The 576,716-nt window shown below is 39.6% G+C and overlaps 2 protein-coding genes across 5 annotated transcripts; both read right to left on the bottom strand.

Annotated features, from left to right (window-relative positions):
• Positions 1-77,477: 77,477 nt before the first annotated feature.
• PTPN3 (protein tyrosine phosphatase non-receptor type 3) lies at positions 77,478-210,039 on the bottom strand. 4 transcript variants are annotated; one of them, XM_056331933.1, is made up of 27 exons: positions 209,906-210,039; positions 179,187-179,341; positions 168,568-168,675; positions 168,365-168,422; positions 167,223-167,301; positions 165,669-165,713; positions 164,739-164,791; positions 154,771-154,891; positions 150,738-150,825; positions 145,230-145,318; positions 138,541-138,604; positions 133,163-133,335; positions 128,111-128,245; positions 126,431-126,607; positions 115,297-115,320; positions 113,156-113,354; positions 112,106-112,183; positions 111,057-111,113; positions 106,164-106,320; positions 104,203-104,369; positions 101,234-101,324; positions 100,913-100,974; positions 99,932-100,078; positions 95,720-95,848; positions 85,301-85,446; positions 84,487-84,622; positions 77,478-80,460 (listed from the first exon to the last, which is right to left on the bottom strand). In XM_056331933.1, exons 2-27 carry the CDS (start codon positions 179,322-179,324, stop codon positions 80,383-80,385), a joined length of 2,799 nt encoding a protein of 932 aa, XP_056187908.1. In that variant the 5' UTR covers positions 179,325-179,341; positions 209,906-210,039; the 3' UTR covers positions 77,478-80,382. The 4 variants fall into 4 exon arrangements, with proteins under 4 accessions (XP_056187908.1, XP_056187909.1, XP_056187911.1 ...); XM_056331934.1 differs by having other exon boundaries at positions 168,365-168,407; XM_056331936.1 differs by lacking the exons at positions 164,739-164,791; positions 165,669-165,713; positions 167,223-167,301; ... (2 more) ...; positions 179,187-179,341; positions 209,906-210,039 and adding an exon at positions 157,003-157,108.
• Positions 210,040-280,298: 70,259 nt separating this feature from the next.
• Positions 280,299-511,376, bottom strand: MOCOS (molybdenum cofactor sulfurase). Its single transcript, XM_056332017.1, has 15 exons — positions 511,143-511,376; positions 485,762-485,851; positions 483,007-483,073; positions 425,724-426,362; positions 385,521-385,597; positions 335,727-335,926; positions 319,936-320,052; positions 316,700-317,146; positions 309,346-309,508; positions 303,253-303,334; positions 298,929-299,053; positions 298,218-298,323; positions 294,149-294,275; positions 291,110-291,214; positions 280,299-283,840 (listed from the first exon to the last, which is right to left on the bottom strand). Exons 1-15 carry the CDS (start codon positions 511,270-511,272, stop codon positions 283,694-283,696), a joined length of 2,622 nt encoding a protein of 873 aa, XP_056187992.1. The 5' UTR covers positions 511,273-511,376; the 3' UTR covers positions 280,299-283,693.
• Positions 511,377-576,716: the final 65,340 nt, after the last annotated feature.

The raw sequence follows: 576,716 nt of genomic DNA, 5'->3' as shown, positions 1-576,716 counted from the left end.
ACATTTATGCTATTCCAGCAAGTCATAATGCAAGTCAGCCCGTCAGTCATGCCCCCCCCCCTTTATTATACCTTTTGATCACCAGATACAAGCAAATTGAAAACAGAGGCTCCTAAAATGTTTTCATTGCTCTTCTTGTAAGTAATCAATTACTCTTAAATTGCTTAATAAAGATATGATTTTATGATGTCTCTTTTACAGTTGCCCTCTCTGCTCTGTCCAAACGCTCAAAGCGTACGGTTTCCCTATATATCGCCCTCCTTCTTGCAAGCAGCACAAAATGATCTTCAGCCAGCAGCTGAGATTGCTTCCACCACAGAGGGATCTTGATCCAGCAGTGGGCTTCGGTAGTCAGCTCTGACCCAGGCAGTCCTAGCAACCCCTCTATGCATGGGAATTGCTGAATTTCAAAAGGGGCTGTGATGAACTCCCTTAGTGTCAACATGCTCAGCAGCCCCTGACAGTGACAGGGACTGCAGAGCTGTGGTGGCAGTGAAATATTGGTACTTTGGTTAGGCGTGAACAGAATATAATTGGTGGAAGGTAATTGCTGAAATAGTCATGAACCAGCATATTATCAGTAATGGACAGATCAGAAGTTGAACTTCTTATTGTTGGGATGTGACTTCCCCCACAAACAAGGTCAGAGCTCAAATGGACCAATTCTGCTATGTATCTGGGACTAACCTTGTACTGATATGGGAGATGTCATTTCTATGTCAGTTTAAGCTGATCTAAGACTGTATTGCTGCCGAAAATGATGTCTCATTCCCTGTTCTGACTTGTGGTTTCAGATCCCTGTGCCTGCCTCGCAGTAATGCAAGTGAAAGAGCAGGAAAACACAAGGTGAGGGGCACCCCTTCTGACAGGAGGTTGCTTGTTGCAGAGCCACAGCTAGGTTACCTGCTGAGGGGGCAGCCTGGAAGGACAGAAGTCCTCTGCTGTCTGTGGGCCAAAGAAAGTCGAATACACAGAGAAGAATCTCAATGAAAGCTTTCAAATTGGTAATAGCACAAAGCAGGGGACTCACTGCAGGAGCAGCACAAACCTCTGAGCAGTGAGCACTCCTGCATGGTCTAGAGGATGCTGGATAGGCAGAAATTGTCTCAGCAAAGCAGCAGAGATGCAAGAGGATGCAGGAAGGCACTGAACTTGATGTTGTCAATAAATGAGAGCTGGTTATGCTTGATGTCTGAAAATAAACAATCTTGCTGCAGTTTTGCCTATGGAAGTTCCACCTTGGGAAAGAACAACAGGTAAAGCGTGAGCTGCACTTAGGAAGTGTGATGCTAAATTATTCTATAAAAAGGAAATTAAGCTATCTCCTTCCCAAGAGCTGATCCAGGAACACGTCCAGTTTCTGCCCTCCTTCTACTGCACAACTTCAGAGCAGAGCCATGCCTTTCCACTTCCTTGGTGCTTTGCGTTCTGATTTCCTTGTGTTGTGACTCAGCCTAGCAACCTCACCCCCAGGGTGAAGCACCTGTGGGAGTTTATTCCTAGCAAAAGGTCTCTCAGAGCAAGCACGGGAGCCGTGAGCAGTTACTGCCTCACAAGAGACCGAGGTAACACATTCAAGCAGCCCTATGAGAACTGCCTGCAGCACCTTTGTCTTCACTTGTAGCATATCTGTGCAAGGTAATTTAGGAGCTGAACTACCTTTCTGTCAGCTCAGGACAAGTGCCAGTGCAGGGTAGTTTCATTGGATGATGTAACTCAGCAGGGTGAAGGACGCCTGGGCTACGTGGGGTTTCAAACAGCCACAGGGACAGCCTGTTATCTGTCTAAAACTGGCTTTGGAACAAGTCCCATAGCAACAGCTTAGAGGCCTCAGTGCTATTGACACTAAATTTGAACTTTCATAGGCAACATATCCAAGCCTTAGCAGAACACGTCCTCTATAGCCCTCTCCTCACGAAAAGACTAGGTGTTTAAGACACCACCACCAGTGTTTAGATTTCCTCCTTGACAAAAAAATTGACCGCAAATATCCATATTCTAGAAAGATTTCACAGGGGCTGAAACAACAGCTCACATGCTCATTGTTCATCAACACATGGAGTTGTTGTAGTAGTTATTAAGCTCTCTGTCATCTGGTCTGCTTTGCTGTCTTGTCACTTCAACTTCAAGAGCTCGCTAAGCTTGCCTGCAATACATCATCAACAAGAAACAAGGAGAAACAGAAAAGCAGCTGCAGTTGCATAGAAAGGTTGAAAGCCACAGCAGCAATGCAGTCTCTGATGTTGTTTCTCAATCCAAGTTTATTGTCTTGTTCTGCTCAACAACATTTTCCCTGTTCCTACCTGCTGCTGCAACTGCTGCCTCGTTCATCATTCAGTTACTGCACAATCTTTAGGAAAGGATGTTTATGAGATAATCCATCTTTCCTCCTATGCATAATAAAAAAATAAATTAATAACTACATTAATAAAGCAGCTACAGTATTTTAAGTTTTTTTCTTTATAGTTAGTATAAATCATTAATCCCCCTCCACCCAAATTATACCACAGAGCACAATTCTTACTCACAACTCAGAACTTGCAATTTTATCTTTTTTTTCCAATTTATAGCAACTTACCTTCCTTACATACTAGTATACGCCCTCTATTCTACTGACTGAAGACACTCATTAGGGACAAAACGTGCATTACAGTTTCTGGAAATCGCATTGCTACTTCAAAATTTAAGCAAAGGGTTTACAAAGTTATACATCTCAAGACAGTGAGTTAGCACTAGGTATTTCTTCTCAAAAGATCATGCAATTACTCCTCATCAGCCTCCAGACTTCCATACCAACAGCTGGAATTGCTTTCACTATTACTTCCTGGCAAGTATTGTGAACGATGACTACAGAAATCCTGTGACATTCAGAACTTTGGCATGATGAAAATTAATCTTCATTTTAGGAACATGGAAACAAACAAATGTGAATGTTAATGTAATTAAAAACTTGACAGTTGGGGAATGTTGGGCATGAGGCTTGAACTTATGACTAATGTCAGTTTTTCACAGCTGTGATGCATGTACTTATAGAGAAGAGAGATGCGCTGAATTCTAAAATATTTAACATCTGCAAATATGTATCATGCTCCCTCTGTGTAGTTTGGTGTTGTTCCAAATGAAGCTACCAGAACCACTTCTATCTTGTACTCAGGACATTTTACCTACCTTTGCTTCTTCATGGTGCATGACTGCAAGTCCCAGTGCTAGAGCTGAGGACAAACCATAAAAATGTGGAAACATTAAATTTTCCCCATTGTTCTCTATTTTCATTCTAGAACTCAGACAGGGGTTTCTTCTTTCCAGTTGTCTTTGCTTGTGGCCAGTGGGCAACCCTGTGCCAGTAAAAGAAGACATATCACACCTATTAACTTAATTTCAAGCCTAAGAATTATATTTCTGGTAAAAAATCTCTTAGTGTAAGACTGTAATGACTAATCTTATGCAACTGGGCTGGAGAAAGGCAAAGAACAACAAAATCCTTTCCATTTGCCCACCAATATTCCTGATCTGGCACAAGAAGACAATACATGACTGTCATGGGATGTGAGGTATTCAAACACTGAAATACTTGGAAACATACATGTCTGGGACCAAATTTATTTCCAGGGTAAGGGTTTTGCAGGCAGTTGGTGCACACCCAACATACCGAACCCGTACCGAACATACCGAATGGCATCTGTCTAGGAGAACCTGCCATGGTAACTCCTTTTCATTTTACTTCAAGCGTAAATTAATTCACTGGCAGCTGAAGACACCCAGCATTCAGTTCCCAGCTAGGAAAGGACTAGTTCAAAAGCAAACACTCTCCTGTTGTCTTTCAAGGTCGAAGGCATGCTGTTCCTGGGGTTAAATGTGTAGCTATACCAAATACTCCTTTCCTTTCCCTCAACCCAACCTGGTAAAACCTTAGAGAGTGGGGTGGGTTCAAGCCCAAAGAGACAATGCCACATAGGTGGCTTAGGTGGGCCCCAGCTGTTCAGTAGGTTGAGAATTTATGTCATATTTCTCTGATGTACTTGCCTTGTAGGCAGTGCCTCTCTAGTACTCCCTCCCAATCACAGCGTCTCCCCTTGAGCTTCAACAGAGAAGGAAAAGTGAAGGAATCCTGCCCTTTGAGACTGAAAATGGGGTGCAACTTCCCTCAGCCATGAAAGAGCAGAGAGGGCCATGGACCTCCGGCTCAGCCTCATTTTTCTCTTCCCTCTCTCCATCTGGGAGGATGACTGTCAGCGGGAGAATACTTGCTGTAGGGTAGCTCAGGGCAACGGCAGGGCACTCACACCTTGTGGGGTCTTTTCTTCTTGAGAGGCTTCGGCACTCTCCCTGCCCCTCAGACCCCTTGGCCCACTTCTGTAGGTGAAGGGAGTGCAAATGTCACTTCTCCAGAGAGGAGGCAGAGGAGAGGGCTAATAAGAGTCTGCTCCCACAGATCCTTGAGGCCAGCCTTGATGCCAGGAGAGAGACGACCGAGGACAGCCTAACCAACCTTGCTGTCTGTTCAACTCCACAGGCACCAACATATTGCAGTAGGCTATGTGAAAATGAAACCACCCTTCATCTACTCTTCTAATGTGGTACATTGTGGGATCCCTCCTTCTGCCTCCACTCTTCCTTTCACAGGAAAATACAGGATTAGGCTTCACCGATGTGAAGGCTGTGTAAGGCAGTATACCCCTTGCCTAATCAATTTACCTTATCTTTAATGAGTTTCAGCACATCTTCACGGAAGGTTTACAGGCATTTAAATTGATCTTTTTTTCTTCAGTTCATTAAACTGATAATGAAGATAAAGCTCAAGTACTAGGACTGTTAGGGAGCTGGCCATGGCTAAAGTGGAACACCCATTAAAACCCAAACTAACCACTTCAGGTAGGATTTCTGATTATAGAACTATTAATTTAAGCATTTTGCCATGCTACCATGGTCTGTTTTTTTCACGTACATAATAAAAACGAACCTGTTAAACTTCAATGTGCGTATCTCCAGAAGGAAATGAACAGGAACATGTTAATTTTCAATCAGCATTTCTGGTGGATGAACACAATTAAGTGCCACCATATAAAATATCTGTGATAGCTTAAGGGTGCAGAGTGAAACTACATGAATAAATAAAAAAGCCAGTGAATGAATCATAAAAACTTACATCTAAACAACAGAATTCTTCTTTAAAATAACATATAAGGATTAACCTAAATACATGCATATATTTGTGTGTACGTACCTATATGCTCAACCTGCATTTCAGATCCCTTCAAAAACATCCACTTCTGTTTGAACCAGTGGGCACACATAGAGTTGTGTGATACTATTCCAAGCAGCAAAAAATTCAGGCAATTAAAAAAAATAGTAAAATATTCATAGAAATTAATTTATAAACATATAAATGCTGGTCCCTTTCCTGTTACAACAGCTGTTCCACAAGTGCCATTGTAAGATCTTACTTTCCATTATTTCCCACGTGTCTGCTCCAGGCAAGTTCCAAGCTCTCAATGCATCCTAGACAGCCCTGGCCAAAAAAAAATCTGATTTAAAGTGAAGATGGGACAAGGGTTGGACTTGCAGAAGCAGCAAAGCAAGACACAGTGACTGTGGGGCTGCCTGGCCAGAAGAGTGGGAGGAGAAGCTGAAACTGATGAGGCAGGAACATCAGGAGCCACCGGATGCAGGATACAGGAAAGATCTTGACAAGAAAGAGGGGTGCAGGGAGAAATGAACTGGAGGGATGAAAACCCAGGACAGAAACAATGACAGAGATGAGAGAGACATTGCTGATGGACAGGAACACGAGGAGATAGACAAGAGCTGAAGACAAATAGCCCTGAGTCAAAGCAATAGCAGGGCAGAGCATGGAGAGCATATGAAGACCGGATGGGATTCACCAAGCAAATATGTGGATCAAAGGCAAATGACAAGACTTGAAAAGATTTTTGTAGATAGGTCCCATGAAAAGATGTGTTATGGGGGGTGGGGTGGGGTGGGTGGGGTGTGAAGAGAAATCATATCCCTAAATGCAAATTTATTTAAGTTTCACAGCACATGCTTAGAAAGGGTGGGATTAATTTCCATTTCTATTGAGCATTTGGATTAATTGACTTCTTTTTTCTCTTTTTAAAAGTATTTTGGTGCATAGTATTTATTTGCTTCATGCTGCCACAAACACATGTACCTACAGCACAAAGAAATGAGTTGCTGAAAGATAAAATGTACTAGCTGAAAAAGTGTTAACGAATTCCTCAGGGCTTTGAGAAGCAGTAAGTAACAACCACCAAAACAAATACCATCCGCTGAAGAATATTTTTAAACAAACTTGTTCACTGAAGACTTTTCCCAGTCATATTTCTTATAAAATACACTATGAAGTTGTTTGTCTGGATTTTGGAGGGGAATGGCCTAGAAGTTAAATCATAACCAAAACTGTAAGAAAAAGATGAAGAATGTACAAATAGATTGTACTAAAACTTGCTGATTACATTTTTGTATTCTCAGGTAATTGCTTACTCTATATTTCTTCCTTCCTGATGCTAGATCTAAAATTCATTTTTCCTTCCTGCTACATCTATTTCACTCACAGTCTTTGCAGCTTAAACATTGTCTCAGTGGCAGCAATTGTATTTCTCTGTTGTCTCATCATCTGCTCCTGTTCAGGTATAGGTTTTACCTGCAACAATATAAAGCAAACTGGACTTGAAGATTGTTTCACAAGATCTATGGAAGATTTAGATTTCATTAAAAGTTTATTTATTCTGTTGAGTAGGTGTACCATTTCAACAGTGCAAGAATAAAATTTGCACATACAAAAATCAGTAAAAGGTCAACTAACAATGTTTTGCTAATTAAGAATGGATTTGTAACGTGATACTCAAAATAAGTATTTTCCTTCTTTTTTAATAGTATGCGGATGCTTAGATTTACAACTCTGTGGCTTTTATTGAATTAACTAAAGAGTAATATTTCTATAAATAAATAAGATACTGATTCTCAAGATGAATAACAAATCAAAAGTTCTTGTTCCAGTTCTAGTAGTGCAGGAAAAGTAAGCAAAGAAATTTTATACTTTATGGCACACACAAAAAAGGAAGGCAAAATTCTCCTTAAAAAGGGAATCTGCTAGTTCCTGACTGGAACATACACACATAACTAATATGTGCAGTAGCAGCAAATGCCACAGTTAAATATTTAATGATCCTATGATCAAAATGTTTTTCATATGCCCTGTAATGGGCATGATTTTCTCATTCATTACTTTTAATCTACAATTCTATATTTTTTTTAAAATACCAATGGATGATGAAATCTACCAGTCCACTGTATTCATTTGGGCAAATGAGAGATTTTGATACTCAAAATAGAAGCCAAACTCTCCTCAAACATTAACACCCTCGTCTGCTCATCAACTGTCAGAACAAATCATCTACATTTGATAGGATATGACGGGAAAGGAAGAGAAAAACCCCCAAACATAATATCTTTTATTCCTAGTACTTTTTTGGTACTGGTTATTCGTTTGCAAACTCATCTACCATCAAGACGTTCTATGTGGAAGCATCTTCCCTGGACCAAGTCTGCTGGAAGTGTTTCCTACTCCAGTGGACAGCGTGGCCAGGAAAAAGAGTGGAAATGGGGCATATTCTGCCAGCCCACAGCAAGATTAGGGTTCCCTGGATGAAGTATTCTTCTTAATATACTTCCAAGGGCTAAATTTTACTAAGTGTTGCACTGTGTGAAAGGAAATACTTACCTTCTGTGCAAGTCACTTGTGGAGTTCTGCAGCTCTGACTTGCCAAACACTGACTCATTCAACCTTGCAGTAATATCCCCTGAAACAAGATCTCCACAGGAATCAAAGTGGCTTTGGAATACAGTGCTACGCTCCTCCACAACTATCATTAAAGCTAACAGTCTGTGCATCTCATCTTGGCAAATCCTCAACTGCAACAGCAAACTTTGGGTCTGAAGTGTGGAAATGGTCTAACTATAAGCTCTTGGTTTGGCCTTCTCCCCACCGCCACTTCTGCCCTGAAAGAAGAAGTTCTCTCTTACAATTACCTTTAGTTTTGTTTCTCTAGCAGGCAAGTAACATCCAGTGCAGGTGAGATATGACATTGGGACTGAACGGCTCTTTGCAGGTGGACTGCAAGAAGAGCAGGAGGATTTCCCCACACTGCGTCTTTGTGCATAAGATGTGGTAAAATCTCGTCTGAAGCCACAGTTACAGCACAGAAAACACCGAATACATGATGAAGAGTATTTGATGTTTCCAGAAAGTTGAGGAGAAAACCCAGGCTTCTGAGATCACGCACACTATTGCTGAGCATACACACAGAAATGAAGCATCAGAGAAAAGGATTATGTGGTGCAACACGTAGCTTGCACCGAATGCAGGTGTCTGAAACAAATTGCTCTGGAGGACTCACATTCATCTCTCTCCAGATAAAATTCAATGGAGAAATTGTATTCCTCCCAAGGATGGCAGATGGGGGGAAATATAGATGTACTTCTATAATTTTCACAAGGATCTGACAATTATTAATAGTTAGTCTTTAGATAGCACTTTACATTTACAAATCTCAATATGAGCTGTATTTAATTAATGATAAGTCCTTAAATACACTGGAGTCGCACTAATGCAGCTTAGAATGACTGATGCATGCAGACAGAAGAATCGTTAACCTTAATGAATCATGTTTGGGACAGTGAATGGAATAAGTATTAGAAATATACTATATAGAAATATAGGTTGGTAAGATAAAAATTTAGTCATCTGACACAAGCTATTTTGTAGTCTTCCAGCTTTTGACTGTTTTCCTGGTAGATTGATAGCCATGAGGTAAGCTGAGATTGCAGTGTGCGGTGGTAAGAAGATACGCAGTGATTGCTCATGATGCCACAGGTACTGGTTTTCTTGGTGCAGTATTGGTACTGCCAGGACAGTTACTGATTCCTGGTGTTTTTAGCAGATGCAGAATCAAGTTTATGAGTAACCATCGAATCACTGTCACTTTCAGGATTTTGGAAAGGGGAATAGTGTAGTATTGCTAATTAATAGGTATAATTTTAATATCTATGATGTCAACACAGCAGAGCTTTAATGAAAGACCAGAATGAAGACCATCACCTGTTTGAGCACATTACCATGATGATTTTGTGGTAGGAAATTACCTGGGGTGAAGCAGTTACCTCCCCAGTCAAGCCAAGAGTGATTCTCTTCTGGTTAGAAGAGCATTTCAAAAGCTTTAACCATCAGTGTCCATTAGTTACAGGTACTGCATCCTTACAGAAATCCTACAACTCACTGCCTCTGTGCCCTGTATTGCTTTTTGGAAATACCAGACACTATCTCAATGTAATATATTTACAATTGCATTTTGAATATCTCTAGAGTGACTGGCAGACAGATCAATTTTTTTGATAAAAGTGACTTTTCAATATTAAAAAAAATATCTAAGCAGTCTGCATTTAATTTTTCCTTTAATGTATTGCTGTTAAACTGTGTCTGCTTCAGTGTTTATAAGTAACGCCATTACTCCATGTCCAGATAAGCACCATTCATTTTCCATTAAATTTTCTCATCCTTAACCCCTTGAATTGAGGGAAATGGCAGGCACAGCTGCTTCAGATTACTACAGAGGCTGCAGCAGAGGACCAAGTCATATGAGCACTGAGTACCCACCCTTGCACCCACAGGGTGCCTGAAAGGTGCCTCCAGGGCTTGCTGCTTAAGCTTGCTTATCTCCACTGAGGCAAAAGCTAGGTTTGACTGACGTGTTACCAACTCCAGAACTCTTGCAACAGTGTGAAAGTCCCCAGAAGGTTGTAAAAAACACTTCCCCAGCTGCACAGTTATTTACCTGTACAAGAAGCAATGGCTTACACCAGGATAGCAAGGTGCAGATATAATCATACCGAATACTGAGGTTAGGCATTCCTGTGTATCAAACCTGTATGCTCTTACTAATAATATCATAAAGTATCTTGATATTATTTTCATTTGTTAAAGTGATCTGCCACATTAAAAAGGTGTTGTTTCTTTCAGTTGTGTAAGACGTTGAGACTTTGCTCCTTTAGGCTCACACCAATTAGCTTCCCCCTACAGAAGCAAACGAGAAGAGGACACAGTTCTTGCTGTAAGTATAGGTAGCCTGGTAGCTATGGTAGCAAGCCTTTGCTAGAGTGAGCCCTGTTTGGGAAATAATAGCGCACAGGTTACGTAGAGTAAAATAAACACAGTTTTGTTTACTAATAACCTGCTGTGACAAACAGAAATGGAAAGGATTAGGTGTTCCTTTGGGAAACTCTCCTCTTCATATTAATTACACTGACAGTAGCTTATTAATGCTGTGTCAGCTTTGTTTACAGTTTTCACAGGGAAAAAAAGAAATTGATACAACAGAACGTGAATGAAAACACACTTATTTGTTTGCTTAGTACATGTTTCAGTGGGTATTTAAATAAACAAATGAAGATACCCTCATCATTATGAGGCAAAGTACAAGAACTAAACTAAAGTCACAACAGAAAGCTGTCAAACCCTCCTGTTCTGCTGCTTGGGGAATGCCTAATACATGTAGCATTTTCTTTGTGGAATCAGAAATCACATTACACAGCTCACCTTCACTTTCATTTTTCCCAGTGAGGTTTGGGTTTAAGGTTTTTGGGGAACCTGAAGAGTTCTGGATCTGTGAGAAGCCACACTTCTTGTTCCTTTACTCAGCTGTAAAAATAATTATAAAATAACCTAAATTGGTCCCCTATGAGATATCCGCATTCCAGAGCCCGGGGGAAACACACCTATCCCCATTCACCAGCACTGCAGGAGAGGCCCATAGCAAGGTCATGCTGTAGCACAAATGCTCCAAAGTGAGCAAGAAACACAGAGGAAACTGCTTAAGTTTTATAAATAATTCAACAGCAAACTGTTTTGTTTAAGAGAAAGAAGTACTGAGGAAAGGGCTAAAGAAATGGTTTGTGTTTGAAATTACAAAAGAAATCTAATGTTTGCTCAGACCTCTGGTCTAGTATATGTGCAAAAACCTGGGCTTGCTCAGTTTTGTCCGTAACTGTGACAGCAGCTCCATTGGGATCCTTGAGACAGCAGTGGAAAAAGCCAGTGTGCAAGACTATTGCATCATAAAAGCCTCTTTTCCTTCTTTTTTTTTTTTTTATTTTTTTTTAGTCAGTTAATTCTTCTTAAAGTCCCTCAACTCTTATTTTCTCCCTCAAGAGTTTATTGCTCTTTCCTCCTCACCTTGCCTCAGCTCAGATGGGCATACCAGCGCAGGGATGTCAGCGGCAGGTACTTCACTCTACTAAATTAGGATCTTCAAACTGAAAAAAGAATCTGTAATTTTATAGCAGTCTTCCCTGCCTGGGACATTAATCATGCATTGTTTGTGGGGGTTAGGACTTGGTGCTTTATCATAGAACAAACTCTAAAAATAAAAGTATCAGTAATAAAAACACCCTGGTCGTCTGGGACATGCTGAGGTTCACTGTCAGAGATAGGGAGAAACTGCTGGGACCAAAATCCATCACCCTGAGGTGTCCCTGGCATGTTTCCCCTGATGCTCCCGGCATCAGAGTGACTCAGCCGCCACTCCTCAATTGCCAAAAGTACATCAGCCACCTAGGGTTAGTCAGAGAGAGATGGGGAGATGGCTGTCCCTCCCCACATGCTATCATTGAATAGGCTGTGGCCCTGAATACAGAGTGGCACTGCAGTGGAAGGGCAGCCAGGCCCACGGGAGGCTCTAGGAGCCCTCGGGGATTTACTTAGATGATGGTCCACAGTTTCACAGGGCTAGCTTGTTCTTAATTGCCACCCTCCTGCCATGTCTCCCCTGCCTGCCTCACAGGGCGCCCCAGCAGCTGGCCCCGCACCAGCCGTTGGAGACACAACCTACAACTGGCATCCTGTCTCCAGGAATGGTCTGGGGTCCCAGAAGCTTCGTGGCTTTGTGCTGCACCAGCTGGCATGCCAGGGTGCACCTCCATCCTTGCAGGGCAGAGGACCTATGCCTGCCACCATAACAACTCACAGCCTGGTACCCCTGGTGCCGAGGAGGGGCAGGCTGATGCTTCAGAGACAAGATTAGGGAGCTGCACACCCAGCTCTTCGGAAATCCAATGGGCCTTAGCTTTCTAAAGAAGATGTCTTTCTCTAGAAACACCCATATTATTCTGGTGAATAATGCAGCTACCTTTTAGAAAGGCTGTGAAACGCAATAGAGCAGGGTGTGTGTTTGCACACATATACTAATAATGTAAAACAGATGCTCAAAACCCACGATTTGATCTCATATAAAAATTTATAACATTCCCCAGCTAGAAACAGGCAAGCTTTTCTACTTTTGCAATGAAATGCACGTTTGGCTGCATTCCTGTACATTGATAGCATCTATTGTTTGTTATATAAACAGCTGGGTTAAAGAAATAAAATTAAATAGGAAATTATTTCTCTACAGCTCGTTTTTCCTCCTATTTCTTGTCACATGCAGCAAGGAGGCTTTCACAAGTCCTGTATATGTTGCTGGTGTTGTGTTATGTTTACAATTTTGAGAGCCTTGTTTAGTGCTTTGTTATTTTAAGCATATACAGGCATAAAATAGCAATACAGTGATAACAAATATCTATGATTTCTGTAGCTGGTTTCACTTACAGAAGTCCAACTGCTTAATTTCTATTTTACTTGCATTTAAGTGCGTGCTTTGGCACAGATTAAAATACCTGACCTGACAGTACCTCAGGCAGCTGGGTCCAGTTCTTCTAGGTCTGGACTGACATTTGTCACATATTGGAAATATAACCTGGATTGTCAACAAATGTTTTCTTGCTTTAAATTGGGCTATGTATCTACAGCATACGGAATAAGGGAAATGTAAAGGGATAGTTAGAGAACGCACCCTGGAAAGTGAAAAAATGTTAATTAGCTAAAAACCTCAAGAAAAATCCAAATATCTCAAAGTAGAGAACTTGACAAGTAAGATCCCTTCAATGCTAACACAACATCATCAACGACAACTGCACCCTGAGTAGACTCATTAAGGGAATGCCCATAAAAGAATACTTGTACCCTCCTTTTAGACACAGAACAATCTGGTCATCAGGCAATAATCAGCCTGGCAGTAATCACTCCAGCTAGCTGAGGGTACTTTTCATAGCACCTTATGAGAGAAGCAGCCTTTTGAATCTCAGCATTTAGCTTTGCCGTTGTCAGGGTGATTGGAAGAGAACTGCACATAGATTGGGATAAAACAGAAAAAAAAATTATTAAACTTATTTTTTGGGGAAAAAAAATAAATTATACAGAAACAAAATACTGTTTTTAAGTCATACCAATCATTAAAAAAATTACTAGAACTTCCTGAAATAAAATGAAGGGCTTGATTTTAGCTAGCCATGAAAGAATACAAAATTTAGGGCAAAGATTAAGTCTGACACGACAAAATGTTTACAAAATGGTTCTCTTTATTCCAGTCAGCTTTAAATAAAGGAAGAAAAGGAAATGCCTTGAATGAAGGAAGAGGGGAAAAATAACAGATAATGATATTTTTGAGTGATTTTTCAGCTGGGCCACTCTTCAGACCTCGTAGCTCCAAGTCTGTAGGGTTTTTACTCTCTGACCAGCATGAGCAGGTCCTGCGCAGCAAGTTTCACAGGTATGTAGTTGCAGATCAGGTGCTGCCATGGTGCTGTCCCACTGTCCTACCCTATTGCTGACCTAGTGCAACGTGACTTACTTGAAAAGCTGTAATGGCCCTACTACAGGTTCCTAGAAAGGCATTTCCATGACTTCAGGTACTAAATTAGAGCAAAGACATTGTGTTTAAGGCCCAGCACTGTAGCACATGGATTTGAATGAGTCATGTATGTAAGTATGACCTTGTTTTCTCCCTGAGCAGTGAAGGGGAAGAGAAAGGGCCTTGCATTTTTCCATTCATACTTTAAAAACCTAAGACATGATATAATGTATCACCTAGAATTAGGTGATAAATGAATAGGTAAAACTAATCTGTATTCTAAACTGAAATGCATCTGATACTTCAAAAAAATAAGCTTTCGAAGTGAAATGCCAAACATTAGCTGTGCTAACATTTAAATTACCAAAGAAATTCAAGATTGTTCCACTTCCCTAGCCTGTGGTGATGAACCAGCTTGCTGATTGTCTTTATCACATCTCCTGTGTTTTTCAGAGAGCTTTGGTCTTATTCCCAAACCAAGATGGATCAGTCTGTGGAGCTGCTGCTTTCACAATACAGCTTTTAATCTCTGATAAAAACAGTTTATGGGAAACCAGAAAGCAAGCCATGCAGGGGGAGAATGGTCCCCTCTGCCTCAGTCCATCTCATGGCCAAGGCTCCTGAATGAGGTCCTCAAGGGCTGGTTTCTCTCCCTGCCTCTGCTGAAGAAGGTGGCAAGACAAGCTCTTCTGCAATGGCCATAAACTGTTGAGTCACTACTGCTGGGGTGCTCAGCCAGAGCCCCCGATGTCTGCCTTGTGCAGATACAGGAGAAGAGGCTGGAAGGAAGCTTTGCACCGCCCGCGCCAGGGCCCCACGCAGAGCGATGTGCCAGTGCTACCAGTCAGCGGGACACCAGTATTCATGCAGAGCTCACATTCCACCTCTCTCTGTCATGCTTCTCTTGATAGGAATGAGGATGGTCCCTCTCTGACCTGAAGGAGAGCAGCAAAAATTGTGTTTGTCAAGCACCAAGAACTGTAGTCATAGATACCATATAAAGGCCCACAAAGCAAAGAATAATTAATTTTTCAGAACTGAGCTTGTACAGCATTTGGTAAATCATAGAATCATTGAATCACTTAGGTGGGAAAAGACCTTGAAGATCATCAAGTCCCACTGTTAACCTAGTACTGCCAAGTCCACCATAAACCATGTCCCTAAGAGCCACATCTACAAGTCTTTTAAAAACCTCCAGGGATGGTGACTCAACCACATCCCTGGGCAGCCAGTTCCAGTGCTTGACCAAACTTTTGGTGAAGAAATTTTTCCTAGCATCCAATCTAAACCTCTCCTGGTACAACTCGAGGCCATTTCCTTTCATCTTGTCATTTTGTTACTTGGGAGAAGAGACATACCCCACCTGCCTACAGCCTCCTTTCAGATAGCTGTAGAGGGCAATAAGGTCTCCCCCGGAGCCTCATCTTCTCTAGACTAAACAACCCCAGTTCCCTCAGCCAGTCTTCATAAGACTTGTGCTCCAGACCCTTCACCAGCTTCGTTGCCCTCCTTTGGGCATGCTCCCTAAATAAATAGCCAATTAAACAATAAAGATACAACAAAAATGGAGTGTTTACTCAAAATTGGGTACCATCCGCTTTGTGCACCAGCCAGAGCTTTGTGGGAATAAAACCATGCAGTCATGCAACAAAAGGTTTTGCCATCGGGGGTGGTGGTGGTGGTGGGTGGTAGGGGAGACAGCCCCTCACTTTCTACCTTTGTAGTTCTTTATTTGGTGAATATCACGGCCCTTTAGCACTACCTGCTGCATACAAGTGCCTTATGTATTGCCATTGTCTGACTCAGCACAGGACATACGAGCAATGCAGCTCACTAAATACTGCAAGAAGATATTTTACACCAAAGTGAAAGGGAAATGGAAACAAGCACAGAGAAACAGTGCAAATTTGTAGGGTACCTACACGTGACAACGGTCTCGCCAGGGAGCTGTCGATACTGTCCCCAGATAACATGTGTTTGCTGGCAGCTGAAGACATGTCCAGTTCCTGGGGAACTGAAATGACATAATGTATATGGAGGACAGGGAAAGAGAGTCGAGTTTGGTCAAAACAAACTCAGGTTACTTAAAGCACATGGTCTGTTTTCATTTTTTTGGCTAAAACATCTCACTGAAAATGTCTTATGTGATGACAGAAAGAGGGGAATTGCCATCTGCCAGTATCCAATATAGCCAACAATATTTTCCTATCCAAGCACCAAAACTACTTTTGTGCCATATATACTTGAGCAGCTGGCAATCATAGCAGAGCAACAAGCTGCTTCAGTGCTTTGACACATGGTTAAATGAAAACAAAAGGGGAAAAAAAAACAATGAGAAGATACTGGCAAGTGGTTAGAAACTGTCAAGTTGTTGAGCACTGACCTGGGTCTTGACCCCAGACCCTCCATTGCTCTGGGATGAGTAGATCTGTGGTTTGGTTTGCTCCTTGCAGTAAGGCAAAATTCAGTTTTCTCCCCATGTTCAAAGTATGCAGCTAACAGACACTGGAATCACCTGCATGTGATTTCTGTATATGTCTGTTTGTGCTTCCAAGTGACTGGTATCAGGGACAGCAACAATTTGCTGTTTACCCTTGAAGATCTCCTTAGATGCAGGGCAGGAGAATTGCAGTTTGCTCCTCAGAGGCAACTGTGGCATTTGCTGGTGTTAGTTACTGTGAATCAGTAACTGATCAGGGGGCCACAGGTGTCCCTGCAGTGTTGTCTGTGTATCTCCATCAGTGGTGGTTGTGCAAGACATGCAGGATGAAGGCAGGGGGAGACTCTGGGGAAGTAACCTTGGCAATGCCTATGGGTGATAAAAGCCACGTACCTCTTGCTGTCATAGATGATAGACCAGTAGATGACAACTAGTATGTCATTCACATTTCAAAAACTTTTCTGATTTTGGGGCAATCTTTCTAAGATAAGCTTGCCTGGGCCTGCTCTTTCCAATAAATGTTTTAAGCAGTGGGTCTTGTTTTGTTTTGATTTTTTTTTCATGAGTGTCCTAGTGACGTTTTTTTCCAGTGCCGGCAGTTTTGATACCCAATCTTTCTGAAGATTCTTGTTTGCTTCTGCTGCTGATATCTCATCTCAGTAGATCAGGAACATGTGTTTGTGCCTGTGTTTGCGTACTGATAAAACCGGAGAGCCTTCAATCACAGGGTGAACTTTCAAAGCTGCTTCTTTCTCCACTTTTTAGCTCTCTAATAATTTTTGTTTTCCTTTTATCTTTCTCTCAGTTCCCCTAGTGACTTAATGTGAACTTCTTTGAAATAATCTAAGCTAGTTTGCTCTGGGAAAAGACAAGCTACAAAAGGCATAACCTGAAAAAAGAAAACACTACTTTTTTTTTTCCCTTACATGTGAGGGAGAAAAATAGGGTCAGTTTTCACCTTCGTCAAAGGAAGATACCAATTGTTGCTTCTTTTATGCTTTTGCAGGAGTCAGAAATGTCTGAGGATTGCATATCACTGATCAAGGAGAAGGACAGGAGGATGGTGGAAATACTTTGGTTTCCCATATCCTTTTGTTCACTGTATCCCATTTTCAGCATCCTGCTGCAACGTGGCTTTTTCTGACAGGTGATGAGAGACACTTTCATGCACAGGTCCACCTTTCAGCCTAAACACCTTCCTAAACATGAATAAAAAAGGCAGCTATATGTGGGATCTCAAACGCTACTGTGGGGAAATCTCCTGTTGACACAGAAACTAAAGTGAAACTCTGTCTTGTAAAAAAGGTTTGCATCTTACTTGAAGAGCTGGAATAACAGAAGCTTTCAAAATACTCCATTCCCTGTCATTTGTAAGCCTCGTCTTGGTCTGTGTTTCAAACTGTTGGTGTATCTCCTACTGTTCCATGCCTGCAAAGACTCCCACAGCTCAGGCTACTGAAGAAGGTGGAGTTTGCTGAAAGAGCATACTGTGGAGGGGATTCAATTACTTAAACATGGGCTTCTATTGCCTTTTGAGATGTTACAGAGCATCTTGGGTAGGGACAGGACTACCCATCTAACAGAAACAGGACTAGCAGGACATGGCTCGAGCCTCACGGGAAACCCCAGCACTTAGGGGAAACAGCTGAAGACCAGGAAGTTTGTCGTACCTAAAATGATGCAGCATAGCTGTGTGTGGGGAATGGTGCTGAGCCTTGTAGTCTGCTCTATATACAGCTGCTTTGAAGTTTTTCTTTCTTTCTAGAATTCATTTCCAACTGCAGTAGGCAATGCTTTCTGTTTTACCCCAAAGTGTGTTTGTCTCCAGAAATTTTACTTCAGAAGCCCTTCATTCTGGTCTAGGATTAATCCCATTTTGATTTACAGATGTCTGAAAAGTAAGCACTGAACTCTAAGTCACTTGCCCTGATCCCTGTATTCCATATAGCCTACCAGCACTCTGTGAACAAAGACAGGCACTGTCAACTGCTTGAGATCAGAAGGAAGAATCATTACCTGAAACTACTGGCCATTCTTCACTAACTGCAGGAGAAACCCAGAGAATTCGCTTGGACTAGACCCTTGCTTCAAGAAGTTTAAAATTAAATTAGAAGTATATCCCACTTCGAGTAAGGCAAATATTACAAATAAAACCTTCTGTGCTCCGGTTTTATATTGAGTCCTAGTGTTTCTACAGGAGGCTGCAACAGGAGTCTCACCCTTCACAGGCAATACGAGCCCTCCACTTATACTTCAGGAAAGCCCATGGTTCTTTGATCCATTGCCTTGCTAACTCTATAACCAATAATAGTGAATTTAGATATATCAATATAAAACCTTCCAGCCTATTAGTTAAGGGAGGTACAGTCACAAACACAAATAACACAATATGTCTCTGCAGGTATTAATTAGACTTTGAATGAGGAAGAGAAAATTGGGTCTTAGATTCCTGGAATGATGTGAAGAGCCTAATTTTAAAAACTCATCTACGAAGTGAACACTTGCTTTCTACTTCTTGAGATGTAAATTACCTCTAGTCAGCAACATTAATGGCTTTTTATATAAAGTTATCATTCTGGCATGCTTCTTGTGATTTTAAGTTTTTCCAGACTATTAGAAGGTGACATAAGATACATGGAGGGTTGGGCAGCTTTTAAGTTTCCATGTTATGCTTTATTTACCAGCACCAAGAGTGAAAGTGTCGGAAGCCCCTGAACAACTAGGAACCCATGGGTTATTTTGAGGAGAGATAAAGGGCTCCTATTCACTGTTAAACTACGATGGCTTATTAAGTTTTGCTGCTGCTTGTGGTGGACCAGGGAGGCATGTCCAGCCGAGCATGGTGGTTTGGCCAGGTTTGGTTCAGGTGCCATCTGAATGCATACCTGAAGTCTCAGCCTCCCTGGATCATGAGAAGCTGTGCAAATCAGATGGACTTCTCATCAGCTCTAGAAATGGAGCCTTACATTCCAGCGTGGTGAGGTGCTTAATTCTACTTTTGATTGTTTAGGCATTTTAATTGAAAGGGAGTTTGTATTTTATGCTTGTGAATAGAGGTGGCATACAAGGAACTCCTCCATCATAAAATTATGATCCTGCCACAGCACTGTAATGCTCATAGGAACTTCAGAAAGTCTTTTAGGTCATCTTTCAGTTCTGAGGAAAGATCAGAGAACACTGCTGATTGATGTCTGTCTGCTAGGTGGTTCTCAAAGTCAGCAAATAAAAATGCCCCAAGTAATCATTCCAAATAATCATTGATAAAATAGGAATAGAAATTAAATTGGCATGACTATTCATAATACATCAGTTTTTAAAAGAAAGAAGTGCTTTGCCAAATACATTCCATTTCATGCAATGGCAAGAGTTCACATCTACATGTATATTATAAGAACTACCCACACCAAGTGACTGTGGCCCATCAGTTTCATCAAGGCTTTGTAGGTCACCTCAATAAGTAAATTTTAATTTATACTTTCCACCCACCTCCCCCCTCCTTTTTTTTTTTTTTTTTTTTTCCCCCTCAAATGACTCTACTGGAAGTTTCAATCTGAGTGATCCAGATGCTTGCGTTCGTGGTTGGTGGTAGGATGGAAGGCAGCATGTGTAACAGACATTCAGCTGTCTGTCATTTCACCTGTGCAAAAAGCCAGCATAGTTTGCACTACACTTCTGTGGCCTCCAGCTCCATAGCAAAGACCCTTAGCTACAGGACAGGGAGGTCTAACACTAAACAGTTTTCCCAAACAGGAGTGGGAAAGACTGTGCTGGGTGGGACACCATTCTCTTCAGTGAAGGTTCAGTAGCTCCACAGATGCAAGTAGAGAAAACATTTACAACTCAGTCAAAGGCGGATGCACTTAACAATGCCAGATTATTCTTAAGAGAGGGTACTTTTATAGTTTCTGCCAAGTGAATTTGATAAGATACAACACGGAATATGGCCCAATTCACTTAGTTACCTGCCTGGCCTAACCATCTCTTCAGCTTTGTGATTTATTTGCCACTAACTTTGAATCATAAAATTTTTATGCTGGGATGCAAAAGAAGAGAGGAAATCATCTTGGTGTTCACACACTGACAGATATGTCTCACCCCTTTTCGGATTTAGTAGATAGAAACCCAATATATAAACTCCCCTCTCTGTCTAATAACAAAATTAATCATCCTTTGAAGTAAACATTGATCAAAATCTTTGTCCTATTCCTTCTTTGCTTCCTGTATTGCCCTCAACATGTCAAAAATATGCCTGATACAGTAATTAATTTCTGATGAAAGCCATCTTAAAAATATACCATATAAATAAATGCTGATGGTCAGTAGATGATTCTGGCAAGCAAGAACAACTGTCTGCTCAACTACAAACTTTCACAATAAACTCCCTGGCCATAGAAACTGGTTCCCAGTTCTCTTTGCAACAGGAATTCTGCAATGTGTGTCAAAGCAAATAAATGGGAGGAGATGCAAAGCAGCTAACATATATGAAAATATATTTCCAAATTTCTAGCAACAAACTCTTTCCAAAAAGGTCCTCTCAGGAAAATGGATCTGTCATTTACTTAATATAATTATCTCAGAGTATATCTTCATTTGCTATATTGATAAATGCTGTATTGGCAAGTGCACTTGAAAAACTAGCACACAGAAACTTGATACCTTACAGGAAGCTATTACTAATAATGAAAAGCTTTCAGATAAAAAAAACCAACCACAAACAGAACAGTTGTAACATGTGTAAACCCATTGTCATGCGCAATAAATGAGCCCAGGAATACCATACATAAAAACTGGGTAGGTCTGTATGAAAATAATGTGCTGAACTGTAAAAACAATATTTGGTGATATCATTTATTTTTGATAATAATACCAAGCAGATAAGCAGATGAATCAAAACTATCTTTCTTTCCGTATTTTTTTTAAGCACATACAGGATCTCCTACTATAATAAGTATTTAGTCACAAAATATGACGCTGTGTCAGTAAGGCTTGACTGTACATCCACTAAAATACCAGTAAACAGGAACATGGGCCTGGAACCACCTGACAGCAGGCACTTGCTTTTGGGCCAGCCACACAGAAAACCTCTTCCCTAGCTGGTATGTGTGTCATATCACTTTCTCTCTGCCCTGTTATGTTCCATGTGTTAGCTTTCAGCAGGTCCTTCCTAAATCCCACCCTTGTCACAGGCAGACCAGATTATTCCTCCTCCCTATACAGTTCTGAGAAATCTAGCTCCTCCTAGCTCAGAGGCAGTGGTGCTAAAAAATTAGCAGTGAGACAAGCCTAAACCACGAAGTACAGCGTACAGAGGCAACTGGTGTTAGATATAGGCCTGGAATGAGAAAGGACCCAGTAAATTAACTGTTTAGGTATTCACTTGTGTTAACCTTGGCCAGCAACCAGATGCCCACCCAGCCCCTGTCTAACTCCCCCTCCTAAACAGGGGTGGGGGGAGAAAACAGGATGAAAAAGCTGGTGGGTTGAGATAAAGGCAAGATTACTTACCAGCTACCACCACAGGAAAAGCAGAAAACTTGGGGGTAATGAATTTATTACCAGTTAAAATAGATCTGGGTAGTGAGAAACAAAGAAAAAATGAAAACAACTCTTTGTCCCACCCCTGCTTTTTTCCCAGGCTCAACTTCACTCCTTTATGCCCAACTCCTCTACGTCTCCCTCCAAGCAGTGCAAAGGAGTTCTGCTGTCTTCGATGTGCCCACCCATGGCTGATGGGCTAACCCATGCCCTATGGTGGATCCATTGCAGAGAAGGCTGCAAGTGGCTGTGCCTGGCGCAGGGCAGCCACTGGCCTGTTCTTACTGTGTTTTTAAAAAGAATTCCATTAGATAACAGCCCCTGTCCTGTGCTGACAACACCTTGCCATCTGCACCCAATGCACACTGCAAGTGGTTTTACTTAATGTTTTCAACAGCTGAAACTGAGTTTAACAAAGTGGTAGGCAGAAAGAGGTAGGGCATTGTATTGCATTGCTCTAACACAGTAGCAATCTCTAGGACACACTGTATGGAAAGTATCAGCTTATTCTTCCTTGCTGACCTTCATTGTCATTAATAACCATAATTCAAAACAGCCATTCAGCAGCCTCATAGTGCTATTTACACAACTCAGCTTAAAAAGGGTTTAGGATCTCGTCATCTGCTTTTTGATTAACCTTATTGTGTCTTTGCAATGAGACCCATTATTGCCATTACTGTTCCCTGGCACAGAACCCAAAGTGCCATTTGCAAAGGTAGCTATGTCTCAATCAAGGCAGGGTGCAGCCAGAAAACAACAGAAAACCACACTGCAAAGTGCTGAATTTGAGTTTATTATTTGCAACATATGCAGAATACCCTTGAGTCCTGCATGATAGAGTCCTCCTAACTCCCTTCTGATTCCCCTCCTCCTAGAGCAAAACCAAACATCCATTACCTCTTAAATGAAGTAGACGAGAATTTCCTGGCTTTAGGGATCTTGAAAAATATGCTCTGGCTTTCCCAGTGGAATATCTGCAATAGTTTATTTTTTCCTAAATGAACACTTGTGTACTGATTTATATTTACAGAATATGGCTATGTAAATTTTTAACATAAATCTGTATTGAGTAGGAAACCAACAGCTATTGTTATAAATAGATTTGCATGGTTGCAAAGCTTTCCCTCTAAGGATATCAAGCATGTCTCATTTGCAGTCCCTACAGCTTATCCCTGGGGACCTCCCCTCTCTATAACCCTGACGGAGGTCGGAGGCTTGGCTGGATTAGCATGGAGACACATGGGTAAATGTAGTCAGGATAATGCCTGAATGATTTTGATTTACAAAACTAGGTTGCAGATATTCATCTGTCTCCGGAGGAGTGAACAGCAACTATTCAACAGCAGCTTGTCACCGCTTTTAACGTTCCACTTTCTGCGTAGGGGGTAATACATTACAATGGATGTTGCAAGGTGAGTGTTTATAGTGGGGAAATACATTTTGTTTCTTTATAACATGTGTATCTCTCTACTCTTGGGTGAGCTCTTGGAACAGCATTACTTAATTCTAATGAAACATGTTATTACATTTTTATTTTCCCCTCAGCTACATCCTTTTCTCCAGCTCATGTTCACAAGTTCACCTATTTTCCTCCTTGTTTGTAGGCTTCAGGAGCCAAACTCTATATCCTTTGAGTTTCCTCTGTCCTTCTGGAATAGCTGTGTTTTCTGGTTCCTATGGACACTCGCAAATTCCATCCTTTGACCAGGGGTAGGTTGTGACTACCCCTATCAGGGCTTCCAACAGCAGGAAAAGTATTTTAGAAAGGGAGTCTTCATTCCCAGTGAAACATGCAATTCAACATCTGTTTAAAGAAAGAGAGGCTCCAGATGTTCGATACCGGGTGCTATGGGAATTCTGAGTTGCAACCAAATGGTGCAACATGGGAGAGAGGATCTTGTTTCCAGAGACATCTCCTCCTGATCCAGGCTAAACCTATCCTGATTAGTCAATGAAGAGGAAACATCATCTCCAGGCCTGATTGCAGATACTCACCCTCTGGCCCCTGGGGAATGAGCTTTGCAGAAATAGAAGACTGTCTCCTGTCTGCAGGATTTGTACACTGTCTGCCATTTGTGCTGTCCTACTTCTCTTCTTGCACATCCTCTCCAATGAAGATGGCTATAAAACAAAACACAGCTAACCTTCTACTGATATTTTACTAATTTGATGTCCTTCCCTGTTTTATTGCTGGTGCTAATAATGAGCCATTTGTGTGGGACTGATATTAGAGATATCTTTTCCTGAAGAGAGGGAACTGCTTATGTGAGGCTTTTTAATTGTTCTGGTGAGGCTAAACCACCAAATTTGTCATAAAGCTTTTATGTAGATTATTACCAACAACATTAGTGTATTCATTATTCCCCTGTGAATTCCTAAAATTTTAATTCACCATATACTGCTAATTAAAGAGAGCATAGCTATGAAACTAGGCAGAGACTACAGTCCCATATCCAGCATAATTTTCTGTTACCTGACAAGTAAATCAGCTTTCATTACTTTTTTGATACTGAGCTGAAAGGACAACTTGTCTTGACTCACCAACACATAGTGGCTTGCCACAAATACCTTGGTATCCTCAGGACTATTTCTGGTTTGCCCCAATAAAAGTAGACTCATGGGTATTACTATATACACTAATTTCACACTTTCCAATGATGATTTGATTTGGAATTGGTGGGCCAGGGAAAGCTTTCCAGTCATCTTGTTTGGGCCCTGGATGAGGCCATTAGCAATTGCAGACAGACTGATCTTGGATGGATTTGGCTTCTGTCTCATGCTGCATCCCACTGCACTTGTCTCCAACTCAAAAGCCAGTTTCAGTTTCAAGGTGTTTCGATTTACAAATTCTTTATCAAATAACTTCTGAGAATAACCACTACTGCCACAACCAGGCTGCAGTGAGCTGCATTGCTGACCCTCCCTTTTACTTTCCTGTTGAGGTTCCTCAGCGCCTAGCAGGACCAGGCAGAACTGCACGTGGCCTGCAGGACTCCATAACTCAAAAGAGAAACTTCCCCAGCCGGTAACTTGCACGTTATCACCAAGGGATGTTGCCAGATCTGTGCTGGTCAGAAGGCTAATATTGCACCACAAGGGAGGTTTAAGCTCAAATCCGAGACTCAGGTTCAAGGTACATGCATAACATGGTGTTCAGGGACTCTTGGTTCTTGTGTTTGTAATTAATAGGTGCAGAGAATTCACACCTGTTTCTGATCTGATTCCCTTATTTGGCTAATTATCATGGCAGATTAGGGTGAATGCATCTCCCTAAGATTTACCAAACTGGTAAACTCTGTGAAGAAAATCAAACACTGCTGTGACTCCTTTCTGTAAAATGCTGTAGGAGATAGAAAGTCCAATTAGCAGTTCCACATAGCAGCAGCTTGGACTGCATAAATTCTTGCTCAAAATCTCAAAGCCTGATTAATCAGGCTGCAGAAGCAAGTCTATGTTAGAAGATCTCCAAACATGTTTTGTCTCAATGTGAAAAAGGTGGACTGACTAGAATGAAAAATACCATTAATGGGAGCCATGGAAGAAGAGAAAGTACTGATGAGAAGAGAGTGTCACTAGTGTGGACTAGAATGGCCAAAGTCTGCAGAAGAGAACTGAATGGGCCCTTTGGCTTCCTGATCTTGGCCAGATAAGATTTTTCATAGAATCATACAATGATTTAGGTCAGAAAAGACTTTGAAGATCATCAGTCTAACCATCAATCTAGCACTGCCAAGCCCACCATAAACCATGTCCCTAAGAGCCACATCTACAAGTCTTTTAAAAACCTCCAGGAATGGTGACTCAACCACATCCCTGGGCAGCCAGTTCCAGTGCTTGACCAAACTTTTGGTGAAGAAATTTTTCCTAACATACAATCTAAACCTCTCCTGGTACAACTCGAGGCCATTTCCTTTCATCTTGTCATTTTGTTACTTGGGAGAAGAGACATACCCCACCTGCCTACAGCCTCCTTTCAGGTATCTGTAAAGAGTGATAAGTTCACCCCTGAGCCTCATCTTCTCTAGACTAAACAACCCCAGTTCCCTCAGCCAGTCTTCATAAGACTTGTGCTCCAGACCCTTCACCAGCTCTGTTGCCCATCTCTGGACACGCACCTCTGTGTCCCTCTTGAAGTGAGGGGCCCAAAACTGAACACAGTATTTAACGTGCAGCCTCACCAGCCTTCTCCTCGGCCTTTGTCACCATGTTCCCCCCCACATTCAAATTTTTCTTACTTTCCCCTCCTCAAGGTAATGTGAAGTTGTATTTAGACTTGCTGGTAAAAGAGCTCTGAGATCCTCTGACAAGGAGTGCTGTAAAAAGTCCAAGGTACTGTCAGACTGGGAATTATTTAAATCATGGGGAATTAACTAAAGAAGATAAAGCTATTAACACTCCATAACCCAGTTGTTTTAGAGGAAATGCTGAGAGATAAGTATTAATGTATTTGTTAGAAGATGGGAGAGTGAAGAAATGAAATACAAATAATACATCTTTTGTCCCTTAAATAAGAAAAAAAATATGTCTATATAAAGCAGAATCTCTTTTTCTTAGAAATAAAATGGAAAGAATTGCTGGGAAAAAATCCACATGCATGTTTTGCTCTCAGAATTCCTAGCAGGACTTGAAAGCATGGTTTGAGAAGTCTGTATTTTTGGTAAAGATGCAATAATATTTGCAAGTTTATGTCAATGTTACATATTTGATGGAAAGGTCCCCAGGTTTGATATCATCAGCATATTGTTTTGGGGTATAGCTTTGCTTTGCTGTAACATGAGGAATATTGTTTCCATTGGTCAAACACAGCTGGTTTGATGAGAGCAATGGGAAAACCAGACATGCACACATAGCTCCCATAAAATTTCAGTACTTTGGCATACACAGCTCTACCCAAAAAAACAGAGGAGGACTGAGTAAGCAGAATTATATCTGAGCTAATCTATCAAATAGCAATAATTTTTAAAAATCACCACAACAATATTGTAGGTTCCAACTCCCTTGTAAGCTCTTTCCCAGCAGATAAACCACATAGAACAAATCAAGCAAGCAGAACCCTCCTGGCTTCATTACTGCTGCACCTGCTAAAACAAATGCAGTCCTATTTTAAAAAGCATATCTACTACGGTACTTGCTTATTTTAAATCAGTGTTCATTTCCAGGTCTTCTTTTGGCTGCACTCAGTATAGAGCACTGACACCACGGAGTGATACCATTCCTACATAGGCCTTACAGTTTGAAACAATGTACAGAATCCCTATTAACACCTTACAGGCAAGATAAGCACAGTTCTTTAAGCTGTTTATCTGAGTACCATATTCCACTTCTCATGATGGGATTTAGCCCTAAAGCTGGCTGAGTGCCTCTGTTTATCAATTCCACAATACATTAAAAAAAAAAAAAAAAAGAAAAAGAAAAAGAAAAAGAGGAAAAGTAATATATCTCTTCTCACATATTCAGCTGCTTTTAAGATCATAGCCAAAGGACATATTTTCATCCAAAGCTGTGTGCAATCCTGGTGAAAGTCATAAACCTCCCTAGGTTTAATGGTTCTGCCAGAGTACCCTTATTTAGCTGCTATGAAAGCATAATGTAAAGGTACTTATTGGGAAGCAAAGTTTATATCTGGCTCTGTTTAGCTAAAGCGAGCCCTTGGCTCAGCACAGCTAAATTGCTCTCTCTTCATGTCAGCCCCTCTCTGCCTGCTGGCACTGACATTGCTGTGCCCCTCAGTGCTGCTGTAGTTTTGCTGCTCCTCCTCCTTCTGTCCCCATAGCACTCGGAAGAGAGAAACACAGAGACTGTAACAGAGGAGACTACAACTGTAAATGCCTCTAATCTGGGTTGTAAAAGACACAGAGCAACCAAAATCCAATTTAAGCACAGCACAGAATATGGGTCCTGGAGCACTTTGGAGGCTGCTTTCTTTTTTGCCTATGAAGTCTCAACAGGCAGCTGATTCCCATCGGCATCAGGGGGAGCTTAGCTTGTAAACTGCCTGCTCAACAACAGAGAAGCTGAATGAATTGTGGTCACATGGTTGACATACTAATAATTAGCATTTGATATAGCCTGTCAGTATCTTGAGTCCCCCAGATTTCCCTCTGGAAGTGCCATACAAGACTGCTGACATCAAACTACTTGCTGGCTGCACCCTCGCTTGGCCAAAACCTCTGAACAAGCAGACTGTATATAAGGAACTGACTGTACCTCTGGCATGCACGGGGTGGTCCTACTCCTTGTTTGTTCATACCTGATGTAATTTGCTTTTCTGCCTTCTCCCTGTGCTCCAGATTGAGGGAAAATCAGCTAGCAGGGTTTTTCTTTTTGTCCTCCAAGGTCTGGATGCAAGGTCTAAAGACAACCCATCTCCGCAAAGAAGGGTGAGAGTGCTTCTTCCTGCAACCCTCAGTCCCAGAATGAGGATGTATTGCTTAAAAAGTAGTCCAACCCTGAGAGACGTCTATTCAGGAAGTGCAGTTGGAGGGAAAATGGCCTCAGCATTTGCAGAATTAATTTTTTTGACTACTAAAAAGAATGTATTTAAAATTCAGTTCTAGAAAGGATGCAGGAATCTGATGATGAAGAGACAACATTGACACAAAGAGATAGAAAGATACAGCTAATGTAGTCATAATGCAAGCCTTAACTCTCCCTCCTGGGACAAACTGAACATGAAGCTACCCAAAGCAAAAGAAAGAAGCCAATTTGCATAGTAAGGATGGGAAGACTTCAGCATATAGTGGTGTTTCATCCAGTTTCAGGGCTCTGGGTGAAGCATGGTGTGCCGTTTCCACTGGTGGTTGCCAGTTTCAAGTTCCTAGTGGAAGGAAAGACACAAAGAGTGGGAAAATGAGAGACATATCCAGGGAGAACTGTTCTTTTTTTACTTCCCCCTTTACAATCCTCAGCTCGTAAATGAGCTTCCTTCAGCAACCTGTGCCCATTCCAGGCCTTGCTTTTGCTCCAGGCTGGGAGTAAATTGGCAGCAGACCAAGCGATCAAGCACACTTTCATTGATTCAGGGCTGAGCTGACTTGCCATCACTTCCAGCCTTGTCCCCTGACACAGAAGAGCTCCTCCCTCCACAGATGTCCCGGAGGCATGAAGGCACCAGCGAGGATTCATAAAATTAAGAGTCCATGTTCAATAAACACGATGGAGTGAAAATGGCCTAGGTATATTAGTAATGCTGCCAATATAGGACTCTTGGAGAACAGCAGTTTTATCAGCTCTGAAGCTAACAGCAAAAGCTGTCACTAACGCAAAGGTCATCGCTTGTCTGTATAGTGAGTGATGTGACAAGTCCAAGAGTTTAGCATTTCGAGAGCGGTGCCCAGGAGAAGACAATGCGTCAGGCATGAAGTGGTGACCTTGTCACTGCCTGTGGGCCTCCCATTGTTAAGCTGGCATCACTGCTCCCCACTTTCCCAAGGCGAGGCCACAAGAAAGGCTTGGAGAAGATGGTTGAGGACCAGGGTAACACACTGTTGGTGAGACACATCCAAGATAAGCTTGACAACCAACCACAACACAATGCGTAGCTGAAGGTAGGTTGCTGTGGTACTCCGTAGTAAGCACATCAGCAAGAGTTTACCTCCATGCAGTGCTGCCAAAGTAAAGTGTCACCAAACCCAGGCTAAAAGCCTTTGCATGTTGTAAGAGGGCCTTGTGCATACAAGATAATATTTAGACCTATGCTTGACCAGTTCATCGCAAATTTCAATCCCAGCTTGGGCTGCAAGCATAGAAATTGCTGTGCATGAGTAATGCAGAGAGATTCTCTGCAAGTCTATACCTGGTGGCATCTTTTGCAATTGTATAAAATGGACCTTTTCTGATCTGGCAGCATTTTACCTATCATTTGTGTGAGTACTGAGGGCTACAGCAGAGATCAAGTCAAAGAAGTATCACTTTCTCATATGTGATTCAGTTTCCCCCAGGTCTTTCTTGTTCTCACGAAATAGCATTTAGAATTCTAATTTCTGTTCCACTTTAAGGAATCAAAATAAATACTTCATGGCTCATGATACTCTGTGGCTCATTTTCCAGCTATTTGCTGTAATGAAATTAGAGTCTTTTTTTATATATAATTGTTGAAAGCTGATGCTTCTGAAAAATGGCTAGACCAAAACTCAAGACTTAAAATAATTACTGCCATAATAGCATTTGCAGTATACAGCAAGCATCTTCCAGCTGTAGCCCATCCCTCCTGCTTGCCTGCACAGTTACTCTGACCAGTGCCAGGACCTTCTTCTTTTCAGCATGGAGGGCACTGAAACACCCTGCCTTGTCACCGTTCAGGTTTAGTGATGAATTAGAGTATTGGAAAACACATTGTGGATGTCAGTCAATGTGTCTATTTCACATAGCCCATTTGTCCTGTTCTAGCCAGTCCCATACAGACTAGGTTCTCTCTGGAAAGTATATTGCCAGTGAGGGCTAGTGTGCAATGCATCTGACATCCTGATAGTGCATATCGTCATTAGGCAAATCCCAAGGATAGCTCTGAAGCTAATGAGATGGTTACAGATGCATTAACAAGGTCACCGAAAATAATATAGCCACAAATCACCTAATTAAGAGGGGGGGGGGGGGGGGGAAATCCAGGCAAGCTCTTCTGTGTTTCTGTCTTGTAAGTGACCCTCTGCAGCCAGCTGCCAGCAATTGCTTCCCTTTCCCCTACCTGTATGGATGGCTGCCAAGACGCCTCTCAGCCTTGGGGCCTGAGAAGAGAGGAAGGAGCAAGAACTCCTGAGTTCTGGTATTTTGATCCGGTATGGACATTTATGATTCTGGGTGTGCCTCTTCAGGCCTGCCACTCCTCTACCCTGAAGAGTTGCTCACATCCACCTACCTGCCTTCTGAGTCAGTCTCATCCCGCATTCATTTTGTGTCAAAAGACATTGACAGGGGTGCAGCACTCACTGCACTGGATGCAAAGCCCGCAGAAACTAAGAAAAACAGTGATGAGGTTTTCATCAAATCAAATCTCAATATATGAGAAGTAGGGTCAGTGAAACTCACACCATTAGGAAATTCTGATTTTTCCAGGTTCTGTTTGCTTGGTTAGAACCTTGACAGAAAAATAGGCATGCTGGTATTCCCTATAGGACCAAATAAAAATCCTTCTGCTGCATGAAAACAAATTGTTTCAATTCAAGAGTTCTCAGTTTAGCTGAATCAGCACCCTTTGAGGAAAAAATGTACCTTCAGAGAAGTTTTGACAAACTACAAAGAGATGCAAAATACTGTAATGTCCTGTGTCTGCAGCTTTACACAAAGTAACGCCTTAGTATTAAATAGGCAGGAGATTTCTTCTACTCCTAATAGCGAGAATTTACCCATTAGTATGTAAACTACTACAACCTTGTTCTATTATGGGTTTATCATACAAATACTTTGCAACCTAGTAATGATGTAATATACATATAGGTACAGCAACATGTATACACACATGTAGAATACTATAAATACTGAGCACACATATTTATGTCGTACAAAGCCTAGACATGAAACTCTTACATCAGTCATACTGAATGTGTTTATGTAAGAGGAGTATATATGTGCTATTTGCAGCAGAGGATGATGCCTTGAAAGCAGAGGTACTATACAAGCACTATATGGCCTTCAAACAGAGATTTATCCTCCTCTCCATTAATATTCACTAAATACTTCTCACTTTTGCTCAGTACAGCATATTTCCCTATCCAGGGAGGCAACTTCATTCTCTCTTGGCACTTTCAAGGTTACTCTGTGCCTGAACAAATGATACCCATGCTTTCTTTTCCCAACTTTGACAGAAATTATCTTGTCCTTCATGATCAGTGTGCAAATGTGTGCGCACTAATAAATAACAACGCTGCTCATTCAGGCAGCGTCCTTCACAGAAGCGCTTTCCAATCCAGTAGAATTAACAGCAACATCAAACAAAACCCCTGCCAGCTGGGATAGAAAAGCTAAAACTCGCACTGACTGCCTGAATACAAAAAGAAATCAAGATAGAATTAACATGGAAAATTTACTCAACACATTTCTGAAAAATTTAAGTGGAGATCCTTTGTAGCCTGGTAGCCAACAGCACCTGCAGTTGTGTTGAAATACAATCTGGTTTGGGTGCCCTGGTGCCGGGAACCCCCTACCCACACAGGCACAGGGCATCACATGTGCTGCAGACTTGCCGGTGGCGGGGGGTCCCTCTGAGAGACAGGTTTTACCTGGTCCTTCAGGTGGGCAGAGACACACAGATACTGCCCTAGAGTATTTCACTTCAGCCTTTTCCTCAGGCAGCCCTTAAGCCCTGTCTGGGGGTCAGGGATGGGGGAAAGGAGCAGGGACAAAGTCCAAAGGAGATGCATCATGAATCGTTTGCTTGAGGTCTGCTGAGGTCCGCAAGACTTTCAGCTGCTGCTGTACAGTGACTGGGTGCTGGGTTTGGTATCAGTACCCCAGAGGCTCTAGCAGATATTATCCCTGAGGGTCTGTAAGTGTACTCAGCAGCTGCTTCACAGTTTAGATCTGGCCCTGCTGCTGGCTGCAACAGAGCTTTAAAGCAATAGGAAATGGAAATTAAAAGGTAATGAGAACCTATTCAATGCTAGCAGTGCTTCAGAGCCAAAGATCTGATTGTAATCGAAATAAGTCAGTAGTCTAAGAAGAAAACTGGGTATTTTTTTTCCATTTTCAAAAACCTTTATGCCTTTTGGATGTGCTGTGCATTTTAACTACCAAGTACACTACCTAGCTGGAAAAACTGTAGAACAAAACCTTACCTTTTGAAAAATCATGTTCGTCGACTGCCAAGTGCCACAGTTAGCACTGCTCAGAACTGCAGTGGCTTGGTGGAGTCGCAGCAGCCAAGTCTCCACTGCAGTAAACAGCTTGATGATAAATGAGCAAGCAAGGCCGCCAGCCCAAGACCCTGAATGAAGACCATCAAAAGGTACTAGAGGCAGGGAAACATGACAGAACAGCAGCTTGAGAAAGCATAAAATATAAATAACAAACCACAGACAAGCTTGAGTATATCTGGGTGCTAGTCTGGAATGCCCCCCTCTCCACCTCCACAGACATCCAAAGATAACACAAGATTTTAAAGCTGTAAAAACCACCCTCCCAACCTGTGACCCAGGTCTTCCAGCCACCTCCCCAGGCTCAGATGCAGCTGCTGGCTGAGGGCACACTGCCTTAGGGGGCAGGGAGGGAAGGACAAGCCAACGGAGATGGCATCTCCCAGGGACCTGCTGTTGGCAGGGAATATGTCAGCAGCAGCTTGCTTGGCAGACTCTGAGAGACCAGGCATCTGCATACATGATTCTGCACATGATCATTTCTTGTTCAAATTAAAAGATGAAGTAAAGTAGGAAGTTCATTGGTGCAGAATAAGACAAAGAGTGAACAATCACGCCTGACAGCCACAGGTTTGTGGAAACTTCATGAACTGTTGCTCTGAGTTACTTGTGGAGGCTCGCACCTACATCCCTTCATTGCTACCGTGCAGCTCCCAGCTGAGTTAATTTTAGGATGACCCATTTATTCTCTGTAGTTTTTCAGAAAACTGAGGTATATTTTGAAGATAAGGTTTCTACTGATATTGGTAATAACAGAAAAGGCCAAACACTGCCTTTTGGGGGTTTGAAAAAACAGTGTTGTAATTGGAAAGTTCAGACTGTGATCTAAGTGCTTTTTCCTCTTGTTATCAGTGTATGTGCCTTGGTGGTTTCTGTAAGGGCTGCATAATCAAAGCATTTTCCTTGGTTCTGGAATACACTTGTGTAAGCCAAATACAAAGTCTTCAGGGAGCTTTTTTGTTCCTTTTTTAAAAATTATTTTTTAGCATAGATGTTTTAAAAAATGTTACCTGCAAGACTGGAATGAATAAGATCTATCTCTTGCAGCTGGCATGCAATAGAAATAATGTATTATGATTTAATCTGTTTGTCCAGCTTGCGTGATTGTAGCTAATCAAACAGAAAATAAACAGTAATAATAAAAAATTACAACTAGAACATCAGTCCTTCCAACTTACTGTTTTCTTTCTTCCTAAAACAGTGTGGAGAGGTGAGACCACTGATTTATTTCAACACTTACCTTATAATTTGAAGGCAAAGGTATGATTTGCTCCTGGTTCTGAAGGAAAAAATATTGTATGTTGATAAGCCCCTCGTCATCCAGAACAAATTCAGACTGCACATTAACCTTAGGCCTGCAAAACACTGGTTAGAAAAAAGGATGTCATGTTCTTCACATGTGAAGAACGCCCTATTCTTCAAACTGAATCACATTTATTTTCACAGACGGGTCAATATTTTATCTTGATTTGCCATATTTAACGTTCCCAGAATGAAAATAGGTAAAATAGAAAATCTTCTAATTGTCACAGATTCCGTGCAAAGCTACAATGGCTGTATGTCACCTTGATAAGCAGCTTATCCAGTAGAAGAAAGATGCGTTCGCAAATTAATGTAAATTACTTGAAAGCACCAAGGAGTCGAACACAGGCCTATTATTCGCTGAAAGGAGTGACTCACTGTATTGCTGCTGGAGCAGAACACAGAACCATGCTTTTCAAAATCCCAGCTTTGGTTTCATTTTGCAAGATATTGTAATGCCATTTTCTAATGAAAGTAGCTTTGGCCTTCAATTCATTGGTCTCGCCGTATTAAAAATTTATCAAATACAATTTCAATTAATATTTTATTCCCTTTTGTTCCCCGTGGCCTTTCCTTTCTGGAGGTGGCTGCACTTAGCCGTCATGTGCAACAGCAGCCTCCTGCAGGCACTGTCCTACCGGGGCTGCGGGAGCACTGTGCCACGTGAAGGCAGAGCTCCTGCCTGCTGCACCCTCTGTGGAATCACATCCATTGTATAACTCCCTGGCAGGACACGCGCAGGTTTGTCCTGACGTCGTCTTGCCTGGTGGGCACAGTTGGTTGTGGGCTGCCTGCCCTGGGGAACTCAAAGTCCCCTGCCCACAAGGCATCTTACAGGCTTTTGGGCTAGTGCCTTGCACCCTAATGCATGACAAAATGAGTCTGGGGGGGTTGTATCCAGAGGAGCTGGGCCTGGGGCTTCCCGTCATTGCACGGGGCTTTGCCCCCTGAGCACCGAACTCAAATATTGTCCCACAGAAGCTGCATGTTGGAAGCACCAGAGATGGCCAGGTGTGACATCCAGGGAGCTACATGAACCAAGGCTACTTGTGTCTAACATGTTGCTGATCGCACGTGGTACCCCCCCCCTCTGCTGCCATCCACCCCCTACCCCAGTTTCATTTGCTTTTTCTCCTGAATTACAAAAACGAATTGAAAACACTGATCACAGTGAAGTCATGCTTTGCAGATGTTTTCTTACTCATGTTCCATTGTCACTTATTAAAGTAGAAATGACTTTGGAGTTTCACAAACGCACAGTGCTGCAAGCAGTTCTCTTCCCTCTTCTGTTTAGAAATTTGCTAACAGGTGGAAAGTTGCTGCCTTTGCTTTCAACTCAAAGGCAGACTTTAACTGCGAATGAGACAGTGGTTATTAAGCATGATGCTGATGCCATGATCTTACTAGAAAAAGTGAGTTCTAAATTAGCATGTTCAGGCAAAAATTTAAAGTATATTCATACTTGTATCTTCTGCCCTCAATAAGAAGCACCTTCACATTGCTCTGAGTCTTAAATACTTGTACCTTTACTTTAGGATTCAGCTCCAAATTGTCCACAGCCTCTTCACGGAGTGGTTATAGATCGGCCCCAGACTTGATCTCATTTTTTTGCCCTTCAGACCAAGTCTTGCTTCTGTTCCTGCACTTAGACATGTCGATTCTAGATCAAGAGGCTTTTTTTTTGTTAACTCTTGTCAGCTGTGCTGTGTTTTTGTGCCTCCTCAGCTTTCCCATCTGGCCCACCTTTTTAATTTCTGTGTTATTATATTTAATTGTAACTTTGTATGATTCAGCCATAAAAGAGCATTTTACAGCGTAGTCTATAAGACATACATTTCACAAAACAAAAAGCTAAAATGCATTTCTTGAGGAGAAAAAAAATGTCCAAAGATGGTATGGTCTCTAAGTTATTTGCCATTTTTAAAATGCTTTTTCCTCTGCGGCAAAAACTTCACCCACTCTTGTATTCCAGCCCACGGCCACTGTGAATAGTTGGAAGCACCCACACACATATTCAACTTCCACAGGTCTAATCACAGAGTCCTTTTCACAGAGTGATTTTCAGATCAACCTAAGATAGAGGAAAAAATAAAAAAAGAAAAATTCAAAATCACAGTCAGTTTGAAGTCCTGAAAATTTCTAGGTGGTTCTGCAGAAGTCAGGCTTGACCATGAGACGAGTGCTGTCACAGGGATGTGATGTTGTACCCGCCTCCCTGGCATCAACTACTGGGACTTCACAGTCTTTGATCTTTGTGCACAAATTCCCTGTGATATTACTGTGAACAGCCGACACCAGTGAATCAGGCTTTTGATTTCATTTTTATACCCTCAACTGTCTTATCTTTTTACCAATGAATGTAATTACAGACAAATCGGCTCAGAAAGTAATGGCTCAAAAAGTAATCAGTTTCTTGCACAGTGGGAGGAGAAATGAAAGATAAGATCATTTTTCTCCTATATGTCTTTTTAATGACCATGAAAAAAGCCTCTGAAATTAGTTGAATGAATCTTGGCACATCTTTCTTGGCTGAGATCATAATTTCATGGTTAATTATTCTGTATCTAAATTTTCTCTGGTTGCAGCTTCCGTGAACTTTTATTACTTTAGCAATACTCCTGGTTATCCAAAGTCTCAGTTTCTGTTTACTAGGGCAGTAATACCCACGCTCAGGCCAAAGTCTTGGCTTGACTTTGGACTACATAACTTCGGGGTTTCTTTTATGTGTATGAGATAGCAGGTTAGGTTACATATTTTTTCTAGTTGCATTATAGCTATTGAACAGCATTAGTACAGGAACAAATGAACTTTTGTTTCTCTTAAGGGTACAGTTAACTTAAAATTAAAATCTGAAGAACAAGTTTGGGAAGTCACTGTCGCTTCTCTTTGTCCATCGCAGTGTCAGCTGGGCTTTGCCATTCTTTAAAAAAGATTATTCTCCTCTGCTGCAGGGAGATGCAAATTTTGTACAAAATATAATTAAATACTTAATCTGCAAAACTGTAAGTGTACTTTTTTCACTTTAATGCCTTTCAGTTAAATGTTATTTGCAGTAATAATTGGTTGGTTTTGTTTGGTTTTGTTTTTTTTTTTAAAAAAAAAAGCCTAGTAGACCTCTGATTTTAATCTGTGTGTTATTGCATGCAGGAATTTATACTTTTAAAAAAGTACTAATGAATTGATGTTAAAACACACTTCACACAACAGCTAACAATACAGTCTCTGCCCCAGAATCATTTCACTTTTGAATTCAAGTTCAATGAACAAAAAATAAAAACTAAGAAGTCCGATCATTCTCCCCTTGCTTCATTCAAAAGTGTTTTCTTTCCTTGGCATTAATATTTACTGTGGCACTTCAGTGGGAAAAAATAATTCTCAGTGTGAAGACAGTAATATTGAGTAGCTGGGATGCAATCTTCTTGTTGCGTGTTGCTCAGGAAGGGCTGGTACTGGTGTGGTGTGGTGGATTCGTGGCTCATGAGTGGGCAGACCCTCTTTGGCCTTCAGGCAGCTTTCCTGGAGCTGCTGTCTTGCAGCTTTTTTTGCATTTAGGAAGAGTACGAATAGGTTGTCGCAGGCTGTCGTCCCATCAGGGAGGCAGGAGGTGGCTCCCATTTTTCCTTGACTTCAGAGGAAGCTGAGGGCACTCCACGCACAGCAGGTTCAGGTGTTCAATCAGCTTTTCTCATGACTTACAAGAGAAAATGTTTACCAACACCTGGCACTTAATGTCCCTACCCTGCACACATTCCTGCAGGCATTTGTGGAAGAGCTCCTTGGTCTCTCGTCAGGTGCCAGCAGAGATTGTTTTGACAACATAGTTATACATGATGATTCCTCTAAATGGAAACATTTCACAGCAAAGTTATTCACGCGCAGAGTGGGATTTCTGAGCGCAGTCAATAGACTGATGGATGCTACTTGAACCACAAAGTAGCCATTCATTGAAGGCAATAAATGAGGGCGTGGGTTTAAGCCTGACACTGTAGCAGGGCAGAGTAGAGAACTGAACCTGGATATTTTCCCTTTACATGAGTTTACAAACTCCTAAGTTGTTGGCTGTGCTGGGCTAAGAAATATTCTCACTTTTTGGAGCTAAATTTTCAGGTTTCTAGACAGGTAGGACAGGAAATGTATTGAAAAGAATTAATTATTCATGGGATAAGGCAGCCTTTGTCCATCCAATCTTTATAGCAGAAAACTGCTTCTCAGGTGATCTCCATAATGAAATATACTGCATTGCTAATACAGCCGTGATGTAGTGTACCACAAGAGTAGCATACTGGCTTAGGAGCACTGGTCTTCTGAGCAGCACGAGCATTAGGGTGTCCGGTAGATCAGACACATTTGTGTTGATATACACTGATGTGCTGCCTTGAGGATGTGCCTTCTCACCATGTAACTCCTCACTGTTCTCTGAACAAGCTTTTTTGTGTTGGGTGGTGGGTTTTTTTTGGTGAAAATAATAGCTTTTTTTAAGGTAATATTGTAGACACTACTTTATAATCCTACATATCTTCAGAGTGAAAATGGACATCGGCAGCAAAGTGCTCCACACTGAAAAGTAAATTAACGCCAAGAGAGAGCCAGCTAAAAATAGTTATGAAAAGAATGAAGTAACTATAAATGAGCATGATGGAAGTCAAAGGTTTCTAGCTATCAAAAAGCCAAAGTTCTGGAGCAACTATGCAGAGAAGTCCAGACTGGAGAAAAATTAAGCAAACAAAAAAATACCCAGTCAAACAAACTAGCATTAGGCTATTGTGCTTCATAAAGATAACAAACTGTAGCCCTTAGTACTGCAGAGCTTGCCCTTTTTTTGGGTGTATTGACATGTTTTGGTCTGCCAGCTTTACTGTCCGTAGAAACAAGCAAACTCCTGGTTATTAATTTTATTCACTTGACTTTTCATTCCTTTTCTTCTTTTTGCTACAGGCAATGAAAATGGGCAAATGAGTGTTACAGGCATCAGGTACAGGGATAATACTAAAAGTCAAGGTAATACAGAGGATATAGTTTCTTAAAAAGCTGTCAAAAATAATCATTCTTAGGAAAGGGAGGATAAGTATTTGAAAATAAAACAGAAACATTTCTCTATGCTAAAGTTATATAGAAAATAGCATTTTCTGACACTTTCTTCTTCTCCCAGGTACATGTGTTGGGGGCCCAACTGAAGATGAACTACTAGAGAAGACTTGCCTGGACTGCCTCAGCATGGAGTGAGATGTTCCTGCTGCTGGAAGACACTCCCCCAGGTATTGCCCTACAGGAAAGCTTGCCAAGGCAGATGCAAGCGAGCAGTTTCAGGGTTTGCAACGCTTTCCTAACCACAGAGTAACTTGGGAAATCCCTACGTGCCCTGCCTGCACAGTGAGGCAGACAGATGCAAAAAAGCCTTGTTGTTGGTACTCCCTATGACCCTTGGGAGACAGAAGAAGATACGTAGCAGGGAGCAGTGGGCAATCTATAAATTGTCCTGTGTATAGGATCCTTGTGTTTGGTGTTTAAGTATCACTAAGAGCTATATGGTGGGAACATAGATGGATAGGAATTTGTTTTCAGTGCTGCAGAGTATCTGAGAGTGTGCTGGCTTGCTGAGTTGCTCTGCTAGTTCTTACAAATAGGAATTATGTTCCCACTTGTTCAGATTTCAGGGTCTTTTTTTTTTCCTCATGGACACACAGATGTACATATCATCATTGAAAGGCAACTGAGGAACATGAGGTGAGCAAAATACAGCTGATGACTTTTGGGTCTCTTCTCTTTTTCTGTCAAAGGAAAAACTCACTCAGCCAAGAAAGGGAACGGATAAACCTTTGAGCCTGCCTAATTCATTCAGCCCATCAAAAGGCGAGGAGATACACACACAGCTCCATTCATCCTGGCGTCCTTGCTGTACATTAATGAGATGTATTCTCCCTTTCAGGGGCTCTCAGTACATCCTTTCATTTTGGACAGTGCCTCATTCACCTGCTCCTGAAGTGCATAATTCCAGTAATATCAATCTAGAAGGCCATTGGCCCTGCATACTTGATAATTTCCAATTAAAACAGCAACATCTGCATTGTATAGGAAGTAAAAATCCTGGCAGACTAAGGAGGCCAAACCTAAGTTTAGCTATCAGAGGTGAACGTAACCTAATTTAAATGTGATGAAATTAGATTGTTTGCCCTAATTTTCATGGATTTAGTATTAACTCAAGAATACTGATAAGGATGGAGCTCACACTTGAGAGCAGCTGGCAGACAGCATGGTCACTATGCTGCATCATATACAAAGTTTGCTTTCAAATGGAAAGCTAGATCTATAAAAATGAGAGATAAGGGTAAGCTATCTGGCTCCCCACCTTTTCTGGGAAAGGGAGAATGCCAGCATTTTGCTTTCTGAATCACATTGATTCCTTCTTCTGCCTCTGCCTAGCCTGCTCTGGCTGTATATTGAAATAAACTCAATACTGTTTATTCTTTTAGGGGAGAGGCTTGCTCTTTGAGAGCTGTTGGTGGGGAAATTGAAATGTGGGTGATTATTCTTTTGCATTTTGCGTTTTAATTAAATGGAGCTAGGAAGAAGAAAGCATTGCTTCTTTTGTCAGGCCATAAGTAGCGAAGACATTGCTAGTTCCACCTATTGGTAGAAAAGTAAAAATGATTTTACTTACTTTCTAAAGAAAGGAATTCCAAGAATTTCTAGTGCCATCTATGAGCGAATACAGAGAATTGCCAGTATTCATACCCTTGTTTTACACACACACACACAGACACACAGACACATACAGACAAATATGATACAGAAGCGAACGCTGCTCATCTTGATTTCTCTACATCCCCATAAGATCATTGTGAATCCAATCCTATTGCAGCTATTTAATACATGCACTTAAATAAATCCAACTGGAGTTAGGAAAACTTTAAAGTTTTCCTACATAGTACAAGTAGTACATAGTACAAGGTATCAGTCAAAACAGCTGACATTCAGTCTCCCATCAGAATACCAAATTCTTACAGGAGAGCCCAAAGGAGGTAATTGTGCTCAAGTCTCTAAACTTCCCAGATCACAGTGATCCAGGGTAAAAATCTGTGTTTGACCCAGAGTGCACCAAAGAGGAACATCTTCCCAACGCCCCTGCTATGGTTCAGGTTTTTAGAAACACATTGTAAGGCAAAACCAGCTGAAAATGGCAAGAGCTGCTGCAAAACCCAGTTGCTGTCCTCTACTTACTCCTAAAAAGACAAGCATGATCCACCTGGAATTCCTCCCTGGATCTTTCTGGGAAGCAATCTAAAACCTCAGAATGGTAATTATCTTTTTCTGATACACTATAGGTTGAATTTTAAATGCTATTGAAAACATGTCATTAGAGACCGTCAGAAGAAGGGATGTGGGAAATCACAGACTTTAACATTTCCTTTCCGAAGGTTTTCAAATGTACCAATTCCAAAGTGCACAACTTACCCCTGAGAGAGACTTATCTTTTTTATTTCTCCTCACCCCTAGCTCAGTCTCTTTCCCCTTTTTTTTTTCTCTCCAAGGAGGACAGCAGCAAAGGAGAAGTGGCAATCCAGAAAATAATGACTGGTTAGATTGGATTTCATTTGAGAAATATATTAAGAAAAAGACTACAAAGTATCTTGAAAAAAATATTTCTTTTCCCCTAGGAAAAATTTAAGAATTCATGCTAAAGCAATATTCATTTGCAGAACCTTCTCAACACAAACTTGCAACAGAAAATGTTGTAAATCTTGTCAGAAAAAGTGAAACAAGAAAATATTTCCTGGTTTTTTCCCTACTGTTGTTAAAAAAAGCCACGCACCAAAATTGCAAGCAGCTGTTTGGGGCAAAGTATTGAAAGCAAAACCCCAGCATGAATAGGGGTGTGTGTGTGTGAACTGCTTGGAGCAAGGGCGCTGCGGAGCATCCACCCCCAGCGGTGCTGAGGGACAGGTGAGAGGACGATGCTCTTTGCACAGCTCAGGGCTGGCTGCACAGCCTGTGGGTGGGATGTGGGTGGGATGTGGGTGGGATGGGCCACCCAGCGCGGTGTGGTGGTTCCTATGGGGTACTGGCCAAAAGCGGACAAAGCAAATTGGAAACGTGTCTCTGGGTGTCTAGCAGGGCAGGACGCAGAACCAGGTGAGACCCAGAAGTATTTCCTAGGCTGACTGCAAATGCCACACAGGCGCATGTGTGGTTCTGGCTATTAAAGATCTGGCTGGGAATAAAAGTGAGCCTGCAGCACACGGATGTCATTGCTCTCAAGCATCAGAGCCCCTTATTAAGCAGAGCATGTTAGATTAGCTCAGCTTTACAGTTTCTTTTCAGTTCTCTGCAGGGATGTTTTTGCAGCAGTACAAGCAATGTGTGTATTTTTGTTATGAGGTTTCATGCCCATATTGGCCTAAATCAGTAAATACAACCACCTGGGCCAAACAATGGCCTGGGTTCTCTTCTGTAAGTAGACAGCATCTCATTACACTATGGAGAGATGTACACAGTAGTAAAAATTTTGATATCTGCTCTGAATACAAAATTATGTTTGGTTTCAGGACAAGGTTCAAAGAAAAACCTTGTGGATTATGACTGTTTCTGTGTTAAACAGTAAAGAAAGCTTATTCGTAGCATTGTACTGCTTTCAGCGTCTCTAGCAAGCAGAGGTTAAAGCAGGAGGTTTTCATTAGCTGGGAACTCGCATTCTCTTGACATCGGGTTCATGATAAAAATACAGCTAAACACAGACTACCAAAGGAGCACTTAACCCAAAACCAACACCCAGAAACTGAGAAGCCCAGCAAGAAACGTACGTAATAGTGTATTTCTCATCATTGAAAGGCATCATTTGAAAATGTCAGGGGAATACAGGGTGGCGTTACACCCATTGTGTTTTCACCTAAATCTTTCCCTCTGATTAAAGATATTTTCAGTTGTAAGATGACATCTGATTTATAGTAGACTTGAATGAACTAGGGATCATTTTCCAGAATCAAACACAAAGGAGAGATAAAAATCTAATAGCAATATTTTTGAGGTAAGACATATCAGTTCAGAGAACATGGTTGTGTAAAAATATAAAAAGATATGCATTTGGTTTCCAGTAGCCAAATGCCAGCAAATGACTAAGAAGGGCATGGTACAAAAGTCCTGGACTGCGACTCTTGTTTCAAAGCAAGTGCAAAGCAGTGAGTAAGGGGCTCTAGTTTGTAGGGGTTAGTACTATGGCACAGTGTTGTGAAACACAGCATGAGCTGTATTGAGCTATCCTGATCTTTCACTTGTCCCCATGTTCCTCCGCATTTCTGTGATGTATGTCCAGAGCACGTATTCCTAGATTTTGTTTAAGGTCAAGGCACACAACAGTTATTCCATCTAGTGGAAGAACAGCTGGGAAAGTGTGCAGGCACCTCTGTATCCAGACCTTCTGCACATGCCCAGAGGCAAAAAGCTCCTATAACTAATCCACGTGTGTTAGTAATTAAAATTTAACTGCAGAGTATTTCCCACGCACACAGACACTCTTGCATGCCTCATCTTTTTCTAAGCCATATATTACCAAACAGCAAAAACTTCAATTTCTTTACCCATGATTTATCTATTTTTGCACATGTCAAGAGTCTGTGTAGATACACAGTGAGAAGCAATGGCACAACTGCTTGAAAATTTATCACATGATGTGTTACTGCAATTTCAGCACATTCCCAAGCAATAATGACAAACAGGTTTTAACCAAAGTCCTCTATCTGACCTGGCTGCCTGAGGAATTACCTGTCTGTAAGATACCAGCATTAAAAGAACAAGGTATGGTTCCTCAACTGGAAAAGAACAGGACGAGCATCACTTTTCTAATGCGCATTACTGGACATACTTTTATTTTCCTAAAGGTTGATGAGTCTACGTTGGTTTTGTTGGAGGGTTTTGGTTTGGCTCTTTGTTTGTTTTGTTTTGCTTTGATGATGTTTTTTTTTTTTTTTTTTGGGGGGGGGGGTGACTTGGTGTGGGTTTTTTGGTTGCTTTTTTTGGGTGGGGGGTTTTGGCTTTAGAAGAAGCAGAAAGGATGTGCTTCAATATTAGGGGAAATCTGACTTTGGTTATTTCATGGTTATATTTTACTTACTGATATTTGTGTGTATGTTTAAATTGCATAAATAAAACCAATGAGAAAAGAGTTTATTAAACAAAATGAGAAAATCAGAAGCCTATTTGAAAAAAAGATAGGAGAAATCTTTAGGAAATACAGTCCCAGGCATCAACTACCATGCACATTCCTGCATGGGAACCGAGCCCAGAAGATGCCCTTTTGTTTTGCCCTTGAAAATAGTGAGTCAAGGGAAGGAAATTTCAATTAGCTAGACAGCAGAAGGACAAGTTTCTAGAAAATTCTTCTGAGAGTTATGAAAATAGATCCTTACTTTTCTCTTCCTTGTTATTAGACACTGGCTGCATTGATGTAGATATATAATAAAAGTGAATAGAAACACAAACCTCTACTAAAACAACACAGAAATCCAGAGCAAATCAAATGAACACCTTTTACCAAAAGCAAAAGGCTTAGGGGAAGGACTCCAAAGAGTTAAACCAGTTTGTCTTGGCTTTCTCAATAAAACGTTTTGGGTTAGTCTTTCATATTTTCACTTGTGCATAGCAGTTTTTTAATATAAATTGTGAAAATGGGTAAACAAAATAGTGTAATAACCCCAAAACTTCAAAAAGAACATATCATACAAAAGGCCTTCTTTGGACTTAAACCAGTGGGTTTTACCCCCTTCATTTTAAATTAAAAACAAAACAAAACAAAAAAACAAACAAAAAAATAATCACAAAACCAAACAAAAAACCCAAACAGATAAAAGAAACTGCAAGAGAATTATTTTCCCCTCCATCTTTTTGGTTCTGCTATCAGTTCCATGCCCATTCCATTTCAAGTTCCTTGCTCAGCTCCACTTACAACCTTTCATTTTTTGAAAAAGGGGAAATAAGGCATAAATTTGAAAATTCATGCAAAATGAGGCTGCCTATTTGACTAATGCAAATATTCACATTCAAAATCCTGGAACTGATCAGCATGTCAATTTGTTCCTGACACTGAGGTTAATATCTGAAACAATGGTACCTCCCCCACTTGCTCGCGATTCAAACGCAGCATGTGTCATACCTCTGCGCACGTTGTTCCCTGCTCGGGCTGAAAAGGATGAGCAACAGTAGTCTTATGAGTCAGTGCCTTCCCTGGAGAGCCTTCAACTGTAGCATTATAAAGGTAGTAGTTTTGTTAATTCAATCTCATGAGTATTTGTATTCAGCCACTAACGACGGCAGAAGGAGTCGTTCCTTTCATGGTTTAGGAAATCCATCTTTTGCATCATCAATGGAGTCCGTTTTGTGGGGGGAGTTAGACCATTCTGGTATTCACCAGGACCGATTCCCTCCTGATTTCATACCCTTGCCTATGTGGCTGGTTTGGCTCACTCTGCTCACACAGCTGACAGTAATTCAGCTGGCTGCTGTTATTAACATGGCAGGTTTGTATTTATAACCTGGTAAATCACTGGTGCCTGGGTAAAGAACACGCTGTTTCTGCTCTTGTGAGTATTTCCATGGGCCAATGCAACTTGTGTGGCAGTGACTGAGATATAGCTGGGGGGTGCACCCCTAAGAGAGCAGCTTGCTGCCCAGGCCAGGCCGCCCCTCTGGCAGCACTTGCTGCGTTGCCTTCATGGCTTGTGCCATGCAAATCATTAGAAGCCAAGGTCCCTACACACACCTACAAACTAGCTCATCGGGTAGAAAAATAAATCGGAATGATCTTATTATTTTCACCAATATTAAGGGAGTTAATATAGTTTGCACTAGTTGCAAAATTGGCCTTCAACACGTAGTTGGTGACACATAGCAGCTGCTGGGGGAGAACGGAAGAACAATAGCTATGCCCCCCCACCCCCGCCCTTCTTTATGAAGAAGCTCCATTCTTTAAAATGCTTGACAGATAGAGATGACTCCAAAGAAGTCAATGCACGTCATGTTTTAAGATCTCAGATATTCTGGTGGTAGGTGAAAATTTTATTTTTGCTTCATCTGTCAGCATTAGTTAATTCCAATGTTAAGTAACATCGCTTCACTCCCATTGCTTGGATACAATGGATGAATGGGATGTTTCACCCAAGTCTGTGATACTTTTTGCTACTTGTGCTCTCAAGTAATTCTCAAGGTATACTTTGTATTTAAAAGGCTTTTCTATACACTAAGGGCTTGGATTGTGTTCCTCTACAAAACAGGTTAGTTATTCTCATGGTTCCTGAGGTTGAAAAAAGGAGAACCAGCAGCGAATAGTTACACCCAACTCAACTTGTATAGTATTAAAACTTTGTTAGTTATTTGCTCCCTGCAAACTTATTCCGAAAAGTTAGACAAAACTTTACAGAACGTAAGTATTTGTAGTGCTAGCAAAGCACAAAGAAATTGCAGTTGGCTCTGTCTGTCATAAACGTCATCTCCACGGGCTATGAGAGCTGATTTTAAGAGATGTCTGGCATTCCAGCACCAGAAACTAATGCTGGGATGACTTTTTGGACTCACCATCCTCAAATGTTTCCTTTCTGCAACCCATTTACAGTGACAAAACAGACAGCAAATCCTTCCATTTCAACAACTTCTGGCTTCAGCTTTGCTATCTCAGCAGGATGTGAAGACAAGATAAAAAGGCCAGCAGTGACTTTGCCTGTAAATGGGTCAAAGAAATTTTTCATGAAAACAGCTTTCATTTCATCCCTAAGATGAAGTTCAGTGACTGCAGCACAGTCAGGACCCGAGCTATTACATGTGTAAGTAAACAGCTCAGAGGTTAATATACAGCCGAGAAAATCTGTGGGGTTTTTTTTCTTCTTCTTTTTTTTTCTTTTCTTTTTTTTTTTTTTTTCCCCCTCCCTCTTTTTTCTCTTCCTTATTCTATACATGGTTTTCAGCTGAAAAAGGATTCAGGAGTGTGCCTCCCGATACATGGCACAGGCTGGACTTCTGCTCCAAATATTGTAGCATTTCCCTGTGATTTAATCCTCAGGAGGGGAAGCCAAAGAAGACACATGATTTAATTTTTGTAGACCTGCCACCAGCTTTTCCTGGCCCATCCAGGGTACAACAACCAGCAATGCACTAAAGCAACACAGAGCCAACAGAGGACTGGCCCAGACTTTCCTAAAGCAGTTCAAAATAGATCAAACAAGAGCCTAACATAAAAGCCATGTTTCAACAGAGGTAAGTTTCAGAAAACAAGCTTGCGATAAGGTAAGTGAATGCCCAGCTCTCGATAGCTGAAGGTGAAAAACTTGGAGTCTTGAGGGTTGAGCACTTGCTGAAACCACGGTGCTGCTGTGCATGCTCAACACCAAGGCCAGCAGAGGAGATGGCTGGCACTGGCTGGATTAGCCGCCGGTGAGCAGCCTCCATTGAATAGCCCAAGGAAGAGGGGTGAGCAAGGCCCTCTGCCTTTCATCAGGCAGCTCACAGTGATCCCCTGAATCCCAGGGATGCTGCAGCATCCAGAAGGCAGTTGAGGGTTTTTCAGGGCATCTGCAGTGCAAGTGTCCTGTGTCCAGGACTTCATATTCAGGGCATAGAATGGGCAGACCACCCACTGTTTTCTGTCCCTTCTTTCCCCTCTGAGGACAGCTAACTGCATTAGGAAGGGACACAGACAGATCATTTCCACTAGGCCAACCATGAGCAGTGATGTGTATTTGGAAAGGGATTTCAGATACATGCTGAAGTGATGACCTTGCCTGCTGTGCTGTCCCACATGTGGGAGCGATCTCTGAAAGAGCCTGTCTGTAAGAGTGGCAGCCTATGACAACCTCCTCACTTGCATGTTGCAGCAGAACCACCGTAAGGATGGCAATTAGTTCAGGACAAGATGTGCATGCACTGAGCAGCACATCCATTTTGCTTCAGTCAAGTAAGGATACTTGCTTTGCATCAAACTACTCGGTAACAATATTTTGTTCAGGGACAACTTACCTACACCAAAAGTGATCTGGGGACATGGAGATAAAGCTGAAACTCTCCTCTCAAAGACACAATGTCTGAAGAATTGCAAAAATATTTTTTGGATTACCAGAGTGAACATCTTAGACTGGAGCATTTTTCAACTGCAAAGACTTCTCTGCCCATGAAAGAGGAGCATTTTTATACATGTATTCAAACACAGACAACAGAGTTGGCGAATTCCGACCTGAATGGACAGATATGTTGCAAATATTTTCCCTGCATTATTATGTCACCAAGAAAACCTCTTTTTATCCATTTCTACATGTAGATAGAAAACATGTTCCACAAGTGAACTCATTAAAAAAAAATTATTCCACATTTCAGAAAGCATAGGTCATTATGTGACTATGTTGCAGGTGCCTCTGCTACAGTCCTTTATTGTGTTTGTTTGGGCATTCATAGTTGGTTCTCAGTTTGAGAATTGTAGTAACTTGCACAGTTACTAGTTAATCAACTTACACAAATTGTCACATCTTGAATCCCTTAAAAAGGAACAGAAGAAAGGAGGTAGAAGCTATTTTTGCATCACAGTGGCTTAGGTATATTGCTCTACGTGCTGAGCAGTTCCTGTATACTGAAGAGCATTAGCACCTTTTCGTTTCAATGGTGGACCCCAGAAAATTGCTCTTTCAGCTGAGCACACACTCCACAAATTTTCAATGTGAGCTTCAGAGAGGCTATCCAAGAGTTACACACCTAAAATGCACGGCCTTGAATACATGAAAAAGAGGTTTCTACATGTGTCAAACTGTTCAGCCAGGAATTGTTGGTGTCAAAGTGAGAGCCTAGGTCTTGCTAATCTAGTGGTTCCACCTGGAAAAAGGAATGCTAAAAGAAATTTGAAAACTACCCGGCAATGTGAAAAAAATACATGACCTGGTGTGGACACCTTTGTGGTAGCTCAAGGGAAAGAGACACAACCTTGTTAAAGGCTTCTATATGTCAGGAAGAGAAGGATTTTGGACAATAACAGGGACAATGATGCTTTACTACTTTGACTTCCAAAATTTGGAGAAATTATATAGGGAAGGGATGTGGCAGGGGACAGGGCTGCAGAGACACACCTGGAAGGTGGCTCTCTGTGCCGAGGAGGACCCTAGAGGGACTGCAGCCCATGCAGGACCCACACCAGGCAGAAAAGCAGTGGTGGCATGGATCAGCAGAGGAAAATTACTATGCACCAGCCCCAACCCCCTTTGTCACCTGTCACCTCACCCAAGGGACAGGGAGGGACTGAGTGTAACATGCAGTGAAAGTGAAGTGAGGATTAGGAAAGGGAGATGAGGGTGTTGGACTGAAGCTGAACCTGGGGAAGGGGGAGGAAAGGCATTTCCCTCAGTGTTTCTTTTATCACTTGGCATCTTATTTTCCCCCTTAATAGCCAAATCAGTTACTAAGAGTTTATGTTAATTCCTCGTGGATTAAATTAAATTAAATTCCCTGAGTCAAGACTGTTTTGCCTGCGACAAGAGGTCATTCATGTGGCATTTTCACACAGCTCTGGGCTGCTTTTTTTTTTTTTTTTTTTTTTTTTTTCCCAGTCAACAAAATGTGCTGATTGGGGGTTATTTCTTCTTTAGGACAGTGACATTCAGTATATATTACATGGTGCTCATGGAAGGGGACTGCATGGCCATGAAAAGGTGTGGCCACTCCTGGCCATTATCTTTTCTGAGGATAGCATTGTTCTTTCCCCACACGATGGAGACCTACTTAGGGACAAGTAGCAAAAGCAGCTGTTCTCTAGCTTATTTCTGAAAACTGAGTGTGAAAGGAGGCTACCGCTGTTGTAGTATTTAATACGGCCTTGTTGCTGGCCAGGAGCAAACAGGGACTTACCTGTGCATAAACACCAATTTAGCTGGCTGCACCACCTGCACCTCATCTGTATGCATTTAAGAAATCCAACCTTCTCAAGAAGTGTTCATGAGCCATGCAATCACAGCAAGATGCAAGGTACATATATAGCAGTGGGACCCACTGCAGCTGATGACAAGTACCACTGCTGTAAAGCTGATGGTGACAAAACCCATCCCTAATGCATGTGATAAGGCCCAAAGGAACTTCTGATTCCTACAAAAAAATATGTAGCTTTTGGTCCACAAAGAAAACACTGACCTCTTGTATCCATAAATCATCACAGCTCAGGAGAAACTAATATCTGATAAAAGGATTACAAAGTGTTCCTTATGGGGTCAGGAGAGTTCATAGCTCTTTAATCAGCTCTTTGATATTTGCAATCTAGACAAAGTCCTAGGCCACTGGCTAAAGGGTTAGAAAAATAACAGACATATTTCTTAAGATGGTTTTGAAATCTTTAAGTGTTTTGTGCAACAGCAAGACCAGGCCCCAGGAACAAAGGAGTCCCAGAAGCCTGTCCATCAGCTCAGGAGGTAGCCACCACTCAAGAAACATTTGAGTCTTTTGGGTGGGACCAGTGTTCACAGGTACAAAAGATAACAGAGCTGTATGGGGCACACCTTCATAGTTTGTCATTAACACCCAAACTCTGGCTTAAAACTGAAGCTGTATTGTTCTCCATTAACTATTACATGGATTTTTTTTTTTTTTTTAAAGAAAAATAGGAGTGGAATACACTGAGGTCCATAAAGAGTTCTCCGTTATCTGAAACCGAGTTTCATTTCCAAGATTTGCTGATGACACTGAGCTATTCTGGGTGTACTCCAGAGGGAACTGAAGAAAGGTGGAAAACCAGACAACACGTTGTCAGATTAAATATATGCAATTTGAACTGTTTCCAAATGCTGCTACGTACTGAATTGAGTACATCAATTCAGAAGACACACCAATGCATTTTAATAGACAATTTAGTGACAATCTCTGGACAACCTGTCAGTACCCAAAACCAAACAAAAAATCTAAAAAGAAACAAAATATTACAGAATAAGATAGAAAAGCATTCTACTAATATCTAGCTCATCATTCAAATTACATTTATTTTCTTGGAGAAATAAAGCTGAGGCAGAATTAAGAGGTATCACAGTCAAACTGTGTCCCACAAGATTTTGTGCTGATATAGACCATGTTTTTAAAAGACCTACCCCAGTATTTAAGTATATAAAGTATTATATGTGGCTTTAAGTGCTGACCATATAAAAGAATGGCCCTGTTTGGGAGGGGTAGCCATCAGCACACAACACGAGATTTTTGAAGAAATTGATTATATAGGTAGCTGCAGCGTACTTTATGCCTGACCCAGCAAAGCATGTAATGCAGTCCTCTCTATCTTCAGAGAAATCTAAAGGACCAATACTGCCTCAAAATCTCTGCCTCTAAGCCCTGCCAGCCTCAGGAGGGCTCAGAGGGCAAGGATGCTGAGAGAAGAGGTGTGGGAAAGGTACTCTGAGAGAGAAATTTACTTTGTCATATCTCACCTACAAAGGTAATGGCTGTAGAAAAGGTTCAGCCACCTGCCTGGTGAATTCATAGTCCTAAGGTCAAGAAGACACGGCAAAGGCTTAACAGGGAGGAATGTTCTTCAGGATGGGTCCCATTTAACTTCTGTGTGAGTGACCTGGAAAAGATGAATGACATGCTCATGACATTTACAGATGCTGATTAACTAGAAAATGAGGCAAAGAGCTAATATGCAGGTGAAAGACAGTAAGAAAATTAAGTAATGCTGTGGTGAGGCATACACATACAGCCAACACATATATATGTGTGTGCACACCTGCTTCTAAACATAGTGAAGGAAACTATTTTTTAAATTACTGTTTTTATTGACATTGGACTCACTCTGTTGGATGGCTGAATGAATACACTTTTCCATCAAATGCAACCATCTAATGTCTTTTACTGCTGTCGGCAATGCTATTGGTCTAGTTTGTTTCCACAAAGGTGATTTCAGAACAGATTCGCAATAAATTTGTTTCCTCCTATCTTTTGCTTTAGCCTTTGTATATCTGTGTTGTGAAAGCAGCAATGTGAAAGCATTTAAGGTAAATTTCAAGCAGAAAAGGGTAAAAGTACAAATGAGCATATTAAAAACTATGATTTTGTATCTGAGAAAATAAAACTTTGGTTTGACACATGTCCTGGAGATGACCTTGCGGCAAGAGGAGGAAGTGAAGGTGTCATTACTCCTTGTGAACAGCACTTGTGGTGACAGTCAGGGTCTCTCAGTCAGACAAGCACACCCAACTCTTTCAAGTCCTTTCCCTCTGACTAGCTTCCAGGTGGGGCTGCCTGGCTGGATGTGATAGCAGGGGAATGGCAGCCAAGGCATGAACAACTTCCCACCTGCTTGAGGCTGGCAAGAAAGCTCTTTGCTATTACTCTGCGACCTATGAAAGAAAAGTTTTTTGTCTTTCACTTCTGAACACCAGAAGACAGAGCCACTCACAGTCGATGCAGGGCCAGACCACTGAATTATCGCTTGCTTTCCATCATTTCCTTCCTTTGGAAAAACAACTCTGCCTCTTTTCACATGCTGCTTGAAAAACCCTTCCCCAGCTCACGGGCCAACATCCAGGACACCTGTAGCAGGGCTACACTCAGTCACAGCACAGAGATGCCTGCCGTGGTGTGCCGCGCTGTGCTGCTCATCAGATGCAGCGTCCCTGGGGGGAGTCAGGGGTCCCCCAGGCAGGCGTGGGAAAGGGCTGGCAGCACCGAGTTGTACCCAATGACATGTATGAGGATGGCATGTTTTCTCCTCATGTGAATGAGGTGCAGCAGCATTCATGGGGTTTGGGCACCTCAGTACAGGACTAAGAGATGGAAACCAATGGACAAACTGTGTGTTGAGCACGAGACCTGAGTGACCTGACCGCCCACTTAAACGCTGACTGCAAGTCTCACCCTTACAGCTATTTAACCAGATGCCTAACCCTAGCCTCCACACAGCCTTTCTGCTCTCTCTCAGGCAGTTCTGGGTTTGATTAGCAGCTGTCAGACATGTCTGCACATGCACAACGATGAGGTGAGGCAACAGGGTCACCTGCAAACACCAGGGACAAGTTATCAGGAACATCAATCTACAGTGTGCACTGGCCCCACATTTTGCATTCTAATACACTGTACTGGGAGGCCTTGGTAAGTTGAAAATGTCTCACAGATTTGACTGGGGGCAGATTTTTAGCTCCTGAATATTAAAGCTAACTAGGTTTAGGGTTAGAGGGTTTGGGGGTTTTTTTCAGATACATCAATCTGCAGAGAAGAGGCTTTCTAGGGGAAACCAGCAACCACATACACACACACACACACACACACACACAAGTTCAGAATGGGTTGGACAAGTTGCTTCAAAGGATTTATTTTCTTTATATCTGTTTGCTTATAAGCTCAGCCATGTATCCTAGGGTAGCATTACCCTGTGACAAGTCACACACACACCCCCAAGTTTACACGGGGCAACTTAATGATTCAGCCCCGCTGGAACTTAGCCAGGGTACTTCTACTCTCTTACTACTCCTGCTAGCAGTATATGTGCTGCTGACCCTCTGCTTCTCCCCTGTTCCTTATCTGTGAGCTCTCCCCCAGCACCCTCTCTGCAATACAACTACTGTGCGTAACAGGAAATGTAGGAGGAGAAGATGCAACTCTGCAATTAGCCAGGTGATGAAGCCAGCTGACGTGGTACCCAGGGCAGCAGGTCAGACGGACTATGAAGAAAATTATACTGATTTTGCTGCATTCTGGTGTGGCCTGTCTGCAAGATCTGGGTCATATAGCATGCTGGGTAGCCTATAGCACATCCTTTCCTACATCACAACCCTACTGTGATATAAATGCGAAGAAGAGCCTGCAATTCCCCTAGCATCATTGTCGTATAAAAACATCTTGGCCTAATGAAGGTCATTCAGACTTCTATTAAAAGGCACGTACAGACTTGCAAGAAAGGCTGCTGATCTGAATATAAGCAGCAGAATTAGTGAGACTTTATTAGGCTATTTTCAAGGTATCACAGCCCTGAGGAACAGAAAAACACATTGGTGGGGCACTTTCATAGCTACTTGAATGTCAAATAGCTTCAAGCTTCTTTTGGAAGCCAACAGAAAAGCAGAAACCACTCTCTGTTAGCAAAGAGACCTCTGACAGCATCTGTGGCTCTCTAATAGAATGCGGCAGACAAAAGCCCCAACCTTTGCTCTGGCAGTAGGTGTAATTGCAGGAAAGCCTTTGCATGCACCTACATCCAAGGCTTGACCTTCTAAGTGTCAGTGAGAGAACAGACACGAGGTGAATGGATGGAGAGAAACTCCAGGGAAATGCCACCTCCACCAACAGCAGTCACATCTCTCCTCCTGTCACTGCCAGGGATGTCCTTGCCCACCTGTGGGCCCCAGACACCCAGCCAGGCGCCTGCCCATGAAACTGCCTGTGCAGGTTTTAGGCATCGCTGCCTGCTGAGGGCTAGCAAGCATGCTTGCAGCAGAGCAGGGCATGTCCCTCACCCCCTCCACCAGCATTCACAGCATGGCATTTTATTGCAAGGCTGCATTGACTGGCACACTGGTGCACTGCTGTGGGAGAAATGGAGCAGCTGCCTGCTGGAAGGGAAAGTATTGTGTTTGAGTGAATAAATTTAAACCCTGGTGTTTGAGCCCAAGTCCAGTAGCTCATTTATGATACAATGCCAAGATACCTCACAGGGATTTGTGCTCCACTTTCCTCCGCCTGCAGCCCATGGCGCAGTGCAGCCTGCTCTCCCAGTGCAACCTGCGCTCCCAGTGCATCCAGAGCCCAGCAGCAGCAGCTGCATTGTTGCAGCACATCCCTGGGCACAAATGGTTTGGCTTTGTCCTGCTGTAAACAGCAGTGATCCAGGAGCAATATCTCCTACTACCACTGAAAAGGGAGCAGTGACGCTTGTGAATGAACCCCCTGAAAGGCAAATATTTCATGGTTAATTTGTAATGCAGTCAAAGGTCTTCTTTTCTTTGGAATTTATAGGTCTTAACCACTGTTTGAACTCTGTATGGTCCTGGGAGATGAACAGTACCCCAGAAATGTGGTGATTCCTTACCTCTCATAGTTGTGGCATGCTGCGTTTCCATCCTTCCTTCAGCAACAGTGCTTACACTCCATGCAGCATAGTTACATTACCACCCATCAGGCTATGTGGAACTTAACTAAATACCAACTCCAGCACTCGCAGGTCTACCTAATTAAAACAAGTAGAGCTGAATGAATTGAGGAAAAAGTAATCAGCTTAAGCTGTTCTGATACAAAAAGTATGAAGCTGATCTGAGATCACACATCTGGATTATTATACTGGCATTTAGAATATTGTGAATACTACATGCTGGGTGCCCCAGTAAAAAACTCTTAATGGGAAAAGTTACAACTGATGTTGGGTTTTAGCTGTGTGGCATCTGAGGTGAGAAGGTCCCTCTGCCCCACACCTTGGACGTGTTTGGGTAACTCTGAGATCCCAGAGTCCAGATGAAGCAATTCATACAAAAAGAGACAGAAAACAAAAGCATATGTCCTATTTAGTACGGTGCATGCCAGACAACAGCTGGCCAGATGAGTAATTTTCCAGGAGAGTGTGAGAAAAGGTTATTCTTTAGGAGGTCTTGACGAGACTTGTGCACGCTGTTCATGATCCAGAGTCTTGCCTGAGCTTCCAGAGCAAGCCACAGAGTCAGGGTCCAGGTCACCTGCCTGGCACTGCCATTGAATTGGTCTGGGGCAAATCAGCTAGCATCCGTCCCTGCCACTTCATTGTCCTACAGGGCGGACAATGACCTGGCATGTGCCACGGCATGAGGAAACCCAAGGGTTGCTGCCAGGACCAAAACTCAGCTTTAAATACATAAATAAATTCTTTTTAAAGACTTACTAATGGAAACATTCTAAGTAATGAAAAATTACTATCAAACATACTATTCCTCTGCAAATATTAGCGTAACCAGGCAAAGACAGAGGACAGAGTGAAACAATTTTTTTTGAGATTCTGCATTCTCAAGGAGCAAGAGATTCTGAAGACTATTTCATTTTAATTTCCCTGTAATTAAAAGCATGTTCAAATAAATCCCAGGACACATGTATCTTTGCATTTGCAAATTATACAAGTTTTACGGAAACCTGAAACACACAAGCCTATGCCATTGTCTGAGCTGAGAGTCGCAGAAAAAGTGAATGTAACAAGCGGCAGAAGGAAAGTTGAGTGAATTACCGTCAACTTCCTATATTAATGATGTGATATACTGTCAGCAGTAAAAAGATACATTTTAAAATGCCAGGGCTTTCCCCTGTTGCCTGGGAAAGCCCCCAAGGCCCTTCAGAGAGGCAAGGCCCTCTGGTGCAGCCCTGCCAGGTCTCCGTGTAAACACCACAAGCTCCTTGCTCATGCTGGATGAAGGCAACTTGCACATGAACCCTGTGCTTCATCAGATGGTTGCTGAAACTAAATTTGTTCCTTGGAAAACATGCACACGTTCCCATGGTCCCAGGAAACAGTGAGATGCCCAAATGGATTGCCTCAGCTGACCTGGCCCAGCTCCTTCCTAGCAGAAAATATCTATTAAAGCTCTACTAGGTCAATTTGCCAACTTCTGCAAAAAACCTCATGGCCTATCCCTGTCTGAGGCATTGCATGGGCTCAGATCTTCACCCCCACAAATGCTTGTAGGGTGAGCAGGCAAGATGACTTTACCCACAGGTATTCCTGCAAAAGGTGGCCAGTGTCTGGCTAAAGAGCCCGGGGGCTGGTTCTGCAAGAAACCAGGGGATCTGCTCAGCATTTTAACTCCGTTTTCTCAAGGCTTTTGCTTGCTTCCTCAGGCATGAACACTATCATACTTATGGATTTACAACTCAGGAGATGAGGTGCATCTGGCTGTAGGGAAATTGATAGGAGAAGTAAAGGGCTCCTCTCCAAGCTTAGCTAAATGCCAGGGTTTTTATGCAAAGGTGCAGCCTGCAGTATGCTAACTATACAGCCCTTAAAGGCACATAGACATCAGGCAGCAAAATGCACAACCAGAGTCATATGGTTTTCCAGACAGCCTTAAAAAAAAAAGCAGAAAGAGCTTAAAAGTAACTAGGTTTAATCATAATTTTGCTTTGGAACAACACTGTAACTCTCCCTTGCAGAGAAGGTATTGGGCTTTGGAAGAGGTGGGATCTGGTGCAGGCTTTTTCACAACACACAGTTGGTTTCCTCTCACTGGGAACCATTAATGTGTCCAGACCAGGTGCTCCAGCTGAGCAAACAGCCCTACCAGCCCAGTTTCAGATGGGGACTGCAGAGTGCCTGGGAATGTGGGCAACAGCGTGTCTTTCTCCGTTCCTCTTTTGCTGCATGGAGCAGCCTGGTGGCTAGGCTGGGATCTGCTGTAGCCCTTGCTGTACCTTTTCACTGGTGGTATCACTAGGTGGCTCTGTTAGATTGTCTATTTCTTCTGAGCAAGTTTTTAATCTTCAAAAAAATATTGTCATGTTAGGGAGTGGAGATCTTTTTCCCTTACTTCTTTTTTCCTTTTTTTTCCCCCCCTTTTTTTTTCCCCCCTGGGGGCTTTCTCTGAGGCTTATTCCCTGTATTTAGAGAGAAAACATGCAGAACCACAACTCTGAGCTTGTAAGGATGAATTTTCTTTGAGGGGGGGGGGTTTCTTTGTAAGCTGCTTGACATGACCTCTGCTCCAGAGCTAGTAAATGCATATAAATAAAAGAAGATGGGCTTTGAGCAGTTGATACTCCAGCTTGTAGAAAGCTGATCCAGAAATTTGCTATGATTTGGCCCAGTGCCAGGAGGAAAAGGAGTTTTTTCAAGTGGAAAGGCTGGAACATTTACATGGACCCCCTACATTTACCTGGGCCTGCAGAAGGACAACATACCAGCTTTGTGATTCTGTCACGTTACCTTTCCTCTTCCTTTAAGAGATTATTTGTGCTTCTGTGGATGAAAGGCCATTGCAACATTCAGCTTTTCACTGCAATCCTTTCCAATTCAAAAAACGAGTGTTTATATAGTGAAGCTTGTAGTCACTTGTACAGCTGCAGCATGAAGGCAGAGTAAAAATGTAACTAGAAAAACCCACACAATCACACCCCTCAGCACTGAGAAGCCGGACCAAGGCTCTGTGTTTCACTCTGTGTGCAGCTGCTTGACTATTCAGTACTGTGAATTTACAGGAGGGCACAGAGCAGCAGCACATTGTGCTGAACTGCTTCTGAGTCTGCTGGGAAAAGGAAGCTCTAAAAAATTGGAAAAGAAGAAATCAGTAGTGCCTGGGAGAAGTAGGGGGCCCAGAGGATATGCTAAGTAAAGGAGGGTGATGGAAGCACTCAAAAGTCACTGATGAGTTATTTTCTTCAAGCACCACCTCTGCTACCAAAGAGTGGTTGGTGCTGCATCAGTTAAGGAAAACCCAAAGACTGGCTAGGTTCTTCAGCAGTAAGCTGACCTTCTCACAGTCTAAACACTTGATAATTCCTGTAATTACAGATTGTTCACACTCCAGAAGACCAGCTGTCCCAGCACAAGTCAAGAAGATAAGAAAAAACAATGAGCAAAGAAGCTCATATGTCTCCATCTTATTCACAGAAATTGTGAACAGAGCAAATCTTGGTCCCCGGCTATGTGCCAAAAGGGAGGGGAGGAAACAGAGACTATATATGTCCAGCTGGCACAATGCAGCTGGAAAAATTTTGCAGCCTAAAATGCTCACTGTCTCTGAAAGGAGAACAAGCCCCAGACAGCAGAGGTCGGCCATGACACCTCTTGCTTTACATGGGATGACCAAGCAGTGGGTGGGTTTCCTCTGTTTGCATGTGAGCCAGCAAACCTACCCGTGGCAGAGGGGAATTCATCCTGGGTACTGCAGAAATGCTGATGATTGCTCTTTGGATAGCAAAATAGCATCAATCCCAGTAAAAGAAAGAGGCCCAGTTTCTCAAAGCAGATCATTTCCGTTCTGAACAGCTTAACTAACAGAAACGTAAAGGGGCTGCCCAAGACCCACAGCAAAACTTCCATTTTTTCAAGCCATTTAACTCCTGTAGTCCTGGGATTTCCCTGGACAGTTGCTGGGAGGCTGTTACGAAGGCTCAGGCAGGATGACACTCTCAAACTGACAAGCACAGGAGATTCCAGATCCACAAATGAGCAAGGGCTACAAACAAGCATGTGAGATACCATGTTATATTAGGCAGATTCTAAGATGTCTTCCTTTCTTGAGGACACAGCTTCCAGCCAAGTGGAGCTTTGAGATGAGTCCACGACCATGTTTCTGACTAGAGCTGACTATTTGCAGGGTTTTCCGAGGTTATTTTCTTGTTCTAGTCTTCCACTTGAATAGGTTAAGCCATCACATTAAGCGGCAGAGACCGCAGCAGAGCTGTAAAACCTGCTGTCTGAGAATCCTCTTTGCTTACCCATTGCTCCAAGGAAGGTCCTGCAATTACAAGTGACAAGGCAATTTGGCTCAACAAGAGGGGTTTGCCACCTAGCAATTCTCATGATCACAGGGGATCAAGTGGCACATCCACCTCTTATCCCAGTGACAAAGTTCCCTCCCAAGCACTACAGGAGCAACAGCAGTCACTGAAGTCAGCATGTATGACTGGCTGTAAGCTGAGCTGTAGGGAAATGTGTCACCTTCCAGCCATTCTTCTTAAAGCTGAGGGTATGTCCTCTGTTAAGTACCAAAATGGTACATGCAGCAAAAATAGAGATGAAAGAATGCTTAACACAAAAAAACCTCCCAGAGAAGGTGTTTTCTCTACCTGCATCCCTTTCTCCAGCAGTAGCACCTCTCATCCCAGGAACAAATTATCCACGTATTTCTAAGCACTGAAGCAAATACAAGGACTTTTTACATCTCTCCCAGCTCTGCCTTCTCCATACAAAAGTTGTTTCCAATTACAGACAGCTTCTATCAGCATCTCTCACCCATCTGGCTTGCAGGAGCTGATTTGGATACTGGCTTTGTGTTTTCACCTTACTTGTTCCTTGGGCTGTGTGGGAGGAAAGGGGAAGGAAGAGAAAGTGAATGTAAGTGAATATCAAGAACCCGCCTCGGATAAAATATTCAAATCTTACATTGAATAATACATGGGAATGGAAAACATTTACCTAGCTACATCCAAGCCCAGGGCACTGAAGCAGAGGACTGTACCAGCCTGGCCTGGCAGTGCCTTACAGAGGACTGAAGGAGGCAAAAAATTTTGCATTGCTTCTGTGATTAACTGAATACCCCTCCACCAATCCAACAGTAGACACAGACCCAGGCCACACACACACAAAAATCCTTTACGCTTCTGCTCCACCAGCACAGATGCCATACTCACATGCAGCAAAACAACAGGCGAACTTCTTCAGAGGTTTCAGGACAGCCTCAGCTGGAGGTTAGGCTGTTCTGTGCTGTTGATCAGCAGGAACTACTCCAGAAATGCTTAGTAGAGGTTTGCCTTGCAGCTGCCTTGTTGGCCCCATTCTGCGCTCCTGTATGCTGCCCACCCCCACCCTGAGCTTTCTGGTGGCCATAGCAACATCCCCAACATCACCTGAAGTGCCAGCTCTTCCCTCCTTTCAAGCAGCCTCCGCTCTAGGAAACGATCCTCTTGAGTAGCAAACCTGTGTGCTTCACACTTAGAGCCATTTTCATCTCTGACTGTATTGCAGCAGGCTGGTTTCTGACATTTACGAGGTTCAATTGGCCCAGTACATCCCCCTTGCCTTCCCCTCCCTGCCGCCAGCACTGATTGCTGTTGATTAGCTTTGCAGGAGAATAACACTGCGACACACCGGCCTAAAGGCATGGGTGGCTTTACCTGCTGGCAGCATTTCTTAGGCACCCTGTCAGTAGCTTCTTCTGCTGTTCATTGAGGCGAAGTCCCTGCCCTTGCTGCAGGGCTTAGCTCTGCTTGTTGCACCTGAAGGGTCAGGTCTCTACTCTCTTCATTCTTCTCTAGTCAGAGGGTTGGCTGGACTAAACCCTAGCAAGTCCCTTCATCAGAGCTGCTGAATCAACCTGGGCACCATCTGTGGTCAGGAAATAGGCATCCTGCTCTACCAGATTGGAAAATGCTCATCTAAGCACATATTATAACCTGGGCAGTTTGAGCATCCATCTGTACAGATGCCACGCAACTGTGGGAGCTGCTCATCCCCCTGCTCTTACACGTTACGGATGTTTCCTTTAGCGTTATTCTAGTTTCAGGCACAAACTGCACAGAGGCTGAAAAAAATAAGAAGCCTTCAGGGATTTTGTGAACCACCCTGTCTGCTGCTTCGGGATACACACTCACCCCTGCTGCCTCAAGACACCTTGAACATCTAGAAACTACTCAGAAATCGGGGGGGCTGGGTGGTGGGTGGGTGGGGAGGGGGTAGCCAGGAGGGGAAAGGAAAAAGGGAAGGAGAGGGAACACAGAGGCTATCCTTTCCCTCACATGGGCTTCAGGGAACCTCTCAGCACTAGTGCAAACTCAGGAACATGGACCCCTGCCTGTGTACTATTTGGCAGTAAATTCAGATAATGGTCGTGTCAGGCTGAAATGCTGCTCTGGATTGGTTCTGTTCATTGCATTTCTGTTTCAAACTGCTGTTTGCAGAAGTGTTTCAACAGGCTTTGCTTCCAATGCACTTAACACTGTTTACAAAAAAACCCAGACTGCCTCTAAGGCATCCAGAAGCATATATATATGTAGCTTGAAGGAAAGATTTTGTTTAGTTTTTAAGCCCTTCAGTGCTTTCAGATCTAATTCGTTTATGGAACAAGATAAAAATGTTACTTATTGCAGGCCAGCGTATTTCCAGACAGATACAACCATCAGTGGCCTTTCAGATTACAAAGTAAACAACTTGCTTAAGTATTGATCATAAATCTATGATATCACTTGGATTTATTTTAACTTTGCACATTAGTGTCAGTTGCTGTGAGATGCAAATGCAATAGATTTGCTTTCCTATTGCTTTTCAGAATATTGTACATGTGCTACTTCAGTATCCCAGGCTCAGATATTGCATTTGTTCCCTGGGGTGTAACAAACAAGAATTTTAAAAGGGCAGAAAATGAATTTCTAGCCCAAGGGAAAACATTTGATGAAAAAAGTCACATTGTTAATAGTTTTCATGGAAAATGAGATGAAAGTGGGGATGAAAAAAATACTGGAGTGTTTTTAGCTCTAAGTGCCACTGAGGGCCTAATAAGACCTGTAGTTTGTAATTTTTGTGCCCGGTCTCTTCTGCACACTGGGGGTCTGAGTGGGGTTCACGCATGGCATGCCTCACTGGATTTAGAGTAGGAGGAAGGTGGCTGCTCCCCGTGGGCAATGTCAGGCAAGGGAGGCTGGCTGGTAAGACCTAAAGCATAATTCAGGAAGCACTATGACATCTGGATTGACTAAAAATCATTATATTTACTGGATGTATTCTTTTTCATAACGAGAATTTCTTTACTCCTGTGGATAGCAAGCAGTTTCAGCACGAACTGTGAAAGCCTGATTTGTCCAACAGAAATGTCAATGGAAATCGTTCAGGTCAGCTTTCATAATACCACCTTGTACTCTGAAAACAGCAAGCGAAGTAATCTTCCTGTTTTATCCAGAAGGAATCAATGGCAGACAGGCCAAGTGGATCTCAGTGTTGGACAGCAAATCATTTTTAGTGTGCAGACCCACTATTCTGCTCATTGTTTCATCACCAGTAGAGGGAAAAGATGTATCAGTGTGTTAAAAGAATCACTGCATGCACTATCACACTCCCTCCTTGAAAGAGATGGCGACTGCAGAAATCCATTTTTATTGTTCTTAGATTCATTATAAGTAGCAAACTGATATTTAAAAAAAATAACATCACTTATAAAATCCAAGCAGGCCCAAAGTCCCAAGAGAATTTACAGGAGGTCCTGGCAAGGCAGCGTGCAGCTGTGGTAACCATCTTCTCCAACCTGCTAATTACCTTGATCCATTTTCAAGGAAGGAGATAAAATGCCATGATGACATATTTTGCTTTAGCTAATCAGTGCTGTGGGCTGCAAACCAAAGAAAATATACCCATGAATTCACAATAACCTTCTTCAGAAACCTTTTGGGTTTTTACGCTTAGCTACTGCAAAACAGAAGAGGTTAAATCATGAAAATGCAGGAGAATTTCTTGCTTCGCCTCTCATCTCTGCTGGGCAGCCTTCAGAACAGCCACAGCTACAAGCTGAGTGTTCTATATGATCAAAATCAGACACAGCCAGTCCGTCACACTTCCCCAGCAGCTGCACTACTAATGCATCTGTCAACTGTCCGGCTTTTTCCTCTATCCTCAGCAAGCAACGGCAGATGTGCTCCAAGGAGCACGAGAGCCTCCTTGGGAGTCACCCACTGAGCTAACGTGATAGCACTGTGTGATGGGTTTGGCTGGAATAGCGTTAATTTTCTTCGTAAAGCCTAGTGTAAGACTATGTTTTGGATTTGTGCTGGAAACAGTGTTCCCAATTCAGGGATGTTTTGGTCCCTGCTGAGCAGCTCACACAGAGCCAAGGGCTTTTCTGCTCCTCACCCACCCACCAGCGAGCAGGCTGGGGGGCACGAGAAGCTGGAGGGGACACAGCTGGGACAGCTGACCCCAGCTGACCAAAGGGATATCCCGTACCAGATGGTGTCACGCTCAGCATATGAAGCTGGGGGAAGAAGGAAGGGGGGGACATTTGGAGTGATGGCGTTTGTCTTCCCAAGTCACTGTTAGGTGTGATGGAGCCCGGCTTTCCTGGGGATGGCTGAACACCTGCCTGCCCATGGGAAGTGGCGATTGAATTCCTTGGTTTGCTTTGCTTGTGTGCGTGGCTTTTGCTTTACCTATAATTAAACTGTCTTTATCTCAGCCCATGAGTTTTCTCACTTTTGCTCTTCTGATTCTCTGCCCCATCCCAACACGGAGGGAGGAAGGGAGTGGCTGTGTGGGGCTTAGTTGCCATCTGGGGTTAAACCACAACACAGTGCTAGGACTCAAGATGTCTGGAAGTCTCAGGTAGCTAGAAGGGCATGTCAAGCCACCTACTGTATGTTTCTGAAAGGGCTGGATGAATGAACCAGGTCCAGGCTCTTTTTTTTTTTTTTTTTTTTTTTTTAATATGGGCAGATCTTGGGGGTATTCAGGGAGGGTGTCCTGTCCCTCCTCTTTCACAAAAATGTCTGCTTATCCTCTCACAAACATGCTTTCCCTGCCTCACTGGCACACACAAAGGCTTGGGAGAAGCATCTGTCAGATTCCCTCTGTGCTCCAGACTGTGTGTGCACTGAAAGTGGAAAGAAAGTGAACAACTTTCCAGGAATAAATTTGAACATAAAAACAAATCTCCATGAAATTAGAAAGTTTTCAGCAAAACTTACTTTTTTAAAAAAATATTTATTTTAAAAATAAAAACACTCTTGTGGAAAACTTTCCTTTAAAAAACAAATAGACCAGCTGAAAGGGAACAGAAGTTATTGATTAGAAAGTAATTAGAACACCAAAAGCTTGTTAGGTTACACATATGGCAGGACTACTGCGAAATAAGTTTATAGCTGTTTAGGAAGGGACAACAAGAAGAAAAAAAAATTAGTTTGGTCTATCAATGAATCATTTTATTTATGTTTATATTGTTTTAATTCTGACAGGACACAGGGATAAACTTAGAAGTCTCTGCTCAGTAATGACAATGAAAGGAGCAGTATAGGACATACAAGAGGTCTGCTACAGGTCATCTAATAAGTAACATTAGGTAGAGAGTTTTATTTTCTTTCCTTTTTAAAATATTTTTTAAGCCATTAGTTGGAGACTTTGGTAGCCTTTTCCTTTCCCAACAGAAAGCTATGAAACAGGCAGGAGGCTCAAGAGCTTCTTGGGAAACGATGGCAATGATTTTCAGGAAAGTTACAGGCAATAATTTGTTTCAGAGGATGGGTAGCTCTCTAGAGAACAGTATTAAAAGCACACACACACATGCTATGCCAGTGCGGAGGAAGCACACAACAGGAGAGCAACTTGGCTCTGTCAGGAGCTATGCAACAGCCTGAAACTTGAGAAAAATAAGAAAAATAGGAAATAGGGTAAGTTACTCAGGAGAAGCATAATAGAAGAGCATGAATTTACAAGGGTAAAATCAAAGGCCAAGACAGAACAGACCCAGAGAACAGCAACATTAACAAGAAAGTATGTAAATTAATATATTACCAATACAATAATGATCACTTCTTGGTGGGAAGGCAGCAGCTGGCACTGATAGTCAGAGTAATTAACAGCATTTTGCTTTAGTAGTCACTGAAAAGGATCCAGCTAGGACGCAGATGGGCAGAAGAACGATGCCCAGGGAAGGGGTGGAAGAGCTAAGATGATACTAGAAAAGGAGCAAGCCAAAGAGTAGTCTGTTAAGGTAGGAAAGACCTAAGCTTATTTAACGGGCCAGACCTGAGGAAATGCAGCCAGGGTGCTTGTCAGTTTGCAGAGAAGCTCATCAGAATCGCTAGAAGTTTTTGTTGAGAGCTTGATAATGGGAAAAGAGAGACTCAAGATGTTAATCGTAAGACCGACTGACATGTCCAAGGATAATAGAGCAAGTGGCTTCAATTTCAATTCCTAGAAAAGCACTGGAACAAATTAAGTAATTATATGTGAACATGCAGCAAGCAACCAAGATACAAGCCAGCACCATCACCAATTCATTAAAAAAGATGATGTCAAATCAGTCTAGTTTTTAACCCACTGCCATACCAGGCTGTATAATCTAAGGGAGGCTTAAGTTTGGGGTTATTTTGTGATTTTTTTCCCCTCCTCATTGTTTTGGTTTTGAGGCGGGTTTGGTTTTGTTCCACCTTCAGCTAGGTTTGGAAAGGAGAAATGATCAGCCACCATGTGAAATGGACCAGCCTCGAGGCTCTTCAGCAATACAGGACTTTAATAATACGCTATGAAAGGAGATCTCTTTAATGTTTATCTTTATTTATTTATTTTAAACTCACTGTTTTGTAACTTTGGGCATCCAGCCCACACAAGCTCTCTCCCCACTGTGACACTAGCCCTACAAAGTATTTCTTTAAACCGCATGGTAAGAGTAAGATTTACACGGCTCCCGGGGGTTCACAAATGCCAGATGAATGTAAATATACAGTTCTGCATGCACATGAAAGCGCACTGCAGTGGGATCCAGAGCTGTTTTAAAAATAATTATCTGCATTAGTCATGGGGTTGAGCAAGGAAAGCTTTCATAGAGGCAGAGTTGTCAGCCTTCATCCACACGCAGCAGAGTGTGGGGAGGTGCAGGCAAAGATCTAATCTGGTAAACCAGTTGATAAATACCTTACACCACTCAGCACGAAAAAGTAAGCTGTGAACAATACAACATATGTGAATTATCTTCTAATTTTATTAGACTGGAGATCACAGTACAATGTTACTGAGAAGCCAGTAAAGCTTGGGCTGCAACTCCCAAGAAGTCAGACTCTTTGCTGCACAACTGAACAAGAAATTCAATGCCTACTGTCAGTACTACAGGTCTTCAAGGGACATCTGCAATTTGTTTCTCACAAAAGAAATTGTTTGTGAGCTGTTGGACATGCATACTCCACCTCCTCCTCCAAGTTTTGCCAGATCTTCCCTCATGTAGATTAAAATATCTTTAGCTAAAAACCATATCACCACAAACTAAACACAGCATCAAAAAGTACTTTTATCAAGTTATCATTTGTTATGACTGCAGAAAAAACTTCTGAAAAAACTTACACCCACCCACCCACCCAACCTTTGATGCCCTTCCTGGAGAAAAACCATTAGCACAGATGAGTAGACTGGGATCTCATGGGACGCATGCAAAATGCTCCAAAACCAAACCATAGGGCCACAAACCCAGGGGATGATAGTGGCCTGTTACAGATCGCCAAAGCCCTTGGGGTGATTTGCCCCTTAATGGCTCTTTTGCACTGTCTTTAAATGGTCCCCTCATGGAGGAGTTGGGTCTCCAAGGACCAGGGTACAGCGTGCCAGCTGCTGGGGCCGTTGCTGTGCCAAGGGCTGGTGAAGACCCTCTGAATGCTGCAGCTGCCTGAGGAGGGACATGTGGGCCTGGGAATTTCAGGTGAGAGGCAGGACTCTGAGAAACTTCGTGGTCCACAGGACGAGAGACCTGATGGATGGCTGCAGGCTTTTCTCCGCAAGGGAAAGGGGCCGGCTTGAGGGTGCAGTATCAGGCTTGGGCAGGCAAGGTGTGAGCAGCAGATGACCCGAGTGGGGGTCTTGCTTACAATAAGTGATGGGGATGTAACAGAGGAAGAGGGGAACACCTGGAAGCTGTGGACTATAGGCCAGAAGCGTGGCTACCTGCAGGTTGTCAAGAGACAGAAAATCATTGATCAGATACCTCTCCTCTTAACCACCCCTGTCACGTTACTGTGGTTCAACACACCAAGTTCCCCTCATCTAAACAAAAAACCAGCCACCAGCCACTGAAAAAAACCAAACTGACCTCAGCTTTCTAATTGTTCCATCCCCAATCAATAAGAGAAAACTAACAAACCTTTTCAACAAAACCTCTACATTATCCCGTTTTCCTTTAGCAGCCACCTACAACACATGCACATAACTGGTGGCTGCATTGCAGACGCCATCTGTTCCAGCACAACAGCAACTCACCCACTTCTACCCACTCAGCATGGCCAGAATTTAACACTGCATGCTCTGTGTGCAGGGGAGGCACGTGTTGCAAGTGATGGAGGAGAGAAAACTAGGATAAGGAAGGGACCATCATTGCTAGAGGGGGAGTGGAGTACAGCTGAGGTGAACCCTTCTCTTCGGGAGGATGCCAGGTTGGCCACCCTCAAGAAGCAGGGGAAAAGATCAATCTTAGGAGAACCAGCTGTTTCACTGTCGTGTACACTGATTAGTCCTGATGCAGCCACCCAAACCTATTGCTTTCTCACCACCACCTACAGCCAACAAGGCAATCGTTTTTAATGTGAAACTTCTCCGGTGCAGAACTCCACAGAATATTTTTCTACAAGTAGGGCATCACATGGAACATGTGTAAATCATTCTGGGAACAGACATTGCTTCAGCCCTGGCATAGGCAGAGGACCACAACTTAGCCAGCAAGTTCAGTCCCCTGATATGACAGTTTTACTCTGCAGCCCTAAAGACGGCCACGATTTAAGCCCAGCAAGGAACTAAATACCACACTATCTCTGCACCTGACCTTACCCATTCGGAGAACAGATATAAATAACTGCATCTCGCACTACTGTAAAACAAACTTTGCTTGGCAACAAGATACAAGATGTTCACAGTACCTTGTCCAAAAGGGCTATACAAAAACGTATTCTCTTCTGCAAAATTTCAGCTGTTGCTACTTCCTTGCACTGTTCCCAACAGGGAATGCAAGAAAGCTAGTAAGATCCTTGCATTAGAAAAGTAATTTTTCTTTTGTACGGACTTTTCCAAGAATCAGCACAATTCCCTCAAGGTCTGATTTCTGTGAAGCAATAGGATCACAGTGAGAACAAGTTTTTTGGCCAAAATTTCAATTCTCTTTCCAGAAAGGGCTCTGCACTACGTGGGCTTCCTCTCAAGGCAGGTTGCCAATGCTGTACTTCCAGTTTCTATGACTTTCTTCTTTCTTGCTTGCTTGCTATACTTGGATAATCCAGGCTCCATGCAATACCGTTCCCTTTGTACTCGGATGTTTCAGAAACTCTCTCAGTTCACATGGCTTAACTTCTACTCCTAAAATGTTTGCTGAAATTATTTGTAGCATCGTTTCTGTTATTGAGCAGTTACTAAAGAAGAGTACATTTACTTGTTTCTGTATTTAGTTTGATTAGAAGGAGGATATCATACACCTGTTTCCTTATATATCATCATTTGGTTGATTGTGCACATATCAAACTGTTTTCTCTCTCCTCTGAACTAGCTTGAAAGCCCTTTGGAAGTGGGATTGCATTTGATAGTTATTTGCACAGCACAAGTGCCCTAATTGTATCAGATGAAAAACTTTAATAATAACTGGTTTGATTAGGGAAACAAGGCACGATACATAAGTTAATCTGTTTAAATATATGCTAAATGTAATCATGGCTACATAAAGTATTTTATTTTTTCCTTTTTTCTGCCATCTAAACTCCCTCAACATACCAGGAGATCACTTGTCTAAGTCATTACCCTTAAAAAAAGTCCTCAATCTACATAACCTTGTAATGACAAAATAGTAAAGAGTTTACACAGATGACAATAAAGCAAACAATATTCAGTATTAATTGAGGAATTAAATCTACGCTTGTATTACAGGAATCTACAAAAGCAAATGCTATGCATATAAGTAATAAAACCAGGTTAAATACAGATTTTTTTCAATAGTTGAATGAAGTTTTTATTTTAGTACAAATATTATTGTGGCACAGTAGGAGAAAGCACTCCTCATTTATCCATTATTTATATAACCTGTATTGCCATCTTCATTATAGACTCCTCCCTTTTTAATTATGTTTATGGTTGAGATGTCAAACTGAATTTATGCCTTCTCTGCTCTTTTTAGAGCTATTTTTGTTATTCACTTATATGTTCTATTTTATGTATGCATGCACACATACACGTCTCTTTACATACACCCCTTTCCTAGCCATTTGATAGAGAAAGAGACAGTATTTGAAAGTAATGCCATTTAAGCAAATCTTTAAGACTCCTGTTGTACTAGCAGTTGCCAAGCTGGGGTTTCTCACAGAGAAACACAGCTCAGGAGCTTTTAAACCAGGCCAGTTCTGAGCAGCCACTGCTGTTATCTGTCAAGTTGAACAGCAGAGGTCAAGCAGGAAAATAACAATATATATGACCTGCATTGGGCCATGGAAGAACAGCTTTGTAAGTGCGGAGAAACCTTCCCACCCTGAAGGGAGCTCAGACTGCCTGTAGCGTGCCCCTGACACAGGGGCTGTACCTGAACTGCCTATTTTCCTTGGTAAAGATCTAAGGGGAAGAGGGAGAAAAAAGAAGCTCCTTGCAAATGGGCATCCTTCTGTTTCCACAGAAGGTCTAATCACACTTTAGTCCTCTAGGTCTTCAGCGTAGTATCTAGGCTCCATTCAGTTCTAACTTTCCTTGAGCTGCAGGTTCTGCTTCTCCTCAGTTCCCGCTTTACTCTTCAAAAGCAGGCAAATATATTCAAAATATATAAGGAAGAGCCCCTACGGAAGTGGTATATTCCCAGCTGTGAGCCAGAGACAGCTCGAGACTCTTGCCCATGCTCTGACATCTCACGTGATGTAGCAGTCAGAGCTACTGAAGTAGCAGAGGTGCAATATCACAGTAAATTTACTGTTATTGGTTCTCATAGAGGACAAAAATGACACCCTGTTCAAAATGTCCTCAGCAATAAGGTATCTGCAGAACACTTAAGCAAAGGAAGTAGATTTTCTTGTAATAGTGTTTCTTAAACTGAAAAAAAGCACCCAACAGCACAGGTGAAAATCATACAGCCGTGACACTGGCAGCTGGCCTGGATAAAGCAAGAAGTATCTTCAAAAGCAAAAGGCAATTTCAGTTTTTGGCACGTAACCAGAAGGCTGGAGTCACTACATCCTTTTAGGCTAAGTATCATACATAAGGAAGTTGGCCCCTTTTGAAAAGCTTATGCTAACTTGGAATCTTTATAAATGAATGTGAAGCTAAAGAGCTACACTACATTTACATGGCATTTGTATGAACATGCATGAGCAGAGCTTTCCAGCCCAGAGCTGAAGACCCAGGTACTCAAAAAGGACAACAAATTGCTACTCCATTTGCAAGGAGTAACACTCAGTATTTAAATGAGAATTTATCAGGTCTAAAAGCTCAGGGCATTTGTACTGATGCAGAAGGCTCTGAAGGCCAAAGTCAGACTGAAGCAGGACCAAACCCACCAGCAATCAGTATCCCTGTGGTACTCTGTGGGCTACATTGATGTATACAGTGAGGTTTTCCACATGCCACTCCATCTCACTACCATTAGAACACCTGACACCCCTAGTCCACAGCACTTGTGCCTGTGCAACCTGAGTGTGCTTGAAACAATTATCCCCTATGCTTGAGATGCAGAGCTAGTGCCAAGGAAACTTTTTGCTATCAGTGCCAGATAATTTATTTTTTAACTTGTAATTGATGCATGGAAGAACTAAAGACTCCTGTTACAGAAGATGCTGCATCTTCTGTGGGTGGGTGTTAAACTCAATGAAACAGGAAAAAAAAATCAGAATACCTTTGCTTTAAAATAGTGTTGCAGGTGCCTGAGCTCCCCTATAGCAGTGTCAGACTAACACATGAAGACTGCACGTGAGTTTACACTGACTCTGGCCTTTCAGCATGCTCCAGTGAAATACTGATGTCCTTCACACTTGGAGATGGACCTGGGAAACTGAACTGGCTCTGAAACCCAGAGATCAGCAGCAGTGATTGCAGTCTCCCCAAAAGGCTTTCAGTTATTCTCACATGGTCCTTCTTTTCAACAAATGGAAAACTTTGAATTTTGCCTTTCATTTGAATGAAGAATCAAGCATTCTTAGCAGGTTAGCTTTTACACATGCTACCATTGCATATTTATTCTTTACTACATGGAAATCAGTTTAGTTATATTATACGAGGACTGACCAAAAAAGGAATTTAATCCCAAATCAATCCAAGATGAAATCGGACACTTCATAATTTTTATGAAATTGGTTAAAATAATTTAGAATACTGTAAGGAAGATAAGCTAAACTGAGACACTGCTTGAAAAATTTTGTATCACTGAGATACGGCACCAAAAAGCTATACAGGGAAGTAATACATGTATTGCAAAATGCCAGTTTGACATCCCAGTTGTTACAAATTCAAGCAAGACTGCCAAAATTCAGGTTCTCTTGCCAGTGACTGCTCATTAGAAGTCTTTGCCCAACACGAGTTATATAAAGACATGTTTTCCATACTCCCGGCTCCCTGGCGGAGCATCCTGTTCCTCTGTGGGGTTACCAGTTCCATAAGGATTTTAAAGGATTGCCTTGTGTGTAGGAATGGAATACCTTCGTTCCTTGCATTAAGCCTGAAATCACCTTTAACACTAGGCATGTTAAAGCCCTCTTCTTCCCGCTAGCAATCAGCTGCACAAGTCTTGACGATACAGCCACGGGCTTGGAGTTTACTTCTGCCTTATCTCCTCCGCAAGGCTCTTCTGCATCCTATCCTGGTAACAAGCTGTGAAGATACTGGTACACCTTTCTGTAAGCTGTTTCATACACATTTCCAGCAAAACCTCCACCTCAGTAGCTTTCCATGCACCAATAAGAGTTTCCAACCTGCAACCATATCCCATGCCTGAGCTATCCAGATAGTTATTTTTGGCCTTGTACTTCCTTTCACCAAGATTTCCTTGAATTCATAACTACATCATGAAGGATTATTTGCCTTATGCTTAAAAAGACTAATCAGTAGGCAGAGCCATGTCTTGTAAACAGCAAAAAGCGCTTACTTACAACCATCCCAGTTTTTAACTGAATCCCAAACTTAAGGTCAATGCTCTATCCATCTGGCAGTGTTGGACTCAAGCTTCAGTGGGCTTTATGTTTTGAAACATACAAAGTTGCATTTTAGATACACATGCAACCAGAAATAATTCAAGAACAGCATCACTGGGCTCTGGTTTGTGAAAAACTGACAACCACCCTGGAGCAACAGAGAGTGTAGGAGATAGGACTACTCAGACACCTCTGGGGAGCACCATCAGGACATGGGAAATCCCAAAAGGAAGGGTACTCTGCACGTATTATACATAGTAACAAAAAAGAAAATCTGCACTCAGTTGTTTATGTGGCCTTGTGTGACATGAATAGGAAGGTTTATAGGTCTAATTAATTAAGACAACCCTATTTTATAAAAAATTGTTGCAAGTGAAATATTCCCCGGAATTTGTGGCTTTGTTGCTTCACTTCTCCAGCAAGCTATTTATGAAAGATTACACACTGTATCTATATGGAGCACACACTTTCCATATATGTTTGCTTGCTTAGATAAAAAAAAAAAAAAAAAAAAAAATCAAATGGCTGCAGCCTGAATTTAAGGGATTAAAAAGGTCTGCAACTTTTTAATGCTACTCATTTTTTTTTCTTGAAAAAAAGCCACAGTAAAACCATATAGTCAAAAGCGCTTTATTTCACAATTAGCCAGATAACCAATAAGCATAAAATGGTGGCTATAATATTGTTTTTCAAAACAGTTCCAAACCCCAAGAAAATGATACTGAAAACATTAACCAATATATTTTATTCCTATAAAAATAAAAAAGAAAAATGATACATTCATTTCAAGATGTGTCTAAGTTTTTAAACAATAAATTAAGCTTTGTAGTATCAACATGAATTTACATTTCAAATGATTTAAAAGAAAAGTACAGCTTAGGATACAAAATAAACTCTTTCCTTACCTTCCAAACACATCAAATACATTATTTCTTTAATGCACTGGCACCTAAAATCTCTGAAGAAGAAACTATAGAATGCTACAGAAACAACCATGAAAAAAAAAATCCAACAAAAACACATACAGCCAGAGTCACTGAAAGGATATTATCTTCCAAGGTTTTTCTATATCTCTACCAAAAACACTAACAGAAAATATAAATGTAGTGACTAGAATAGTGTAATCTTTTGCAAAACCTGGAAAAAAAAAACCCAAAACTAAACCTTGTCTTTCCCAGCTGTTATACAATTTATTCCAGTACTATTAAGCAACATTTCCCTATCAGTTGTAACAAAGGTCAATTTTCACCAATACATCATTTGTTACTATGAATGCCTGGCAGATTTTCAAAGCCTTGATAAGACTGTCCCCATTATTTATCTTGTATCTCTCTATTAAGGTTACACAATGAAGTGTGAAAACCTAAATAAATTATGTTTAGGACTCGCTGCACAGGTCACTGGAATATAGGCATTGATACTTGTCATTTATTTTGAAAATTAGGATTTGAAATACAGTTACCTTTGAGCACATATACGAATTCTCCATCTAATTTCTACAGACAGTAATTTAAAATCTAGGGAAGCAACAGTTATACCAAGTTTTCATTCATGTATGCAAAGCTCTGTTTCAGAAGGGCACTAATCAAGGATAACAACTGCTGCCATGCTAACCTGTTGCTTAAATGAACAAAACGAAGCCCACAGAAATTAACAAATTAACACTGCTGGTCTGAGCTTTTTCTTCTGGAATTAATGCAGGGCTTCAATGCTCTTGCAAACTCATATAGATACACCTGATCTAACTTTAAACTGCACTGCTCAGGTTAAAGAATACAAGCACAACCCCACTAAGGTCAGTATCGACTGCTGATTTACTGAGCGGGCTTTCAGTCTCTTCCCTAAGGAAGGAACACCCTTCTCCTTCCAGTCTGCAGCAAGGACTTACGAAGCAGGATTGCAACCAACCCTTCATAAAAAGGTTGAGAAATTAACTGGGCAATCAGGTCAGCGTTGACTTTTCTGTGCTTTAGTGGCCATACTGCTTATTAGTTGAGAGCTAGTTTGGTTTATGACTACGTAAGAAGCACCTACAGCTTGCTTTTTTTACAGAGAAACTATTTTTCCTCATAAAAGGTATATGTGTTTTGTATAGATTTTGGTAAACAGTCCTTCCTTACTTGAAGATTCAGATTTTAACGTTTGTTTGGTTTTTTTTAAAGCGTCAGTTGTAGCTTAATACAAGAAGACTTCCTGACGCTTGGGAGAGCAAGGTCCGAAGACTTCCTATTTACAAAACTGTTATTCTGGAAAAGGCTGACAAATACGGTGCTACACTGGTTTCAGTCGGTAACTGATGTTAGGTAACGGATTTATAGATCTAGAAAAACATGTGTTCCCTCTTAGTATGTGTGGCAGTCTCACTAGTTAGCTAGTCAAATTCAGGTTCCATTTACGTCTCAGAAAGGGACACCAAATGAAAACAGACAAAATTTTTAGAGGGAAAAAATTCCAGTTTTGTTTAATATAAAAGCACAAAGCAGTAAACGAGGAAAAAGTCCAACTTACAATCCCACCAACAGTGGGGGATTTCTTTACTAAAATTATTTACTAAAGATACTGCTCCAAGAGAACTGATGCATTTTGAAACATACAAAAAGTGTTCTGCAAAGGGAAAAAAAATCATGCATTTCCAACCCCTACCTTATCTGTTAAAAACATTTTCATCCACGCAAATTATTACTTTTTGAAAATAAAAGCCAGGTCTTATCTGCCCTGAACAAAGCATTTCCTACATACTTTTTCAAAATATCTTTATGACATTTACCACTGTTAGCAGCACTGTTTAAATTCCTCAGAAAGAAGCTCAGTTCAGGCTGGTCTGACCACCACATTGCACCTTCAGGTGTAAGTAGCATCCTGTCTTAAGCAACAGCGACATCACCTCGCCTGTCTATGACAAAGCCAGATTTACAGCTGTGGGAAACCTCAACGTGTTTTTATAAGGTAAAACAACGACAAGTCAAGAAAGGACATCATGAAAGGCAAGAAAACAGAAGCTACGCAACTAACAGTAAACTGAAGTGTTTCACTAGTGTCTATTAAAATTAATGCTTTAATATATTAAATAAGCATTTCATCTAAGATTCAAAACCTGCAGCTAAGCTCAAAATAACACATAATCTAAGACTCTTATCCAAGCAGTCTGCAACAAAATTAGGAGAGTCACTAAAGGCACATCCTACTTCCCATTCCCTAAGCTACCTCTTGAGATGAATTTGTCTTTTGGGGGTGAAGGGTGGTGCGGGGAGAAGACAGACAACAGTTACTGGTTTCTTAACTACAGCCAAGACTAAACAAGCACTGTCAACTGTTCAATCTTTTTCCATGATATTCTTCGCCTTCAACAACTGCTCAACATATCAGTGACCAAATCAGACCGCTGCTATCACAGGGTTAGTCTGAGCTGGAAAATGGTTAGATCTATCAATATCATGTGCTACTCCTTCCTTTTCATTCAGAGAAACTTCCTTTCTCTTTTTGTAAGACCACAAATTTCAGTGATTGTGGGTACCGCTGTTTGAAGCTGAACAAATAGAACATTAAACATGTCAAAGTACACTAAAACTAAATCATACACTGCATTAGATTGCCTATTCAAACTGTTCACATAATACTATCGTTGAAACAGTCATCTGAGATGGCTTAACACTATCAGTGTCAGAACTTAAATGCAAGAGAATCCATTCAACCCAAATATTATGTTTTATGTAATTAATTAATCATTCACTTGGCTATCAACTGCCTCTGAACAAAGTATTTCATGACACAGTTTTATCTTCTATATAGTTTCAATTAATAAATGTTTTTAACCAAGTAGACTAATTGCAGGTTACCAATTGAAATACAAACATCTCCTAGCGCATGTTCCTTCTGGAAAGGCTTTATGTGAAGGAGTGAAATAAACTTGTACTTAAATGCTACATTTCAAGATATGAGAATAAATCCATTCTCACTGAAATAACTACGTTTAAATTTTGATTTATTGAGCATGAACCATGCATGTCTATTTTCAACGTTTTCAGTCACTGGACCATTTATGCATTTAGTCTGACATTTAAGAACACTATCTACAGGGAAGAACTTATGTTGTAAAACAGTATCATATGCTTGTAATAAAGAAAATGCATAGTTTGATAGGTATTTCAGATCTACAGTTCTTTTGAAAGATATACATATTTATATATTTATTTAACCAAGTATTGCATAGTGGAAAAAAGGAGGAGGAAAAAAAAGAGAACCAACTGTTACAAAACCCGAGTGTATTTTAAGAACTATTGCTGAATTCTTAGGTACATTTTGATTGCATATAATTTAGTACCAACACCTAAAAGACAGGATTATCGAAAGAAAAACCCTGGATTACAAAATTATTTTTTTTTCCAAAACACCACCTGTATTCAAGGTTTGGTTGTATTTTAATGATTCGTATTTCATACATCCTGTTACACAAAAGGCATTCATGGTTTATGGCACCATTTTTCTTATTTTCAATACATGGTAAGATCTGTCCCTCCCACCTCTGTTCTCAGAAGTGTTCCCCTGTGATATTTCTGAAGAGACTGAATAGGCATTATAGTTACTTCTGTATCAAATATAAAGCTACTTAGTTAAAATCTGGTTAATTCTGAAGAATAAATGTTAGTGTATTTCACAGTGATGAAAATCTCAAAGGCTTATTACTCCCTCTTCATCCATCGCCCATGCTAGACATTTTAGATACTTATTGTCATGATCACACAAAAAGGCAAAATCGAGGTTAAAACTATTTATGAAGGTTACACAGAAACTTGACTTCACAGCATTTTCTGCTATTTGTCAATTGATTGACAGTTACTAATTCTGTGTTAGGAGTTTGGAGTTTTAACTCCTACCACCCCCAACCCCACCCCCACTCCCAAATTCAGTCAACTCTGTGTCTTTTTAATTTCCTAACTTTGTGGAAACAAAAGCCAGCATTAAGACTATGTGTTCATAACTATGCTTTCATTGCAAGATCAGGTCTAAGGCATATATAATTCAGTGCAAAGTCATCACACACTACAGAGAGAAGACAAAACCCCTTCATTCTCCCCTATGGACCCTACAGGTACATGTGCAAAACCCAGCAAGACTGAAATAAAGATGGACACAATGTACAAGATACTTGCGTAGTTAATATTTGCTCTATGGTTTAAAAAAAATAATCAAATATTACAGAGATTACTATTTTTATAGTTTTGAGTAGTCTCTCAGCAGCCAACAATTTCAAACAAATTATTAAAACCCAAGTAAGAATTCGTGAATGATATTACTGAAGCCATTTAAGTTTTCCAGAACAAGAGCAGCATTTGTTGTCACAATACAACCATCATCATTTACACACAGACAGACTAATTTAAGTCAAGGCTATACCATGTATCTTGAGACTGGAGTTATATAAGGAATAAATTTACAGTGTTTGGGTAAATACATATTCAACATGAAGAAACATAAATAGCAACAGGAATACAGCAATAACTTTGAACACAAATAAATTGTAAGTTTAATCAAATACTTCCACGAAAAAAACAGATGTCACAAAGAAATACTCTAAATATTTTCCTACTATTTATTTTCTTGGGGTTTTCCTCCTTGCCTTTTTCACTTCCTGACAAACTAGTAATTGCAAGTCATGCCAACTACAAGGGATGACTTTGAGACCAGGGCACAACAAAACTTTAGGGGGGAAAAAAAGAAAGGAAAAAAAAAAAATGTTTTAACAGAAAGGTACACACACATAACAAAAGGGAGGCTTTTGTTAACTACCCAGCAGGCACAGATTCTTTAGTGCCCACAACTCCTCACATGGGAAAGAGCCACTAGGTTTTCTCACTGCTCAGTACTCTCTTAAATAGCAGCAGGAAGCCTGCACTTGCACAAAATTTTTCCACGTGCATTTTTCCAAAAAGCTTCCTGAGCAGCATGTGCATGTGCAGTATCATTTTACATTTAGAGCCACAGACAGATTGAACGACCTGATGCAGTTTAGCAAGTTAAGAGTGAACCAGAGTTATGGTCTCTTGTCTTCCAATCTGTGCCCAGATAATCAAGCAAGAGGATAATGATCCAAAGTATTACAAAAACTTCAGTGCAAGTGAAATCTGGAATGCAGTACATAAGAATGAGCACAAACTTATTCACCCTTCAACCTAACAAAGCCAAGAAGCTTTCCATGTTGCCAATTATGCTGCATGTTCCAACTAAAACTCTTTTTATCAATAAATAGTAACCAGGTATCTTCTTTACCTATATCTAATAATGTAATCTTGAAGAAAGGACCAAGCCTATAGAAGACAAGTCAGCAATTTAGCATACCCTACATTCACTTTTCAGCTGTCTCCTAGGGAAAAAAAACCATAACCTTCTGGTAACATGAGAGATGCATATTGTACAGCTGTGGCAGTTTCTATAATGAAACGCCAGATATAAATCATAATATCCATAATACAAACCGTAACTCTAAAATATATCTGAATATGTGTGTGTATATATATCTCTAAAAAGAAAATTATCTAATTTTCTCTTTTATACACATATAAACATCTAGCTAATATGCCCCATAATTTTTTTTTCCTTATTTAGGTCTAATCTTCTAAATAACAGAATTTTAAACATTCTCTTAGAATATTTTTTCTGAAACACTATTCAAAAATGAATGTCAGGGTAATCAAAAAAACACACACAAAATAAATTAACATCGTACAAATGTGGTTATATTGTCCAGAAAGTCCAATTCTCCCATTTGAAATGAAATGGAGACCAGTGTACCTTAGGGTGAATTATTCATCAATGTACAAATTCATTCTCTCTTTCCATGTAAATCTTCATATGAATTTAGCTGCATTTCCAGAAAGCAAGAAACACAGTAAACCCGCAGAACTCTTGCAAAAGGAATTGCATTTCACTGGATAAGAGCAGTTTTTGCTGAAGGGCAGCAAGTCAACATTTTACCACCATCTGAACACTAGCAACATCTGTGCCCTTGTAAGCTTCACACCTTGAATTAGCAGCAACATATTTGATGGGTTCAGTAGTAATTTTTCTTCCAGTATTGGATTAGACTACTTTGCATATACAGTAAGTCAAAAAGCCTAGTAGTTGCGTGCAACATTTATCCACATTTACATCTGAGAACTCATAAATACACATGGAAACAAAGGTGACAGAATTAAAACTCATTTTAAGTTAAAAACTTTTTCAGTCCACATACGGAAACAGCAGTGAAAAACAAGTATAAAGGAGATAGACAGCAGAAACAGAAGAAAAGGAGTACAATAACTAAAACCGTTAAGAAGTAGGTCACTGTTAAAAGGGCAAGTTGCAAAGAAAGTAGATCAACAGAAGATGTAGACTGTACCATCTGCATAAATGCTTAAATGCAGCATTATTTTGCATGTCACATACAGTCGATGTGATTTCTAAGAAGCATCTTACAACAGCTGGCATAGTTGCTAATAGATTTATGGTAACTGAATACTTAATTTCTCCAGCTTTTAATGTACAGTAGCTATGCATTAGCCTTTAAAGCTCTTCATCGGTCTTTTAGAAGTCAAGGTTTCATTTCCACGAATATTTAGTGTCCCAATAAGAAAGTTACAAATATTCACCTTCAATAAACTTCCATACCAAGATACCAAATACCTTCTTAAGCTGAATCATTTCAATACTATGAGTCTTCTTTTTGCTATTTCAAAGGACACAAGGGTGTTTGTAACTTCCAGACTGAAGGGTGTTTTAAGGCAGTAAAAGATGTATTAAGGTTTCCATGATTGTTTATGGCTGTCTATGTGAATAAAGCATATTACACACAATTGCTCTCATATTTATCTACATGATTTCATCATACTGTACATGATTTAGCAATCTTCTTGGGAAATTTAAAGTGCCACAGTTCAAATGTGCTCATCTGCCTTTTCATGGGCTTCTAGTCCATTCTAGTTGCTTTCAGAAACAAGCCCTTGTTTTATTTAAAGAGCAGTCTTTTTAGGGGGGGGGAAAGAATTCATCCTTCACTGCTGTGCTAACTGGATTCCAGTGGTCGAACCAATCCTTCTTTGTAAACACGAAGAATAGCTTCACAAACAAATTTGTACTGACTCTGTGTAAGAAAGAAAAAACGAACAACATTTATGGATGATTATTTAAACTCCTGATTATACGGTAGTATTCAACAGGACTAACAGTCTCACTACTTTCTATTCAATGACACGAAAGGAGATGCAGAGGTGGAAGGAGAAAATCCAGCTCTGCTGGCTATGTTCACAGTAAACAAAGGTAACATTTACTCTTCTTTGAAGGACAAGCATTAAAAAATCTCACACCAAGGAAAACACATCCCCAAATTTAAAAGAACACATGCTTAAATTCCAGGGAATAGGATTTATTTTAAAAGCTATGCAAATTTACATGATTCTTCTGACTAAGTTTAAATAACAGACTAAGACTAGTTATGTTCTTTATACACGCTATCTGTTTTTTTGTAGTTATCTCATTATTACAAGTTACATTATTATCTGATTATAACATAAATGACTAGTCTGTTATTTATGTTCTTTATACACGCTATCTGTTTTTTTGTAGTTATCTCATTATTACAAGTATTCTAACCTTGCCAATCCTACAGTTACACATTATTGGGCACACTTACGTGACCCAAGATACATTTGAAGTTACCATATAGGATATATAGGTCCAACTGCCTTGATAAAACCTTTTTTTTTTTTCTCCAAACCACCTACACTATAACAGAAGATGGAGTCACTTTATTTCCAATTTCTGATGAAACCACACATCTCCTTTTGTAACAAAGTGGGATCAAAACCATTGGAATGAGTATTTTTGAAGAGTAGCAGCCACATGAATTCTTCTGTCACCCAACGCTTTGAGCTCATTTGGTGCTTATGAAGTCTTCACAAATTAGATTAGTATTTCTTGCCTGAGTTACACTATTGCAAAGACTATTTCTTCCATGATCTTGTGATGTACCTATTTATTAAAAGCAATTAGCTTGTGAGGTTCTTTCTGAAAAGTGATACAAGGAGACATTAGCAATAGGGCTAATGCAGAACTAAAAATCCACATAGCCTGAATAAATTTTTATGACTAACACAGTCCTGAGAATGCTAGATGATGGAAATTTAAAAGAACTCAGAAAGATCAAAGCATACCTCTCCTCCCGAAGTATTTTCCACCATTGTGAAAACCCCAAAATGAACACCTTTATCCCAAGCTCCATGTCCTATATTCACAGGAGCGCAGATTCACATTTTCTAGATCCCTTTTTACATCTTTGAAATGTTCCCTCAGCTGCCCTTGCATGTCAGCTCCCATCAACTCTTCAGGAGCATCTGGAAACATTCCTCCAATATCCCCCAAAGGACAGGGCTAAAAGATAAGGCTAGTACTGTAAAGGACCTTATGTTACACTTAAATACTAGCAGTTAGAAATGTTATTCTTGTCCATAACCTGCAATACTTAAGGAAAACTGGGGGATGGAAATTATTTTTCTGCATCTTGATTTTCCTGCTTTTTTTTTTTTTAAAAAACTTTTCAGTCAATTACTCCCACCTTCAGTATCATTCTGTTCTTTTGTCTTTATTTCTTAATTACCTTGACTTTCTCTTCATTGTTATTGTCATTTGCAGATTTCTACTGCCTGAACAACCCAAGTGTGATATTTAGCTCCCTGTTCAATGCCTTGTTAACTTGTGTGATCATGTTACTGAACAAATAAGAATAAGCACTTCAGCGCTGCTTCCTGACTCAGAGACTCTGACTACTTGTTTTCTCTGCTCTTATCTGTTGCATATATTCTTACTGCTCACTCAGCTGATGGCTAGTTCCATTATGTATGTCCTAAAGCATTGCTTTCTGTATTGATTAGTACCTCTAATTTCTCTTTAGTAGAACCTAATGGTTAGTTGTTTGTTTTTTGTTTTTTTTTTTTTTTAATGAAAGGCCACAGAGTTACACAAATTTTATTGTAGCTTTATTATTTTTGTTGAAGCTTTTGTTTTGCTGTTCCTGATGACCAAATTACAGGTCTTTGAGAAACTACAGCTTTCACATGATTAACAGCAGCCACAAAACTGACCAGTTAATAGCTCTCACGAGTCCGTTCTTTCTTACTGAGTATATCCTGTCTGATATTAACTCGCAAGATGCATCTGGCTATATGTATCATCTTACAATTGCAGCACACACACAATTCCCACAGGGCAGTGGAGCATGCTTCAGGCAAGGCTATTACAACTGAACAATCCCTAATGGCTTCTCCCAGAAGCCCTAAGCTGAATATCAAATATGAGCAGTGGGGCTAGCTGGAATGCAGGCATGGGAATGCAATAGAGAACTCAGGATAGATCAAAATGTTAACATGCAGCTCTTTGGTATTCTGTTTTCTCACAGTGGAGTGCTTGCTTTTGTGTCCCATTTACAGCACAGTATGCCAATTCTGCTCATTGGCTTTTCACAACAGTATCTGCATACTTCAGAAATAACAAGTGAATTTGGTTTCACAGTATTGCTGCTACAGATCATCCCTCTCCTGATTCTGCTGACAGTGAACTGTGGAATACAGCAAGCAAGGTAAAGAATCCTATTTTAGATACTCAGTTTTCCACACGTGGGATCTGATCGTTAAGTGTATTTATTGCTATTCCCCATATTCTTCAGTTACACCAAACTGTGGAGTGCAAGGACAATTACAACCAATTACTGTTTTAACAGGAGGGACTTGGCCTTCTGGCAAGCTGAAGTTTACTTAAGATTCTCACGTATGACTCAAAAAGACTGCCACCTCTAGAAAGTTTAAGCCTGAATTGTCTCAGTTCATTTTAGAAACTGAGGAGCGTAGATGCGTACAACTCTGGAAGTCAACATTCAACTGCCTTAAACTTGAGGCTAGTGTTTCTCATCCCATGACATCCTTCATCATAAGCTCAGCTTCCATTTCTGCAAGGAACGGGCAGGGGACTGTTCAGATAACTCCCTTCTCAACCCTGCAGCCCCAACGCACTTCCAGACAGCATGCTTACACTGCAATAAAGAAGAGTGCCAGCAGCCTGTATGAACAATCTCTGCTCACAGAGCACTCTAATACTACACACAAGCAACCATAACTGCTGGCACTTTCATATGCTTTGATAACACAGGACTTCTCCCCAAGTCTAGTCAGTTATAATGCTAGCTCCTGCAGTCATTAGCCTGTTAATGGATAGTATTTGTCTTTGCAAGTTACTTTCTTCCTTCTCTTGATCAAGTGAAAACCAAGGCATTTTCTTCTGAAACGAGACACAGAAATGCCCAATTTAACTGCTGACTTTGTGGGTCTCTTTACTTCCATTTGCCTCAGGGCATTTTGCTCTCTGAGATAACCCACAGTTAGTATTCTGTCATCCAGCCTCTAATCAAGAAAGTAGAGCCTCCCATCCTTCATCCTTGGTCTCTAATGTCAGTATGTTAATTTCCAAAGCTGATGCAACATTGACCTCATGATCTCAAATTATCTTTGACCCACTTTCATCTTAAAATCACTGATTTTAATATTTCAGTTATTGATACTACCCAACTTTTCCTGAATTTCATTCTTGCCCTTCATTTTTCCAAAGTGGAGCTGTGGCACAATTTAAAAACATACAGATTTTGTTCCTATTGAATTTCTTTTCCTGAAGTGGCCTCTTGACGAGCCACTTCCTCTCTTCAAATCATTCCGCAGAACCTCTAATTTTACCTTCAGTTTAATAACTTTCCTATATGGCTCTGTACTAGAATGAAAAGCAAAAAGTTATTCTAGTTTCTTGCAGAGAATTTAGACAAAGGACCATGAACAGATGATTTGTGTGTAAGTCTGACTTTGTGCATTCTAACCACCTGCAGTATATGGAAATCAATTATCTTTCAATGGCAATGTAAGAAGTATTTACAAAAAAGTTAAATACAAACCTCAGAAGCAAAGCATCCTTTGGCACCATGCTATGTTACGCTAAATGTAGGAAGCATGAAATATACTGGCAGCTGAAGACTCATACAACTAGGTAATTAAAAAATTATATATATATAATTTTATATATATACATATATATGTATATATACAGAAAATGAGGCTTCCTCTCCATCACTTACTGATGTTTGCACCATCATAGCTCGCTGGTCTCGCATTTTTCGTACAATATCCAGCGGATAGACAGGTTGGTTTCTTTCAATTAAGCACATGGCTGTTTCCATAGTGACCAATACACCAGTGCGACCGATTCCAGCGCTGGGAAGTGTAACAGAAAAACAGTCTATAAAATTAGGTTTTTGCAATGCACCAGATTCATATCCTAGTCTTAATACTAGGATGCTAAATAGCCTCAGAAATTATAGGAAGACTAATAAAATTAGGACAGAGCATGAAGCTTAGCTTTAAAGTAACTTCAGTAATATTTCCTTCCAATTATTGAAAATAATTTTTTAATAAATAAAACTAAAACATCATTTAAAGTAAATGGATTTTTAACAATTATACATGCTTACAAATCTCAATATATTGGTTTGGTATTTTTGACTAAAAAAGGTATGAACTAATTGACTGCTTTTTGATAGGCACTTGAACAGCAGAAAAAATCCACTTCGCAGTACCATTCATAATGACGTTACAACAGTGGTAGAAAATAAAAATGGGGAACAAATTCCATTACAAATTATCAGCTTTGTGATAATTATGTGACTAAGCTATTTCACCAAAAGGTTGCAGGAAAAAGTGAGAGAAAAGAAACTCATCCTTTAGATACAACAACTCCAATGCTTCTGTCTTCAACAACTACTGCTGGTCTTGCACAGTTAAACATTTTCATCTAGTTCAAGAAATCTCCTGTCTTGCAGACAAACTTTTCAAAGCAAACACTTATTCTAAGGCTGAAGCAAATCTAGGATCAGAATTCTAGAATACAAGTACCTGCAGTGTACAAGAACCGGCTCATTTTCTACTCTCTTGGGCCTCATACAGGTCACAAACTCCAAGAAGTCCATTGAGTCATCAGGAACACCATGATCGGGCCAAGCAACATACTGGAGATGGGTGACAGTGTGTTGTTGTTCTGTCTAAAATACAGTAAGGTTTTCAAAAAGTGTTCAGCGTTATGACTCCTGCATTGATATTTACTATATACAAGTCACACTTTTCCCTGTAAATGTATTCTGTGGATATTAAGACACGTATGATGCAAAAAATGTTTGCCATTTTAAAATTCAGAGGTAAGTATGAACACAAAATTTTTAGAAAGCATGCAAAAGGTGTAACATTTTCTAAGTAAATAAGATATCATGTTTAACTTCTGTGATCTAAACAGATTTTAATCTTCTGAATTTATTTACTGTTGACCTCTAATACCTTGAAATCAATGATTCCCTTGAGGTAAAATGCTTAAGACTTCCGTATAATAGTACTATAGTTAAGAACATGCTAGAAGAAACAGCTGAAAACAGCAGAACTATTGAGAACAGTAACACAATAACAGGATCTTGGGCCTACACAATCTACTCCAAATAGTCTGTGTTTACTTACAGATTCAGTTACAATATAAAATTGCCTGCAACATTTGTGACATCTCATTTCTTTTAGAAAACAATATATATTGTTCATACATACATGTTCATTGTACATATATGAATGATTTTCTGTATGACCGATAGAAGGATACTTTTCACTAACCACACTGCTTCCATACAGAAAAGATTCTGTTGTATGAAGAGTTCTTTTTCCATTTGATTATACCTAAAAACCCTGGTTTTACAGAAGTTCTTTCAGTTTAGCTTTTTGACGACTTTGATTGTGAAATCACTCAACCATCTTTGCATTCAGATTGAGCTCAACTGCTATGTTACAGATGCAACCAATGGTTAGGGTGGAAAGGAAAAAAACTAAGACGCTCCTGGGCTCTACTGTACCATACAATGAGGATCTCACTCTTTACAAACAGACAAGTCTTCATTTTCTTTATTTCTTCGACACATTTAGCAACAGTTAAACTGTTTCCTGCATTTTATCATTGTCCATTACTAGAATTAACGTTTGACACCCTACTGAAAGAAAACTCTCCTTTATCACTGTTATAGTCTATAAAAGCTGGCCTCTCTCTAGTGGTCCATGCAAGAATGTTTTCATGGTGCTAGCGAATTTAGGAGGGTTTTTTTCCCTCTTCTCTGAAGTGCACAACTACTGAAATATAAGACCTGTTATAAATGCCTTCAACTGCTTGCTTTCCTCTTCCACTTGAGGATGTGGTTCCACTTCCAGGACCAGGTTAGTGAGCTACAGAACACAGCATAACTACTGCCTACGTACCAAGTAGAGCCCTAGGACATGCATTTATTTCAATCAAAGTAATTTCAGAAATTTACAATTACCTGCAGGGACATGAAGGAAAACAACATAGCTCATACTTATCTTCCTAAAGGCGGCGCCTGAGCAATCACAATTAAAAGGTCTAGCATAAGGCCCAAGTGGACAATGCAACCTAACATCAATGACCAAGCTTGCTGCAATACAAATTACATTGGGATGTATCATAAAAAAGACCCCACAATGACTGGGATCTCTGCAAGAAAAAGCATTGCCTTTTTCTACTCGGCTTTGCTGCCATTGTGCAGTTGAGCTTGATCAAATGATTACACTTAAAGTTTTTCTGAAATGCCACAGATTGAAAAAATATAAAAACGTGACAAGAAAATGTCATTAAGAAGTCCTCTTTTGCAAATCTGCACATGCTTAATCAGAACCTCTTCAAAAGGGAAATGAGATAATGCAGCAATTACATGTAAGAGTTTGAGCTGATTCTCTTAAATCAGAGATGTTTTGAATTACAGCATTCAGATGAAACAAAGACTTGATTCATTCTAAAATTATCCAAGAGTGAGTATCCAGTCACCTTCCATGTGCATCAAGAACTTCAAGCCATGCATCATGGATAAGTGCTAGTGGCATACCCGAGAACCACCCACAATGATCTTTAGCATCAAAAGCTATTTTACAGGGTCAGAAAAACAGAAAGGGTTAACTTAGTTTTCACTTATCAGTAATTCAGGATCATATATAGTGAGTTGTATTTATTTTAAATAGTTCATAGACATTAAGTATAACAAGTATGTTATATAACTTATTCTGAGTAAGAATACACTGTAAGAGCACGCACTTAGTCCTTCGTCCTCTCTTGGTGTGATCATCTTAATTTTCTGTTTTGTGCCCTGTTCATCCCTAGAGACCAGCACAGTTGTTTGTTAATTATTCCAGGTACGTCTCAAGCTTCAGTACAGTTTTCTAGTTATTTGTGTTAAGATGTAAACAGTTTTGATTCTTTTGGTTGAGCTCTTCTGAGATGGGTTAAATTGTTAAAACTTGACCATTACATCACTTGCTTTTTAAAATACACCAGAATTTTAAAATACTTCATTTCTTTATTAGTGCGTTAACCTATTGTAAACTGTAGTTATATTCATAGGTCACAACTAGTTTTTCCAATTCTAATATTTTTAAGTCTCATGCAGAAGATATCAAATCAGTACTCAGATGAAGTCCCACTGTTTTTAGTGGGTTTTTTTGGCTTTGCTTATTTTTTTTTTAAATATAAAATCTTCAAGTCTTTACACTCATAATGACAGTCAGCTTTCAAATTCAGAAAATGTCAGCCAAATATCACCACACATGAAAATAACACAGTAAAAGACCATCTAACATTAAAAAAGTGCTAGAATTATAGTTACTGGTCCCATAGTTAGCCCCACTGTACATGTCCTATTAACAATACTTATTTTTAAACACACCGTTTCTTCCAGACCTTGCTTTGTGCAAATGTGGTAATGGATGATAAAAGGTAGCTTCTCATTATACTCAAGTTGCTGTTCATACCATTATTCTCTGCAAGTCAGCTTAAATCCTTTCTACAGATTTTTTTCTTTTGCACTAAGGTTTTCAGTGACAGTCATTACTGTAGCATCCTAATGACTGAAAAAAATGGAGAATTTACCTTTATAAAATCTGGCTTTATTAGCCCTGTTTCATAAGCCTAAAGTTACAGAAAGTGAGACAGCAAGAATTGCTCCTGGCCCGGTTGCTGTTTTTGCCTAATCTGATACTACAGACCTTGCTGTTCCAACAGTATTAAATATTTTTTGCACTCAGCGTGGACTGATTCCAATTGAATTTATGTATTTGGTATTTCCACAAATCAGCTTAAAAATGGTGCATTCAAAAAAATGGTTTCAAACAATTTACGAACTCCAGTGACACTTTTGGATTACATAATTTGCCCAGTTGATCATCAACCATTTGGCCAACATTTAGCTGCTTCACAGCACTGACCCACATTTACATGGCAAGCAGCTACAAAGGTCTACGACATCATATCTGTCCCAAGGAATTTGTTACTATCCTTCCAATAACCGTTATTGTTGCTGCAGCAAAGGTATCAGCCAAAAAAAAAATAATTAAAAAAAAGATGGACTTACTCCTCCTGTGAAATTTCAAGACATTTTACTGCAAAAGCAACTTCATTGTGCTTAAGCTAACATCCTAGACTTTGCTCGGAAACACTGGATAAAGACACTTGATCTTTTCTAATTAGCCTGACATTGGGATTGCAACTCCTCACAAAGCAACTCCTGACAAAGTAAAGGGCTGTCAGAGGTAATGCTTCAAATTGCTGCTGTAACACTTGCAAAAAAATCTCATTAAGGGTTTCAGCCACAAAAAATAGCCATTCTTCATCCTTCTGTAGTTTGCAGCCTTGCTTATTATAATTAAATCACAAGGCAAGTTTCCTTGTTTCATTCTCCTAAAATGACTCTCCCCGACTAATAAAAGAATTGAGCTCCTCAGAAAAAAACACCCCACACAGCTTGGAATAATAATAGTCATATAGAAAGAAGGAAATTTAGGCTCGAAATGTCAATCTTAACTTTGACTTTTCTTAAAATCCAAGCAATTGATTTTGTATTTCACCTTTTCATTTAATTTCCTTTTTGGTCTAGGTTATAATATAATCTTCAATTTAAAAAAAAAAAAAAAAGAAAAGAAATCTCCTCATGTAGAACTACTTTAACCTTGACATGGTCATTATCTTCTAAGCAGGAAAAGGTATGCTCTTTGCTAGTGAGGTACACAAATATACCTTGAAAGCAGAGACTCGGTGGATCAGGGGTAAAGACTAGTTTCTAAAGAGCAGATGCTTTGGCAGTGGCATTTGCCATTTCTTTGGACCACTGTTCCCACCTCATTATGCTTCTGTACACCCCTGCCACAACACTTCGTCCTGGCTTCAGCTGGAATAAAGTTAATTTTCTTCTCAGTAGCTGGTACAATGTTGTATTTCGGATTTAATATGAGAATAATGTTAATAACACACTGATGTTTTCAGTTGTTGCTAAGTAATGTTTATACAAGGTCAAGGACTTCACAGTTTCTTAGGGCCTGCCAGCAAGAAGCCTGGAGGGCCACAAGCCATCAGGAAGGGACACTGTGAGGACAGCTGACCTGAACTATCCAAAGGGGTGTTCCATACTACAGAATGCTCAGTATATAAACTGGGGGGAATTAGCCAGTGCTTGCTAGTTGCTGCTCAGGAACCGGCTGGGCATTGGTCAGGGGGTGGTGAGAAATTGTGTTGTGCATCACTTGGTGTTTTCTTCCTCCTTTTGGGTTTTATTCCTCTCTTTCTCCCTTTCATTACAATGACTATTATTATTATTATATTTTATTTCAATTATTAAATTGTTCTTATCTCAACCCACAAGTTCCACCTTTTTCCTGATTCTTCTTGCCATCTCACTGAGGCGAAGGGGGCTGAGCAAGTGTAGCTGTGTGGTACTTAGTTGCTGGCTGAGGGTAAACCATGACACACTTTTAATCTACTTTTGTTCTTCAGCTCTTTACTATTCATAACCAACTAGTTTTCTTCTACCACAAGTATTTGACAGAACAGAACACATTCAAAGTGCAGGTACTTTTCAGAGAAGCCTTTAAAATACCTCTGCAGTACAAGTTTGTTCAAAACATTTATGACTTAAGTCAAATTTATATAGATATCTTTGGAAAGAGAAAGTAACGAGGTCTTGTTTATTATGCTGAAGCAAAAGTTTCAGTGAACCAATCTAAAAATCTTTAGCATGAACAAACTCAACATTCCCCACTCCTCCAAACTGTTGTGTGACATGCATCTGGCAAGGAAGACAAATGGTGTGGAAAGCCTCAGCCCAAACAATTAGGATGTGTAAAAAATGACAAGAGATTCTGTTTTTAGCTGGTTATAGCAGAAAGTGCCGATAGTATACTCATTTACATTGCTGCCTTTGTTTCCCTTCAGCAAACAGCAATATCCTTCCTCAGCAAAATTAATTTATGCTTAAGCTTCAGTTTGTGGAATGGCTGCATCAATTTTTTTTTTTCTTCAAACCATCCCCTCCATCACTGTGATGTCCATGCAAAGTGATAGTTTTTAAATTAAAAATAAGCTAACCTCCTGAAACCCCTCTATTTGCATTGTCCTTGTCTGCACAATCAGCCTAAACAGTCCAAATTATAACACAAGTTATTGTCTTAATTACCTTGACCTGGGTTGTTTATAAGGTGTAAGCACTCTCTCAAGGTGCTCACTCCTTATTCATTATACCAGTGGTATAATTAAGTGGTCTTTAATGGACGAAATTCAATCAAGTTTTAAACTTTTTTTTTTTTTAATGATTTAGTTTAGTTAATAAAACTAATCAGGTAGGACAATGACAGGGTACTGTGGAAACAACTAACAAGGTGTTAGTTAACAACTAATATAAGATATAACAACTAATATAAGATGTGGCAGAATGAAGAACTGTAATTTTGCATGTTGCTCTGTTGTGTTTTTTTCAAAGTTATGCGAGTAAGATGCTTCAGCAAGTATCATCTCCACAGCCTTGCTAAGTTCCATGGCTGGGTTCTAGTCACACTTAACTGAAATAAAGAAAAATGTTTTTTTAAACAAGGGGAAGGTGCAAAAACATTTTTTTCAAAATGTAAATGGATGAAATTGGTGAGATTTAATGGGCAATGTTACGTTACAAGACAATTATCTTAAAGGAACTGAATGAAAGTTTGCTTCATGCTTCCCATGCTATTTTTGCAGTGACTAAAAAGAAATTATCTTGTTTTACAAAACAGTGCACTGTGTGTTTAATTTTGCACTCCTGCTACACAATTTCTTTCCTTTGGTCTGTTTGTTGCAGTCCCCAAAGTGTTTTGAAACTGTAAAAATAAAATAAAATAAATAAAACCCGCCAAAACCAAACAACTGACCTAACACCCCCCCCCCCCCCCCAAACCTAGTGCTTTATTTGCTTTTCTTTAATTTTGATAGAGGATAACATTCAACCTTGGTTTTAAATAGAAAAGGCACAAAATTAAGCCTTATTTTGTTTCATGAGGCTTAGAAAGATTACATATATTTCACACATTTGCAGATATTTACAAGAAGGGCAGGAAGGAGGATCTGGGGAGGTACAGGCCTGTCAGCCTGGCCTCAGTGCCAGAAAAGGCCATGGAGAAGATCCTCCCGAGCTCTATCACAACAGCACATGGAGGACAACCAGGGGATCAGGCCCAGCCAGCATGGGGTTATGAAAGGCAGGTCCTGCTTGACGAACCTGTTCTCCTTCTATGACAAGGTGACCTGGCTAGTGGATGAGGGAAAGGCTGTGGGTGTTGCCTACCTGGACCTTAGTAAAGCCTTTAACACCATTTCATATACCATTCTCCTGAAGAAACTGGCTGCTCATGATTTGGATGGATATACTCTATGCTGGGTTAAAAACTGGCTGGAAAGCCAAGCCCAAAGTGTGGTGGTGAATGGAGCTACATCCAGCTGGTGGCCAGTCACAAGTGCTGTTCCCCAGGTTTCAGTATTGAGGCCAGTCCTGATTAATGTCTTTATCGACAATCTGGATGAGGGGATTGAGTGAACCTTTGGTAAGTTTGCAGATGACACCAAGCTGAGCAGGAGAGTTGATCTGCTGGAGGGCAGGAAGGCTCTGCAGAGGGATCTGGACAGGCTGGACTGATGGGCCAAGGCCAATTGTATGAGGTTCCACCAGGAGAAGTGCTGGGTCTTGCACCTGGGTCACAACAACCCCATGCAAGACTACAGGCCTGGGGAAGAGCGGCTGCAAAGCTGCCTGGTGGGAAAGGACCTGGGGGTGCTGGCTGATGGCTGGCTGAACATGGGCCAGCAGTGTGCCCAGGGGGCCAAGGCAGCCAACAGCACCCTGGCTTGTATCAGAAACAGTGTGGCCAGCAGGACCAGGGAAGTGATTGCTCCCTGTACTCAGCACTGGTGAGGCTGCATGTTAAATCCTGTGTTCAGTTTTGGGCCCCTCACTTCAGGAGGGATGTAGAGGTGCTGGAGCGTGTCCAGAGGGTGGCAATGGAGCTGGTGAAGGGTCTGGAGCACAAGCCTTACAAGGAGCAGCTGAAGGAACTGGGGTTGTTTAATCTAGAGAAGATGAGGCTCGGGGGGGACCTAATCACTCTCTACAACTACCTGAAAGGAGGCTGTAGACAAGGTGGGGAAAGGTCTCTTCTCCCAGATAACAAGTAGCAGAAGAAGAGGAAATGGCCTCAAGTTGTGCCAGGGAAAGTTTAGATTGGATATTATGAAAAAATTTCTTCACTGGGAGGTGGGTCAAGCATGGGAACAGGCTGCCCAGGGAGGTGGTGGAGACACCATCCCTGGAAATGTTTAAAAAAACCACATAGATGCAATGGTTTAATGGTGGACTTGGCAGTCCTTGGTTAACAGTTGGACTTTACCTTAAAGGTCTTTTCCAACCTAAATGATTCTATGATTTGCTGATCTTCAATTATAGGTAAAGAAACACCAAATTAAACTGCGTTAGCAAAATCCTAAGTAGTTTCTTGTTCCTCAAGTCTTCTGAATGTGAACAAAAGGCCAAGGGCATCATTTCATATCTTTTGAGGTATTTTCCCTAAAGGCAGATTTGAAATCTGTGCAATTTAATTCACAGGAAACTCTTTCACAAAATATGCCTTTCCAACCGAAATCAAGTCTCTTGTGAGTTTGGAAGCTTTATCTATCTTACTATTAAAAGCTATTTGTCTTCAAAAAGACCAGTCCAATGATGTTCACATTAGTTCAGGGAATAATAAAGCCCTGGTTTGAATTCAGATGGCTTTTTAATGTTTTCTTCAAAGCATACAACAGCAGTATCTGTGAGAGGTAGTATATATAAAACTTTGCAAAGTCTGCTCAAACACAAGATGCCTCCACAAGAATACTTTTGGTTAGCTTTAAGAAAACAGATCAAATGACATGTAGAACTAGGAGATACTTCAGTGTTTCAGAGAGTTCTCTCACTATGCTTTAACAAACTACAGGGGTGTTTATTTCCATCTGAAATGCACACAGAGCTATCAGTTAGTGGGGTCGTATTTTTACCGTATTGACAATGTTGAGTGGTTTTGAGTGTAGCCACTTTAAGTGTACAAATAAACTTGCTTTTAGTGGAAAAAAACCCGAAAAAACTCAAAGTAAAATACCCCTTCAAAACAACCTTGCCCTCACCGCAAACAAATATCCAGCCTAGGACTACCTTTAGCATGCTTTTATCTAACTAGATGAAATCTATGCAAGCATATGCCTTTGAATTAGAAATTCTATTCTCAACCGAGCTACCATGAGACAACTTACACAGTTGAGGAACCTTGTAACTTTCGCATCTTTTAACATGTCTACAAAGTCTATTCTCACACAATCTTTATCTGAAAATAAAAATTAACTTGTACTTAAAAAAAAAAAAAAAATTGACTGCCCCATTCTCATCAGGATTTTGACATATCACATGCTAGCAAATAGATACCTGAAGTGAAAACACATAATGAATACAATCACTGCTGAATTTACTCAAAATTATGTACCAGTCTGATAAATACTAACTGAGAAAAAGAACAAGTATTTGAAAATAGTAAACTAATTTTTACATGAAGCATTAGCTAACCAAAGTTAATTGTCAATCAACTAATTTGAGTGAAGGGAACTAAAAGTTTGTCTACACATGCTCGGCAGTAATGCTTTAATGAGGTTAAATGAGGTTCTTATGTGCTGACATCCAAGTTTATCATTTTCAGATTAATTGGCTGAAAAACATAACCAAAAATCATGCTACTCCCTGACTGGATGGTTTCTCACAGCTAGAAACTGAAACACTGTAAGTCATCTTAACTGAAAGAACTTTCAGTACTGGCATCTCACATGTTTTAACTACAAAGGAAATTTTAATCACGTGAAAAAAAATTTGGATGCACTGTCAAATGATAGTTACAAATTTGTAAGACTAAAGGATTGGTCATGTTGCTGTAAATACATAAATGAAATGTTATATTTTAAAACAGATATTTCCTTTTTCTTACTACTAGCAATTCTAGCAACAGTAAAATCTACTTAACTAAAAGAACTTTAAAACTTGGAACTGTAAATTAGCATTTGATCAGTACACTGAATTTCTTACACATGTATCTTAGAACAAACCCTTCATATTTTTAGAAAGTTCTTGTGGCGATAGAATTTTGGAAAAGAGATGAAAAGAGAAATGTAGAAATGGTACAACTTATAAACAAAAGCCAAACTTCATCCCATTTATTCAGGTTGTGGGAAGCCTAGATGTGATCTGAACAAGATTCCACAATGCAAGCTGGTATGCAAGAAGTATTCCAGGTATTTAACTTTCTCTTTGCTTTATAACCCTTCTATTAGCATAAAATATAAACAGCTATGGAATATAAGTACCTTACGTAAATTGAAAACTCTTCAATTGAGATTTTAGAAAAGAAAAAAAGTCCTTATCTGACTAAAGACAATGAAAAGGAACTGATGAGATTCTGCATCTTCTCTCAAAACAATATTACACTTCTTCGTTAGCTATTCTAGCTGTATGTGCTGTTAACCAAGTGACCCATATTTCACCCCGAAAGAGCACAGTCACTTAGAAAAAAACTCTCAATGGCAACTGAAACACTTGTGAAGAGTCAGTGACTGCAAAACTGTTTACAGAAAAGCTCTAAATTTCTTTATGAAGCCTATCACAGTACATGTACAGCACAATGTATTAATGTACTATAGAACTTCAGAAAGTACATTTTTGAAGAAGTTTTAAAGAAATAATTGTACTATGTTGATTCATATAATATACACATATTTTTACAAAAACGTGTGTATATACATACACATGTATATTCACACATACAGATGTACATGGTCAGACACAGAGCTTGTATCTTCCTATCAATAATTTATTAATTCAGCTTGTTTGGGGATAATTAAAGATAATGGGCACTTACCTCAACATTTGTAATCACCATTTCTCTAACAACATAAGCAATTGTACAATCTTCAGAGTGGCATCTGACACGAAAGCTGCCATATTCCATTACATCTGGTGGATCAGGCCAATACTGATGACATTTGGTCTGTAAAGAAAATTAAGCACACATCAAGACTGTCTACAAGCACTTTTGTTTTCAGCCTCTCTTCCTATGCTGTGGTTCAGGGAATTCAAGGAGTGGTATAAAATCCGTTCTGGTTTGTTGGTGAGCTGTTTACATCTAAATTGGAAAATAATGTGGCAAAATAGGCTACATTCTCTATAAGCTTTTGTTGTAGTAACTTATAATAAAAACTCAGGTAAACTGGATGCAAGGTGCTTTCTGTCTGGTACTTATCTGCAATTGCTAAAATGACTTCTCAAGGCATAACATAGGAGGAGAAACAGATGAATTTATTCCATGTTAAGATGAAAAGCATAGGGGGCAAAGTTATAACTAACTTCGGCCACCTCACAGCAGGTTATAGCAAAGACAGAGCCACACTTGTCTTGAAAATGAACAATCAAATGACAAGAGGTGACTGAAAAAAAGAGATGCAAAAAGAGAAATTCTCATTAGATGTTGGCAAAAAATATTTTGATGAGGATGATCAAGCACAGAAACAAGATGCCTTATGAGGCTGTTGAATCTTCATCCATGGAAATAATCAAAACTTAAATGACATGACACAGTGCAACCCTCATGAAGTTCAAAGATGCTCCTGCTTTGAGCAGAGAGGAATGGACCAGATATCTCCAGTGGTCCCTTCAAACCTGAATTTGTCTACGACCTTGAAGCAAAATCACACTGGAATGCAAAAAGTCGTGCGAATCAGTCTGTCTCCCCTGTATTCCAATACTGCAGGCTTGCGGCTGAGGGAAAGAGCAAGACAAGCTCCATTTCTGGAGGCCTTAAGAGAGAACTCACCCTGCACAGAGAGAGGGAGCAGGAAAAGGAACACCAAAAAGCACTGTCATCCCTTAACACGAACCCCTCAAAAGTTCAGCATGCCTGGTACTTATCTGACTGCTTCCATTCCCCATTGTTTCCCTTATCCTCTCCCTGATAGCAAGCGGAGAAGGTGATGAAGTCATCCTAGCAATCTTTTAAAGACTGCTTCCCTAACTTGGTTATTAGTTTTCAGGTCACTAATAGCTATACGTTACTTCAGTTTTTGACAGGAATTCACCGAATGGGAAACACATCTTCATTTTTTCCATTTGATCGTATTTTGTGTTTTAAAGCAAACATTTTAAAATGCAGAACAATGCTTACGAACATTAGTAGCAAAAATACTATATAAAAAGTTATTGCAGGCACAATAATCCACAGTGACTTGGTCATATAATGAAAGTTGCTCTTCACACTTTCTAGGGAAAACTGAACTTAGAAACTGGAAGAACTCATGAACAACTTCAGTTTACGTGCATGTCACTTGTCAGTGCATGTTTCTTTTCTATGTCAGATGCATGACTGAAGACAGAGATCTTCTCTTAAATGACTATTTGTATCTAAATGTTAAAGTTATAAACAAAACCCCAGAAATGTACATATTGATGCAGGAAAGTGTAATTTGCCCTCTGCCTCAGACTGGTTTCATGCAAGGCCACAATAGCTTAACCGTCAAGCCTACCAACATGTGACAAGCAAAGTCATACATGCATGTGAATGCACCTGATATATTTTGGTGTACCACAAACTGCATGTGCAGTACAAGTGAGAGCTGAAGTGGAATTCAGTATCAAAATTACATCCATGAAATACCCTATTTTTTCTAAAAGAAACCAGATTAATCAATTCTGCTTACAACAACAAGGAACCATTTTCTCTCCTGTCTTCTGCCGCTGATAGGTATGAGGCTGATGTTCAGATCCCTACCACTCTACTGCTGATATGAAAGTCTTCCTTTTTCTGGTTCACCTTCTAAAAGCCGATAAGGCACATCTAGTCAGTGTACATAGGATATTTTTCTACAGAAGTTGCAATGCCAGTATCTATTCCTCATTTTAAAAGGCAAGATTAGAGTAGCACTGATGACAAAGTTTGCCACCTCGTTTCCCATCTAATCAAAGGATGAAATGTTGTGGAATAGACTGAACTTGAAAAAGTATTCCAGTGAGATACTAGTTCAGTGAAACTTTTGCTCACCGAAAGCAGCTCAAGTTTGCCCATCAACTTAAAAGTTTCAATATTTCATCGCAGTAAATGAATATTCTCATCATCCACTTCTGTACTCCAGCCTTGCAAGTAATTGCCATCATGTAACAAATATGAACCAAGTTTCTTAGTATAAGTCCACTGGACTTATGAGAAAGTCATACGAAAGAGAAAGGCCAGCTGATCCACATGAAAATCCAGGGTGATTCATACAAAAAACCCCACATCTTGACACAATTCCTCAGACACTCTACTGAAAACTTTTATTTAATTGTTTGTGACCAAAACAGCTGAGCTACAATTGTCCTATTCACTACTTATATATTTAAATAATAATTGTTACTAGATCCAAAAGTAACCTCAAACAATTATATACCCAATGTGTTTCTACTTCAGCTTTAGTTAATTTGGATTCTCTATCAACTTATCAACACTGCATGTGCCATCTATAACTTTAATTTCTTTTTAAACTAATACAGAGTGGCAAGAGCTGGAAATTCTGAAATGTTAAAATTTCTTAATTCTACCTTTCTTAGGGTTCAGTTTTCAATGACTTGAAATCCACATTTAAACCATTATGCCTGAAAATTTTACTGTAGTAGATTATCTGAAATACTTCCCCCTTTAAATTTAAGCCAAAATAACGCATCCATTTCTAAAAAATTAACCCTACTCTATATGGGGGGGGGGGGGGGGGGGGAGTTTTTTATTCTGTAATACAAATCTTAACACCACTGAAAAGAAATATTCTAGAATATAAAGCCTCCAGGGTTTGGGAAAAGGTTTGGCATTTGGCAATGGGGATACTCTGGCAAGAACATGCATTTTTTTTATCACCCACAAAATAGGCAAATGTAAATCATCCCTGAAAGTAAACAAAACTCAGAAAAAGTGTCTGGTGTATAAAGGTACCAGCAGGATGTTTAGAAGTTAGAACAAAACACCTTGAAGTTTCCAACTCACCAGGCAAAGTACAGACTAGTACTAACTTGTGTTTCTCCTCAATACAAGAAAAGCAAGGAGGAAATTATTTTCACTGAAATACAGTCGAAAGATGAAGGAAGCATTTTGTGCCAGATGATGTTCAATAATATCTCTCTCCAGGAACAGCAACATACCCTGACCATGGTTAAAGTCTGTTGCTTTTCACCTTTCACACACTGTTGCTTAACTGTCGGTTCTTACAGCTCAATCATTAGGCTGTTTAGGACCTCAAATACTCACTCTCTTGTCTTCTAAAAACATTGGGATTTTTGACTGGGATGCCAAATAAATTTGATAGCGTAGGATATATCATATAGGAACTAAAGATAAAAGCTACAGTGAAGGAATACAAGAGTCAGCATCTTCTCCACCTTTAAAACAAAAATCCTTCAATTTTCAGCTTCTAAAACTTGAAAAACAATGTCTATGTACCTTAATCTAAAATTTTCATATTTAAAGTTTCAAAGGATATATTAAATCAAAATACAGAAGAATATACTGGATAGTGCTTTAATTTTCACTGTATTATTCTGAAATTCATAGAGTGCTGGCATTTATTTGAACAGAATTAAAAGAATTATCAGAGCAATTCTAGGAAAGAACCTACAATATAAATAAAAGCAAGCAGGTTAAATTCTGAACACCAGCATGCTAAAACTAGGAAGTACTGCAACGTCAGTCTCTTGTTTGAAGCCAGACTGAAAGTTTTGCTCAGTGCTTCCAGACACCTGCTGAATCATTAGGAATGCAACTGCCACATGCAGCCCAGTTCTCAGGGGAAAAAATGACAGTATATAGTACCTGGGTGATCAGTGAAACAGAGTCAGTGCAGTGATTTCTGTTTATCAGACAGCTGGTTTGTTTTCAAAGAAGCATAACAAAAAGTTACAGTAATTCAGAAAAAAAATAATTCAGAAAGCCTGGTCTAAGAGAAATGATTCAACAGATTAAGCTGGCCTATTTTAGGGTTATTTCATAACAATAATGGGAAAAAAATTTAAAGGCACAGTACATTTCTTCAGCATGCAAAAGAACCTGAACACTTACCCGTCCTCGTTCAGTGAGAGTTGTTAACATGATGATGAGTGACAACTTGTGATCCCAGACTACTTGCCAGAAGTGCGCACATGTGTGTGGAAGAGGCCCCTGAGTAGCAATGTATCTGTTCACAATGCCCGCAGAGGGAATTTCCATCTACAAAGAGAAAGGAAAATCCTATGTAAAGTTTGTTCTCACTATTCAAGTACTATTTTAATTCAGCATTTCACTCAAAGAGGAAGTTTTGAGGGAAGATTAATCAGCAAGCCTGTGTAATCAGACAAGCAAGATCACAATTTGTTATGTGAAAAAACTTTAAACATTTAATTTAAACCAGATGTATACTACAGACTCTATACTCCATGTTGAACTAGGAAGAGATAATTAATAGTGAAAATGTATTTCAAAACTTGAAACTGCAAAGCTTTCAAAATTTTCTTTAATATTTAGTAGGGAATAATGGCAAGATATACCAAAGCTACACTAGCTGTTTATTGCCTGACACTAAACAGAGTAAGTTAATAGTTAATTCTGTGATTTACATGTTTAATTTAAGTATCTGACACAAACATATTTCTTCAATTTTCCCTGTTTCCCAGCCTATGCACAGGATTAGGGCAATTTTAAGGCTCTGGTTTATCTTCCAGACCCTTTAGGACAGTTGGTGAGTGGTTCTAGAAGGAAAAAGGCTTAGTGTTAAGCTACAGGAGAATTTGCAGTACTTCAGAATTTGCAGTACATCGGAAGGTAACACAAGTTTTACTGGTTAAAGACTCCGCACATACCACAGATACTTCCATCTACTGTATATCAGGATGGCCACTTGTCTCACAAGAGACGCTTCATCCTTTACATTATGAATCTTTGCGTCTTTTACATTTAAAAATCCACAAAACATAAAATGAAAAAGCCTTATTCCTTAAAAAGCCTAAATTTAGCCTGGTATTGTAATATAGAAAGTGAGCAAATGCAGGTCTCCATACCACTTACATTAACGTAATTTGCATTAATGTAATCTTCATCTCCTTGCAATATTATCCTCGTGGCATCATCTGCACACACACACACACAAAGAGGGAATAAAATTAGCAATTAAGAGGCATGCTTCCCTTATAAGTAAAAAACCTGAGGAATCTCAGACACACAAACAGCAGATTACAGTCTGGAATAGATAACCTTTTAGAAAATAAAATGAACAATTATATGACTTTATATAATGAAATCTTTGATCAAGAAGTTCAATACAACAATTTTATAAGCTATCATTTAGAGGACAAAGCAAAATAGGCAGAAACTGTACTTAATACTCACAGGGCAGAACATCTTTGTATCTGTTCTTGTCCATATTCTGAGGTACCTTTGCACATGTAACAGCCAACCCTGGTTTCTTTCTATAAAGTTGCTGCAAAACAGAATGAAAAATAGTAAGATTTTGAGGGGGGTGATTATGCTATACAAACACTAATTAGATTCACATGAAAACAGACTGGAAAAAAATCAGAATGATTTTCCTTAACCTTTTTCTTAACCATCTGCAAAAGTCACCTGAGAGATTTTTGTATTTAACATGACAAGAATTTCTGTTATTGCTAACCCATCATGATCTCTAGAAAAATTTCTAGGAGGAGGGGGGAAGGAAATGTGAGAGCCATTGAAATAAACCATTTCCCTGCAAGGTCACATTTTTCTCATAAAACTGTGGGCCAGAAGGAAAACAGTGGTTGAGGGTAGAAGTGACCCACAAAAGACATCAGAAGAAAAAAACAGCTGGAGATTGATATTTTCTTGAATCAACTGTAACATAGAAAGTTCAGACAAACTTATTCTCTGGACTAAAACTACCACATTCAATCCTACAAGTACCTGAAAAAAACAAAGTTTCATGTATCACAGTCTCTTAAGATGTGACTCCCTTTCATTTGGGCCAACCCCTATCTTGCAAACTTCACCTGGAGTAAATGTAGGCATAGAAGCGTATAACCAAAATTTTAAGGTCAAAATGCATTAAGTGCATCGTACAGGACAACAAAAGGTACAGTGTGGCAAACACCAACAGCAACAACAACAAATAAAAATCAAGAAATGTAATTATACAACTACAGTTTTTCTGTATTAAATATACATGAAAGCAACTTACAACTGTGTTATTAACCTGGCTATGCCAGAGTTTTATATACTTCATCGAACACTGCCTGAAGAACTCATTATATCTTACATGTTTAATGAAGAATTAGAATATGGTTCCATATATAAAATGGAATGAATCAAATAGGAGCCTAAAATCTACTACTTCAGTTGAGAGAAAAGGAACAACACACAAAAAGTTAATTCCATGGTGAGATTTACTGAACCTAAGACTCAGTATCACAGCTCACCACGTTTTGCAACTTGAACAGCATAAACAAGCCACGTGAGAAGAGAACTTGATAATAAATGTAACCGAAGAGCTTCTCAACTCAAGTTCCATTTTACTAGTGCCAAGCTGCTATTTCTGCCTTTTTTGGGGAAACAAGGAAGAATAATTTAACGTTAAGTAACAATTTTGGAGCTTAATTATTGTTGCCTGGCAAAAAGTCATTTGCCATTGACAGACGTCTTAAATTCTGATTAAGTGGAGGAAGATGTTCTGGAAAAAAACCAAACTGATTATATTCATAGTCTACTGGCTAATTATTTACTAATGTGAACGGAGAGTTTGAGAGCCACCAAGGCTGATGAGGTGATGCTGCAATTGGCTCGGTCTTCTGAAGATAACTAAACAATGAACTTTAAGAATGGCCACTAAGCTGTCCACCAGCTCATTAGATTTCAAAAATCTTTTGCACTTTTTTTGTAACACCAGTAATAACCTTTTATAAATACTGTCAGGTAAAAAAAAAAAAAGGCCATAAAGGATCAAATATGCCATGAAGATTATTACAGGAACTTTGTGCACAGGTTTGGTCAAACACTTTGACAACCAAGAAAGCACTGAAAAGCTAGTTCATGTCTTTTGAGTTACTGTTTCAATAGCCAACAGACTCACTACTATTGCTGCATTGCAACAGTGCTGTGGATTTTGGAAAACAGGTAAGAACTATAGTCTACAATTCCTTAAAAAAAACCCAAACCAAAAAAAAAACCTCACTAAAAAAACAACCAACCCAAAAGAGGGAATTTTAATTCTCAGAAATCTTGAAAACTAAGAAAACCTCAAAGAGTGGTTCTGCAATAAGAAATACCACAATTCTTCAGCCACCACCATGAAATCTTATGGGATTTGAAAAAAAAAAAAAAGAGTGAAGAAAATTATATCAAAATAGGGGAAAATTGTATTGCTGTTCTACAAGTTTTCAGCATTAGAAAGGGTTACTCCTGAATTCAACAATGTGAAATATTTAAACCATAATAACCAGGGTTTCTCCGAAGTTACTATAAATGTTCAGATCCACAACAGCAAAACAAGCACAAACATACATACGCTGTATTCCCTTACCATTACAGAAGCAGCTAAATTATCTTTTGAATTTTTTACGCTGACATTGAAGGAACTAATTTAATAAATTATACAAACATTCTATTAGTCAGTTTTCTATGACATTCCTTGCTAACACGTTAAAGAACATGACAAACATTAATTCATTAATCTATATAGCAGTTTTATAAGTCTCATCGTACATACAGGAGAATCTCACCCCCGAAGTAATCTACCCAAGAAGTAACCATCATTGTTTTAGATAGCCAGGGGGAAACACCACAGAACTGGACACTACAAATGTCCCTCAAATGGAAATTAACATTCCAACACTTTCATATCAACCTCCAAGAGAAGACGACAAGGAATGGTCAAGTTGCTCCTGTTATTCCATGAAAGAAGGCAACACATGAGAACTTGAAACCTTAATTTAAGGTATAAAAGATGTTTCGGAAATGTCACCGAGTGGCATGGAAAAAGAAACAAAGTACAAGACTGACCTCTGTCAAAACCCCACTATGGTACTCAATAAAATAATTAAGAAAAAACCCACTAATTTAGTAAGCATTGGGTACTTGATCTAGAAACATGCTAATTAAAACACATTTTTAATCAGCAGATGAAGATTTATGCAAGACTGGTAACTACTCATTCTTCCCTATTCTAAACAGTGAAGGGTAAAATGGGTGGGCAAATCATATTCTTGCTCTCTTGAAATAAGAATGAATGGGAGAAATGAGATTTCCAATTAATTAAGCTTACATCACTTGCAGATCACAGCTACTAGCCTATATTTTAGAGTGTTTTAGAGTTGAGTATTACCTACCTCAAACTGAATAAGGACAGTCCCACTTTCCAGCCCTCTTCTTAGCTGCTCCATAGAGTCCTCCAGTGTATCATCACCATATTCAGAACAGGTAGGAAGAAGAGATTCTGGGAGATTGTGGGAATCAACTTCATCTTCTGATTTAGGCTCCACAAACTGTTTAACTACTGAAAGATGTATTGAAAATAAAAATCTGTTACATACAGCATTAATGTCCTTGCAACACATTAAAATTTACCAGCTTGCAAGAACAAAGTTAGCAAAGACAAGGCCTCAGGAAAACAAACAGCAATACATTTAACTGCATTTCTCTATGTACTATATGACTAAGAGTAAAATGTCCTTATGACCTTTCAGAAAACAAAACTCCTCAAAGTGCCTATCTATGAAGGTGAAGAACTTGACTTCCAAGCACAAAGAGGTTTTTGCTGCAACCTTGTCTTACAGAATGAACTGCTGAATAAACTAATTAATGACAACATACAGCATAGTAAAAAACAAGTACGTTTTGCCTAAAAAAAAAAAGTGTACAGCATAGTTAATGGAATATCCCTATAAGAAGCTTAAAGTGGTCCCCCAACAACAAAATTAATGTACATACTTACATTGTACTCTTTTGCCATTACAATAGCACCTGAATTGTCTTTTGCAGTTTCTTATGCTACTACTGAAGGAACTAACTTAATAAACTACAAAAAAAAATTGATTTGGCAGGTTTTTTTATGACATTCTTTGCTAGCATGTTTCAGAACATGACAAACACTAACGAATTAATCTACACAGCAGTTCTGTCTTGACAAAAGCTATTATATCACCAAATGTGGCCACCTGTGGTTATTCTCTGCAATGTTACTCATACCTGCCAAACCAGAGAATGGGGAGCTGTTCATACTCATGCCTATACAAATGACTGGCACGGGGCCACAGGCTATCTTAAGCTAACGGCAGACTTCTCTCATCTGCAAGTAGGAAGGGGACTACAAAACTTAAGGGAAGACTAATGACTGCATAGAGCCAGTGGAAAGGCCTGTAATAATAGGAGTAGGACTGTTCAGGAAAAACAAGACCAAGAGCCCACCTGTCTTCCTGGTAACACCAGAAACTGTAAAGAAAGTAAATGCTACAGAAGTCCATATCAGTTAGTTTTATTCCCTCCTGTTTCCTTTCAAATGTTTAAGTTTTAATGGAATTAGGAACTCTGTGCAAAGCCCTTCCATAATCATGTGTGTTAAGGGCTTACCATAGCTCTTAAGGAAAGTGAATAATAAACTAGAGTTTCACATCATCTGAAAGCTCTTGGGATCTGCATGTGTTTAAATATGGAGCAAGCAAAACCAAGCTAGATGGGTTCTCCATATCTTAAATAGACAGGCTTAAGACCCTGCACATTTCAGAGACTGTCTCCTGTTTGCTGGCAGCAGTTTAGCAAGAAACCAGCACAGGTCAAGCTCAGTACTGTCAGAAAATATCTATTGTAAGAATGGATAAGAAAAAATAAAAAGAGGCAGCTTGACTTGTTGCATTGGAAAATCGTGCAGGGGAACAGCCTGTGGGTATTTTCAAATCCACAACTGGGGATTTCTGAAATTATGCTACATTTACAAAAAAAACTAGAAACAAAAACAACAAAAAAACAAGAAACCAAACAAAAAAAAAAGCCCAAAAGCACAAAACCCCCACAAAATCCCTCAAATTTTGCAAGGGACTATTTGTTCTCATAGATTTTTAGACTTATAAAATAGGAAGAAATTCTAATTTAATAGATTCTTTGTTGCAGGGTTAAGAATCCACATAGTTAAAACTATCTGTACTACTAATTCAAATGCAGAGAGATCTACTTTTTAGCACAGACCCATTCCCAGTGCACTGAGAACATATTTACGTAAACAGAAGATGGTATACCTTAGCATAAGAGAAACAGTCTCAAAAACATTAAAAGTTAATAAAATTAGCCCAATTACCTTTCCGCCTGACCAAAAGTGCAAGCTCTCGCGTGTGAGATTCTCTGCTGGCTTTTATGAACATGACCACCTGGTCATGTGTGTGCTCTGAGATATCTCTGCCATTAATTAATACGATCTGATCACCTTCATTCAGTTTTGGAATGCATTTATCAGCCTGTTTCAAGACCAAAGAAACATATTAATGTCATTGTATCCAGTCATGTAAGCAGGAAAACATCAGGATATTAAATTCATTTTATTCATTAAATTCTTGAAGATCTACACTTCAGACTCCAAGCCTGGACAACCACTGGTTATAGCCATTTGCAAATTAATTTCTGCAAAAAGTGTTTTGGACACATAAGATAACATGCTTCAGTTTTTATGCAGTGAATACTGAGATTGTCCAAACGTGATTTTGATGAATGTAATTTAAGAAATATGACATTCCCCAGGCATGCACTTTTTAAAATTTAAAGAAATCCCTACACATTTCATATTTTTGGTATTTATCAGATTCTTGTTTGGTGAGTACCAAGTGATATCTACAAATGGAGAACATTCTTCCTCACTTCATTTGCTGAAAGTTTTAACAAGAAGATGCAGATAAGTACACTAACCCATGATGCTCAAGTACCCTGTGAAAAAATTTTGATGAAAATTCTTTTGCTACCTGTGCTACAGAGAACACTAAAACAAGGTTTTCCCCATATCAAATGAAAACTTACATTATGTCTTACCTTGGATACAGCAATTCAGACCAAGTGCTGAAATCTAGGGTTTGTTTGGCTTTTCTGTCACACTTCCCAGAATGCTTAGCTCTAAGTCCAGTGCAAAGCAATTAAAGCTATGGCCAGAATATGATGCTGCTGCTATGAAGATGATTAAGGGACTAGATCATCTCTCATAGGAGGGAAGGCTAAGACAGCTGGGAATGTTTAACCTAGCGGAGAAGACTTAGGGGGATCTTGTCAATGTGTATAAATACCTGATGGGAAGGTCCTGAGAAGATGGAGCCAGGCTCTCTTCAGTAGTGCCCAGTGACAGGACAAGAGGCAATGGGCACAAACTGAAACATAGGAGGCTCCATCTGAACATCAAGAAACTCTTTTTTAACTGTGAGGGTTACTAAGCACTTGAGCGGGTACCTGCCCAGAGATGTTGTGGAGTGTCCCACTCTGGAGTACTCAAAAGCCATCTGGACATGGCCCTGGGCACCTGCGCACTCTAGGTGGCTCAAGTAGAGGGGGCTAGACAAGACGACCTCCAGGTCCCTTCCAACCTTTCCTTCTGTGATTCTGCAATATGAATATGCAGGATCCTCTACAACCTTTGAGTGTCGAGTAGTGTAACAATTCTATTTTCATTGCTATCCTAATTTTTATTTTGTCTAGGAAGTACTCAGCTACACAAGAGTGATACAGTTATATACACACTCCATTTAATTTGTTTTATGAATGAGATTTCAATCTTCACTGTTATTGTCTATTCATACTTGTTCCTTGTATTTCCTTAATGCCTGCACAGGTTCTCTGAACTTTGTTCATCCAATGTTATTAGTCCTATCAAAAAAAATATCGACTCCAAAAATGTGAACAAGAATTCTAATTAGAACCGGTTACGCCTTGCACTGATGGCTCTAAAAGTAAATTTATCAGTGGCGTACTCTATCACCAAGTAAAAAACAGGAAGAGATGGAAAGGAGAAGTGATAATGAAAGAACCAACAAGAAGAAAACGCAGACTAAAAAGAGGCAACACTACGAAGAAGAAAAATTGGGAGCCACTCGTGTCAGAGAATAAAGTAAAAGGAAAGAAAATTTATGACATGTAGGAGTGCCAAAAAACAGATAAAAGAAAGACTAGAGAGAAAAGAAAGATGCACGTAAGAGGAAGAAGAATCCTAAGCAAAAAATCTGCTTAAAAATTTACAAAAGGAATAGTTTCCCCCAACTTTTTCCAAAGAAATAAGGAAATAAAATAATAAAGGACGGGGAATATTGACTGTGATTAATTAAAAAAAAGACAAATGTAAACAGAAAAAGAATGGGGATTAGGAAGAGCCATGGTGTTCAACACTGATTTAACTAGGTATTCACAGCTCCCCCCAAACTCCCTTGCCACATTTTGTCCAATTTAGAAAGGCAAGATTGAAGAATGCAACTATGAATGATTTAAACACTTTGAAATATTATTGTTTGAGATATAAATTACTCTCCCTAAAATACAATTATTTGAAAAGATAAGTGATATGAAGACCATATCAGGTCAGTTTCAGAGAGTCAAGTAGCCAACAATAACATGGAGAGAATGGTTTCTGATATCCTATATTTGTCTATAATTTCGATTTCTTGGCTTGCTGCTGGCTATTATTCTTTATTACAGAAGGAGACTAATATCTTTGCTCAAAGAAACTTTGTTAATCACGTGACATGCTAATGCCTCAGCTATCTTACTTGAATCATCTGACTATATAAAATATATCTTGAAGGAGAATTAATTCCTTCTATGTAAGCATAATTTGTAGATTTTTTCAGATACTAGATTTTCCAGACAATTAATTATGCCAAAGGCTTCCTGTCTTACTGACACACCCAATGTTTCATTTTATGCTAATCGCTTGTTATTGCTTCAAGAATGGTGCATACTATTTTTCATTTAGAAGCTCTATTAAATAAAACCATAATGACTTCTTTACCACCTTAGGACATTAATACAGTTTGTGGGAAAAAAAAAATCAGTATATGACATTAGTTGAATAAAAAACCAAACCCAAAACAACAAAACAAACCAGACACAATAAATGGTTGTTCTTTAGATATAATGCTCTATTACAATTTTGGCTACTCTATCCTACAGTCTTCCCAACATACTAGACTGGTGCTGTATTGGAGGAGGATTTTTAAAAGAACTTTAGGACGTGAAAGGGAAAAATAATGCCTTAGTTTGGTGAGCAGATTTGTTTCCCCTCCTTCACAAAAAATACAGATTATTTTTTTTTGTAGGAAACTGGGAGAAAGTGACCTACAAATCTGAGAAATAACCTTAGCTAATAATATTACCAAACAACATCCCTTAGGACAATTTACAAGGTAATGAGTGAATCTAGAGCATGTTAAACACTAGCAAATACAATGATGGAAAGGCATCACTGAGCTAAAATAATGTAAAAATGCATTCCATAGACTGCTTAACTTCAACTTTCAAATATCAGCTACATTTCATTAAACAGTCAAGAACAGGTGAAATTTAGTTTATGGAAAACAATATAATCAACATTAATACTACTATGCTCTAAAAGTAAGAATATGTTTTTCCTCTTGCTGTAAAGCGACACGGTATCTATAACACTGCTGTTAAGTATATTGTATTGGAGAACTGTTTCCAATTTATTCCCTGACACTTGATAACTTGCTTACTAGGCTAGAGAGCTAATTGGTCACTTGCATCTATGCATGTGCCACTTAACTGGAGACACTTACATGAAGTTAGAAGTCCAGTCCTTTTCCAATCCAAGAGAAAAAAAACAAACAGATCAACACTTTCCAGAAGACAACCTGAATCTGCCAAAAGAAATTGTTGCCTCTGGAGAAGCATCTTTCATTCTCTGACTGTGGAATGAACATGTTTGCCCTACATTAATGTCAGTATCTCAAATCACTCTTAAGAAGTTTGCTACGTTGTCCATGAAATGTTTTAAGGGCTGTTTTATTCTCACTTTGTGGATTTAAGCTTAGAATTATAATTACCTGCTACTCTTTTATTCAAATAATTGTAGTTCATAAAGGCATCCTATGCACTGCATAAGCCAAGCCACAAATCAAAAATGTAACAAAAAAAACCCACCCCTTCTTAAACAACCTTTTATCTTGATTTACATCACAAAACAGGTATCAGCCCTGTGACAGCTTATCAAATTTCAAAAGTCTACAAGATGCAGAATACATCAGATTTTTAGGATATAAAATATATCTTATCAAGTTTGCACTGAAATTATTCTATGAGAATTGGGAAATACACTTTGGAATAAGGTGAATGAATAAAATTTGAGTTAACAATGTCCTCACAAATTTATGTACTAATTATTTAGAAAAAAGTTAACAAGATATTATGTTACTATTATTTTACAATTCAACAGAAGAATGCAGTGGCTGTACTGATTCTGATGAACGCTTTACCTAGTCCATAAGTATTTCCATAAGCAAAAATCTATGGCAAAATAAGAACAGAGCAAACATATTCTGCACCCCCTCTCCCCTGCCAAGTACTCTCCCATCCTATAAATATTTTTAGCTCTGAGGAATTCCTCAGCCTACAGTGGTTTCTCTATTCAGTAAATGTCAGTAGGTTTTTCCCCCAGGTACTTGTCCTCTCCTGACCACCCACAAAACTATTTTAATAGTATCCTTTATCAAGGAGTTTCACAGGTCTGCTATCTTATGCATGAAGAACTACTTTGTTAAGCATGAAGAACCTGACTTTAAGTGACTTAATCTGGTAGCCTGTAGTAGTTCTGCTGGAATTCCCTGCTCACAATGATACTACATCTACATCCCTACTATATCTCCCTTAAAGTAGTTCTTTTTTCTAGGCTGCAGGGGCCTAGACTACTTACTTTAATGAACACTGTTCTATATTTTCAATCATGGCTCTTGGCCCTCATCAAACATTTTCCAGCTGAAGATGCACTTTTTGAGATGATGGGGGAAACAAACATACTTTCTACTGTATCTTGTTTGGTTAACACTTCCAGATCTTTTCATCTGTGGTTTAAGAAAGTGCTGGTCTAAAGAGAACAGCTCAGCTTCTCTCTCATACTGGTTAAGCATGTCCAGATTCCTACACGTATGGACCTCTGAGTGGTGGTGGAAGTAATAAAGGAAGGGATTAGAAGGCTTAAGAATTTACTTACAGGTGATCCCGGAGTTATTCTTGATACCACTAATGGCATTTTCTGATCTACACCACCCTAGAGGAATGTCAAATAAATAACAATCATAAAATATGTCATTAACCAATAGCAGCATTTCATACAAGTAATCACTTGTTTTTGTTTTTATATAAACTTGATGCTTTGTCATTATAGGCCGGGTTGGTAAGACTGAATTTTCATCAGTAAATGGGTGTGTCTGTGTGTGTGCAGTGTCTTTAGATCTACCACATTCCAGTAAACTAGACCCAGCATCTTTGCTTGGCCATATATTTTAATAAGCAATCAACAGAACAAATGCAGCATTTATTTTAACCCTACCCTTCAAACAAGACTATTCAACACTTGAACTTGCAAGGTGGACAGCGTTCTTAGATGTTGTGATCGAACCTGCAAAGGATCAGCTTCCAGACAACTGTACTCCCTTATTCTCTTTATGTGATGTTCTATGACTGCCCCACCAATAAATGCCCAAGGTGAAAGAAAAGACAAGACTTTGCCCCAATCTTGATATTATGGTTACACATTACTCTATCTCCTTAAATGGAATTTCAGTGAGAGAACGTAAAAAATTCACAACAGTCAATTATCAACAGTAATTTCAGTTTTCTTCACAAATTAATTTTCAGCCTTCCAATATGATCTTTTGATGGATATATCTAATTGGATAGCATAAACTATTTAACTTGTTTTATAATACAGAGGTCCGATCTTCTAAAAGTTGATGCATTACATTAGGCTTCCAAGTTGCCATTCAAGCAGCCAAACTGGCAGTCTGCTTTGGAAATCTGCCATGCCCATAGTATATGCAACAAAACACCAGAGAACTAGTAGAGACTTATTTCTGTAAAAGTTGCTTTAGCATTTAAGGATTAGGCTGCCACTTTTTAAAAAATCTTGGTCCATAAAAAATTCCTGTAGAATACACTGCTTTCTCCAAAGCACTGCATTAAAAATGAAAAATAATCATAACCTCAAAGCATAGTATCTCTATAAAGCATATAACAATAACTACAAAATTGCTGTTTTACCTTTAGATTAAATCCAAACTTCCCATCTTCATCTGGTATGATACGCACCAGAAGTAAATCTCCCTCAATTAGATCATTCTGCAATACACAGGAAAAAAACCCAAAACTTTTCTAATTTTTTAAAAAATATCAGCAAATTAGAAAATAGTGCATCCAAATTTAGATGTGCTTAACAAGAATAATCTATGTAAATCCATCTTTAAAATAGGAAGAAGCTAAAGTCACAGAACATACTCATGATAGTAATCTTTTAAATTGTAAAAATGGCAACATACATAACAGTAAATAGATACTCTGCTTGCTCTGTCCTGTTACTCTCAGCTTTCTCAGTTTATAGCTCCTATTAAAATTTTCAAAGTGTTCTCTTTACTAAAGGTGACTTAAAAGGAAAAAGTGTTAGGTGCAACACGTTTGAATCAATTCTACTCTAAGGACTATGAAGTGACTACTTTTTCCCCAATTTTTCTCCTGTAAATGGTTGCATTGGTATCTTACGCAAGAAATCCACAAGCCAGAAGGATTAGAAGTTTGCAGCAGCTACTGGACAGGCAGGTTAGGAAGCTGTTCAGCGCCCTGCTGGAACAGTCTGGAGAAAGGGGAGGAATGATCCACTACCATAACACTAGCAAGGAGCAGCTGCTCTCTAGTCAGCACAGAATTCAAAGGATGTTCAACCATCCTGAAGAAGAAATGCCCAAGATAAAGCAGAACTGTGCCTACTATGAAGCCATATAGCAACCTGAGTTACATGCTTTTTCCCCATGGAGGAAATAAGATTTAATCAAACAAAGATTCCCATTCCACTAGGAACTTCCCCTGCAGATGCTCCTGGAAGCCTGGACTATGGAAATCAATGCAGTTCGCAGGCTTGCCTATCATACTGTGGTATACAACCTTGGACAAATTTGTAGTAAGACAAGATTTATTCTTATTGCTGCATAAAATGTTCTCATCCTGAAATATAACCACAAATTTTGTGCATTCTTAATCTACAGTTCAAAGCTACATTCAATACTAGTTTTGACTTTAAAAGCACACAATTGAACATACCTTATCACAGTAGTACTGGTTGGAATCTTCTGTTGAGCTACTCCTTGTAACGTTGTCATATGTTTCTAAGAACTGTTTATCCACCCCTTCCAATGGGTAAGGGCCAGAAATGTTACCAACTCCATTGGGAGACTGAGCCAAGGCTTTAGGTGAGATGTGGGTCACAGAATTCCGCGTTGGACTGTTTCCCAATACATTCCTTCATTTAAAAAGGACAAACATTACAAGGGTATCATTATCTAGATTTTTAAGTTAACTAGTACAACATACAAATGTACCGCCCAGTTAAAGGAGCAAGCCAACTTTATACTTAGATTTAACACCACTCGTAGAGGTACAGGATAACAGGACTGGTGTATGATCTAAACTGATCATTGATCTGGGCGTCGAGAAGAATGGACAAAACAAAACAAGTAGCAAAAACATTTTAGCAAAGTATTTCCATGTTAGTAGTGAAAGGTGCTATTGCAGTGGCACAGGAAATCACAGTAACGTGAGGAGAGCTGAACCCCAGGGGAGCTTATTGAGTTAGTTATAACCACGTAGAAGGACCCAGAATTAAACTGGGATGTAGGTCTGGCCTAGTGATTCAAGGACCTTAAAATTCAAGCATAACAAAAGTCAGTAATTAAATACCTCAAATCTTAGAATGGGCCAAATGGCCTGGTGGTGCCCCAGGACCTTTCAAACATTCATTTAGCTACATGGCCTCTTATGAAAAGGATGAAATGCAGACCTCTAATACAACTAAACCCCTTCTTTAATTGGGCCAAACTCACAGATACCGGACAAACTAACTGTTCCGTCTTTATAAATACTATATAATACTTCATGAAATTCGCTGTCCTGGGGAAAGCTCAGGTACAGCTCAGACAGTTTTCTATCACTAACATACAGCGCTGTGTATGGCAAAAACGGAGTCCCGGCTCCCTGTACTACCCCTCTGCAGACAGACCTCTTGCTCACACAACAGATCGCCATGCTCAGTGGCAGTACGTTTTGCAAGAACACTCTGCACTGCTGCTGACGAGCCAGCGCTGCAGTGAAAGATATTTGATCCTTGAAGTACACGTGCCGTTACTTGTTTATTGCAGTTTATCCCTAAAAGCAACATTAACTTCTCACAGGGTTAAAGTAGCACAAGTATATGCAATTAAACCCTGGCATTAAAATTTGTAAAATCAAACATTTGTTTCTGCTCTGATACTAATCTAACTGTATATGTGAGCTTTTTTTAACTATTTCCAGCAGCCACTGCTAGCTGTCAGTGAGGAAGTAATACTGCACTACAGAGGGACGTAGCTTAGGCTTTTAACATACAGGACTCACACTGCAGCAAACTTTAATAACACTTATTTCGCAGCTTATGGAAATCTGACTGCAACAAATGTAAACATTTGAAAGGTGCCATCAAGCAAATGTATTCTTGCCATAATATTTCCCATGTTCAGTTATACTATGTGTACTTGGCAATGGGAACTAAGGGTTTTGTGGAGCATTTGCAGAATTTTCAGTTATTACAGAAAATATATTTTCAGTGTTTGCCAGATCTTATCCACTTGGTGCTCTCAATAATTTCAAAATATTTTGAAGTAGTGAACTATAATGACACTTGAAGGAATTATACCATCACAATTGTGCTTTTATTTGATAGCTTCCAGGACTTTTCATGATAAGCAAGGAGGAACACTGTACATGTAAAAACACCCTAATAAGTTTTTCAGAATACAGTAATTTAAAAAACTCCAAACGTTTCACTTACAAATTGAGAATACAGATCATAATGTTTTTTCAGTGTAGAACAAAAAAACAACCCAATGCCAGAAAAATATGAAAAATTATTTCAGTTAATGCCCTCTGGCACTATATAAAGCTACCACGTAAAATTACCAGTGGATTATTGCATCTTTAAACTTTTACAACAGTTTTTAACCAACTTTCTTGTTAACAGTGATTAGGGGTGTATTAGGACTGATGCAAAAACTATTTTTTTCCTACAAATCTTTACTATCTTCATTGGTTTATACATTTATTTATGTCCTTTAACCATACAAGATCACTACTTTGAAAAATCAGTTCAAGTTATGTACTTTTATCTTAGAGCTAGAGATTCTACAGTAGAAAGTTTAAAGAAAACTCACTTTGGTGATTCTTGTTCAGATGACCTGTTTAAATAAAAAATAAAAAAAGGAAACCAAAACAAAACAGTAAAAGAATATAAGTTAAATCTTCAGGAAAACAAGACCTAAACTCTAATAAAAAAAAAAATAAATGCCTGCATAAAAGCCAAAAGGTGTGCTCACAGTAAATTAAAGAATACTTAATCCTATGCTGAAAGTATAAATCAGACAATTACAGAATTTATGAAACACTCCAAGAAAAATTCCAGAGCAGCTCTTGTTAGCAAGACATGCTACATCATTTAACAAAGTTTTAGATTGGACCACAGTAACTACAGACATCACTGACGGTATTTTGCAAAAAGTCAAATGTGGCAAAATCTTTATGTATAGGTAACAAGAAATGAGCATAGGCAGCTTCAGAAGCATGGAGTTTCTCACACATTCTCATAATCTGAAAGCAGAACAGATGTTGACAGAGAACTTTAAGACAAAGCATAGCTAAAGCTGAAGTGGTTACACAGATGAGGACAAGCTAATACAGAAAAGAAATCAAAATTTGCAGTACATGGCATTTTCCAAGGCATTCAGTCAGCTTTGTCAGAAATCACCTGGAACAGTGAGTTAAACTACATTACATCAATTAAAACAACAGCTGTGATATGAAGATAAATTTGAAAGTAAAAGTTACTTTGCTTTGCAAGCACTTTTTGGTAAGTTTATGGCAGATGGGCTAGCTTTACAAATTTAATTAAGTAATGACCAAAAAACCCGGAGTGATAAAAGTCCATGCTAGACAAATACAAACATGAAGTAGTTTGGTTTGAATGCAGAGTTGTTGAATCATCACGTTATAGGAGGCAATTCACAGTATAGGGTTAATTTTTTTAATTATTGATCTCTAAAACCCCCACTACTAAGAACTACGTACTATATTTCATCAAAACTACAGTAAAAATAGCAGCAGTATCAGCCTAGTTAAGTTCCCTTCTATGTATCCTACAATATGAAGAAACTCTTCATTGAGAGGCAGAGATGGTGAGCTTGATTCCATAGGAATTTGTGGAGGTTTGGGTTGTGTGTATTTTACCTTTTTTTTAAAGAACCAAGCATTTTCTTTTTCATCGCAGTCATGCCTCCCTTCTGATTCCACTGACATCTACCCCCACTCTCCCACAAATACCTCTGGTTCTCCTTGTATGCAAGCCCCATGGTATTTTTTCCCCCCTAAATGCCAGCAGTGCCCAGCAGATCCTTTGAGAATGCGCACTCACTTGCTGCCTGACCAGCCCACATCTAAATGGAACAGACAATCATTGAACTCATGCTGTAATTGCTCAGTGAGAGGAAGATGTCAGTTTAAAGGATTTTTTTTTTTTATGCCTAGTCACCAACTTTCGCTAATCTTGTAGAAAAATTTGCCTCTGAAAACTTGACTCCTACATTAGATTTGACTGCAATTGTCCAAATGTTCTTAAGTGGGAATATAGAGGCAGACAGGCAGTGCAATGACATAAGCTTTATTTCCTTAGGAAGTCATGCTAAAAATAAAGAAACATTGACTTTATTTTCATTTAAGCTAATTGATTTCCTTGTGAGGCAAAGAACAATGAAACCCTATATCTTTTCTATGTTTTGCCACAGCAGAGCTACCACTCTTATTACTAAACTGTGTGGAATTCAAGGCGCCCTAAATTAATCCTTTCAAAAGTCTTCATCAAAAACTTACACACAAAGAACTATGGTGCAAATCGATGCAATGTCCCTAATTTTATGTATTATCTCCTCTCTTTCCTCCCAATAGCGAGGTAATTTCAGACAGTAAAAAACAACTTGGGCTTCCATTCAAATATTGTGTATAAAATATAGCAAATTTTTCATCTTCTTAGTAATACATTTTGAGACTTAAATGTGGGATATAAGTTCTTAGTAGTATTTGCTGAAGGTTTATCTGTTGGATTATTGCACTTTAATTGAAACATATCAGCGCTTAAACAGGTATTGAATCATGCTGTAACCTTCTAAAGTGGAGAAAGATAGCCAAAAACTTGACCTGGAAAGTGACCAAATTCAAGGCCTAAAAGAATTCATCAGGGAAAAGCAGCCGTGTCTTCAAAAGTCCTCAGTAGCTCAGCATGCTAGAGCTGTAGAATTTTGTTCTGAAACTCAGTTAAATAGTATTTTTAGCATTTAATTGCTCACCAATACAATAAAGTACCTTAAACACGAAAAACTAGATGATCTTTTCTGGCTATACATTATTCCACATTTCACTAACCTCTCTTCCTCATTTCACAACATAAGACAAGGACAATATTTTAAGTCAATAAAAGAGAACACTCACCAGACCAGCCATTCAACTTTTTCATCAAGAAAGAGATCCCTTCCTCGCAAGGAGATTAAGCTTTCCATTGGTGCAGCTAACAAGCAAATGCTTTAAAACTGCAGGTAATTTCTGTTCCTTAATCCACAATGTATCTAAAATGCTGCCGTTTCAATCTTTCACTCACTGTTGATTGCTCTGTTGATGAATTTATTATAAAGCTCTTTGCCCTGAAAAGGCTAACTCTCCTCTTCTGTCATGAGGACAAGGTCTTAAGGAAAGATCCCTCCTCCTCATTTTGGTGTGCCCTACCAGGGAATTCTGCTATTCTGAGAAGTGAAGATGATAAAATACAGCAGAGTAAAACCCCGAGAGAAAAGGGACAACTGAAACAATAGCAGAGTAGCAGAACTCCCCCCTTTACAAAACAACTGAAGGAAACATCTGTAGGTTTTGCCCTTGTGCTGTTCTTGTAGTTCTTAAAGCTTCTTTTATCGTAACACCTGCAGGGCTAGGGAGACTGAGTATGCCAGCACTTCCATTATCACCTCTTTTCTGAGAGCTCACCATTAAAACTGGGATTATTATTATTCATAAGCCAAATAAGTGGAAGACATTTGCAACACCACATTTTTGCTGCCTTTTAGACAGCAACACAGAATATGCAGCATTTCTATGAACTGAATAACTCTGTAAGGCAGCCATGTAGATTCTTTGTGTTGCATACTTATAAGTACCATTACAGAAAAACCTGAGGACTTCATGGTATACACAAGTTTTTCAGTGATTTTCTGCAAATTCCAAACATTCACATTTGGTAAGCTGCTGCCATCACCCATAAAAGGATACTTTCAGTTACTCTGCATTGCCTCTATTGACCATATTCCAGGTTTACTGACTTTCCATGGAAGTTTCATGTACTCTGATACTCTGCAACTGCTTGGCTTGCTGCAAAATTTGCCTTATCACAGATTCGCAATTCAGCTTTGAGACATTCTTTCTGGATGCAAAATGCTTGTTTCTTGAACTGGCAAGGAAAGTGTAGTACATTTTAATAAGGATACATATTTAAAAAGAAAGGGTTACATGTAAGCAAAATATATATGTGCACTATTTTAATGTATATCTGAGTGGAAAAGCAGAGTAAACTGATAAAAGTCTATTAGTTGTAGTCTTAAAATACTAATTTGAAACCAATTGGAATGTCAGATCCATTGACCAGTATTAGGAGGACATACTCCTAGAGAAAGGCTGAAGTACACAAACAAGGACAATGCACTTTTGTGAAATGTAGCAGATTTTAAGAACAAGGAATTGATTGCATCTGTATATAATGAAAAACTAAGGAAAAAACTTAGTTTAAAATGGCTTTTGCAATTTCCTACTAAGAAACTAGTTACTAGGACTTGGCTGGATACATCTGAAGGGTACTTTCATCTACAGTTACACTTCAAAAATGTTGTCCACAAAAGGAATTAAATTTTAGTTAAAATAGTGATTTGTTCCCATAGTACATTCACCAAAGCTCACTATGCACCTACAGTTTATTGTCTATCAAAATGGTAAGTTGAAAGAATTGAACAAATGCAGCATCCGTTCAGGAAATCTATTTTCAGTGCAATACCTTCACCAGATGATGTATCACACTTACACCAGCAGTGTACATGCACTTCCAGAAATTCATAGCACAGTGCAAGTGAATTTCCTTTTTGTATACTAGTTCATCATTTCATTTCCTTCCTCTCCAACTGTAAGACTATACACATTATACCATCTATATCACCAGCAAAAGATAGTTTTAGAATACAAGTTAAAGAGGTTTATAGCTTTGCAAACATGTTTAAGAGAAAAGCTTATGGGGGAATACGTTGCATTTATAACAAAATGAATTGTAGACTCAAAGTTATTTAGGTTGGAATGGATCTTGAGAAATCAACTAAACTCTTGTCCAAAGAATAGCCAACATCAAAAGTTAGATGAGGGTTTTCAGGGCCCTGTCACTTTGCATTCTGAGGCTCTTCAAGGATGGAAACACTTCCATCTTTCTGTCAATGTGTACATCTTGATGTGATTTCCCCACCCCCTCCTCCCCCCAGTGTCTTCTGAGCATTTCCCTTGCTGTAACTTTGTCCACTGCCTCACATGTTTTTGCTGTGCACCTCCAAGAAGAGTTGGCTCCATATTCTTGATGACCCTCTTTTGGTAAAGGCAAAAATGAGACCGACCCTTCCTCAACCCCCACAGCCTTCCGGTTCTCATACATCATATGCTCACATCTATGAATAACCAGCCAGATTTATCTCACCCACACTAGTGTAATGACTCTAAAAAAGATCTAATATACCTCATCTGTCAGTAAGTTTTTCTTACTGACTAATACTATAGCTTATCACTTAGAAATGTGTTTTACAATAATCTTGCTGGTTAAACAGAAAATTTCACAGCTAATCTTTTCTGTCAGGCCACTGAGTCTACTTTAAAAAACCTACCAAAACACTTGTTCCTACGCAGTCCACTGAACCAAAGATGTTTGGTTACGGAACATTTAATTAGAGTGAACAAGAGAAACTGATTACAGTTCAAGTAGCAAGACCCTCCAACACAGATTTATCAGGTTATTTTTCCCAAGCCAATAATCCAGTTATTTTTACCCCTTAAGACGGCACCTTATATACATATTTAATTTTTTGTATTCTTATTAACAAGTACCCTTCCCACTCAGAAAAGTATTCAAAAACATGAAAAAAGGCATTAAGAGGGCAAGCAACAGCTATATTAACACTCCAAACTATTCCACCTGTAGCATAAAAAGCATTTTAAAAAGCACAAGCCATTAATCCCGAATTTAAAACGTCAAAAGTAAGCTCTGCTCCTCATATAAAGTAGAAATCAGTCCAGCACAGGTAACATGAATAAGATTATCCTGAACTGCAAGGAAACCTGCTTGTTTTAGTAACCCTTTGCATCTAACACCTTCCTGTCCAAAAGAAATCCCAGCTTACTTCAATGAGACAACATTCAGTTAGGGGGCAAGTGTGGGTGTTGGCAACGATGCATGGTCTTCCCACAAAGTAAAACCTTAAATCCATGAACAGGAAAGAGCGGAGGACACTTCCCTCTTCATAGTGACCAGCAGAAAACCACGTGGCTTCCCACAGCTGGGTTCTCTGAGGTTAAAAGCATTAAACACTGGTTTTCAATTTTCATTTTTTGTCATTTATTCATTCACTTTCATTTCTCATTGCGCTGTGAAGTGTGAACATCTGTATCACACCTCAGGCACCAGAAGATGCTTGAGAAAACAGGAAAGAAATACACAGAGAAAATTAAAGTTCAAAGCTCCTTAAACACTGCTTGGTTACATGTCCTTATGTTTTCATGGCAAACCTTGGACCTTAGTATTTTAAGGTCACCAAGTGTTTAAAATGCATATTATCAAAACATTTAAATCTACCATTTTTTAGTTTACAAAAATACTTGAACATAAGAAAACAAGTAAACTCAGCTTAGTAGTTTAAATTTTCACTTATTTATTTGCAGGTAAAGGGTAAGCTAGTTTCTTTCAAGTTTTTGGTTTTTTTTCTGTTCTTGTAACAGCTCATCAGTGAAGACTCCTACATGAACTACTGGGTGTGAAAACCATTAAGTTACTACTATTTTATTTTTTTTTTAATAAAGATACCAATGATAGGAGCCAGAACTTGCTCTGGGGATGGACAGTGCAGTCTTTCAAGACAAAACCTAACATCTGATACAAGATGAAGCATGTCAGAGTACATGATTCCAAAATGTAATCAGTCTATTGCCCCAGTTAAAGCCAACTTAAATTTGAAGGTTACTGCTTAAATCAAAGATATTTTAGAATTTCCCAACATGGCCTTGAAAATGTCACATATTTCAGTATGACTATTTCATTTTCACTGTAGCCTTTTGCCCTTAAATGACATAGCACACAGACTTCATTAGTGTCACAGAAAGGTGAATCACTGATGATGATTTGCTCCACTACACCAGTGAAGCTTTCTTTATTCCAGATTTGGAAACTGTAGTGGTACCTTTATCAAGACAGACTGCAACATTGGTAATCTTCAGGTACTATACCACGCTAAAAAAAGAAAAAAGTGCAACCAAAAAGAATTCCTTGCACAAGTCCACCAGCCTGCCTTTAAAAATAACCAGCTGTGGTTTAAATCTGTTACACTGAAAGGGAAACATTTATCTCAAAGGCAACCTCTCCCTGGAGCTAATGTATTAGAATAACAGACGGTCAGGATGGGTTGGTGCCAGGCAGCCTGTTGATATGACATGACTTTGAAAAAAACCCATATTAAAGCAGCTATTCCACAGAGATGATTTTAGAAATAAAGCCTCATAATATAACTTATTTTCTATCTTAAAGAAAAGCCATAAGACTTCATATTCATAACTCTTCCCTAATGTGCATCTCAGTGTTTAAGGACATCTGAAGACAAGATATGTAACCTCACAGAATAGAGAGAAGTTTTCTACTTTGCTTAAAATAAGAAATGTAGTAAATCAGTAGCAGCAGTGCTTCAATGAAGAAAACGCAAATCTTTCAAGAGAAAAATCTTTAGGGAAGCTGAAATCAAGACTAGGGAAAGCCAATTTTAAGTGAAAAACAGTTATTAAACAAGTGCACTTACTAATTAGTATGTTTTACCACAATATTATTCTTCAAATAATTTTAAAACCAAAATAGTAGTAGTATCATGTGCATACGCACGTAGGCATGGGATAAATATAACGACAGAGCGAGTACAGTACATAGTCACAAGACAGACTGGATTACCTGTTCTGAACTGGTGAGGCACAGCCATAAAAAAAGTGTGGTATAACACAGAAAGCACTATGAGACTTCAGAAGGCTCAGTGTGGGCTCCGTGTCTGTGTTAGTGTTAATTTTTCAGTGGCAGTAGCAGTCAGATGAGATGCACAGCAGCAGGGCAACAAAGAGGAGAAAGAACTGACAGGGGATGCTTTCTTCACAAAGGCTGGGAAGCCCTGGGCTAAACAAAAGTCCTCTTGAAGTCCTCTTCAGCACTGTCTTTGATGACAGGTTTTGTATGCAGCTGTGATTTGAGATAGTTGGCTTAGATAAGCAAACCTATTGAAAACCCTGTGAATAAAGCTCTATTTCATATATGTTAATTTGGGATTAGAGCAATTTTTTTCTCTATAATACATATGTAATGGATAGCTCCAATCTTTTCTGCAGACACTAATCAGAGAGAAAAATTGCTTCTTTTCACTATCTCTGAGCCTCAAATTGTACTTGAATGTGAAAGTACCTTAAATAATTTGGGTAGCAGAGGCAATTTAGTGACACCAAACACAAGACTCATAAGCTTGCCCCAGCTTTCTGTAGTTCACCTACGTGCATGGCTTGCTCTATTTTCTAATATTCTTTATTCAAGTCACAGCCTTGAGATATACCTCATAAATTTCAGTTAGAAAGTAGAATGTTAATAAAAAAACATCTTTAAAACAAACACTGTGTGTTTTTTAAAGCAATGTAATAAATGACAAAATCTTTTTGACCCTCATTTGTAGCATACTCAAAGTATTTAGCAGCATGCAATATACTTAAAGAAATGGATAAAGAAATGTTAATAGCTCTGTTTTATGCTCTTGAAACTAAGAGCATATAATTTGTCTTCTAAGTTGTGTACTGTTTTATAGAAAGAAAATGGAACTTCATTGATTCCCTTAAGTCAGTAACCACACCAAGGAAGAAAATCGATTATTAAGAATATAATTATACTTGGTATTGTCAGGATACAAAAAAAAAAAAAAGGTGTATAGAGAAATAAACGCAGGTGTACGTACTCTGCTAGCAGCAGTGGCTTCTACAGTTCTGATACCTACCAAGGTTCCAAACATGCCTTGGCAGGATTAGGTACACTGCAAATCTTGTTACATGAGTTTTACCTATGTGTTTGTCTCAAAAAGCACTCTAACACAACAGAACAGTTTGAAGGTAGGTCTGTCTTGAACCACTTGTAGTTTTAATGAAAAAGACTTAACACGTTTCCCAAGGGCTGAAATGAAACAGGTGAAAACTAGCTCTCACCTCTGAAATGCTGATGGCAGCCTGAAAAACAGAGAAGAGCCATATCCTGTGCTAACTGCAACTTGCAGTCTTAGGCTTCAGATGCAGTAAAAGAAACTGATGTGAACACATTTAGTTTACAAAAGTCAAGCAGATGCATGATTATAATTAAGATTTATGGTCCCAGACATAAGAATTCAGTGATTAAAAATCAGCTTTGTACAGTTGTTTGCTAGTAGCACTCCAAAAATATTTCAGATTTTTTTCATACCAAAGCTATTTATTAGTTATAATTAGCAGTAACTAACACTTTTTTTTTGTTTTTATAGCTTCAGAAATCAGGCTGGACAGTAAAAAAAGAACCCTCTAAAGACAGTGTATATTAGCAGGACTATAAGAAGCTACTCTTGGCTCTCTTCTAATGAAAAAGAGATACTGAAATTGCAAATTATTTTTTTCCATAACATGTTTCAATAATGTCAATTCAAATCTACTAAAAATCAGGATGGCAAAAGTGGGTAAGTTGGCTTTAAGAGATTTATCAGTACACTGCAAGGTGTTTTATAGTTAATATCTAAATATTCCTGAAGCGTGGCAAAAGTCCAGGACAAGTGTAATCCCAAAGATACACAAGTTAAACTTTTTACTTATAAAACAGATGTATCTGACAGGGTAAGATTCCCTCTTTCATAAAGCATTCAGGGTAAGATTTTAATACCTATATATACTTAAATTTTACTTTACATCTTTCAACACAGCAAGTGAGGCAAGTAATGATTACTTTAAGAATATCAAAGGAGAAAAACTGGAATGTGGACTAACAAACTGTTTACAACTTCTGTGTAAAGAAGAAATTTTTTCATTTGTACGGTTACTCAATTGTTAAAAAGGAAAGTATTAACGATCATGTTATTTCACAGAATTCTAGCAGTCAATACAACAAATGATCATTCATTCCATGTGTTACCATTCTTTCTCCAAAAGACAAACTTCAAATTTAATCAGATCTATGCAGGCATTATTTTTAATTACCTGCAGAGTATCAAATATTATAAACATACCCAAGAAACCAAGATTGTGTTGCGGATAAGATGTATAGAAAATTTGGTTTATATGAGGTAATAACAGTAATCTTCTCCACAGTGAGTGATATTACTCAGATACTGCATCGTCATTTAGTGCTCAGAAAATAAATGAATATGAGATTTTCACTGTCTGAGAAACAGCAATAAAGCAGGCTTTCCCACTCCATTCTCAGTAGCCATAGGACCGGCAAAAGAGGAAGGGAAGGAAAAAAAACTACAGGGAAGAAAAAAAAAAAAGAAAATAAAGAAAAAACCCAACAACGTACTAACTGGCAGGACAATTCCCCTGTCACAGAACACAGCACGGCAACTCAGTTTTCTGTCTACAGAGCTTCTACCCTCATCATCTCCTCTTATAGTCTGTCAGTATTATTACTCAGAAAATACTTCAAGTGTATAATCTGTAAAATGTTAAAACATAGGGAAGACGTGGCTTTCTATCTACAATTGTTGACAACATCTAGATGCATTGCTTTCATTTATTACCACAGCTATTACTGGCACTACTATTACTAAGGTTCATCTGACTTTCAGTCAGAAAAATAGAAAAACAATATAAAACACCACAATGACAAACTCCAAATATGCATACAGCATGCTAATTTTCCCTTCTTTCATAGAAACCTCTCTGCTGTAATGCAGTGCCAACATTATTGTATTAGAATTTGAAGGAAACAGTTTAAACCTAGAGTTTAAAGCTACAGTTAGTAGCTGCACTCTATCACAGAGTTAAGTCCTGTCAGCTTCCAATAATACACTGCTTCTAAAAATACATCTTGCTTCAAAGTTACTCAGGATCACTAGAAACCACTTTCCTTTTGTAACATTACAAAGGAACCTGCATTTTAATACATGGTATTCTCCCCAGCTGAAAGTTTTGAAGTAGCTCTGTTTTCTTTTTGAGACTGAACAATCAATAACTTTGTACATTATTTGTAAAATAAATGCTGTGTTTATCTGGAGTTACTCGTTAAGAAATGCCTCTGTAAGAAAAGAGTGAAGCCACACAGAAAATGTAATATACAAGTAAACAAATAATCAGTGCACAAAAGACAGGTGCTTCAAGTGGTTATACTGATGCAAGGGAGAAAAAAGTTGGTCCTCAAGGGATACAGCAAAAAAGCCTCAAGGCAAAAAGCAGAGGCTGCCTTTAGAGCAGAAATCTACAGTTCCTCTGAAGAAGAACAAGATGGATGACTGCTAGCATTGTTATATTCTTGTGTTTACTTAAATGTAGTACCTCTTTCAACTGATGACGTTGAGCTGATGATGTGGAACACTGAAAGAGTTCAGTAAATCTCCCCCACCCCACCCCCCACCCCCAGCAAAAAAATGAAAAAGGTTATAACAGGTAGGAAAGGGTAGCAGAAGCTACTAGGACTCAGGATATTACAGATATGAACAAGCATGCCTTAATAACTTTTCTAATTTTACTGAGAACTCAACTACTGATAATCGTTTAGGGCTGAAGGGTTGGTTTGTTTTTAACCTGTCATTTTGTATCACGGCATTTGCAGTTTAGCAATTTGTCAAAATAAAGGTTATGCAAACACAAAACTGTTTAAACTCATTCTAATATTATAATGGATGGTGATTGTTTTATACTAAAGCTGTTTAGTTTTTTTGGTGTTTTTTAAAAAGTCAAAATAGGCAATGAATTGTTTGCAGCAGTCCTTACCTCCTCTGTGGACTACGGTTCTGAGAGAACTCTGAATCACTGTCCTTTGATGTTGGAGAACCCTTATATGTATAAAAAACATCCTCGGTTTCAGTAATATAACTAATCTCATTTGTAAGGTTATCTACAGACGAGTGTCGTGGTTTACGAATTTCATGACGTAGTCTAGGACTCCGCCTTAAAAATAAAGAACATAAACACAATTTGGAAGGTCAGAATAATTAATTCAAAGTGAAAATTCTATCCTATTGCAATCCACGTTCCAAAATCTTGATGACAAGTCTACAAGTCTCACTTTAAATAATCAATTTTTAAATACTTGGTATGGTATACTAGGCAATCATACACTACTAGGTTCAGTACACTGAACTGATTTGTTTTTTTCACCTCTCTAAAATGCCACCTATATTGTTAAAGTTCTAATCATAAGACAATTCAGGTTGGAAGGGACCTATGGAAATCATCTAGTCCAACCTCCTACTCCAAAGCACAGTCAGCTGAGGTCAGAGTAGGCTACTTAATATCCAGTCAGATCTCAAAATACTTGAAGGATGGAGACTGCACAGCTGCTCCAAGCAACCACTGATCAACCGTCCTTGTGAAACAGTTTTTCTTTATGTCCAGACAAAGCCTGTCTTTTTGCAACATATACCTGTTGCTTCATCCTCCCCATCCTGCAACACTGAAGAACCTGGCCTCATCCTCTAGCTAGCCTCCTCCTCTGTATTGCCAGGCTGTTATTAGGCATCTGGGAAATGCTTGCTTCTCCAGGCTGAACAAATGCAGGTGTCTCAGCCTCTACTCATAGGGCAAGTGGTCCAGTCTCCTGAATACCTTGGTGGCTGGTGACCTTTGCTGAGCTTGCTCCAGTTTGTCAGTGTCTTTTTTGTATTAGAGGACACAAAAATGGCTGCAGCATTCTAATAAGGTCTAATGAATGCCGAGCAACACGGGGATAATCACTTCCCTTGATCTACCATCCATGCTTCTGTTAATACTGCCAGGTTGCTATGGACTTTGCTGCCACAGTACACCAGATAGGCAGCAAGCTGTTACATGAGCTATGAAGATTACCAGGTCTTTCTCCGGACAGTTCATCACAGACAATACTGTTGCACTTGGTTCTTCCTTCACAGGACTTTTCATTTGTCTTTATTGAATTTCATACAGTTCCTATTGGCCCATTTCTTCAGACTATTAAGGTTTCTTTCAATAGCAGCCCTGCCCCCAAGCTAATTGACTCATCCCCCCAGTTTGGTGTCCTCTGCAAACTTTATGAGCAAGCACTCCATTGCTTCCTCCAGATCACAAAGATGTTACCCAGGACAGGCCCCAGAATAGACCCCTGCAGTATTCCACTTGTTATCCAGGTAGAGTACAACTCACAAACAACTCCCCTCTAAGTCTAGTCATCCAACCATCTTGTTTTTTTAAAAACCACCTTGTTGTCCACCCTTCCAGAACATGTAGTCTTAGATTGGGTATAGTATTTTGGCAGACAGTATCAAAAGCCTTCCTAAAGTTGAGGTGACACCCACTCATCTCCTGTCATCATACATATTCTCAGAATAACAATGTTTGAATGTATACATACACACTACATAATTATTCTGCTAGAGTACACACAATTAGAGAAGGTAGGAGGCTGGAAGGTATGGGAAAGGCTGAAACTGCATTTACCAGTTAGGGGTAACAGGAGGTGATCGAGAAGGAAGGCTTTTGGTCTCTAGATGCTCAACAGATAAAGATCGCCTCATAGATGGGTTCCAAACCATCCCACCTATAACTTTTCTGCAGTACTGGCTGTTTACAGACCTGCAAAGAAATAAAAAAACTGTATATGAATCATTTTGCATAGAAAACTTAAACGAAATTAAATAAGTTTATGAAAGTCAGTTTTATAATTCATGTGTTTTAAAGGGTCCCCTGTGCTTACCCTCCTTACTTATGCATTTGCATTCTCACAGAGCCATTTGGTGTCCTTCACTTGTGGCAATAAAACTGCTAGTCCTTGCAACAAAGCTAATCACAAGCTTGGGTAAAAATAACTTTTTCTAAAAGTTATTTTTAACCCAATTGTGTTTAAGAAGATGGAAGGGAAAACAGGAAATTCAGTATGTCCTATTGGCACTAAACCAAGTGCCTGACAAAACATCAGGTTCAAATACAGGCAAAAGATTCTAAATATTCTCTGTTAAAGCTCATAAATGGGTAACAATTCACTAATGGTTTCACTGAGCACAGGACTACTTTAACCATCAACCTGCTGCCTCAGCAAATAAGAGCTACAACATACCATGCTCCATTTCCAGAAGGAAGCCACATTTGAGTGATGTGTTCCTTACTGGAATAAACCATTAGGGAGAGATCTGACGTGAAAAGGGAATCTCCGAGTCTGGACTGCTTCTTTTGACAAGAACCTAATAAGATAAGGGTTGCATCCAAACCAGAACCTCAGCTAGGAAAGCAATAAAATTATTTTACTAGTTGAATCATACAGCATAAAGATATTTTTTTTAAGTGGACTGAAATTGAGAAACTTTTATGCATGTTTTTACACAACATCTCGCAAGACAAGCAGAGAGATGAGTTGCCCATACTCAGCTTTACAGGTCTAGGATATCTCATGGGAAAGAAGCAATTTATGAGTTACAGAGAAAGCACCTTTGTCTTGCTAAGTCTTGAGCTGTATGTAATGGGCAGCTGGGACAGCAGAGTATTTGAGGACTTTGCTGTAGAGCTGAAATGTCTCAATTTTACATAGCATTAAAAAAAAAAATTGTTTATGCTGTGGATATTATTCATGCTAATATCAAACCTTTGCATGGTACTGCTTTTTGTTTATACAAGTAAAAGAAAAAGCAACCCAAAGTTTTTTTTTTTATATATTTGGAAGTATTTTACAAATCTTGTTCATGATTTTAAAGCAAAATAATTCCTTCATCTTTTAAACGTATATTTTTAAAGCTTCTCCCAGTTTAAAAAAGGGGAAAAACTTAATATGAACATCTAAAAATCAGCTTACCCATGTATGTTTTTAAGTTTAGTAAACACACAGCCCACGAACTTCAGTGAAAGCTTTTGCCTGTATTATCTATTTTATTTCTGTAAGTCTTCTGAATACCAATGACAAGGCACCAATTGCTCTACTCTTCTTCAAACAGAGTTTTTTCAAAGAAACCTTATATGAGTGGAGTGGAGAGGGAGAGTGGAAAAAGAGGATGTATTACAAAAAAATGCATCTTGAAGAAGTCCACGTATTTTTATTATTCAGCTTTCTATTTTTACAAGTGCCTGTTCATGCATTTTGCAATGCAGGTGTCTTTTGAGGAGCATTGCAACTCATGTGATAAAAGTCAGAGCCCTAACCCTTAACCCCTAACTCTGACCACAGAATGATTTTAACAATATATTCTCTAGATATTTCAGTTAAGGTGGCAATCTCCTGAACTCCAAGTAGCTGCTCTTCATATGTCAAATACAAGCATATTGCTCAGCAAACACACTGAGAGGCTGCCAATGCCTTTCTGGAATGGGCTGTAATATCTCGAGGTGCCAGTTCCTTGCTCCTATCTATTACCAAGCTTATCCTTTGTGAAAAAACAGGTAATTTTTAGCTTTTGAGCAAGGAATGAGAATGTGCCTGGGAGAGGTTATCAGCATTCAGTCTAGAAACACTGAATAAACTTATGTCTCAGAATCTGGGAGATGTGATTCAGCCTGCCTTTAGAATAAGGCTTACAGGTGATTTATACAACTCAGCAGCCTAATTTAAATGAAATTCCACTGGCACCTTACACTAAGAGAATCTAGAAGGGCACAGTCACGTGCAAATAAATTTTACTGAAGGGTTGCAAGAGATCAGCTATCTGAACTGATGCAATAAATGCTAGGATAACTGCCTCATATGAGTGTAAAAGAACACAGTACAAGAAAACCACAAATTTCAGAGGAAAACCTGTGATACTTAAGGTGATAAAACCTGAATGTAACCCCCTTCAAATCTGACAGAAGATGAAAAGGATTCTTTTCATCCAAGTCAATCTTAAAATCTCCAGACTTGTACCGTGTGGTTGGTGGGATTTTTATGTGCATGCGTGTGTGTTTGGGTTTTCAAGAGGTTTTGTTTCTTTTTCTGAATGCAAAATTTTGTTCCCTTTCATAAGGGAGAATGCAGAATCCCTTTTTTTGGTTGCATATCTTCCATATAAGCTCAGAGCCATCCTTAAAAAGGAACGTGCTGTCCTGTATATTCCACAATCACAAACAAGTAGGAAAGCAAAATTTTTCAATATGTGACAGATGATTTTGAAGTGACTTGTTCACAACTTTTCTTAAATCTTTTGAGAAAATAATTTGCTAAGTGACAGTGACCAAGTTGATAAGAACTTGGAATTTTCCAGAATTGTTGCTTCTTATGTGCTTTAGCAGTCTCTGCTAGTAAAGGTTGCTGAGTCACTTCTGCCTCACATAGATCCTAACTTTCACACTTGTTGCTGCCATAAATATGGCCAAAGGATGTAGTAGTAGAGAGGACATCATTAAGCTGATGGAAAATATCACAGTCAACAGTTTTCCCTAGAGATTCCTTAAGAGCCTAAATAAGCAATTCACCAGAGATAATGCCTGAGAACATGAAATTACTTGAAAATAAGTCTTTCTTAGTAACTCAGTTCAACAATGAGAACTATACTGCATGTTACATGTTATTAAGCAATTGTAACAGTAAATTTGTTGAAAATCAAATGTCTGGTAGAAACTGGAATGATATTAAAATGGTACCCTTTGGAACTCATACTGGTTTCTTTTTTAATATCACAAGGACTGTGCAATACCTGTGTGTGCACACACAAGCATCAGGATTTTGCAAATTTGACAGAAATAAAGGACTCCAGGATGTGACAATCCTACAAGCTTTGAGAAAGTCACTTCCTCAAAACCTTCACTATAGGAAGAACAAGTTCATACCACTCCATAGAGGAACTAATTCTCAAAATATACATCTGTAAAACAGTACAAAATTAGATTACTTTAGTACAACTACTTGTTTTCACTTGTTTGAGCTATGATACAGTACTAGATGAAAATAGGAATTCCACTCCAGCAAAGAACATTTTCTTTTTTCCAGCAGAAAGCATTCTATCAGCCTTCTTACTGTTGGACAGCCCTCACGGGTTAACTGCTTCATGTACAAGCAATACAAGTCCACATGGTATGAATTTCTGCAGTATCTAAAGAGATGTGACAGTCTGAAAAGCCAGAGAGCCAGCAAAGTCTGGGAAGCTATCTGAAGTATGATGACATCACTCAAAAGTTAAAGCTTATCCAAATAAGAAAAGAGCATCAGTCTGACAAATTAAATGTAAAGTTAAACTGTTAAGGGAACACACGGCAAAAGAAAAAACACAGAGTCACACTGTCCACAAACAAAAAGAGAACAAAAGACTTCTCCAAAAATCATCAGAACAAACGGGTTTCTAGAGAGCCTACAGATTATCAAAAGACCAAAGAATGCTCAAAAATCTCACATGTAAGAGCAATGACTTAAGACTTTCTTTTTCATTCACTATTGATACGAAAGATTTTTGGTATGTTTCATGACATTTTTTTTCAAGGGCAGGGGGAGACAGGACATGGATATAACAGGCTACACATGACGAGACATTTTAGCTGAACTGCTGATAAAAATCACTGAGACTGATACTTATCAAAATTCTAAAAGCCTTGAAGATGAAACAGCAGCATTACTTGAGTATAACCTCCCACTTTAGTGATTTAATCTACTCAAGATTTCAAAAAGGCATTTGACAAGGTTCCTTAAACCCATAGAGAAACTAAGAAGCTAGGGAAAGTGTCCTCTCACTTGGAGGAATTACCTGTTCACTTGTGACAGAAAAGAGAATAGAACAAAAATGTTTCAGGTTTATAGTGAAAAAAGATCAGCACTGAAGTCAGAGGGATATGTGGGGGGGGCTCTTCTGCTCAACATACTCACTAGTGATCTAGAGAAAAGAGCGAACAAAGTTTGCTGAAGATATTAATCACACAGGATGGCAAAAATAAAGGTCAATTGTGAAGAAATGCAGGACATTCTAATGTCAAGTGACTAGACAATAAGATGGCAGATGAAGTTTAATGAAGTTAGGGCACAGTTGGCACATATGGGAAGGCACAATCCCAAATTCATATAGCAAAATAACAGGCTCCGAGTAGCAGAACCCAACAAGGCAACTATAAGACTAAATGTCACAAAAGTGGTATCTTGAACACTTGGATGGGACAAGGGTTTTCATCTCGATGACAGTATTAAATGGTTGGTATGATGCACTCCAGAAATCAACCTAACACATTAAACAGAATGTGTATATGACACTAAGGGGTAAACAGTTCAAAACAAATCTGTTCTGCAGATTCTCTTATTGAATCATTAGCTACATGACATTTTTACTTTCTAGTGTTTATATACCTCAAACTGAAACAGCAAGTTGAAACAATACCAGTAAAACTTATATTTGAATGTCTTTCTAGGAAATTATAAGAAACGTTCTATTGTAATGATACCACGTTGCAGAAACTGAAGTCACAGCTATATAACTTGTCAAATGGTTCACATACAGGCTGGGACACAGCTGTGAGCAGAACTGAACTCTTGTCACTCCAAGTTGAGCTATCACTTAGACAGGTGCTCCCATTCCCATTACAAAGCAAAACATGCTTTCACACAATACTTACTTTGCTGGATTTCTAGAACCCAGCGTCCAATAATGTGACAATATCTTTTTTTCATGAGGTAGGGACTTCTTTGCCTGAAAAAACGTGTGATGCTCTACACAAGATTTCCATAGATTCTTGCATGCTCTGTAATTTAACATGTTGAAGGCAACAATATGCTCTCTGGATTCATTCTGAAACAGTAGGAAATAACACATTTCAATATATACAAGCAGATCAAACACAGTAAACAAGCTCATAAAAAAACCAATAAAATTACTTTTAGCTTAAATAGGAAAAAGGCATTTAGGGAAACAAAAAATCAGCATATAGTAGATTTTGAGCTGGAGATGGCCAAAATAGCCCCATGACCATATGAAGTTCTAAACTGCAAAACAGACACTTCAAAAGTTTAAGCAATACTGAAAAACTATTAAGTTTTTTAGTTCCTAATCTTTACAGTGTTAACAAAATAAGTCTTAAGTGGTGAAGATTTTGTATATACAGGTGAAATATTAAGTAGCTAAATATAGTTTCAGGTTTCCAGTCAGATCTTGACCTCCTATGACAAACAAAATTCTTTTACACATTCTATTACGGGTGCAAAGGAAAAAAAAAAACCCTCAAACTTCGAATTCAAACTCTTCACATCATCACAGAACGGTTGGGATTGAAAGGGACCTCTGGAGATCATCTAATCCAACCCCCTGCTAAAGCAGGTTCCTCTAGGGCAGGCTGCACAGAATCATGTCCAGAGGGGTTCTGAATGCCTCAAGAGAAGGAGACCCCACAGGCGTGTGGGCAGCCTGTGCCAGTGCTCAGTCACACTCAGAGTTAAAAAAAAAACACGCCCTTTGCATAAGGCTTCAGTTCTACCATGTTCTTTCAAGACCCACAGTATGCAAAAAGCATCTGCTTGATAGTCTTCTAGAAGACACTAAAGATGTTAACAGTGATCCATCCTGGGGGAAATAAAGTAGCTGTGATGGGACTGGAGCTGCTGCTACTGCTGTTCAGATCCAGTCCCTCCTTTCTGGATGGTAACATGAGACCACAATGAGGAGATCAAAAGAAAGCAGAATACAAAGCTTGTTTGTCTTGGTTGTTGTTGTCTTGCAAACTCTTACTTGCAATTTCAGTGCCAAAGTGCCAGTGAAACACAGTTGTAACAATTGTGCCACCCGCATTAATGTCCTTACCAACTGTAGTACTTGTTGAGCTATTTCAGATCCCAAGAGTTTTGCACAAGATGTTTGCAGCTATTTCTATTTCTCTTTTGCACAAGAAAGCAGAATGAAGAGTAAAGCAAAGAGGAGAAAGGAAGGTAACATGACACCCAAGTTAATTGCCATTACAGCTCAGCACTGCAATAAAAAAAGCAAGTTTTTGATTTAATCACTCATCTTTTCCTGCTGTCCTGCGTTATGACCGAATTTTGACAACCGAGCATACCATTAGGCTGGCAACCATCTCAGTAAATCTGTCTTTCTAGCTCATACTTTGGAGGAAGTCAGGATTTGGGTCGCAAAGCCTTTTTATTAAAGAACTCAAAGATCTAACAAAGGTCTCTCTCATACAGCCCAGCAAGAAATCGAGGTCCCAACTGTGTAACACCTTGACTTCTAGTTGCCAATGTCCTTTGGTTTGTTCACAGGAACAATCTTGCTGGGAAGTAACTACAGAACATTTTGTCTGGAATATGCGGTATTTTTCTTGTGTTCTTGTAATGTCTAGGCAACATTTTACAAATGCTATGTATCAGAGATCAATGCCACGTTCTGCATATCATTTTATGACTGGTGCTATGACTTAAGCCGCTATTTTAAAAAACCAGAGAGAATCTCAAGATAACGATAAAAAGGATTTGCCTCTTGATTTCACATACACACTGTAAAACAGTTAACTGATTGAAATCTTTCAGGATTGTTTTCCCTATATCTATTAAAATATATTTTAATTTTTTTTAAATAGGGTTTTTTAAGCAGCAGGGTTTGTTATTTGAGCCTTATGCATAATGGAACCAATTAATGTTTGTCAGTTTGCCACAGTAGCTTCTAATTAGCTTATATAAAATAAAGCATGCAAGCACCATGAAATTTTAGCTCAGAATTTCTTGCAATATAAGAAGCATATATCACTTAAAGATTTAACAACAAATGGATTTCTGCCATACTCTCCGTTGGCTGAATACCACTTGAAGTGTTTTACTATTCCAGAAGACAAATAAAAGAAAGCACTGGCCTTTCAATTGCTACACAAATTAATCCAAACATCTCAATTACACTGAAAAGCCATAGTGTAAAGTTAAAAAAATAATGTTAGATTAATTTATTAAAATGTAAAGTTTGAAAATAGAAATGAAACTTGTCAATATCATAGGTGTGTTCTTCCCCACTGTTGTCACAAAACCTTTTTAGCAGCTTTTAAGTGGGCTAAAAGTCTAAATATGGACTTAAAGTAGGATAAATACTTTCAGAAGTTTCAGAAAAACTCGGTCTATTTTTAGATTAACAAAAGGTTTTGTTAACATAACCATCTGGCTCACTAACAGGCCACCTTGCAAACTGCACTATTAAATCTATGTACTGTTTTAAAGGCGAAGACTTCTAGCGGGACCCAAGGATCTAATGCCCATCATACTTCCCAGCTCAAGTTCCAAAAGAACGGTATTTTAATAGTTCTCCAGAAAACAGTATTAGAGAAATTTATGGCCAGTTACGGTAAGGGAACAGTTCTCAATAGCTATAGTGAGTGTCCTGCTCTTTCAGCACCAGGGAAGCTCTTTGTGTCAAATGTATGTCTATTCCATTCAGAGAATTTGAAAAAATATCTACAGCATAGCAAATAAAAATATATTTTAATATGCAGAACATGAAGTTGTTTTTAAGCATTAGATAAACAAATTGCAAATAACATTTCATTTCTGTCAGCTTTAAAGTGTTGCCTGTAAGCCAGCATAGCTCCTATTCCTACCTTAAATCTTGCACCCTTTACTAAATCTACGTATCATGAGCTTTTATAGCATCAGACATTCACTGATTCATCAGTCTTGCTCCCCAGTCCTTATGTAGCTGTTCAGCAGAAACAGAAACATTGCATACTTCTATCACGTAGCTGATCAACAGACTGAAGCAGTGGGAAGGTAAAAGAGGTGGCGAGTAGCAGGGAGAGAGTGAGATAAGGTAAGATGAACCTTCAGAACAGGGGCATAAGGAAAGAAAAAAGGAGTAAGAGAAATAAGGAGAATAAATCAATGAAATACGGCACATCTCAGATGACTGCAAATTCACAGCCTTTGAGAACTTTCTGTAGATTTTGTTAAGAAATCTCCATATGACATACAAAACTGAAGTGTGATAGCATTGTTAATATCTTTAATAAAAATTTGCCTATGAATATGTAGTATCTGCTCTGCTTTCCCCACATTCTTCCATCTTCCTTACTTTCAGGCCCATTTACCTATTTTCTCCTGTACTTCCAAGCAAAAATCTGATCACTCAAAAGACTGACAACACCTGTCATCTGCCCTCACAAACCCCTTGATCAACCCACAGTTCTGGAGAAAACCTCTAGTAGTACAGCTGCGCCCTCACTCCCTTGCCATTGCAAGAGCAAGCTTTTCCAAGCAATACCACTGAAGTACTGCAGGCGTGCTGCCCTAAATTTCAAGCAAAGGGAGCTAACTGACCAGTATGGACATACCTAGAGATTTAATAGCACGCCTGGTCTCCTTTTTCATGTCTACTGAGATACACTGATGAGGTACACTCATATTACTGTCCGCTGTTACTGATCACTCTCAGAGAGTCCTGTTCCTATGTTTACTCTAAAGACACATTTGGAAATTGCTGTCCGTACACTTGCCCATATTTGTATACTTGAAGATATTTAGAATTTTAAAATGTCTACTTATCAGTGAATTTTTAATCCACCAATCTAGAATAAGGTAATACTTGCAAGTGTAATACAATTACACTGAGTGTAATACAAATACAATTACACACACAACTTAGTAGACTGGTTTGCCAACAACTCATTTCTTCATACAGTGATATATATGAACACACTGAGACAAGCCTGCATATAAACAACCTCTTTAGAAACTTACAGCTTGGCTTGCAGATAAAAAAACGTATTTAGAAACTTACAGCTTGCAAAAAACTTAAGACCCCTCTACAGTGCATTAGGACATAACTCTCTCAGAAGAGAAAACAGTGTCATTTGCACATGCTGTGTGTGTCTGTATTAGTGCAGTAACACTACCTCTAGATATAACTTTGTTTACACATAAGCCCTGAAAAGTAAGAATGTGTACATGCATGCACAGTCCTCAAATTTGGAAGATAAGCACCAAAGGACAGGGGGGAAAGATGAAATACCTCCTTTTCGGTAAAAAAGCTTTCCTAGCAATCTGTCTTCAGCAGGCCTTCTAACCAATGGGGGTCAGAGGGTCTTCTTGTAACACACCTTTAAGAGCTCATTTACTACTGGAAAGAGCTTCCATAAAGTTTAGGTGTAAGATAACACTTACCTTTTACTATCTATTTGAGTTTCATCCTCAACTGAATTAAAATATTTATATATCTGCTGGTCACTAATTTCTGTATTTTTTTCGTCATATCAAATAGTCCCTTCTCTTTGTAAAAAGATGCCTTAATTTATCTGTTCATACTGTGGCAGCACAATACTGTAAACAAGATTTCTTTTCCCTTATTACATTGAGTAATATATTACAACTGCTCTGCAAAAACCATACAGCATTCAGAAGACTACTCTTAACAGCAGAAAAAATTAACATCAGTTTCATGAGGTATCTTCACATATTTTGCCAACTTCTAAAGCCCTGCATGTTATGTGCAGCAGAAGGTGCACTATTGCCCTTTCCAACCTCAAGTCTTTCAGCTGCAGAGCTCTCCTTTTCACCAGAAACCCTCCTTGCTCCCAGAACTCTGAGCCCCATAAGCAGAAGGGACCTCATAACGTCCTCATAGATGGGATAAGCAGCTGTTTAGTAGATTCACTGCACTAAGAAACTTTACAAAACATCAAAGAGAGCAGCAAATGCTAGCAAGAAAAGGGAATTATGCTAGGTTACTAAATACTGTAGAAAGGATTAAGATACGCATTTCCCCCAGGTCTCCAAGGGAGAAGAAACCTGCATGGGAACGACGCAGTCCAAGAGACTGAATGTGGAAGGATTCAGTATTGGAAAGGAAACAAACACGGGAAACACAGTGAGGATAAGGAGACCGCAACAGCAGTAGCAAGTTAAGAAAACAGAATTTCAAAGGCAAGTTACCACAACAGAGCCTTTTGATCAGCATTTTGTTGTCTTCACATTTAAGGCAAAAAAACTTAACATGACCACTTGAGCAAAATAAAATTAAATGACTACTTACATGTTTTTGCCGTTGTTGTATAAAAAACTTTTTCCTTTTAAAGGAAATTTTTAATATGTTCACCCTAGAAGAAACAGACCATGAAATACTAAGCAAAGTTTAGAAGTATAAAACAATAAAAAATAATACCAATTACAGAAAGCCTAAAAGATTATAGCTGATACATATTCAATGAATAACATGCAGCTCATCTCCTGTGTTGAGTGGCAAATAGATGTCAAGAAACTCAAAGAAAAAATTTTAGCTAAGAAGGAAAGTCCTTTTTAAAATTGAGGTTCTGCCTCATTTACTCTTTAAATAGTTCACACTGCAATTCTCTCCCACCAAATCTATTCTTGCAGCAAAAACTTGATGACATCCTTTACTAAGCTGCACAAATGTTAAATGTGTCAAGTCTGTGTAACTTAAGAATCATATGACAACTGTGACTAAAGGAACAGAATTTAAGACCCTAATGACACAACAGAGTTGGTCATACAACATCTGAAATTCCCCAGAGACTTCACACAATTGGTTTCATAACATGAAAAATACCATGTACTTATATTAATAGCTAAAAAGCACTCAATAAAATCATAATTGTAGAAGGATGAAAACCATAAGAATGAGTATTAGTATATTTTTTCACTTAAATTATTAACATTGCTACATAATTTATGTGGTAAATTTATACAGAACTAAACACCTCTTTTCTATATACACATAGTGGGAATAAAGATTTTTAAGGTAAGGACTAGAATTAGAACTGGTCCTTAAGCAATTTTTATTTTAATTATATGTTTATCAGTTTTGCTAAATTAAACAAAACTTCTAGGTTCCCACGCACATCCCAACATCAAAACAAGATGCACCAAAGAGAAATCATGCCTGAACAACCTCATAGGCTTCTATGATGAAATGGCTGGCTGGGTAGATGAAGGGAGAGTGTGAGGGAAGAGTGTTGTCCACCTTGACCTCAGCAAGGCTTTTGACACTGTCTCCCACAACATCCCCATGGGCCAGCTCAGGCAGTGTGGGTCAGGTGAGCGGGCAGTGAGGTGGATCAAGACCTGGCTGATGGCAGAGCTCAGAGGGCTCTGATCAGCCCCACAGAGCTTGGCTGGAGACCTGTGGCTGGTGGTGTTCCCCAGGGGTCAGCACTGTCCAGTCCTGTTCAACCTCTTCATCAATGACCTGGATGAAGGGACAAGCGTACCCTCGGCAAGTTTGCTGATGATGCAGAACTGGGAGGAGCGGCTGACGCACCAGCAGGCTGCGCTGCCATTCAGCCAGATCTGGGCAGGCTGGAGAGCTGCGGTGAGAGGAACCTCATGAAGTTCAACAAAGGCAAGTGCAGGGTCCTGCACCTGGGGAGGAACAACCCCACGCACCAGCACAGGCCGGGGCTGACCGGCTGGAAGGCAGCTCTGCGGAGAAGGACCTGGGAGTGCTGGAGGACAGCAAGGTGCCCATGAGCCAGCAGGGTGCTCCTGGGGCCAAGGCGGCCAATGGGATCCTGGGGGGCATTAGGAGGAGGGTGGCCAGCAGGTCAAGGGAGGTTATCTTCCCCCTTTCCTCTGCCCTGGTGAGGCCACATCTGGGGTGCTGTGTCCAGTTCTGGGCTCCCCAGTTCCAGAGGGACAGGGAACTGCTGGAGAGGGTCCAGTGGAGGGCCATGCAGGTGATGAGGGGGCTGGAACATCTCCCTGATGAGGAAAGGCTGAGAGAGCTGGGCCTGTTTAGCCTGGAGAAGAGAAGACTGAGAGGGGATCTTATCAATGCTTACAAATATCACAAGGGCAAGTGCCAAGAGGATGGGGCCAGGCCCTCTTCAGTGGTGCCCAGTGACAGGACAAGGGGCAACGGGCACAAACTGCAGCACAGGCAGCGCCACCTGAACATGAGGGAAAACTTCTCTACTCTGAGGGTGACAGAGCGCTGGAACAGGCTGCCCAGGGAGGTTGCAAAGTCTCCTTCTCTGGAGACATTCTAAACCCACCTGGATGTGACTCTGTGCAACCTGCTCTGGGTGAACCTGCTTTAGCAGGGGGTTGGACTAGGTGACCTCCAACCCTGACTGTTCTGTGATTTGTTTAAAATACCTAAATTTTGTCTGCAATACTTCTGCTGCAATAACTGAAAGCCTACACATTTTGGAATAAGAAATCTGTGATTAGCTGGAATCATATGGAAGCCTTGGGAAAGCTATTTAAGGTCTGATCAAGTCATATCTGTCTTTAAAAGACACCATGAAAGAGTTTTGGAAGGTTGCTGCCAAAAGTCTCAGAATACTCTCACAAACTGATAATATTCCACAGCACCCTAGATCTCATCAGGTATGAACTACATTGAAGGTCCTCTCAGTTCTTAGCACAGTTTTTGCATCGCTCTCAGCAAGTGGGACAATGGCATATCATCAATTCTCCACCGCCCATGAGAGATGCACTTGTTAAAGAGCAATATCCTTCATTGATACAGAAAAGTGTATTTGACAGTTACAAACAAGAAAGATAATGGAATGAACAATCCTCACTTCCTTCACAAAACAGGTGGAAAACTGAACATGTGCCCATTTCTGAAAATGCTTTTCTCCATCAATTACAAAACGACAAAATGCCAGGAATTTCATTAACACTATTCTTTGGCAACCAGGCAAATTGTTGTACAAAAGTTAATGGAAAGTTTAAATCATACCCAACTCTCCTGTTAAACCAACTCTTGAAATATTTGTACCATTTGATTTCCTACCGCAAACAGCAATGATCTGTACGGCTCATCTAGAAGTTCTGGGTTCTGAATTTCAGTTGTATTTAATTAGATAGGACTCATTTATATATAAATCCTTTCTTAATCCTAGTGCTATTCTACCTGAACTAGTACTCAAGTTCTGTGCTTCTGGTTCTTTCTTACCATGTTTCTTGACTTAGATTAAAATTCAACAAAAAAATTTTAGGAGTTTTTCTCAGCTTACACAGTTGCTGTTGTAGTCTGTTCTTACCCTAACATAATGCCAGCAGAAATGCAGGACACAAAACTAACCTTGCAGACCAAGCAAAACACCCTCAACACAGTAACAAAAAGGTAGCCGCCATCCCAAAATACCAAAACTCTGTCAGTTCCTCTCCTCTCTCTACCTCCCTTTTTAAAAAAAATAAAAAAATAAAAATAAAAAAAAATCATTCACTGCATGACCACATAATCACTTCAAGCCAATTCAGGGCTTTAAGTCTCTATTTTGATTCTCCTCTAAGTAGAGCATCCCTCTGAATTCCATTCATTCTTCTTAAAGTACAACTAAACCTATTTAATTCAGTGACAAAGAACACTTACTAATCTGACAGTTTTATTTAACATTAACTAAAAATCATTTGCAATGTTACGCCTACAAATTGAGTGAATGTTCACATAGAGCAGAATCCTCCAAAAAAAAAAAAAATAATCTAAGAGATTAAGGTATCAAAGGATTCAGATTTAAGAAGTGCTTGAAGATGCCACATCCAAAACATGATCTGAAGAGGATGCAGTTACTCTTATTCTAACTGGTGGCTCAGCTGCTTTTACCACTCACCAATGATCTGTCCAGTGAATATGCAACATTCCAAATCATTAAATTTCACGGTTTACTTGTAATATGCTCAATACTTTTAGCACATTAGTAATGATACATCTTTTGGGTCCCATATTCCTATCATTCACAAGGGTCAAAATAGATTTATTTTCACTTACTAGGCAACAGAATTAGTAATTTATGATTAAAATGGGAATTCTGTCGTAGCACTTAGTACTAAACACTGTTATTTTTAACTTGAAGCAAAAATGTTTCTTTAGCTGTATGCCTGATATATTGCCATTGGAAGATTCAGCAAGAAAGATTCCATCAAATTTGCTATGTAAGACTGTTGAGTTGTTATTCAAATTTTAACTAGCAATTTAGAATGTATCCCTCCAGTAGTTTCTCTTGAAGTTTTCAAAGCAAAGAAACTGCATACAGTGAACAGCATTTAATACGTAACCTTAATTGCTGCTGATGTAGAGTGCTTGTACGTTTTTGCCATTAACATTTTACTTGCAAAACTAATATGGAAATTATTACAAAATAGTTGAGCATCCCCAAGAATAACTTTCCAGACCATATAAAACACTGTGTTAAATTCAGAGTTATTTTTAAATCTGTCTTGACTTGCACTGCCTCGGACTGATCAGTCAGCTCCTTACGTAGGTTGCCTTGACTGAAAATCTTCCTTTTGCAAAGGCAGTACTCTCACTGCCTCTGTTCCTGAAAACTTTTGGTCGTCTTTGACTACTACCATATCGTATAGTTGTATTGCTGTCATCCAGTAATGCTGCAGAGTGTTTTATTTAGTTTTGGAAAGAATGCTTTGATGGCATTTGCTGCCACCTTGAGTTCTACAATGTTTATGGTGAAGCTTGCTCAGCCCATAGGAAAATCTGCTTACTACAAATGTTGTTACATAAAAAGCCTAAATATCTTTTCAATTATTTGAAGGGGGAGTTGTTTTGGGTTTTTTTGTTTTGCTTTTTTTTCCCTCATTCTCAGGTATATACTATTCTGTAAGAAATCTCCTTATCTGCACACCTTCAAGCCCAACCAAGATACGTTAAACCTCCAGGCACTACAGAAATATATCCTGCTTTGAGGTTTAAAAAGAAAATGAAAGTGTCTACCACAAATACAGCACAAGCTAGTCTGCTCTGGTGACCTTCTTTGTTTGCTTGTTTGGGGTTTTCTTGGGGGGAAGTGGGGGGGGGGGGGGGCAGGGCAGGGAATGGGCACCATTCCTGCATAAATGATTATTACTAACTCATTCAAGAAGACAGAAATAAAACATCAAGAAGCTATCCCCCATGTAATGAGGTTTTGCCCCTTTCAAGTTGAGAAGATATTTTTAGAGAGGGAGAAGGAAAGCTTGGAACAATTGCTTTAGTTGTCAGCTGAAAATTTTGCTACTGAAACCTCATAGAGTGGAAATTATCTGAACTAAAAGGTCTGTGGGGTTTATTCCCCTCAGTTTCTGTTTGAAAATGAGAATAGTTTTTTGGGAATGATGTTTTAGTATTTGCATTTTATTCCTCTGTGCTATCCAGGAGTTACAGTAGCACCTGAAGTTGTGGATTCCTCCTGTCTTGTGTGCTATAAAGCTCTCTTTCCCTTCTCTGAAGAATTATATAGCCCTGGATGTTAAAATGCTATCACTATGGTTTTCAGGAATAACTATAATCCATTCATACCTTAGGTCACTAAGCTGGCAGAAGATGACTTGCAGAAGACATAAAACGTGCCTCTAGCTGGCAGTTTTTAAGACCTGAGCTGTTTAAAGCTGAAAGATTGACATATTAAAGGGCAGAACTCGGCACAAAGGTAAAATATAAAAGTCTTTCATGCTTTAGTGGGCATTAGAAATGGAAAAAAAACAAGATGTCACCATGCTGTATGAGAGTATTACTGACATTTAAGATGGTTAACAGTACATCCAAGTGAGCTGAAATCAACTCGCTGCAAAGAAAGAAAGAAAACTCAGGGACTGTGCAGAACATCTTCCACTAATATTTAAATTGAAACTGATTTTATTGCTTTCCTGTAGTAAATACCTGTTAGGTTGGGTGCATAATTAAAGGATGGAATGACTCGAATATTTAAGGAATATTGGCAAGAAGGACCTTTTTATATAATTAGGGGTGAAAAGCAAGCACAACGCATTAGAATGTACTTTTCTGTCATGATTAAGAACAGTATGATGGTATACTGAAAATGTTCTCCAGAGAAACTGTTATAAATTATGAGGAAATTATGCATAACATGATAAAGCTATACTTTATCAACTATACAATATAAATTAGTACTTTTGAAAGACTAGGAAAAATTCTTCCTGATCCTATCCATTAACCTTAAGGAAATGTCCAGCCTCCATGTAATTTCTAATTCATGTTATCATTTTTAGTATGGTATAACTAATAAAGCCCATAACTACTATAAAAAATTACAGCTTAACTAATTTCTAATGTCATTCATATTAAACTTTTCATGCTCACTGTTTCTTTGTAGAGATTATTTTCTACAGCACTATCATGCAATCTAACATTTTCAGTATCCTAGAATAACGCAAAGGTCTCTCCCCTGGAGACTCCAAAACTTGTTAATGTTATACAGCCTTGTTTGACAAAATTTTTAAATTTGTAATTTAAATTTATATACTTTATTTAAAATTAAAATTAATATTTAAATAAAATTTAAATAATTTAAACTCCAGTAAACCTGAAACTCTAAACAAGTAGTTTTACATTTCTTTTCCAATTATTTTTTTCCAATTTATCTTCTTGATGAATGACAGGATAAAATGATGAGACCATTAGCTGTCTAGCTTTACTAGTAATACTGATTTTTAAAAAGACATATTATTGGGTATAACAGCAGCAAATCTCTAAGACCACAGGGTCCTCCTAATCACGTACTCACACCTCTATGTGACTTAACTTGATCAAGACTTCAACACAGCACAAGGAGTTCAGAAGTCTTAAAGAATTAAAGGCCTAGACAACAGGTTTCATTTTTATCTCAGCACAAGGAAATACCATGATACTCCACATAGAAAAAATGTATGTATTGTAGGCTTCTTTGGGATAAATGTTAAAGAAAACATAGATAAGACTGAAATGACCAGACATAATTCTTTACTAGTAAAGGAATTTACCAGGGATAGAAGCTTGTGCAGATGAGTTTTCTATATACAGCAATTCCACCGGATGCAATCCCAATCATGAGATCTAGGTTATGGAGATCCTGCAAAAGAAAAATACTGTAAGAACACAGACACAGCTTATGTCATTCCATTTACTTATAAATTAATTTTCAATATTTCTATATTCATATTGCTATCCTGAGGCAATGTCATGCATGTCTTTCCTTTGATGTTATCTACTAGGTATTATAAGCTTTCACTCTCTAAAACACATTGTAATGTTCGCCTTACTATACTAGATATTCTTTAGGTCAGAATTTTGGGAACTGAACACAAATGTCCTGATTCTAAGCTGTTTAAAAGATTAAATAATTCCTTATTTTTTCTTGAAAAGTCTTACCAACAAAGTCTGGGCAGAAGGCAACCACAATTCTGCATATAAGAGCATGCTAGAGGAACACACATGTGTGGGAATATTTGATACACTAAACTGAATCTATTATTAACCAAAAACTGTGCATCAGCATAACATGCATAACTGGAAAAATGAATCCATAAATTTACAATCCTTTACAGGTATTGAGATACTCAAAAGGAAACACATGCTTCCATATAAGCAAACACTTGAGTTAAAAGAAGATTAAAAAAATAAAAAGGGTGGGGGGACATAGACAGGCTGAATCGTTGAGTCTAAACCCAAACCGATGTTACAAGTTGCAAATCTTGCCTTCCTATTTCTCTATGATCAACACATAGATTATTACTTAAATTCCTAACAGAGCTGAACATTGAAATAATCTACATGTAAGTGCAGAACCCATTGGTTAAAACATCAGGTTTGACTCAAAAGTAGTCTCAGACTCTTTCGTAAAGGATGGCCGAAGAGAATGACTGTGTTAAAGCCGTCAGTAGCTCAGCTGCTCCTCTAGATGGCGCTCTGCGCTCAGGTAACACAAGTCTCTCGTGTCTGTCCAGCCCCAAAGTCTTTATATCGGAAAGGTACAGAAGAATAGAACTGGCAGCATGTGCTCTAACAATACTGTGAAAAGCCTACAATAAATCCTTTCAAAATAGTTGGACAGAAGCATCATACAGGCATATGAATGAAGCTGAGCCTAATTTGCAATGTGATTTATAAACCGCCAGTGAAATACCACAGCAGTTCGCAGAAAATGAGCATAACCTGTTTGATGTACAGTGCGTTAACAATGAATACTAACAAGATGGGAGACATACCAATCTTATCAGTGACAGTATAATAAAAGAAAATAGGTAGGTAGGTAGCAGCCCATATACATTCAAGGTAGACCGGAATCAGCTGAAATTATTAATAACCTTCAGCAACATGCTGCTCCGACTTTGCAAAGAACTGCTGCTAGAGATGTTGGTTGAATTTCCACTGGAAGATGCTCCTGAACTGCCAGTTCATGCCAGCATAATACAGAAATCCTGAACTGACACTCCTTTATTTTAATATTCTGGGAGAAAACTGAGGTATTTCAAGAGATGAATTGCATGTAATTTAGCTGCCCCTGCCATGATACAGCCAAGGTAAAGCAGGGCAGAAGCCTGGTTTATTAGCCCTTGGAGCTTACTCCAGGCTGCTGCTTTTAAAAAAAAAAATAAAAAAAAAATCAACAGAGTGTAGAAAAAAACAGCTTTAGGAGAAAAAGGTGAAAACCTACATGATGTAGCCGGAACAAAGGATTAGCTAAACACTTGATAGGGCTTAATTAGGCTAAACTATTTCCTCCAGGATCTTTGTTAGAACAAAGTTCATTCCCCAACCCCATCTGCCCTGGTCCAAAATACTAATCTCCCATGCCATTTGTTATAATGAATTCTCATAAATTAAACCTAAGCAATATGAAAACAAGAATTTGGACCGGTATAAAAAAAGAAGGTCTACCAAAAGAAAGATGATTTAGATGTGCACTTATTTTCTTTTCAAAATAGCTATGCTGTTAAATTGCACAACTAAGAAATAACATGCATGTATTTTTCTTTTTACTTGTTTCTTTAAAGAGACAATCATAAAAAAATTATAAAGATAAAAATGATTATGCCAGGCATCTAGCTAAATAGTGATTCACATTTGATTTCATTTACAATTACCATCTAAATTTTTGTAGATATGGAAATAACATTGATTCTACAAATTTCCTATCTTCATGTGTCTGAGAAAAAATGAAAGATGAGTTAAGACCAGACTAATTGTTGAGCAGATGAGATAGGGGTCCAGAGTCAAGTGGATATTAGGAATTCAAGAAATCTCAATATAGTTTTATGGTATTGAACTCACTTGCCCGAGTTTAACGCTATTTCATTTTTTAATATTACAATTTTAGCAGTTCAGATTTATCCTCAGAGAAAAGCAGAAGTGTCTGCATGTGAAAACTGAGCTCAGATTAATTCACTAATGGAAGTTTCATGTTTAGCAAGTTGCTAAAAAGAAAGCTCACACTCTACTTCTGCAGAATACTTAACTTTGTACCGTAAAACATTAAAAAGTAAACTAGATACTCATCTGTTCTTCAAGAAACATTACCCCAAAGTATCCCACCTCTTAACCACCAGTATAGGAGCACCAGCTTCTTTAGGCTTTTATTATAAAAAGCAGGTGTCACCTGGTTCCTTTGCCATGCAAAACCGAGGAGGACTAAGAAAAGCACTGGGATGACAAAACTAAAGAGATGATTTAAGAGCAGTACTAAGTTGGGGGAGATGGCAAACATCCCTGCCAAAGCTGGGGTATAACACAGTAGCCTCTGTGAAGCAGCAGCATATTGTGGGGGGAGGTATCTAACCTTCCCAACAAACTTCAGAAACAGTCTGTTTTAAACTTCAGAAAAGTGTCATTTACAGCCAACATGGGCTACCAAATGCTGAGGAGTAATTCTTCTGCAGAACTGCTGCAGCACAGGCAAAGCACTTTACACATGGAAGACTACCAGAAGATAATATTGAGAGTGGCCACTCATATAATCCAGTGCTGTCACTTTTCTTATAGGCCTTCAGGAGCATCATCAGTGATAATGTGTTGGTTGAAAGGTTTACCTCATGGCATTCAGCCCAGATGATGACTTGTAACAGATGTTTTGGAAGTACAAAAATCCAGAGACAACCACACCTCTACTAAGCCCCCTTCTCAGCTTCTGGTGATTTACAGCTAGAGGATTTCCTGGATCAGCTTTTTGTACGTTCAATGGACTCCAGTAAACCATTCTTCCACTGAACTGCCTAACTACTCTTGATACCTATTTCACCTTGGTCACGCATTAAAATAGCAGTAATCTCCACAGTTCAGCTGCAGCCATACGGAAAAAGTTCTTTTTGCTTAAACCTGTCTCTTTCTAGGGAGACCGAAGCTCCTTAAAGTTTTTACTACTAAAGCAAAAAAATAATAATAATTGTTCATTATTCACATTCTCAATGCTGTTTCACCTGCCGCAGAAGGCTTTTCCTTAAAACATGACACTTACTAGTTTGTACTTTTCTTACTCCTGTACCCGCTTTGACATAAGGAAGGGAGACTAAGAACAAAACTTAACATTCAAATTATAACAAAAACAGATTTAGAAAAGGTGGCATGACATTTCTATTTTGCTTTCTATTTCATTTCTAGCAACTTCTAATTGTCTACATGTTCAGTTCAACTGCTAAAAAACCCAGACCATTTCAAGTATTTTCATCATTCAAAATAAAAATTAATTTGGATTGAAACAGCAAGACACCCTGCATCTTAGCAGCCTGGAATAGAGAAGGCTTTGATTCAGATCTGTACTTTATTTGATTCAAGATCATACACTTTAGTGTCAGGCAGAGTAGGGGCTCATGATTAATATTCTGACAAGCCATGAGCCCCCAGGTCATTAAATATGAAACAATGCTCTGGGGAAACAACCCAATAAAACAAACAAATAAAAAAAAAAACAACTTTAGGTAAATATCTCCAGAAGGTATTTCTATTCAGACAGAGCAGCCCAGCACACTGCAATGAAATTTCATTTAGTTGAAAATGTCTGAACCCACTCCGAACCACCCTCACTACTTGGCACTGACATGACCCCTACTGACATCCTGCATGTCGTTCAGTGGCCTGCAACTCAGGAAGATGTCAGAAATTAAAGAACTTTCAGAAGCAGCATACCATGAATATTAAGAGAATAGCCTCATGGTGTCAGTCTTGGAACTTAAGTTGGTTTATCAAAATACTGGGCTACAACAGAAATTAAAAGGCATAATACACTGATCAAGTTAAGTGCGTATCAGGATATCTGCAGTGTGACAGTAGAGGGTTCTTCAATACAGCAGGCAGGTGACTGATGACCCAATGGACAATGAACCTAGACAAAGTCAAATTTACTAAGATACCCATTTACCATTCAAAGTTAATCACCTCATTAGAAATTGGAAAAGCTTCTACATTGTCAGAAGACGCAAGAACATAAGGATTTCATTCACACATGCTAGATTACTTAACCACAACCAATGCATGTGAACCACGATATGTAATCACTTTTAACAGCTGTCACATAACAGTTGCCTCCCGATATTCATATCAGATGGTATGAGCGTAGAAAGTTCATATTTTGATCACTTCAATTATTTCCTTTCCTTTGTACTTTTCCCCACCCTTAAAAAAAGGCCTCTACTGTTTGAGCACTGTATTTCATGAATATGAATGTAATTACAGTGGCTTTATACAGGAGTACTTTAGGAATTCTTAGAAATTTAATGCAACACTTTTTTTGCGGTACCATAAAGAAAAAAAGAAGAAAACATCACGCTGAAGGAAGAAAATGACCTTTTCTATCCCTTCCATCATTACAGAAATTGAAAATTTTTTGGTAAAATTTTCAGTGTCAGGATTATTAACAAATCTCAGAAAAACATTAGCAAAAACAGGAGTCATCTTTGTTTAGGAAATCAAACATCTGCACTACACTTCATTAACTTTTTAGTACAAGATGTATGCCAAAATAATTTGCCATACATAAAAAGCACAAATGGTGACTTGCATGCTAGGACACAATAAAAAAAGTATTTGGGGCATTTGTCTCAGACAGCTAGTATAATCAAACAAATCCCAGTAGCCATTGAAATAGTAGGACATGTTTCTTGTCAATGCACGCACGATAAAATCTCTATATTCTTAACACTGTGTTAGAAATTCAGAGAAAGTAAACTCTTAAAAAAATCTGTCAACAACAGTATAGCACTAAACAGAGCATTCTTTTTTTATGATAAGACATTCGTAAACTTTAGTAAAAATATTGCCATATTAAAACAATTTATCTTAAAAATAAATTGTTACACTTTTGATGAGATCTACCTTATTTGATTGAAATTCCAGCACTGATTTATACAGAAGTTACTGAATAATTACTCAACTCTCATTAAAAATTACACACCATAAAGTCAATACTTAAATGCTACTACGTTTATTGCTGTTAAGATCAAGTCAAAATACATATAAATATTTTTTTTTCCAAGTGAAAAATCACAATGTAAACATACTCTACCACTGTGCAACTCCACGCCATAGAATTCAAGCGTTCGAGCTATATTTATGTAGCAGGACTCTGCTTCAGATTGCTTGAGGCCACTAAAAAAGCAGAAAAAAAAAATACATGAACCCTAGTCAAAAGTTAAAGACATGACATTATATTTATTCCAAATGCAGAAAAACAGAAGAAAAACAGCCTGGTGTCTGCCAAATAAACCTCATTAACTGGTGCTAGGAGTTCTTCACTGGTGAAGGCCCTCCTCAGCTCCTCTCAAAAATTGAGCAATCTATACACAATGTTATAATCTTAGTCATTCTGGACCAATTCTTTTTTAAAAACTCATTAGTATCTGTTTTGGTTAGAGATGAGGAAACAATTGTCCTATAAAAGCCTCCTTTATAGCAAGAAGCTGTATCTGTAAATATTCTATACTGCACAGTCTGTCAGAAGGAAATAATTCAGAAGAAAAATAAGAAGCAGAAATCTACTAAAAAAATAAGGGGGAGAAAGAAGATTAGACAAGTAACTCACCAAGGAAAAGCCATCTGAGTTACAGATTATACAAACTTTAAGTCCTAAAATACTTTTTTCTCTCACTGCTAGATGTGAAATGTGCTGCAAGACTTACAAGGATTCTATCTTCTTGTCTTCTAGAAAGCTTCTACAATTCTGACTTCCCCCCCCCCCCAGAGACAAAAACCTAAAAGTCCCCACACCTGAAATAAACAGATCATATATCATGATGGAAGGGCTACACGGAGTCTACTAGGAGTTTAAAATACCAAAGAATCCAACAGTAATCCCTGCCTAGCTGGTTCTGCCATGTAGCCTACTAATTATTCATCTGAGACTAATGCAATGTGACCTATAAAGACTCCTTTAGGCATGCTAAAGGAAGTAGCATAAAATTATGTTAATCAAATACAATTTAAGTACAACCTGTAAAAAGTTCATTTAACATTGTGTGAAGAACTCCAGATACAAAGGCATTCCACATAAGGCAGTAATTCTCATTTTTGAAAGGGGTTTTACCTCAAAAGGTGGACATCTATTACTTCCAATTAATTTTCATCCTTTCAAATTCCAGGCCATGAAAATACTATGCCCTGAAACAGCCACTCTAGGAAGTATTATATCATGCTCTGCAAAACTGAAAGTCACCTTGAACAGGAAAGTCATTGCCAGCAGTGTGGCTTGAGGATGTCACAACATTGGAAAAAAGAGTAAAGGCAAAAAAAGAGCTGTTTGTCATAAACTGCTTACTCAGACCTATATCTACAGTGACTACTGTCACCTTGATTTTGAAAAACATTAGTACACCTTATCTCTTATACTGCGTCAGAAAGGCAGAGAAAAAACAACAAAACAACCATTTTATTATACAACAGTATGCTGAATATGTTTGCAAAAGTATTTCCTTTTTTGAATTTTGATCAAGAATTTTATTTAGAAAGGGGAGAAAAGTCCATTGCATACCAATGAGATATACCTGCAAATTTTAATTCTCAATTTCCGTATACCATCTACAGCAGAACGATCAAGCCGTGTGTCTTGAAGCACCAACAAGAAAAAGTACCTCAGCACAGATGCAGGGTTTTTTTCTTGTTGTTACACCTCCCTACTCAATTAGAGATGAAATGAAACCTTGAGGTCCCTAAGCAGGTGGCAGTTACTCAGTGAGATAAACAGGCAAGAGGAAACCAGTCTTGGTGTCCATTTCCAATTTTTATCGCCCTTAATACACGAGAGCTAACATCACCAGGAATATAAGCATCACAGGAAGTTTCAAAAGCAACCTTCTCCTCAAACTGATGGCTAGATCTAGCAAGCACTATGAAAACATTACCAGTTTGGATAATATCCACACATCCTAAGTCCTCAGGTTGCTCATGTATTAAGAAAAATAAAGAAAATAAAGAAAACCTTGTTAGAACAAACTACATACAGAAAAATCCCCCTACAGACTTAGAGATGAACACAAAAGGAAAATTTCTGAAGCTATACCAGTTCAACGACAACAGTTGCTTTCTCAACAGCTACTTACTTGTCCACTGAATAGTGGCTGGTATGAACATATTTATAGAACTACTTTCTCAGATTTCAAAAAGCAGCATGAAAACTAGCTAAAAAAACCCCAACTTGCATTAAGCTACAACATCCAGGACATAACATGGCTTCTCAAGTCTATACTGCATTTCAGCAATCCTAGCCTTTTAATTTTCCTTTGTGAAAGTTTCTCAAAGGATAGACACTAAAGAATGAAAAAGCACGGATGTGTATAGGGCTGGCATTGCAATTCTGCAATCCAAGAATGTCAGTTTAAAAGGTATAATAATTTACAGATATCCCATATGGTCTACAGCAAATATTATTTACTCCAGATCAGCAGAAATCTCATTTCAAAACAATACTGTTCTCTTCAAACTGTAAGAAGAAAAATTCTCCCTGTCTTTCCTTCTCAGAAGGCCTGCTAAGCACCAGAACTGTTCTTGTCAAGTATATTTCTGGCACGGTTCTAGTCAAAACCATGTCTCAGATCTAAATATTCACTATAAATGCCAAAGGAGGATGCAAGAAATACTGCCAGGATATACAATAATTTGCCTCTCCCTACACTCCAAAATAAATAGGTCTGAAAAGCTAAGTTTCAAAACAGATGTTAAAATTATAAGCATTTTCCCTAGTCTGGTCTACTCAAGTATTTTTATTCAGAACTTCAATTACCCCCACTTACATGAATTTAAATACAGCAGTTAAACTTCTCCGTCATCAAGACTTCACTCTACCAAAAACACTCAATGAAAGCATTATCACTGAAATGACCCTGAAAAGAAAGGAGTCTTTCCAACAGACCTGACCACACCTTTGTCTGGATCAATGGTAACTTCTAGTCTTTTCTCTGCAGGACGTAACCAGTTTTATATCTTTGGCTGTGATAGCACTGCACACATCAGTTCAACCTTACCACTTCTAGACCTTCCCTCAGCAGACTCAGAGACGATTGCTTCCTAAAGACAAGCAGATTTATTCATGTCTGTCTACAAATCTCCCTCTAATACTGAAAACTACAAATTAATTTGGAAGGAGTAGAGGCCTCAGCTGTTGCGTTCCTGAACATGGAAAGTAGTCCAGATTAGTACCTGCAGTTAGAGTTTAGTGGTTATCTGTCTTTTTCCCCACAGATGAAAAACCCACAAGCATGTCCTGGACTGCCAGGCAGCACACATGAAGTTCAGAACTACTCATTACACCCACTAGCAGTAGAGAAACATGAGGGAGAGGTGAGAGTACTGAAAGATGACAAGAAAAGTTGAGGAATATCAGGAGGAGATGAAAATGGAGATATTTCAGGGTATAAATCAAAGAAACTAGGGAAGTGGGAAACTTGCTCTGCCACAGTAAAGATACAGACAGAGAGAACACGTCCATAGAGAATCATATTTCATTTGCTTGAATACTCACAGAATTTCTTAGGTTAGCATATTTGCATTCAGCTTGCAAGTATCTGATCAACCACTAATTCTAAAGCTGCAGTCTTACAAGAGACACAGCAGTAGGGTTAGAAAGAGTAATTAGCAGTGGACTAGCTGGAATAATCTGTTGTAGCTTTTATAGTACACTCAGGAGAGTGGAGAGAAAGCACAACATTAATTGAAGTGTTTCATGGGTGAATTTTTTTCCAATAGACAGACCAAAAAAAAAAGTATAGGATTTGAAAAATGGTCAAATATCCTTAATCAAAAAAAAAACCCCTAACATCCAGTACAGCATTCTAGATGGTTGCCATTAATAATTATAAGGCTAATTGATCTACCAGTGGTTACAGCTAGAAATTTATTTAAATATTTTAACGTATTGGCATCGTACTCTGAATATGATTAGTCTAGCACCTACATGATAAAACCAAGCATTTCATTTAATAGAAGCTATATGAAATAAAACCGTGTTGTATTGAAACTACTAAGAATTTGAGTCTTCCTTTTGGCACTCTTTTTTCCTTTAAAAACCTCAAGGGGTAAAAGAGAACTGAAAGTTGATGTTACCTGTGTTGCTCATGTAGTGATTCTACTTTGATAAGAAAATCTTTGTTCTGCTCTGGTATAAAGTTGTAATTTGACAGATATCCTGAATGATGTATTGAAGCGTTATAATCTCCAAGTTGTGCTGTTAGGAAACAAGAAACACATACAGAAAGCGTTCATAGTTAGTTGATTATTACTTCAAAGGAATTCCTTCCCCTCATTAAAACATATATGGGGAAATGCAGAAATTCTGAATTACTTCCCTACAGACAAGCACTGTTGAACACAGGGACTTGTATGACATCAGTGAAGAAAGATTACTTTTTTCCAAAATACACTTACCATAGTGTCAGGTACTGAATAACTCAGTACTTACTTTAGTTACTTACATAGACCCCACTTTTGCATCACAAGCTGCAACATCAACAGACAGGCATTACATGCCATGCCAGCACAGATGTGCAGTGCTTTAACAGAGGATACCAAATTGCTTCAGTAAGAGACAGCAAATGAAATCAGTTTGGTATGTGTTATAGTCAAGTAAATATATCAGAAATCTTCAACAAGATCTGTCACTTAGAAAGCATCTAATATTCTCACTGTCTGGTAGAAATTGTACAAACTACCAACTGTGGCTCTGTCCTAACAATTGTTAATCTTGTCTCAGCTGAACATGAGTTACTTAACACATGAGAAATAATTGCTGATTTATACTTAATATTACCAAGCTGCTACCAAAATATGTTTACAGCCAAATAAACAAAAATGTTTAGTTCCTGAAAACTTTATCCTTTCTAACATGATACTAATCAGTATATATTTCTAAACAGTTACTAGACAAAAGCTAATTCTTATCCACAGTTGTCAGTATATCCAAAAAGAAATGAAAGTATAAATGACCATAAGTTTATAGCCTCAGTCTATGCAAGTTTCCTTCAAAAGCTAGGTCAGCACAAGTTTATATCCTGGGAAACATACACAAACCTTTTACTTGCTATAAAGATGCAAGCTTTGGGGCAGCAGGGAGATTGCTTCAAAGTACTTGCCTATGTGCCACAAATTTACCTCATTTCAATTAAGCAAACAATTCAAACCCTGTATTTCATGAAATCTGATGTACGTTTAAGAAAATCACTAGAACCTGTACTAATCTGCTTTTTTCCTAAGGAGCATTGAACAGTTATTATAAAGCACTGAAGCTTCCCAGAAGTTACTTGCACAACTTGTAAACTTGTGTAACTAACACAAAATAAAGCATATAGACTGAAAACAATTCCGCATAGAAAGCCCCTCAACTAAACCAAATTAAAAAGCATACTTTTAGGAACAATACTATTACTATTGTTTTCTAGAAAATGCAAAGTATGGAAGTGTGTTTTAAATGATTCAGGTTGGGGGGGGGGGGGCAGGGGCGAGCTGTTAAAATAACTTATAGCTACAGTACCTATGGAGTATCTGTAATGCAGGAAATAAAAGTTATTTGCCACTTACATATTCAAAAAGCATGATTTCTATGGCCTAGAAAACAGAACTACTGTGATACAAAACAATTCCCAGACAAATGCAGTCCGAAGCTAATATAGTTGCACACCTAATTGTCAGCATCAAGGGAAATATGTAAATAAAAAAAGTGGAACGATAAACAGTAAGCAATTTATTTTGAATGCAGATGTAATGCAGATGTTCCTGCAACACTTAGCCTTTTCTTTTTAAAGGTAGCCCGAATTTTAAATTAGTTAGCAAAATAGCTGGCAAAAGACTAAATACTTACCATTAGAACCAAAACACATATTTGAACCCTTCTGTCAAATAACATGTCTATGAAGAAAAAAAAAAAAACAAAAAAGAACCAAGACAGAAGATCCAGAACTATAACAAGAAACTGAAATAATTTTTAGGAATATCTACATATTAGAAGTCCAAGTCTTTGCCAAGGCTAAGGTCAAGGCATAACAATAAAAACAAAAAAATAAAACCTTTCTGAATCAAGTAGGTATATTAATAACAGTATAAAAATAACCCCACACAATTTCACAGACAACAGTAGTTAATTGAAGATTTCTTCTTTTATTAGCCATTAACATAACCCATCTTTCTCCTGAATCACAGTCTACATTTTTAAGGTTCGTTGCAGCTAGCCTGAATCACATTCTTGCCAATGGGAAGAGACCTGATTGCCAGGAGTAAGACAACGCAATTGCCCATTTCAATTCTTTTCGCATTAGGTAAAAATATTTTTTACTGTAGTTTTACCTTCTCTAAAGAGGGCAACTGCTGTTCCTTCATGCATTATGAGGCAGACTCTTCTTGCTCATCTTCCAAATATGAAGGTTGCTCTGGTCTTTTTTCCTCTTCCTCCTAGCTACCTGAGGTCATGTCAACAAGGGGAGCAGTTTAGAGTACTACTTGCTTCTCCAACTCCCCAGCCAACTGTCACAGTTGAAGAGAAATTATAAATGCTGATTAGCAGGCATCATGAAAGTCTAATGATCTTGTGCAGGACTTAATTATTCAAGTAGAAAAAAATAAGTTAGGGCATATCAAGACTCGAGTAAGAAGAAAAACCTGTGAAGTTTCCACTTCTTTACTGGATTTCTCCAGAAGACAGCAGAGGAGCAGTAAATATTAAAGACCTATTTCTAATTGGATTTTCTCCTGACATAGCTTCTGCTCTGATCGTATGAGCCAGCACACACTGAGTCAATAAGGACAAAGTTACGGGGGGAGGGGCGGGGGGAAGCATACGTTTACCTTTTTCCATTCTAGCCAACTATTGCTGTTTAATTCATTATAACTGGGAAAGAATATAGATAAAATGAAAGAAAACAGAACCAAGGAGGAGTAAAAAAAATAAAAAACATTTATTTGAATATCAGATTCTTGCATTTTAGAGTCTTATATCTAATAGGGAAGACTTTAAAGAAAAGAACATGATAGACCATTCATTTAGAAGGGCATATTCAATAAAAAGAGGACGTTTCTTTTATAAGTCTTAGTAAAAGACTTGTGCCAAGTAGCCACAGAATATTTTTTTTTTGTGCAAGAAGGCAAAGGACTAATTAAAAATAATTTTAAAAAATTACACATTTTTATAAGATTCAGATGCAGAGGAAAGGCAGACCATGAACAAGTGCATTTGTGTAGCACTAATGGGTTTCAATAGGAATTCTATAGATACGCATCTTCCATAGAAAAAGAAGTTCCAAGTACCTGATATCTTGCAGCATGGGGGGAGGCAAGGAAGAACTTTATAGGGGGGAGAACTAACACATATGGAAGCAAAGAAAGCCATTGATGCCAACAACTCTTACAGTAATTACTGATGCTTCATTTATTCAGTGCTTTCTTCCAAAAAAGGATTGGTCAATCAGCTTTGTACTATGGTAAGGCAGTGCTGATCTCATTTCTGTCTTCCACTATCCCAAAGTGAGGGTTCAAGAAAGACAGAGCCAGACTCTTCTTTGAGTTGCAAACCACAAGGATGACTGACAACAAATTTCAGCATCAGAAACACAAAATCGAACAGGAAAGGCCCTGAGCAAACTGACCTGGCTTTGAAGAAGCCCCTTCCAAGTTAGATTTGCCTGTGGTTCTTACTTACATGAAGTTATTTTTGACATCCAATTCTTCTGCTACATAACAAAGTTAATTATTTGTTTGGTTCCAGTTTTAGAAATTAGTTTTGTTGTTGTTTTTGAATGCTAACAGTACCAAAATACCACTATTTCAATCTGGCCCAATTTCCACAGGCAGACCCAGAAAATATAATAGCAGAAAAGATAAGCCTCTAGCTTTTTATAACTTAAAGGTTGACAGATTTCTACTTCCCATATATATGATCTCCTTCAAGGTACAGAAGACAAGCTGGTCTCCAATTCTACAGAGTTTGCTTGTAAACAATAATAAAAAAATTTGTATACAAAGTAATAGTACCAGAACCTCTCTGCATATGGGTATTCCAAGTAACTACAGATGTCAAAGGGCAAATGTAGGAATGGCTCAGTAGCATGATGGGAAATCAGTTATCTATAATATGGAAAATTTGGTCCAAAGGAATGCCTACAAAAGCTAGTCCTTGAAAACAGGTTTAATTACAACTTTCTGAAGACCTGAGAATTGTAACAGAACAAAACCAAGTAGTTCCACGCTGAATTCATATCTTTTTGTGGGGTTGAATATTTTAGGTAACACAAAGCACAGAAGTGAACCTAGTTGCCTGTTTTAAAAAGGGAATAATTACAGAAGCAGAACAGGGTCCCAGTGGAACAGAAAATAATCAAACAATAGGACAAGTCTAGCACACAAGTTAGATAACTGATTTAACTGTTATCAAGGAGTAAAAAAATCCTCAGGTATAAAATTGCAATCCAGGATTAAAATACAGTTAGGGTGACTTTGGCCTCCAAATTAGAACAGCAATAATGACTGATCTGCTGAGATAAGAGTGAAATAAAATATTAAAGGCTAATGATAAATTTATCTTCATATGAGCACTGAGGTACAAAAAGAAAAGATCCTTCCTAATCTGTACAGCTCAATCAGTTTAGACATTTCAAGCGATCACTTCTTGTCACAAATAGAGAACAGAAGAAAGATGACGCACAGTGTAGCACAAAGTAAAGCAGTTACTGTTTCTCAACAGTAACTACAAAGTATTCAGGTATAATGCTTCTGGAATCAGAAAATAATCCATTATAGCAGAATTCAGTTTCAAAGCACCACCATAAAAATGCAGACACTTAAAGAGAGACTAAAAAGGAGCACTGAAATGAGCAAAATCCATTTAGATGTAGAAATTAAAGACACCATGTTGAAAATAGTTACCAGAGACACAGTTCAGAAAGGACCAAAACCTTCCTGAGTGGATGTCGGGAGAAGGAAAGGTGTTTAAACAAGTGGAACCTGTATCCAAATAAGGATGAGAGCACAAACTTTAATCCACTCAAATAAGTAAGCAAGTATGATGTCCCTACTGGACAAGAAGAACTAGCTATCATGGGGATAAAACAAACTAGTTTTGTAAAAGGAAATAATGCTTCACCCTCAAAAGCCCTTAAAAAAAGATTCAATCTAGAGATGTCTGTAAATAGCAGCTTATGACCACCTATGACAACTGGTCACTTTGTGGTAAGACAAAATGAGAAATTCGCCTTTAACAACAACAAAGAAATGTTTGTAGAAAAAAAATGCCAACCACACACACACAATGGTGGCCTCCAAGTTATCTATTACCACTCTCAAATGAAAAAGGAGTCATTGTAACATTTATTTAAATTAATAAATAAATAATTCAGCGGCTCAAACCCTAGCCACAGTTAAACAACAACCACCACAACAAAAAAATTCACAAGAAAAAAGAAGAAACAAATTAAAAAATATAAGTTATACTGAGTTGCTATTTCTGTACCTCAAAACCAACATGTACTTCAGAAACCATACAGTCACAATCAGAAAAAGTACTGTGAAAAGCAAAGCATAATCCAAAGTACAAACATATTAATTTTCAAAAAGTATGGAAATAAAAGATTTAAAGGAATAGCCATCAGTACTCCCAAAACATTAAGAGGTTTTGCAGAATTAATGCATCTTAAAACTACTCTGATCTTCTGTCATGTAACGTTGTCTCTCAGTATACACTCAGCACTGCTACTCATGATAATGAGTATTGTACTACATGGACCTTGACCTGCAGTAACTAGGAAGGGGAAAAGTTACGTTACACCAAAATATTTAATAGGGTCATTCACCTTAAAAATACAGAGGAACAACAGTACCAAGTCTATGAGGCTCTGTAGAAAGTCAGCTCCTTCAGCTACAGCACTGGCCAACATGCCTACCCGGGGTTCTCCACTTCCAGAGATTACAGCATTGTACCCTGTTTTGAAGTGTTGAGATTCAAAAAAATCACTTGTGGCATAGCAGACCACCACCAGACATACAACGCTTCAAGTAATGATCTCCTGAAGTGACTTCTGTATTGCCTAGCACAACTGTAAAATATAATTAAGGGAAAACAGTCCAAAACAGCTGGAGAGCTACTGTATATCAGCTACCAGGACAGTCTTAGAACAGCTAGCAAACTCAAAGGCAACAATCTAGACCACAGTGAACCATGTGGAAGAAAATGGGTGTGTATTTCAGCTAATCTCTCCAAGCAGATTCTTGTATTGGGAGTTTCATTGCCATTGCACAGGTAACGCTCTGGTACTGCTGACAACAAGTACTGTAAAACATGATAAAAAGGTACCTGTGACTGAACAGCATTGCTACAGGCTTCAGAAGAACAGGTGGGACAAACACACATCTTCAGACTACGCAACACATCTGGTAAATAATTTCAAACACTTGAAATTCAGGTCAAAGGTTTTTTTATTCATCCACTCTGATTTTGGTTTTGGGGCATGAAGACTAGAGGTGCCCTGGAGAGTAGCAGAACCTGCATGACCTCTGAGCAAATCTCTCAGCTTACATGACATCCTTCTGAGCACTTCACAAAACATAGGTGTGGAGCACATGGAGAAAAAAAAAACACCTACATGCTAGCTTTGAAGAGAGGCAGGTCTCCATAAATTAGCAAGTCTGAGGTTTCAGTGTAACCTCTGAGAAGACAGAGGAGATCAAAATGAAGGCAAGTGAGAAGAATCAGGCAAGAAGTTGATAGGCAGTTACGTGGTGCAATTTTCACTGTGGAGCTGCTGTTGGATGTTCCTCTGAATCTTACAGCCCACCTCCTCTGGGATTCTCAGCCTTCCGGCATTCCTGAAATTCTAACAAACTCACTTATGCCTAGTTTCTGAGGGACCTGCACACTAAGCTCAGCTTTCCTCAAATCCTCACCCTCACCACCCTTCCTTTTCTTAGAAGGGGTTAAAGGTCATTTGAATCCCAAGTAACCAGTCAACCCCTTCCTGAACAAACTCCCAATGACAGACAGCAGCGGGCTAGAGAAACCTCCCGAGCTGAGCGGGGAACAATATCACAGGAGACAGAGGAGATATGAGAGAGACCCCAGTCATAATGAATCACTGAGCTGCTGATGCTCAGGAAGAAGAACGCTTAGAAGTATTCATAACATCTTTTGTTGCTTTGGTGCTGTGCTTTAGGTTCAAGTCAAACCTAGCAAAGGATTTACGCACATAAGAGCATATTTCCACCAAACCCATGGGGCTCCTCACATACCAACAGTTAGTAATTTAAATACTGTTCTGGAAATGAAAGATTACTACATGAAGTGACAGAAAACAAGCGTTGCTAGATTAAGCTTTGTGACATTTTAAAAAAGAAAAAGCAGTACACATACTGCCTGGGTCCTTTATTTAATTTTATAGAGAATAAAACATTCCCCTTTTTACACTAGTAAAAATCCAAGATGAACGATTTATTATTAGATTGGTTTTTGAGTACAAGAGTATCCTTCAGACTTAACTATTTTGGATTTATTTGAAATGCACCTTAAGTTCTCATTAAAAAGAATTTTCAAAATCCAGGGATCATTTCTATCACAAACCACATTTACTGATAATAAACTAACAACTCATTCCTCAAGTGTCTGAGCTGTATTAGTCATCAAGTTTAGTCACATGCTATTTAGACACAGTATTCACACCCACTTGTATTCCCCTGTAACTTGGCTCCAGGAGACACACAGGGTGTGCCACAGCGGTGCAGAGTAACGTCAGCACTTTATTTCAGCACCGCGGTGCTGAACCCAAACGCCTGTGCAAAGGGCCATACAGAGAAGCAGCACTCCAGCAGCGCAACAGACACCACCACCACCTGTCCCTTTGCAAAACTCAGACCTGGGAAGGTTAATCATACAACTGCCACACGTGAAAAACAGTTCAAAAGAAAGAGCAGTAATACCAAACATCAGACCATGCGCAATGAAAGACACCTGCCTCAACCCTCCTGCCAGTGACAACTGCTCCACCTTTTAAACAAATAACCATAAGGGTGTCAGGCAATGATTATTACCCATTCTGCATACAAGGGAAGTTACAGGAGGAGGAGGGAGCAGCCTGAAAACCACCAAGAACCGGCAGCAATAAGAAACAGCTCAGGTAGAACCGATCCATGGTAACTTCAGACAACGGCTTTTTAATAATCAGACCCCTCATATCCAAGAACTTCAACTCTCTTTAATAAGTATGACTAGAATTTAAAACAATTCCAGTTGACAAGAATCCTAGCAAACGTGGGCAGATAAGGAGACCTACAGTCAGATTCCAGAAGGTCTTTCTAGGCCATCATCTTCAGGTAAATGGGAACAACCTGGTAGGCAAAACAAACCTCTTTTTTCTTTAAGGGAACAATCTTTCTTTTAAATGTTTCATTCTTTGCCAACGCAAAGAATAAACGTAGGTATCATACCAACAGCAACAGAAAGGCCATCAGCTAGCAAAAATGAAAGGTTGTGTTTTTTTAAAAGTTAAAAAAACTCTGGTAATAATAGCACTATCATGAGTTAGGAAAACCAAGCAAATAGCTGCATAGGAAATTCTAGAATCCACTAGGAAGGAGAAAGATTAAAACACACTAGCACCCTTCCACAATCTTCACTGAGCTTCTGTTGTTCCCCTTCGTAGCACAAATAACTGCATTAGTAGGTATCCAAAGCACTAAAACCAGAACGGTCGTAACACTGAATGGGAAACAGGAATTACTTTGGGATTTGGGGTACACTACCTGTGGCGTAATTAATTTTAAAAATCACATTAACCTTGACTTTGTGATAAAATATTTGCATTCTTCAGTGTACCTTTACATTTTTGTGCTTTAGCACAATTGGGTCAGCAGCATTGCATTTAGCAGTCCTAAAGGTTCAGAGTATTTCAGCTTTCAAGTGCCCTACTGTGCCCGAGGGATACAGAGGCAAAACCACATTTCTTTTGGCAGCAAAACTGGGACTCCTGCCTACTCTGGAAAACTTGCTCTGGTTTCAACTGTTCTTACTAAGCTTGAATGTGGTTAAAGTTCCATTTAATTAAAGTGTGCAACATGTGATATACTTAAACATAAAAATGAATGTTTCATAGCCACTTGGGATTTTCAGATACCAACAGTTTATCACTTTCTCCTTTTAAAACCGTTTTTTAATTGCTTAGCTTGGTCCTTATTTCAAGCAAAAATTACCAGTCATATCTGCAGACCTTGCTAGTCTTTCCATAAAGAAACAGGATAAATATACATCAGCCAAATAACTACACAACTATTCTAGTATGCTTACCCTGGCAACAATTTCTACAAATACACAAACTCCACTAAACCCTCAACCTGTTTTTTTTTTCCTTTGTTTACTGAGAAAGGTCTTCCTCCAGCTGCTTTTCCACTATCTGTTTAGGATACCTGTAAGGCATAGGATCAGGCTCCATTATGGTTTTCAGACTCCATTTTGGCTTACCTACAGAAGATATTTTTCTAATATCACTCTTACAATTACTTTTTGCCAGTTGCAAGCAGAAGAGAATATGTTTTTGTACATAGAGTCACCTTAATTGTATTGCAAAGTGCCAGACAGTTTTACAGAACTAACAAATCAAATTCCCTGAAAAAACATGACATAAGTAAACATTGGAGTTCCTTAATCATGAGTTTACCTTTCCCTTAACTTTCCTCTAGATGATCTCTTATTTTCCTGGAATGCTTTCCTGTAGCTATTGTAACACAAGGTAGATTTCATTATTTTGTTTCCAGTAACAATGAAATCCTGCCTTTTTTGTCAGCGGTACAAGCACACTTAAGAACAACGTTATTCTTGTATCAACTTTTTTTTTTTTTGATCGACCTAACAAGTATACTATTTCTATTTAGACTCTTTGAAGGCTGCTTAAATAACCTGCATCTTCTTTATAAAGCATCACCTGTAGCATTTTGAATGCTCAGCACAAACAGATAAGAAGAAATCTTTCCTTATTTTTCCATGCCAAACAGCAGAGAAGGTAGTTGGTCAAATACATTTATTAACAAAAAAACACTTGGTTATTACTTACACTGTACTGCATAGGATGCCAGGACAACAGCAGAACTAATGGGGCATGATAACCTGGAAAGAGGGGAAAATAGTTTTATTTAAATATAGATTGCATAAATGTATTGTTAACAATGTCTCTACAATTACTTCAGTACGTGAAGATTCATTTATCTCCAAGAGCATCTGACTTTTTCTTACAAAGTTTGATTGTCAAAGCACAGTAGGGCTACACATGAAAAGCTATTTGCTGTATAACAGCTTCTTAAGTGAATGGAAATAACTAGTCCTGAAAGGACATGCTTCTATTCTTGCTGGATGCTTACTCAGGAAAGCAAAAGGAGAAGGGATTTTTATGGAGCTCTGGACGTTAATAGGTCCAGTCTGGTGTATTTAAAACTAGGTACAAACACTAAAATTAGCCAAATGCCAAGCACAAAGACAGCTCTGATCTCAGGACCAAATCTGACTGTGAAAGAAGAAAGCAAACACCTAAAGGCAATTTACATTTAGCAGCAAATACTCAAACCACCTTTTCCCTCTTTTTTTAAAACATACAAACACACAGGAATTGCAGGCAAAGGAACCACTGGGTATATGCCTACCCTTAAATCATGTGAAACAATAGCATGAATGCTCTTTCCCGCTCCCCCCGATTACTGTACTAGACAGCAGGTCCCCATGTTTGGAATACCACGCCTGGCACACCATTCCTTGCAGAAATACCTTTCGCATTCATGCAGCACATCCTATAGCTCAATTGCAACAGGCTTCTAAACTATTAAGTGAGCTATGTTAAAATTTGTAACGTTTCCTACCAATTTAATTTTCTTTTAAAGCAGTACTTCACAAGGTACATTTTTATAGCAACAATACTCTCAGAAAAAGGCTTTTTAAAAAAAATATTATTTAAAAAAAGAATTATAAATAAAGTGCGGATTCTTCTTATTACCTTCCTTCCACAATATCAGTCTTCAATTGCAGGAAGAATAAGTGCCTAGAAAATATTTTTTGGAAAACAAACACACATTTATTTTCAGATGTAAAAGGTATGGTTGAAATGATTACATGTATTCATTTTACTTTATTAAGTTTCCTGGCAAACTATAGAATCAGATGAATAAAACTTAGTGCCATTTACAAATATGCAATCATACACCCACTCACTCTCATCATGGTTTTAAACATCTTTGGCAGTCTGTACGTCAACTCCAGGACCACAGTATTAATGACACAACAAACACTACAAAAACCAAACCATTACAGAACTGGGCTTTCTCCCTGGAACATTCACCTTAGATTTAACATTAAAAAAAAAAATAAATCCACCACACAAAAAAACAAACACCACCCCCCCCCCGAACTACACACACTTCCCATTCCACCCAAAACCCAAACCAACCCCAAACTGTGACAGTCTATTTTAGAAATACTCAATGGAGGACGAGACATTTCTCAAGTAGCATATGCTAACAAAAAACTCTTAAACAATTCTCCAAGAGCAGCTCGGTCTTGTTCTTATTAGTGTTTGACAATGTTACTTTACAGTGACCCTGGAGAGTTGGGATGTGAAGAACCATAAAGAACAGATCTTTGAATAATTTCAGTTTAAAACTGCAGAATAGCTTACAACTGCACGATTAGCAAATATCAAGACAGGTCAATACCAAAATTTTCTAAAAGAAATACCATTTAACATGCTGTACTATTTATATTCTGAAGTGACCAAAATTAACAGATAACGAAAACATTACAAAAATGTTACAAAAATGCCTGATTAATGAGTGTCTGTGAATTCTGAACTCCAAATCATGTGCACTGAACAAAACAATTTTTCAATTAAAGCCTTGTGACAAATTAACTGAAAATTGTTTATAATTCATGTACCCCACCACCCCATAAAAACTGAGATAGGTTAAGAAAGAAAATGTTAAAGATCTACTATAAACTGAAGCGTTATCTTTGCATGTTGCAAGTAATAGGCAAATTAGACAACAAGAACCATTCTCTTTTCTTCCTGAAAAAAAGATAAACCCCACCCTCCCACACCCTCGGCATTAAAGCTACTACAGGTGTTCAAAACTGACTCTGTGGATACAAAACTTCCAACATACACTTAGGGCATACAGACAGCTTAATCATTGAACTCCCCTATTTTTTAATCATTGCATCTGATTAATTAAGGGATCAGAAAAGAAAGAAAAACATGCAATAAGTACTTAAAGCAACAAAGTGCTCAAAAAAGAAGGAATCCAAGGTGCAAATAAACCAACTGCCATCTTTGCACTAGGTTATACTCTGGCTGTGGTTTAGAGTTGTAGGCTCCGTATAGCAGAAACCATTCATTATAACCATCACATCAAGCTGTCAATTCCAAATATATTTGATACAAAGAGTTATGTCAAGTTATCTATCTAATGAAGCATAGTTTGCCAAGCTGTGGAGATGGGAAAGGAGGGCTTTATATATTCTTAGTTCATGGAAGTAAGTATCAAAAAGAAGTTACCTGGTTCGCTCTTGCTGAAGTGTGTTAGGATCAGGTATAAAAAACCTTACACGAAAACGAAGGGTGCAGGGAAAACCTCCTGCAATATTTTAGAAGAGCAAATCAATGTTTCATTTAATAAAAAGCCCAAGGTTTTTATTTCTATAGTTATAGAAAAATTACATGAACAACCACACAGAAATCTGATGCATTTTTCTCATGAAACTACAAGAAACCAGAAGTCTCTCCTGATCCCCCAACACCAGCTATGAGAAGAAAATACTCTCAAATATTGCAATGCTTTCATTTAAAGCACTTGTATATGCTACTTAACATAAAAGGCATCACTTAGTTAGCTTTGCCTCATAGGTATTAGAAGAGAAAATTGCAGCAAATATATCTGAAGTATCTCAATTGGGGTAACACTCAATTCTATCTTACATATAAATACAATAAATTAACATAAGTTCACCACGTTAACTCCATGTAATTTTATTTCAAGTCACACACAACCTACAGCATATGGTAGAAGTAAGAGAGCTGAAAAACACAGCTCAGGTTTCACAGCAGAAATTGGGACAGTGTCACTCAGTCCTCCTAAACTGCTTTATGGCAAGGTCATGCTGGCCAGCCTGGTCTTCTTCATAAGCATTCTGTTACCCAAAGCTGTCTATAAACAAGATATACTGGAACAACACATGCACTTGGAAGTGTGTAGTGCTGGGGTTTTGTTTGCTTGGTTTCTTGTAAAAACAGAATTATTTTTCCTTATTCTTCTTGAGACAAGAAATTATCAGAAAACAGACACGAAACTGGCTCCACTTCCCTTGATCAAAACCCCTGTTTTTACCTTCCCAATCAGGAGGAATTTACTGGCATCATGCTATCACTACTGCTTTCGTGACCATGTTGTCCAAAACTGTTCAGAAGCCAGGGTTAGACAGCATCAAAGTTAGTGACCTACTAGGTCTTATTAGCACCAGATAGCAGTAAGAGATGCATAGAAAGTTCTGCTGAAAAGTTGTGCAGAGGTAAGACTTGCTCTTAAAGAAAATCTACCATCTGGTTGTACTAATTTACAAGAACTGTATTTATTCTAGTTATAAGAACACAGAAAAGCATGACTACACAGTTACAATCAAGATATTAAAAACAAGTCTTACCTTTTAACTGTTTTCTAATAGGTTTGTTTGGTTCAAGCCATCGCTGTGAAATGAAAAACTATTAGATAGATTAAAAATGTTTACAAATGAATACTGCTTATTTATGTGTATGTGTGTGCATAAATATGTGTGTATACATGCATGTGTATATAAATGTATACACACATATACATGCACACACATTTATTATTTACTATACTTACAGGTGAATCTACTGAAGTTTCATTTTGCTGTAAACCAAAATATTCCTTCTCTGTCACACCCAACTGGTTATAGGTCATATCCAACAAAATCTGTCCAGTGTCTTGTTTCTGAAAACAAGAAAACTTCAGAAGTGAAACTCCGCAATCCTTACACATTTCAAGATGCAAATAACCAAAATATATTTGTTTTTTAAAAAAGTAACTCATGAGTAAAAATAGCTGCTAATGCATTGGTTCACAGTTTCTCAGTAATAAGAATTTATTCCGATAAAAGTATCTTTTTTTAAGAGTCTTTCTTTCTAAAACACATTACACGTGAAATCTCGTAATATGAATTGACATGATCAAGCCCCTGAGGTTGGTCCAGCAACTTCATTTTGATCAGACAACCTCTCCCTTGACCACAGTCTTTAGGAGCAATGCCATTCTCCGGAGCTGTAACCTGCAAGGATGGGTTACAGCCACATGGGGCTGCTCTGGCCCCTTCTGTCACCACCAAAGCACCTCACTGTTTCCACATCAGCTGTCAAAAGGCAAAGTCAGTATACACTAGGACGGGAAAAAAGAGTAGGAGGATGCTGTGCTTCAACCATAGGATTCTGTATTGCAGCCTCAACTCCTGCCTGGCCCACAGCCTCCGCGTGCTCAGCTGCCATTCAGCCACACCACTTTCTGTCTAGACATCCCTCAAGACAGGTATCATGGAAGAACTGATGCAACAGGGAATTGCACAGGCTGCAGAGATCCACAATCAGAAGCACGGTATAATTCTTCCCAAACCAAACAAGTATCTCCATGCCATGGCAGATTAACCAACTTCTGCCAAAGAACACTGTGAACCAACTATATTATAAAAACCCAACCACAAAAAGAAACAAACAAAACCCCCTCAACAAGGCTGCAATCCTAAATACACTAATACGTAATAAATAGCTTGCAAAGTTGTATGGCATTTTAGGGCAAGATTTTTATGCACAAAATTGCTGGACAGAACAAAAAATTACATCAGTTTGCTTGTTATCTCATCTATTCAAAAAATTATAGCATACTTATTTTTCATATATCTTCCAAATGTTACTCTTAAAAGCAGAAATAAACTGCACACATGCAAAAAAAAAATACTGGAGAAAAATTATTTAGACTGCAAAGGACAAGCACTTTGTTCTGAAACAAACTTCTTAAAAATTAAGTTCTGATATAATTAAGGTCACAGAATCATGGAATGGTTTGGGTTGGAAGGCACCTTACAGATCATCTAGTTCCAACCCCCCTGCCATGGGCAGGGACACCTTCCACTAGACCAGGCTGCTCAAAGCCCCATCCAGCCTGGCCTTGAACACTGCCAGGGATGGGGCATCCACAGCCTCTCTGGGAAACCTGTTCCAGTGTCTCACCACCCTCACAGTAAAGAAGTTCTTCCTAACAACTAATCTAAATCTGTCCTTTTTCAGTTTAAAGCCATTCCCCCTCGTCCTGTCACTACATCACTACCTTAGCACAAGTTCTGATTTCTTAAACAAATTTCTTAGGCTATCTATTGAAACAAAGGACTTAATGTATATTAAGCATGATAGTGGCCACATTTTTTGTGGATGGCAAGTCTTACTTATTCCATAAGACTGCTCACTTTATTAAGCCAATATTGTATTGAATTCTCTTTATCTACATCTTGTTTATTATAAAATGCTCAAGTCCTGTTCAGAAGACAGATTTGATATTTTTTTTTATTATTTTATTTTTAAACAGGGTACCACACTGTTGTAATGGAGCATTTTAAATAGTAATATATTCTATAGTCTTCCCTTTTCTCATAAAGGCATTCTTCCTGTTTAAAAGATGGGAAAAGAACAACAAAGACTCAAGCAAATGACACCCACTCGGCTTCCTTATTTTGGAGGACAGAATATTATCCAACATTTCCCTACTGCCAGAGCAGAACTCCTAGTAGCTCATTTGTGATTTAAATACTCAGTGTTTCTACATCAGGCTCCAGATGCAAGATAAGGTAACAGCAAACTGTTGGCCTCCCATGAAAAGTTATGCCCATTTTTCTGGGGCAAAGTCACGTATGAATAAAACAATGTAGGCAACACTGAACTCTTACGTATGAGACTACCCTTTCCCCTCCAACAGTCTCCCATCTTGTTTAACTTTCACAAAAACCAGTTGAGGTCTTGCAATAAACGCAAGTCCACTCAGGCCTGTAAGTCTGTGCAGCCATCAAAAGCAGCAGCTCTGTCCCCTCCTTCTTCCCCAGCTGCACATTCCTACTCCCCTCCTTTCAAACAGGGTACTGTTCCTTGGGATAGTCAAACCATGGCACTGATCAAACCCGTTTTTCTGAAATAGCACAGACCTAGACTCAGCTTAGAAACTTAAATCTCACTGGCAGGTAAGGACCACTCGACCAGGCATTCCTCATCACGCACAGCCACGATGCTGTGCATCTGTCAGGCAGTTCTGTCCAGCACCATCTATCCGGCAGGCTCCACGATGAAGACTAATATTTGCTAACAGAGATTATCCATACAAGTATACAAGAGGGCCCTAAGAAAATAGCAGATTATCCTTAATCCTCTAAAATAATGGGCATTTCCTGACATGAATACTTTCATCTTTAGCACTGCCTTACTATACATGCCACATTCATTTCCCCAGGGTTCATGTTTTTGTAAGCAGAATGTTTAAACACTTTCAAGTGACATCACATGACACCTGCACAACACAGAAGCATAATTGTAGGTCTATAGTACATACTTCTGACACAAGCTAAATAAAACAACTGAAGTTACACTGTGACCAAAAGCAGTAATTACAGGGGATGAGACTTTATGGAAAGAAAGCGTTCAGAAGCATCTCAGGTTTCATTACAAATGGAGCAGGAGAAGACCACAGAGGGCAGACTCTTCTGCTAGTTTTCTCTCTGAATTTCAACACTCGTGACTCCCCTCAGCCTCCTTTTGTCGCAACAGCATTATCTCCCAATTTCCCTTTCATTTTTCATGCTTGGTTCTTCACCCCAATTCAGGTGCCTCCACCTTCCCTCTCCCCTCCTCTCAGTTGCACCCCTTCCTCCCTCAACACACATGAATTGCTAAGCCTTTTCACTGCTTCTCTGTAAAGACAAGCAAGCTTCCTGCTACAGTGTTCTTGCTCAGCAGTTGCAGCTCTCTTTGAAACCTTCCTAAAGGTCTCCCAACCCTAAACCCAGCTGCTCATCCAGTACTGGTCTCCTCCATCTTCATATCTACTACTGTTTCCTTCTCTTCCTCCTCCTCCCCACATTTCCTATCACAAGAAATTTCCAACACTACTTTTCTGTGGCTCCAATTCTTGCCCTCTGGTATTAAAAGGACAACATTTCTTCCACAGTGCCTAGATCAAGCACTCACTCCACAAATCAAAGTTAGTTAGAAAATGTTATTTTAAATTGCTGAAGTTTTCTTCAATTGTTAGAATTCCTGAAGCTGAATGTTTTTGTTTTTCCTGAAGAAAATCTGTATTTACTCGGCTTTAGCTTTAAGAAACACCTGAATTATTTTTCAGCCTATACACTTAAAAATAAAGTTGCCACACAGCTCATACTGCATAACCTTCAATCTATTTTACACATAAACAGTTTTGAGATCTAGGTGTAAAGTGAGGCAGGCTAAGAATGTCACATCACTGCTTTTGAATGCTGACATCCATTTCAATACAGTCCATAGCCACACTGTACTCTAATACTATGTGTCAAGTACTTTACAACACATCGTATTTTCACTCCCTTCCACCCTAAGAAGAGGGCAAAACAACATCAACACTGCTCAGCTAAACTGGGCATTAGAACCTTAACCCTGTCAACCATTACAGCAAGTAAAGACAGTCTCAGCACGTCTCCTGCCTTCTACAATGAGATTTAAAAGAAGTAGTAATTATGCACTGGAAAGGCACTAGCCTAATTAGCCACTGTTACAATGACACAAGCTCTTAAGATAATCTTAAGAATTTTTAAGTTTTTTCTACTAAAAAGAGGTTTGTTTGTTTCTACCTTGAAAAGAAATTTCCATTTATTTAGTCTTCCTGGCACCTTCCAGTCCTTATTTTGAACTGTTAAAAGCCACCTCATAACCATGCACTGTTCACCTCCATTTACACGTACCTTGAAGTATATTTCACATTATGTTGGAGAGGCCAAAAATTAGTATTTAAAGCAGTCATAACACCTATTACACCCTGCCTGCACCACAACAATTTCCTGCTATATTTAGGGAATTTAGATTAGGCAAGTTTAATTTCTAGCAAGCTACACCATTTTGAAGAGAAAGAACCCCTTCATTATTTTTAACATCAAATACTGCCTAGAAGCTGGGGTGATCAAGACCCACTGTCCCAAGAACTGCATAAACATAAGCGAAGACTATTTGCTGTTTGGAGTAGAGAGGTAAATAAGCAAGTAATCCTTTTCAGTTTGTTAACTTCTACAAGGTAAGTGGTACAAAGTGACACTTTAAGAGGACAGTGCAACATACAGCACATCTCCCTGTCCCTCCGCTCTGCAAAAGCTTTGCCCCCACTTTCTGGCAATGATAACCTCACAGCTAAGCACCAGCTGAACTTTTCAGACACAATACCCATTGCCCCTCACATGCTGCTTGAGGCGATCCTTTCCTAACTCAGCCTGTAACAGTCATACACCAGCAAATAGCCTGCGTCCTTCAGTCCCAACATGCCTATGAAATTGAACTAAGTGCTACACTTTCTTTTAATCTCCACACTAATTTTACACAGCTAATTTATTTGCTCTTCTACTAACTCTGTCTTTTTCCTGGCATTTATTTACCCACCTGATGCTCTTACTCAGAGCGTGCAAGATTTTGTACAGCCGGAACAAACAGAGCAGCCTCTTCTTTCCTTAGGTCCAGACCTTTACAGAGTATCCTAGTTGCCCTTTCTATGCCTGCCTGACTGGAACTTCCCTCTTTGTGAGTAACCAGGATCTACATGTGACATTCCCTGGAGGGTGGCCTTGATGCCAAGACTAACACTGTTAGTACTTCCTTGACATTGGCTAAAGACTCCTGCCTGATGTGTAACAGCATTCACCTTTTTCAGAACAGTAACACATCAGCAGCTCAGCCTGAAACTACAGTGTTCTCCTCCTCTATTGTTTACAACTGAAAATTGAGCTTAGAAAAACACATTACCTCATCTTATGAAAGCTATTAGTTTACACTACTGATTTCCCTCACTGCAATTACTCCTTGTTCAAGATAGCCTATCTGCTACCTCATATTCCTGCCTCTTTTTTCCTTGTTAATAATGCCTTGAATCTTTTTTTAGTAAATCGAAAATGTAAGACTCAATAGCAACACATAAAATTTGACAGTCAAGAACTCTATTAACACCCTTGCACTGTTTAACATCTCCTCTTCAGCAAGATCTACTGCCACCTCTTGAGCCAAATCCCTGCCCATCCCCTAACTCTTCTAGATTCCATACACTCCAGCCCAGTATTTTCCTATATAAAGGTCTCACAAAATATTTATCCAAGCCCACAGCATTCTGACCCACTGCATTTCCTCTGCCTCAAAAATGATTTAAAACAAACATACACGAGGTTAGTCATTGCAGTTCTAACCGGAAAAATCTCTCCTCCACTAATTCTTTCCTTCAGCATTTAATATTAAGCCAGGCCCCATGAAAGGCTAAGACTAACAACGGAAGTCAGATCACCTTCTAACTGTCCTCAAAGACATCATCAAATTTAATACTTTTACAGTTTTTCAGTCATAGAGTGTACTGATGTGCCTCAATATAAAAGTAAGTATTTGTTGCCAGCCTGAAACTTAACCCAGCAGTTCTTTCAACATGAAGGAAACATATTAGCACTAAACTGTCTTGTATTATCAAACAATATCCAATAGGAAAACTTAGTGACAAAGATTCAACAATTCTGCATCATTGCATTTTACTATGAGAAGTTAAAAATTATAAAACCCATACCCACAATCAAAAAGAACCTTTAAGACTTGTCTCTGCCCATTATTTTAAATGCAGCATTAGCAATTGTTGGTGTTAGCTGTAAAAAACATGTTCCTTCTCAAATACTGGAAGAAGGAGCTTAACTGAGATGGTGAGGAAGGAAAAACATTCCTTACAATTTGCATTTCACATTGTGCACCTTTTCTCATTATTACTGCTTAATCATTTTATTTCTAGAAGGGAACCCTATTACTAAAAGCTAAGTAGTCTAAACCCAAAAATCACAGGTACTGAGACATGAGCATCAACTCAGAAAGACAATGAAATACAGAAGTGATCTGACACTGTCAATTTTATTCCTACATAAAAGACAATTTACTGGAATTTGAGAGGTGTACTTCCCAAGTGGTCATTCCTGGTAAATGAGTCAATGTAGAGCAATAACAGAAAATTCCTGCAGGTTTATATCAGAAGTTAGAAATAAGTTTGCATTATTGCTCAATATACAGCTATTAAACATACCCAAACATGGCATGTGAGCACCTTCTGTCTAGATTAGAATGACAACTAACATTTTCTCCATGTGGAAAGCTTATGCATTACAGCTCTAGCGCAAGACAGAAGGAACACCAGAGACAGAAGTGAATTAACCTTCTCACAAAATTCAAACACCTGAAATGTATTGGGAGGCTTCAAGAAAACCCAGATATAATTAAAATCAAGTGCAACATTTTCTACCAAGTACAGTCAAGTCTTTGTCTCAGAAATGTTTCTGAAAGAAGAACATTTCCAACTCTTAGCTTATGTATACCTTCTGTTCTTTGCCTGAACTACGGACACGTTCCCTCTAAATACTGAAACACATAACGGGGGCAAGACAAGAAAGGCCATTTCAGCCTTGTGGAGTTCACATACATTTCTATTTGGCCTGTAAGTAATTTAGTGGAATGTGTCTGTCTGTGCTCCCATGTGAACTTTCATGATGACCTGAAAACAGCACATACCACAAGTTATACTGATTAACTCTTTGTGACACCATCAATACAAATTTCAGATTCACTGAAACTGTATCAACTCCTTCAAATGAAAACAACGAACAAAAAAGCCTGTAATTTCACTAATCAGCCAAAGCCAAAAAAACCCAGGATAAAAATGGCACTGTTTCTTAAAATTAAATCTTTATTTACAGTTGGTCAGGCCACTGATATTCTCTGGTAGAAGTACTTAATAAGAACAAATCTGCAAGAATCAAGTTATGCAGCTATCTTCAGGTTTCTCAATAAATAGAAAGTCCCCCAGGTTATTTCTATAAGCAAAATCCACCTTCCTTCTTCCTTTGCCCAATATTAGAATATTTCGTTTTCATTCTTACTGCTACAGATAAAACCACTGGGAAAAGAAAGTACCACCAAGGAGAACAATAGAGACCTATAGCTATAAACTTGAAAGTTTCATAGGCCCATGCACTTTGCTAACAAAGTTTGATGAAAATCATCTGTGTGGGCTCTATAAAGATCCTGTTTCTACAGAATGAAAAGTCAGTCACATCTCCATTCTCCCTGTTCTCTAAAAGGTTCAGTATTTGGAGATACCATGAACATTCTACCATCATTTTAAAGATGTCATTTACTACTAGTTCAAAATATTGAAGTTGTTCTTCTCAATGTGTCAATAGATTGTAAGTCTGGACTGTTTATCATCTTTGTATTAAATTTAAATCCACCTCAAATTTACTAGTCTTGAGCTTCCATGCAGTGCCAACAAGATAACAGAAATGACAGCTTAGGAATATCTATTTGCATAAACTCAAAGCAAATTTCTCTCAAGTTTCTTCTTACCCTTGATGTTTCTTTTATTTGATGTTACTTTTCTATACAATCCTCCTTTGCCTTTTAAAGAAAGAAATCCTCCTGCAGTAAGAATGCTGTGTTCAGAGAGCTGATACATGACAAAACAATGCTCAGTATTCTTCAGCCTGTTGCCATTAGTATGGGAGAAGCCTTCAATTCCATTTATGCTATTAAATGGACAAGGGCAAAGCTTTGAGTATTCTGCTTTACCCCATTCACTTTCCACTATTTGCAGTAGAAAAGTATAATCCTGACTGTGAATGTAAAGCATACTTATGTATACATGAGTAGTACCGTAATGTTTAGTTTGAAGTGTAACATACATCCAAACTTAGAGCTTTCATAAATCACAGTCAGGTACCACTAGCCGATAAACATACAACCCTGAAAAATTCCCAACCTTAATTTACAGTTAATGTTGAAGCTCTTTAAAAGGAGAAAACACTAGAGACCTTATGCTTTAAAAGAGGTGATCCTATCCAGTTCCAATTCTCCAAAGTCAGACAGGAGATAAAAATTCAACAGATTTCAGCAATAACAGTAAAAACTGAGAAAGTACAAAACCAGACAACATATTTACAAAATTCACAAGACATGCCTTTTTATCCATGTATCTTGATCTATGTCTAGCCATTTCAGAAAGCACCTTCATTTTAATAATCTATTGATACAATATTAATACATTGCTGTTAATTTGTCTTATGGATAATCATGCCATGTGATATGCATATTTAATTTCTTAAAAATATAGAATTATCAATTGACCTGGCATCCAGAAATGAATAAAGTATGGAGCAAAATCAGATCTAGAAACTAATGTATTGATATGAGAAAGAGTTTCTCTAAAGCAACACAGAACGACTTCACTAGTGGGGAAAATCAAAACTTATTTTCCTTCAGTATGTGCTTAGCTGATTCCCAGACTAACCACAGACCCGAGTTACTATTTGCTCACAAACGTAAAACTGAATGATGTTGGCAATTAAAAACACAGTCAGTACGAACCTCATGAAGCTGAATTTTTCTGTTAACATAAGCAGAACTTGGATACAAATTTTCCACAGCTGGCTCCAAACCCTTGAGAACTGGACCTTGCAACACAAGGAGAGCAGAGCAAAGCCTATTCTAAGGCAGATGTCAAGCTAAGATAATCAGGAAGGGCCATCCTGCCAGATAAAGCACAGGCTCCCTCAGTCAGGTATAAAAGCTCAGTACTCGAAGATCATAGACCTTCTGGTAAACCTCTTCCTTGCATTAGCCTATAACATAGCCATGCTCCCCATTTCTTTTCAATAAAGCAGTAATGGGACCTGCATTACCTCTACACCAGTTCAGCATTACAGCTGTAGTAAAGGAGGCTCTTCCAATTGATGAAGGACACAGGAGGTACCAGAAGGGACACCCCGGGGCTACACTGAAGGCAGGGAGAGAAGCCAGCTGGGTCTGGAGTTTCAAAATGGTTCTCAATTACCATATTGTACTCACTGCTAAAAGGATGAAATGAGAAGCAAAATTCACTTGTACAGTGCTGGACTTCAGGCCAAGTGCTAAATCTAAAGCTGTTTAAACACTTGTTTACAAGGAAGAATACACTACTAACGCATGGATTTCAAAAAGTTTTAAATCCCTCATTTGTCAAAGATCCTTGAACAGAGGGCAAGGGCAATTATGCTAGCTCATTGACGTAGGGCATGCTGGAGATGAACAATGGTAACTGTATACTTAATGTGTTGCTCTTTCTCTTATATACCGGCTTTCCTTATACTCCACCCCTCAGTCTTAGCTGCTTCATATATACGTACACACACATATATAAATATACATAGTATATAAAATATATTGAGACTAATTCTGTATATATTAAAATAATAAGCACCTGTTTACCTATCAAATCATTTCTATTTCAATAACTACAAGAACACTTCGTTAAATACAGTTTTCAGGTGAAGTTTTGAACCTCCAGTAAGAAAGCATTGCATTAATCTAGGATATCCAACAACAGCTTCCTCAGCAAAACGCTGCTTCTCAACTAGGGCAAACTGAATAAAACAAGTCTAATATACACAAATTTACACAATTATACTTAAATTCATCCACAGTTCTTCTGCATAGTCAGGTAATTCTGCTGAGAACTGATTAAAGAGTAAACGTATTTCCTTTGTCTTCATTTAAAAATGAACTAATACTTTTGATCAGTACTGAAGGCTATAAACCAAAATATTTAACACAATACAGTAAAAAATGTACAATACAAACCACCATTAATCCCTTTTCTCTCCCCACTCCCAGATAAAGAGACTACATTGAAGTACAAAAGACCGAACAGAACTGACCTACCAAGCCATGTCTTCCCTATTTTCATCACCTTTGCATTTCAGAAAAATGTGTAACCTCCTGTAGTGATGTCAGTACAAGACCTCCTCCTTTTAGCACTACCAGTCCTTTGACAGGAGAAAAGGAGGAGCAAATCTAAATTTAGGAGTTCCTTTTAAATATGAATTACTTATTCATAGCTAATAACAATCACCAGATCTGTTTCTTCATGGTTCCTATATTATACAGAAGACCTTCTCCTAGATACAATCTGAATGGCATGATTTCATTACATTTCAGCTGGTTGACTTTAAAGAAAATTACAATAGAACTTTAAAAATCCATTTCATAGCTAGTAATACTGCAATTTGTAATGGCAAAGCTACTTCCTCAACATCTTTTGGAAATCCCATGCCTCAGGGTCCCACATTTGATCTTCAGCTTTCAAACAAATGTCTATACGTTTAAAAAATAGTACTTTTCCAAACTTACGTTGACTTTGAAGCTTTGTACTGAGCCATCCAAAAAGTGAACGTTACAGATTATCTCTGATCGCGTTTTCTCTTTCGGTAGTTCCGATGCTCGTATGTTATTTATCCTCCCACCTAAGGCTCGTAAACGGGAGTTCATAACTATTGCTGAATAACCTATAAAAATAAAATTACATTTAATAAGAATTCTTATAATTCACTATGTTTCATCTATGGTTTTTTTTCCAGAGAAACCCACATCATCATGAAGACCTCATTACATCCCCAATACCTATAGTAACAAATGCTTCTTACAGAAAAGAGTAAGTTGTAAAATTAGTGCATTGTGAACCAGAATATAAATGCATATATAGAGGGGCTTCCATGTTCTAAATGTGAGTATTCTAAAAAGAATCACAGGTAACTCCTGCAGTGTATACTTAGGTTAGGCATGGGCCATTGCCTCAGTTGAAATCAGTAAAAAATCGCCCAAATGCCTACTATAAAGCAGGAAGGCAATGTCAAGACAAGTTTTTATCATCTGTAACTAGTAAATCCATCATCCCCTTACAAACTTCCTACATATTTCAATATTTACCATACAGGTTTCACCTCAATAAAACAATTCTATTTACTCTCAACTGACAAAACAGTCTTGAATTAATGCAGATCACATTCTGTCAAATTGTATACATATTCTTGAAATAAAATGCTAACACCATATGTAAGGCACTCAGAATTAACATTAAAACATGTCAATGTTTTACAGCCTAGCATACATAAATTCATGAAGCCAGAAATTCATATCCAAGAACATCCCACAAAAAAAAAAAGTTGTTTTGTTAGGAGTTTGGGTTTTTCTATTTTAGAAAAAAAATCTTCATGAACACCAAAACTCTGAAGCCAGTTTTCACAAACTGAAAAAAAACCTGAATCAAAAACATAAAAATGCCCAAACAGAAAAGAGCCATTCATTAAAATAAGAGAGGAATTAAATACAGTCAAGCTTGTAAACATTTCAAGCCTCTCTTCACTAGATCAGTTTACCAATTAACATCACAGCATATAAAGCCAGTTGGCAAGCAAAGCAGAGTATAGTTTTCCAGGTTAATTACCATACCAATTACCAAATTCTACCTCACTAAAGGCTAGCTACAAAGAGACTTGCACAATACGAGTGTTTCCTAGACTGCTGGCCAAGCTAGACAGGACCAACACCAGGACAGTTTTGTAATCTCCCTTTATTTGTATATCTGCCTTAAAACATAGGGTAGGTTTTCTCTAAGTAGCTAAAGACACTGATCAATTTAAAATCACTTAGAATTCTGAAACATATTTACTCACACATCACTACAAAAAGCAAATGTGAAACGCTTGAAAGGCCACAAGATGCAAAATTCTATACGGCACCAAAGGCAGGCAACAAAACAGTGCAGTGAATCACCCCTGCGTAATGATGTGTAATCTATACTTAGAAGCAGCTAAAACAATTCCCTTCTCACAGAAAACTCAGGTCAGACACACAAAAGCATTCAACAAATTCTCATACCTTTTTTTGTCAGCCTATTGATAGTTTGCTATTGTATACTTTCTAAAATCAAAACTGGAAGTTGTCAAGACTCATTTATTTAGGCTGCACATTTTTCCTAAGAGAAATTCCCTATTCTTTCCCAAAGGTGTGGGGTGAGGGTTTTGTTTGTTTGCTTTGGATTTTGGGGGGTTTGGTGGGGGATTTTTGGTTTGGGGTTTGTTTGTTGGTTTTTTTTCTGGTTGGTTGGTTGGTTTTTAAGGCTGGGGAAAAAAGGAAGAGGTGATCTTTAGGTGGATTAAGAGCAGTATTTTCATATAACCCACTATACACTCCTATTGGTTTAAAATTATTCTTGATATACAGACTGCAGTTAATCACAGCAGATTAATTTTTCATTTATTTTAACCAGAAAATGGGCTTTCTTATTCAGGAATGGTTGCTGCTACATAAAATATGCAGCTATCTAATTATCAAGGACATTCAAAAAAGGTGAAGATGAGTTAAGACTGTATATGAAGCCTTTAATTTCACATTCTCTAATTTTCTAGCAGCTACGTTTCAAACTATTTATTCAGCACTGTGTTCATCTTATACCAAAAACTCCAGTGACTACATGAATTATACTGCACTGTCTTTTCTCCTCCTTCCACCCTCTGAGGTAAAAAAACCCAACAACCTTTCACTCGCAGAAATAGCTTCCTACCTGCTAGTCCGCTGCTGGGTAAAAGGAGCAAGTCATTCTTTGCTGCGGGCCAGCCACTAGACAAGAAAGAAGGTTTTTGGTAGCCAGATTCAAAGCTTTGTCAGCATGACCTTCAGGGCTCGTGCTGCATTGTGACTCCTAATGCTCCTGGAGCTTACAGACTTCTCTGCTCTCGGGAAAACGCTATTTGACCCTTCTGCTCGTATTCGCCAACCTTTCTCACCTGCCAACCCCAATGCTTCCTATCTTATACTTCCACCATACCCTTTCTCTAAGTATGTTCTAATTCTCTTCCACTTTAGTTGGGCTTCAGCAGAGAGCAACAATCGCAGGATTCTCCAGCACTCAGCCTGGAGAAAGCAAGAAAATTGCACTGTAGCCCCTGCACTCCTCGTGCAGAGTGTGCTGCAGGATAAGCCATGCTTGGAGACCCTGTGGAAAATTTGGTATCTAATCCTAATCGCTCCCCAGCAGAGCAATACTTGTTCAAGCGCTACAGTTTAGCTAGATCTTCCTACTCATTCAAGCTTCAAGTATAGAAGCTGATAAAATAGCATCAACATTTTAATATTTATATATATATATACTTGCTATCCAGAAAAAAACCAAAACAAAAAACCAACACCCCAAACTCTTTTATAACTAAAACATAAAACCAAACAAATTGATGATTTTTATTTAACTGGCTATGCATAGCAGCACAAGTAATTACAGGTCCATTTCACAGCAAAGTCAGTCCCGCTCTGTAGAAAGCCTAGCATGTCAGCTGGATAACCTAGCCCATACTTGAAGTAGATTTGGCAGGCTAGGTTTAATTTTCAGATGATGGTCCCCTATGTTTTTCTTAAACTGCTAACGTTTCTTTTCCACTTATGTATCAATTTCTACGTGAAATTCAACCATTGCCCCTGACAAACCCAAGTTCTCTAAACTCGGGCCCAGGTCTCCAACGAATGCTGGCAACTAAACACAAGAGTGTGTAGGAATTTCACCCTAAAGCTGTCTGCGACAAGGATGAAATTCCATGTCAAAGTTTTTCGCAAAATAATGAGAATTATGAATGATATCAAAGAGATTGTACAAAATGCATTGTCACTGCTGAACTGTCACACGTCCTCCAGCAAGTTAGACCTTTTCTTTTCTGTGCTATATACCTGTTAACAGTCTGTCTTCCAGCATCCATAGCAGCTATCCAAGAACTAAGAGTGACATGTACTTACATACTGCTGCTTATCATAAAATCAGAGAGGTGCTTAGCTCTAGACTAAAGCTGCCATTGTTTTCTATGCTAGCTCGTCAGTTACATTTGTCTTAGTATCTTAAAGTTATATACTGGGTGCCCCAACTGAAGTAGTAAGTCAGAAATTCATCACAAGAAATTCAAACATGCTCGTGTGACCAGTTTGTACTGAGTTCACAAATGAAAACTTGGAATTCCTCGTATTTTACAATTTTATGCAAAATAAAACTAGTAACACAGCTGGAGCTCACAGTTTGTGTTTACAGCGTGCAAAGAGCCCCAGCTGAGGCTGTCCTTGATGGTGCCAGCTGACCATGGAAGCCGTGCCAAGGCCAAGGCTGGGACAAATGGCCAAGTGTTTGGACACTGCAGCCATTAGTCAACCGAGGCTGAAAGGGCCTAATCAAGCCCCAGAAAATTTCCACCAGCTAGGAGCCCCTAGCAGAGAAAGCTGGACTCTCTACTTCCCACCTCCATGGCCTTCAATGTTACTCCAGAGACAGCAAGCTTCTGAAGGAGCTATTTTACAGATGTCACATCACTGGCACCAGCCTAGGTCATTCTGCATGTCCTAGCTTAACATGCCGTACACTCAGCGTGTCTGTAAGGAAACAACTGCAAACCCTACTCTAAACGGCAAGAGGGGGAGAACAGAAGAGAGGTGAGCAGCTGAGTTATTAGGACATGCCCTACTACCTTTCTTCCATACATGACCCGTGTTTAAAGCTGTATTTTAAATAGGCCCTGATTGCTGAAATGGCTCAACAACCCCAGTGCAGTATCAAGGGGCCTGTGGAAGCACACGAAGCAACCTGCAGTGGCAACTGCTTTTGGGGTAGGCGGAGGGGCACGGAGATCTCAGGCCAGACCAGGAGCTGACTCTGCACACCAGCCACCAGCTGCCAGCCCTGAGCAGCCAGGACCAGCCACTACATGCGAATCCCAGCTCCTGCTTTGTACCCTCAGGCAGGAGGGTAATTCACAAAACAAACCGCAAAAAACTATGACAAATTTGAACATTATCAACAAGCGAATAGCTTAATAATTAGTCCCCTTTCCCTAAAATAAGCATCTCAAATCCAGAAAGTTGAGAGTTAAAATTTTATTTTAAAACCAAAGCCACCCTCAAAACACAGTTACTTTCACCCTAAGGTATAAAACAAACAAGTGGAATTCTATCCCATCATCAGACCATGCAATAGGCTTACAGGAGCAACAAATACAGCTACAGAAAGAAGTTAATGTTTTCCAAGTGTATTAAACACACCTCTGGACAAGTTTGGTTATGCATGCCTTCTCCTACAATAACACCGCAGCCAAGCAGAACAAAAACAACGTGTTTTCCTCATCTTTTGTATTGAAGACTAACTTCTAAAGAGACTTTTTCCATACCAGCATTTAATTTCTTTCTGACACACTTAGGAACTGTTGGTAAAGAAACTCATGACCCAATTCTCTGTATAACTACCATTAATATGTGTGTTACCAAGGAATTAAATCAAGAGCAGATTTGCTGCATGTATATTCAAGGACCTTCTACATGTAACACCACCATATGTAACTGTGAATATACTTTTTTTAAAAAAATAAATTGTTCATTAACCCCATTTCATTGGGTAAATGGGGATATTTCTGGTCCTGCAAGTGAGTGCGCTCGTGTTTGGTTTTTTTGGGGTTTTGGTTGTTCTTTTTGTTGTTTTTGTTTGTTTGTTTGTTTTAGAAGGGGACTACCACACTCTACATGCTCTTAATTTCTTTATACTCATGACTGAAAAATGTATAGTTCCACATTGGGTTCCTGTAGGAATATCATTTACGGAAGGATAGTGCTTCTAACCCACTTCAATTGCCCAAGTGACCACCCCTGACAATGAAGGGAAAAAATACTAAAGACATGTCCAAGCCTTGTATGCTCTTTCAATAACAGTTACCTTTAATGGTTACCTATTGCTTTATTTAAAAGGTATGAAATAAGGTAAATAGCTATACAAAGAGGTATAACAGCATAAAAAGTGTCTTTTTATCAATGGCTAGCCCTAGAACAACCAACACAAACACTCTTCAGCATGCATTCACCTTTCCCTATTTGCTGGTAAAAATAATCTCCCAGATTACCATCAGAAAAAAGCCCAGTGGTAGTGAACCTGTAATTTTTGTAGTAATCTATACTCTGATTATTATTCCCATGTAGTTAAGAATTATTTACACACCTCAAAGACATATTGATCATCAATGCATCTTAATGAGGATTAAATTATCCAGTCAGATTTTCTGAATAGAAGACTGACGTTTAACTCAACACCTATGAAAACCAGCCTCAGTTTTCACCTTCTGCAGAGGAAACACTTCATCTTTCCTATATTCCCATCAAGAAACTAGATGTGTCCCCATTAATATAAAATTAAACTGTAATATTTCACAGGAAAATCCCATGAGGTATTTAACCGCAATACAGTATTTGCAAGTTTCCATACAAATTACAGGGCATCATTAAAGCAACAACCAAAGTAAAAGATAAACTTCATTTTGAGCAATATGTGCAGGTTATCACTTACTCTTTATCTAGTCATTGTCCATAAACCTTTCCTGACTTATTGATTATAAATTATATCAAAAGTAAATTTAGAAGCCAGAATTATCACATGATGAAACTTCACATCACTTGAAAAAAAGCAATTAAACTACAAATAAAGAACAAGTATGAAAGCCCTAGATGATTAAGTATTACAGCTTATGGTATAAAAATACCTCCAAATTGAGACATGAGTAACAGACTTCTTGCAACATCTTTTTGCTTAGAAACAGAAAAAAGGTTAATATCCATGTTGAAAGTTTGTGTGTGTGTGTAGACAAATGCGCAATCTCAAAAGCAGTAGCTTCAATTTTTCCAGCCACTCTTAAGACAGCAATACCATTATAATAGAAATTCTTTGCCCCGAAATTAAAATCAAAGTTAAAAAAATTAAAGATCCAGCTTTCTTATATTTCCTTCCAGTGGCTAACATCCATGATATATTCCAGCGCAGCAAAATTATTTACATGTCATACAAATAATGACTAGGTCTAGCAAAGCATTCTGAGAGTACTTGTTATCAAAAATTGCATTAACAATGTTTCAGTCATTCTAGTTATTATCTTAAGTTTTCCAGAAAAATAGATCTTCCAGGTAGAGATTCTGTGCAGAAAATAACTCCATCAAGCAAAAATAAAAACAAAACCCAAAAATTTACAAAAGTTATAAAATTCCTATGGTTATAATTATACGTTACATAGGTATATTCATTAACATATATTGTTGCATGCATTGCCAGCCCAATACTTACCAGAACTAGTACAGAACAGAGTAAAGAAAAAAAGTTATTCCAAAGTAAAATATAATGATACCTCATCCTGACAACTCTTTATGCTGGAGTTCATTCACAAATAAGCCTTCACGGTAGACCGTATATATGACGATATCTCTATTTGCTTATTTAGCATGTACTTGAAAGCATTTCAGTTTCAATGAAGGTAGTTAAAAGGAAAAAAAGCCTTGATTTAAAAACAAAAACCAAACCACAAGTAATTCTGAATATTCTTTCCTCTGCTAACTGCCTCAAAATTGGAACCTAACTTTTTATTTTACTTTTAAAAGCCAGTAAGTAGACAAACTGGATTGTTCCTGTGTCTAGAAGTCAGTTACCTACCTACTGCTCGGTAGCCATTGCCTCTAAGAAAATACAATATATACAATTGAATAAATTAAAAAAATGCCCACACCAAGAGGTTAGGTGCTTAATTTGCGCATAAGATTAAGTGCTTTGCAAGCCTTCCCTGCATTTCATTTAGCCTTCCACTTTAACATATCTCTGGTAAACTCATATTGAAAAGTGTTTCAGAGAAATCCAGCTACTTTGAATTCTGAATTCAGCAAGACCACACATGCATGTCAAAGACGGACTGGAGAAGGTGGGCAGGAATGGAAATAAGCCTGAGTTTTAGTTCTAGCATTACATTATATCTTGATTGACGTGTCCCTAAGATCCCACTAAGCCAATAACATACTGAAGGTAATGCAAGCACTGTGAGAAGCTGCAAATACCTGGTGCAGATAAGCCATGCAGCACAGTAAGCTGTCCACTCTTAATTCAATTCTGCTGCCTGGTACGTATGTATGTACACTCACACGTGTGGACTGGGGACAACACTTCTGGGAGACCATCCAGTTTCTTGATGGATGGCAGAGACTCAGTGCTCTCAAAATATTGTACAAGCATAACAGAAAAGGCTTTACTCTCTTCAGACCATTAATTATACATTAATATTGGTTAAGTTACAGAAAGCCGAGCTGCACTTACAGTGACAGAGCAACAATGCTAAATAAATGAATTCTCTTAAAAAAAGAATATTCATGTCAAACATTTGTTCTATATATAAATATATCAATATAAAAATATATATTTTTTCATTTTGTGACAAGTTTTGAAGACACAGTCTACTTCAACTTTTCTGAGATCTTTCTTCCTCTCTCCCTCCTCTTTTTTCAAAAGGTTTGTGTTACCTGCATCTACAGATTTTTGCCTACCAAGTCTTAAAATGTGCACGGTTTCAGGCATACCAACAGTTCTTGCTGTTAAGCATGAAGAGGACACAGACTGGCTAGCAATAAAGCTGCACAGGCTGCTATTATAGGTTAATAGGTATTCTTTGGCACAAACAGTCATAGTCTTTACGTAGTCATAGCCTTTATAGGTAGGGGAAAAAAAAAGTTATTCCAACCTTTCAGCAACATGTTCAACAGCAAGACTGGTTATCTGAAAACTTAATCTTGAAAACAGATAACCTAAAGGTAATTAAATTCTTGAAGAGCTTACTGGTCAAAAAACAATGGTGACCATCTATTTCAGTACTCAGGTTTTTAACATCCTTTGATCCAGCTTCTGAGGTTGACCAAACTACTTTGGTCACATTCGCAAAGGATCAAACCAGATTGTACGAATGACCCTTCGAACTTCAAGAGTGTGAATCTGGTCATGCCAGCTTCACTGATGGCTCTGTATGTACACAGAACTAAACCATGCAGGTAAGTCACAGCAGGATCCAATGTGTCATCTTACACAGTGTGAAGCGTTACTGTTAGACCTTAGTTAATGGATTAGAGCTACTGTGGAGATAACATCTACTGCATGCAGAATGACAGACAGAAGAAAAACAAACGGGAGGAAAAAATAACTGAAATAATGGTGGAGACCTCCTCCCTACACTGTTCAAGTACTATAAAATACAGATGAGAACAAGACACATTTCTACTGCTTTCACATTTTTCAGTAGTTTTTAGCTGTTCATGTAATAGATCTTCATGTTTATTTTTAAAAATCCATTTATAAAATGACACCTTAAACCAGTGTGTTCAGGACAATAACAGCTCATTGCCCCATTTCCTGCACTGTGCCAACTGAAGAATTCAGGAACTCTACAGCTTCCACTATCACCTGCTTCAGCTTTAAACAGTACCACGGCACAAAAGAAAACCAGCTCACTGAAAAAGGCAAGAGTTAGCACTAATTCATTTCCTTAATAGTGCCTTTTTGGGGTTACAAACATCGCATGAACTCAAATCAGAAACTGCAGGCTGAAAGTCAAAAGTTCACCTTCCTCAGCTTGACAGGGTCTTATGTTAACAACACTGAAGAGTGAAAAAAACACAAAAAGCTGTCAAAGTGGACACTGAGCTTTGCAGTGCCCAGCTACCAACACTTACCATAAGTAGTTCAGAGTAGACTCAAGTATATTAAGGTAATTTTTTATTTTTTTTTAACTAACTGCCACGTTGTAAAATCAAATAATTAAACATGAAGCTGTGTCCTCCCCTACAGTATTTGGGTAAGCAAATAATGCCATTAGTTTATATATAATGAATAGTTTATGTCTTCAAATTTTCAAAATCAAGTAAACAAGCATTCACCACTAAATTTTTCAAAGACAGGTTACTAAAATATTCTGAAACTTCAGGTATCAATTACAGTAACAAAATTTAAATACAAAAAGACCTCATATTCTATTAGCAGGCAAGAAACTGTATGTCATGAAACTACAGTACGACAATGAGAACTATCACGTCAGTTTTAATGCCAAGTAAATCTGTGGTAATTTAAGTAGAATCACTACAGATTCAGGAAGGGATGTAGAACCACCAACCAAAAGCTCTCTCTAAGGATTAACACAGATATATCCAAAAACATACTTTTAAAGGGGAAGTTCTACTATTTTACTGTATCCATAGTACGATACTAGTCAAAAAGTCTAGAAACTACCTGTGCTACCTTCTACTGATTTTAAAAACACAGAAAAAACCTTAATGTAAACCAAGGGTTATCCACACAAACGTCACACTATCCACTAGGCTTGCAGACCAACATTAATCTCTTCCTCTTCTAGTGCAAAATAAATAAAAAAAATCACTTTTGAGAGGCCACAGTGACAAGACTTTGCTGAGAATTGTCAGACAAGCATCAAGTCCCCATATCATGTTCCCTATGTGAGACGTGCTGTTTTCTGATAGAGGACAACTGCTCATAGTTACTGTCTGAGTTACAAGACTACTGATCTACACCGAAACGACATTTCATTTGCTAATGCAGCGTAATGGCCTAAAAAAAATAAAAAAGTCACAGCTTGCAGGTAATAACACCTCTTATGAGTTGACTCCTACAGGTGTGTTAAAAACAAAAGAACAAGCCTCTCTTCTTATCTCAACTGCATGTCCAAAGTAATTTTTTTCCTCTACATTAATCCGCCCAGTAAAAACTGTTTTCTACAATTTTCATCTCCAATCAAAACCGTTACATTTTTCATGTCAAAGTTTTCAATAGGACTGATATTGTTGTACCTCACATTTCATCCTCTTTCTTTACAGTAAATTTAATCTGTATTATAAAGAGCAGGAAAGCAGCAGTTCATAGACAGAAGAGTATAGACTCCACACAAGGCTGTGAATCTAGGTGTCCATGTTCTATTTCTACTGTTCTCACTAATGGTACTCCATGAATGGGTCACTTTCCTCCTCTCCAAATTGAACACTGGTCATGACTGAAGCAATGCCAAAGCATACTTTTTAAAAACTTGAAAAAGCAGGCGGCATGTTGCAGGTAACTGGATTGTTAATAAACAACTGTGGTGTTAATGAACCAGAAACACTCTTCAGAATTATTATGAATTATCTTTCTGCACCCAGACTTTTCATTCAGTCTTCAAAGCTTCAAAGTTCATGGAACTGTCTTCTATACATTCATATTTCATCTACTTTATAATCCATGTTCTGCCACGAGTTTTTCAAATATATTCTCTCAAGCATGACAGAGGACTTCTGATACAAAGCTTATGGCCACAAAAGGTCCCTAAAAGGCTTTGGAATGAAGTACTGCAAAACCATGCAGCTAACCACAGAACACCATTGAAAAAGATAAGTCAGTAGAATAACCTAACTACAGCAGTTCTTCCTCTAAAAAAAGGGATGGACGCTATAGCAATCAGAAAATTAAAAACTGTTATGTTACGAAGGGAACTTAAAACTGAAAACCTAACTTCAAGCTGTAAGGACAGAAAAAAAGTAATTTCTTTTAGACACTACGGTTGTATTCAGTTTATTCTCCAGGACTGTTGAAAACCACACAAGTTCAGAAGATCCTGAAGACTCACAAAACTAGTTTGTTTGAAGGAATTACAAAAAGTTCTACCTTTTAAACTACAAGAAAAAGCTTGAAAATGTCTTGCAAAAGTCTCATAACTCAGAGCCAGAACCTAAACATGATGAAACTAAAACACCTCCTGATACTTTGATCATAACTGTTACATATTCAGATTACCAAAACTGCAAGAGTTCATGCAGTAAGTTTATTAGCCATGCGAGGGGATCGGGGGGAGAAGAATTTCTCCAGAAAGTTTACAAACACGACGTTTTGTAAGTCATCAGAAGAAAAAGCAAACAGACACTATAAAAAACCTGCCTAAACATCCACACTTTGTAAACAATTGCCATGAAAGAACAGTTTTCTGCTATTCTGTCTTCTCACTTCCTCTCCATTTATGACTAGCCCACAGATTTCTATTTTAAGCTTACCAAAGCACACCTCTCCTTCCCTTTTGGTTTGTTGCAGAGGCTTCAAAACATCTAGGATCATATCAGTTTGTAATCTTCTACCTATAAGATCAAACCGTTTGCCAGGAGCTGCACTGGTACTGACTGCACACAGCTTTTGCACAAGTCCTCCTCCTGCACAAAGATGATAGGTAAACAAGAAAAAAGCAACACTGTCACCCAAAATGGCTAGTCATTTTTCTAATCCCTGCAGATGCTTGGGTGTCCTCGCTTTAAAAGAAAGCCATTCCTACACACAGTGAAGAAAAAAACTAGAGTAAACATACTACAGGACATGTCCTAGCTTGCAAACAATCTGTGCTTTCTGGTTTTCCATCAGCATTTAAACAGTGTATGCTTTGGACCAGTGAAATCTAAACATTTATATCTTTACATCCCTGTTAGGCAATTTTTTCATCACCCTACAAGATTAACACGCACCTAGCAACGACAGCATACCATAGACCACAAGGAAACCACTCCAAAAAGCACCCATCTAAAATAGATGCTCCTGTACAAACCCAGTGGCAGCTACCTTTTGGTCAATTCCTCTCTTTTGACAAACCAATTCACTTAAGCTCCTAAATAGTCAAAAAGCAGCTGCTCGGTCAGCATGAAACATGCCTCTGGTGCCAAGCTCAGCCACAGGCTGGGTGGCGGAGTCCCTGGCAGCACGGAACACCTCTCTGGACCAGGGCCAGCAGAGCACCCTTCCACCACCTACCTCAGGGTGGATGAGAATATTGGGCCAACTTTTAGGCAAACACCTGCTAAACCTCCTGCCACCAAGCTACCGAGGCGATACACTTATTTTTCTCAGTTACGTGAGCTTTTCATTCATGGTGCTGGCAAAGAGGTAAGCCTGCCCATTCCAGTTCCTACAAATGATGTGAACAGGCAGAGATGCTGCTCTAACAGCCGTTGCCCAACCCCAAATCAAGGGGAACATACTGGGAAGGTGGAAACCTGAGGCCAGTAAAGAAGATGCCCATCAGGAGGCTAAGGGAAGGCAGCATGCATTCACACAGAGCAGGAGCCACGCAAACCACAACTGGAGTTTGGAGGAGTAAAACTGAGCAGGGCAGAGCACGATTTTGGAAGGGTGACTTGGTAAAGAGCTGCTTGCTCTTGAGTGGAGTACCCTCTCTGGGTTTGTTTCATGGTTTTTGGTGTTCTGTTGGGTTTGTTTTTTCTTCAACTCTCCTACTGACATATAGTGCCTTCACAAGTAATTCAAGCCCACTTAGGTGGTTTTTTTCTTCATTTTTAATGAGCGTTTATAACAAAGCTTCCTGAAGTAATGCAAGTTTCTTGAACCTTGCTTTTACAAGCTTATTAAAGCTCCCCATGCATAGACAGGCTCACATAATTTACAGAATTAAACCTCCTTGTTTGAGAATACATCTCTATACCTCACTATACATCAACTGCTGCTATTTTCCAGACTTTTAGATTTGAAAGCTAGTTTGTTTTTTAAGTTTCAAATCACCTAATACACAAGACAACATCAGGCACTTTTAAACATCCACCCCCACCCCCAGTTTTGCCAAGTATATATGACATTCCCCAATCCCTCCTATTTCAGCTTTTGTATTCCTGGCTGGCAGGTAGAATACTTATCTACTTCCCGCAAAGCAATCTTACCATGCTGAGGCAACCGATTACAGAGGAATGCAGGCAGTAGGCCAGCATTGCTGGTTTAGACTGAAACAGGAGCAAAAAAGGCAGAGTTTTGCTTATAGTGCTGAGATCCTGTATCTCGCTGCTGGTTTCCCCACCATTAGGCATTTTTGCATGGCAGTGGTAATAAGCAATGCCTCCCAACAGGCAAATTCCTCAAAACTTAATCTGGCAGGGCTGGGAGAGGCGAAGAGGGAGTTTCCTGCAGCATCTTATCAGGTTAGGGCTGTGATCACAAACAGCTGGACTGAGAAACAGGACAGAAGTCCACCACCACTAGTGCTTTCTTTCCTTTGTATTTCTTTCACAACCCTGCAATACACCGGAATTGTATTTTAAAGGAAAGGCATCAAAACAAGGATTACTTGAAAACACAGTACTGTGTTTCTGGTTTTGCTTAAGACTAGTTAACTGACCAAAAAAAGTGATACAGCAAATCAATGACAAAACAGCCCAGTTCCCTGGAAATAAATTGATTGTCATGAGAGCTTTAAAGGAGAAATTAATTTGAAATCTGTTCTTCAGACAGTGTTGTCAAGCTTATTTTACCTCAGTAACTGAATAAAGCAGATTAACAACTTTATTTTGAAAGCTGTTCACTAAACCCTTTACATAAATTTCTAATATTTAGGCTTACTGCGACCAGTAACAAAGGTAATGACCCTTATTCCAGATCGCCTACCCTAAATTACAGTTGTATAAAAATACTCAGCTTAGTTTATTTAATCTTAATTGCTTTCCTAGTGCAAAATGTACCTTGTCATGACCAGGTAAGTGGTCTGCTTGCCCGCAAGAGCTTTCTGAATGTGATATCAATATTTACACATGCTGAATGCACCCAACCCCCCTGCCCCCCGATCTCTGGAATCAAAGTACAAATTCTGGCCTACGCCATATACACTTTCCTACTATTAATAAAACCTAGAATTTCACCTAAGCAAGTTTGTCTCTTGCAAAAATGGGGTGGGGATTCAACTTCAGCATGTAATGGGAATTAGCTGCCAAATTTAGCCAAACGTTCATCAACATTGATAAGCAAAGGTATCTAACCTTCAAACAGGGTAAACTCATGCAGCAGCGTACAGTCCCCCTTGTGCAGCAATATGACAAGCACAGGAATCCTTTCAAAATAAAAGCAATTTGCAAGACTAGACAGAACAAGTGGTAGAACAGTTTTGTTGGGGACTGAATACAATGACAGGCTGGCTGCCTACCCTGAGCCAGCAAATGCAAAGCAGCCAAAAAGCAGCACAGCAGCCTGTTTGAAAGGGAAGTCTAAGAGAACTTCACAGCAAAGCTCTGGCTGGGAAGCAGTTCAAAACCTCGAGGGGAAAAAAAAAAATAAATAATCAAAACAGGAACACCTCCTGGTTTAATTCTTATTGCATTCATGAAGAAAGGGCTGCCCTTTCCATAAATTTCAAAACCATTATGTCAGATAAGGTTCAAATGAAAAAATAAATCAGAACTGATAAGGCTAAGTGAATCAATTATTAGTGCAGGCTCTGGAGAATATAGGGGGTTTGAAGTAAAATAAGCAGAAGATCAGACATGAAAAGTACTGGATGAATAAAAGCATAATTGGATGGGCTGGAACAAAGCAAACAGTAACAAGAGTACAACAGCAATGCAGGGAGTAGAGGAAGAAGAAATTAGCTAAGATACCGAAGGGGAGTTATGTAGCATCTTCAAAACAATGAAGAAAGTTTGCTCCTAAGGAACTAGATCAGAGCCAGACAAAAAAAAAAAAACAACCAAAACCAGATTTAGGATGGGTGATGCTCTCATTTGTACAAATTCCTACTAGCATTATTAAAAAAAAAAAAAAGAAAGGGGATGGGGAGGGCGGGCTAGGGTGTTTAGAACATCAAATACTGTGAAACACAACATGGAGGTTTGAGGTGGTGGTGGCGGGGGGGTGTTGGGGTTTTGGGGTTTTTTAAATGCCCTCTAAAGTTTCAGCATCTTGTGTGTGTTTCCCTTCATAAATATTAGATAACATGATTTCATGCTGGGCCCGAAGTGTTTCCTTGACAGCACCGCTTTTTAGTCCTAGTCAATCTCAAACAATGTTATCTGCACAGTTGGGTAAGGAGTCAGATCTCATCCAACTACTTGGCATTCTCTTACTGCTGAATTTGTCACCTTTTTCTCCAATGTTACGCAAATATGTAGTGTACAGACAGCTGAGTAACAGTGACACATATGCGCATTACCTTCTCTGCCAGACATCCACCGCTACACTTAACTACAGATCTCAACTTCTTGTTTTCCAAACAGATAAAGGTTTTATCTGCTGAAGTATAAATTATTTGACCAGCATTCACTTTTAAGGCTTCCAGACCAACTCCTCAGCTCCACACTATTACCATCCCCACAAAGAGAAGGGAATGAAAACCTAAAGATGACAACTCTCTCTTGCAGCATTATTACAATGATCATCACAGACCATACTAATTACTTTCTTCTACTCCAAGCTTCCAAACATTTTTCAGTATAAAAACAGTTTAGCATACTATCTTCTTCCTACCCCCAAGAACTCTATGCTCAATGACCAACATTAAACTGTTCAGGAAAAAACTGGCAATATTTTCAAAGATGTACAAAATTAAACTTGTACACTGTAGTATACTAAGCTTGTAAGAAAAATATGTAGATACATGTGGACTACGTGCATTCTTACTTGACTAGGTTGAATCAGAGGAATCATACTGTGATCTGCTCCATAAGAAAAACAGTATTAATTTAACTGCTTTGATTAATCAATCAAATATTTGGAAGGCAAACAGAGCAAGATACCAAAAGAGTTGAAGTCAAGTCCTTGTAAGGCTGTAGCACCTTTTCCTGAATTTATGAGTCTAGCTACTATTGAATAGATTTATTATAGTTCCCTCTTTGTCAAGTCTACTGTTACCATGTCTAAGAAACTCAATATCAAAATACAACTCTCATTACAAATGCAGTAAAGAAAGGATTAAAGATGTTTATGAACAAAGGAGTCATGTATCTTTTGGAATAATACCAAAAGCAAAAATAAGGGAAACTAAAGATAACAATTAATGTTGGTTTATTACAGCCAACTAAGGCCTCATTTGAAGCATTACTTAAGAGGAAAAAAATCCAACAAAAAAAAAAACCAAAAAACAACCAACTACATATACACCCCCAAAAAAAAAAACCAACCCAACAACAAAAGCCACCAAAACCCCCTGCCTTTTTTACTGGGGAAAACGTATCTTTTTTTCCAAATTCAAAATGCAGGTTTCAGATGGCCACTTTATTCTGGTTTCCAGCCATGCAAACCTCCAAAACTAGACCACAAACTAGGCTCTACAGCAGAGTTTGGAAGCCAGCCCCAGCTGCGCTGGGCCCCCCCGAACCCCAGCACACCCCTGCCTGCACTGCAGCAGCAGCCGGTACCATCGGCCTGTGCTGTGCTGCTAAAACCGAACACAGAGGTTCAAGCAACTCATTAACCATGCGGTCATAATTCCGTGCCAGGGAACAAGAAACAGGTTTACAAACAATGCCAAGAGATGGTGTTTCCACAGCTAATGCAAGAGGTTTGTGGCCTCATCGCCGAGAACAAACCCCAGGTGAATCCTGTGGGCTACCTGCCTGGAGAAAATGGACTCATTGCCAGTAGTGAGCATTTCAAATCACCAACTTGATTATTCTAGGGCTAGTGCATTTGAGGATCTTTTCCTCCCTTCCTTCCCTGCTCCGCCAAGGGAAGCTGTCACCTCAATTACTGTATTTGTAATTGTGCAAACAGTGGTTAATTACAAGTCTAACTATCAATACAGAAAGGTGACAGCACACCAGTGCCTGAAGCAGTGCTATCTGTTTGAACATGGTCTGTGATGGCTGCAATTATGCTAAGGAGTCAGGGAACAGTAAGAAATATCTACATCAAACATCTCTTCTGAAGATATGCACAATGGAAACACTTTACTCACGCTTCAAGAACATGTCCTAAAGTGGTTAGGTACCAGGGGGAAAAAAAAAAGGTATGGTTGATCTAAATGTAAATAAAGTCAGAGATACTGAACAATAAAAGAAAAAAAAAATCTACAGCAACATCACAGGAGATCAAAAAAATTAAGTTTTTTACTTAAGGGAAATGCAGACCTTTATCTGTTTTTTTCTCTGCTGAAACCCTATTACTAACTGAGAAAACTGCCATGGTTTCCCCTTACTGGAAAAAAACCCAAACATTACAGAGGAGAGAAAGCCTGAGAACAGCAGCCAAATTCAGAAGGAAGGGAGAAGATGTCGTTATAAAACAGGCTTATAAAGTACATCCATATATACGTATGTGTCTTTGATTGTGAAGTTAAGCATTTGAAACAGTATCCAGAAGTTGCTAAATAAACTCAAGACAAACCATAACCAAGCCAAGTAGTCCCTACACAACTTTACATACAAATCAGTCACAGATTAACACACAAGGCTTTGAATACTTAAGTGTATTTCCCCACAAAGTAGTTTACAAGACTATCTCCAGCAAGAGATACTTCAGTTTCATTCTAAAAGTCCAGTCTAAATTTTTAGGTTTTCTGCTGCATTGTACACATTCCATGTATTATATACACAGACATCACTACTGCTAACACAGATTTTAGGATTATTTCCTGAACCAGTACACAGCAGAATTTCTTTGGCAAAATTTGGAAGGCTAGTTAGCATGCTGTTACAGATGTCAAAAGCGCACATCAACTTTTGAATGATTTCTACAATGAACTGCTGTGACGAAACTAAAACGACATGCTGCAGGAAGGCCAACCACTACAGCTGGCCTTTTTGGAAAAAAAAAAAAACAAAACACCAAACAAAAAACCAAAACAAAGCAAAAGCAAAACCCAGGATTTGTCTACCTCAAAGTGTCTTGAAACATACAGATCTCCACTATTTATAGATTTGTCTTAACATGCTCAATTTGTTCTGCAACAAATGTATCAATAAGTATATTATGTCTCTGTATACACATATACACACTCAGCTATAAAATCTTCATTCAGGCATTCATCATAAACATATAACATATGTCAATTAACATATATAATTAATATATAACATAATAATAAAACAAAAAAGTATTTGGTACTACTAGTCAAATGTTTTCCGATTGTATTTGAAACTAGGTTTCTAAATATTACTCTAGCAGCATGGTGTGCATTCAAACAAAATTCTATAGGAGGCAACCTGACTGAGAGCTCTTTCCTCATTTCAGACTCTCCTCTCACACAAATAAAAATAACTGAGTACCAATATTATAACAATGCTGCCCACTCCTTTAATAATAGTATTATTGTGTGGTGGTAAAGTTTTGCATTGGTGAACTAACTTATTTCCCTCATTTTTTTAATCAGAAAAAAAATAACTATTATTTTAGCAAACAATGTTATTTTCATTGTTCTAACAAAAAATTTAGAAAAACATGACTATATATAACCTAGATCAAAGAATCATAGAAAAATCTAGGTTGGAAGGGATCTCTGGAGATCATCCGGCCTAACTGTTCTTGAAAGCAGGGCTTTAAAATAGATTTTCCAAGGTCCCATCAGGTCAAACCTTGAATATTTCCAGCAAGGAAGACTCTACCACTTGTCTAGGCAACCTACTCGAGGGTTTAATAGTTCTCAAGGTAAAGATCTTTTTCTTCCCTTACATCCAGGCATCCAATTTAAACAAAACAAACAAACCAACCAACACAAAACTCCTCTAAATAAAAGCAGGAATAAACAGGTCATTTAGTACAGTAACAATTTCATCTTCAAATTTCAACACGCTAACCTAATGTATCATGTTGTCTAATAATATAGTCTAAGTACAAAGCGTAAACTGAAATCTCTGTAATGCAGAAATTAACCAACACCGGACAACTGTCACGTCTTAACACGAGCAATGCAGCAGGAACTGACAGGCATTAGAAGTAAATGTCTGCAGAATATTTATTTGAAGTAACTACAGTTTATAATGTATGTAACTGCTCACGTTATTTATTGTTGAATAATTTGCTAATATATCAGTGTTCCCTCTTGGTGGCTACCTCTGGCACCGTTCACTGTCATACTGAGTCACATAGGCATGCCAGGATGCCTCTGATCATGTGCGTACTACTACGCTCATCTCTTAAGACCCTAGGCTGCCACCTCTCCAAGCCTGAGCTCTTCCTCCCTTCTGCTCCCAGACCCCAAGCCTTCAAGTCCCACACATGTTTCCGTACTGCCAGTCCTGTCTCTGGTCTTGCCCAGCCATTAGTTAGAGGATGTAGAGCAGGTGATGTAGGTAGTGGTTGAACCCAAGTCAAGCACCTGCTCACTCCCTACTGTGTGGGCAAAAGAATATACACACCTGCTGAGCCTCACACTGAAGCCCTGTTCTTAGTGCAGGTACTAACCTTTTCTATGTAGTCCACAGCTTAATGTCTTTAAGACTTGCCAATTTATTTATTTATTATAAAATGTGTTGAAACTTACAAAGAATTGGACATTACTGAGGATGGACAACCAGTATGCTCTTTAGACAACCAGACTCAGAAGCTGAACATTCAGTTGATTCAATGTTGTTTTAGGTCACCCGACACCACATCAAAGTTAGAAGTACTGAAGAAACAGAAACTTTCACCTCATTTACTCATCACACACCAACTGCCAAAAGGGATCTCAATGGATGGAAAGGAAGGACACTAAAAAAAGCCAGGTGTGTCACTACCTGACCTTATCTGCTGGCAAGAGGCACACTCAACGATCACCTTGAAGCTGCCATCTAATGAATCCAGTAAAACAGGCTTTTTTTTATTACCCATGTTAAGAGTTCAACTTTGCCTTAAAATGCACAGCAAATGGTTGTAAAGCCAGTTTTTCTCCTCGCTGCCAGAAAGAAAAGCAAACAAGCTTCAATGAATGATGTGAGCCATCCCTAACCAAGAAAGGCCATTGCACAACTGTGGCTATGTGCACCTGGCAGCTGAGGAACATCAATACGCACAGAGCTGGCCTGGTGCTGCAACCACAAACACAAGTGAGGTGACACCTACGGGAACACTTTCTTTAGAGCTTCTGTAGTGTTTGGCTTACAATCTTTCTCTGCAAAAGTTATAAGGATAAGCATGTTATCTTGGGCTTAGAAGTAATTTTACCCAATTAAAAGTAGTGGAGGAGATGGAACCAAGTTTGCCATTTAAGTGAACGTGTTCTGTTTACAAATATTTGGGGGATGGGAGGCAGAGCGAAAAACAGGGGACAAGAAAACACCTGCTACTTTTGCCTTTGGTAAATGAGGTGATAAAAAAGCTGCAGTGTCGGGCACTTGGCAGACTAAGCAACATGCAGTCTTATTTTCTTCGTACCTTGGATTTGTCTTTGACTGCTTGCTTTGACACCCAAAAGAGAAATTTCAAACCAGTTCTTTTATACTGGGAAAGATTTACTTCCTGGGTAATTAGGAAAAAACCAAACACAGATGACCAAAGCACACAACTTGATACTACCGCAAGTCAGTCAAACATAGCATGCACTGGTTAACAAGTAACAGAGTTTGTAACATAATAGTAACAAAACCTCTTGCTCTGAGAGTAACTGATGACAGAACTAACACTAGACCCCAGTACTCTAGAGGCACACTTGTCCAGATCGCAGTTCAATTCATTAATTAATCTCAGCAGATGCTATTGGAAAAGTATGTTCTCCATCAAAACTCCTTTTAATAGTGTCAGATTCCTTCAAAATCCAAGGAAAACGGGTAACATTATGAGTAAGCTTGTTTTCCTATATACAATTATCACAACTCTTCTACAATCATTTTGCTCCAAGAGAATTTTTTTTAAAAAAACCACAGGATTTATGTCATGTTTTCAGAATCAAGAATTCAGTACAAATAACAGCAAGTTATTCTTGTGATAAATTATCTTTATTACTAAGTTTATTCTGAATATACCCAGCTTCATATCCCACCGAATCATGCTGTTTGATTACCACATAACCTTCAACTGCTCACAAGTCAGACATATCTGTTTAGAAACCAAAGTATAGTTAGATAAGTGACCCTTAATGTAAAACCAAGTGTACCGCTATCTCCTGATCTGAAGCCAATATACTCTGCTCAACATAAATTAACAGGGTTTACAAATTTACCACAGATTTTAAAGAACTCTGTGTTCTTCTGTTCACACTGGTATGGAGAAATAACTAATTTTACATTACATAACAAAGTGTAGTACTTCCATCACATCAAAATGCAAGAATTTCACAATTAAGAAAAGAAAAATATAGATTCCCCAATGAGGCAGGAATGTGTTTCAGCAGCCAGGCCACAACGAAAACCCGAACTAGAGCTTCCAGCGGTTTTGCTCTACACTCAAGTAACAGAACAAGTAATCCTTGGAAAGAGGCAACAAACTTCTCCCTAGAATGGTCAGTGAAACACTTGGATATAGAAGAAAAACCAAAAAGTCTCCCATCGTTACCTAAGGAGTTAGAAATCAAGTGTGTAAATTTACCTTCACATTATGTGATATATTGATAAGGAATTAAATTTCTAACGAAGTGGAGAAAAAAAAAGTATTCAAAGCACTGTATTTGTGATTAAGCATTTATCAATCATGTGATGCTTGCGTCAAAAAGGTAATACCGCTACACATAGCCCTCCCTTACTATTAAGCACATACATAGTTTCACTACAAGATGCCAAAGGTCCTATACCAAAGGCAACTGCTTATTTGTAAACTGCCAGTTTAGGGCAAAGGGGTGTTATCGTGGTGATGAATTATTGTATAATAACGCACCAGAAAAGCAGGTGCTACTATTAAAAGTTATCTGCTCCCATTACACTGGTAGATAATTGTTTGTTTCACACCTTGCAGAAACTATGACATTGCAAGCCTGTGCACTCACCTACAACAAAGGTATGATGTTCCCTTTTCATTCCAGGGAATTACTATCTGATATACAGAGTGCATCGGCTAGAAGCAGAATGCTGTTAAGTCAATTAAGTGCTTCTTAATTGTATAGTAACAGCATGCTCAAATGCTCCATCAGTTATTTGCTACCTTTGGCCAAAGGTACCACACATATCCGGACAGAATGGAAAGTCTAAACATTTGTCTGAAAAATAATAAAGTCCTATCTGCTCAGAAACAGCATAAGACAAAAGAAAACACAACCTTTCCCATTATTAAACACTGAATCACTTCCTAGTTACCAAAAAACCACTGTGTTGCCCTTAATCCTGGAACCTTATCAGCTCCCAGGTGCCAAATCACCAGCTTGCCTCAGATAGCTATCTTTTTCTTCAGGTGTGCGTTTTCAATATGAATAGAAAACATGTATAACCAAAACTGGAGAATAAACTTAAAATCTACTGAATTTAATGAATGGAAAGCTACAATTAAGACAGCTGCTTTACTACAACAGTATTGCTGGGGACTTTTGAAATTTGCCAGGGATTTTTGGTCTCTTGCCACATCAGTAGTGTGCCCTGAACGGTGCAGTCCCACAGACTTTTCCTCAGCTTATGAAACTTTCTGGCAACTACTTCAAAGTACAACTGTATTGCTAAAGTCAAACAAATCTGAAAGCAAGAAGAATTCAGTTGCTAAAGGTTTTTTGTTTTTAATAAAAAAACACCTCCACCATGACTGCAAATATAGAAAACCCACACTTGCATTCAGTCTTATTAACAGCTACTATTAATTTAATATACATGAAGTACAGTATCACAAGAATGTTCACAGATGAAGAGTTGCCTAATATTTATGATTCTGAATTTTCTCAGCATCACCTCAAATTGCTTATTACTTTTGGAGTATATTGGGAAGTATTGATCCCCCTCCTCCAATTGTTCCTCACAATCATAAATTGTTACAAACAAAAAAACCCCTGTAATTTCAACATTGTAACAAACAGCCATCAAATGCTGCATACCTCAAGGAGCAGCCTAAACCCTGTTGTTCTACTACTGCTTGGTTCTTTTTTTAATGAGTTTATTAAATATGTAGAAAAATTAAGTTTTTAACTAGGTATTCAAAGTCACAAATTACTAAATTCTTAGCAACTTTTCCACATGTCATGCAAAACAAATATTTACAGAAACATGCTTTGAAGGGAAAAAGATTTATGATCCTTAATACAACTGGATCCTTCTGTAAAGATTCCCAGAAGACATGATCTCTTTTCAATCTAATCCCAAACAGAATAATGTACAAGATGATGCTGAGAGTAGCTTATGCTCTACCCAAACTAAAGTTTCCCAATGAGTTTCCATCAAGCAAAAATTGCAACACTCTTTTTACCAAGCATCTGAGAAAGCCATAGCTGAAGGCGGCAGTGGGCAGAACAGAGACCAAAATTGCAGCTGGGCTTACGCTATCACTCAAGTTAACAGAAGGACGGCTCAAATAATTGCATTGACTCATTAATTCAGAGAATCAATGTTTTGAATTGAGTTAGGCATATGCAAGGATGGAAATCTTAAACAACAGTAGTCTAGAAAGTGCCATGTGACATTGCAAACTACTAGGGTTCAAGAATTTTACCTCCTTGAAGCCTTCTAATAATTAACAAAATCCATTGATATACTGCACCCAAAAATACAAAGCCAGGGATATGATAAAGTTTGAACTATACCATAATTACGGAGTTAATCCACACTGCAGCCCAGGATGTTAGCTAAATTTTTTTAAACAAGTTTCCAACATGCTTTAATAAATCTTTGCTTATATATATATATATATATATGGCTAGAAGCATGTGTGAAAAGTGGAAAATGTCCCATCCTATAACAACCACTGAAAGCCAATCAGGACAACTTGTGTTCACTAGGTTGCTCAAAGACGCCTTTCTTTCCTATAGTAAACATGAACTAACACATTCTGAAATAACACGAAGATAAGGCAAGCTGTACTTTAGCATGTGCTAGCTGATCTTCAACTTGACCAAAGTACAACCTGCTTTATCTACAGACTAGAGATTTTTAATGTGTTATTTAGAACATCAGCAACACATTCAAGAAGTTACCCTCTTCTGGACAAACCATTAACACTGAAGCATCCACAGCAATCAAAAATTCCTTGCCTGTATTTAGCTTTGGGTGCATGTCCAAGTTTGCCTACAACCAAAAGCTGTGCCTCTATCTGCACCATTACAGTTCAAGAAGCACAGTCCTTTCCCACATAGGTAAGAATATAAAGTAACAGAAAACTGCAAGAATTATGAAAAGCATTTTACACTGATACAGGTACAGAAACAGGAGTCAACTGCACATAGATCCAATACCCGGAATAAAAATATTAAGCTTTAAAAAAATTTACAAAAACACCACCAAAACTCAGTGAAAGACCTCTGTATACTCAGGGCCAATCCCTGGGAGACATCCCACGTTGAACAACAGGATCCATACACACGCAGCTGTAGGCAAAACAACAGAAGAACAGCAGCACAGTACAAAAGCCCACGCGTATACAAGTCGCAGTTCAGGCTCCCAGCTTTGATTCTTAAGATGCGTCATTCCACAGAGCGTAACTATATCCCATAACTTGCTAGGGAAATAGCCATGGTTACTCATCACAGTTTGGTGTTTCAAACCACTCGCTTTCCTTAACTCTACACACACCAGACTGAAATCTGACTGAGGGCGGAGGGAGAGGACAGCAGGAAATCAACGAACAAGATGTCAAATTGTAACTACTTTGGTACTTTAAAATGCAAACAAAATGCCATTTGATTTAATACTGAAACACTTTACTGTTGATTTCAGTTGCTTACAACTAAAAAAATATCTTTGGGAAAAGAGTAAAGTCTTTAGATTAAAAACCCCACCACCAAACATCTGGTTAATAGTGTCAATAATTACTTAAAAAGGAGATTTTTGCTTCTTACTATGGGGGGTGTGTGGTAGCTTTACTTTGTGCACGTGGCACATTTTATTTGCTATTTAAAACACACTGTTGAGGCATCCAGCCTTGGTCAGTAATACTGGCATCTGTCAGAATCACTAAAATTAAAGCTGCTACCAAACCATTGCCACTACATTTGCCAGCTAGAAAGGCTGAGGCATTTTGTGATTTCACACCAATTTTACCATTTCTTCTCTTTCAGAAAATAAAAAATAGAAGTGAAGCACACTTTAGTATTTTCCACCTTACCATTTCAGAAATGAAACCTTTTAGCTTGTTTGAAAGATTACGTGAATTTAAAATGTAATTAGTTTCGTATCACATTAAAATAGAAGAGCAAAGGAGCAAGATCACTTTCTGTACATCTAGTTTTCTTCTCCTTGCAGAGAACTTGAAAATATATTGATTTTATTTTCATCTCAAACTATTAAAATCCTCTCAAACCCCTTTTAAAACTTCACTGCCCGCTATGACAACACACACGTACAGGTCTGAACGAAAAACTGGCTTTTCCCCCCATTTTCCATTAATTTCTATTAGCAACATCACTAAATCTTAGCGAGGAAGTTCTAAAAAGAGAAACAGAGAGATCCCTATGACTGGTAAGTTACTACGTTAATACTGCACAGTACTGATTAAGAATTATTATCTTATCAACTTCACAGTGCACAGACCACTAGCTTGAATTAGGAAGAAAAAAGCTGGTTGTTGATAAAGAAGACAGACAGATAAAGATTCCTACATTAACCTCTTGAAACATACTGAACTAGTCAATACAAGCAAGCATGCCACATACTTTTCCTTGCATCATGAAGCAGAAATACAGCCAAAGTAGTATCTGTTTTACTTTTGGCAAAGCAACACCATTTAAAAATCCCCAAATCCCTTCTACTAGAAAAGGGATTATGGTAGTTTAGCTTGAAGAGCTCCTCTCAATTCCAGATTCTGAAAAACACAGTTTCCTCAGCAGGGCTTTTAGTCATCCTTCAAGGCTTGGGACACTCTCTCTCTCTCCCCAACATAGGTTGCTGTAAGTGCTTGTACGAAACCTAAACTTGCCAAGAGAGGGAACTGATGAAATTACAGCCAGTATGACAGATTAACATATGCTTGTACCATGCAAGCTTCACTGTTTCTTGTGACTTCTGTTTTGCCTGTAAAACTACATTACTTGCCTACTCTTCTTTAACATTTATTTTGAAGGGAGATCAGCAGAAGTTTAACAGGGGGAACCTAGTCACAGAAATCATGTGCTGGCTTCAGACAAAGGGGCCTGCAATCCCCAGAGATCCGCCACATCCCTTATGCAGTGATATGCTATCCTGTTAAATCAAAGGTGAAGATTCTTGGACAGAAAAACCGCATGCATTTAAAGGAGAGGTGTTGTTTTTGGATGAAGATGCATGCTGAGATGAGATAGCCTGGCTCCATGAGAAGAGAAGCCCTTCAAACTGTGGATGTGTGTCAGCCAAAGCCAGAGGAACTCTCAGAATGATGAAAAGGCAGATATGTTTCTGCCTGTATCTTTTCCAACTTTCTTCTGGAAACTGATTTAAAAATACCTCACATCTTATTGAGGAGTGCCAGATGGAGAATCTGTATTCTAAATGTATGCCTGGAGCCTAGATTTTGCTTGGACTTCTCCAACTTGCAGGCCAAGAGCACATGGGACTCACCAAATGAGCGATGGTACAGCAGCGCACCAGGCACCTACAACCTTTTCTCTTGAACCTTCCTGGCACAGGAGACAGGAACCCTTTGTTGCCATTACTCATGTGCAATGTTTAGAAATCTAACACACAAAATCTAGCAGACAGGCATGACCAGACTTCAGCATCACAGTGATTTCAGCACAGCTCAAGCAACTGAATTGCGTAAAGAAACATCAGTTCTTTCCTTAGGGAGAAGGCTCTTCAAGATTTTGAATACAGTTTGCCAACAGAAGGAAAAATTAAGACCAAAAAACGATTTATAAAGCAAGCTATTGGAGAATGTTTTCTATATTATCCGATTTCCTAGCATTTCATGAACTATTTCTTTCTTCTTTCATATCCCTGCAAAGAAAAAGGAATACAAAGTCCTATACAGTACACATGATTAAGTTTCATATTACAATGCTAATAACAGAAATAAGAACTCCATAAGGTTCAGTACATGCCGATATGAAGACAATGGTATCTCAGGGTATGGGAAGATTAGAATAAATTATCTCAAGGTAAGTCAGGATTGAACTTGCAGCACATCTGTTACTCCACTCCCAACTGCCTCTGCGCCTGCTCTTTCCCCTCAGTAAACACCCTGACAGAATAACAACTTACCTCCCATTAATTCACACTTGTCATGAAGTAAGACCATACACACCTTCTGATTTTTAGGCCTTGATAACAAGAAAACACTTTATCTCATGAAACGCATCCAACTCCAAAACAAAACTGCAGGCAGAGTGTTTCTTACCGATACCAACACTTCCACCTAGCCTGGACTAAGGTGCTTAAACCCTGCCTTTCCTGTGGGCTTAAGGGACAAGCCCAGTTCAGAATTACCTCTAGTAGCAAGCTACCCAAAGCAAACAAAAGTGAGAGCTGTCCCACGTTATAGCCCAAGGTATCTGATGCTCCCATGAAGGGCTGAAACATCAGAGCTATGGATTCTCACCACAAGGCAGACACCTGCAAGCTGGATGAGCTAATGCTCATCGACATTGTGCCAAATCCCCCTTGTTGACTAACCTCATGAACGTAACACCGTAGAACAAAATATACCTTGCACTGCTACACATAGGTAGCCAGAAGATAAGAGAAACCAATACTACAAACCAACACCAACTAATACCAGGAGGAATTAAAACAATTTTTGCTCGCTATATGTACTCAAAGATGTAGTTTTGGGAAAACAACTGAAAAATGTTCTCTCGCTTTTCCACTGCAGTGCAAACTTTACAATAGACAACCACACACTGTTACCTCTGTCAGCAACCAGTTCTCAACTTCATGGTTACAAAGTTTATGGAATTGTTTCTCATTCCAAAAAAAAAAAAAAACCAAATAAAAACAAACGACACCACAAGGTTCCTATGAAACTGACAAAGCACACTGACCATATTTAAAATCCTAGGGTTGGTAACAACGCTCCTGACCACCATTAAGCTTCAGTTTACCATAACTGCTCAATTTGTAATGAACACATAGCCCTATGTATAGATGCTGGCACAGCAAGTATTATTTTTGAATGTACAAAGCGATGAAACAGAACTGTTAACTGTACCTGCATTTAGTCCACCTTAGAGAATTTAACATTAATGACTTCTGTACACAACACCTTTACCATTGTGCCTATGTAATGTTACTCTTTTAGCGTCTATGTAAAGCTATCGTTTACCCATCAGTAAGAGAAGTAGGTCATAGCTTAGAAATGTATAGATGACTGTTTCTGCTATGATACTATAAAAAAAAAGCCATCAAAGATCTTTAGACATTAACTGCTATTTTAGACCACTGGAGTGGATGAAAACAAGATTTATTGCATGACAAGTCAAACATACACAAGAAAGTGATGTTACTGCCACACTAGCTTTTTCATTATCATCTTCTGCATTAAGCATATTACAATAATACAAATTGCTAAATTAACAAGCAATTACAGAGCTTTCTGGATATGCTATTGAATTACAGCGTTTACTTCACTATAGTCTTATTACAGCCTTAGTTTGTACTAAAAAGTATTTTGGAGGCATAGAGGCAAAAAAGTAATTAACTGTACAGTACAACATGTTGCTGTGATATTACACAACATTTCTGTCCTGAAATCATGAACTGTCCCAGTCTCAGAACATGCAAAAAAGGTGATAACAGACACATAAGAAACACTTATTAAATCCCAGATAGAGATGACAAGTGTTAAGAGTTTTTCCAGGAATCTACTGCCAGGCATGTTAGTGTTTAATGAAACAAAAATCAATCTTATCAACACATGTTGGTTCTTTAAATGAGGTGTTCTGTTAAGTGTACTTATAAATACGTGGAACATTACATTTTTTCTTATGAACTAAGAAACAAAGATACACTAGACATTTGTCACCAACCCATTACAAGATTTTTGCCACAAGACAGACCCAGGGAAGGTCAGCATCATAAAAATTCAGTATTTGTATTCAATTAGCAATTTTTCCTGATGTGGTAATGAAGCCGACCTTTCCTCTCCACATTCCCGTTTATGAACAGTTTCCTTTAAGATCAAAACCACCCAGGTAACAGGGAGATTTGTTTCTTCTACAGATTAGTTTCAGACAAAAGAAGAAACAAGAAAAAAAAAAGTCCAACTCCCCTCCAAAGCCAAGTACTCTACACATCTAAATTCACTTTTTATAAATATTTTTTCTATGCAATACTGAGCAAAATTAGTACTTCAGTGATCATATATTTCCACCAAAAAGACAGTTTGGGATGATCAAAGTAGTAGTATCAGTATTTAACATTACCAAAGTACTAATTTATTCTGATTTCTGTTACGCTGCTGTTAGAGCAGTGGCAATTTGTACAATAAGGTGTACAGCCACGAGGGAAGCAACCATCCTAGCAGGGAAAACAAATAATAATTAAAAAAACCCAAAACACAGCAAACCAAAAACACTGCGTATCTTTTAAAGAGAGGAAAGCAACGAGCAACAGGAGAGCCTGACTAATTACTTCAGGTAATCTCAGTAAAGAGAGGAAATGAGAAACGCTGTAAGATGAATGGGAATTTTACATTAGAAGAAATATCGTCTTTACTGCCGTTGCATCCGTTTCACAACACCGGTCAGGTAACTTGTCCTTACACTTCATACATGTGTACACGTTACATACGTTAGGTACCGCGGGGGCCCGGCAGCCCCTGAGGTGGGGGGGCTCCGGCACAGCGCCGGGCCGGTCACCCCCGGGCTCCCGGGGGCGCTCCCCGGGCCGGGGCCGCTCTGCCCCGCTGCGCTCCCCTCCGGCACCCGCCTGAGGCGCTCCGTGCTCGGGCGGGCACGGAAAAAAGCTCTGAGGCGAGGTGCTCCGCCTGCGACTTGCGGGAAGGTCGGGTGCGGGAAGGAGCCAGGAGTCTGCAGCGGCGAGCGCCGGAGCGAGCGGGGACGGGACGGGCCTCCGCCGGGCGCTCCCCGCAGACCCGACGGTGCCCATCTGCCCAGGCGCCAGCGCCACCGCACCCGCCGGGGGCACAAGGCGCGGGGGAGAGCAGAGAGCGGAGGGACCTCGCGGGGCAGCGTCGCTCCCCGCCGGCACGGCACGGCACGGCGAGCCGCGGGCTGACAGCCGGCCCCGCACCGCCGCTCACCTTCCCGCTCGCTCCCCCCTCCCCACGCCCCAGCCCCACCAGCCGCCGGGCGCAGCCCTCGCCCCCGCCGCCGCTCCCCCCCGGGGCCAACTGCCCGCCCGGGCACTTCTACGGCCGGCCGAGGAGGACGGAGGCGCGGGGGCGGCCCCGGCTGCACCACCGCCCCCGCCTCCCGGAGGCGCCCCGACGGCGCCAACTTTCCCCACGGCCCGGCCTCCGCACCCCGCGCCGCTCCCGCTCCTGCCGCCCCGCCCGGTACCTGCCGCGCCGCCGCCGCCCCGCTCCCCCAGGGGGCGCAGAAGCCGCCGCGGCCGCCGCCACCGCGCAGACCGAGGCGAGCAGGTGCGGAGCGCGGGCCCGCGGAGCCGACCCCACCGCCGCCGCCGGCTCCTGCGCCTGGGCTGGCCGGGCGGGGCGGGGCGGGGCGGGGCGGGGCGGGGCGGGGCGGGGAGGAGCGCGCCCGCCGCCCGCGCCCGCCCCCTAGCGGAGCGACCGGCCCGGCCGCCCGCCCCGCTCCAACTCCCCGCTTCGGTTCCACTCGGATCCCTTCGGAACTTTCCGCCGCTTCCGGAAGGGGGAACGGGGCGGGGCGGGGGGCGCGCGGAGCACAGCGCCCCCGGGGGTAGGGGGGGGGCCGTTCCCTCACGCCCCGCAGCGGCCGCGCATGCGCCCTGGCGGGGACGGCCGGGCGGGCACCTGCCGGCGCACGGCGGGGCTGCCCGGCTGGCGGCAGCGGCCTGTTCCGGGCCCGCGGGCCAGCGGGAGGGGAGCGGAGGGCCGGTCCCGCCCCCGGAGCTGCCCCGCCCGCGGCTTCGGGCCGCTCCTCCGGGGCGCGGGGCACGTGGGAGGCCTGGCGCGGGCGCGGAGGGCCGCGCGGGGTGGGCGGGGCCTGCTGCCGCCCCTTGACGCCCGGGCCCGCTGGCAGCGTGGGGGGGCGAGGAGCCTGGTGTCCCCTGGTGTCACCGGCAGGGTTAGTAACGAGGCAAATGCAGGGATACGCCAAGTGTCGTCGAGGAAGGCGGTTGCTAGCACACCCCGCCGGGGTCTGGGGGGAGGTGGGCAGGGCTGGCAAGGCGGGGGGCTAAGGTCCCCACCAGGCACGGGGAGGCGTGCCCCGCCGCCCGCTTTCTGCTCGCTTTGCTATTTACAGGGCACGGTTCAGGTCTTGCAAGTGGTATAACTGTGTCAGAGCAACTCTACACCCGTGCTAATTAACGGAGCCTTTCAGCAGAGCTAATTAAGTGAAGCAGAATACCTCAATGGCCAAGCAATCCGACGGTATGTTTTCTCCAGTGGCAAAGCCAGTTAAGGAAATTTCCAGATGCTTGTTCCTGCCCTTGTGGCACAGTTGTGCTAATGACTGTAAATGAGATCAGTGAAACAGCCCAGGTTAAGGCATACACAAAATCCCTCCAAAAATTTTATGAAACTTGGATGTTACTTTCCTGATCTGTTTTGGCCCCTGTCCTCAGACATCTCTGTTAACACAAATGCAGGGGTGGGAGCAGGGAGGGGGTGACCCACTGTGCTAGAAGCTCTGTGCAAGAAACACAGATGCAGAGAAAACCAGAGACATGCCAGAGATAATCCTATCCATCTGTTCCTTGACATGGCTGTATCGTTTCAAATTCCGAAATTGCCATTTCCAAATATTTGGGGACCTCTGTGCTGCATGACACTATAAATGTGCCTGCAGTGGAGAAGTGGCTTTCAAACATGCAGGTTGGCTCTTCCAGTCTGCTTGCTCTCAGAATGCCACTTTGCTGGCTAGTTTGGGTGAAGTAACTCGAAGCTAGCAACTTCAGATGCAGAGAAGGCAGGAGAACGGGAGCCAGTTTGTGCATGTCTACACAGTACTGCGTATCTAAATTTGAGTACTGGGAGGAGCATAGCTATATCACATGTTTTCCCACCAGGGGCAATGCACGCTGCTGCTCAGCATGGCAGATTCACAGGGAGATTCCGATTTCCTGCAGCTTCCTCGGGACAGTTCTGTCTTATGCTTAGAGACATGTTGATTGACAGCTACCCTAAAGAGCGATCTATTCAAAATACTCGTTTGAGGAAGCCATCTAATAATCTTAATCCCTCTTAATTTATAAAAGGTGCGTAGCCTTAATCTTGCACACATTTAAATCCTAATGAAATATTCAAAGTCATCAGGCTTCATTCTAGTTAACTCGTTCTGAGACTCAAAGTGTGAATATGTTCATTCGTTAACTCTGTAACATTCCTCCAGAGTGTGAGAATAATTAATGATAGAGTTTGTAAAAAACCACTGGCATTGCCATCAGCCCGTTAGGTTGGTGTGTTTCCATCAGAACCTGTCCTAGATGTTGAGTGAGGATTAGACCCCTCTACCACTTTGTGTGCCATGGAAGGTAGTTAAAATTCATTTGAACTGATACTCTGCATTTTCCAGTCAAAGTACTTTGTAAGCAGTAGCCATCACCTCTTCCTTTAGAGGGAATGCAGTAAAACGTGCTACATAACAGATACATGAAGTTAACACACTGCCAAAGGTCAAGCTGCTGCTCCCCATGTTAAAGGTTTACTGCATCTTGCCCTCTACATAGTCCCATGTAGGTCTATAGGATCATTAATTTAGTGACATAATGGCCAACACATTCCAACTAATCATAGTCAGGGCCTGATGACTTTTAGGGATTAAATATGAGTGTATTGGGCATTTGATTTAGTTGTACAATTCCTGTGTTTCTAGCAGGACCAAAGCTGTGCAACAGACAATCCTTTCATTACAATATCAGAAATTATACTGTTAGACCTCAAGTGACATACGTAATCCAGGTCTTCCCATGTGTTAACACTATTACCTGTTGTATCAAGTACAGTCAATCATACCAGTGAAGAAGAGTGTCCCCTGCTCTGTTGACTGGGAGTTGCAGATTTAATGGGAACAAACGACAGCTTTCTATTACACACAATTACTTATAGCTCTGAAATTCTATTATTGGGAAACAATTTCCTGAATTCCTTGCTTGTATGGAAAGGCAGAGAATCCTGTACTGATTAAGAGCAGGGAAGAGAAGAAAGAATATAATAGCTATGATTGTCTCACATAGGGTACCAAAGGACCACTAGTGAATTCTTGCCACTAACAGATGATCTTTCCCACCAAATGTGGTATCACCTAATAACAAAATAGCTGTTTCAAAAACAGTTCTGTATGTGAATGTTCCTACACATCACCTGTTTGTTAAAAATGTGCTATATGAGATGAATATGAATTCATTACTTGTACGTTATTTTCCTATCACACAATCAAAAATGTGGACAAAATACAAATTCCATGAAAATAACATCCTGAAATTAAAAAGAAAAAAACCACCACTCCCATAAAATAAAACCCAACAAACAAACAAAAAAACACAGGACAAAGACTGTCTCAGTTAATTTCACCTTTTGTGGCAGAGGCATTACTATTTTCTGTAATTACATAAACACTATTTTTTGCAGATTGCCTTCCATTCACTGCATGTCTCAACGGCTGCCTTCACTGCACATGTTAACACCTACAAACTACATGGCTGCTCTCATCCTGTTGAGTACCCAGCTGAAAACATCTAGGACAGTTTTTCAACTCTCAGTTCCTGCGTGTGTTTATTCACATCGCTGAGCACTTCTTTAAATAAAAAAAAAATAAATCACAACTTGAACCTCTGGTCAGTTTGCTCAGAAAAGGAAAGCACTCAGTTACTGGTCAGAGGAAAGAAGTCCTGCTGGAGTGACTTCGTGTGGAAGTGCTGTCACAGTAGCAAACACCTCTGGTAACAGTTTGTGCAGCTACCTAGCCAGGAATCAGGTACTGATTAAAACCAGATAAGGAAGAAAACTGTGGGTAGTGTTACTTCTAATATAGGTAAGTTCTCCAGTTAGGTTAACTTGTAGTGATAACAGGAAAAGTGTAGCACTGTGAAAAGTTCAGGGAGAAGAGAAGGCTGTGTATCTGAGCAGCATAGCTGGCTAATGCTACCCCTTAGTGAGTTCATGAAACCACAGTCTGATTCCACGGCTTAGACTGACTTTCTTTTCTTAGCGTTAGTAACCAGGGAAAGGTTAGCAGGAAAAAGTCTTGATCACTGCCAGACTGTGACTTAGATGGAGGTAAAGCACAAAGCATGTTTTAAGAGAGATATAAAACGATTCTGTTACACTTAGTATCCAGTTTTGGACAACCTAGTGGAAAGAAGTCTGAATAACTGATTTAGACAGCAAGTCTAATGGGGAAAAGTTAAAGATTTGGACAGGCTAGGGGTGGGCTCAAGACAACAAGACAGCTGTCTTCAGTCATGTACAACATCCCCTGTGGCTGGGGTGAAGAGCAAACAGCTTCATTCAAAGCGAAGATTACAATTACATGTTAGAACAAATCTTCCTGGTTACAAACTATGCTACCTAGGCAAATGGCAGAACACCTCTCATTACATGTTTTAAGCACAGCTTAAGTAAATAACCTGTACCTAAGGACTGATCCCTTATTACAGAGAAGTAAAGAAAAAGACTTCCTGAGGCCTCTATCAATGCATGCTGGTAGTCTGTATGATCTGCGGTGAGAAAACGCTTTAGGCTTGTTTTGTCAAGACCAGCAAGCCTCTACTGAGTAAATGTGTGTGTGTGTGTGCGTGCACGTGCGTGCGCACACGCAGAGCTACATGCTCCTCATGCTACATGCTACAGCTCCTCAACAGATAGTTACAATGAGGTGGTTTGTGTGTTGATTTTTAGTTAGCAGTTCTTTATCCTAATTCTTCCTGGAAAAGCTAAATTATGTTTAAAGTCAGTTCAGCTTGAGGCAGAAGCTCGTGATGGGAAACTTCATCCCAAATAATTAAATTCTGACGCAGTGGTAACCGAAACTACATCTTAATAAGGTAAATGTTTGCCAATCCAAGCAGTAGGCATTGTGGTCACTCAGCCTTATAGATAGATCCACATGTGCATGCACAGAATAAGCTTCACTCCACTTTCAGAAACACTGAAGTTCTAACAGTCCTTATCTTAAGTTCATGAGATATGTTTTGAAGTCTCCATCTTTTAAAAACATGAGCCAACAGTGAACTTTCCAAAAGCCCTAAGTGGGTTAAGGTATGTTTGCACTATGACAAAACACTGGTTTAAGTGACTGCAGACTGAGAGTATACACACAGGCAGTAAATGTTGCTCAGCAGTTTTTAACTTGTCTGGCCAAAGTAATTCATGTGCTTGCACAGTCTTCATGGATGTTACCCTCCTCCCACACTTTGGCTGAAATTGTCAAAAGTGCCTACAATTACTTACAAGCATGTATGAAGCAAGTCGTGTTATGCACTGATCTGTGAAATATGCATCATGAAATATTGGCTAAACAGTGGAAGGGTACATGAAAAAATTGACGCTGGGGGTGTATCTGCAATGGTGGACTTAGTCCTAAACAATGAAAATATACCAGACTGTAAAAACATATTTCTAAGGGAAACAGTGGAAGTACAATCAGCTCAACTATTTAGACTTAGGCAGAACATTGTAGATTAAAGTATGTTACTGGGAAATTACTCTATGTACACATATAAAAATTAAGTAATCATTTTTATCTCTACTTTGATTATCTGATCAGTAGTATGGTGAATATGTATTTATATGAATATTGGCCTTTCTGTCACTGACAAGTAAAATTGCCTCTTTGGTTTGGTCTTCCTTTACTCCTCCTTATGGCCACTCAGTGATTTCCTCTTATCAACAATACACAATTATTATAAATTATGAGAGATGGAGACATATTGTATTAACTCACACATTTTTCTTGCATTCACTTATAAAAGTATTTCCCTACTTCAGGATATATCTTTTTGAATAAAAAAAAATACGGTTCATAGGAAAGACGTGTCAAATAATTTTTGCTTTGTCTAAAATTTGCAAATGTTTTACATTTAGCAATTAACTATGAAAAGCACATTTAAATTGATCTTATTTAAATGAAGCCAGTATATATAATTCATATAGCTGTGCAAGAGAAACAACATGGCACTATGCTAATTTTCTGTAAAACATATTTTCTTTCAAAATTACCACTCCCTAAAGTGTAACAGGAGCCCATTTTAAGTTCTGTGTCATTTGAATTTGAAATGGAACATTGAAGAAAGCTGCTTTAATTGAAGCTTGAAAGATATGGAATTGAGCCTTCAGGGAGTGTTGGGCACTTTTCTTGTCATTCTGGTTGATTGATTTGCATGATGTGGGTGGGGAATGTTGTTGATCAGGCTGTCCTTTTTAATTTTGTACTGGTTGTGTCAGCTTTAAAGTGAAGTATGAGCTGAGCTTTAAAGTGAGGGACAAGCATACAAGCTTTAGACAGACACTGCTCCGTGGGCCAAAATAAGTAAAATAGCACCATTTACACTCTTTTGAAAAGTGTGATATTTAAGTCAACTCAGAATACCATATGCTGCAATACATTATCATTAGGCTCCCATATTGAATAAGTGCCTTCTCTTTTTTGGTTTCCTGGTTCACATGTGTATGAACAAGTTGGAAGGAAAGTCTTTAAACTTAACAAGTCGCTTTCCTGATTCCTTGAGAAATATTGCTCTGAATTTAGCAATCAACAAGCCTTGATGATGAGAGTTGTTATGTCCCCTAAAGGAAAAAAAAAACCCACAACAAAAAAATAACACAAAACCCAACCAAATCTTATTGTAACTGTTCTGATTTACACTGCAATTTATGCCAAACCTAACATGGATGCATCAGATCACCGTGTCTTGCAGCTGCTTGATTTCCTATCAAATTCTATTTAAGAGGAGTTGAATCAGTCTCCTAGCCTATTGCTACATGTACATCTATTGCAATCAGACTTTCTTTAAAAAACCCATAGCAAAACAACTTCATCCTTACTAGTTTTATGTGAACTATTTCTGCCCAGAATATTTAACTTGCTGACTGTTCTTGCTGCATTGCTGGTAATACTGCTGTGACCACTGTGAAAACCAAAAGCACCAAAAAAACAGATGGCATATAGGCTAATTAATGACATTATGCATGTGTGTTATTTAGCATCCTATATGAATGGAACAAATAGCCTTCCCTTTTGCCTGTGTTATCATACAGCTATGTTCATTAATACTCTCAAAAGTGGGGGGCGGGAGGGGGAGAATCAGGTCCCTCTTCCCACCTCCTCCCCACTCCCTGACAAGGAAACCATATGTTTCAGGAGATTAGTAATAGAGCAGCTTCTTTCTGAAGGTCACAATTAGTGCAAAAAATAAAACCTTAACTATACTTCTTTGAAGAGGTTGTTAATGAAATGTGCAAATGCCTCAGCATTTTCATATTCAGCACAATTGAGTCCAGTAGCACACAGGGTTATAATGTACCTAAGGGGAGAAGACATAAAGAATTAGGTCTAGAGTCTGGGGAAGGCAACAGCTTGACTAGACTAATTGATTTCCAGTCTGATGTTTTAAAAATCTATATAGTGAAAATACTAATGAGGCCCTGTTTTGGAGGGAGGAGAAGTAGTTCTAAATTTAACTATAAACTTCCAGTAACTTTCAGTAACTATGAGGTCTTGTGCTCCAGGTATTAGAATGTAAAACAGCCAGAGAGGTTCTCTTCTTATGAGCCCTCCAAACGTATCTTGTATAGGCCTGGCTCTATTTTTTGTGACAGTCACAAAAAGCAGTATGTGTCAGAGGACTTAAAAGCTGGATGTTGTAGCCTCGAACTTACAGATGCCCAGCTCTGGAGTGAAATCAGGACTCCTACATGTAGTTCTTAGACTGCTTCAACAGAGTATGTAGGAAAAGTTTTCCAGCTGATGTTGTGTTGGAGGACTGCCAACACACTGAATTGGGAGTGCTTGGTCAACATCTTCCGCGGAGAGGTGCTGGTCTCAGTGGTGGGAAGTGTTCCCTACACAGGTACCTGTTAAGTCTCACATCTCTGCCTCAGGTTCTCCAGAGAAGCACCTCTGTTCACTTGGGATCCATTTCCTGGAAGTGTACTCCTGAACATAGGTAGGATTTACGTCCCTTATTTCTGGATTCTAATCATGACCAGGTGTTACCTGAGCTGGGGTTTCACAGCCCTGTTGGTGCGAATGTGAGTGTCTGCAGGAGTGCAACTCAAGGGACGTGAGCTGTGCATTATCAAAATCAGGTACGCCTAAACTCTCTGATTTGCTCTCTTGTAAACAATAAGGGTTATAATGTGGGAATTTTACATTTAGTCCAAGTCCTGCTCTAGGCTTTCTATACACCCATGTTCTATCTGGCCTTTCATGCCGTTCTTACTTATCCTGACTCTCATGAGAAATGGTCTGAAGCTCTGAAAGGCCATCATCATTCTGTGGATTGCACACATAGGCAAGAATTAAAAGAATAAGCATGAAGAGTCATGCACCCCCAAATTAGGAAATATTGGTGTTAAAATCATTCACAGACTTATAATTCTGCCCTCCTAGCAAAGTTCTCAACTGCAGGTTCCCATTTAATGTTGGAATGTTACATGTTCCTTGACACAAAGCTAGTTTTGGTGAGGTTATTGAATCCTTTCAAAACATTGGCCAGTTTTGAGAAGAAATATAACCTCCCAATTTTTTCCTCTTTGTTGCAAAACCATTTCTCAAATCAACATGATATCTCAAAAGTTAGAATTTGGGGCAGTACAAAACTACCCAGACAATGGTGATTAGTTTTTCTCTCCCTGAATCACCTTGTAATGGGGTTTGTGATGAAGCTGATGTCCTTGCAAGACAGAAATAGGAAAGCATGTCCAGAGAGAAGGAAAACATGATGTTGTCACAACCTGGCCTTAGATTGCTTTAGGCTGCCCTGACTTTGTGCTGGGAAAATGTTTGTGGATGGTAGAAGGAGTTGGGTAATGAGACGCAGTGGGAGGGCAAGGAGAGGAAACAGGAGGAAAGGATTACAGCCTTTGGAATTTCTTCTGCTAAGTAGTTTGGGATGGGGATGTTCTCGGTGTTATTTGTCACTGGCTATTGCTCCATGCCTAGTAGAGGCTTGGTTGTCTTTCGTCTGCTATGAACATTTCTATTGCTTTTCTGTATAGAATGGGCCAAGGGATGGAAGTGCTTTACTGCTGTTTTGGACTCTTAGGTCTGTACTTTAGATCCGTAGATTGACTTGTTCCTTTCCAGAGTAACGAGGAACAAGGTTTATTATCCAGGTCCCAGCACTGCAGTCATTCCTAGTTGTCACAAGCAGAGCGAGACACATTCCCCAGAGTGACCAGGTTCCTGGGTAACCTTTTCAAATTGCTTTAGTTAGGGAAAGAAGTCAAATCATTATTTCCTACATTCCTAGTAAAGAATCAAACCCAGCATGTCTAGATTAAACATGTGGTAAGAGTGGCATCTAATGGCTCTGAAATCCTCAGGATTGTGGGGGAGGGCATGCTGACCTTTGAAGGTTCACATGGATATTTTGCTATTTTTATAGGAAGTGTAGGAAAAACCCAAGGATTTTAAATGCCACCAGGCACCTGGTTCCACTGGGAACTGCAGTTTTCAGTGCTCAGATGCATGTGAATCCTGTGTGGAGCTAGTTTGCGATACAGTTTGGGTACTTTTGGTTAACGACCATTTCTATAAATAAACAAGTGTATAGCACTGTCACATGTTCTTCTTTTCCTGCCTTTCACTCCATATGGGACTTCTATAATTCTAGAATTATAAATATGACGTAATCACCAACACTTCCTCTGGTAATATCGCTATCTCTGTAAAGTCTGACAGCTAACAAAAACTGTTTTCAAAGCAGAACGGATCTCATTGCTGATGCCTGTGCATAAAGATGTTTTGGCATTATAAGGTTCTGTATAAACTCATGTGTTTGTTATTGAAACATATCTTCAGTTTTTGTATCTATTCAAAAAGGGAAAGAAAAAGAGAGAGAAAAAAAAAAAAGATAGTAAATTCTTTCCTGGATGGAAATGGCAAAGCAAAAGCATTTTTTAAATCTTCTAACTGCTGAAAGACTATTCTAAGTACAGAAAGAAACAATTTAAGCTGGTAAGAGGAGGCTATTTGCCTTAATGCAAATAAAAATTCAGTTGTTTTGCTACAACAGAACTGTACAATTCCTGATGCTTCTCATCCAAACCTTTCTTTATGAGTCAATAGCTCCAAGTAGCAGATGCCAAACACCACTGTAACCTGGTATGCTACTAGGAATGGAAATTTCAGATTAGACTCTGTCAAAAAACTGTCAAAGAACAGACCACAAAATGAAGGGGGAAATTGCTTGCAGTGGGTTAGAGACTGCTGTTCTATTAAGAGAATTAGTTGGAGCAAAATAACTACACTTATAGGTAGGAACTATAATGGGACCTTGAATGAAATATATATAGTCATATGACCCACTAATGACTACAAAAAAAAGCCGTAAGATGAATGAGTCACTGAGTTTTAAATATAGTTCCCTGCTACAACAGTTTTATCATCAAACAAGGTTACATTTGAATTAAAGGGGAGCAAGGGCTATATGATAGGGTCCTACAGCCTCATGTCTCAGTGATTCGCACGCTGACAACAAAGGCAGAGGCTATACAAGTAGTTTCTATTATAACTGATGTAAGAGAGAAATGTTTGCAAGGGGATGACTCACTGATCAGAGGGCTTTCAGTTCGACTGTGATACAGTGGTTCAGATAAATGCGTTCATTATTTTCTATAGCCTGTGACCTTTTCTGCTTCATAAATAGTAACGTTTATTTTTCTGCACAATATTTATTTTAACGTCGCCACTATTGATTTCACTGTATTTCATCAGTTTTTCCAATTGTGAAGTTAGGCTCACTTGCTAATAAAAGATCATCAGCTTTCTAAAGGCAAAGAAAATAGCAGTCTTGCTGTGATTTTAACAGCTGGGAACAAAAATAGCCTTTGACACAATGCTTTCAAAGTAATTTTTGTACATGACACAATTTGTTTTTAAAGAACTGTGATGTGTCTTACAGACACATGTCTGGCAAAGCAAAGTCATGAGAGGGGTAAAACAAACACAATGACCTCTGCTCTGCTGGCCACCAAAACAACACAGGCAAGGAAGTGAAGAATTTTACAAGGTCCTTCGGAAACATAAACCTTGAGGCTATATTGAAAATGTTCTTACTGTCTCTGAAGGTCATTTCTAATTTCAGCCACAATTTGCATGAAGTGAAGAAGTAATTTAGATAGCCTGCTAAAAGTTTTGGGTTTGTGGGACCATATATTGCTAGGAGCTTCTGAGAGCTTGTATGCAAAAGTATGTCTCACCACTTCAAGAGATTTTCTTTCCACATTTGGAGAAGTGAAAAGAAACTTCAAAATAATGATAAAAATGTTCACCTATTTCTTCTTTTTCCCATTTCACTCTCCTGCACCCCATATGCATACTTCTAAAAAAGATAAGAGGAATTAACTTCATTGCCAGTGTGCTGCAGAAGTCTGTAGAGATAAACTTGAAAAAGGGTTTATTTCTCAAAATAAATAAAACAGAGAGCATCCTTCTTTCCCCTGGAAAAAAATGGCATCTGATAGGAAAACCACAAAAATCATCTGGTATTTAAAAGCTGTTAAGAACCCAGCCCAGCCAGCCTTTTTTATGTCTATAGTTCAAATAAATGCTTTCTTTTTGGAATGAACATGTCATGAGAGCGTAGGGCTTGCATCTTGGTGTGAGTGACTGCTGTACACCATTGCCCAAGCTCATCCTGTCAAAGCAATAGAGCTCAGAGTTCAAGCTGCCGTGCAATCCTTAGTTTAGCATAAGCTGTTTATAAGCTTTCTGGTAGCTTGTTAATACACCACCATTTACATTGGTTGTAACACCAAAGGAGTAATTAAGAGAGAATGTTTTAATCGTACCTGAATTTGCCTTGTCCTTTGTTGCTATTCAGATCATCTGATGTGTATGTAACCTCATCTTGACAACTTATATGCAAAAATAGAAGGTTCATAGATAAAAGTAACTGAGAAATAAAACAGTATAATGAGTGAGAGTATGCAGGTCTGACTAATTTGTTCCTGTCAATATCAAGACAACTTTTACATCCACAGAGTTTCTTTGAGTTAGCATATTCAGTAAATTCAACCCTGGCAGCAGTGCTGATGTCCAGCATTGGGGCTACAGACCACACATCCATAAAAAAATTTTCTCCCATCTATTGTGAAATTTTGGAGGAGCAGCTCAGAGAAATGGAGGAGATACAGCAGGCCTGGAGCAAATGATGAAGATCCCCATGCTTATTTATGTGACGAGTCCTAACAACAAGTCGGCATTTCCTGCAAGCCCGGTGTATCTGGGAGTCTTTGGAGACTTGTGGCAGAGAGGGTGATGCATCCTTTTGTTTGTAAGCTGAGCGTACTTTTTAGGGATTTCATGGGTCTCTCTAGTGATCCCTTGCACTTAAATGTCTTGTCTCTTCCACACACTGTGGCAGTTGCCACAATGGAAAATATGTCATACATTTAAAGATACATTCACAAAAAGTCAAGTATTATTAATAATGTGTTTTCAGATATCCTGCTTTCATTCTCTTCATAGCTTAGAGTTAAATAAAATTTATAGTCTATGCTAGAATAGGAGTATTTTGAACTGTTTTGTGGGATATTAACTGTAGAATGCTACTGCCATTATCTTTGTAAGGTCAAACGATGGAAAAGTTTGATTGATACCCTCAATATCAAACACCAAAATATTAATGGTAGTAGCACAGATTTTCACATCAAAAGCAGGTAAATTTCAGAGCTATTTATTTACTTTTTGTAGTTAAGAGCTAGGAAAAAAAGTCTGAAGTTAAATGTTAATATATAAAATTATGAATTATAATATTGTAAATATTATTTTTGATGGACTTATGAGAAGCTTGGTAAAGTTTTTTAAAATAATTTGAAGAAATTGACAGCAGTGATTTATTTCTTTAACATTGGAGCAAAATTTACGCCATTTTCATCTAAAAGTAGATATTTTAGAAATATTTTTTGTTTATTTTGTGTTCCAAGGAGAACTTATTTCAATGCAATACTTTACTGCTGAAAATAATATTGTGCCAAGGGTGCAAAATGTAGTATGACATGAAGATTGATTTTCATGAAATTTTTCAGCCAGGCAGACCTTGGTATATACTAGAAATCAATAGCCATTTTAGTCTCTTTTAAATCTTGTTATTTATTTCTATTCTAATAGAGGGAGGGAATAAGAAGCCCCCTGGTGACAAAACTAATATCTTTGTATTTAAATGAATATTTAAAAAGTACAGTATGTACTTAGGGACTTTAAACTGCACATACTCATGTGCTTTGTTTTGTGCCCATAAAAAGTCCTGTGGAAGCTGAAGAGGACTGTTTGTATGCATAAAGTTAAAGCATATTCTTAAGCACTTCTGAGCTGAAGGGCTAGTTTAACAAATGCATTAAGGATCCATCATCTTTTTCCCTTTATGCTTATATTTCCAGCGAAAAGATCATTTAGTATCTTAAATCTTTTTCATCAGACAAAACTGCACTTAACTACATATCACAGGAAAAGAGATGAAATGCAGGAAATAAAGATCATTGTCAACCCAACTGTATAAAAAGTTTACTGTGGGACACGTTCTTTCAATATCTTAAAGCCACTCCTCCAGACTGGTTTTCAGGGGACAATGTGAGAGTGTCAGCTTAGAAAGTGAAACCAGGGCTCTGAGCACTGGAAAGCGTTGACTGTCAGTCACTTCTGAGGACAACTTGAAAAGGATTAATGCAACAAAATAAATTGAGCATGGATTCAAATGGCTTGGTCAAGCTGAATCAGAGCAAAAGTTTATACAATGCCAACTGCATGGGAAACCAAACCTTGCTTTTTTTATAATGGTATGATCTACTTTAAAAAGCCAACAGCATGTGTTGCTGTTTTCTGGTAATGCCAAAAACCTTCTTTTACACAGAAGACTGAGATTTCATGATTTAATAGCCCACTTCAAAATGCAGGCAGAAGACCATACCTGCCCACAAACTGTATTTTTTATTTATTTTGTCATTTGCAGAAGTACACTGTTTCAGAAGAAATACGTCGAAAGGAAGATGACAATTGGGCTCATAGATGAGTGGGGTTCCAGATGTAATTCTAGGGTTTTTTGCTGAAAGGAATTGACCTTATGATTAATATAAAATGGTATGATGAACCAAATACAACTTTCCATTCTAAAACTGCACTATGTTTGTTTGGAGTATATGGAAGAGCAGAAAGCACTTTTAATATGATCAAACATTTAGCTGAGAATGAGAAAAGATTTTATTTAAAGAATGCTTTTTCTGGTGGCTGGGAGTGAGGTTCAGAAACAAATCCCTGAAACTGCTATTGTTAGCCATCTCAGAGGAGAGAGATATTTTATCTGACTCTGCCCCAGTTTGAAGACCTCTCAGCAATACAAAGAAATTGAAGTAAAGCTATATAAAAGTCATTTGTCCTAATTTCTAGTGCCTACTAAAGTGATTCATATTGAAAGTCTAATCTAAGGAATGGTGCTTTAAAGAACTAACTCCCTGCTCCCAAACATGAAGCATTCCTCCCATCAGCTCTTCTCCTTCACCACAGAGAGGCTGTTGCGATTTTATTTTATAGTTCCAATATAAATGGAATGCTATAATCTCAATAGGAGCTGGGAATGTTTCAAATTCAAGATGCAGTTTCTATGCATAACAGCAGAATAGTACTGGGTCACATTCTACAAGCATCACTTCATTTTCTTGTTACGTTAATTCATTTGGTGGCAGGTTAGGCATGGTCTCCTAGTTCAACATATATTCAGTCAAATGGCTAAAGAAAAAGGCCAGCAATTAATCTGATGAGGTGATAACCCTTCAGAAAGTCCTCTCCTTCAGAAAACTCCCTCCTATATTCTCAGTACTCTAGAAAACATGGAAAATCCTGTAAGGAGTGCAAGTTACCAGAAATGTGTGGCAATTAAAAAAAAAAACCATGAACATTTGGAAGCATGCTTGAAACTGTAGCATAGCATTTCCTATGATGTCACCAAAAGCACATGAAAATTTTAGAAAAAAACTCAAATGAAACAAATTTCAGGGTGTCCTGAATATTGCTGACGGAGTTTGAGCCAGGAAAGCCACTAGTCATTCACAGCCAAAAATACAGTGGATTTCTGCCAATGTTATCTTTCTAGGTTTGTGTCAGTCCATATTTTCCCTCTTTCTGTTGGCTACTTGCCTTTTCAGTACTTTAACTAAAGGGTAAGAAATAAAGTATATTTGGCCAGCGGACCGTACTCGTGAGTCAATATACTACTTCCTTGGAGGCCAGAAATACCTTTTGCATGATGTAACCATAGACTTTTATTTTAATGGACAACTAGTATTTATAGTAAGTGTCTATGCTAAAAACTAATGATCTGAGTACTTGAGGAGACAGAGAAGCTCATAGTCATCACTTGCCAGTGACATCTAGGCAGATACCCTGTACAAGGTACAGCTGCAAAGATCACAGGTTTCTATTGGATTCTGAAGGGTAAAATTCAAGAAGGCAGCATTTGTAGGGAGAAGTAAGATTTTATTAGATAGATTGACAGAGGTTGAAGCATTCTGTGCTTGGTCATGGAATTTCACAGCTATAGCATATGCCAGCAAGGTCTGCAGCGTCTTTATAAAAACAGAAAAGATACTGCTTCCATTTCTGCCTGCATTGTGAGGGTTGTAGCTTACAGCGCTTGACGTATAACAAGAACAGGGTAAAGCTCCTGCTCAGCCCTGCTCACTTTCTAGCACTAGCAGAAATACAGAACAGTACAATCTCATTTTGGACGCAAAAGGAAATACCTGTTGAGTAAAGTCAACACTTGCACTGAAGAGAGGGTGTGAACACAGCAGAGAGAGGTTTCTGAGTAACTGTGTGTGACTACGGGCTGTGAGGGGAGTGCTTTGTTGCAGGTGTGTAACTAACTCATAGGTGAGTCAGGAGTAACTCCGGTGACAAACCTGCAAGAACTGTAATTCGCAAAAGAGCTGGAGGAAAAAAAGCAACTTTCAGAGCCCTAGCACTTCTGAGAGCCCATAAGGGTTTGGAAATGCTGCTGCAGCTTTTGTTTCTCTACCCCTCCCGCCCCGCCCCCCCCCCCCCCCCCCCCGTTTGGTTTTTTTCCCGTAAAAAGGGTATGAAAGCATGTAATAAAAATAAAACTAGCTTGTAACCTGAAAAAAACCCACCTATTTCAGTTGCACCCTGGCTTTGATAGAACAGACCGCTTGTTCCCTGTGTTACTTCCCCAGGTTTCAAGGCCGCTCCCCCTCGGGCCGAGGGCGCGGGGCCGCTCGGCTTTTCCACGCGGCCTCTGCCGCCCCCTGGTGACCGCAGCCCGTCGCTGTCCCTTCGCTGCGGACCGGAGGGAAAGGGACAAAACAAAAAAAGACCATCGCTACAGAAACTGCCGACCCTGCCCGTGCTGCTCCGTCCCCGTTGGGTGGTACTTACAAAGACTTGTACCTCCCGGGAAACGCATTCTTTCGATTGCTGTAGGCGCGCCCTTGAGGTGCAAACGGACCTGGGTGTCCCTGGTAGTCCTTCAGCTTCCTCTTTTCTGGACAAAGTAGTTCCCATAAAGCTCCAAATTTGCAGCCCGTTTTCTGTAGAAATGCCCCAGCCTTGAAGCTCTCACTCAAACAAGAAGCCAGAAACTGGACGCCCTGGACTCCAAGCCCAGCAGAGCCTTTCCCGCAGCTGACGCCTTTGGAAGACATCCCCGCTGCTCCTTGCATGGCAGGACAGCCTACCAGCCTTAGTCATGGGCTGGGAACCTGTTTACACTAGGTTACAGCATGGTAATAACAGTTTACAACTTCTGGAAATGAAGGGGTGTTGATTTGGGTGGGTTTTTGTTTGTTTTTGGTTTTTTTTTGGGGTGGTGGTGGTTTAGTGTGAGGGGTTTTTTGGGTTTGGTTTTGTTTTGGTTTGGTTTTAAAAAAAACACAAAAACAACAACTGTGACATTAACTGTAAAGAAAACATTGGAACTCCCAGCTGTATTACCCTGGTAAAATGAGCTGAGAGTTTGTTGTTGCTTATGTGCCTGTGGTTTCTGGTGTGTTGACACTGAAATCACATACAGTAATAGCCAAAATAGTTAAACACAAAATACAAATCCTGTATCTATGGATCTCATTCCATGGGTCCATTTTTCCTCTCTCCCTAAATCCCTTTCTGATGTGTATTGTAGCCCTTCCATTGCACAGTTCTTTCTTTCAAGGTGATTTTCAAGAGTTTTTGCCTTTTCCCACAGAAGGCAGCTTACTGTTTCCCAAGGATGCTTCCAAATGCTCTGCATCTCTTTTGCCACTTATCTTTGTTATGGTGATGCACTTTTATAAGTGTGTTTGAGCTTTACAATGTAGATCAAATTAGATTTCCCACAGAGAGGAAGTAATGTAAATTAAGATGAGAGCAAACAGAAGAACAGGCGTGTGATACATGTCGTGTACTGAACTGCTGGAGGTAGTTGGCAGCACAGAAGCAAGCAGAGCTCAAAACTGAGGCTGAACAGAGGGGAGGAATTAATAGCAGAACGAGAAAGAGGAGGAATAAGAATGTGACCACTGTATCATGTCGCATGTTCCTGCCTCTCTCTGGCATGATGGGAGGAGGTATGTTATTGAGCAAGCTGTACTTTTTCACATCGCCTGTAATTACAGATACACCCAGAACTGCACACACAAGCTTATCCCAAAGAGGATTTCACCTCCTTTTGGACATGAGTAATTCTGCTATAACGTCTGTTACAGGCGGTACCTTTGTGCAGGTGCAGTTGGGTGGAATTCTCTGGAAAGCTGTAAAACTTAAATTTTGGTTTTCAAGCTGCTGTGGTAAACTGGTCTAAATTATTCAGTGCTGCAGCCCAGATACAAGTTCTGGGTCATGTCACGTGATGGAGACCCTCTCCACTCTCAGGAACCAGCAATGACAGCAGTATATTTGGACACATACACACATAATTGGAGGCTATATGCATGATAGCCCTGTCTCTGACTCCCTACTTTTATACATGTGCAGAGTCTAAGGAAGAAGAGCAGCTCATCAGTCATACATAGATCACCTGTGTTTGGGCAATGCCACACAGTTGGGCTTCTGCCACATGCACTGAGATAGTGAGACTAGCTATTGCTCTACCTACCTTGCTGATAGCACCGAGGATTTGCCTGCCTTGCAACTCTGGGGACATTAAAATCCTAGCTCCAAATAAGGCATATTGGAGAAAAAGCTCCAAACATCTGTCTTCTGTATAAGCTGAAAGCAGAAATACTAAAACCTGCAAGTTATAATTGCTTAGGCCTTACTTTTGGTAAAGACTTGACTTGACTTACATGCTTATATCCAGGACAGTGTCCATGGCTGTAATTCTTCCAACCAAGAGAAAGATTTCTAGCTTCTATCGTCTTTGATGAAATGATCTTTCAATTCTGATTTCACAAAGTCAGCTTCAAACATTCCTGTTGAATTTTGTCCATGACTTCAGTGAAGCTATAATTTTGATTCTTAACCATTGAAATAAAAAAACATGAGCAACTGGGATAGTGCATGGGTGCTTTATGTGGCCGCATATCAAAGATAATTCTGTTTTCTTTCAGCAGAAGTCATTCAAGATCCCCTGAGCCTGAAGGCTCCCTCCCATTTCTTCTCAATCCTTCACCTACGCACTTGTTTTCATCCATGTCCAAATATCAAGGCATACAAAGTCTGTTTATATGGGATGAGACTAATTGCCAAGACATAAGCAGTTTCAAGGTTGCTACCCTGCTGACTTCTGGATTTTAGACCCAAGTTTAATTTTAAGCCCTTCCAGTTGTTGATTCTGAGATAACAGTAATTTCTCCTATTTTTAGCCATGAACAGCTTTGAAATTAACATTTATTTGGTGCTGAATCTTGCATTTCTTTCCAGCATAGAAGTAAGATTTTCCCCACATGCATTTGGCTGTGTTGAACCTTAATTAGAAAAAGGAAAGAACAGATATGCATCTTTGAGAATTCAGTTAACATTTGCCTGCACTTCATTAACTAATGCCAAATGCAGGAAGGAAGTAAACATTCAATTCTTTAAGAAAATTAATGAATGAAAGTGCATTATGATGTGGAAAAAAATAACAGGAAACATTATCACAGGCAGAAAGTGTATTATTCCAGTTCTGATCCTGGAGAAGGAGAGGGAAAGCGAAGTATAACTAACTTGAGTTTTGGTCAGCTCATACCATTACAGGCTGTTTTACAGTAACATTTGAAATGTTTTTGTAGAAAGAAATTCTGGGTCTGGGTATACCCTTGCTTTCCTTGGATGTACTGTGCGCTGCTGTAGATGAGCTCTGAGTGACCTGCATGGGCGCAGCCAGCTGTGGCTTCCCAGAGCTGTGAGGTTTTTATCCACGGCATCATCTAGAAAGTTGTGCTGCAGATAACCTAGTGCAGTGATGGGGTCCCAGCATCTGAGCAGCGATGATCTCCCAACATAAAACCCAGCAACCTTCCTCTGCTCCCAGTCATCCCTATCAACCAGTAGCTGACTGGGACCTTTGTTGGCAACAGCCGTGTTGAAATCTGACATTAAACGCTGCTGTGACGGCTGTGCCTCTATGATCCCTGTCTCCTCACTGGGCTTGTGACTAGTGACTGGGCAGTGAACTGCCCTACACAGATGTATAATAACGATACGCCTAGATATCGCATCATCTGCATAGTGTTTATAAAACCGAAAGACTAATAGTAACACTATCCAAAACAGAACTGAAGTAAGTATCAAATGTATAATGCCTCTTGGGATAAATAAATTGTGTGAGTCACAGGGAGCTCCAATAGCAGAGGCAGTTGAAGTTCAGAAAGGAACAGAGGTGGAAATGCCATGGCCTTTTAGGGACTGCATGCTTGAAGGCAGATGCCATCACAACATGCTGTCCTTTACCTCTTCTTTTTCCTTACAGATTTCCTAAACCTCAATGATTTTGTGCTCAGCTGAAAGGGAAAACCACAAGAGCATCATGCACCTGCGTTCTCCAAATTTATAACGCTGTAGTGCTGTCTGCTTTTGTTCTGGGGATCAAAGGACAGGGTCTGGTTTCTCCTCACCACAATATATGGCCTGATGAGAGCAAGGTGCAGCTTTGTTTCAAGGCCTTTACTTTTTTCCAGATCTTTATGGTGCTAAATGTCTTCAGCTTTCAATCACAGCAATATACAGAGTGCCCAGTACCTTAAGATAACAAATCTCAAACCTACTGCCGTAGAAACTGGAGTTCCAAAGTTAAACAAGGCACGATGTAATTTATAATTTTACTTTCCATGCACAACTTTCAGTAATCTGCTGATATTTGTAACAGTATAAAAGCATTGGTAAAGAAATATTCACAGTGTGCAGTCACTCAGCTGGATTTCTACATAAGGTTAAGAAAAATAAACAAAATAAACAAGAACACCTTTCTGGAAGCAATTAGTATCTGTAAGTATCTAAAATAAAATCCTGGGAAAGGATGGTCACTGTAGAAATGCTTAGCAGTCTGGCTAATCTGTGGCTTGTCCACTGGAAATACTGACGCTCGGTAAGGTAAAGCATCCCTGAATGCTGGGCTGCTGCTTGGTGTACAGGCTTGTGGGCACCCATGGTGGTGACTGGAAGCTGGCTTGGCATGGACTTGCCAGTCCTCTGTATTAGGGACGCGTTCTCTCCAGGCTTGGGTGGGTCTCCTCAGGATTTACACCCATTGCTAATCAGTAAACAATATCTGAATTTGGGGAGGAGGTTCAGGAGGACAATGATGATTTAGCTGCTGCAAAGCGATAGCATAACCCCATGTAACCTTCATCCCTAAGACAACAGGAAAATGCAAAGTGACGGTGCAAGCAGCAGGAAAATGGGATTTAGCCTTGTACCAGATGCTGTCCTTCTGGAAATGAAAGGACATTCCTAGAGGTACAAACTTTTGCAAGGCTAGGTAGCAAGGATGCCTGTAGTTTCCTCCTCCTGCCCTGCACCAGCTCAGGCCACAGTGCTGGAGAGAGCAGGGAATTCCAGCACTGAAGCCTCCAGCATTTCTCCGAGAAAGCAGGGAAGAGAGGGTGCAGAACACACCTCACCTTTCACCTTGTCTGTATGACTTGATCCTCAGGATGAACTGATGTGAAAAATAGTACGGTAGCCTTAAAAGAGTGGCTACTTTTTAAAAGAAATATATTTATTTACACAAGGAATCCAACACTGGTTTAGTGACAACCGCAATATTGCCAGTCTTCCCAAAGATAAAACCACAGCTGGGATTAGATGTACAGCTAACATAATCCATGACAGTTCTGTTGAAGCCCATGCTAATTTATATGGCTTCATCTTGTGTGAGATGTGGAAAGACAACCTCAGAATGGCAAAGCCACTAAGGAAGAAAGGACAAAAGAAAGTTAGTAACCTTCGCTTTGAGGTTGTTTTTATTTTACTTTTACAGCTTTCTGCCTCAAATTAATGTTGGCTAATGAAGTTCTTTGCTGTGAACAGTAGGTCAATTACTGTAAGGATTACATTTGTCCTTAATGAAGTGAATCTTCCTGCTCCTGCTCATGGATATTCTAATATATGAAATCTCACATCCTAATGAGTTTCAGCCATACTAGAAAATTGTGAACAAATAAAAAATCCAAAAATAATTTTTAATTACGCAGGGATTGTTCCCGAAGTGAATCCATCTCAGACAGGAAGGTGGCTTTAAATACCTGGTGGTTTAAGAAGAAACATTTCCAAAGGGATCATTAGAAAATTAATCTTTTACAGATGCAACACTCATGGCACCGATTAATTAATGAAGCTGGAAGTTAGCATAACTTTAGTTCAAAAATAGATACAAATTAGCTGTTAGAACACAAGCATCTAAAATAGAAAGTCTGGTATTTTTTGCCTCTTGCTTAATCCAGTAAAGCAGAAATTAGACTTCAGGCTATAAGCACTTCCTTAAAAATAATCTATTCTATCTGCACAATTAAAGATTGTGAGATGAAATATACTTTAGACAAAAGTACCTGAACTGTTGTAAGTATCAAAGCATCACTGGAATAACTGGAGCTGTACTGATAAATCCCAGCAGGGTGCCTGAGCCATCAAGTTTCTGTGCAGAAGAGAACTGCAGTTTGATACCTGCTTGTCCTATGGATATTTCAAACTTCACGTGGCTCCTCCTGATACTAAACCGAGCCCAGTCTGAATCCATCAAGCACTTTCCTTGTTAACCTGCCGGTCTGCTGTCCTGTTCTCTGCTCCTGATTTTAAGTCTGATCTTTGCATTTAATAACAGGTCTGATCATCTCAGCTGAGTTAAATAGCTTAGTTTTTTCACACAGTAGCTAATCCATCTTTGAGCAGCCATGCAAAAGTAACACTGATAACTACTGCAGTACTTAAACTGGGGCAGCAAGGTAACTAAAGCCATGAGAAAGGATTAAGCGCCTCTGAACTCATGTCCATAGGGTATACATCCAAGCTGGGAAATCCAACCAGACTTCCACCTGAGAGGGAGAGGGGCTGGTTAATTTGATCAGAAAGTGGCTAAGGTGCCATTCCTGCTAGCATTGCTAAAAGAATTGTAGATGAGAGCAAAAAATGGAGATGACACATTTGCAAACAATCTAAAAGAAGCAATCTCCAAATTTACCTGTTCCACGACCTTCCAATGTGTTTACAACAGGGGATGTGGGTTTTCTTATGAATGTTTTCCCAACAATAGAAAATGACTTGATGTCAACTTCTGTTTTCGAATGGCATGAACTGAGTTGGGTGTAGGAGGGAGGAGCCAGCCAAAAGGAAATTTGAGGGTTTTTAGTTTCCCACTGTAAGCAGGTATGCATTGACTGTACTGTTTCCAAAGGCGTATGCTGCAAGTCAGCATTAATAATAGCTCACAAAAATGTGGCTAAACCTGTATAAAACACAAGATGTAGTCATAGCACCCTGCAGGACAGCACCCATTATAGTGCAACCTCCAGATGTGTAAGTAATAAACCCTTCACTTCCTCCAAGTCCACCCCATTTACACCCTATTTGTTCCTAAAAATCCTGTCTCAACCTTAAAAGAATGAACATGTCTGATAAAAGCAGCAAAAAACAGGGCGATTGGGGATCTTCCAACAAATTTTTTTTTACTGGAAAATTCCATTTCTAAGAACGAAAATGTTTCTCCAAAGTGTCACTGTTAATAAAATAAATCACCCAAAGCTGCCAATGAAACAAGATATCCTGAGAAGACACCTGATTGCTCTTAGAACTTGTGGGTTTTTTCAGTCAGATGCCTGCATGACCTTGCCACATAGAATGAAAAACCTCTCAGATTCCTGCCACAGAAGCAAGGGTCTGGCAACCCTAGGGTTTTAGCTTCACCAAAACCTAGCTTTATTTAGGCTCTGCAATACAGAGCCTGAAAGCCTTAAATCCCAGTTGACTCAACCAGCAGTTTCCAAACTTTTTTCTCACAGCTGATCCCTCCTCTCACTGGATCTCAAAAGCCACATGGAAGCAGTTGGAAGTGGACTTTCAAGCTCAATTTAATTCATAAACAAACATTTTGATTGTTTCCAAAACATTTTTTTCTGCCACTGTGAAACTTTTTTTTTCCCTCTAGCGTGAAATAATTGTCCTTTTTCAGAATCTTTTGATTCCTAATAAACATGGAAATTCTCATTTTAATCAGCTTCAACTGAAGTCCAAAAGTGGAAAGAAAGAATTAAAAAAAACCCAGACCCCAGTAGCATCCCCTACTTGGAAAATCTGTGGAGCCTTCCATTCCTAACAGCACAATTGCATTGTTATTTAGAAAAAGAAACACCCAGAACAGTTTTGCATTGGAAACACAGATGAATAGGTACAGCTATGGTCTGTCATTATAACCAGAAAAGAAAAAGACTCGATATCTTTACTTATATAAGCTAAAGCTTTTGTAATTCCTTGCTTCTCATGTAAATGCTTTCTCTGAATCTTGGCCAGTGGATGAGACTTTAGTCAAGAGGTTTGAGATGATGTGAAAAGAAATAGGCCACCTGCTAGACCTGCCTTTGCTCAGATGTCTGGAACTTGTAGGGATAGTTAGTGCTTTGATAGAACAATTGACAATGCTGATCTTCTGTGTTGAGATACTTGATGCATGAATCTGATTCCTTTACGTACTTTGTAGAGTTTAGAAGAGGAAAAAAGAAAAAAGTATTAAGGGTTGTTTTTTCCATACAGTGCTGCAGGGTTTTGGAGAGGGTTGTTTTTTAAATTTTGTTTTGCTTAAGAATAGAAGGCTGCAATGTTCTCAAGTTCTCCAAAAGTCAGTTCCAAATCACATTTGGTTTGGATTCATTGAAATGTTTCCCTTCAACAAACTCAAATTTTGACGTTTTAGTCAGATTCACTAAATTTTATTTTGGAATATTGTGGAGGAGGAGAAAGTCATCTGTGATACACTTTGGTCTGGTGTCCTAAGGAAATAAGGATTACATTATCATGTTCTCAGTGTGCTTCTCTGCTTGCCTGTCCTCCTCCTCTCTTCCCACACCCCCAAAATGTTTTGAATGTAGTTTTGATCAAATCTGTCAGAAAGTTCTGCAATTCTTACAATCTCAGGAAAGCAGACTGGAGAGTAAAGTTGGAAAAGAAACACTATTAATTCACCATTAAGGGTAGTAAGCCAAATACGCATCTTATTAAACATGGGAGAACCTGCATCAGAGTTTCTCATTATGGTCCCACCACCTACAGAACAGCTTGTTACCAGTGTTGGGGAGTTCTGGCTGTCTGCATGATGGTCTCCTGGCTGAATGCATAGAGTTAAACCAATTTTTTTAAAGAAACAACAAGAAGCAGCAAAATAGAGACAAGGATAAGGCTCTGAAGAAACAATAAGTAAGCCAAAAATTGAGAAATTGCTTTCAGCTGGGAACAGTATAAAAGGCTGCTGTCTTCCCACAATTCACCACTGCGCTGCGGGTGGGGAGCAGGCGGGGGGAGGAAGATAAAAGGATGATCCCAGACCCCAGACTATTGCTACATCTTGGATCTAGAAATCTATGGGGGCTGAATGATCTGTGAGTATTATGGAGAAGTTTCAAGGACAAAAAGGCAGGCTCTGGAAGAGTCAAAACCATCATACGACAGGTTGTGTCCAGCCAGGGGTGGAGATCTCGGTCAGAGGGAACATCTGCATGTTTTCCAGGAAATATTCAGAGATAGGGAAGTTGATCTGTTTCATCCATTGCATGTTCACATATTGGGAATGTGAGTACAAGAATCAGTAATGTTTTGACAAAACTGTTCACAGGTTATTAGTAATTCACTGATACTGCCTTCCACAGGAGTGGCCCTAAGCATCCAAATGCAGCTGGGCTTTTGTGTGAACCGGACAGCGAGGATATGGCAGTGCTGGGAGCCCACTGGGAGTGGTTTCACTAGGTGATCATACGCCCGAAAGCAGAGGAAGAGTAAAGATCGCACCTGAGAAGGGTTGAGAGATTAAAAAAAGCACAGGTTGCACCATAAGCTTGTGGGAAACACAGTGTTAAGCCAAAAGATATTTTAGAAGGAAAAAATAAAATAAATTGATAAATTGGTTCTTAAAATCATTGAAAGAGACAGCAAGTCTTTTTATTTTATTTTTTTTCCCAGCCTTTTCTCCCATCCCACCATTTTCTCTTCAAAACAACATTCTCCCCCATAAATTTTTCCTATGCAGGTTTGCTGCCTGGGTTTACTAATCAGTGTGATACATTTTAGGGGCAGTAGAGAGCCGGGTGACGGTATGATTGCTTGTGTAAGGCAACATAAACAACTAGGGTGTACTGAGCCCTCTGTAGCAACTGCCCCGTGACACTATTCCCCCATAGTAAGCAAAAGCAAGATAAACTAGTCTGCAATTACCAAGTGGGTTAATTCATTCCTCTAAACATAAACATAGATCTAAAATAAGATTGTATTACAACAGAAAGAAGGCAAAGTTTAAAGATATTTGCTGAAATTTGGCTCAATGACTCTCTTGTCATTGTAATCCACGCCTTTCACCTTGCTAATATCTAGCAATTGCAAGTTGGCACCCTACCAGAAAATGATGGTAGTATCTTTCACCTGGCCTTTCAGTTTGCTTCATCTATTCTTTCCTTTTTTTTTTTTTCTATGTATTTTGCAGACATGGCGGATTTTCCTTTAAAAGCTGCTAATCCATTTCCAATTTGTAACCACTGTACAGCCACCTCCCTGTTGTTTATTTTTAAAATGAGCCTTTTTTGCTGAGCTTATAACTTCAAAAAAAACTATACAACTGGGTGCATTTTACACTCACTGGCTTACTGAATTATAGAAAAGACCTGTGATTCCTTCTTATGTCATATAGTCACCCATGACACATGACCTACAAGTGTTTTGTTGAAGACAACAAGGAAATTCACAGGGACCTTTTCAGGAGGTGCCAGATATTATCAGAGCTTCCCTAAAGCCAGCACGGAGCCAGCACCCTGACCCTGTCTTTGCAGAGGCTCAGAAATGAAGCCCAAGCCATGAGTTGGTCAGCCTGTGTTGGGAGCACTATGCGAGGGTTCTCCAGCTGTGAGCTCTGCCACGGTGGGATGGTAGAGCACACAGCTGGCAGCAGGTCTGCAGTGGCATGGGGGTGAAACCTTGGAGATATGAGGAAGGCAGCCAGCACAGACTGTTTTGAAGGTGGTATTGCTGAGCTGGGTTGGGACCAGCTGCCCGCCTAGCCTGGTCCCCTCCCACGGCAGAGAGCCCACAGCCCTGGAGAAGCTGTTATCATCCATCACCACCAATTACTCACAGAAATGCTCCTCCCTTTAGTTCTCTAGCAGATGTCTTGTGGCTCAGACCCAGGAAAATCACTACACCCCTCTTGAACACGGTAGAAACATCTTCCAGTGGCACAAAAATTGAGGGAAGAATTTGCCATGTCCTTATAAAGGCAGATTTTTTGTCACATTGCTGTCTCACAAATTGCCAGGCTAGGAACTGCCCTTTTTTACTTAACACATGCAGGTGGTACTGCCACTGTGCCCAGGGAGCCATGGTAGCATCCACTACACCTATATATCCCTATAGCCCATAGTATGTAATTTGTTAAGTATTCCTTTCCAGCAGAATCATCAGTGCTAATCAGACCATAGAGGAGAGGAGCCCTTTTGCCAGGAAGCTTATCCTCTCAAGATTCCAGTTTCATGAATCAGATTTCTAGTTAACTCATTTTATCTGACACAAAACACAGCAGATATGTTCCATGTAGAGCAGTAACAGTGGGAAACAATGCAAGCATCTTTCTGGAAGGAAGCAGCTAGTATATCAAGTCCAATTTGATAGCTGTCTTCCCTTCAAGCTCATAGAACTTGACAAGGTGATGCACTCTGCTGTCAGTTTTAAGATTGCTTTCTCTTCCTTATCACTCTGTTAGGAATTAACGCTCATGTCTTGTAAATACCTGCACCCCAGTTTAGGAAAGCATTATATCTATGGAGTCACCGGGAAGAATCTGCAAGAGTTTTGTTATGGTGCTGACATGTTCACAGTGGATATGGGGACATACTTGATTAAAACAATGCCTTGCAGATCCATTTTCCTCCCTTGGTTAAGCAAGATTTAATCTAATAAAATGCATGGTGGCTACTTTAAAAAAAAAAATATGGTATGAAAATACCAAATTGTCTGCCTGAGATTAAAATACAGCCCTGCCTTTTCACTGATGGCGTGTGGTGCGTGCTGTTTGCTTACTCATCACAGTAACTAGTCTGGTGCATCTTTTCAGGTTTTCAATATCAGATTATCTGAGCACATAAAATCAAACTGACTGAATGAGTCACCTGATAGATTATTGCCTAGTGAAAAAAAGCACAGGCTTGTCATTATATTTGCCTACAAAGCACCACTCATGCCTATGGGACTGTAAAGATAATAAGCATGAACTAGATTACTGCTAATGTGCTCTGCTTCAAGTCTCAGATACATAGTGTATTTCTTTTATATAATAAATTTTTGTTAATTTTCTAGAATTGACAAAATGCTTCAGAGAAATTATTCTGATTAATATAGTTTCATTGGCCTCATTAAAAATTCAAGCAATAGTACCAGAATAGCAATGGAAGTTATTGTTCAAAAAAAACACTGCATTAAATGTGTCATCAGTTCCAGCTTAATGGAATCAAACACACTTAAGAAAATGGTATCATCCAGTGTTAATAAGAGTGCTTCAGATTGCTAAAATGCTTTTTTATTTTGGATACTACACCTATTTCTTGCTTTTTATAGAGCTGAAAAATAAGGTTTCACTTCACACATGTATATTATATACCCAGCAAAAGCTGGGAGAGAGGATTGTTGTCTGGTAGTTGCTACTTCTGCCCCTTTACAGCAGATAAAAAACAACAAAAAAAAAAAAGGCAGCAAATCAAAAAACAGTGATATTCAAACAATAGTCGTTTTGGAACCTGGAAACAATTGTCCACTCTATTTTCCCGCCAGGACCCTGTACTTTCTCCCACTCTTTCCTGACATGCCTGTGGCATAGCAACTTGACAGACCTCCACAAGTTTTCACTCAGGTCAGGTCTGGTCTGGCCAGGGGGACAGATTTGGTGACCTCACTTTGCTCCCAATGAAGGCTTTTCCATGGGCTGACCCACGGGGCAGGCAAGCTCCAGCTGCAAAACATGATTTGAGAAGATGCTTAGGGAGAAACTTGCTTATCTTTCTTCTGCATTGGCCAGGGCACTTTAGCTACAAATACTGCAAGCTGACTGATAAATGCCAGCAAGGTTTCTAACCGAGAGTCAGGGTGAATCACACCAGCGAGGCAGTTTGGGTAAAGCCTCGGGACTCCAGCCTGGCCCTTTTCCTTACAAAATGACGGAAGGTGTTGCCTGAGGTTCAACAGGTAACAAGACCATGCTTCCACACAGCTTTGGACCAAGTGCTCGCAGTGGGGCTGGTTCCTCCAGCTGAGCCTGCAGGCAGCGGGAAGGCCAGGCACGCTTCCCCACTGGGAGCCCTTTGGAGGTAACAGGTGCCTGTGGTGGGCTGGGTGCCCACCAAAGCCGCTTGATTGCTCCCCTCCTCAGCTGGACAGGGGAGAGAACATATAATGAAAGGCTCCTGGGTCAAGAGAAGGACAGGGAGATCACTCCCCAGTTACCCTCAGAGGCAAAACAGAATTGGCTTGGGGAAATTAGTTTTATTACCAATCAAATCAGAATAGGGTAATGATAAAATAAAAGCTAAATTTTAAAACGCTTCCCCCTTTCCCACCCTTCTTCCCAGGCTCAACTTCACTCATGATTTTTCTCTATATCTTGCCCGCCAGCAGCACAGGGACAGGTAATGGGGCTGCGGTCAGTCCCTCACATGCTGCCTCTGAGGCTCTTTCCCCCTCAGGGGGAGGCTCCTCACTCTGCCCTGCTCCAGCCTGGGGTCCCTCCTACGGGAGACAGTCCTCCATGAACTTCTCCAATCTGAATCCTTCCCATGGTCTGCAGTTCTTCATGAACTGCTCCAGCCTAGGTCCCTTCCATGGCATGCAGTCCTTCAGGAGCAGCCTGCTCCAGTGTGGGTCCCCCATGGGATCACAGGCCCAGCAAGCAAACCTGCTCTGATGTGGGCTTCCCACTCCATGGGTCCACAGGTTCTTCCAGGAGCCTGTGCACAGCCATTTGCTCCGGTGTGGGATCCTCTATGGGCTGCAAGTGGATATCTGCTCCACCATGGACCTCCATGGGCACAGCCTGCCTCACTATGGTCTTCACCACGGGCTGCAGGGGAACCTTTGCTCTGGTACCTGGAGCACCTCCTCCTCCTCCTTCACTGATCTTGGTGTCTGCAGAGTTGTTACTCTCACATATTCTCACTCCTCTCTTCTGCTGCAGGTGTGCATGTGTTTTTTTCCTTCCTTCTTAAATATGTTATCCCAGAGGTGCTACCACCATCACTGATGGGCTTGGGCTTGGCCTTGGACAGCAGCGGGTCCATCTCAGAGCCGCCTGGCGTTGGCTCCATCAGACATAAGGGAAGCTTCCAGCGGCTTCTCACAGAAGCCACCCCTGCACACCACTGGCTACCAAAACCTTGCCACGCAAACCCAATACAGCATCCTATCCTTCTGGCCTCCCTGGTGGAAAGGAGAGATCTCTAGACAGTTGTCTGCCAGCTCTCATCCCAGGTCATCTCCTTCTGGCCAAGAGCAAGGCCCTCTCTGATTGACTATAAGGACTGGTATTGCAAAGGAAGAAAAAGCCAACAAGGAAGTGGGGAATAAATCAGGAAACAAACTATGATACTGAGGTGGGGAAGAAAGGAAGACAACTTGCTGAAGCCCTCCTACAACATATAAACAAATGCCACAGGCAAAATCTGAAATGGCAGAGCAGAACCACAGTTTCCATAGGCTTTTCAGTCATAAAAGCTGTGACTACTAGCTGTTAAACCCAACTTAATGGCTGAGAGCTTCCTGTCATCTCAGGTGGTTACAAAACAACAGGGACGCAGGCGCTGCCAGCCCATCCTGTGTCATGACCATGGCAGATGTGACCCTGCCCGCCTGGGGAACGCCGCACCTCCAGAGCAGTAATGGTCCCTCACTGCTCCCAAGGGTGATCCCCATGGACAGCACAGCACTCCCTACAGAAATGCGCTTGTGGTTTTTTCTGGGTAATTTCTCATTAACAAAGCATAACAAAATTGCGCAGTATTGCTTTCTCTGAGTGTGAACTGCTGCTTGCAGGAAGGTTGAGTAGCTCCTTTCCGCAGGGCTATGATGGAAGGAAAGGACCTGCCCTCATTTATTTAATAAATAAAATAAAATTGAATGAAAATGAAAAATATTCCTATTGAAAGGTGTTTGGGGTTTTTTTGTGTGTTTGGGTTTTTTTTTTAAATAAAAAAGCAAAATCCAATGGGAATAGTCTCCCAAGTAATCCTGATAAACTTCAAAAGTTCCACTCAGTGTTGAAGGAAAAAGGTTAACGGAAAACATTTCTGAAGCCAGAGAGAAATCTGTATTTATTAACAGGAAAAGTTCAAAAGATTAATCATACAGATTCTTTGATTCATCTTGCAAAGGCACAATCTTGATAAGGAAAATGTTTTGGCAAGAGCACCCTCACTGTTGAATACATGATGGTTACCCTGGAAGAGGGAACGAGAGCTAGCTTGTTGAAATGGCGCTGCAAATGCAGAAGAACAGCAGGTTTTACTGAGCACCGGTTCTAGACACTTCTGTAGATGTTTGTCTTACAGATGCAAATAAAGTGGAAGCTGCAGTCCAAGGTCTTGGACTACTGTCTGACACAGCACTAGCGGGAGGAATGGAGGTAGAAAAGCCATCTCGTCCTTGCCATTTATTTTTTCTCTTGTTCCTGCTGGGTTTAACACTGGCAGAGGATTCTCTGGGGAGATCATAAGGCCATTTGTCTCTGAAGCAGAGATCAACAGGCAGCTCAGTGAAGAGCCATACTGGGGGAAGAGAAATCCAAACCGCAAGCCAGCAAGGTGAGTTAGTAATTCCACCCATGGTTTTGCAAGGGATTAGCTATTAATAAAGATCTAACTGAGGTCAGCTTTGCCTGTAGAGCTGCAATATCAATGATAGCCATGCATCTTGTAGATCTGTTGTATTTCCTCCACGGCAAGTCTGCAGCAGTGAACATAGCTCTAGGCTGTTTCTATATTACTGAAATACACGATTGTGATTTTCTGTCCCTCTTCCTCCATTATCATTAAAAAGAAAAATGAAAGTATTTCTTCTACTCAGACTCTGCTGTCACTCTCCACGCCCACATTATATTATCTGCTTCTTCATTATCTGGACCACAACAGTAAAAGTACTGAATGAAGCACAGATAAAAACCCCAGAGCTAACTCAGAATACTTGATGTTGCATATTGCCTAACTAGCTAGCTTCCTTTTGCAATCAGATTTTGATTTGATACCATGGCTGAAGATCTTGAAATTGTTTTTGATTCTGACCTTACTTCTGCTTCTTTCTTATTTATGTACTTTTGTCACCTCTGGAAGCTTTGAGCTTTATTTCCTTTGTTTTGATTCCACAAATATTCATGGTTTAGGTTGCATGAATGTCTGAGGTTTCTAGAAAAGACTAAACTTAGGGTTTCAGGACAACCCACGATCTTCTAGTGCTACATGAAACCCTTTTTAATAATAATGCATAAAATATGCACCAGTATGGAATTTTGGGCTGATTGGTTTTTTTGGCTTTGCTTTTTTTTCCCCTGGCCTGACAAAGGCTCCTAGTGCTATTAGCTCTACCCTAAATTCCATTTCCATCCCTGTGCATGGGGGGGTGGGGTGGGCATCCTTTCCAGCAACACCAGAGGGCTGTAGGGACTTTATTCACAGGTGGCTTGGAAACAGCATGTGGAAGCCAAGTGATATGCACATGACAGTCCTGCTCTTTTGAGCTGTTGTGTTCTGCTAATGTGACACCAGGTCAAAAAAAAGGACATCAAATTCGACCTTCTCCAGTTCTGGACAAAACAAAAATATTACCAAGGAGGTTTTTGGCTTTCATCTCTCTTCTATTTAATACGTGCCTTCCTAGTAAATGTTTTACAGATCCCAGTGGTTTCTGTGGAGCAGAAACAAATGTTAAAGGAAACAAATCCAAAGGAAAAGGTTTGGGGTTTGGTATGTTGGGTGGATTTTCTTTAATTTTATTTTTTTTTTATACCCTTTTTATGCTTTTGTCCAGAAATGACAAAACTGGTTCCCAACTTGGAACATGATTGTTTATGACAATAAATCAGTTGACTTCATTGCTGCCATGCCATCCAAAATGACTTTGTAATCTGGAAAAAAATAATTGTGATGAGGAGAAAGGGAGCGATGGCCATTTCCCAGGCTTTTTTGACCTTCTGAGGAAGAATTGGAACTTGCCTAGTGGTTTAGATGCTAATCTGTCTACCCAGTGTGTGGGTGTGTTCTGAGTCACAGCCAACATGTGCACTCACTTCTAAAACAGGGCTTCCTAAATATTTTTGTAAGGGTAACTTTTGTTTAACTTTCATTTGGCAGACTCTCACACTGAGAATGGTCAAAAGCTCAGGAAGGACCATATGTTGTGTATGGAGCTGCTAAGAACAACTTTGAAAGTTTTCAGACCTTCTCTCAAACTGAAGAAGAAAAGCCTCACCCCTTCGCCCAACATAAATTAGAATACTGCTTTTTTCTCACCCACTTGCCAGGAAACCACATCTGTCAGGCTTCAAAGTGTGCAACAGCTGTCTGTCCATGGTGAAGACAAATGTCTAGTTTTTCTTTTCTTTTTTTTTTTTTTTTTGGCATTTGTTGTGTTTATTTTTTAAATCCATGCCTAGTTACTAAAACTCAAGGGGCATTCTCCTGAGGACATTCCAAGCAACTGTAGCTGTGCAAGTACTGAGCAAACAGGATACAGTGACCATATAATACGGGCAGCAAGCACCATAGAGATTTCTGCAAAGAGAAGTATTTTTTTTTTATTGTTCTGCTTATTACATAACTGGGAACACAGATAATGAACATGTTCCAGTCAAAGCATCTCAGGTGTTACAAATTGCTTTCTGTCTTGGAGGCCCTGTTATTAACCCAGTTACTGCTGGTAATGATACCTGCTGCTCTGCAAATAAGCCTGAAAAATGCGCTGGGGCCAGATTCAATAAAAGGCTTAGGTGACTCAGCGTAAGTTGGTGTAATACCCCGTATTTAAGATCTCAGGCCTTTGAGCAGAGTCTGAATCCTGAGCAATAGATCTATAAAGCACACAAAGAGTGTTAGGTGCCTGCAACAACAACCCCAAACAGCTTAGTGTGCACCTGTTTAAACCTAGCCAATAAGGCTGGCTGGGTGGGGAGAGGAACCTTAAAACCCACCTGGCAGACTTACAAGGAGATACTTGCATTCAGTCAGGATCCACAAACCAGATCCCTTCCAAAGTATAGCTTTGTGGACTTTTTTTTCCTTTTTTTTTTTTTTTTCTTTTTTCTTTTTTTTCTTCTCTTCCTTCAGAGAATTAAGCAGGCCTTATGCTTTTTAATGTTCCTCCTTTGCCACACGTTCATAGAACACCCTGTTGCTAAAGCTGTAACTTGGGAAGCTGGGAAGTGGATGTCCTAAGTTTGGTTCCCTGCTTTGGCTGCACAGTGTGTGTGGGAGGGGGGCTTCCACCACCCCACCCCCCCCCCCGCCCGTCCCCAGAGATTGTGCAATTAGCAGCTCTAAAGTAGGTCACTGTGAGTGGGCTGGAGGGATATGCTCCTCATTCTCCAGCTGCAACTGTGCAGAAAACAATTCAAGATTCATTAGTCCATAAAGAGAAAGAGCATATTAAGCAACCAAGTCATGTTTTCTCATGCTCATGACACTCACCTGGCATGAGGGCAACCAGGTTTCTGGCCCTTGTCTACGCTTGACTTTCGGTGTTTTAACCAGTGGTGGTTGCATGTGAACTGCAGGAAAAAGAGGTCCCAACAGGGGAACTAAAACTCAGGCCTGTCCAGCTCTGCTTGGAGTGAGTGTCGTAACCAACACCAGGCTGGTGACATGGCTGGAACGGGGCTGCCTGCTGCCAGAGTAGCCTCTCTCCTGCCGGCCAGGCTTTCTCTGAAGAGGCTGTAAAGATTTGGGTCCAAATATATTTGAATATTCCCTGTTCAAGTAGGCAATGAAGATTTCCAAGTCCCGTAAGTAAGTAATCAGGCTACTATGATGTGCTTGGGCAAAGGAGAGAAATTCTGCATTTCAGTAGCAAACAGCAACACCCACTGCATGTGGTAAGGTGAGAAATAGGTCCCCGAAACCTGACCATGCTCTAAGGACCCACTTGTGGGACCAACTGTCTCCATAGTAGGCTTACTTAAGGATATGTACAAAGCAAGCCTTCAGTTGCTTACTCAACTCCACCAAGACTGGGAAAACTCAGGACAGGCACAGAAGTATGGCTCCAAGTTCCTGGAACTTAAATAAATCCTTGAACTTAAATGCCAGCAGCTTTATTGGGATTTTAGTCTTAAATGCCTTAGCTGGGTCAAGTCCCAGATCAGAAAATCTTGTACGGATTTGACTTCTAGCTCCTTTTTATGTAAGCACCAAGGGATAGAGCTTCCTGCAGGCTGCAGTGCTCCAAGCTAGACCATCCCTCTGGAAGGAAACACCATGCAAAGTTTTGCTGTCAGTTACCCCACTAAAACTTTCACTCAGTGGTGATGCAACTGACAGCATAACTGGGCCAAAAGATAGCAGAATTGGAGTTTTCTTTAGAGGCAGTGCCATGCTATAGGATGGTGAGGAGTAAGTAGACCCATTGCTACCAGCAGCTCCATGTGGCCAATGCAGTAGAGCCTTTACCCCTTGGAAATCCAGCACAGCAGAAAGCTCACAGATGTGATGAAGAAAAACTCTGCAAAGAGTCAGAAACCTTTTCAGACCCAGAAGCTCAGTGGACCATAGATGTATGCACCTTTGAGATGCAAAGTGTATGCAGAGTGGTAAGGCAAACATATTCCAAACCTATTTTAAACTTCTTTCTGCCGTTTTCTTCCTCAGTGTTGTTTCCCTTCCTTGCAAAGTTAGCCTAGGCCAGCCACTCACTGTCCCTCAGAGCCCATCTTCCTGCACAGGGAGCTGAACGCCTCCAGCTGCTGGTAGCATTCCCACCCACGTTACCACAGCAGCAGAAACAGCAAAACATTAAACACAAGGACGCTGTGTGGGCAAAGTCCCTGCATCCTCCGGGTTCGTGAGCAGCCTTTATGCAGCTGCCAGGCCCCCGGAGGAGCCTGCAGAGCTTGGGTGTTCACTCCGACTCCTTTTCCAGCTGAGCCTGGCACATTTCTGGGACAACTAAGACAACTCATGTGCAAAACGAGTAGCCAGCACTGGTTATGCCCAGTTTATGTGTTTTTCAGAGGAGCGTTTTAGTGGCCCATCTATTCAGAGTGGGCATAACTTAAACAAATACACTTCTTGGTAACCTTTGACTGGCACAATTGTCCTTGTATTTCTACCTGGGCTCCACCCTTGCATTGCATGAACCCTTCTTCTAGAGATAAGTCAACACAGAGGAATTCATATGGAAATATCTTCTGATGTGGCATTGAGGTGAGGAGCATATGAAAAGCATGTGTATTACTTTTGGCTTGTTTTCAGCTTATTTTTTTCTTCCTTTGGACATATCTGATCTTCAAAAAGTAAGGAGTGGCATAGACTTCATTTCCTATTAGCTGACTACAGCTATAGATTGGATTGACACACACTAATGTGTTAATTTGGCAAGTTATCAAAAAATCAGAGCCAAAAACCTCACAGTCAGGCAGCACAGCTCCCTGGAAAAAAGATTTCCTTAAATAAATCTTTTGTTTTGACAATATGACAGCTCTTTTCAAGAACAGTAACTGTATTGGGACAGTGTATTTTGATTTCTCCAAGACACTCAATTTAACATGACATGACATTTTGATTTAAAATGTGCATTAACTGGAACTTACAGGGGGATGTGTTAGATGGATTAGAAGTTGATTCCCTGGTAGATTTTTGAAAGGTAGCTGTCCATAAGGAGATAACTGGAACTGTTTCTTGTGGCCCATCTGGGAGCAGTTCTTAGTCTGAAATGGTTTGATATTTCAATTCATGACCCCTCAAAAAAATAAAATAAAATCTGAAGTCTTTACTGGCAAATTTGGTAAGTGATTAAAAAAATAATCACTGAGGTCATTAATAGGGAATCACTCCTGCTTTGAGAGTGATCATTCATTTAAATGGTCAAGTCTGAAGAAATGCATTCTGATGTGATTACACAAAAGAATTTAGGTTTGACAATAAAGAAATGAGGCTGAGGCTGAGCAACTGCCTGGGAAAACTCTTCCAGACAAGGACTTTTTGAAGACTCTTCCTAGACAATCACCACATTTTTGTCTCCTCAAGAGGTATAGATAAGAGAGACCTCCCACATTTCCCCATTATCACACACATAAAATCACAGTGTTGCTGTGAAGCAGCAAGAATGAAATATATTAATTTTAGAATGCTTTACCAAATCTGAGATCTAAGTAAGCCATCCTGAAAGTGTATGTTTGATACATCATGGCTGGGAAAACATAATCACCAAAACCAAGCAAAGAAACAAAACCAAACAAAAACCCCTTACCCATAACACAAATCCTTTTGGGTTGAAATTTCCTTGTTTGGTTTCAACTTAAAGATGATTGGCTTTTGGAAAGACTGAAAAAAAATAAACTCAGTAGTTATTGTGTGACACAATTAAATTACAAGCACAAAAGTGCTTTGCATTTGAAAAAAAAAAAAAAGTTGTTCAGACTAATTTTTTTCTGTCCAAAGTTACTTTCTTTCCCCTGTGCCTTTTTTTTTTTTTAGTTATTTTTTTGGTGCGTTTGTGCACATAAAGACTCAGTCAGACTAGTGTGCTTTTGTCATATGCCCTTCTAGAATTATGAAACAAAATATATATATACGGGCTCTGGGAATATATAAATATGACCAAAAGGAGCAGACTAACTGAAGATAATAAAAATACATGAAAAATTATGAGACCATTATTAAAATAAACAGTAACACCGAGGGAAAAGTGCAAAAAGGTAGCTTGTATTATTTTCCTTTGAAATTTACACTTGCAAGTAGCTATTTAGGAATATCTAAGACTATGTCACATAGTTCTTTCCAGAAGAAACTGCATTTATTACATACATTTCTTGGAACCATCCAGTTGAATGAGGTGATTCTACCCCTCTGCTCTTGTGAGACCCCACCTGGAATGCTGCCTTCAGCTTTGGGGCCCCCAACATAAATACGACATGGACCTGTTGGAGCAAACCCAGAGGAGGGCCATGAAGATGACCAGAGGGCTGGAGCACCTCTCCTATGGAGACAGGCTGAGAGAGCTGGGATTGTTCAGCCTGAAGAAGAGAAGGATCCAGGGAGACCTTACAGCCACCTTGCAGTACCTAAAGGGGCCTACCAGACAGCTGGAGAGGGACTTCTTACAAGGGCATGTAGTGACAGGACAAGGGGGAATGGCTTTAAACTGAAAAAGGACAGATTTAGATTAGATGTTAGGAAGAAATTCTTTACTGTGAGGGTGGTGAGGCACTGGAACAGGTTTCCAGAGAAGCTGTGGCTGCCCCATCCCTGGCAGTGTTCAAGGCCAGGCTGGATGGGGCTTTGAGCAACCTGGTCTAGTGGAAGGTGCCTTTGCCCATAGCAGGGAGATTGGAACTAGATGAACTTTAAGGTCCCTTCCAACCCAAACCATTGTATGATTTCGCTTTCTAAGAGGAATAAAATCTGTTGTAATGGCTAATGTCATCTATTTTCCTTTGAAAACCATCGCTGCCAAGAGAGGCTTTTCAAATGGTTTTGAAAACGTTGATGAGGAAGGTGGTGTGCTGAGCCTAGTTAGGTAGCCATGCCTATACGCACACCTCCAACAATGTTGTTTTAATAATTAATAGGTTTTGAGACAGAAAAAAACCCCACAACAGTACCAAGAGATGGTGGGGGTTTAATGTCTATGCTGCTGTTTCGGGACATTTTATCTTCTGGATCTTGTAATATCTGTCATGAGACAAGCCTCCTGGAAAGATATCTGACACCAGATGTTTCTAATCAGTACTTTGCCCCAACTGCCTGGTGAAACAGAGTGACAGACCACAGAAACCCCCAGCTAATATTCACAAAGAAAGAGCAGTATTCACCTGTGAAGACCCTGGTACTACAGCATTGGACTTTCATGGACCTATGAAAAACATGTCCCATGACTAACTATGGGCTAATTTTTCAATGTTGTAACCGTGGAAGATAAAAAAAAAATCCCCATAAATATCTTGGGTTTTCTTTGGAAGACATTTAGGGAGAGAAATGACATTAAGCAGAAGACATACGGAAATGTGTCATGAACAGCTACACCATAGGTTCAGGTACAATGTTTTGAGTTTCTTGTTGACTTCACATAGTGACAGATACAAAGCCAATGGCTTTCAAGTAGCTGCAGGATCCCAAAGATGTACCATGTCAGTTTTTCTTAGCAGAAAGGATCTCTTAACAGACTCACTTTTTTTATTTAGAGGCTAAAATTTGGAGTGGGTTGACCTTTTGGACCAGTTCAAGAAAGCACTTAGTTTTAAGCTGAAACGCATCACCCACTGAGGCACAATATGATTCTTTACAGCTAGAATGGGCCCATTCGGTGCTTGATTTGTCTTTTTAACATGCCAGATACACGCACTATCTGTTCCTGGTAAGAGCTTAACACTGTAAATGCAATGAGGCTGGTCCTCCACATAGTCCTTTTGTCAGCCCATGGGGTAACATGATTTGCTTCAGCAGGGGGTCACTGCTGATTCATGCCACCAGAAGGTGTAATTAGAGGACCCAGCTCATCCATCCTGGGGTGTTAGATGCCTTCCTTCCTCCTATTGGTTTATTAACTTTGGGTTTGATTTGATTTTACCATGCAAATTTTTCAGCCTCTACAGTGCAGCATGGCACATTCATTTGAAACTGAGGTTCAAACTGACATTGAGAAATCTACCTTTCTTTCATACACACATGCAAAAACAAGGGCACGCAGCGTAAAGTTACATTTCATATACAAAACCAAGCAATGTGAGAGCTCCAGTTACCTTTTATGTCTTCCATAAAAGGCAATTAGATTATCTCAACCAAGTATGACTTTTGTTTTCTTTTTAACATTCAAGTGAACAACAGAAAAGAAAAAAAAAATCAGTCCATGAAAGAGAAAAATGCTCACTTACATTGCTTAGGTTAAAGCAAAGCTAAAAATAAATTATTGTCATCCTGCTTTCTAACAACCTTTAATAGGACACTAGGCAGCAGAAAGGCACCACTTTTTTTATAGCACAGATATTATAACTCAGGTTTCATTTAAATTCTGTTACAGTCAGCTGGTTACAAGCAGGCTGGCTCCTAAGTCGGCTCAGCAAGACACTGTTTGTAAGGAAGATTTTTAACTGTCTGTCACCTTTTGCACAGGGGACTTTGCAGGGAGTAGAAACAAGACAAAATAGAAAACATCTCTCCATGGGTAAACTGCATCTTTGCTGACATCCCAGTCCTATTCTGCTCTTGACAGTCAACATAAAGCCCCGTACAAAGTGACATTTTTACATCCAGAACAAAGATGATCCTCCTATCTGGAGTAATTTTTAAATAACGTCCTTATGAAGCTGCCAAAACAAGCCAGGCCATTCAAAAGGCAAAGTTTCTTGAGTTCAAAGAGAGAAGGTTTTTTGCACTGAACTTTGTTCTGGCAGTGTATTGAAGTGGCTTCAGGACATACTAGCTCCATTTCTACCTTCGCTCAGTATTTTGTTCAGACAAGTCCAGTCCAGACTTAGTTACCCAACTTCACTGTAGTCAGCTACAATCCTACCTTTCTGTCATACTCATCTTTGGCACGCTGGAAATCTCACTTGCTCTTGTTCAGAAGTTTCTTAAAACATTCCTAATAATTTTAAAAGCCAACACGTACAGATTTTGTTGCTGTTGGTGGTGGTTTTCTTTTTTGTCTGTGTTACATTTTCTACTAATAAAAATAAAATTTCTAGTTAGCAAAGAAGGTCTGTGACAGCTTCCTTTGGGGAAGGGGGATGGATTTGGAAATATTTGCACTGTACTGTAACTCTCAGCTGACATTTGGGTAAAGTATTAGAAAGTTTGTTGTTGCCTTAGGAAAAAGAGGCTTTGCACTGTCAAAAAAACCCCACCAAAAAACAAAAAACAAACACAACACTAAAAAAAGACATTGTTTTTAATCATACTGTCTTTCTAGAAAATGCTTTCACAGCACTCCAGTCTGCCACTCAAGTTACTATATCAAAGCTCATTGTTCGCATTCTCTGCCACACAAGCAGCCCTATGCCACAGCGCTTTGCAAATTCAAGTGGAAAGTCAAAGATTAAAGCAAGTTTCTTCAAGATGCTTTTGTATCAGAGGTCTTCATACAAGCATCCTTTCTTTTGCTTGCAAGTACACTAATCATATTTCAATTGCATGCCTACAATATAAAGTTAACAGCTTCCTTATTTTAGCATTTCCCCTCTACTCCCTCTGTCTTTTCAATTATACTAGCTAGGTCATTTCTTTCATTTCCTTTCTCCAGTGTCCTGCTTTCGTTTCTTATACAAAATCATATTTGGTCACTTACACTTTTCTTGAGGATAAGCACACGACAGCAGCATCTCTTGCTCCACCATGGTGCTCTTTGTTGCAGAGGTCAGTGGTCTTTTGAATAGTGCTTTAAGAAAATATTTTGGAAAGCTAAGCTCACTCATGCAGGCTTCTGATCTTCTACAGCACTCTTGGCTTTTGTGTGTTGTCACATGTTATCCTCCCTCCTGAGAAACCCGTGAAACAGGTCTGGCAACACACATCTTGCGTGTCAGAAGAGTTTTAATTGATTCATTGCAACAGGTACCCACCCTCATTAAAAAAAAAAAAGTTGTTGAAAGGAGTAGTCTCTTAGCGCCTCATTTGAAATTACAGAACCTACCAAATGTTACAGCTGGTGCACTTTAAAGGGAAACTACTTGCTGGGTTTGCAAATATACAGGAAATAATTTTAAATCAACCTTACATGCCAAATAAACCACAGCTAGCGGTACAGTTCAGATGCTCCCACACTGTGGGAAAGCAGGAAGCCTTCTGCTGTGTACCAAGATGACAAGAGCTGCCACTGCATCTCCCCAGTGCACAATTTCTTGTGGGACAAAACAACTCCGCATCTCTGCTACAGAGGCTTCTGCCTCCATGAACAGCAACTCTGAATAACACTGATGTGAACCAATTGTGTGAACCTGACTTCCTGAATGCCTTAGTGCTTGCCTCAGTGTTTGCATAGAGGATTCCTCCATGCAGCAAGCATGGAGGTTGCTCTGCCTTCCAGCAGCCCCTGTCTACCCAGCCAGGACTCAGTGAGGAGCTCCCACCACTGCCCTGCAAGCCTCTCACAGCTCAGTTCCAATTTATCCATTACCCCTGTGACCAAGAGGAATTGCAGGTGGGCCCTCATTAAGACCTGTATCAATTTCACATCGGGATGCATCTTTTAGTACCCCTATAGCAGTTTCCTGCTGCTGTTGCTCTTTCAGGGTGGTGATAACATTGTCGAGTGCAAACAAGGCTGTGGTTAGCAAGGAACCAAAAAGCAGGAGACGCGGGATTTGTGCCTGACTCTGCCTCTAATTTGCCCTGTGACCGTGGGCAAATTGCTGTACCTCTTGGTGTTTCTGTTTCCCCATCTCTAACACATGCATAATTATAGTCCCCTTTCTCTGGAAAATGCTTTGAAATCTATGCACAAAATGCAGCATGAAAGAGGAAGCTATCATTATTGCACACTTGTAAAATAATGGGATGAGGCAGACAATAAGCAGTGAGTATTGGAGATTTCATGCATGTAAAGTGTTGTGTTTTAAGAGTAACATGACCTTATTGTTATAATGATTTTTAAGAAAAGATACTCCTACAGAATTTGGCAAAAGTTCAGTTTCTGTTTTTGCAGTGGAATGCTGAGAGAAAAAACTAAATCAATTCTCACTTCTAGGAACATTACTCTCTCCTGGAAACAGCAAGTCCACCAGCAGTTCCTAGGTGGAAAATGACATAATATGGCAATTTCCTGCTTTTCTTTCACCTGGGTAAATAAAATCTCTCATTTTGCAGCCTGTAAATACTTATGTATACTCAATAGGTCTACATACTCATCTTCTTTCTCTCTCTTTAAAAACTAAAACACAACAATGCTTACAAAGATTGTGGGTTTTTTCGTGTGCAGGTAAGTTTGAACAGATTGATGCAAAGTTATGTTTTCCAGAGGTTGAATTTACTCACACGGGAGCCTGGTACTTGTTTTAATACTTCAGTGAACAAAATGAAAGGGGTGCTCAGAGATGCTGTGGATGATGTCCCATCACTGGAAGTGTTCAAGGTCAGATTGGTCAGCACTTTAAGTAACCTGACCTGGTAAAAGTTGTCCCTGCCCATGGCAGGGGGTGGAATAGATGATCTTTCAAGGTCCCTTCCAACCAAAACCATTCTGTGGTTCTGTGTGTATATTTACCCCATTTGGAGCATTGCTCACTGAGGGGCCAATCAGGAGGACTGTAAAAGGCATGACAGTGAATTAGTTTTCCCCTGGACTTTAGAGCAAATAGTTTTTCACCTGCTCTACTCTGAAAGACAGCAGCTACTGGGCTGTGAGAAGTGCACAATGGAGCTGCCTTGGCTTTCCTGCCTCTGCTTCTGCTGCCATATTCCATGCAATTTCACTCTCAGCCTGAAGACTTCACAAGTGATGGCAATCTTGATGATGGCACTCTTGAGATGATATACTAAGAACTCATATGAGGTTAAAATCTAAGAAAAACTTGTGAAAGCTTGCAGGAATCATGTTGTCTGTGTTGTCGAGGAAGAATCTAAGTTATTGCTTTTTTTCCCCCTCTGCATCCTTTTTCTGTAAGACAGTTCTCAACAGAAATTTGAGAAATAGCCCAGAGATGAAGCTGGGCAATGCTGAATTGAGGATAAATGGCTGTGGGGAAATAACTTTTTGTGAAATGTCCCTTGATTGCATGTTAATACTAGCACACTCTGAAAGCTTACCTGAGTCTTGAAACATAATTCTCTACATGACTTAACATGGCCAGCCAGGTTTATTATAGACCAGGAGAATGGTAAATGTATAACCTGCTTGCTTCTTACTCCATAATCCATTAACTTCAGAGCCATGTTCTAAGATGTCCTAGGGTTACTGCAGTGATGATTTATAGTAAGAAGTGAATCACTCAGAGCTGCAAGCTCAGAAACCCTTGGAAGTGCACTTGCAGAAGGGAGTGCATTTATTTGTATTGACTGGATACATAATGTTGCAGTAGGTAACTTCTCAATAATCACATTCTTATGACATTAGCAAACTCATACTGGGTATCAGATTGGCATGGTCTGACTTGAATTTCAGCGGAAAGGGCTGTTATGAAAAAAAAAAAAAGGCTTTTTATAGAGGTAATACAAAAATCGCACAACAAATCCTTTAAAAATCTTTTTTCCCCTTTCCATGTGAGCTGTAATTCTGCCTGTGGATGAAACAGGTCAGGAATTAAAGCTATTAACCAACCTTTGGAAATGGAAGGCATGGTGTGAGTTGATTCCAACTTTTTACAGCAGAGATGTGAAAAATAGCAATTGAAACTAGGCTTTTTGATGCTTGAGATAATATTTGGATGAGTGAATGCATTTGGTTAAACATAAAATCCTAAAAATTTGAAAACCATCTAATAAGCTAAGTGAACCAGTACCGTCAACTGCAGAAAAACACTAGGAAGAGTCAAGTTTACATACAAGAGCATTCTGTTGTAATCCTGAAATTAAAGTATGAAGTGGTATCAGCCATTGATGTCTTTGGACAGACTCCAAGCATTCAAACTGATGCATACATTTGTATGTGAGTTATGGCAAGGAGCGTTCAAATGACAAATATCCCGTAATTGTGGTGCTTGATCTTTCAAGAAGCTCATATCTGTAATTATAATCATTGTCTGAAAACACCGTGCAGGTTTACAGTAACTATGCAATTGATGCTTGTCTCCACTTCTGTCACTGAAGTGACAAAATAACCAAGCCATAACTCGCTCACATCTGCTTCCTTATAATGCTACATTTGTCCTCACCCCAATATCTGGCCATAACCTACAATTATGTGTCATTAGCTTTCCGTGGAACTGATCAAAGGTTGTCCAATTCAAGGCTGATTTGGGAATATGCCAAAAGCTTGAGGGTGGACCTTAACTGACATAAAATGGAGCAGGTTTAAGCATTTTTTTCTTTAAACAGCACACATTTCCCACTTCAGGTGATAACTCTTACCCAGTGCAATGTGAAGATGGCATCCTGAATATATTGGTCCACAGAGGCATGTGACGGTGTCATCCAGACCATATGGATAATCTTTGCTTTTCTGTTCTAGGTGAAGGACCCTAAAATGCTTCATTCAGCAGAGCAGTTGTTTGAAAGGCTTTAAGGTATTATACAAAGCACCTGCTTCTTGCACAGCAAGTGCTACAGGACTGGGGAAAGGATAGGAAAGGGTGCCAGTGCTCTCTTTGGAAAAGATGAAGCTCACTTGGGAGAAACAGTGCTGAAAGTGCTGCTTCAACGTGGAAGCAGTGAGCTGTGAGGTTATAAAATATGAATATGTAAAGAGTGGCATTGGCGGTGTATGCATCCACAGCAACTGCATGCAGGTGGAAAGCACAGCACACGCTGAACCCAGAGCTGCTGTGTGCAAAAGGCTTTAGGAAGCCTTATCTTGTTGCATCCATGTGTCTAGAGTGAGAAGCTGCTTCCTCACACCAAGTTTCAGACACCTGCAGTGTAGATCCCTGTACATCAAGTGGTCAGCCCAGGCTGCCTCCGTGGTCAGTGAGAGAACTGGGCATGCTGAGGATATGGGTCAGCTGAGCTGTTCCAGACATCTCTTTCAGGAGGAGATGAACCAGACCCTAGACCCCTTTGTTGCACTGGCTCACTCTCTGTTGTCTGTAAAGGGGACCGGCTGTGACTAGCTCTGAGGTGAACCTCTCTACATTTACTAAGATGAATTCTGCTTTTCAGACACAGCACAAAAACAAATAGGTTGCATTTATTCTTCTAGCTCCACTTTTCCATTCCTTTTCTCAGACAGGGGATGAACAGTTTCTACTAAGTTGTGCCCTGTGGACTCTAGGATGGCACTGGGACATAATTCATCCTCCTGAGACCTCCTACTTGGACCCTAAAAAGCAAGAGGAGCCACAAGGCAATACACAACAATACCACTGCTGAACATGTCACTGCATAGAAGCAAAAGTGGGGAACCTGTGTGGAACACTTGAAACATGCTAGATCAAGAATTACTGAAGATAGAATCATTTAGGTTGGAAAAGACCTTTAAGACCATCAAGTCCAACCATTAACCCAGGACTGCCAAGTCTACCACTAAACCATGTCACTAAACAGCATCTATGCATTTTTTAAACACTTCCAGGGATGGTGATTCCACCAATTCCCTAGGCAGCCTGTTCCGATGCTTGACCAACCTCTGAGTGAAGAAATTTTTCCTAATATTCAATCTAAACCTCCCCTGGTACAACTTGAGGCAGTTTCCTCTCATCCTGTCACTTGTTTATCTGGGAGAAGAGACCTACCCCCAGCTGCCCACACCCTGCTTTCAGGTAGCTGTAGAGATATAAAACTGTTGTAATGCTTGTGGGGGATTTTAGTTTAAATTAAATAGTGACTCAACATTTCGATTTCTCAAGATCACAAATCAAAAGCCATCATATATTTTTAGGCAAAATCTAATTCAAGCATCCACTGGCAGGGTAATTTCTGTGTGACATGTATCCACTGTCAGACACAGTGCAGATTTCTGCAGAGCAAACAGCAGTAAGATAACTTGGCACACCAGCTACTTCATCTGGAGTCATTTCAAGGAATGCAGCATCCAATACTTGCCCATTCAAGCCGACTGTCAAAGTTTTTCCTCCTAAATTTCCAGTTCCTTTAGACTAATGAGCATAAAACTCATCAGGCTGAAATGACCATGGGAGTGAAATCAGCCTGCCGAGCTCCTGCAGAAACCTGAAAGGATCCAGGGACAAAAGGCTATGAGGAAGTGATGTGCTTTCTCACTCTCTTTGAGGGTGATGCAATGTGCTGTTAATCCAGCACTATGTTTTTTTTCCTAGCTTCAGCTCAAGGGATCAACAATCACACCTGAAGGCATGAGGGATGTGTTTAAACAAAGGAAATGTGAACAGATCCAAACCTCAGACTTAAAACCAGGCAAACATAAAGACTGCATAAGGCAAAAAGGAGGCAGATGCAGTAATTGCAAGGGCAAACCCATGAAGAATAATGAATCCAGTAATAAACTGCTGCCAGCACTTCTGCCAAATTTCTGCCACGTTTCTGCCAGCTGCCAGATTTCCAGTTAACTCTGTGTGCTGATCCACTGCCTGATCCTGCCCGTTGAGGGGAGCACAATCTGGAAGTTTGTTTTTAAAATATTAAGTTCTCTTTCCAACTTGTTTCTCTGTGCATTTGGTTATGTTGTGGTGTAAGTTTCTGGTCAATGAGCTGGTGAACCAAGAGGGCTGATGCACTGCAAGTCTGCTTCTGCTATACACTCACACTTGCAGCAGGTCCCCTCAGGGCTCTGCTTGCCAGCTTCATTACTTGCGGCTTTGAATCCCCATTCAGGATTTCCAGGGGTTCCTCCGGCCATTACAGATGAAGGTGCACTGAGGTGCTTGGTGGGCCAACATTGCTCAGGTCTGTAGCTGTTTGCTTTCCCAGTAATGAATCATACTAGTCCAATATGGATAAAAGAAAGTCAGATGTAAACTGTGAAAGTCACATGTTAAAGTCAGAAAATCATACTCTGCAGGTCAAGATTTTGCTTGCTGAAAAAAGTAGGGAGAGGCAGATATCCAAGTGTCAGCCCTGGAACTCTTTATAAGGACAAATAAAGGCAATGCATAAGCTTTTTTAAGGCTCCTACATTAAGCAGAAAGGACAGACTGTATTAGTTACTTCCACTCAAAATGTATTGATAGAGAGCAAAGCCACCACCACTGATCGTGCTTGTACCATTTTCCATATTTAAACCCTGCGGATCACCCTAAAACAAAGGAGTCGGGAAGCCAAATTAATTTAATTCAAGAAGGGAGGGTAGCTGGAGAAAAGAGGGAATGGATAGTTCCCTTGGTCATGGAAACCTTCAGTTAGGTGTCCACTTCAGAGCCCATTTGCAGCGGCTCCCACCACATGTCGGGGGCCAGCAGCCTTTTCCAGCAGTGCTGGGTTACAGGAAAGCAAAGCTGGCTTAAAACTACAGTATACCTGTCCTCCTCTCACTGTTTGTCATTTTATGTGATTGCCTGTATTTTCTTCTGGTTTTCAACTACAATTAGCATATAAACAGGCATTTCCTCACCCTTAGTGCTGAAAACTATTTTTGTCGGGAACAAAAAAACCAGAAAGGTATAATAACGAGAGGAAGAGGATAGTCTTTTGTATTAGTCAGTGCATGTAGCCAAGTTCTTTTAGAAAACAATAATTAAGCATAAATAGATAAGATAATTCTAATCTTTGCTAGAAATAATAGGTTAAAACTAGAGGGCACATTGAGGGTATTACATGTATAGGAGATCCCTAGTATGATTGTATATCTGTGAAGTGAGAAAAGAGAATTACTCTAAGGAGGGGGGGACAGGACGGGGACACACGGGACAGGACAACATGGGACAGGGACCCAACCACAAACATTCATTTAAAAAAAATCATAAAACTGATCATTTAGGGTGTAGGAGGTTGCTCATAGTTGGAGGGTTTAATTATGCTGCATTTTTTGGGTGAGTAAGCTTCTTGACTTCTTTTCAATGTGCTGACCAGAGGACAAGTGTGAGCTTCACTGTATTTAGTAAATACCTTAGGGTAGATGAATTCCAAGTGACAACCACATGGTTTCATGCAGCAAGATGGTGACTTGTCATCACGATCAATTTATCATCACACAAATTGTCAACAAAGAAGTGGCTACGTTACTGGCAAGTGAGTGTGACACCTTAATGACATGGAGTGAGTCCTTCCTTGCTTACTTTTAAATCCCATAATTTCTTTTGTCTTGATACACATTTTCACAAGCACGACTCTTGCACACCCACTGCAAGCAGGCAGCCCCTATCAAGTATGTCCTCAAATTTTAGGAAGACCTAATGCAGAAGGAGCCAGGCACCAAAGGAGCCTGAACAGCAAAAAGGCCCTGCAGAGGCAACCAAAATTTAGGCAATCTCTGATTAAAGCTTTCAACCCTACTAGATTATTTGTGCCGTGTCCAACAGCTGAAGCTAATTCAAAGCTCCAAAAGCATTAAGCTTTATGCTTAAGGAAGGAGCTAGAAACGCCCCCGAGCGACTCCATTCTGGAGTAGGGAGCCAGATGTGTCCACACAGACCAGCAAAGGAAACGTCCCCCACTCAGGCAGCAAGGCAGCCAGGCGCCTCTATGTCACTGTCTCACTAACAACTGCACAAACTGTTGGTGCGGCGTCAAAAATCAGGTGTGTTCAGTATTTGTTATACTTAGATGAAAGAAGTGACATGTTGGGTACAAATTGGCTTAGACAAGGATAGCAAGAACCCATTTTTAACACTTAAAGATCAGAATTTCAAGAATATGATTTTCGGAGATACGTTTGCTGAATTTAATCAGTCTTCACTTATGTTCATTACACATATATGCTGCTTCATCTTATGCACAAGACTCCAGCTTTCTCACATTTAAATGCGATATGCCTCATAACTCAGAACTCTGAAGTACTGTATCTATTGATGTCTTTGCTGCTAGCCATAGACCTGCGATTTTAAGAATTCTTTTCTATTTCCAAATACTCCCTGCACCAGGGGCTGACATCTAGCTTATTATTCACTCTGCTGCTGATTTATTTGGCATCTGTGCTTTGCTTGCTGGGGATCAGGAGATTTGATCAAAGATGTAAATACAAAATACAGTCTAGGCTCAACATTTTTTGCATTCATTCAGGTAACTTCAATGTAAAAGTTCAGTATATTGTACAATAGAAGAGGTTCTTCTATAAGGTGTCCAATACCATTAAGTGATAAATGTGACTTTAAAAGAGAATTTTTTAATGTTAGATCTGACATTAACTTTCAAAAGGTGAAATACTTATTCACATAGCTATTCAATTTAACTTCACTAACAAAATAATTCCAGTTCAGTTTCTTACAATTATCATACTGGTTTTATGGTAGTGTCTTTTGACTGGAGAAAACAAGAAAAGCTACAGTTCTAGGTTTCACACTAGTTCATGCCAAATATATATATATTTCCAATATTATACTTCAAATTACCAAAAAAATGTCATCCCATCATGGCTTGTCCAAGGAGGTCTGTGACATAATGATAAGATATAACCCTCAGTGTTTCTGCTGTTAATTACCCTGATCTTATAAATCTACTCCCGTGCTATGATTTAAAGTTTTATTGTTCTTGATGAAGTCACACACACCAGCATGGAGAGTGAAGGCATTAGCTAGTGGGTCTTAACAGCTGTTATATAAAAACCTGTGTGAACACCAAATTTTAGGAGCTAACAGAATGCCATTACCGCAGAAGATGTTAACATTTCCTGGAAAAGAATTCTAACTTGCTTATTATCTTCACAAGCATACCTTTCTGCCTTTGAAGAGAGTGCCTTTAAAAGAAAGCACATATAACATTGAAGAGTTTGAAATCTATCTTAAGGTGCTTTCTCGCAATATATTCATCATTTTAAAACTACTTAGTACTGCAAACTTTCTTCAACATTTGAAACTTAGGAAAATTTCACGTTATTTTGAGTAGGTCTATGGAATGCTCAAAGTGATGCCTTCAGTTACTCCTTTTGAACAGTATGATTTTTTGTGACTTTGTAGAAGTGCTTTAATCTTCATTAGCAATGCTGCTGATGATATGCAAATGAAAAGAACTGTCTTTTGCTCAGTTTGTTATATTAGTTTCGTAAGAGCTACCAGGAATTAAAAAACAGACTTTACTTTTGAGACAGGCAGATAAAACTTGACTTGAAAAGGCAGATGTTTTAGTCTTTTTGTAACTGAAATAGACTGTTAGGGTGAGGAAACTCAGAACACTTGCCTACCTGTAAAAACAGAGAGAGGTTGTTTTCATGTTTTAAAGTGTAATCTTGCTGGTATAATTACTCTAAAGAAAAAGATTTTATGATACCCAAGCCAGAAAATCGTTGCCATGACTTCTAACTAAAATAGCTGATAACACAGGTTAATCTGTGAGCTGATAGAAATGTTTCATTACTCTTTCTTCGATCACTTTCAGTGATTTGTTTTTGCAGTGACAGTGCTGATGTTCCATTATTTTGGGTTGTTTTTTTTTTATTTTTTGAAAGTTTATTATTATTATTTTTATTATTTTATTATTTAAATTGTTTGTGCTTTGCAGTCTGACCTTTTTTGCTGTGCTTTTAAGGAGCAGGTATGGTTTGCAATCGAGTAAGTCTGAAAAACAAAAGTGGAATGATGGTCCACTGGTAATTGAGTAAGTAAATGAGATAATTAACAGGAAATTGATCCTATTCTTATGTAGTATATATTCTATGCCTTTTTCTTGTGTGATCTTTTTCTGTGTTTGCTGCTGGATGTAAACACCAGTGATTACTGCAGTGTAAGCCCAGTGCTGCGTAGCAAAGGCTTTAGAAGGAAGTGCGAACTACTACTGTGTTGTGCATTTCTGCTTTTAAGTCCAGATATTCAGTTGAGTGTTTTACATCAATGTAATGCTTGCTCTGTTAACAATCTTTACAAAGTGATAGGAAACAAGACATAAAAATAATAGGGAATCCAGAAGATACCCTGTCTTCAGAGCAAAGATCCACTAACCAAAAAAGCCACCCGTTTTACAGAATGCTTTGGGTAACTTATTTAATCAGTCAGTGGTACCTCAGCATATAATGTCATTAAACAACTAATGATGTAAGCAGATGCAACTTTTTGCGAGCGTGAGTCAGCTTCATATTCATGATGCATCTTCATTAGTATTTTAGTCCAGATCAGGAGGGCCTGATGTTCTTGTGCTTTGGTTTGGCCTAAGAAAGCATGAATTGCACCAAACTCAGGCCAAAACCAGGCATTTAGTCCATAGAATAAAAAAAACCCTGAGACAGGGATAGTGGGGATGCTCTGCAGAGCCACTCCTATTGCTCTGCACTGATTGCTAATGGACATGGCCTCAGAGTGCTCACTGAAATATTGGGGGTCTTTCTGGTGATCAAAACACATTGCCTCCAAGAGAATATATTCCATAAAAATAAAATGCTTTGGGGGTACAGGCCATATTTTTGGAAGTAAGGGGTAGGAGAATGATTGAAACAATTCAATACTGTAGAATTGACTGGGGTGTGGAGGTCTGAAGCTTTTTCAATTGACTTGGTTCCAATTCTTATGGGATTTTAGCTTTTTAAGAATTTGAGTATTTTAATATTATCAAAAATATATTTCAAATTTATTTTTCTGTTTAAAAATGAGAATAATTTGTCTCTAAGTAAAAAAAATCAAGTTTTCATCTAAATCTGTGATAGGATTCCCACACTTTTGAAATATAAGAATTTTTTATGGAACTAGATTTAATTTTCCAGAAAGCTTTCTTCTTGAACTGCTGCTGAACTGACTGTAGTGCACAGATACAGCTGAACACAGGTTTCATGAAAAAAATATGTATTCCAAATAATTTTGTTAGGCGCTGCTACCAAGGAAACCTTCAGTGTGTTTTGAGTTTTTATTTTTCAGGAAAAGGCAGCAGAAAATTAACCTGTACATTTGAATTTGCTGTAAATGCCTGAGGAGCCTCACCTTTGCTCCCATTAGCTTGTTCTCCTACAGCAAATGATACAGCACTCTGTATTCATGAAGTTTTTTGCATTTGCAAAGAGTCAAAGGAAAACAAATTTCTTTCTAGCGGTGCCAGGCTCTGCCCCTTCCAAGCAATCATGTTGCTGAGCATGCAGAAGAGCAAATACTCCCTTCCTTTCCTCACCTGATGCCTTACAACCATCCATAGCATTTGGGCTCCTCCCAAGGTCAAAAATGACAATTGTTTGTCTGCTCAGCCTGAAAGACATGGCATTAAAAATATTAACATAGAGGTGTGTTAATCTTGGAGAGCATGGAGCTTACATGCTCTGCCAGTTCAGTGGAAAGATTTATAGTTTCTAATTTATTTGGGTTGCACCATTTCTTTTTTTTTTTTTTTTTTTTAATTCTGCTATTGCTGTTCCCATACAGAACTAATTAGATGCTACAATGAATTCTTTCAGATAGTCAGGTAACAGTGTGCATAATCAAATTTGCAACCAGTTTTTTTTTGTTTTTTTGGGTTTTTTTTTCAAATCAACTTACGCAACCAGCTGAATAGTCATCTTGGTACAAAATCTCTGTGCGAGGTTTTGGGCAGTTTGTGAGGCAGCTTGGGTGGGGAATGGGCTTTGCATTCGACCACAGTTACGGCCATCAGTTTGTGGGCATTCTGGTTTTATTTGGCACTGTCTTAGCTCACGTTTCTGTGCAACTTCTCCGTCTTGCCACCCAGCAGACAGGTTAACATTTTGAGAAACAAAACCTTTCTATCATTTCAGCTTGGACACTGAGGAAGAGATAGTTAGAGGGATCTCCCCAAGGAAGCGAGGACCAGAGGGGGAAAAGATGCTCAGGATTAGGGCAATGATGATCAGCTGAATGGTCCTGGCAAAGGCAACCCAAGACAAATTAGGGCATGTTTTTTACTATGAAGTGACAGCAGCTGAGGCTTGATGTCACAATACATGAGACTCAATGGCATGATTGGCTGGCCTGACCCAGCCTCCGGGTCAGCCGGAGTGGAAGTGTCAGGGCTGACCTGCTGCAGCCGTTTGGGTTACCCAAAGGCAATAACCTCACCTGGGTAATGCTGAGGCTTTCAGAGTTTCCTAATCTGTGGGCAGCCACAGTGCCGTGTCAGGCTGTTAAGGTGACAGAGGCATCTTCTCCAGGAATGACCACCTTCCTTTTCTCCTGGTTCAGTGTCAGCAGCTCCTTTTCCTGCCTTTACTGAGGCATGGAGAAAAAACAACAACAACAACAAAAAAAAAAAATCCCAAAAAATCTGTATAAAGCTGCTGCTTATACTGGAGGGAAAAGAGAAGGCTGATGTATTAACAACAAATTAAAGAATTTCCTGAAGGTCATGTTATAACATGCTTCCTGACACCAACTTCAATTAGTGAATGGAGTCTCAGGTTGCTTTGGAAATTTGCCCATGTCTGAGAGCATTCTCTTAACTCTTGGCTTGACTAGTTCTCAAAAATCAAGTCGTGAATGATTAAAATCAGTTTGCTAACACTCTGCATGAAGAAAACATTACTCCTAAGTCTTGCTAAAAAACAGCCAATCAAAGTGCCCCGTGACTCAGTTATTTGTGAATTGGTCTAATTTTCCTGTGAAAACTATAAGGAAACTTTCAAACTGCTCATACGCCTCAGCAAATGCATTTTTAACCACTCAGCCCTATTTTTGGAATGAGCTCTCATGAGCACATAACCAATCAGTCCATCTCATTTTTATATTTTTCATTTTGCCTTGGTTTGGGGCAAATATTTGTCATTTATAAATTAGCTTATTATAGTCTTGTGTTGATCTCATATGGGGAGCATCACCGATATAAATTAGATTCCTTCATTATTTTAAATTGTAGCCCTAACAGAGGAGCTAGTAGCTAAATACACAATTATATACTCATAATAACGTGACTCTGACCAAAGGGCAGTGGGGAGATGTAAGATGCGGCGTGAGCCAACTGGTCAAGCAACAACAAAAGTCCTTTGTACAGCGTCATTTTCCCCAGGGCTTCCTTGAAACCTAAAAAGCACTGTTTACATTAGAAAAGCTCCTTACAAATGAAGCCCAGGCTGCATTATGACTACTGGCTAGCCATTAGGTGGGGATTTCTCCCTCCCTTCACAGCTTCAGCGATACCTGGCAATTTTGGCTTTGTTCTGAATATTGGACTGGCCTTTAGATGCCAGCTCCTGTTCATGATGCTTGCTTACCTGTGTGTACAGGAAAATATGCAACTTGATAGGGCAATGACTGATGGTTTTCCAATAAAGTATTATACCAGGTCCCTGGGACTTTGGGTTAAAGTTTATGATGCTGTTTTTAGGGAGATCTGGGATGGCTCTGCTCTGGGAAACAAGAAGCTGAACACAAATGGCCAAAACATTTGGTAATTATCAGGCACCCCAAAGGATAGGTCCTGCTTGGAGAAATCTCATGAACTGAGAGTTAATCATTCAGAGAAAAGGGGAATGATAGCAACAAGACGTAGGTTGTGTTCTGGAAGAGCAGTTTAGGGATGGATCGTTTGCATATGTCATCCAGCTGGCAGCCATTCTCTCCCTCTTTGTAATAAAATAAACTTAGTATTTGCTACCAGCATGAACACAGTTTAAGATTACGTATAGGCTGGACCTGCAAAGCATGGCTTTTCCAGAAGCACAGAATTTGGTAGTTTGTCTCCTTTGCACATTCAGAAGTATGATACACAGCCATCGATATATACTGCAGTGTAGGATAAGGTAAGACATCCATCACGTTTGTTATTGAGGTAGGTAAAGAAATTCTTTATTCCAAAGTTCCATTTCATCAGTGTTATGAGACATTTCTGATTTGTGAGAAGCCTCAGAATATATCTACACACATGCATTTTTATAATGCTGTTAAAATATATCTCATTAAAAAAGGTGCTGATGAACTCAACTCATGAAGAACTGTAAACCTCCACACTACTGCACATTTAATGAAGCCGACAGCAGAACATGAGCTTGGATTTTACTCATTCAACTGCGCCTCTGTTAGAGCAATGCAAGGGAGATTAAAACAAGAGCCAAATTTGTCACAGACTCATTGCCCAATATATGAAGGGAGGTTGTAACTTGCCCTCCCATTTCATTCCTCCCTCTTCATATTGGGCAGAAAAACTTACCTATGCAAGTGCTCATGCACCCCACAAAAGGATAATATAGCCTCTGTGCACTCAGCTCCTCATGAGAGATCCTGCCCTCTAGGTCTACTCCAGCCCAGGGGAATAGCCTGAGGCAAAGAATTTAGAGGTGTGTGTAGTTTGCATGACCTGCTCCTTTGGGACTAGAAAAACAGACCAAAAATAATTTCTTTGGGGTCTTTCCATTGATCCTTACTTGAAGGTGCTGTAAAAATACAAGGAATATAAATATTCAAGCATCACCACTTCTGAATAGTGTGAAGAAGAGCAGAAATAAAAGTCCCTAAAAACTGGGGGCATGGATGATTGCACATATATCCAAAGTACCAGTATTAAAAAATAAAAGAAAAGGAGAGCCTAAACTTGAGTAACGCTTGGCTGCAACACACAGCAACCACAGCATATTTCACATACAAATCTGTGAGGAAATACATCCTCTTCTCAAATCCCCTAGCTGACACATTGTCAGAGGCCACTGTTTCCTTCACTGCTTATTCAGCATAAGAGTCAATAACACCACCATTTTTCTCAGCAGTGACACACACATATTTCCAAAAGATTTTCTGGCATTTATCTGGATGCTTTGGGACACTCTGACCCTGAAAGAGAAGGTCTGTGTGTATCTATCTATCAGCCAGGGGCATCTTTTAATTAGGGTGAAAGAAACACCTGCTGTGTGAAAATGGGCAGTTCAGATGTTGATTATTCCTCTCTACCGCGAGGTAAGACCAAGGCCACCTTGCATAAGAGCATATTGCAGGGACTTGTGGAAGATTTGGTCACATAGCACATCTCCACCTAACACCTGAGGGGTCAGCATGTCATTTGTCAGTCACACTGAGGAGCTGAGAGCTAGAGGGCAGGGATTCCCACCACCCCGTGTCAGCTTAAAGGGATATACTAAATATATGAAAGGATATGAAATCAGATGCAATAGGGAAAGGGAAGGCTGATGATCTATGGACCTTCTAGGAGGCTGTTCTGTGCCATTGCCTCAGGGAGGAAGGAGAATGCTTCTCAGGGCACCACGTGCACTGGGTCATGCTTGCGTGTCCTTGCTTATAAGCAGAGCCAGTTAGTCTTTTTTTTTTATTTATTTTTTATTTTTTTTCTCCTTCAGCAGTAAGACTGGGGGAAAATTAAGAGGAAAGGAAGTCTGTTGGCTCGGAACAAGCCAGGTTAAGTTATTATATCTTACTTGTCAAAATAAGGGGAAAAGTTGTTCTGAACAGCACAAGAATTGAGTCATGTTTATTGATAGTGATGGCCAAAATTATATTGTCATGCATTTTATGTATTAGCATGTAAAGTCATGGCATATTCTCCTGTTCATTATCAGTTGACCCTCTGATTCAGTAAAAGCAGGAGGAACAAGGTTAATGCACTTCCTCTGCTAATTTGGGGGCAGGTTGATGTCTGGTTACAAAGTGCTCAGAGGTGCATGGTGACCCTAAGCAGAGGAGATCAAAAAAACAGGTCTCTTGGTGCCCTGACTGGAATAGTTATGCAAGAACCAGGCACAAACTACTTCATTATCTAGGGCAGGCATAGTCACCAGGGAAGTGAAAGGCAGGGAGCTCAAGGCAAGAAGAGGCGCTGCCAGGATGATGAGTGTGCGATGCAATGTGGCAGCGGAAGGAAACCAGCTGAAGAGGCATCTCATCAGAGAGGTGAGATGAGAAGCTCTCTCGAGGTGACTCGGCTGAGCTGTGATCAGCAAAACTGCACAGAGGCCTGGGCATCCCTCTGCTAGAAAGCGAATCCTGAGTCAGAGGGAGGTCAAGTGATAGCAGCAGTGATTTCCAGGCTGGGAAGACCAATTTGAGGAAAATTAAGAGAGCTTGGGTAAGCTACAGGCAATTTCTGGGACAAGACTATTTGGAAGGTGAAAAGGTGAATAGAGAGTGAAATCACTTAAGGCAGTGCAAGCAGTACGACTAGGATTGTTATGTATTTGTATAGCACTTAAAGATTGCTCAGAAATTCTAGAGAACAAATAAAAATTCATAGTCTGCAACCCTTACAGTCTGGTCAGAGGCATGACAGGGTGCACAACTTGAAGAGTGAAGGGAAATAAAATGGAAGTTGAGGGATGTAGTAATAACTAATGCGTTGAAACTAAGACAGGACAACCTTAAACTGAACATTAAAATTCAAATAGATCATTAAGGCCATAGCAAAATCTCCCAAGAAAATTGATGAAACATTCCATTTGTCACACCTGAGCAAAATGCCATATACAGTGTCACCTGGGAAATGAATTAAGTGATATCTCACTGAAGGAGTTCACCAACTGTTTCATGCAGGCAAAGGAACACAGATGGGGGCTCAGCAAGCTGCACACAGAAACACTGCAAACAACAGAGCGCTGGACACAAGCATCAGCCTTTGCACACATTGCTTCCTTTGTCCGCAGAATACACAGAATGACAACTACTGTCACACAAAGCCCCGTTACACCAGTGACACATTGCTAGAATGGGGTTTTCATAAATACCAAGAGTGGTTTTGGAAGCTCAGTTTCTGTTGCATGAAGTGTAAGGGCTGGGACTGTATTATGATTTCCAGAGAGAGATATGGGCTTGATTCTTTGCCATCTTGCTTCCCTGTAAATCACTTAATACCATAAAGTCTGCAATACAATTCTGTGCCAAATGCTACCATCACGCTTACTTTATAGGTGTTCAAAAGACTATCTAGGATGCAAAATAGCTGATCTTTACTATCATTATTCTCTAAGATTTAAATATTGGATGCATGCAAGACCAGACATCTTATGGCAATTTTATGCCAGGAAGTCCACTGGCCATTACTAATTACACAGGAGTTAGACCAGGATCAGCTCTCAGGGCAATTTTATTGATTTCCTCATTCTGTTTCAGATTCCTTACACTTGTTCCTCACTGGCTTAGCAACAATGAAAGTAATGATCAGTGTTAATACCTAGAATCATTAAGCTGGAAAAGACCCTTAAGATTATTGAGTCCAACAGTTAAAAAACAGTTGGGGCAGAGAGAGAGACTTCCCTCACATTCAGCCCAGCAAAATGCCTCTGGGAGTAAAGTGGACACCACCTTCATCATTAGGTGCAGTAAGGAGGCTTGCAAAATACGTCATCTTTCAAACAAAATTTCATTATCGTACTTTCCAAATCATATTCCACCGATAAATGCATTTCTCAAAGACCTGATGCATCATCCACAGTTTTCTTGCCCTACAGCAGCTTGCTTAGGACTTCAGGAATCGGTATTCCAGAACTGACTGAATGGTCTCAGTAGTGTAGGATGTTTTCCCCAGTATGACTGAGCCTGAACATACTTGCTGTTGAATAGATAAGATAAATAGAACAGATAAAGTTTGCCATCTAGAGGAACTGTACAGAAATCCATTTTTCTTTCTACTCAATCTGTTCTTGCAGTTACTCGTGTAAGCATGAGCAAGCCAACAAAAGCAAGCGATGCATTTTGGTATTGACTGTAACTACCCAGCTACTGCAGAGATTTAAACAAAATGGTAGGGAGACCTGCCTTCAGTTTGAATTTTTGCCATCCAGCTTCTCCATCTTTGCATCCTGTAAAAGGACCCCTGCCCCATCTTGCCGTGCCCCCCTCCCCGCAATACTCAATGGTGATGTCCCCTTCCTACCCTTTTCTGTGCAATAATGAGAAGGGACAGCCAAGGGGTGAATCTCTGCCCCGACCTTTGGGTGAGGTGGAGTCTGGAGGATGGACAAGATTCTCCCCCTGAAGCCCTGGCAAACCTGAGTTATCACATGGTCCAGTGGAGCCCTGTGGATGTTTCCCAGACCAGAGACATGAGCAGCTCCTCTTTTGCAGAGCTTGCCACTCCCAATACTGACACACAATATGAAAGCCGGGGGCTCAGTTCCCTTATCTGCTTCAAGGGACTGAAATATCAGCCTCTCCCTTTTCCAGGACTTCATCCTCTGCTCTCCTCAGAAAGACAGAGTCTTTACACCATGGAGAAGGTCAAAGGACAATAACACCCTGCCTCATTAACCAGTAGATACACAGAAATCTTTAAGTCCCATCACCTGTGTGTGGTTTTTTATCTCAAACAGCAGAGAAAAAAAAACCTACATAAGCAGCCCTCAGAGCCAGATCTGTAACAGGATGGGTCCTAAGGCACATGGACTTTATGTGATCTTAGCCAAGATCTTTAACTACTAAGACTTCAGCTCTGAGTAACCTATCCTCTAAAACATGTTATCTGTGGAGAACAGGGCTGTGAAGTGCCCACCTGCACAGCCCAGCACACTCCCCGTGGGGCTTGCTGCCGTCTCTTGCCAGCCCTAGCATCCTACTCACCTCCAAGAGGAGCTGCAAGCTGACTGAGCTGCAGGTATCAGCCCTGGAGACTTTGACAAGACTCCATATGTGGGTGGAAAGGGCAGAGGTTAGCAAATCAGAACTGTAGATGAAACAGCAGGTTATGGGGCAATTGCTTCAACCACGAGCATAGGAATAGAAAGGGATCCAGGCTATACTGCCTGGAAAATGAAAATGCAGCTGATAAAGCAAGGGTAAAGATGGTACAGCTGTGGTCCGGTAAAATCTCACAGGCACGTTGCAGCCCCTGGGTAGGACATGCCTCTGCAGCAGGAGTCAGAGCAGCTGCACATGGCCCACTTGCTTGGTAAAGCTGATGGCATTTCCAACCGCGCAGCAGTGTGTGTGGCGGGGAGTGGGAGGAAGGTGACCATGGTCAGCAGGTATGAATGCATCCAGGCAGCAGGGCCAAGGAAAATCAGCTCTGCTGCTCTTCAGGTAAAAGCAAGCTGCCCTGCCTGGGTGCAATCCAGTTGAGGTTGCTGTGCCACTCACTCTCGTCAAACATGCAAAGCGGGTCCCAGCTATTTTTTCTTGTGTAAGAGCACTTTAGGTAAGCACCAGCATACAGTGCGGTGGTGCAATTATTTGTCTAGGCACAGCGCTAGGCACAAGGTCATTGACACTGTTCAAATGCCTCAATTTCAGACCTTAGCTTCTGCCTCAAGCGCAGATGCTTCGAAGAGATTATGACAAGAGTGAGTACCACTTTCATTTCATTGGATGGAAAGTAGTATCTCCTTCCAGCTTCAGGCACAGCAGGGTAAAACAGTAAACAGAACTTCACATTAATTTCCATTACATTTGGTAGGAAGGACTTAGTATAATTAGGCAAATAGCTCTGTCCTGCTTCTTTTGAAATCAAAAGTATTTTGCCATTTACAGAAATTAAAAGCAGGAAAATGTTCGCTGTGGTTTTGCCTTTTCATGGGCACACTGGTATCAGTAAAGTCACGTCTGGGTAGAAGTCAGTGAGGTGCTACCAGCTTACACCAGGGGCGCATGCGACCGATGGTGAGCTGTCATGCCTCAGGCTAATTACAAGCTCATCAGTTCAGGGATTCTTCTGAGTTAATATTTAGAGATCAGTGTGGTTAATCCTCTGAACCGTAATTTTTAGCACTGTGGTAGAGTACCTCAGGACCGATGTTTAACTTCTGAATTACCACTCCTTTGGGCTGGGAAGCTGGCAACAATTAGATGAGGCATCCCCAGTTCAGTGGTGGCCTGATGGGTTACCCACCCTGCTGTACCCTATTGTTTAATCATACCTCACTCCTCTTAATGAGACTCATTTATCTTTCTTTCAAGTTTCACACTATTTCCTGCTCTACTGAGATTTATGATGAAAGAAAGAGAAACGCACTAATTGATCCCCTTCAAGTGGCAGTATCTCTTGCAGGAGTGTCAGTCAGTGGTGGTAAACATCTGTTTGACAAGAACTTTCAGTTTTATATTCCACTTTCAAAATTTAAGAATAGCTAAAGCTCTGTTGATAAAGGGTGAGCCATACACAGCCTTCATCTGAGAAATTACAAGTACAGGGAACATGGTAATAAAAATCTCTCAGATCTCTGGTGGCTTGATGGTGATTGTAAGATGTAGTTGACCAGACCGGCAGAACCTTTTCATCAAGAGCTGCCCCTTGCACATTAACCCACATGTGTATAACCCTCTAAACACAACATACACAACATTCTGTGTGCACGGCTGTGTCAGCCTGTGCCAGCCCATGGATAAAAAAAGTTTCCAAGTTCAGCTGTTCATTGAAAGAGCAAGGAAGGAGGAATTGCCTTGCCCCTTGGCTCACATCAGTTACTTGGCAGACAGAAGAACACAGGGAGAAAAGCAGTGGAACTGACTGACCGTGGCACCCTGCAGAAGCAGACCAAGTGCTTTGGTCCTGAACCAAAGTAGTAGCTGCTTTCCTGCCCAGACGGAAAATTATTCTGACTGTCACACAGAGCAAGCTATGTGTTTTAAAGAGCAGTTCTCCCTAGGTTCAGGCCTTGGTGGCACCGATATGCCTCAACTGCCCTAAGCAGCCTCCCAGGGAACCCCACTATCCCTGCCTGGCCCCAGGGATCTGGATCAGCTCTGTCTGGGCACCCTGTCCAGCCCTCCCCTACACTGCAACAGGCTGAGGCTGAATAATACTAGAATTAGGGGTCCTTTTTGATCCCTTCATCACCTATCAGGAGTTGTTCACTGGCCTAGGGCTGAGGAACTGATGTGATAACCTCTCAAGGACTCTCCTCCCTCCGTTTTGCTATCCTCTAATATACTGGGCTCATGTTATCCTTAAGATCAATTGCATTTCACTGCAAATATTGAATTCTTGGGAAACTTCCAAGTCATCTGCTGGAAGAGCTGAGCTTTGTGCAGCTCTGTAGTTCAGCTAGATAATATGTATATGAGGATATCACGTCAAAGGGAAGAACAGCCCACAAAAGCAAGAAATGTTGACTGACTTACTAACAACCTCTGTCCGGTCATAAAAGACTTGGCTGCACAGATACCCTACTGTATTTTCAAATTCAGTCAGCTGCTATGCTAGTGACATTAGCCTATCCCTTGTAATACTTCACAGCAACAACAACAACAACAACAACAACAACAACAACAACAACAGCAACAACAAAAGTTAGAAATTATTTTAAGCTTTGTGGTCTCGGCAGACAAAGATTTTTGGCTGTACAACCTCTTCCCAATAAAACCATCCTACCAATTGTGGTTCTTCATCACCTTGGCATTCATGTAGGTTTTTCATCACCCGAGCACAGGGATTTCAGAATGATACTGAGGGAGGATTCTCTGCTCCCATGTGATTATGGTTTTTATACATGAGTTGCATGGGGACAAATAAGCATGCCAGGTCCCATGCCAGTATTTAACAGAAAGAAAAATGAGGCTGCTCAGTGGTTCAGCCCTTACTTCGTTCCTGTGATTTCCTGAAAATCTCATTGACCTATACTGTATGATTCCCACTTTTTGCATTCTATATGCTAAAGGGAGAAACACAAAGATACAGTTGTCAATAGCTGTCAACTTCCTTTTGCCTGCTGGCAATGAAAAAGCTGATTAACTGCTGTCAGATGCAGTTAATTTAGTAAATTAGGAAATGGTACATCTTTGCCTAAACTTTCAGAATTACCTGGGCTGCACAGATACTTGATTGTTAAACTGCTCAAGCAACCCGATTTTTGCTGAGTGTTCAGCTCATACTTCTAGAAAATCAAATTTGTTAAGTGTCCAAAACTGGGCATACAGAAATGGAAATGCTTCAGTCACACAGCAGCTGTCTGATTATTGTGAAGATCCATTTAGACCCTACTGAGGGAAACAAATACTATTACCTCCAGCCTTCTAGAGGAGACAGGAGTTTACCCAGCAGAGAGGAGTTTAATGCTGCTGCTGACTCACTCTACTAAGATTTCAACCACATTCCAGCTTTGCAAAGAATGTATTAAACACGCCCCTCATTCCTGAAACTAGAAAACCAAACTTTTCCTTGATGGAGTCAAAAAGGGAATCAGTCAGTAAGTCAATAGTAATAGACTTATACCCTGATCACAGTGTAAGGTTTCATTTAAAACTAAATTCAGAGCCAGTCTTTGAGGAGCAAAAGTGGATGTGTCACAGCCAAGTCTCTGAACTGATGGATCCATTGTTATAATAATGCATCATTTTGACCCAGCTTGCCAGAGAGATGGTACCTGCGTGAACTGCATGACCCCTCTCACTCATTCACCACAACAGCAGCTGGAGATGTTGTTCAGCCCTGTAGATCAGGGGGACATTTGCTGGGTTCTCTGGTTTCAGTCTTCCAGCATTCAGCAAAGGATATTTGAAGTCACTCATTGTGCTTCTCACTGGAGAGGGAGGTTTGAGGACTGCAGCACAAGTTGTATGAGGAGAGACTGAGGGAGCAGGTTTCTTCAGCCTAGAGAAGAGAAAGCTAAGGGCAGGGTGTACAACTACCTGCTGGTGGGGTGTAGAGAGAAGACCAGAGTCTTCTCAAAGGTGCACAGTGAAAGGATAAGAGGCAACAGTCAGCAGCTGAATTTCTGAGAGGATCTAAAGAAACATTTCTTCACCAGGGTGGTGGAAAAGCACAGGAAGAGGTTGTCCAGCAATGAAGTTGGAGATACTCAAAAGCTGACTGGATACAGCCCTGAGAAACCTGATCTAGTCCTAAAGCTTGGAGCAGCATGATGAACTAGGGGACCTTCAGAAGTTCTTTCAAAGACAGTTACCCTGATACTGACATACCAATAATCAAGGGGATAACTTGAAATTAGTGAACATTATTAGCACTGAAAACAAAATTTCATATGAATGAATTCATGTGTCTATCATACTATTTTATTTAATCTTACGAGGTTGCTATTACATTGCGATGTACTTTTTGGCTGATTAACTGGGAAAACAACTCATTTATAATGAAAAAGGAATCACAGTGAAGTCCACATAGTTGTAGTCTGATGACGCTGGTGTTCATGCAGCTTTATTTTTAAATAGAAATGAGAAATAACTGAAAGTTAGAGGGGAGAGCTCATTTTTAAGGTAGCATTTCCCAAGTCCATTCATGAATTTGTAGCTGCATTTCCAGCTGGATTCCTGGGCTCATGGCTCCTATTACCCTAAGGGCACCAGGGAGTCAGTGTCTCGTGTTCTACTGACAGCTTCTTAAGAGGTTTCATCTCCTCTGCCATTCATGATCATCCAACCTCTTTCTGACAGCTGCAGTTATTACCTCCACAGAAAATGCAGGTTAAGAAGAGCTGAGTGTGTATCAAAATAATGCCAGCATCAAGAGGTCAAAAATCATGATATTTCTGATTCAGTAAGTCTTGCTATAGCTGGAAAGCTTTTCAGCTTTTCATTGCAAGACTGAGGTCAGAAGTTTCCTCTTTCTGAGCAAAATTGTGTCCCCTGTTAGCCCTCCCTCTCTGAATTCTGCATCCAGATATGATTTTAAGGTCCATGATTTCAAGGTTTACTTTATCATGTAACTACTTTGATTAGTAGTTTTATCACCATGTCCATATCCATCATGAGTCTCTTTTTCAAGGATAAGCTGACAACAACATGATTTCAGTGGCTTCTATCCAGGAGCTGGCAGTTAGTGGGCTGCAATAATAAGAATTGATAGGAAGAACTATGGTGTGGAGCTCCACAAACCTAGAAATTGCTTTTATTTATATTAATGCATTCTAGAAGGCTTAGATAATTTTATTTAGTTTCATTATTCACTTTTATTTTTATTTTCATGTTCTTTCTAAACTGAATTTGGATGTTTTTTTGGCTATAGAGAATACTGCAGACAGCAAAAGTATTCCATTATTTCATTAAAAAAAAAATAATTCATTATTTCACTGTGTTCCGGCACTTGCCATCTGATACTACTTTGCCTTTCAATCTCTACCTGTACCTTGTAGCATAAAGCTTATCACCAGATAAAATAAAAACTTAATCACTTCAGAAAAATAACACCACATACTTAAGAAAATTTCCTAATGTGGGCAGTTTATGAGAGATATGTGTGCATATCTTAAGGGAGTTGTCTTCTAGCAAGCATTCCTCTCCACACATAACGTGATGCCTGACTGTATCCCTCCCCTCTAACTCTGGATTTTCTTCTCTTTGACAAACATCACATCCCAGCCCGTATTCCAAGTGGCTGTAATATCACTGTACAGCTAACTTGCAGTCTTTCAACTCAGAAAGCTGTGTCTTGTTTAGGCTTTTTCAAAGCTAAATTCCTTTCACAAAATGGGAATTATGACTTTTAAAAATATTTTGCCCATCAGTATTTTGGGGCTGATGGACAAAATTAGAAGTACAACAGGGGGTAGAATGACCCTTCCAGCACAAATGTTCTTATTTGAGGCAGAATATTTAACGTAAATGCAGATAAATATGCTAATTTCAATACCTGAAAATGTCATTTAGATCATATATAGCTTCTTAAATACATTATGCCTTAGCTTCTTAAATACATGATTGCTGTCTTATATTGGTTTTGCACTGAGAAAAAAGGTCTGGTAGGAATTCACTTGCATTTTTCATAATGTTTCATGTATGCCTCTGATACACACAGCTCTCAATCTTGCTTGAATTATTTTTAACAAATTTTTTCAGGTTACCCATTCAATGAAACGTTAGGTTCTCTCTTCCTTGACATATTCTTCCCTTGGCACGTAAATAGCTCCAAATTACCATGGTGTGCCAGCGGGACAGGCATGCAGCTTGAATGAATACCAAATGAGTCCATGATGCCAGCACAAGATGACATAAAATTGCATGAGAACGTGACAAAGCACTTCTCCCGGATAAAGCTGTGCACAACTAGTTAATGAAAAGTCCTCAGAGCTTAGCAAGCGAAATCAGCAAAGTCTGTCGGCTTTTAATTGTTCTGGCCTCAACATAGAACTTGCACACTACAGCACAGGCCAGCAGTTTTCCAACAGTGTCCCTGGGACAAATTTGGAGTGGGACAGAGTGGAGCCAAGTGACACAGTGTCTGGAGAGGGACATGGGCCTCTGGCCCTGGGGAGCTGCTCAGAGTTCAGCTGTAAGCTGGTAAAAGACAGGGTACGAAACTGCATTTACAAAACTTTACCCTGCACTTTCACATGTCTGAGGACTCATTTTGTTTGCAGGGGCAGCAGCTGTTTGGGGGTTAGGGGTACTGTGGTGGGTCTGATACAGAAGACGAGGTGCCACAACCCGTGCTCCCTCACAAAAACTGTGCATGCTTTTTTCTGAGTATTTTCCAAGACTAAAATTAAGATAGTTTAGACTATTCAGACTTTTTGTGCTTGAATATATACATAAGTAGATGCAAACATTCCTAGACAAGTGTTTGCAAGCTGTGCCCAGCTCCTGTAGCTTGGGGTTTTGTTCTAATTGACTAGACATTACCGAGGAACACTGCAGCTTTTTATAAGCACTAACTGACAGATAAAGTAACTCAGACAAGGACCTTCTCTTTTCATTATATTAAATCATTACGTTGACTTTGGATAGCAAATCAAACACAGAAATCTTGCATTCTTTTGCCTTAAAACAGAATAAAGATACATTTGTTGTCTACCTTGACCTCAGCAAGGCTTTTGACACTGTCTCCCACAACATCCCCATGGGCCAGCTCAGGCAGTGTGGGTCAGGTGAGCGGGCAGTGAGGTGGATCAAGACCTGGCTGATGGCAGAGCTCAGAGGGCTCTGATCAGCCCCACAGAGCTTGGCTGGTGGTGTTCCCCGGGGGTCAGCACTGTCCAGTCCTGTTCAACCTCTTCATCAATGACCTGGATGAAGGGACAAGCGTACCCTCGGCAAGTTTGCTGATGATGCAGAACTGGGAGGAGCGGCTGACGCACCAGCAGGCTGCGCTGCCATTCAGCCAGACCTGGGCAGGCTGGAGAGCTGGGCAGAGAGGAACCTGATGAAGTTCAACAAAGGCAAGTGCAGGGTCCTGCACCTGGGGAGGAACAACCCCACGCACCAGCACAGGCCGGGGCTGACCGGCTGGAAGGCAGCTCTGCGGAGAAGGACCTGGGAGTGCTGGAGGACAGCAAGGTGCCCATGAGCCAGCAGGGTGCTCCTGGGGCCAAGGCGGCCAATGGGATCCTGGGGGGCATTAGGAGGAGGGTGGCCAGCAGGTCAAGGGAGGTTATCTTCCCCCTTTCCTCTGCCCTGGTGAGGCCACATCTGGGGTGCTGTGTCCAGTTCTGGGCTCCCCAGTTCCAGAGGGACAGGGAACTGCTGGAGAGGGTCCAGTGGAGGGCCATGCAGGTGATGAGGGGGCTGGAACATCTCCCTGATGAGGAAAGGCTGAGAGAGCTGGGCCTGTTTAGCCTGGAGAAGAGAAGACTGAGAGGGGATCTTATCAATGCTTACAAATTTCACAAGGGCAAGTGCCAAGAGGATGGGGCCAGGCCCTCTTCAGTGGTGCCCAGTGACAGGACAAGGGGCAACGGGCACAAACTGCAGCACAGGCAGCGCCACCTGAACATGAGGGAAAACTTCTCTACTCTGAGGGTGACAGAGCACTGGAACAGGCTGCCCAGGGAGGTCGCAGAGTCTCCTTCTCTGGAGACATTCTAAACCCACCTGGATGTGACTGTGCAACCTGCTCTGGGTGAACCTGCTTTAGCAGGGGGTTGGACTAGGTGATCTCCAGAGATCATCCCTTCTAACGCCCACCACTCTGTGATTCTGTGATTTAACATAAGAGAAATTCGATGTCATTTCTGCATTGAAGGGTTTGCTGGAAGAAACTTTTTGAATATGACGGTAAATACAAAGGCTCTGAGGGTAATCAACAGTCCAAAGCATTTGGCTAGGCCAGTGAAATTACAAATATTGAATACATGACTCACTAGGAATTACATCCATGAATGATGGATACCTCAGAGGTTTTTCTCCATTTGTAGAAGTGAAAAAATGGGTTCAGCATTGCAGGACCTTCAGTAGTCTTCTAGTTTTGTTTTGCTTCAGGAAATAACTCACAAACTTTTCAACAGCTTTATCTGATTAATCTGTTGCAAGTACCAGAAAACAACAGACTTGAGATTAGATCATGGTTGGCTTTTCAAACACAGCCTCATGAAAAATAGCCCTTTCAGAAACCAAAAGCTGATTTCACTTCTGGACTAAAAAATCATGTCTGCATTAACAAACCTGGCCAGAGTACTTTAATCTGGACGGGACCTCTGAAAAAGCAGCAATAAACATTAGCGGGCTCAAAGATGGAATATACTTGTCATCTAGGAGAAACTGATGTTGACGTCCAGATTTGCAGTGTGTTGACAAGTTTTGGTTGCAAGTCTGAAATAGATGGGTTAACAGAAGAAACTGGGTTTAACACAGAAATGCACCTGATTATAGGCTATGCGTGAGCCATGCATGGCAAAAGGGTCTTCATTTAAGATCAATGTAATTCCAAATTTGCGATGAAACTGCTGTATGCTAAAATAAATTCCCTGATTTATTCCATTTCATCTTACTTTGTGGGTATTTGAGAAGCCCCTCAGCAGTTTTCACTGGCAAATGCTACAACATGCATTCTTTTTGTTTGTCCCCTTTCCCCATCCTACCTTTGCCATGGTCTGTTCCCCAACAGCACAATTCTTGAATATCACCCTTCCAGGATGACTTCCCAGTGCCTGCAAAAATATTACTAACTTGTTCTGTGACACATAGTTCTGGGATTATTGCACAGAGGTTTCTGATGTACCTCTGCACATGGCAGTCATGCTCAAGGGTGGTCCAAGTAAAATGCCTCTAACATCTCTCCCTGTTCACAGTCCCAAGTGAGTCACTTCACTCCTTATGCAGGGCACCCTGCCTATTTCCTTTTCCACTGGAAGGGACCTGCAACTGCCATCACATAGAGAGAGCAGCAAAGTAAGCTAGTTGACACAAAAGGGAGGGAAGACGCACCTCTTAAATAGCACCTTGCTTAAGAGGCACCTGTTGATGGCTTACTCTGAGTTCTCTGAATCCAATTTATGGGCCTCCTTGAGGATACGTATGTCCTTTCTTTCCTAAAAAAATTACAAACTGGGTAGTGAAGGTATGTGTATCACTACTTTCTTTTAAACCTTGACTGTAGGAGATGCCAATTTTCTTTCCCTCCCACATTTTTGCCTTTTCACTTTGGCCTTGTGGCTGGTGTACCTAGGAAGAAGTTAGAAACATGGGTTAATTTCCATTTTTGCTTTTGAGGACTCAAACTTTGTGTTTCCTCTGTTGGCATGTTCTGAAACGTGCTTGAGGTGTTCTCTATTTTTGCTGAAGTTCCACCTTGTACTTAAATGCTGGTGGCCAGAGGAAAGGAGACAAGTCTCTGTAGCCCAGTCTCACGTGCCCAGCAGAGTGGAGGAGCGCTCTGCCTTCTCTTCCCTTCTCCAGGGCTGTGTCTAAGTAGTTGCCTCATGACAGCTGTATAATCAGAGAGACAGGGATGTACCCACATCTTTCACCTCCACAGCAGTGACCTACCAGTTAGCTTACAGAGTCATGCTCTTCTTCTCCTCCCACCCTTGATAAATCCAGAAGAGCATGGATGAGTAGCTCGGAGTCACGTGTGGATCCTGCCTCGCTGTGCCAGTGTCCCTCTCTCTCTGGCCCAGTGAATCACAGACCATTTCTGTGCAAACCTCATGAGAAGGGAGGGACAAGCCTTCCCTGTGATTCCCACACACCCTCAGCCCTGTTAAGTCCCCAGTCTTGCCCACTGACTGATGGTTAGGCAGCAGAAAAAGATGGTGTTGGATCCCTCCAGGAAAAGGGGAGGGAAATGAACCTTCTTTTCTCCAACACCCTTTGTGAGAGCTCCAACCTTTGGGTAACAGAGATGGCTCCAACAGGACTGCCTCCAGACGTATTTTAAGGGAAACCAGTGATTAGCGCATTTTGTGCAGGGCCTGAGTTGAGTGTGCAACTGACTGGCATGCTGACTGGACAGATGGAGGCCATGAGCAAAAATAGCTGGAGGAACACCTCACCTGTGAATCCCAGCAGCAACGAGACATGCCTTCAGTCCTGAGCCACATACTCACCCCATGAGACTGGCAATGCCTCCAAGCAGAACTTGGCATCTCATGAGCTCAAAGGTCAAGAATGCAATCACCACCAGTAAACACATCAAGCACAATATATATTTTATTGGTTTCATTTCCAAGAAAGTTAAAAAAAAAAACGACTGAAGAAGAAACGCATAGCATAATCTCTATGATTTATGAACAATAATCACATTTCTACGGTGTCCTTCCTTCTGCTTTATGTACGATTTTAACAGAAGGGTGACCTAAAATTTTGAACATATTTTGAAGGATGCCATAACAAAGGATATAAATCATGAAGTGTATCTGAGATATCTTAGTCATATCAGAGAACACAGAGTTCAGAGGCTTCTCTTAAAAATGCTGATTTCTGTCCTGTGGTTTCCTGGCTATTATTAGAGCTTATAATGATCACCATTTTTTTGCCCTGAGAATTGGGAAGGAGTTAAGTCTCACAGAAAATGGAATGTATCTGAATAATTCATTGTAAGGAAATATCAACTTAGTTTTCAAATATATAGAGGACTTTCTACATGGAAAATGCTGTTATTAAGTACATTCCTTATCCATATAAGGAAAACATACACCTGCAATTAGTCCAAAGATTTAATTTTGCAGCAATGGGAGTGCTTAGACAAAAGAGCCTGCATTCATATGAAACAGGCTTTTTTCTATATATTCTGAAGATTGAAAAGTCACCCCTTATAGAACATATAATCTTTCTATGTAATATATACAGTGTTTCAAAGTGTTTGTTTCCTCCTTGTTCCTGCAGTACCTAGGTTTGCACTATGCCAAGTTTCTTTGAATTTTTTTCACATTATGGAAGGGATGTTCTTTCTACAAACATACAGCACACATCATTAAAAAGTGACTCTTCTTACTTCAAGATTTTCCACAGAGTATTGGCACTGAGAAGAATTTGCCTTGGCAAGAACACTCCATTTACTAGAAGGGAAACACTATTCTTTGTTGAGGTGAAAGATTCCTTGTGTCTCTTCCATCAGCCTAGAGCATTGTGACATTTCCTATCACTGTAGCTCAAGGATGTTCCTTCTGGGAAATGCACGGAATATACTAATGAGCATGTTCGTACATCAGAGAAAATATTTTTTTCCTCCTGTAAAATGACAAAATTATTCTTGATCTAATATTACTAAGACACAGCAGAGAGAGAGTATAATTGCCTGTAAATAATAGGTCAAAATGACTAAGCATGACATTTTTAAAGTTCAAATCCTCTCATCCTTAGTTATCATACGTTGCATTAAAGCAATTCACAAATGGTATTTGTCAAGCCACTGTGTACCAAAGTGACTTATTTTGTAGTTAATCCAATAACAAGTGAAACAGAGCTTGCTGAGGTTTGCTTTCAATTTCCTTTTCTAACTTCTGTGCCATTTGAAACAAATGACATATTGGTGAGGTGAAGAGGACAGAGCAAAGCACCAGAGATCACCTGAAGGTCAGCATACAGCAGGTCTTTTGCCAGAGCTTTGCTGGCTTTCTATCCACAAAACAATGTTCTGTATAATAGAAAGGCAAAGAGTGAAACAGTTAAGAGATTTAGATACCATGAAGCTGCTTTTCAAGGTTTGAAAAAGCCTGCTCATTACAACATCAGATAATTAACTTTTAAACAGATAAAGCCCCCGCTTTTCAAAGCAGACATGAAGGAGCAGTGCTCAGGCTCTGAAGTGGAAGGTACAACTCTCAAAACTCATCCTCAGTTTACATACATATGAAAGGCCTCTCTTTCCATGTATTTTATGGCAGGTTGTAAGAAATAGATAATGTATCTTCTCATTTCCATTACAAAGCTTTGCTGAGAGACTAATAAGAGTCTGTTCCAGCTGAAGTGAGTAAAACCAGTTCTTCAAAAGAAAAAGAAAAAAAAAGAAAGAAGAAAAAGAAGGAAAAAAAAAAAGAGAAAGGAAAAAGACCATTTTTGAGTTCTGATTCACACACTGGGCAATATGCTTCCCTTTTCTTTTCCAGTTGTATGCCACTCTGTGGTAGTCGCTTCCCTTTCAGAATGACTGTTTGACAAATTCTTTCACAAAACCACCTACTCCCCTCCAGGGATATACTCAAACAACTCAAGGATTACTTCAGCCAGAAGCACTTTCACACAGTTTGAGCCAAAATTGCCCCAAGGAAGACCTAAATCATGTTGGATGAGAGTTCTGAGGGTGCTTTTAAGAGGGTCAAAATTTCACTTCCCAAATGCCATTACAGCAGCCAGTCTAGGAGAATTTCTTTTTCCAAGAGGACTTCCTGGAATCATGAAATTGCCCTATGGCTGGCTGGATACATGCTGGGGTTCATAAAACACCTGGCCGCAATGTGTTCAGTCTATTACATTGACTTCCCATGTGTTGTTTTTTTTTTTTTTTTTGCTGTGTGCCTTGCTTTATTTATTTTTTTAATTTTCGCAATAACATATTTCAGACAAGGTCCTAGGTTTCACACATTTTCTCTCAGAAATCAGATAGCATGAGTCATATTTAGGAGCGTAAAGAACACAAAAGCCTTCTAAGAAGAACATTATCAAATGCACAGAGAATGAAAAAAGAATACCTTGACCTCTTTGGGATGGAGAAGCATCCAGACTTTCAAGGCTTCCCTTAAGTGGCCATTAGAGACCACTGAGGGTAAACAAAGTTTGGATAGAAAACATGACTGTATTATCTGAAAAATCTCTACTTAGAAAAAAAGGTGTCAACATCCACAAATACATAAGGAAACAACTGTGTGAGAAATCATCACATAAAATAAAGCAAACAGAAAAGTAGCAAATGGGAATGAGAGAAAGACGTCAAGAACAAATGGATGGAATTGCGTCATGGGGAATGTGTTTTGCAAACAGCATACTGAATCTTCATTGATCTTTGTGCCTTTTTGTCATTCTCACACACCACTTCCGAAGAAGGAGACACAGATTTCCCAATAACAGTTCCATCTTCTCCAGTGCTTTCACACTGTCTACACATCACATTCAGTTTCATTTTTAAAAAGCTGAATGGATTGCTACTCTCATGGCACTCTCTCACTGTTCCCTTCCCACCCAAACTGTTTCTAAAACATGTCCTGCATCCTCTCTCCTAATTGTGGTTTTAACAAAGCAACATAAGGAAGTAGTATATTGTTGTGTTTACTTTCCTTCATTGAGATGTGGGTTTCTGACAACAATGTCGGGCTTGTTTTGGGAGTCATCCACCAGTAAAACTTGATTGAACCTGTTGCATCCTGAAGCAATTGAGCAAAATAGTTATGGCTGCTGTAAGTTAATCACAAGCAAAAACATGTAGGTGAGCTGTAATTACCAAGAGTTCTGCCATCTGATAACGTTTACAGCAAACAGAAAATTAAGACTTAAACCAGAAGCAAATGAGTGGAAGCTTTCACTCTTTTTTGAATAAATGACTACTGACTTTTCCCGGGAGTTGCATACAAATCTCATCTCCACCACTGAATCTATCCTGAACATTTTTCTTCACTGGATGTCGGGGGCTGAATTTCTGTATTCTCCTTCAGCACTGGAAGTACTTGAGATCCAACTGATAAAATATCTGGAAAGGATGAGCACAAGGGCTGGTTCATCAGGTATATGCCAAAGTTTGTCTGAAAAAAGCAAAACATTTATTGATACGCAACTCATGTTAAAGTAACCAGATCTATACAGGAACTCATAACCCAGATACGTTTAGAAAAACAACATTGCTTTAAGAATAAGGAGGTATGTGCTATCTCCATGTAATTAAGAACATTTTTAACTAATTAACTATAATAGACTAGTAAACAAAAGCTAACCCCATGCTATTCAAGAAGAATACCTAAAGTAAGTGGATAAATAACATAGTATTTCATCATGAGTTCCATAGTATCATATATGCAATTCACACTCCCTCACAGTCTTGTCATTTAATGACTGTTCTGGCTTCTTGGCAAATACAGTTAATCCATTATCACAAAAAAAAAAAAAAAAAAAAAAGACTAGGCAGCATGAGAATGCATGTATGTTCAAAGTGAGGGAAAGTCTTGCATCTTCTGTCTAGCCTTTGTGAATTTCCCTTCATTTGTTTTTATGAATATTTTAGCATATTTTACAGAAAATATTCAGAAAGTTTGTTTTATTAGGACTACCACTTGTTACCTGTCACCACCTGTGAAGCCATCGTACATAAATATTAGAAATACTTAGATAAATGTCCTTGTGATACTGAGTAATAAAGAACAGAGGAACAGAATAACCACTTCACCCATTGACCATACACCCTTGCAGGCACTGAAAACCTGATCTGAGCAGCTGCACTTTTATGTCCGGTCTTGATCTTAAACACATTGAACATCACAGTTGTAGCTGTGAACAGATGAGTGTGACCTGGAAACGTCACAGTAAGAGACTGGTGTGTTTCTGTGGTTTTGTTGTTCAACAGTGGAGAATTTAGAAATGCACAAGAAACAGATTTGCAATCTCATGATAATCTTTTCCAGACTATTAGATAATAGTTAATTAAATAATTTCGTAAAGTTAGAAAAAAAGGAATGCTGAAGACCATGTTAAATTGATAATTGATATGTAGACTTCAGAATGTCTTTGTTCATCAGAACTGAGGACCTTGGAAACCCAATGCCTCTTTTCCTGTCTTTTTTCTTTTACAGATTTCAATAAAAAGTATTTTGGTTTGGTAGGCTGCTGCCAAAATGTACCAGTCACTCAAACGTGTAAAGTAAATAAGCAAATGATATGCATTACAAAAAAACCTGAATTCTCCTTCTCCATTTCCTGATTACATTAACTGCCATTGTTGAGATGGATGACCCTGAAACTGAGAGCATTACATTTACAGTAGATTTAGAAGAATACACTAGGTAAAAGGAATTGCAGTGCATTAAAAAAAAGTGTTAGCTGAATTTAAGGGAGTATATTTGACAGACTAAATATGAAGGCAGTATGTTTTCTCCTGTTCTTGCACTGTATAATTAAAGAAAGATACAGTAATGAGGTAACACCAAACAGCTTCTGGTCTTTGAAGAATTAGTGAGAGGTAAGGCTGAGACCTACTCCCAAGTGAGAGAGCTGCTGTAAAGCACAGATCTGTACAAACAGGGCCTCAGATTCTGAATGTGGGTCTTTCTCTTCCGTTTGTAATCCTAAACACTAAAAAAAAAAAACAAACAACAAAAAAACCCCGAAACCAGCCTCCAAGTAGAGGTTTTTTTGGCTACTTCTGCTATTCCTTCATCTCAATGGCATTTCATATATATGGGGTATGAGCTGGGCCTGATCAGGCCTATCCTGTTAACGACACCTTTTGGACACCTGTGACCATAATGGTGTTAACACTGGTGGACACACGTAAATCCTTACGGTCAGTGTTCTAGTATTTAATGCTGAGGAACAACTACAGCACAGAAAGATCCCAATCCTCCAGCACAGTGACAGTGTTGAATCAGCTGTGATGCTAAAATGGTAAGTTAGTAACTCTTTCATTTGAAATATTAAAGTATATAGTATTATTTTTCTGTTCTCGCTTTTCTCTTACTTGTTAACAAGCTGTGGTTTCTCTGTTGGCACAAATGATGTGTTTTTCAGCCTTATGGTTAATAACTTGGATTTACATCTTACACCCTAGTGCAAAAATGACAGTTGACATAATTTTGTTGTTTTAAAAACCCAAATACTGTAAAATGAATATTAGTCTATGCTATACCACTTTTCACACAGGAAGGAATGTTAAAACCCATCTCTGTAAATGAACTTATTTGATACATGAGAAGTTTTTATTTATATCTACTGTACTGACATCTTGATTTGTCTTAAACTGAGACCAAAATAAATCTGGGCAGCTTGTTCACTGTGGAGAATTTAATTTACCAATTTTTCTATTGTTATGAAACCTGTAGCAAGATATTATTTTTTTCTTAAAGCACTTTATTCAGAATTACTTAAGAAAAGGCATATGCAAATACATCTTATCTTCAGGAGACTCAAATATTATTTTAATACTGATCCTTAGTATTTCCCTACTCTGATTTGGCATTTAAAGTCTCATAGTATTTTTTCAGTGCTGAGACTGGGTGATACCTCAGGAGTTTTCAAGGTGATGGTATACTGATGATATACATATTTTAGTACTCATACCTGCTTGGAATTGCTGACCTCTTTTGTGAATGTTCTTTAACTTGTAATTACCAGAAGTGGATTTAATATGTTTTTTTAAGTAAAGTTCTTTGTTTTTTCAATAATTACATATATTGACTCAGCAAGTAGTGATAACAGCAACCTGCCCCCCACCAAGCAACCACAAAAGCTGTGCACCCTGTCATTTCAGCTCTGTTTCAAGAGAAAGATAAAAATGTAGAAATTGGCCCTTCTCACATTTCACTGTTGAAAAACGAGGCTTTCAGATGCACAGATTACAGCCTGCAGAGTTATTACAGTGAGACGCATAATCTCTCTGTGCTGTTGCTACCTTTTCCTGACTTCAAGGGCGTTTCATTCTGCATATAACCTCCCCAGAAAACACCAAGAACTGGGAAGGGAGTGATGGACTGTGAGTTCTGTGGCTTTATGTTCTTGGTGTTCTGATGGCAGTAGGGGCTCTCCCCAATACTCTTAAACTTCACAGAGACAAAAAAAATGTAAAGCTTCTTGATCAGGAAAAAGCACAATGCTTCACTGCTGGGAGAAATAGATAGAACGTACTTATTCTTGCCAGCAGTGAATCATATGATAATCATCACACTCGCTTAAAGGAGGAGCTATAAAATGCTTTCATTCTTGCATGTTGTTTCAAGCACATTTACTGGATCAACAGTAATACACACTGCTTAGATATTCACTGACAGAGAAATATCCTGGGTGCAGTATCTCCTTTTGTTAAGATATAAACCTGAGGCACTACATCTGACAAAGGCTGAGATGAGATGCCTTCAAGCTACAGCTCCTAAACAATCAGTTAATTCAGACTAGTACTTGGTAGGGAAAATGCTCTGCTAGGATGTGTAACAAGCATGTAAGTGATAGTGCATGCTAAAATGTAGCTTTGGATAGATGAATTCTGGATTTTGCCCTTGGATATAGCTCTCAGCTGCTTTCTCCCAGTAGATAAATTTACTTATTCATGCCTGCTCATTTTATTCATACAATAACATGTCCTGCCTCCCATGCAAAGGTTAGTGGGATGCAATTAATAAAGCCATTTTTTTAAAAAAACCCATAAGGATGTTTTATTAGCTCTGGATTCACCAAAACGTAATAATAAAGCTTTACAAAATAGGGAAGTGAAAGTACTCACTTTCAACATGCTGATTTTTCATACTGGAAAGAAGAGGAACTTTTAATTTGGTGTCAACCCTCCCCCCCCTCCATCTTGTTCTGTTGAAAATATCTGGACAGCAGAATGTTTTCCTAAGAACTGATTTTCCTTTGCTCCTCCTTAAATAAATGCATTTTCCAGTTCAGCCACCAATGAGAAAAGAGAACCGTATTATTTCAGAAGTCTATTAATTACTTCAATCACTGTTTGCTAATGTTCCAGATCGTTGGATGAAAAGCATTGCACAGTGTAAAGCCCTGCATTACTATGAAAATGATGATAATGATGCATCAGATAAGAGAAGCCATTTGCTATTCTTGCTAATGTTGCAGTAAGCAATCCAGAGGCACCATCTAATTTTGCAGGGAAAGAAGCTCTCCCAAGGCACAATGAAGGAGGATCAAGGCACATAAAGGAGGATCAACAGCCCGCAGGAAAAAAAACCACAAGCTTTTTAGTGTATGAGGGCATGTGCAAACATAATGGATTTCCCTTGATGTACCACTATCCATACATTTATACTGGGGCAGGCTGCTAATGCAATTCCCTTTGCTACCTTGACAGCAAGTCCCAGCTTCTAGCACTACTGCAGATCTACCCACAGGGCTTCTGCTTTTGTCAGCGTTAAACTGCATGGGCAAATCACAGAAGATGGGCAAGAATTCAGTGTTCTCTCCTTTCTGTCTATGTGTGTTTTACATCAGGTGTTGATGCATGGGAAACAGTGTGTGGCTATCTTTTGTGCTATTTCCTTAATGTAGTTACCTAGTCTTTTGTAGTCTCCTGCAGTAACAGAGAGAGCCGTGTCACAGGAGAGCTCATTTTTCCTTTTCAGTCAAAAATTACAGAAGGAATCCTTAATGAGCGTTTCTTCAGAACTGATGGCAGCAGAGCTCAAGCTCACTTTGTAGCAGTGTTTGTGTTTTATTTCAAACAATGTGATAAAAAGTTTCATAAGAAGTAGCTGGCTAGGCGTCAGCACCTTGCTTGACATTTATCAGGAAACATGCAAATTACTTGTGTGGCTAATTACAATAGCTGACTTTCAGCTGCAATCCCTCTATGCAAAGCCTCAGTCTTTCACCTTGGAGCACCAGGTTCTCAGGAGAAAAACACTGTTGCAGAAATAAATATTGAAGCACCTCTTAAAAGCCTTATGCTATCTAGCTTATTAGTGAAGTTAATTGGCAGTGCTGTTATTTGGGCTACCAGTCTGATAAAGTTCAATATATTTTCCAGGCTGGTGTTCTTGGAAAAACAAAACAAAATAGTAAATATTGATATCTGACTCTTTCATTAAGTATTCAGGATTTGCTATCCATTCGTTTGGAAACTGAGCAACTACAACAACCTTTCAAAAATATCAGTTCCCCTTGTACTGGGAAATTAGCTCAAATCTTATTTTGCTGCATCTGTTTTCTGTAGTTCAAATCATATTATTGACATCTGGGAACAAACACTGCTAAATTCCTTCACTGAATCTGTATTTGATATAATCTGACAAAAATCTTATAATCTAATAAAAAATGAAAATTAAGTCTATTAGATGATTCCTTAACAAAAGGGCATGCTAGAGATATGAGTCACCAAAGGATTAGCTCTGCAGTTTAGCGGTCACATGAACTTGATCTTCTTTCTCTCCACTGTGAAAGGTTTGGATCAATCTCCTCTGCTAGGTCTGCTTAGCACACTGAAGATATGGTAGTCCTCAGGTGCCACTCACTGATAACCAGTTGGTGACCATCACCCCACGGACGACTTGAAGGAGGGATGGGCTCTGAGGTCTTCTCAGACAAGTTCAGGCAAAACTACCAGTTCAAACTACCTCTTTCAGCTGTCAAGCTAACGGAGAAGACTTGGCCTTATGCAGAGCTTGGCATGCTGACAAGTTCCCATCTGCCAGCAGCGCTGAAGGCTGGGAAAATAAAAAAAAAAAGCTGAAGGCTCAGTTCTTTGCAGCACGTATACCCTTGCGCAGCGGAGGGAAGCAGGGCACTCCCCCGCTGTGAATAGCAGCACTGTGCTCTGCAGTGCCTCACCTTGCCATGCATCTTTTATCTGGTGCCAGGTTGTTCTCAAGAGGCTGGATTGCTCTCTTTGCCTTAGTTCTGTTTGAACGAGTTACTCGGTTCTGGGAGTGCTTGTATCAAGAAAATCTTTGCATTGCTGAGATAATCAGAATGGAAGAGGAGCTCATCTTTGCTGCAGGAAACATGCAGAAGATGCTCTGCCTCTCCTGAGGAATCTATGTCCTACGTAAGGTTTTGTTGCCATTTGGGAAGGTCCCTGACAGAGTGCTTTCCCTCTACAGAGGATTCAAGTCACAGTGTGGGTAGGTAAAGTCCCCCGCATACCACACACCATGTAGCACCTGGGCAGCATCTTCGCCCAAAGTGCCAGAATGTACTCTGACGTGTCCCAGATGTTCCAGCTGTGGCGTACCATCACCTGGAGAGGATTCTTGTCCTCAAGCTACCTACCATGGACAGGTGCTCATCTCACAAAAGGGACATGTCTGTGGTGATCTGGATGCCAGAGCCTGCTGTGCAACCCTAAGTCATCTCAGGTCAGCTGGAAGCTGTGCCTAGGCAGCTGGCCCCTGCCTGCTCACCTCTCCCCCATCTCACTGCATCAGGCGGCTCCTATTCACCAAGGATAACATTCATTGAAAGCGTAGCCCTTTGTTGGCTTAATGAATCACTGAGACAAATCAATTTATTGGTTTTTTTTCTAAACAAATAAAGTATTTGTAACTTGTTTGGGCATTCTTTGGGTGAATGATTTTCAGCCTATTCGTTATTGCTCTGCTCCTGCGCTGTGCCCAGTCTCTGGTGTTTGGCTGGTATTAGTGAGGCTTCTGAGCTCTGACTGGCTAACCAACTTTTACAATAGAAGCTTAACAAATGGGAAGCAATGAATTTAGAGTAAGGATTTTCAGCTAAATAAATAGGTATGAGGAGATTTGTGAAGCTTTTAGGTCGCTGAACTGTTTAGCTATCATCTGAGCACTCTCCATTCCAAGCAGCAATACAAACTTAGGAAGCAGGACTCCAAATGAATGCCTGTTTTTTCACACTTACTCTCCAGTCACTTACTTAATCAATTACTCTCTGCTTTGACTATATTCATATCTGCTGTTTTCCATGCTAAGTGGTTTCTCACAGTAAGAACAAAATTTAGTCTTACGAGCTAAGTGTATAATTTCAAACACTTTCTGATTTTTCTTCAGATTTCTCTTCTTAAATGACATCAGTGCATCAGTTTGTGTTTTTCAAGACCGAAATAAGCGCATTGTAAAGCAGTACATACTGAATAAAAGCAACCACAGTAAAAAATAATGCATATTAATAGTCAATTTCTGAATAAAAAGTGTTGAGCATTTTATGGAAATAAACCATGTCATATCTGCATTATAAGTGCACCCTCTTTTCACTGAAAAAAAAAAATGGTAATGGTTAGCATAACAACTTAATCGTGAATATTCTCTCAGCAGGTATTTCACTGTGCATGCAATAAAGCCACTACATCTTTCTATACACCTTTTTTGGACTTTTTCAACTGTACTGACCTTTCTACCTCTGGCAGCAGAAAGAGACTGCAGAAATTCTTTGTTTCGTTCCCCAGACTGTTGATCAATGCAGATTATTTGACATCTGCTACATGGACCCACAACCTGAAATTTTAGTTAAAGAAAGTTCATAGCTGTATGCCAAAGCAGTCCAACACACAGCAGCACAATCTTCTGACCATCATACTACCTTAAACACGTATCTCTCACATAGCTTTTGTGTGTTCTTCTATGCTTTAAATATGCGAGAGGTCAGGCTTGTTCACCTAATGTAGTTAAGTACATTTTCAAAGGGTCTACTTGCAAAGATCTCACTGAATTTTTAATTCACTTTTTTTCTTTCCTTTTTTTACGCAAAACTTTCCCAAAGTCAGAATCTGAGAAATACCAAACATTTATAAATTTGTATTTCCTGATGGCTTCATTTCATCTACAGGCTGGCAAGGCTACTTGCCCAAAGGAGAACTGAATACAAAATTAAGCCAGCAACTCAGGATTTAATCCAAGGAGGATTTTCTTGTGTTTGTTTTACAGCTGAAATGCACAATATCTTTTTTATATGCATGGCACTTGTAGATAATCAGAATGCAAAATGTCTGTTTTCACAAGTTTACATAATTAGAAGGAATAATGAGATCCTATAGTCTAACATCTATAATACAGAGCATGGATCTCATAGTTAATTCTTTTTTGACATAGGGTGTGTTTTTAGGGGAAAAAAACCACTGCAACAAATTTCTTAAAGCATTAACATGAAGGAAACCATACTGCAGTTTCCCTTAAGATTGCATCCCTAAATTTAGCAAAGCTGTACATTATAGAAAATAACTGTTCTTACAGTATCCCAATATAAACATTCTACTTTTGTAAAATGTGTCATAAATTTCAAATAGGGCCAATAATTAAACCTTACATTGCAAACATTTTTATATGCTGATCTGAAGTGCTATAAAGACATTGAGGTGCTGAAGCGTGTCTACAGATGGGCAATGAAGCTGGTGAAGGGTCTGGAGCACAAGTCTTATGAGGAGCGGCTAAGAGAAGTGGGGTTGTTTAATCTGGAGGAAGGAGGCTCCGGGGAGACCTTATCGCTCTTTACAACTACCTGAAAAAAGGTTGTAGCAAGGTGGGTGTCTGTCTCTTTTCCCAAGAAACAAGTGATAGGATGAGAGGAAAGAGCCTCAAGTTGTACCAGGAGAGGTTTAGATTGGATATTAGGAAAAATTTCTTCACCAAAAGGGTGGTCCAGCATTGGAACAGGCTGCCCAGGGAAGTGGTTAACTCACCATCCCTGAAGGTACTTAAAAGACATGTAGGTAAGGCACTTAGGGACATGGTTTAGTGGTGGACTCGGCAGTGTTAAGTTGATGGTTGGACTTGATGGTCTTCAAGGTCTTTTCCAACCTAAATGATTCTATAATTCTATGATTCATTTTTTTGAGATGCATCTAGAACTGCTTGTACAACTCCTCAGTGTAATCATCAAAGCTATACATTTGGCTCAGTTTTTTCAGAAGATGATTTTCCACAGCTTTAATATTTTATTAAAGGAACAAGAAAACAAGACAGTGAAAGAAATATTTCCCCCTGGTCTGCTTTGGTCAACAGTTTCTTCTACCATTTTTCTGGCATCAAGCGTCATTTCTACTATTACTACATCAGTATCTGAATATGGACCTAGAAGAAACTGGAAAATACAATGCGGGTTGCATAAGCCTTTCTATTTTTGGCTTTCATTCCTAAAATATTTAAATGCCAGAAACAGGAATGCCTTTTTATTTTGTAATTTTACAGTATCTTCCACAACAGGATCCTGAGCTGAGCTCCCTAGTGTAACCCCAGCTTCCAATAAGCTACACACGAAGGATTTTGTCCTTTGTGTTTCTGATCTCCTACCTAAAGAATTTTTTCCCTCAATTTTCTGTAACTCATAATACAGCTTACTGATCAAAGTACACATAAAAAAGAACAGATAAGTCATATTTTCCACCCTTACTGAAAAAATGACCTCTCAATTTCTTACAGTATGCTGACCAGAAAGAAATAGGAGTGATGTCTATCACAGCTTCTAGATTTGACCTTAGCCCTTCTGTTATTCACACCTTAATTATCATCCTTGAGAAAACAATGAATAAGCCACCTTCACATCCTAGGCAATGCATTCTCAGATACATATTTCACATCTAAGGACCAGTCAGATCCAATAGAACATGTAATAAATGTGTGCATCATAGAATCATTGCATGGTTTGGGTTGGAAGGGACCTTTAAAGATCCAACCAGTTGGATTTAGTCCAACCCCCTTGCCATGGGCAGGGGCACCTTCTACTAGACCAGGTTGCTCAAAGCCCCATCCAGCCTGGCCTTGGCATCATTCCCTTAGATTTCATGTGTAGCGTCTTCATGGATCCTTTGTTGAAGTTTTTCTCAAAAAGAATGTATTTGCCAACAGTCTGACTCTTCAGCATTTTCCTTACAGTACAAAACACATTATGTTGTTAGATATGACACAAAGCGTAACATACAAAAAGTCCCTACCAGGCTAGACTTAAAAACATGTCTTGAATGGAGATTAGGACAAAATGTATACAACAGAGGGCAACAGACAGTGATTGTTCACTTGTATTCATGTCCAATCTTTTAGCATCAGTTGCTTGATGTGCAGTAATCTGAGGTTATATTTGGACTATTATGCTTAACAACAACCAGTATTCTCTCGTGATATGCTGGGTAAGTATTTGCTGCAAACTCTGCCTCAAAACAGTGAATATTATTCTGCTCAGTTGGATAGAGGTAGGAAATTTTATGAATTATGAAATTAAAAAAAAGGTGTGGAGAAATATGTCAAAACCTCTCAATTATATTGATGCATGTCTGCCACAGGTCACAGCATGTTTGGTCTTTTTACACACTCCCTAAATTGTATGTGCACAAGGTGTGCCACCCATGTTCCAGTCAAAGCCTTGCAAAAATTGCTTTGTCTTGAGGGGTCAAAATACTTTGTGATAGACTGGGACTAGGACAAGAGAGGAGGTCACACCTGGAATCTCAGAGCACCTATTGAAATTTCAGCCCACTCTTCTTCTTCAAAGGACTCTGGTGCACTGATGACAATGTTGGCACGGAAACGTCGGATTAATTCCTCTATTTCCAGTGGCTCTTCCAATCTGTCTCACAGAGGTGACAGACAAAAAGAAAAGAAAAAAGTTTTATTAACTACTTCTGCAGTAGATGTTTGTTTTGTAGGAATCTAGTGGGTAACATGATTCAGTAAATGTTTCTCCAGAATAACTCAGACCAAGTTTTATTACAAAAGCTATGAAAATGGTACAGGGTATTTAACCATAATTTGTAATCCTCCAGATGGCTTCTTCAGAGATGAGACCTGGAACTGTAGGTATGAAAGCATGTGGGCAGATGATTGTGAACAACACATATGAGAAAATTTCTTCATAGTTATCTTATGTAAGGCCAATGGCAACAAATGAAAAGATCTTTTGAGTTAGTAATCATTTGACTTGTTAGATGCTTCTAAAAAGAAGGCAGACAGAAACTTATTCTGCACATGTTGCAATGGCAAAAGGGACAAAACCAGCAGATGCTGAAGGTGAAAAAGACCAGCAAAGGTATTTTATGAGAGAATGTATTCCTCGTATTATTATTATTATTATTTGCCTTTGGGATGCAGCAGATTACACAAAATTATAGGTGTTTTGAAGAAAATATAATCTCGGTGTGGTGGTATCTTCACCTCTTTACAAACATTTGAATTGCCAGAGTGTAGATTTGTGTCAGTGTGGAGAACATATATGAGGCAGACAGAGCAGCAGACTGCATACAAATATCAGAAATCTGGCTGCACCTTTGGATTGTCATTCTTCACTCTTCTAAGGAGAACCCAACCAGTATCAGAAAAAAAGACAGCCCTAAAATTTGCAAGAGAGTTCTCTCAGCACCAGTGTTCGTGGGAAAGAACATTTTGTTTTTGCATTAGCTGTTATAGATGTGAACAATTTTTGATACTCCAGCAGCTCTGGTCTGACAACTTTGGGATATGACACTCTATAGCAGAGGTGGTGAAAAGAGAAGTTTCTATCCTGGAAAAAAATATTTTAAAAAAGTAAGGACATACAGTTTAAAATGTGTTTAAATTAAAATGAAGAAAAACATGCAAAAATGAAAGTTCAGGGAAAACTGTTCACATGAAGCAGTCTTGGCAGAACAGGCCTGTTGGATGAAAAAAAAAAAAAAAAAGAGCTTGATTTTATTTAAAACAGTCTGCATGATCTTTAGCAGACAAATGTGCATAAGGATAAACTGCCTGTGCAGACTTTCAGTCAAACCACACAAGCCCAGCCTCACAAGGGCTCCAGCAGCCTGGGGGTAGAAAGTGGGATGGGAAGCTGAAGTGCTACAGGTTTTCCCTTGAGATGCCACAAGCAATCCCAAGGCTGAGACACAATTCGTAGTGATTGCAGGAGACAGGAGCCAACAGAAGTTGTAGACTATGCCGATGCTCAAACAGACAAGGAGGAAAATAGCAGTGCATCATTGACAAGTTCAGTTACGCTGTTGTGCTTCCTAGCTTTGCTGTGGGCACTTAGAGCTCGGGTGCTGGGTAGCCTCTAGTTTTGAATGCATTTTGTGACACATAAGTGCCTGCCACCCCAGCTGGTACCAGCGGGGGGATCGAAAGCCCCAGTAGCTTCAAAGCTGCAGTGTCCTGAGCCAGCTGCTGAAAACTACTTTGAGTTTCTACTATTTTATCCTTTGCTGCAGATCCTCAAAGACTGCAATGTCCCTGCTCCTAGTCTCTGTGCCTTCCACCTGCTCAGGCTCACCACCAAAATACCTCACCTCTCTTGCGCCTATCCCCAGCCCTTGGAACTGCTTCTAATTACTCTGCAGCATGTATCTGAGTAAATTCCTATTATTTCCCCTCATTCAAAACATGCATTAGTTGGATGGAGTCACAGGTACCTTCACCCTGCAAATGTCAACAAGGATCTGTTGTGGAGATCAGTGCAATTTGGCAAAACCAGCCTAGGTACTTTGGACTTTGCAGTAGTGGGCCCTGCAAGGCAGAACACATTACATACATTTAACAGGCAAACTTGAAAATGAATATTTGCATCTTCAAGGGCATGTTTCTAACAAGAACATTTGAGCATAAGGCCTGGTCATGAGGATTTCCATGGAGGTGACCTGAAATGGCAACACCAGAGAGACGAGATCTCCATGTACATGTAGCTCTCCAACACTGTGTTACATTTTAATTTTCAATTAAATTGCTGTTTCTGTTTTAGATCATGTCTCAAAGGGCAAGTGCAAACTTGAAGATTAATTTTTACTTATGGAAGATACAACGAGAAATTATTAAAACTCAACTGAAGATTGAAATTGTTTTATAAAACTTAGCAGGTTTCCATTAAACAAAGCCAAACCTGAATGCCAAGAAGCTAAATAATAATTTCTAATAAAGAAATAAGTTTAATAAAGACTTGTATGTGCAGATGCTGGAAAGCACTTTGCACAATTCAGCATTTTGAAAGTTCATACACCATGATTTATTAACCATGCAGAATGAGGATGCTGTATATCTATGCTGAACTTATCTCCCCAGCACCCTGAGAAAGCACTGCATTGTAAAATAGGGAGGAATTTTCCAACTTGTGCTGCAGAGTGGGAAGCAAGATGCTTCTCAGGCACCATGGCAGCTTCATCACATCTGGAGTTTCCTTTGAGGAAAAGGTGATTACAAGCCTAGTTGTACTAGGAAGATACTAGATGTGAAATCAGTGGATCGTCTGACATCACTTGTTACCAAGTTCTCTGTCCTCTTCACGCTCACTTGTGGCTCCCTCTAGTGCCTCACTCTTCATTGCACTCAAATCCCATGTCTGGAAGGTTCCTTACTGAGTCTTACCTTGGAAAAAGTCCAGTCTGAGTAAGGGATGACTGGAAGTGTTGCTATCCCAAGGAGATGTAACTCAGCCAGTCAAGCCTCAAAAGAAGGCATTAATTATCACTGAGAAAGGGTAGTCAAAATGGCTTGAGAGATGGGCTGATTCAAACCTTTTCCAAACTATTTTCACAGAGCACTGCCATGATATCCTAAAATTGCCCAAGTGACTTCTACAGAAGGAAAACCAGTCAGTGGTTTTAAATCCTGAAGCTCTATATGAGTCTTCCTACAGCTACCAAAAAACCCAAAATAAAAATAAATAAATAAATAAATAAAAAACAAAACCCCCAACAACAACAAACCTCCCCCCCCCCCCTATTCCTCCTCTGCTCAAACCAGGAATTTCAACGCAGGGGGCATGTTTGGTGGGTGACTAAGAACTAAGAAGAAAGAAGATGACACCAAGCAGAGGCAGGAAAGTTCAGCGAGACAGGAAAAGGGGGCTCAGAGGCAAATACCGGGGCTGTAGAATGCACAGCTGTGATGGAGGCCTTGAGGGCAGATGTTCTATTGAATCTGAGCCTGTCCCAGTTACACCCAAGAAACAATAACTTTCTGTTGTCAGTGTATGAAAATTTAGTTGGTAATAGGTCCCTTATCTTGGAACTGTGGGTTGGCTCAGTGTTTCATTTGCTGCTCCTATCTCCCAATTTCGTACAAATAAAGCCAAATCAATTAAGAAATGAGATGAATCTAGTCCTACAAGTAGTTTTAAGATATTTCTGTTGTGAGTGTTTGCTCTAAATCTTAATGCTTCTCATAGGAAAGAAATAGTTCAGCAAGTAGCAAAATTTAGTATTTTCAACTGCCAAATTATTTATGTTAAGAAAACCTAATTATCCTTGTTTTTCTCACAAATAGAAGTTGGCTGTTCCCCAATAATCTCCTGCCACCAAATCTTTTGACAAGAATTTTGTTTAAGTTTTCCTAAAGATGACTGGCAGACAGATTATGTTCAAGCATATAATCCACATTTTCAGAAGTCACACAAGAATGAGTCATTATAGCAGTTTAGTACCTATAGATCTGTTGAACATTGAAAAGTAACTATAAATTTCCAGATAAAACAGTTATATTGGCATCTTACAGCAAGATTCTGGAATCCAAGACTGCTGAGAGACATTTGGAGACAGAAGGATCTTACCTTGCAGAAATATGTTCTTTCAGCTGTAGAATGCTTGCTACATTTATCAGGAGGTATTGTGCTTCATTCACAAGAGAGAGAGATATGTTTGTAGCAGATGCCAGACCTAAAAAATCAATCCAACATTCTAACATGATCATTAAAAATCAGGAAGGTTAAACTAGTAATTTCACCTCATCTTTCCTTTGATATCTTATTCATTCTCATTAAAAAATTATTCATTCAGCTCCAAACACCAAGGAAAGATTCCAAGAATCCCCTCAAACCTGTAAATGATAATAATGTCACGCATTTAGAAACTCATATAGAGCTGAGATTTTACCAAATTTGTAAAACAATTTACAAAAGCAATATCTATGGTTTTCAATGCCCTTTCAATTTGATCCTTTCTATAATGAAACTTAGTCTAAGAATGAATTCTTTATTTATACATTTTTCATGGTAATTTTTCAAAATGATCATTGAGTTTCCAGACCGAATTATGGTCATGATGATAAAAAACCCCTCAGGATGGTGTATCTGTACTTTTTCACCAAATGTAGAGAAGCAGAAGGGCAGCATAGACAGTTTAGGTACAAATGTACCCTTTGAAACCTACTAGATCAATACTGGATCACTCTCTCACCCTTATCAGGGTAGTTACACACTCAGTATGAATTCCATGAGCCTGTTTACTAAGTGAGGAATCCCAAATAAAGAATGACAACATACCTTTTGTATTTTTCTGGTGCGACCTGCTTTTCATGTCTGAACTTTGTCTTATCAAGCGACATGGACGACCAAGAAACACAGAGAACCAGCCAGCAATTCTTTCTCCACAGTCATATGTTTTTACCCTGTTATGAGAAAAAAGGGACTTAACAGAATTTGATTGCCCAATATTTAATTTGTAAAACTGAAGAAAAATTATGAAGATGTTTATTCTGCTTCTTTCAATACAAAATACAAAATCTGTGTTGTCTGATGAGTGTCTAATGTCAAGCTCTGCATAATTTTATCTCCCCATTTTCTCAAATTTACTCAGTTACTCTTGAAGATAACATTCACGAGATCTAATTTAATTTTATACAGAAAATTACTGTGGAATAAAGGATTAAATAATCACAACACTCAAGACACTGACTCTGAAGTACAGTAACTGGTAGCCCATATTACAATACAGTATTATGAAAAAGTTAGTCTCTGGTCTGTGCTTTCAAATAGGATTAATCTGAGTTGAATTTAAGATTGCTCCACTGTGCCACACTGTATGTAATTTTTAATGATCCCATCAGGTACAACGATGTTAATTCTCTAATGTAATTCATTTTAGCACAGACATTCCACATTAAAACATGGCAGTGCTAGCAGAACCTAAGTATCTCTCTATCTAAAGATGATTTCCATTACTAGTGAATTGTCTAGTGAGAGGCTGGTAATAGACTTGTCATCTTTACCTGGATGTAATCTCTCCTAGAATGATTCTGAGATCACCTCTCTCAGTTCCGGAAGAGCACAGAACAGACCGCTGGGGAGTGATCCCATTTGCCACTAGATTCCTCAGCCCTGAGTAGTCTTAATGTCAATCTTTTAAAAACTAGGCATCTAGTTCAGATTAGTTGCCTGGATTCCCCTCACAGATAACGGAAAGAATTAAGTAGTTCCCATCCATGTTAGACCTCAGGATGGGATGACTCTCATTCTGGGAGTGTTTAACTCTATTGACGACAAAAGGAGACTTGACTGACACCTAACTTTAAAATGGCATTAACGGCTAAGAGGAATGCAAACCCCCATGCTGATCCAGGCAGGATTCTTGTAGCGAGGGAAGTGAAGTAGCAGTGCTCCTATGCTCGCCTTGCCCTAACCAGCCAAGGCAGCTAATTGGCACGGAGACTACCTGCCCTGTGAAACAAGCAAATGGCTCTGCACAGCAAAAGATGGTAAACGCTAGGGTTGAGAGAGGGAGTAGCCTGGCTTTATGGAATGCTTTGTAGGTTCAACTGAGTTACACAGGTAGAAAGCAGGACAAGTGAAATCAAAGAAATTTTATAAGCCTGCAGGGATCAGGTATTCCTTCAGCGCTTATTCCAAATTTTCATTGTGGTGCAGCTCTGTGTCCCTCTCCCAACTCTGAGACTGGACAGGTGCCAACCACTGCTGCATCTAGCCAGTGATGTCCTAGAACTGAAATGAAACTCTGGTACGATGACATATAGGCACTGTGGCAAAAGAGAGGCCAAAGTCTGAGTCTCCGCATGAGATTTCATAGCCTGAGCTGAGTGGTTCTTGTGTCCTTGCTGGCCACCATGCTAAGCTGCTAATGAGAAAGCATGAATATACCACCGTAACAGTTCAGGTGAAACAAATTCCCCAGGTATTCACTCCCACCCAAACAAAGGTGCTAGAGGTATATAAATTCTCTCCTGAGCCAACTGCTTCTAGCAGCTTGCTGGGGCTTAATAGCATATAAATCAGGAACAAAAGTTTGCCTTCTTTTTAATTTACTTATTGAGTCACAGTGGCTGAGTTAGACACACACAGCATTCTTAGTATTTCATCAAACATCACTGTGCAGTTTTTGTATTCCAAGACTCCTGTGTCTTCAAATTGCTTTCACTTATCATCAGATCATTTTCTGAGCAAGTACCATCATCTCTTCAAGGTCTTATTCAAAGTTCTGTTGTAGCTCAGTTCTAATTTTCTGCTTATGTTTATTTTTTTGGAGTACTCCTTTACGTCTGTCAGCATTAAATTTCATTTACCACATGTCAGGCAATTTATAAAGGTGGGCCTAGCTCTCAGATTTTGCTTACTGTTTGCCTTGAGTTTCCCACTCATCTTCCTGTTATGTCATTTAGCTTCGGTGTGTTACAGCTGGTCCCTCTAGCCAGGTAATTTATAGAACAAGAAACAAGGACAGCTGAAGCCTGAATATTAATCCCAAGGGATATAATAGATAGATTTACACACAACAGGCTCAGTTCACATTGTTTTTAACTACACCTTTGTTGCCTTCTCCCACTGATATTAACCTTCCCTTGATCTCTTTGATATCACGGCCTGTCTAAGAGGAGGCTGTGTCCTTGACCATTGCTACAGAGCACTAACCTTGAGCATTTAGGGTCTTCTACAACATCAGTAAACTTCACATCACTAGCAGACTTGCATCTGTCCACTGTTAGATATCATACTAGAGAGCCATGTCCCCCCGATGTGAACAGCACATGCTGATGGACAACCCTCACTGAGATGAAGGCTAACACTGACGAATTGCTTAATGAGGGACACTTGGGCTCATCAACCTTTCGTGGTTGCTGTGAAATTAAACCTCCTCATGTGACTGCTTGCAGATTCTACATCATGTGCTCTTCTCAGCTATGTCAGCGTAAATTCAGAGTAACCACCTAAGCCAACAGAGCTGGATGAAATCACAGCACCAGAGAGCAGAATTAATAAGTGGAAAATGCCTTCAGTAGGAGCTTATTTTGAATAAAAGCCTTTAACAAAGACTTGGTCCCATTGCTCACCTCAGACACTTTGCAGAAAAGACCTCGGACCACAAATCACCTCCAGCTCTAGTGCAAAGGACTGTTTTGCTCCTATTTCTCCTTTTTTGGCCACAGAGGCTCCCCTGCTGAAACATGGGAACGTGGCATCAAGTGCTATTGGATCTCTGAGCAGTTTCAGAGCCTCATCAATGTTGTCCACTCATTCTGCCTTACTTTCTGCCTTATTTGCTAATCACAGTCCACTGTGCAGTTTGTCTTACACCTCCCCTTTCTTTGTTATTCTGTCCTTTTCTTCCTCCTCAGAACTCCAAGCAGTTCCCCATGAAAATTTCCTATTTTATACATTAAAAATGACACAGTCAGTGACATGAAAGACAAGCTACAATAAATAGCATGGCAGCAAATTATATGCACGCAGAGAGAAAGATAACCTAGCCTATTTTACAGCCTGTAATAGATGGGCTAACCATGGGGAGGCTGAGGATGAGTCAACACTAAAGGAAGTGGGACAGATGGTTAAAACAAATGACTCTTGGGTGAATTCCACTACCGGAAGAAAATACACGTCTGAGGAAAAAAATCCTCTTTATCATCTGAATAGCTAGTAGAAAAGAAGGAGAAGATAATTTCCTGCATGGCTCCATGGGGAAAATGGCCAGGTCTTCTGCTGGTTTGTTTATGTGTTACCCTCAGAGAAGCAAATGTAGAAGGTTACAAAGAATTAGTATACCTTGGTTAAAAGAAGACATAAATCTGTAAATGGCTTTTAGTTGGACTTATCAAGAGACCTGGCAAAAAGAAAAGTAGATAATGCAAATGTACTTTAGGAAGGCACTTGTTACACTGCCACTCAGAAAACTTAATGAGACTGGGAAGTACTTAGAAAGTATGATGGATAAAAATTTAAGTTAACTGATAGGAAATTAATTTATTCATAATGTTATATTTCAGTGAAGTGGTATGTCTCTTGATTAAAGATCATGTAATTTCACATACTTGCCTGCAATCTTCCCAAGATTGTTAAGGGGACATTGATCAACATGGGTGGTCAAAAAAAAAATTAAAAAGGGTTGTAAATATGGGTTTATAACTTCAGTAGGTTCTAGCAATTTTGAATCTGCGCAGCAGGAAATGGAAAAAGTTGCCAGCATCATTATTGTCAAATGAAGGAACTGCATTCAAACCCTGCTGAGGCTCCCAGCTGGCATTTGGGAATAACTGGGGACACCTTTCCCTTTTCTCACCCTTGCAGCAAGTAAAATAAAAGATCTCCCTTATTCAAGTGAGTGCCAAGTCATCACAGTCTCTTGTACCATCCTTCCTCCCCTTTTTCATTTTTATTGTTCTTTAATGGTTTGTACCAGACATGCTGGGCATGCCAAATTACCTATCTAGACTGTCTTCTCCTGGTCCACTAAGTCATTAATAGCTTTCTACGCTCCCTCTCTTTTTGTAAGGACATCTGCCCCTGCACGTCCATCCAGTCGTGTCCTGTGTGTCACTACAGTGATTTTCAGCTGTGACTCCTCTCCGTTGTCACTCACCTGTGTGAACAGACTTTACTCTCACTGATCACTGCCCCTTCTCCAGTATTTTCTTCCAGTGATACAGATATTGGGTCCATTCCTAGACAAAGAGCAAACCATATTTAAATAAAACATTTATGCAGAACCATAGGGTCAATAAAAATTTCTTAGTTTTACATCTGTTCACAATCACAGCAGCCTCCCAAATAGTATGTGACAAATCTTTTTTTCTTTTTTTGCTAGAATTACATCCTCTGCCTGCAGGTGGCTCCAAATGATAATGCAAAGAGCAAAGTCCACGTTAAGGAATACACAATTTCCAGTTGAGTAACTTCAATATCTGTGTATATCAGGCAACAAAACTGGCACAGAATTACTGCTTCAGCCATGGTTTCTGTTGAAAGGATGAGTTTATCACTGTTGTGGCCCCTCTAGCAAATCAGGAGATGAGGTTAATCACTGTTGGGTTGGCATTTTTTTTCTGAATGGTGAAATGGAATGATCTGAAAGATGGAAGATGAAAGACGGAAACAAAGAAGTGAAAAAATAAGCACAGGCTCTTCAAGGAAAGAAATATAATGTGTCATAAACCTACAATAATTTAAAGATAAAATGTATGGAAACCACTAATGAAAAAATTATTCCCATCTATTTCTAAGTTTAAAACAGATGAGGAATCCCTGGTAATGATCTATGTTAACAACTTCTTCAGTAGTTTGTTATCTTGAAAAGAATGAGCCAAAGAAATGAAAAGGCTACTGTGGTTTACTAGAAGCAAAAAGAAAAGCTGTACTGTTTTGCTTTCTGTTAATTGAAAGCCATAATCTTAAATGACAGAGAGTTTTACTGTGTAGATGCAATGAGTCCAGCTCTTTTCCATTATACTGCAAGATACCAGCAAAGACTCCTATCTCCCATTTCCCAGCTTTATAACAGCACATTTTGATTTCACTTAGTACTTCCTGTTTGTAGTATTTAGTACACATAAGAATCAAGCTCTACCAGCTCTGTGATAGGGTGAAATCTTTTCTGAAGAGTAATAAAATGTAGTTCAGATTCACTATATCCCAACTATCAGCTCCTTTTTTTAATGACGTTAGTATACTTCAGAAGTTAAGACTGAGGGGGAAAAGCTAGCTTCATTCAGGAAAATAAAACATGTAATAAAAGTATTGAACTTGCTTGCAAGAACCTGAAAAAGAAGTCATTGTTACCATCTTATAGACTAGAACTAATGCTCTTGTACTTTGAAACAATTAAACATTAGCAACATTCCTTCTGGAAAAGAAGGGCTCGAAAGGTTTTGTCCTGTATGCATCCTTAGCTGTGGTATCTTTTAAAAATACTTTCTAAGCAAGGCGTACTCACAAAAATTCTTAAAATAGAGTCTCAGGGCTTTAAAAAGCCCTGCTTTTATACACCAGCAAGTGTATCACATTTTAATTGAACAGTACACATTTTACAGTGATGTTTAGGTCAGTTACACATTGTTAATTACAATTTTATTCTATCTTAAGGCAAAAAAAATAAAAAAGAATATTGCCAGTTACTAAAATGTAAAAGCTGTCATTCTGCATGGTCATTTGCTTGATAATAAAATTCACAGATGTGCTCACAGTATTAATATAAAAAAAATATTCTTGTTTTTATAGCTCCTATTTTCAGTCAGTGAGAAAAATTAGAAGTCTGTTATTTCAATAGACTGAAATATAAACTATTCATGTATATTCTTTCATCAGTGTATGCACTTAGTTCCCATTATTTTTATTGGCAGTAACACAGGACTATTTGAAGGCACAATAAACTCCATAAAGTGTAATTAGTTGCTCAGTTTTACTAGGAACTACTTTCTACTCCAATATTTTAAAGCCTTAACATCACCCAAAATTTCTCCCTCTGTGCAGCAGCAAACTGATGCCCGACTTGCCAGAGTAGTGCTGATTGTCAGCTAAAACGGAAAGAAAGAAATTAGCCTTCTACAGAAATGTATTCTCAGCCAAATTCTGTTTGGCTGACTTTTGTGCAGGTCAGGAACAAACCCAGTGTAATCTGTGCCCCCGTTCATGTATTTGATGGAACAGGACAACAAGATTTCCCTGGATTCCCACTTAATGTAATATGGCTTCTAGAAATAAAGGCACCTGCTCTTGCCCACCTTTAAGTTACTGGTATCCTACCCATCAACTGCTTCAGACAAGATATAAGAAGTTGTTTGCCTCCATGGGGGTTTATTTAGAGTTACACTGATTTTCTCAGTGATAGCAAGGGTTCGTTACACTCTTTATGCCAAAAAGAATAGGAAATGCCTGTTAACAACCACATAGCCTAAGAAAATAATTCTGACAAAATTGACAAGCACAGTTTCTCAAAATTAAAATCTCACTCCTTGTACTGAAGTAAAGTACAGCCAGTGAGAGACTAAGCACAAGCTTTCCTCTCCCTCTGCTCTCACCCCGTTCCTCGGGGATCAGGGGAACACCATGCAAGCCAACTAATTTTGCAGGGAAAGATCCTAAGCCTTCAGGCAGTTTTGGCCTTGTCTAGAGTCCCAGTCTGATGTCTTTGCTACGCACAGCGGTGGCAGGATCACACAGCTGGGTCAGCCACACCGTGGGTCTTCCCACCCAGGGCTGCTTGTTAGGTGGGCTACAGAGACACCCAACATGCAGGAGTTAAAGAAAGAACCTGACGTGGTGCCTCAGCATACGGAGGATTCAGCAAAAGGTATTAAAGCCGTTACTGTCACACTAAATCATGCCGACAATTTTATGTTGTTGGACAGGGAAGACGGAGAATATTAAACCATATTGAAATAAAATAGCCATAAACAAATTTTCCACTAATGAAAAGTTCTAGAGGGAGAGAAAAGCACATGCCTGGAGGGGGAGAGAGAACAGACTCATTATGTTTTAAAAGTGTCACAGACAGTCTTCACCATAATCTAATAGTATAACAGCAAAGCGTTCTTTAAAAATGCCACATACTTCGGCCACGTGGGATTTGCCCCACTCGGCTTTAGGCACTTACCAGAGGCACCTAATCCAGCAGCACGTTGCCTCAGGCTCTCTCTATGGGAGAGGCACCGCCAGACAGCAAAGCACGCTCTAGATGGAGATCATTGCCACAGCCTGCTCTCACAACGAGAAAGGCGCAGATGATAGCAGAGAAACTGGTAGAGAAAGCAGAGTGGTTACAGCCTCCTTGCAGAGGAGCAGGAGGAAGGCAGCTAGGCGGGCTGCAGCTGTCACCCAGTCAGCTCGGAGCTGCTGGGTTTTCACGTTCACTGGGGCGGGGGATTCAGTAAACCTGCAGCTCAAAGGTTTTCTCTCTCTTTTTTTCACTGCTGTCGCCTCCCTCACCCACTCCTCACCACCAGGTATGTCCCCATCACACTGAGAGGAGCAAAGGAACTCTCCACAAGAACTGTGAGGGCAGAGGGAGGAGAGGGGGAGTTGGAGAAAACACAACTAATCTTGGAAAAATGCATGCTACTGTGGCTGGGGAAAGGCGGTTTGGGTGGGAGGCATACAGTGGGAGAAATAACTCACAAAGCAACAAAGCTGGAAGAGACCTGGAGGTGGCTGTAGTCAGCAGGCTAAGTGCTACAAATCTGAAATAGCATTAGCCACCGGCACAGGCCAGCGAAGGCCCTGAGCTGTAGAACAGCCAGCCTGGCTCCTCAGAGGTCCACTGCTCCTCACCACACTGATTGCTGCTCCAGCTACACAGGCGGCGTTCAGCTTCAGGTCCCAAATTAGCAACAGACTAGTGACAGGCTGGTGAGAGTGGTGACAAAAGCAACACTGATTAACATGGGATTTTCAAGTAAAGAGTCAACTTATTACATTAAATTTGTCTGACATGAAATGATTTAAGTGGGAGATATAATGATGACCCATGTATGTGAAGGGATAAAAGAAAAAAAATAACGCTAACAAAGAAATCATGCATTTGGGCTGGAGGTAAGAGGAAAGAAAACAGAATAAATATTGGAACAACTTCCCATAGATTTATCTGCTCAGTCTTACCCTGCCTGTTTGTATGTGTTCCCATTGCTGCGCTATCTTATGAGCAGTAACCTCTGGAATATTCTCCCCAAGCAAATGAAAGCCAGTATTGCACTGTCAAGCATTAGAGTGCCACAGGTTGCAAGAACACCATGAGAGTGAAAAATAGCAGGAATATTATAAAAAGAAGCTCCACACCACCTTATGGGCTAGGATTATTGGTATCTACAGTCATTATAGAAAGAATAAAATGACTCCATTCTTACACACTGGCTGTACCAAAGCAGGCTATAAATAAATGCCCACCATATTTCTGTTAGAGCACACTGGAGATCTGATCAATTACTTTTCGGAGGAAAAGTGATCCATAGATTGGATCAATCACTTCTGGGTGGAAATGGTTCTCACTTTCATTGGACGGAAGGTGCATGACAGTAAAACTCCAAGAATGACACAAAGTAAAATATAGGATTTAAAGGTGAATTTCACCTTGGCCCTAAATATGGCAAGGCATTGTAAATCTCAGTGAGAAATGGATGCCTTCACTGCCTGAGAAAACTTCTTCCTGACTCTGAAGTATGTCAGTGCAGGTATTATTGACAGGCAAACATACTAATGGATATACACTTCCCTGAACAATGTGGTACTAGCAAGGGGAAAAAAGAACATACTCAGAAGAGCAGAATGAAGCAAGCAAAAGGCTCAACAGAGCTGAACCTCTGAAAATGTAAAGGATAAATGGAGAAAGTTTGGACAAGACTTCACACGGTGTCTCCAAGCAAGAGGTACACACAGAAAGGAAGAGAAATGCTAAGGAACTCAATTTCTAGAAATAACTGACTTTCTGAAGCATTTGGTAATTTAAAAGTTGTGAGAGAAGGCTTTCTATATAACTGAACACCAAAAATTTGAGGTGCAAGGTGTTCCACATAGAACTGAAACGAATTAACAATACCTCTTCAAAGGAAGATTATAGAGGGAAGAGTGGAAAATAGAAGCGTTTGGGCCAATGAGCCAGTCTAGAATCCCTAAGAAGAGACTAGATCGTGTTTGGAATCTGAAACACACACACAAAATCACACAAAACTAGTGAAAGTTTGACAAACCTATTCCAGACAAAATAAATCAACTGGTCAGACTTAATTTTATGGAGAATGCTCAGACAGCTGGAAAGGACAACTGTAATATACAAACAGAAAGCAGACTGTAGTTACAGGTTTACTCACACGGATTTCTAATAAAGGGTGAAAAATCTGAATATAAGATGCCTTGTTTTGCTCTAGCTACTGAAAATGTGGGCACATACATTATTAATGGTTAAGACATCCAGGTTGAGTAAATGTTAGACCCCAGGGAAATGATGAACACAATTCAGACACATGCAAACTTGACATTAATAACGACTTTTGTGGAATACAAACCTGTTCCAGCATTCAGTGCTAACAGCACTGTTAGCAAAATAGTAATTTGTATGTCCAAGCAGCAAAGGGCTTTCCGTAATACTTTCCATAAGTTGTTTGTTTGGGGTTTTCCCCCTCAGCAGTGAATAAAAAGGATTTTGATGAATCCAAACATCATGAAATATTTGCCTGCTAGTGCAGGTATTTAACTGAGCTAAATAAAGTCTATTCCTTATTTTAATTCATACTAATTTCCACTGAAGACTCTACCCCTCTAATCACAGAGTTGGAAGAAGGAGAGCTATAAAACGGGAAGGTCTTTGGCCAGGGTGTTTGATGTTAGGCTCCTATTCCTTTACCTCTGTGGCAATAACAGATCCTTCAGGCTGCTGGACTTCCTGATGTGGAGAGGTACACTAGTCAGTAAGTTTCCACATCTGTCAGTTCGCTCCTCCTTCCTGGAGCATCCACTTTATGTATGCACGTAGGGAGTTGCTGTCTGCTCTCTGTCTGTCCCCAAAACAAACTAGCAAACTACCCAGGGCTTTATATTACAGCCTGGGCTTTCTTTGCCCACAGCTGGTAGCAGAATTTCTCCCTGAAGCCAGTAAGCACACAGAGCATTCAGTAGTTTAGTGGGTGCATGCAGGTGTCTCTGCCCAGAAGTTTGATACCAATAATGAAGGGAGGAATTGTTCACTAACCTTCTGCCTGAATGACCATATGTTTTTGCTTCAGATCAATTGAGGGATTTACAAGACACAACCTTGGCTCCTGCTTCTGAGTCATGCAGACTCCATTCTGGTTTACAACCATCCAGTTTCGGTCATACAGCAAACCCTGGTTTCCTACTGGCCATTCTGTAACCTGGGAGAGCATCAGGAAGGGATACAAAAGTTTAGAAAATGTTAGCTGCATTAATAGATTTATGCTGAAAAGAAAAGAAAGGGAAAAGAAACTGTTAATGAAATTCTTTGAAATCACGAAAACATGTGCAAGCCAGTGTCAGCCTTTAATAAGAGAAACCTTAATTGCAAATCAAAGATAAAGATATCACTGTTGAAAGCTGACAAAACAAAACTGAGTTACTGCAATTTGTTACATATTATCATACACTTTAATTTAACAGAGCTATAAGAATAAACAATCTCTGAAACACTCTGAAAACTGTTTTCAGTTTTATACTCATCCACTTTTAGAACATCTCCCCCCAACAATTTTCTTTTGATTTACAAAGCACGGACATTTAATGGGAGCTGCATGAATTAAGGCAAAACCAAACACAAAAAAAGCAAGAACAATGTGAAATTAAAAATTCTGAAAAACCTTATTTTTCATAAAACTGGAACCGCTTTACCAATGAATTCATTTGAGAAAACCTCCACCACTTAGGCTTCTGGTTTAGCTAGGAGCATAATAGTTTCTCCAGATCTCCTTACAACAAAACACATTGTCTTCTTTGCCGTATGTTCTTCCATTACTTCTGTAACAGTCTTTACATCCAATAGCCATACAAGCATATTGCCCTTGCTTTCATGTACATTTTTCTGGTGAAAAGAACATCTGTTACTGATGCTACACAGATGGTAATCTTGAAATCAAAAGACAGAGCAATTTTAGTAATGCCTTTGGGTGATATTAATAACTGCTTTCTCCTTCAGAATGTTAAAATATTAATACCACTCTTTTAAAATAAAGCTGGACATTTAAACTTATTGCTTCAGCTCGCGTATGCTTTCTAGTCACAGTTGAATACGAAGAAAAGTTAACTACAGCGGAACTTTGTTGAATTCCTGTATAAAATCTTAGCACAGCTCACACGAATTAACTGGTAAAAGACTTTAGCAAAAGGTATTGGGAAAAGGATATGTCTAGCATGGCTGGAAGCACTGGTTAGATTAATTAAAACTCACATTTTTGTTTAGCATGTGCTCTATCCAAAACCTCGTAGAACCCATGATATCCTGTTTTTATAAACTTTTGCAGGTTTTATAGGAGCCTGCAGCAATAACTTGACACTGATGGCCTGACTAGAGAAAGCTGAGGGTAGGCACTCTGGAACTGAAGACTTCAAGCATTAAAGATGAACTAGAAATAATTTGGCCATCGTGATATCAACTGTATTGAATACAGAAAATACATGGAAAGATTTTAAAGAGAAGAAATATATTTTATCAACCTGCTTGAGTATAATATTACTTGGCAGATTTTTAAGTGAGAATGGATGAAAAAATCAGTCAAAAATGAAAACTTTATGCCTGACAGTGTCAGCTGAAACCATGTTCTCCAAATGCCTCAAACTGTCAGCACCTAAATGATATGAAGCTTTGTATTTTTTAGGAGAGGAATCATAGCCCAAAGACTGCAATATCAGCTCAGGAACAGACTTTTGTTCTTGCTGGAAATTATTCTTTGGAGAGGCCAGTATTTTTTGGTTATCCTGTATAATTAGATTACAAAATGCATTTGAACAGCTGGTAATCATCTGAGAACTGCAAGAATTTCCTGCTAACAAATCTCCCTTCCAAAACAGAAGATCACTAATTGGTAATACATGCTCCCATGGATCCAACAGATCTTTACAGGATTTGCAAGATATAAAGAGCAGAATAAACTAAAAGAGAAGAAAACCAGAAAAAAAGCACAAAGGCTCCTAGCTCCCTATTGTAACATTCAGTTGTTTTGCTTCCACTTCAGGACAGGAGTCTTATTGAGGAGATAGCTTAAGTGCTTGCTTACCCTTCACTGAAGGCAAGAGGTGTTACCAGGAAAACAAAACATTCTCCCTTTAATCAGAACTTCAGCTGATTCTCACATGCTAATAGTCATTGTGGGGAAAGCCCAGCTAGCTAGGTAGCAGGTATTTGGAAATAATCAACATCTTCCATTCAGAACACCTCCGGTAGGTCTAAAATTATGGCAGCTAACTCCACACTCCACTCCAAAATGCATCATATGACTATATGTCCTCAGCCCATTCCTCCCCTTCCTCCAGGCATTTGCCACTGTAGTAAGAGACTCGTACATACATGTGCCCTGCTGTGAGTTCCTGTCCTCTCACGGATGTCCCCTGTCCACTGTCAAGTGCTCTTAAATTTTCAACTTACTGTCTTGCACGTGTTGCTAAAGCCCAAATAAGTAAAGCTGCAACAACAAAATAACTGTGCACCCTGCCTTGGACAGAGAGTCACAGATGATCATGAAACAGTCAGAGCTGGTTTGTTGCCAATGCTGATACTGGAGATGAGCATGGAAGAACATATACATTTCTATTCTTAGCACTTAGGCTTGTGACCTGTGCAGACTGTTTCCTGCCGTTATTTCAAAGAGGCTGAAGGGACTGTTAAATGATTACAAGCAACTGAATAGAGCAGTTCAAGCAAAGTCTGCCTGCTCTGCTTTTATCCGAGACACGAGTGGTTCAGTTTGCTCCCCCTGGATTATGTCTGCGATGTCTGCCCAAGGCTAGGAGACAGGACACGGGCTGCAAAGATGATGTGTATCCTGGTAGATCAGCAGCAGGAGCTCAGGCAGGGCACTCAAATGTCACTAAATTACCTATATTCAGGCAACCAGTACCACGAAGTAAAGCAACCGATGAAGCTTACTGCAAAGTAAATCAGGTTAGCATATATCACAGTAAGGAATGCTGCATTACACAGCTTCTAACTTGATTCCCTAAAGTTGTCTGACCATCTCTGACCACTGAGACAAATTACAATGGAGAAGACAGAAAGAAAGCAGGGAGACCAATATTTTACTGACAGATGCTAGCATACACCTTCATTCCCAGCATGGCAGGTGAGCTGATCATCCAGCATAAGGTCTTCTCTACCTGTCATATGCAAGGCTCATTGCATAGTACAGCCAGTACATGGTATTGTCCTATCTGCTTTAGTCCATTTTTCTTCTTGTAATGTAAAAATATGCATTGCAAAAACATTGTTCTGGTTTTCTTTTTTTTTTTTTTTTCCCAGAAATTTCTTTAAAACATTTTGGGCTGCATTTCTCCATAGTTCACAGTAAGGTCATCATGAAGGCTAATACAATTTTCAAACACACTAAAGGAATCACTGAACGGGTTTTAAATTATGTAAGTTTAAAAATGTTAGCGGTCTTACGTATAATTTATCCACTGATCACCAGGAATTTGCATTGTATTTTAAATTAAAAGATAATTTGTCTTCTGTGTTGAGATGCAATTTTTATACCCCGAAATCTACTGCAAGAATAATAAAGTTATTAATGTTTAAAGACCTAACCTTTTTCACTGGGCACATTGCATTATGTAATTATGCAAAATTCATCAACATGAAAGATGTTCATGCTTAAAAATGCATGCTTAAAACACATTTTTATGTTGGAAAAGAAGAAAAAAAGTGGTCTGGGATAGAGGTTACTTCTCTTCTTTGCTTCTCCCCTTTTAATAAACTAATCCTAGGGAAAAGAAAGTGCATTTAAGAAGCTGAGTTAGAATATTCTGCCCTCCACTTCCTGCACTACAAAACCCATGGAACACTGAGATGAGACTGTCCCATGACCGGGAACACTTTGCAAAATGCTGTAGGAACTGCAGCGAGCTGATGACCTTCATGCCAAGCTTCATCTTCCTAGCTGCCAAAGCACCCTGCACTCCCATTTTCTCTGGAGGTCAAGCACCCCCCATACTGAAACACTTAGAGTAAGAACAGAGAAATCAGAGTTTAGGAGAGGAGGAGGTGATGTGACTCTAAAGAGATCAAAGAGCTGTGAGTCTGTCTGTACTCACATCCTCATAGAGTTTGTCCTCCTGCCCCTAATCAAGTCATCTATCCTGCAACCAGTAAGTCAGCAGGCAGATTTCACTGGCAGACTGGCCGAGTCCTGCACACACAGTTCGCTGGAATTTTCCACAGCACATATTATTTTAGGCAAACATAAGTGATCGTCTACTTAAAATAAAGCCTATTTACTACACATGCTAAAGGTCTGACCTCCCATACCAGCTGGAGGCCTGCACTTGAACTTAAAATCTATGAGATTCTGATCTCAAGTATCCAAGTTTCACAAGTGAAGTGAATTTATTGCTGTCCAGTATCTAAACCACTTTCACCTTTTCACATAAGCTAGCTTAGAGCTACCCTACAATTGACAAAAGTGGAAATCAAATTCTTAATTGGGAAAACAGTTTTCTAAATTTCCAACAACTACAAAGTATCTAAAAGTATTTTAGATTTAAAACATAAAACTGAATTTCAATTCTTGGATTCTAACTGAAGACCAAGAAAACTACAAGCTACATGATTATGACATTAGAAGTTTATGAGTTTACTGAAGTAAGGAGGTAATACAATGTTTAATGTGAAGTTGGTAGGATAAGAACCACTAACAGAATGTCAAAGGAATAATTTTCTATAGGATTCAGTCTTTTCACGATAAAAACCTAGAGATGCTGGTATAATCATTAATTTATGAGGCAAAATTATTTTCAGGATTTGATTCCACTCAATCATGGCAAAGCTCCTCTAGCCTGTCTCACTTCAAACTCCAGTGCAGGTGGGATGGGTTATTTCCCTGTTTCAAGGTGATACAGGCTGATGTTGCAGTAATGACACACATAGATCTGTGGAGGTTGGTGCACTCTGCAGTTAGCGATGGTGTGGGTTCTGGCAACGATAGCTTGCTATTCTACTCTTACCCATTGGGAAGAGACCAAGCCACTGTCTGATTCAGAATGGGATTAACTGAATTTTAAAGCTCACTACAAATGGTGGGCTGTAAGTTGCCATTTTTACCCCTTCTATAGGCAAACAGTGAGACTGACTGATCTTTCACAGGCTGGTTATAAACGTACAACAGTACATGTAGACATGCAGACATGTAAAAGTGCCTCTCAAACTTTTGGGAAGAAATATGTGAAGAATGCCTGGTGAACAGGAAGAATATCACAAAAGCAAACACATTTTCTTTGGGGATTTACTTCAATATAGAAATTAATAAAAATAAAAATACTCTTTTGACTTTGTCTCCTGGCCCACTTTCCTTATGCATTGAAAGCCCTTTGTCAGTGTATCTGTTAGGTCAGCTTCTACTGTTCTTTCACATGTACTCATGTATCTTCTATAAACCAAGTGGAAATGCACAAAAAATGCTCTTTGAGAAGAGGAGGAGAACTAAATGCCATTTATAGTGAACTTCCAGTCCCTTCCAACACCATATACTAAATACAGTATATATTTAATTGTATATTACTTGTTGGCAATACAGGCTCTGACAGTGCGTAGCATACTGGGTCCTAATGCAGCTGATGCTCTGTTATCAAAAAATATCATAACAGACTTCAGAAATTACTTTAGGCATGCAAAACTAAACCTCATAATGTAATTGCTGGTTTAGTATCTATTTTTAAACTTTTCAAATCAGCTAGTGTTAGCTGTGTAATCCAGGTTGCCTTGGAATCCTCTTGTAGTCAATGGAGACAGAAATATCCAGGAACCATTAATTTTTCCTACTGCAGATGCCTATTTTATGATAAAATGAATTAGCAGGTATCCATCTCCCACTGCTTACGGAATAGTATCTAACTTTACAGGGGCAAGTTGAGGTAAGATGAACCCTGCTTTCACATTGGGCTGATTAACACATGCCTGGCATGAGAAGCATGCATGAGGCATGGGGCTTTTCCCCCTCCATAAAAATTGCACTTCTGTTTGCCGAGGAGTACCAGGTTTGTATGAATTTATCACACGTTTCCCCTCACAGAGCTTGAAGAGAAGAAACCTGGCCCAGACTGTGGGAAAACATCAGATTTCTTTCATGCTGAGCTACGTCTTACCTGCTCCTGAGCACAATCACTTCAAAGCCTTCCTAGCGCTGAATGTTGTGGTATGTATCTCACAACACCAGCCTGCATGTTAAAAATAGAAATCAACCCCAAACGGGCTTGAATACCGCTACAGCGTACTTCAGCAGCTTCTGTCATGGGCTTCTGTAATACAGCTATAATAACTGCAACACTTAAACAAAGGTTAAAAGATTTTTACATGAAATGTGGGTTACTTTAATTTTCTAAACAGTTTGATTTAGTGGGAGGTTAATAACAGGTGGAAATCATTTCTTTAGGTCTCATTTAGTGCTCAAGATTGTGCCTCTGTATTAAAGACTTCATAATCCGAGCCAAATTTAAAAATACAAATGTTTTGTTGATCATTTAATAGTGTTTGCCTTAATTCCCCAGCCTCTTTTTGCATTAAGGAAAAAATAATAAATCATGGTCAAATCAGCTGAGAAGCCATATTTTAAATGCAGGTGATTTGCCACTGGGTTTGACCCCAATTTTCACTTAGATGTGAGACAGTGACCTACATCAGTAAGTTTTCATAGGGAAAGTTACACAGTTATTGACATTCATTAAATCACTTCCCAGTATGGTATTAAGCAGAGTCACATTCTAGGTCATGTGTGGACCATACACCTACTTCATCATGCATTATTTAAAAAAAAGTCACAGCTAAGGTGATGATATTATTAACTTGGTAAAAAAGCAATTAAAATCTTCAAAGAGTGAACTTTCAAATAGTGCTGTAACACTTAAATGTCATATTTCTGTTGCAAATGTATTTTTAATGATAACATTTCTTTGTAATGTAAATCAGCCTTCTCTCAATTATAACATGTTAATCAAGTTATTTCTCAATTGCTGCCTACCCATCAATGCCTACAAGTCCATCACATGTCATTCTGTAAAAGCATACTAATTACTTGATTATATTTTACTCAAGTTTTGCAAATCCAACTATTTTCTTACAGACTGCACATTATGTGCAGATTTGTCTGTTGGGGGGGAGGGGAGAGCAGAAGATACATTTGCATCCTGTGACTTCAGCCTAATTGAAGATCCTTCAAAGTACCTTAGCATGCAGGACTTGATCCCAGAAACTGGAGAAAAGGAAGAACGGGTACTGCTTTCTAATATCTCTAACACACGCTATTCCCGGATGACATATCCAACAGGGGTAAGGAGAAACACTATATATATATATAAAAACACTATATATAAGAATGATTCAAAGCACATACCTCAAATGCAGAGCAGGACTTGATTGGGTAGAGGTAAATCCTGGTGACACTGATGGGCTTGCCACCTCTTCTACATGTTGGTACTGCAGTCTCAGAAACAGCTGCCCTTATGCTTTCTGCCTCAGCCTCCGGTGGGTGCCCACTGACAGCCGTCTTTGTCGCAGACAAATTATTCCCAAGTTCTCTGACCAAGGTGTGTGGTACTGCCGACAATTTACCTGCATTGTTAATGGAAGGGTGCTCAGCTGGGACAGACTCTGTTTTCAGCTTTGTAACAGAGGACTGGAAAGGAATCTCAGTGTCTGATTTTGAAAGTCTGGTGGCTATGATGAATTTCAAAAAACTCTGTGCATCTTCAAAAGAAGACATGTAGCCAAAGGATATTCTCACAGAACCCGTGGGACGTCCATCAACTATGTCTATATCATCTCCACAGACATGGCCAGCCTAGTTTCAAATAGGAAGAAAACCGAAGAGCTATTATGACAGACTTCGCTTTATCTCCTTCTAATCTTACATAGTCTCTTGAGTCTTTTAATTCTAACCTGAAAAACTGTTTTCAAAAATACAAGGTTAACTCATGAATAGAAAGAGAAAATGGAGAAAAAAACCCCCAACTGTCTTATTACTTGGTCAAGTGGGGATGAAGATTGTTTGAGATGTCCTCGTCTACCCTAAGGCAAGAGACTTCTCAAAACCATATTACGAATCACAAAAAGGTTGTAGGTCCCAGGATGGTCTATTAGCTAGGGTAGCCTCCAGGTATATTCCAGTCTCATCTGCATAGTTCACCAGGATTTAAACTAGGATATTACATTCAAATAAGTGAACAAACTGTGACTTCTCTGGGGAAGTTTTCTTTATATTCTCTGTCAGAACAGTTCCATTTTATATCATTAGTGGCTTATTCATGGTGTGTGTTAAACAGGTCAATGGACAGCCACGGAGCTCAGAACTGGTCTGGGATATTACCAAAGCAGAGACTTTAATCTAGAGCTCCAGCATCCAAAGTCACTTCCCTCATCATTGGGCAATGCAGCAAATCTGTCTGGCTGAGCCAGTCAACACATTGCTTTCAGGGTGGAGGGAACGGCCTTCCCCCTAGCACTTCCTCCTTTGAAGAACAGTTTTCCACTTAGAACATTTTTGTTGAAAAATCCCTCAAATACCTTAATAGTGACTTCCATGGTGACACCCCTCTATTTGACACGTCTTTCATACAGCAGCCTCTGGAAAAATCTCCCTTAAAGAAGTTTCTCCTCCAGTAACTGGGCCAGCGAATGCTGCCACTCACCTCTGGAGAGGTAAGGTAGGGACCTCTTTTGTTCATCCATCTAACACTAGCTCACCAATGGACACAAGATTTAGTCCTAAATCAGCATCCTTATTCCTGGAAGTGCAGCAGCTATTTTATTTTCCCCTCAGAATTTCATTTATTTACACATTTCTTTTACGTAAAAATGGAAGTGTGAATAGTTTATTTACATGAGGGCTTTTTTAAGCAAGAAATGTCACAGTTCAATGAACACAGATGCCATTTATACAAGGATAAATAAAAAAACCCCAAACCTATACATCAAAGCATATTTACTACATACAGTAGTAAATATTTTAATGTAGTATGATGCAGCTTTTATCCTTGACAATAAAGCAGATGCAAAATTTGCAAAATTAGGTTGTATCTGTTAATATACTTGTAACCTTTCTGTAAAGTATTAACTGATTGACTAAGAGGTTTCTACTGTGCAAATAAGTAAGTTCCTATGTAACATCCTAGAAAAGCTAACCACATTTCTCCAGGGACCCTTGAGGACAGAAAGTCATCCCTCACAGGCATTTTATAGATGGAAATCCTCTCCAGGGAAGGAAGAACACAGTCATTGCCCTGAGAAAAGGTGAAACCGAAGTGTATGTGCAAATAATGTGGTAAAAGATGTCTTCCCTTATACACTAATGTTGTCAATGACTCATCCAGATCCTTCTCAAAGGACTGATGGGAATGAGATGTCCCAAAATAACGACTGCTTGACTGCACCACCTTACAATACAATTTTTGGCAGATTAAGTGTCTCTCTGTAAGTTTGGGTTTGACCTACTGCCATTTAAATGACACAGATATGTAAGGGGCCACCCACTCCTTAGGAAAATCCTCCTTCTTTAAGGAGATCCAAGAGCATTACAGCTGGCCATTTGGCTTTTTGCACTCCAGCAGAAGGGTAGATCTTTTTTTCCTTTCTCAGAGGACACAGCTTCCTTGGTAAATCAAAGCACCGTTTTGCCAAGGAAGGTATTAAAGATCTCTCCCCATTTAAGAACTTATGCTATCAGTCTTGCATGTAAATGTGTTTGCAAAAGTTATCTAAATGTCTCTTTGAAATTATAAGGGAGCTACAATATCATACAGACAATTTTTTATCTTTTGAAGAATACCTTTAACAAAATTTTGGATTGCTCTGTATTAATTTACTGTAGTTTCAAACTCTGACAAATATGCAGACGTGAAGCCTCCCCCTGCTTCACTGTAATACATCCTGCTATACATCTTCTAACGACAATTTATGGAAAACATTAGTCATCTAGAAAACAGTCTTTACACTCGTGTTCTAACAGTCTAACAGAGCAGTAATTTAGGCAGGTGTCACCTAAATTTACTTTACTCTCTGAGATTCACTGTGTGTTCTCATTTATTGTTTCTTGTCCAATTTGTGTATGCCTTTTAAACTGTAACATCCAACAGCAATAGGTCTATAATACTTGAACATTATTAAGCACAATTAAGGATACTTAAGGAACAACATGAGATGAATTGTCCAGGAACTTCTGTTCTGCAGGAAGCCTGGATTTCATGTAATTCCAAATCACAACAAGAAGCCACAATTTCATATTTTCCAATGAAATAAAAACAAGCAACACATTCTGCTTTGGGTCCATCAAATGATTTTGTTTCAACACCCCATTTCAATGAACTGAATTTCAGTTAATTTAGTTCTTTAACATGGCAATTGAGTTGAAAAGTCAGAAAAAACAAATCAAATTTACCTTCATTCTTAAAGTTGCAGAGCCCAAAAACTACAGGACATGATACACTTGAGCTTTTAACTACTTGGGGATTTTTTGATGCAGAGCCAGATTTTCTTCACCCCTTCAAACCTGATAGTCAGAAGATGTCTCCTGGGTCACTGAATCTAGGTATTTTCCATGGGCAGTACATCATGTAATCTCATTCGGAAACTAACCTGCAGGTTCCTTTGGATGTCTTCATCGCTTATACCCAGATGCATCTGGCAGGCTCCTGTGTTACAGAAGCAACCTGTGCGGACATGTATGTTGTAGAGACTGGCCATCTTGTCCACCTTACCAATTCAGCAGGAGAGAAGACATAGGAGAAGAACAAAACCCAAACATTTTAAAGTTGTGGTCAACAAAATACAATGTTTCAAAGTACTAATCAGTTGGAGGTAAATTACTTCTCTAAATTATTAACAACTTACTGTAGCTTCTGGCATTCCCATGCACATTTAGGATTTTTCAGCCTTGTGATTTCAGCTGAAAGAAAACCGGTAGAAGCAGAAACGGGCTTCCCTTGGTATTGAGAGACAGTGCACACAACACAAGCACAGAGTGTCAGTTCAGCTCCTGGTCCTGTTAATGCCAGTGCACATGCTTAATTTTAAACCTGTGAACAGGTTCATCCGCATCAGCAGTGCTAATCACAGGCCTGCAGCCAAGTGTCATTCAGTGTCTTGACAGAACCATCATTTACAAGAGCCTCTGCAGAGACTGAAGAGAGGCCTGGGGCACCTCTTCAGTTAGCTAAAGAAACCCTTGTCGTCCAAGGATTTGAAACTGCAAGTCCTCATTACAGAACTGACTGTATGTGGGATTTTGGCACAGAAGTGCTTGAAGAATCAGCCTCCCAGTAAGAAATAACATCTGATAGGGCAGGGATTAAGCTGGAATACTTCTTTGAGTCTTTCACGTACAACCACCCAGTCTACCAAGTCCCTGGTGTACTTTTTCCACGTGCTGTGCTGTTCTGTGTTATGCCATTTATTTACTGTCCACTAAATAATGAGTGGGCAGAAATACAACACTTGATGACAAACTGGCATGAAAAGATTATGTGAAGGAATAAAAAAGATGTGCAAAGAGAACAGAACCACATGTCTATATGTGCCCTGGAAGGAGACATATGCATACACTGGCAGGATGGCACTGCAAAGAAGAGATACGGATTGTCAAGGTTTCATAGTGCAACTAAGAAACAATGGAAGAACATCACGGAGATCCTCTTAACACAGATAAGAAACCATGGAAGCACACTGCAGGGATCTGAAAATGCTTTATGTTGATTTGAAAAAGCAACAACAACAGCCGGTAAGGTTAGCTGAGCAGGTATAGCTACTGCCGGTTATTTCTAGGACAACAAATGAACATTCTGGGTCAGGACTGAGAGAAAGGACAGTCAAATGGTCAGAAAGATAGCATGAAACCTGGCACATCTTATTTCCACCACGGTTTTCCAGAACAACCTTGCACAGGCTGCATTAATCTCTCCATGCTCTTGCTCCTTTTCTGCAAAATAACCGTGTCGGAGACTGAGAGCGCCCCACCATACATGACAGGACACTCCTCGCAGGGAGCTCAGGCTCAGCTATGCGCACAGCAACAGCTCAGCTTAAACGGGCAGGAATAGAAGTGTTGACCATCTCAAACCAAACTAATCACTTTCCTAACTGTGAGCTCATGCTTTATCTGCCTGAGGCATCAACGTAAACATTCAACCTAGCTTTTCTAGCCGGCTTAATCTCTGGTTTTACTACTTTTAACATAAATTCTCCTTGTATATGATAATAGCCCAATATATGTAGCAAATATTTTCTGGTATAGTTCAGCTTGTCTTCTGTCTCTTGTCCTCTGACATCATCAGTCTTCTGTCAGCCTGTCTACTGACACCTCTGAATTTAACTGTGTGACATACCAAGCACCTTTCATTTCACCATCTCAGCAGCTTAAAACCCCAAGCCTTCTGTTAGAACTTACTCCAGGCTGAAATAATTCAACCTAAGTAGTTTTAGCTTTGCTAAAAGCAGTTCAAACAGCATTCAGTGGTGGTGGTTTGTTGTTTGTTTTTTTTTTTTTCTCATGCGTGGGGCACAAGATACTCTGACAAAAATGTGCTGTATACGCAGAAGAAATCCTACATCATTATAGTGCACAAATTCTTAAGTTAGCAAACATATTCTGTGCCACTAGTTCAGTTCAAAATGGTTTGATTCTCAAATGGAGATACCATCAAATTAACTCCATATATCCAGACCTGGAAAGCAGAGAACAGAATCAGTCCTGCGATCTCTATTCATGATTAATGCCTTGGAGAATATCCTGTGTTCAAAGCATGTTTCTCAAATCAAAGTTATAGTAAAAGGCATCTGTTGAGAAAGACTGTTGTGGTGTCATTAGCTTTGTTTTGTCAGAAGACTTCAGCCTGGGAACAGTGACATTTTCTTGACTTATTTTTTCATTTAGATGAGAAAAGTTGTCATCCTGGCATAACATGGTTTGTCATGGTGCTAGTGACTCGTGGGTGGATCTATCGTTCTGTTAACGATGACAAGCAAGGCAAAAATCATGACAGATACTTAACTACTGAATTCATACAGTGTTTGGGCTTATTTACTCAGTATACAAAAAGCTTTAAAATATATAATCTTTTTATTATTATAACTCTTTGAAGAAACATTGCTGGGGCAGCCTTGCTTATCAAGAGGTATGTAGCGTAAGAAGTTTCCACGACACAACTTCAAGGAATTGCTAGCAAGATTTTTTTAAAATCTTTCTAATTTTGTTAAAATAAATCACTACTGTTCTTCAAGGAACAGTAATTTCATTCTAGCCATGTGACCCAATACCCTTCTTCAATAATATCTTTAATTGTGGTATCCATTAATCTTTACAGTAGACAAGGATTATTGATACATAAAAACATATGAATATGAGAGGAATATAGGCAATTGTGGTTCAAGAGAACAAAGATAAGTTATCCGTAGCTTTAGTATTAATCAAACTCCGTTACCACCAATGTGATAACACACACAGGTCTTGGGAATGTGATGCACACTTCCCATTGCAAACAATGACACCACGTAAAGAATTAGTAAGGGCAGCACTGCAAATCTACCTGTCCCTTGAACGCATAACTTGACTTCCCCTTGGAAAAATGCTTTGATTTCTTCTTGTTTACTTTCACTCTAGAAATATGCTACTTGGGAAGTTAATTAAATCTCTCTGCAGTGCTACCACATAGCAAAACAAACAGAACATAAAACATCTGTTACAGTTATTTCAATGAAGAAAAGCTTACTTAAATAAAGCATATCTTTAAAATTGCCATAAGGAGCAATAATGGATATTGAGCTCAGGGTTATGAAATACAGAACGCTGCTTGCAGTTCTGTCTGTAACAGCAGCAGCTGACTTTTGGATGCCAGGAATTTGATCATCAATGAAGGCACAGAAGCATGAATGGTACTAATGGTGTGCATGCAGCTTAATGTACTCAGATTGTCAGTTTTGGTGATTCCCTGATATTTGGAAATATTGTGCCTTGGTCTTTCAGAGCTTAAAAGACTACAATTGAACTGCAAAACACATGCAGAAATCTTGCAGCATTTTTACTGATTTCAGTCAGTGAGGACATGGCAATTAAGCCATCAAGACATCCTAGAGTCCCAGAGTCCCTTCTGTCCCTCAGAACCCCTTGGCATTCATTATTTTTTCTGAAGCTTTTTACTGTGGGCCAGGCCCTGCAGGTTGTTGCTTCACACCCCAACACTTCTGGTGTCACATTGTCTCAATTTTTGACAAGCAAAAGGTGCTTCTCCCACTTCCATGCTGTTATCTCCAAGTTTAGTAAACATACATGAATGAAGTTCATCTATATCGATTTTTAAAATAGTTCTTTTTCAGAGATCATTTTTATTTTGAGCACAGCTGCTTTTCTCAGTTCAGTGTTGCCAGATTGTCCAAATGCTTACACTTAGGGCTTTTTTTCATAGTGTTCTATCTGACAAATACTATTGAAATTTTTAATGTTTTTAAATATAAAAAAATATTGAGGTAGAGAGGACTTTTTCCCCTGGTTTTAACACATTACCATAAAATAGTCCCTTCTTGGCTATCCAGTATTTTAGTTCACACTCAGAAGCTGGACAGGTCTGTAAAGAAATGAGATTCTGCTGTGCTGATTTCCCATTCTCTGTCACACAGCTGCACTGGTGACTTCTCTGCTGTTGCTAAATGCCTGACTTCTGCCATCCAGGCACGTCAGGCCTCTGTGGCACTCAGCTGAAAGGTGTAAGCTCTTCTCTGGCTTCAGGCTCTATTGAAATAAGTCTGAGAATGATGCTTAGTGTAGGTAGATCTATACTAACTTATAGCAAAGATTTACAAATAGCACATAATTTTGCATTATTCCTCATCAACTAAATCTAAGATTTTCACTAAGAATGATGGATTCGTTAGGAACTGAAGTCATCCCCATAGGTTCCAGTTCTGTAGATCTTATTCAAGCAAGTACTTCCTATTTGTGCAAGTTATTTTACTATCACAAGAATTATTCACATGAATAAAGGAACTTTTTATAATAGATCATGAAGTGTCCCAAAACCCCCAAAATCATATAAGTCAATACTGGCAGGTACTGACCTTAGGAACTGGGACTGGGACTTATTCTACTTTCTACGATGCCCACATTTCAAAGCAGTTTGTCTGTCTGATGGATTTGCTCATTACAAGAATTTCACTGCACACTACTGATGGCTGGTTATAAAACAGGCTTCATGACACTGTTCTCCACATCCACTGGTAAATTAATTCACTGATTCATGGCATGGAATTGGAGAGAAAGTAAGCTAGATCTTTCTGTCATCCAGCATTTGACTGTGAAATGTTGTTGCTGATGCAAACGCATACTTAATCTTGTTTAATACAATTTAATAAAAAATAGGTCAGAAGAAAAAAAAAAAAAAGTATCAGCACTTGTTTCCAAATCATTTAGTAGGGGAAAAAAAACATTTTAGCTGAGTTACAGTATCATTAAACTGGTTTAACTGCATGATTTCCTGCAACAGAACTATTTTTTCCTGTACCAGAGAAAGAGTTTCTATATAGGCAGGTTTCCACAATATTGATGAATCTGATCCTCTCCTCCTTTGTTGCATCTCTAGTTGTTGACAACGGTTTAAACTAACTGAGGAGTGGATGTAAATCTCTCTTCAGTCTACACCCATTCATCACTCTCTCTGAACAAAATCCCTTTGGTAGAAGGCAGTGAAGTATTAGGCAGAGATACTGAAATTTACTGAAATTGTCAAACTCAGTGTCCTGATAGTGGAAATGCTAGCTTATCAGGAACTTTGCAGTTGATGTGATAATGTTCTCTGCTAGTTTCAAAGACAGTCAAATAGCAGGCAAGATTGCATGGGAGAGAAGCAGGCTGGAAAAATCTGCATAATTCAGAATATGCGGGTTGCCATTCTGCAGGAATTCTCACTTAGAAGATGCCATACACATAGCAAACTGCACATCCTCCACGCTTAAAGGACTAACAATAATTTTACATTTCGAAGATCCAGAACCTAGGATGTACTTTGGGGATGGGGTGACTATAAGGAAGAAATGAAACGCAGTCTTGAGGATGACCTCACATTTTTTCAACTGCTTTTTATTTCCCTGTAGCATGTGTGGTGAATTAGGGCATGGACTTACTTGGAACATACATAAATTTCATGAGTCCGGGATCCAGCTATTTGAAACTGAACAGGTTGATGAGTAGGCTGAACACCTTGGTTTTCTTTGATTTGTCATCTCAATGGCCTCAGGTCTCCCCAGTCTATGGCATTTTCCCTTAGGTTGTGGGTTTTTCTTGTGGTTTTTTGTTGTTGTTTTTTTAACTGCATCCATTGACTATGAAAATCTGGTTTGATAAAATGACATCAGAGAATGGATGGATTCCAGGAAGAAAAGCAAAGCAAAGGAACCCAAGCCCTCTGTGGCTTCCTAACTCTGACTTCAACAGAGCATTCCCCTGTGAGTTACAGGAAAAGGTCTGTATCTCTACATCCCATTGAGCATCCCTAGCTATTTTGTAGGCTAAAGGCTTTGGGTCAGACTACTACGAGTCAGAGAAATGGAAGCCAGAGGCAAAGAACACAGAAGTGTGTAACTCCTATCATGATGGGATAAAGGGGAATGTAGCAGACTAATACAAGTGGAAACAATGCCTAGATGCAGTGCATGATACTGGAAGTCTGGCAATATAGATTTAATTCATGTCCCAGCCAAAACCCTCTCCACCTTTTCCTCTTTCTCTAAAATCACTTAAATCCTCTTTTGTCTGTATTTATCCCCTGAAAATGGGGATAATAGATCACAGGGAGGTTGTGGGGTTAAAATCCCATGATGGGTTGTGTTGAAATATTACTTTAATTACAGCCATACAGGGTCCTATACAGGATTTGTGTGTGGTCAGGAAGATGCAAGTCAGGTGGTACAGAAGGTGGGGCAAGGGTGTCTGTCACTGGAGGATTCAGATGGTGGACTGAAACTGGACACTGCCTGCATTCAAAGGCAGCTGATCTGCTTTACCAAGATCAAGAAAAAAGGAATCCAGCAGAGGCTGTCAAAAGTGCAGGCCTTTTGCTGCTACCATGTGGTTTCATTCCACATTTCTCCCCTGTGTAATGAGGTCTGTAGTTTAGAGCCACAGTTTGGCCCTGTTACTAAACAGAAAATAGTTTGCCTCCCTCATTCATCTGAGAATCTTTCATGTGAATAACTATGAGCATCTTTCTTTTTTCTCCTTTCCAGTTTCCTTAGCAACATCAAAGGACACTCCAGAGAAGCAGTATCAGGAAGCACCTTCAGTCTAGGCATTCGTGAAGCTTTCTGACCTTGACCAGCTCTGATGAGCAGTTTAACAGTAGGCAATTTCAAGCATACTCTCTCACATGCGTCTTTGTCCCCCCCCATGAGATAGTACAGAAAACAACCCAGCCTGTACTCTGTCACTACCTTCTCAGCAAGAACAGACCTTCATTACCTACAAACTTGCATTTATCACACTGAGTCTCTCAAGTACAGCATCTCCTTATGCTCAGTCAGCGATACCCTACCTAGATCAATGAAATTGCCTCCTGTATTGTGAGCCCCTTGATGTAAGGGCTGTCTCTCGGTGCCCCATGCCATGTAACCAAATTTAAGTAAAGATCCAGACTGTAAGGACATTTCTTGCCAGTTTGAAGCAACAAGGTACCATTTATTGACAAGCCAGTGTGGTTTGCTGCATTGGTGCTGTCTCTCTTCTTACGAGACATCCACAGCACAATTGGAAACTAATTGGAACCAAGGAAATTAGTGGATATTCAACAGGAATCTTCACAACAATCTTTTTCTCCTTGTAATCCTGTTTGCATTGTATTGTGCTGGTCCATCTGCCATCCCTGGCTTCCTGAAATCAATGGCTAAATCCATAGCTAAAATCAATAGTAAGCAATCACGGCAGTGATTTTTAGGTAGCTATTGGGAAGACAGCCAAAAATCCCATTAGGCAAGTGAAGAACACTTTTCTTTCCCTGAGTCATCAACATTAATATAATGAGTGGTTATGCTTCCAAAAGCATTAGTGTAACTAGCTCAGAGTCGTTTGACCATCTCTGCAAAGATGTTCTTAGCTGGAATTAACAAATGCTGGATTTCCATTTTCTATGGCCCAGATGAAAAAATGCTGCACTTCTCCACCTGCAAAACCGAACAACTGTTTTACACAAAAGTAAAAATTAACAGATGGAAAAGCATAAAAGGATTACAGTTTGAAGAACAACAAGGATCTCTTGCTTAATAACTTTCTGTGAAGGTTTATTTCACATTGATTAGTAGAAAGTATCCCTCCTTGTTGCTTGCCAGCAACCTAATTTCTCCTATAGGGATTCGGTATGAATTTTGCGGCAAGTACTAGTAGCTACTACCAGGCTCCAGTCAGTGGTCTGATGAAACTGATGTGGTAACAGCTTCCTGTACATGTGAAATGCTATAGCTCCTCTTTTCCCCCCACTCCTCTAATTCACATGTTGTCATTGCTCTAATTCTGTACCTATATACCAGATGTACAGTGCACTAGAACTAATCTACCAGTGAAACTGAGGGTATCATCTAAGACACAAACAACCATTATTTCAAGGAGTCTATCCACTTCAGGTATTGCATGGTCCCTTTTATCATCTAACAATAAGTAGTGATATGGATATATATATTCAACCAGCTGTGAGCATATAAAAATGTATCCACCATTTGATATCTGAAGATCTGCCAGTATTTAAGGTATTTTCTCTCCACTCCTGTGAGGACAGAGTAAGTGGGGAAGACAGACACTGAATCCCTCAGGGTGACACTGAAAGACTACAGCAGAAAAAGGGGATTTCACCTGGCCACTGCCTGGTCCTTAGGTCCAGCTAAGAAATTCATTAAGACATCATCAAAGGAAAATGAGACTCTTAAAAGAGAACACTGTGAAACTAAAGCAAAGAAAGTGTACTTGCAGTATTAAGGTGCTTCCATAACTGGCCATCACCAATTTATTTAGAATCACAGAATCATTTAGGTTGGAAAAAAACTCTGAGATCATAAAGTCCAACCATTAACCAACGACTGCCAAGTCCATCACTAAACCATGTCCCTAAGCACCACATCTACCAATTTTTAAAATGCCTCCAGGGATGGTAATTCCACCACCTCCCCGGGCAGCCTGTTCCAATGCTGGAACACCATTTCAATGAAGAAATTTTTCCTAATATCCATTCTAAACCTCCTCTGGCACAACTTAAGCTGTTTCCTCTTGTCCTGTCACTTGTTACTTTGGAGAATAGACCTAACCCCACCAGTCTACAGTCACCTTCCAGGCAGCTGTAAAGAGCGATAAGGTCCCCCCCTGAGTCTCCAGACTAAACAACTCCAGCTCCCTCAGCGCTCCTTGTAAGACTTGTTTTCTAGACCCTTCACCAGCCTTGTTGCCCTTCTCTGGACATGCTCCAGCACCTCAACATCCCTCCTGAAGTGAGGGGCTCAAAGCTGAACACAGGATTCGAGGTGCAGTCTCACCAGTGCCAAGTGCAGGGGGACAATCACCTCCCTGGTCCTGCTGGCCACACTGTTTCTGATACAAGCCAGGGTGCTGTTGGCCTTCTTGGCCCCCTGGGCACACTGCTGGCCCATGTTCAGCTGGCTGCTGACCAACACACCCAAGTCTTTTCCCACCAGGCAGCTTTTCAGCCACTTTTCCTCAAGCTTGTAGCATTGTGTGGGGTGGTTGTGCCCCAGGTACAGGACCCAGCACTTCTCCTTGTGGAACCTCATACAATTGGCCTTGGCCCATTGATCCAGCCGGTCCAGATCCCTCTGCAGAACTTTCCTGCCCTCTTGTCACCATCATTAAGCTCTAGGTAGTCAAAACGCTCCCTAACATCCAGAGCTACCCCACTGCTTCTCCTTCCTGCTCTATCCCTTCTGAAGAGTTTGTACTCATCCTTTGCAGCACTCCAGTCACATGACTTATCCCACCATATTTCAGTGATGGTGTCTATGTTATAGTCTTCCTGCTACAAATATTCCTGCTGCTGCTATTTACCTTATCATAGATTCACAGAATGGTTTGGGTTGAAAGGAACTGTAAAGATCATCTAGTTCCACTCTCCTTGCCATGCTCAACCTTGATCAACTACTTTTATGTGCATTTCCCATCCTGCCTCACGACACTTTGTCTCGTGTTACTTATGTTTGCAGACCTGTCCAAACTCCAGCAGACAAAATATCTTCTACCTGCTTATGTTGCTCTGCCTCTACCCTGGTCACAATTCTCCCATACAACACTGTTTTAGACTGCTTGTCCAATTCTCCTCTGTCTCTGATGGCTAGAGTCTGCTTTTTTTCTGCTTTCCTGTCACAACTGGTGTCTCTTTCATTGTCCAGTCCATGTAGTAATGGACTTCATCTGCACTGTGGGAAATTTAGGTTAATCATTAGGATGTATTTTGTAGTAACGAATATAGCTCATTTCCAGAACAAACTGCCTTCAGAGTCTGTGGAAAGGTTCAGATAAAGATGATTCCATTTTGGTACACAATGATGCTGGGTAACCTCCCATAGTCCCTGCAATCTTAAGATCTATTTCCCACTCTGCCCATACCCCACCCCACCCCTTCCCCCATCTTCTCAAACCACAGGGATGAATTTGGCTTGGCTGCTAAGCTGCTTCCAGAATAATTAAGTGCTACAGGATAGTTTGGATGCAGAAGGATAAATGGGGATGTGAATACTGGCAGAAAGAGGCTACCATGGTAGAGAAGGTGCCATGGTGAGATCCTGTGTGGCTCTTCTTACATCTAAGTGATTTGGGGCCACAACCTCCAACGGAAGACCCTGGTCTTCACTTCAGAATGATAGAAAAGAAAGGCAGGAAAGGAAAAACCAGCAGTGAGTCATTGAATATGTCCTTGCATTAGCTCAAGGGAGGTTGATATAGAAGGAAGGTGAGTGAGACAGTAAGCAGATGCCATAGTAAAAGCAGTCATCAAATTGCATTATAGATTCATGCTGAAGGGACACCCACTGGAAGTTATCTGCTGAGAAGTGTTGATAGTTTTTTTATTAAGAAATGGATGAAGAAAGATAAGTCCAAAGTCTAGACCTCCCTTAACTCTATCTGGATTGATGAGAGTGAGCCAGGATGTCCTACCGTAGGCTCCTAGACAGAATTGATCACAATCTATTTCAGCAGGTTTCTCAATCTTGAAAGGCAAACCTCATCCATATGCAACACTGCAGAAGAGCCTTCCTTAGGCAAACCAAACTGTTTACATTTTCTATCTTTGGCAGCTGATTCCTGTTATAGCAGTTTGTCTATCACACAGAAGTGTGAAGTGGCAGGCAAGAAGGCTGAGACTCCCAATGGACTGATGCTCCTTCTCTTCCTGACAGGATTTTTAGGAGGCATGGCATGCATATATGGATACCAAGGGAACTTTTTCAGGTGAGACAATCACAGCAAGCTACTTCTGTTTAGCTTCAGGGTCCAGGTAAAGGAGGCAGCGTGAAAAAGCAGAGTGGGGAAGGGAGCTGGTAATCCACAACTGAAATGATGGCTATTTTTTAAAGGATAGCTATGATAGTTTGCTCACTTTAAGTCCATGACACACAGGAGGAAAAAAAGTATTTGTTTCAGAAGACCAGAGTGAAAAAAAGAAAAGCCTTGATAACGGAGGTGCTATTTTTCACTGGGGCAGAAAACACTGAACTAGAAGGTGTGACTGGGTAAGAACTCTCCAGGGCACACAATTCAATAAATGTTTCAGGTGAAATTGCATCTGCCCATCTCTGCCTCTGACCCCTTTCCACTCTTCCAGCTCCCAAACTGACTTTACAGAATGAATTGTGAAAGGATTATAAAAGTACTCTGCAATTATCTACTGAATGTACAAAAAACATTTCACAGGTCTTTTCTCCCTATCAAAACAAAGAGCAAAACTTGAAATAATATTAGCGCAAAAGGTCTTGCAAAGCAGAGATTGTGATTTTTTTCAATTCTGCAAATGAAAGAGAACATACAATTTTGCACTTTAACCTGATTTGTAAGTAATCCACTTTTTGTGTGTGCACGGTTGTAGTTTCAAATCAATGTTGCTCCCTTACAGCTGTGCCATCTCCTCTTTGGCATTCAAACCAGGCTGGACCTCATAGAGTTGTATGTAAGGTTTTGATAAAAAAAGATGGCAAGGATGCAGACTGAAGCTGAGTCATTGCTGCCAAACAGTGTTTCAGAGATTGGAAGGACTTGTGGAAGTATAAACACACAAGATTCATATATGCTGAAGACTGCAGATATTCACTGTTACTAACAAAATTAATAAATGAGCTAATGCTGATTCTCTGTGTGAAGCACCTGCAGCATGTATGTAACAACAGTTTTGTAACATCACAACCCCCTTTAATATCTAGGGCTAATTGCTTCTTTCTCTGGAGCCTCGTAAAGAAGCAGAAGATTGGCAGCTTGCTGCATTAATGTCAGCTCTGCTGCTTCCATCCTGCACCACTGACTTAGCACAGGTTCTTTGTCTCTACCCCTGCACTTTCTCACCTTTCAAAATCACCAGCTTGTCATCTCTCCACACTTCATTAATAGCAAAAACTATGATGCCAGAGAATTATCCATTCTTAACTCCACAAGTATATATGAAAAAGCTGTTTGGCATAAAGGCCATCTTTATGTCCTGGGCCTGTCAAGTACTCATCATAGTTTAACCCCTGTTCATAACGGGGGCTTTTTGGTGCTGCCATGCAAATAAACACATAACATAAAATGACAGGCGTGCTACTGCATAGGACAGGCAGCTTGTGTGGAAAGAATACAGGTATCCTCCCAAGTAATTTCAAGAACAAATCCTTATCAACAGCAGTCTAAAAGACAGCTTTACTGAAGGAAATAATTTTCATGGGAAGTATTTGATGTAGCTCAAAGAAGGAAATTTAATGTGGTTTTAGTACCCGAAGAGAAGAGGTTTATGGAGATTTCAAAACTGTAGTAGTTTTATCCCTAGATAAAGAAATGTTTCATGAAAAACCTGAAGAAAAACCAAAGCTTTTGAGTGACTGTTGGTGTCTGGAGCCTGCAAGTCCCTCTTCTTTGTTTTAATTACCATTTAGAGCAAAATAAGTAAACCAGTAACTAAACTGTCAATTAAACCAATGACACATCTAGTATACAAAGCAAGCTTATTCCAAATAGAATACTCCATAACAGTGATACCCTTCAATAATCACAAAGAAACATTTAAATGAAAAAGCCATAGCAATTCAACTTCCATAATTATTTCACTCCCACCTTATCACTTAACATCCAAGTGTTGTATATCACATATATTGGGACAGGAGGCTGTAAAAACTGCTGCCATCCTGAGAGTGCAATCCTGGTAAGGTTTCATTTGTGTGTCTTGCTTAATAAAATGCCTTCATTTGATCATGAGTGCTGCAATGAAGGTTTTACTCAAGGATGAACCTGAGACTGTGGCTATTTCCTATTGATGCAATTGACCCCAAGTATGTAATTCAAGCATGTTTGTGTTTCGTGGCACAATCTTGTTAGCTCTGGTAATTAAACTCTGATAACAGTGAGAAATGGATTTCAATAACAGAAGCAGGTAAGAAGAGCTTTCATCCCAAATGCTGCACAGATGAAAGACATTATTTTCCCTTCGTCTCCATTTTTCAGTGGCAGTGTAAAATGTCATGTATTTCACTGCATGCCTTTCACATCCTAAATATCTTGGACTTAGTTCAGACTTTTGAATATCATGTAAATTATGGAAATCTTGAGGCTTAAATGTAAGCCTGGTATCCTCTGAAGACACTGTCTACTTATGAGGTCTTTCTTGCCAATCATAAACGTTCCCAATAAACTGCTCCAAACCTCATCATAATATTTTCTCTGGAATCAGTTAGTCAGATTGTCCTTTTCAGGCTACCAAACGCTAATGTCCAGCCACACTGTCCCCCCTAATAGGCAATGGGAACATAACAATTTCCTGTCAGAAAGACAAATATAATGGGTTAGATGCCTGGTTATAAGTAACTAATTATAGATGGAATATCATCCATAAAGGAATAGGACATTCTGTCATTTCTCTTTTAATATACTAGCTGAAATGCAACCTGAGTCATTAATTGGTGTCCAGTAGTAGTAGGTATGTCAGATAAAAATGTCATCCAATTTTACCTTCACTAAAAAAATCACCAAAATGTTTTCTGGGAGCCTTCAGAAACTGTGTTCTCCTAACTCCACTAGACTGCCTTTGGAAACTGACCAGTGAGTCAACATGAATGTGCAGATCACAGATGTGACCAAAGTAGAGGATGCAATTTCATTTCTAAACCATGAACAGAGGTATTGGATTTACCTTTGATTTGAATAAATCTATCTAATTTTAGACATGCATACAGGTATGGAGATGAGATTATACTGTCAGACTGATAAACTCAGCAGAGATGAACTCTCTGCTGTACGTATTTTCTTTGTAATCATAAAGAAGCAGCAAACATTTTTCTCCCCTATAACTGCTATAACATGTCTATGAAAGAATTTTATCCCATAAAGAAGCCAATTATATATATATATATCACATATATTATAGCTTTGGAAAGAATACTGCTGTTGCTTGTTAATTTCTAAAAGTCATTAAACTACACATTATTTAAATTAAACAAAATAATCTAACAGGCACTGCAGATGTGACTGGTATGCATTTGAAAACTTTATAGTTCTTCATTCTGCATACTCACACCAGAAATGATGAGAATCTGGTGAATAGCACAATCCAGATGATACAGATCAATAAAGAAGCTTTTTATGAGCAGCCACTGCAGCAAACAGGCACAATGGAGCCATAAGACTATAAAATAATTTTTTCTTTGAGGGTACACTTGAGATTAAAAAAGTGAAACAGGAAAAAGCCATTTTTACTAAGGAATTGTGAAAATGAGAAGTGCAAAAAAAAGTTTTGGCTTTAACCAACAGACAGGATCAACAGCAGAGTGTTTGCAGAGTATTTTACCAACCCAGCTGGGTTAATATTTCCAGTCTTTTCTGAAAATTGCTGCCCATGTTCAAGACTATATAAATGGCTAATTCACTCCTAAAATGTGGAATTCTTTGACATGAAATATGGTGAATATTTGACACTATTTGGTAGCATAGTCCAAAAAAAGACATATGGGAAGAAGAGCTTCTCCAGCACTATTCATTTGCCCTTCTATGTTCATCAGCGTGGTAAGTGCCTGAAAAAAAATTTGTAAACGCCATACCAACAGGTTACAAAGTAACTGCTTCACTTCTGCTCTCCCTTGTGTATACATGGATCTCCTCTTGTATTCTTGTAGACATGTCTCTGTGTTCCCCTCGTTATCCAGTTCTTCTCCTCTCTGGCAAAGGGGTGCTGAGGAACACCTTTTGCAGCACTCCCACCCCTCTCCCTAATGGTCCACGATTACCAGTTTCCAAAAGCAATGCAGCTCTGCCACTGCTGCTGGCAGAGGGAGGTGGCTGCTGAGGCAGATGGTGCCAGTTATTGACAGCTTTTAAAAAAAATCAAGGTCATACACTTAAACTTGGCTTACAGGCTTATTCAATCATCGGCCAATGAAAAACAGAATGAACCAAAACTAGAGCACTGTGGGTTTTCTGACTTCTGTTGATGTGCAAGTGAGCTATGTTACCCTGTGTTACCCACTGCCTACACGGTGTGCAGTCACACATAATTATGGTCATACAAAAGTAGAAAAGTTTCACAAAGTTTCATTTTACAGATACTCAGTGGTGGATAAAAGCTAGAGAAAGCTGTTGAGAAAGACAGCATTTAAGAATCTTTTGACCTTGAATCTCACTCCTTACCCTGATCATTCAACTTTATTCAATGCTTTCTCAGGAATATTACAAGAATGTAATTATTAGAACTGAAGGGAAATAAGAACTCTTCTTTGATGGGTGACTGCAATATTTTGAGATCTGATTTGCACTTGCATGTCAAAGCTCCAAGCCAGCCTCTTCTGCCAGCTTTTCTAGACTTGCTCTTCAATTCCCAGTTATGAGTACTCTAGTGAAGGAAGTCAACAAGAAACCAAATTGCCTAGTCAATGTATCCTGTTAAAGAGAGACCAATTCCAAACTTCCTAAGTGCAGATTATTAAATCTGTAAGATACTGGATTGGCTATTGTGTACTTTGCCTTGTGCTAGCACTATTTATTGGGTTCTATTTCTACTACTTTAAAAACGCTGTGTATATATTGTGCAGAGATACAAAGAAACAAAACCAATAGCTAAGAAGGGAATACTATGGACAAAATATTTCCTTTAGGATAAAGAATTCATTCTGAATATGCTTAAAATAGAAACATAACACTCAGTGAAGGCAAGAGAAAAACATACCTCTGAAAATCCGATCACTTCTCCATTTTCATTGAGCAAGTTAAAATTAATGATTGGACCCTGGACATCAGGATTGCTGAAATCTGTATCACTGTAAATATGTACTACAGGAGCCCCATTGGCATATCTTAACGTAGACAGCACATTGTAGGTGTAGTGAGTTAATGCAAAGGTATGCTGTTTTATTTTCTCCATTCCACCTACAAAAGAAAAGTGCATGTATGTGTCAGATACCTTATTTTCATAGAAATGTAAAAAAAGATTATTTTTCAGAATGGTGTAGCTGCAAGGTAACTAGCACAAAATTGATACTTTTGGGATCCTTTAAATGAATATACAATATGCAGATGTTTATTTCCTCATACAAAAGCTTCAGAAATACTGTTGCACCAAGGATTTATCTACAATTAATCTATTGCAGAAATCTAAAGTTACACGGAAATGGATTCACGCACATTACAACATTGATAATTCCATTCTGTACATATCACTAAGATGTTCTGTCACAGTTAATTTGAAAAGTAAGTTTTGCTCCAGATCTGGGTCTGGATATCATGGGAATGAAGCATCAGTCCTAAGACAGCACAGGAAGCAAATTGCTGCATCTAAGATAAAATAAAAATGATAAAACTCTAAATGTAATTAAAAAATTACAAATGTCATTCTGCAAGGAAGTTACTTGAATATTGGAGAAATATTCGTTCAAGCCTGCTCTTCTTTTTGTAGAAGAAAAATAAAGAGGATGTTTGAAGGCTTTATTGACTACACCCATGCAATGCATTTGCTCCAGAGAAGCTTTGCAAAGAAGTTTTCACAGAACTTGGCCTGGAAAAAGCATAAAGAGGAAATAATGTTGTCTCTCTTTTCTGTCTTTGCTGTTTGGTCTTTTGGTCATCCCCGTCCCCCGCCCTGCACTGACGAGTTTGGAAAAGACAACTGCAGAGATTTCCTGACAGATGGAGACTTCTTCTACACCTCCGCTTTCTGAGAGGAGGTTGTGTCTTTGTTAGATGTCGCTATTGAAACAGCTTCTCATTCCTGTGCTCAGAGGATATGCCATAGAATGATATACCATGGCCATCTATGGCTTTGGGGATATTTCCATTCTCTGCAGGGAGCTAAACCATAAGCTTCAGATACAAACCCAGCCATTTTAGTCAAAGGAGAAAAAAAAAATAATAATCTGAGACCATGAGGTAGGTTGTGATATTCAGTGGGATAAACTGCCAAAGGGAGACAAGTAACTGGGTATTACAATAAATACAGAATGAGAAAAGGTATAACCCTAATGCTAACAAAACAGGGATTTATGATGTGGAACAACAAAAGCACCAGTGATCTTCAAAGCAGAAACTGAAAACCTATGATTTGCATCTTTATGGAAGACAATTAGAAGGTAACAATATGATATCAAAGTATTGTAAGAAACACCAGGAAATACCTGAAAGTTAACAATGTCTAAACCCAATCAAATCTCCACCGAAGACAGATGGAGTTTTAGCTGAAAAGCCAAAGTGGTTTCTGTTACGCATACTATGTGTTGCACTATGGCGGACCTACATCACGTGGAAAAAAAATTGAAAGAATAATTTCCTCAAAACCCTCTTGAACAGTATTTTTCACCTGGGTTTTAGACCCAGAGCATTCCCTGTAACATTGAGTATCTTATTTGAGCTACATGAGCATTTTTGTAACTAAAAAGATGTTTGACACTTTCTTTCACTTTATTTTTTTTTTTTTTAAACTGTGTAACTATGAATCTCATACTTCTGTGCAAACCATTTTTATATCTGAGTATGTGGAAACTTCTATAGCCTGATATAACTCTCCTTGGACAGAAATCTTATGATCTGCTTGCTGACTTTTGTGCCTTTACTTTTAAAAAGACTGTGTCAATTATGAATAAATATAAGGGGGTGTGTGCATATCTTTGTCCTGACATACAGAAGAATTACAGCAACTTCTGTTATTTCACTTTTCTTAAAGTTTTAATATTATGTGCTGTCTCCTTTAGATAAGCTAGGAAAGCAGACAGTAAAAGCATAGAAACAGAAAAGATATGAGATAGAAGTACATTTTTGGTGCTAAAGAATAATAAAGAGGAGTAAGATATTTAATGGAATACTAACACACAAAGCACTTTCAAGAAACATTGCCAGAAGCTAATCAGTACGATTTCTAGATGTTAGCCACAGTAAACTTGGCAAGCATGTCTAGAACATTTTGGTCTGAAATATCATTTGTATTTTCAGAGTCTTTTAGAATAAAAGATTGCCTAATTGGAGATGTCCTAGTCATTGTTTGGTAGAAGTTAAGAGTTGACATAGTAAAAAGAAGTTATGTCTCAGCATTTGCCAGAAAGTAGTTGTATCAAGAGAAGTGACTTCCTTGTCATGTTTCTAAGATGTCTGTAATCTCCTGATTCAGAGCTTTTCCAAATTGGCAGGAATCTTTTAATGGAAGATTAAACTACTGTCCTTGTGTCTTGCTGAAGAAATCTCTCATTCAGAAATTTCAGTATGTCATTCACAGCAATCATCCTGCTATCATTTCTATATTGTCTTCAGCCATTCTCTTTTAAAGTTGCTTAATCACATTTCCTTGTTCATTAGTGAAAAGCTGATGAGCCTCCTAATTATTTATTCTGACAAATCCAAATGCAATAGCCTGCAGTTGCTTTGCTGCCCCATGATTAGAAAGATGAAGTTGTATTGCCAGGGTCCTGTATTTTTAAGTAGTGGAATAGGTTGCGATTAGGTCTGATGTCACAGAAAACCTTGTGAAACAACTGCTTGCAATCTGAAGTTCACTTTGACAGAAAAAGGGGCATATTCAGAAAATGCTTGTGATTTATTTTTATTTTGTTAAACAAAATGATCTATACTGTGTCCTGCATAAATCCAGTGCTTAATTCATCTCCCTCTCCCCACTAGGGAAAAGAATGTGAGGAAGAGAAAATAAAGCCCAGAACAAATCTTTGGTCTCTAACGTGATACAAGGACCTGTATTATTGCATCTAATCTACTATTTGGCGTGACAAAAATAAAACTCATTGCTTGATTGAACCTGCCTTAAGTTAAATGAGAAGGTAATTTTCTGTATTATGATTGACTTGGTATTTATTAGCTTATTACATACTTGCATTTTATCTTTTTTATATACAGAACTCTGATTTTATGCCCAGTTTCTTAATGCTGATTACTTCAAGACTCTTTCCTAGCTGCCTGTTTGGGGATAAAGGAAGTAGCAGTCCTTAAGCCTTTTGGAAGACTTAGAGCTTGGAAAAATCATCAAAAATAATCACCTCATCTCAAAAAGGTGCTAAGAAGGACTCAAGTGCCCTGATTCCCTCTCACTTTATGGATTTTATCCCTTATGACCACATTGTTTCATTAAGGTGAATTGCATCTAGTTGCTCCTAAAAATGATTTTTAAATGAAGAACAATTTATGCGTTCTGTAATTTGGATCAGAATGAACCTGATCTAATCTAAATTACATAGATGAAGCCTGTCTAATACCATTTACTGTATTTATGTGTGTAGGAACACATTCAGCACAAAGGATGCTCACAGTCTCCAATTTGCACTCATTAATGACTTCTTCCTATGGTAGAAATGTAAGGATTTCCCTGTTAAAAGGCAAACTCTGGCATTTCCATGGATTAATATGCCCCTTATTACTTGGTCCCCATGTGTATGTTTTGAATTTACATTAAGCCAGACTTATCATTTAATTAACTCTTCTTACCAATAGCACCTCATTTTTCACACTATTTGTTGCCATAATGGATGCTGTATATTTTTGCCGTTGTAAAGTTACTGAGCAGAAGAGATTGACAAAGAAAGCTTGTACTTTTGTGTACAAACCTCTTTGTCAAATCACTGTAGTTAAACCTGTAAAGATGCTGTTAAACCTCATCTTGCTGATGTATGTTTGTGCGCTACAGCATCCTGACAGGTTAGCATCATCTCAGACCTACCAACCCATCTTTTACCTCTATGGAAACTGATACTATCCAGTATGGAAAATTCAGAGTGCCAGCACACTGGGTAACCCATAGATAAATTTACAATGTCAGCTCTTCCATAGGAATTGCATGTGTGCATACAGCTATCCACAGAGACTGGGGGACACTTCAGTCATCTGGAAGAGAAGGGTAAGTTAGCTCACATTTACAAGAGGGTTCAAACTATGCACATTTCTCACCATGGTACAGTAAATCTATTGCTTGGCTTGTCTGGTGATAACGTCTTGTATTTGCATTACCTCTGTCCTATTATCTGGTTGTTATACGCAAATTACAGTAAGATTTAATTTTTCCAGTGGAATTTTATCTAATCAGAAGAAATATGAGATACACAGATTTCCAATAAGTATTCAGTATAGAATGCTTTTGAGTTAGTACAGACCTAGTTTTGCATTACCTAAATGGCAAATATAATGGCACACAATCTCCTCTCTGAAACAACCAGGATTTCAGAAGCTCAAATGTACAAATGTTAGTTCTGCCTGAAAGAACTGTAGACACACAGGCATATGTCAATACCTGTAAAAGATTCTGAATAGAGAAATTAAGATAAAGCAGAGTGAAATAGAGCCTCTAGAATGAAAGCTCTGGTGCTTAAGGTTTTCAGGTTGTACTCAGAAACCTCTGCAATCTGCATTCAAATACATTCCTTATATCTCTTATTATGAGAAATTAAATACTGGAGATAAGGAAGAAGAGAGCCATATATCAAATACAGAGTTATTGTTCTAACTTGCTGTGAAAAAAACACAGAAACTGAAGTTTAAGCAAATTCTGTTATTCCAGTAAATCCAAGCTCACATGTATCTTTGGATAAGAAAAAGATCAATGTTATTCATTATTTTTCAGCATACCTAACAGACAGCAATGAGGCAGAGTGAACACAGCAGGGAGTGAAACGAAGATGTAGCCACCTCCCAATAAATCCGAAACAAGACAGAACACCATGTGAGACCTCTGAGTCAACATGCTAATGAAGCCACGGGACCTGTAAATCCTGTCAAACATTTGGAGCCCTTCCTTCACTTCCTCCAAGAAGCGGACATTAAGATTAATTTCTGAGGGTTTTTTCGGTGTTCTTTTATGCACAGAACTGAATGTCTCTGAATGAAGTCTGTCATCTACTTAGTGTTATTCTTCCAAGGAACATCTCTTGAGGATGAACTTGGTAATGGTAGCCTCATATATCTCCTTTGCAAACTTGAGTGCTTTGGATTAAAACTACCTTAAACAATGCATTCTAACCACTGCTATTTTTCAGCAGTCCTGCCTCAAACAAAACTCTGCAAACATGGAAATGACCCGTTGACAAGATGATTCAACTCCCTGCCCTCAAAGTGCAACCATGAATGTTATAAATATAATACTAGAAAGCAAACAGTGAGAAGAAAATACAATCAATTAATAAGAAACCTCGATCACTGATCCTCTGGTAGGGCTTTTACATTCATGAATAAAAATATTAAATATAGATGTTCCTTGTGTTGGTTTTTTCCCTGTAAAATATGAGAACATCTGTCCCAAGTGAGACCAAATCTCGCTACTACCTGTCTCCCAGAGTGAGGATTAGCAGATGCCTAGTGGAAAAAAAAATATGAAAAAGAGTATGTAACTTCTAAGCAGTGACAATTTAAAGATTAAATAAACAGAATATAAATCAAAAAGACATGAAAATGATCTTACTGGTTAGCTAACTGCAACTAAACACTACTTCTAAAAACAGAAGTAAGGGTATAAGAGCCCCTCATGGAAAATAACCATCAAAATTAATACATTAACATTTCATTGGAGTCATAGAATCATAGAATGGTTTGGGTTGGAAGGGACCTTACAGATCATCTAGTTCCAACCTCCCTGCTATGGGCAGAGGCACCTTCCACTAGACCAGGTTGCTCAAAGCCCCATCCAGCCTGGCCTTGAACACTGCCAGGGATGGGGCAGCCACAGCTTCTCTGGAAACCTGTTCCAGTGCCTCACCACCCTCACAGTAAAGAATTTCTTCCTAACATCTAATCTAAATCTGTCCTTTTTCAGTTTAAAGCCATTCCCCCTTGTCCTGTCACTACATGCCCTTGTAAGAAGTCCCTCTCCAGCTGTCTGGTAGGCCCCTTTAGGTACTGCAAGGTGGCTGTAAGGTCTCCCTGGATCCTTCTCTTCAGGCTGAACAATCCCAGCTCTCTCAGCCTGTCTCCATAGGAGAGGTGCTCCAGCCCTCTGGTCATCTTCATGGCCCTCCTCTGGGTTTGCTCCAACAGGTCCATGTTGTGCTTATGTTGGGGGCCCCAAAGCTGAATGGGGTACTCCAGGTGGGGTCTCACAAGAGCAGAGGGGGAGAATCACCTCCCTCGACCTGCCGGTCACACTGCTTTTGATGCAGCCCAGGATTTGGTTGGCTTTCTGGGCTGCAAGCGTAAATTGCCAGCTCACATTGAACTTCTCGTCAGCCAACACCCCCAACTCCTTCTCCTCAGGTCTGCTCTCAATCCATTCTCCACCCAGCCTGTATTTCTGCTTGGGATTGTCCGTACCCACATGCAGAACCTTGCGCTTGGCCTTGATGAACTAAATGAGGTTCACAAGAGCCCACCTCTCAAGCCTGTCAGAGTCCCTTTGGATGGCATCCCTTCCCTCCAGTGTGCTGACTGCACAACACAGCTTGATGTCGTCAACAAACTAGCTGAAGGTGCACTCAGTCCCACTGTCCATTTCATCCACCAAGATGTTAAATAGTGCCAGTCCCAATATTAACACCTGAGGAATGCCACTTGTTACTGGTCTCCACTTGGACATTGAGCTGTTGACTGTGACCCCTGGAGTGCAACCATCTAGCCGAATCCTTATCCACTGAGTGGCCTATCCACCACATCCATGTCTCTCCAGTTAAGAGACAAGGATGTCATGTGGGACAGTGTCACAGGCTTTGCACAAGTCCAGGTAGATGACATCAGTTGCTCATCCCTTATCCACCAATGCTGTAACCCCATTGTAGAAGGCTGCCACATTTTTCAGGCACAATTTGCTTTTAGTGAAGTCATGTTGGCTGTTATCAACCACCTCATTATCTTCCATGTGCCTTAGCATAGTTTCCAGGAGGATCTTTTTCAAGATCTTGCCAGGCACAGAGGTGAGACGGACTGGCCTGTAGTTTCCTGGGTCTTCCTTATTTCACTTTTTAAAAAGGGGTTATATTTCCCCTTTTTCAGTCAGTGGGAACTTCACCAGACTGCCATGACTTCTCAAATATCACGGACAGTGGCTTAGCCACTTCATCCGCCAGTTCCCTCAGGACCTACAGATGCATCTCATCAGGTCCCACGGACTTGTGCACCTCCAGGTTCCTTAGATGTTCTTGAACCTGATCGTGTCCTACAGCTGACAGTTCTTCATTCTGCCAGTCCCTGCCTTTGCCTTCTGCAACTTGGGCCGTGTGACTCGAGCACTTGCCAATAAAGACCAAGGCGACAAAGTCACTGAGAATTTCAGCCTTCTCCTGGGGAACCAGGACTCCCATTTCCTTCCAGAAAGGGCCCATATTTTTCCTAGTCTTCCGTTTATCACCAATGTACCTATAGAAGCATTTCTTGTTGCTCTTGATATCCCTGGCTGGATTTAATTCTATCAGGGCTTTAGCTTTCCTAACCTGACCTCTGGCTGCTCAGAGAATTTATCCGTATTCCTCCCAGGCTACGTTTTCTTGCTACCACCCTCTGTAGGATTCCTTTTTGTGTTTGAGTTTGTCTAGGAGTTCCTTGTTCATCCATGCAGGCCTCCTGGCATGTCTGTCTGACTTCCTTTTTGCTGGGACATGCTGCTCCTGAGCTTGGAGGAGGTGATTCTGGAATACTGACCGGCTTTCTTGGGCCCCTCTTCCTTCCTGGACTTTATCCCATCGTACTTTACCAAGCAGATGCCTGAAAAAGCCAGTGTCTCCTCTCCTCAAGTCCAGGGTAGCGAGTTTGATATGCACCCTTCTTGCTGCCCTAAGGATCTTGAACTCCACCTTTTCATGGTCACTGCAGCCAAGGCTGCCTTGAGTTTCACATTCCCCACCAGCCCCTCCTTGTTCATGAGAACAAGGTCCAGCGTAGCACCTCTCCTTCTTGGTTCCTGTAACACTTGGACAAGGAAGTTATCATCAACACATTCCAGGAACCTCCTGGAATGCTTATGCCCTGCTGTGTTGTCCCTCTAACAGGTACTGGGGTGGTTGAAGTCCCCCATGAGGACCAGGGCTTGTGAACATGAGCCTGCTGCTGTCTGTCTATAGAGGGCCTCATCTACTGGTCTTCCTGGTCAGGTGGCCTGTAGCAGACCCCCACTATAATGTCACTTGTCCTTGCCCTTCCTTTAATCCTGACTCATAAGCTCTTGGTCGGTTCCTCATCCACCCCCAGGCAGATTTCCATGCACTCCAGCTGGACATTGTCATAGAGTGTGACACCCCCTCCTCACTTTCCCTGCCTGTCCTTCCTAAAGAGATTGTATCCTTCCATTCCAACCCTATAGTCATATGACTATATGCTCCAACATGACTATACATGACCACCATGCCTCCACGATGCGAATAATATCATAGCCCTGCAGGCACGCGCACATCTCTAATTATTTGTTTATTCCCCAAGCTAGGTGCATTTGCATAGAGGTATTTAATCTGGGCCCCTGATGAAGATGACTTACTGGCTGTAGTGGCTGGAACTCCTTTGTGCTGCTCTTCAGGAGCTCTCCTGCTGACCTGCAATTTCTCTCTAGGCTCTGGGCATCTATTGCTGGCACTGGCACCAAGCTGGTAGGAGTGGGATAGATTGAGGTTCCCTTACTCCGACAACGTTAGTTTAAATCCCTCTTCAGCACCCTGGCAAACCTATGATCTAAGATGCTCTTCCCCATCTTACAGATCGACCCCACCAGCCTCCAGTAGACCAGGTTTCTCAAACCAAGTCCCATGGTCTAAGCAGCCAAACACCTGGCTGTGGCACCAGTCCTGTAACCATTTGTTGATTCACCAGATTCAGCGGACCTTTTCAAACGCCTCCCCTTTGACTGGAAGCATTCATAAAGAAACTACCAGTGCTTCAGAGTCCCTTATCGCAGCTCCCAGGGCTCTGTAATCCTTCTTGATACTCTTCAGACTGCTTCTGGATGTATCACTGGTGTCCATGTGAAACAGCAGCAACAGATAATAGTGGACTGTATGAGACTTGGCAGTCTCTCAGTGACATTCCTGATATGAGCCCCTGGCAAGCAGCACACCTCTCTAGAGAGTGCATCAGGTTGGCAGCTGCATGCTCCATACCTCTCAGAAGGGGGTCACCTACTCCTATCACCCATCACCTTTTGCTTAGTTGTGCTGGTTGTTACACAGGGAGCAGGTTGGGCTGCCTTAGCTCCAGCATCTTCCCTGATATGATGGTTCTCTCCTCTTCAGTCCGCAGAGCGGTGAAGTGGTTCTGCAAGGGCACCTCAGGCTTTGGGGAAAGTGCCTTCCTCCTGCAGGTCCTTGCCATTGCAAGCTTCCATTCTTCTGCGTTACTGGCGCCACTCTCTTCTGTGTGCACCAGCCGGGGAGGTTTTAGCTATTTGGCCGTGGGCTGTGGGTCCACTGCAGACTGCGCTTGGAAAGAGCTGTCTAACTCCTTCTCAGCCTCCCTGATGTGACACAGCCTTCTCACCGCCTCCTGCAACTCAGCCGCCTGCTGCAGGAGCTCCTCCACCTGGGCACATCTGCAGGCTGCTCTGCTGCCTGTCCCTGCCCCAGGAGAAAGGTCAAAGCACTTTTTGCAGTCCAAGGCCTGCAGTGCAGCCTCTGCCTTCGGCAGCTCCACCTGGGTGGAGGCGTTGGTCGCTGCCGGGGTAGATGGTGCAGATCCCCCTGCCAGAGCTGCAGCCTTTGCTCTCAGACAAGTGCCCACCACTCTGCCATTAGGGTCAGGTAGGACGAGCACCCTTAACCGGTGCAGATGGTCACAGAACAGTGCCTGGATGCTGGGCTACGTGGCCTTCAAGTCTCTCCATTCGGCCAGTGGAAGGTCCCTCCTTTGAAATGACACCCTCCTGCACCAACTGCTGCCCCAGGATGTGGTGGAAGTGCCCCCCAGAGCTGCTCTTTGTGGAGCAGTGGATGGCCACAGTTAACTCTGACCCTGTCCACTCCTCAGCAGCTGCTCTTGTGGGAACTGCCAGCTTCTGGCGGGTCTTGGCACTCCCCTGGGGTTACCCTGGCTTAGGAAAGCCCCCTGGATGCTGCAATTCTCTGCCCCGCTGTGCAACGCGCCTGCACAGGAGCCGATTGCCTCGGCAAGTGACAGAGAGGAGCTTTTCTAATGCAATAGCACTCCGATATTTGTCCTAACCGTTAGCAAATCCAGTTCATTAAAACTCAGAATAAAACACTGCAAATGGCTTACCAGCAAATCCATAAAACCATCCATTATCCACAGTCACAGAAAATGCATGAGGCACGGACAGATCACAACCCCCTCATTCATACTGACTTGCATGAACAGTCCAATCAACTTGGCCTATAAAACACGTCATAAAAATTGATTTGGGAAACACAAAGCAGTGTGGACAATGGACAATGACCCCTTCTGCAACTGAGGTGACTGCATCTGTGAGCATGAAGGGAAAAATCTGTGTCCCCAGATGTCATTTGTACTTCCAAAAAGCCTAATACCTTGCCATGCATAGATCAGAAGAGGCTTCTTTTTGAAGTTAAGATGTAACAAAAAGAATTACATAAAATGGAAATTTCAGTTAGGAAACTAAGTTTTGTGGGTTTTGGGGTGTGTGTGGTGTGTTTGGTTGTTGTTGTTGTTGTTGAGAAGTACATAGTTTTGTTTGAAAATGCATAAGCAAGTTGCAAGAGTCCATCTCACAAGATCAGTGTCCAGATTGAAACTTTAGATGGACTCTTCAAATTAATTACGTATTTTCTGTGTGTCCAAAATGGAGAGCCATGTTACACTCTCAATACTACTAAACCCATGCAGAATCCAATGGGTAACAGGGAGACCTTTTACTCTCTCAGCACTAATACTTTGCATAATAGCTTAAATCCTTTTATTCTCCTCCTTCTCCTACACCATCTCAATAGTTTAAGACTGTGGGAAGAAACTGCTTAATCCCCTATTCAGAATGCTATACCGAAACCAAACATTAAACACATATTCGGTGTTTATCTTAATGAACAGAAGGCTCTTTGATGCCCCATCTCTCACTTCCTTAGAACAGCTAATTCAAGCTCTGTTTTCACACAGTGAGGGAAGCTAGAAGTCTTTGTTCTGAACAAAATGAGCAGCACATTCTGAAAGAAGCAGCTCCTAATTTTCAAACATCATAATGCAGAATACTCTGCCTTTTAAAAAAAAAATTATTGGGAGTAGTATAAAAGAGGGGAAGCTGTACATGCCAGCTGGCTGACTCACTTTTAGCTAACCATTTTAATTACAGGTACAATTTGATTTCAGTTAACTGCTTGTTAGTCTGAAAACTATCTAAGAATTCAAATAAGCCCCAGGTAAAATAAATTTAATTTACTGTTCGCTGTTATTACGAGATTTGTTTTTTGAGCCAGGGGAGGGTGGGAGTGTCTGTCCATCTTTTGGCTTTTCTCTTCCATGAGGCCAAGCCATAGTCTCAGCAGAGGAAATAATTTCAGGATGACTTCTGAAACCATAAAAACAGCAACATAAAAGATGAGTGGGGAGGCTTTCTTAAAAAGGCAGAGTGTTTTGCACACCTCATGGAAACAGCATTCAGGCTGCATCTCCAGAGTGCTGGATGACACGGGCCCACAGAGGCTTCTGCAAGAACAAAAGAATCATCCCTGAAAGTACGTATTTATGTGATACTTGCATTTTACCTCTAAAGGCTTTATCTCCCAAGGTTTTTCTCAGTCCAGCAGAACAACTTCTGCTTATGATTCTGTCATCTTAAGGACCTAATGCAAGAGAAGCTTGTACTATAAAAGCACGTGAATTCTCCTGGTAGCTGTTAAAACCTGAATGTAACATACAGGCCTGTTTTCTGCTTTATTATAGAAGTGGCTCTGTCCTTTGTTTAATGGAGCCTGCTATGCACAATTCCTTTAAGTCAGCATGTGAAAGCTTTACTACTGCTTGTTTCCTGGTATTTTTAACTCTCAACAACTAGACTGCTAATATGAGGCAGAGCATAAAACTCTTTCTTTGTCTCAAAGCTACAACCATGGGGATTTAGAAAATGTATGACGGGGCAGTCAGTCTTAGGTTTTCAAGTCAATAAGACTAATTCAGCCCTGACTTTGCATGAGCACTTATTTATTTACCGACTTACTTATTCGAGTCAGCAACAACTTTCTAGTCATTTTAACATAGTATGAGGAAAACTTTTCTCATCTTCTGCTCAGCCAGAGACTATGATACTATCATCAGGTCTGCAGTTAAGTACAATTCTTCCCTCAAATAACCTTTCTGTAAGACCCACTCACCAATACTACTTGACGGTCTCATGACTTTCTAATGGCTCTGCAGTTTTGTGGGTTGTTTGGTTTTGTTTTCCCCTGAGGGGAGTTGCAGACCAATGGAGACAAACAGCTTGCACCAAAAATAAGCTGAATTTAAAGATAAATCCAAATGTGTTTTTCATAGGAGAAAATCTCTCCCTCAGCATCAAGCAAACCCTTTAAAATATTCTGAAAACCCATCCAGCTTCTTTCTTTTTTTCCCTGACAGATCCCAATCTAAAGCCTTGCTAGGATATAAATCAGTTCTGTTTGAAAGCTCACCATGCCTGCATCTAGGTGAAGAAGGATTGTGTGCTCAAAGTTTGCACTTCAGTACTCACTGGTTTGACTCTTCCTTCCTACAGGTTTTACATTAGCAATCCTTTTAACATAACATCTTTGGAATCAATCTGTCAGTGAAACACTTTGGTGCCCAAGGCAGCATACTGATTTGCAGTCCAGGTCTTCCCTGTCTGGTAATACTGGTTGGACACCTTTCCTCTTTTTCTCTGACAATCTGAACCAGAGCTGTGGCTGTCAGTGTATGAAGTAGTGGGGATGCTCTGTGTTTGCTCTTGGGCAGCCTTTTGTAGCCCACTCTTTCTAAGGCTCCACAGAACTTGCCCATCACAGCAATACAGGAAATACCACAAGTTCATTTAATTAAACCAAGAAATATGATACACAAAAAGAAGAACAAATTGTAAGGCATGATGTTGAGTAGTAATGGAACAAGATAAAAATACACTCAATTTTTTCACTCTGTATCTGTAACATTTGGTGATGTTGAAAGTTTGCAAAATAAGCTCTAGCCATTATTATTAACAGAACAATATTTTACTTAGTGAAATTTTGAATTTATTGATATCCATAATTTTCTGAGCCTGAAAGGATGCTTTGTGGTTTGTTTTGCATTCTTAGACTAGGTCTCTGCTGGGTAATGTTATTATAACAATAGCTACCATGGAAGGAACAAACAGTGTCATTCATGAAACAGAGGTAATAAAGCAGCTAAAACAAATTCTAAAAACTGCTTTGAAATTTCCTTGATTTGATGCCTTAGTCATAAGGAAGCATACAGTCAATATTGAAAAGCACCTAGGATTCTTGGACCTCATCCTAAACTGAATTATACCAGAACTTGTCCCAAGCTTTTTCAACAGGCAAATGTTGTTTTGATAAATATGTACATTAACACCACAAGAGAGACCTTTAGCTAAACATTTCAGGAACCACTAAATTCTTTAATTTTTACCACCATTTTTATCAACCCTCCCCCAGTCACAGCATTAATGGCTTTATATCACTCACTCTTCTCATGAGGACCAAACAGTGGCCCAATGACATGCATTCCTTCATGTGGCTGTCTTTTCTGCCTAGATGTGGCTGGCTCAGACCTCTTGAAGTTCATTGGCAATGTTTGTGAGACAGTGAGATGTGTGAACACACATAACATTTCACAGAAAAAGGAAAAACTGAGAACAAAAAATGACAACTTTGCCACAACGGTGCACACTCCCAACACACAGGTTTGAGCAATGATGTTACAGTCCTAGACTCAGTTCTCAAGAGTATATTCAATAAAAGTGAGATACCAGTACCTCTTAAAGTACAGTCATTGCTGAAGGACACTCAGGAATAATCTCTGTAAACAGTTTTTATAAGCAGAATGTCCTGCAGTGTTGGCTGGTGCAAATTAACTTTTGGCAGGTTGTCATTACATTGCTCATTCCTATGAATTTCTGAAATCCACTGTACTTAACGTATCATGTGCTCTCCAAGTCATGGGGATGAGGAGTAATAAGATAGCGTGGTGGATCAAGGCTGAATATATGTAATTTTGTAAGCACAGGACAGGTATTTTAATCAATTTTAAGTCCAGTGTGCAGATCTAGTAAACAGAAAACTGGAAATTTAAGGTAGAAAATATGAATATTATGAAGTAATTTTTTCTAGATTTGCTTCCTTCTAAAGACTGTAGGCAATGTGCCTCAGAAAGAATTAACTACTCTTGGTATTACATCAGCTGCTCTAAGCTATAACATCATGAATCAGTCAGAATCTGTACTTCAGATTCTGTTCAGAAGAGCTGAAGTATTTCAAGACATGAGCAATTCTTACGTGTACCACTTGCTGTCTCATGCTGCAAATCAAGATCTACAGTAAACTAGAGAACTGCCTCTGAAGACAGACTTAGACAAGGTTAAAAGAAAACACTCATCTGAGCAAGGCATCAGTGAAAGACGAATGCTACCAACTCAGAGGGAGCCACTGTCAGGGAAGAGAAGAAAGGCAGCACGCAGTATAGGAGCCCTGGGGTTTTCCCACAACAACGTCGTTACACCTGAGTTCTGCAGAAGCGAGGGGAAAAGAGTAGGGGCTGCTGCATTTGTGTCAAATGAGGGATTTGTGAGTTAAGTGTAAACACAAAGGTTAAACAGGCTCAAATTACACGCCCCCACCCCCGCCCCCACCCCCCATTCCATTTTACTCCCATGGTTTCTTTGGAGCTCTCATTTTTTTGAAAGCTTTTTCTTACATGCTGACACAATATTACTAAAATGATAATATTGGCTACCGCTATTCAGACTGTTCTACAAAATCCATATTTTAAGATGTTAAAGAACACTATCGTGGCAAATGAAGGGAATAATCAGAAATACAGCTCTTTTTGTGTTTTCTGGTTATTTAGTATTATCTGCCACACACTTCTTCCTTTCTTCGATGCAGAGGATTTGTCAAAGACATCTAGAATGCAGAGACAGGCCTTCTTACTATTTGATAAATGGAAAAATTCAGAATATATTGGGAGCTTTATGAAGGAACAAAGACATATAAGGAAATAAATACACAGATAATCCTTGTAACTTTCTTTTTGATTCTTGCCCTACCAATGAAAAGTGCATTTTTGCTACTATAAATGAAAAGTATGACCATGAAAAGAGCTTCATATTTAAAGCATCATGAAATAAAAATCTTTAGAAATGAATCACAGTATATTCGGCTATTGTACCTAACAGTTACTGAGTATTACTACTGTTGGCAAAGAAAGCTGGCACAAGCTTAGCTGCATGACTTTTGGTTACACAGAGATGCTGCATAACATGAGATATGCAAATTCCATAACATGAAGCAAATTTGTTTTATTACCTTAGCCTTGAATTACAAAACCTTGTTGATGAAATATGTTAATCTAATACTCTTTCTTTTTTTCCATCTTGAAAGATGCTTAACTCAATATATGAGACAATTCAAATAGCTTCAGTGACACACAACAAGACCTCTTCTCAGATAACCTTGACTTGGCTTAGTCTCTCCAGTTGAGCAGTCAGGAGCCCTGTTTTGCTGTTGAAATGACTGAATCCTTCTAAAGATTATTATTTAGTCTACTTTGTTTACCAAGTGAGTATCCAATAGACATCCTTTTCTGAACTGAACTAACCGGAAAGACTATTTCAGGCTGCCCAAGCTTCTAATATCTATAGAATCAACCTTTCTGGTGTGGCCAGGCCTCTGGTGGTCTTGGATCTCTAGGAGACAATCCTACAGGAAATACATCACCCTACCCTGGTACTTTGCAAGAGATACAAGACACCTAATTCAAAACAGCAGCTAACTTCAGACTCATCAGGACTGCAGTGATTAATCAAACTGTTCAAACATTTGACTGCAAACCCAAGAGGGAAACTTTGATAATTAAGAAGAGTGAATTTAAATGCATGGCGATGCATTTAAAGGCTGAATGTATCAAACATTCATCTGGGTGCATTTCATGCAGAACTAGTATATTCACTTACCTCCCTAAAACTCTTCTTCCCTCTTGCATATGGCAGGATATGAGTGTAAGCAATATGTAAACAACCAGTCCTGTTTCATTTTATGAGAACAATAACAGTCCCACAATATTTTGTGGGTTCCCACCCACAAAATCTTTTACTGGTACTCAGTGGTATTTTTCCAAGGACCTCCTCAATAATTTTTAGGAGTTTAAGAACATCTTCAATGTTTATTATAATGGTTTAAACTTACTGAGCAGTTTAAACACAGAAGTTTTACTAAATCAGTGAGACCAAAAGGCAACTACTGGCACATCAAACCTTGGTGTGTCATTCTGTTTTAGGGTGTGCTAAAGTGACACCATGATCAGATGAAGCATTTATCAGATAATGTTAGCTTGGATGGTGATATGCTTTCTGTACCCTTTTCCCTTTCATTATAATTCCCATTATGACTCTCAATGGAGAACTTTCTCAAATGAGAAGGCACCAATACAACTGTGAGCAGGAGAAGCTGGTCTTTTGTGGCCATGGAAGGCAGTCTCTGGGACAGACAGAGCAGTACCGACAGTGATATAGCAAGTCCTTTTTCAGCAAGCTGCTGAAACTTCAGTGGTCTGGAACTGGTCTAGGAGGTTTTCTTATACTGATCAGCAATTTTGCTTTTTCTTGTCTTCTCACTTACTTTTGAGACCATGCTCTCCAGAGTATGAGGAGGCTTAGCATGTGACATACCTCTTGCTCTCTATTCTTTCTGATAATATTGTCTTCTATCCTTTTATTGTTTTTAATTCTTCCTGGCTATTCTACTATCACAACCTCCAAATAGTATAAGAAGTGATAGAAAACCTACGTTTTGCTCTTAGGAGAGACTCTCTAGTGTCCCAGAGAGTTCTACTCTTTCACATGCCAACTCAAGACAGGTTTTCACAGTATTAAAACACGCCTTGTAAAGCTGGAGAACAAACAGATAAATAAATACATAAGTAAATAAATGCTGGCTCAGAACTTCTTTCCTTGTGTCTCTGAACATGCAAGAAATAGATTAATATCTTCAAGTTATGATGAATGACACGGTTTTTCTATGATCAACAGAAGTGGTGAATTTGGAGCATTTCACCTGTCTTGAACACAGAACAGTAAAGGGAAAAGGAAGGTATTATAAATTCAAGGGTCAGAAACATTATAATTTTAATGGCCCTACCCAGGCTTGGATCACCTGTAAGGTCAAGCCAATCAATCAATAAAAAAAATAAGGCAAGCTTCCTTTTTGAGGCCTTGACAATGCAAGTCTTGCAAAATGTACTCATTACAGCTCTTCCCTTTCTTCTTTCTTTATCAGAATGATGCTGTCAAGTTCAGTATGAAATATACTACAAAAGCTTAGATCCTTCTCTATCAGGGCAGATAACAAGATGTGTTGGTAACAAGACAGTGTGTTATTTCTGACTAAAAGTTGAACCTTGAAGGCTCACTTTGTTCAACAGCCAGACAGCAACCACAGACTATTTTCTTCGGCAACCTACCAAACTTTAACTCAACCTATACCACACTTTCTTGTAATGTATGATGAGCTCTGTCATGAAGGATTAATTTGTTTCCCACATCTTATCCTGCTCTTTTTCTTCCCTCATTTCCAAAATTCTTTATGGATAATATTCACCTAACTTGGGTACGTTTGTAATTTTATCTGAAGATATTCTGTAAGACAGCAGTTAAACACATCACTATACTGCTCTGCTATTTTTCCTTTTTGACTACACTGGTATTAGTTTCCTCCACAGATTTTGACTCTTGATCTATACGCAGGGAGGAGACAAAAGCATGTGTCAGGGGCATCAGGAAGTTTAACGTCAGTTGTTTGTAAGTCAGGTTAGTCAGCAATGTATTCCGAGCCTATTAAAGCTGACAGGATCCTCCACAGCTGTGAAGCTCTCCTGCAGCAATCAGGAAGAACACCTTTCCATGCTCTACATGCTGCTGAGATGCAGATCCACCTTTTCAAGAAGTTTTTAAATTCCTTCATGCTAACTGAATGCACCCCATCAGGCTTAAGTTCCTTATTTTTTTGGATGTGTTTTGCAGCAGAGACAGTGAGTATTTGACCCAAAGACAGGGGCTGGATCAGCCTGTTTCACACAGCTGCTTGAGCGGACATTTATTTTAAACTCTTCCTGTCAGAACAGAATGATCTATTAGTACCACAAAATGGCATGATGCCCAGAGACAGATTTTGAGAATTTCTGCTTTCATGAACGGGAAGACATTTTGAAGACTAAATTATGAAATGGAGAGTAAAATATATATTTAAAACCTCTTAACACAGCCATAAAAATATATTGCTTTTAAACACCTATGATGTTATTCAATTAATGGATTGGTATTGCTACTCTCAATTTATAAATTCCAATTTATAAAACTGTTCGCCTCTTTTTTCTACCCTTAGTTTACCCCCTTCTTGTTCTCAAGCTCTCCCTTTTATTAACCTCCAGCTTTTATAGATTATTAAAGAAAATCAGGAATGTTCTTTGGCAGTTACACTAAATTGTATTTTAAATAATGTACTCGCTTTTTCCCTTAAAGCTGAGAGTCAGCTATTCAGAACTTTGAACAATCTAAGGGCATGTCCATTTTTATAAAAGAAATGAAATAGAATATGCTAAAATTATAAAATATGTCATTAATTAGTTTCAGACATAAATTTATCCATTATTGCTACACAGAACTCTTTTGGCTAATGACAGTTGGAAAATGGCATTGTGCTTATCAAGAAACTATGATAGTGATATTTTCTAAATATCACATCAGGAAGAAAGCTGAAGTAAGCAGATCTCTTAGCTTATAAAACCTCAAAGAATTTTGTTTCAAAGGCATTCAAGTATTTCATTTCCATGCAGTGAAACCTTTTCAGAATACTGAAATGCAGGATGTTTTAAGTAATAAATTTAAAATACAATAAAATAAATACTAAGTACTATATCTACATGGCCTGATAGAATAATTTTAGACTTTTTCTTGTAAAATGTTGTATCAAAATAAACAGATTTCCTAAGACAGATGTCCCCTCAGACAGCTCTCTAGTGAAAACTATAACCAGTTCTAGTCTTTTCTTCCTCTCAGTCCATTTGCTTATTCAAAAGACTGAACAATTCAAAAGGGGGAAAGCTGATTTATTATTATTGTTACTATTATATTTAGAAACCATTATTTTAGGAAAAAGAGGATTAGAATGGGAGACTCAATCAATTCTTAGACATCTGCAACACCATTTCCACCCTTTTTGTTTGATTTTCCATTTCAAGGAGTTATCCAGGTCACATAAAATTACTTCTTTTCCAGAAAAAAACAATTAGTTTGGCTTGGTTTTGTATTTTTCTCTTTGTCTTGTTTTGCTTTTGTTGTTGTCAGGTTTTGGTTTGTTTTTTGTTGTTGTTTTTTTTTTTTAATAAGTCTTGTGTTTATCAAGAGATCTACTGTTGACTTTATGTTTATGATAAATTCAACCAATTGTTGGAAAGAAAAGTAGCAGCCCCAAAAGAAAACCAGAATCAAAAAGTAGCCTGATGGCTGGTCTGAATACATACACTCCCACCAGAAACACTAATCATGATCAATAAAATACCATCACTCAAAACATGTAATGTAACTCCTAAGGAAGGCCTAATGAGTAAAAAATGTAAAAAAAGTTTTCTTAGTGGGTTTTAGTGAAGAAAGACTAATTTTAAAATCACTTTCTGGTTTGTGTATTAAGAGGGGAGCTGCCACAGTCCAGAGAGGTTTTATATTTTATCCTTAAGCTTTTCAGCAGTACAGCTTCTTGTGTCAAGTTTGTCCTTCTGCCAGGCTCCTTCCCTCCCTTCCTCTCAAGTATTTTCACGTTTTTCTCTATTGGTTCTGTTCTTGTACTATTATTCTTCTCCAGACCTTCCCTGTACCAGCAGTGGTGAGGTTACTTGCTTCCGTTACTAATTCACACTATATGAACAATATCCACAGAATCACCCTTTCCCTGAATCTCACAAGCAGATATTTTTTGCACAAACACAATCAAAACAAGAGTTGGAGATCTCACAAATTAAGTTCAAATCCACTCATGTAACTTCCAATATATTTATTCATGTAGTGGGGTCAGAAACTCTGAAGAGGTCCCTCCTAAGTCCCTTGGTCAGCACCTGAAACTTAGGCATGCCAGCAAAATGTATGCACATTCACATTTTTCCCTGGTAAATGTTTGAAAACTTGCTTGAAGGAAGGGCTGTGCAGTATTATTTACCTCATGTATTCCAAGTACAGTTCTATAAAAAAATAAATCAAGACTGGCTTTCAAGCAAACAACACAAACAACAAACATCAGGGTTTAAAAAAATCACATTTTGTTGTTCTTTTCCATAAGCACGAGGACAAGAAATGTATACTTGTTAAACTACTAAAATTAAGTACCATTTTATATTTGCAAGACTCCAGGAGTTTACTATTTAGGAAAGATACCACACAGCATACTACTATGAGAACAGCAGAAGAACTGGAAAAGCTAGGCATCAGTCTGTAGTGTACCGTAAGTGGCTCGCTCCATACTTTTTAAAACGGCAGTTCCTCCAGAGATCACAGACTTCTTGAAAGCAAACCAAGGCAATATTGAGATCTTATTTGAAGTGGTATCAATCTAGGAGAAATTCATCCATCAAATTTAACCTTATCTTTATTTTGTGCTGCATTCCTAAAAAATTCTTAACATACATACTACTACTCTAAATCTATTAAAAATGCAGGCTATTAATTTTCTAAATTAGTTTATATATAAACAAATGTAAAGATTTGGTTGTATTTCTTTACTAGTTTTCCCTTAACTTTATTTCCTATTTATTGCATGGGCTTTATTTACTCTTTTACATTGCTAAAGCTGTGCATTTTCATAATGCAGAAAGTTTCAAGTGGCAAGTTGATTCACAGACTACTTGGAATGTACCTTTTTAGGTTATAACTTGGGGATGAATAAAGAGGAATGAGAAATGATATTCCAAATCTGGAATATTTTCAGAATCTTCCAGTTATCTTTTTGTTTACCAATATGTGATCACACTGCTGCTGGGAGTGGATGGAAAGTAACAGGGGACAATTCCTCTAAAAAATACCCAACCCCAAAAGGGTTTGTCATAAAATATAAGTTCCAGTGTAGTTGTACAAGAGATGAAACAAATACCAATGCATTGCAGAACTCATAAATTTTAGTCCTCAGGGCTTGCTGTTACTTCTTGCCTTCTGCTTTCTGAATATCGATAGCTTATGTTTTCAAGCTTTTCTCTGAAAAAAAAATGAGCTAGAAAATGAAACTTTTTTTTTTTTTTTAAAAAAAGGATGTTCTTAGTTTCATGACTATAAAATGAAGCTTTAAGGAAAATATTAATCATCTCAGACTTGTAAAAAATTCTTAACTGCTGAGATCACTGAACCTGCACTCATTTTGAAAGCATTCTTAAACCGTTGGTCCATTACTTCAAATGTATAAATACATACAATGGAATTTCATATCTTGTGCTCTATTAATCCCATAAACTAAGCTGAAACAGAGCAGCACAAAAGTACTCCCAATAAACACAGTATTTCAGAATACCTTCTTTTGCACCAGCTGAGGAACCAGATGTGCCTTGTCAAACACCTGGGGATTTGATAGATCAAAATGTGGTGACAAGAAAGGAAGGAGTGAAGGGACAGCCTCACAAGGTGTGGCAGTTATTTAGGCTTAACCGAGATGCTCTACAAGCACACTGTTAAACAGGCACTGCCCGCAAACACAAAGCATTCAGATAAGCTGCACATCAAATACAAGGGTTTTTTTTAGCTGCAAAACAGTTGTTCTTAGGTTCCCGATAACACAACTGTGAATCTGTATATTCATGACTATTCTGCAAAATATATATATATACAAAAAAACCCCAACCAACTATAAAACCCAACCCAAGAACAAACCATACACTCACGGTGGCTGCCAGCCTGCAACAGAGTTCACTGGCCGTGCCCTCACTGGCTATAAGCTTTTCTCACATAGAAAGCCCCACATGCCAGCAAGAGCCATGCAGAGCCTCCTGGGGTAGGATGGCTCAGCAGCTCTGACGTGGTGCACTCCCCCAGCTACCTTGGCACCACTGTCCCACTCGCCTGCAAGGAGGTTCCTAGCAATGGCCAGTCTGACCTGGTGCTTCTGTTGCCCTTACTTTATTCTCCCTGTCCTGATGGAACAGTTCACAGGCTGAAGGTTGCAATTCTATTTTGTTCCCTGCGTGACAGCATAAGGTCTCTCAAACCAGAATACTTAGATGTTGCAAGCAGCTTCCTATATAAATGTGAAAACAAGACTGGAAAGAAGAGGGAGACTTTTGAGTCTTTTCTGTATTAAAGAGGGAAGATGTGTGACAATAACCAAGTGCCCAAATACACGTATTAAACCCCTGTAAATTCTTCCATGAATATTACACAATACATAACACCAATAAAACTTATAAAATGTGGTGCTGAAGTAATAAAAAGTCGTATTTCTCTTAACACATAAAGCATTAAGCTTTACAAGACAGCTTCCAATTTCCACCTCCAAACAATACTGCTTTCAAATTAAGAATATTTGAGTTGATTCGCCTCTTAACCTCACTATCTCACTAAAACAACTGCAGTAAATCAATGAAGTCTAAGTTTATGTCTTCTACCCAGACACATAGCTCCAACTGAATGCCGTAGGAATTGGACATGCAGAAGCAGGCCATACTCAACTTCTTCAGCTTGACTATGACCACAGCTACACTGTGTATCTTACATTGGACAAGCATGAAAATCTCAAAGAGAGTAAGGTTACTTTTGCATGGGCTCTGATTTCCATGACTCGTGGGCTAATCAGCTTCTCTATGCTTCTTCAGAGTGCAAGCTCTGTATCCTCCCAGTTGTTGTCTGCTCATTTGTGTGGCTACACATCTGTTCCTGAAACCAAAGGCATTCAGTGCCTAAAACAAATATTCTTCATTATTAATAAATACAAGAATGCAGGTTGTCCCTACAAAAAACCCCACGTTTTTATAAGGTGCTCAAAACAAGGGTGGTGAAAGCCGTTCATAAAAAAAGTTAGGCAGCAGCAGCTGCATTTCTCAGCAGTTCAGTCGCAGAGCTGCTGTACTCCACTGCAAAAGCTCCTGTTGCTCAGTTTCAGTCCTCAGGAACATCTCACCAGAAGAATATGTTGAAAAAAGTGGAACAGAAAAAAAGGTCCACTTCTTTTTGAAAGCCATTAGGTCCATATCAGGTCATATGGTACTTTGCACTTCTAAAAGTAGTTGGCAGCATGATTTCCTATTCAAGATGTCATTATCTCTCATACTGTGACAGTGAAAAATACCAAACATCAGTGTTTTTGCTGGATCATGGGCTGGAAACTACCATATTTTTCTAGTTAAAAAAAAAAAAAGAAAAAAAAAGAAGAAGGTGTTCAAAAGAAATAATATTATAAAAAGACAGAAAAGGGCTGAAGATGTATCCAGTATCCCATAGACTGTATCTGAAGAAATGCTTTTTTATGTTGACTAGCAAACAGAGAAGCATTGCTCAAAGGAGAAATTAAACATTTATGAGGAAAAGATGAATGAGCTTTTAAGAAATTATACTAGAGCTGTGTCATTTGTCAGGGTTTTGAAGGAATCCTGAGAATGAAAGCTTAGGGGATTTGAGTAGCTTGTTATATAGGTTTCCCCCTGATTTGTGGGGCATCTTATATTTTGCAGCTAGCTTTCTTCAGACAGTTTTGTCAATCATGGACTTTGTTTTTCTGCTTAGGAAGTTTTTTTTCAAACACTGTCGCAGGTGGTCCACACTTAAAAGTAAAAGAAACCTCCCAAAACTTTGCAAAAAAGATTTGCTCTGGTTCATATTTTTACCAGAAGTTTTGCTGCAAAACTGCAAATATTTTATACTTTTTCTTTAATAAACCAGGCAATTTAGCCCAATTAACTCAATTCAAAAAATGGATTCAAAGAAAAAAATTTTGTAGGTACCTAAGCTGAGATAAAACACAGTTTTAAATTTCAGAGGATATTTTTATTATCTCTAAGCAGGTGACAGCTACTGCCAGGTATAAGAACTATCTTTCTTCCTTGACTCCAGCCTTCAGTCTTCTTTAACTTTTCTAAGCTTTGAAATGAAGATGTTCCTAATACCAGAGAAAGAGGCTTTGCACATGAAACGAATTATTAAACTCACATGAGATGCATCCATTTTGGAGATGAGGGATTGCATGAAAGAAAGATACACTGTGATCTTTTCCTTCTTGTCACTTTCATATTAAAACAAACGCTGTATCATTATTGGGAAGGGTTTGTCCAAGGTCACTCAATTGTTCAGCACTTACAAGCTGGCAGCCCATCACAGGCAGAAGTGGCACATATAATCATTATTGATGCTGGCAGTCTCCACCCTCGCTAATGCTACTTGTTCTGTCAGCCAGTCCTTGGCTTGTCGCAGGCAAACGTAATTATTCTTTTGAGCTGTGCCTCAGATCTGCAGTTGAAGGGAGCTGTTTGATGCTAGACCACAACTAAGTACCAAATGGTGTCATGCCTATTACAGAATATGCAAGTCAACAACTACTGTTTAATTAGGCTTAAATCTTCCTATCCAAGGCACGACATGAATGCCAAGCTGTGTGCTGGCCATTCTGAAGGAATGTACCTCACCTCTGAAGAAAAGTACCTCACCTTCTCCCACATGTGAAATGGCTGAAGGGCTGTCTCCTAGATGCTGTTGCAGCCCTCAGAGACTTTCCTCTTGGATCGCATTGATCCCATCTTCAGGATATGGGTGAATGACTCAGCTACTCAGCTTCTGCTGTTATGGTGAGGCCAAACTACACAAGCTACAGGATTTCCTGGATCTACAGCCTTGCAAAAAATCCCTTCACTCTGCAAACAACAAAAACATTTTTCCCCCATTTTCTTTATCATTCCTCTTTGAAATTTGTAGTTGTAATTGAAACTGACCAAACTTGACACTATTGAAATGACAACTGATTTTATGAACATGAAACCAGCTATTTGAGTTTTCAGCTAAAAACTTTAAAGAACTTTGAAACCTGAAAATTTTGAGATGAGAAAGGATTCTGTTTAAAAGACTCATAACATTACATTGACTATCATTTTAACTCACTCCATCAGTCAAAATGCGTAGCAATTAGTGTGTTCAAACACAAACAGGAGAAGAAAACAAGTGTTTCATAAGCTGCAAAGCCCTGAAAAAGTAACAATTTCAGTAACAATTATGACATTCCCTCCTTTCAAGGGATTTTATCCCTTTATAAAAAACTTCTTGAGGTGCAGATGCCTTCATTAGTTCATTTGAAAAATATTTAGATTTTACTACTCAAAAATTCTAGAGATGTATGATTTAATACTATTTTAAAATTACATAACGCTTTTTTAGTTAATGTGTGGCTCACTGAATATGCCAAATTGACAAATACACTTGGGATGCCACACACATTATATATAGAGAGAACAAAGTATGCACTGCCGAGGTTGTTTGTCTGCTAGAAACTGCTGTTCCACCAAAAAAATCCCATAAAGAAAAGCCCACTCTGTGATGTTAGTAGAACACACAAAACCCAATGACTAATAACACCTTATAGTATGCTTCTTTTCAGTAGCTTGACAATCCAAAATTAGCATTGATTTAAACCTCTTCTTCGGGTAAAGATCAATACATAAATCATACCTCCATAAGTATTGTTTGCTGAGGAAAACATTAAAAAAATAACAAAGATTAAAGCACTTGTTTTTTAAAGATATGTTGGGCTGCTTTTAGCAAGACACTTTAAAAAAATATATTTGTACAGGGGCATATGCATATGTATGTAGATACCTTCACACTTTGCAATTATGTCCATTTTATCATGTATATGAGTTCCACTTAGTCTGAGCATAGCCCATTATTCACAGATTGCTCCTTTCCCCCCTTCATTATGACATAAATAACAACATTTTAGTTTGATGCATAAACAGGTGTATTTTCCAGAAAAAGGCTTAATAAATGTGCTCTAAGATGAAGATACTTTGCTTAGAAACTTACTGCATGAACATGACCCCCTTAAATTGCTTGGAATTAGAAACTTAATTAAGACCTCAGTCCTGGAAATAATTTATTATATGTCATTAATAGTTACATTCTAGTAAGAGACTCTTTATAGAAAAACTCAATAGAGTCAAATTCATTGGGCTTCCTAGCAATTACTGTGTAAATCCAGATAGTTTAGAAGAGATTTTTCCTTTTTAGAAGTTGGGGGCTTTTCTTGCTTTCATATGGGGTTCTATATCCAGCTCATAATTTTCTTCTAATTGCTAGCACATGGTTAAAAATGTAATAGAAAAGCTTTTATTTTCTATTTAATCCTTGATAGCTTTTTCAGGAAGGGCTAAACCGTAAATATTTAAGATTAGTTTCTATAACCCTTTTTTACTATGCCCGTAAAAAGCTTACAGGCTCCATTTTCTTCCCTTGCTACCATTCCCATACATGTAGCACAGACTGATTCTTCCCCAACTGATACACTGACCTCACGAGCCACAATAATGCACCTCCTGATTCTGTGCTCATGGAAATCAATGAGAATTTTTGTAGTGATTTAAATTAATCCTGAATCAAATACATAGCCTACACACCTGAATGCCCATTTTTACCCAGGTGCTGATGGCTTTGTCCAGCTTTTCAGAAATGCTCCAAATCACAATTAGGATTAGTCACTACAAAAATTTGGTTTTAAGCCGACAAGAAAAATTCAGTTTCAGGTCAAACAAGATATTTCAAAGATCGCCTTCTTCAAGCTCAAGAATGGTATATCCCAGTAAGCAGGAAACCAAGCAAAGGCAGCAGGAGACTCTCATGGATGAACAAGGAACTCCTCACTAAACTAAAACATATAAAAGTAGAGAGGTGAAAACAGGGCCAGGTGACCCAGGAGGAATAAAAAGTCATGGTCTGATCATGCAGGGATGAATTAGGAATTTGGTGAGGTACGTAATGGGTAACAAGAAGGAATTCTACAAGCAGAAGCCCTGGTGAGGAAGGACACAGAAAAGGCTAAAGTTCTCAACACCTTCTTTGCCTCTGTCTTTACTGGTGAGCTTTGCCTTCAGCTATTCCCGGCCCTGAGAGCACAGGGAAAGCCTAGTCCCAGGAATACTTACCATCAGTGGAGCAGGATCAAGTTACAGAACCCTTAAAATAAACTGGGCATAAACAAGTCCATGGGCCCTGATGGGATGCACCCACGAGTGCTGAGGGAGCTGGGCTGACGTCACTTGCAAGGCTAATTCTGATAATCTTTGAAATATCATGGTGACTGGCAGAAATGCCCAAGGACCGGAGGAAAAAAAAATGTCACTCCTGTCTTCAAGAAGGGCAAGAAGGAAGACTCGGGGAATTACAGGCTGGTCAGCTTCACCTCAGTCCCTGGGAAGGTGATGGAGCAAATGAGTCTGGAAACCCTTTCCTCACACATGAAGGACAAGAAGGTGATCAGGATAGTCAGCACAGATTTACAAAGAGAAGATCTTGCTTAATCAGCCTCATAGCCTTCTTCAATGAGATGACTGGTTTGAATGAGGTGAATGAGGAGAGAGCAGTGGATGTTGTTTATCTGGACTTCAGCAAGGTTTTTGACACTGTGTCCCATAACGTCCCCACAAACAATCTGATGAACTATGGGCCGGTTAAGTGGACAATAAAGGTAGACTGAAAAATGGCTTAACTTCCAGGCTTAGAGGGTTATGATTAATGGTACAAAGTCCAGCTGGAAGCTAGTCACTAGTGGTGTAGCTCAGGTGTTGATACTGAGTCCTTAGCTGTCTAACAACTTCATTAATGACGCGGACAATGGGGCAGCATGCACACGCGACAAATTTTCAGTTGATACAACATATGATTGTGCTGTCATCCAGAGGGACAGTGAAAGGCTGGAAAAGTGGAAAGAGGAACCTCACGAAGATCAACCAAGAGAAATGCATTTGGGTGGGACTAAACCAGGGCACCAGTAGAGGTCCGGCTCTGACCTCTACAGCAGCTTTGTAGAAAAGGATCTGGGTGTTCCAGTGAACAACAAGCTGACCACAAGCCAGAAACATGCTCCTGTGGCTATGAAGGTAAATGGTATCCTGGGCTGTATTACACTGAAAGAAGTGATCCTTCCTCATGAGGCCACATCTGGAGTGCTGTGTGCATTTCCCAGCTCCCCTGTACAAGAAATATGGACATACTGGAGTGAGTCTAGTGGAGGGCTACAAAGATGAATAAGGGACTGGAGTATCTCTGATATGAGGAGAGGCTGAGAGAGCTGGAACTGTTTGGCCTGCAGAAGAGATGTGTCAGTGGGGATCTTCTCAATGTGTATAAATACCCAAAGAAGCTGAAGCCAAGCTCTTCTCAGTGGTGCCCATTGACAGGACAAGAAGCAAGGGGCACAAACTGTAACACAGGAAATTCCACCTAAACATAAAAAAAACACAACTTGCCAGAAAGCCTTTAGCCTTGAGCTGGGAGGGTTCTTTGCCTTCATTCCATTGAGCAACACATTTAGTCCCTACATGCGTCTAGAAAAGACATTACAGACGTTGATAAAGCAAAAGGCAAAAGGCCTATTTCTGCTGCTAGTTTAGTTTTCTAATGATATATCCATTGTTCTTTCATACGGACACAGTGACTAACAGCTTTAATAACCTGTGAGCAGCCAGACTTGATTACAACTCCCTTCATTGTATTATAAAAGTCAGTCTCTTTAAAGAGAAAGCAGGATTTCTACATAGCTGATCAGGAACCAGAATTCCTATTACATATAAAATTCCCATATATTAAAAAGTATTCTGATTTGAATTGCAAATATGAAGTGATGAAATTCCTGTGAAGTAAAAATTTAAAAAAACAGACCACACAATTTATGCCCATTAAAAAGCACCTTCTCAATAATTTATAAACAGGCTTTAAGGAAGCAGTTGTCAGGGTTGCTGAAGCGATTGCACTCACTGGCCTAATCAAGTGTCTTTCCATCCCTAACTACATGATGAGTGACATAACTAAAAAATTCATCACATTGGTCTGTTCTGATTCCTGTAAACTTCTAAAGTTAGTAAAACTCCCACGTCTCACGAATTATATTTTGACAGCATTTAACAAGGTGTATGAAAACTAGTAACTTGTAATCTACAAGAAACTCAAATAAATCAAAATATGTCCACCTTTCAGATCCAAAACACAGTGACGTTTCTTACAAAAAAAAACCCAACTCAGAAATTGCACATTTCCAAAAAATGTTTAAATCTAATGAAAATTAAATATCAGAGAAGAATTTGTTTAGTGAATATATATATGACCAATAACATCTGCAAGCAAAGGCTATATCAATATCATCAAGAAGCTTTGCAGAAGACTTAGCTCTTTCTAGAGTTAACTTTCTGAGATTTGGTAGATACTCAGCTGGCCATGACACACAAACAGAAGGAAAATCAGTTTCTGGATTTAAGAAAAGATGAGTGAAGGTCTTTGCAATTCCTTGGGAACGTGCCTTATCACAAAACACCACGGGCACTGCTTGAGGGACAAGAAAGATAGTTGCCAACATTTTTTTCTAGCTGTATTCTACCAGGCTCATCAAATAGGAAAGAGGTTCCTATGCGGGCGCATAAGGACTTCTCAGAGACTTAGTGGAAGAAGGAAATCATCCGTGTAAGCTACCACCTCGTAACAAATCACATGGTCCTTATGGATTTTCTACATTTCCTGGAAGAATAGCTTCAGTGCACAGAGGTTGCCTGGACACCGTGGATCATTATTGCTGAGTTAAAAGGGAAAAAAGGCTTTTCTGGAGGAAAACACTTGGAATTCAGTTAAAGCCAAGAAAACAAAAATCTGAGACTGATAAATTTTATTCCTTTCTAGAGGAATCCTCTCCTATTGTGGACAGAGTAACATACCTATTTCCTAGTAAAACCCTTCTCATAAAGATCTGTAGGCCATGGATAACTGGACATAAACTATGCTAGGCCCAAGGCTATATAAGTTGTAATAAATCCTGTACAGCTTCAAAATTATCATATAGAAGTCCTAATACTATTTTTACCTTTCTTCTTTTTACTTTCATATGCCCTAAGCTCAGTACTAAGCACAGGTTATGCAGACCTCGGTTTCCCCTGCACCAGATCATCAAAAACAACCTGAGGTTTTTTAATTACATATCCAATTACTGAAATAAGTAATTCCAAGTATTGTGATACCATGGCACTCAGCAGGCTCAATTAAGATGTGAACTTAGAAAAGATGGATTAAACTGCCACATCTATTTGGAGCAGGGTGTTACAATTTACCTGCAACATAATAGTACAGTATGGCAAATCCAAAGATTTCTGCTACTAGTCAAGTCACACCGTGATACTAAAAATTAAAATGACTGAAAAAAAAGAAGCAGTAAGTACAGCTACCTCACATTCTCCATAAAGGTAGTCTCTGGGGTCCTGGCAAGGGGGAACTGAATCTCAGCTTCTCACTGCTTAAAAGCAATGCCAGCTGCTGCCACCAGACAGTGTCAGCCGAGCCTGGTGTTCCACTCATCAGCCTCTGCTTGGGCATGCCCTCCAAGTTCCTTAAAAAATTAAATGTTTTATTCCATCACCACTAGCTGATGGACACAGAAAACTGAAAAAATCCACTGACAAGAGACTGCTGATGCACAGCTCCACAAAATCTTCCCAGTAAAGAACTACACACACACAAACCAATACAGAGGGCTCATATACCTCATGGTTGATGTTTACTTCTGTTCTCTTTCCCAAACATGCACCCTTCAGCCGCAGAAATACACAGGACTCACACAATTACTAAAGCCAGTTCATATCCTTTAAGCCACTTCTACCTAACCTCTCACAAACATCTGGAGATCCAACCCAGGTATTCCAGATTATATCCATTCCCTTCTAAGGATGCAGAGAAAGCAAGTCAGGAGACAGAAGCTACCACTGTCCAACTAGCTCTTCTTAGGGCAAGTAAGACCTGCAGCAACCTGAGAACACTTCTGACTGGTTGGTAGAGTTGGAAAAGTTGGGATAGGGAGTTCACAGCAGCACTTTTGTCAGATGTATGCACATACCATTCTTCCCTACTCCTCTTTTTGTTTGGTTTGTTTGTTTGTTTTGTAGAAGTACGTAGTGTTACACTGCCTTCGAGGTAGAAGGAAAATATCAATGATGTTGCCCATCTTTTCATTTTCTTCCCCTTGGCCTCCCAGGCCTCATTTCCCTTTTAAATATGAGCCCAGGAGAAGTTTGTAAAAATTGCTGCTAATTCTCTCCTGACATGAATATAAGTCACAAAGAACAAAAAGGTAGTCAAAGATTGTTAACAAGGGAGAAGGGAAGCAGTCTCAAGTGTCTCCTCTATCCCATGTTGTAAAGCAGATATGGACGCTTCCTTTAAATCTCAAGGCATTAACACTTCTTCACAGCCATTCTGCCAGTTCCATTAATTGCACTTCTATTCCAATCATTTCATAAGCAGACTGTATTTATAATCTGGCTATTTATCCTAATGTTTGATGTTTCTGACTCACATAAATACATTATGTTTGAATGCAGAGAAGTACTTTGCATGACAAATTTGAGATTTCTGCCGGAAACATTTGACTGAAATTTATTTTTGCTATCCATAGGGAATAAGCCTCTACATTATTTGATTGTTATTCACATTTTGGTAATCGCATTATGAACCTCTACTAAGAAATGAAATGGCAATGTGCCTTTTTTTCCTCTAAGAGCAAACATCTCCCTCCCCCTCCCAAAAGCACAGACCTTGAAAAAGCATTAGAAAATTAAAAAGCTAACAGAAGTAAAATGATGTATCTATGTTTGAATATTCATTAAAACACGACACTGCTTAGTCACTGCTTGCCATTTGGGTGATGCATGGTGCTTAGGCAAGCCTAATGCAACTATGGGCATTCAGTCTTGTTTTTATGGGATGGGTGTAGACTTTAGTGGACAGATTCTTAACAGTGCTCAGCTGTCCTAATTGTATTAATATTGTTAGGCCATAAACCACTTTATATCATTTGATGATCTGATGTTACGTTGTAAATAACACCACAGAGAAATAGTAACAGATTGCATTTCTGGGCTTTATTCAGGTCTGTGTTCAAATTCCTCATTCTATCCAGCAGCTGCTCTACCTACAATGCTTTATACTAAACACCACATGCCTGAGTTGTCTACTGGAGTTATTTGCCCTTGGCATTATTTGCCCTTTGTTTCTGTGTTGTTATACTCTTTCTCAGAGACTTCATCTAGCAGTTCCCGCACTGGCAGAAAATTTACCGCACTTAATCTCATTCTGTGTAGCTATTACCAAACATCACAAGCACGAGAAAGGATGACATAAAAATATCTTTGGGCTACTGAAACCCATGAGTCAAATTCATCTCTTGTTTTACCTTGCAAATCGCAGTGATCTGTTAATTGTGTCCCCCACTGCTTTTAGATTTTATGAGCATCAAATCACAGCAAGGCAAAAACTATAACTAAATAAAAAATGCTTTCTCTACTCTTACCCTTTTTAACATCAGTTTTCTAATCTAAATATATGATGTACTTCCTGCCCCCTGACCATTTGGCAGCACTTGAGAAGCTCCGTTGTTTTGTTATATTGGCTGAAACTCCCATTGATCACATCTCCACCAACTAACTAGCAGGAAACCCTTGTTCTCTATACTTGGAAAAAATACGAACACAAAGTCATGGTGGAAATGGAAACCCAGGAGAACACACAGCCTCACACCCCCAGCAAGCTGCTCTGCTGAAGCAGCTGTGCCTGTGCTCAGAGTGTGAAGAGGAGGCTGTTGAGCTGCACAACACCACGGGCACCTTTCCCAGCTGTAGCCCAGTACCTCAGGCTCAGCTCCATCACAGGACAGCATGCGGCAGGCATAGGCGCCCACAGGACATCACCTCCCAGTAGTGTCTCACATACCGGGACATAAGCAAGTGGGAAGATTTGATATTTTTTTTAATTTATACTAATACATAACTCGTGGGGGAGGAACATAATGCAAATGACTATTTTGTCCATGAGCGCAGCACAGACCTGGCAAATCCAACTCACTAAATATCAAAACTCATTGTGAGATCTACACAAATAACTCCCACGTAATGCCATCTTTCACCTTCTTTTTCCCCCATTCTATAACTTTCTGTGCTGGACACAGCCATTGGCACAATCCTTTCATCCTCTGGTGACAGATGCTGCTCCCCAGCTCTCTCCAACCACAGCCAGCCACATACCCTTCTCACAACCCTTTATGCTATACATACGCTTTCAGCATGACTCAAGATCTTTCATGTTGAGAGTGAAATAATTTGGAGGCCTGTCAAAACTAGGTCTTTGAAAATCAGCCATTATATTTTAGCTTGTTGCAGTGTAAAGGACAAAGCACAGTTGCAAATTGAACATAACACTGTTACCTATATAGAAATGTTACTTTACAGGAGCAAAAATCTCAGAATGTAATGAAAAAGTTATAGTTTGTTCTAGAAAACTCACAAAGTTGGGTCAAATCCTGCACACCTTAATGAAAATAGTTGCTCAAGTTAACAGCGAGGCTGGTTCAACCTTTTGCATTATCAGTGTGTGATGGATGCACAGAGCTATCTAGTTTGCTTAGCTGATGCTTCTTCAAAAGGCTAAAAATTCCTTCTAGATTTGTTATTGATGTAATGTCCACTAGTCATGTAGTGCATATTAATGCTAAAGATAGATAAGTGGCTTAATAATTTAATGAGAGTGATTAATAGAAACATGTCAGCCCATTTAACTGAGTAATTATTATCTTTGCATTACATTTCTCACAATTAAACTAGCACAATCCAAACATCCACATGAATTACACACATCAAGAACAAGATATGCTGGAGTTTGAACTTTATTGTTTTTCTTAATAATTGGATATACCCAGCAGCTCAACTGCCCAGACCAACAGTGTATGTTGGCTAGCTCAAGGCCCCCTCATTGAGCATTTGCACGCATGGTAAATTAGTCAGCACAACAGCAGCTTGCAGCCCCCAAATCCTTTTAATGTTTTTGTTCTTATTGAATCAAGTGACATAGGAACAATTGGATTGTCCTCACAGTTTCTTCTTCTGTTTCTTCCCCCCTTTCTTGAACACTGGTTTAATTCCCCTGGTGACTTGCTTCCAAGAATAGAAAAGCCCCTGTGGAACAGCAGGAAAAGGAGGTACCATGGGAATGCTTTAAACACAGCAAACACTGAAAAACCAAACGTGTGGGAAAACACACATTTTGTATTCTGCTAAGCAGGATGTGAAATACACATAAACATTTTTTTTTTTTTATAAGCAGAGACATGTCTCTAAAAGATGCCATTGATTATCCTAGTCCCTGTTCACTCTTTTTGTGCTGCTGCTCATTGCTAAGCACCCTCCAATTCTGTGGATGCACTTGTGTGATGAGGCAATCAGGACTGCATTACATATTTTGGATTATAAGAAATGACTGATTTACAGGGTGGCACTTGAGTATTTTCCACATTATTCTCCAAGATAGTCCATGCAGCTTCTGTTCTCCACCCATATCATCTTCATAAAAAATTATGGGAGATTTTATGTCCCACATACCTTAGACCTGACTCATGTTTTTTAGATTATATTGATATGAAATTCAAGCTTCTGTTCAGCATCTTCTGTCAGACTAGACAACACAGTGGCTATAGAAAAGGCTATAAGCCAGAAGTAGCAAACTCTGTAACTGTCACCCAAAGCCCTGACACAGATTGTGAATTTGAGCATTCAGCCACAGCATTTCATGTCTTTTTATTTATGGAGACAGAGGCAGATGAAACTAAGGTTAGTAGGTTGGACTGCCGGGTGCCAGAGCTCAGAAGTAGGTATGCTGACTACTCTGCCTCTAGGCATCAACTCTGGCCAAGATTTGGGGTGAATGTCTGCAAACAGAAATATCTTAATCATTTAAACAGTGACAATGGTGAATTAGTAGATCTTGTGAACCAGAGCCTAACTGAAATCTGAGATTCATGTCCCTCTAGAAGATCATCTTATTTATCTCAAAATAAGAAGTAGCTAATCTCATACTAAACCAATACAGTGAAGAAAGAAATTACAACATAAATCTAATGAAACTTGTACTATATCATATTGGGTTGAAAAAATAGTTGAAAACATCTCCATGAACAGACATGACCCTAGTTTCCCAAAAAAAAAACAAACTAGCAACAAAAAACCTGCCACTAATGAACATGAAGAAGAAAAAGGGAAAAAAATAAATGTATGACATTAAAAACAGGTGCCTGGAAGCACTCTGAAAAGGCACTGACCGACTTGTTGCTTTCAGTTACCCACAAAATATAATTTTTGGTATACTTTAAGAAAATAACTTACAGTTGGGCCCAGGCTCTCTACTAGTTAGAAGCTGACTTTCACTGCTTAACAAATAGTCACAAGAAGGAAAATAAACTCTTGTTCTGATTATGTGATCTATATTGAAAAAGAAACCTTTCAAAACAGACATCCTTCTCTGTCTCAAAACAGGCTCAAACACAACAGAACTGTGAGCATCCAACCTACCCTGTTATCTGCTCACTCATCTATAGTCAATTTGCTCACATTTTTCTTTATACAGTATGTAAAGAAAATCATACCACTCCACAGTTTTGCCAAAATTTATGAAAATTTATTTATATAAATAAAACTGGCTCAATAATTATGATCCCCAGCCTTGCCCTTTAATTTCTGGGATGAAGTTCTTTCATGGTGTGAACTCCTAGCCATGTCCAAGGAGTGAAACTAGCTCAATTGTCAGTGGAATGGCACATTTGCAAACAGCATCTCTGTCATCTTGGCCAAAGATTTAGAGGCAGGTGGTGTCAGCTATCTAATGCCTCCGCTAACATCAATAAATTACGACAGTTTACACCAGGAAAGGACTCCCCAAAGGATAATGAATATTGGTTGCCTTGCACAGCGCTGCAATTATTTAGGTCATTAGAAAAGGTGTGTAGTATGCTGTCATGTCCAAAGTGCGACATTTTCTCCTTATTCTACACTAAAGTGGAACGTCATGCCTGAAATATAGAATAGTGCTGCTAGGCACTCAGGAGCAGACAGATTTTTATTCCCTAAAGGTTTTGCCAGTGCGGTTATGGTTTCAAAATCCTTCTAACACAAAGAGGGTTCACACCAGCTCTTGTAATAATAGCTCAACCTAATTTGCTTAGTGAAATAACTACATACAACTGAGCAGACCTTCTGCCAACATCACTCTACTGTAAAAAATGAAAGTCCTCTAACGTACTTAAGCTGAGAAAATTTGTGTCAGCTATTTTATCTCCCTAAATCATAGAATCATAGGATAGTTTGGGTCGAAAGGAACCTTAAAGATCATCTAGTTCCACAACCCGTGATTTGTACTATTGATGATAAAATTCATTGACATTAGAAAACTGCTCATTCAGTCCTTATTCTTTAAGACAGTATCATTTTTTTTTTTTTTTTCATGGACTGGATAACCCAAGAAATATTTATTACATCTCTGTACCCTCAATTTATAAAGCTAAATGTATTTTTTATTCAAACACTATCTTATGGCAGATTTTTTCCTGCTTAGCACCATTTTTTGTTGATACTTGTGAGAATATCATTGACATTAGCCTAATACTTAAAAAATAAAGTGATTTTTATGACTGCCTTAAAATGTTATGAAGCATTCAGTAGGAAGGTAGCCAAAGTTCAAGCTGATTTGGAAGTTTATACTTTAAAGGAGAAACTAGGCAGAAATTTTAGTGTCCTGGGGCTTCAATTAATAATGTGAATAAAATACAAAAAGTAGCAATTCTTGGTCAAAACGGTAATAAAATGGAAATTTTAGCATTAACTGGAGACAACACACTCATGCTAAAAGACCATAAGCAACAACCAAGTTAAACCAACCAATTTCAAACCTTTGTATTAAATTCAGTATTGTAGAGCACAATTTGTAAGATACTTTAACACAATACATGCAAGCTCTTGAAAATAAAAAGATGAAAAAATAAAGGAGAAAGGAAGAGAGGATAAAGGAGGAACAGAGGAAAAACTTACAGAAATGTTTTTCTAGCTGTCATAGAACTGCCACATTTGCAAGTAAAGCAGCTCACAAGTAGAGATACTTTGCCTAGTGAAGTCTTCTTTTCATGGAATTAGGATGTGGATGAAAATGGGGGAATAGGGGATGTGATATGGGTAAGCAGATGCGTGGGTCTTAAATCTGGAGTTTGGCTGAGGTGCACATATAGACCTGAAAGCTTAATAGACCTGAAATGGCCATTCCAAATGCATATAAACCTAGAGTAAAATAAAATTAATACTTTCAGGAATGTAGCACACAAACTGATCAAAACAGGTTCAGTGAACATTTACTTCAGAGAATAGTGGCATTTTACTTGAATAAAGCCAATCTGAAAAATTCCACTATAGCAGGCCTCTTATAAAAGGAGCTCATCTCTTTTAAAATGCTTCAACTTAGCCTGGAAAAACAAACATTGGAAGACAGGTGCTTTTAAAAATATATTTCATCAGTAGCAATCGTGAGAAAATATGCCCACTCCAACTAGGTGGATGAGATGCTCCTTAGTGTCTTGAACCCACAGGTTACCTGAAAACGTGAAGACTGATTTTTAAATACCTAATGACCATTTGTTTGGGGGATGTATTCATCTGTGTTCTTTCAGTTCTGCTTTTCCACCTCAGCAAGGGTACACCCACCCCCAGGTACGTGGGTGTCTCCCAGGGGAGCAGCGAGGCAGGGCTGCCAGTCAGACTCCTGGGGGCTCCTCCAGAGCCTGAGCCACAGGGGGACTTGCTGGTACCTCGGTCTGTGCAAGCACCCGGCATTTGCTCATTCCACCACTAACTGCCTCTTCAGTGTTTAAACCGCAACTAGAGCGGGTAGTGCGTAAGTGTTGAAACCATATCTAGAACGGGTCTATCCAGAGCCATTAAAATCTAGGCAAAGGTGACAGCTGGGGCAGATGCTTGTCAAAAAAATAAACTGCGACTGTGGAGCAAGCATTAGCTATGAAACCAGTGACTGCAGGCAGAACAGCTCTTCTGATAATATCCTATCATTTCTTTCTTTCCGTTCTATATTGACTGAATCAAAATCAGTGGAGACTAACTATGATTATTACGTGACTAGCAATTAGTCCTGTTCATCTACAATGGATCAAAAACTCCTTTATTATATTCCTCTCCGATATGCATACCTCCACTAAATATTTCAACAGGAAGTAACCTTTGTGAGACAATAGGAAAATTTTATTTTGCCTTTATTAATTTTGCATCTGTTTATATACTACTTAATGCTTCTTCCCAAATAATAGATTTAATACTCCAGTACATTTAAAACCTTCAAAGTACTCATTTCTATATTAGCACATCTTCAGAGGTGTAAGAAATGGTGTCGTAGGACCCGAGGAAGAGAATGTTGGTTAAAATTTTGCCAGTAGATGTCTCTGCTAAACATGCTGAAGGGAACAAACTCGGTTTGAAACTTCAGCAAAATGCAAGTGGCAGTTTGCATCCTTCAGCTGAGTAGTAGGGGTAAAACCAACTAGGTCACTAGCAATTTCTGAAGACTGTTCTTGCATAGTCACAATAGAAATGGGGTTTACTTAAAACTCTGTGACTCCTAAGTTAATTAAATATTAATTTTGTCTCCTGATAGTATCTCACTGAGTAAGTAGAATTCATGAAGAGCTAAGCTTATGTATTCATATACTTGGCAAAAGTTACGAATGTAGAGTCTTGGGGGAAACATTTCGATAATTTAAATTCTAGGTTTTATGAAAACAAGCAGTCCATTCCTACTTCCTACACAGAACTTTCTTTACTTTTTATCCTCAAACTAAAAAATCAGTACATGGAAAATAAAGTTTTAGGCTGAAATAGCACAGTACATGGTAGAATAATTATGACCCTGATGGATAGCATTGCGAGATTTAACATTTTCTTTACATCTATATGTTATTTGGCAATGGTCTTATTTGCAAAAGCACAGCTTCTAAGTAAAGCAACTAATATTAGTTTCTCATAATTGGTACTTGCTGTTAACATACAGCGTGATTTTCTGATTAATAATGAAAAAAGATCTCAAAAGGCACAGATCAGCTGGAAAAGCATCTGCTTAAAATACACACACATAATTAGGAGAGGACGTCAAACAGACTTGATTACATATTTCATGGGTATGTGTCAAAGAGTGTAAAGCATTTGACTTAACCCCAGGGTGACTTCAAGAGGATTTACTCTATCTAGTGTTTGTGATTAGCACCATATAATCTGGATCCGCTGAACAAGTAGAGTTTTACACAATATGCAAATTTCCTTTCACTTTAATTTAGCCCCTTCGGATTTAGCATAAAATCTCTGTGTTGCATGAAGGGCTGAAACAGCTGGATCCAGTTAGCTAGGAAATTAAAAATGTAATAAATGAAATAAGGCAATCCTTGCCATGGTAGCCAGCATGCACTAGAACAGGACCCTGAGATGTGCTGAGGGATGGCTGCTGTGCACACCTCTAACGCCAGCCAGACCTTTCTTGGCAAATGCCAAAATGCTGATCCCTTCTCGAATCACAGCGTGCTCCAGTTTGTCATGTAACGATTTATTTTACTGCCCTGTCAAAGTCCATTTTCCAGGTGCATGCTGGTAAGAAAACTGTTCACATATCAATCAATGAAATTAGTATCCACAATGTAACATTTTATTTCCTTGTTAGTATATCAAGTTGTAGCAAAAATTAATTAGCAATATATTACACTGTTTAAAATGTAATGGACTTGGTTTACATGTTATTTTATTTTCTGTTTCCCTTTCAGTTCTGTATTTTAGCTGGCAATATACAGACAGAACTCTTGAGCATTTCTTATACAGGTTTTAAGAATACAACTGAACAAGAATTTTTCTTTTTTTCCCACTTAAAAAGGGTATTCTAAGAATACTAAGGACCGTAATCTAATTAATCAATCTAGGCATCAAAAAGTTTTTGGAACATTTCCATCCAAGTCTGAAAACCCTCACTTCTGCTCTCCTTTCAAAAATACAGTCCCATAGGACTTAATATCTATCTCTTAGCAATGATAATGACAACTGTGTAGTGAAAATAATGATTCTTTCAGATCCTAACTATATCTGACACAGAAAATGATAAGGGGGAAAAGGTATTACAGACAGAAAGTACTTCTTCTCCAAGATATCCTTTGGCCACGTGTAGGCAATGCTGGATCGGTGTAGGAACTACAGGATCAGAATTCCATTACTCTTGACTGCTGTTAATATTCCCACGGCATTTATTGAAGACTTGGTCTTGCACCCATTCTCTCTTGACATAGGCTACAACAATTTCTCCCACTTTATTTACTAGAAGTGACAGATTTCACAATGCTACCTCAGACAGAACTGGGAACAGATTCTGTACCTACAGTAGAGAGGCAGGCCTTCCAAATACATTGTATGTGCTTGGCTGGACTTCCAGACAGTTGCACAAGACTGCCTCGCCTACTTGCTCCTCTTGTAATACTGATTCTTTAAATGTTTTAATTTCATCTACAGCCATTAGCAAATGTGTGCTCCGTTGAGCATGTCTTTCCTAATAAATTAACCACAGTTCCAACAACGGCTTCTTTTGATGCAAAAGAACCAACTGAGCTTTCTTTCCTCCTAATCTGCTTTAACCAGTCATTTGAAAATGAAATGATCACAAACTTCTGAAGTCAGCTGTACATACACATTCTTTATATAAGGCATATTTTTGATTGGTTTACCGCAACAGGGACATTCTCACCTAGGAGACAGAAATTTTTTTGCCTTTGCTAGATAGTTTGTCTGCTGTCAGACTATGAGCCTTTCCCTCCCAGAGAAACAACATCTACCTTAATAAGCATGAATTTGAAGCAGGAAACATATGTTGCAAATCAGAAATCACTCACAGAGTCATAGACATGACAGTTTCACAAATAGAAAACCTCATGCTGAGCCTTCACACTCCTCAGGGTTCTTCTAGCACATTCCCTGTTCTGCTTTACTGGTTTATTTCAACCACAAGTGTAGAACCTGCCCTGCCCAACGCAAGCCACAGATACAAGGGAAGATGAACAAGCCAAAATACTATTTACACTTCAACTAATGTGACAGTTCAGCTTTCTAGTCCCAAAGGGATCATTAGCAGAAAAGTTAGGTAAAAGTGAAGAAATGCCCTATACCACAGTACGCTAATCATCTAAGTTCCCTTAACAGACAATGAGAAGAACTGGTACTGCTGGCTGTAACTCTTCTCATCCTAAATTTCAAAAAAAGTTCAGAGGGATCAAGCTGGTGAAGTACTGTCTGTTTCACTGACTGCAATGGGAATCTAAATGGTTACCTCAGATGTAAGTGCTGATAGCAAAGTAAGGTAAATCCCACCCAAGATTAAATGCAGATCTGGAAACACATTTTGTTACACAACTCCCTGCTCCCCTGAAGATTACTATCTAAATGATTTAATAAAAGACAAGTAAATTTCATGGCAGAGGAAAGGAACTCAAGTCTCCCAAGTCCTCATCTTGCCCCCTGGCTGTTAAGAATCACAGAATGGTTGGGGTTGGAAGGGACCTGTGAAGGTCACCTAGTCCAACCCCCTCCTAAAGCAGGTTCACCCAGAGCAGGTTGCACAGTCACATCCAGGTGGGTTTAGAATGTCTCCAGAGAAGGAGACTTTGCAACCTCCCTGGGCAGCCTGTTCCAGCGCTCTGTCACCCTCAGAGTAGAGAAGTTTTCCCTCATGTTCAGGTGGAGCTGCCTGTGCTGCAGTTTGTGCCCGTTGCCCCTTGTCCTGTCACTGGGCACCACTGAAGAGGGCCTGGCCCCATCCTCTTGGCACTTGCCCTTGTGATATTTGTAGGCATTGATAAGATCCCCTCTCAGTCTTCTCTTCTCCAGCCTAAACAGGCCCAGCTCTCTCAGCCTTTCCTCATCAGGGAGATGTTCCAGCCCCCTCATCACCTGCATGGCCCTCCACTGGACCCTCTCCAGCAGTTCCCTGTCCCTCTGGAACTGGGGAGCCCAGAACTGGACACAGCACCCCAGATGTGGCCTCACCAGGGCAGAGGAAAGGGGGAAGATAACCTCCCTTGACCTGCTGGCCACCCTCCTCCTAATGCCCCCCAGGATCCCATTGGCCGCCTTGGCGCCAGGAGCACCCTGCTGGCTCATGGGCACCTTGCTGTCCTCCAGCACTCCCAGGTCCTTCTCCGCAGAGCTGCCTTCCAGCCGGTCAGCCCCGGCCTGTGCTGGTGCGTGGGGTTGTTCCTCCCCAGGGGCAGGACCCTGCACTTCCCTTTGTTGCAACTTCATGAGGTTCCTCTCACCACAGCTCTCCAGCCTGCCCAGATCTGGCTGAATGGCAGTGCAGCCTGCTGTTGTGTCAGCCGCTCCTCCCAGTTCTGCATCAGCAAACTTGCCGAGGGTACGCTTGTCCCTTCATCCAGGTCATCAATGAATAAGGTGAACAAGACTGGACCCAGTATTGACCCCTGGGGAACACCACCAGCCACAGGCCTCCATCTAGACTCTGAGCCACCGATCACAACCGTCTGAGCTCTGCCATTCAGCCAGGTCTCAATTCACCTCACTGCTTGCTCACCTCATCCACACTTCCACTGTTTAGATATAAGGATGTTATAGGAGACAGTGTCAAAAGGCTTGCTGAGGTCAAAGTAGACACCAAATTACATTAGCCTTTTCATGGCCCCATTGACTTGAATGGAAGCATTCATAAGAATGTCCACACAGATGAGGTCCTCACAGTGAAACACAATCTCTTGTTGCAAATCTGAAAGCGAACAAATGCAGTAATTGCTCTACAGAGGTTCTGATTCATCAGTAGGTCAGGGCTTAGTTTCACAGCAACCGTGTGATGTACGGCAGAACACCCACATTTCTTATACTATCCCATGTGCACCAAGGTATGCAGAACTGCAAGAAATTTAGCCCATACAGTTGGTGTTTACATTAGCAAAACCTTGTTCAATGGATGATCTGAATAGGAGTGAGACTCCATGGGGTAAGTCAGGGATAAAAGGGGATTAATATACAATGTAATAAAAAGCATATACTAATTGCTTGATCATTTGCTGTACTATTGTAAAAAAAGTCAATGTTTCTTAGTTTATTTTGAACTAATCTATTTCTATATCTACTCAATTTATTTAATCACAGCAGTTTATTTGATGGTCTCCCATCTTGCTTTCCTGATATTATGCTACTATATACCTCTACTGATTTCAGCGATAGGGAGAGTGCAGGTCTAGGATTTTATCATTCTTGTTAGATCGCCATCCACTATCTTGAAGAAACTGAACAAGTAACTCATGGACAAACTCCGCTCTTATCAGCACATCAGCAACTCTGATTTATAGCTACCCCAGCTCAATGGGGACATCCACATTCTAATATTACCAATCAGGGCTGGGAAAAAAAAGGATTATCAGAGACTGCACTCTTAAAGCCTGTATTTGGGAACAAACGGACCACTGTAGGAGTGCAGTCGGATGCTCCTCAGGATCCAGAACAACTGTTCTTTTAAATTCACTGGCTTTTTGGCATTTCTGCTGGCTTTAGTAAAGTCAACACCGTGACCTGCAACATAATATAACTGAGGATACCAACATGTTCAGCAGCTGTCACATTCCCCACACAAATGTTGCTCTTCCTATTTCTTCCATATGTCTGGTTGGTTTTGGTTTGGTGTTTTTTTTCTGTAATGATTCAACCAGCAGTTAGATGAAGGTGTATAAATCATAGCAAAAAGCAAAGCGCATACTGTGATCATAATTACTGCAGGTTCCACTAACTTCAGAAGTAATACCTGATACACAATATCAAAGTGTAACTAGTAGGATATCCCATATTTGTGACTAATGTCTTCTTCATCTAGGGATTAAACTACACAAATAAAAAAAGGATAGAAAAGGAAAGGCAGGCACACGCCACACTAACTGGCATACCAGGGACTTTTCTACTGCCAGTAGGGTGGGGTTAAGGCTTCCTTGGTGAGAAAAATGAGATTAGTGACTCCAGCATCCTTTCACGTGGAAAAAACATAAGGCCCCCCAAACAAAATTGTCTCAAGTTTCTCCTTGTAGCCTTTAATATTTTGGACCTCCAGTGTACACAGCCCTGCCAAAGGAGAAGTTCTCAGTAGCTGCAGACCTCAAGAGCTCAGTTATCACCGGATGAGTGAGAAGCCCATCGGTATTCAAAACTGATGCTCCCTGCCATTTCTTGCCTTGGCAAGCCACAGCCAATGAAAGAGCACCTGTGGGGATCCCCCAGTTATTAGTTGCCCCAGATTCCTCTTTCCAGAGATCCAGCATGAAAAGACTCTGCTGCAAATCTCTCCCCTGTAATAACACTGGATGCCATCAAAGTCCTTTACCACAGAAACCTTGCTTACTCTTTTGTCTGAACACAGAACAATTATCTCTTGCCAAGAGTATATGTTCTGTCAGCTGTGCTGCACTTTTTCTTCATCAGCTCAGCTTATAATAAAGACATTTTCCCCCTTTTAGTTCCTAAGAAGCGTATTTTTCTTTCTAGATGTATATGCAAAAACACCTAACACATTTATGTCCAGTACTACCTCTTCCTATGTTATCTCTACAGGCCTGAGGAATGACTCTGACACTTTTAGTCCTTTTCTAGGCTTCTTCACAGATTAGGCAGTTTGTGAATGAAATCCACATCAATATTAGCAAACACGTATTTTAAAAATCCAAAACAAAAGCTGGTTTCTTTCCAGGAAGAAACCTTATATACAGATTAAACTCTGCAAAAGCAGCGTTGGCAGGATTTCTTCTGGCAACTCACTTTTTCAGCGCTCCTCAAATCATGCTCTAGCTGTTCTGCTCTGCTTTCAAGGGTACAAATAATGTCTAGTCTGCATTAGTCAAGTCACAAAGCTAGGAAAACCTGGACTGGTGTAACAGGCTAGCAGCAAGAGCTGCTAGCAGTTAACAAATAGCTTGCTTTCTAGCTTGTCTCTAAACACCGTTCATCTTGGGATAGAAATTTAAAAACAGCAACTCACTCTCCATGAAAGGAGAGGAGAAATACTTCTGTTTTGGCATACCAGTAGTGTCATTATCTGATAATCAGAATATCTTTGGATTTTTTCTTATGCACTCCCTTCATATTTAGAAGTCAAACTCTGCTTTCTAAAGACAGAATTTTAAATACTTTCTCTTTAGTGTATCCCTGTTTTCCTATTTAGAGTGTGAATGGAGCATCATCTCCCTACTGTCAACTTCAACATTTTTTCTTAGAAAAAAGCACCCCAACAACACATAACTCTCTCTCAAGTACAATTAGAGAAGGTGTTAATTATAAGCAGTAAGGTGAGGATATTAGTACAAATTACTCAGGTTTCCTTTATGTTAAAGTTCATGTTGTGGCAAATGGTTGGCATAGAGAAAATAAAAATTTAATCAACAATTCATTCTCTCTCAAACCAAAGGAAGAATTTCCCCCCAAAATGAAGAATTTCATAGAAGTCAACCAAAATGAAGTATCCATTTCCAACACACCTACTAATCACAAGCCAGAACACATGTATTAATGTCATTTTTAATCTTAAAATGTTTAAAAGAAAAAAACCCAAACCATTAAAATTATGAATGAAAGCAGCACCAAGGATGAAAGCAGTACAATTCATAAGCATCACACCCATGGTCCAAGTTTAGGTGACATGCCCAGATAACAGCAGGATGAAGTCACAAACTCCACACAGGAGAAGAAATCCCAGTAATCCCTGCCAATCTGAATGAGGAAAAAATTACCTTTTTTGGCCCTCAAGTGGATGACTTGCATAACCCTAAGTGTTTAAACAACACACATGAGAATCTGTGCAGTACCACTAAACGCAGGCTGCCCAACATTCATTCCATCAGCTAGATGCAACCAGTCCTTGATTTACCAGAGGATGGTAAAAGTTATCACAGGGTAAACAACTCAAAAGTCCCAAAGACCAAGTTAAAAATCAGTTAGCCTCACCATTTAGCATCCTGCATTGTATTTTGCTTTGGTGTTGTGTGGTATAATTGCCTTCATGAGAGCCAACACAACTATTGCTCTCTGACAACCAGTCAAACATCCAGTGAACTTAAAAATGACTTTCAATTCAGCATCCCTAGAAGACTTAGTCTTAATTTTAAAATTCATTCCAATACATATTATATTTTCTTGTGAATAGAATTAATGTTTCCTGAACAGACATTATAATAAAGTCTTGTAAGATAACTTGTAAGATAACTGCAAATGATGTATCTTAGTTTCATTTGTAAAACTGAGGCAAATTTACCAATAAAAATACATACCAGCTAAGGTTAAGTTTAAGAATCATATAGAGCCAAGACCTCTGAAAATGGCTTAAATACACACAAGTATCTGGATGTAACTCTGGTATGAACTATGTCTTGTTGTTAAATAGAAGTTGAGACAGGTCAGGGGTTTAGTCAGATGACAGACTCAGAAACAGATCTCTGTTCTTCAAAACACTGCCTAATGCTGAAACTAATTTACCTTCCATCAATGCTCTCCCTACCCATCTTCAATAAATACATCGGTACAATCTAGCTACAGTACATCCCAAAAGAACTTCAGCAGTGCTTTAATTGTACAGAAGGACACAATTAGTAACAACAATACTTTATTTTGCTTGTTTCTACTCCAGACTATTTCCAACACAGAATAAGAATCACTGTTTCTGTTGGGTGAGTGCAAAGCAAATACTCCAGGAGCTACAGCAAAATGAGGTTCAGATGTGGTTCACATCTGACAGTGCACTTTGCTACTGAAAACTCTGACAGTTGAAATGGAAGATATACGCATATAAGTGACTTAAAACGCATCTGCACTCCTTCTGGATTATGAAGTGTTTCTGCAACATGTAACAGCTTTGTTGCATACACACAAAGACCAACAATCTCTATCCAAAAGGAACAGCGGACCTTTGACAGAAATTAAATAACCTGCAAAATTCCATCAATGATGTGCAAGGAAGAAAAGGATGGTGAGAGGAAAATGGCAGTTGCAAAGCACTGAATCTCCTGTTGCATCGGTTGTGCCAGGCACAGATATATTCAATGCTTATATAAGTTGAAGAGCTAAATATCTGGAGTTAGGCAAACTGCTCTGGGCAGCATGAACCGCTTTGTAGGCAGTGGTGCTACACCACAGGCTCTCAGCCAGCCTTGCTCTGACAGCCAACATGGAAGAGGCAACAGAGGTGTGATGGGGCTGAGGAAGCTGGAACACCGCAGTCACCCTTCACACAAGCTTTGAAAAGTGGGCACACAAAATGCATTTTACAATGGGAAAACCCGAATGTGACCACAGCTATACCACATTCTACTACCACCTTTGCATGGTGCTTGTTTGATTTCTCTTCTGTATAATTAAATTCTAATTAAAAAGCACAGCACATGGTGTGAAGGGAGATGTTGGAAGTTCCTGCTAATCTGGAACACAAGCTTAATTCATCCTGGGTCACGGATAATGGTGTAGGACTATTCGATGTTCAAATACCTTTGAGGAAAATTTTTGGATTATGTGGTGACTAAATTCCTTTACAGAACTCAATTTCTTCTTCTACTGTGGATTCTTGTAAGTTACTCTGGTCTCTTGTAGATGTAAAGAAGCAGTGCTGGCACTTCTGCTTCTCAGTGTGGTACTCCAGACTAGAGACCATCAAAGTACCTAGGCTACACCAGCATGTCAGAAGTTTTAAAACTCGAATATTTGTTAAAATAGTTTTTTACTTAATTTTTCAAGTTTTTCCTCCATATAGGTTTTTTCTTGTTTACTCTTTCAGCCTATACATTTCTCATACTTCTTTATCTTTCTATATTTTAGCACTGTAGAAGAAATAAGTTTTTAAATTGAAAATAGAAATATTAATGAATTTTTATTTTTCATTTTTTTATGAAAGGATTATAAGTGTGAAAATTTGAAGCCACTCACATTTTGGGCATTTTTAGCACCTGAAGGTTCTCAACATACTATTTATTCATGCCTCTATTGTACCCTTTCATCCACTGTTATCCACTTTATTCAGGTTGAGGGCTAAGTATTCTCCTCAGTCTAGTGTTAAAAGATTTTTCAATTGTTTAACTAAAATAAGCACCAATAGGAGGCTTAGACGGATGAGAAACGCAATGGAGGAGATGCTATCAACTTCCCCATTGTGGCAGGCAATGCTCCTACACATTAAACCAAAGCAGTTAGCTCTCTTTACAAGGGAACGTGCTTAAGATTGTGCATTTTTCAGAAGCATTTTACACAAGAACATATACTAAAAGCTGGTTTCTGATCCCTAGTCTCCATGCAGAGCATCATAAAGCAAAACATCCTTACTTGTTGGGGCTCAATCAGGCTTCTATTGAAGTGGATGAAAACTCTACTATTGATTTCCACACAAGCAAGACCTCAAGCATCTAAAAGAATACTCTTCACAAGAGTCTTGCTCTGTGAGGAAGAAGAAACTAGAATCCTTCAGTTAAATCCTGACAATAAACCTCCACAGACACTAGCAGAAATTATACCAGTCTGAAAAATACGTAGTCGGCGTCTCTCTGGACTCAGGCCTCTTTTACATTATGATGCATTTTATGCTTTTATATAGGAAATCAGAGTGCACTGGAGAACAGAGGTTCAGACATTACACATTGACTGTGCACATACCTGCGTATGAAACATACATTTCAGGAACATACTTTCTTAACCTGGCACGTTCCACATGTAGAAGCATGCCATGGTGCAAACCTCCTGCACAGTCAGTGGTGCAAGTTTCCCTGGCCCAGTGTCATCTCCCCCACCTTTCAGAAGAATCACTGACCTGTAGCAGCAACCACAGAGAGGTTGTGCATTTGGGGGGCTGAGTCAGACAAGCAGCAGGCTGCCCTGCAGTCAACAAGGCACATGAGCATCACCCTTCACACAGAGCTTCTGGCTTGAAGGTCAGCTCAAAGTTTTAATTGGGACTTTAGCGTTAGCTCCATGTTAAGGGCTCCAAAGATACTCAAAGAGGGAGAGCCACTCAGCTACTTTCTACTGTTACTTTCCTACTTCATCTTCATGACTGTGAGGCAGACTAGATGTGCTCAATGTACTCATGTCCTGTGTGTGTAGAATAGCCTGGATTTTTTTTTCCAAACCAGAATGGAAAAATCCAATATGTAAGACCAGAATAAAGCAGTTACACTGAAGTCTGATCTTCACACTGATCAACGTGGATAGTAAATCTAAAAGGAAAATTAAGCTACAGCCATAGGAATTATGATCAGACTTGTGCCCCAAGTATAAATCTGTAACGTCACACTTAAGAATTAGAATTATGTCAACTGACCTGTGAGTTTTTCCAGAACATCAAATCCATGTTTCAGAGCAATAATATCAAGAAAAGAGACTGTGCCATCTTCAAACCTAAAGAATGGAATAAATGAGCACAGTAAACAAATCATGCAGCTACAGTAGAGACTTAAAATCTATTTTGAGAGTTATTATTTTATATTCAGTGAATTCACAGAGTGGGAACTCCTCCTTTAGGGATTCATCTTCCAGTCTTGTAGCGTCCTGTGAAGCAGAAATATATTCTTCAAAGCTGTAGAGGTTATATATATGAACAGTTGCTTGAACACAGAAAGTTGTATTTTCCTCTGTGTGGGCTACTTGAGGGTTTTTGATTTTTAAAGTAATGGGTAATGTTACATCTTATGAGCTAATGTCACAACATCCTAAGTTACCTTCCGACAATGTTGGGAAGAGGTGAGGAAACAGGTGGAAACTATGTTTACCCCCCTACTCTAAAGTGATTACAGCTAATGCAGTTGAATTATAAGGCGAGACCTTCCTTTCCTGGAGCAAAAAGGAACATCACTAACAAATCTCCCTCTACTTGTTCTTCCTGGAAATTAAAAATAACTGACTATTGCAGCACAAACAAACTATCAGGCTGCAGCAAGGCTTTACTGTTGGTCAGATTCTACTGTCTGTGCTGTATCTCCTTCCTCCAGAAAACAGACCACACTACTCCTCCACCCAACCCCTCTCCCACGCTCCTCGGGGCTATTTAACTACTTAGTGGGAACGAGCTACAGCTGCACATCATCCATGTCAATCAACCCACTGCCGCTGAGGCAAGGCCACAGCTGCATGTTATCAATGCTGATCAACCCACGGCCTTCATTCCCCTACAACTGGCCTATAACAAGAGCACTATTCAAGTGTAGGGGAAAAGGTGCAACCCCTACCAACGTCTTTTAAAGGAAACACCAAGCAGAAAGAAAAATGCCAGATTTGATGAACGACTGTAGCCCTTGTCACAGCTCAAAAGGAGAAGGTGCAGCTCCAGGGTGGGATGTATTCAGGAAGCAGTGTCCAAGAGAATTTCAAGGGAGCAGAAGGGACACTATATCAAGCATCAAAATATGTTTTATTTAGGCTTTGTGTTCACTGCAGTCTACAAGATGTTTTAAGGAGTGATCATTCCAGCTTGCTTAACCACAAAGGGGAATGCAAAATAATGCTGACAACTGAAGAAATCAAAACCATACAGAGCTCACTACCATGTAAGGCTAAATCTGGGGTCACTGCAAGTCTCCAAGGAGGGAGCAATCTACAAAACTATAACAGTTAATGCTGGAAATGAACCCATGAGCAACAACCCCAAATCTCATGGTTCAAGTTTAAAATTCAACTCTGATCATGAGGATGAGACTTTCCCAGGGACCTGGTGTTCCTTGAATCTTTCTCAGAAAGGTCTGATGATGTCCACATTGAAAAATGACTGGACAACAAGAGCACAACAGAGGCACTCTTGGGCAAAAATACTTTACATGCTCACATAATAGACAAGAAAATAGGCGATTACTTCTTTTTTTTTCTGGATGTATCATTTCTTATAATACATATAAAAAGCTTTTGGTGCCACAATTAAATATGTATTGTGAAAAGGCTCAATGGTTAAAAATGTCAGACTTCAAATGCTTTTTGTTTAATAAAATAAACCTCAACAGAATAGCATAATAGCTCTCATTTCTACAGTGATTTCTCTTATCTTCTATTTAATTTTTCTATAGTTATCAAATACTTTAAACACTGCAAGTGACACTGTCAGGTAAAGGACATCTAAAGCTTCCAAGGATATTTAGTAAAGTTCCACACAAAAAAATAATGCAAGAGTATTGTGTATATATGTTAATATGTTCAGCTGCGATGAAAGAAGACAGACAGAGGCAGCAAGTAATTATAAACCAAGTGATAGAGAAAAGTGGTAGACTACTACCAGGATGAATGGTCCAAAATCTCAACACAACATAGGCCAAAGAATCCTTCTTAGGAATTTCTGATTCTTGCCTGGTAATAATTAATAGCAAAGTCTATTGTGCCTGAACTTCAGGGAATAAATCTTGCTGGTTGTCAGTGATGAAATTTAAAATGGCCACTTGTGATTTGAAAGACATCTAAGACCAGGAATATTTTCACAGAGACCTGTGGACCAGTATCTGAGGGAAGCAATATTCTATCCAAAAAGCCAGAAAAACCGAGGGAGGAGGAGGAGCAAGAGATAAAGTAGAGGCTAACAGTGGGTTTGGAATTCAATGCAGAAAAACATTACAAATTTGCACTGGCTGCAGGACATGTCACAGTGGTCCCCCACGGCTGCCAAGGAGAGATTACAGAAATCTGTGGTCTGTGAGGGGGAACAGCCCTGCCCTGCTCAGTTACTAGTAATGGCCAGCAAAGCAAACAAAACACTGGGAACTAAAGACTAGAGCAGAGACACTGGCACTTAGCCCATCAAGAAGTCGCACAACCCTCAGCAACCTTATAATTATCAGAACAGAAAAGAACTTGAAAGGGCAATAAGGGTGCCAGCCTAGATCTTCAAAGGCCTCCAAATCTTACCTGTAGTAAAAGGGAAAGAGAAAGTCAGATTTCTGTTCATTAGATGTGATTATTAACTAAGCAGACAACCGCAGTACATCCATAAGCAATAGAAGAGACATGTGACCCAAGTTACTGTTCTAAAGATCTTAAAGATTTTTTATGGAAATAGTCCACAGCTTAGGAATCTCTTCCCATTCAGAAAAAAAAAAAAAAGCTAACACAGTTATTGGTCAAACTTTATGCTCCAGAACAGGACAATCACTGTGGCAATATATGTATCCTACATTGTTTTGTCAGACCTGTGTTTATTCTTTCTGTACCACAAAAAAATTGCCGGCTGGGAGCTCCATTGTAAGAACCAGAAGCCATGAAAGAGTATGGGCAAGTCTATCCTTTTACAGTTTAGATATCGACTATTTTGCAACGTTCATCTCTTGTATTTTGCATGTTCATATGGCCCCCTCTATTTCTACATTGCAGGCTTTCCATTTCTGATAAAGAAAGCAGTAATATTTTGTCATCCCTGTAATATTTATATTTACACTACTTCCAATGTACTTGACTCACATATATTCTTCAGATTTACTGAACACCTGATACACAATTCCATGTAAAAATTTACAGGAATCACCTATAAATTCTGATATTTAGCAAATTAAGTCTTAAGTACTATAACAATTTCACTTAGTACCACGGCAAAACATGATGCTACAAAAGGTACCTATTCCCCTTCTGGGACACAAAGAGCTCTCTCCAAGATCATTCAACGGTATTTAAGATTGAGAGCAAACATGCTCCTTGCATTGCAAAACATTGACTTCAATGGCTACTTTTCTGTTTGATGCAATTGATGCTTCAAACAAATTGTCTCCTCATTCAGTAGCAGTTCCAGTGTTATAATGATCAGTTTAGGATGAAGTTCATTTGCATGCTGGTCTAGAATCCATTTCTTGAAGTAATAAAGGTTTTGCAGCTGCTGATGTAAAAAGGATACTTAAAAGGCTAATACTACAGAATACCAACCCAAGAAACAACAGTCTTACCTCTTTTATCTAGTTCTTATTATAATTGATCCCACTTAATCACATCTGGGATGAACTCAATTACTTAGCTGACTGTGCTTGTGAAAGGCTGATAGCATTTCACATCAACCTGCTACCTGACAAACTGGTTAAACAGCTCACGGCGTAAGAAAAAACAGAGCAGCCTGCCCAAGTCTATCAAGGAGTTATGAAGCTGATGAGCTGCTCTTCTTTTCCAAGTCACACAACACTTTTGCTTCTTGAAGCAGAACTTTTTCCTTTGAGTAACAAGAAAAAACTACTGCTTACAGAGACAGGTCCCAGCTTTAGGGTCTTCCTAGGGACAGAGATAGGTTAGTCTTTCTTTGAATCCTCGTTCAATTGGGTGTAGTGACACTCCTCTGTTAGGCTTCTGCATACAAATGTTACTTTCTAAAGCCACCATCCCACACTTCAGGGCAACTGAAACAAGAAAGGAAACTGACATTTTGGGCAGTTTGAATTCATCCTTTCCTTAGCCAGGTCATCTTTACATGGAAATATAATGACAAGAGTCATGACCTAGACAGATTGAAAATGAAGTGCTCAAGAGCTAAACAAACAACTCGTGTTTAAAGAGAGGACTTAGGAGTAAAATTTGGTGGAAGGCTGGACAGCACTAATTTAAGTCAGGAGTCCAAAAAAAAAGGCTCTCAAGATCAACCAGCCAATGCTGAGGTGGTAAAATATCTTGCATAATCTAAGCTATTCTGTATATGGGAAGTATACAAGGCATGACCTTTAGGTATTTTGCATAGGAGCACCTGCCTCTGGATTCTGGGAAGGCTGATTTGCTTAGCAGGCAATGAGTAATTCAGATGGATTTTTAATTGATTTGCCTGGACAAAGTAAATCCAGACACAGAGCCACTGCACACGGAGTCACAGAATCATAGGACACCAGGTTGGAAGGGACTTCAAGGATCATCTGGTCCAACCTTTCTTGGCCAAAGCACCGTCTCGACAAGAGGGCCCAGCACCCTGTCTAGCCAAATCTTAAAAGTGTCCAATGCTGGGGAATCCACCACTTCCATGGGGAGATTATTTCAATACTATTGTCCTTATTATAAAAAAATAATTATTCTTGTGTCCAATCGGAATCTCACCAGGAGTAACTCGTACCTATTACCCTTCATTTTTTCCATGTGACTCCTTGTAAAAATGGAGTCTCCATCTTCTTTGTAGCCACCCTTTAAATACTGGAACATGGTGATAAGGTCTCCCCTAAGCCTTATTTTGTCAAGGCTGAACAAATCCAGTTCTCTCAGCTTTTCCTCATCTGGCAGGCTTCCCAGACCTTTGATCATCTTTTTGGACCACCTCTGGACCCTCTCCAGCCTGTTCACCTCCTTTTTGCATAGCAGGGATGAAAACTGAATACAGTATTCCAGGTATGGCCTAAAAAGAGCTGAGTGGGATAATGACTTCTTTATCTTTGCTGGCGGATGCCTTGTGGATGCAACCCAACATCCTATTGGCTTGCTTTGCCACAGTAGCACACTGTTCACTCACAGAATCACAGAATGGTCAGGGTTGGAAGGGACCTCTGGAGATCATCTAGTCCAACCCTCTGCTAAAGCAGGTTCACCCAGAGCAGGTTCACAGGATCATGTCCAGGCAGGTTTTGAATGTCTCTGGAAAGGGAGATGCCACAGTCTCCCTGGGCAGCCTGCTTCAGTGCTCTGTCACCCTCAGAGTAAAGGAAGTTTTTCCTCATATTCAGATGGAACTTCCTGTGTTGAGCTTTTTGTCCACCAGGACCGCCAGGTCCCTTTCCACAGAGCTGCTCCCTAGACAGGTAGATCCCAGCCTGTGCTGCAATCCTGGATTATGTTTTCCCAGGTGAAAGATCTTACACTTGTCCTTCTTGAACTTCATATGGTTCTTGTTAACCCACTCTTCCAGCCTATCCCAGTCTTCCTCCAGGCTGGCTCTCCTTTCCAAAGTGTCCACTTCCCCATTCAGTTTGGTATCATCAGCAAACTTCATCAGGGTACACTTGAGCCCATCACCCAGATCACTTCTTGTTAAGATACTAAACAATGTTGGACCAGTATTGATCCCTAGGGGACCTCACTTGTGACAGGTTGCCGGTTTGAAAAAGAGCTATTTACCACCACGCTGTGGGTGCGGTCTGTCAGCCAGTTCCCCACCCACCCACAGACCACTTGTCTAGATTGTAATGCCTCAGTTTCTCTATGAGAAGGCTGTGGGAAATCATATCAAAAGCCCTGGAGAAATCCGGGGAAACAACACCCACCGCTCATCCCACATCAACTGAGCAGGTTACTTTGTCATAGAGGGTGATCAGGTTTGTTAAGCACAATTTGCCCTTGTGAATCCGTGATGTCTTTTCCCTATCACATCCTTCATTTGACTTGTGATAGCCCTTGGGAGGATTCATTCCATAACTTTCCCAGGGACTGAAGTAAGACTGATGGGCCTATAACTTCTTGGAGGATCGCGATGGATGGCTATAGGCTGTTTTTTAAAGACATGCAAGGAAGAAGAGGAGAACCTTGAATGTATAGAAGTAAACTACAGTGATTGTGGAAGCCCTATCAAATGCCTCTAGGTCAAGATCAGAGAGGTCAACTCCAAGTGGGACCTTACAGTAGACATCTGCTACTGACCTCCAAACCAGGGCAATAAGACCAGCAAAGTACTATTTGGGTCACTTAAGCAAGCTTCAGGTCCCCATGTGCCAAAAGATGACCCAGTAGGGAAGAAGTCTGGCCTGGCTGAACAGAGAGCTTTGGCTGGAACTCAGGGAAAAAAGGAAAGTTCAACACCTTGGGAAGAAGGGGCAGCCAAGTCTGGAGGACTATAAGGATGTTGCGAGGTTTTGCTGGGAGAAGATCAGAAAAGCAAAAGCCCAGCTAGAACTCAGGGTGGTCACTGCCATGAAAGATAAGAAAAAATGTTTTTATAAATACATTAGAAACAGAAGGAGGGCCAAGGGGAATCTGCATCCTTGATTGGATGGGGGGGGGGGGGGGGGGGAGGGGGAGGGGACATTGCCACAGAGGATGAGGAAAAGACTGAGGTACTTAACGGCTTCCTCGCTTCAGTCTTTAATAGTAAGACCAGTTACCTTCAGGGTACTGAGCACGCTGAGCTGGAAGACAGGGATGAGGAGCAGAATGAAGTCCCCACAGTCCAGGAGGAAACAGTCAGTGACCTGCTGCTCCACTCAGACATGCACGAGTCTATGGGCCAGATGGGATCCACCTGAGGGTACTGAGGGAGCTGGTGGAGCAGCTCACCAAGCCACTCTACATCATTTATCAACAGCTCTGGCACACTGGAGAGGTCCAGTTGACTGGAGGTCAGCCAATGTGACATCCATCTACAAGAAGGGCAGGAAAGAGGATCTGGGGAGCTACAGGCCTGTCAGAATGACCTTGGTGCCAGGGAAGGTTATGTAGTGGATCATCCTGAGTGCCATCACGCAGCACATGGAGGACAACTGGGGCATCAGGCCCAGCCAGCATGGGGTTATGAAAGGCAGGTCCTGCTTGACGAACCTGATCTCCTTCTATGACAAGGTGACCCACCTAGTAGATGAGGGAAAGGCTGTGGATGTTGCCTACCTGGACCTTAGTAAAGCCTTTGATACCATCTTCCACAGCATTCTCCTGGAGAAACTGGCTGCTCATGGCTTGGAGGGGTGTACCCTACACTGGGTTAAAAACTGGCTGGACAGCCAAGCCCAAAGTGTGGTGGTGAATGGAGCTACATTCAGCTGGCAGGAGGCCACCAGTGGTGGTCCCCAGGGCTCAGTACTGGGGCCAGTCCTGATTAATATCTTTATCGATGATCTGGACGAGGGGATCGAGTGAACCCTCAGTAAGTTTGCAGACGACACCAAGTTCAGGGGGAGTGTTGATCTGCTGGAGGGCAGGAAGGCTCTGCAGAGGGATCTGGACAGGCTGGACTGATGGGCCAAGGCCGATTGTATGATGGTCCACAAGGAGAAGTGCCGGGTCACAACCACCCCATGCAGAGCTACAGGCCTGGGGAAGAGTGGCTGCAAAGCTGCCTGGCAGAAAAGGACCTGGGGGTGCTGTCAACAGCTGTCATGTGAGTTGTCCCACAATGTTTCAGATATTCATAACTTTCCAACTGGGCACGGAGCTCCAGTTCCTCCTGTTTGTTCCCCAGGCTGCATGCACTGGCATACGTACACTTGAGGTGCTTGGTCTTCTGGTTCTTATTTTGGGAGGCTGCTAAGGAACATTTGTACATGTACAATTTCTGTCCAGTACACAGCCCAGAGCTTTGAAACCTTCCTAAAAATCCCATCACAAGGTCAAAAATAATCCTGCTCGTTTGAGAGCATTGCTGAGTCAATGCAAAGTGCAATGAAGGAGCACAGGGAGGAACATCAATGTCAGCCAGCTTCCATTCTCCTTTACACTGGAGTAATGACTCCATTTAGGTCAAATGAGCAGAAGTCATTGCCGAGTTTCTAAAGCAGGTAAAAGGGAAACCAAATCCACAGAGAAAGCATATTTCTTGAATAAGCTGCTTTTCTTTTCTTTTTTCTTTTTTTTAAAACACTCCTCAAGAGTGGAGCTGCCCTTTGAAGTGAGATGTTACATGAGTTCCTTTCATCTTTTCAATGCATTTATTTTCATCTAATTAAAAAGTACAACAATGCAGGGAGATTCTTGGTATGCATTTAAAAGTAGTTCATTCAGATCCTATTTTTCACCTCTTAGAGATATTCTGTATCATCTTCATATGAAACAATAGTCTTGGCAAATTTAATTTTTACATTTTATACATTTGCTTGTTTATTCTAAATTGACATTTGCTAAAATTACAATAGCACCAAGGGTATACAGTGTCAAGCTTATGGGTTTAGGAACAGACTGTTTTCAGTCATATTTGTGCTCTTAGGTTAGTAATTGCCATCTCTGATATTAGCAGGGGAATGAATCTTAATTGGTCTCACTGCTTTCCAACTTCAAAAAATAACATTTGCAAAAGGAGGTGTATTTGTTTTGCTTTTCTTTAACTTAAAATACATCATTACAGGTCTATGAAACCTTTAGGGCCCTGTTCTGCTCTTTAGCACATCTATTAACACATCCTGAGATAAAGTTCTCAGGTTCCTTTCTAGGGTGTTTGTGGCTCTTTAGAGGACATGCTCCCCTTGGTCTGGCATTGTCTCCCACAGATGATGCTGTTCATTTTTAGCAATTTTCCAGCTGTCTGTATTTAACTTTCTTAACTGGGTGAAACCCTGGTCATGTGAACACAAACAGCTGAATTTTAAGGCAGCATCACACAAGACCAAGCATTTATCTGTCGGCTTTTTGATCCTCTGCTAGTAAAACCTATGGAACACACTAAGTAAAACCCTAAGTACACACTCCCTTTGGACTAAATACCTTTGTTTCACATGGTGGATGCAACTGAAGCAAGTAAATAAAATTAGGAGATAGCCTGTTGTAACAGGCATATATGCTGTCATTAAGCTTTACTTTCCTAATAATCAAATTTTGCATAACTGCCTGCACAGCAGCATGCTACAGTAGGCCAAGAATTTAAACACTAGGAGGGCAGTAAGAAATTACAGACATCTGAATAAGACACCTACTCTTACCACTTCAGCAACTCCTTTTTACCTCTAGTGGCACTTTACACGTTAGGAGTGATGACTGTTTCTCACAGAATGAAACGGGAACACTTAACCAGTTCCCGAACAACTGCCACTTGTGGAGGAGAAAATTGAATGAATAAATCAATCCATTTTTATTTCTCAAATGTCACTGTGCATCTCTTCCTTATGTGCAATTTGGTGAACTTCTAACTGGTAACTTTGCTCTCTACCTATACCTAGAAAAATCTTTCCCTTTTTGCACTGAAAGATTAGTAATCCTTGAGTCTGTTACTCAAATCAGTCTAAATGGCTCATCCTGATTTTGCAGATTATCAGCTCCTCAGAGCTCTGCTTTTCAGTAAAAATCACACTTCTGACAACTATGCATCACAATTACTTTCAGCTGTATGCAAATTTTAATAAAATTAGATGTCTCCTCCTAATATAATTTTTACAACTAAGAGTTTACAATATATTTAAAAATATATTTATACAAGAGCTTTGCCCATACACATTGATTATGCAACAATGTATAAGTTACATCTCAGGGATAACGTACTTCCCTAGCAACTCCTACACAGACAGTTTAAAGTCAAAGAAAAATAAACCTACTTATTTTTCCCAGCCAGAAGAGTCATTGGTCACAAAAACACCTGCACCACATTTGTCACTGGCCAAAAGTTCCCTTCAAAATTCACAAAAATTCACAAAACAGGCCAATGTGCTTTCATTGCATTGACAGGGCGGAGAGGGAGAAACAAAATAATCTTTCTCTTTAAAATTCCACCATGCAAAGGGATATTTCCTTGAGGTATATTAAATTTAAGTCTCCAGGAACATGAGACCTGCTGGTTAACTGGCCTCAAAGAATAATAAGTTCAACTATCAGCTTGTTAGCTTGCAATTTATACTCATCATCTTAACTTGTAACTTATTAATGTCAACAGGAACTCCATTAAGGTGCAATTCAGTGTGAGCAAGTATATTGCAAATGATTTCTGTATCTGTCTGAAAATTTAGCATTTGATATGCATTATTCTCCCATGATTAAATACCAATAATCCAAATGTTCACACCTCTGCTTCCCAAGGGAAGGTAATATCCAGATATAACCCCAAGTAATAGTTAAAGTGAGCAATTTGCAAAATGTATTTGCATAAACTGTTCACTGATCAGTTATGAGTAATGAATCATTAATAAAAATTCAAAGCCCTTTCTTTGATTTTTCTCCTTAGGATGAAAGACATTCTGGAGATAAATTTTTCATGGGCAATAATCTGACCAGCTGTAATCATCTGTCCATGTTCAGTATTAACAGATTTGTTTACTTCCTCACGAAGACTGAGATGCAATCTTTCATCCTTAAACAGGTGTATCTGGTGATGAAGAATAAGTTTGTAATGAACTGCTAAAGACAAATCAATTTAAAATTTTGCAGACAAAAAAGGCTCCACTCGAACATGAATTTACTCTGAAAAATCAACATGTAAAAATACCAGTGTCTACTCATGTGTGCCAGTGAGGCAGACCCAGATCAATGACCTTGGAAAATGTTAGCAGCAACTCATCCATAGATAACAGAGAAAAATATTATCAGTGTTTGTTGTCTTGTCCACATATGTGCAACTGCCTATAGTTGGTGGCATATGCCAACTCCGAGTAGTAACTTGTAACGTAGTACTAAGCAGCTAATTTCTGTTCAATGCATGATATATGTACCAACAACACCCTGTGTAACCAGAAAATCTGGCAGCCTGATAGAACTGGCATTATTAAATTACTGCTATAAAACAGCTTAGGTTTAAAAAAGGTCTGATTGGCTAGTTTGCATGTTGAGACTTTCGTGATAACAGTAAAATCATCAAAGCAGAATGAGGAGAGACAAATAAAAGGATGAATTTGGCTAATAAGGCATTCCAAGGTGTACATGCAACCTTTTCAGAGCTAGGGGGTGCAGCCAACTGAGATATTCATGAGGTAAAAAACATATTCATTCTGCCCCACTTTCATGTTTGAAAAAAAACATATTACATAGTAAGATATGCTACACCAAACCAGGAGCATCCTGGCAACCGTTTTACTGCAACACTTCCCAAGCTATCTTTCTACTTGGGACGTCAGAACTACTATAATACGTAGACATCTTCCAGTGTTTTTTTCAGCATTGTTATGAGGCTTGCTAGTATTCACGCTACCCTGGTGGAGGTCAGCTGGTAGCATCTCACTCATACGATGAGGACAGGGAAGTTGTAGTAAATGACTTTTCCTTCAAAGGACCTACTCTAAACAATTTGCCAGGCTGGGTTTGGATATTGGGAGTTACCAAATTTTCAGAAAGTTGAACTCACAACAGTGATACTGAATTAGCAAATACTCCTCATTTCTCACTGTTTTAAGTAGCCTGCTGCTTATATTGCAGAAAGCCAAGAACCCTTTCCATGCAATTGCCTCTTCTATTCAACAGGTGCGCAGCGATGGAGGGCCCAGGAATATCATGTGCTCATGTTATAAACAAAGGTAGCTGCTTTAGCTTTCACAGGTGTCTTGGACCTGCATTGATAAGGTCAGTAACTGGAGGAAGTTCTGGAAGTCTTCCAGTCACCTGAGTCCAGAAGAAAGGATCACTTCAACTAACAATTACTTCAAGGACTCAGGAAAATTCTGGCATGTTACCTGGTGTTGCAGATGCTTGAAGTAGGGAGCACAGAGAGATGACTGCTGTCTCTGGCTTTGACAGAAAAGAGCATGAGTCAGGTAGACGAGGAAACAGCCAGATAAAGAAACAGCAGAGAGTTATGAGTATGTGCATCAGTAGAGAAATAAAAAGTTTAATATTCATAGAAGCAGTTGTTATGTAAGTAATATCACCCCCGCTATCATCCAAATAGAAAACAGGATAACGAGTGGGTGACAAAAGCAGAGATGTTTATAAGCTAAGACAAAGTACGTGGGCTACAAAATGGAGGGATTAGAGCCTCTGTAGGACACCTGATGTTAGCATGTGGTAGAAAAATAATCACAAATAGAAAATGTGCTCAAGAAAACACAAATATAACAGAGATGATGGTGAAGAAAACAAAAATGTTTTGAATTGAAATCTCTTTGGTGAGATGTTCAAAACAAGCAGGACTAGTTGCTGAGATTTGCTATAGGCCATGTAGCTATGCAGAAAAAAAATGTTTTTTAGGTTAACAACAGATACTTCTCTATCACTTTCACAGAAATAAATACTACCTTAATTTTCCTACAAGAAAAACTAAGATAACAAAAATGGTTGAGTTCAATCATTCCTTAACATCTGAGCCAAAACCAAACAAAACCTGCTACTTTTTGTATCGAAATTTTATTTGATAATAAAATAATTATCTGAAAAATGTCTGTTACAGTTATACAATGGATAGAAGACTGACTGATAGAAATCCTGGTCAGAAGGATTAAAAGTTTACACTTTTAGCACAGATAAGCAACCTCAAATAACGTTTGGAATGTGATCAGGGCAAAATGAGACATTAATGAAATTACTTGGTCAGTAAAACTGAACTGAAGTTATCAGATACTTAGATACAGAGAAGACCTCAAATAACTTGAAGTTGAGGTTCAAAAATGCATGGGATGTTCATCCCAAAAGAATGAAAAAAGAAAGAAAAAGAACTTTCAGAAAAAGCCTCCAGCGATAACCTGCACTAAAATAAAAACACCTCTGAAAAGAGGTTTTAGCACTGCTTATAATAGCTGACATGAAATCAGAAAAAGAGCTGCTAAGTGAAGGAAGCTACTGCTGGAAAGACAGAAAGCACAGGGATAAAGTAAGAATTCCCAAAAGCCAAGCCCTGACAAAGCAAATTGAACTGAATGGCAAGCTATTCTTTATATAAAATCAAAGGAAAATGTAAATAATATATAATAACACACATAATATTTAATGAGATAAGGAATATAAATAAAAAGAAAGGATGATGATTGCTATTCAAAAAGCAAAGAGCTGGAAGGGGATAAAGGGTCTGAAAACTAAAGAGTACTTGGCTCCAGATTTTAACAAGGACTCTGATGAAAAACATAGGTCAGGACAGGGTGACTCATGGCTGAAAGTATGTGGAAAGTGTGAAAACTGAAGTTATTGCAATAGGTGTGGAAACTCACTTCAAAGGTTTTAACATACCTGAACAGAGGCAGACAAACTATGTCCCAGTATAGTAAGAATTTGGCATGAAAAACTCCCAAGTCCAATAACACAGGCTAGTAAACAAATTTGTCAAATCAGGAACGGAAAACAGAAAACACAATAATTCTAGTGAAGAAAGGGAAACACAGCAATCCAGGCAACAACACATCTGTTAGCTTGACCTGTGTTATGTACCTCCTGAAAACAAGTTCTGAATGAAAGGACAATTAAATGAGTAAATAAAAGCATGTTCAAATGCACCATGGATTCTGCCAATGGAAAATCACACCCAGAGAAGCTGCCATTTTAAAAGCACATTATTTTTCTAGGCAAAGGAAATGCAGACCTAATTTATCTGGATTTCAGTAAAACATTACCTCTAGTAGCATATGAGACGCTATTACAGAGTAAGGAGAATCAGAAGAGTGCTACAGTAGGATAAGAAATTGTGCTAAAAGGGGACTATTAAGCTAGGAAAAAGTTACCTGTTTAGTTTCTCTAGGACTGGATTTGGGACAAGTATCTTTTTTAGTAGCCTCAGCAATGACCCTGGCATAAAAGGCAGGAATGTGAAGATAAAACAGGCTGCTGAATTGAAATTTGGAGACTGTCATTGCAGAAGATAGGGCTGTATATTGTACACAGTAAGAAACAGATAATGTTGAAACCCCTAAAAACAGAAGCAAGATTAAACGTATAATACGTTATAATGTATGATAAGTACATCGTCATGTACAAACCCTATTATGCAGTTAGGATTACCAACATTAACTTCTGCCATGAACTGGAAGAGCATCATCTGAAACTTCAGATTCATTAGTTGATCAGATCAGTTATCAGCCAGCAAGCGGTGTGACAGACAAGAAAATATGCTAGGACTTACAGCTAGAAAAATATTAACACCATTAATAAAGGTTTGATAAGATTTTCTGTGGCATGCTGAGTATGATTATCAGAGAAAGCCCATCTTATAAAAGTGTTCAGTTCACTTAGTATGGAAATTCAAAGCTAAGTAGAATTGCTTTTGGTAGGAGATGGTCTCTGCTTTTGGTCTAGATGGAAAAGGTGGGTAATGACGAGGGAGGAAAAATAGCGACAGAACAAAATGCAGACAAATGAGCTGAGCACAAGATAATGCAGACTGCAAAACAGAACTCTTGTGTCCATCCAAGATATAAGATTATGGAACAATTTTCCAACAGGAATAGCATGAACAAACTAAAACCTAACATGTACTCCCCCCCCTGTGCCAAACATCTCCCCCGCATTCTGCACAGAGGCTCAGTATAAAGAAGGGATTATATAGTGTGGGTGTCTGTGACAGCAAATAGGTTGATTACATGACCCAGAAGGTTTTTGCCCCTCCTAAGAATCAAATAAATGAAACTGCTAAAATAGCAACTCCTCTCACTTTATGAAACTGCATACAAAAAGAACAAAAATAAAGAAGTTTGTAACTTTGGGAACCTCTGAAAACCCTGCAGTCATCCCTCCTGATGATTTTCCTCTGACCAAGTAAGTTCCATCTGACGCCCAATCAAGGCAGTACTGCTTGTGCAACATCAGTTGCGTGAAGAGACTACTGAGACAAGAGCAAAAGAAATGCACTTCCTAACAGCTTTTTTTTCTTATAAATGTGCACGCGTGTTCCATCAGCCTGACAATATGGTGTATTGACTAGTTCCAGATGCTTCCAGTAAGGAGGGTCTCTGGTGATGGTGGTGAGGAATAAAAAGATGATTTTACTTAGATTAATTGTCATGGAAGTAAAAGGTGCTGTCAACAGCTGAATGATTTTATAAAAATAACACAGTAAAAATAGAACTACCCATGAATGTTTAGAACATTCCATGAATGTTTTTTTTTTACATAAAAGTACAGCAAATCGCTCTGCCTCAATCATATCAGACACAAAAGAATCATCAAGAAAGGATAACTGTACAGTGACATGACAATACAAAATACTAATTTGAAAAACTCAACATGCACCAATAAAATAAGTCATCCATTCTCTCTAGATCTATCAATAAAGTACTTTCGAAATTCAACTCTCTATGACTGTTTAATCCTCCTGGCTGGAAATACATTGAGTTTTTGTATATGCTATGCAGAGTAATATACCAGTAAGTACAAGACAAAATGGTTGCATGCCAAGTTTCACAGAATTGCATTCCCCCCCGCCCCCCAAAAATAGGTATGTTTTCTACAAAAACCTCACTGGAGAAGGGTTTCTCATAGTTCTTTCACCAGCCAAAGACTAACCAGGGCTGAAATGAAACTACTTGCCTTTCCACTACTTTCATGTTTCAGGTACTGTACATAGATATTTCAGGGACATGCAGCCAGGTAAATGATGTTTGTAAAATGGCAGGCGGTGAATAGGTCTAGTGTGAACAGAAATTGCCAATAAAAGAACCAGCTGAGTTTGCACCAAATATAGTATTGTCTCTTTAGACTTGCTAACCATTGGTGAGAACTAAATACGGCAGAAAGCACGTATCTCTGGATGCAGGGAATGCATAATAATATACAAAAGAAAGTGTGATCGCAGTTGAAAGTACGCTTAGTACTATAGAAGTAATGAAGTGCTTTGCAAAACAAGTCTTAGGAAGATAGCAAACAAAGCATAAAGGAAATTCACATTCATGGAGTTGACACAGGTTCTGACTTTGGTCAAAAGGATGCTGCGGTGTTTGTATCACAACGCAAAGGTAAGTAGCGCATAGCTTTGCTGTCCACAGCTTTGCTGTCAGACTCATGCATTTCCCCGTTCAAAGAAAAATAATTTGCATTAGCAGAATGGGAGCTCCCCAACAGTAGAAAATTACTCATTGGAAAACAAGTATGAATTTGGAGAGAAAAGGTACATGGAGTTGCCATTCACAAATATTATATACAGTTTTAAGGGACATAGAGGAAACATAGTAGTATTAAGCCTAAAATACCACCCATCCAGTATTTCCATGGTCAGAGGAATCCATGATTTTAATTTTACTTCAATACTAGTCTTCCGTCAGAGAGCAAAAATCTGGTGTTTTATATGGCAGTTTCACATGGCGCTTTAAAATGACACAACCAGTAGGTCAGTGCAAAGATTTGCCTTCAAAACAATTACTCACATAATGAATTCTAAATTTATTTCAGATCCTTTAATCTCTTACTATATGTAGAAAAACCCATATAAAACCTATTAAGTCTTGTCAGGCCATTCAGTATTTTGATATATCAGCTATGTTTTTGGAAGACTTCTTTCCTCTACCCTCCTTTCCCCATATATGTTAATGTTTGCTCTACTGGATATAATTACTGAAAAATATCCAGTTGAGATTAGATTTCAGTTATAATTAATGATGAATGTGTCAAAGTATTATGATGCTGTTTATCACACTACTTGCAATGTAATTTAGTGCAATAATACTTAGACTTGCTATGTGACAGTTATTTAGCATTTAAGTCTTCTTAAGATGCTCTTCAGAGTATCCTGAATGTTAGCTATGGGAAGATTATTTTATACAAAAGCGGCTTCAGGCACAATGTAGCAACAACTTGCTAGAGCCCAGCAAAAGCTCTCAAATCTTATGTCATCTACAGGCTGAAATATAATAATTAAATAATCTAGACATGTTGTAAAGCTAATGAGAAATCCAAAGGATAAAATTAAAAATTGACATTAATAGGGCAGCTTAACCATATGAGGAAAAAACAGTCTTTGTTCTTTCTGATACAATTTCTGAAGAGATATCTTTCTTTTCAATGTGTACATACACACAAAAGATTGAAACCTAAGATCCTGGGAGAAAAAAAAAGAAGTAATAACTTTGGATGCCATAGACAGACAGCTCAGGGTATTTTAAGGTAAGTCTTGGTTGTCCCAGTTTGTTGGTGGGGTTTTTTTTTCCTCTTCTCTTTATAGCCCCTAGATTAATTTTGTTTTTACCTCATCCATAGCTCTAAAGAATTTTCTACTCTCAGGGGGTCCCCGTTGCCTATTCACTTCTATGCTTGTGAATCCTGTCACTGGCCTTAGGCCTTGTTCTGCAATGAATGTGCAAGTTTGCCCTGAGGAGCTGTGTCACAGCACACACAGAGCTGCTCTCAGTGACCTCAGATATGAAAGGAAAGCAGAGTTTTACATGTGTTGCCCGTGATGACTAAACGAAGATAACTCGTTGCTACATGTCTTTACCAGGAAAACATCAGGCATGGAGGGAAACAACAAAGGACATGTTCATGATTTTAATAGTTACTGTGGTTAAAATGGGAAAGTTTTAATGCTCAGTCTAAATCTAAATGCAAGGTCTAGTTTAAGAAGAGCTGTACAAGCATATAGAAAATCAGTTCATTTGGGGATATCATTTTCAAGTTCTGACATGCTGAATACTCATATTTAAAGTTCAAACTTCACAATAGAATTTATTTTGCTGCAATTTCTCACTGTGCCATAGCATTCTGTGCACATATGACATGGCATGTACAATTTACTAACGTGCTGTAATTCCATCCTCCTCAACTCCGATATACTTCAGGGACACGATTCTAGCCTCTGATTAACAAGCACAGTTCTTCACAAATACTTCTGAAAACAAACCTAATACTAAATGTGCTTACAGCTCAAGTGAGACATTAGATACACATAATCTTTCATCGAGTTCTGCCATTCTTGTAGAAACAATTCTAAACCATCATTACTTTAGTATAAAACTACAAATAAATATTACTAACATCTTGTTGCTATGTCTGAACTGCAAAAAAAAACCCTATCTGCAATTCCTTTTCAGTTGTACTCATCTGTGTTTTCACAAGAAGCATATTCTCTAGATTCTAGGGTGTCTTGAGCAAACTAGCTCTTTTTAGGGTATTTTGTGTCTAATAATGAATATTTTTTGGAGAAGGGAAATGCCTGATAACACACTGTCAAGAACATTTTGCCTAATGCAATTTTGCATGTACTAAAGTTTTTAAAGCTACATTTGTTATTGGAATTCAGTCCTGCAGATACCATGTTTAATAGAACTTGACTAATGTTTTTGTTCAATTAGCTATCGTACCGTCTATTAAAATTCTGGTGTTCAAACTCACTGGAGCCATTTCAAAGGCTCCTTTGAGAAAACCAGAATACATTAGCAAGGTAAGCGCAAGATTTTCAAGAGGTACAAGATCTGATATTGGCACATCCGTCATCACAAAAGCTTGGAAAATTTTAAGCTATGCAAAAAGAATCGGCATTTTTTTACCACCTTCTGTCACCATAATAACAAATGCAAATGATGGAATGGACTGAAGGTAATATTGATTATCCATAGGGATGGACATTGATTAGCCAGAGAGATCATGGTAAAATTTGACTCTCAAGAACCACTTGGCCCCAGGCCTGGAGAGTCTGGCTACTCATTTAAAGGTGACCCCAGAGCTTTGAATTGTTCTAATGACACCTCTACTAGTAGTAGCAAGCTCTATGGGCAAATTTATCAAGGACTGTAATCAGAATTTGTAACCCTCTCCCTTGCCTCCTCCCTGCACTAGCAGGCAAATGTCACCAAGTAGAGCGTTTGTGTATGTAGGCTGAGAAAGAGCACTGTGCTGCTTGCTTCTGCTTAGAGCGCCTGGGTCCACAGAGGGAGATGGTGCCAGAGGGGAGAGACTGGCAGGGACACACACTGCTGGCTCCCACCAGGTGACATCCTTATGGAGTACTGGTGCCTATACGCAAATTTTCTGTCCTTCAGATCTTGCATTCCCTTGGTCTCAATAGGTGCTACCTGCTATGTTGCATCTGCTTGCACTTCTTCCTCAAAAATATAGAAGCTACTTTTTCTAGTTTATAAAAATAAATAAATAAGGTTTTCATTAATATTAAGGGAGTCATCTTGACTTCGTTCCCTGCTTTTCGGCAGATCTGTGGCATTTGGTTCAGTTTATGACAAGCTAAATCCCTGCAAACCATAATCCATGTGGAAGAATGTGACTTGATTTGTTTCAGATTTCTTTTCTATATACCTCTGAGATATTTTTCCTGATTACAGTAAATTGGACACTTTTCAAACAATTGCTCACAAGCACCTGCTCAGGAACACGTTCAACCATTCAATTCAGCCAGCTACCTTGCACCACTCTGCACAGCAGGTCAGCTCGGTGCTGCTAACTAGTTAACAGGTTATAAAATAATACCTTGTGTCCTACCACAGACGTTGCCATAAAGAGATAATAAGGAAATGCAAGCAATATACATTAACCTAAATGCAATGGTAAGTTTATTATTTTTGTTTGCATGTTTTCCTCAGTCACCATTTAAAACCAAATCTTAGTGCAGCTCTGACTGACCTTTTTGCAGTGCCCACACACAGAAGATAAATACTGCTCTCCTGCTTTATGAAGGTGAATTGGAGCTTGAAAAAAGCTGCAGTTCCCATTATAAGATTACAGATTCCGTTTTCAGATGCTGGGAATAGCTACTGCTCTGCCAACTAATGTCAATGTTGGATTTCAGAGTTTAACACAGGCTGGGGAAATAAAATTTGCAGCCACTTTTAAAACTGTCTTAAACAGCAAAGATACTTATCCTAAATTCAAACAAATAAAAATTTTATGGAACTTGAGTAAGAAAGATGATCCAGATCTCTCAGAACTTAAGAATTTCCTTTAATCACAAGCTATTACTCCTTTGTGGAGTCAAAGTACACTGGCAGGTTGCATAGTGAGTAACAAACAGCAAGTAGTCAGTATTATGTACATCTACGACGCAAAGCTGCACAGAGACTGTCTAAAAACAGGACTTCATCCAGAACAGAAGAATTCCCTAAAGCAAGTAAATAAAGAGAAAATATTTAGTCTCACAGTCTCTGAAAAGCACAATTAACATCACTATTTAACATGCAAGGATTGCTTTAAAGTATCAAGGGACTATTTGAAGGCAATATAAAGAAGATAACAAATAAAATCCATTATAAACAGCAATACACAGTACAGACTATGCTGTACGTAGCCTCTCTTGTCAGCAAAACTGTGTACCTTTTAAGAGCCATGTGACCAGACAAGATGGTCTTGTTAAATACCAGCTGAATACTTCAAGTCAGAAGCAGCAGCAATGGAGCACCACAGAGCATTTCTTGATTTGTAAGATGCCAAATAAGCAGTCCTTTCTTTTCTACTTTGCGTGTTCTCTTTTACTTTTTATAAAGGACTGATGAATTGCTCCAAAGCAAGACAGTGTAAGTGCAGCTGTTGGGAACAGCAGGTACGTACATACTTGGTTTAACAAAGCAAGCTAGCACATCTCAGCTGTTCTACCTCCTGAGGTGTTTTGATACATACTGGTTAGCCCACAGCTAATATTTATGCTAAATAAGGGTCAGGTCTTTGCACCGCTCTCTCTTGGAGACACTGGGTCCTCACTCAGTGTTCTGGAAGACTTTGTTTCTCTGGAAAAGCATCTGCTGTGTTAAGTCAATCCGGCAGCCACGCACCTCTCTTACTGTAGAAGTACAAATTAACTATGCTTGCCCAGGTATAAATAATGTATATTGAAGAAAGTAGCATTGTTAGGAGCAAACAGTCTCTATAACCTAATGGAAGATAAACTCCACATAAGAAAAAAAAATAATCTAGGAGGCTGCTCTGAAGTTGAACCAGCTAAACTGCATTATTTTCCAGTGAGAAAACATGCTGATAAAACTCTGCATTTAAGCAAAATATGTTGTAAAAGACAGAAGCATCCATGTTTACTTCCAACACAGTCAGCTAAAATCTCATTCTTCAACAATGAACACATTATGGCAAGAGGAGGTTAGAGATAAACTAAATTGAATATAGTGTAATTATATATAATTGTAATTGTACTGGTAATTATTTTTCTTAATTTGAGTCTTTATCAAATGGCTGAGGAAATATTTATAATGTAATTGTTATGCACACTGGCACAATCGTAATTCACACTGCAAATACAGGGCATTCTCTGAAGCTTTTCTTAAGAGTCAAGTATAATCCGGGGATTGCAAAACAAAACCAGAAAAACAATGGAGTGAAAACAGAATAATGAGTCAACATTTCATTGGGATAATCTTACAAGGAAGATCATAAAAATGTAATTTATAAAAAAAGCCTGCAAAACTGTCACATTTAGTCTCAATGTCAGCATTTTCTACCAGTGCAGGGGTTTTGCAAACAGGATTATTACTGATATATCTCATACAGGCCAAGAAGGTCTCATTCTCTTAGGATGCTGCTATAAGTCAATACTAAAAGGGAAAAGACAAGCTTTGAACTTTTCAGTCATAAAGAAATTCTCATCTTATATGGTAAACAAATTGCCAGGATGAAAGGATTCAAGGTTTTATCACTCTGGTGACTGTATTTGCCCAGATGTCAGGAAATGATTGAAATAAAAACACTAAGATAGAATGTTGGAAATAGTACAAGGTAACAGTCTTCTCAGATCTGCCCAGAGACTGCAAGACCCAGAAGGGCTCTGAACTTCCAAACCTAATTAGGGCTGTCTAGATATGTACATTATTAAACAAACAGAGAAAACATGACAGCCACCATGCCTCACTGAATTCTGGTTGCCTGAGTCTGCAGAATCAAGTTCATCTTTGAGTGTAAAACGCTGTCTAAAATTCAATCGCTAACTTCACCAGTGTTCACTTACATTCGGTATATTGAAATACCCTACCCCCACCGCCCAGTTCTGTCTGCTAACTTTTTTTCTTCCTTTTAAGATTAGGGTTTATTCAAAGGTATATTATAAAGGGGATTATCTTACTTGTCCTGTGCAGTTTAGCTTAAATGTCATACACAGATTGTCAAAAAAGCCTTCCCCACCCCCCACCCCCTTTTTTTTTTTGGCAAACTGAAACAGATGCCAAAGATATTTTCCCCTATGGAAATCTGACAAATGGTACTGTCATCGCTTTCTTTTTTTCCTGCAGATCTGTAATGCATATAGTAATTACACCACCATGGGATGTCAAATCACTGCGGTATATGAAGGCAGAAAGTTTCTGTTGCAATTGATAACTATATGTTCCAGTACAAAAGTTATACTGTGTTTTGTTTTAAACTTAAGAACTAAATTTCATCCGTACGATAAGGCTGCTCCCTAGAAATTAAACTTTGTTAGAATTCTGGTTTTGGCTGAAGGAGAAAGGGGCAAGAAGCAGAAGAGAGTGTCTGGATGTCTATTTTCAGCGGAGCACCAGCAAATGCTGCCTGATTTAATGGTGTCTAAACCTTGTAAGGCAAGTTTTATAAAGAGAGGTAAACAGATGTCCCAGCTGTAGCAGTTGGTCCAATAAATTAGGTTACTGCATCTTATAAGCCTTGCCTCACTTGCATTTTAGACTACTGAGACTACAACTCCCCTGTCCTTGGAGCACTTGTGGTTACAGCACCATGCACAGCCTGGACCCCTGAAGCAGACTTAAAACTGCTACTGCCCTCCCTGTGAAATGAAAACAGCTGGGTTCAACATCAGGGTTTTGGCCTCTTCCCTAAAGAAAAACTTTGGATTTAAAGAATTTGTCATGTATTTAGGTTTTCAGTGGAAACTGAATGGGCACAAGGACAGTGTAAATAATCTCGTATTAACACTTCAAAAAAGCAGCGTATGCCTGGAAAGTTACCAGTTGAAAATTACGTGATTAATTAGCTATTATTACAGAAGGAGTTCAGATTCACATTATGTATTCTGAGGACAGCATCGCTCAAAAACTTTTTGAGTCATGAGAAGCCCTAAAAGAGCCAAACCATTATTAGTTTGCTGGCTTGATATGCTGCTGTTTTCTGTAACATCAAGTTCTTCCAATGTTTTCTAAACTGTAATCTGTAGCTGCAATCAATACACACCTCAGCACAGCCCAGAGAAAAGGTGAGGAGACATGCCTTCTGTTCTTACTTTCTGTACAGTTAAATCTACAGACATGCTGCCAGCAAGGCAGGACAAATCAGCCAGAAAACTTAGAAACAGTTAGGAATACAGTACTGTAGCTATTGCTCACCCTCTGATGGTGCACTGATCAGTCTGTTTGCCAGGTCACTGCCTGAGTTGCTGTTCGGCCAGCCAGAATTAAAAGGCACAGGATGTAAGACAGGGCTTACACACAGGACCATGCAGAGTCAAAAAATTAACCTGTCACGAGACAGGGGGTCCCATGCCTCTGTTAATCTGGATATTAGCTACAGGCTTCCATCTCCAGCAGGCTCGGAATAAGAAATAGTTCTCAGTTTAAGCTGGAGGAAAAAATATCCACCATGCAATATGCTGCATCCATCCCTATGGCTTAGATATTGTTTGGTCAGTGATTCCATGAAAAAACTCACTAGTGGTATACTCTCCTTGTTTGTGTGTCTACAGGTTTCCTTTTCATACATGTCATTTGCACCTTGAAAATGTGTTGATAGTGCCAATTTGCGGACATATAGTGAGCAAATACTACCCTTCTACCACCCTCTTCAGGACATCCACACAACAGAAAATCTGACAGACTTGTCAGGTATTTTCACACCTTTTCAATATGCCACTATAAATTAAAAAGTATGTGAGTGAACACCACATGATAGTTAATGATGGTTGGGTTTTCTTTGTTAAATTCTTTGTGTACCTGAGGAAAAAAAAATGTTTCAGAAATGTTAAAATAATGGATTATTAATCTTTAACTTGGGAAAGCAGCAGAGATAAGAAAAGTTTACTTAAATAAGATGTTCTGCTGAGAATTCTTATGATCATATAAATTTTTAACATTCCTACGGTCATAGCTGAAGGTAGATCTCGTTGGCTGTTATAACTGCTTCATTAACTACAAAATGATCTGTTCAAGATTCACATTCCTCCCTTTAGCTCATAATTTAAATAAACCAGGACAGGATAAGAATTTTTCCTTTATCTTTGACTCACAGTTCTGACTGCCAAGCATTTGTGTTCATCAGACAGGAAGGGAGATTAAATGGGAATTTACTTAGTACTCCCATCATGGAAGATGCATGTGTTAATTCACAGTTTCTTGTAGATGGAGAACTGAAATAAAACCTATATTTGCTATACTTCAGTTGTAGTTATACTGTTGGTTTGATTCATGAAATAATCAGAATTTCTGAAAATTTCATATAGTTGATTTTAAAAGGTAGCACACCCACTAAGGTATGCATACTATTACATTAAGGATTTGATGACACTGTTAACAGCATTTAGGTATCAGAGAAATTTTTGGGGAACACAAAATGAATATATCTAGATTCCTATACATATTACATATCAATAAAGACTACAGGAATGTTCATACTGTGGACATTAATCTTCATATACTTTATGCCATAATAGAAGGATTTATAGAAAATTTTTAGGATGTCTGCTACAAACGAACAACTTTGGATACCCTTCTCTTTTAACAAGAGAAGCATAGCACAATTTGATTCACATTGATACACTGAGATGTCTTATTGGCTGGGGTCAGGTTAACACCAATTCCATTAATAATGTTTACCTGTGCTCTGTTGTGAACTTACATAAGCAACACAGTTTAAAGAATACAAACAAGAAAATTATGAAGGTGCTCAACCTTGGAAATGCAATCTTGTTATTAAGAAAAAATTGGCTTCATTATATCCTATTATTTGAAACATTTTGCATGCCAAGTCCTTTATCAAGTTCTCGTTAGTCACACTACGGCATTAGTGAGCATGTCCTCACTAAAATTTAAAATTGTGCCTTGCACCTCTATATGCGAGACGCCTTGTAAATCCAACACTTGGTAACAGAGAACAGAAGAGTTACAGCTGCATGAAGTTGTTATATCTACAATGTACACTTACACACAGTCAAATTTTGCAGGGGGGGCATTTTTCCATACCTGCCTGTCTACCAGTAAGTCAACTGTGGTTTCTTGCTTACATGTGTGATCATATATATTCACATATATAAAATCCCAAATTATTTAGAAAATGTCAGGTAAAGTGCACGGTCCTGCTTCTTTTTATTGATTTAATCAGCACATTCATTAAATGCCAAGAGCGTAATTCTTATGAACAATTAAAAGAGGTTGCTTTCTTGCTCACCCATGAATCTTTAGCAATCTGCCTAGGAAAATCAACTAGAAATGTCTAAATAGAGAATCAATGAAAATTCATGTATTAAAAAATGTAATTAAATTACTAAAAGGTATTAAATTTGGCATATAGAACATAATCAAAGGTCTCCTGTTGAGTTCAACAGGAGATGAATTGGGCCAGCAGTCCCACCCCAACAACACAGCAGTTCTATTACTCTCCTCCCAAAGAGCTTACGCTTATTCTCCTTTACTGCATCACCTTTTTGAAAGCCTGTGAATTCTTCCTAGGATTTTAGCATAATAGAGTACAACCTCTCTAGAGCTACATGTGTTGTGCTAGCAAAGGGTCATACTAAAATAAGCAGAAAATATATATATTTGCAGTCTTGGAAGTTACGGTGACAGGAAAATGAAAAATAATAAAAAAGATACTTTGACCTTGCAAACACTACAGCAGCTTCAGTATGAAATTATCCGAAAATATTGAACTTTTTAATGTTAACAATGAAAATATGACTTACATTATAACTTAGGCAAAATAGAAGTTACACATAAGTTAAAGGAGAATTATGAAGTTTCCACCAAATATTCCATTTTGACTGAACATTGTCTGCCTTTTACAAAAAGAAGTCACCAGAAGTAATGCTTTCCTGTGAAATATTTTCATTTCAGATAAACAGCAGTCAAAATTTAAACAAATGACTTTAATAATACTTCTCAGAAAGAGCATGTTGTCACACTTAGAGATTCTGGCAACTTCAGAAAATAATTTTTAAAAAGGAAGTGAAACATGATTCTATTTCTGGAATATTTAATACATTGAGAAAGACGTCCATGTGTTTTCAGTGTATAATGCAGAAACTAACAACTGCATCCAAAAAATCTGGTGCCTAATGAATTAGATTAAGGGTAGTTACTTCTGTCAAGCAACATTCCTATACTATTATTCAATGTGAATCTGCAGAACAAGATTTTCCATATAGGAAGAATGGTTTAAGATGAATTTGTACTAAAATAACTGTGAGTAAATATCTAATGTTGTATAAAAAACCAAATTTCCAAAAGAAAGATTTTGTATATGACATCTACAAACTTCCAGAAACATCCAGGTAATTCAGAAGAGCATTTATACTTCATAGAAAGCAAGGTGATTTTTCGTCTATCCACCTGATCCAGCTATATTAATGTAAAGCTGGAGATGGCACGGCCCATCACAGCATGGCATAGAATAGAAAGGAACGGAATGGAATGGAACAGAACAGAACAGAACAGAACAGGACTGATTCAGTTGGAAGGGACCTACAGCAATCATCTCTGATTGTTGACAGTTCCAGTGTTTGACCACCCTTTTGGTAAAGAAATGCTTCCTAATGTCCAGTTTAAACCTTCCCTGGCACAGCTTTGAACCATTTCTACTTGTCCTATCATTGGATCCCAGGGAGAAGATACCAGCACCTCCCTCTCCCCATCCCCTCCTCAGGGAGCTGTAGAGAGCAATGAGGTCACCCTTCAGCCTCTTTTTCTCCAAACTAGACAAGCCCAAAGTCCTCAACCATTCCTCACAGGACATGCCTTCCAGCCCTTTCACCAGCTTTGTTGCCTTTCTCTGGGTGCTTTCACAGAACTTCACATCCTTCTTGAATTGTGGGACTCAGAACTGCACCCAGTGCTCAAGGTCCTCACCTGCACCAAGGTTGAATATAGTGGGACAATGACCTCTTTTGCCCAGCTGGTTATACTGTGTTTGATGCACCCCAGGATGTGGTTCACCCTCTTGGCTTCCAGGGCACACTGCTGACTCCTACTGTCAAACAGCACCCCCAGATCCCTTTCTACAGGGTTGCTTTCCAGCCACTCCTCCCTAAGTTTATACTGCTGCCCAGCATTACTCCATCATAGGTGCAGTCCAGCATTTTGAGCTGTTAAATTTCATCCCATTAATCACTGCCTAATGCTCCAATTCATCTAGATCCCTCTGTGAGGCACCTTGTCCCTCAAGAGAGTCAACAGCACCTCTCAGTCTGGTATAATGAGCAAACTTGCTAATGGTGCATTCAACTCCTGCATCCAGATCATTGATAAGTATTGAACAGAACTGGCCCTAGAGTTGAACCCTGAGGAACAGCACTGGTGACTGGTCACCAGCCCGTTCACTACTACCCTTTGAGCCCTGCCCTTCAGCCAGTTCTTCACCCAGCACATTGTGAACTTGCTCATCCCACAGTTGTCCAGAAGGATGCTGTGAAGGGACAGTATCAAAAGCCTTATTAAACCCCAGAAAAACTACATCCACCGCCTTCCCTTCATCCACTAGGTGGGTCACCCTATCATGGAAGGATATCAAATTAGTTAAACAGGACTTTCCTTTTATGAACCCATGTTGACTGTGCCTGATGACTGCATTATTATTTAAATACCTTTCCATAGTGCCCAGTATGAACTTCTCCATAATTTTTCCCAGAAACTGAGGTTAGACTAACAGGTCTGTGGTTTCCTGAGCCTTCCCTCATGCCCTTCTTGTAAACTGGAGTAACACTGGCTAGATTCCAGTGAGCAGGGACCCCCTGAGACTCCCAAGACCTTTTGTAGATGATCAAGAGGGGTCCTGCCATAACATCTGCTAGCTCCTTCAGTACTCTAGGAGAACCCCATAAGGCCCCATGGACTTGTAAACACTCAGCTGACACAGCTGGTCCATTACAATTTCAGTGTCCACAAATGGAAAGTCACTGTTTCAAAACTCATAGCCCTCCAACCCAGGAGACTGGGCAGTCCAAGGTCTATCAGTATTACTGAAGACCGCATTGAATGCCTCCACATTTTCTTCATCCCTATTAGTCAGATGACCAGCTTCAACAAATATCAGTCCACTGTTTTCTCTAGACCTCCTCTTGCTATTAACATACTCAAGAAAGCCCTTCTTGTTATCTGAAACCACACAAGCCAATTTCAACTGTAATTGAGCTTTGGCCTTTTATGTCTTCTCCCTGGAGATATCAACCAGAGCTCTGTAATCTTCCTGTGAAGTCTGACCTCGCTTCCAGAGATCATACAATTTCTTTTTCCTCTTGAGCTCCATGAATTCTCTGTTCAGCCAAGCTGGTCATCTGCCACACTTGCTTGACTTAGCACACAGTCGAATTGCCCACTTCTGTGCTTCTAAAAAAGGTGGTTCTTTGTGAATGGCTAAATATAAGGGGACTGTTTCCTACTCAGATGTGTAATATCTAAAACAGACAGAGCTACAGCTAAGGTTATGATACTCAACAAAGTAACATACAGCATCCTTATTTTCTTAAACAAACCAAGCTCTAATATTCAGACCACTGGACCCAAAATGCTAATGTTTCACAACATTACTGGTGCTTTCTAAATTATGCTGGCAGTCAAATCAGCATGAAACCTGTTTCTCTAAAAAGAAAGAACAGTCTCATATGTAAACATCTGATGTGTAAAATCTTATTTTGAAAGATTTCTGTCACACAGAGATGTGATTTGAATGATACTACAACGGAGTAGTCAAGATGGCACTAGAAAAATGTTACAAATTAAAAAATCAGTAAAAGATTATAAGAGATACCTTGGTGTCCACATATTCATATTCCACGGTGAAAGATTATATTTCTTATATGCATACATATACTTTGTTTGATTTGATAAAAGCTCACGCAAGGTTTATCTTATCTTTCATCTTTCTCAAGACAAAGTCAGGAAATCTAAGGCTAACAATGACTCTGGCTGTTTACATTGATATTGTCCTTCTAAACTAACCCCTCATGACAAAATACAGGAAAAATGTATACGCACACAAAAAAGACCTAAACATAATCTGACATGACCAACATCCTTGTCCAATACTGATAAGGACTTCAAAGCAGCTGCCTTCATTTGTATACTGACAGAAGAAAAACTTCTTTTAAAAATATAATTTGCTTTTGTAGGAAGGGTTAACCAGGTTACTGTTACTTAGCATTAATCTATTGTTTTGCCCAAGAGGACAGACCATGCTAAATCTGTTACTGATAAAAGCAGCATGACATTTTTGTCACTTAAACTGGTCATATGTTAGTGTAGCTAACAAGATCCACTAAAACCACCTCAAATTTAGGCCAAATGGAGTGGTAAGAGTTAGATTCATACTAACCACTTTTTACCAGTGGATGTTATGAAGAATATCCATGCAATCTATATAGCAGAACTTACAAACTGTTGGCATCAGCAGCAATCAAAAAAACCAAACAAAAAAAAGGGCCACTTCAGAGTACTACCCAAAAACATAACTGCAAAATGTCTGCCATAAAGTATGAAATAGGAGATGCAATCCTTTTAGAATAAGTAATTTCCCTGCTGTAACTCTAAAACTTTTTATCATAAAATTCACTGAAAATAAAGCTATTACAATCATTTGACACAGTTATTAAGCCATAGCAGATGTTATCTGATAATATAAATGCCTAGATATGGAAAAAGTAGATTATAATAATGCTAGAGAATCCGTCTGAATTTTTTAATTGAACATGAACAGACTGAAATGTGACAGCCAAATGTTTAATCATATCTGAGTATTTCCTGTTCTGGAAACCATTGCTTATATGTGAAAGATTGTAAAACCTTTTTTTCTCAAGAGCATCAATATTTTTCTTTTTCTTCTGAATTAAATCTGTTTGAGAAGCCTGTAGATGTTTCTTTCATGGGTTCCCAAGAGCACAACTGCCAGATGCACTCTTGCATATATTTGTCTAGTAAGAAGATTAAAAAAAAACAAACCCAACCTGTGCTTGTACTAGTAATCTTCAAACAGTAGGCTGAGCGGTATCATCTAAACATTTAAACTACTCTGTTTGTATGTATCTCTTTTGCCCCACTTGGAAGCCAGTGACCACTAAACTTTTTGAGAAAGTAGTTCTTTGTAGCTTATCTATATATAAAGTATAAAATAATATGGGTATCACATAAAAAGTCACATAATCTGAGTCATTAAATTTAAGACAGTTTTGTGAATCTTCTGCTATTAACAGACAAACCTTTATGGGCATTTCATCTTGCCCTCTTGTATTCTGACTTTATTTAGACTGCAAAAATATATCCTTCTCTTAAATGACCAGACTTATCTCTGATGATACTGATAAGCATAAGTCTGATCAAGAATACCTTTCAAAAAAGATTTTAGAAGCATGATTCTGAGTGGAAGGAAGTCACTGGACTAGGAAAAAATCCAGTGAAGGTGAAGATCTCTTTCGAAACATCACATATATGGTTGCCACGTCATATATGAAGGTGTCTCATTCTCTTTTTGTGGAGCTTTTATGGTAAGTTCATGGATGTCAAGGGATCCATGCACAACAGAATGAAGCCTATCGATTTTTACCATGTTCTCCCTGAAAAAGGCAAATAAAAGTAACATCAACTTATGACACTATGGTGCATTAGTATGTTATAGTAGAGGAGATGCTTTATCATTTGTGGTCGGGCATTTCCTGACATAACCTTAGTATCAGTTTCTATTACAGGAGTGTACTTTTTCATTGTATAATGACTATTTGCACCAAGGACAAAACATTAAAGGAAACAACCTAGCCCCATCCCATTTCAGAAGAACTAAATGTGGATTGCATTCAGCCAGTAATTTTAATTGCCAGGCACACTCCACCATGCCTCCCTCTGCACCATGCCCACTGAAAAGGATAACCCAAGCCCACACAAGTAGTAAGGGGACAGGATCTGCTATAAAGGGAGAAAATAATTATTTCCTGAGAGTTTTGCTTCCAAAAAGATCCACGTAGAAATACAATAATTCAATTAGCATAAAGTTATTCTACTTAAAATACAAGCTGAAATCTCCATTAATGCTGAGAGAAGTTTCTGAGCTAAAGATTGACTTAAATACATATGCTTCAGTCCTTTTCTGAATTGGAGAACAGATACCAGTATTCCCCTCCCCACTGCTTTCATTGCTCTGCCATTACTCTCTTTTAAAACCCAACTCAATACTCTTTCCTAAGTCTAAAGTTGTTCCCCATCACCACTTCTGCAGAGATGCCTGGGTGGGTGATGCCTGCTCTCCTCCCCCCACACCTTCTCCACTATGCATCCAAAATGGTCCTTGATTTACCCAGCACAACTACCTCAGTTCTGTGCAAAAATCAGCCCCGGGCAGGGAACCACCCAGCAGAGGTGAATGGGATTTTACACTGCAACAGGTTTCAATGGGAAAATGACAAAACTGTTGAAACCAAAATGGTTCAAAATGCTGAGTTTGTGCAACCAGACAACCTTGCTCCCAGGGTGCGTGTCTCTGGAGAGGTGCCCACGGCCTGCCACGGAGCTGCACTTGCCAAGGCAGCAGCTCACCATTAGCCCCAGCAAATGGACTGTCGTGGGCTTCATGGTCCCAGCTGCTTTGCTCTACCTGGCAACAGAGCAGGCCATAAGGGATTCAGCTCTCATGAACACGGGAAATTAAACTTAATCTTCAGAGCTGTAAGCAGGCAAACCAGTGAGCCCCAGCTCCACATGAGGACTTGAGTGTCTCAGTCTGTGATGCGACGTCCATCCAGCTGGCAGAGAGCCTGGGCGGTACAGCAGCCATGCACTGTAGTATCCTGCAGTTTGGACTCATTTACTCCCCAAAACAGAAAGACCTGAAGAAACGACAGACATGCTACAGCTGCTTTGGAGCCTGCTGCAGCAGCATCCATTCAGAAGACATGCCAGAAGCTTTGGTACATGCTGATGGGATTGGCCCTGACCCAAAACTCGTGACGGCTTCCAACAAGCTATTGCTACCCATTTGCAGAGCGGAGAGAGGTGAAGAGATGTAGATGTTGAACCATATTTCTAGAATTTCCTTGCCTGCTGCTAATGGTTCATGGAGAAAATCCCTTCCCAAGGCAGCCTCTTCCCCACCCCACCCCCACCTGAAGAAGCCCTCCTCATGGAGCAGAACCGTCTGTCCCCACGCAGAGCTGCCACCCGCACAGCAGCAACCTCACATCACCGCATCTGGGGCTCAGAGCTGCCACCTGCACAGCAGCAACCTTGCATCACCACATCTGGGGCTGCCACCCTTAAAGACATGTTGTTTCAGCTTTTCCTCTGTTTTTGTCACTTCCATTCTACTTTTTCCTCATTTCTATTAGCTCATGCTTTTCTCCCGCTCACATAAACTCATGCTTTAAAAAAATTTCAAAACGCAAAAAATAAACCCCTTGTCATGGTCACTGCCTGCCCTGATGATGTCCTTACCACCCTTCCCCTGCTTGGGCAGCAGAGGTACTATAGTACAAGGAAGGAGCAGGGAAGTCCCCCACTGAAGGTTAGAAAAAAGCAGCAATTGCTTTCCTGAGGAAGGAGGGAAGATGTGAGAAGGATTCATCCCTTCTTGGGTGGTTCTGGAGAGGTGTAGGGATGTGCCCCATGCAGGGCCAAGCCCACGGGCAGCACGTGCTACTGCCTGGACTCTGTGCTCTCTGCACATCTCAGGCTACACTCTGTAAACAAGGATTAAACTCAGTCCAAAGGAGACAATAAAGTTTCAGTAGCCAGCTCAGAAAAATTTCAGCATCACTGTGGAAGTATTTAAAACACACACGCACACATGCCGGAGGATTTGTAGCACATAAAAACTAGGTTAAAATAATGTTAAATATCTAAATTGACCCCCTGATACTAGTTACAGCTCTTCCGTATGTCTGCCTGAGCTCACACTTTTGTCTCTGACTTCAGCAGTCAAACGAAGAGCATTATACTAATTATATACTATACCATGGAGTATTTATAGCAAGTCCTGTTCCTAAGAACTGCCTGAGGTAAAAAGAGAGAGCAAAAGCTTTAATTCCTGCACTTTGAAGTAAATCAATCCCTTAACATTATCTGAACAGGACTTGTATGTTGTAAATACTGTCTGGGTCAAAAAGCCAGTCTCACCCCTTTTACATGCTAATATCAAGATATTCTAAGTACACCATACAAATGGTGAAGAGAAAAAAAAAAAAGTAATGTTGATGCCAAACAAGCTACCATTGTTTTTCCTCATATATCAAACAAGTTAATCAGTTACAAATGTAAAATCTACAAAGCACAACAAAAAGTGTACAATAAATTTATCATCAGAAAACAAATACTATGAAATCCCAATAGCTGGTGCTAGAAATTCACAAAGCCTTTTGAAGAAGACTCAGGGACAAGGTTTGTTTCTAAATTTGAGTATAAGAACTCCCTAGGGTAAAACTATGTCATGACAACTTGCTAGCCACAATGACTACAAAGATACATCCTGGTTCAGGCAGAATTTTTCCTGTATTTGATCAAAGGCAAAAGCAAGTCCTGGTATGTAACAGAATTCCTTTTTTCTATCACTCAAAACACTTCATATTTTAAGAAAAATGCATTTTATAGTGAGCTCCAAATCTCTCTTATTTAAAAATGCATGCATTGTAGCTTCCTAGCAATTTATAAGGTTTATTTCAAGTCAATAATTTGGTGCCAGTTGTATACTGGGATGGAGGTAGTTAAGAATACAGATTGATGCTTGATGTGATTTACATCAGCCTCTGTGCACTAGGCATGTGACTACATTAGGTGCATGATTGCTACTGGCTTTCAATGGGGCTTTGGCAATGAGAGAAGAAACATGCTTAGTTTAAGTTCAGCCTACTTCCAAGTACAGAGAATCCACAACAGTTCAAAATTCTTGGCATTTCTGTTTTTTATTAATTTCATTTCGCTGAACATTGCTGAAAAGCAAGCAAGATCCTCCACCTCCCCTTCTTAAAAAAAACACCTCCCCCAGCAAAAGACACTCCAGTGTGCCGAAATGTAGGATCTTCCTCCAAGGCAATGTAAATTACCTGGCATGGCTGTCTATGACATGGTGGCTACATTGCTTTGAGGACCTGAACTGGTTTGATTAAAAGTACTTTGGGAATCTGTATACTGTAACTGCATGCTGTAATAGACCCAAATATTTAGACAATAACCAACATGATGCCTATCTTTTTTGCTCATTCCTTGCATTTATAGTTCTAAGCCCTAAATGTGACCCACTTCAGATGGGGATTTCCCAATTGTGCAATAGGAAACCCTGAGGACGAAAACACAACTAAAATCGTATTTATCTCTGGGACTCTGTGAAGAGCTTACTCAGAAGAGCACCTTCTGTGGCTCTGGACTCTGTAAAACATGGGAGCAGGCATTTCAGGAGTAGAAAGGAAGGTGATTCTTTTTTTACCCCAAATCTCTGCTGGAAGAGCCTGGTAGTTAGAGCTGGCTTTGTATACTGGGAGGTATCTGCCTGAACCTTGGCTGGAAACACTGAACTAGGGTTTTGTATAACCTGGAATATCCTAACCACCAATCTTCTCCAGCTGTGTAGCTAAAAAGGAACACCAGCTGCTCAAACAAAAGTTCAAGAATAAAGGCTGTCTTCAAAACTAATAGGGGTTTTCAAGGCAAGAGGTTGTGAATATAAGACAAGACATCTCAGAGTTGTACAAATGATCAAGGGTGGGGCTGACTGACTGAAGCAAGCCATCACTGCCAGATGTGTTGCCTCCACAACGTTTTATCTGCATTGTTGCTTCTTTTTGGGGGACTGCGCACTAATCCAAGTTCACAAATACGTTGTAAGTGTTTGGTTGCACTCTACAAGTATTTATCAGAGGCACTGCTTTCATTTTATCCCAGATTCAGCAATTTAAGGTGAATCCCATGCTGAATCAAAATCAAAAGTGATCCCCACAGGATTCCATTTGGCTCACTGATCTACAACTTCCAGTTTATTCTGATTTTGCTGAGTTTTCAGGCAATGAAACAACTTCACTATTGGAAAAAAAATATCACCTGGAGGATTAGAGTGCAAAGCGACATTCAAATGCATCCTTAATGGTGGGAGCTAGAAAAAGAATTAAGCAAAATTTTCCTTTGCATCAAATACTGAAGAAGCTGGCTGGCTGCAGTGATGGCTGGCAGAAAAACACAGCAAACGTCAGTGGACGCCTTGGATGTCCTGAAAGGTAACAAGACAAACTGCCTGAAGCTTTCCAGCAGATATTTAACACTTCTGCAGAGAAGGAAGAGTAACAGGTTAATTGAACTTTCTTTTAGTTACTCAGAAAGGAACTTTTATTTTTACACAGCTGTTTTGAAAAACAGACGTAAAAGTTGTCAGAATTAAGTTCTATCAGCTAAATGAAAGGACTTTGTCTACTTTTCAGGCAGGGAGAACAGCTGTGTGAGTGCCCTACAGAGTTCTGCTCAGTGGCCTCTGGCCTCTCATCTCTGTAGGACGGAGTTGCACTGGGATGAGGGGAAGGAAGAGGTTTGCTCACCGCCTTGTTGCCTGTTCAGTGGCTGCAATAGGTCTGTCCCGTGCAGAAGGCAGCCTCATGGTGCGCACACATCAGAAATTAGATGAAGACCCCGCCATCTCCCAAGTAGCTCATCTGAAAGTCATCACTGCTGTTTGAAAGGATGTTTGTTCAGGAATTTTATGGACTTGGAAATTCCCCCATAAGTGGTTCTGTTTGGAGATATCTAAACGTCACAAAAATGTGGAAGCAGCATAACAAAATACTTGAAAAAAATGTAATAGTTAACAGGGTGATATTTAAGCCCACTTACCACACAAAAGTAATCATGGGCCCATGGACAGAGCCCTTGAGCATGAAGTCAGTGGGCATACGCCAGACTACAAGGTGAACATGTGCCTAAGTATCGTGCTCTTCCAAACACGACCCAGTCCTTAGGTGATTTCTCAGCACTATGAAGAGTGCTATAGAGCACTATATAAATATGAAAATTTATTCCATGTATTTCTATGGAATAAATCGGCACCTATCACTATATTCCTTCTTCCTGTGCTGACAGAAACATGCAATAATGTTAAAGACATGACTTCAAGCAGAAGACCAGTGTTTTGCCAAGGGATTCTCTAGCTGCTCCATATCCACCACCCAACCTCAGGTTTTTGTCTCTAGCTCCAGCTCTTGGGTCCTGGTGATAGCTCCCATCCCTGCCTTTCTGCCTCCATTTCCCACTCCTTCCTTTTCTTCCCCTCAGCCTGTACAAACTGAGCACGCAAGTGAGAATCCAAACCCTGTCATCATATGCACACCTGCATAGGCACGTGCAAGAGTTGTCCAGGTTATCTCTAGTATAATTCACCAAAGTGGTAAATTATGTTCAGCAAATACAGGTGGGCCCTCCCTAAGGGCATTTCCTGCAGAACTTAAGGGATCTAACCTTTTATCTGTAGGTCATATATATCAACCACTGAATCACCTCAAAAAGTCTACAGCATCAAGAATAAAGAAATCTGCTTTGGTTAAGTACAATGCATCACAGACAACAAAAGTGTGGGTGCCACTTTGGGGCTGTCAAATCGTTCAAGCAGCAGAGGCAAGAGCCACTAAAACTCGTCAGGGACAAAGTCATGCCATCTGGATTACAAAGCTTTTGAAAATGCATTTGGAAACGAAAAACACACAACAGCTAATGCACTAGATATTTCACACTGGTAGACTAAGATACAGATATCCAATTTACAGATAACACAACAGCTTCTTTTCCCTTAGTCATAAATTCCAGGATGATCAGATTCTGAATAGCAGTCCCAGACACAAAAGAAAAATAGGGCAGATGATGAATATTTTATCGCTGACTTCTTGCTATACATAATCATATTATTTTATTATCTCATGCTGTGCAGAAAAAAACATGGGAAATGAGGCTAGATTTTTGAATTATAATAATAATTTGTCAAGCTGTTTGATATAAGGATGAAAATACAATAAACATGATTTTAAAAGTTGAGATAGGAAGACTGGCTACTGCCATGAAATGGGAAAATGTGGAAGTGATTTAAGGGTATTAAAGGAATGCAAGAGAGACTGTGATACAATAATTTATATAGCAAGAACAACAAAATAAAGTACAAGAAACAGCAGCAAAAACAGTATCCATTAAGACAAAAGAACAACCACTTCGACAGTCCTGGGAAGGATAGATGAATAAACACCCTCTCATTACACATCTCCACTCAAGTTTCACCTTGACTTAGAAAAAACTATTTCCGTAGTACACTGCACTTTGATTATGCATGGACAGGGAATACCTTCTGCTAACAGTATTCAGTTACACATTTCTAATCCACTTTTCCAGTGGTATTTGCTAGAGTTAAGTTTCCTTATAAATTATCACATGAAATGACATGTTTCAGTGTATTCAATCCCATTGTTAACTCAGCACTGTAAATAAGATTTTTTTTTTAAAAAAAGATGTTTTAAGAAACCAACCTTTTGAAATCACAAAGACATGCCTAAAGACAGAATGCAGATGAGGCTTGGCAGAGGTATGCACAATCAATCAAAGAAACACACAGGCTGGAAAGGACCCCCGAGGATCTCAAGTCCAATCTCCTGCCCAAACTATACCCAGCTGGAGCAGGTTGCTCAAGGCCTTATCCAGTTGGGTTTGGATACCTCCAAGGATGGAGGCTCTTAACTGCAATTTGGCAGGGATGAAACCTGGCTACAGTTGCTGTGTGTATGAGAAATAACTACCCAGGTGTTTCAGTCACTAGCAAAGAAATGGAAACATGGGCCGCAGATAAGGTAATCATATTAGCTTTGGCCATAGTGGCCTGGCATTTCAATTGAAGCCTAGTAGTTCTGTTCCTAACTGCTTTAACTCTGCATTTTATTATCAGGAAAACACTTTAATAACATAAGAAAACAAAACCCCATAACATCTGAAAGAAAAAAAAAATCAACCACATTTGGATGATACAGCTTGGAGGAAACTAATTGAGAATTTCAATACTGTTTTTATTTTTTCAAGAAAGTGGTTATCCTCATTCCTGACCTGTCTTTGAAGACTTCAGGCCTCTCCAGGTAGGACTTTAAGTCTCCACAGTTCACTAGGGATTACAGGCAGCATCAACGATGCTCTAAACATGAACTTTTAAATATTAGTTTTTCAAATAATAACTAAAAAATGAAATGAGGACAAATGTAAATATTTACCTATGTACAATGACTCAGACTGTCTGTATGACACTTTGGTGTCTAACAGGAACTAGCATCACATGCCTGGGTATTCAGCTATCAGATTTGATTATTTTAGTTAGGTTTCCTCATACCACAATTAGACACTGTACCCAGCCTGACTGAGGAATCAAACTGGACAAATTCCTTTGTTTATAACTCTGTAGTAGAAAAAGGTTGAAGTAGCCCCTTTTTCTGATCTAGTAAAAAACCCCTTGAAAGCAGTGGCAGCCTCAGATACATGAAAGGCTTATAGTTAAGGCAACCTCTGAAAAGTGCTGAAAAAGATACCAGATACTAGGTTCCCTCATACCTTTCCCCTCTTAATTAAAAAAAAACATATGAAAGTAGAATTGAAATATAAAATGTATTTCAGATACATTTATCCACTATGCAATCCCAGGAGTTGTGTGTCAATTACCTCTAGAAAAGCCAATCAGAAATTAGAGCCTGCCTAGGTCAAATTAAAGCAGGTTTTCTCTTTGGCTTGCAGGTGACGTACGAGCATCCTAGGATCCTATGATTCTTATGCCCTTTCATCCTGACTTTCAGTGAGTGCTGCACTTCAAAGCCTTCTTTGGTTTGAAAATCCAGAAACAGAGGCAGGAATGCCAATGTTTCCTTGTTGTTTTTATTTCTAAATTAAAGGATTAACTGGACATGTAGCATACCAATTTCTATTTCAGAAATAATGCATAACCTCATACGGCAAGACAGAAAGGCTAATGCAGCTGGCCTCTGCATCTACCAGACCAGAACCAAAACCCCACAGCAGCACTCGGAGCACACACCTAGAAGAGAGGCACACACATGAAGCATCATTATGCACTACTACATGTACAGTGAAAGGTCAGACATTTACATCATGGGAGATGCAGGACATTGTGCTGCTAAATACACATCCATGAACAGATGCAAGGCATGAATGGCTTTTTTAACCACTTCCTCTTTTCACTTCTATCCTCTCCAAGGATGGTAATTTAATATTAAATGCTGATCTCAAGCATTTCCTTTGTGCAGATCTACTGGATGTGAGACACGAAAGAAGACCCTTTACTGCATTTATGTAAGCTGTTGCTGGCATGAGGGAGAGAGGCAGAAAGACCACGCATCACTAAGAGTGGTGTTTCAAGGTGTTGAAGAACCGGGGAAGCTTACTTGTTGCCCTGCATTTCCTTATGTGTATATGTTTGACCTCCTTCAGGTGTCCTTTATTTTCTGCAGGAGAGCTTCACAGTTTCTCTAGAACCTCAGTCAGGGAATAAGAGTGTTACAAATATTTGTCCTAGGTAATTTATCTTACTGCACATGTTATTCTGATAAATCTTCTCTTGAGAGTAAAGCATGCCACCTTTCCAGTGAAATACATGGACTTTACTTTCCAGTTTCACCGAGGGTCATTACACCATGTGATCAACCTTGGCCTAACTGCTCCAGATGCATAGCTTCAAGAACAAACCAGGGTACCACTGAGGTACCTTAAATATAAATTTTAAAAATGCGTGGACTGACCTTTATATTACTGAATCAAGCCTTATATTTTTATCAGTTGTGACAAACTAGATCAGAGAAGGAAGGTAGGTATTTCAGATTATGTTCTTCAGATACAAAAAAGAATACTAAGAAAAGAGTTAGATATGAAATAACTATCAAACTGCATAAAAAAGCACAGGTGTCACAGCCCAGTGCAGGCACTAAGACACCTGCGTATCAGCAAACCCCCTGTTTTGTTAAACAAAACCTTACCTTTCTGCTATAGATTTCCTTGGGAAATAAAAATCCTCTCCTGCGAGGTAGGCAGCTGCAGTTCCACCTCCAAAATAGGTTTTCCTTAAGAGGGGGGCAATCCGGTTGTTTACCAATAATGCTCCTAAACCAGTCGGGAATCCAAAGATTTTATAGAATGAGATAGGGATAAAGTCAGCTTGGTGCGCTCCCAAGTCTAATGGAGAACTGCTCACATATGAAGCTGCATCCAGTAGAACAAACCACTTCCCTGGTACTTTGATGGGGTACAGTTTTCTAGACTTGATATCCTGTATCCATGAAAGGGGATATTTGGTACCAGAAAAATTGCTCTGAGCTGGATAACAGAAAAGATGAGGTGTCGTACAGTTTTGTTCTTCAGCCAGTAACCTGCTTTCTTCTGTTAAGATTTCCTTTGGTTTTACTGGAACAGACAAGACATTCATTGAGGCAGTTATCCCCCTCATACCCACCACAGATGTGTGGCTGTCAGTTAGGTAACAAAATCGACTGCTGGGTTGCTTTGTGCCTTCAGGTATCCAAGGAAATGCTTCTGCTACCAGTTTAAGTGCAGCTGTGCATCCAGATGTGAAAATGATGGTGTAATCTTCAGCAGTAGTGTGAAAGTGTTGCAATATTCTGAAAAAAGGGGGGGAAAGATCCAGTTATTTTCTGATTTTTTTATTTTATTGCTGTGTGATATATGTTGGTTTTCCTCAGCATAAATTCTTCTGCTCTGACACCTGATATGAATAGAAGTGGTAAGGTTTTGCCAAGTAGCACAATAAACTTCAAGAAGTGTAACCCAAATAATTTTGCCCATAAGAGATCCCTTCCAATGTGGCAGTGAACATGGCTGTGGTTTTAAGGATAGAAGCCAATTCTGCTTGGCTCTGAATAGAGTGGCCAGTCTGGCCCCTCACTGGGATCAGAATCAAGCCTGCATATGATTAAAATTACACTGTCCTTGAGAGAGTCCAGTTTTATTTGAAAGCTATTAGGGTTTTTAGTTGACAAAGTATTTGGAGAAGCCAGAATATCTTTCCGTTAAAATAAAATAATCTGTTTACATACTGGGCATCCTAGTTAAGCGTCACAGGATTCAGCAGTGAAACCTTAGCTCACAGCTCTGCTCCTTGCTTATATTATCAACAATAGAAACAGAAGACTGCAAAAAACAAACTATGTTTCCTTAGGCACATAAGGCAGTAATCTCTGTAGTCCACAAAGAAAATCTAAACCAAAAGCAATTTATGACTTGCAATGAGCCAGACTATGAAAATTTAAGCAAGCCAATCTCTTGAGATAGATCTATGCCGCTACACACTCGTTGATGCCTGGACAGCAAGCACCTTGCTGGCTCTAAACTACGTTTTTGTTAACACCATCTAATGCACTTTTTGGCCCCCATGCTAGCTTGTGTGTCTCATAGTTTTGCAGTGTGCAAGATGGGTCTTTTCAGAGGCTGAGGAACAGCTTCAATTCAGTCACCTTTCTTACCTTTATCACCTGATGAACTTTCTTTGAATTAACTTTTATAAAACTCCTACTAATATTAACAAGAAACGTAACAACCGTCTGAGAGATATCAGCTTCAGTGCACGGAGCATAGCAAACAAAATTGAACCAAAGCATAAATATTGCTGCTTAGCAATGCTGTCTGGTTTTCAAGGAAGGTAAGATTAACAGGGTTTCTCAGTGCATCTCTTCTGCTGCAGAGCATTTCTGTGAACAACATAATGTATCAGTGCTCTCCAAGCAGCTGGCACTCTGATCTGTGTAATTTCAAGGTACAGACCAGCACTTGGAGAGTCTATGAACTCTGGTTCCCAATGTGTATCGCTAAAAGTTTGCATGTTTTATATGACAGAAAATTCCCTTACCAGAACAGGCAGAAACTGAAGACACAGTTTCATCTAAATGTAAGTTGTGCAAAAGATTACGTGACACATTCAAGCTAAAAATTCCTGAACCATAGGCCAGCAGAGAGAAATGCCCTAAAGTTTTATGTGTCCAGTCTGAAACACAAATACTACAGTCAAAGGGTGGTATAGCTGGCGGTGTGGCATGCAGCAGTCAAAAGGTTAAACGCTGGAAGAGAAACAATTGCAGTGACTGGTGATTAGGACTAAAAAATACCCTGCAAAGGCCCACCAAAATGATACTATTAATATTTTTCTCAGTTGAAGGGAAGTCTTACTGTGCTGGGAAGTACAGGATGCAACAGTTGGATTCAGAGGCCCAAATAAGACTTGAGTTTCTTCAGAACAAATTTTTGAAACCTGATGCAATTGGTAGGTATGTTTTCTGGAAATGAAGAAAGAATTTCAGCTTTTACGAAGGACACCAGCAGGTCATGGATTTAAGCTTTAAACATTCTGAGAAACCATTTGAAAGAATTCATAAGGATGTTTCTGAAATAGATCTTCCAGGGGATAGCTGCTGCAAGTATTCACAGCTTGGGACATAGTTTCTAAAGACCATGTTCAGAGAAACCAAACTTCTCCATTAGACTTTAGAAGCCATGTAGGGATGAAGATAGGGACAATCACAGAAGTTTTTGTATTGGGTATTGAATTCAACAGCCTGCCTGATTCATCACTGTGACATGCTCTCTCTGGTCACTGACTCACCCACCGGCCCCCTTCCCCTGGAGTGAGCTGTACAGCCTTTGCCACCACCACCTGCACTACAGCTTGAAGCACGTGTGTGTCACACAGGACACCTGGCTGAAGGAATCTGAAACCCTCTCAACCCAGACAGCAGCCTCTGTTGAAGCTGAGCTAGCTGTAAGGGCTACGACACAGAGCCATGTCCTCAGTTTCAGTCTTGGTATCATTCTGCCTTTATTTTCCTTTCCCTGCATTCACCTAGATAGAGAAAATGTGGAAAGCAGAACAAGAAGAGTCCTAACTTCTTCAGGGAGAGAGCAGGAGAGCATTAGACTCTTGTTTCTAGGGAAAGAGAATTGTAGAAAATGCTTTAGTAAGGAGTCTGGGCCTTTGTGGTTATGGACATAATTTTGTCTGTATTATCTGATGTGGGTTATTTTTGCATGCACTGCAGTCACATTGGATAGGTCTTGGAATCATTACACTGACATAAACACAAATCACAAAAAGGTTGTCCAATTCCAAGAAAAATCAACAACAGTTAAGTATCCAATATTTTGCGTTGTTACCTCTGTAAGCACTAGGCCAAGTTATGTATCCACATGTATGTGCACAAAAAGAATACCTTTCGAGTTAAAAAGCTAGGTGACAGGAGCAAATTCTTAATGCCTAACATCTTTTCGCAGGAGCAAGCTGACGAGAGCAGCAACACAAAGCATGCTGAAGCCTTATCAAGCCTGCTTCTCTTCTAGTCGCTATGCTTCTCCTGCTCTCCTCCCCAGTCAGCCTCTTTGTGCCACACAGGCTGAGTGGGAGGTCAGACACAGCTAGGCAAAATGACAGATTTTTCTCAGAAATAACAACCTGCAGTTCTCCATAGGAACTGGACTTGCTTACTGCAGCACTTAATTTTACCAAAAGACACTGTAGAATGACAATAGCTGGGATGCAGGAATGGTGGATCAGGATTTAATAATGGGATGCTGTTGCTCAACCATGAGTATCAGAGCCAGTGAGTACTTTCTTATTTTATTTTAAATCTCATGCACATCAGTAGTATTTTAACGATATTTAGTTTTAAATCATTCAAATTCAAGAACAGCTGAACAGTTCTAAATAAAATTCAAGCGGTAACACTGAGACATTAATCTATTTAGTTCAGTACCAGAAACTGACTTTCACATGAAAAAAAACAAGCTTTAGCATAAAATTTTCAAAAGTGCCCAAATGAATTACAGCTATTTTTTTTAAAGGCATTTAAGTTCCTAAAGCTTAAGAAACAACCAAGTTACATTTCTAATTGACTTCAATGGGAAATACGTTATTTTGTGAATCTCATTGGGTACCTATCTGCATTTTGGGTCTCTGAATTCCTCATAAAATTGCTCTGACCGCAGTGCTTGAAAAAGAGCTAGCATTTTCAAAGTCAGACTTACATTTTGACTGAAGTATTTCAAACATTAAAATAGGAAAATATATAAATAAAGCCATAGCAATGAGTTAAGGGAATTTCCTTTTCCAGAATGACTTCTGATGCACAGAGCAGAAGAGCTGTGAGTACCTCAGAATAAAGTTTATAAAATGAATGCCACAAACTCCTGAACTAGGGCAGCACTGCTATGATAAAATCAGAGTACTTAGGGATAGAAAACTGCAATGTGTCTGAATGACTCCTGCAGCTCACAGTACTACATCCTCTGTTTTGACATGAATATTGGGAAGCACTGGCTATTACACACAGAATTCCTAATGTTCTCTGCCTGCATGTAAGACATACCAATTACAGTGAAATGCAGGTCCCCTTTATTACACTCCTGGAAGATTTATAGCCATATATAAGGTCATTGTTGGCAGCAGGACTGAAGACTTGCAGTTTAAAACTGATAGCTTTATCTACTATAGATCACAGCTGCAAACAGCAGTGGTATTTTATAGTATTACAAATTTCTACTTTTCAAAGGACTCTTTGGAAGAAACAACTAAGAGGATAATTATTTCATTAAACATACTGGTACAGCTGTGCCATCACCAGGAAGATAGCAGAAAGGCTGAGAAACTTGGCCCAGTACCTTGCTTTCAGGCTGTCAGGGTGGGGGAGGAAGCTGCACACTCCATCTTTGCAGCACATTGAAGACCCATCATGACTGGCTACCCCTTCCCCCCCTCCTCTCACCTCTCCAACAAGAGCACACAGATCACAACACAAGGAGGTCAATAATGCATGGCCAAGAAGCCTGTCCAGGGAGTAGCCACTGAAAATGCCCTCACTTGACCACACTTCCCTGTGTACACGTATTCTGAGATCTCTCTGTTAACTGGTGTTTAAAGCTTTTAAAAAGTTGCCATGAGAGTTCTGTATCTTCATGACTGCAGTTGAGCCAAAATGCCTTACCACTCCAAACCACTAGTAAGGAAAGACAACACATTTTCAACTAAGCTTGCAGTCTTACTTTATACCTTTAATACACACATAATTAATAATGGACTTACATTTAAAGATATCTGTCATCAAGTCATAAATTTTGAGGGAGTAGTCATATTATCTAACTTATCTAATCCAACAGCCTCAATTAATAGTTTAATTAGAACTAGACACTCCACATTGCCACTGGCAGCTCTGTGGAAGGTAAAGGCTACTGATCTGTTCAGCTACCTTAAGTACACAATGTCACTGAAAGTTAGACGAAAAGGATGCTCCCCAAAGCTGTTGCCTGGCTGCTGTTACCTCATGCAAAAAACCCCATGTTCCTCCTTGCCACCAGCAATTTGTTTGTGGCTTTCAGCAGCAGATCAATAGCAGTGCTCCCACAAAGGTACAGATGCCCATACTATTTATTTCCATTACAGACTCCCAAAATTCAGTTGATTTACATGCCTTTTCTTCCATGCTTCTGGGCTTTAAATAGTTATAAAATATGCTTCATATCAGTTTCTCCACTCTCTTAAAATTTACCATTCTGCAAACAATTGTAAAATGCTGAAAAGCAACTTATATTGCTAGGTTTGGGTCCCTCCACACTTCCAATTGGTGCAAACATTTCAATTTCTAGTTGGCAAGATCAAAACATGGCCAAGGAGTCTGTGATTTTCATGTTTCATATTTGCAGTCACATTTTCAATTAGATTGTATATTAATAAATAGTCAGTACGATGATTTTCTAGCCGGTAGCTGATCTAGATAAAAAAAGACCCCTTTTGAAAGTTTAAGTATTGCCGTTGTAACAAGAGATTCAGATTTGAAGACAGAAGCATAGTTATCTGTTCACCAGTACAAGTTCAGGTAGCACTTTATAAAGGCTACTTTTCAGCTGCACATTTACATATAACAATTATTTCTTATTAGAAATTTTTTCCATTGCCATGCTACCCAGAAGCACAAATCCAGTTTGGACATGAATTAAGAGATGCTTAGCTTGAGCCTTAGAAATTTCATCACATTGTCTGCTCTACAGGAACTCTGAAAAGATGTAACACGGTGTTGTTTAAGGAATGGGTTTTGTATGAATGACAATTAAAAAAATTAGAAAGTGATTTCTGGGTCAAACAAACTATTTTGATTTAGGGATTTTTGTGGTTTTGTTGGTGGTTTTTTTTAAAGTTAGAGGGTAACACTTTTCATAACTGATGTTTTAATCCTTTCTGCACAGAAGTGCAAATGAGTGTAGACAGTGGCTGCATCTACATTTCTGGGTAAGAGCATTTTAACCTTCATTTATTAATTAAGACTCAGCTCCAGCTATCAAAGCAATCAATTGAAAAACTCCCATCACCTTTAGGGAGGAATCTTAAGGTCTTGTAAACTGCTGTGTTTGTTACAGACACCGGGACCAACACCCTGCTTTTAGGCTTAACTTAACATGCAGCAGTAGTTCTTCTGTACTTCGTTTTCTCCTTATGTGTATGAAGGAAAAGCAACCGAAGATGTGGGTATGCTCATTCCAGCCCATGCAGAAGGATACCATAAAGAAGCATGCACTGCTTAACATAAAACCCAAATTTTCCTTAACTTCTTTCACTGACAGAAGTGACAGCTTAGCTTAACTGTTATATCCATAAGGGAAATGCTCTGGTTTAACAAACTAAAAAGAGAAGCCGCCTGGGTAGGAAATGTCTTATATCTTACTTTGTAAAGACAAGGTCTGTCCAATCCAGTATGTCACCGCATGGAGTTATGTCCCTGTTGTCAATTCCCAATACAAAAAAAAAGCAAACTGAAATCTATGAATATTTTTAAGAATCAAATATATTTAAGCAGGAAAAAAAATCTGCCAAGTCTGTCTTTCTCCAGCAAAACATTAATTTAATTAAAAAAAGCCCTTGTAAATGTTTTGGGTTTTTCTCTTAAAGCAATGTTTTTAACAGAAATCTAAGCCATATCATCTCTGTGACCTGTGCAGCTAACCCAGCATAGGTCCATCAAATTGAAGGATTTGCCCATGGATTAATACCTGCATAAGGAAGCGCACTGGGGTAAATAATCCCTTATAGTTCTTTCTCAGATTCTGCTCAGTCCCCTTTTCTGTTTCATTTTCCTTTCTCATAATGACAACGCAAAAATTTACACCTTTTAGAGTACATGCTGTGAAATAGGCACACACTACTTTATTTATCCTCACTGATTACATCCACATAAACTTCTTTTCTGTTCATTTTACTCAAAACACACTCATTCTGAACCCGACTTCTTCCCATTCCTGCTTGTTCAAGAGTAATTAGGATCTCACCCATCTACACAACTACTGCTTATGGCAACACTGCAATTAGCTCCCTGAACTTAAGAAATAAATGATTATCTGGAACGCACCTCATAAGCTCTAGTTGGCATAGGCAGATGATGGAAAAATCACTCACTTCCTATTTGAAAACATCCATTTGTTTAGGCATTCACACTCAGCCATCTGAATTGAAGCATTATGATCCAATGCATTTATTCTCCTAGGCACTGCACAGTTCACTGGAGACACTGTGGAAATACCTGTTTGCTTACAAAGGGTCATAGTTGGTCTTCACCAAATAAATCCCCTCTCCAATTCTGCAAAGCTGGCAGACAGCAGGATGCCTGGACTTTCTCTCACACATCTTTAGAACAGCAGGAGCTCTTTAATGGCTACAAAATGTCTTAAAAGAAAAGATGCTTTGATGGACAAAGCCTATGAGAAGCACACACCCTGGTTGAAAGGTGTTGACCCTCATTATAAAGTGCACAGCCAGAAGGTGCTCAGTGTCGTATCAGGCATACTGACAGGTCAAGCTAAAATTTAGGGTGGTGTTATGGCTTCACATATAACCAAAAGAGCAAAACATCGAGAAGGATCATGAAAACCACAAAATCCGATACTGCAGGGCACCTTTTGGTACAGTTTGTTCTAACACACAAATGTTAACTCCTCTCACTGACAGAAGCTCATAACTCCTGTAACTTTCTAGATGTGGCAGAAACCCCTGGGTAACTGTTTCCTTTGAAATTAAATAGTTCTTTTTCTGTGTAGAGAGAGAAGATCAATAGCTACATGATTTTCAAACCACTCTGCAGGTATTTTTTGTGAGTAAGATCAGCCAGATCCGTTTACTACAGTGCCTGAACAACTGCCAAAGATTTGTAAAAACACTCGTGAATCATGGTATTTTCATTAATTAGGATTCAAATGACTCTGCAAATTTATATCACAGGTTCTTCAAATGAAAATTCACCACCTGCTATTCAAGATAACCAGGAAGGAAATTGAAAAAATAACCCATATTTTAGGCAGCCATTTGAAGAGGACTAGCCATGAACAGCAAACGGCTCGTAAACAAACCATTTCAAACTGTATTTTCACAAACTAATTGCTAAATTGAAAACTGAAAATTAATCTGGATCAGTTTGTAAATCATTCATATATTAGAATTCAAAGTATTTTTGCAGCAAATCTTAGGAGTCACCACGAGGAAGCAAAATTAAAACCAAACATAGGAAGGTTTTGTACAAAGACTAGCATATTGCCTCAGTAGGCAACTTCAGCATGACATGTCTTCATCACAGTATCTTCTTTGTAACATACACCAAACAATTAAGATTACTGTATTTTCCCTTTCAAAACTCCTCTTACCTAGCACAGACCACAAGTTTTTTATGTAGGCATCCCCTGAGCAGAAACAGAGAATGCATCAAAATTCACGTCAATGGTGAACACTCAAGACAGTGAAGCACCAACCAGAGGTATGACTTCTACCAGTAATAGGTGTCATATCCTATTCCCAGGCTACATGAACAAAATAAAGGATGTGCATATGGCAATTTGTATCATCTTAAGACATCTACACCATGGACACTAGAGCACATCACCCTTTAGAGTCACCCAAAAGCCAAGTAGCTCATCTAACCTAAGCTAGAAGTCTACTTCAAGCTGATGTGTCTCCACCTGGACATGTCCAATTCCTTCCATTGCCTGCCAAAGGCATCCAAACGCCTGGTGCATTGTATACAGCTACTCTTCTGCAACTTAACCTCAGCTTCAGTATCTCTGGAAAACAACCATCCTTCTTTCCAATCTTACTCAGTAAGTCCTCATCTCTAACCTTTCCACATGTTCTCAGCTCCTGCTGGAGAGATTCATTCCTCAGTGTTGCAGTTTCTAATTCATTCTGCTAATGCCAGCAAGCATCACTGGCATGAGGCCTGCCTGCCTACCTACCCTAGGTATATTTGCTGGTAACAGGTCAGAAGTTACTTCACTTTGTTTCTAATTCTTGGAAAGTGGAGTGTGACAGCTGGCTATTTTCCAGCAGTATAACAAGTATAAACTTGTAAAGACTGTTTCAGAAAAAAACCCACATAAAAAGCGCACACGTAGGTGTTCTGACAGTTCCACACTCTCAAGTTTTTACAGTGTTTAACCTTTTAAGTAACCTCAGATAAGAAATTAAATATTCTTTAAGTTAAAAAAAAAATCTTCATAAGCTAGATTTTTTCTTCTTTTTGTAAAAATAACATTATTTCTTCCAGACTTTTTTAAACATTATTCTTTGTTTAACTTTTCTTTAATGGAATTTGTTTCTAGATCAGCTTTGCCCTTTAAACTGTTTAATTCTGTGATCTCTCCAGCTACAGTGGTTTTAGTTTTTGTTTGGTTTTGGGTTTTTTTGTAATGGTTTTGCAGCCAGTTAAAAAACTACAGCAATTTTTTTTCTGAAACAGTATTTCACCTACTCCAAACACTGTGACCCTTGTCAATCTCTTTTCCTTTTTCGTGCCACAGAATGGGTGTGTGACAACCAGTAACTGTCTACGACCCATTTACAATATGGATTTGCCATCATAACCAAGTAAGATTGACTAATTTGCATGTTGTCTGGTATTTTGGGTTGTAAAGTGCAAGTAACTAAGCACAGCTTCAAAAGCATAACCCAGCATTTCTCATACTATCCAGCAACAGCTGGACTTATTCTGTGGTGCTGGAGTCAAGCACAGACATATGCTCATTACTGAGTCTCCCAATACTTATTTAGTCTTTACAATTTTACTTTGGAGTGGCATTGCCTGGGTCTAAGGTAGGTCTGAGAGGCAGTAGAAGAGCAGTTGTGTAGATGAGCCTGTGCAGCTCCTGTGTCTGAGGACTTCTCTACACCAGCTCGAAGCAAGTCAGTTCCTGAGCTGTGCTGGGGAGCAAAGCACAGCAGTTGTGACAAAGTGTGCTGGTCCCAAACACTCCCACATGGCTAGCAAACTTCTTCCACCATCTTCTTTCTGAAGTTTAAGGATGAGTCACATGTCTGACACATCTAGACTCAGTTGCTGTTATTTACGGTTACCAGACAATGGATACACCAAAGTTTATAGACTGTGAAGAGTATAGATGCCTGCCTGTGCCACTGGGCAGACATCCTCCCAATGCTGAGATCCACCTGTTGATTACTATTCCAATTCCTGCTCTGAAACAAAGCTTTGATCCTAATCTTGAAAGACATAAACAACAAATGAAGATAGCTGTATCAGTGATTCATAGAATCACAGAACCATTTGCATTGGAAAAGACCTTTAAGATCACTGAGTCCAACCATCAACCCGATACTGCCAAGACCACCCCTAAACCATGTTCTTAAGTGCCACATCTAGTATTTTAAATACTCCAGGGATGGTGACTCAACCACTTCCCTGGGCAGCCTGTTCCTATGCTTAACCACGCTGTCGGTGAAGAATTTTTTCCTAATATCCAATCTAAACCTCCTCTGGTGCAACTTGAGGCTGTTTCCTCTCTTCCTGTCCCTTGTTATGTGGGAAAAGAGACTGACACCCACTTCAACAACCTCCTTTCAGGTAGTTGTAGAGAACAGTAAAGTCCTCCCCTAAGCCTCCTCTACTCCAGACTAAACAACCCCATTTCCCTCAGATGATCCTCGTAAGACTTCTGCTCCAGACCCTTCACCAGCTCCATTGTCCATCTCTGGACGCACTCCAGCACTTCTACGTCCCTCTTGCAGTGAGAAGCCCAAAACTGAACACAGTATTCCAGGTGTGGCCTCACCAGTGCCAGGTACAGGGGCACAATCCCTTCCCCTGTCCTGCTGGCCACACTGTTTCAGATACAAGCCAGGGTGCTGTTGGCTGCCTTGGCCCCCTGGGCACACTGCTGGCCCATGTTCAGCCAGCCATCAACCAGCACCCCCAGGTCCTTTCCCACCAGGCAGCTTTGCAGCCGCTCTTCCCCAGGCCTGTAGCGCTGCGTGGGGTGGTTGTGCCCCAGGTGCAGGACCCGGCACTTCTCCTGGTGGAACCTCATACAATTGGCCTTGGCCCATCAGTCCAGCCTGTCCAGATCCCTCTGCAGAGCCTTCCTGCCCTCCAGCAGATCAACACTCCCCCTGAACTTGGTGTCATCTGCAAACTTACTGAGGGTTCACTAGATCCCCTCGTCCAGATCATCGATAAAGATATTAATCAGGACTGGCCCCAGTACTGAGCCCTGGGGAACACCACTGGTGGCCTCCTGCCAGCTGAATGTAGCTCCATTCACCACCACACTTTGGGCTTGGCTTTCCAGCCAGTTTTTAACCCAGTGTAGGGTACACCCATCCAAGCCATGAGCAGCCATTTTCTCCAGGAGAATACTGTGGAAGATGGTATCAAAGGCTTTACTAAGGTCCAGGTAGGCAACATCCACAGCCTTTCCCTCATCTACTAGGTGGGTCACCTTGTCATAGAAGGAGATCAGGTTCGTCAAGCAGGACCTGCCTTTCATAACCCCATGCTGGCTGGGCCTGATGCCCCAGTTGTCCTCCATGTGCTGCGTGATGGCACTCAGGATGATCCACTACATAACCTTCCCTGGCACCAAGGTCATTCTGACAGGCCTGTAGCTCCCCAGATCCTCTTTCCTGCCCTTCTTGTAGATGGATGTCACATTGGCTGACCTCCAGTCAACTGGACCTCTCCAGTGTGCCAGAGCTGTTGATAAATGATGTAGAGTGGCTTGGTGAGCTGTTCCACCAGCAATCACATATGTATTGCAAACTCTTTAATATTAACCTGTTCCACTGGAAAACTTGCAAAATACAAGGGAAAGGAGATGGATAAAGACAAAATGGTTTTATGGCAAAAGGAGTCAGCTACATAAAATTGACTCATGGCAGTGAAGTACTCTGATCCCACATGTCCAGAAGCTCAGAAAATGACTGTTTCCAGCATAACCTTTTAGATCCACCTCTTCAACATATTTCCACATATGACTGATGGCCTGACTACAAAAAATCATTACACCCGTAGCCAGAGCTTTCTTGCTCAAGGGGAAAAAAAAAAAAAGATGACAAAGATAAAATTTCTTGCAATTCATAAAAAGGCCTGTACAGTGAGTTCACATTTACTTGGGAAACACTTAAACCTAAAACTTCAGAGGTCCTCAAGTGCTTAAACAGAAATTCACAAAATAATCTGGGCCTCAGTTACTATGGTGACAGGGACTATGGCAAACACTTATACATAAATAGGCCTTATTTCATCAAGGGTTGCTTTTCAAGTACTGTGCTTTTGTCTGGAAATGGCTTTTGATGACGATGTTAATCTGAAATCACCTCAGTCTGCTTTCAAAATACAGAGGGTTTATGTAAATCTATTAATGCATTTCAATAACATTTTACTTTACATGGTATAGGTATCACAGGCAAATTAGCTAAACCCTCAACAGCAGTTTGTACTTCCCTTTGCTCTGGGGAAAAGCCACAAGACTGAAGTCTGGAAGAGTGCTGACCACTGTTCATTTGTCATTTGTTTTTCATGCAGTGTGATGGCCCACCTCAGCAGCTTTGACTTTGCTTTCTAGGAAGAACACTGATGCAATTTACAAAAAAGCATAAAAAACTTCTGTTGGTATGAAGGGCAGTGACAGTAATATGAAGAGCAGAGCCAGCAATCCTTGGCACACAAGTTCCTGAAACCTGCAGGACCCTCATACTTTGGTAAAACAGTGGACTGTCCGATTACTTGTGAGTTAGAAATAACACAATACCATGAATGTTAGTGAAACGATCCTGGTGAGCATAATTACAGAAATACTCAAGAGTGAAAGGATTTTCTGCTTGTTTGTTGAGCTGACCAAAGAATTCTTGGTGTCAGTGTGCACTTGCTGCACTGAGCTACATTCATGTTTTGGATCAAACAGCCTCAAGATTTCCCAGAAACTATGAATGGATGTTTGCTCCTATGGGAAACATCATTTCTGCTTGTCAAGTCACTCCTCATTCACTTTAAATCCTGACAACTGTGCTTCCAGTGCACCTGGCAGTTGATGGAGAAACTGTTCTATACATGATGGATGCAACAAGGCATAAATGACTGTTGAGGGATACTCTTGACTTGCCTTAGAACCTGGCTGCAATCTACAACAAACACATTTGGGAACAAGGAACAATAAAAGCATTTCAAGGAGCTCACAAGTGGCATTTTTAGAATCATAAAATGAAAGCAGCTTAGAGGGAACTTAAAACAACTTAAAGCCCATAGCATCACAAAACTTCCATATAAATGCCATTGCTTTACTAACTGAACAGAAAATATTAATCAAACTCAGGAACCAGCCACTGTGTATCTGTGAAGGAGCTAAGGGAAGTATTCTGAAACTTGCCGCAATCCCTCCCATACTGTCAGAGGATCATTCTGTTCAAAACAAAATGGACATGGAAATGATAAACTGAAAGTAAATAATGCTGTTTGAAGTGTCCCATTAGTTCAATCTGATATAAATTAAAATTGCTATTGAATTAAAAAGTTCACCCCAGAGGGCGTATGTTAAGTAACCTTTCCTTTTTGCAATTTGTGCTGCGTGGCAGCAGAAAACCTTACAAAATCAAAAGTAACTAGAAATCATAGTAACAACCATAATTTCCCCATAATCTTTCTACGCTGCATCCCCTTATCTTGTGGAGCTTCTAGGCGGAAAACCTGAGCCAGAAAATGTAGTGGCTGTCCTGGATTCCTCTTCTTTCTCACTATCTATCTCCTAGGAGATAGAAACCTGACCCAGGAAGGTAGGAAATCCAGAAGTGAGATGGTCAGTCCATATGTAGGAACAGAGACCCATGTCCCATGTATTCTGGGAAAAATTCTGAATAGCAAATTCATCATTGCTGTGAACCACTGCAACCTCACTAGAGCCAATTACAACAGGAAAGGAGCAATAATTATGAACCTGTTTCTGACTTCCCAAGTACGTCACCCTGCATAGCAAAGTGATAAAACAAATCAGGTCAGGGAAAGTTTCTCAAAATGAGCAGAGGACTACTCACACGCGTAGGATACTGCTATGCACAGGGTGACATATCCTGCTCAACTGAAATAAAATACTCATCATCTTGTGGGAAGAAATCCACAGATCACACCTTCAAAACAGTGATAAAGTTGATTTTTTAAGTTCAGCATTTTTTTACAGACCAAACCCAGAAAAAAACCAGGATGGAAAAAACTCATCATGTTTCATTTCTTTGAAGGGTTTTTTTAAATGAGATGATAAACAGTTAAGAATATTTGCAAAATTCCTCCTTCTGATTCCAGGTATCAAGTACCTTAAAAAAACCAAAGTAACATGCTGCAGCTGACAACTGAAATCTGCACTGTAGCCTTTCAGCACTGACACTTACATGTATTGAGCTAGGAAAGCAGGAAAACATTATTCTTGATTACACATAGATGTACAGAAATTGCCAAATTCAGACTTGGCTAACTTCACAATACTGTCCATGCTTATGCATCAACAGAAATTTTGTTCCTCATTACAAGATTTCTTAAATTTTATTATTGCTGAGGGGAGGCGTTAATTATTATTCTTTGTTTTACTGGTAAATTTGCGGTCATTGCAGCAGAACTAATGGTTGTAACAACACTGATGCAATTCCTATCAGTGTATGCTCTTATAGGAGCACAAGTGTTGTTACATACTCACGGCTGCTTAAAAGGAAGCCCTCTACCCTTGATTAACTTTCAAGGAAAAATACGGCCTAGAATTTATTGCTGCTGGGATACAAAAGTCCTGAAAGTGTATTCAAGCTAAAACAAAAGACTAGGTACATTCATGTATTACCTTGTACAGCGATGAAACCCTTTTGGGAAAAATGTAGTTGGGTGAATAAATCTTATACTAGACATGGATTTAACCTATAACCCTCTTGCATTAGTGAATCTAAGCATTCTACAACTTCATCAAAATTGGAAAGCTTTATTAATGCCTGAAAAAAATACATTCCACAAAAAACTAGAAATTGCTACAGCCTCTGATTTACTCTGCAGTATCACATTACAGTAGGCTAGCTGTTGTGAAAGTGATCTCTCCTCAAATACAAACCAGATGGGATATGAGCAGTAAGATCTCATCAGAGATTAGAGGTCTACCAAGCTCACGTTCCAGCAGGATTGAGTCAGGTTTCATACCCACGAAGCAGGAGAACAGTATTCCAAGACCTTTACTTTGCAAAGTTTTTTCAGATAAAATCTACTACCTTTCCTGTTCCGTGTACTTTTTAACTCTACCTATCATGATTTCAACACTATTTCTCAAGATGTGTCACACCTCCGATGCTTTGATATTAGCTTTGGTAACATCTAATATCACGAGGAGCAGAACGAAAAGTGCAGAGTATATTTGATGAATATTTATTCAGAGTTTTAAAGACACTCATGATACCTATGTCTGTGCCCTTTGTACATTGCTTTCCGCAAACATCCCAGCAAATGTACAGCAAGTACAAAGGATTACAGAATGTTCTAGGAAAGTAAATACTGAACTTTTAATTGTACACTAGAAATCTGATTCTAGGGGCCATGTTCTAAAAGCCAAACGCAGAAGCTTAACGCACACCCTGTGTCTCATCAAAGGATTCAAATTTTGAATTGCAAGGTCTCAAAATGAATTGCTGGCAAGCATTCCATCCAACAGGGATGTCAGCAGAAATTATTTGGTGGATAACAAACCGCACTGAAGAACAGTCGAATTTTTATGGGCAATTTCCAGAATACGAGAGATTAAATTCCTGACACAGAATAAATATTAGTGTTCTTTGCCCACCTCACTAGGAATCTGTCCAGAAATGGACACAAAAAGGCAACTTTTTTGCAGAAGCCGTATTTAAAAGACAATTACATCCCAGAGGGATGTGTGAAAGTCCACAGTACTGCAGTACATATTTTTAGCTATTACAATTTCAGATTTCATTAAGTGTTTGTACAATATGACAGTGCAGCAGGAGATAAGTGCTCTGGTGTATAATTTCATACTTTTTTATCATCTGTCTAGACCATCTGGCTGCAACTCAACATGCCCCTAAAACAAAGGTAAATGCATGAATTGTCAAGAGATGCTATCAAAGTTACCTATGGGTATTAGAAGAAGGAAACAGAAACAGCAAGTGGTCCACTATAAAAAGCAGAAGGGCTCTTTCCAAATGTACTTTGCTTGTGATTCAAAGACAATTAAATGTGATGGGTACAAGATATTTTATAATGTTGCTGCTTATTCGCATTATAGATCTACTAGGCTCTTTTTCATTATGCATGATTTTCGAACAAGTTTTGAAAAAGACAAGAATTGTGTAAAAATTGTCAAATTTAACTTTTAATTCTTATATTGCCCTGCCTGTTGAAACTCTGCCATTCCCTTGCATAACAATATTTTCACAGCAACATAAAAATTAAGGTATTGTGACAGCCTGTTGCACAAAACCTTCAAGAAAGCAAATAGCTTTACTTAGCCCAAATTACTTGGCAAAACCTTGCTCTGTTGAGATTGGGTGGCCATCAATCAGGCTTTCATTCAAGATGTGTAGATATTGTCCACTGAGGCAATGTTCATCACAGTATGTTTGACACTGCATGTATTGCTACAAGTCTGTGTGGCTCAGAGCAGTCTTGGCCACTTCTGGGTGCTCAACTCTTGCTACTCATTAGAGAGCCGCTATCAGGCTCAGCAGCAAAGAGTTGAAACTGGGAATCAGCACTCTGATTCACTCACCTGCCTTTACAATATTGTTTAGACCACTACCCCTATGAAAAGATTGCTGAGACTTCAGTACATTCTGGTTAGGTTCCTACAGTTAGAGGCAGGAATCTTAAGAGTCCCTACCTTGTGCCCCTAAATTATTCTGCGCTAAAAGAATCTAGAAGTATTTTGGTTCATGTTTTCATTCCCACTAGCTAAAATCAAAAGACTTATTTTTAAAACAAAACAGCTCCCTTTCAGCAGATACCAGAAGCAGTGGGATTCACTGTGTTCCACAGTGCTGCACTCCCCAGGGAGCTCCTCAGGTTAAAGAGGTGTTTCTGCACATTACCACGGGCTGGGCAATTTCTGTACATTACTGAGACCTCCGTCTAAACCATTTACTCCCACTGAAATGACCACCACCATTTTTAGTGTATTCAGTGTACGTTGTGGTTAGGGGACCTCTAAGTGTCCCATTGCTTGTAATAATTCAGACACAAGAGCTTAACAAAAGAATATGAAAGATATAAAGCTCTGTTTATACTTATTGCTGAGGTACTGCTTCAAATTTGATGCACTACCACTGAAATCCCACCTTCGTACCATGTAAAGAAAGCTCTCTGAATATCTCTCTGAAGGCAGAACACCCACAATAGTTGGTTATAAAGCGGATTGTACTGCACCATGTCAGTTTTCATCTGACAGATGTTGGGCCAGTTCTCCAATTCTCTGCATAAAGCTTCTGATTGATTTGTTTCTTTTCGTGAAACAGGAAGGTTACCGCTTCCTCTGCTGCTGTCTTCCCCTCCTCCCTCCCACTTGGCAGCTATTACAGAAAACTGCAGCAACAGCTATCACTTCAAATCCCGTCTATTTTTCACTGGAAGCAGCAGATGTACATATAACAAACACTTCACTAAAGTTAGTAAGGGAGGTTGACATGACATATCTGTACCACAAGATCACTGCAGATTTATTGGATGCTTAAGCCTTGGTTCAGGAGAGTATTTAAGCGTGTCTTTTAACTCTTGATGCTTACCCGTTGTTTTCAATTTGTTTACAATTACATACATATGTAAAAAACTTCTTGAACTGAGACATTACACAATGAGCTTCTGAGATTCATCCTCATTCTTCCTCATCCCCCACAAACTATTCAAAGGCCTTAAATGTCACAACAAATTTATAAGCGATCCAATATTTCTTTATTCAATATGGAGCCATACTGATTATTTTTCTTTAAACACAGGCCAAGCAGCAAAATGAAAGTAGACTGTCACTCCTCTTACCGCCAGCAGGCTGGCAGTAAAGGGGGAGATGTTGAGCAGACTTGTAATGGGTTTTGGCATAGCCATTTTAGTTTCTTTCTTTCTTAGCATGAATGTCCTGTTGTGGAGGTCTCTAAAAAACACTTACAGGCAGAGAGATTCTAGATAAGAAAAGTTACTTCCTTCAGTTTGCAGCATAGATGTCTTGTAAGTTCTCTGTGCCAACACATTTCTTTAAATGTAACTTTCAAGGTTTATTTTTATCAAAATAATGCTACTTACCAACTTCTAATAACCATATTTTTATATAATATACTGTATAATTAGTATATATAATATTAGTATATTATATACTACATAATATTATACTATATATTATAATATAATTATAAAATTATACTATATAATATACTATTATATTATCATTAATATAATTTCTATATTATTGCACTTTTTAGTGCAGGTTTATTGAAAACTGTAACTGCTTCCATTGCCTTCCTACTTCACCTAACATGTGACTGTAAGATTAACAGAAAAGGACTGACCTTAAAAAGAACATCACCAAAACAATCTCCCAAATTCTCACTTCCTCTTACCACAAACCAGTAGTACAAACACAGGCTTGGTCATTGTTGTGGTTTAATTATTTGCATTCTTTTGATACACAAGAAACTCTGCTCACACACAGAATCCCACTGTGAGAGATCCTGTACACACACAGTACAAACTGAATTCCCCAAAGGACTTTGGGATGGCTCTGATCACCACCTGATTCCCAGGAAAGCCTGTGTGTGCTGAAGAATTGGCAAGGTTTACAGGACAGCCTTGAAAAACACTTTACAACTAGGCAGACTGCATGAAGCAAAATCAAACAGAAATCTTGTTTTGCTTAGATACATGCCTGTGTGCATGCACAGAGAAAAAATAATACTTTAAGCTAGGGAGAAACACATGTAAATAAAAAGAAAATTACTCCAGAATATTTGTAAAGCTTTAAGAGATCTGAAAAGCTATGCAAAGGAACAGAGCTTCCATGCACTCCCCCAGACAAAGCTAACTGACTGTCAGTTTAAGAGAAAGAAAAAACTTACACGCTTGTGGTATCTGCTTTATTCAGCGCACAAGATTTCATACGGACACATGGAGATCATTTGTGGCTTTATTGTCCTTACTGTTCTCATGAGAATTAACCTTCCTGTTATTCTTAGATATTGCTCAGCAACATTACAAAGGAAGAAAAAAAATATGCATGCCACAAACTTGCATTCCTTTATGATCAACAGAGGTACTGTTATTTCACTCTAAATGAAAAACCAAACAGAGGTTTGCTTTTAAGTCCTGATACGTAGGTACTAAAAATGTTTATTTATTTTGTACAATAACTCAAAAAGCAGTTTTACCTAATATATTGAGTAATGACTGAACAAGCAGGGAATTTACAACTTTGGGGTTTTTTTCTCCCTTTGATCTCTCTTTTCCCTTTCTGCTTTTGCAGAATATTTGGTAACTGATGCTCAGAAACCCAGGCCAGAAAAAAACAAGCATTACAATGTACTCACATACATTCTGTTGCTCTTGTACATCCACTGTTATCTACAGCTGTCATGGTAGTCTGCACTTTGATCCTTTGCTATTCTTAGAAAGCTACAAAGTCCTTATAGAGGTTAAACTCTTTGCCTTTTCTCTGCACGGGTGGTAAAATTTAGGTATTTATGCTACTAAGTGTAATATGCTATATCCTCCAAATTGACACTCTTGCTAGCAATTCGACTAAATTTGTGCCAAGTAAAGACTGCTAAGATAAGAAAAAATTGGCAAGTGCGAGCATTTATTTCTCTCAGATTTGTCCCAAACAATTTACCAGTATTATTTAATTTCAAACATTTCTTTCCACTGTATCTTTTGAAGAAAAATAAATAAATAAATAGATAGATACTCACTGCTTTGAATCCCTGTGAGCTTGAACTACAGTACATTTACACAACTTACTACACTGTTCCAAGGCATGCCTGTTTCTACCTGTCCACAAGGGCAAAGTTTCTAATAAAACGTATCTTCCCTAGCATGCTCTCCTCTGCCTCTGTCATGACTCCTTTCTCTACTCCCCACTATTCCAAATTCTACTGCAAGAAACAGTTTCCTTCTTTGACACTTTGACCAACTCATTGCCACTGAGTAGCTCTCCCCCATCTCAACTGAATAAAAAAAAAGTATTGTTTTCCAGGCTGACTGTGGTCTTGTTAGTTAATACGTCTCATCCACTGCCAAGGTTTTGACTTTTAACTCTGTGCCACAAACCTCACTGCTTTCTTACGCATTTTCAAACAGTCCCATTTCTGCTCTAGAAAAAGCTTGTAGCAAACATCCATTAGCAGAATATCCACTTATGAATACTTGATTACAAGTCCCCCTTATTGTGTTCTACCCCTGCCACTCCCCGGAATAAACATTCTTTCAGCAACTGGGACACTGGCACTGTTGCTTCTCATGTTGATGTCTCTTGTCTGCTGGGTCTACTATGCTCCCTTAAGCATCTGTGCCCACCTGTGGTCTCTGCTCTTAAACCTAGACAATAAATTTTTCAGGAAAGAGACTACCTTCCCCAGACACTACCTAATACCAAGTACCACAGTATGCCTCAGGTATTTCATGCACTATCAGAGCATAACTAGAAGAGATATACAGTAAACTTTTGTACCCTAAATGTTTGAATGCAAACCAAAATGCATATAAAACATGAAGATTTTGGATGCCTGATTTGGTAGAACCTCTGAAATTCAGGCTTCATCAACACGCCTCTAGCACCTACTAATGCTGATAGCAGCTCAACACATTTAACTGTTTTTTAATCAATAACTGATTATCTTTTAAACTGGTTTTACTTTTACTGATAATTGAGTGATTCATCCAAGAAATCACATAAAGGATGTGTGAAAATGTAGATCTCCTCTTTTTAAATTACTAGATAAAGCCTGCTTCTCTCAGCAGTAGAATCTGAAATGTTTCACAACCAGCATGATGCTAAAGAGGTACTTATTAGTACCCACAAAAGAAAATAAAATCTTTTTATGTGGAAGCTATCCGGAGACCTAGAATATTTTTTAAACCATGAAACATAGCTACATCATGTACTCTTTTCTCTCAAAAACAGAAAGCAAGAGAGTATACTAATGGGCACAGCCAGAAACTATTAAGATAAATGATTATAAAGGAATTCAACATTAATAAAACAGGAGGAACTGACCAAAAAACACACATGCACACACAAATAGAAAAGGTTCCATAAAGAAGCTTCGTTTTGAGATTACAGCACAGTGTTTCAAGTAATGTATTATTTTCTTTGGAAGCAACAAATCGTACTGCTAAAATAAGACATCTACAGGGAAAAAGAAGCTTACTAATGATAAATTATTTTAATATAAAAGCAACCAGATTAAAAGCATACCCCATTAAAAGATAGACTTTTTTTTTTCTGATAAGGCAAAAATGCCATCAGAAGAAACATTCTGCAGTACACAAAAACTCATCTTTTCCAAGAAACCTCTGAAATACTAAGCTATTATTTCTTGATACCAAATGTAATTAAAGTACAACCACTTTAAGTGCAGTCTAAGCTGGATTAATCAATAATGCATCAACTCTGTGCTCAAAATAGCAGATCACTGTCACCAGGGATTAGCAGGTATAACATGTGGGAAAAAGTGAGCACAGAACACTTACAGTTCCCCAAATATGCAACAGACCAAACTCCACAGCCTTTACACATTCCAGGGTCAGGCAAGTCTCATAGAAGAATAACTGAGCACTTTGCTGCTGATTGAGGCCATAGTAATTCTGCCAAGTGCAAGCAGTTAATCAGCTCCTACCATCAGGCCTTGGTTAGCTCTATAAAGTTTTAGTAACCAAGTAACATTCCCTTTCAGATTAAGATATAAATCTACAAAAGGGAATACGAGCTAGCAGGATGCCCCTGCAGCTAAAACGGCAAGCAGCGTCCCGGGCTGGATTACCAGAAGCACAGCCCATCATTCTCCTCTACTAAGCAATTATTAGACCCCATCAGGAGTACTGCAGGTTTGGGCTCCAGCACAGGAAAGACAATGATCAAATGCAGCTAGTTTGGTGAAGGAACATCAAGGTGGAGCGCATGCCCCTGCAGGGGAAGGTTTTTAGCCTGCGATGAAGGCTTTGGGGGATAACAGCAGCCTTCCGCTGCCTGTGAGGAGGTCATCAAGACAGAGCCAGGCTATTCACAGTGGTCCAGCGGGAGGATATGAGGCAAAAGATATGAAATGAAATGAGAGAGGATCCAACTGGATAGAATAAAAAGCTTTTTCATCACGAGGACAGTAAAGCAATGAAATGGCCTGTTGAGATGCATTGTGCACTCTGGAGTTTTTGAAGGTTTTCACATGGGTATGGCTTTCAAGAACTGGATAAAGCCCTGAGCAACATGGATTTATAGCTGAACCTGCTTCAAGTAGCAGGTTGGACTAGATGCCTCCTGAGAACCCTTCCAACCTGAACTAACCTGTCTTCTTATGATTCTAGTAAAAAGTCAGCATAAGGTTTCTTCAGTTCCTCCGTATCTCTTCCTCCTCAGTACAGATCCCATTTTTTGCATCATGTATCAAACACCTTCTCCTTCCATTCTTCAGTTAAGGTTCTCTACATTTAAAGCACAAGAGATCACTGATATCTTTGGGTTTTTTGCTTTGAACTTCACAGAAGCAAGAAGCAAAAATGCCTCCCAAAGCAGACACTGCTTTCCTCTTTGCAAGTGTGAAAACTGGTTTGATACCCACCATACAACAAGAAAAATAAAAATGGTTAAGTCTTAGGTAATCAAGTACCTGATGTCTAGCTACTAACTCCAGCTGGTTGCACCACAGGTTTTTTTTGGAGATTGACTGATAGTGCAAGCATGCAAGACAATTTCAATATTTAGAAAAAAAACCTGGTCAGACTCTTGACATCCGTTCACACTTATGCCTGTTAGATGATATGAAGAAAGCAGAATAATGCAGAGTAGAAAAGTAATTTTACTTACAATTCATACTAGCAAAGGGAATAAAAAATTGTGTTCATGTACCGGGGGAAGTACTTGTGGACAAAGAGCTAGAGTGACTTAGAAGAACTTGAATTCCCTGGCACCATGTGTATGGCCAAACCACTTGTCTAAAAATATTTATGCTACTAGAACATAAAACAAGTCAGGAAAAAACCCAAACCCAAACACTCTCATGCTGTTCTTCTTTCTGCTTGTGTAATTAAAACACCTGCTTAAAAAAAAACAAAACCAAAACCCCCTAATCTAAAGAGCAGTTAAACGTGCCTGGTTTTAAATGTGAGCTTCTGTCCCACTGAAGCAGAGGCTTGAGATTTTAACTGATGCTTATGTGTTATCCCAGACAGCAGGAGATTAAAGGAATTATTTTCTGGAGTGGAGGCCTGACACCATTTACCAGAAGGGAAGTTTAAGCAGGCTAGCAGCACCTCATTAAAATCTGTCCATATCTGTGTGGGGGTTTCAGGCATCTATCACTAGAGCTACCTGCAAGTCCTGTAGAGAAAAGAGAAGGCAGCAAAAAGGCCAGTGGATCTAGTCTTCCACTGGTGCCTTCCAAAACAAAGCATTTAAAATCATAATTCACTTTCTGTCCACCTCTTTCCTTTCTGATGGCTTCTGCTCTGTCTGTCAGTACAAAATCCAAGGAAAAGCATTTGGAATGAAGTTTTCTATGGCCTAAGGTTCATTCATGTGTGAGTATATCTTTCTATGTAAGCCGGTCCTTCAGCAAAAATCATTGCTTTGAACTAATAAAGCAATGAAGAAAATCTGGTACCAATCTGTATTTTGTATAATGGCTTTTAAATGTATTTTTTTCTCAGCTTCCATGATTTCCTTGTATCGCCTTTGTGTATGAGCATTAGATTTATGCTCGTAAAAATCTGAGTCCAGATATAAAAATAATGGTAATTTTGCATGTGCAAGATGAGGAGTTCTGGTAGCAAATGATTTTTTAAATACAGACAATTAAAGATTTGCAGAAGCCAGAAGGGCTTGTCACGTTGTGTAGTCTATGGACAGATTAAAAGTTCCCATCACAATCAGTCTCTGTTATATAACTTTTATGGGTTTTAACCTTTCTCCAAGGGGAAAAAATGGATGTTTTTACTGCACTTTGCATAGTTTTTTTGTGAAACAGCTTATCAGTAGGGATGATTGACTGAATTGGCTGGTTGCTGCTCAAACAAACTGAGAATGCACTTGGCTGATTTTAACTCCTAATACCACACAAAAATTTCCTGGTTAATTATACTTTTGCAGATGTAGAAAATCTACATGCAGAGCTGTGAAGACATTATGTTGCAGTCTTATTGCACTGATGGCTTACTTATTATGGAAATGTTTTACACATACAAAACTAGCAAAAAAACTCTATCTGCATGTAGGAAAGAGTCCTAAAAGAAATACTGCATGGTTTTTAAATATAACTAAGAGAGAAGCAGTCAAGAAAATAGCAAGCTATATTAAAAATAAAATCGTAAAAGATGGCACATGAAAAAATTTTGTTTTAAAAATCTCTAGAACCAACACCACATATTAATCTCCACATCATCTCCAGCTTATATCTCAGACTGTTGTATAATCTCTAGGAAAAAGCACTTTCCTCAAGGAATCTACTTTTTATTTAAGGGATTCCACCAATTAAGTACTTACTTGTGTTCAAACATGTCAGTTTTCAGACTCATGAATTGTATCTAAGTGCGGGATCACCATAGATGGAAATCACAGAATCATAGAATGGTTTGGGTTGGAAGGAACCTTAAAAAATCATCTAGTTCCAACCCCCCTGCCATGGGCAGGGACACCTTCCACTAGACCAGGTTGCTCAAAGCCCCATCCAGCCTGGCCTTGAACACTGCCAGGGATGGGGCAGCCACAGCTTCTCTGGGCAACATGTTTCAGTGTCTCGCCACCTTCACAGTAAATAATTTATTCCTAATATCTAATCTAAATCTGTCTTTTTTCAGTTTAAAACCATTGCCCCCTGTCTTATTGCTACACACCCTTGTAAGAAGTCCCTCTCCACCTGTCTGGTAGGCCGCCTTTAGGTACTGGAAGATGGCTATAAGATCTCCCCAGAGCCCTCTCTTCTACAAGCTGAATGACCCAAACTCTCTCAGCCTGCTTTCATAGGAGAGATGCTCCAGTTCTCTGATCATCTTCGTGGCCCTCCTCTGGCTTATGGCTGGCTTTCTGGGCTGCAAGTGCACATTGCTGCATCATGTTGAGCTTCTCATCAGCCAACACCTCCAAGTCTTTCTCCTCAGGGTTACTCTCCATCCATTCTCTGCCCAGCCTGTGTTTGTGCTTGGGACTGCCCTGACCCACATGCAGGACCTTGCCCTTGGTATTGTTGAACTTCAGGAGGTTCACACAGGTCCACCTCCTAAGTCTGCCAGGGTCTTTCTGGATGGTACCCTTCCCTCCAGTGTGTCGACCACACCACACGGCTTGGTGTCATCAGCAAACTTGTTGAGGGTGCACTCCATAAACATGTGGGTCCAGTCGTCAGATACAGCAAGTCAAGTAGAAGTTGTTGGAAATAATCCCCACTGAAAGCAGGCGCTAACATCAGTTGAGGGTGTGGCTTTGGTTTGCACAGGTAAGACAGAGGAAGAGGGATTCTGCGAGCATCCTTGTTACAAGGATGATTTATTAAATGATCCCATTAGCACAGGGTAAGCTGTGTTTTCTGAGCTGCAAGTTTGACTTAAGAAGACAGTTTAGATGTACACTTTTTTACATTTTGATTATATTATTTATCTCTTTATTAAGTCAGTTTTCTACGCTTACAGAGATATCTTGACATTGCAATAAAGTCCAAAATACTAAAAATCTCCCTCAATTTGACCTTGAGATGGAGTGGGGCAAACCACTAAATATTTCTTTAAGGGCTTTGGGAGCTGGACTTGCTGGGAGATGCAGGAATATAGGATCTCACAGAAAAGTTCAGCACAGAGAAGCAACATCTCTTTCTTTAGGCACTTTGGCTATGTAGTGGATATCAAAGATGACTGCTTATTTAAAAAGGCATTGTTAATGCAACCAAAAATTTGTGTTAACAATAACATGCTTTGGATAGTAACATGTTAAAAGTTTGACATTATGAAGCCCTATTCCACTGCCTTCTGTTGTAGCTTACCTATAAACAACACCTCTACCTACCCATGTTTAACTAATTGGTAGTGCTATTCAGAAATGTCAGCAAAAAATATGATTACTTGAATGGAAGCACATTTTTTTTAACATTAAATCAACAGCTAATTAATGTAGCAAATAACCACCACATTTTCATTATAATCATGTAATCATTCTAAGTGCATTGGTTGTAACAACAGTCAATTTTATTACACAGATATATCTCTGTTTTGATTATGTTGTTAAAACATAACTGTATGGCTGGCTGTTTCATGTATTAGAGTATTCAACAGCCTAATATCATGTTCTTCCATCTGTTTGGGTTATGATATTCATTTAGTTGAGCTTTAAGATGTATCCCTGGAATTATCATGAGCATTAGCTGATAAAGTAAAACAGGACATACTGATGGAAGACAGAGTAATGCAGTACCACAGCATGCTCATGCATAATACAGACAGCCATTCATTTTCCTCAAGCAATAAAAAGGTTCGTAAAGATGCAGAGCTTTGCTGTTACGCCTGTAGAACCAATTTTAGCACATGTATATGTAGCCAAAAGGGTCCTGCAAAACTTCCACAGCAACCAAACAGGCTAAACCATTAGGAGTCCTAAAGATGACCACTTTATCATGTACCGGCAATCTGCTCCAAGAGACTTGCCTCCCTATGGCACTGACCAGCACTGAAACCCACTGTACTGCCTGCTTGTCCAGAACATTAGGACTACCTAAACTTATGGCAAAACATCTCCATTCCTCCAAGTTGCTCAGAACTGTCGGCATCTACCCATCACCCATTCCCTATCCAGAGGTATACACCATTCCTCTGCTATTCACAGTGGAAGAATATAACACAAAATAGCACCCATACTCCCAAGCAAGAAAGAAAATGCAAATCACATTTTCAGCCTGTCCAGGCTCCCAAGGCAATGCAGCCATGGGAGGAAATATTTCTACTGAGCACTAATGCACCTTTCACATCACAGTGCCACTTCTATTTCTTTGGTACTATCTGGAACTCTAGCCCTAGAAGCATCAATACAGTGATCAGGAGTTAAAAAGATTAGAAAAGGCCTTCCTAAGACAATGTCTTAAGAAAACTAGAGTGAATCTGTCATTACCAATCAAGAACTTGACCAGGACACATTTTGTCCTCAAAGTCTGTTTGCCAACTATTCCTGATTTTGCTCACCAGAAGCTTTTGCAAGTAATTGCTGCATAATTTATGTGAATACATTTCTGTCAATGGCAAAAATTATCTTTACCACTTTATAAACCCTTTGAATGTTCTTTACTCATGGTATTAGGTTCAGTCACCTGAGACAGCACAGTGGCTCTAAACTTCTGAAAAATAAAAGAATCAGCTAGCTAAGCGAAAAATAATCAGGGTCTATGATCTTGTCTGTGGACATATTATTCTGTTTACATGGGGTGACCACCATTTGTACAAAAAGAAGAACCAAGAACATTTCCCCTGTTGGCAAATGCCTAGCCATTAAATACTTGGTAGAAATAAAAGTAGGTAGGTTCATTTCTGATGGGGCATGGGCAGGAGCTCTCCTGAAAGAAATCTCAAGGTTTCTTTGATTACTGCCAGACAATCTAAGGGCCTAGAAACCATGGTGAGGTGAGAGCCTCAGAACTGGGTGTCCCGAGTTGAAATTCACTTTCAAGATGCTGAAACAAAAAGCACAAGTTTTCATGTTTTTCAAGTGCCTAATTAACATTCCTGCACATACAATTCCAAAACATTCTGCTTTTGGAGAACTCAGCTAGTCACCCAGTGTCATAATCATGACAGGCAGCATTTCTACTACCTGTGAAGAAAGAATCAAGGGCAAGAACAAAGAGGCAAAATAAAGTTAGAAACACTATAGAATGGTCATCAACACCCTTTCTGTGTTGCTACCTTTCTCTCCGGCCAACATGAATTTCCAGACTTTTAGAAAGTAATCCTCCTTAACATTGTCCCATGGTTTTCATGTTTCTTCCAGGAAGAAATTTTCTTCTGGGCAAACAAAAACCAGTAAACTGAACTCATAAAAAACCACTAGAAAGACAGCAAAAATAATAATAAAAAAGAGATTGTATGGGGAAAAAGAGAGACAAACAACAATGTTCATTGCTTGCTGTGATTGTGATTAAATGACACATCACCACATGCTGGATTAAGTAGACCCAGGATATTCAGCACAGACAGAGAGGTCAATATCTGTCCAAAGTAATTTTTATTTGACATGAGACATGATAGTTCAGTGGGATGGAATTGTCAGGTACCTAACATTATTACAGAGACCTTGTAGCCATATCTACCAGGTAAGCTGTTCCAATGAAAGAAGCTCGTTTCAAAACCCACTGCCATTTACCAAGAACTTCGGAGATGCAACTGCCAAGACCAGGCAGGAGCTCTGCAGAAAATGACATGGTCTTGACAGAAAAGTTCAATATGAGCAATAGTGCACTCGTGCAGCAATGAATGCCAACCACATACTGGGCAGTACTATTAACAGCATGGATAGTGGGTCCAGTGATTATTCCTGTTGCCCAGCACTTGAAAGGTGTCTGGAAAACTGCATGTCTGGAAGATTAGCATCTTCAGTCTTCACAAACTGGGGCAAGTTCAGCAGTGAGTGGCCCACTAAAATGGTCAGAAGACTGAAGCACATGCCCGATAAAGAGAGACTGAAGGATGGTGTTTGCTCAGCCTGGAGAAGAGGAGGCTTCAGGGGACCTCATTACTGTCTTCGGTTATCAGAGAGAGGGAAGTTACACATAAGACACAGCTAGACTCTTCTCAGACAGAGCGTGACTCTTCTCAGACATACATGGTCAAAAGATAAGAGGCAACAACCACAGCTGCAGCAAGGAACATTCTGACCAAACATAAAGGTGAAAGTGTTCCCCATGAGCACAGTCAATCACCACAACAAGTTTCCGGGAGAGGCTGTGTAATCTCCATGTTTCGAGATAACTGAAAACTCAACTGGACACAGCGCTGAGCAACCTGACCTAGATTTGAAGATAGCCCTGCTCTGAAACCTGGCAGACTCCAGAGGTCCCTTCCAATGTGACTTATTGTATGACTGTATTTTAAAAATGAAACTATACAAAATCCTTATGAAATGCTGTATGGAGGCAGGACATTTCTGCTGCTTTGTAGAAAAGCAACTGAAACTGAACACACTTCTAGAAGGCAGAGGAGAGGGATAAGAAGGCTGTATCAGAAAGTGATATTCCCACAACATTAACAAAGATGGAAAGAAAAAAAAGCAAAGAGATGTTTGAGAGGAAACAAGTTACAAAACCATTGGGGCTACAACAACAGAATTCCTGCCAACCAACAACCTCTGACTAGAAGACCACTAAGAGGACTCAAAAGCCGAATGAATGGGGGAGGCTTTCAGAAAACCAGTTCCTTCTACACTAAGAGCTTTAAAAGTCAACAGGGTCAGTTTAAAATTGATCCATTGTCATTTTATAGGCAGTGAGTGAGAAGACCGCTGGGTGGATGTAATGTGATCACAGCTGTTCAGTCCCATGAGCAGCATGAGGCTGCATTCTGCAATAGCTGGAAGCAGCAGGCAGCCTCCTTCTGGAAGCCCTACTAAGAGAAAATTGCCACTGTTGATCCTCATGCTGCTGTTGAATTTGATGGCAATTTTTACTGCATAAATGACTGCAGGATCATAGCCCACATTAAAACAGCATAAACATAATGAAACACATTTTAACTTCAGAAGCATATGGCTCCCAGTGGTTTCTAACCAACAGCAGCAGTGTGTCAAAGGGCAAATTTGGCTCCCAGCTTACTGTTGCATTACCTAGTTTCTGTTATAAAAAGGAAAAATAAAAAAAAAAAAGAGGAAGATTACATATGCAGTCATGGATATGTCTGACTCAGTGATGACCTTTTATTCTGATAAATTGCTGATTTTTCAAATGTTGGAAACAATGTATTTATCACATGGAAACTGACTGATGTGTTGGCAACATCCTTTTAAAAAACCTCTGTGCCAGCCAAATGTCAAAGTCTGTTATTTCATGTTAAATGGATTTATTCAATTCTCTTGCAAGTCAGTGCACAACCTGACCTTAGGTAGGAACTGTAATAAGGAGGCCTGTGCAAGGGAGCCTGAGAACAAGCACATAACTAGTCAAGTACCAAAGGTACATTAAATTCATAACTATCCTGCAGAACACAAACACATAGCTAAATCTCTAATGAATATTCTACTAATATCCTACTTTAGTGAGTATTCTAGGGAGTAAAGCACTTTGCTGCTGCTTTTCTTGTTTGCAGCAATGGAAAGGAGGAAACTATCAATATTGGCCCATGCAACACTCCCTTTGAAGGTGGTTCAACTAAATGCATAATACTAGGCTGTGGTGGAGCAACCCTTGATATATCTAGCAATGTGATTAATGGGACCACTTCCTCTCTTTGTACATGCAAATTTGAAATTAACTATATATTTTCTTAGATCTCGTTTCAATATCAAAGTAGGTGACAGTTCTTGTCACACATACTGTTCTGACATTGGGAGTAGAAGGAAAAAGAAAAGAAATGAGAAATTTTGCTGTTCATTAGATTTTCTTCTGCCCCTCCTGTGTCTGTTCCATCACTATCCTTGAGGGAAAACATCTGTTACCTGACCAAGAGTTCTCCTTCCTTCCTTAGATCCTCTTTCCCTCTGGAGTATCATTCATTTTGCTGTGCTGGCATTTTAGATGCCCTTTATTCTCTCTCTCCTTTCAATATGTTTAGGTTTTACCCTACACAGGCTTCTTTTTCACTTTCATTCTAAAGAAATATGAAATAAAGAGCAGTGAAATGTCTTCTTAGGAACAAGATCTACTTTTTTTTTCTAGTCAGCTAAAGGTTTTCTATCAGCATCTAGAGATTTCATACAAGGTATGCATGTTCATACACTGTATGCAAGTTGTAAATTTCTTGTTTGCAAGAAGAGTTCATTCAACTCTTTACCTAGGCACACATTTACAGATACCCTGTTCTAGTTTTGACCCAAGCTTAAAACCTCCTCCATCAACAATCACAGAAGTTGAAATAAGGAACCAAACTGTAAGACTGTTTTCTTTAAATCAGAAGTATAAGGAAGATACATGTATGAACAAGCACCTTTGATAACCAAGAATTTGGGACAGAGGATCTAAAAGAAAACCCCAACAATGATTTTCACTCTTATGATGGATTTTAATTCTAAGCTACAGCTGTATAAAGTCCTTCAAAGTTATTAAAAGTTGTTCTTCCCAATCAAAAATATTAATAAATTATATTAATTACATTTTGCCACCAGCATTGATAGCTATCCTAGCTAAATCTAAAGGCTCAGTCATTTTGCTTCAAAGTTGTAAGGTTCTTATATTGCATAATCAATTTGACTCACTTGTAGATAATGAAATACTAGTGAGTGTTGAAAATTAGACAAGATGTGTTGATTTCAATTGGATAAAAACTCAGACGTGTTCTCTGTGATTGTTCAATATGTAAAACCTTCTCAGAACACCACCAATGTCTTGCAGCTTGAAAATTAGGTAAACGTTAAGATGAGGTCAAGGCGCATACGTGCAGAAATCCTTCCATCTTTGGAAAAGGACTGTACTCCTATAAATAGTTCCAAGGCAACATCTAACTACTAAATCAGTAAGCATGGTGGCACTGATAGATTCAGGTGCCAGATTCAAGAAACACTGAAGTTCATGGCACTGACAAAAGGTGGCTTTTATTAACCCCCAAATTAAGAAAAGCTCTAAATCCCTATTTGGATCATCGTGAAAAGAGAGCAAAGCGCCTTGACATTCACTGCAGGTGTGGAAAAAAAAATGCTTCTACCTGAAAATACCACCTGTAACTCCAAACTCTTATTTCCAGCTCAGTAAAAAAAAAAAAAAAAAAAAAAGAAACAAAAAAACAACCTTTCAACATCTCATACTCCCATCACCAGCACTTAGACTTCACTGTGCCATGAAGATGGAGATATAGCTGCTCCTTGGAGTAACAGATCACTGCATTGTTGTAAATAAATAAATAACTGTATGTACAAATAAAATGTAATCTCATGACATGGGTAAGTCTTAAAGTTAGCTCTACACATTTCAGTTTTATCTTCTCTTTGTTACTTAGGCAATGAATTACAGTTATACTGGTTGTGACTGAACATGAACTTCAAAATCACTATTCCCAAACGCAGCAGAACTAAAAATTCTCTAGAGGTCATGGAAGTCCTGTGTCATTCTGAGTGGCCATGTCCACACAGTGTTTGAAGTATGTTTTTAATTCCAGTTAAAATAACCAGAAACCTCCTCAGGTGTCAAAGGACACTACTTACAGCTCCTGATGCAACAGGAAAAAATGTGAATGTGATTTTCACAACATGTAATTTGGACAGAACATAAGGTGAAAACTATAAAACCTACCTCATGCAATTAGACTTGATCAGAAAACAGAAATATTTTAATGAAAAATGGGTCATTTTAATGTGTGAAGATGACAGCTTTTGAATTCTTACCTTTCTGCACAAAGCCACTAAAATTCAAATCGGACTGAAATTCAAATGTGACTTATCCTCCTTTCCCAGCTGATATCTTCCTTCTGTCTTGAATGATTCCATTACACTACCCAGAGAGAGACTTCCAGCAGTTAGAAATAAAACAAGAGAAAAATCTTACTGCTTATAGCTGGTGAAAAGAGAAAATATTTCCTAAGAATGCACTCTGTCATCTTCCATGCGAAGGAAAGAGCTATGGTGTTCTTGGGGTCTTAAATAATGGTTTCAGGGTGTCAGCTGAAGATGGTATTTTCCTAGTTATTTACTACTTCTATATTACAAAGCAAGTCAGGTCAAGCCTCAAGTCTCACAGAGGCACATTCTGTTAATGAAGAGAAAGTTGTGATGATCTCCAAGGCGTTAAAAAACCCAACTTGTCAGTTGCCACAGGGCTTTCAGTGGTCATCAATTTTCTTTCTTTTTTGGTTTTTTTTTTCCTGTCAACAGCTATTTGCAGATAGCCTTACTAAAAACAGAAGCTTTCCCCAGCTTTCAAAATATGTTAATCCTTCAGCAACAGACACAGAGCATCTTTCCTGTTATCCTCTTTGTGGATGGCCATATGAAAACAACATTAATCCATTTCAGATGATTGACTTTCAGCATTGTGGTATATTTCTATGTACAGTCCTTACTGTAATTCAAAGAAAAAACTCAGGAAAAAAAAAATTATAAAATACAGCCTCTTTCGCCAAGGGGAAGAAAACCAAAAATACGTGGCTTAAGTATTTGATCTGAGACTCTGACCTTTTCAGTAAACTTACAAACAAGCTTTGCACATTCCACTGTTTCATCTGGCACATATTTGTACTGGTGTGGGTTAAGGCAACCTAACTGAAACTGAGTATTATCTTAAACTTAAACCGAGTATTATCTTGCTCCATATGAGTTTTTATTGATTTCAGTGGGAACTATTAGTGGAAAAAAATGGTACAAAACATGTGTCAGGGTCTCTAAGGTGCCTCCCCATCTTAGAAAACATGTTTTTATAAATGTGTGTGCTCCATGGGAGTATCTTCACTACTGTTTATAAAATTTTTAGCATATTTCAGTCCATGTCCCAGTTCCTTTGCATCTCAGATACCATCTCCTATCCTGTAAACTCAACTTTCTTTGCAGCTATTTAACTGCCTACATTGAAAACAAACAAACAAAAATGTACACTATACTTTTTAACGCGCATCCTTTCTTTCTGGCACATGCACATGCCAGTTTTCCTCAACTGGCTGAACAATCTCTTTTGATGAAAATCCCCCCTGTTTATATATGCTAGCAGCAGAAATGAAGCATATGTCAGTTATTTTCATGCATCTCAAACCTTTTTTAGTCACTCATTCCAAATTACAGATCTTTATTCTCTACAAGGAAAATCTGCTCTTCATCTCTGGGTACAGAACCTTTAAAACATAAAGACATGAAAACACTGTGCAGTGCTAAGTCAAATGCCTATGAAAAATCTACTATGTCAAGAGCTCTTTCTACCATTTAAATTCAGAAAATGGTCTCAAGCAAACAAGATCTGTTTTCCATGAAATCATGTTGATTTGCACTAATAAAGTTGCTATCATTTAATACTTTACTGATTGAATCTTTCTTACATATCTCAGTACAGATGTCAAGCTAACTGGTATAAAGTTACTTGAGCTTCACAGGAGAATGAATACTTTTGAACTATACAAAGCCTGGGCATTGTAAATGACACATTTGGAGTCCCCCAACAAGCTACATAAATGTCAGAATAGTACTGTACATATTTTTCCTTTCAATAAGTTATTAGGTTCACTTATTGTCTATCCAAGCCATCTGTGTGTTGGAGAAATTAGTTCCAAATGTGTGCAATTTAAAATCCACATTTTTCACAATGTGTGCAATCAGACTTGAATTATTTAGAAATTATCAATGCAAGCTGCCTTACTTAACCCTTTGAAGGGAAAGAACATGGAAGGAGAAGAAAGTATATCCAGACAGTGGACTAAGTAACTGAAATCAAGGTAGAACAGGTCATGGTGACAAAACTCTGACCTCACCTCATTGCCAAGACCAAAATGCCCAGGTCACATACACAATGCAACTCACAAAGAAGCCATTGCTACTTTCAGCATGGCTGTCAATTAGACTTGTACTGCTAGTCATAACCCTAGGTTTTCATAGATAGTTCCCAACTGTGTACTCCTCCCTCTGACATAACGGGGAAAAAACCAAAGAGTACAAAAAAAGGGCTATTCTAGACTGGTTTTTCTCTCTTAACAGCTATAACAGAAGATGTAATGCATTTCAGCACACAGTAACAAGATTTATTCTCCCAGTCAGCATCACCATGAACTAGCAAACTCCTTAAAGCCAAAGAACTTACACATACACAGTGGAGTAGGCACAAGCCCACATTGTTGGTTTTTGTTTTGGGTTGGTGAGAGAGAGAGTGAGAGCAAGAGAGAGTGAGAGGCAGCAGAGGGACTGGCATGAAGAGTGTGGTGGTATGTGATGGTAAAAGACCTTGCTGCAGCCAGCTAGTTTGGAGAGTGTGGTGACAGGTTGTTTTGGTTTTTTTTTTGGGGGGGTGTTTTTGGTTTTGGGTTTTTTTGTTGTTGTTGAGGTGTGGAAAGAGCACAAAATTTCACAGATGTGGAAAGAAAAACCAACACCAACATACTTTGCATACTTGTTCATACTTAAAGGCACACAGCTTTAAATACAGCTATTTAGAAGTTCAAATTAAAGTAAAACCTGTACACACTTTGCTAGTGTTTGCTAGCTTCTAGATTAAAGAACAAAGTTTGGGGAGCAAGGTCCAAGAGTTAGAACACTGGTTGGGAACTGAGAAAACGGTGATTCATTTCCATGAGCCTCATGGATGACTCATTCATCACCACTCTGTTTTACTCGCTTCAAGCAAATATTTCAGAAGAGCTACCATGAAAGCAAAAGCATTACTGGTTATAAACACCTCTTTCCCCCAGATTTCAGAAGAACAAACAATAGAAATATCAATAAAAACAGAGCTTAAACTTCAATTGTATGTGTGTTGCTTTGCAATGATGTAGCACACAGTCAAATGACTTATGAGTGCAATTTTGAGTACTGACAAGGCCCTAGGTCTTGTTAACTGCACTCATGTACAGACCTTACAGAATTTTACCACTGTTTATTTCACAGCAAACCATCAAAAGGAATATGTGCTGCTTGTATAAACATGAGATACTTGTTGTAAAAAAATGTCTATCTGTAAGCCTGGTCTTGAAGTGTCCAAAGATGACACATTTCTATAACATTGATGATGATAAAAGTCTGGCTGCACATACTTCCAAAATTAAATCTTGGGGGGTGGGGGTGTGAGGGTGGAGGTGTTCTAAAATAATTTGTTCCAACATGTTATTTTCCATTCAAATATCTTAAAATGATAAAACATATCCTCTTATCAAACCTCAGAAAAACTCTGTAACTCAGCAAGGTATTATCTTCACGTTTTACATGGAGAGAAACAGGTTCCAAGAAGCTGAAACAGGCACCTAGCATCACGTACTTTGGTGTATTAGGAAGAATTCTAATTCTGGCAAACTCCAAATCTATGACTAGCTTTCTAATTTCTAATGTAACTAATGTTTTAACCTTGCTAATCAACATCTCACAGAAGATTTGTAATACCTGAAATATTACAAGGTTACATACATGGAGATCTACAAACTGCAAACTTTTGAGATACATTATCAATAACAATAATAATCAACTGAGTATCTTGTGCTACATTTAGGGGACAATGGAACATAAAAATCTCAAAAAGCTCTGAAGAAAGAGTACATAAGTTTGACCTAGCAAGCTAGAAAAAGCAAAGCTGCTTCAATATGGAAACCTCACTTAAGAATACAACAGGACAGTATTTTAATAATGCAGGAAAACAGTTATTCAGGGTTTGAGAATTTAACCTAACAGAATTAAATTTTAGCAACTCAGTGAAGTGTAAACTTGCTGAATTAAAATATGTTGTATTTCATTCGCACTGCTGTGTTGAGTATATTGTCTAAAGTATCACAATTCTGGTTTGTGTCCTAACCTCAGACATATCCTAAACCTGCATTTTAAATAGCCTAGCTTGTGGATCACCAGCAAACACTGCTGAACTACACTCTGCTACTACCACATTTTACCATCAGGAGAACACCTCAGACAGAAGTATGCTAATACGACTACAACCAACATATTCCCCTCCCTCTCCAATACTTATTATTCACTGATGTACATTCCTGCCTTACAATGTTTTAAGAGCTATTAAATGTACTAATGATGCAGCTGGCACATTAGTAGCTGTCCCTGAGTGTGAACAGCAAAATATACACAATGGAAGCTTTTATTTACATGCACAAACATGCCTAATGCTAATTAGGCAGAATACTGGACGAGGGTGTAATTCCTTGCAACATTCCCTATACTCCATTTTATCACTGCAGCTGGGGCTCCTTCACACACACTCACCTCAGTATTTTCCTTTAATAAGTTTTCTTAGGTGAAAAATATATTTCCTCTATAAATTTCTTTCCCAGACTTCTCAGAAAATAAAACTCACTTTCTCCTTTTTAAATTGACTCAAGCACAGAGAGAAAAAATATTCGTTACATATATCCATTTCTTTGCTTCAGATAAGAACTGTCCTGTGCAAACAAAAGCCTCAGCTGAAGCCTTCCCAATTTTTATTAACACTGGCTGAGCTGTAGCTCAACACCAACCATGTTGGGAGCCCCAGTCCAGGTCAAGTTTTCTTTCCTCTTTCTCATACCTACTTGCTTGATTTGCAGTGAGGAAGGCATTTGTGAAAATAAGAAGTGAGCAGACAGACTTCTTGGTTTAATTTTAACACTAAAGTCCAGTTTACACTGTTGAAAGGCAGGGCAAAAGTTTTACCATTTCATGGCTTGTACAGCCACAGGTGACTGCAAAACAACATTCCTTAGTGTCACCTTACACCACTATTAAAAAAAATGTCTAGCATATTCTCTCAAGAGAAGAATATTCTAATGTGTCATAAACTCTCTCTAAACTAGCATGTGGGAAAGCGTCACAGATATATTGAACTGTGTATAAAAATAACTATGTATCTGATAGTCATACAAGTTTTTAATAATACGCTCTCAATAAATAGTTTTGTTTCTCCAGTGACTTTTAGTTTTTCCCAAAATTTGTAAGCTCAAAAGAAGCTAAAGAACAGGCTGTGAAACACACAGAAACACTGCTATCACCACTTGTTCTCTCTACAGGGGCTACAGCACAGACAAAAACAATGCACAGGCTTCTGCAAATAGCAGCTCTTTTCATTTTCACTTACTCAGCAGAGACATGGATGGCAATGCCATATATTCCTTCCTAGCTACATAAAAAATCAGCTCTGCACTGAGAATTATATTGTCTCTTACTAATCTGTTATTTCACAGCCTCTGCAAAAGCAAGCTTTAAGTAGGTTTGTGAAGTGGAACAAAACTCTAGTTTTACACCTTCCTTGACATGCCTGCTTTTTTGTGAGCAAAATCTATTCCATTTTAAGGTTGGACTTGAAATTAAAAAATGTGCCAATCTTGTATTTTTTTAACAACAGAATACACACTACATATTGTCTCCAGTTACACCTACCATAGTTGTTGATATTGACTATATCATAGTTGTTTATACCTATCACAGGAAACTTACTGACCCACAGTTGGAAGAAAAAGAAATACAGTGACAAAGAACACAGCAGTGTTTTATCCCTCTCCTACCCCATGAAAAAATACCGTAAGCCTATCAACTTCTTACAGTTTTCATTGACTGCAATGAATTGGCTGTATTTGATCCAGTAATGGTGCTTGGGATGAGTACTTCCCACAAACACAAGTGGGCTTCACACTGAAGACGTTACATTTTCCTGCTTTTCTCAGATGTAGTTTATTTTACACAAATCACTGCTCCACTCAAGTTACTGCAATACAGTAATATGACTATTTCTGCCACTTTTACAATAACAGCAGTAATAACAGCTGCCAATATTGATCCTGATTCAACCATTTCTGTCTATCATTGAAAAAAAAAAAATTTCCTTTCTTATCATCTTTCTCCCACCATCCTGCTTTTGCACTGAAGCTCTGCATAATTAAAGAGTTACCACATTCTGGACCAGGCACTTAATAAAATGTGTATTTTCTTCAACAAATACAATTGCATCATCAGAAATACAGTATATCATCTTTTTTAGATTCTGGGACTGGATTAATTTCACGTAAGTTTAACTTCTAAACCTACACTAGTCATCCCTAAAAAGTGATTCATTCTACTTACCTTAAATACCAATCTCGACTTGTGATAGTTAAAATCAGCTAACTAAACTGACCAGCTTGTACATGAACAGTGCCAAAATGATGGGACCAGTTTAATCAATAATTTTTTTAGCAGTTTATGTCAAATTGTATCAGATTGTTGCATGCAAAAAAATTAATTTCCCAACAGTAGCAATTGACAAAAAAAGCTTTCCATTTCCACACACATCCCCGGCATCTAATTGCTTCAAATTAACCTGATTTTGTAATGTTCCAATGGGAAAAAAGCAAAAGCTTTTATATTCATTTCTTTCACATTTCAGGTAGGTGATGGGAGATGAGCACACACTTGTACACTGGAAACTCACAAAGGTACATACAAAAATCAAAAAATAATGGGCTGGTTCACTGCTAGAAGAATTATGGAAGTTCAGAACGTTTATTTCCATCTAGACACAGCACTCTGCAAGGTCAACTTCTGTCTGGGCAGATGGTAAGGAATGCTTTGACTTTCACGAATGAAAAATTGCAGCCTTCTGGTTCACTTTTAAGACAACAAAAAATGGTCAAAGTCAAATAATTTCAAATGATCCAAACAGAGTTTCCTTTCAGTTTTTAAATCTTACAAGATTTAGGGGGAGAAGTGAAATCTTGGCCAGGAGGTTTGGTCTCTCCAAATCCCAAAGAAAGGGGAATCGAGACTTTACTTCCCTAGTGATTCTTTCCCCCTCAGGACGACACGGTCTGAAGATAGAAGTCTTCATTGTAGCATTTTATATTTTAAAATTATGCGAATACAGTGTGAATTAAGCATTTCAGTTACTTAGCACAACAATTTGGTAATAAAATCACCTGAATTTATTATTAATTAGAAGCATCGAATATGTAACAACACACAACACTGTACAAGCTCTCTGGCAATTTCTATGCCTATCTACATATCTATATACAGACACATACACCACTCACACCCCACCCCTTATATATATATATATAAAAAACAGGGAACAGCAGAGGAAGACACAACCCAGATGTCTTTAGGAAGGCAGAAGGCAGTATCAAACCCATGGGATTTCTGCTGATGCTCCCACCCAAGTGATGGTGTGAATGGGATAATCACAAACTCTGAGGACATACTGACAGGCTACAGGATGGGAATAAGGATGGTACGTGTCCAGGAACTACAGTGAAGAGGGGATGAAGAAGACCCCGTCTCTCCCTTGTTCACTGGAAGGCTTCTCCAGTGATAATTGGATAACAAAAATTCAAGAAAGGTGAGGAGAAGGAAGTAATGCAGGTATGTATATCAAACGTGTCTTTGCTTAAAGAGAATTTTGTGCATATGCACACCCTATACAACACAAAACACCATCTAGAGACTCAGCTACTGAGTGAAACTTGTAGATCTGCAGATCTACTTCATATATTAATTTCTTGAGCAAGTCTTTCTGTTTCCCTGTACCACAGTTGCCTGTCAGCAAACTACGGGAAAAACCAGGTTCTCCCCTCTTCTGTCACTGCTTACCTTAAAATACTGAGTTTTAAGGGAATGCTAAGCTATTTGAATCAAGGACTTCCCATCCTCTACCATAAGAGAATTTAAGAAAAGCAGAAATTTTGGCAATAGTGATTCTAAAATAATCTTCAGTCACTGAAACACAAACCCTAACAATGCCAAAGCTGTATGAGATTAAGTAACGAATTAGCAATAGCTTTTTGAAAACCTACAGGATTCCTCCAATCCCCTATCTTTGAATTCTGTAAGCAGAAGAAAGAAACATATCCTTGCTTTTGATGGAACTGTCTTCCTGTTACCCTGCAAAATGCTCTTTGAAAACTCGGGATTCTCCAAGCACTATCTACACAACTCTTTGTGGCTTCCAGATAATCTTCTTAGAAGAACTGACTTTGGCATGCTTCAGATGGTAGCAAGATTCCAGGTATTATTAACCAGACACTCTAGCACTGCTCCACAAAGCTAAATACTCCCTGTCTACTTCTGTGCTCAAATCAAGTGAAATATTGTACAGGAACAAGGAATTGAAAGTATTTTCAGATAATGCATACAGTTGCACATTCATTTGTCATGTCATTTTGCCATTTCCATTTCAACAGGATTATTAATTATTATAATTTATAATATCTCTTATGGTCCAGCTCTACTGCATAAAGAAACCCCTTCTTGGTTGATGGAGCATATGAAAGGTAAGGAGACCAGAGGAAAAGGATATTAGTATATATTTGGTACTGGCAACACATCCCCATGCAGTTGGGGAGACAATCCATTATTGCATAATATCTGCATAGATTTCAGTGCAAAAGTTAAATTAAATAGCCCACCCCAATTCTTATAGCATGCCCAAACTACAGTGGGTATATATAAAAAAAAATGTACTGTCTCACATGGGTTATTAAAAGAAATTAAGAGGCCACTTACAGCAGTACAGTCTCTCTAGTTTTGTTCATATAGAATAGATTATAAAAACTGAAGTGAACATTTCAAGAATGTGGATCCTTCATAATTTACATACACAGACTTGCAGCTTCATCAAATAATGTAAGCAGTCCAATTGCTACCATCCAATCATCTCTGCTCAAAGCTGCATGGCGTTTATATTGTGCAGTTAATCTGAGATGCTTACATATAGATCATTAAATTCAAAATCTGTGACAAAAGGAAGACAATTTTGGATCAATTCTCATTGGATAAAACCGCAGACACTGTATCAATTTATGTATCTGCTATTGAAAACAGCTTTATATACTATGTACATCTGGGGACTAAAATATTTTACCAGAACAACAGTGCACATCTTCCTGTGCTTGGCAGCAAACCAATTCCAGTGGCTTAGGTGGAAACAGACTAACTCTGATACTGCAACAGCTGCCAAGGGGTACATCCTCCTGGCAGTATTATGAGCCTTTGCAGTTACCAAAGTAAGGAAACTTCACTGGTAATTGTTCCAAGTTTTCTACAAAACCAAATACTGAACAGGAAGGGGTCTGGAGAGAACAGGGTTTCTCAAATCCACAAGTGTTTGTGATTTTGTTCTTGTTTCACACAGGAGAAACCCAAACATGCTAGGAGACGTAAAAGAAAATCCCAGAATAGCTAAAACCCCATTACAAAATGAACCAGTGTTTCTTATGCAAGTGACTGCGCTCTAACTCTCTTGTCTGCAAGACCGAGACCAGGAAGCTTAAATTTTAGTATCACACCACCTAAGTGAGAGCAAGAGAGAGAAAGCACGTCTATCTTCTTCCTCCACTTTGTATTTGTTTCCCATATAACTAATAGTAATTGGATATAAGCTGTATTTTAGGGACCAAATCTCTACACCAGGGGCCCTAAAACTACGGCCCGTGGGCCAGATACGGCCCCCCAGGGTCCTCAATCCGCCCCCCTGGTATTTACAGAACCCCCCGCCGGGGGTTGGGGGGGGGGAAACCAAGCAGCCGCAGATGGCTGCCTGCCACTGCATCCGCGTGTCGGCCCCCTGGTTAAAAAGTCTGAGGACCCCTGCTCTAGACCAATGGTTAGCAGCATCCTCAGGGAAAACATGAAGTTTCAAACTGTTGGCCCAAATCAGGCAGAAAAGACTGCTTAAGAAAATATTTTTGGGACTTCTGCTAGACACAGACATATAAGATCAACTTTTTGTTTTTCTACTTCATGCATTCTCTTCCCTCTGATGATCCATCTTCAACTCTCTGTTGCTGGTGCAGCTTCTCTGTCCTGTTGTTACAAGCAAACTGTCACAGTAGAAACTCACAAAGGATGAGAAAGCCAAACCCCAGTAAAAATTTTAGCCTCTTGCAGGGGATGGCGAGTAACTTTATGCCATGACACAACCTCTGGTAGCATCTCTACCTCAGGCTCCTCTTGAGGATGCGGTCAAATTTCAAATCAGTGTGACTGACAGGAAGAGGTCTCAGAGACCCCTGGTACAAGGAAAAACAGATGCTGGGTTTCTCAGCTGAAGTTGAAATAGACTCAAGTAAGTACCACCAGTGGGGAGGAAAGCAGGCAGGCTGCAGCTATGAAGCATGCCATCTGTTAGGTGTCAAGCCACACATAAGGACCAGGCAGTCAAGCAAAATGCCCATTCGAGCCTACTAACAAGCCTACTGTACTTTTCACTAGTGCCGTCAATGCAGAAGCTTCCAAAAATGAGAAGGGAGATACCGCAGATTTCCCAATATTTACAGCTACCATGCCAAGTTTCCGTTTGGGAGCAGAAGTCACAGCTGTGGGCTTTAACACTCACAATCTCACAATCTGAATTTCACAGTCAGTGCAAACTGGTTCCTCTGGTACACAAGAGAGCACCAAGCCTGCACAGGCATAAGATACAAGCCCAGGTGTAGGACGAGAGTCCCACAGAGGCAGAAATGCACAACTCTTAAATTCTGTTTTGGGGTTTGGGTTTGTGTTGTTATTACTTAGTTAGCAGTTTATTCAGTACAGAGTATTTTTTAGAAGACTGCTGCCATTATACAATTCTGATGCCCACAGCATCTTTTCAAATCTTTTCAAGGCAGGCAACTGGCTACAAGCTAGGGGCTATTGCTCTTCTAGCAGCTCTTCAGAAGCAGCAGGGCTGATTTGAAGATCTATTTTACACAGACAATATCAGGACAAAACCAAGTTTATATGGTTATTTTTAATTGGGAAATATGTCTCGATGTAAAGCAGCTGACTGACATCATGAAAGAGGGGCTGAGGAGTTAGAACACGTCGGTAAAAGCAATACAGCCTATGAAGTGAGAACATAGCCCTTTAGATAGAAAACAAGCAGGAAAAAATTTAAGATCACAGAAAACAGTGATGAATGGCAGTCTTTTCTCCTTAAAGTATAATTCCTCCCTGGATAGTAATAATATGAAATCAGTCTTGTCTTGTGTAATGAAGCTAGAGGAGAGAAAAGAATGTCTGAAGTCCTAAAATCTGAGGCTCAGCAGCAAAAAGCTGTGAAAAATGCTAAGAAACTTCTCAACCAGAATTTCTTCCAAAATTTGGGTTTAAAGGGTCAGTTAGGGGAGTGGAGAAAAATATAACCAGTAAAAACAAAATCATGGCAGCCACATAACAGTGTAAGAGCCCTCTGAGCTTTCCAGATGATTTTAGGGCCTTTCATCTGAGTCTGCTCCACAGAAATAGACTAATTTAATATGTAAAGACTAAATGTTTTCCTTCTCAGTAGCCTATTACCCACAGATTTGAATTTGGAGGGTTATTTTCCCTTCACATTACCAGCCTTCTAGCCAAATCATGGGCACTACACAGGTACAAAAGAGCACAAAAGTAGTGTTCTGTATGCAATGCTGCTCTGCCTTGCAAAACTGTAGCCATATCACCTGCCCACAGTAGCAGAAGGAAAACATAATAATCCCTTTGCATTGTTATTAAATCAGCAGATAAACCTGTGAGCAAACATCTAGAGCAGAGTGGCTAAGGAAAAGAGAAGAAACATCTATGCAAGAAGTGTAGAAAATACATGATTAAATTTACTAGAAACCTATTTCCAGGTCATTAACCATTTTGGCCAGACACAAACTGCTGCTGGGACCTAGAAGAGAGTACACAGACCCACAGACCTCTAGTTCTCCTCTCCTGACTTGCATCCCTTTCTTTGTTTTCAGTTTTATTTCACGTAACTCAGCTATGTGCTTTGGTGGTCATTTTTATCAGCAGCACTAGTTTACTGTACCCACTACAGGTAGTTTATGTAATTTATGTTTTTAATTTTTCTGCAAAGCACCTAGTACAATGGTGAGAGGCTCCATTTAAAATTACCTACATAAATAAGCAAATATAATACCATTAGCATGTAACAGATTGTGCTTACCAAACTATAAACACTGTAGGTTCAGAAAGTTCAGCACCAGCGTGCCTACCAATGCACCAGAGGAATGTGTATTCATTTTCTAATAGGTCTAACAGAACCTAAAATGTTGCATAACACAGTAATAATCTTCTCATGATTTGCTAGGAAGAATTTAAGATTCTCATTTTCTTCTTTACACTGTATCAGTAGCTTTTCCTGGGCAACACGCTTGTGCTAGACCCAAAAGCATAAAAGTTGCATACAGCGGACAGCCATCTACCACAACTCCCTCCACACCATTAACAGCAGGAATAATGCACAAGACAGGTTAAGAACTATGTGTCAGATACAAAACCTTCTGAAAGCTGTTCTCTAGCGAGCGATACTGGACTTCTTAGCCCCAGCTCCACAAGTCAGCACAAGTCTCAAGCAATTTGAGCATCTGCTCAGAGCCCTGACAGAAAGACACATTCCAGGAGAGTACGTGGCACTTTACATACCCACTTTCAGAGACACAACACCAGCCTAGCAAGGACCTTAGCCACGCCACATGCTACAGCCATTATTATGAGCTGCTGTGAGTCTGGCAGCAGTGGTTTTGACCACCTCCGTTTGCCTGCTCTTCTGCCTGCCAAAAACTACCCATCTTTGCCACAGCTGGCAATGAGTGCATCTGTGTGTTTCCAGCTGCTTCAGCACCACATCCAGTGCCTGAACTTGAAATGACTGTCAGCAGCTCCAGGCTGCTGGCTCCAGCACCAAGCATGAACCTGCAGAAGGGGCGTGGAAGGAGGCCATGAGAGAGAGTAGCAGCACACGACCAAAGCCAGTAGAACATGATTTATGTCACAACTCCTCTCATGGCTTCCTTAAAAGCTGTCTTCAAAGCTTTGCCACATCAGGTTTAATGAAAGATATGTCTGCTGGCCTCTTTTCACCAAATAATATTTTCCTGGGTTTTCTTTTCTTTTAGGAAGTGGCACTGATATGCATGCTACACGGAATAAATCACTAGGGTGATTTCTTTCACTGTGGTTGTAAAAACAAGTTTAGCAACATTTATATTTTGCTGTGATTGAACCTTCCCACAGAGCTGCCATTCACAATTTTTAAATGACTTACAATATGTTTTGCACCTCGGTAATTATATTCTAAGTTATCAAGTTCACGCACGCTCTTTTTCTAGCAACCCATGCGCTTGAGAGAAATTACTTCTGAACATGCTTAATTTTAAAGTCTTCATTTTACACTGTATGTAATCAAACTTTTTATTAAACATTGCCAAGCAATCTGTCTCATTTAGAATGAGCTGCTAGAAGAGGCAAAGGTCCATTAAGCTGTTAACTGCACACTATAACTCTGTTTTCTTGAAAAGTTATGTTGAATGTAGTTTCCCCAAATGCCTAATTCCATATTTACTTAATTCTACTGCCATAGCTGCTACACTGGTCAGGTATATGATAACAAATCAATACAGCCACACCAGCAAAACTCTCCCATGTAGAAAGAGGGAGCAAAAAGAGAAGATTTCGTTTCCATTTCTCTTGTCTGAGTTTGATACAGGGAATTTCACTGTACAGGTACAAAACACAATTCTGCTAATGTAGAAATACAAGTACACCCTAAAGGCAGAATGCTTCTGCTATGGTAATGGCTTAAGTGATTTGAGAGCTCAAATTCATTGCATGTAAACCTCAATTAGACTTGAAAATGAAAGCTCAGCAAGTGACATCGAAAATGTTATATGCCATTGTTTTTAGATTACTCATAATGGAGGTCAAAAATACTTTAGGATGTGAAAATAAAACTGAGACGACTCAAAAACATATAAGCCACATACAAGCATTTTCAAAAAGATTGCCACCTCTTACATATGGTTCTAAAATTACTTGAATGCAGTTTGTATGCAAAACCCGTCATCAAAACATTTGACTATACCAAACTCAATAAACATCGTTTTTTACATACTAGCTAATTAACTAGACCTTACTTCGTATCATGTACCCTTTCCAAATAAAATTGTACTTCTCATTCTTAAATGACTTCATACCCACCTTTGGTTTAGTTTGTAGAAACTTGAATTATATGATAATGAAATTAGAGTGGAAAAGGATGAAGCATATATTAATTTCTCTTAAAAGGCACATAACTCAAAATACAGTATTACATGTATATTGACAGTTATTTTTCCTTATTTCCACTCTATTCAATAAGTTGTGCAAATCTTGTCACAACACTGAGAATGAAGTAATTAACATTGGTATTTGGAAATTTATTATGGCTAGTAGGTAACTCTCTGTCAGAAGAATCTCTCTCCTCCAAACCTTGACCTGTCCATAGGAACATCTTCAGCTACCTGGCCTTCTCGTGTCTTATCAAGGCCGTGCAGTTTAAAAATGGCAGGGCACCTTCCCAGCAAGAATTTGTGGTCAATCCCTTCCCAGTTGAAAGGCCTGTGATGGCTCTGATGTGCCAGGCATGCCTGCGTCGGGTACAGCAGCATGCCTCACTGCACTGTCCACAGGGGACAACCACAACCAACAATCCCTTAGCAGAAACGCCAAAATCCAGATGCTTTAGCCCTTTCATTGATACTCGTGCTTACAGCTCTGACGTTCATGGGCCACAACCAGGAAGAAGGTTATCTTAGATCCTTTTCACACAATAGAAAAAACACCTGAAGAAATCAAAAGGGCCCCAAATTTACAAAAGAAAAAAACATAAGTATTTTGTTAAGAACAAACAGTCTTGAAACACATCAGCACTATCTTTCAAATTACAATAGCTGTTCAGGGCCTGAGACCAGATTAAGAGAATTAAATTTCCAAAACTCAGTGGAGTGTGTGCTTATTTAATTAAAAGCAGGCAGATTTTCATTTGCACTTCATTGTTAAGAATACCACCTATAATATCACATTTTGGCAGTGCAGCTTAACTCCAATTTATACTAAAAGCATACTTCATCAAACTCATTCTGAAGTTCATTACAAATGCTAAATGCCAGTACTATTTGCTATAGCGATCCTATCCCATTTGTATGTTTAAATAGGCAAACAAGGTCAGATAAACTTGGAGTGACTTGTGAATGTTCTACGCTTTTTCAGATGAAGCCTTTTGTATTGGACCTGCTACTGTAGATATATTATGTATGCTTGATTTTATATTTCCATAAGTATGGCTGAACATGTTGGAAAACTACAGAACTTTCTTGCCTGTATCTATGCCCATAAAGTACATCATGTTATTTTATTTTCCTCTCACAAACCAAGTAGAATATTATACTCATTACTGGACTATATCCCACACAGCAAGGATTTGTCACTGACTGACGTAAATTTACCCTTGTGCTCTGCCTTCAGACAATACATATGCCCCAGACTGTGCTCTGTAAGGCTGGCACATGGTCAAACTTTCTCCCACCCAAAGGAGAAAGAGGGAGACTTGAAAAGAAGCAACAGCATCCCATTTACTGAGATAGCCACTCATGACAGCTGAGAAGTGCCACTGGAAAATTGGAGGCCTCCGTCTTTCCTCTGAGCAGCTATGTCAGCCAAGTGGGAGGGAGGAGAGGCACTGCTCCTACCTATTTTGGCTTAGGCAAATTTGGTTACCTGACCTGTATCATGGTTGTTTAATTTCATGTTTAATTTCATGTTTAATTTCAAGGACACCATCTTTGCTTAAAACCTTTGTATTAGAAATAAAGTTTAAAACAGGTGAGAAATTTGAATAAAAAAAATAAGCAGAGAAACAAAAGGAAAATAGAGCAAGTTAGAATGGAACTCACTAGTATTGCCAGCAGGTACTACAAAGGTCTGTCTTAGTTTTAGGCACTTATTTGCTGCAGATTTTCAAACTACCAATGAAAGCTAGTGCATTTACCTTCAAAAATATAGATGCTCAAAATGATCAAGTTTTAATTTTCTCTCCTTCAAGTTAATGTGGTTTCCTACACAATACATTTCTGTACAAAATCTCAGTCTTCTTTCATTTTTCCTCCACTCGTTTTCAGTACCAACCAGTTTATGGACCACATTATCATTTTTAGCCTAGCATGAAATTTCAGAACAAAAACAAAGAAGAAAACTCATCTTCTAATCATCTTCTAACAAATTTATTACATTCTAGAAGAATCTCCACAAAGATGTGCTTTCTTTCATCCTGGAAATCCATTGTCTGTAGGTTTCCTCTGTTCATCTGAAACAGCCATGACATTTCATTAGTTTTACAATACTTTTTGCCTTCTCCTAGCACTCAGAATATTTGACCAGGTCACATGCCATCTAAAGAATCGTTTATTCTATCTCAACTACCATACTCTTGATTGCCATACTGCAGGACTTATTCTGTTTTGGCTACACATTTCAGAAAGATTAAGGCAATCCAGAAGAAACCCAGAGGCAGAAGCAATGAGATTGGGGTGGGGGATGAAAAGTAGATCTTAGAATTAGAATCTGGTCTTGTTCAACTTATGTAAACAGGAGAATGGTACAGGTCTCCTCCACATAAATGCATCAGAAGGGGTTATTGCTAGAAAAGACAAAAAAAGCCTATAGGCAACTGAAAAATTTGGTGCAGAAACAAAAAGGACACTGGCCTCTCATAAGCCAGCAGAAGAGTGTTTTCTAGCCCTCCCAGTGGGGAACGATCATCAATAGTAGATGAAAAGTGCCCTGTAAATAGCAGGAGATGAGACACAAAAACCCTGAAGGTCACGTGCATTCCCTTGAACCATACCAGGGATGTTTATGACCTGGTTCTCCTGAAACCTGGCAGCCTAAAACACTTACTGGGACCTCACAGTCTCACTTCACCCTTGCTTGGGCTAAGGTGGCCAGTTTGCACCACGTCATTACCCATTGCCAGTCACCACTGATCCTTCCACACTCCCTGTTCTCAGTTTCTTCTGCTCAACACTGCTTCGGGCTCTGCTTCCTCTAGTGTTTAACACGTCATCCGGGCAGCCTGGAAGCTGTGCAGCTGCCCTGCTTTCTGCCACAGAGAAATTCAAATTTTCAGCAGAGCAGCAATGACCCCAGTAACGAGCCATTATATATTTAAGGAACACAGTGATCTGGCCTCTGCCTGTAGCCAAGTGGGTTCTCAGTGCTGAAGGCAGAAAACAAGGCAACAACCACTAACAGACATGGGATATTAACTGAGAATTTCAGCAAGACAGCTGGTTACAGAGGGCAGCAAAACAGAAAAAAAACCCCAACATTAGGACTACAGCATCTAGCGTGGGTGCTGTAATTACCCTGCTCATTAGACAGAGAGAAAGCTGAAGGCATGTGCCATTGTTTGGCAAAGCAGATGTGTTTGCTCTGTCTGTAAGACTGGATGAGCTACAGATAAGTCTGGAACAACGCATAAAAGCCAATGGCATTACAAGAAATGAGAAGGCAGCCGCAGTTACACTTGATGGAACAGGGATAGAAGATAATTCTCAGGCTACATCACAACTCAGAGAAAAAAAAAGTAATGAAATCACTCAAACACTTCAGTCACCTGCCCCCCAAAGGTACCACTGCTTGCAGATCGTACCTGTTTCTGGAGAATAAATGATGGAAGTTCCTGAATACATCACTATATTCAGGAGATTAGAAGTTTACCAGTAGTTTAGAAAAAAATATATATATTCAGAATGTAAATAATATGCCATGAACTAGCTAGCCCCTGTTCATAATGACAAAAAATTACAAACACTAATAGCTATTCACATGGGTGGACTTTATTGTAAAACCATTTCAGCAGATACCCATGTTTGAAGTGCTAAAAATCAAGACAGGATCATGAAGTGTGTGCAACAAAAACAGTACCAAAGAGCTGAGGAAACAGAGCAGTAAGTAGAGTCAGAATTAACATGCTTGTGGACAGGGGAAAAAGACTCATAATGTAAATTATTATTGTTTAAGGACTCAAGTCTGCTCGTTAGAACTGCAGTAAGGTGATTAGCAAATATAGGGATGACTGCAAAAAGCTCTGCTTTTCAGCAGAAGTGAAACCAGGAATTTCAGATTCATTGAGACAGAGATGGCACCAGGGAAGTCCTTGGGAATGCTGTAGTGTCTCTTCAACAGCTTAATTATAGCAACAAATGAAGTATTCAGATCGCTTTACAAATGAAATGAATATGATTCAAAATGGAGCTCAATACTGGGTTTTCTAACTTCACAGAAAGATTATTAGAGACTACTTAAAAAGGTGCAGTAATAAATTACCTCTGTGCTTCTAAAACATAGACAGACAAATTCGTATTTAACAGGGCTATGATATTAAATATACCATAAGATATAAACAGCATAGGTTAAAATTTCATCAGTCATGTACTTCCCTGTAGAGGAACACTGAGTAAGTTTCAGATTAAAATGTCTGCAGTCTTCAAAAGAAATAGACATGAGAAAAAATTATCAGCTGAATTTTGGACAACATAACTCAGGATGGCATTCAAATTTTCTTGAGTTGAAGGAAATGGAGCACCTTTTCAACTCTACATAACTTACGCTGAGAAACAGAAAGTCAAAATAAAGTTGTCAAGCACAACAGGTGCACACAGGGGATGGAAGAAATTATTTTTTTGCTAAACATCCAGCCTTCCAAAAGCCTTATTTAAAATACAAATAATCATCTAGGCCAGTAATGAAGTTGTCAAATTCCCCTGGAGCTACCAAAGGAACTGCTAGTGTCCCAACAGCTAGACAGGTCTGTTACTACTCACTAAACAGCTAGGGCAACAAGTGTTAGCAGAAAAGTCACAGACTGGTGTCACAGAATACTCTGTTTCTTAGGAAGCAACTGCAAATCCAGAAGAGGGTGGAACACTGCATTGCTTCTACAAGTATTGTACAGCCTAGTAAGGGAAAGAAATATAAACTATAAGACGAAAAGAAGGGAGAAATGGAATTTGCATTGGGGAAATTTCACTATTTTTATCAATGTATTTTGTTCCAATGGGAATATCTCATTCATCAGATCAAGTGTCCTCTCACAGGCATCCCTGTGGACATAGAGGCCACCAGGCCCCTGCCAAAAAAGCAGCTGAGGAGGCAGCAAGGCTGTGGGCATTCAAAATCATGAACTAACATGGTGGCCTGAATCCAAATAAACCTGTACTACTCTCCCTACTGTGAACGTTATTTAGAGAGCAATGGCACAGCAAGATCACTTTTAAACTTATTCTCCCTTGCTTCTTCGTCACAGCCACATTATAAAACCAGATTCCTGAGGGTTTTTTTTCTGAATTGGGAAGGAAAAAAATCAAAAGTCATACCCACCCTTTTTCAGAGTTCTTTGCAAAACGCCCTGTAACTACTCATACAAATTAAACTCAGAATTGCCCAGGAGCAGTTCATCCTTTGTGTTCATAAACTAGCAATCTTCACCTCCAGATTTTGATTTATTTTACTGAAATATTTATTTATTTCAATAAACGAAGCATTCCAGATTTGGCTGTCTTTGCAACAAAGATTACTTAAAGAGCATGACCATGAACATACAAATTTTATTTACTGCAATCTCTTCATACAAACCATAAAATATAAAGCTGACTATCAGAAAAGTAACAGACAGTATTAGCAAAATCCTTTCTAAAGCTTCAGTTTATCAAGTTAATGGTTAATGAATGTATTAAAACTGAGAAGAAAGTCCAGGAGCAAAGTTCCAAAGTAAACCAGACTAATTTCATTGGTTCTTAAAACAGTCTCCTAACTCATTCAAAAATAACAGTACTGTTACGCTGTCCAGAAGCTTTTCACTACCCTGCAGAGGACTGCAAAGAGTAAAGCCACCAAAATTAATTGAGTGACTCACAGAAACAACTGTTTGTAAAATTGAGTCCTTTGTCTGCATTTTAAGTTTACTATCCATCCCGCTAGCTTTTTTTTTTAGTGCTAAGAAGAAAAAAAAAATAGGTTCCCACAGCTGCATAAAAGGCTAGGTATGGCCAAGGAGAAAACAAGAAGCATCTGCACCAAAGCCGTTGCTCTGTTGTTACTCAGCATATAATAGAGCACGGTCAGGATATCAGCCAGCTCACTGTGGGCACACTAGAATTGTTTCATTGCAAGTCTACGTAAAATAATTTCATGAACCATGAGGAAAAAGATCACCCCTCTTGCCTATTATCAAGCTCTTAAAAAAAAAAACCCAACATAATTATCTATCATAATTATCTTCTAATGTTTCTCCCATTTGCCATATACAGAGTCACCCCAGTGAGCACTGTCTCCTTTTGCTAGACTTCACTGACTGGTATTTCAGACTTGCCCTTCTGAGCAGCAGGATCAGGAAAAGCAGCATTTGCAAATGGTGCTATAAAACAAGCATGCAAAAGAGCTGAACCATCCTAGTTTCGAAACAAGATTTTCAAGTTGATAGGTACCATTAAGGAGAAGAGGATGCAGTGTTCAGATGTCACTCATCGCTACAATCTCCCATCGATGACCTTTGCAAAGGACAAATCAATACTAAGCAGATACTGTATCTACTATTTCTTACTGTGTAGGAAAGGTCAACCAATTTTCATGTATGTATCAGCTCTAACATTACTTTTTCAGACACAGAACTGCTTAAAACCTGAGAATAAAGAAAAAATTCTTATCTTGTACATAGCACTATTTCAGAACATGATAATTATAAAAGAAGACTTGGAATGGAAACTTATTTCATAAGCAAGGTACGATGCTTATAGAAGGAACGCAAAGCTCTATCTTGCTATCAAGAAATGTTCTCTACAAATACAACGTAAATTAAATTATAAACAGCATTTATAAGAATGCTTCCTTAGCAAAATACAGTACCACCTATGTGTTTCACCACAGAAGCAAACATTTTTAAAAAAATACTAAGCTATTTACATTCATTTTGTGCACGCCTGCTACACTTTTTTTCATTCGTTTGCTCAGGCCACAGAGATTATTCTCCTCTTATAGTTCACTTAGATGGCATATTTTGAGAGAGGCCTTTATGGAAATACACATTTTGGTTCTATATTTAAACATGATCCCATTTAGCTCAGCGCCAAATCCTTTTAGCTTCAGTGAGAAAATTCTGTAATATATATGTTGCCACAGTCTAGGAGATGCCTGGTGCTGAAATCTTAGCTGAAATTTCTTGCTTTTTTACTGTATATTTGAATTCCCAAATATGCTTAACATTTTATAGAACCTGAAAGTTCAAGGATGAACATCAAAACTCTATTAAATTCAACAACACTCTGTTTAAATGAAAATGTATCCTTCTGTATATCTTAAACACACCAAAAACGTAAACAACACCAAAACTTCAGTCTGGGTCTGGTTAGAAAACACTGCTGCTCTATTTGATATTGGAAGTGTAAGAGCTACAAGGACAATGTTTTAAAATATTCAGAAAGCTAGTATTTTAAAATGCTTGTATATGGGAAAAGCGTTATTTAATACTCAATGTAATGAATTTCTGAGTTGCATTATCTGCAGCATCAAAAGGAGATACTGCACTCATGTTCTTTAGCTGTATGGAAGTGGAGCAATGACATTTCCATACATCTGTAAGCAAAATCACAAAAAAAGATCTATGATTTCTTGATGCATACATTTAATACATTTTGGTAAGGTTTATTACAGTTCTTGCTTTCTCTTCTCAGCATTACTCATGGTTAATGTGGGGATACACACAATGTTAAAAATACCTCAGCAATTCATTTCAAGTAAAGAGAAGCAACGTTTTTAAGATTCAAATAGTTATTTTTACTCTTACTGTGTTTGAGTCGGTCAAGGTAAGCCGTTTTGATTATTGTAATTTTGTAAATCATAGAAAACCTCCATTGACTTAAATATTTAATCATTTGTTACTTTCTTGCAAATCTATGTTCTAAGAATGGTTTCTGTCTGACAAACAAATATGAAGGCAAAACCAAGTCATACAGCTTTGTACTGTGGAACAGTGTACATTGCCATTTTAGAAAGGTCTATTCTGGTGCTGCTATCACCAATATTGACAAATATAAATTAAGCTTTTTGTTTGTTTTTAATTACTTGTTTGTGTCATCTCATCAGAAAATCAAATGTTGTTTGTTTGGGGTTTTTTTAATCATATTGTCTTGGAGCCAAACACTGAAAAAAAGCCATACTTCTAGCTGCAGCCATGTGCCACAAGCAGAATTATATCCTTTCACTGAGGAAATCCAGTCTATGACCTGTGACGCACGACAGAGCTGCCTGTCTCCCTTTCTTGTCATATTGCTTGTTCTGATTAGCTGCAATGGCATGGTAGTATAGATTTTAACATACTTTTATTGCCTTTCAGGTAGCTGACTTACTGACTGGTTTTGGGGCACTTTCTTCCTGAATTTTTATGACTATGCCTCTTTAATGATTATGTTTTTAAAATTTTATTGGAGAATAATGGCTGAATTTCTGTAGGGATAGATGACAAATTCTTTTAGGTAAAATACTGAAAATGTTCACTTGGATGCAGAGGTTTGCGTTTTTTTTCCAAAAAGAAAAAAAACACCTAATCCTCAACCCAAAACCCAATACAAAAACTGGTATGATCCTTGGCATTTCGTATCCTGCTCTTATAAAACTCTCACGCTTTTTTAAAGCACGATCCAAAATAAAACAGACTGAAGATATCAGCTCTTTTAAAGTAATCTATATGGTACACAGTGAAAGTCTATTTCCTTACTCCCTAACAATGAAGAACACAGAGTACAATAGTAGTTATTCTAGAAACAGCTACACTTTCTACTGTGCCTTCATAAGAAGAATGGCGAAATGGCAACATTGAAATATCACCAAGAGTAAATGGAAACCAGAATGCTAACACTGAATGTGAGCACACAGGTATGCTCAGGAGACTCTGCAGGGCTGTGGTATTGCTGTACCTGGCTATAAGTGTCTGCTTTTGGAAACAGCTATTCCTCATAGATTGTCTCTTTCATTTCATTTGGTCCTGCATTAACAGGTTGTCAACCTGCACAGCATAAGAGACAGTTGTGGAAGAAGCAAAATTAAATACTTTCTCCAGAAAGCTGGTGGCAAGGTGGAGTGGGGTGGCAACAGGTTATAGCCAGTAGCATCTTCCAGCTAGAAATCTTGGTTTTTCACACCCTTATAAAAGCAGCAGAAAGATGTAAGGTAGATTTTCTTCATTACAGCTATGAACATTACAATACTATACTTCCATTACTATTGACCTGAATTCTGTGGCATGTTTCGGAGAAATCTTTGCTTTTAAGGAAGATGATAAAACAAAGAGGAATCCATGACAATTCTTTTCTTGCACAAAGAGTGCCTTTAGGCAGGTAAATAAACTCATAGCATACATATATTTCAATAAAGACATATTTTATAAAATATTAAGAGTTACCTAAAACAACCCCCTAAAACTAATAATGAAGTACCTAAGTTGTATATTTCTTCATGGTGTAAACTAATGGCAAGAAGTGTGCTTTCAGCACACTGTATCCTCAACTTTCAGGGGGATTCCTTATTTAGAGATTCAGTTCACTTTCTTGCCTGTACCCAGAAGCCCCAACACTCTATTTTACCTCTTCTTTTTCTTTTTTGCTCTTAAAAATTACACTAAAACTACTTTAAAAGGTATTTTATTACTCCAACAGAAGTAAGTACCTGCTGTAAAACAAGGTACATATTCCCATAAGCTTTTTATACATTCTCACAAGCCATTATGCCCCATTTAATTTCATTTGAATTTTAACCATGTCCTTACACTCAGTTCCACCTTAGTATCTTACCACACCATCTTACTAATAATCGCTTTTGAGATTCCAAGTTCTGTAATTTAATTAAAACTGTGGACTAATATTACAACACTAATTTAACTACAGGACTTTGAGAATTGGTGCATCTTGGAGAAAAAAGAACTGACTTTGCCGAATACTTGACTGTCCCAAGTACCTTGTGTTTTAAAAGTGATGTCATTTTCTTTAGATCTAATGACAGATGACTTCAGAAAATGACATCACATCAAAGTCATCAAAACAGCACTATTAATAATTAATAAAAAAAAAAATAAAAACATTAATAAAAATGAAAACTATTAAGTGCATCATACAACATCTGAAAGAAAGATTATTCTACCTGTATCGGACATGCTCGATTGTGTCATATGTCAACTTGCTGCTGATATTCTGACTATGAGGGTTGCCTAGGAGACAACAGAGATACTGAAGTTAATAATTATTCATAATTTTCCTATTAATTTTTTCTTTTAGGAAAGTATTACACCAAGCCAGCTTGAAAAGATGACAAAGAAAGATTTAACGTATACTTCACAGAATATGCTTCACAGAGCTATGCTCTGAAGTTCCTTAGAAAAGTTAGTCGAGAGAAGGGACATGCAGCAGAAGAAAGCAATTATGGCAGACCCTGAAACGTCAGCTGGATCATTTACTCTTACTAATACTTAGGCAGTTCCCTTAAAAAGAAAAAGCAACTGCATATGCACAAACATATTAGGAAGAACTACAGACAGAATGCACATTCACAAAAATATTCGCGCACTAGCTGAGAAGCGATTTAGAAGAGAAAGAATCTGGAGATGATAGACATTCATGATTGGAAACCAGGACTAACTCTGGTTTTTTAGTGTCTGAAATTCAAATAGCTCATGAAAATATAAATTTTATTACAAAATAAGTAGCCACCTTAGCACAGCTCAGCACAAGCATGCATTAACAATTAAGACAGCACATAAAGAAGGGCATGAATTTATCTTCTTGAGCAAAAATGACTACAGCAGTATCCACACAGGCACAACACACTTTCCTATTAGTAAATGCTTAAAGAACATGCCTACAGAGTTTGGAAAGAGAACAAGAAAAAAATTGCTAATTAATACATTTTTTTTTCACTAGGCTGCAACATTAGCTACTCTCTTCTTAAAATTTCAAAATCACCCTGCTGAAAGTTACTGAGTGAGGTGTTGAAAAGAATATTGAATTTAGAGTTCAAACCCAAGACTAATACTTGGATTTTTCATCCCTGATGTTGCATTTCTGTAATTTCCAATTCAAATACTCTCAATTTAGAAGTGAGAATTACTCTTACTTACACTGCTTTCCCTCATTTACACATGCAACAGCTAAACTGCAGTTCTTTCGGCCTGTGTATTATCACCAAGAAAATAAAAAAAGTTGTAAGTCAAACTCCCTCTTCACTCACATCTGTATCTGTTAAATGAACTCTTTTTATATAACAGTTACTGCCCTCAGAGTATCAGAGATGTAAATGAAAAAAAGGAGATTTGACCATACTAGAGCTCGGGTTATCATTTTAGACGAAAGCAGCAGTAAAAAAGATACAATTTGTTCTCCCACACCATTATAGGCACTATGCAAATCTGCTCCAGACTGGCAGCACTACTATTTCTATTCGCAAGCGCTCAACTGATTAAAAAACTAAATTTTTTTCTGCCACAGATGGTACTTATAATAAGGGTTGAGCCCAATGTTGTTTGAAATAACTAAGATCAGAGTGCATATATTTCACTCTACAATGGCTACAGTGACAGAACATTAATTTTAATATCCCTGACATGCACTTGAATAGGAGATTTTGAATGTAATCAAATCAATGTATCTTGTTATAACAGCAAAGAAACCTATACCTATCACAAATAACATCTATTTTGTAGAGGAACTCAAATTCACATTCTGGATCCTGGCTTCACCAGCATTCAGGAAAAAAGAGAAGGGGAAATGACATGTACAATGGCACATTAAAAATGAAAACTACCCAGGACTCTCAAGTGGCTCACCCAAGTGATAAGCACAAGTGTGCCAGGGCTTGAGTGAACAGTTTTCTTTCAAAGCAGTGGTACCAAGTTCCCAAGCGAGGAATCACTTTGCTCCATGATCAGGGAGCACAAGAAAGGCACAAACTAGCAAAAAGGACACAAAGCCCACAAATAGTAACACACAATAAGAAATTTTGATTACTTCAGTGGGACTACTCAAAGCATATATAGATCACACTACAGTATATTTTTTTTCTGGTTGAGCATGAATCAGTAATATAACTTGTCTCACACAAAACCAATATTTCATAAAAAATGGATGTTGCTGCCTTTGTATAAAATTGCATTCAGTGTGTGGTTCTCAGCTAGATAATAATGTTGGAAAGAGATGAAAGGTTTAAGTAGAGGATCTTGGGACAAAATACTTAGAGGTGGTGCTGAAGTGCCCACATCAACAGCTGCAATAGCTACATCTCCACCCAAATATTGCATAATTCTGTAGCTACTTTTACTCACATTCTTATGCACAAGATTGCTTTGGTAATACACATCCTTTTTTCTGAGTGGGCATCTATGTCTAATCATCTGGGAGAGGTACAGTACCTATTCCCTGCCTAAATTAACTTGAGATTTTGGAGCTAAGCTTTCTTCTAAATAAAATTAATATACCAAGCCACAGTATAAGCTTCCTGTAATGACTCTCACTGAGGAGAGCGGTTCTGAATTCTGGTCCTTGCATATGAAATTATATATGTGTGGAGGGGGAAAAAAACCACCAAAAACCACTGAACAAACAGTGCTCAGCATTCCATTGTATTTGTTTATCCCCAGCATGATGCCCTAACCCCTGGACAACAGTCATGCTCCCTTTGATTTTTCTTCTTCACCAACACAGACACGTCCATGGCCACCAAAGAACAAAGCCAGGGGTGGCACAAATGGGCTATGACTCCTTTGCAAAATCACTGGTCTTCCAACTACTTAATAGCAGTGTTAAAAAACTCACAGAAGTACTCTTCCAGCAACTTGAGAGACACAGTTTTGATCTATTTAGATGGAAACTTGAGATGACTAACAGGAACTCTGTTTTGTGCTTACCATAAATGTTGTTTCTGAGGTCATCAGTAAAAGCTTTAAGTAGACTCTCTGGGAAAAGTGCTGAACCGGCATGGTCAAGGTAAGTAATCCCTAAAATAAAGATAAAATTACTAGATTTATTTTTAAAAATATTTAATTCCATTTTCTCCCACAGATTACATTGTGAAGTACACCATTCAAAAACCCCTAATGCACTGCACCACACAAAAAATCAAGTTCCCTAAATTCCTGGGGTATGATATTTCTCTGCCCGACTTAGAGGTCTCTACAGCTCTTGAAAAACATTTCTCAAATATGTTCCAATAGTCAGGCAATACTCACAGCAAGGCATCTCTCACTCACTAGTGGGCAAAAAAAGGTTACAATAAAAGCCCAACATTGTGATTGCATCTTTATAATTTTTAATTAAAACCAAGTATTTTAAGAGGTCCTTCCTTTCATGTTTAGATTACACATTCTTTGGAAGAAAAAAATCTTTTTGTTCTGCCCGTACAAGACTGAGCAAGCTGATCTCTTCAGCCACAATACCCTGTTACTCCTAGGCACTACTTATTATGAAAAGTACTACTACCACAATGATAATTATTATTAATAGCAACAACAATAGTAGTGTTGCATCCTTGCTGACAGATGAAGCAATGCTCTCAAGAACTGACAAGGCCTAAATCATGCTTGAAGCTCAAAGACAGGACTAGTTTAAGTTTTAATGTATTTAAATATTTCTTGCCACTCTGCTGCACTTAACATTCAATTCATTTTTAAAATCTCCTTTTATATTATTAAGCTATTGCAAAACTTTTAAATAAATGCTTATTGGAGATGAAGGCTTTTTCATGTTTGGTTATTTTAGATTTCTTAATCTTTAGTAATTATTCTTCTATTTCTCCAGTGTGTTTCATGCCCTTTATTAGTTTTTTTCATTTCACTTACCTTAAGTATTTCAACCTACTTCAAATTTTAATAATGATGAATATGATTAAGATTAGAATTTATTAAGTATTTTAAAGGCCTTCCCTTTCCAGAGGGATTTAAAACTAAGTTAAGCTTTAAATGAGAAGCCTTGACACTTGGAAATACATATTACTATCTATTAGGTTGCTGTCGCAGTGATTCAGCGGGTAAAGATGTGAGGCAGTGCTAATGATAAAATCAGTCTGGACACCCATCCCTTCTCTTATTTTCAAAAGAGAAAAGCCCTCCTGTACCTTAAGATTTCCCCAATTACAGTGGCTAACACAAACAGAATTTGTAATGATGGCTTGAAGTTAATAAAGTATTTTGAGGTGCTCTGTGGGGTGGAGCATGGATAAAATCTGGATTGATTTATTAGACGTACAGAGTTCTTAGATTTTTTATTTTTTTTTAATCCTAGAAAGATTCTCCCAAACAGTAAGTAGTGGCACCTACAAGTACACGGGGGACATGATGCACACGGATGGGGGGGGGGGGGGGAGCGTTGTGCCCAGCCCAGTTTCTGACAGGGGAGGTGACAGCTGCTCGGCTGGTGCCTGAAATGCAGGGGGTTTGGAGGGAGCGAGGCATGCTGCAACAGGGCAGGAGACAGCCGACCCCTGCCAGCAAGGGGACACCAGCAAGGGGATGCCACCAGCAAGGGGACAGCAGCTTCACCTCTGGCAGGCCATACGCGCACCATGGCCACCCCGAGACCAAGGCCTGCTGCGCGGCCCACGGCTTGGCGCCAGACACCTCTGCCCTGAGGTGGAGCTGAAGCAGGGAGGGACAGCCACAGCCACCGCCACCGGGGCCCAGCACGATGGCAGCGGCCAGGGCTGTAACAACGCACTGTCACGGGCTACAGCTCTGTGAAAACAGCTAGAGTGGAGGAAGGGAAGAGGCAGCCCTGTGCAAGAAACAGGGGGGAAGGACTGCTGTCCTGGAGGCAACCAACCAGGCCAATAATCTTTCTCAACAAAGCTCACACACAGACGCTATTTGGCTCGTTAGATCTTATGGGCACCACAAGCACAACCTAGTGATGCTCCTCTGGAGGCAGACAGCCGCTGGGTTTGGACCTTCCGGCCAGAAGGCGGTTGACAGCACTGGGGTGATAATGTAGCCATACAGCACAGGCACAAACCAGGCAACTAGCTAAGGCTCCCCAGACACCAACCACCCGCTGACAAGGGCACAGGAACTTTCCATCCAGACCAACGCTCCTGTGAGGCAAAGTGGACTGAAAGATCTCTAGGTAAAGGCCCCATAAGTGGTTTTTCGAATTTGATTCATTACGTAGCTCATTAAGAAGGCCAAGCTTGCAGTTCTGTGAAACAGAGGCAAAACCACCAGCCGGTCATTTTTAAAATTCCTCCTCCAGATACATCACTTTGAAAATGTGCGAGGACATTTGGCTGAGGAAGGAAAAAATTATTAATTCTTAAACTTTTATTTTATCTTTAATGCTGTTGTTTAATTGAAAACAGAGAACAGCATTGAATACTCTCTCTCCACTGCCCCAAAAAAGAAATCCGTTCTCTCATCATTTGAGTCTGCGCTGAAGCAAATATCTTTATTGCTATTGCACTTTTATGCTGTAGTTTTTCCCCTCCTGTCTTACTGCAAAAAAACCTGTATTTTTAAAGGAAAGAAAAAAATGTGGTATTTGCATAACACTAGCAAAGGAAAGAACATGAATAACTTTCATTGTGCTTTTCCTCTGGTTTAATAACATTTGCTTCTTTAACTTTATTGAACGCACATTAACCAAAGAGATTTCTCAGTATATACAGAATAATACAGATCCCCTCGTTTCGCTGTGGTATTTACTATATAGGCTGTCAGCACTACAAAATTATACTGTTTACGGGAAGTAACAGAAGAAAGGAAATATAATATGATCAACCAAAAGAAAATTAAAATTTAATACCCATCAGGACATGGTTTCATTGCTCAGGGAAAATGTAAAATTAACTTTTAGTTTAATTTACATACCATTATGTTTGGAATGTGTAACTGACTTCATTGATCTAATAATATACCAACTATTTGATAAAATCACATTTCAGAAGTAGGTTTTTTTACAGGAGTATCAAAAACCATTCAACGTGTCGGCATTAGTTATGGAAAATTATTCAGCCAGTGTATTGGTTCATAAGCTGTAATATTCATATGCTAATATACTTGCAGATTAATTTTACATGGGGTACTCTTTGGGAACCAATGGGGGCCAGTCTGTCCTGCTGAAGAAGGCCCTGGCCCAGCTCTCTGTTCTTCTGTGCTACAATTCACCTCTTAATAAAGCATCCGCCATCTCTGTATGCCTGCCTTGGCTCTTTGTAAAACTTCATGAGTGCATGAGCACATACAGCCTCAGAAATGCCACGGGACCATTCAATTTAACCAAACATTTCTATCTCTTAAATGAAAAAAAAATGATAAAGATAATTTAATTTGAGCATTTTAAAATTAGAGTTTAAGACTAGGTGAGAACACTCAGCTGTACATAATCTGACGGCCTGCAAAACACACAAGGCAAAAAGAAACTACCCAGATTAATCTTTTGGAGTCAAAACACCAGCTTCTGAGAAAAGCACACCTTCCTAAAAGGTGACTCCACCTGACCTTGAAGAAATTTAAAGGCATCATTTGATGAACTGAAAGTAAAACAACGCGGTTATGTCTTTACTCAATCTCTTGGTATGTATTAAGCTATATAAATGCCTGCCACCCACAGGATGGGCTAGAGAAGAGAGGCAGCACAGAGACCATGGAGGCACTCCCTACAATGGCCTGGTGGCACATGGAGGGTAAGCTTTCTCCTTCTTCATATCTCATCTGTAAACTCATGCCTGGTCACCCAGCTCCTATCTGACTAAATTATTGCTACTTTGGTATTACGTAATCTGCTGTTTTAATTCCTGAGGTTGTTCCTGGTGCTACACATTTATGAATTTTGACTGAGTATCACTTCCAAAAATAACCAGTTTACCTACATTCCATATGGCTGCTCCATGTCCACCTCCTTAACCTTTTGCCATCCTGTGATCCTATCACAATCAGCAAAACATGCCAGCCTGCGCTATGGCTTCACAGATTGTTTCTCACAGCCCCAGCACTTCAAAATCCCAGCACTCCAGCTGATTACAGGCTGCCAGTTACATTACCAAAAGTTTCATAATGAAGAATGAAATGAGTAGTTACAAGACAACAACTACACAGAATCATGAATTTTGTTTGGCAGATACAAATGCAATTCAGTACGATTATATGCAAAATACTACTTCGAAGTAGATACAGCCAATGCCCCCAGGAAAGAGTGTATCTTAAGTACAGCAATATTAACAAAACCAGTATGAAATAGATTATATGAAAACAAGCTGAAGGCAAAAGAAAGCATTTTCTGTCCAAAGATAAATATGAGAGATTTTCATAAACCCGAACAAAAGCTAATGACAAAATAGGAAGGAGAGGACCCTACAGAAGTTGTAGACAAGCATGATATCATTTAGAGTCAGTGAGATTTTAACAGGTAGCATTACATCAGGTTATTTTAGTCATCTAAGTCAGATGCCCTTTAGAGGCAGCTCCCCCTTTCCACTGACTGCATGAGAACTTAGTCATCCCTCTGGGATGCTCCTACATTAAATGTCAAAAGTACCTTTAACTATGTAATACATATAACCTTTACAAAAAGTGCCTGAAATCTCACAATGACACAGGACATGATATGCCCACACACTGTATAGACAGGTAATGATCCTGGTTCTTCAAAACCGTTAATGAATTACATTAAAAGAAAAAAAAAAGAAGGAAAAAACTGAAGCAAACAAACCCAAGAAAAACATCCTACTATTATGGCTTGAGATTTGTTTTTGCTGGATATTTTCTTGATTAAACATTTAGTGAATATTGTTATCTGTACATTCAGTTCCCGTTTGGTATCGATCTAGACAAAGGCTATCAAAACCAGATTATGTTTTCTGAATAACAGCATGCCTCTCACCTAAACACTCCTGCTCTGCTAGACCAGGTAATGTTTTGTTTCCCTTGCTTGGGGCCAAGGAGCTCTTCAAAAGACCACAAAAGCATAGCATTTGATGGACAAAGCCACAGATGCCCAAAGACTGAATAGTTACCATGCAGTCGAAGGAGACACTGTTCTTCAGCATGCTTTAATTGCTACAAGCTCAGTGAAGGAATGTAGCAGTCAGCCCACAGCCATGGGGCATGTTCCCCTTCCCACTGCCAGTCCACCAAGTTCATCAATTTGAGTAACCACAGCTTGACATGGCTGCCAAATGCTGATCCACGCTGGACTACGAGCAACCTGAATAATGGTATCAATATTTTAAAGGCTGCTAACAAGTTCCTGAGTTTTGTGGGAAACTGGTGTTTAATTAATGTATTTTAGTGTTGGACTGATTACAGAACGCAAAGCATGAAATGTGCTATTAAATTTATCTGTAATAAGTTCCCATTATTTTTTCCATGTGCTATTGGCTTGTATTATTGCTCTCACTGCATTATTACCTACAGCAAAGCAGACAGAACATTAAAACAGTTTACAGTCAATACCATACACCTTCTTTTCTTACTGTACTCCTCAGCAGGGACCATACCAACTCCACAAAAGCTGTTTAGGCAGCTAGGGTTATTCAAGTAAGCACTGGCACTATTCTGTACATGAGCCCCTACTTGCAGCTTATACTTCACAGCTTGCTGGTATTGCGGTCTGTGTGAGCGCAAAAGAAAGCAGTTTTCACATTTATTAAGAAGCCACATCCAACCCTATGAAATATATCTTTCACAGCTACAGAAGAAAAAAATACATGCCATCAAATTTCATCATTTGGCAGCTCCCATGCTAAATGAGACCACGGTAAAGGGATCAATCAGCACTCACCTTCGTCCCTTTGGCCTGTCTGTAAGACACAGCTTTATTCAGTGCTCACTTTTTGCCCACTGGGACATGATTAAATATCGACTGCAGTCAGTGATATTATTTCCACAGACACCTTTAATGGGTTGTGTGAGACCAGCTGAAGTCTTACTTGTGGGCGTGAATCAGAGGTACCTCAGCTACATGCGAATAACATACTGCAGCCTACCATCTCGTCACCTTTGGATGAAATATAAATCACAAGTGATTCATACCTAATGCAAGTCTTCAAACTGTAACTTACCCAAACTGAAACTAGCTTTCACACCTCTCTATGAAGATACTACTATCTTTAACTCTTCTTTTTTTTCCCTTTCTCTCTGATGCAATTGATTGAATAAAAGAAGAGTTGAAAGAGAACATATTCCCCGTTCTTCTGTTACTGGAAAATGCTTTTGCTGGTTTTGCTGAAATTTTCACAGAAACATTCACTTTTGTGTAGGAAAGGCATACAGAATTTCCACTGGAGATGAAAACACAATGGTAAAAAGCAATGTTTAAGGAATCTTACTAATAATTATTTATAACAGCTGCCATTAGCTAAACATTCTAGTAGCATTTTCCTGCTTTACTTTTCTTCTGAATCTTCCCCTAAAACAGGGGAAGCCACAGGCTTACAACAAAATGCCAAGGCATTTGAAACTGACTTTTCTAGTTAGTTCTATTTCTTGCTTTGTGACCTGAATTAATCAGATTCATACAAAATCTAGGACAAATTAGTGACTCTAAATTTTCCCTGCAAAATGTATCAAAATGAAATGTGCAGTGCTATATATAAAGCCTTTGAAATTGTTTTATGGATTTCCAAAAACACTTATAAGAAGACAAACTAAGTTGAAAATAACAGAAAAACAAAGAGCAACCTTTTCTCCCTTTTCCTTTAAAACTCTTTTCATTACATAGAAACACTCAAATCACTATGAGCATCTGGGAGCTAGAGCCTTGGCTTAAACATACAACCACAGCAACAATTAAACACTTTCATAAGAACTGGTAGATGCAATGAACCCTGAATGACAGACAGCAGAAATCAGTTATCCCAACGGTTGAGGGCCCTGCAGGGGTACTTCCCAGCCATCGTTTCTGCCCAGTGACAAGGGCACGTGCAACGTCGTTTGCCAAATGCAACAGTACCTCCCTCTGCTGGCGTTTTCTGGCAAGGAGAAGTGGTTGCTACTGCAAACCAGTAGTAAAGTTATTCTCCACTGGAAGTTCTTCACAAGAGGTTCCCCACAGACAATTATAGCCCTTGATTTATTTATACCACCCAGCAAACAGTCCATTGCCAGGAACAGATTGTGGAGATCAATTTCAGGGACACAAGAATAAGAGAAACCAAGTTTCCCTTCAGTATCCTTTTGGACTACCTTTCAGAGACAAACATGTAAAACCAAATAACCACGTTACCAAGAGGAACTGTACGTAAATTCGAAGAAATTACAAGTGTGAGGACTGTCGACCAGAACCCCACACTCGTAAGATGAGAGGTCTGAGAAGATTCTCCTGGCCTATAGTGGTCAGTCCTTTGCTACAAAAGGTAACTACACTCATCAACCAAGCTGCTTCCATATGAAAAATAGGTAGGCTATTAGTCTGCCTTGCTCAAACCACAATACTGGTACAGAATTGCATCCTCCTATTAAGAAACTGTATCTTAAACCTCTGTATTTTTCCACAATCAGTGTATTCTCCTATCTCCCACGTCAGCATCGTTTTGCTTTAATACCTATCTCCACCCACTCAACTTCAACAAGTGTTTCTCCCTTGATGAGCCAGTAGTACCGATCCACTTGCCCTGGCTAAAAATGTCATCTTCCTTTATTTCTAATGCATAAAAAATCTGACAACCCATTCCAGTTCCAGTGGGACCTCGTCCAGCTGGAAGCCTCTGGGAGAGACAGGGGGGGTGGAGAGCATGAGGTGGGGGTGCAGAACACACATTCTAGAAGAAGATCTCAGAATTTTGGAAAGCTAGAGTAATTTTGCCTAACTTTACTGGAAAAATACCTCCTTAGACCAATAAATCCATACCTCTTAGCTTACACTCCTGTTACGCCTTACCTGGTTTACACTCCTAATTGTTCTAGCAGTCAGAAAAAACAGCATTATTAAACCAGGAAGAGGTTTAATGCTTGAAAAGTCTATGTGTAATGTTTGAGCAAGATCTCCTGCATCTCCTTTTCACCAGTAAGCAGTCATCAACATAACTGAAATCACAAACAGGAGACAGCAATGATTTTTCAGTGTGCTTCCTCTAGTGCAAAAAAATGTGAAGTACAGGAGTTTCAGTGTCGCTTCTGAGTAACTATTTAAGATTTAATATAATGTATGGTGGGAACGTCATTTTAATAAGAAACAGAAATACTGAGATTTTATTAGGGAGATTGAAAGTATGTATGAAAAACTAGGTATAAGCTTTCCTAGTGTATATGTATTGGGTTAATCTAAACATTTTTCCATCATAAAATCTTTTGGCACCAATTCCCCACACAGCAAGCCAGTTTACCTTTTATAGCAATTTGATCCAAGCTGCTACCTCAAGTGAAACTATTCAACTATAAACAGACCAATCTAAATGATAAGATTATGCTCAATTGCTTTACCTTTACTGAAGTTCATAGACTGCATTAGATATACAGATGTCAATAATACAACTCATTAAATAAAATTAGTTCTTATTTGGAGATATATTTGATATGAGAATTATTTTGTAAATTTGTCAGGACTGTCCGTAATTTCCTAATAACGTCACAAAAAATGTAATATTTCAGTACAAAAAGCATCGCCTAATTAGAAAACAAGATTTTTCCCACTCAAAAAATAAACATCTAACAGGGACAAACAAGTTTCTATCACTAATTTAATAGGAATGTAATTATACATTGACATAATTTTTCCCTCAATACCTAATTGTATCTGGCATAAATTAGTTTCTACAGCCTACTTTTCATTTATTAGGGGTTTTCCCAAGTCTTCAAAGTCTTCAACAACCATTTCCAGGAATGTGCTAGGAATGAAAAAGTACATTTATCAAAAAATAATGTTATAGTAAACCACAGTTTTTAATTCTGAAACAGTATGATAACTGCAGAGATTTGTCAACTACTTCTGACAAAAGTAACAAAATACCAGCTTCCTAATGACTAGGCCTGAACACAGCAGTATGCGAGAGAAATCTTACCTAACACAGGCCTGCCTTTAATAGGAATAACAGCATGCAGCTTCCAGACACTCTTTTTTTAGCTTCAATGATGTCTGGTATGTTACAGCTTACTAAAAGAAAACTAAAAATCACTCGAGCTGTTGACACAAGCACATAGTTTATGGCCCTCTTTCTGAAGGACTGTTAATATGTGACACAGCTTTTGGAGGTTTGGCTATTACTTTGAAACGAACTCCAGACAGCAAAACTCCACTGCTGGATACTGCCATAGAGCTGTTCAGAAGGAGCAGTTTGTGGGTCTTCCAGAGACATCAGCTTCCATTGGGTACAGACGTTATCATTCTCTGGCCTCTGAAGGACTCCAACAGGACAAATCAAATCTTTTCCAAAGTCCAGTGAGTCAAAAGGAACCCAATCTGATTTGAGTTTCCTGCTGTACTACAATGTATAACCAGAGCAGAACTTTGCCTTCAGGTCACAGAGACCTCACCTCTGTAGAAGTGCAGCAAGCTTCACTCAGACAGGAGAACATGCGTCAAGGTCTGATTCAGAGCCTTTGAAGTAATTATGAGGCTCTGCTGAACTCTCTATGAGTTAAACCATTAACAAATATGCTATAATCAGCACTTCCTAAACACACCGCACTGATTATCTTTTTGGTTCCAGGCCAAGTTAAAGAGCTAGGTTATGATCTGCGCAGAAGCTTAAATGACCTTTGAAACAAGTGAATTTTTCCTTTCTTGAATAATACACTGGGCTGCTAATACTGCTGTCTCACAGCGTCTACAGGGCATCTTCAGTCTCTGGGATAGGCACGTACTCTCTATAAGTTCAGGTATCAATTCAGAAAGCACAACATTTTTAATAATCCATCAAAAAAAGGAGTAGGAGGGCTACAATAACAGGGGCAACAGCAACAGAATCTCAAAATGACATTAATTAGCTTACTAGAGTCAGTCATATCAAATAAAGAACTGCTCTAGAAGTGTGTTCAAGGCATCCAGGTGATTGAATGTTTTCTCCAAGCACATATTATACACCTTTATTTACAAATATGCACAAATATGCCTGTGTATGCAGTACTGACATGGGTATATGAATATATGTACATAAGTATCCCCTCAAGAGGATAATTAGTGTTTTCATGTTGCTTCCCGTAGCAGAACATAAGGAAAAGCAGATGTGAATCTGAAGACTCCCTTCCCTTACAGCTCTTATCCACCTTCTCTTCTCCACCGCTTCTCTAACTGTACATTTTGATATTTCTGGAAAAGTGATAACCCAGAAGTCATCACAACTGCTTTCAGTCTCAATTAAAATTAACATCTACAAAAGAGCACCAACACTCAACAAAAATAATACCAACCTTTGGTAAAATAATAAGGTTGATTTTTTTTGTCAGAGATTCTTTTGTTGAAAAAAGAAAAGATACTTCACCTTTAGAGTGCCCCTTCCCTCCCCCTCAAATAAGACAGATCAAAACAAAAGTATCTAAAATATCTACATTAACCATAGTTGTTGGTAGATAGCTTGAAGACACTTAGGCATGCTTCTAACTTGAATAAATTTGCATTTTCTAGAGAATTCCAGTACAGGGGACTAAGTTCTAATGCTGTTCAGCTCAATGCAAGTCCATTCAGTCAACTACTCCTCTCCTTTGCAACTTTGCTTTGTTTATCAGGATGCTCTATGTTTAAATAAAAGTAGGATTTGGGGCACCTGTGAAGCTATGCTAGTACTAAGAGAACAAAAATATCTGAGCATCATAAACCCAGTAATAGACTGATGCCACGGACAAAAAATATACAGAATTTCATGTTTGGTAACAACCTTCCAGTAGATACCTTTGCCTACAAAAATGAGTTTTGCAGTTGCTCCTTTTTTTTTTTTTTTAATGGACCCAGCAATAAAGCAATTACAACTTTATCCAAGTTTTATAACCATACACCTAAAGAATATTTTGCTGTGCTTCACTAAATCATGGTATAATTCCTCTCAATTAAAGGCCTTCTTTCAATACTAACACCATTAGGAATGAAAGAGAATTACAATTTCACCATAAATTATTCAAAGCACTAAATACAAATGGCCTCATTAACACTAGACTAGCTTTGAGAATGAATAAAAGATTACACATGGAAAAACAAATATTCCAGTTTCCCTAATCTCTGAACTCTGAGCTTAAAATCACAACTCTGCCACAATACCAGCTATTGCATTTTGCCTTAAGGCAGCTGAGAAAATATTATGCACTTAAAAATCAAGCTCTTCCCCCACAAAATGGATATTCTTGACACATTTGAATAAATTAAAGGATCAGACAACATTCATACAACATACCTTACTCAGTTTACAACACAAGATAGTAAAAATAGTACCTAGATAAAACCACACATAGCATACTCTGCCTCCAGGACTGGATCCTGAGTTTGACTAGCAATTTCATATCTGGAGCTTCCATAACTACCATAACCACACTGGAGTGCTGGAGTTGCTGGACCCACGCTAAAGCCTGTCCCTTCGTTATAGACCACTTCTACTGATGCTGTATGGAACAGATTGCTGAATGCACCTATGCCTGACAAGGGCAAAGGATGTCAGGTGGCAAGTAGAAAGTTGTGCAAGCTACGAAATTCAGGCATTGATTCTGTAACATGAAGCAAGGATGGAGAGGAATTTTAAGCAAGGTGAGCATTATGACAATGAATGATCAAATTAATAACAAACAGTATTATCATAAATGGAAAAGTAATAGCAATTTGCTAATATTTCAGAGCTCATTCCTGTGCTGTTAATTTTCAAATACTTCCTCAGACTTGCTAGTCTAAAACCATAACTAGAAGTAACACGACAGAATACTACTGAGTTTCTGTAATGAGCTCTTACTATATCCTGAGAATTTCTTTTTGTTAAATTTGTGCTTGCAGGCACAATATTACCAGATTCCCCCAAAGCAAGTATGTTTAAGGCAACAATAGTATGTTTGGTCCTTACCACCTGCATTTTATAACTACTTACTTGTCATTACGATTAAATTAATTTGTAATTCCTGTTAATTTTTAGCAAAATTGCACGAACATTTTTCACCAAAAGGATCACCCAGGAGATGTAAAAATGAAAAATCTAAACATATCAAAACCACCTTCTAAAATAGTAAAGTTTCGCAGTGGAGCACAGAAAGGCTAAGGTATGGAAATACAAGAGAAAAGATTATAACTCTAAGTAAAAGAAACACAAAATCAAATTAAATAAAAACTTAAAATTCCCAAATTAGTATGTTAGGGTGCCCTCATTTGTGTCCTTAGTTACAGTTACCTCAAGAAGGACCTGATTTTCAAAGAACTGTAAGATCACATACATTGTAAATCTGATTCAGTCAGATGTCTCAATTTGCCCCACCACGCTTCAAAGGAGAGTATCCAAAATTCAAACAATTAAGGGGGAAAAGATCTCAGTCAAAATATTCTGACACAATGGTAACTCAAAGAATGCATCTAACCCAGTGTACACAACAATTGGCTCTACATGTTTCATTCCAGATTCATTTACTTCTAAAAAATGCTCTCTAAATTTGTGCCATAAATACCAGCATGGGAATGATCCCTATTATGTCATGTAGTCACCATCACAATGCGATTAATGGCCCCTCAACAGTCAGCCTAGAACAAACCCAGGCAATCAGCTGCACAGAACATCACATGGGTTTCATGTGAGATAATTGCTTTGAAGAAGTTTGTTTCCGAATGGACAGCAAGTGTTCCTCAATATTTTGTACAAACACGAGATACCTGGTACTTTGCCTTCACAGAAAGTCAGGATAAAGTAATAAAGTGAACCTCATGAGATCAATTATTGCAAAGTACACAGATATTTTTTTTTTTTCTACAGGAGCAAACCATGGGCTTCCCTTCTCCAACTTCTGCTGACAAAGGGATACAAGAAAGGCATTAAGTGTGAATTTTTCCCCATGCCCACTCCACGTTCTTCTTTGCCCTAGTCCCCTTCCAACTTAAAACACTTTTATTTCCTTCTGCTAAGAAAGATGACTGTTAAGCACTTTGTGTTCTCACCACAGTGAAACTAAAATTCCTGGATTCATATATATATATATATATATATATGTACACACACATATTTATTATATCTTTGTTTATATTTTTATATATACCCATTGTAATGACTGTCAGTGGAAAGACAATAACAATCAGTTTTGATAGGAATAGGTTCTTCCTTATATGACTTTTTTCTCTAGAGTTTCATTTTTCCTCATATCATATTCCTGTCTACAAGCTGGGAAATCCAACCAACATATATCCAGAGACTACATACATTAGACTAGACTGCTGTTTTCTTCTGAGTCATTCCACAAGGAATACATAGTGCAGTGAAGTAGATTCAATGCATGCAACACTGTCCATAACTCATTGACGTTAGCAGACTAAACAGTAAATTTTCAGTTTTCTCCTCTGGATTCAGCTATTTCTATTCTCCAACTATGGGGAATTCAAACCACAGCCAAAAAAAAAAAAAAAAAAAAGAGATGCATGGTGACTACAGAGACCACAAGTCATGAAGATGGACTATTAAAAGAAAAAAAAAGTATAACAACTAATCTCTTGATCTAAAGAAGAAAAAAAAACCAAGCGAGTTCCCTTCCACACCCCACCCCTCATATCTGGAAGACTTTTATAACTATCAATTGTACTTATTTGACAAATTCTTACGCTGTTTCAATACAACCCATGTAAGAACCCATGTAATTTTTAGACACAGTAAATTCTACAAACATAAAGTTCAGGAGGCACTTGAAGAAGTGGGAAGTAGCCAAAGGCAGGTTTTCCTCTTTACTTTCTAATACCCACTCATAAATAGTTTTACATGTAATACTGAAATACAAAAACTGAAGAAGAACATTGTAAACTAACTGCTACTTGATTAGTTTAGTATGTAATCATATTTCTGCCACTCAAATGGAAGGAAACAGAAGCAGAAGTGGCTGATACCATAGGTTGGGTGTACCCACAAGGTATGTAACATTCCCATTTCAAGAACTGATCACACACTTTTGGAAACATGACAGCTGTCATGAGATTACTTGGTACTGTTTCCCCCACTCCAGCAGCGCTGAAGTTTATCCAGGAAGTGCTGCAGTGTAATCCTCATGATACTTTACGAGTACACCTATCCTTCTCTTACTTGCAGAAATGGAAGAAAAACTGATTAAAGTTCTGACAGTAACAGATACTTAATCTCTTAGGACCTGTCATGCTTAGTGATGCAAAGCTCAAAGAATTGACCAAATGCCTCCAAACAAGTGTTACACACTATGAACACTGCAACAGTCCACACATTCAAAGGAACAGAAGCTTTCATAATTTATTTTTTATGGGTAGCTTCAGCTCCCATGAGCTAAAAAGCTGGCTTCGCCTTTCATTAGAGCTAATCAGAATATAAATATTTCAACAAAAGCAGCTGTTTTTAAATTTGACATCTGGGGGGCAGGCAGGGGAAGATTTCTTCCAAACCTTGAAAAATACCGGATGGAAAGGAAACTCAGTAAAGAAAGTATTGATGTAACTCACTAGAATTTTTACTTTTCATCATTCGTGAAGTACTCAACCTCATACTATCACAGGCTCCTAAGGATAACCAAGAGGGTGAATTACAAGAGGGAGGAGTAGATGGCTTCACCCCTTAAAGAGCGTTTCACTGGACTAGACCCACCCTTTGGGCAAGTTGATATTGAAAAACAGGGGGTGGAGGGAGGATTTGTTTTTATAGAGCCTAAATCTCAAGGAGGGTTCCTATAGTGCCAGAGGAAGGCTTTGACTTCGGTCCCCACACCTCTCCTAGTGGGTCAGGTGAAGCTGGGGCCATGGTAGTGCTTGCCAGAAGACAGTCCTGGTTCCATGGCCCTGCAGTGCAGTGATGCCTTCTGTGCTCTGCAGATAAGATTCACCAAGCCTGAACATAAGGCAGCTCCTAAGAAAATCATCATTGCTTCTTCACTCCCAGAAGTCTGGGTTTTTTCCAAGTAGTAGTTTATACCCAAAGATCACTTTAAATTCTATTTTCCAACCAAAAACCCCTAGGCTGCTACAGAAATAGAAGACGGAAAGTTTAAAACTAAAACTTGACAATGAGCTATGAAAGTTACTATTGAAATAGCTTTTTGTGACATGAAAAAGGAATATTGAAGAAACTTACTTTCTGTCCCAGACATCTGCCTCCTTTCCCTGTCCTCACATCCCACCTCCTCCTTCAGCTCAGTGTTTTAGACACTAGAGGCTTTAAAGAATGCAACTGCAGTAGGAATCACCACTCATGATCAACTCTTCTCAAGGAATGTATTTCACAGTATCAAATCCTAAATTGTTGTTATGTTACAAAAAAAATGAGTGCTTCCCAAAGAATAGATACCCCTTATGTTGGAGTTATAATTGTAGTGTTTTTTTCATAGGAGAACCTCTTCAATGCATGGTAATCCCTTCAATGCTGTAGAGATGTTAGATAGGCGTGAGTACATCAAAAGCTGCTATTCTAATTAATGAAAAGTTAAATTCTCACCTAAATCCAAAACCAGAGCCTTTACTCTAGGTTTACTTTGCAAGAAAGAAAAAATAATGATTTTCTGTTGGTTAGAGAAGTTACTCTGTCACTCTGTAACTGATCCTGAAAGACAAAGAGCAGATACAACTGCTAGTGCCATGACTTTTTACTCAAATTCCACTTCAGTGAGTTTCACCTTAGCATGAATTTGGAATAGATTCACTGAAATCCACCATTAATTTCCCCAATAAATGACAGATTTATAGCTGTGGTTTCAGGAAGTTCTACATCAAAGACAACTTCCACCAAAAAAATGGAAGACAGAAAGAAAGACAGAAAGGAAAATGGAAAGTAAGATGGGAAGGTAAATTGATTCTCACAAACATTCCAGCTTTGCAAATTAATATGGCTTTTGGGGGGCATTTAATGTACACAGCAAGTGATTTTCCCATTAAAAATACCATAGTTTTTCTCTCTTCCTTCTAAATTTCTGATTTTGGTGAGTTTGGAGAGATACTAAGTTCAGTGACAGAATATTAACTAGACAGTTAATAATCCTTGAAACAGAGAGCTTAATTTCATTACCAGAAAAAAAAAACCTGCCTGCACCTCCAACAAATCAAAAATAGTTGTAAGCAGCAGAACAGAAAGGAGTTTGTGAGTTCCACTCACAGGGGTGCTCAGTTCCAAGAAAAAGGAAAGTCAGCTGCAGTGCCATTCAGATGTGTCACTCTCCTTACTTCCTTATTCCATCTTCAAAATACACCTTTGCAGATATTCCTTAAAAGTTATTTTTGCATTTTAATGTCTCTGGCATGTAATTTCATGTTACCCAAGCAGGTTTTAGTTTATTTCTTATGTACCACAAGTCTTCCAGTTCTAATGAATTTAAATGGTGTATGTTTTTCTTCATATATATTAGTATTAAATTATCTCCTTTTTAGAAGGGCAACAAAACTGTATTTGTATTGTTAGGCTGTCGCAGCAGCACAGTACCTGTCACTAAACATCTATGCTAAGGTGATAAGAAGAGGATTATTATCATATTGCTATACTTCCTGACTGCCTTCCACAACAGGGTACTTCTCGGGCATTCACATTCTTAAGGGAATACATTTAAAAGCTGTTATTCATTAATCAAATGTTTTGTTTGGTTTTGAACACAAACTATGGTCAAATAACCACAGAGTACAGTAATCTATGTACGGTTTTGTCTGAACATCAATTTGGTCAGCTTCTCAGCTCTGCAATACCAGCTAGTTTAGGTGCGCGGGGGGGGGGGGGGGGGGGGGGGGGGGGGGGGCGGGGCGGGGAAGAAGCACGTCCGCGGCTGGCAAAGGCTCCTTTTTTGGGCAGTCTTTAATTTTACTCCATTCAGTCCATCAGGCAGAGTTCTTGCTAAGCTAACCACTTTTATTTATATGCTTTTATCCAGTCTCATAAGGAGGCAACAGGCATTATCAAAGCAAATTGTCCATCACAACTGAGATCAGCCAGGGCACTAAAAAGTGTCTCCCATTCTGCTCACTGGGCTTATGCACTCCTAAATTGATTAAATCTCTAACAAATTATCTTCCTAGCATGTGATGCATCAAAGAGAATTTTAAAAGTTGCGTACTGCCAGAGCTGCTGAGTAACATTTTGTTTTGTGAGAATTCCAATTGTTTATATTAAAAGAAACTATAAGCAGATAAACAAATAATAAAAATGTGACTCCTAGTCACGTGTTTAGTAAGTCACTTAACAGGTTACACTCCTTAATAAGTTACTTAGGAAATGAGCAGCACAGCAGATGAACGGTGTACTTTACTCAACAGCAGTACAAAGCCTTTTTTTTTTTGAAAGCAAGGCAACATACATTTGTGCCCATGACTGATACTATCAGTTCCAAATTACTGAATTATGACAACTTTAATGCACTGTGTGGCATGAACATAAAAATGTGGAAAATCCTGGGCTTCTGTTTCTTCCTCAGGAAGAAATTACAGGACAAACTTTCTGATACCTGTGTAACTTCACCTGACCTGTTCATAAGTTTGCAAAGGGACACAAACAGCAATATTTGGTGTTTAATTGTGCATTAATGAAATTAATTCACACATTATTTAATTAATGAATATTTGTTCAAATGAACTTCCTGCCATCTTTCCAAATTTTTATTTAGGACATTATTTTGCATACTGCCAGCAGATGTAAGCTTAGTGGTGTAATCATCCTTCCTCAGCCAACCATGTCACCAGAAGTTCACATACCTAGATACCTCTCTTTCAAGAAGGCACTAAGTGACAAAAATCTTGTCCAGTCATGTTCTTAGCTTTCTTTTAAAAGCATTTTAGATCCTGTTGCTCCAGGAACTAACCGGAATGAGCACAGAAATCACACCTTCTTTACTTCTCTTGTAAAAGCCATATTCCCCTGGCTGCTACAAGAAAGGAGGACTGAGTACAATCCTGAAAGCAAGAAAGTGGAAATAAAATAGCAGGGAGGGAAAGATTTACCTCCCAAAGAACTGCCTTCCAATCTTATACGTGTATTTCACATACTGGACAAAACAGCAGCTTCTGCTTTTTTCACTTTCCTGCATGATACTCACAACAGCTGCCTGCCTGGGGTCTCATCCCCATTGCAGACACCTCACAGACCAGCACTTCTCTACAGCAGGAAGACAGTGAAGGGGCAAAGAGTACAACAGCACAGAATGTAACTGGGCTGCCACAAATACTGGCAGGAGCATAACAACTTGCCTCATTAGCAATGAAACTAATTAAGTCTGACTTTTTACTGCTTTGTGGCCTGTCTTTATGCCTCCCTGCCCTAATATACCCCTGTTTCACCATAATTGTAACATTCCTTTCCCAAACCTTCAGTTCTTGACACCACCTTTTTTCACAATACCTCCACAAAACACATCTTCCTCCTAACTAATGTGACAGGAAGCAGTCTGTGGTTATAATAAGCAGACAAGGCAACACTATCAGCATTATTAACTTAGGAAGAGAAAAAAACCTTTACCAACGCCAAGCTGGCATATTCCTAAAAATAATCTTTTTTTTTTAAGTTCATTTTTTAAGTTCAGAAATATATTTAAAAAAAAAAAAACAAAAACAAAAAACAAAAAACAGAAAACAAAACACCTTACTAGTATTTTAGAATCACATAAAGGAAAACATCTCCACTGGTGGCTTGGGCCAAGACCTTTATAAGAAGTCTGAGACATTTGAGAACTCAGCATCCTACTTCCTAAATATCACCTCCAAGTTAAGCATCCCACTAGCCTCCTGCTCTGCAAACATACTGTGCTGTCTACCCATTTATCAACCTCTCATATCAGTGCTTTTTATTATGCAGCACTCTGCAGCATGGTCTTCCTGAATTCAATGACAGTCGTTTCACATCCAGGCAATGCCTCTGCAGCATCTCTCTGATACCACGTATGCAATGAATCAAACTGATCAACAAAAACTGACCTCTCACCTCTGCGTTTGTCTTTTTGTCCTCAGACTGGAAGTACCCTTGAATTCTGGTGAGCAGCTCAGATATGGGAATTGCTACAAAAATTTCAAGAGCATGCCAGGTTCTGATTTTGCAGCGGAAATTCCAGTATAAGTGCAGGGACACCATAAGCAGATCCCATTGGTCTGAAAACTTACATATGCTCTTTAATTCATAAACTTACATTTCATATTTAAAACAAACCCCAAACCAAATCAGATATACATCATATGGAAATATGCAGAAAAAGGCGAGGAAGAAATCGATACCCATCTCACATACAGCAGCATCATAACAACGGAGGACAAACAGGAGAATCTAAAAGGAAGCAAAGGCAACAGAGGGAAGAAAGCACCACTGATGTGGGATTTTGTAGGAACAAGTTTTTGGTGCATTTCCAATTTTTGAGTAAGAGGTAAGAAAGCATCTGGTGCTTTTCTAAATAAAACATCTGCCTGTTTCAATACTTTCATGCACTAATATACATCTTGTGCAGACATTAATTTTAGAGATAATGTATCTTTTAATTAGAAGTGCAATTTTTTTAAATGGGTGGCTGATACCCTGCAGCATCTATGGAGTTTCATAAAGTATCTTTCCAAATCTATTTTTTTTTATCTCCACATGTTGATTTAAAAATCCTAATGTCTACATATGATTATTTCCTCTTGTGAAGAATCTAGTCCCAGCTGATCGACTTCATTTCTAAAATACACCTGAAAATTCCGAGTTCGTGTCAACTGTATCAGGTTTATGGGGTTTGGTATTTTGCTTTTTCGTTCAATGTTCCTGTATTTCAGCCAGTTTTAAACATCTTGTACTACGTCACATAAGTGATTACAGAGCCAGTGTAATGGTGCAGTGGACATCTTTATGTGGGTATTTCAACACCAAATTCAAAGTTAAAAATGGATTATACAGATACTACTTTGAATAAGACAATTCAAGAAAGAGAAGACATTTCCTGTGTCTTTCAGGGATTTTTTTCTTTCCTCTAACTAAACTTTAGTAACTAAGTAATTAAAACTTTATTCAGTGCTGAAATATTACCATGCCAACATCATTGACTACTCTTCACTAAGAGCTAGGTCCATCACTAAGAGCAAAAGAACACCCAGCTCTGGGTGATCAATTAAACGATCAGTCCTGCACAGAGCAGACCACCAACAGCCTTCTAAACCCTGAAATGCAAGAGAAGAAATTCCTGAACAGTACCTGTTACTTCCATGTAGGCAGAGGAAAACATCTGAAACTAACACACAGTTGCTATTACTGCATTAGGCATTAAATCCACTTTGTGTTCCATACACGCTTCCTCTTTGATATCAATTGTTAGGTAATAGCTTAGACAACTACTGCTGACTTGAAATCAACAGGGAACATTAATGCTTTACATAAGCATACATATTGTTTTTTACAAAACAATTGGCAGTACTTGTGCAATTACACTTCCCATACCACAGCTTCTTTTTACGACACCTTTTCCATCCACTAAATGCACCTTCCAAAATGTCTTCTAGCATTTCAAACTGTCCACCAGCAACCTCCTTCAATAAATATAATTTATTTTGCTTTCTTTTCCCTCCCAAATTGGAAAAAAAAAATAATAAAAGTGTTTCACAAAATCAAATCACGTTGTGACAGCGGGGCTACAGAGGACAGAAGCAGGTTACCAGCCAGAGATCTCACAGTCGCTGAGGAGAGTGACCAAGACTTGCAGTGGTAAGAAGAGGAGCTCTCAGCTCACAATTAATTATTGCACCTCACCACAAAATGGCACATATCTTGCTTCTGGTTCAGCATAGACCTTAGAGAACAATCAATCAAACTAAATTTATCCCTCTTTATCAAACTTCTTTAAATAGCATGATGAGACGTGCATATTGCTAACTTGCTCAAAGAACAATATTGCTCAAAGAACCTAACTATAAAAGGTTTTGCTGAACACACACACTCAGTCTTCAAGAATAAGAGATTTAAAAGAAAATATTCATCCACAAATAAAAATTATTAATAATTAGGAAATGAGCAAAACATAACAAACACAAACAGAAGACAGCTACCAGATCAAACAGAACAAACAATCAAAACAAAACCTCTGTGGATGTAAAAAAAACCACAAAAACCCCACAGAAATTATTCCAAATCTTTATTTTTTTAAAGGAAGAAACCAATCTCAGATACAAGGCTGATAGAATTTCTCAATTGACAAGGCAAGCAAACTGGCACAGCAGTAGAGAAACTGAGGTTACGCCTACATTTGCAATTAACAAGCGAATACAACTCTTCAGGCTCACGGTACACTCTTCTTCTCAAGTTTCACAAAATGTGAGCATCAGCTACCTATCAACAAAATTACTCTGAGCTGACACACCAAAATGCATTTCCTACTTCTGAAATTCAGCCAAAACACCAAACTACCCCAAACATGACAAAACAGATAGGCTTTTCTGCGCTCAGAGGACAGAGTTGACCTTTGCTAACCAAGCCACTAAGGACTAACTCAAAGTGCACGGAGGAGATCTGCTTTTCCCATTCTCCCACTTACTGGAAAAGTCAGTGCAAACAATTAAACCAGCAATATAAGTAAAAAGTTTTAATTTTGTTTAAGGTCAGACCGAGCATCATTCCTTAACTGAATAACAGAATAAGCTCTCGTACAGGTGACCTGTTCGTGGGACATCATTTGACTTCCAAAGAAACAAAGGCCAATTCTCCTACTCAAAGCTTAGTTTGCCTTTCCTCTCTGTTTAACAGGCAAGCTACATTGTTACTGTTGTATGTAAACACAGACATCACAAATATGCATACTACTATGTTAACACATGATTTGTCACATGACTGTTGAAGTACAGAACGGTGATTGATTAGACATTAAATATGACAGCGCATCTTACCTCAGTTAAAAGACTACCTTAAAATAGTCAGCTGCCCTTAAAACATACATGATTGCTAACACGCACTGTTTTTTATTTGGGGGATGAGTATCCACTGCTTATCGCTCTTGGAAAGCTCCCACTGAAATGGACACAGCTATCTTAGAGGAGAATACTGGCACACAACTGAAACTGGAAAGTTATCTTGGGATTAAATGCTTCATCACAAATCATGTCAGCTTTTTCTTTTTTCAAACCACAATGCAAACTGAAGCTGATATTTTCTTTGCTATGATAAACATCACAGAAGCATATTCATCCCCATTACTTAACAACAGAACCTATAAACTCCCGCTGATTTCTTTATCATTTTCTAAAGCACAATTTACAATCCTACACTGCAGATAAGGGTACGCTGCTCACAAGATTAAAGTCAAGGTCACATATTGCACATACTCTGCTGCCTGTGAAACAGGGATCTGTTTCACAGGCTCCACATATATTTTTAGAAGGGCCTGCTCTAGCCATCAGCTAACAGCCCTTGAATTACAAAAGTGAAGATAAACTTTGGCTTAAAAGGTAAAATTTAAGGCTTCTGTGCCAAAACAGACAGACCCCTGCTGATTCAAGGAAGTAAAGTACTTCCTTTTATCCCTCCAAAAACCTGAAGGGTAATTCCCCAACACAGTCACTATGAGCCTAACTTTCCTTCAGATGGAGCCAAGGGTGAAATCCCAGATTTTGACAGGGCAACAGGTAGACCACCTTTGAAAAATCCTGTTTTTATAGTATGCCAGTAGCCAGTGTTCCCCTATATACATCTGTTGTACCTTCTCCTGAACAGGCACTTGTGCAACTATTCATACTAGAACTGCAAGAGAAGCGCAAGTACCATGCCAGCAAAGGTTTATAACACAGAAAAGGTTTCTGCCTCCCCCAGAGAACACCATTTGCACAAGATGTCTTTAGTGGATGCCACCAAATAACAGCAATCAGGAAGAAGCGAATACACTGATATGCAATAATTACCATTATTATTACATGCTGCTTACACAAAGATGACACTTCCAAAATTGAGCATTAGGCTTAATTCATGGATATCTAGAGAGGACTCCAAAAAATTGTGTTCACATAAAAAGTGAGCAGCAAAATCTGGATTTTTATCCAATTTTAATGACGGGAAGATCTTTGAGGCATGCCCCAAATAAACAGACAGAGCAAGACATTACTGTTACCTACCTAAAAATAGAGCTCATGCTCTTCTGCCTAGCGGAACTAGTTAAGACTGTTCTTTCCTAGAAGGGATTAAATTGCAGCACCTTTGTGCAGTAGGGGGACACACAGCAGAGGTCAACCCTATGACCAGCTACCAGGTTCCTTAGGGAATCAGCATTCATACAATCAGGACTTACCCATAATGCTGACCCAAGGCCTCCAGAGATGTAAAACTTCTCCCTCATCCCCTAACCTGCATGTTCTAGCAGTTCACTGAAAATGCTTAAGTAGCTAAATGCCTGAAAGACCCACTAATTTTTTGTAAGTCACTTAGAGAAGGCCCCTTTATTTACTATTGCTGCTGCCAACTGGTACAGCCACCTTTTCTTTGCATTATTTCAGCAAGGCAACAAAGACCTAGAGCTTTAAAAGACATTTATGTAACAACAGCAGTGTGCTGAGACCTTCAGCAACTGGGGATACAACTACATGGCTAAATAAAGGGAGGCCAAGGAATAAGTACAAGCAACATGCTTATCATCCATACTGCTCCACCATCAGCCAGTTCCTCTGTCCTGGACAAGTCCAACTAGTCAGATACAAGAGACACAGATGTGTAAGGCAGGGGACACAGCCTTACACACTTTGTCTGGGAATCTGTCCCTGAACACCCTTTATTTGGCACTACTGGCATCCCTTGCACGCACAAGCTCTTGACTAGAGGAGATATGGCCCTGTTCTTAAGATAAGAATCCCATACAGGACACCACGTGTATGTACAGTGATCAGTTAAGGACACTGATCTTCTTCATGGAGGTCACAGGCTTTCAAGATGAATGGGCACATTAAAATTCTGAAGGGGAAAAAAAAGGGCAAAAGGAATTTGCAACCGAGGTCACCTTACCATAGACTATTATGTGAATTCAACTAGCTAATATTATAACAGATTCTATTTTATAGCCTGTATTTGGTTTTATTTATCTTTTTCTGGAAATATTCTGAATTATCTATCAACCACAACTTATTTTAATAGGTTGCGTGACCAAAGTATAACTCAGTAGCCTACATTAGCCAAAACGTTTTTAAATGGAGGCAAACTCCTAACGCTCTGCCTTTGCAGTGATCTCCATTTGGGAACCCAGACTGACTGACCAGAAATCGTTTATTAGCAGATACGCTTTATTTCAAAACTGAGGAGCCTCATGAGAAATAAGCCTGGCTCTCGGAGTGTTGAAAAGTCATCTGCCTAAATGTCTAAACAATGTTCCAGTTACAAAACACCCACTTTTCGTCATCTGGCCTGAATTCTGAACAAGCAATCTCTTGTTATCAAACTTCCACTGATGCAAGTAATAGGACTAACACCAGACTGTGAAATTAAGTCACTGAACCTTTGTTGAAGTTCCTCAAACTGCTGCTTGAAATTAAGTTGCTTTCCACATCTTTCTAAGAGAATAAGTGTAACTCCATTCTTTACTAAACACCTGTGTGCGAGAAAGCCTGCTCTTGCATTTGATCACCGAAATTCAAACAAATGGCAAAGAAGAACAGCAGCACGAAACTCAACAGAACCTGTGTGGTTTAAAGAGCGGTTTCAGGACATCCAGATCCACACTATTTACTCTGCTCTCCAGTCTTGTTCATTTCCCAAGTACTTTGAAGTGCTAATATCATGGACATTAACAACTTCTTCAGGTAAAATGGCTTATTGTAGTGTATCCATCACCATTAGATTTGAAGTAATATATTCACGCAACGTTTGATGCTGGGGGAGGGGAAACCTATATAAACCCGCAAAAGTAGTTTACACATACTTGCCTCGCCACAAACCTTCACTAGACAAGGCCTGTTGTACCATTTTAACTTCCCTCCCTCCCCCTTCCTCACAGCTCATTTCACGACTTGTTGCGGTTCGTCAACGCCACTGCTGAGCCCCCGGCACCCCCGCGGCGCTGCGCCGGAGGCGGGGAGGCGGGGGCGGCTGCACCCCCGCCGTGACGCTGCGGGGCTGCGCCGCGGCCGCCGCCTTCCGCCCGCCCCGCCCGCTCCCCCGCCGCGCCCCGCACCGGCAGTTTCCCGCCCACGGGCCGGGCGAGCCGGGCCCGGCGCAGCCGCCCCCGCCCCCGGGCCGCCCCCCGCGGCCCCGCCCGCCCCTGCCCGCGCCCCTGGGCTGCGCCGGGCCCGCGGTACCTCGGAGCCGGGGGAACTCGCGCTCCCGGAGGCGGCGCAGGTCGCCGCCGTACCCGTACTGGCACCCGGCGGGGCAGGCGGCCTGGAAGGCGCGGAAGGAGAGCAGCTCCCCCCGCGGCGCGCCGGCCATGCCCGGCTGCAGGCGGGAACGCGGGAGCGAAAGTGACAGAAACGGCAGCGCGGCTCTCCGCAGGCCGCCGAACCTCCCCGCCGGCAGCACGGCAGGCGGGCACTGCGGCCAGCACGGCCCGGCCCGGCCCGCCTCGCTCCTCCCGCTCCCGCCCCCGCCAGCCGCCTGGGGTGCCCGCGCCCCGCCTGCCCGCCCAGCCCCGGGAGCGGCGGCGGGGCCGGGGCTCGAGCCAGGCAGGGCCCGCCGGTGGCTGGGGCCGGAGCACAGGGAGGCGGCGGCGCGGGGCGCGCTACGGAGCGGGCCGGGCGGCGGGTGCTGGACGCCACCGGGCCGGTCGTCCGAAAGCGGCGCCGCGCCGGCCCCGGCCCGCTCCCGCCGCAGGCAGCAACGCAGGCGGGTCCCCCGGGCCGCCGAGCCGGGCAGGGCCGGTCCCATGTGAATCCTCCCGAAGGACGAGGCCGTCGGGTGTGGGCGCACGGCAGCAGGCGTGCTTCTGCCCGCATCCCCGCCTTTGGGGCGCGCTGCGGAAACGGGGATAGCTCAGGGAAATCTCTTTTCCCTAAACTTTTCAAATTCAATGCTCAAATTTTCCTCACTTCATTTAGATGCTGCTCCTAATAGGTAGTGGAAGTCACATGCTCACACCTTGCATTTGGTGCATGGTACTTTTTCACCACACTTACACAGCTCTACTGGCCGTAGATGCCATATGGTCAATGTATAGGACTCCAAAAGCCTAAGGAGTGATAGGGGCTGGTCATCAGGTGTAGAGAGACTGGTAGCCATTCATGTAAAAGCTCTTGCATTGTAGAATAAACTAACCACACACATACAGGAAAAAATCATTGGCAAATGAATAGTGGGTGTGTGGGTGGGTGTATTGGATTTTGTTTTGTTATTTTTATTGAAAAAAACCAGAAATCCCTGATCTACTATTTGCGCTGAGTTTTTTCTACTCATCATTCGCAGTCTGCAGAGCGTCAAAGGACCCCCTAGTCCAATACTAAAATAAAATGCGTGTGTTAGGATGGATCTGCACCCAAATTCTGGTGAGGCAGACTCTTCAGTTAGATTGCTTGAAATGCTATCCATTGATCATCAGTGAAATGGGAAACTACCAAGAACAAACTTCAGCCCAAATTGAACTGTAAAGATTTTCACTTACAAGGCAGTACTGAATAAAAGCTATGCAGAAAATTAAAAAATAAGCCTGACATGAAACAGCACGCTAATATGCTCCCTATTTTATATATTAGGAGGTTTTGCCCGATTTAAACATATAGCTCTGCCTTCAAGGTTCTAAGGAATATTTCTATAAAGCTATAAGAATATGTTTGTCCCTAACTCTGTATTCATGATCAGGACAGGTATATAGTACTGCATCTCATTCCTGGATGCAGCAGTACATTTTGGCCTAGCCAATGATCTTGTCAAGACAGATTACCAAATGAACCTTACCGTACATGCTTCCTTCCAGATGAATAGGGCACCTATGGTGAAAATGAACAGTTGTCATCAAGTGGGAGAATGGTTTTAGCTGATGTTCCTGAAGTCACTTCTTTTTTTAAACCAGAACCTTGCACCAAATACCATTTTTTAAATTTTATTAATCTACACATTGCAATTTAGAAGGGCCTATGCCATCACTGTGACTTTTTTTTTTTTTTTTTACTGCAGATATATATAGAAAATATCTGCCATGGATTTTCCCTCATATTTCTAGCTTCCTGTTATCAATTTCCAGAGCAATTTATTTATATTGATTGCTATCCATAGTTCCCTGACCATTTTTATATGCTGTTTATGTCAAATAGTTGTTTTCCTTATTGAACAAAGGCTAGTTTTCCCTACCAAAACTGCCTTTTCTTGACAGAATGCAGCCTTCTGATCTTATAAGTTCATCTTAAGGTTTTATATTCCATTCACATTTCTGTGTAAAAATGGTTCCTCACAATTTCCGCATTTATTTTTCCCTTCTGATTTTGGAAGATTAGCCCTTTGGAAGCAACATGTGCATGGAGATAGCGCTAATGTGGAACATGCTCTGTTTGCGCATTGCATGTAAGGTGGTGATGATCACTGATCATTGGGGAGCTACAAATTTACAATTCAGGGCTTAGTACATCTTCGTCCATCATAAAGGCTGACTGGAATGTTCTAAATAACAAGAAGCATTAAGGTTACTGTGTGTCAGTATAGAACTTTTTGTGTTTGGAAATTAGAATAACTTGTGAAAACTAACTACGTTTACTGCTGACTCTATGTCTGAGGTAAAAACTGGAGTTTTCATGGAATTTCCCCATGAAACAGTTTTTCCATCTGCACATGGCAGATGCACAGTTACAGAGTAACTTTTCCTCTTCTTTGGTTATTAAGTGAAGCCAGGGGATCAGTCCATACATAAATTAAGTAATATACATTAGTGGACGGATATGCCTAGAAAGTCGTGTTAACAAAAGTGTAAAGTCTTAAAATGCTGTTAGTGAAAAGATCGTTGTGCACGTGCACCAGGCACATAAACTGCATGCATTAACCCCCCGGCCATGCACACACGCACACAGAGTTTTGCAGGTTCTTTCCTTAATGGAGGTTCGGTAGCAGAAACAGAGCAATTTAACTTGCTTTTCCCAAGTTTTAGCAGAGTGAAATAATGCCTCCAGGTAATCTAGTTAGTAAGTTTCTTGATTTGTAAATGTTAACATGTAACACTGCCATTTCTTGGAAAATTTACAAAATAGGAAAAGGTTTTTTTTAATGTCTTCACTGCACTGGGACAATATTTTTTTCTCTCTAACAACTATTCAAAAGCACTACAAGAAACAACAACAAATAGACTCCACACAAATGCTTTGCAAACAACTATAAAAACAATATACTTATCTATAAAGGGGTTGCGTTGTCCTCTTGCAGCTTTATAGAACAGCAATGGGATTGCAGTATTGGACTGTATGAGCAAGAGAGGTTGCCCCTTCCTTGTAGTAGCCTTAGGAATAAATTAATGAAAACTATGAATCAGAGCTTATGGACATGGTTGGATATTGTATTAAAGAGTTAAGCAGTTTGGAATTGTGTAACATGAAGCATGCAGAATATTTTAAACAAACATAACATAGTATGTACCGCAAGAAAGGTCTTGGAATGGAGAGGTTTTGCTCTCAAGCAGAATTTTTGCCAGCAGAAAGTCAGATACTGCTCCAATCTTCCACTGACACTGAAAGCATTAGTGGAAATTAATGCTACAGCCATCAAATGATTGCACAGAGGTCAGCACAGGCACAGCCTTGCCTTTGTGGTTGTATGTTAGGAAAAGCATTACTAGCTCATTGCAGCCCAAATCACACTTGCTACACATTTAGGTGTGACATAACCTTTCTCATTTGTTCTGTATACACAAAATGAGTTTTCACCCTGCTATATTCTTTTTCATGTTCTGTCATGGAACAATAAAATAAAGACTATTTTGCTCATTCCAGAGACATCCTGATGTGTGCACACACTGCTCCAGTCTGATTAGTTAACTGGTTGATCTGAAAAGATGTGCAGTATCAGAAACTAATGCAGTTGCTTACTGACTGTAAACAGTTATTTATTGACTATAAGGAAAACTATCTAATTCACCACATGTTTGCAATTGGTTACAAGAAATCCACTTCTTGTATGTCCCTTTGAGCCTACCAGTTACAAAAAGCTGCTAGAGCATGTATGGCAAAAGTCAAGATTACGTCTAGTTTATCCCTGTGCGCATTTAAACAACAGCAAAACAATATATATACACAAGAAAAAAAATGGTTATTTTTTCACTGACATCTGATATTCTGTTTTGCACGTGGGTTGTTGTCTTTAGTAATAAAAATAGTCGTATTTCTCCTCAGAATTAGGGCTGATCATTGTAAGCTGTTTAGTTTGTTGGTCTGTGGCGATTTTCCACTGGGGGCAGGGAGGGAGGGCGGAAGAGTCCTTTAATCCACAAACCTTCAGCAATGATACTTCAGTTGTAGCAGAGGCAAGCATGAAAACACAGTTTTGGTGGCTTAAGTGGAAGAAGGCTATTGATTAAAATCATGGAAGATGCTTCAGCACTCAAAGGACTAACTCGAGCTCTGAAGTAGGTTGGCAAGAGCGTTGCCATGGGCTTCGGTGGGACTTGGGAATTGCTCCTCAATAACTTACTAGCAGAAGAATCACTGAGAGACACAGCGGAGCTGTCCCTGCTCGCTGGCTCGCCATGTGTCCCCCAATGCTGTCAGGGCTGTGACTAATGGCACCCATTAGGTGCTTATTGCCACCTCAGTAGCTACGGAGAAGCATTTTAGGAAGGGAACATGAGGAAGACAGGGAAGCAACCCCTCACACCACTGCAGGGTGCAGTGGGAAAGATGCAGCCCTGGCATGGTCATAACCCTATAAACCTCTGCATCCTCCAGGCCATTGTGGTCAACCACTTCCAAGAGAGTACGGCCATGCAGCGCACAGCCATACTGCTTAATCCTTCCCCCATGAGGGCCAACATTTCTAATGAAACCCCGATCAGCAGTCTGAGAAGAATTCTGAGCCAGCAGAGCAAACAGCTTGAGCAGAAACACAGGTACCATGCTGATTTGGTGGGACTAGCCATGCAGCCAGCAGGATGGGTCACCTCTCAGTTCTCTGCCCTTTTTGCCTTCCCATTCCACTAATGCTAACCATTTCTTAGTAACTTCAGTCTGTATGTCCTACCCCCTTCTTCTCCAGTCTATTTGCAGCACATGTTCTTTTCTAGTTTTCGTTAAACTTGGCTAATCCTTGCCCACCAGAGCCCCATCCCTTAAAAAAATAGCAGCTATCATGACATAAGAAAGGAATCTCTCAGTGGCACAGCTGGTGCGTTCTGCCCCATTTCCACACTCCTTTTTAGGCCTGTGCTTTTAAATTCTAAACTCTGGGACATAAACCCTTTTTTCTGCTATTACCGAATGCATTTGTTCAGTGTTTGATGTAATCAGCTCTGGTTCCAAGGCAAACTCCAGTCCCCACCTTAGGCAGCAGGTGGTGAGCATCTAACGGGTTTAGGCCATAAGCACTGACACTCGATGAAAGTATTTAATTCCTTCAAGTGTTACTATTAAACTTTATGTTCAAAGGGTTTAACAGTTATTAAAATATGATTTATTGCAACAGCATGACAAAGCTTTGTGTTGCTAACGAGAATCCAGAAGTTCAAAGGAAGACTTGATCACATAAGCCTCTGCTTTTGAGAAGCTGATTGTGCTGCAAATATGACATGCATGAGTTTGACAAACTAGACCATCTCTCATTAAGTCATTCCGACTAAAGCAGATTTCAGTGGAAAGACATTAGTGTGCACCCCTTGTCACCCTAAGACTCAGGCAGGGGGCAATGCATGGAGATGGGAGGAAAACTGAAGGAAACACAAAACCAAAAGTTATTTTAACAAGAGGGGCCAAATCCAATGTGTTTGAAGAGCCACGTTTCCCACGTGGAGACCAGAAGTGAATATGGTTTGGGATTCAGGTTCTACTGCTTGTCCTCAGCTGTATCGCCTGCCCAGGCAGGGCAGTTTTATCATGAGATGCCTGTTACAAATCAGTACTGTGCACAGAAATCAACATGAGTGATTATGCAGGGCTGGGTTTAAAATGATAGGTTTCATATCATAGCACATCCACTATGACTAGAATTTGTAAATGCATGCAGCATACTAATGGGTTTTGCTTTTAATATAATGTATCCAGAAAATATAAACACTTTCGATCTCTGACAGGGCTACAAGTGTCAGGAAGATATTTCACACTGAATTATTAATGTGGATTGGAGAGTCATAATCTTGCTGGTTGAGGCTTAGTGATACTGACTTTAAATGGCAAACAGCTTTTTACAGTTACAAAATCCAAAATGTTTCGTATATCCACCCACAGAAGGGCAGAGAAGATTTCTGTACTGCATAATAGATGCAACATATCCACGTATGTGTTGCTTATAACCATGAAGCTTACAGTTTATACCTGTTATCACAAGCTACCCAAAAACATTCCCAGCAGTTCAGCTTTAACAAGCTGGCAACTATGTCAAAAATTTAATTCTCTCTTTCTTTGAAACAGCTTTGCAGACATAAATATGTACCTAAATATGCAATAATGTTTCTCATCCCATTTCCCTTCCTTAAAAGCTTTCCATTATCATTTGATTGTTCAGCCTGAAAAATTCAGAATCTTTTGTGCAGACTAAAAAACAATATGAAACAAATATGTGATGAGTTACTTGTTGAGCTTCCTTATTTTCAATATATGGCTCAGAATTATTTTTTATTTTTAAGATAATTATTATCTGTTGAGATGATACATTTGACATCTCTCTTCAAACACAAAGCTGAAGTATATTTGATGCTGTTGACCAGTTTTGCCACTTCTGGTAGCACACTGAGGTATTGTGATAGTGATTTTCATGAGAAATTTTTGCTATATAGATTCTTCCACATAAAAATATTCATTTCCAAACACAAGAGCTTTCACTTGGAAGATACTTCACCCTTGGTTTCTGAAGTGCAAATGGGTGGTGGGGAAAACAAAGATCACCTTTGATAATTTAAAATAATCCTGTTCTTAGTGAGTTTTGACAGTCTTTTCTGTGCTTGCAGATGGGTTCCAAGCTATAGCAGATAGTTCACTACAGTAAAAATTCTTATTCTGTGCACACAGAGGATTTGACGTAAGAGCTAGCTGTTAATCTTTTTTCTTAAAGTTTGGGAAAACAGTGTAAGAAGAGCTTACCTCTGTCTTGATACTAGAAGCCTTAACTAAGTGATTATTGCTTGTATTTTTAATTTCGGCCTTTTACAAAGTGATTTCTAGTAGCCTGCAATTAAAACATAAATAAAAAAAATATTAGAACTTTGATGGAGTCTCAACTACCTGAAATTCTTCTTTTCTTCTGAATTCTGAAAGTCACTGCAGTTATGATTCATGAATTTAGAAATATTGCTTAGGAGTCTTACTTTATGTATGACAGTAATGTATGCCATCAGCTATGAGCAGTAAGTTAGGTATGATACCCTGACCAGCGGCCAGTGTTTCACACACCTGTAAGCAATCTATTAGGTAAAACTGAACTGGTACAAAGAAACCACAGAGTATTAGTATGCTTATATAATTCTCCAGCGCAGTGAAATAAATCACACCAGAGAAGGGGGAGAGGCACCTGGGCTTGACCAAGTAGTTATAAGAACAGAAAAGGGAAGGTCCTGGGTTCCTGTTGTGGTTTAAACTAGCAGGCAGCTAAACACCACACAGCTGTTTGCTCACTCCCCCCACAGTGTGATGGTGGGGAGGTGGGCAGGCATTGGAAAAAAGGTAAAAAAAGGGTTGAGATAGGGAGAGTTTAATAGGGCAGAGAAGGAAGGGGAAATAATAATAATGATAAAAGGATATACAAAACAAGCGATGCACAACGCAATAGCTCACCACCCACTGACCAGTCCTGAAGCAGCAGGCTGCCACCCCCTGGCTAACTGCCCCCAGTTTTATTGCTGAGCATGATGTATGGTATGGGATATCCCTTTGGTCAGTTGGGGTCAGCTGCCCCAGCTGTGTCCCCTCCCCGCTTCTTGTGCACCCCCAGCCTTCTCGCTGGTGGGGTGGGCTGAGAAGCTGAAAAGTCCTTCACTTGATGTAAGGACTGCTCAGGAACTACTGAAACATCAGTGTGTTACCAACATTATTCTCATCCTAAACCCAAAACACAGCACTACACCAGCTACTAGGAAGAAAATTAACTCTGTCCCAGCCAAAACCAGGACAGTTCCAAATATTTGAACACCCATATTTCCCATGGATTTCACATTTAACCGTCGAGCACCTCTGAAAAGGAAGACCTCCCATGACTCACATTTTGTAAATGCATTTAGAAAAGCACATGTGAGTTTTGAGTTTCTAAGTACATGGTAAATCTTTGGCATATTTTCACGTAATCAGAGAATCTTCAGAAGTATTTCAAAGTAGGCTTTGATAGAAAACCCTCTTGCTTGCCCTGCTGTTTTGTGCAGAGGAGATGTTTGAAAGCTGGTGAAGAAGAGCTGTTACGTAAGTGCTGATCTCCACCCCGATTTTCCACTGATTGTGACATTTAACCTTAGCTGACTAGATCAGCAAAACAATGTATAAAGCTGCTTAAGAGAAGGAGCGGTCTGACTTGCTGGTGAAGCTTCAGACAACTTCATTTACTGCTGGCGCAAAGGCTCGGCTCCCATGGGCATTTCAACATGAGGCAGTGCGGCATCTCGGGCTTCTGGCACTTAGAGGCAGTGTCATTTCCAAATATCCCCACAGGCTCTTTCCTGTAACCCATGGGCAGAATTAAGGAAGAAGCCACAGAAATCAACTCATCAAGAAGTAATTTAAACTAATAGGAACAAATCACAGACAGAAGTTGGGGAGATTAAGCTTATAGGGAACTAAACTCTGTCCAGATCTCCTGCTTGCCTCAAGTCTGGCTGGAAAGAAACTGCTTTCTCCCGTTGGTGTTGTGAACAAGCACACTGGCAAGTGATAAACCCTGAAAGTTAGTGCTTATAGGGTTGCAGCACAGCATCCAAAGCCCTAATTCAAAACAGGGAATTCAAAACAGGAATCATACTGCTCAGGACTGCTATATACACAGAGTTCACTGAGTCTTCCACAGCAGAGGTTCCCTTAGTGCTTGTAGTCTGATGGCAGATTAACTACCACAGAAAAATATTTAATCTCAGTGGACTGCATTAAACCTGGTGAACTGGATTCCAGAGCACTGTGTGAAGGTGTCCTGAACCTTCTTCCCACTAAATATTCACTATCAAAAACATTTTTAATTTTGTACGTTATCAATTTCTGGATAGAAAAAGACTGTACCATTTATAACAAGAGCTGAGTCCCAAGACCAGTGGCATTAGTAAGGGTCATTAGAACTTTCTTGGACTCTATCTAATGACTTCAGAGTTTGATTCAAGTCTGTGGTTTTTAATAGTGAAGAGCTATACTGCCTACCCGAAAAGAGGAATAATCACCTTGAGTCTGATAAGATAGATAGATAATGGAAATGAGATTAAATTACTGCACAATAAAACTTGTGCCAATTTACAGGTTAGGGTTTAGAGTCAGATATGCAGCAGCAACACTCCAAAGCTTCTAGCATTTCAAGCTATACCCTTTAAAAGTTTTCATTTAAATGTTTTATGCTTGACTTTATAAAAAATTAAAAGAAAGAGAGTTTTCCTACAATTAAAAAGTATTCTGTGTAATTTTAGAAGGGGCTGCATTTTTTAAAACGTTGGGAGGTAGCACTCTGTAATTGGAGTTGACACTTGGCAAAGTGAACATGCACACTTGACTGCCAGGATGTCTCTCATTTTGCCTCCATGCACATGGACACATCCTACAGCACCTGACTGGCAGGCAGCAGCACTCGGTCAGTTCTTCAGCTTGCTGAAATACCTGGGTAGAGCACTGGAAACAGCCAGACAGTATTTATAGTACACAACAAAGAATCAGGGGGTTTGTGAAAAGGAAATTAAAGAGGAGCAATTTCTGGCTTCCCTCAAATTCATAGAAAATATTAATAGCATAAGAAAATAAGAAAATTTTGCATAAAAGTGAAAGGCCAGGGAGAAACATAAAGCAAACTCCCTTTTAAACAACAAAGAGACATCTACCTGCCAGCTGTCATGTAAGCGAAAGGAGTTAATGTTAGACCTTGACAGGCAAGTCTGAGAAATTTGTTATGCTGATAGTGCTCAGATTTTTTTTTGTGTGTGTGTGTGGTTTTTACAAGGCCCTTTTAGACAGTAACAAATGAAGAAATAGAAAGAAAGGGAAGCTTTGTAAATAAGACAAAGGGGGGAAATCAAGTCAGTCTCATAAAGGCTATGACATGAATATAATTAATCTAAATGAAAACCTATAGCAACAAGAAGTGACTTCTGGGATTTCTCTTTGAATAACATACCTGAGACTATCTCAGCTTTTCCACAGCTAGCCAAAACTGTGGATAGATAAATCTTTCTGTGCTGGCAATCTCAGTGTGTTTGCTGCGTGGGTCTGGCAGTGGTGCTCACAGCCTTATGCTGGCAACACAAGCCCACCATTTCTAAAAATCAGAGATTCTTGAATTTGTAGTGAGAAGTTACTGTCACTTTGCAAAAATGTTGCTGTACAGCTTCACATCAAATTTTTCAGCAGCCAAGTCATTCAAAGTCACCCTATATACATGATGTGAGTTCTTCAGTCAGAAGGCTGTGGCCAGGTACTGACTGAAAAGATTATCTGCTTTGCTTGATGAGATGCAGCCAAGGTCTTCTGTGTTCATTTGCACTCTTAAGAATTTCTGGGTAGCAACAACTGTGCAGTAGTTAACGTTAATAAAAGCGGCGATGCATCCCCCTGCACCTAATCAAAACTAACACCATGCAAATCCTATAAATTATAACAAGCTACATTTTTGTTCATTAAAACTGTAAGTAAATAAAGAAAATGTCACTCACCCACATTCCAGTTTTTAGCGTGTTTAATAAAGAGAGGCATTAGTTTGCAGCAAAAGAGACAGCACCATGCCAATTGCAGAACTGTTATTGGCAAAGAAAAGAATATATTTGCAATAATACATTCTCTACATTTTTTTACTCAGGATACATATCCAAAAGTTGAAGAAAAGAATGTGCAAAGTCATTTAATTTATTTATGAAATATGTGTGATTAGAAGCTTGATTCTAATTAGGTCATACAAATTACAATAAGTCTCTTTGAATCAAGTTCTTGCCTTTGATAACAAGGAACAATCTTCCAAGCATAAAGCACAACAAAAAATTACAAAAGTGACTACTGATGTTTTTAACCATTTCTTGCTAAGAAAGGCAATCACTTCCAAACCACTGTGAACTGCACTGGCCTACATCATTTATATATTTATAGATCTTAAAGTCAAAACTAACAGCATCACTGGCCTTGTACACAAGAATACAAGGAAGGATTCAGCTTTAGTAGATCTGCGCTGGCCCCTCATTTCCAGTGCTATGCACATACCATACAAGAGATTATTTTTCCTAAACCCAAGTCTTCCACTTTGCAGCACAACAGAGATTAGGAACACCATGAAAATATATGAGGGCTTTTAGGAATTAAAAAAATAGGTTGTGAAAGGCAAGAATAATTTCCTGGCACTCTTAGCAAACCGTTAGGCAAGCTAACAGGGAAGAGTCAAAAGGGCTATTGCCTCTTTCATAAGAATGTGCAGATTTATAGGATTTGAGGGAGAGGGAGAGCATCAGGACCAGGACCAAGCCACTTTCATTGAGTCAATGGTAAAGTTGACATTAAAGAGCTGGGCAGGCTGTTTGTCACAGGAGGGGTATGCATATTTTTGTGACTCTTCATAAAATATTGAAGTCTTAGCATATATGTGCTTTGTTCCACTTTTCCAAAATTTCATTTCTTATGAATTGTAAAAAAAATTAACCTTACATGAAGAGACAATTAAAATTCTATGCAATGCAGAACCAAGACTTACCTGAGATTCTGAAATCTTGGCATCAGTTTACTCATTGGTAAGCTCAGGTAGGACAATGTGAGAAAATACAAGTGTGAGATCCTTATTGTTACACAAGACAGCAAGAAAATGTTAAAACCCCCTATGTTTTAAGGGTCAGAGACAGCTTCATTGTAGCAATAGATGAAGCCAGCCTCTCCCTTCACATACTTTCTCCCTTTCTAGTGAGGAGAAAGAGAGACTTGCACTTGTCTCAGGGATACAGAAGGAAATCTCTTTCATGCTGTAAGAACTTGAAAAGTGAAATTCTAAAAACATGTATTTTTTGCAAGTAACACTCGGAAAAATAAAAAACTCCAAGCCTGTCATTCCGGGTTGTACAAAACCTGTTAGGCCTACAGCTGCCAAAAAACCCCAGTATTTATATTCTTGACATCTATGAGGACTGTATAATAGAACGATTAATAATAATAATAATAATAATAATACTTTGGCTTATATAGCACTTCTCAACTGAAGTTATCAAAATACTTCACAAAGCTTAACATTCAGAAAGGATTTAAAGCCTCGGTACTCCACAGCATAAACCAGCCTTAATATGAGGCAAAAAGAACAGCAGGGGGAAATTCCAAATTATTATTTCAAAATCTCTTTGCTTTAGTATTTTTGTGCCTTTCTCTGGAGCATATAATACTGATTTTTCTTAAGGACTAAGCTATGTTTTGGTCAATAAGATAATGATTTTTGTTCCTACTCCTTTTTTTAGACAGGAAAGCCATGAGGTATGGCTGAGACACCATTGTATATAACCAAACTGCCTTTGACTTCATCAGATAAAGTGATTTAGACACCACCACAAACATGGACCTACAGTATAAATTTCCCCTGTCTCCGTCCTGTGCTTTGACCAGTAGGACACATTTGTGCTCCCTAAAGCCTAGTACCATTCAGCAGTTTCACAGCTGTGGTGTAAAATATTGTAACTGGGGCTATTTGTAACATAGAAAGAAATGAAGTATTACTACATATACACCTAAAAATCTGTATATTATTCTCTTTTATGATAATCTTTCATATTGTAACTAGTGGTTCTTTTTTATATTGCTGTGTACTGAAACAGGTTCTATTTTTAAAATAGAAAACTAAGATAAAGCAAAAAATTTGGGGTTATATTTCATATGACACTTTCTGAAATCAGCAAAATACTCATTTTTTAAATTACTGATGTTCATTGCTGCATTGCAAAAAAGTGAAAGATTAAGGAGGTTTGTCACCTTCTGTTAAGAACTAAATCTGTTCAAATAACAAGAGAGACCTAGTTGTCACAGTAGTTGTCATAACTATCATGCTACATCCTAATATATAATATTAGAATAATGAAAGGCAATCATCTTTGGCATGCACACATGCAGTAATCATCCCTGAAAGCTCCCAAATTCTGATGTCAACAGAAAGGATCAGAAAGTGATGAGTGATGATAGGGGATGCAGAGGAGCTATATTGGCAGATGCAGTCAGAGGATATTTTGAAGACAGCTCTATCCCCATAATGCACAGCTCTGCCCCAGGTTTCCAAGCTACATACTGCAGCCAGGGGAAAGCCACTGATTTAGGAAATGTTGCAGAAAATTTGAACGCTGTGAGCAAACTCCTTTTGTAGATCCACTGTCCCTAAAGCCACAGCCAGGTTTCTTAATTTTGTGTGTCTTGGCATTCATTAAGCCAACAACATTAGTACACTTGTGCTATTACATGTAACTACTATAATAAATATCATAATGTTCATTTATTAAAAGTGACTCCATTGCCGATTCTTAGTTTAACAGCAAAGCTATGTATGAGAAGCATATGTGGCAAAACTGTACTCACTAATGTCATAATAGGTAATGTTGAGTGAGCTACTTGATTTAGATTTCTAAAAAGTTAGGAAGGCAACTCTCTTTGGCAGAATCTTGTTTTCCTCTTTTTAATGTTTTTTTCTTCCTTCTAATTTTAAAGCGAAGCCTCAGCCCCTCCGAACCGATCTCATTCCTGACTCGCAGCTCCCCTGACCTGCGAGCCATTGCCCTTCTTTCAGCAGGTGTTCAATGCGCACACAGAACCTTGTGACAGATTTGGGGTTCCTTTCATTTACTAGGCTGAGGAACAGACTAGGGCAAGGACATTGACAGCAGTTCCAATGAGGTGTCATGTAAATCAGAAGGCTTAATCCTTACTCAGCAAGGCCCCCATGGCCTGAAGCAGTAAGCAAAAATCAGGTCTGGAAGAGCAAAATTCAAAACCTGAAATGCCTCCATAATGTTTGTTTCATTACACACTAAATATTGATAAGATTGACAAAATCAGCATTCTGCAGCATACTGCCTTGTGCTGGGAAAATTAGTCGATAAAACCAGAAGACAGAGAGAAATTAGGCAAGTGACAAAGGCTGTGCCTGTAGTACATCCTTTGTGTCAGGCTGCTAGCACAGACACCAATGCTGTCATGCTGGAGAACGTGGCCCACTGCATCCTCTAACCACATCCCCTCCTATCTGAAGAACTGGGTGACCTGGTGACAGGAAGCACCAATTGCTAGGTCTCCACAAGCAGCACCTATGGGGAAAAAGGCTCCTATAGTCTGCGATGAGTGTACAAAACTAGAAGAAAGCTTTTACTTTTTTGGTAGCTTGAGTTTCTTGTGCACAGCCATTGTCGTTACCAGTTCCCCTGAACTTGTCTGTACTGAATCGTAGGAAACGGTTTGACATTTTTGCATTTCTGTCTGACATTAATCGGGGTTAATTGATGATAATGGTAAGGATAATTAGCTTTAACAGGCACTAAGTCCCATACCCCAAGCCTCTTATGACTGAAATAGAACAGCAGTCAAAATGTGGCATGAAAAATAACATGACAATATCCAGTTATCTGCAGATGTAGTGGGGTGGAGATTACATATACATTTGTATGCACTTGCATATGTTTGCTTGTATCAAACTGCTTTAGAAACAGTGAAGTCTTGTGCAGTGTGCAGTTCATTGCTTTTTTGTTATTGAAGTTGGCTGAAATGCAGCAAGCTGAGGTTTGTCAGCAAACACTCCAGATAAGGTGGGGGGCTGCACCACTTTTTTCAGGAAGAAACATTTCCTTGAACTATCATTTAAAATTAGGTGAAGTTGTGAGTTCCAAGTTTGCAAAGCTTAGCTAAATTTTGTAGGTTGGTTGGGTATTTTTCCCCCAAGTTGTGTGGAACGTCCTGTTTGAGAATAGAAGAGACAGTAAAGTCAAAAGTAGAAGTTACAGTTCATCTGACTACTGCAGTGGCTTGAAACCTTAGGCAGGAGCTGTTAGACTGAGATGACAACAAGCAAAAATTAAAATACTCTGTCTCTCACTTAGTCTTCTCACACACCTGTTCCATCTCCTCTCCCTGGCACCCCCTGGGTCAGCATCAGGCTGTTTGGGGCTTGTCCCCTGAACAGTGCATTCAGGTGACCCATGACAGCCGTACCAACCCACCATCACTGATGTTCCTCCTGATCAGCTGAGACCAGCCTACACATTGTGTTCTGGGACCTGGGTTGTCACACATTATCAAAATTACTGTTCTATTGAAATATTGAGGGGGGAAAATCACCAAAAATCAGTGTTAGCCCAGTTTTACTTGCAAGCACAGTAAAGCATTAAGGATGGATGAAATAATTAGTCTGAAATTTAGCAGAGTATGGAGAAAACCACATAACCTGGTTGGACCTTAAGAGCAGCTTTAATTGTAAAGGAGGGGCCAAGCAATCATCTGGTACTGAGGTTAATGCAATTCACATTTATAAAATCAACTTGTCCCAGAAAGCCTGACAAATATTTGAGATTAAGACACAAATATTTGAGAAGGCAGGAGATTGTCTTCTCAGGATGAAGGCAAGATGACTGCTCCCAGGACTACAGCACAACTGTAATTGGTATCACTTCTGTGGCTAGGCTGATGGAAGACAACTGGGGATGTGATCGCAGTGTGACAAGGAAAGTTTACGGTTGGATGGCATACAAGCTTGATCCTAAGTTTTCTTAAAGTCTTTAAAAAAGATATTAAAAGTAACGCAGGCAGCAAGCATTTGTAATACCACTGAGTTCAGTTACTTCTGAATGTGCTCAACACTTTTGACCACTAAGGTATTTCTTTGTCTATGTGTACATACAGACACGGATTTCTGTACCTTCTTTTAGACAAGCAAACTTGACAACACAGGGTTTAATCCTTCCACTCTTGTACCCTAAACTGCTGTTATAACTCCTTTAAAAGGAATAGTCTTCCTTCACTTCTTTTTTCCTGGGAATAATCTGGATTTCAGACACCAATAGCAAGACAAACCAGAGAAGACATTTTCTGTTTCCCTACTTGAGCCTGGGGCACAAAAGCTGGATGGACACTTCACTCACATTTCTGTTACAGAGCCAACATGAGTAAAAGGTGGTCATAATTCCAATATAGGCTTGAGACTGAGAAATGAGGTGACTGTTACCAAGGTGTCTTATCCCTCACCAGCTTTCTGTTACATTTTTCAAACAGCTTTCAGTCTACTGATAACTCCACATAACTAAATTCTATCACTCACAACTAAGTTATACCACCCCCTTACTTGTAGGAACACACAATCCAGTTCAAGGATTTTTCAGTGTTTTCTGGATGCTGGCACTATGGACAGCATCACAACTACCTTGTGAGAGGAACTGGGCATTACTATTGTACAACACGTCTCAAAGTCATCAGGGAGCTTTTTGAGAGACCTGGACGTACTGCCAATTGTATAAGTTCATCTAATATACTGTAAATTAGTAGGTCATAAGACCAAAAGTAACTGGCTATGATTGTGTAGATACCTTGTGCAATGCAGACCAGAGGAATCCCCCCAATTAATTCCTTTTCCATCTAAAGAACATCTTTTCTGGACAGAAAGAAAACCCCACTCAATCTTGATATGGCAACTTCCAGTTATGGGCAATTTATGACAACCTTTAGGAAGTTGTTCCACTTCACAATGACCTCATGGTTAAAAACTAAAGAACAGATAAGCTCTAGCATAATAGAATATCATCAAGTATTATCACTATTTTCCAAAATGCACAGAGTAATATTACGATCCTAATTTAATAGATAAAATTTCTATATTTGAAGAAATCTCCTGTTCTCCAAAACACTATTTTCTAATGAAAGCATCCAAAACACAAAGATTTGTTGAATACTGTTGAGAAACTATTCAGGTAAACTCTTTCCATAGCTAAGTGTCACTTAAATGACATAGCAAGACCTTTAGCCTTATTGCTTGTGAGAAACCCGACATGAATAATCAGAATCCTTAGAAAATGTCATCTTTGATACTGCTTCTGTTATCATCTCATCTAGCACAGTATTTGTCTTTCACTTCAGACACTGCTTCATAACAAATATTCTCCAGAAGTTTTGTGGATAGAAGAGAATATAAAATATTGACTCCATTAATATTTATAATTCCAGGAAACCTGTGGCAGAAGAGGTTTCCAAATTAAGCCCAATGTCTTCTTGAACCAGGCATCAGGAACATCAGCAGAAATGTTAATTATGAACCCTTGCCAGTGAAGCACAGCCATGGACCTCCAGGCCTGGTTTGAAGACAGTGAGCTCTTTTAACATATCTAGGAACATAAAGCGTTGTGGCAAGTTTAAAACCAACGGTCCTTTTTCTTTGCTGTAAGAATAAAGTCTTTCCTTCTGCTAATTATTTCTGGTTTTGAATCTGGGGAAGCATGTCCCTGCACCCTCATCTCAGTGTTTTTCTGACACTTCAGGAGCTGGAGGATTTAATTTTTATCACAAGCTCCTAACAGTGCCTGGCAGCACGTGTCTGCAGTGACAAGGTCTCTAGCAGAACAGGCCTGCAGCACCCAAGTTCTTCTTTGGATCTCCATTCTTGAGGGCCAGCTTTATGTTAAAATGGAAAGGGACTTAAAAACTAAATAGAAGAGATTTACTTCCTCTGGGAGTATGAGTGTCCTTAAAAGGAGTTCTTGATGCGTTTTTACTAAATACTTGCTTTGATAAAGTTTTACTCCAGAAGCCTAATATTTCCTCATCTCCTTTGAATCATTTGTGAAGGTAAAGCAGGATACTAAGGTGGGGTGGGTAGGGGAAGGTAAAGAGAGCACAATACAATAAAGAGAGCAAAAATACAATTGTCTCTCACAAAATGAGACAAGCACTCACTATGAATACAAGGATGTAAAGAAACTGAAAACATTTATAGAGCACTATTTAATCTGTGAGCTGATTAAAAAACTTCCAGGGAAGTAGTTTTCTACTGAAAGATGCCAAGTCAATGAAACTTAGACGTGTCATGTAGTAGTATTACAAAATGCTGACAAAAAATTATCACAGCATCTTGATACAGTTGGAATGGTTTGCTTCTAACCACACACAGAAGTCAAATGCACATTTACTCACATTTTCACTATGGTTTGCATTGTTCAAATTTCTCATCCTGATCTTGGAAGAAATGACATTTTGATAAATCCTGCCATTTCCTAAAGAATGGACATTCTGTTCTTTGATTAGCTGTTTAGTATATCTCTATAAATGCATTGCAAACTTGTTTGGTTTGCAAAAAATCTCTCCTTGCTCCTTCCCTTATGCAATTCTTCATAATTCTGCTGGGTTCTTTTTCAAGAATATTCATTAATCGTAAATGTTTTTTGCCAAATCTCGGCCTGAGGTATTCCTGCGTAGCCTCAGGGTTTCTGATTGTGCTTTCCATGACAGTTATCTTCTCTTTTGCCTTTGATATGTTCCATGAATGGTTCTTAACAAACAATTCTGTTGATAAAGTACAAGAAAAAGAAATCAAAGTGTCTCTCAGCAGTGGTACCTCTGCAGGGCAAACAGGAATAAAGCACAGTAAAAGTGTATTTATGTCACTCAAATTAGCAGATGGGAGTCTGAAAATGCTCTGCAAGAGATCTGGTGAGAAAAGCCACTTTAATGTAGGTTCATTTCAGAAAAGCACTATACTTCAGGAGAAATAACTCTATCCCAACAGAAGTGGTTTTTTGAGATCTAAATGACTATCTTTAGGCTCATGAAATTTACTTTTACACTAATAGATTGCAATTTTTTAATGACAGGTAGAAGTACAGAATATGTGGTTACACAATTTCTCTGAACAGTTTGCACTGATACTAAATACCTTAAATACAAGTATTTCTGCAGTTCATAGTTACCTTTTTTTAAAAGCACAGTCAATATGAGGGAAAATTTAGCACCATTAGTTTTGAAACCTCTGTGTTACTGGAAAAGAACTATGTTAAATGTGGCATCAGCATCCTACTTGGCATAAAGATTTGAACTCTCTCACAACAACATTAGATTAGAGAGAAATCACCCAGTTCAACATTCTGACAGAAGTGGAACAGAGGTTTATCTGAGTTTCTTATGTCTGAAAGATCTCTTTTGCTTGCTAACTCTCCTTGTCTCTTCACATTACTTAAAATCAGTAAGAAATGCTTCATTTCATTGCCAGCCTCATCACAGCAGTCCTGGAAAACATCTGGACAGGTGTCTGAAAACAGGCACACTGAAGAAGCTTAACTAGAGTAATTTTAATCAATACTATTTCAGATATAAACTATCTTAATACATGATCCAAAACCCCTAGGAAAATAGTGGAACTGAATTATATTAACCTGCATTCAAAACCACTCCAGTTAGTCTTCGGATTTGAATATTGCGTGATTTAACACATCTGATACCATTGACGTATCACTGTTGTGCTACAGGCAAAGGTAATACACAGGCAGTATTTTAACTGACCCCAATATCAACCCTAGATTGTAAACTGGTTGCACCACAACAAATTCAAAGGAGGAAAAAGAAAAAAAATAATCAATAGTTTCATGTTGAGCTGATGGTTAAGAAGCAGAGCATGCCTCAGGCGAGTAGTAGGACCCATTTTGTTTAGTATCTTCATCATTGGATTTGATAGCAACAGAACACACTCTCAGCAGATCTATAAGGAGATTCAGTCCAGAAAGCCCTTGAGAAACTTGGGGACTGAGCCAACAGAAGCTGCAAGAAGCACAAGGTATCGCATTGGGGATGAGATGACCCCATGTGTCAGCACAGCTGGAAGACAGCTGGCTGAGGAGGAGCCCTGCTAAAAAGGACCTGAGGGTCGCAGTGAACGTGAGTCAAACATGAGCCAGCTCTGTGCTGCCATTATCAATGCTGGCAACTGGTGCTGGGCTACATGAGGTGAAGCTCTGCTCTCATTGCTGTTGAGATTTCAGCTGGAATATTGTGTCCTGGTTTTGGCCTCCCAGTTCAAGAAAGGCGCTGAGGATCCAGTAGGTTGCTACCCAAGATGGCTTAGTCCAAGAGCTGCTCCTCAGCTGTGTGGTAAAACAGCTGGATTTAATCTGGTGGAGAGAAGACTAAGGGATAATTTGCTAAGAGCCTACACCTGCATGAAGGAGTTAAAGGACAGTGAAACCAACCTCTTCTCAGCAATGGTAGACAGAATAAAATAAGGGGAAAATAGCCAAAACCTGTAGCCTGGGAGGTTCAAGTAGCACAGCAGGGAAAATTTCCTCACTAGGAGAGTGGCACAGCACTGGAATAAGTTATTTTTGGAGATTATGGCAATTTGTGGACGGTTTTCTTACTTGGCTACATAAAACCCCTGCTAAAATCTCCTTCAGTGTCAGAGAGACATGCTTTTAAGTGGTTAAAGTAGACGACCTGACCTCCAGAGTCCCAAACAATCAACACCTCTAAGACTGTGTCATCATTGCTGATGGTCTGTTTGCAGCTTTTATCAGGAATACAGAGCTGGCTTAGCCCTGTTCTTCTCCCACTTTTCCAGCTCAAAGAACTGACATAATAGACAACTCTTCTTTCACCTCTAAAGACCGATGTGATTTTTCCAACACCAACATCAACCTACTTTGGAAGCATGTGAGGCAACACTAATGGAGTGCCTCAAAGCAGTCCTAAAAAGCTCCCAGTCAGCAAAACAACTGTACATTTGTTTCTACCACCCTTATTAACATGCTCTAGGTTTAGTGAATTCTTGCTGATTTTAACAAGATTGTTCATCATAGTAGGAGGCCTTAATATAGATGGCCTCTATTTCCACCTCCAGCAAGAGTACATGAAAGTTTTTACAGATATAACACTTAAATGTCATAATAAAGACTGCTTTAGAAACACTCATGTTGGAATATAATCTGTGAGCATCTTCAGTTCTATGCAGCTTTAATTTTCACATCCCCCTGGGGGATACTTATCAATCATGAAAAATGTTCTGGATAAAAACTTTGTTTCTTTAACAGTTTCAAACTTCTCAAGTGTGCCTTTTGGACACATGTCAAGGTAATGTTTCCATACTAGGAAAGCAAAGGGGGATTAATACACACTAAAGAGAAGAATTCACCTCAAAATATAAAATAATATCTATTTTTGAAGTTTTCATGTATTTCTCATAAGGCTGACATCAAAACTTTCATTGAACTTAACACAGATATTTCATTGATTCATCCTGAAGTATTCTTGGTCGATGGAAATTTCAGATGTTTACTTCTGTTACCAATATGGGACAAAGATATCTTTCAATTTGATTGTTGTCCTCACCTGAAGAAATCACATCCTGCTTCATTCCACTTCAGAATTTCAAGCTAATGCTATATATGCTGTTATAAAGAATGCAATATAAATTTATGCACAACAATGCATAATTCCTAATTATTATGAAGCATAAGGGCTTTGTCATAACTATTTCAATTTGGGTTTTTCTGTAGTCATTTATATTCCATAGGTTCTTTTCATATATGGCTGATTGGGAGTGGAAATATACAGTATAAGCAATGCCCATACTCCTTTTTCCTCCTATTTTGAAAACTGACCTCAGCCCTTTGAGGTTAGAGAAACAAGACAGCCTTATGTCATATCAGCCATGTGTGTGGTGCAAAGCAGCCTGTCACCTGCCTTCTGCAAGTTTTTAACATACCAAACCAGAAAGCAAGAAAAATAAAATCAGTCAGTCACTGTGATCAAGCTGAGAAATTTCTCTCTTTCATTGGATAACTTAAATTCAAAAATATGAATCAGTCAACCTTAGTTTCATGAGGAATTTAGGGGACTTCTTCCACAAAAATAAAGATAATTTTAATGAAAAATTTTCATATGTGGAACCAGACATCAGCTCAGCTGCTGCAGGTCATCAATTATTGAACGTTTGAGCACTTACTGTGTCTGTTTTTTCCTACTCTTCTTGACAAAATGATATGATTAAAAAACCCCATGCTATTCCATTAAAGGTGTCCTGAAAAGGGGAAGTGGGACCTCCAAGTGTGCTGACACAGTAATTTGCCTTTTTTTTTTTTTTTATTTCCACTTGCTCACATTGAAGCAAATTAGGTTTTCCTATAAAAAAATATAAGTAACAGCCTGCCCTGTTTTCAGGGGACAAAAAAAGAAATCCAAGAATTACATGCGCGAAGCGTTCCTTTGCCCTCCAGAACGTTGCTCAGTCTGCTACAGCACATATCAAGTGGAGCCACCGTGTCTGCTGATGTTCAGCGTCTGCTCTGGGTGGGGAACTTCAGAGCCTGGCAGGGAGCTTATGCTGTTGCCATGCGGAAGCAGAGGGGAATATTTGATCCAGTGTTATTTCAGTTCGGCAGCTACCTTCTGCTAAGCCTGGTATGTGTATGATAAAGTTATTTTAATCTTTGTTTATTCCTTTGTTTCTTGTTTTATTTTTAGCTATATAAAAGAAAAATGTTTGAAGCAATACAGGCCAGCTGCTATAGTATTACTTGTTAGGACAGTATTTCAAATGCCTGTTGTATTCCTTTATCTACAATTACAATACCTTGTGGAGCTGCAGCTCCAACCTATAATTATGATCGTTCAATCAATATTATAGATTTAAAATATAAGTAGCTTTTCTTCTGTTCCTTATCATGTAATCAGAGTAATGTTCAATTTGTATATATGGACATGTTCTTGGCACCTGTGAGTTTCTTCTTCCTCTGCACTTCCTTTCATGCACATCAGCTCATCACAGGATCATTTGAGTTTCATTGAAGGTGGGAAAATACCTACCTCTTTAGAAAACAAACAAAAAAAACCCCAAAATCAACCAAACCAATGAACTGAGTCACCAGAAAATGCAGTATATCAAAGTCCAGCTGGGAACAGCACAAAGCAGCTTTCAGCCCCTGTGATACTGTGGGGGCAGATGCCTTAAGGAGTGCAGACTTAAGGCACAGAAGAGTGCCCACTCTGTGAGAAAACACATCTTGTTCCCGAGAAGATTTGTATGTCCTCCACATGGGCACAACGCAGCCCCCTTCACCCCTCACGAAGCCATTGTCCTCCTTTCCTGCCACACACGGCTCCCTCGGCTCACACTGCTCCCCTTGTAAAAGCCTTGTACCAGGCAGTGAAAGTTGCCCAGTTCCTGAGATTGCTTCCCCCAGTTTCTTTAGCTAGAGCTTGCATTTGCTATATCCAGCTGAACATGAGAGCAGGCTGTTGCTAAAATCGGAACGGCCATCACTGTTATCAGGAAGGGAAGGTAAAAGCTTCCACCTTCATTTGAGTAGGAAACAAATGGTGAAGATGCCCGGTCTCCAACTGATCTGGTTCCCAGGATGACAATCTTAAGCAAGATTTAGCATGAGTTTTTTCTGTGACCAGCGTCACTCCCCTATGGAGTGGCACATGTATATACACACAGCTGCAACACAGAAGCTGAACTGAGTATTTCAGCTTTTCCTTTACCAGAGACAACAGTAAATCCCTCTGCCTGGCCACCTCTTCTTTGAATCTTGTAGACAATACATCTTTGAGATGACTGTCCTCCAATAAGTTTGAATTAAATATGCTGCTAAGCTTAACAGTTTTTATGGATAGAAACCTATGTAGTATCTTTAGGCAGATGAGGAGCTGGCTGGCAAAAGGAAGCATCTCCGCTGTTGCTGGAGTTTATCATCACCCCCCTTGAAGGCAGAGTTGCCAAGCAGAAGAAACAGTGATACAGCCTGACTGGCTTGGTTGCTCTGGCTGAAAGTAATCCACCATTACCCAAGCCTGTCTCTGGTGGTAACTGCACTGTGTTTTCTCCCTTCCCCATCTCTGAACGCATTGCATTGCACTGCATTGCTGTGGTATCTCAAGCACTGCGTGTTTGAATGCCATTGACATAAACAGTCTCAGGGTGCACTTGTTAAGTACTCTGCCTATGAACTTTGCGATAGCCTGCAATCTGTTGTATAAGGTATGCAATCTCCTTAGTCAACACCATATTTATGTCTAGCAAGCTGGAAGCCAAAAGGAAAGTTCAACCTCCCAACAGCTTGCCCTCCCTCCTTTGTAGCTTCCCTAGGGATTCCTCTCCTCTTGGCTGGCACCTCAAGAACTGTACAGCTTCTTCTCTCCTCCTTCACTGTGCCTTCATCACTGATTATAACAAGACGTGGGCAAGAAAGAAAAACCTGGGTGAAGACAACTGGCTCATGAAGTGCTGGGGTAGATTCGCAGCTGAGATTAGCAGGCATAGGTCTATGTGGTCTGTCAGACCTATATTTATTTGCATCATCTAGCAGATTCATCTGCAGCCTTCAGAGAGTGAAAAAAGGTTATTTTGCAAATGAAGAGAACATAAAGGCCATGGCCAGTGGTCTGAGCCTCCCTCCCTCCTGCCCGGATAGGCAACAGATTCCTTTCACTCCACAGTAAATTCACACCTTAAGCTAGCCACTGCAAAATTTAGTGGTATTATAATACCTATTATTCTGTTATTGAGTCTTACTCAGCACATCACAGTTCAGAAAGTCAGGAAGGGGAGGAGACGTCAAGAAGGAAGCAGCACAGGATGAGGATCAGGAGTTGTGCGCCAAAGACTAGATTCGGCTGAGAGTTACTCGGCCCAGTCTGGCTGCAGGTCAAGTGAAATCTAGCTTTGTGAAAAGTGTTGAAGCAACTTTTTTTCATCAATTATATAAATGCTCCTCTGCCATACAGATGCTTGTTGGGTAAGCAACATTTACTAGGGTAGTACTTATTACTTTATCATCGTTATCATCTGTGTGTTCATGAACCCAGATTGGTATCATAAAAGGAGGATTTTAATGCTGCTGGAAACACAGTTGGATGTCAAGATTATGTAGCAAAGTTCCCATATACATGGATTACACTTTCCTATTGAACAGAAGGTAGCTACTTTTGAAACTCTGAAACAAATAGGGATGCCCTACTATAGCCTGAAATTATGAAGTAATGGGATAATCTGAGATATTGCCCCTAACTAAAGGGTAACACAGGGCTCTTCACATAAATGGGAATCTTGTGTAGGCAACTAAATGAATTAAATATTTAGGGGTGGGAATAAAAAGAAACCTGAATAAGAGAGCGAAATTTAATTTAGAAACAGGGATGAGTATGATAAAAATGGGTATAAGCAGATGGAACAGACTGAAACATCTCTCTAGGGAAAGGTTAATATTGTTAAGATGAATATCCTAAACTACTGTATATTTTTAGCTCCTTAGCAGTATATGCATCATATGGTTTCCGGTAAGGTGGTGCTGTTGGTTTACTCTCAAAGTTAAGTTTCTTTAAAGGGGTTGACAAAATATACCGTTACCAAAAGTGTGTTCCTTCTCAGAAAATGAATAGGGTTTGCTTCATTTGAATCAAAGTTCTTCCTGACAATGTTTGCAATCCAGAGAGTGCAGCACTATGACAGGATAAAAACTATAGGTAAAATAATTAAAAAGCTAAGAAAAATAAATGGATGTTCCCCCCCCCCCCCCCCCCCCCCCCCCCCTAGTTCTTTTCACTGGGTGAGGCATCTAGCCATTAAAACGTAGTTAGCAGGTAGAAAAGGTAATCAGTAGCAGTGGTGCAAGGCAGGATTAGAATTTGCTGATTTTTGTTGTTGCTTTGAGTAAGTTTTTGTAACACCGGTACAAACTCCATTTTATATTCAGCTACTCTAGGCATTGCCTGTACCACAGCATAAAAGCCGAAATTTCAAAAAGACTGTAAGGGTCCTAACTATTTGGTAGGTGCAGCTCCTAACTGAAAGCTAGGGGACAACAGGTCTGCAGAAAAGCCTAAAGAATAGGTTGCCTCCTGACAGCAGTCTTGTCTGTCTTTCAAAGGCACCAAATTCTGCCCCCAGCTTGGTGTTTCTCCATTGAGGCTTTTAGCAGGTTCCCCAAATGATGTACCTGGCCCTGCTGGGCACAACTGATGCAGGCAGAGCCTCTGGCATGACCTTCGCAGCACAGATGGTCTGTATTCTGGGTAAGCAGCTTTTCCTTATTTTCCTGGTGCTTTGTGGTGGAATAGGCAAAGGATTTATTCCTTTGATGCATAAAGCCTAAAAAGTGTTTGGTGGAGACTTGACAGCTGATATGCCTGACATTGCCAATGTGGCCTTACTCAGACCAGGGGTTTTGTATCCTGCTCTGAAATTCCACAGGTCTTTGGCTTTTCCTAATGTGGTTCCAGTGACCAGGGCTTCTGTTCAGCAAAGCCACTCCGAAGGTAAAGATGTGCCTAAAGGTATATTTGGTCTTAAATTCTTTCCTGGCTGGGGGAAGAAAATAAAAGCAGCAGCATGGAAAGGCAAAAACTTCTCCGATGAAGTGGAAGTGCACAGGAAACATCTGATTTTCATCTCTAATACTAGAATTCATGGATTCATACAGCTGTATTTGTGCATAACCTACACCTGGTTTGGAATCTGTTTCAAGAAACTGTGGGCCCTGTTCACCCCTGTATTACTTTATTTTGATGTCTATATGAACCTACTAACACCAAGACGCTGAGGTGGGCACAATGAGCAAACACCCCTAATTAAGCTCTTGGATGCTGACTTTGCTAACCTTCCTTGTTTGTGGCTTTCTTAGAGAAAAAAACAGACTAATGAAGTTTAAGATTGTCCAACTCGTCAAAGTCTGAAGGGTTCCAGAGGAGGAGAATCTGTTTTGGTCTGCCTATATTTGGAGTTTCAGTTTTGCTTTGCTCATAAGATGTGAGAATAAGGTTTTGAACAAGCAAATAAAGGTTTTTCCTCTACTTCCAATGCTGTCCCTATCCTCTCAACCCTACTCACCTTTTCCGATCAAAGAAATAGCCTGCTATCACTGATCTGCTTGTATTTTAAACTAGGGTTATAGGTTATAGTCTGGTTTTATAAAATACTATTTTTTACCTCCTTGGCAATGCAATTCTTTCCACCTTTTCAGTAACTCCAGAGCTGAGTGAACCAGACAACAAATATCATTGTGTTCGCTTGAACGTGTTACTGCCTGTCTGGAGGAACAGTTATCATAAGCACCTACTGAAAGATCACATTTCATTAAGTACTTGTATGATGCACTAAAGAAGAGTATATAAATCTATGCACCTATAGCAGGGGACTTCTAAATACTCAGAGAAAATGCACACATGACTACAGAGACAACAAAAATCATCATCTACTTGCAATAAAATTGTGTCTAAAACTGGCAGCAGTATGTCAATCAAAATCACCTGCTGCACAGAGTGAGAAGTGCGTGAAATCTATATTACTCAAATCACTTTATCACAAGATAAAATGTGGTTTACTTGCCTATCCTGCCCTTTGCTAAACGTCTTTCTCTCGCCCTCCAGGGGGGAACAACAGATTTTGCCAGTTGTCCTGTCACTCAGAGCTTTACGAGAGCATCGTTCTCGAGCCTTAGATTTCAGCAAGACAAGCTCAGAATGAATCTGCTGACTGCACATTTGTGCCCAAGGTAAAGAAAAGGTAGACAGACTTCATATTCACAAAGCTGCTGTACAAAAGCATTCAGATCTTGCCAGTGCTCTTAATTTCCTGCTGAAGAAAAGCAGTCATTTCACTGAAGGCAAAGGAAAACACAAGGTCTATCTTATCTCAGATATCGCTGGGATGAATATGATAAAGTTCATTACTTGGCCACCTGAATTCAATACGTATATCATAGGATAGCTTGGTTGACTTCTGATTGGTAATCTATTATAAATTATAAATATATTTCTTCATATTTATGTCACTAAGAAATGTGCATGCCTTTTGGAAGGAAAACAAAAACCATACTAGGGTTTAATTACTCTTATTTATACTAATCTATGCAGATTTAAACAGTTTATGTGGAATTTAAAGGTAAATTGCATCAGGTTCTCCAGATGCTGGAAATAACTAACTTTGCCTGTCCTGCAGCATTGCTGTTTGTTTATCATTTCAAAGTTCACAAGATAATTGCCTCATTATCTGTTCATCTAATTTCACAGAGAAATGACAATCCCTAGCTGCTGAGGTCATGGCCCATCAAAAATTATACTGTCTCTAATTTTATATCCGATCTCTGGCAGATCTTAATTTGCTTATCTCAGTTCTCATATATCGACAAAATTGCTGAATTCTATTAAAATCCCCACCAGCTGCCCAAGATTTAAGACTGAACTACTGAATTGAGATTTATAGAATTATTAAGACATTATTGCTTATGTGAACCAGTAAAACAATAATTAAAAAATACAAGATTTAATTTCCTATATGCCATTTGAATTCAGTCTGAATGTGGCTCTGTACACACATACACAAAATATCCTATCACCTCAGTCTGCATAACAAAAACATGCCTCTGTAGATTCTTTCTTTCTCTTGTACAGTTACACTGACCTTAGCTGCAAAAGCTTTGAGAAATAAAGGTAATATTAAAATGATTGTGCAAATTTTCTTGGGTGGATAGTGTAGTATTTTTCAAGTTCCATTTTCCATTATAATGCTTCAAATTGAACCCTCTGAAATGTTATTCTGCTGTACATACTGAAGATTGCTTTCCCTAAAGCATTATACTTGTTGCTGTATTTAGCTTCCTACTCTAATCTCCAAGTGTCTCCATGTTCCCTACACAAAGAGAATGGCAGATACTCCAGTGGTGGTCACTCTTGGATTCAGGGTTTGCATTTTTGACACTGCTGTCTTGTTGCTGTTGCTGGAGGAGAGAAGGAGTTTGTACAAGCAGACAAAACCAGTATTTAATAAATCCCTCTTGAACAATCATTGCTTTGTCTGGCAGGTCATTGGGAAATTTGACCTCTTTGCATCCTCCTTTACCTTCCTGCATCCTTGCTGAGTGAGACTGTTGACCCCTAGGAGATCCCACTTGAATAGATAGCTCCTGAAAAACATTATCTTACTCTGCTAGTGTATCACGCTGCTAAGTGCTATGCTTTTCTACAATTCTTTCTGCAAACCTCATGCTTCTGACAGCAGTTGCACCTCCACCATCATTGGAAATCCAACAGTTAAAAGACTATCAGCATAAGTGAGAGGCAGTGGTAGCTGCTGTGTCTTCCTCACTACTCAGAAATCTCTACATTTGGAGATTTGTGGTCCCAGTGCCTGTTGAGCAGCACTTCTGCTTCACCAGTTTGTCACAGCAAAACCAAGCTAAAGCACATGTCTGTAAAAGATCATTTCCTTTCTGAAGAGCAGGTTCCCAAGATGACATGCAGCCTTATCATTTCCTACTAGAACACAAAGGTAGTCTCTAAATGAAAGATGTAATAGAGAAAACTGATCTTCTAAATGTGCTGAGAAAGACTGATTCTCCACTGGAGGAAAGATTTAACTTCTCATTACCATTTTTCTTACATGGCAGAAATACACTCAAAGAATTTTGTAACATTCATCACCAAAGGAGGGGGAAAAAAAAAAAAAGACAAAAGATGCTTACCAGCACCTCCCATAGCGCTGCTAACTGGGTATGCATGGAAGTCAAGAGATGATTAATCACAGGCCTGAAAGATCAGGTTTCCATAAGCTGTTTTAGATATCCTTGGTACTTAATCATCACCTTGGTACTATGCAGCAGAGAGGAAAGTCAGGCATCAGAGTCAACTCACCCTGAGGTTACCTGCCTCTCGTGCCTTGCTGGAGGTAGAACTTTGATTGCTTTTGTTCCTGTAAATCATTTGGCAGTTTGTTCAAAATCTGGCACTGCATCACTTCCCGTCCGTGACTTCACTTGTGCATCTCTCGTGATAGCCTCAGAAGTACCCTGTTATGGTGCTTCACATTCAGGGTTTTCTGAAGTTTGGCCTGTTTCAGGAAAGTGAGAAGATCTTGCTACGTACTGATTTGGGGGGCCAGGAGGCAAGGGTGGGAAAATATACTGCTCTGGCAAAGTGTTACTTGTATTGCATGTTGGTGCTCTGGGTAAGGAGCCAAAATCCTGTCACTGTGACTGTAGAGTAGGAAGGAACACAAAAGGAAGCAATAGTCAGTCTGCAAAAGGTAGAAACACACATGGGTGGTTACTGAAATAGCACATGGGACACTCACATCAAGGAGGCACTGAGACTGTGTGGTCAGCTTGCTGGGGTTTTAGGTAGGATATAACATATGCCAGCTTTTGTAGTGTTCTGCACATAAAAGCCTTAAGCATGGCCCTAATAAACTTTGTACAAAATATAACCACCATATTCCCCCCTTCCCCTTGCTCCCAGAATCTGGACCACACCTACGAAGATAAACCAAGCTTTTAAGGGAATCATGAGGGAAGTCTGATAAAATTTGCATCCCACAAAGCAGAGTACATGTAGAGATCTTATTTATAAATAATTTTAAGCTTCAGGCTTTTCCTCTTGGGTCTATTCTTCAGCTACATAACATGGCTCATAATTAAAGCAAAGCAAAACAGAATTCCATCTGGCATTTGTGCCTCACCCTTATAACAAGAAAAAGAGGTTCTCAGCCTCATGGAAGTCCATTTGTGCTTGAAACTACACCATGCAATGCAATGTGTTCAAATTAAAGCTGCTTTTATTTTAATCATACAATGGTTTCGGTTGGAAGGGACATTACAGATCATCTAGTTCCACCCACCCTGCCATGGGCAGGGACACCTCCCACTAGACCAGGTTGCTCAAAGCCCCATCCAGCCTGGCCTTGAACACTGCCAGGGATGGGGCATCCACAACTTTTCTGGGCAAACTGGTCCAGTGTCGTACCACCCTTACAGTAAAGAACTTCTTCCTAATATCTAATCTAAATCTACCCTCTTTAGTTTAAAGCCATTTCCCCTTGTCCTGTCACTACATGCCCTTGTAAGAAGTCCCTCTCCAGCTGTCTTGTAAGCCCCTTTAGGTATTGAAAGGCAACTATAAGATCTACCTGGAGCCTTCTCTTCTCTGGGCTGAGCAACCCCAACTCTTTCAGCCTGTCTTCATAGGAGACAGAGGGCTCCAGCCCTCTGATCATCTTTGTGGCCCTCCTCTGGACTCACTCCAATAGGTTCATGTTGTTCTTATGTTGGGAGCCCCAGAGACAAACGCAGTACTCCAGATGAGGTGCCACAAGAGCAAAGTAGAGAGGTAGAATCACCTCTCTCGATATGCTGGTCTGGCTTCTTTTGATGCAGCCCAGGATTTGGTTGGCTTTCTGGGTTGCAAGCGCACATTGCCAGCTCACATTGAGCTTCTTGTCAGTCAGCACTCCCAACTCCTTCTCCTCAGGTCTGCTCTCAATCCATTCTCCACCCAACCTGTGTTTGTGCTTGGGATTCCCCCAACACACATACAGGATCTTGCCCTTGGCCTTGTTGAACTAAATGAGATTTGAACAGGCCCAACTCTCAAGCCTGTAAAGGTCCCTCTGGATGGCATCCCTTCCCTTCAGTGTGTTTCTCCAGTCTTCTGTTTATCACCAATGTACCTATAGAAGATTTTCTTGTTGCCCTTGATATCCCTGGCTGGATTTAATTCTATCAGGGCTTTAGCTTTCCTAACCTGACCTCTGGCTGCTCAGAGAATTTATCTGTATTCCTCCCAGGCTACCTGGTTTTGCTTCCACCCTCTGTAGGATTCCTTTTGTGTTTGAGTTTGTCCAGGAGTTCATCCATGCAGGCCTCCCGGCATTTCTGCCTGATCTCCTTTTTGCTGGGACGCATGGCTCCTGAGCTTGGAGGAGGTGATTCTGGAATACTGACCAGCTTTCTTGGGCCCCTCTTCCTTCCTGGACTTTATCCCATGGCACCCTACCAAGCAGATGCCTGAAGAGGTCACAGTCTGCTTTCCTGAAGTCCAGGGTAGTGAGCTTGCTATGCACCCTTCTTGCTGCCCTAAGGATCTTGAACTCCACCTTTTCATGGTCACTGCAGCCAAGGCTGCCTTGAGTTTCACATTCCCCACCAGCCCCTCCTTGTTCATGAGAACAAGGTCCAGCATAGCACCTCTCCTTCTTGGTTCCTGTAACACTTGGACAAGGAAGTTATCATCAACACATTCCAGAAACCTCCTGGATTGCTTATGCCCTGCTGTGTTGTCCCTCTAACAGGTATTGGGGTGGTTGAAGTCCCCCATGAGGACCAGGGCTTGTGAACATGAGCCTGCTGCTGTCTGTCTATAGAGGGCCTCATCTACTGGTCTTCCTGGTCAGGTGGCCTGTAGCAGACCCCCACTATAATGTCACCTGTCCTTGCCCTTCCTTTAATCCTGACTCATAAATTCTTGGTTGTTTCCTCATCCCTCCCCAAGGTGGAGCTCCATGCACTCCAGCTGGACATTGTCATAGAGTGTGACACCCCCTCCTCACCTCCCCTGCCTGTCCTTCCTAAAGGTGGAAGTCCTTCTATTCCAGCACTCCAGTCATAGGAGACATTCTACCATGTCTCAATGATGCCAGTAAGATCACAGCCCTGCAGGCATGTGCAATGTCTCTACCTCCTCTTGTTTATTCTGCATGCTACATGTGTTTGTTTTCATGAACACCATCTTCCAGGGCATCTAAAAAGACTCATTTCATCAAAGTAATTAAAAGTGGGTGAATGAATATTGACTGGGAATAATTTGTTGTGGTTTTTTTTTGTCATACTCTTTGTGAGCAAGTACTCATTTCTATTAACATATTCCTTAACTGAAGGTATTTGCCAGCTCGTTCGGACATACTATTTTTGATGTCAGCAAACCATTCCTTTTTGTCTGCTTGATCTTTGTGATTCATAACTAGCCCTAAATTACCAGACAATATTTGTGCTTTCTGATTAAACATATGAAACTTTTTAAACCAAAAATGACAAAACAGTAAAATAATAAATACTGAATTAATGAATAACAAACACCACACTTCTAGTAAGAACCATTTGATGAAAAATCACCTACACCAAGGAATCATGAATTATCCAGAACTCATAAACATTTTCAAGAGTACCTGGCAGTTGTTACAAACAACAAATAATACAGCTAAAAAACAGCTGCAGAATGAAGCAAGCCTATTTATTCAGAATTGTATTGATGAACCTACATTTCCTTCATCCAGTATTTATTTTCCTATAAGGATCTTCCTCCCCACTGCTACAAAAAGTTTTGAAATATCTTCTTTCTTCTCACTATGGCCTCAGACAATTACAAGCAAACATGATGTTAAGCCTAGCACAACACAATTATTCAGAATCTGCTTTTGTGTTGCATGAATAATGTGGCACAGGTCTTCCCAGCAATGTGCACTTTCTTTACTGAGATGATGAGTCAGTCTGGCTACTGCCTCACTCAGCCTGCTAGTTACAATTTAAGTAGTCTGCTATTTGCATCGAGGGTCCTGGCTAGCAGGCTGATGAAAACACTTTTGAATGTATTGGGAACTTGAAAAAGCAGGCATGCAACTCTAGTGCCTGTTGTCTCCTCTTTACTTTGCCTTTATCTTCCATTTCACAACATTTTTGCTCTCACAGTTTAATAGGTTGTGAGAAGAGACAGAGGCTGCATGTTCTTATAGGGGGTTTTGTTTGCTCTTTCTCCAAGTTTTTCCTTGTTTTGACCACATATCAGGTTTTTCAGCCTTGAATATATTTTTTTTAAAAAAATCAGTGATTATAAGGATACATAAGAAAACCCATACTGAGTTAGATAAAAGGTCTGTGTAGCCTAGCACCTGCCTCTAGTCATATGCTAATAGCTAATGCCTAAGGAAGAACTAAGCATAGCAGAAGAACATAGCACATAGCACCACTGGCCCAGCATCCTCTCCTAACCTTGGGTGCTACCCACGCTGAGGGCTTCCTGAAGTGGAGATAGTGCTTTTGATATACACAACCTTAATTAGTATTTCGTCCGGTAACATGTGCAATTCCTTTTCAAACTTTGAGAACTTTAGGGTCCATCACACCCTATGGCAAAGAGTTCCACAGCTCAACTACAGGCTGTGCCATAGGGCAATTCTCTGTTTGGTTTGAACCTGGTCAGTCCTAGTTTTATTTGATGCCCTGTAGTCCTTGTATGCACAGACCTTTTATTCCTGTAAAAAGAAAGATTAGTTGACATATAACAATATCAGATCACAATGCATGTTGTCAGTGAGGTCATTATCATCTCTGTATTAGCAAAGGCAAACTGACAGTACAAGAATGGGCTGGGTGGAGGTGGTAGCAGGGCTACAGCAAAGATCCTGCCTGGTGCTTTAACATGAGGACTCTAACTATTGCTTTTTAGCGTTAGTCATGCTTACAGCCAAAGACAGTCTCCCTAACATCACCTCTCCCCTCAAAGCATACAGCTTCCAAACCTCATTAAAATAACAGCATTCATTTATCTGCCCAGGAGGAGGCCAGGCTGTTTCGGATCCTGTAAGGATGACTCTAGATGCCTTGCAGACTGAAAAGCACTGCAGAGGCACAGTGTGCTCCTTGCAGAGGAGACAGGGCAGAGAGACCTGAGCCCACTTACAGGCGGGCAGAGATCCATCTGTCAAACCCTCTGGGCAGTGAGGCTGATTGAGACCAGATCCTGCACTGCAATTACAGGTTTAAAGCATCAGCTATTAAGTAGTCCAGATGCTGGAAAGACTTCCCTAGGACTGTTCAGCCGAGTAAAGGTAAGCTGTGCACAGGGCTCTCATCTATCAGAGCCTGAATACATATGAAATCTTCAGGGCTGGGTCAGCATACCACTCCCATGTTCAAAGACTGCCAGACACATCCTCTGACAGTATCGAGTAGCAACGAAGGTTATTCAGCCTCAGATCTATTGGAAAATTTCCAAGGGTAAGTTTTTCGAAATCTGCAAAGTGCCACTGTTTGAAATGAAGCATCTCACAAAAACATCAAGCTGGCTGCAGCATATTCAGCTTGACGTCAAAAGACATCAAGCAAAAACCACCACTACAGAAAAGCCAGAAACCTTATGATTAGGCCACAGGAAAGACCTAGGTATTGTCCCAATTCTGAATTGGGGAGGAGCTTTTAACCAGCATTTCCTTAGTAGCCAGCATTTGCATGCGCTGTGAACAGAAGCTCTGTTGCTGGCAGTTGCTTTTCACGAGATGCTGAGAAGATTTGGCTCAAAGGACAGCAAGTGGGCCAAGACTGAATAAGAAAACCTGGTAATAACTGGCACATGTGTAAAGTCATTCAGGCTTAAATACTTCCCTTATTCCTGGGAAAGTACCAACACTTTTATGTGTAGGTTTTAAGCAGTTAATTGTAAGCCATCAAAAAACCAAAAAGATATTCCTAAATAAACGAGTCATACCAGTCGTAATGTTGTATATTAAATAAAATAGTTCCCACTATGTGCACTTTGTATAATATTGCTGAAAAAGTGTCCAGGCATGGAGATCCTACCAAACATCATTATAGACCCTTGATGAGGTATCTCCTATTTAATTTCTCTAGGAGTCTGCTGCTGGAAATGTTGTTGCTCTGATTAGGCCTGTTTACACATTAGACATTTTCTGCAGATCCCAAGAAGAACATGTTTTGGAATTCTATGATTAAAGCTATTTGCTTTAACTTAGATGTTGATACTACTTGTGATGTAGTGCCTGCCATAATTCTAAGGTATTCCCTGCAGAGATAAATCTGGAGGAAATGAGTATTTTATCCAGAGCTTGCCGTGGAAAATTACAAATGCATATAAAACAATCTTTGTAGCTTAAACTATACAAACAGTGCAGCATCCTAATTCCGTACAGTTGTGTGGAATTTGGTTTTATGTAGATTGAACTTAATCTCGTTAACTACCATCGTATAAACAACATCATTTGTATTCTGAAATATTATCTTAATAAAACAAGTATATAATGTTGTGTTGCTTTATCTGTGCTCAGAAATCGCTATCATTTTAATTTGAGATGGGAATGCAGCTATTGCTGCCATATTACTATCCTTGGACCAGATGCTGCGGCTGCCTTGCCCTTGAAAACAGTCCCACTAGCCTGGCTGCAAATCACAAGGAAAAGATTTTGCACTTGGACAAATATCACTTCAGTCAGAAGGTAAGAATAACTACATTTTTTACTACTGTCTCTGAAGATAAAAGGCACTTTAGTGCCCAGGGAAGTGCTTCTGCTCTTTGGGACAGGTGGAACCAGGTAGATCAATTGCATAAATGCAGCAGCTCCTCTCAGCCAATTCACATGAGCAAGGTCTATCCCACTAACTGGAAGGCAGAAAATCCTGCTCTAGGTCTGCACAGAACTAATTGGTTTGCAGCAAGTTTCATGCATTTTTCATTTTAAACAAATCTCTGAAGTCTCATAAATCTAGGTTTACCATGTTTATAAAGCTACAGACCTCCCAATTTGTACTCTAATTATGTTTTGTTATTGTTATTATCAGCTTATTCTTGCTACGAATTTTTTTGTATCACTTGAAATTGATGCTAATACTCCCTGACATACAGCCTGACATATATTAAGAATGCAGAAAATGAAATGACAGAACTAATTAAAAATCCATCTGTTCAGTTAATTTAGAGGTGTGCCAAACAGTTCAAATGAGACTTGGTCAGCAGCAAATCACATCCACCTGTACCATTTGCTTAGCAGTTACTGTCCCGAGTAATGTTATTTCCTTAGAAACACTTCTACTATTCAGTTCAGAGACTGCACACTGAGCAGTGGGAGCATGACAAACACAGCTATTACTCTTGAACAGAAATAGTACACGTAAAAATGTAGTATGAGCCTACTAAATGAAAAAAAGACATACAACAAAATGTTGTATATCATGTTGACTCACTCCATTAATTGTAATGACTGTGCCTCTAAGACACGGAACAATCACATCAGTATTACCTGTAGAGATATTGCAGCTCTCTATCCAGGAAAAATTTCCCCTTAATGTCAATGGTCTGTGCTTTTCTCTCCTGTAAGCCCATCAAAGTTAATAGAGTTGTACCAAGAATACATTTGGTCCCATCTGATTATGGCACACTGAACATGTTATCTTATAGCCTGGCTGCTGTGTTATTGCTTTACATGCAAAAAACGTAATAATTCAAAAAGCATTCGACTGGCAAGGTAGATCTTTTTTCTTTTAAAAAGAAAGGAAAATAAGCATGTCTCAGTCTGGTGAGCAGCAGTCTGTCATGTGGCAGAACTATATTATCACAGATTACGTATATTTCCTGTGTACCAAAGAAATTTTGCTAGAATAAGAAAAGCATCTATATGTAAAATAAGCTACTCAGCATTTTCTTCTTGCTCCTTCTGCAGTTAGCTTTCCTCCAGCATGTACCATTTGGGTTTGTACTCCAGACGCCAGAGAAGGCAACGTGTGTGCACTCCCACGCGCGGGTCTGCCTTAGCTGGTCACTTCAAATTTGGAAAGCTGTAACCAGTGGACAGCTTTAAAAAGCTTAAAGCAGACAGCTTTGATGGGAGGCGAAGCAGACAGCAGCCACCTGCTTTTAGCATGAAACCAAGAAAACAGCCATTAAGGAAAAACAAACCACAGTTTCAATGACACAAACCAAGCCCTTCTCACCAGCAGAAACTTTTGCCATTTCCTGTGCTCGGCATGGTTTCAGGTCAGTATTTTAATTACTATTCCCCAACTTCTAACTTTTTGTTTACTCAAAGTTTCCTGATATTCTCATGATCTAATAAGCAATGAGCAAATGAATGAGCAAGTACAAGGACACTGCAAGCTGCAGCAGAGCCAGGAAGGGGAAGCCCACCAGAACCAACATGTCAAGGTGCCAGCCTCCATGGACATTTATAGGGCAACTTACATGTCACCTTCCTAAACATGGGCATTAGGGAGGACCTTTATAGATGCACACCCTTTGGCATGCTTTTTACATTGCTACAATCAAGAGAATGAGCACCACATCAGAGAAGCAGGGACGAAAGAGGAGGCAGAGAGCAGAGCTGGCTGAAGGCCACAGTGTCATCATGGGCAGGCAGAACCCAGAAGGCCTGGAGGGAGGGATGGAAGAATCCTTTTACTGACAGAGAGAGATCTGGGGACTTTAAAACTCATGACTTAGCAATTGCAGGGAAGGCATCATCATAGAATGGTTTGGGTTGGAGGGGATAGTAAAGATCATCTAGTTCCAGTCCAGGGACACCTTCCACTAGACCAGTTTGCTCAAAGCCCCATCCAGCCTGGCCTTGAACACTGCCAGGGATGGGGCATCCACAACTTTTCTGGGCAAACTGGTCCAGTGTCGTACCACCCTTACAGTAAAGAACTTCTTCCTAATATCTAATCTAAATCTACCCTCTTTCAGTTTAAAGCCATTTCCCCTTGTCCTGTCACTACATGCCCTTGTAAGAAGTCCCTCTCCAGCTGTCTTGTAAGCCCCTTTAGGTATTGAAAGGCAACTATAAGATCTACCCGGAGCCTTCTCTTCTCTGGGCTGAGCAACCCCAACTCTTTCAGCCTGTCTTCATAGGAGACAGAGGGCTCCAGCCCTCTGATCATCTTTGTGGCCCTCCTCTGGACTCACTCCAATAGGTTCATGTTGTTCTTATGTTGGGAGCCCCAGAGACAAACGCAGTACTCCAGATGAGGTGCCACAAGAGCAAAGTAGAGAGGTAGAATCACCTCTCTCGATATGCTGGTCTGGCTTCTTTTGATGCAGCCCAGGATTTGGTTGGCTTTCTGGGCTGCAAGCACACAGTGCCAGACCATATTGAGTTTAAGAGAAAAGCGAGCAAGAGCGACGAGCAAAAAAGGTTGGACAAGCTAAAGTAGACAGAGGGATGGGAAGCAAGACTCTAGCAAGCTTCCCAAGTGAGTGAAAGCACACCTGCTGGCAATCCTTCAGCTGCAGTGACAGCATTTCTCTTCTGTTTATTCTAAAATCATTAAGGGGATCATGTATCTCTAGCTATATTAAGCCTGCAAAATTGTAATGTCCTATTCTATAAAGATTTGTGTTAGCGAGAGGGATCTTCATTTCAGAAACATTCTCTGAGCAAGGAAGCAATATGCCAGAAAATATATTTCACTAATTCACTGGGATACTGGCTATTGTATGTTCAACCGATGTCTGGGATAGCAGAAAGATGACTATGCACAGAGGTGTAAAAGATAGGCTGTGTTGATCCCATAATATGGGATCTGATTAGCACTTTAGTTATCTTCTATTGTCAACAGAAATAATCATTTATCATCCTTTTCAGTGACAGCAACTCTTTGGGACAAAAAAAAAATTGTCTGATTTCTGTCTCTCACTAGAACAAATTTAAAGTCCAGCAGCCAACTAGGGGGGCATAACTATTATTGACTAATAAAGGACACGTTGACTAAAACTCTAGATTCCAAAAAATTTAATGATCTGTCAGCCATCTGAAAAATACCATCGTAGCTTGCCCTCTCTGTGTAACATGGCTTTTTGGATTGAAAGGGACAGATTTAGTAGATGCTGCTACCTTCAGGACCATTTTCTTAGTCCTATGGGAATCTCATCTGAAGTTACAGCTGTACCTTGGTGTTTCTGGTCCAAGCCAATAGCTCTTCCTTTATTGTCAAGTATCCTTAGGTTTTCCATGGCGAAAGATAAAGTTGTGACCCTGAACAATCTTTTCTGGGCTTTCTCTGCAAAATTTTGGAGCAGAGCTGACCCCAGCCTGTTCTTATACACCTGCACGAAGATCCAGCTGTGAGAGCATATAGGTGGGCTGTTGGAGACTTCATTTTAGAGCAGGGTCTTCACCGTAACCACTAAAATTCAGAGATGAGTTCTTTAACCACAAGGAAACAGGGAGAGCACTGACTTTGCACTCTCAGCCCCCAACATGGAAGACTTCCCTGTTCATATACCATGTTAATGAGCTTGAGTGGAAAAAACCACACTGATTCTGTTTTGGCCAGCGAGGTAGATGCAGGCTCCTAGCATCTGACATGGTGAGTATTTTGCTCAAAATGGGAGAGCTTCGCTAGGAGAGACCAAGTCCCTGGGGTCTTGTTGGGGCACTCTAGCCAGAAGATCAGGGTGTAAATAGATGCTTGTCTTAGATTCAGGTCCTAAATGGAGATTAAAAAGGAGGGCAGCACAGGAGCTTGCTCTCCTGCCTTGTGGATGAATGCTCCACCTGGGAGGCCCTTTTTCTCTTCACTGGGCTTGTGCAAGGCTCACGCCAGGAGCTGTGCTCCCACTCACACCTCACAGGTGACACCAGCACAGCGCTGCCTGGTTTGGGGATCTCAGTACTAGTTTAACTGCTGAGCTGTTTGGTGTCAGCAGGACTGTTTGATTATGTCCAGCAGAAAATGTGAAGGAATATAGTCACTTCAGGGTTTGGGTTGCTTTGGAGCCGGAACTAGTGATAGCTACCAGCCTGACTCGAATGCCTTGTTAAGGCACAGGAGGGATGGGGGAAAATAATTTTCTGTTTTGGAAGGTAAACTAATTGGCAGAGGTATAAGAACAAGGTGGAAACTCAATTTATAGAAAAGGATGGGGCAGCTCACTCAAGATTTAGGTAATGATCACAGAGCTTTACTGAGAAATGTTCAGTTACACTTCTGTGGTACCATCTTCCAAAGAAATGTCTCCCCTCCCTAAAAAATGCAATTGGTAAGCAATATATGTGCTGCTTTCCCACAACAATAGCACTTTTGTAATTTCGTATCAACTCTAGGAAAAGATTTGCATGATGACAAATCTATAGTGTCTATGTCCCCTGTGGGAAATTAGCATGCCATTATGATTTGTGTTAATATTTGGTTTATTCCCCAGTCAAATATTTGCTGGGGTTTTTTTGAAAGTGTGAGATAAATTAACTCTAAGCAAGTCAATAGTATAGGTGTTGAATTGTGTTGTTGCTTTCAAATAACTTCCATGGTAACTTTTGTATTCTAGAAATCCTGTGTCTGAAATACGTATTACAAAGCTGTAAAGCTGAAGGGAGGAACCTATAACAGTTCCAGTTTCCAGACTCCTTGAGCTCACAGCGTTGTGTAGGGAGCTGATGTCTGATGGAACTTGAATGTTTCCCTCATAGAAAAGCGATGTCTGTATTCACTACTAGGAGAATACTCCATCCGGTGCGCCAGCACTCCAGGAAAAAATTATCAAATGCTTAGCTCTATCTTAGAGCATTCTCTGAGAATATTTCTTACAGTCACAGTTAGGTCAAGACTATCCACAGCCCTTGCCTCATCTGGTCTAAAATGACATTTTCAAGGGTTTCCAGGTTTGCATGCCAAGACCATTGCATTCTGACATCATCTGAAACCCACTTAGAGAAACCCCAAGACTGACGAAGAGGCACCCATCACTATTTTAGCCCAGAAATCATTGGTAGATTTATAGAGTGGTTGTAAACCCATGAAACATTCTGAAAAGAGAGATGACAGCTGAGTGAAGAATTGAGCTTGGAGTTCATTTAGCATATTATTCCCTGCAAATTGTCTCAACGTTTTTTAAATACCCAGGAAAAGTTATTTCCCCTAAATTTCTAGAAAGTATCTTGCGTTTTTGAAGCACAGGTGTACGGTAGGCATTTGTAGGTTCTATCTATCCTTTGTAGATTCCTGACATTGCTTCACATTTCTACACCCCACAATAGTCTGGAATCCAAGTTCCTAATTTTCTTTCTCCGTATGTTTATACTGCACAGTCTAAAAAAATCTTGATGTGACTGTTATTAAATGTTAGATCCAATTTAACATTTACTCCCTGAAACATATTTATAGCAGCAAATAGGCTTTTTCTCTTCATTTATGCAACATTTTGCCTAATGAGCTAAAACTTACTGATTCATTTTATTTTACTGAATGAAGATATTCATATGCAACGAGAGTCATCTTGTTAAAAGGGTAAGTATGGTAACCAAGATTCACTGAGCCAAGAACTAAAGGCTGTGTGCATAGCAGTGTAATTTAGCATTCAGTCAGTGGGTATATGGTCAAAGCAAGTTACCTATTAAAGACAGCAAAGAGTGGTGAGGCAGGAAAAACAGTGTGTTGCATATTTTAACTTCTACCCTCTTCTGTTTCTTTCCTAGCAGCTACATTCCTGACCATAGCATATAGCGTAAATTGAATTGTAACCACAGAGCTATCATTTCCTGTTTTAAAAGTCTCTCTCCAGTTCTAGTGTACACTTGCTAAAAAGCATAATGAAAAATCTAGGAGAGAGAAGCACAAAAAATACTGACGGACCAGAGAAAATGCCCTTCAGTGAAAGAACTCCATCAGTTTATACTATCAGAAAGAAACATAAGACATGGCTTCACAACAGAATCTTAGTTCCTTTTCAGGGAAAGGAAAGAGTTAAGGGGCTGGTTCTTAATCAGATAAGAAAGGACCAATACCTGGAAGCTGATACTCAACAAATCTGTATTTGAACTATGATGTTCCTTGAAAATTAATCAACTATTGGAACAAATTTCAAGGAGAGGTGACTTCACCCTCACATGTTATCACTGTCAAGCAGAACATTGTTGCTCAGAGGGTGCCTGCAGGCAGCCCACAGTACCCACCACCCTCCTGAGAGGACCAGGCGCAGATGACGTCCACGCTGCCTGCTGCTGCCCTAGAGGCACACCTCAGCATCCTGCTGCTGTATAAGCAGACTCACAACAGTTTCAAAACACAGGTAGAACAAACTCCAGCCTGCTGCTCAACAAAGCAACATGTATTTCATCAAACACAAGTGATTCAGCTCAGTACAGTAAAAGGAAGTTAGACAAAATATAAATCTCTGATATTCAGAGTCAGGCAGCAGGGCTTCCCATCAGCCTCAGTGCACAGCTAATAACTACCATATGCTAGCTCCTTCACAGAATAGTGCCCTCTGGGACAGCAAAATATCGATGTCACCCACCACTTCCATACTGGAGTATTGTCCAAGTGTTTCTGACATTTCATAAACAATAGATAACCAGCAGAAGGGTTATACAGATTTCACAGGCTGCAGAACAGTTGAGTAGTTTGCCCATATTCATAGATGTTGAAACAAAGAATGTACAAGAAAGCGTCCTAGTCACAATGTGGAGAAGTCAACCACAATGTCCTCATTATACTAGAGAAACACTAAACAGACAGAGGGGATGAGCAAGCCAGTTCCTTGGGACCCATAGGCTGGGGCTTTCCCTCTGCATGAACTTCTGCCCAATTCTTCCAGATCCATAGACTATTTAAGTGGAAGCCAGCATATTTCCAGGGAGAACCTGACTGCAAATGTAGATTTGTAAATATTATTTTTTAAAAAGATGGTGGAAAATTAGGAGCTTGATAATACTGGGCCAGATCCATAAGAGATAGAGGTTTGCTATACTTGCTGACTTGGAGAGCTAAAATGTAGACAAATTGAGGTCTAAAGTAGGGACTTTTTCAGTTCACTACAATGTGAAGAACGCAGTTTGTCTACTGTGCTAAGGAGACATTCAGCTCCGTCTCTGCTGCAGTTTGCTGCTTTGCAAAAGCCCAGAATAAATCTCACTAAGCACAGCAAGGTGCAAACTTTGCACTACACCCTAACATTTGGGTTCTAGGATTTGACATGATGTAAGGGGAAGACAAACAAAATTTAGATCTTGTTTCCAGCTGGGACGACTTGTGTTTAAGTTGGGCAAGACACTTGAAACAAAAACATTGGTCCTAGGAGCTAAGCTAGGCTCCTAGGCAGTTTCTTGTGTTTTCAAGGTTAGACCTAAATCCAAACTAATACTGTTAGTTTTTCTAAGTAACACATTATAAAGCTTGAAGATTTTATGGGTTGGAGCCTCAGATGGTGTTTGCTTAAAGTATTCGGGGATACTCTGTAAATCGACACCAGGGAAACTTACCATACCACTCTTTAGTCCTATTTCAGTAATATTTAAGCTTGCATTAATTTTACACTATTTAAAAATATATATCACCTCATGCTTTTATTGTTAAATATTCAGCCCAACTGAATATCCCTTAGTCAGACAATGGATCATTTTACAGTACTGTGTTTAGATCAGAGAAATTAACATCAAATTGCAGCCCAAAGTGATTTATACATTTGAATTCCTGACCATATTCAAGCCTATTACAGGGAGAAATTTGATAATTTGATCATCCTCCCGTTTCATTGCTGTAAAAATATGCATTTAATTTCTGTCTTACTGGAAGTTTTCACCAAGAAGCAACTCTTCAACCAAAGATTCCCAAATATTAGAACAATGGACTTCTGCTTACCCTCAGAACGTCCCATGGACCACAATGCAACCTCATCATCCAAATTTTAAATAAAAAAAATAATTTTTAACTGTTCTGTGTGGTTCCATAAACCATGTTACCACAGCCAGCCTGCTGGCTCTGTTAGAGAGACAGAGCTGTAGGTAAGATCAGCAGCGTTAGTATTCTTGACAGCCTTTAAGTTTTTGTTCCTAAAAGAGGGAAAGAGCAGGTTTTCCCCATACAGGGTGTTTTTTCTTGTTTTGATGCTCCATCCTCATGCTGTTTCTTGTGCTTCTCTCCTTGTCCCTCTCCCTTATTTTTCACAACAAATAATAATACAGAAAAGAGCTATACAACGATTACCTACCAAAAAGGGTGCATGTCCAAAATTCTGGAGGTACTCTCCAGATACCTCCCACACACTTTTTTCCTGTTGATGATTATGATGTAGTTAAGACTCAAGTGTGATTTTTTATTTTTTTGCTTTGAAGAAGACATGAATTTGTTTTCCCACTTTACTAATTACAGCATGATATATGAGGCAGAAAGCCTTGCAAGAGGTAGCACAGCATGCAAGTGCAGATGAATAATAATTAGGCTCACATGTTTTAGAAATTAAGATTTTTATTAGAAGGCTGTTATTTGAAAGTTTTAGTGCTGTGTGTAAGTGCAGTTAATATAAGTGGGTGATTTTTTTTTTTAAAATCCAATCAACGAAGTCCTGCTTATAATGTAGGGGCCTCAACTAACTCTCAGTAAATTCAGACTTCCATTGACTTCAAAGGGAGTTGACTCAAGCCCTAGAAAAAGGATTTGTGAAAGTGATTAGTGTCAGAGCTTTGTTTTAGAGCTAAATTGTAACTAACCACAAAAATGGTTTTATTACAAAGATTTAATATGCGTCTGGGAATAAGAATTTCTCTTCCAGTAATTGTAAGACACCCAACAACGAGGGAGAAAGGAGAGTCCTATCGCTTTATTATAGCCCACCCTTTCTTCGTTGCTGGTAAGTTTGTGCTGCCTTTCAGCAATACAACAGCATAATACAACAGCATTTGTGTTACCCAAGTGTGCATCTCCAGGGATGTACTGGGAGTGAAGCCCTAGAAAGATGACCAACCAGATTATGCAAACCCATTTTTCCAGCAGGGCATAGGAAGAACACGTATGCTTAGCTTCGCTCATCTAACCTTAAAAAAAAAACAAACAACCTCCCCAGGTGAACTCTATAACCAATCCCCTCTTTTCCTACAGCCCAGTATTTCCATGAATTATGAAGCTATTCAGCATGGCAGAAGACTGATTACACCAACCAGGAGCACTGGAGACTTGGTTTTTCTGTGCTGATCCAGATTGCTCTTCTGGCTTTAAGCTACCAATTCTCTGAATGAGTTCCTTCATCTAATTAGAGTTAGGTATTCCTCAGTCATGGACAGTATCCTCACCATACCCAGCTCAGGCACTGCATCTCTTACTGCTCCATTCTCCTTCAGTCTTGTACAGATCCATCTTGAGCCTCACTGTTAATTTAATCTCCTCATCCTGCACCCAGATCTGTGCTCACAGGAAAACATACAGGTCTCCCTAAAGATTGTCATGTTCACCAACACTGTGTAGATCCAAGGACTAACTCCAATATTATTCATTGCTTTAAGCCAAGCCTACCTTTTAGCATTAAATAAACGGTTGTCTGGCAGTTTCTTAACTGAAAGACCTTGAGAAACACAGAATATTTAAAAAATGCTGTAAGAAACCATCTGAGCAACCAAGACAGCATTTGTGGTTGTGGAAAGTTCACAAGTTATAATTCATGGGTGTAATCAATGAAAACTTAAATTGTCAGTATGGACATATTCAGTCTGCAGCCTATGGAGGGAATTCCTTCAAGCCTTGTACACCAACCCAACCCAACCTTCAGCAAGGTAGGCCAGGCACCACACCAGTACTGGTGTAACAGTGGTTCACTCAGAGCGTCCTTTGCAGACCACAGTGAAGCCTGGGTTGCAAACTGCAGTGTTACAAGCATCCGTTCTAGTTTAAAACTAGGTATGGGCACACAGCACCTTTCGCAGGAGTACAGGTACAGCTGGTGACAACATAAGAAAAATGCAGCTGTAAAAGTCCTTTATTTATACTGTGGGCATTTCCAAATATTTAGGGCTTTAAGTGTAAAACAAATCTGGAAGAAAATAAGAAACAGCACAAAATATAGATATGTGTTTAAGCTACTATATTCAAGTCCAGATTAAAACCTTCACAAATTCTGGTGATGTGTCAGTTTGGGATTTGGGTTCAGCTCAAAGATCCAGAAGTGACAGCGTGGGAGAGGACCAGAGACCTGCAGCCACAGCATAAGAGGAGCCATGTGTCTGGTAATGCTGAGCAGCGAGCAGGGCGAAACATCTGCAGTTGAACCTGAAAATGCTGGTGATGCCCACAGCTTTGAATATGCTTTTGTTGTAAAACCAGATTAGCATAGTAGTTCTCAAATGCATTTCTTCCTAATAAGATCTCCAGAAACAGCATGACACTAACAAGTATGCCGACATACAAGAGCTTTCTACTGCACTGCTTCTGTGAAAGGAGGTATTTAACTCTGCTGGGAATCAAGGGCTTCTCTGTATACGTTTTCAGTAGGTTAACTATTGATTTTAACTGCTTAAAGTTTAACAGAGCTTTAGTAAATTTCGTATTGATCTATTAAACTTAATCATTATTGGTTTTATGGGTTCTGTTAAAACATATAGTGGCCAGGTATCTCAGTCAATACCTCTGTACTGTTTTCAATTAACTAACTTGGGCAGGGGGAAGGGAAATCTATGGAACATATCAGCAGATATTTATTTTGCTAGTCCATGTCTTGACTGCTTATGCAACTGACCAAATCAGTTTTAAAAACAATATAACACAGATGCAAACTATCATTGAAATTCAGGAGGAGTCTTTTGGTATTAACTGCTTAAGGTTGCACTAAACATACAAAGCAATGCAAACGCCAATAATCTGTTTTAGTTCATTCCTGGCTTCATTTTCTCAAAAGATTATGGTGTACACATATTTGTTTGCACTGTATTGTGGATCCTTCATAAAAAGAGTTCTGAGCTTACCAAAAGGAATTAAAATATGGTGTTACACATTGCAGCAGCTCTGCCAATAACACAAAAGAGATTTGCTCAGTGTATAAAATGTCTGCATGGCATGAAGGAAAGGAATCTTAACTTAAAAAGATTCAGTTCCAAAGCATTTTTTTTTTTCTTAGATACCACTTTTCTTTGCTCATTTTCATGGAAATTATTCTTTGTTACAGAGATGGGAAAACCATCCTTTTCTTTCATTCAGGACCACACTAGTGGCCACACTTGTCAAAGATCTTTCTTATGGTTTATTTCATGCAAAGAAAGTGTGCCCTGCCAGTTTCACATCAAGCTTATCACAGCTCATACAAATCATCGTTGTCCATTACAGCTGCAATATACCTCAGTCATCCCCTGAAATCTAGAGAGAATGCTTTAATCGTTTTACTGACTTCTGCTGGTGTTCTGGCACTGAAGGACTATTAAGAAAAGGAAAAGTTCTACAACTAGGTCAGATGTATTGTTGGCATAATAAATCAGTTTGTTTAAGACCTAATTTTATTCTACCTTGCAGTTCTGGAAAGTGCTAATGGTATGTACTTCAAACTTTAGTATTTAAAAAGCAACTCCTTCCTATTTTTCTCATTTTCTTTCCTTTTGCCAGATCATATGTGTTTTGAGTTCCATCGTGCAAGTCCCCATATGCTGCTTCATAATTGGATAACTCGTCTATTCAGAAGAGTTACTCAGACAATTGTAGTGGACAAAATCTGACATAACTCTAACCTAGTTTTTAAAATAGCTAGTTTCCAGAAGACTATTGTATTCACAGATAAAGGGGTGATACATTTGATTTAGTTTATGCCTTCTGTATTTGTGAACACAATTGATCTATTCAAGTTTTGGGAATGGCATTTTTAACCACATGGGTAAAACAAATCCAATTTTGTACCTACAATGCATTTTGCAAGTGAAAGAGATGACAATTTGGTTTATAAGCCTAGAGGCAAATGTTACTCCAGTTAAAACACAGTTAGAAAATGTACTTCTGTGAGTTACATGGAAAAGTTTGCATTGTTAGCATAAGAAATAAACTACCATGGAATATTCATTTCTTCAGTAAGTCAAGGAGAGAAAGAAGCACAGAAGTGAAGATCCACAGAGCTGACAGTAAATCCTGTAGAATGGTGATTTAGCATAGATTCCTACCACTGCCACCACCCCTTTTTTAAAAAAAAGACATGAGTTACTAGGGTTTTGATAGCAAATATATCAGATGCATTCCAGTAAATACATTTTGCCTAACTTCCATAGTAAGAAAATGGACAAACAAGAGTTAGCTCCACTAGTTAAAGGTCTTCTTTAATACTCTAAAGGTATGATTAGGCATTAGATTTCTCTTTTTGTTATGTCTTGTGTACATTTTATAATATCTGTTCTGCACCTGGCTTTCTTAGCTGTTGTGTTACATTTTTATGTTCATTTGATCAGAAGCTAAAGTGGAAAAATGTTAAAAGTTCCTTTTGCCTATGTTTTCTGTAGGGAGAAGATGACCATACTGCACAGATCAGAAAGCCAAAAAGTCAAACTAACAGAACAGCCATCATCATTCAAAGCTCAGAGTCTATCAGGATTTTATTGACTTTAATCTTGAACTAAAACCTCAGTTCTCTTAGTACTTTCTGAGGAGTTCAGAATGGGTGTAGGTTTGTCTGTAGCTCAGAAACCACTCTCACAATGTCCTAAAAATGTGGAAATTTCTTGTCTGAAAAGGATTACAGCTTTCTGTGGTAGATCCAGGAAGCAATAGGGTAGCACTGTATTCACTCCTGTTAATGTAGTTATAACATGTTAATAACAGTTATTAATGCAGCGCAGCCTGCTTGGCTTCATGGTAATGTCTTTCAGTTTGATTTTCACAATTTTACAACTAAAACATTCATTTTGCTAAGTGTATGAAGAGAATTTTTTAATTAATATTCCTAAATAAACAAACTAACAGGAGGGAAATAAAAGGACCAAGTAAATTCTTCTGGTTACCAGAGGAAAACAAAGCATGATAGGTTTGACTAATATGGAAAGAATGACCACATTTTTTATTTGGTAGGGTTCCACTCTGAAAGAAGCTGATTATATCTGAATTAGAAAACTCCTATCGGAGCCTAATGTGAAGGATGTGAACTGGTTGTTGTGGTAAGAGACTTGAATGTCACGAACATGTCAGACTACTTATGTCTTTCTAAAAGACAAAGGTTCCAAAGCTCATGATACTGGTGGTGGTGGTGGTGGTGGTGGGTTGTGATTATTTGTTTGTTTGTTTAAACAAACACACAGACACAGACCACAAGCCCCTCATGATATACCTATCAAGCTCATAGAAGTTACTGGGGGAGGCGTGGGACAGGTCAAAGAAGTTTCTGAGGAAAAGGTCTAGAGAAATTTTTATGAAGGGTTTCTTTAACTAAACAAAAATCCAGTTCTATGCACAAACCTTTTTAGGTAAAGACAGTCATTGGGCCACAATAAATATATAAGACAGAAGATGTTTAACTGATGGCATGAAAAAAATTCAAGCCAGGCTGAGACTCTAACTCCCCTTACAAAATAAAACCCGACTGCAGGCACAAGAAAAATGACTGTCAGTAGTGGAAGTGGAAAAGGGTGTTTGAAGACTCATTGATAAGCTTTTGCAAATAAACTATTCAATTAACAGGCTTTCTCTTTTCATCTATTCCTATGACTAGATAACTTGTAAATATTCATCAACAGGTGTGCATTTCTTAATTAAAAAAAAAAAAAGAAACGTGACAATAAGCTTATGTCCCCCTTTCCAGCACCTTCCACCTTTTGTGATCCCATCATAAAATAAAATGGCATACTTTTTTTAATGGTGCAACCAATTCCAGGAATCAAAACTGTTTGCTCAGAACTGAGACAAGATCAGGCATATTTTCTCCTGCAGCCTCAGTTTTCAAGGGTTTTAAAGACAGCCAGATGGAAGATCAGGCATATAAATTAGATGATCTTTGGCCTCTTTCAGAAAACAGTGACTCAATATATCACAGAGCAACTCTCCAGATTATTTATTGGGATGCTTGTCTCCTAACAAAAACGTCAGCAAGCTTCTAATTGCATTAGGTTCAGTTAAAAGGAAGTTCCAGGTTGGCTTGAGTGAGAAAGCAGCTGAAGTCTGCTCTGCATTTAGCAAACATGAACCATAAAACAGAAATATGTGCTTAGGTCTGTCTCCTGAGAGAGAAGATAAAATACTTTAGCCACTATTAATGCAGATCACCTCCCTCTTCAAGCAGGCACTGCTTGCAGCAGATGCAGTTGACATGCCTATTACTATGGGTGGCTTCCCTCCAGGTCCCTGCTGCAGGGTAGTGCCACCTCTCCCAAAGAAGGTATGCCACCCTCCTTGTGCGCTGATGCAGACCTTCTTTTCAAGCTCCTTGGAAGCCAGGCCAGCCTCACCTAGCACGGCAGGTCACAGCAGCCTGGTAGGTCTGGTGTGTAAGTGGAGGGTGCAGGATAAGCACCCTGCTGCTGTGCACCCACTGGGGCTGCATCACCTACCTGGAGAGGCTGAACTCAGGGGAACTTTGCTATGAGTTACAATCCACTCCTGCAGCTTGGCATCACCCCCAATACCCATCCCATGGTCTCCATCACACGCTACTCCAGATGCTATGAGACTGTTGCAGTATTGACTTATGCATCAGATACGCTCATTAAGTAATCAGCAATAAGTAAAATAAATGCTTCATCTCCAGAACACAGAAACCTCTCTCCAGCATCGCTGACAACTGCTTAAATCCCAACCCATCTCCCCAAATAAACCAGGTGAAGGTTTGGAATTTTTTCCCCCTATGAGAATCTACAAGCATAAATATTGCCTGCAAATCCCTGACATGCTAAGAGTAGCTCTTGGGACTATGAGCAGCTCATACTGTGCCGCCCAAATAAACTGAGTCATCCTCTCTGTAGACACTGTTACCTAATTCAGCCTGCACGATTTGACCTTGGAGTGCATAAAAGTGCACTGGAAAAGAAAAGATCTCAGAGAGCCCATAAACCTAAAAGAAAATCCTGAGAGTTTTGAAGAAGAATTGTTTTTTTCTCTCTGGAGAAGAAATAGATCATTTTTTGGGAGTCTTGTGTTTGCACACAGTTGCCTTCATACTAAGCTTTCACTTTACTTATGGACATAAATTTGCTGATGTACAGCATATGCTTTACCAGTGAACAGCACCGTGTCCTAAATACGCTGACCCTGCCTGCAGCACTGAACTCTGACACTGCAGCAGGTACTGGATGGTTTAACACTGAAAGGGTAGGCAGAGCACTGGAGGGGTGACAAGGCTGAGCACATGATGTACAACATCACAAGTAGTACTCAAGCCATTCATTTGCAACCTAAAAATGCCTCCTTCGGCTTGAAAGATTTATCCCTTAATTCCATTTATAAAATGTCTAATTCCCCACATAACCTCTAGCAGTTTGTTTTTAAATATCTTTACAGCCACAGCCATCTGATTAGGCAAATTCGCATTCATTCCTACTCACCACAAACCTCCACATCACCCATCTTACCTCTGCTCCTCCTACCTTCATTGACAAGGTCAACAGGGTTTAGTTAGAGGGGGGCCCATAAGATCTTTAGGGCAGTAACGCTTTGTGACTCTCGTCTACCCTTACAGAGTTTATGTTCTGTCCTGCTGTAGCTGGTTGTAACTACATAGCCATGAATGAATATGTGTTGTCTGACTCAAAGTTTCAAGCCTAAGTAAAACAAAAAGCTTGTTTGTTTAAGAGACAGCTTGTTTTCCATAATGGCATGAAGAGATGACAGGACAGTGTTATTGTCCAGGTTTCAGCTGGGACAGTTAGCTTTCTTCTTAGTAGCTAGTACAGTGCTGTGTTTTGGCTCTGATGTGAGAGCAATGTTGATAGCACACTGGTGTTCAGTTGTTGCTGGGTGATGTTCATACTAAAGTCAAGGACTTTTCAGTTCTTTGGGCCCTGCCAGCAAGAGGCACGGGAAATTGGGAGAGGACACAGCCAGGACAGGTGACTCAAACTAGCCAAAGAGGTATTCCATACCATGGGTATGTCATGAGTATACAAACTAGGGGAAGAAGAAGGAAGCGGGGGACATCTGGCATTATGGCTTTTATCTTCCCGAGTAACCGTTACACGTGATGGAGCCCGGCTTTCCTGGGGATGGCCGAACACCTGCCTGCCCATGGGAAGTGGTGAATGAATTCCTTGTTTTGCTTTGCTTGCATGCACGGCTTTTGCTTTATGTATTAAATTGTTCTTATCTCAACCCTTGAGTTTTACATTCCTTTCTGATTCTCCTCCTCCTCCCCTCCCTCCGGGTTAGGGGGAGTGAGCAAGTGTCTGTGTGGTGCTTGGTTGCCAGCCGCGGGTAAACCATGACAGTTATATACCATTTAGTATATATATGACCTCTTACTTTAACTTGACACAGGCCAGACTTCTGCGTTTTCAGAAAGACGTATGCAGAGATAAACCTCAGGTCTAGAAAGACTTTGTACTAACTAGCTAACTGTTCCTAGTCAGTCTGAATGAGAGCATATCCCACCTGGTTTGGATTAGCTTTTTGGTAAAGAAGCTTTTGATGCACAGAGATAACATTATAAGGAATGTCCGGAATCCTGTGAATAATTTATGCAAAAGCTACTAAACAGTGACTCTGTTGGTGTGTTTCATAAATTTTTATATATATTAAAATGCTAGCATCACATTTGTACCTGTATATTTTTCTTCTATGAGAGCACATTTTTCTATTCTTCTTTCAGAAGTCGGATCTGAACGTCAAAAGTGTGACAGTGATATACACCATGGATCACTTAGCTTAAGCAGAATCAGAAAACTTGAAGTCACATATAAAGACAGTAATACTCTTTTCCTGTAAGTCCGTTGAAGGCAGGTCATAATGAACAAGGGACAAAAATAATTGGGAGGAGAGTTATTACCTTCTGAAGGAGAACAGAATCCAAACAGTAAGCCAAACATCCAGATGGGTAGCTGCTGTACCAAAGAAAGCCAGAGTAGCACTTTCATCCAAGCAATGCAACTATCAAACCCTAATATCAGACCCACCAAGCGGGGAAAGTAGAGAATACCACCAACATTTATAATGTTCTTTCAGGTACTTACATTTTGTTAAAAATCAGAGGATGTTTAGTTGTGATTTATCAAGTAGGCTGTCCGTAGTTAAAATCATTAACTTCAGGAATTACTATTGGGTGTGCCCATCAACTGCTGAGTGCTCTTTTTGAGTGTTTTTGGAGGTTCCTATTTATCTGAATTTCGCTGGTCCCTGCATATCTATGGCAAGAATATTGTAATTTCTTTAAACTTCACATATTCAAATACTTAATCCTATTCTAAGCCAGCCTTGTGGCTTATATTAAGACAAAAACTCAAGACGGGTTACCTGTGAGGATGACTGTTGAGAACTTTTGGAAGAAGATTGGTGTTTGGGTCATCCTCCTAAAGGGCAAGTATGATTTAGTTCTCCTGATATTAAATACAGAAGGGTCTCTCATCTGACTTTGAGCTTCTGTAATGATGGCAATTATGCAGTCTTTCCTGATGGTTTGTTCTTTGTCGATTTTGCTTTGTACTGGAAAGTTTTCCATAACATCAAATTTACATTTTCCCTCTCTGCTTGAAGCCTTTGGCTTCTTATCTTCCTCTGTAGATTAATCATCCGTGACTGTAACATGCTTAATGTAGAAATTATATCTCCCCTTGATCATCTTATTTCTTGACCGGACATGCCCAACTCTGATTTTCTTCCTTGTACATTCTTATATTACAGACCATTTACTAATGCTTTGCTATCTCTAAATTTTCTTCAATTTTTCTGTCTTTCAAAACATGTGGCACCCATAATCAAGTGATGAGCTCTGTGAGAGCAATGAGTTCTTACTTGTGAAAGTGACAGTGTGGCATAATATCACTCTTCCTTTTCATATTGTGCTGACACAGTATTTGTGTGTTGTTTTGATCCATTATCATCCTCACTGCTCACACATATTTTCCCTGTACATCTTATGGCTGATTGAAACTCAAAAACTATCAAATGTGCACTGTAGGTAGAGCTGTCAGAGCAGCTGGTTGTCAGGATTTGATTCTAGAGAGAGCACACTGTTTCTGTCTTATAAATGAACTGAAAGGGTGATGGAAAAAATAAAACAGCTCATCAAGAACAATGAATGTGTGGGAGACCTGCTAACTATGAGATTATTTAGGAAGGAAGTGGAAAAGAAAACTGAAGAAGGAAGGGAAAAACCAAATGGAAAAGGCAGCGTTTAAATAAATCTAAAACAGGTAAAAAATCAAATTTCATTCAGAAGATAAGATACAAATTATATGGGCTTATTAGACTCATTAATTACCTCTTGCCCAGAACTTCCATCCACATATGCTAACATCCCTGCTCGCTCATGTTGTATTTACACATATAAGTACGTAGGATTGCTCCTCTGGAGTTCAGAGTACAGGTGCTTGTAAAATAAACCTCAGACATGGCATGGGAAATATTCATGTTTATTTCCTCTCAATTTCTATATGTTAGGTTCTCATATTACTGGTATTAAATCCCAGTCTTGTAAACTCAACCGGCTTCTGAGGGTTCTAATCAAGGTAATTAAGGCTGTGTGGAATAAATTGAGATGTCAGTTACATCCACCATTGTCTTCAAGTTATGTTCTCAGTGATGCTGAGCAAAATTTACAGCTGCAATTAAGTAAATCTTTTTGATGTGCAATGTAGCCCAGCCCTACGAGAATATTAGGAGAATAAAGCAATATTTTCCTTTGTTAATGAAGTTAGCAGCTAAAGACTTCAATGCAAAGATCTGCACTCAGATCAAGGGAAGAAGAGGGAGCATTTTAGGCTCCCATTTTTCCAAAAAAATGCACTTGAAGATTGAGTTTTACTAAATCTTACAATTTTAAGTCATTCTCCAAAAGCAAGTAAAACTCCATTTTGATTTGCATTCTTTCTAAATTCAGTCCTCATTTTGCTCTCCAGCTTTGTATTTCAGCAAGATGGTGCTGAGATTCAGACACTGTGGGGTTTTCACTAAATGTTTTCTCTTCCTCTTCAGTATTGTTTAAACAGACAGGTATGCAAGTCTGCTGCTGTTCTAAGACATTCAGTAACTTATTTTTGATCAGGTCATGGGATAGCTCAAAATCTTTGTTGCAGAAAGTTTTTGCATCTTCTCTCAAAAGTTATACTGGTGCACTTAAGCAGCTACAGTTCCGTTCTGCTCGAACACAGGATCAGGCATGACAGGTTTGCGGTCAGAGCACACTTTTCTTCTGCCAAAGCCCTCTATACAGCGTGCTGGGAAGCAAGGTATTTTCTTTGGTGAGTGATGGAAGCTTCAAGCTCCCAGGTGTCCCCCATGAAACCAAGTTTCATTTCTTCCCTCAGAGGCAACCACCACTGACCTGGGGACTTAAAGCAGCTGATTTCCATAAGACACAGTCTTGGTTAAGATCAATAACAGCCACTATTAATTTCAGTGGAGTTAATTGTTATTCTTCAGAAGATGCTAAGTAAAAAGGGGAAAAAGCTCATTTTCTGTTGTCTTTGCACTCTCTGGGCTGCACAGTGGATACGAGAGCATATGGGCACTCTGCTTGGTGCTCAGGTGTGCCAATGTGGGGAATCACACCTCAGATCTTCTGGCCATCCACTGCATACATTTCGATGATAGTGTTTCCTGCAAGTCAAGTCGCAGGAACAGACCGTCAGCACGTGAAGACCCACCACCTCATTCAGCATGGAGTTGTCTGGGTCAGCAAGAAGAGAATTAATAAAAGCAGCTATTTTGGGGATTCAAGTTTATTGGAAATATTCTCTCCATAAAATTCATGACAGCCTCAACACATGAGGGAGAGAGATTTAGACCTATATTTTTATTTCTTTTTCTTGTTATCAATCTTTTGTCATGACCAGTTAATGCACTAAAGGGAACTATTGTCTCATATAGTGCTTTACTGTGGCTAAAGACTTCAACTGCATAACATACCTCTGCTGGGTTTCTCTGCCAGCCTTTTGACATAATGTCAATGTCTTAGTGATATTTACTAGACTTGCTCAGAGAAGAGACAGATTTTAACAGACTACACTCAGCATCCCGTTTCACCTTATCAGTAATCATTCAAAAGTCACAGCCTGTGCCATTATAATGGAGACAACTGGTTTTGTTTGCTTTCATTCTGCTTTAAGGACTACCTTTCCCCAGGTACCTGTGCCTGGGTAGTACTTCACTAAGGCATCAATGCCCAGTTTGGGCTGCCCTGTCACCCTGCAGGCAGTGCAATGAAGGGACACTGAAGGCAGTTTTCAGAAATGACTGAGACTACAAAAGAGCTGGAAGTCACAGGGTTTTGTGAGAAAGTTTCCATTCCTAGCCTGAGCGGATTCAGGCCTGTAATTGCTACCGGTGCAGGCTGGATCAATTAAAAAAATGTCAGTGGCTTTTTGGAAGAGGTGTGGATTTCCATGACTTTTTTTAGAAAGCTTGGATACAGGCTTGTGGCATGTTGTTGCATGTACCTATGGCTTTCATGGTCTTGGGAGAAGAATTTGGGAGTCATAAAAGAGGAAAGATATTTCCCCCCCCCCCCATTGCAACTTCTTTTGGGAAACAACTCAACCTCAGATTTTGAAGGTTAGGAATTGATTGCACCTGTGCTGTTCTCAGTGAAAATCTTTTCACTGCCTCCAGTGGGCTAAAGATTGGACCATAAATCAAAAATACTGTTGAAACATGGGTGGTATGGACACTATTGATAAAGTGGTCATTGAGCCTTCAATGAAAATTTAGTATAAACCTTTAACTCTTTAATCATCCTTTGCATCCTCCTGTTTTAGCTGTATCATCAAGCACAAAGGACATATTCTTTATAGGCTACTGGAATGATCATAGTAATTTATATGAAAATACAGTGAGAGGTCTGTAAGCAGTTGTTCGTGAAGGTGAGTCGTTTCCTACACATTCCCCTCCCCAAATGGATAAAGAAATAAACCTTCTGCATTGGAGTACTTGGCATGTACAATTATGCTATTTACCAAGTCTGCTCTGTCTTGCAGTTGCACCTGTAAGTTGTTGTTCTTTTGATGGTTCATTCAGTACATTAATCTTTCTCTAAAAACTCTTTGTTTTCAGGCTTGCAGTTGCGGGTGCTCTTTTTATTCCTTCAAATGTTCTGGTCAGGATTTTTAAGAGACCTTTAGGGATCAGGCCCCTAATATGAGAAGTGAGGAGAACTGCATACCTCCCTTCCTTAACACAGTTGAAAATCCTGCTTTTCAATTGTGCAAGGTCAGGACTATAAGGTAAAAAAATACATACTTTCAGGCCATAATCTTACGAATATTTATGTACACAAGTTGAATTAGACATGTGCATAAGCATTTGCAGTATGTGGATTTAAAAGGAGATTTGATTAGAAAAGGACCTTTATATTTGCAATGAAATGCCATTTTTAGGGAACATTTTAATACACTAGTGTGTCTGGGTTTCCTAGATATTTAGGAATGGAAAAAGCCAAACTTTTTAGCTCCAGTATAGCTTTGGATTAGCAAGCAGGTCCTGCACACACTGTATTTTATATACCGTGAACGGTTTCCCTTTATTAATCCAGCATGCAAGGCTTTCATTTCTTACTGAGGCCCATCTTTTTATTTCTTGCAGATTTTAAAATCTGTTGTGTTGGCACTTTACTTCTTGGAGACCACTGGTGTCATTTTCTCCAAATTGTTAGCGTAAACAGTCTGTAACTTCAGTAAGCCAAATGTGGGTGTATTAATCTTCCTAGTGCCAGCTAAGCAAGGCTGGCAAGGCACAGTTTAATTCTGATATCAGAAAAGTAGTAAATATTTTTTTTTCCTTTTTAGTGCTGAAAGACCCAGATCCTTGTAAGTATATTTGGCTCTTGTAAGTTAAAAGATTAATAGAAGATGAAGGAAATTCTTTTTTATAATCATATACATGAGTAAGGATGAGCAAGTTAGGAGAGGAAAAGAACAGTGTGGAATATTTTAAGTAGTGGTCAAAAAGGAGCCTGGCATATCCAGGCAGCTGGCATCATCAGTGAGTTGAAAGCTGGCTCCATTACATCAAATAAAGCAACAAATGACTTAAAGAGTGCTCTGCAAGATTAATAAGCTAAAAACTAAGTTCTGTTAGACATCATTCAAGGTATCTGCCACTCTTCTTAGGGAGAAGTCTGCTTCACAAACCACTACATCAACTTCAGCACATGGTTGCATTGTGAGATGTCCTCCTGTACTGTGACCATGGGGTAGTCCAGGTCACCTTCCTGTGGGATGCTCAAGTCCTGACTTACAGGACTGAGGGTATAATTCAAGTCTCAAAGCTTGCTCTGTGTTAGCAGAAGGCATGGTGGCAGATTTCCCACTCCTTGAGTTGAATGTCAAGAGCTGTTACTTCCACAGCAATGTTCCCCTTTTCCCTGCAGCCCACAGATAGAGCTCACTGGGTTTCTGGATCAGGATAAATGGCACAGAGATGCAGGAGAGCAGGAGGCAGGGTGATGCCAAGGGAAGGATCCAAACTGTCCTGGCAGCAGCATGCTTCAAACAAGAAAATATGGAGACCCTTGGACAGCCAGTAATGCCATATTTGCAAGGACATTGCTGGGGATTCAGGGATGTACACAGACAACTCGCTACCCCAAAAACATTCAAAACATCCAGGGAGATTATCAACAGTCTGGAGCTGATTTCATGCTCTCTTCTAGGAGGGTAAATATCTCTCCTTGCATTCGTAAATGGAACAGAGAGAAGATCCCAACACATGACTGTTCTGGCAAAACTCACATGTAATCTGAATCCCTGTGGAATTATTACGGCAAGAGCTGTGTTTATGGGCTCTATGTTCATACTCCATGCTGTGCTTAAATGCTCTGCTGAGAGGGGGCTGGAGTGCCCTGTCATCTGAACATGGGTTACCAGGGAAAGGACAGCTTAACATAAGGCCAGCTTTAGCCTTTTAAAAACATCATGGATCAATTCACCTATGGGCTTCAGTATGACCTCAAATAAATCACTTAAGACCCCAAGCTTTTGAGATACAAGCACTCTTAATTGCTCTTGATGTGAACAGGATTAAATGGGTTGCTTAGTACCCTACCATCTCCAAAGTTTCAGTATTTACATCTATTGAAGGGGTTTGCAGACACACGGGCCCCTGGATTTCTGTAATACATTCTTCTTGACAGGAGATGATAAAATTCCTTGGGAAAATAGGGTTGAGTAATCCATCCCAGAAGCTTTATACATAATAATAATTTACTACTGTACTTTCAGGCCTCTCAGACACACAGTCTTCCACCCTGCGGAAGAGTACTGATGCACTCTGTCAGAGCTCTGCTGTTGCCATGCGAAGTCAATGGCACATTTCAGAAAGGCTCTGAAATCTTTGCTCCGCTTTGGTGGGGTGCATTTTTTGTGAGAGGGAGGATCCTCCCTGACCTGTAGTGGCTGTTCTCTTCCCAGCAGAACAAAATCCAGCTCCTTTCTTCCAGACGCACACAGGCAGCTTAAACCTGCTGCTCTCTGCTCCACAGTAACAGCAGAGAATGCCATAGCTGCTGCTTTTCTCTGGGCAACAGAACAGCAGAGAGAGGAGTGGGAGGGATGCTGCTGAATGCTAGCAGAAGCATTTCTGGCTTTGTGCAGATAGGTAAACATGTACTTTCAAATTTTTTATGTAAAATTTGATGTAGCTCCCAAGATGTTTGCTGTTAAAAGAAAGCATTGCCTTCTCCTGCTGGAAATCAATAATTAGCATTGCATTTTCTCTGACATTCCTGAAATGAACAAAAATAATCATATATACACAAACAACAATGATCTGTCAATCACAGCCCATCACTACTTGTTCTAGAAGTGGACAACATCAAAATATGGGACAAGAGCCAGTAAGAAAAATAATACTGCGGAAGATTTAATGCTTACTGTAACCAGAGCCTGAAGCATCAGCATTTCAGATATCAATAATTTACAGAAATGGATAATGGCAATAGCTTGGTTCAACTTTTCATATGCCCCACAGGAAATAAATACACTCAGGTAACTTGAGATACACTGCAGTGAGTTCTGAAACACCAAATTCCTTGAATTTTGGTCCAGTACCTGTCTCTGATGCTGCATTGTGAGGGTTCAAGTCTGGGGTCAAGTTTGTCGATGTAATGGAGAGTCTTGCCATTTTTTAAAGAGGCTTTTCGATGAGGCCTTTCATGGCATTTCTCAAGAGGCTTAAAGTACTAAACCAAATCATCAGCTTAGTCTTCAAAGAGGAAACACTTCACTTTGTCCATTCACAAAAATTTAGACACCTCTGGGATGTCAGGCAGCAAACATTAAACCCAGATGAGACATTATTTTCCCACTGAAATAAATGGGGATTCCATCATTGGTTTGGAGACTAATTTCTTATGGTGGCAACATACAAACACAGAAACAAAAGGAGGAGGATCCAAATGTGATTTAGGGAAAGTCTATTCCCATTCTTTTTAAGTGAAAAGTAAAACCTACTTTAAAACTGAGAAATTTTAACACTGAGACAGAAGTACAGCAGCAGAAAGCTAATGTAATAGCCTTTTTCTACAATGGCAATGTATTTTTAAAGATCTTCAACTCTTTTTCTTTTAAATAAAATACAGTGAAATAATAGAACAGACAAAATGCTATGAAATTACAACGAAACCAGCTACTTCAATCCGCAGGTGACAGAACCAATACCACCTTCATGCTTTATTGAAATGTATTATAAATGGGCTCAATTTCCTTATTCCCTCTGCTTCAGGACAGTTCACTATTTGTGAAGCACAGTACAGGTTGGATTGGTGCTGGCCAAAGGAAAGTCGTTAGAACAAACAAGAAGCTGAATGATAGAGAATCTATATAATGTCTTTGTTTTCCACATCTGACATGTGGCACTTTTTACTAATCTAATATCTACGTTCTCATTACTTTGAACCAAACTCACTGCTAACCCCCAGGTCTCTTTTAGATTGATTTGTGTGGCATCTTGTTCAGGCTCCGACTAAGTGCCAACACTATGCATTCAAACACTGAGAGATTCAAATCAGTCATGAGATTTTTTTTCAAATCATGAGAATCTAAATCAAATCAGGCAGTGGGGTTTTTTTTATAGTTTTTTTATAGTTTTCATGATTTCTGAATGTTAATTTTCAAAATCTGTCTGCAGCTGTGACAGCTAGAAAATCTTTCAGAACATTTGTATGCACTCGTGTGACTTCTGATGCTTTATGAAACAAACAATATCATGAAACACATGCAACATCATGAAGCATACAACACATCTTAAGTTAGTAAGACAAGGCCTGTTGTGAGTCAATTCCTGTCTAAACAAAAACACTTTGCCTGTTTGGGAGTTTTGAGATGTTAAATTTTTCTGTCCAAACCCAATAGCTCTTCTGGTTCATATTTAAGATACGTTTATTAACAAGGAGGTACTTACCAGTAAAAGATCAGAGGAAACCTTAAGAAAGCAGGATAGACCTTTTAGCATTGCAAAATTTCCTGATTTTTATTTCTGGACTGAAACCATCGTCACTGTGGTGCTGCTGTGGGTACATGGCTGATGGAATTGCAGGAGGGGACAAGGCAGCTGTGGAAAGCCTTAGTGAGGTCCTTCCCAACCACAGACCCAGTGCTATGAAGGAGACCAATATCATCATGCATCCATGAGTTGCTGTGGACCTAAGCTGGGGTGGGTGAGGAAACAGAAGTGGTAAGCCTATCCACCACATTCCTTTGGAGCAGGCTACATACACACTCCAGCCTTCCCAAAGGTGGCTGTTATCCCGCCAGCTTCCTGGCACACAAGGGTCACACCAGGAGGGAATGTGTTTCCCAGACCCTCTTCAGGCTTTTTTCTTCCCGCTCCTCTGCCCCTTGGCTGAAGCACAGATGCTCCAAGGTAACCAGGTGCCCTTCTTCCATGGGTTTGACTGTCCATCAAGCTGACAGTAGCCTAAAAGCAACCACATGGACTAGCAATGCACCTGACCCATTGCTCTGACTCGAATCACAGGCTGTACGTGGCCCTGTTACACCCAGGGGACACGTACCCTACAGGAGATGCCATTTACGTGGGCAGCCTGAAATGCAGAGGCCTGTGCTCCTGACCACTTTGGAGACCACTCCCTTTGAGTGCTGCAAATGTAGTCGTAAGTTGTTTTGGCACCACAAGGGGTGTAGGCAAAATTGCTACAATCTACCATTCCGCTTGATTTTCTTAAGTGTTCAGTGCCTGCAGTTGGGTTGGGTATGAAAAAGAACCCAGCTGCAAAATAATCACTGGAGTTTTTTAAAAGCAGTTGTTACTGTGTGACAAGTGCTTTTGAAAATCTGGGAAAAGAGGCAGGCTACAGAGCTTGACAGAGCAAAGATGCACAACCTCGGGGCTGGTCAACACCCTCCGAACTCCGTGCTTGTCCCCATCTCCACACGTAGCCTGCCACCACAATGAAAAGCAATGAGATCAAAGGAGCAACTCTCTCGTAGGTGTTTAGATAAGCTCTGAAATACTTTGAAAATCTGCCTCTAACAAAGAGTACAAGTCATTTGAAAGTATAACGTAAAAGAAATAAGGGTCTCCATCTCCAAGTCTCTTCATGGAAGAAGTCAAGAAAAAATGGGGTGAAGAACAAAGGTTTCACCCAGCCATTTATTATCAATCACAAAGGCATCTTCTAATAAATCTTCAACCTAATTCAAATGCACTGAATTTACATTTCACTTAATTTCCTTTCAAAGTTGTTACAGGTAGTACAACATGGACATTGTTTTAACTCCGCAGGGATGTTGTCAAAGCAATATATTACAATATATGAAGTTAAAAAAGCCATGTTGCCACATTTATATTATTATGTAATTTAGTTTCTGGTGCCATAAATTTCAGGTGGCAAGTTTAGCATTTGGAGCAATTCATCTGGAAAAGTGACAGTATATTTATTTCTACCTTATTTCTCTTCTGATTTCACATAATAAAAGTAACTGGAAAGCTATAGCAGGTCTGTAATGTAATAAATACAGCACTGCATAAGGTATTTGGAAGCCTGTGACAAGGCAAACACATAAATGTAGTCCTCAATAAATCTCAGATTTGGTATAGTACCTGTTGACCAATGCCATTTTCTCTGCTTAAATATTGTGCAAATGAGTTCTGGGGCAGATTTACTGGTTAAGGGAGAGAATTGAGAAAGGGTTTTTAGTCCCAGCCATTAATCTTAGTGGTGCAATGCCCTCTCTCTTTTTCAGACCACTCAGGGTAAATCCAAAGCTACTTTACCAGTTACACTGGGGCTGTATCTGCCTCTGACATGTGGTGTGCACTGCAGACGTATCTATTGTCGGCCCACTATTAACTGGCAGTTCTTGTTTGTGCTAAATGCAGGTGGTACACACGTATATTCTGTACTTTTTGCTGGTTGGTATAAACTGACCCTCAGTAATTTTTTATTAGGAGGCACCAGCTTCACAGAATTGACATGACATCCATAATATTTTCATAATCCATGAAAGCTAATAAGTGTTATTATAGAGTAAGCACTTCTGTCTTTTCATGAAGTGCTTGATAGAATTGAACCTTCTCTAGAAGTAGGATATGATTAAGATAACCTCACCCCCAGATCTAAGAATACTTTGATTATTTGCCCAGATAATTAAAGCTGTTTACTTGTGCCACGAAAGGCCAATTTAAACAGATTGTGAACCTTAGCCTAGGGAGCATTCAAGATTTCCGCAGCTTGTTACTGGCAAAGGATGAATTTTAATACTAACATAATTATTTCATCATTATGAACATACTGAGATTGGTACAGATTCTTCCTAAAAATGGGATTATGCTCTAACTGTGCCGCAGTTATACAGAAAATTGTCAGCTGTTTCATGAGCCTGCCTCAAGGCTAGAAATGAATTATTTTTTAAGGAAATGTGGAACACTAACTATAACCTTTAAACAGCTAAGAGAATTACATTAACAAATACAAATATGCACATGTATGCAGCTTAGCAGAATGACCAAACTACTGTCATTTGGGGCATCCAAAACGACATTAAGCTATATGATTTCTTTCCCTACATGTTCTGATATCACAGTTTTCTTTCTTAATACTAAGTTCATCAGTATTCTCTTAGGCCTTGTGGGAGAAAGAACTATTAGAGGCCGGGATGATAGCCAAAAGGCACAGAGTGTAAAGTCTTTGCACAGGGCAGGCAGGGAAAGAAGAGAATGTGTTATAGGGCCATGCCTGTGTCGGGAAGTTATGCCTTTATCAGGTACGATGGAAAGTTAGCTTGCATTATTTCTGTTCCTTTAACTCTCTCTGTGAGCATTCAGAAGTAAGAGAGACTATTTTGGCTCTGGGATTTAACTGGAAGAGCTGCTGGGGGATGAGGAGGAGTGATACTGGTAGCCACTGCTTCTGAGAAGGATGCTGAGTTGCAATGATTTGCAACAACAGACTGAGCGGGTGCTCTCAATCTTCTTCAGTGCAATTGCCAAGCTTAGACAACATGGCAAGCAACCTCTCCTGTCTTCACTTGGGTCACAGATTCAAGGTTTTCTGCACGTGTGTGGAAGGAATGATTACCTTAAAGTAACTAACTAACTAAATAAATAAATAAACAAATATTGGTATGGGACTGTGGAGAGGTCTGAAATGTCAGTCTGTGCTCTAAAACCTCTGCATGCTTCTCGTGCCCTTTCAGGAGTCTCAGTTTTCACTGGCAGTGAAGGTCAACAGATTTTATATGGAAGGCTTTTCCTTCTAGTTTACATTTTGTTATAGAACCAGATGATACAGAGAAACATCAAACTGATTTTGTTTTAAAGGCAATAAAAGTGGCAGAGAGAATCCAGACTAGTAGTCCATTTGCAGTTCCAATAGAACCTCTCATTTTCCCCCTCTAATTGTTGCCATAACCTTCAAAATGGGATGTCACTGCTGCCCAGTGGCAGGGAAAGGTCTCCGGTGAAACAATATACTCCCATAGAGGGCAATTACATAGATAAAGAAAAAGGAAGATGGAAACAGTACTCAGTTAATGAGATATAAAATAGTGGAAAGGTAGCAAAAATACATTTGAAGGGGAATGTGTGAATTCTTGTGGGGCCTATTTGATCTGGTTTTCACATCCACTGATATTTTAACAGGATGTACTGCCGGTCCATTATTATAATACCAAATTCCACCCAAGTATCACATACATTTATTATTTTTCATGCAAAAATATTTTTCAGGAAATAATTTTAGGGTGTTCTTCAATTCAGGACATGGATTTTGTCTTTGAAAATGTTACAAATGAACTTGCTAAGGTAGTTTTTTGCCTCT

Source organism: Falco biarmicus, chromosome 3, assembly GCF_023638135.1.
Source record: "Falco biarmicus isolate bFalBia1 chromosome 3, bFalBia1.pri, whole genome shotgun sequence".
NCBI classification, from domain to species: domain Eukaryota; kingdom Metazoa; phylum Chordata; class Aves; order Falconiformes; family Falconidae; genus Falco; species Falco biarmicus.
This window is presented reverse-complemented; position numbering and strand designations above follow the sequence as displayed.

Coding starts and splice junctions, on each gene's coding strand:
- MOCOS (XM_056332017.1), bottom strand. CDS start 511,272: ATGGCCGGCGCGCCGCGGGGGGAGCTGCTCTCCTTCCGCGCCTTCCAG. Junction 317,147..319,935: donor ACATCCAAAGGAACCTGCAG/GTTAGTTTCCGA, acceptor ATTTGAAACTAG/GCTGGCCATGTCTGTGGAGA. Junction 298,324..298,928: donor GCACCAGAAAAATACAAAAG/GTATGTTGTCAT, acceptor TTGATTTTTTAG/GTCTGGCATCTGCTACAAAC.
- PTPN3 (XM_056331933.1), bottom strand. CDS start 179,324: ATGAACTCCCGTTTACGAGCCTTAGGTGGGAGGATAAATAACATACGA. Junction 168,676..179,186: donor TACAAAGCTTCAAAGTCAAC/GTAAGTTTGGAA, acceptor TCTTGTTTTCAG/AAACAAGACACTGGACAGAT. Junction 167,302..168,364: donor TATTAGAAAACAGTTAAAAG/GTAAGACTTGTT, acceptor AAAATATTGCAG/GAGGTTTTCCCTGCACCCTT.